Source organism: Drosophila novamexicana, unplaced genomic scaffold (genome assembly GCF_003285875.2).
Source record: "Drosophila novamexicana strain 15010-1031.04,08,12 unplaced genomic scaffold, DnovRS2.1 tig00000960-arrow-arrow-pilon, whole genome shotgun sequence".
Classification (NCBI taxonomy): Eukaryota; Metazoa; Arthropoda; class Insecta; order Diptera; family Drosophilidae; genus Drosophila; species Drosophila novamexicana.
The window spans coordinates 484,930-1,061,645 of NW_020824833.1; the positions used below are offsets into that span (position 1 = coordinate 484,930).

General features: G+C 39.9%; 50 protein-coding genes and 1 long non-coding RNA gene across 104 annotated transcripts; 31 read left to right on the forward strand and 20 right to left on the reverse strand.

Annotated features, from left to right (window-relative positions):
- Positions 1 to 362: 362 nt before the first annotated feature.
- On the forward strand, positions 363 to 1,896 carry LOC115765316 (vitellogenin-1). The gene is made up of 3 exons (XM_030708816.1): positions 363 to 585; positions 654 to 1,036; positions 1,116 to 1,896. The coding sequence occupies exons 1-3, from the start codon at positions 363 to 365 to the stop codon at positions 1,806 to 1,808; spliced, it is 1,299 nt and encodes a 432-aa protein (XP_030564676.1). The 3' UTR covers positions 1,809 to 1,896.
- Positions 1,897 to 4,005: 2,109 nt separating this feature from the next.
- On the forward strand, positions 4,006 to 8,467 carry LOC115765306. Its single transcript, XM_030708801.1, has 4 exons — positions 4,006 to 4,076; positions 5,886 to 6,043; positions 6,643 to 6,835; positions 6,930 to 8,467. The coding sequence occupies exons 1-4, from the start codon at positions 4,026 to 4,028 to the stop codon at positions 8,322 to 8,324; spliced, it is 1,797 nt and encodes a 598-aa protein (XP_030564661.1). The 5' UTR covers positions 4,006 to 4,025; the 3' UTR covers positions 8,325 to 8,467.
- A 3,606-nt stretch (positions 8,468 to 12,073) lies between these two features.
- On the reverse strand, positions 12,074 to 18,785 carry LOC115765390 (glutathione S-transferase theta-1). The gene is made up of 4 exons (XM_030708918.1): positions 18,453 to 18,785; positions 14,154 to 14,440; positions 13,247 to 13,382; positions 12,074 to 13,162 (listed from the first exon to the last, which is right to left on the reverse strand). Exons 1-4 carry the CDS (start codon positions 18,568 to 18,570, stop codon positions 12,990 to 12,992), a joined length of 714 nt encoding a protein of 237 aa, XP_030564778.1. The 5' UTR covers positions 18,571 to 18,785; the 3' UTR covers positions 12,074 to 12,989.
- Positions 18,786 to 23,649: 4,864 nt separating this feature from the next.
- On the reverse strand, positions 23,650 to 28,912 carry LOC115765420 (kinesin-like protein Nod). Its single transcript, XM_030708965.1, has 7 exons — positions 28,787 to 28,912; positions 28,517 to 28,705; positions 27,903 to 28,452; positions 26,370 to 26,533; positions 24,722 to 24,930; positions 23,866 to 24,663; positions 23,650 to 23,801 (listed from the first exon to the last, which is right to left on the reverse strand). Exons 1-7 carry the CDS (start codon positions 28,910 to 28,912, stop codon positions 23,696 to 23,698), a joined length of 2,142 nt encoding a protein of 713 aa, XP_030564825.1. The 3' UTR covers positions 23,650 to 23,695.
- LOC115765340 lies at positions 25,052 to 26,376 on the forward strand. The gene is made up of 2 exons (XM_030708850.1): positions 25,052 to 26,004; positions 26,069 to 26,376. The coding sequence occupies exons 1-2, from the start codon at positions 25,052 to 25,054 to the stop codon at positions 26,346 to 26,348; spliced, it is 1,233 nt and encodes a 410-aa protein (XP_030564710.1). The 3' UTR covers positions 26,349 to 26,376.
- A 1,013-nt stretch (positions 28,913 to 29,925) lies between the features above and the next one.
- LOC115765273 (rapamycin-insensitive companion of mTOR) lies at positions 29,926 to 42,846 on the forward strand. Its single transcript, XM_030708763.1, has 12 exons — positions 29,926 to 30,327; positions 33,122 to 33,332; positions 33,398 to 33,943; positions 34,007 to 34,160; positions 34,748 to 35,635; positions 35,700 to 35,888; positions 35,964 to 36,172; positions 36,231 to 37,022; positions 37,084 to 37,208; positions 37,457 to 37,695; positions 37,763 to 38,406; positions 39,726 to 42,846. Exons 1-12 carry the CDS (start codon positions 30,261 to 30,263, stop codon positions 41,557 to 41,559), a joined length of 5,898 nt encoding a protein of 1,965 aa, XP_030564623.1. The 5' UTR covers positions 29,926 to 30,260; the 3' UTR covers positions 41,560 to 42,846.
- A 2,188-nt stretch (positions 42,847 to 45,034) lies between these two features.
- LOC115765391 lies at positions 45,035 to 48,196 on the reverse strand. 2 transcript variants are annotated; one of them, XM_030708919.1, is made up of 6 exons: positions 48,103 to 48,187; positions 46,242 to 46,970; positions 46,033 to 46,159; positions 45,801 to 45,967; positions 45,374 to 45,693; positions 45,035 to 45,290 (listed from the first exon to the last, which is right to left on the reverse strand). In XM_030708919.1, the coding sequence occupies exons 2-6, from the start codon at positions 46,872 to 46,874 to the stop codon at positions 45,116 to 45,118; spliced, it is 1,422 nt and encodes a 473-aa protein (XP_030564779.1). In that variant the 5' UTR covers positions 46,875 to 46,970; positions 48,103 to 48,187; the 3' UTR covers positions 45,035 to 45,115. The 2 variants fall into 2 exon arrangements, with proteins under 2 accessions (XP_030564779.1, XP_030564780.1); XM_030708920.1 differs by lacking the exon at positions 45,035 to 45,290 and having other exon boundaries at positions 45,562 to 45,679; positions 48,103 to 48,196.
- Positions 48,197 to 59,415: 11,219 nt separating this feature from the next.
- LOC115765271 (sushi, von Willebrand factor type A, EGF and pentraxin domain-containing protein 1) lies at positions 59,416 to 69,584 on the forward strand. Its single transcript, XM_030708761.1, has 14 exons — positions 59,416 to 59,627; positions 64,392 to 64,654; positions 64,717 to 65,191; positions 65,262 to 65,414; positions 65,476 to 65,625; positions 65,682 to 65,858; positions 65,913 to 66,208; positions 66,273 to 66,681; positions 66,741 to 66,920; positions 66,993 to 67,119; positions 67,402 to 67,514; positions 67,583 to 67,936; positions 68,000 to 68,515; positions 68,578 to 69,584. The coding sequence occupies exons 1-14, from the start codon at positions 59,471 to 59,473 to the stop codon at positions 68,709 to 68,711; spliced, it is 3,504 nt and encodes a 1,167-aa protein (XP_030564621.1). The 5' UTR covers positions 59,416 to 59,470; the 3' UTR covers positions 68,712 to 69,584.
- Positions 69,585 to 69,781: 197 nt separating this feature from the next.
- LOC115765272 (fibrous sheath CABYR-binding protein) lies at positions 69,782 to 72,719 on the forward strand. Its single transcript, XM_030708762.1, has 6 exons — positions 69,782 to 69,968; positions 70,025 to 70,128; positions 70,180 to 70,251; positions 70,336 to 70,975; positions 71,037 to 71,824; positions 72,287 to 72,719. Exons 1-6 carry the CDS (start codon positions 69,878 to 69,880, stop codon positions 72,647 to 72,649), a joined length of 2,058 nt encoding a protein of 685 aa, XP_030564622.1. The 5' UTR covers positions 69,782 to 69,877; the 3' UTR covers positions 72,650 to 72,719.
- A 1,165-nt stretch (positions 72,720 to 73,884) lies between these two features.
- Positions 73,885 to 75,940, forward strand: LOC115765344 (serine protease gd). 2 transcript variants are annotated; one of them, XM_030708856.1, is made up of 7 exons: positions 73,885 to 74,094; positions 74,150 to 74,300; positions 74,352 to 74,535; positions 74,662 to 74,693; positions 74,778 to 75,291; positions 75,356 to 75,429; positions 75,483 to 75,621. In XM_030708856.1, the coding sequence occupies exons 1-7, from the start codon at positions 73,885 to 73,887 to the stop codon at positions 75,533 to 75,535; spliced, it is 1,218 nt and encodes a 405-aa protein (XP_030564716.1). In that variant the 3' UTR covers positions 75,536 to 75,621. The 2 variants fall into 2 exon arrangements, with proteins under 2 accessions (XP_030564716.1, XP_030564715.1); XM_030708855.1 differs by having other exon boundaries at positions 75,356 to 75,940.
- Positions 75,941 to 76,327: 387 nt separating this feature from the next.
- On the forward strand, positions 76,328 to 77,047 carry LOC115765421 (protein twisted gastrulation). Its single transcript, XM_030708967.1, has one exon. It carries the CDS (start codon positions 76,328 to 76,330, stop codon positions 77,045 to 77,047), a length of 720 nt encoding a protein of 239 aa, XP_030564827.1.
- A 7,566-nt stretch (positions 77,048 to 84,613) lies between these two features.
- LOC115765434 (voltage-dependent calcium channel type A subunit alpha-1) lies at positions 84,614 to 176,305 on the forward strand. Of its 20 annotated transcripts, none has more exons than XM_030708983.1 (36): positions 84,614 to 84,902; positions 85,176 to 85,494; positions 87,785 to 87,924; positions 91,995 to 92,095; positions 92,510 to 92,665; positions 92,745 to 92,965; positions 93,204 to 93,307; positions 95,550 to 95,665; positions 96,846 to 96,905; positions 96,963 to 97,067; positions 101,063 to 101,260; positions 101,354 to 101,867; positions 103,524 to 103,859; positions 105,465 to 106,028; positions 109,422 to 109,565; positions 109,729 to 109,930; positions 113,039 to 113,203; positions 114,657 to 114,767; positions 118,021 to 118,104; positions 119,846 to 119,851; positions 123,395 to 123,397; positions 125,454 to 125,636; positions 126,554 to 126,645; positions 151,462 to 151,743; positions 153,311 to 153,513; positions 153,600 to 153,808; positions 155,729 to 155,740; positions 157,280 to 157,339; positions 159,998 to 160,209; positions 165,022 to 165,058; positions 167,372 to 167,493; positions 167,685 to 167,848; positions 169,204 to 169,404; positions 171,117 to 171,268; positions 171,651 to 171,877; positions 171,933 to 176,305. In XM_030708983.1, exons 2-36 carry the CDS (start codon positions 85,276 to 85,278, stop codon positions 172,081 to 172,083), a joined length of 5,856 nt encoding a protein of 1,951 aa, XP_030564843.1. In that variant the 5' UTR covers positions 84,614 to 84,902; positions 85,176 to 85,275; the 3' UTR covers positions 172,084 to 176,305. The 20 variants fall into 20 exon arrangements, with proteins under 20 accessions (XP_030564843.1, XP_030564840.1, XP_030564847.1 ...); XM_030708980.1 differs by lacking the exon at positions 126,554 to 126,645 and adding an exon at positions 128,084 to 128,178 and having other exon boundaries at positions 171,933 to 176,304; XM_030708987.1 differs by lacking the exon at positions 126,554 to 126,645 and adding an exon at positions 128,084 to 128,178 and having other exon boundaries at positions 165,022 to 165,031; positions 171,933 to 176,304.
- Positions 176,306 to 178,932: 2,627 nt separating this feature from the next.
- Positions 178,933 to 182,945, forward strand: LOC115765397 (PDZ domain-containing protein 8). Of its 2 annotated transcripts, XM_030708927.1 has the most exons (9): positions 178,947 to 179,015; positions 179,180 to 179,393; positions 179,472 to 179,714; positions 179,775 to 179,967; positions 180,038 to 181,304; positions 181,365 to 181,514; positions 181,577 to 182,200; positions 182,260 to 182,512; positions 182,576 to 182,945. In XM_030708927.1, the coding sequence occupies exons 2-9, from the start codon at positions 179,229 to 179,231 to the stop codon at positions 182,792 to 182,794; spliced, it is 3,114 nt and encodes a 1,037-aa protein (XP_030564787.1). In that variant the 5' UTR covers positions 178,947 to 179,015; positions 179,180 to 179,228; the 3' UTR covers positions 182,795 to 182,945. The 2 variants fall into 2 exon arrangements, with proteins under 2 accessions (XP_030564786.1, XP_030564787.1); XM_030708926.1 differs by having other exon boundaries at positions 178,933 to 179,393.
- Positions 182,946 to 185,515: 2,570 nt separating this feature from the next.
- Positions 185,516 to 190,625, forward strand: LOC115765314 (leucine-rich repeat-containing protein 20). Of its 2 annotated transcripts, none has more exons than XM_030708813.1 (4): positions 185,516 to 185,941; positions 189,924 to 190,067; positions 190,141 to 190,308; positions 190,373 to 190,625. In XM_030708813.1, exons 1-4 carry the CDS (start codon positions 185,662 to 185,664, stop codon positions 190,522 to 190,524), a joined length of 744 nt encoding a protein of 247 aa, XP_030564673.1. In that variant the 5' UTR covers positions 185,516 to 185,661; the 3' UTR covers positions 190,525 to 190,625. The 2 variants fall into 2 exon arrangements, with proteins under 2 accessions (XP_030564673.1, XP_030564674.1); XM_030708814.1 differs by lacking the exon at positions 185,516 to 185,941 and adding an exon at positions 188,732 to 188,955.
- Positions 190,626 to 193,055: 2,430 nt separating this feature from the next.
- LOC115765343 lies at positions 193,056 to 202,627 on the forward strand. 2 transcript variants are annotated; one of them, XM_030708853.1, is made up of 7 exons: positions 193,056 to 193,372; positions 197,086 to 197,277; positions 198,048 to 198,131; positions 198,195 to 198,332; positions 198,394 to 198,533; positions 198,599 to 200,807; positions 200,870 to 202,627. In XM_030708853.1, exons 2-7 carry the CDS (start codon positions 197,101 to 197,103, stop codon positions 201,005 to 201,007), a joined length of 2,886 nt encoding a protein of 961 aa, XP_030564713.1. In that variant the 5' UTR covers positions 193,056 to 193,372; positions 197,086 to 197,100; the 3' UTR covers positions 201,008 to 202,627. The 2 variants fall into 2 exon arrangements, with proteins under 2 accessions (XP_030564713.1, XP_030564714.1); XM_030708854.1 differs by having other exon boundaries at positions 193,056 to 193,357.
- A 9,065-nt stretch (positions 202,628 to 211,692) lies between these two features.
- Positions 211,693 to 231,644, forward strand: LOC115765422 (protein lozenge). The gene is made up of 5 exons (XM_030708968.1): positions 211,693 to 212,032; positions 214,030 to 214,269; positions 220,903 to 221,016; positions 222,730 to 223,014; positions 230,653 to 231,644. Exons 1-5 carry the CDS (start codon positions 211,693 to 211,695, stop codon positions 231,642 to 231,644), a joined length of 1,971 nt encoding a protein of 656 aa, XP_030564828.1.
- Positions 231,645 to 253,933: 22,289 nt separating this feature from the next.
- On the reverse strand, positions 253,934 to 254,979 carry LOC115765438 (protein CWC15 homolog). The gene is made up of 2 exons (XM_030709003.1): positions 254,756 to 254,979; positions 253,934 to 254,675 (listed from the first exon to the last, which is right to left on the reverse strand). The coding sequence occupies exons 1-2, from the start codon at positions 254,884 to 254,886 to the stop codon at positions 254,036 to 254,038; spliced, it is 771 nt and encodes a 256-aa protein (XP_030564863.1). The 5' UTR covers positions 254,887 to 254,979; the 3' UTR covers positions 253,934 to 254,035.
- Positions 254,980 to 255,355: 376 nt separating this feature from the next.
- Positions 255,356 to 256,192, forward strand: LOC115765439. The gene is made up of 3 exons (XM_030709004.1): positions 255,356 to 255,560; positions 255,641 to 255,712; positions 255,772 to 256,192. Exons 1-3 carry the CDS (start codon positions 255,385 to 255,387, stop codon positions 256,115 to 256,117), a joined length of 594 nt encoding a protein of 197 aa, XP_030564864.1. The 5' UTR covers positions 255,356 to 255,384; the 3' UTR covers positions 256,118 to 256,192.
- Positions 256,193 to 256,393: 201 nt separating this feature from the next.
- On the reverse strand, positions 256,394 to 256,825 carry LOC115765440 (40S ribosomal protein S28). Its single transcript, XM_030709005.1, has 2 exons — positions 256,519 to 256,825; positions 256,394 to 256,453 (listed from the first exon to the last, which is right to left on the reverse strand). Exon 1 carries the CDS (start codon positions 256,745 to 256,747, stop codon positions 256,550 to 256,552), a length of 198 nt encoding a protein of 65 aa, XP_030564865.1. The 5' UTR covers positions 256,748 to 256,825; the 3' UTR covers positions 256,394 to 256,453; positions 256,519 to 256,549.
- A 530-nt stretch (positions 256,826 to 257,355) lies between these two features.
- On the forward strand, positions 257,356 to 259,297 carry LOC115765436 (translocon-associated protein subunit alpha). Its single transcript, XM_030709002.1, has 3 exons — positions 257,356 to 257,539; positions 257,844 to 258,563; positions 258,625 to 259,297. Exons 1-3 carry the CDS (start codon positions 257,476 to 257,478, stop codon positions 258,747 to 258,749), a joined length of 909 nt encoding a protein of 302 aa, XP_030564862.1. The 5' UTR covers positions 257,356 to 257,475; the 3' UTR covers positions 258,750 to 259,297.
- A 1,729-nt stretch (positions 259,298 to 261,026) lies between these two features.
- LOC115765253 (phosphatidylinositol 4-kinase alpha) lies at positions 261,027 to 272,140 on the forward strand. 2 transcript variants are annotated; one of them, XM_030708729.1, is made up of 11 exons: positions 261,027 to 261,346; positions 261,649 to 261,859; positions 261,927 to 262,961; positions 264,384 to 264,443; positions 264,785 to 265,280; positions 265,342 to 266,307; positions 266,963 to 268,731; positions 269,769 to 270,685; positions 270,765 to 270,953; positions 271,015 to 271,261; positions 271,321 to 272,140. In XM_030708729.1, the coding sequence occupies exons 1-11, from the start codon at positions 261,257 to 261,259 to the stop codon at positions 271,704 to 271,706; spliced, it is 6,366 nt and encodes a 2,121-aa protein (XP_030564589.1). In that variant the 5' UTR covers positions 261,027 to 261,256; the 3' UTR covers positions 271,707 to 272,140. The 2 variants fall into 2 exon arrangements, with proteins under 2 accessions (XP_030564589.1, XP_030564590.1); XM_030708730.1 differs by lacking the exon at positions 264,384 to 264,443.
- Positions 272,141 to 272,402: 262 nt separating this feature from the next.
- On the forward strand, positions 272,403 to 330,032 carry LOC115765441 (protein kinase shaggy). 5 transcript variants are annotated; one of them, XM_030709009.1, is made up of 10 exons: positions 272,403 to 272,491; positions 279,830 to 280,445; positions 319,880 to 320,070; positions 320,141 to 320,224; positions 321,078 to 321,188; positions 321,266 to 321,503; positions 321,592 to 321,785; positions 323,877 to 324,066; positions 324,128 to 324,571; positions 329,405 to 330,032. In XM_030709009.1, exons 2-10 carry the CDS (start codon positions 280,361 to 280,363, stop codon positions 329,584 to 329,586), a joined length of 1,719 nt encoding a protein of 572 aa, XP_030564869.1. In that variant the 5' UTR covers positions 272,403 to 272,491; positions 279,830 to 280,360; the 3' UTR covers positions 329,587 to 330,032. The 5 variants fall into 5 exon arrangements, with proteins under 5 accessions (XP_030564869.1, XP_030564867.1, XP_030564868.1 ...); XM_030709007.1 differs by lacking the exon at positions 329,405 to 330,032 and adding an exon at positions 324,734 to 325,113 and having other exon boundaries at positions 272,406 to 272,491; XM_030709008.1 differs by lacking the exon at positions 329,405 to 330,032 and adding an exon at positions 324,734 to 325,113 and having other exon boundaries at positions 272,458 to 272,602.
- Positions 330,033 to 333,612: 3,580 nt separating this feature from the next.
- LOC115765337 lies at positions 333,613 to 335,330 on the forward strand. The gene is made up of 2 exons (XM_030708842.1): positions 333,613 to 335,046; positions 335,120 to 335,330. Exon 1 carries the CDS (start codon positions 334,479 to 334,481, stop codon positions 334,938 to 334,940), a length of 462 nt encoding a protein of 153 aa, XP_030564702.1. The 5' UTR covers positions 333,613 to 334,478; the 3' UTR covers positions 334,941 to 335,046; positions 335,120 to 335,330.
- Positions 335,331 to 335,429: 99 nt separating this feature from the next.
- Positions 335,430 to 336,751, reverse strand: LOC115765376 (class E basic helix-loop-helix protein 22). Of its 2 annotated transcripts, XM_030708900.1 has the most exons (3): positions 336,402 to 336,751; positions 335,886 to 336,335; positions 335,430 to 335,819 (listed from the first exon to the last, which is right to left on the reverse strand). In XM_030708900.1, the coding sequence occupies exons 1-3, from the start codon at positions 336,730 to 336,732 to the stop codon at positions 335,503 to 335,505; spliced, it is 1,098 nt and encodes a 365-aa protein (XP_030564760.1). In that variant the 5' UTR covers positions 336,733 to 336,751; the 3' UTR covers positions 335,430 to 335,502. The 2 variants fall into 2 exon arrangements, with proteins under 2 accessions (XP_030564760.1, XP_030564759.1); XM_030708899.1 differs by having other exon boundaries at positions 335,431 to 336,335.
- Positions 336,752 to 336,917: 166 nt separating this feature from the next.
- On the reverse strand, positions 336,918 to 337,882 carry LOC115765377. The gene has a single exon (XM_030708901.1). It carries the CDS (start codon positions 337,716 to 337,718, stop codon positions 336,939 to 336,941), a length of 780 nt encoding a protein of 259 aa, XP_030564761.1. The 5' UTR covers positions 337,719 to 337,882; the 3' UTR covers positions 336,918 to 336,938.
- Positions 337,883 to 345,918: 8,036 nt separating this feature from the next.
- LOC115765338 lies at positions 345,919 to 353,252 on the forward strand. Of its 6 annotated transcripts, none has more exons than XM_030708847.1 (9): positions 345,919 to 346,136; positions 348,553 to 348,824; positions 348,890 to 349,047; positions 349,233 to 349,577; positions 349,668 to 350,581; positions 350,653 to 350,830; positions 350,900 to 351,288; positions 351,861 to 352,017; positions 352,082 to 353,252. In XM_030708847.1, the coding sequence occupies exons 2-9, from the start codon at positions 348,560 to 348,562 to the stop codon at positions 353,225 to 353,227; spliced, it is 3,552 nt and encodes a 1,183-aa protein (XP_030564707.1). In that variant the 5' UTR covers positions 345,919 to 346,136; positions 348,553 to 348,559; the 3' UTR covers positions 353,228 to 353,252. The 6 variants fall into 6 exon arrangements, with proteins under 6 accessions (XP_030564707.1, XP_030564706.1, XP_030564703.1 ...); XM_030708846.1 differs by lacking the exon at positions 345,919 to 346,136 and adding an exon at positions 346,481 to 346,576; XM_030708843.1 differs by lacking the exon at positions 345,919 to 346,136 and adding an exon at positions 348,047 to 348,078.
- Positions 353,253 to 353,716: 464 nt separating this feature from the next.
- On the reverse strand, positions 353,717 to 360,982 carry LOC115765319 (protein rhomboid). The gene is made up of 4 exons (XM_030708819.1): positions 360,408 to 360,982; positions 355,737 to 356,098; positions 355,325 to 355,667; positions 353,717 to 355,252 (listed from the first exon to the last, which is right to left on the reverse strand). Exons 1-4 carry the CDS (start codon positions 360,654 to 360,656, stop codon positions 354,944 to 354,946), a joined length of 1,263 nt encoding a protein of 420 aa, XP_030564679.1. The 5' UTR covers positions 360,657 to 360,982; the 3' UTR covers positions 353,717 to 354,943.
- Positions 357,416 to 358,212, forward strand: LOC115765320. Of its 2 annotated transcripts, none has more exons than XM_030708821.1 (2): positions 357,416 to 357,532; positions 357,577 to 358,212. In XM_030708821.1, exon 2 carries the CDS (start codon positions 357,629 to 357,631, stop codon positions 358,091 to 358,093), a length of 465 nt encoding a protein of 154 aa, XP_030564681.1. In that variant the 5' UTR covers positions 357,416 to 357,532; positions 357,577 to 357,628; the 3' UTR covers positions 358,094 to 358,212. The 2 variants fall into 2 exon arrangements, with proteins under 2 accessions (XP_030564681.1, XP_030564680.1); XM_030708820.1 differs by having other exon boundaries at positions 357,586 to 358,212.
- Positions 360,983 to 362,095: 1,113 nt separating the features above from the next.
- LOC115765232 (MAGUK p55 subfamily member 5-A) lies at positions 362,096 to 445,367 on the reverse strand. Of its 7 annotated transcripts, none has more exons than XM_030708686.1 (14): positions 445,170 to 445,367; positions 431,046 to 431,228; positions 430,929 to 430,986; positions 404,461 to 404,591; positions 394,613 to 394,896; positions 382,023 to 382,234; positions 381,857 to 381,948; positions 377,705 to 377,944; positions 367,073 to 367,325; positions 364,925 to 366,200; positions 364,662 to 364,858; positions 364,112 to 364,243; positions 363,850 to 364,031; positions 362,096 to 363,423 (listed from the first exon to the last, which is right to left on the reverse strand). In XM_030708686.1, the coding sequence occupies exons 1-14, from the start codon at positions 445,254 to 445,256 to the stop codon at positions 363,229 to 363,231; spliced, it is 3,522 nt and encodes a 1,173-aa protein (XP_030564546.1). In that variant the 5' UTR covers positions 445,257 to 445,367; the 3' UTR covers positions 362,096 to 363,228. The 7 variants fall into 7 exon arrangements, with proteins under 7 accessions (XP_030564546.1, XP_030564543.1, XP_030564542.1 ...); XM_030708683.1 differs by lacking the exons at positions 431,046 to 431,228; positions 445,170 to 445,367 and adding exons at positions 364,514 to 364,555; positions 380,284 to 381,203 and having other exon boundaries at positions 381,847 to 381,948; positions 430,929 to 430,982; XM_030708682.1 differs by lacking the exons at positions 430,929 to 430,986; positions 431,046 to 431,228; positions 445,170 to 445,367 and adding an exon at positions 380,284 to 381,579.
- Positions 445,368 to 450,333: 4,966 nt separating this feature from the next.
- LOC115765266 (mitogen-activated protein kinase kinase kinase-like) lies at positions 450,334 to 461,604 on the forward strand. 4 transcript variants are annotated; one of them, XM_030708756.1, is made up of 11 exons: positions 450,334 to 450,897; positions 451,073 to 451,469; positions 451,533 to 452,155; positions 452,212 to 452,378; positions 452,451 to 452,626; positions 452,859 to 452,879; positions 453,184 to 453,375; positions 453,440 to 453,551; positions 458,890 to 459,274; positions 459,551 to 459,927; positions 459,992 to 461,604. In XM_030708756.1, the coding sequence occupies exons 2-11, from the start codon at positions 451,194 to 451,196 to the stop codon at positions 460,951 to 460,953; spliced, it is 3,291 nt and encodes a 1,096-aa protein (XP_030564616.1). In that variant the 5' UTR covers positions 450,334 to 450,897; positions 451,073 to 451,193; the 3' UTR covers positions 460,954 to 461,604. The 4 variants fall into 4 exon arrangements, with proteins under 4 accessions (XP_030564616.1, XP_030564614.1, XP_030564613.1 ...); XM_030708754.1 differs by lacking the exons at positions 458,890 to 459,274; positions 459,551 to 459,927; positions 459,992 to 461,604 and adding an exon at positions 454,173 to 457,947 and having other exon boundaries at positions 451,056 to 451,469; XM_030708753.1 differs by lacking the exons at positions 458,890 to 459,274; positions 459,551 to 459,927; positions 459,992 to 461,604 and adding an exon at positions 454,173 to 457,947.
- A 2,855-nt stretch (positions 461,605 to 464,459) lies between these two features.
- Positions 464,460 to 465,096, forward strand: LOC115765341 (nuclear cap-binding protein subunit 2-A). Its single transcript, XM_030708851.1, has one exon. The coding sequence runs from the start codon at positions 464,542 to 464,544 to the stop codon at positions 465,004 to 465,006; it is 465 nt and encodes a 154-aa protein (XP_030564711.1). The 5' UTR covers positions 464,460 to 464,541; the 3' UTR covers positions 465,007 to 465,096.
- Positions 465,097 to 469,329: 4,233 nt separating this feature from the next.
- Positions 469,330 to 470,448, forward strand: LOC115765280 (E3 ubiquitin-protein ligase MARCH5). The gene has a single exon (XM_030708769.1). It carries the CDS (start codon positions 469,484 to 469,486, stop codon positions 470,405 to 470,407), a length of 924 nt encoding a protein of 307 aa, XP_030564629.1. The 5' UTR covers positions 469,330 to 469,483; the 3' UTR covers positions 470,408 to 470,448.
- A 1,625-nt stretch (positions 470,449 to 472,073) lies between these two features.
- Positions 472,074 to 473,573, reverse strand: LOC115765281 (phospholipase A2 hemilipin). The gene is made up of 2 exons (XM_030708771.1): positions 472,728 to 473,573; positions 472,074 to 472,663 (listed from the first exon to the last, which is right to left on the reverse strand). Exon 1 carries the CDS (start codon positions 473,466 to 473,468, stop codon positions 472,743 to 472,745), a length of 726 nt encoding a protein of 241 aa, XP_030564631.1. The 5' UTR covers positions 473,469 to 473,573; the 3' UTR covers positions 472,074 to 472,663; positions 472,728 to 472,742.
- A 280-nt stretch (positions 473,574 to 473,853) lies between these two features.
- Positions 473,854 to 475,974, forward strand: LOC115765279 (TNF receptor-associated factor 6). The gene has a single exon (XM_030708768.1). The coding sequence runs from the start codon at positions 474,005 to 474,007 to the stop codon at positions 475,454 to 475,456; it is 1,452 nt and encodes a 483-aa protein (XP_030564628.1). The 5' UTR covers positions 473,854 to 474,004; the 3' UTR covers positions 475,457 to 475,974.
- A 641-nt stretch (positions 475,975 to 476,615) lies between these two features.
- On the reverse strand, positions 476,616 to 478,730 carry LOC115765278 (zinc finger protein 721). The gene has a single exon (XM_030708767.1). It carries the CDS (start codon positions 478,644 to 478,646, stop codon positions 477,102 to 477,104), a length of 1,545 nt encoding a protein of 514 aa, XP_030564627.1. The 5' UTR covers positions 478,647 to 478,730; the 3' UTR covers positions 476,616 to 477,101.
- Positions 478,731 to 479,010: 280 nt separating this feature from the next.
- Positions 479,011 to 480,235, forward strand: LOC115765374 (guanine nucleotide-binding protein subunit beta-5). Its single transcript, XM_030708896.1, has one exon. It carries the CDS (start codon positions 479,157 to 479,159, stop codon positions 480,225 to 480,227), a length of 1,071 nt encoding a protein of 356 aa, XP_030564756.1. The 5' UTR covers positions 479,011 to 479,156; the 3' UTR covers positions 480,228 to 480,235.
- A 619-nt stretch (positions 480,236 to 480,854) lies between these two features.
- On the reverse strand, positions 480,855 to 482,304 carry LOC115765373 (zinc finger protein 2). The gene is made up of 2 exons (XM_030708895.1): positions 481,669 to 482,304; positions 480,855 to 481,611 (listed from the first exon to the last, which is right to left on the reverse strand). Exons 1-2 carry the CDS (start codon positions 482,245 to 482,247, stop codon positions 480,868 to 480,870), a joined length of 1,323 nt encoding a protein of 440 aa, XP_030564755.1. The 5' UTR covers positions 482,248 to 482,304; the 3' UTR covers positions 480,855 to 480,867.
- A 97-nt stretch (positions 482,305 to 482,401) lies between these two features.
- On the reverse strand, positions 482,402 to 482,999 carry LOC115765423 (zinc finger protein 723-like). The gene is made up of 2 exons (XM_030708969.1): positions 482,982 to 482,999; positions 482,402 to 482,923 (listed from the first exon to the last, which is right to left on the reverse strand). Exons 1-2 carry the CDS (start codon positions 482,997 to 482,999, stop codon positions 482,402 to 482,404), a joined length of 540 nt encoding a protein of 179 aa, XP_030564829.1.
- Positions 483,000 to 483,379: 380 nt separating this feature from the next.
- Positions 483,380 to 485,022, reverse strand: LOC115765301 (gastrula zinc finger protein XlCGF26.1). Its single transcript, XM_030708796.1, has one exon. The coding sequence runs from the start codon at positions 484,922 to 484,924 to the stop codon at positions 483,491 to 483,493; it is 1,434 nt and encodes a 477-aa protein (XP_030564656.1). The 5' UTR covers positions 484,925 to 485,022; the 3' UTR covers positions 483,380 to 483,490.
- A 503-nt stretch (positions 485,023 to 485,525) lies between these two features.
- On the reverse strand, positions 485,526 to 486,515 carry LOC115765424 (zinc finger protein 154-like). The gene has a single exon (XM_030708970.1). It carries the CDS (start codon positions 486,513 to 486,515, stop codon positions 485,526 to 485,528), a length of 990 nt encoding a protein of 329 aa, XP_030564830.1.
- An 87-nt stretch (positions 486,516 to 486,602) lies between these two features.
- LOC115765289 (phenylalanine--tRNA ligase alpha subunit) lies at positions 486,603 to 488,383 on the forward strand. Its single transcript, XM_030708779.1, has one exon. It carries the CDS (start codon positions 486,720 to 486,722, stop codon positions 488,211 to 488,213), a length of 1,494 nt encoding a protein of 497 aa, XP_030564639.1. The 5' UTR covers positions 486,603 to 486,719; the 3' UTR covers positions 488,214 to 488,383.
- A 3-nt stretch (positions 488,384 to 488,386) lies between these two features.
- LOC115765290 lies at positions 488,387 to 489,570 on the forward strand. Its single transcript, XM_030708781.1, has one exon. The coding sequence runs from the start codon at positions 488,463 to 488,465 to the stop codon at positions 489,495 to 489,497; it is 1,035 nt and encodes a 344-aa protein (XP_030564641.1). The 5' UTR covers positions 488,387 to 488,462; the 3' UTR covers positions 489,498 to 489,570.
- Positions 489,571 to 489,712: 142 nt separating this feature from the next.
- On the forward strand, positions 489,713 to 493,541 carry LOC115765359 (mothers against decapentaplegic homolog 3). Of its 3 annotated transcripts, none has more exons than XM_030708874.1 (2): positions 489,713 to 490,421; positions 491,392 to 493,541. In XM_030708874.1, the coding sequence occupies exon 2, from the start codon at positions 491,693 to 491,695 to the stop codon at positions 493,151 to 493,153; it is 1,461 nt and encodes a 486-aa protein (XP_030564734.1). In that variant the 5' UTR covers positions 489,713 to 490,421; positions 491,392 to 491,692; the 3' UTR covers positions 493,154 to 493,541. The 3 variants fall into 3 exon arrangements, with proteins under 3 accessions (XP_030564734.1, XP_030564736.1, XP_030564735.1); XM_030708876.1 differs by having other exon boundaries at positions 489,713 to 489,998; XM_030708875.1 differs by lacking the exon at positions 489,713 to 490,421 and adding an exon at positions 490,701 to 490,828.
- A 1,831-nt stretch (positions 493,542 to 495,372) lies between these two features.
- LOC115765336 (zinc finger protein 41-like) lies at positions 495,373 to 496,916 on the reverse strand. The gene is made up of 2 exons (XM_030708841.1): positions 496,294 to 496,916; positions 495,373 to 496,236 (listed from the first exon to the last, which is right to left on the reverse strand). The coding sequence occupies exons 1-2, from the start codon at positions 496,486 to 496,488 to the stop codon at positions 495,427 to 495,429; spliced, it is 1,005 nt and encodes a 334-aa protein (XP_030564701.1). The 5' UTR covers positions 496,489 to 496,916; the 3' UTR covers positions 495,373 to 495,426.
- A 1,022-nt stretch (positions 496,917 to 497,938) lies between these two features.
- Positions 497,939 to 500,881, reverse strand: LOC115765255 (dynein regulatory complex protein 1 homolog). The gene is made up of 2 exons (XM_030708734.1): positions 500,848 to 500,881; positions 497,939 to 500,790 (listed from the first exon to the last, which is right to left on the reverse strand). The coding sequence occupies exon 2, from the start codon at positions 500,779 to 500,781 to the stop codon at positions 498,499 to 498,501; it is 2,283 nt and encodes a 760-aa protein (XP_030564594.1). The 5' UTR covers positions 500,782 to 500,790; positions 500,848 to 500,881; the 3' UTR covers positions 497,939 to 498,498.
- A 472-nt stretch (positions 500,882 to 501,353) lies between these two features.
- On the reverse strand, positions 501,354 to 503,705 carry LOC115765256 (zinc finger protein 768). Its single transcript, XM_030708735.1, has one exon. It carries the CDS (start codon positions 503,636 to 503,638, stop codon positions 501,683 to 501,685), a length of 1,956 nt encoding a protein of 651 aa, XP_030564595.1. The 5' UTR covers positions 503,639 to 503,705; the 3' UTR covers positions 501,354 to 501,682.
- Positions 503,706 to 504,028: 323 nt separating this feature from the next.
- Positions 504,029 to 511,877, forward strand: LOC115765335. Of its 2 annotated transcripts, XM_030708839.1 has the most exons (6): positions 504,029 to 504,484; positions 505,153 to 505,979; positions 506,051 to 506,324; positions 510,402 to 510,578; positions 511,041 to 511,185; positions 511,255 to 511,877. In XM_030708839.1, exons 2-6 carry the CDS (start codon positions 505,405 to 505,407, stop codon positions 511,620 to 511,622), a joined length of 1,539 nt encoding a protein of 512 aa, XP_030564699.1. In that variant the 5' UTR covers positions 504,029 to 504,484; positions 505,153 to 505,404; the 3' UTR covers positions 511,623 to 511,877. The 2 variants fall into 2 exon arrangements, with proteins under 2 accessions (XP_030564699.1, XP_030564700.1); XM_030708840.1 differs by lacking the exon at positions 504,029 to 504,484 and having other exon boundaries at positions 505,113 to 505,979.
- Positions 511,878 to 512,081: 204 nt separating this feature from the next.
- LOC115765351 (WD repeat-containing protein 46) lies at positions 512,082 to 514,088 on the forward strand. The gene is made up of 2 exons (XM_030708865.1): positions 512,082 to 513,828; positions 513,887 to 514,088. Exons 1-2 carry the CDS (start codon positions 512,179 to 512,181, stop codon positions 514,064 to 514,066), a joined length of 1,830 nt encoding a protein of 609 aa, XP_030564725.1. The 5' UTR covers positions 512,082 to 512,178; the 3' UTR covers positions 514,067 to 514,088.
- A 935-nt stretch (positions 514,089 to 515,023) lies between these two features.
- Positions 515,024 to 517,017, reverse strand: LOC115765350 (testis-expressed protein 10). Its single transcript, XM_030708863.1, has one exon. It carries the CDS (start codon positions 517,002 to 517,004, stop codon positions 515,046 to 515,048), a length of 1,959 nt encoding a protein of 652 aa, XP_030564723.1. The 5' UTR covers positions 517,005 to 517,017; the 3' UTR covers positions 515,024 to 515,045.
- A 1,747-nt stretch (positions 517,018 to 518,764) lies between these two features.
- LOC115765407 (phospholipid-transporting ATPase ID) lies at positions 518,765 to 572,221 on the forward strand. 6 transcript variants are annotated; one of them, XM_030708949.1, is made up of 20 exons: positions 518,765 to 519,050; positions 545,063 to 545,382; positions 557,993 to 558,051; positions 559,105 to 559,317; positions 559,384 to 559,920; positions 559,973 to 560,194; positions 560,265 to 560,513; positions 562,018 to 562,533; positions 563,969 to 564,259; positions 564,330 to 564,503; positions 565,122 to 565,398; positions 565,465 to 565,617; positions 565,679 to 565,865; positions 567,193 to 567,345; positions 567,926 to 568,077; positions 568,142 to 568,365; positions 569,074 to 569,403; positions 569,467 to 569,715; positions 569,787 to 569,903; positions 569,969 to 572,221. In XM_030708949.1, the coding sequence occupies exons 2-20, from the start codon at positions 545,349 to 545,351 to the stop codon at positions 570,317 to 570,319; spliced, it is 4,488 nt and encodes a 1,495-aa protein (XP_030564809.1). In that variant the 5' UTR covers positions 518,765 to 519,050; positions 545,063 to 545,348; the 3' UTR covers positions 570,320 to 572,221. The 6 variants fall into 6 exon arrangements, with proteins under 6 accessions (XP_030564809.1, XP_030564811.1, XP_030564810.1 ...); XM_030708951.1 differs by having other exon boundaries at positions 565,679 to 565,823; XM_030708950.1 differs by lacking the exon at positions 562,018 to 562,533.
- LOC115765408 lies at positions 520,729 to 523,265 on the reverse strand. Its single transcript, XR_004018112.1, has 3 exons — positions 522,568 to 523,265; positions 521,789 to 522,245; positions 520,729 to 521,105 (listed from the first exon to the last, which is right to left on the reverse strand). It is a non-coding gene; the product is annotated as an uncharacterized LOC115765408 (long non-coding RNA).
- Positions 572,222 to 576,716: the final 4,495 nt, after the last annotated feature.

Below are 576,716 nucleotides of genomic sequence, written 5' to 3' on the forward strand. Positions count from 1 at the left end.
GCATTAAACAATGTTTAACAAATGATTTGATAGCCTAAGGCTATCAAACTACATATATGTATACGTGCATGTATAAGTATGTATGCATGTACGTAGGTGCACGCGTAGTTTCATGTATGCGAATTTGTGGGTAATCTCATGCCTGTTTGGCAACGTATTTATATGAATATTCCAAAAAATTGCAACGCTGCAGTTATCAATCAAGTTCCGAATTGCCTGACAATGCAAAATGTGGATGGCCTTAAATGCTATAAAATCTGGAGCCCGGAACACTGGAAGACAGTTCAACTCACAGCAACATCGAGAGCTCATAGTAGTTCCTGCAGTAGTTGAAGTCCTAGTTGCGCCTAATCTAGAATACCATGAATCCAATAAGAGTGCTTAGCCTTCTGGCCTGCCTGGCTGTAGCTGCCATGGCTAGCCCCACCACCCGCATGCACGACAACACCGTTAGCCAGGCGCTGAAACCATCGCAGTGGCTGTCGGTGCAAGAGCTGCAGGCCATTCCCGCTGTCGATGAGCTAACCCTGGAGCGATTGGAGAACATGTCCCTAGAGAAGGGCGCTGAGCTGTTACAGCAAGTGTGTATGTATTTAAACATTTACCTGGAAACTTAGTTGTGGTGCTGATATGCCTTTCTTGATCTCCGATAGATCATTTGTCGCAAATCAATCACGACGTCGAGCCCAATTTCGTGCCCAGCAATATTCAGGTCTATGTGCCCAAGCCCAATGGTGACAAGATCGTGGCTCCAATCAGCGAAATGATCCAGCGTTTAAAGCAGAAACAGAACTTTGGACAGGATGAGGTTACCATCATTGTTACTGGCCTTCCTCAGACAAGCGAGACCGTGAAAAAGGCAACCCGCAAGCTCGTCCAGGCTTACATGCAACGATACAATCTGCAGCAACAGCAACAGCAAGCTCAAAAGTACAACAGTGAATCCGAAGAGGACAACAAGCGTCAGCGCACTTCCAGCGAGGAGGACTACAGCGAGCAGGCCAAGAACGCCAACACCAACACCGGCGACATTATTGTAAGCACATGCTTTTTGGCACAACAGCAAAACACCTTTAACATTTACCAAACTAAACAAACATGAATAATTTCGACAGGTTATTGACTTGGGCTCTACCCTGACCAACTACAAGCGCTACGCTATGTTGGACATTGAGAAGACCGGCGCTAAGATCGGCAAGTGGATTGTGGAACTGACCAGCGAACTGCAATTGCCCCATGAGACCATTCATATGATCGGCCAAAACGTAGGCGCTCATGTTGCTGGCGCTGCTGCCAACGAGTTCACCCGCTTGACTGGCCATAAGCTGCGCCGTGTCACTGGTCTGGACCCCAGCAACATTGTTGCAAAGAACCGCTACACACTTACCGGTCTGGCCCGCGGCGATGCCGAGTTCGTTGATGCTATCCACACGTCCGTCTACGGCATGGGCACGCCTATTCGCAGCGGTGATGTTGATTTTTACCCCAATGGACTGGGAGCTGGTGTTCCCGGTGCTGAAAATGTTGTGGAGGCCTCCATGCGTGCCACCCGCTACTTTGCCGAGTCCGTTCGCCCTGGCAATGAGCGCAGCTTCCCCGCTGTTCCCGCAAACTCGCTGAAACAGTACAAGCAGAATGATGGATTCGGAAAGCGGGCATACATGGGCATTGACGCTGCCTACGACATCGAGGGCGACTACATCCTGCAGGTTAATCCTAAGAGCCCCTTCGGTCGTAACGCACCTGCCCAGAAGCAGAACAGCTACCATGGTGTGCACAATGCCTGGGAAAGCAACAAGGACTTTTAATAGGCTTTCAGCTCCACCACCGTAGACTGGAAACTAGACAAAGCTAAGACAACATCAACCGCTTCTTATATTGAACTTAAATGTTAAGAACCAACAATTGGCGATTTATCTTAATAAATTAAATGCGAAATTTATGGCTTATACAAACTGACTCTTTTTAACGGCCAATTGTATAAAAATGATTACCATTTTTTAAAATTCACAATACAATTATGAACGGCGACTCTCTAGTGTTTTTTATGTCCAATTAAGAGTCTGTAAATGATGTATCAACTGAGTGGAAATGTGTCAATCAGATGCCATACCTAGTTTACATATTCCAGAAATTCTCATTGTGTCCATGTGTCTTTAAAACATTATACACTATTACAATAAATAAAGATATCTTTGCCCCGACGTACCAAATAGTTGCTGGGATGTCTGCCTCAACACAGACATATTTGTGAAAATCGTGCGATTGTTGTTACTAAGCGCAGCGATATTTTTTTAAACTTGTAAATTCTACAAAATTAAATTAATTTAATTTTAAAAATTAAATTCTTCATTATTATGTATTTGAAATTAACATGGTGATAGAACGAATGTTAACTAAACAAAAGTCTAACGTCACAATATGTACATATATGATGTGGTCGCGTCGTGTGCGTAACCTTTCGTTTTGAATACGGCCTTCTGGCAAACAAATTGTCTACCCATTGGCGCCGGAACTCGGCTCTGCAGCAACATCCTTAAATGGCAAACTAGCCGACAGAGAGACACAGAATATTGCAACAAACTCAACAGCATTCTTAGTTCTGGTTTCTTGCATCATCCAATGACTCGAAGCCCTGCACACAAACAATCATTCGATCAAAATAAAGGACGAAAACATGCCCGCATTTCAAGCGCATTATTGCTGTTTTTCAACAGATTTGTTGTCGCTTACTTTGGAAAATGTGCTTGAGTTTTTGTGTTTGATATTGTATTTGCAGACCAAGCCCAAGTACGGCGTAAATTCCTTAAGGTGGCACTAAAAGCTCGGAGTGACTCTTCGTCTCTATATAGTAACCTATTAATCAATGAGGGTTATTGTTAGCTTAAAGCTCACCTAAAGCTTTTGTCAGCTGTAAGGGTTGGCAGCCCTTATAAAAATAGATACAAGTTTGGTTGCATACCCAGTTGCCTTGGCAAGCCTGTCGCTGTTTCTAATTTTGTTAGCCATTTCCAGTTGTTGTTGTGCGCGTTCTACGCTTGATTTTATACAATCGACAATGAAGTCTTAATTCCAAGTTCGATTACGAATTCAACGTCGACAGCGACTCTATGCTCGCTCTCATTTTCTCAGCGACACTCCACTGTTGTCGCAGTCTCCACATCCCTGTTTCTGAGTGACAGTCACCTGCTCCCTGGTGCGCAACAATATTTTAGTATTCTGTAATTGTTTACTGCACACTGCCTACCAACAACAGCAAGCTCCTCAAATTGTTGCCTTGTTAACAACAGAGAGAACAAATACTGTTAGTGCCCAGTTAAAGCGACAGAAACAGAAACAGAAATAGAAACAAAAACGGCCCTATTGTTACACGATAGCGAGAAAATTTTCTCATTTTCGCGATGGTGTGGCTTTCTGTGTGTATTAAGATGAACACAATCAAACAAGAAAAAAAAATAAAAACAAATTAAAGTTTGCAGAATATTTGCGTGTGTGTTCGCGTATTTGCTACTAAGCACTATGTTGTCCAAATAGATGACACAGCAACATATCTGTCTGTTGCACACACACCAACTTTTTAATGGCTGAGTAGATAACGTTGCAATAAATATTTTATTCAGTTAACGTCATAAACACAACAACTCTGGCAAAAGCTAAGCACAAAGGCAAGCAGCTCGTTCGACGACGACCTAAAGTATGCAGCGAAAAATTGCATTTTCTGTCAAGGACAAAACAAAACTTCCTGCCATGTAGCGACTGGCGTGCATTTTGCCTGTGTGTGTGTGGGCGTGCATGTGTGTATGTGTGTTTTCAAGCAAAACGCCACCAAAACCCTTAAGACAAAAAAGTATCTCAAACAATCAAGCAGCGAAAATACCGAAGAAAAACAAAACAGAAAAGCAAATCACACGACCAACCACGGAGGCTGCAGCTACACAACAACCCCAGACAAGCAAGCCACCCCAATCGACATTTGGCGCCAGTCGGACAACTGTGTGGCCACCATGTGGTTTCATGCTTCAACGATGCTCCGATTATTTCCAATGTTTTTCATTCTACTATGGCTGCCCGTTCAAGTAAGTCGCCAAACATATTCATTTAACGCAATGATTTTGTGGCCTTAGTTCACGTAACTTTTGCCAAATTATCAAAAAAAAAACGTATGATTTCTCTCGTCGGGAGTGCTCGACTAGGCTAACTTCTACACACATATACACCAAGCAAACACATTGCACATACTCACGAACGCCGCTTACATTGCGGCTGAGCTGCTTCTTCCCTAGCCCCACGCTTAAGAAAATGCTTTCGTGACTTATTTTGAATTGATGGACACGGGCCAAGTTATCGATGATATAAAGTAAACTCGCAGTGCACGGGCACCAGGAAATCATACACGCACACTTTCAAGCCTACCTGCTATGTTTGCGGACAGACAGACACGGCTACATACTACACATACTCGACATACTCGACTTTTGACGCTGACCAGGAATGTAAACACTTGATGTCGTCGAAGATGCTTCCATGTGCCACAACCATTGTACCCTTTTAACCCATTTTCAATGGATTCAGGGTATTAAAAGTGATGTACTGCAAGTGCACTGTCGGTTGCGCCCGACTAGAAGTTACCGTGTACTTGAATGGTGCCAAGCTATCGTTACAAGTTTGTTTGGCTGTATCCCTTGAAATGTGTTTTTTCTAGCTTCAAAAATAGCAAAGTAAATATTCACAGCCTGTATATACAATACGAGAACACATTTACAAAATTTTGCGTTTCCAACTTTTATAAGCTACGAAATCTTGTGTCAGAATGATATTGTAGAAATGGAAATGCATTAAATATATACGCGAGTATTTGTTCTTTGAGTTACAGAGATCGACGCATACCTACTGTCGACCAGATGGATAGACAAATAAATAAGATGTACATATATACTTAATGAGGTCAGAGATGCTTACTACAGACTGTTACTCATTTCATGTTCGCCCCAAATATTAAATGTAAATGTGTCCATATAGGAAATCTAAAATCCAATGGATTCTTATTAAATTTCGAGGATTATACCAACATCAACATACAAAGATTGGTGCATACAGCTCTTATAGTTTTTCAGTCCACGGGGGTTCGACGGGGCGAACTATCAAGAATTTGAAATAAACTCGGCTGCGTATGGTATTTGGAAACTTGTATTTCGAATTTGGGTGCTCTGAATCCAATAGTCAGGCACATTGTTTAGATGAGGTCGGCTGTTGATGCTGATCAAGAATAAATACTTATTGTATGTATACATACATATATCTATGCTGGGATCCTGCAATTTTAAACGTAGGTCCTCATAGTGCCAAGTTTGCAAAGTTAAAAATCAATATAGCTGTTCTGGCTTTTGGCTCTACCTTGTAGCTTATTTTAGCAAGAGGCACCAAATTTAGTATTTAGGCTCTCGTATAGTATGCCCATACCCATATTTAATTTTTTGGATACGTTCCCTCGCTCAAACCAAATCAAAAAAAAAAACTATTTTTGGATGTATATTCGGAATATTGATATTTACACAAATTAATCAACAATGCGTTTTGGGCTTAAGGGAAGAACTTGCGTGCTTATGCATGAATGCTTGTCAACTCAACGGTGGGTTTAGGGTATCTCCTAGGCGGGCACTCCCGACTAGAGCACTCTATCATGTTTTTTGTTTTGTTTCCTTTTTTTTTTTTGCTATTGTAATTTAGCTCTGGACTATTTTACATTGAAATTGGTAATTCTAGTAACTAATTTTCTTTCTCGAAGCTCTTATGTTTATTAATAGTTATTAGTGCTCATAGCATACAAATAAGGTCACAAGCCAACCTGTCCTCCATTACCCTTTCTTTTCTATTGCACTTTGCAGGTCACGGCTCGCTTCTGCGAGGGCGGGCACATATGTTCGCTGCCACGCGAATGCTGCACCCAGGGTTGTTGTCCACCATATCAAAGTGGACCGCGACAGCTACCCCCACCGTCGGAGCATGTACTGAACTTATTCTTTATCAGCCATTGGTTCTTTTGGTAAGTAGAAAATGCAGATAATAACATATATATCATCATCATGGTTGCAGTCACAGTCCCCTGTGACGAGAAGCTCTGCAAAGCGTTCAAGGTAACTTTGCCGGGGCTGATTCGCATTGTGTGCTATGGTATATGCCAATATAAACACGAGTATGAGTATTATTATTGGCAGCAAGTTGGCCCCTGACTGAGTTGTGTCAAGTCAAAACAACGCCTTATGCAAGTCGGCCCCGGATCCCCAGACGAGACAGAAAGCGGCAAATGGCATTGCCAACTAATGAGACACTGTCTGTCACTGTTCCTACCGCAATTTCTCTTTTGCTTGTCGAACGCCTGTTCACATAATCAAATGTAGCGTCGCCGAAAAGCCAAGCAAACAGGCAGCTCATTTAGTTGGAATTCGATTACGAACGGAGCCGGCCGTTACTATCTTAGCCCTCTTACCGCGCCTTTTCTTGCACCTACACTTGTGCCTGGTCCTGTTCCCTTTATGGGCTTTTTCATACAGACACGCCAGCTGCAAACGGAGCAGTAAGAGAGCTTCTTATAATTTGTGTATACCTCTCAGCAATCGTAATAATATGTTATTCCCCTCTTAGGTGCGTCGTGGTGGCCGTCATTTTAGCCATACTTTGTGCCTACTCGTTGTGGAAAAAGCGACGTACACTCTGTGGCTGGGGTTTTACGGAGCATCATACACAATCCGAGGGAGATTCGGCCGGCTCCTGCTATGCACCGCCGCAATATAGTCGCTGCAATTCGTTTCATCACCCTCCCCCGCCGTACACGGAGGTAAGTTTCAATATACTTTGAGATGGCCGATTTTCAATTACCTGGTCAATTTCTTAAATGTGTTTATTTGAAACGAGTTTCACTTACTTATTAGGTGGCATCGAAACCGGATCTATACCCGCTCGTTTTTACATGCAACAACGAAAATAGCAAGGGAAATGCCGGCTCCAGCTATTTGATGGTGCAATATTTTCGCAACTACATTGTGCGTCCAACGGGCTCACTGAGTGCCGCCAGCACTGTTGACTCGCTTAGCTCCAGCTTCATTTGCAATATCAACGAGGCCAACACATTGGTGCCGCCACCCTACTCACGAGCGGCCAGCCCTGAGCTAAGCCTACATTACGGTGCAAACAGAGAGCCACCACCTAGCTCGCAATTAGCAGCGCCGCAATACGGCTTGCCACGGTCCGCATCCCAGCTGGTAGAGCCAGAATATCAGCCACGAGCCCACTATGCTACCGTTGCAGTGGACAGAAATACAGGACTTGGCGCTGGCACAGCGCATTATAGTACACGGTTACATAACTCGCACAGCGGACACTTCTCGCCGGGTGAGTCGTCCGTTGACTCGGCTGGCCTTATGCATACCGGTGGCGTTGGAGGAGGCTTTCTGCAGTCGCAGAGCGATCAGCATTTCCGCTACATGGTAAACAGCCGCAGCAGCCTCAGTGATATATTTGTGAATAACAGCTGTGCGGCGGGCTTAGGAGTGGCTGGACCAGATGTGGGTGGAGCTGCAAGTGGAGGGGCCACACAGACATCTTCATTGTGCAGCCTGGCTTTAGCAGCCGGGGGCACACCAGCCATTTACAACAATGCTTGCATACAGTCCAATCCGCTGCACAGTTTAGAAAACTGCTGCCAGTTAGTGTCAGCGGAGGAAGCGGCTGCAGCGGTAACGGCGCCCACAACAGCCAGCACAGTGTCTGGAGTAAGTAGCCTCTCAAATATTGGCACGCCTGGCTCTCCCCCCCAAGCTACTAGCCCAACCGGCGAGGTGCGCGAAATACTCGACCAAATAAGTAAGCTACAAGCGGACGTCAGCTACGAACAGCTGCTGCTTACCGGTGGTGCTAAGCCACGTTTGCAGCACACGCTGTCCAGGCCAATAACACGACCCGCCACACTGCAACACACCGCATCAACACCGATGTCAACAACGCCGACATCAGCGACTCCCAGTAAAGGAAAAAAGTTCTATGCGTCGAAGCCGCCTAATAAGGCGTTATATATACCAATGGCAGTAATGGCGCCACCGCCTGCCCAACGCTGTGTGCTCAAGAGCCCCATTAGTAGCGTTGTCAGCGGTGCTAACTTTTTTGTTAACCGCGGACGGGTGGCCCGTAAGGGTTGGATATCTCGCTCGGCACCAACAACGCCAGGCAGCGGACTCCCGCCCAATCGATTGGGTGATGACAGCCCATTATTGAATGAGCACGATGAGGATACCATCGACGAATCTGGGCACGGGGAGCAATTGGAATAATACACGCCGCCCCCACAAAACGGCAGAGATAGTTCAAACACCTATAGATGTAAGCTTTTAATCAAACTGCAGCTTAGTAGGTCATCCTTAGATCGCCTAAAATCAAAGTGCCAAAAAATACCAAAAAAAAAAAAAAAAAAAAAAAATTAAATCAAAAAACATCTTAGACTTTTAGGCTTGCTCTGAATATTATTGATTTTCAGAGGTTGTGTCTTCAGAGCACTTGTTAATCTCAACTTCAACTAAGTATAAACCATACAAAAATTTAAAATAAAGTCGCTTTTATTCGTATTTTTACCTATGAAATTTTTATATTGATCCAACGTCCCCCACTCTCTTCACTTCAAAATGCCAAAATTTGTATGTTTTGAAGTTTACATTCATTATTTTGGAGTGGCCATGTTATGTTATTGGAATTACTAACCACATCGTGAAATAACCGACGCTGTCGTCATTTCCACTCACAATCTTCAAGACTCGACACCATTTGACTGAAAACAAGATTAAGCGGGGATTTCAATTGCAATGTTCTCACTTGTTTTTTTTTTTTTTTTGGTGTTTTCTGGCAAATTGACTAAAATAAATACACAACTGAAAATGGTTTATGAATGGATTTGTTCGTACGTACTATTCTATATAATTAGGTAGACAATTCAAAAAAAAATAGTTGGCTAATACTTGTAACTAAGCAGGCCGACCGTGTTCCTATTGCACAAAAAGCATGCAGCAACAGCTATAACATCAATGTATCATTGATGAAATTATGTAATATGTATGTACATATGAATGTATTAATTAATTAAGTTCTGCAAGTAAAGGACTAAATCAATTTTTGTGTGCTTCAAACTATATTGTAAATGTTTCAAGCTTAATTGTAAATCTAAGGTATATGGGAATTAAAAAGGAAAATCAAAAGTGTTCTAGTCGGGTGCACTCGAGTAGTAGATATTCTGAACCACTCGCCGAGCTTTGTATCTTTAAACACCTTCCAGCTTTATTCTATACACACTTACACAAAAACACACATATAAACACACATACACATATGTGCAAATTCACTATGTTTCATACATGTGTTCTTGAAAAGCAAAATTGTATATTAGGGCTTTCAAGCAAGTAAGAGAGCTTTAGTCGGGAGTGACCTACTTGGAGATTCCCTACAAGAGCTCGCCTCACAAGCATTCTTGCTTCCCTCTACACACACGCACTCACGCCGTTAACTGTGCAACTTACTCTGTGGCTGCGCAGTGACTGCGCTGCTTCTTTCCTTACCACCACACTACAAAATGTGTTTTTGTGACTTACTTCGGAGTTTATTGTCCGATCGTTTGGGCATGAGTATGCCGTATAAATGTGTGTAAATATAAAGACTATACATCTATAAATGCCTGTATTTTCAATTTTGTCGGGAGATGTATAAAAACTAAAACATTCAAGATCTGCGTATAGCATACGAATCGACATTCCAAATGTGATGGCTAAGCTTAAAAAACAGGATTTCGATATGGATTCTTATCGATTTCATGGAAACGGAGCAGGTCGGACAGCATGGAAACAAGGAATACCTACGTTCAATTTTTGAAATATCGAGCTCTTAAGGACGGACGGATAGACAGACATAGGGACTTGGCTAGATCAATTGGTGTTGACCAAGAATAAATACACTTTCTGTGGTTGAAGATGCTTCCTCCTGCCTTTTAAACTAGTTCTATGTTTGGTTCAAATGTTTCAAATGTCAAGCATCTGCTTTTAGTAGTTTCAGAGATCGACGCGTTCATACAGGTGAACAGATTTCGGACATGGACAGGTCGACATAGTTCAACTAAAAATGAATATTTTTCGCGTTCAAATTCATATCCAAGGATCTATATGAAAAATAGTTTCAGACGTGTTTCACATTTTTCGCAAAATCACAGCATCCACGGTAGAGAGTGCGATTCAAATTTTTGTTGAGGAGGTTTTAAGTTTTATTCGATTTGCTTCAAACTTATTTTCAAGGCTCTACATAAGAAGTTAATTTGAACGTGTTTCAGCGAATTGGCTAATTCGACCACCACAACAGGGGTTAATTAGCGATAAACGCTTGTATTAAAGTTTTTTATAAACCTTCCGATCCGCCTCAAACTCATTTTCAAAGATCTTTGTTCGCAGTTTTCGAAAAATGCATTCCTCCTTGGTGGAAATTGGGATAAAGCTTTTTTGTGGTTGACTTTTCTCGATCAAATTCATATCCAAGTGCGATTCAAAGATTTCTTGAGCGAACTTTTAAAAAAAGTAAAATAACGGCTGTATGAAAGGTATTTGTTTAAAATCCGATCGGTTTCAAAATCATTTTCAATGCTTTTTGAAAAAAATTATTTTATAAGTGCCACGGACAAGTCCGGGCTATACCCGCTCGTACATATATACATATACATATACATATACATATATATATATATATATATATATATATATATATATATATATATATATATATATTTTTTTTTTTTTGTTTTTGTTATTTTTTTTAAGGTACATACGAGTAATATGAACAATATTTAATCGATGTAGAGTTCAGAAAATATATAAGGCAAAATCACACTGAATCAGAATAATACATTCATAATTATATACAACATAAATTAATAATATGAAATTAAAAAATATATATGGCTGAATACAAGCCACAGCAAACAATGCGGCAGTGCCTTTTGACTACAAGCGAATAAGAATAATTAATACTTATGTAATAGGAAAAAAAAATAAATTATAGAGTTTGCGGTAGAAAATAATCACCAAAACAAAAACATGAAAAATAATATAATAGACAAATAAAGATGCAATAAGTAGGGTCGTACAATCGGCAAAAAACAATCGCAAAAGTCGCGAATACCAGCAAGTTAAATATACCCTCACCAGCGATAACGACGTACCCCTCGGCAATATATTACCAATGCCAACCTACGTTGTCCTGTCACAGACGAATGGTAACTGAAGTTACGTTCAATTACAATTACAATAAATAGGTAGTATCTGGAGTATCCGGTGGTTTCCACGTAGTCTATTGAAATCAATGTTAATTTTAGTTAATTAATTGATAATGTAATTTATTAATAATTTTATGTATGCAATGGAAAATAAAATACAGAATATATCGCTGACCTTGCTCTGCCGCACAGAGTATATGCTTAAGTGCTATCACACACTCTCTGAGAGAGCCTGCGAGCTTAGGACCAGAGCAGAAACGGAGTTCATGTGGGACCTAAAGTGAAGGGCCATATTTTTATCTTGTTTCATGGATTAATGAGTACTTATAAGTCTTATTACTCCATGTTGTTCCATTGAGTAATGAGTACTGATAGGCGTTTGGCGCATACCCTAAGCGATGTTGCCCTCGGGGGTTATATTAAATAAGAGCAAGGCCTCTCTAGAGCGCTGTTGCCATACATTTTCTTACGATTTTTTATTTCTGGGCGAATTGGCGGCTTCACTGAAGAACTGTGGGAGATATAGATATTTGGGCCTGCGCGCCCATTAGAGGCCAAACAGTTTTAACGCTGTCGAGCACGGATGTAAATAAATACACAAGTTTCAAGACTCTGATTTCAAAACATTGGCGAAAGCGTTGCGTTCATTTGAATAGGTGGCCAGACGAACGGACAGCATGACGGACATTGCACAAAACCAATATACTCGTTCTCACTTCGCAAACCGAGTTAAGCAATGCATTCGATTAAAACAGCAGATAAACTTTGCTTAAAGTGCAATTTATTTTGAATTTAAATTTGAGTACATATATCTTATAAGATGCGGCTCATTTAGTACAATAATATATAAGGTATTTTAGTATAACTATAAAAATAAAAACAAAACAATTTAATTTATGTGGTAAATTGCAACACGTACTACATTACAGTTGGGTGCAACCGACTGGACAATGCTCTAATTACAGTGGAATAAAAAGCCCAAACAGGTTGATACTCTATAGCTTCAGTTCCAAGACCAACTCTTAAATTGTGGTAAAAGTGTGTCTATATATTTTGGAATTCTATACTTTAACTTTACTTGTAAGAAAGTATGAAAACACACTTGGTCATCTTAGGTTAATTTTTTCGGAATATTATATGGTATTTGAACATTATTTTCTAAGTATTTACATATATAATAACTTACGCGTTAGCCGCGTCTTTAGTGAACATTTTATTAAATAATTTTCTGACTAAGGTAATCAAAAGAAACAAAAATAAACAATTATTTCCGGAGGCCGAAAAATATTTACCCTTGTATACATATTGCAGATGAACGATATGTTTCTATCTAAAACTCTATTTCCCCTGATTATTCCTATGGGAACTATATGAACAACTACGCTTAAATGTTAGCACGAATTTAATCAGCTCGGTTGGGATATTTTAAAAAAACAGAACATTTTTCTCATATGAACATATAAAAATGATGGAACGAGGCAAAGTTTAATCGAGAAAGCCCGAAAACCAGAGGTCCAATTTGCATAGGAACAGACAAAAAAGGCAGACAGACAAACATGGCTATACTAAATACTTTATGGGAACGGAGATGCTTCCTTCTGCCTGGTACATACGTTTGCGCAAAAACATCATACCATTTTCAATGTGTACAGGGTATATACAGATATAATAAATGCAAGACATATCTGGTAATTGGTCATTGCTTTAGGGCGTGCGCCTCGCCGAGCTGCTGCTGTCCATTGTTCAGTTTTAACTTGGACTCGAACTCTTTGTGGACATTTTTGTAATAGGGTCCCAACTCTTCGCGCACCATATCATACCAGCGCGCCAGCTTGTTTCGATTTTTGAAGGCATTGAAGCCAATGCACTCTACAAGAAGAAGAAGAAACAAAAGAGAATAAGTAAATGCGAGAATTATTTGTGGCAAGCAGAACTTGTATAAACAATACTTACTGGGCTGGTCAATTTCACAGATTGCACTCAAATCCGCATAGGATATGTTATCGCCCAACATGAATTTTCGAGAATTCAGGAACAGCTCCTCAAAGTCATTTAGTGTGTGCTCCAGCTGCTTGCTAGCTACATTAACCTGCACATAGAATGTATGAATTTTGGGATATGTCATATATTTGTATGTATATATGTATATATTATAGCTATTTATCCTGAAAGACTGAAATACAGACAGCCCAAACTTTATGCGATGTAAGACTTACATGAAAAATGCATACTAAGAATGGATTTTAAATTATTCCACTTGTAACTGTTTCCCATCCGATCGGATTCGAACTCATTTTCAAATAGATTCGTGCAAATTTATTTCACATTTCAACCTCAACAGGAATAAATGTCAAAGTTTGTTTGGACTAACGTTTATTTTGGTCCGATCGGACTCACTTTGACAGCTTATACATCACGAAATAAAAATTTGGAAAATGCAAGAATTCGAGATCGCTTTTAAGCATTCATTTACCACAAGTAAGAGTGCTCCCGCTTCTAATGATATAGTTTCATAAATGAGTTTTAACAACTTTGTGTGGATACGAGGGATCTGAATCGTCTAGATCTGAGTATAGCAAACGATAGTCCTCATACCCAATTTGATGGCTTTAGCTCTTATAAGCTCCGAGATATGCTCAAAAAGCAGAATATTGATATCGACTTTTATAGATTTCGTTGAAATGGAGCAAGCTTTTGATGTTTTCAAATAATCAAATTTTCAACTCCCTAGCTTTTAAAGACTCTGAGATAGACGAGTGTGGCTTGGTCTCTTTCCTCTACTTAGGTGCTTTCTTCAACATGTTACATGCACTGGCACAAAAGCATTATTTCCTTTTACCAGGAAAGTAGTTAAACTTACCGCACTATCGGAAGGTCGTGTTTTCTGCAGGTAAGGCACCAGCCATTTTTGCTGGAAATAATCGGTACAGGCCACTGCCATATTGGACTGCTGCCAAGCAAGATACTCATCGATGCGGCTGCGACCTAGATAACGATGCGGATACCAGTGCTCGGGCACTAGCTTCTCGCGAGCTAGATGACGGAAGATGGCCACGCTCTCGGACAGTTGATATCCCTGATCGGTGATTGCGGGCAGCTTGCGAAACCGATTGACTTTGTCTCGAAACTCGCCCGTTAAGTGTTCACCTTAAAGAAAATGAAAACACAACAAGCATACTTATTATTACTTTGAATTTCTCACAGGCTCGATAATATGTATTTATGTACACACATATGCATTTGTTTTTTCCCATACACCAAACCCTTTGAATGGGTAAAAATCTTCGATGCATGTTGACCAAATGTATGTAGCAGACAGATCGATATCTATTGACAAAAAGTGATGAACTCGTTTTAAGTAAGCATTTAAAGTCTCTAGCTTGTATCGTATCAGACAGAGACGGAGTGACACCCGAACATGGCTAAATTGACTCAACTCATTGGCCTGATTAAGTATAAATACTTTATGGGGTCAGACATGCCCCTTCTGCCAGTTATATACTATGCGAAACCATACCTTTTTACACATACAATAACAATAAGAGTACTTTAATACTAACAGATAACTAAAACCCCACGTCGAGCTGCTGTCACGTGCATTTTACCTTCCTATTGCACAGGTACTCACACTCAAGCCAAATACGCAGCTTCTTCTTCACTTAGCCACACACTGTGGGAAAATCTTTCCCAATTTACTTCGGTGCTTATTGTCCGATCTTTATGAAATCAGAATGTGACTAAATCCCACAGCCAAAGAATATACCGCTAAAACTTGGTTTTTTTTCAATTTTAGAAGGAACTGGGGGGATATGTAAATGTATAATATTACTATGTATATTGTACAAGAGTCTATATGCCAAATTTCGTGTCTCTTACTCTTATAAGCTTTAAGATATGCTCAAAAACATGATATCGATATCGAAAAAAGAACTAGTACTTCGCGGACATACGGATAACGGATAACGACTATTGATACTGATCAAGAATATATCTATTTAATTGGGTCGGAGATGCTTTCTTCTGGCTCTTACGTGCATTTGCGCAAAACCATTATACCCATTTCTAAAATGGTTCAGGGTATAACAAAACAGCACTATATATAAAAGTATTACAAATTTCCGAAAAAATGCTGTGTCATTGTGTTTTGCATCGCTTTGCCAAATAAAAACCAAACTGAACCAAGTCAAACATGGCCCAAGCGATGGTTGTTAGTTATGGACTTAGTCAAGGTTAAATGTCGTTGCTTTGTTAGATCGAGCATTAAACTATGCGCTAAATACTTATAATACCTATATACTTATAAGTTAAGTAGGCATTTAAAAGCATACAACTTTTTGACTTCAGACATGAATATCTCGAGTTTTCCGATCGCCAACATCCGCATTTGTTACATGCAAATTGCAGATAAACTAAGAGCTTACCCGGCGGCTTCCTTGCTGTCGTAGTGCAAGTGCAGCCAAACTTGCTCGCAGTTGGACTTTAAGCTCAATAGTTTCCAAAAACGACGACTTTTTTTAAGTAGTTGTGCCACTTAAGCTCACTTTTTGCCAGTGATATTTATTTGGCGACTGGCCACTGGCCCCGAAACACGGCATTGACGTTTGTCTACAGAGCAGACAGCCTTATGCAGATGCAGACTTGGTTGCATGTGCACGAGTCGAGTATCTAAGTTTGCACAGTGTACACATGTACTACCTGTACACATGTACTACCTCAATGAGCTTAGTTACATTTTGCCTCTAAATGGAAGCCACAACTGAGTATTCCGTCTTGCTGTCTGCTAGTCAGTCCGTAAGCCCGCATAAACGTAACGTAAAGATTGATATTTGAAACTTGATATATGAACTCGTGTATATTCGCGTAAAAGTGTAACAATTTTTGAGTCACATCTACTAGGGTGCGGAAAAACTGTGCAAATCGATATCTACCAGTTTTAAACATGACTAAATTAATTGAATCATGAGTATATATACTTTTTGAGGTGCGACATGCTTAGTTGTGCATGTTAAATAAATTTGCAAAAAGCAATGCCCCCTTTCTTAACCCTTTTTAATGGAAACAGAGTGTAAATATAACTAAAAATAAATAGATAAATAATTTTTAAATAAGCAAAAAAAAAATACGTTTTGTTTTGGATCAAAAATAGCATACATTTTTAACAAAAATGTGTTCCACGTTTTTGAGGGATCCGTCTGTAGCACACATTTGCACAAAACCATCATACTCTTCTTAACCATTATCAATTGGTTCAGGGTAAACAAATTGTTCTTGGAAGATCTTTTAAATTAATTTGAGCAATTTGCACTATTCTGCAAATAAAAAAAGTTTCATTTTGTGCCAGATTAATCTCTACTGCGCCATACATGCAGCTAAGCAAACCAGAAATTTTTGTTTGTTTAATATCCTGTGCTTAAATGGCTAAGACAAAGGGTATTTTGATTTTGTGGCAATTTATATAACGTACAACACGGAAACGTAGATCAGCTAACGGCTTATGGTTCGGATCGTTGCCCACATCTATGAACCCAGGCTTACGTCGAATATCTATAATTTTTCAATAGATCTATCAATTTATCAGAAATCAAATGAATTATATTTACATAAATGTAGCAAACAACATTTTCATACATCATTTTAAAAGTACGCCAGATATGAATTTGAAATTTGTTACCCAATATCAAAAACAATCATAACTAGTAAATATTCATAAATAACTTTAAAATCACGTTTCTTACTAATTTCATTTGCTTCTCGATGCTGGGCACAGGGTATATCCTAGTCCGGCTCTACCGAGTAAAGTACTTATACTTGTTTTTATTTGTTTTATTTATTACAAGTGTGTCAATATTTCTGATTCTATTTATAAACGCGTTTCATACTTTGGCCACATAAGAAAACTTTGCAGCTGGGTGCGAAATGCATTATAAACCGATATATTGGTACAGCTAGAGGTGAATGTTTGCACTCCTACACATATGCACACCTGTACACAAATATATATTATATTTATATACATATGTATGTATATGAATAAATTTAATCATGGCAGTGCAAACATTTAATTTGAATTGAAATATACAAATTATATATGCATATGTATTTATGTAAGCACACCAAGCGTAATAAATTTTTGGCGACCTACATACTACATATGTATGTACACATGTATAAATAAGTAGTTATTTCCAAAAGCCACAATTATGGTTGACTGGTGAACATAGATAGGTAATAAATTAATAAAATGTTTATACGAAGTGTGCTATGCATCGAAGGAGATATCTGCGACCCCATTAAAGGTATATACTATATGCATTATCAGTATCAACAGTCGACTTGATATAGCCTTGACAGTTCTATATGTTTTTTGAACGTTTTGCAAAATCTTATCAATAATGAGTAACTATATCATTTAGCTCCCATAGGAACAATCTGACAAAAATTGAACTGTATCAAAATGTGATTTCTTAAGCCGCCCAAGCAAAGTCACACCATCATCGTACTACTGTATCTTATAAACTAAACATGAAAGATTGATTAAGTTCTTAATTTTTTTTATTGGGGATGTGAGTACATAATCTGAGGGTATATAATCTTCAGCACTTAGAAGATAGCTAGCTATACCCTCTTGAATTTTGCGCTCTGAAATAATGTTTCAAAGTTTTTAATATGAGACTAATGGAGATTTAATTCCGACAACAAGTATGATAATGACCAACGAAACAATTTTTATAAATTATGTTTCTAGTTCAATTATCATAGATTATCATGTATTAGCTTACAATACTTTTTAAAAGTGACATTAAGCGTGCATACCTGTCTATTACATACGTACACATTTATGTATGTATGTAGACAAGTTTTGCACTTTCCCCTTCGGAAACTTGATAAGCGGAATTTCAAACAAGTGGAAAATTTTTGAAAATACTCATAAAATATCAGAGACTCACTAAGAAAGAGACAGAAATAGACTAAAGTGCATAATACATGCATATGTTGTATTTGAATTGATTATTGAGTATGTATGTGAGTGTGCATATGTGTGTGTGTGTGTGTGTGTGTGTGTGTGTGTGTGTGTGTGTGTGTGTGTGTGTGTGTGTGTGTTTGAGTCTATGGGCTGGTAAAGGCTGATGACGAGCATTTGGGCACGTACTCAACTTACCTTTGACCATAGAAATAGGTATCGCTTCGAATGGAATTTTTGATGCCTCCAAAAGTATGTAGAGGGATCGGCTAGACTGATTCAAAAAATCAAAATAGAACTTTACCGGTTGCGTCATTTTGTTTTTGTATTCCTATAATTATAACTTAATTATTTAATTCTCTGATTTGTTTTTTTCTGCAGCGATAAAAGCTGGCGCAACACAAAACGCGAACAAAAGACAGAAGTTCGAATTCCAAACACGAATAAGCAAAATAACAAAATAACAAAAACAAAAACAAACGCCTGTAATTGGTTTTAGTAGCAGGACTAGCAGCTGACTGGTCAATCGCTCTAACTGCCGTTTTTAGACTGAGCTCTAAGCGTCGCCGAATGCGACATTTTAAACGCGACGCAAAGGCATTGGCAGTAAAGAAGCCAACGTCGCTGCCGTCTATGAGCTGCGCCTGCGCTGCCATCGGCAGCATTCGAAATATTCATATCTGTGTGAGTGTTTTTATGTAGACAAGAGAGGCAGTGGAACAGCTATTGAATGAACACATGCGTGGCGCAGCTGCTGACGCGCAGTCGTGTGTGTGTGTGTAGCTGCAAAGCATGAAAAAGAAGAGAAGCCGGTCGCCGATTGCTTGCTTTGCCTGCTTTTCATACCCTGTACCCAAATTGTTAAGAGGAGTATACTCGATTTTAATTGATACTGCTTTTGGCTCCGATTTCTAAAAATACTTCTTAAAGCTAAGAACACTAGGTTTGGTATTCAGACACAAATACAGCACAGATAACGTTTATCTCACTTTTTTGTTAACTGTGTCTATTTATTTTGGATGTATCAGAAGTTATGATCAAGTGAATATTTTATAAAACGAAGAAACACAGCCGCTGTTTAAATGTGCGGCGTGCGCTTCGTTTTTGTATGCGCATATGTATGTATGTATATGTGTATATGTGTATATGCCAACCCAGAGCAAGGGGAAGGGTATCTCTCTTAGTGGGACATTATCGACTAGAGCACTTTTACTTGTTTGTTTTCGTTTGGCATTTTGTTGCGTTGCTGTTTCTGTTATACTAATTATTATTGTTTTTGTTTTCACAGTCGAGAGTTCGTTTTGTTGTTGGTTGGCAGAAGTGCCGATGTTCTGCGCATTTAATATACGATGTTGAGCAGCCCACGCCGATTGAGGGTCAGTTCGATTAGCTTTTAAAAAGATGGGATCCGTAATAAATACCGCTATGTTTACATATGCATCTACCTACATATGTGCACGTACATACATGTATATGTATGTATGTACATATATATCTAATGTAAATATGTCTATATTATGTTAGTTGTTACTTTGACATACACATTGTACACCTATTTACTGCTTTCGTAGTTGATTTTAACTAATTAAATTTCAATTTTAAATATTTTTTATAACCACTTATACATTTATACGTAAGCATCGCCGTATATGTATATACATATATATATGTATACGTATGTACTTAAATTAAAGCTGGTGACATCAGAATTTGCTTGTATTCCCTGTGAAACAACTCTGTCATGAAATGTGTAATGCATAGAAGAACATATATCCGATCTCATAATATATATATATATACATATATATATTCATGATCCACTGATCAGCAGCCGAGGTAATGTAGCCATGTCCGCCTATCCTTCTATCTGTTTCTATTCAAAGTAGTATCTCAGTTTTAAAGCTACCGTAAGTTGCAAGCAGTATATGTACATGCATATATATACATATATACATATGTCGGAGCCGGCCGATAGGACCACAATATATTAAAAATCTGGCATAGAATATTTTTACCTAATTCGACATCTATTCTTTTCACTAAGCGTCCTACATATATGTACCTGTTAAGGTTTGGACTAATAAATCATAAAGTTGACATAGAAACGATCGGTTGGCAAGTAAGTTCTTGAATGAAAAACTTGTTTGTGTCTCAAGATATTCGGACCAATGCCGTAATTTATTAGTTTCTCTATGCTCCTTACATACATGTATGTATGTATATGTAAAATTTTATTAACATCATTGACAGTTATTAGTAAAACCATGCTCCTTACGTATGTATATGCAAAATCCTAACAACTTCGGAAATTTTTTATATAAAGCTGCCAAAGGAACGATTGAAAAATTAGTATTTATATGATTAACTTTCTTGTTTATCAAAATATCTTGACCAAACTGGGCTATTCTAAATTATATATGTAGCTCCGTGAGAAAAATCGGTCGAAAAGTTAGTTTTTGTTTGAAAAAATAGTCTGTTTTTAAGATATTTTCTCACATATCTTTAAAGCCGTAGCCAAATATCTACAAGCGTATAAAATCTTCAGCAAACCATAGCAGTCCGTCTTTCTTGTTTTATTAAATATTACAGTAAATATTACATTTTTGTATTATACTTGAAAATGAGTTTTGGGCCGTTTTTCGCGATTTTTTCACACTTGTAGGTGAAATATCCTAAAACCCCGTCTGCACGTTCATCACATAAAGCAACTAGAGTGAAACTTTCAGCTTCCTGGCTCTTACAGTTTGGGTTCTACTTTGATAGCCAATCAGTCGGTTGGGACAAACTGTTTTATTTATTTGAGGCATAGTGTTGGGCCTTGGTACTTAGACACATTTGTATGCCACATTGACGGGCTGAAAATTTCATAAAGATCGGACAATAATGACAGAACCTATTCAAGAAAGCATTGCAAAGGGATGTTGGTATGTATCTCGAATCAGTAAATTTTCCATATAAAAACTAATTTTTTGACAGAATTCCAACAATCAAAAGAAAGCTTGATTTTTGACTAATTGTTCCGATTGTATGGATTGTATGTTAGGAATGAAGCGAGACTATTTGTAACGAAAGCTCTACGCTAGGGTCAAAATATCTCTTGCTTATAATGCTAGTTAATGACAGCTTGGCGCTGGGCACAGGGTATCTCCTAGTCGGGCACTCCCGACCACTGCATTCTTACTTATTCTGTACTGTATCAGATATTATTGGTTTTGTTTTTGCACCTTCTTTGACTATTCTCGATAGCACTTTGCACTTCGCACAAGCCGCTTCTGCTTTTGTGATGGTTTCTGTTGCGGTTTTATTACCGCATACATACTATATTGTTATAAAATGTACACCTTATCTACAAGCGATTTGCAATCACAAATACCTACATACATACATGCAAGTAAGTCATTAGTCTGTATATATGTAAGTATGTGATATAAGCTATTATTTTGAAACGTGAGTATCCCCGTACTTCGCATTATCTTGTTTACCAACAAGCAAACAAAAGCATGAAAAGGTGATTTGGTCGTGAGTGCCCCACTAGAAAATACCCTGAACCATGTGAAAAACTGCCCCTATAAAGAACACAATATATCTTTGCTTCATGTAGAGTCTCAAAGAAGGCATTCTCGGACATACATTCCTTTTCTCATGCGAAATTGAATGTAATTTCAGTATTCAGTATGATCAGCCTGTAAATAACTACGTGAAAGGCAAAGCAACAGGAAGATTTATCTTTAAGAATTTACTTTAGGCAGATCTTTTATGAGGCAGCTATATATATTTTTAGTTGTCCGATTTTAATGAGAATTGGCAAACCTAAAAAAAAGTCCTAAGTATGATCTTCATACGCAAAGAAGTGTTTCGTACGAGAACCTACTTTTCAATCGGTCGTTTCCAAAGCAGCTATGTGATATAGTGGTCCGATCCGGCCAGTTATTAAATATGTACTGCCTGCAGCAGAAAGACCTATTATGACTTCAACACTAGTTTGCGTAGAAACAGGTTGATAGACATGGCTTCGTATATCAACTCGGCTGCTTATGCTAATCAACAATATATACATCATAGGGTCTTTCAAGCACTGTCTTGCCCAGGATTGTCATTTAAGCGATTTACCTTAGCACCACTAACCATACGATGCATAGATACGTCAAACAGCCGAATAATCGAAAGACGACAAATCGCAACAAGGGAACCCCAAGGGTTCCTGCGACCATTTTGTTATGCCCAGAGAGAGTAAGACTGCTGAATGTGGCAGCCGAATGCCGGCCTCCAAACCCGAACTTTCAGTTTGAACAAAAACCAAACAACATATGTATATGTATGTATATAGGACATGCAGTACAACCAAAATAGACATACTACAACGCTGACAGCTGGTCCAACATCGCGAGCAAGATAGTAAGAAATGCATATAATTTGTTCGACTGGGACAAGGAACAAAGGCTCCACTGACCGAGGATACTCTATTCCCGACGGGTGCCTGCGGAATACCCACTTTGGCAGCGCATGCATCGCATGCGAACCTCCAAGCGCCCCTTCAACTGCTCGATCCATGCAATCAGCGAGAATAGCACGCTATTTAGAGCATCTAATGAAATCTCGCGCACCCCCTTGGTCAACTTATCAATTAGCATCTAAAATTAGGTTCTCACACAACACTGATAAGCTAACGCACTCGTACGAATTTTCGCTTACTTAGCAATAGCGAATAGCGATCGAATGCACAAGCGTCAACAAAAGTTACTCCGTTGTTAATAATCGGAAAAGGGAGTTATTTCCAACTGCCGCTTAAAAAAAGTAGCCGCATTCAATGTTAAAAATAGCTGAATTCAATTTCTTAGCTCTACATGGCAATAAGATTGTTAGTACTTGTCAATAATAACCCTGTCATAGCATCGCATACCACAACTACACTAAAATATTCTTTTTCCCACCTCTTATGAACTGGACTCTGCGATGATTACCAATCGAACCATTTACATTTACTTAAATTTTGCACTATATATTCTTTTTACCTTTTTCACATTTTGAAACAAGTGTTTTAGGCATATCTCGTGATTATACAGGCCAGAATCATATTTCGTAAGTTCTCGTATGGAATATAATTTTTTTGTGTAGAATAAAATAAAGAATAAATAAAAAGCTTTCTCTATTATAGGACTAGCGACTCAAAATCGATGGCTGTAGGAAATATGCATTGTTGTCATTTAACAAACTAGGGCGTAGACTTTAAAAGATTTTTAAAGCAGGGAATCTTCAAGTATCCAGACAAATTATCTTTAAATCCTAAAACTCAGACAAACCCAAAATTTTACGGTCACATTTGTATAGAATAGATTATAATTAGTATTATTGCGTTAAAAATAAAGATAAATAAAAAAAAAGGACTTAAAAAAAAATCAGAGCACGCTCTTAGTATCTAAACACTAAATTAAATTTAATTTTTAAATCTCAATGCAATTTGCCTTCGCAAACCGAGACCAACTACTGCCTTTCCAAATGGGCAGTTTTTGCACTTGCAGCCAGTTTCTAAAGTTCCCCAATATCGAGCTGCAAGAAATATGATAATTGTAATTAGATTGTGATGACGGACATGTGAGTTTTAACTAATTACCGTTGCATGATCAACGTAAAGGCTGTCTTGGGTCCAATGCAAGGCAATGCCTGCAGATCCTTAATGCTGGCAGTGTTCACCAGCGCTAATAGCTTGGAGCGATGCTTGCGCAGGCGTGTATTCTGAGAACCATTGCTAAGCTGCCCTGAAATAATCTCGCTTAGGCCACCTAGTTTGTTAGCAGTGTTATTTTTATTATGCACTTTAACGAGCGATTTAGATGGCTGTTCAGTAGCCGGATATGGTTTCAATTCCGTTTGTAAGGCAATTCGCATACTGCGCCGTCGCTGCGTTTGCTCCTGGCAGTTATTAAATATTTCTATGTTCAGTTGTCGGCTCATTAAACGTGTTGAGCGGCGCCTAACAGCTGTTAGTTCCGTATTGCGTTTGCTCATAAAAATGGGTGAGGATGACAGTGGAGAAATGCCGCTGACATTTACTGGACTAGGGTCTCGCGGATTGGAACTGGCAGGACTACTGCTAAAGAATTGACAGCGCGGAACAGTGATTTCATCGTTTTCTTCAGCTATGGAGCACAGCTCTGAGTTGAAGTCGCTGTAACTAAGCAGTGACAATGACGGAGGCCGCTCAGCAGCCTGTTTCTCCTGTAGCTCGTTTGGGTGAAGTTGCTGCTGCAGTGCATCGTACTTCATTTTAAGCTTTATATAGTCACTTATAGTTGGCAACGCCGTAGATGTTTTCACCTCTTCCAGACTGCAGTTGCTCTGTTCTACCACAGGTAATAATCCAATTGGGCCTGGATTCAAATCCACTGGCAGCTCCAGCAAGGCACGTGCACTGTAAAAAAAAGAAGAGTTCTTAACCGATTTATATAACAAATGTCAACATTAATTACCATTCTTTGGCCTTAGGTGTCAAGCCCATGTCGGAGTGATGGCGCTGTAAATTTTTTTTTGCCTCTGTATTTTTGACTGGCGTAGAGAAACTATTTCTTGTGGCTGCATGTGAGGGAGCAGTCAAAGGCCGCTTGATGACTTTTGAGATTGGCTGTACACGCCGTAAGCTCGGTCTCGTAGCGTTGGTGGACTTCTTTTTGGCTGAACGCTGTAGACAATAAAAGTGACATTTGATATATAAATTAGCTTCAGATCGAATTTGCGGTTGCGGTTAGTATATATGCCTATAAAAGCAATCGCCGGTTAAGGTCTGCTCACAGTACACAATCATGGAGCAACAGGAGGATCTACCCAATGCCAGCGTTCGTAAGACGCTTGAAGAGTTACTTGGCCGCAGCGACTATACACTGGAGTTGGCCTGTGCCAAGGGCAATAACTATTTGGGCATAGTGTGGCGAATACAAGTGGAAAAAGAGCAAAGCCTAGTCTTGAAGCTTCCACCCCAGAACTTACTGAGGCGCAAGCAGTTTTTTGCTCGGCCATGCTTTAAGCGCGAAGCTATGGCCTATGAAAAGTTCTTGCCTCTGGTCCGCAATTTTCAGGCAGAGCGACAGGTACCGGAGCCGCAGCGCTTCTGCCACTTTGCACAATGTTTCGCCACTCGCCAGGATGAGCCCAACGAGTGTATTGTGCTGGAGGACTTGTGCCGTAATGGCTACCAGATGCACGATCGCTTCGCGGACCTTACGCCAGCTCACGTATCGCTGGTCATGTGCGCGTATGCAAAGCTGCACGCAGTCTCATTGGCTGTTAAACGCCAACAGCCTCAGAAGCTATTGCCATTTCAAAAACTGGTGGACATTTTTGAGGAGCGACGCACAGATCACGTCCTAGGTGCCTACTTTGAGCAGCTGAAGCAAAGCGCACTGAGCACATTATGCCCGCAGAAAGATGCTGTTTATGTTAAGCGTCTGCAGGCTTTTTTTGGTCGGGGTAGTTATTTCGAAATGCTTTTGGAATTACTTAATGGTTCCAACTGTGAACCATTTGCAGTGGTTTGCCACGGCGACAGTTGGAACAACAATTTTCTCTACAGGTGCCAAGCGTGCACGAAACAGCCTTTAGAGGTCTGTCTTATTGACTGGCAGCTAATGCGATATGCCTCCCCGATAACTGATTTGGTCTACTTCTTATTCAGCTGTACCACGCGAAAGTTTCGCAGGCAGCATTACCAGCCAATGATTCAGCTCTACTATGAGGAGTTGCGACAACAACTAACTAGGTGAGTAACCCTTTATTTCGATTGAACTTTACTTTCACTTAAATTTGTTACTTTGGTTTGGAAGGCTGGGAGAAGTGGCAGAAGCTTTATTTCCACTGACTGCTTTTAAGCAACAACTAAAGGAAAAGGGCGCTGTGGGATTGCTGCTAGCCATGATGGTGTTACCAATAGTGACCATGCGTGGCGAGGATGCGCCGGATCTTCAAGTTATTAGTGAGATGGCAGAAGGCGGCGCCACCACCAGTTTGCACGGAGTTGGATTTTTAGGAGTTGGCAATGAAATGTTGTACAAGCATCGAATGCGCGACGTTATATTGGATTGTGCAGATTATAACTATATTTAGATATTTCAGTTGCTTGCTTACCAATTGCTCCTGCAGTTGCTGCAACCGATGAGTCAGTTGCGGGGACAGCTTCACTTGTTTGGCACTCTTAGCAAAGCGCAGCGTGGAGATCGTTTCTGACAGATCAGAAGCATGTGGACTTATGCAAGTCAGCAGTGTTAAATATGCACCTGCACTGAGAGAGTCTGCAAATAAAAATATGATTCGCGCGCCTTCATTTAAAAATATACTAAATACCAATATTGTCTATATATGTGTGTTTCTATTAAAGCCCATTTGTCTATCCAGATTGGCTATCCAGATTAGACTTAAAATAGACGTTGGTTAACGGAACTTATTATATTTGACCAATTTAATAATTACATAAAACTAAAATGAAAAGAAATCAAATAAGCTATGCAAACAAGAAAAATTATTTAAAGTACATATTGATTATGTATATTATAATTTATTGTAAGTAAAATAAACCAACTGAGGGTATTCTAGTCTAGAGGGTTTCCGACTAATACCTCTACGTTCCGCGCAAATATTCTACCAGCCGTGTATATATATACGCAAAAACACATCAAATGACACTTATCTTTGCCTTCGTAAATATCTGCGGTTGTTATTGACCGATTTAGATGAAAGAACTGAAAGCAGATCACTCAACAAACATACAAATTTCTCAACATTAAATTTTCAATGGAGTTACACAGGCGAAAAAAGCAGCACTGCCCAAAGTTGTGGAATTACTAAAAATGGTCAGTCGATGCATGTTGGGATGATAGATAAACAATGTCAATCGGAGCTAGTTGAAGCGTACATTGAAAGGATCATGGATATACAAGGTAATATTGCAAATGAGATGATGATTCGTCTTGCAATGCTAAATGTAGATTAGATAACAGATTGAATCTGATAGTTTGCCTGCTTGTTCAGAGCTGCCAAAGAGCCAACTTGGAGCTATATGAAAACAGGAACCCAATAAAGGCGATAAAGGGCAGATCAATAGATACTCTAAGGATGATCAGAAGGCAGTTTCCACGTGCATTTGTTGTTCAGTCACTAATCAAAGTCATGAAAAATGTGTTCACTGCGTGAAGCTCGTCCCTTCGGAGAGAGACAGTGTAATATTTTATGCTAAATACTATAAGGATTTTTCTACCGATATAAAAATGCACATAAGACCTACCTACCTGATTCAAGCATCCAACACACAACAAGTAGGGGTGCTATACTTGGTGCTGCCCGACTAGGAGATACCCTGAACCCCACTGAGTTAGATTTACAAGCAATCTAGCTTTCGCTTTTACATTCACTCACGTGTTAATTTTTCCCTTAGCATCACACTGTGGAAAGGCGTTCGCAATTGAATTCTGTGTGTATATGTCAATCCTTATGAAACTTTCAGGGCATAAATATCGCAAATCGCAAGTTTCTATCTAATAATATTTTTTTCGAATTTTTGGAAGAAAATAAAATATTTCAACATTTTTTCCCGTTTTCAATGGATTCTGGGCTTAAAAAAGGAGTTAGTCTGAAACCAGAAGTCAATTAGACACATGTACATACCTTGTAGTACAGTTGTTAGTATAGAGTCTCGATAGGGTATCAATGTGTGCCCAGCAGACATGGAGAGCAGCACTTTATTTATACCCAAGAGTCCCATATTTATATAGACTCCCTCAGCACGTGCCATGCCCTCGTTACCAGTGCGACGCACACCCTCGGAACCAGCTAAATCGACGATGTTCAGGCGCGCATGGCTTTGGCCTTGTCGAACATGGATGGTGACAATGGCATGGGAGCGAGAACTATTTTTGTTCATGTTGGTGGGACGCACATGCCGATTCTTAGTGCCCAACATCAGTATATGTAGCAGGTCCTGTTGGTTTCTCAATGGCTTACATGTGCCACCCGTGAACCGCTGTCCACGCGATGCCAAAGGCTTTTCCGTGTCGAGGGCAAGAAGATCGTATGCCCTTTCATTATATATTTCTATGTAGGAAGCGTAAACAAGCTTCGGCAAAGGATTGTTCTCTTTTTGATTTGCAAGGCATGTATGGTCCAATATGTCTTGCAAGCACCTTGGTACAACACCCATATGTTCCTCTGTCAGTTTCTGCATTTAAAAAGAGCCCTTCAACGCTAAATGTCAAAAGTTTACGCCGCTAATTCAAACTCACCTCTGCGCTCATCCCCATAGAATAGCTTTTGCCAGTGCCGGTCTGACCATAGGCCAATGCTGTGCAATCATATCCAGATAACACCTTTAGGACCAGCGGATGAACAAGCGTATCGTATAGCTCAGACTGTGTCACAGTGGAGTTGAATACATAATCAAAGCTAAAAACATTACCATTGACAGAAAGGGCCTGTAAACAGAAGCATGTTCGCCATAACAGGATTAAATTTAATATGTATATGGTGTACAGTTACATTGTGATCGTATTTACTTTTGGACAATTCTCCGGATAGTGTATTATACTTTTCTCATCGGGGCTTTTGCTGCTAATTAGTGTGGTCCGAAACGGCGCTTCACGCACCGCTATAAGCACAGAATTTATTTTCTGTGAATCCATCAATTAAATCAAATACAAATATTGTTCGGATTTTAGCGTCGCTTTTAAAATTTAAATAGACTCATTAAGTAGATTCTTATCGATATATCCATTTGTAAACAATTGTTATCGAATTGAATAGGCTTTTCGATAGTATCGTGTATACATATTTAACTATCGGCATAAATCGCTGAAAGTTTTAATGCTGTACAAACCATCATCGATATTCGCTTGCCAGCCGGCATACAAATTTGCTTTCTGTGACAGAGAGCCAAAGTGGTGGTGTTCCTGAAACCAATTAAGGATTCGGCGATAAGTTGTTCACAGCTGCTCCATACTAGATGTACGGAGTGCCCGGAAAAATAAGGAAAATCAAAAGTTATAAAGACAACCACTCAGTCAAAAACGAACCAAAATATAATAATTTTATTATTTCATCTACATCGTTTCTTAAAAATCTTTCCGTTGGTTTGTATTGATGCTATGCTAAAAATATACGTTCCTACCCAACTCCACGTATTAAAGGCTTACGTTCTTGAGTGATAAAAATAACATCACCAACATTGTTTAACTGTATAAAAAAAACTTAAAATTTAAATAATAAAGATTAGTATAACATGTGTTATGTACATGATTTCAATCATAAACAGATGATTTAAATGTGAGAATTATATCCCTAGCAATATGTCTGTCTATTGATATTTTGTTCTAAAAACGTTATATATATTTATCGGATCTTAAAGGTTTTTTTTTATGAATTATACTTAATATTTGTGCAAATAAGTTTAATATTGAAGCATTTTAATATGTTTGTGAAACAGGATTTTAATAGCATTAACTATTTGCTTTGAATTTGTTGGATATTGCTTGACCGATAATATGATAAGTGCTGCCAAATACTTAAATTTTCTTAGTCACGAAGGGCTGCATAAATACATTTGGGTTATCTCTTTGTAGCCCTGTCAGATATCGATTGCAAGTAGTTCTGCTCATTTTATCAAAAAAAAAAAAAAAAAAAAGAAACGCATCCGCTAATCAATTTTGCGCTTGGTTCTGTGCAAATAAAGTATTGATATAAATAAAAGCCATAGTGCATGATATAAAATAAAAAAAGTGAATACCAAATATATATATAAAAGTGATTCTAAACGCCTAAAAATGAGCATTTTGACCAGCTGTAGCTTAACATCGCTATCAATATCAACAACAGTGCAAACAAGAGTGCCATAAAATGTAGAAAGTAAACAGAGGCACCCTAAGTAACATTCATAGAAATATATTTTCATTTACTCGTGTGGTCTTTTTTATTTGGTTTGGTATTGGTGAATGGGCGCTGCAACCGCCGCCATCTTCGCCGTTGCCCTGAGAAATGGCCTCTCTACATTCCAGTTGGCGTTTTGGCAAAAAAAGAAGCAAACTACAATTACGCATTAAAGGTATATTATGTGCAGCTATGATAAATGTTAATTAACATATGCCTCAAGTAGCATCGCTACTACCTATGTAAACTTAAGTGCATAATACATACTAAATAGAACTGATATTATAATTGCTACTAACTGTGGCAAGGCTGTGACGTGCTAAATAACAGTAAGCGGTAAGCAAGTCTAGTCAACAGCTACTGCGGGCTTACCCAATAAACACATATACTATGTGGTTAAAAAGGCAGGCAAAGTCGATTGCGCATAACCGAATCAATGTTGCAGCATCCGCCTGGCAATATATATCTTGAATATATCCGTCACTCACCTCTGGGTGATGTCGCTGTCAGAAATGGGTTGTTATATTTTTATATGTGCCTATGTGCTTGTCTATGTTTTGTTTGACCAAATTTTTACTTCATGTTTGTTGTCTATTAATAGACGTCACGTCGCTAACATAGAGCGCCCCAACGATGACGCAGCAAGCTAACAACAATATAAAACCAACAGCAACATTCACATTTGTTGTTCATTTATTTTCCAAGTACAGTTGGTTTGCTTGCTTGCTTGCAACGAGACAAACAACTGCTATGACACTTAATAATTTCACGTGCGCCGGCAGCCCAACCTGATGACAGCAACAGCGCTGATTAGTTTCACTCGTGGAGCAATTTCCCTTCGATAGCCGTGAGTTGAGTGGAATGTACAATTGTTTGTACGACCTTTTAATGCATAACGCTCAAAAATCAAAAATCCTGATAGCAGCCCTGATTTGGATGGGCAGGTTTTAGGGAGCAGGCTTCGTTTGCCGGCACATGCAATGACAGCGAGGACTTTTAAATCGCTTATGTGAGAATTTACTTTGCTTTCATCAATTTATTCCATGTAATACTTATAATAGATTCGTTTTTCAGTAGTTTGAACGAGACCTGGCCTGCCAAGCTATAGATATACGGTCATAAAATAATTGGAATTCCATATATTTTAGTTGTTGGTAGAATCATTCTACGTGCTCATCCAAGTTGGTCGACAAAAAGTCTAAGTGGGCGTGCAGGAAATTTATTTTTAGTGACTAGTTTTTTTGTAATTTTATTTTCATCAAATTTAGAACGATTCCAGTACAGTCCGAACTTTGGTTTCCTAAAAAATATCCAGGAAATTGTCGGAAATAGAGTAAAATTTCTTTCCAATCAATGCGCTGCCAAAGGCGCTTTCATATTTAAGACAGCTGTGTTAATATCATGTAATCTACGTTTGAAACATTATGAAGTATGTACTTCTTGTTTTGACCAGTCCATCCTTGATCACACGCATAGCGAGCTCGACTCTTCCAGAGGCATAGAAAGCAGCAATACTTTCTGTAACAACATTGCAATCCCCATAACATGGCCATAACTTCCATATTGTGGCAGACCTATCACGGATGCTTTTAATGTTTGAAACATTCAAACGGTTCAGCGTTCTAATAAAGGCTTCTTGCCCCACTATCCTGAACATTCCAAAATACAATTTTTCGAAGAACGCGTGTCTTCGGTGCACCGAATCAATTTCGGTTTGAATTGACCGCACAAATTTAATTTATGATTGTTCTTAAAGTTTATATAATAGAGTAATCCGATGTCCATTAAAATATTTCAATAATTAGCTGTATAAATATAAAAGTTTGCCCCGATTGACTGAATCACTCATTGACTAACTGAATGGACATTCCGAGCGCTAAAAGCAGTGGAAATTTGACCCCTAATTTGAAGAAAGCTGGTGTCAAAGTTTGTATGAAGAGCATCAAAAACAATGCGTTTCAAACGTGACAATTATTAGCTTGTGTGGCTTAGGTGACTGGGCGTCGGACTAATGATATATTTTCGTTTTATTAAGAAGGAAAAAAAACACATAATATAAGCATAGAGAGCGGCAGTGATTTTCTTATCCATTGTTTACTTCGATTGCCGATTGTGGTGCAACAGGGACAATGAGCCGGTAATGGGTTAGGAATGCTTCGTGGTGAATGCATAGATGCATGAATGTATTCCTGTGGATTTTGCCAAAGTATAAATTAAATTTTTCCATTGAAAACTGGTAAAAAAAAATTAACGAACCCAAGATCGAGCCTAAGCCTGGCTCATGGATATAGAAAAACAAGTTAACAAACCGATCCTTATGGAGAGGCATTGATTCGCATTGTAAATCGAACCATGGACGTTTTTATTTTTAATTTATCGTTAATTGTTTACTGGAACTTTACCAACTTATGCTCAAATAAATCGCCCGCATAGGAGGACGCTTAGGCGCCTTTCAGAGATGGTGTCAGCCAGAATTCTGGCGACCGTATTGGAATGCCCCAGCAGCTTGTCGGCGTAGCTGCAGCAAAAACAGCAAAAACATTTGGTCTCCGACCGTTGTGAGGCGAAGATCACGTTCCGTAGCGTCAGTTGCGAGAATTAGATAGCCTCAGCCGATTAAGTAGCGCCTTTGTACAGATAAGCAGCAAGTTATTTGAGCCTATTCAAGCATTTAGCTCTGTTGGCTGCGATGTGAGCTCTACAGACGATCTTGCGATCCAGCTAATAGAGAACGCTAGTATGTGCAATCATCCCCCCATTGATGCGCGATTCCACGCAGCTATCGGGGCGTAGCGTGAACGTGACACGTGCAGATTTGGCCCAATTAGTTGGGATATTCCAGTTTGTTGTCCAGCTTTTGGCTTTGTGAGCGTTCGTCCCTAGCAGATATCAGCTTTCGTCAGATCCCTTCTCATCTGTCTCTCCTCACAATATTTTTAATAACGTCTGTTGACTTATTGCGTTTTTAGTTTCACAAGATCCGGAGGATTTCTATCGATTGGATCCAAAGAAATCGGCGGCTGAAAATGCCTATGACATCTATGCCATGCTTTGTGTGGAGGAGACGCGGGATACGAAGCGTTTGTTTCTGCTCAATGCTCTGGCCTCGCTTTGCCTAGCGGCTACCACGGGCTCGCCGCACAACAACCTACGCTTCAGCACAGAGGAACTCCTTTACTGGTAAGTTACGCGTGCTGCAAGGAATCGTAAGAGTTATTCCAAACTAATAATATTTGTATCTGCAGTCTAAGTGCCTCACTGGTGCACACCTTTACGCAGGTACGTGCGGCTGCGCTCCGCACTATCCGCTATACGCTGACCACGCCAAAGGATATCAGAGCGTTCAATGCGCTGCAGCTTCAGCATCTTTTATGTCGGTCCATTGATTTGATGCTAAAGAACGACGATGAACGCGTGCAGGCGCTTAAGTTGGTACGTAAAATGCTGGCCATAGCGCCTGAAGACATAAGTCCAGTAGTCGTCAGATGTCTCGTGTCGCTGGCCGACAGCGGCATTGAGGAGAGCGACAATCTTCTTCGTGCCTGCCTTGCGACGCTTGCTGAGTTTGCAGTGCTCAATCCGGCGCTGCTGATCGTGTGCGGTGGCGTTTCATCCATTACGCGAAATGTGCTTGAGTGCCACAATCCACGCATCGCCGAAAGTCTCTGTGGTGTGCTGCTCTATCTTCTCGAGTGGCCGCAGACGCGAAATATTTGTGGGGTTCGACTTGACTGCCTAGCGGCACCTTATTGTGATTTCACCTATGGACTAGGCGTAATGGATAAAAACAAGTAAGTAAAGCGAAGTTATTGCCTTTTGTTATCATCTCTTATTTATTGATTTACCCATTGCAGGGACGCACGGGAGCTGCGTTATACCAGTTGCCGCCTAGCTTTACTTTCCGTTCTACGCAGTTGGACAGGCACACTCGAATTCTGTGATCCAAGCAAACCTTCGGGTTTAAAAGCAATAGTTGATGCTTTATATTTAAATCAAATTGAAGTCAGAGTAAGTAGAGAAATTGCTTGTATATATCTATTTTGGCAGTCTAAGTGTATTGAATCATTTGCTTTATTTGTTCTTCGACAAGAGTTTGTCAACTTTCAATGCTGTCTTAGAAATGCTGTCATTTTAGACAAAATAACTAATTATTAAAGAAAGAGATTCGAAGAAAATGAACTACATTTTCTTCTCTTGTACAGTTCATTTAATTACTACTGTAAAAAGATCTTTAAATTTAATATATACCTATCAAATAAAAAAATTATTAACGTTGCTCATAAACTTCACTTCAGTAACTATACAATATTGCAAATATGGAACTGTTTGCTAACTTGAAACTTTTTGAGCATACAATATAGTGCTTCGACTTTGTTTATAACTGAGGGACTACACAGACCGATATTACTATATAAACTCATCCCATCGTGCATATATTATAACTTAAAAGATGCCCCCATTTCCTGTTCGCAAAACCGTAAAATAACAATTTTATTTTGTAAACCAAACATAAAATTTCGTTTTTTATGTGTATTTATATAATAACTAACTAATTGTCTTTGTGCGTCTTTCTCCCTCCATTTTGATGCCGGCAGAAAGCAATATTGGACTTGCTTTACGAGCTTTTATCGGTTCCACAACCTAGCTGGACGGATGATTATGACGTGGCGTTGCAAACGGTGGATCCGTCAGATTTCCAAGACTCTTGGCTGCTAAGCAATGGGTTTGTCTCCGCTGAGGGACGTTCTATATTACCCAGTTTGGCAGCACGTGCTCCCAATGTGGTGGAACAGCACTTAGCGCTGCTTCTTTACTGTTTTCTTGAAACAGGACTGCTCAATGCTCTGGTCGAAGTCGCCGTTGCCAGTGATCAATTTGTGTCGGTGCGCGCCACAGTTTTAATTGGCAAAATAGTGCAGCTAATGCATACACATTTGCCAGCGGATATTTTTAGCACTAGTCCAGCGTTACCCACGCTCGTTGGACATGCCACGCAAGGCAATCAACAAGCCAATGCAGCCGTGGCAGCTCTGCAAAATTATCAGAAGATGTTGCGCCAGAGGCCGGCATCGTGTAGTTTATTTCTTGATAGCATTGTACAAGGTGGTGCGCTTTTACAAACACGCCTCTTTCGGCGTAACATCAATGCACAGGAACAAACTAGTGCTTTGCAGCTGCAGGATACAGCTGGAGCAGCGGCCGCTGCAGTAGCCGTCGCGTCCTCGTCGTCCTTTTCAGCTTCTTATAGAGGCACAGGAACGCTGGATAGACAGCGATTGGATTCAGTTTCCTCCAGCGATGAGTCTAATTCACAGGCATCAAATTCTCTGCGTTCCAGCTTTAGACTGAAACGTAAGTTTCTACCGCAGGTATTTAACCTCGATAATTTTCGTGCCTTCAATCGACTGCTGCACGAATCACATGTGTTAACCCAGGCCGATGCAAACGCCTGGGACTGGGAGGTGATCATCACAATACTGAGAGTAAGCATTGAACAATTGACATTGCCATATTTTTTTAACCCTTCTTTTCATGTCTTTGTCCCAGTCAAATTTAATACGCAAGCTTGACTATACGCCGGGAAAATTCCTAAATAAATTCCTTAAACGTTTAGTGGACTTCTTTAAACCAAGTAACAACCGTTTTTCACATCAAGATCTTGTTCCGGGCCACACAATGCCAGCGTATGTAAGCGCTGGCCTCGATCTAATTGATGTGCTGCTAAGCAGTAGCGAGGTAATATATTTTTGAATATAGTCTTACCTTTTTCTTATGCATGTATATATTTTTTTTCTTTTGTTTGCAATGAAGCTGGAATGCATGCGCTACATAACGGACTATTTCTCGGACATAAGCCAACATCTGCTGGCAGTGACCACATCAAGTCGTGCCCATGATTGCCTGTTTAGTCCACAGCATATGAACAACACAATGTGCCAGCAATATTTTCTCTATATTGGACGGATGTGTCGCAACAACAAGGGTATTGAAGTGCTTAAAAACACAACCGTATTCGAATAGTGAGTGACATTGTCCCAGGTCCCTAGTAAACTTTATTCATTCTATTCTCTCTATTAGTCTGATTACGCTGGTGCGTCATACTGATCATGTTTGCTATGTAAAACTGATTGTCTCTGGCTTAAACTACAGTCATGAAAAGTTGCCGCGACAAGTGCTAGAAAAAGCCCTTACGCTTGCCAAGACACGTAGTGGTCGACTGTATGCCACTCAATTCCTGGCTGTACTGCTTCGTGCACGTTTGCCCAACTTTGAAATTTGGGGCCTACCACTAATCATACAGCAAACCAAGGACTCGGACCGCAGTGTTGTACTAGCCGCTATGGATGTGCTAGAGGAGGCTTGCCATGACAAATACTATCTGGAGGAGATCGTTAGTCTGTGGCCAAATCTTAAGCAATTGGGCGATGTGGGGCGTCTGCTTATGTCACGTTTTTACTCTCTATCGCGCGGTCTGAATAGCAGCAAAGCTCACATCGAGGATGAGATCAAGTATTGGCGCAATGGGTACAACAAGCGCTATGTGCTGCTCGTCGAGGCGGAGACACACTCCAGTCTAACGCTACACGTGCGCAACGAGGATGGCTACTACTCCAGGCGCAATTGCAATCAAAGAGCACAGTTAGTTCCGCCCAATATAGCGCCGCACCTTTATGGCCAAATGGCGCAGACCACTCAGGGCATGACAGCTCTTCGAAAACATGCCGATCTCCCCCAGTTAGTCGAGGTGTTTACGCGCGGTAAGTGCAACGACGATGCCGAATGCCTTGAGCTAAAAGCGGCTATTTGGGCTCTAAGTCATACCTCAACGCACTCCAATGGCATTGAATACTTTGTAGAGCTGGGCGCCAGGTGAGACAATATACATTTACATTTTTGGAACATAATAACATTGTAACTATAAATTTTGCAGGCTCTATGAAAAGCTCATACTGATGGTGACCAAGTGCGAAGTGTACTCGGTGCGCGCGACATGCTTTAGTGCATTGGGCCTAATAGCAGGAACTCAGGCAGGTGCCAACTTGCTTTTCAAGCTAAGTAAGTTTTTGGTGTATATACATCATCTTTGTACAATTTTACTGCAATACATACATATGTATGTCGTATCGAATTTAGGTGGAAGGTGATCTGGATGTAGTTGAAGATATTATGACTATATATAGAAATTTAAATATACATATAAGTGCAAGAAAGAAAGAAAATGAGAGAGACAGACAGTCTCTGTTATAACGCAAGCAGAAAATAGCAAAAGACGGCAAATATTGATGGATATATTATGTTTATAGATTGGCTCAGTGTGCGTCATGATCGGAACACAATGTGGCCCGTTCATCAGCCAGAGGATTGGATTTCAAATCAATATACTCCGGTGCGTCATCACTATGAGGATATGCCGCCGTATAACTACACGGGTATTGAGGATCAAATCGATGCATCCTATGATACAGGGAGTTGTTGGAATCTGCAGGATGTAAACACCACTACAACGACGACCACGGACAGCGCCCGGACCACTGTCGAAGAGGTATGTCGTCATATTAATAACTCACCAACTACACAAATCTAAGAGTTAACTTTCATTCATATGGTAGCTTCAGTTCAGTCGGCCGCTTCCCATTGGCGGAGTAGCAGCGAAATCAAAAACGCTTCCAGAAGGAAGCAATGTGCGTCAGGGTAAACATCAGCGCTCTCTGTCCGAATCCAAGACAACGGATGTATTTAGCCTACTAGGTGGCGGAACTAGTGCGCCAGGTGTTGGATTCTGTCCAATGCATTATCAGCATCGTATTCGCTACAATTCTTGCACGGACTCTAATACCTCGGGCGTTAGCAGTTGTGAGTCGGTAACTGGAAGAACAGCTGTTGCATCCGCTGCTGCAGGTGCTATCAACGTGGGTGATTTTCAGCAATTTCCACTGAGTCCCATACCAAGTATGTCCAATCTGCTGGAGCTACCGACACTGCAAGCCGCGAAATTGTTGCGTCGCACATCATTGTTGGGTACCAGTTTTCTACCGCAAGCGCTTAGTCCGCTGGCTATGGAGGGCTACGCAAAGCTGCGCTCTTTGCGTGCTCGGAGTCGTCCGGTGTTCTCAGAGTCGGCTGCGGAACTATACGACTTTATCGACATTGTTGATCGTGGTGAGGTCCACCCACGAAAATATTCCTGGGGCGAATCCAACCGCCGGATTAAAGTGCGCAGTTTGGATCGACAGACAATGCTTAATGTGTTCACGTAAGTGCAGACTCGAAACTAAATGTTAAGGTATTTGTTTAAGATATATATATATATATAATCGGTGAACAGCGAACGATGTGAACTAGTCGGTCTGTATATCTGTTTGTTTCTATGCCCCTCTGTCTCTGTCTCTCCCTTTCTCTCTCGCTCTCTCTCTCTCTCTCTCTCTCTCTCTCTCTCTCTCTCTCTCTCTCTCTCTCTCTCTCTCTCTCTCTCTCTTTATCCAAAAGCTATATTTATGATAATTTATGATAGACTTGTTCTTTCTGAAGAACATGGCTTATACTATGTCAAGTTACAAATTTCTTGATTTAGAATAAATGAGTTTGGATCATAGAAGTAGAACGCTACTCTGCTATCCCCAAGGGAGTATCGTACTTATAAAATCTTTAACTTTCCTGGTGATCACGGAAAATGTCCTGAAGTGCGAACAAAACAAATTATAGAACGACGATATTGCTCTGTCTCTCTCGATTGCTCTCCCAGATTGCTCTTAAGGTATACACTAATCGAGTATATATCTTTGCTTAAGCTAGAGCAGCGAACGCGTTCAAAATATTTGCATGCCGGGCACACCCGACTAGAGAACTTTTACTTATTTTGGAATATATCGTCTTGTGACATCCATGTTTTGCGATATGTCCAGCAAACACTTTGATGTCTTCGATATATCGTTATAGTTAAAAATTTTAAAACTGGTCCATGGAACGGGAAGAACAAGCAATAGCCGGCATATGAAATCGGAGATGTTTCGTTTCGTATGGGCAAAGTAGGGGAGATGCTTTTTTTGGTTGCCAAAAGGTATTTTCACCGGCTTTACTATGTTAAACTCATTGTAAGTCACTACATCATAGTAAAGTTATTTACTATCATAAAAACTCAGTTTTTACTGCCATTCCATTGCTATACATTAAGCCATGTGTCTGGCGTTATATTGAAGAAACGGAAATAAACAAAGTTGATCGCAAAATAAGCTATACATTCAATAAAGCTTCTCATTCATTATCAGAAACGTGAAGCGAAGGTCATCCCGGCTATAAGCTGTAACATTTAATGGGCTTTTTAAGCAACTCATTTTCAAATTGATTAGCCCTCGCTAGTCTTCAATTTTTATGCAATTTTATATTTCATATAAATAATTTTAAGAATTCAAATTTTAAAATAAACTAGCGCTGATTCAGACAGCAATTAGGCGGTGGGTAGAAGCAATTCCGGGTTTTACCTGTTTATGGTTCGTAAGAAGGCCCAGGGTAGAGTGATGTAGTGCTTTAATTAAAATATATTTTTTAATGTTGTAACTTTTTAATATTTTTCAGACGTCTCTCATCAGAAGAACTGCAGGTGCCATTACCTTCACTGAATACGCCCAAGTTTCTGCCACCAAATGATCTACAAGGTCCGTGCTATACAGGTATCTGCTTGCCGAAAAATGCACTCGATTTGTTTCCCTCGCGGAATTTAAGCCGTACTTATGTCTCATGTGATATTATTGATCAGGATTTAATGGGCCTTAATTTATTGAGCGGGCGGCCGCAGTTCTTAACGTTTCTTAACGATTCCGTCAACAACGAGGGCGGCGACGAGTCATCGGTAATATCCTCGCTTTCTGATGTCTCGTCATCGGCCAGTCGACGGCCGTCCAAATGGCAATTTGGCGCCAAACATGCACGTAGCCAGTGCCTTTATTGTACACGCTCACGTCGTCAGCAACGACTGCAAGCGCAAGCGTCGGCACAAGATACCAACAGCACCAACGGCCTTGGCGGCCAAATGGCACCCTGTGAACTTTATAGCAGCGCATCAGCGACATTGGTTGCCGCTGGTATGCAAGCTGGCCCCGCATTGGCCCGTAAGAATACTGGCAAAACTAGCGGTGGTTCCATACAGCTTGCGGATATGAGCTTCCACTCGCCCGAGAGCATATTGAGTGAAGAGAGTCTCCCAGATAAGTTAACCGCTTCTATACTGTACAATGTGCAGCGTTTAGCTAATCCGGTTAGTGCAAAACAGTCGAAAATGGCATTGCTAGAACTGAAACAGAAGCATCCCCATGCTTTTCAAGACATTTGCCTATACTCGGAATCTTGCAAGACGTTGGGGCGCAGTAGCTATCGCATGAGTGCGCGCCGCTTTCTGCAGGAACTTTTTCTAGACCTTAACTTCGATACGTTCTATGTGGAGCCGCAGCTTATTATCAGCGCTCGTAAGCAGCCCGCCAACGATATACAGAAATCATCACATACTTCCGTTGCCTCAACATTATTGTTAACAACCTCAACAACATCAACAGCTTCAACATCAACATTAACAACGACAACAACAGCAGCAGCGCCACCGCCATCAAATTCAACGTTGCTATCTCACAAAGCACAGCTGAAGCCTAAGCAAACGGCCCAACTTGCCAGCGTTTATGAGACCAGCTGGGAAAATCTACTAATGGATCAATCTCCGCGTCTAGGGTCCAATAAGACTCTAGTGCAAGGTTACTCAGCGTCACAACCTAGAACGGTGCCGGCGACCACACACAATGAACTGCAGATTACCGACTCAACAGAGGATGCTATGTACAGTGACGAAGATATTGGCGAAGATGTCTGTGATGGAAGTGGTGCCGGCACCCAGGCCAGTAGTGTAACGACCGCAAATACTGCCGTTCTTGCAGCCCACAGCAATCGCAGCAGCATTGGCACTATTAGTCAACAGCCACCACCGCCGTCGTCGACAACATCGTCAACTGTGCCAGCACCCATATCCAGCACGGCATGCAGCAATCTTGAAAACGAAAATCGTCAGTACACGCGTGGACGTTTTTATACGCTGGAGCTAGATCTGAGTTGTACGAAGAATAAATTTCCTATCACGAATCGAAATCGAACGACAGCAATAAAGGCGGATCAAGGACCGAACCCGGTTTCATTGCTAATGCGGCAAATAAGCGCGGATGCGCCTGTGTCACCTGTGTTGACTGATGGTGCCGCGGTACTTTACTCCAATGTGACCAAGAGCTTGGCAGCCTCCATAGCAAAACCTGTGGGCAGTCTCTACTGCGAAAAGCGCCTACAGAGCTCAAAATCTGAGGCATTGCTTGATGGTGGCAGAAGCGGAAATGGTACTATCAATTGGTCAGCACCTAAACGGGAAGCCTTGTAAAATAAAAGGTGACTGTGAAAAGCTGTAAGAGATAGCCATGCCTGACTGAGACTGTCTACCCTGCAAGTTATTCGGCTTCTCTTCTATGGCTGAAGTTTTTAAGCTTATCGCGTTAAGTTGTCCACAGTTTTCTTTGCATTCGCTGAGCGATTTATGTAACTTGTGCATATAGAATATATACATATATATGTACAATCACAACAAATAAAGAGAATACACACATCTAAATATACATAAGCCCATAATATAAATAAAATAAAAATTACTATTTTCTGTAGATTTTACAGTTACAATTAATATTATTGATAAATATTTTCTTTTAATAAAATGTATTACCGTTAAGTGTGAAACATAATCCAAAAAATAATGTATACATTTTATTTGTATAATGACTAAAAAAAACAGGAAATATCGGCTAGTTCGGAACGCCGATGATACAATACCAATACCTTATCTTTGGGTTAGAAAGTTTATTACTGCCCGATCGTTCCTGTTGAAATTATATGATATAGTAGCCTGACGTATTGTAGATATATTTGAGGTATAACAAATATATCAGAATAGTGAAACTGATCATTTCTGAGTTTTATTAAGATATGGTGAACAATTAAACAATTTTTTATACAAAAGTTTGTTATTCGAGAGAGCATCCTGTATAAATAGTTTATAAATGCCAAGTTTCTTTAAAATATCTCAAAAAAAAAAACAACAATTTTTTTCATAACTGTCCGATGTTCATAAGATGTAGTATAAGGAGCATAGTAAAGCTTGTTAATGCCAAGTGTGAATTAAACAACTTTGACAAATGAAAGAGTTGACCGAAGTTGACAAGATTGCTTAAGTGAAGCTCTTAAATTCTAAGTACGGTCAAAATATCTATAAAAAAAATAACAATGATCACACAAGAACTTAATTTTCACCGATTATTTCCATGGCTATATGATAGAGTGGTCTGCTTCAGCAGTTTACGATCTATGTACAGTATGCAAAGAAAGTCGAACCTATATAAACTTTCATAACGATAGCTTTTAAGCTGAGAAATCTCCATAGAATCTGATAAATGGTCGTGGCTAGCTGTTGATGCTGATCAGGAATATGTATACATATGTTATGGGTTCAGTGAAGTTTCATTGTATGCGTTACACACTTCGTGATAAAATTATATTACCCTCTGTAAGTGAATAGAAACAGATAACCCAAAAGGAACATCAAAACCACCGCAAATAATACGAAATTTCCTGAACAGTTACATTTAATGCAAGATTGTAAAGGCATATAAACTGTATTTAAATAAAAGCTTCCAAATAAAAAAAAAAAAATACATACATCCTCAACAAATTGAAAAATTTTAATACAATTAGATTGGCTTTAACACACATGTGTCTATTCATTTTCTCATAAATGTATGTATGTATATATCCGTATATCCGTCTCGTTCCGATGCGATTTTAGTTTTTTAACAACTCATTCGGTAATAAACCTCAGCAATAGAGAAGGACGCGTGTTATATTTTTAACTTGACCCGAAAACGAACTACAATTTAAGAATACGAATGGTGAAAAGAAAACATTTTTCCGTGCCTTTTTTCCTGCCCCTGGGCCACAAAACAGTCACAATGAGGTCCGGCCTCAAAATCGGATTTATGCGGGCTTTTGCGAGCTTGAGTCCAGGCTTAACAGGCCTCTTCCCTCCTCACACGAACGGACGGACAGACAGACATTCATGGTTAGATCGGCTTGAATATTGATGTTGGGTTAGAATATATAATATCCTACCTTCTGTCTGTTACATACATTTCCACAAAACCATTGTACTATTGATTCATTTTCAATGAGTTAAGGGTATACAAATGAGCAGAACAAAAGTATCCCTAAACAGAAATGAAATTGTGCGAAAATGGCCTTGGTTATCCGTTGCTTCGAACTGTTGGAGGCGGAGCTTGGCACAACCACTCTCTCTGCAAGGACCTAAACTCGTATTAGGGGACTCGGCCGGAGCGTTTCTCATTATGATGTAGTGGTACAGCCCGAACCAACTTATCCATAACTGTTGTTGAGGGCGGAGGATACGAGGAACCCTGCAAATCCGGCAGTGATAATTATGAATAAGGATTCACTCGAACCACTAATGGCGAGCTTAATTTTGGCTCTAACTTGGCAGTCATTAAGAACTGCAAGTCGGATGCTCTGGCCGAAGCGACACAGCCGTCAAGCTCACTTCGCAGCAAGAGGAACCCGATAGATCCAGATTGACTCAACATGTGTCAGACGCGTCCACTATCACGAGGTATATCAATGTTTTCTTCTGCTTAGCTGATTTTGGACTAGACTTAGATGACGCTGACGCAGTCATAGAGCCTGGAAATTACATCTTCAAATGTGTGTAAGACTAATGCAGATAACCATAGTTATAAAGCATCCGCTGCTTTCCGAATCCGCTTCTCCAGTCAGTCGGAGTCACCGATATGCTTTTAGCGCCTAAATTTAAAAACACAACCAGGTACCTCTACCTGCTGACATCAATTGCATATTGGTTGATGACTGCGAGACACCTTTAATTGGTCTCATTAGTGGTTGTGCTCAGACAGTGCGGTGGCGCTGACACAACTGTACGGGCAAGTAACTGTTAAGCTACTACTATTAGGCACATACTTGGAAATAAGAATCTCAATTAATAACAGATTGAAAATAAACGTTTTGCGGGTAGCACCTATATCAGTAGTGGGTCGTAAAACTCGAGGCCTGATACATAACTACCGCCACTATTTGGCTACAAACAGTACAGAAAGATAACAGATGTCTGGATTCAAGGGTTATCTCTATACCCAAAGCCTCACCCTCCTCCTTCAAGGGCTTCAGAACGATCAGTTTGTCATCCTTTTTGCTAAAGACCTTTGAACATCTCATTGAAGAACATCTTCTAACCCCAAGGCTACCATAGCATCAACAAGATTCGCATACCTGAATGGTTAATCTACAGAGATTGCTGCGATCAAAGCGAAATTCTTACAAAATGTGGATTATATCCATATATTAACTTCTTGCTTTGTTTTCTGTCCTTACATTTTACAGTTTGCTCGCCATGACAAGAAACAATGTTAGCAACCATACCATAAAAAGAAAGGCATACAAATTGAAGGACCGCTGAAATAGGTGCGTTACTCAAACTTTAGGCTTAGCTAAACAGTTTTATACATATAGAGATAAAAATAACCATTTATCAATGTTGATGAGAATATGTTTTCAGTGATAATTGAATGTTATTTTCATTATCGTTAATTTTTTCAATGATAATGAAATGTAATTTTCATTATCGTTACGTGTATCAATTACATTTCATGAACACTACTTTTTAGAATGCCAACCACAAATGCATTACAAACAAAACAATGTATTGGCTAAAAGACCTCGGATTGCGCAACATGTTCATCACATTAGATCTGAGCCAAATTTAAATGTATTAGTTTAGTGACAATTGTATTTGTATTAAAAATAATAATTGTACATACACATACATATGTACTTGTCAATGCATGTGCATGTAGGTACAAAGTTTATCAGACAGATATATTGAAGTGTTTTCGACTGTTATGGTGACAACAAATAAATATTGTAATATATAAAAATGTTGCAAATATGCCCACTGCATTAAGAGACATAGAGAATCCAAGCAAATATTTCCATTTCCCACGAAGTGCCTCACAAGTTTGACTGTTTGTGTAACTGTTACCGCTGTAATAATATAATTTAATTAAAAACAAATTATTGTAATTGCCAATCGCATGCTCAATATTTAATCTGGCATCTATACTCACACATCCCCTGTGTCATCTTCGGCTATTGCTTCTGGGGTCGTAGCCTGTTGGTCTTCCGTCAGGCAGGTGCAGTTGCGATAATTCAAGAGTGAGCTTGTTGCTGGACCACAGGAGCCATCAGTTAGCATTGAGGTATTCTGCAGCTCGGCAAACTCAATAGCGGCACAGACTAGAGCCAAGCAGCAGAAAATTAGTGCCACAGCAGAAAACACGTACGATTCAGCTAGCAACACCTTGTAGCAGTTGTTATGTGCTCTTTTGTATTCAGCTCCGCGATCCCGACCAAGCAGTATTAGACCGGCAATACTGGCAAGTAAAAGCTAAAATATTACTTGATTTACTACTCAGTAAGTAACACATATGTGTGCAATTAACGGGTAACATTCTTATAATCAAAATGGACAATTAAATATGGGATGCAACTTACTGATAAGCCACTTAGGTACGGATTTATCAGTATAGAGGCACTCGGTGTCAAAAAAAATATTGAGATTGCGAGACCAACGATCAGCAGGCCAATTGCCAGTTGCAAAATCAGCAGTTGACGTGAAAGATTTGAATTCCGAATGTGCGTAGAATACGTATCTTGGATACCTATGGGTGGTAACATGCATAATATAAATGGATAGCATTATTTTTTTTTATTTTGCTAGACTTACTGTCATGGTTCTTATTATTTACAACAATCATCCGACTGTGTCTTAGACTATTTCGAGTAGGTGTGTGTCGTCCAGCGATTTTCATCCCCTTCATATTCTGTGGCACCGTTGTACTCATATAGACCGCCTATACATTGGAAAAATTATTAAGCATAATCTCGTTGTTCCTAAACACATCGCATCAGGTGCCAGGTATAGTTAATACGAACCTGCGTTGGCTGTAGCATATCTAGATCGCTCAATGGAATTTGCTCATATGTGGCGCCATAACGATGCGATACATTTGTGGGCTCTTTCATCGGCTTTAAGCTGGTTGGTTCCGGTAAAACGGGAATACGGGTGGACTGTGGCACGTTTTGGTATTTGGGCTCCGGCTTGATTACTAGCATGGACGCATGTGATTCATTTTCATCTAAAGGCGGCGCGGTAACGTCCAATGTCTCACAATTGTGGATTCCAAAAAATTTGGATTTTGCAACACTCAGCGCCGCTTTAACAGCTGCGATGCTGTGGCTGGTTTCATTCAGCTCCGAGACGTGTTCTGGCATTTCCGGGTCAAGCCGATCCTGCGTTGTTGATGCTGTTTCAATGGCTGCTGCAGCCTCAGGCGTTTCCTGATATTTTCGGCTCCGAGATTTCTTGTTTACGTTCACGGCCAAATCACAATGTAAGCTAGTGCTAGCCTGATCGTAATATGACTGCAGCGTGGGACTCTTCGAATGATCGTTGCTGCGTGTTGCCTCCAGCAGTGGCTGCTGTTGTTTTATCTTCGGCTCCGATGTGTTGACTGTGGCAGTTAAGTTGTCATAGGTGCTTATTGGCCGGACGATTTGTGGTTGCATTGTCGCCTTCCTTCTTCCTTCAGCTGACGTTTTACTAATAATAATGTCGCCTCTTGGCGCATAGCGTATATTCAGTATGTCTTACTAAAAAGATAGCTGGAAAAATGGTATTAACTGCAAGGTGAAAACGCCAGTACAATTTTTCTACTCATTTTCTGGTATTTTCATAAAGTATTAGAGTTTTTCTCCCATATACACACATATGTGCATATGTAAGCGTGTCGCCAATTAGTCTTTTCTAGTCGGGAGTGCTCGATTTTAAGATAGCCTAAAGATAAGACAGCGCCAAGCTGATGCAACAAACATTCCAGTTTCCTGCACTCATTCCCACACATTCACAACACAATGATGCTCACTTTCTGCAGCAGCTGTGCTTGTTCTTGCCTCAGTCTCACACCATAGGAAATGCATTCTTAAAAAAAAAAGTCATTTGGCAGGCGGGAAGAGGTATCCAAGACGAGCAATATTTGCAATCTACATATATATATATAGTAAACAGTACCCTATATACCAAATTTGTATTTAGATCTTATAGTTTCTAAGTTTTGCTTAAGCCCTTGTATTAAAATCCATATTTATCGATAATATTATGAAAATGAAAAGAGATCTCGAAAATTTCGTTTTGCCTGAGACGAGATAAAAAATGTCAAGCTCTTTTAGTTTCCAAGACTAACATGGTTAGATCGATTCAACTCATCGCCATTAAAAAATATACTTTTTATGGTCGGAGATGTTTCTATCTGTCTGTCACAGGCATTTGCACAAAATCAATATACCCCTTTTACCCACATGCGATCGGGAATACAATTTGTAAAAGCTTGATGTCACAGTTGCACAAACACACGTACTTAAGGTGAGTTTAAATCGTGTATCTCAGCTTTAGCAAGTATGTATGTAATTCACAAGACTGCAACAGCCCACACATTAACAATAGTTGAGTTTAAAATGAAGGGAATCGTTATGGGCCGTTGAATATGCCGTTGTTCAAAGTAGGCTAATTGTAAAACGTTGCTTCGATCTATTTAAAATTTCTTCCGCATTACAAACTTTTTTAAATGAATGTAAACACATGTATGTATTAAGAGAAGCACAACACACAAATACATAAAAAGATATGTGTGTAGAAAAGTGGAACCATAAGAGGCATACCAGCTCACAACAAACGAAAGTAGATATATAATACATAAATATATCTGTTAATCCACATAAAATAACTGAATATATGTACCTGTGTATCTGTTTGTGCATATGCATGCATATGTAAGTGTCTACTGAGCCAGAAAACAACAGTATATATTAAAAAAGAAACAATTTAAAAAAATCATAAAACAACAACAGAAAAAAATGCACTCCAATCGAGACGCTGGCAACTGTACGCACCGAAAGGTGAAAACAAACTAAAAATACTTCTCTCGAACACACTTCGATCGAGCGCTTTAAACAAGCCATTTCCATCTGTACGCTCGCTGCTTGGCCTAAACAAAAACAAAAGCAAGCGCTGAAACCAAAACGGAATTCGCTTACTTACCTGCCAGCACTTGGCAAGAGCGACAGCAAGAGCGCAACCAACTCACATGCTCGCCGCTCCGAGTTTGAGCCTAAGGCCAGAAGCGCTGAATGTAGGTGCGGATAGTTTTCAGTGTTCGGTGAGCGACTAAGTTGACGTGGCAAGGCTAAATTGCATTTTCTTTATGTACGATAGAGTAAGAGCAAGTAAGAGAGCTCTTGTTGAGAGTACCCTACTAATAGACACCCTGTACACAGCGCCGATCCGCTGTAATGAACGTTCGAATTAGTTACACAAGAACACACAACATGCAAACCATGGAACTTGAATAACTTTGTCATTCATAGCTCAATCTTTATGAAACTTTCAGGACATCAATTTGGCACCCTTTGTATACATAAACCGAAGCGCCGAAGGCTGTACCTTTTTAAATGGGTTCTTCTTTTTCAATTTGGTAGCTATCTAAAAGGTGGAATATTCTTTAGTGTATACTATTGTATGTATTGTGTATACTATTAAGCGATATCCCACATACCAATTTAGGTATATAAAGTTCTTAAAGGTTTAATTTTTTGCTTAAATCAATTCTCAAATACGATATAATGGAAATGAGGGAAACACCAGATAGAATATAAGTATGTCTTCGTATTATATACGAGAATACATACGTAATTCAAGTCTCGAGTTTTGGATTGCTGATGAGATTAAAAGCGTTATACAGAGAAACTTGCTAGGTCAAGCCAGCTAATCAAGAATGTTTAATGGGGATAAATATACTTCCTTCTGCTTGTAACAAACAGTTACATCAAACTATTACACTCTTTTTACCCGCTTTCATTCGGTAAAGGGTTTAAGAGAGAGAGAGAGAGAGAGAGAGAGAGAGAGAGAGAGAGAGAGAGAGAGAGAGAGAGAGAGAGAGAGAGAGAGAGAGAGAGAGAGAGAGAGAGAGAGAGAGAGAGAGAGAGAGAGAGAGAGAGAGAGAGAGAGTGCATAGTGCATAGAGAGAGACTGACATTGACTGGTGATCAACGCACATCACAAACCGTAGCTAGGAAGCGTTTTCTTGCTTACCATCCAATTCGGTTTCCGGAAAATCAATCGCCTCTGGGTGGCAACTGGGATTTTCAGAAAGTTCCATCAACTTCAAGCGACTATTCAAACTTTTGAAAAATAATATTGAATGAAAACGTGTCTCATCAATCGCGAAAAATCAGCCTCACGAGGAATACCCTGAACATATTGAAAATGGGTAAAACGAGTATAATATTGTTGTGCAAATGTATGTCAATGCACAGAAGGAAGGGCCACATAAGTTACATATACTCTGTATCAGAAAGACGAGCTAACCGTGTTCGGGTGTCCGTAATAATAGCTAAGGACTTTCAATTTGTGTTATACATATACTTTAGTATATTCTACGATATCACTTTCCATTTAAAAAGCATCTATAGCCATCAATTTTTACTATAATTTTTTCAGACATGATAGTTCGAAAATTATAAGAGCTGGATGTTACGAAATTATTCAAGATTGCATTTCCCCTAATAAGGGGCTAAGTGAAGGAGAAGTACAGCCGCAGCATAAGGGTTTTTTAGAATCAATTTTACAACAGAAGACATTTTCTACCGTATTAAAACATGCCAGAAGTCGGTCTTGCAGTATTCAGAATAGGTACTTGATCATGGCTTGTAAATGTGCTTAAAAATGCGTAAGATTAATTATTTAATTATCAAGTGATCAACAAACATTCCAAGAGTTTTCATAATCATATGATATGATATGAAAATATGATATGAGCTTAAGCCCTATCAAATATTTCACACACATTTACACTTTATACTATTATTCAGCATACAATTCTGCCTCAAAAACTGAACACCTACGATTTATTACATGGGTTCACCGCATTCAGTTATGGGCTGCTGTGTCTCAACCATCTGACTCTTGCAGGACATTTTTTCTATCAATTTGACGATTCTATGCTTAGCGTTCTCGCAATTGGCCTTTTTTGTATGCAAACACAAGTACATGAAAAAATCTGATAACAGCGGAAGTTTCATAAAGTGAAAAATAATTGCCCACTTCATATATTTATACCCTGAACCCATTAAAAAAGGGGTGTAAGGGTATATTGTATTTGTGCAAAATCCAAATGTATGTAACAGGCAGAAGCATCTCCCCAAAAAACAAGATATCGATATCGATTTTTATCGATTGCTTGGAAACGGAGTAAGTTATCGATTATCGGAAACAAACTCATCTACGTCTAAAGTCTCTAGCTCTTATAAGTTCTGACATACGGACGGACGGACGGACAGACAGACGGACATGGCTAGATCGACTCGGCTATTGGTGCTGATCAAGAATATATGTATGTAAATACTTTATGAGGTCGAAGGTGTTGCTTTAAATGCGATACAGATTTTATGCTGAAATTATGATGCCTTCTACAAGAGAATAACAATTGATATATATTTATTAATTTCTTTGAAGTACAGGTGGTGTGCTCACATATATATAAATGTATGCTGAACTAATACTTATATACGTACATGTGCATGCATTAATTAGTTAGAGCAAAACTGCATGTAAGCAAAATATATGCAACAGAACCGGTTTATGCCATACAAATACATGTGCATGTGTGTACATATGTTACATGTGCCACACATGCATTTTCTCGTTTTTGCAAGCGGCACAACACGTCGCACCGGGACGGCGGGCATTTTTCTAGCTTTTGATTGTAGAATGTACATACATATGCATGTACATCATTATACAAGTGTTTGTCCTGAATGACTGTCTGACTGAATGGCTGACGGAATGACGGCTATGACTGTAGTTACCTTATGTGATGTAGGTCGCGCTAAGACCGGGGTTTTTGGGAAATTCAACCCACAGGTAAGGAAACATCGCAAAAATCGATTGCATACAACTTTTTTGCTTAACTTCCGACCGGAATCAAATACATTTTCAAAGTTTGGTACTTAAATAGAGAGGTGTTTCTTCTTTTGGATAAAATATACGGATCAAGGAGTAAATGACAAAAATGTGCGGATAACGTTGATTCCAACTTTAGGTTCCATGTTTTGATGGACTGCAAATTCATTTAACTATACATATTTTAAAAATTACTTTGGAGGGGGAGTTCCACTTGAAGGAAATGGTTGAAAAATGTTTATCTGAAATTTGAACTAAAGAAATAAGAACTGGTAATGCCGTGAGATCCAGCTACACATACGTACGTATACATTTCTTCAGCATAGATAAATATGTTTTCCAAACTACGATAATGAAATGATTTATAAATATACTTAAAATCGAAAAAGACGGCTATCTTTGGCACGCCGAAGACTTTAACCCTGGCAGACCTAACCTTTTCATAATGCTCAAAATGCTCAATTTTAGACCGATCATTCATATGGAATCCAGCCTATGATGTTGACATGGACATTAATGTAAAATTATCTATTATACATTTATTACACCAAAGAGGAGACGATCCTTTTAAGCTTTAGTCCAATGAATGCGTTGAAATATCTTCTGGGAATACGCGCCTAACCCTGCTATTTGGGAAGAACGAAGAGATGATGTGGATTAACTCTTTCAATAATAAATGAATTCTGAACCAGTGAAAAAAAAATTCTCAGAATATAATTCAGTCTCTGTTGTATTTTCACCGACTGAGATGATAATTTCTTGTAGTTGCCATTTTTCAAAATGGGAAAATATGTCAATGATAAGCATCTGCAGGATAGGTTTGTTTCATCGATAGCTTGCTCCGATGTGGGCTTGTGTTTTTGGTAGAAGAAGGTTCAGGTTCAATTTTAAATGGTTTCTGAACCCAATGCAATAATAAAAACACATTTAGCAAAGGCTATTATAATTTCGGCCACATCACTTCATAAAATGCAAAACACATTGAATGAGTCATATCGACCGCATATTCTTGATCTGTATTAATATCTGAATGGATATCGTATGCAAACCAACCTCTCAGTTTTAAAGGTATCGTCATGATAGCCCTTTTTCTAGGCAGTACATATGTCGTAATCAGCAGGAACGGACCATCAATAGCTGGGATAGAAACAATCGGTCCAAACTAAAGTTCTAGGAAAAATGTTTGTCGGTCCAGATATCTTGACCATATTTGGCAATTATTACTTTCACTATGTATACACACTTCGGAACAGTTTTCCCTATATCTATCATGGGAAAAATCGGTCGAAAATTAAGTTTTTTATGAAACACTTTTTTGCTTATCAAGATATATCCACCATCTTATTAGTTTCACGATGCTCCATACTTGTAAGCATTTAGCTCTATAAGATACAAGTGTATATAGATATATATGAATATACAAGTGTATTTAATCCGCCGCAGATAGATTTTTTTTATATTTTTTTTTACAATCTGTAGGACATAAAGCTTATGTTGCTGCTCTTTGACGTTATTGTGTTATATGCTTTATTCTAAATATCTGCAATTTACTTGTCTAATCTTATCCAGAATACCCGACTAAGAGACTCTCTTACCCCGAACCGAGTTGTAGTAATATTCAGTGAAACTTTCTTTTATAGATGCACACATACTTCTACAAAAACACACACACCCAATCACGCACGCCACAAGCTGCGCACTTTATGCAGCGACAGTACTTTCTCTTTCCTAAGCCCCACACTTTGGGAAATGCATTCTTGAATAATTTCGGTGCTTATAGTTTGATATGCGTACATAAGAAAGCGTTAGTTATATTGGTTCTGTGTATACTATAAGAGAGCCTATTGATCACGTATTGTGTCACTTTAACTAATTTCAAGATAAGTTTTTCCTGGTTTGTTTTGCCGTAAAGGTAAAAATTCCTAAATTGTAGAACGACTTTTTTTTTGCTGAGTGTAGCTTTTATAGGCTTCGAACAAACGTTAGTTGATAATAGCTACTTATTGGTTTCGTAGAAACAGAGCGAGCTGAACTTAAAAATGTTAAGTTTGAACATTTAACAGTGCGTTAACATTTTGCTTGCAATGACTTTAGCCTCGAAATAAAGTCATGAATAGTGGGAATTATTGCAAGCATTTCCCGAGTCGACTTTTTCTGCGTTGTTTTTGTTTGGGCCGGTAAAATTTTCGCGCTCTGCCCGCACCATCTCTCGAACGCAGCACTTTCTAATTTTTCATTTAACAAAGAAATAATGAAGCATAAACAACAGTCCCATTTCGTTGTTTTATACTAAACATGTACATAGATCAAATTATGTTGAATATGCAATTGCAAATCGAAATCCGCTCGTAATCTATTAATAACAAAACCGTTCCAAACACAAAGCTGTCATGTCCACTGAGATTTTGGTCCCGGTTCTTTCCATCCGGTAGTCCCAAAACAATCAATGGCTACATTGCCCCTGTTGTGTACACATCAATAAGATAAAACTAAGAAACGCTAGACTAGAAACGCATTGCAGCTCTCGTTGCGAGATTGCCTCGCCTCAAGAAAGCAGTATCTCCGACCCCAAAAATTCTATATATCTCTATACATAAGACTTTTTGCCTGGCTGACTGACTGACTGATTGATTGGTCATCAACGCACAGTTATGTGATGCAGTTATGTGATGCAGTTATGTGATGCAGGTGCACGTTAAGACGGGGTTTCGGGAAATTCCACCCGCAAGTGTGGAATCATTCGGCTTCAAACTCATTTTCAAAGATCTAAATGAAAAATCATTTGAGGCGTTTTTCACACTTTTCGCACAATCTAAACTTCTTCGGTAGAAATGCGATTCAAATGCGTCCGATCAGTTTCAAAATAATTTTCAAAGCTATTTTGAGAAAATTTACTTAATACGTGCCATGGGCAAGGCTGAGTTATACCCGGCAATAAAAGCCGAGTAGATTCAGCAATATCTTTTCGTCCGTATGTATGAACGCGTCGATCTAGAAAACCATATGTTATAGACTTAAAATAGGGGTTTTTGAAATCATCGATAACCGTGTTTCAATGAAATCAATAACTATCAATATTGAAATACATTTGTTTTTTATAAGAGCTAAAGGCACCAAAGGGGATATGCAGAATATCGTATATTATATACCTATCCAGAATTTTTACTTCATTTACAAAAAAAAAAAAAAAAAAAAAAAAAAAAAAAACAAGTAAGAGGCTCGTATAAGTTTGCACACTTTGAAAATTGAACCAAATATGACGCGACCCATGCGTTTTTCTTCCACCTCTTCTCTTTATAATTCTTCGAAAGCAGAAAAACAACATGTATTTTTACATCATGTCTGAATGGTTTTGAGGCGAGAATAACGAATTTGCACTAAGAGCACAGCACAGGTTATTAACGGCATACTGTTAAAAATAAGCCAAAGAAAGAACAGACGACAATCAAAGCCAAACTAAAACTGTCTTGGCTTTTTCCCGTTTGACTGGTACTGCGTTGCATCACTCTGGGTAGACGGTGGGGGCAATTGGCCACCGTGCTCACGCACGACAGTCAATTGACACCGAACTACTGGGTATGTATTCATTCTATACGCATACATTCTATAAGTAAACATGGATACCCACATGTACTTGCCACGGTTGACTACTTACCTTTATTGACCATGCCAATTAATAGAATTAAACAGAACACAGCTTTTACTGTACTCCAGTTATAGTACGGGTTTATTTTCTTTTGCTCGCTCGAAGTTGCTCTGCGAACTAGACAGCGGAAAAAATAAGTAAGAGTGCTCTAGTCAGGCTTGATCGACTAAGAAATATCCTGTAATTCCGAAACAAGCACTAACTCTTCTTTGCATATAATGTCATGGAACGCAATGCGCTATCGCTGTATGTTCCAAACATACAATTTTCCTATATCGTACATAAGGACAAGATTGGATCGATTAAGCTCGCCCAGGAATAAAAGTATATACTCAAAGGAGACAGGACTCTGGGCTCGTGAAACTTTAACACCACTGCAAAATATCTGGATTTATACATTTTCAATGAATGTTGGTTTGCTTTTACTGGATATAAGGACGGCAAGACTCATAAAAGGAGTATTTGTATAATACTGACTCATAGTCCTACTCTCTTTAAAGTTATGATATGCTAATGTGAATATATACCAAGTCGGTAATAGCATTTAACAAGCAAGTAGGAAGTAGGTTATGGTTAAGGTTAAAATGAAATATTCTTAAAACACTACACCACTTTTTTTCCCCCAATTTTGATGTCTCTCGCTCTTATATACTTCGAAAAATTCATAAAATTTGGCACACGCATATAGTTAGATCGACTCGATTTTTGCTTGTAATCTACAATAGACAGTCTTATTGTGTATCTTATTATTCTCCTGCCTGTTACATATATTTGCACAACACCACTGTAACCCATTTTCCGTATATGGGGTACAAAGAAACAAGTAAGAGTGTTCTTCTTAACGATGTACGATCGGGATATACCCTTTACCCGACCCGAGTGAATATAAAACAAATCGTTTCAAAGCTTCACACTTTATTGTGGCAACTTCTTCTCTATGACTCACATTATTACAAATTTATTTGCAGGGTCTGGAATAAGCAGATGTACCCATGAGATTAGCCATATTTCTTCGTTTTTTTAACTTTGGGGGGAAATAGATACAATTTCCAACTTCAGATCTGTGCTAGATATACTAAAGAAACAGAAACAGAATTGGTATCTTAAAACGTTAAGATTATCAAAAAAAAACAGGCTAGGGAATATTTATCGATTTAAAAGAATTATTGATCATTCAGGCAGGCTAACGAAGAACTTGTATACGTTATGGGCTTTAATATGCCTTTTTATGCATGTTACATATATTTGCACAAAATCATTGTACCCTCTTTAATAATTTTCTACAGGTCCAGGGTATAACAAGCAAAACTGCTTACGTCGGGAGTGCCTGACTAGGGGATATCCTGAACCAACGAACGAACCGAATGTCACGATTATGAATGTATGTCTGCTCATCTATTAATACCCTAGCCGAACATGATGAAAATTTCTGGCATGGAACATGCGTATATTCACAAAAAGTTAACAGTTCGAATTTGTATTCAAGGTTTTAAAACCCAAGCGATATGTTCAAAAAATGGGATTTCGATTTTTATAGATCGCTTGGAAGCAGGACGATTCAAAAACGTAAAGCATGCACTTCTAGGGAACTTAAATTCTTGATATATACAGACATAAAAACGGGCGGACAAAAAGACAGACGGATCGACTCGGCTATTTGAAGCCGACCTAGAATATATTCATTTTATGGGGTCAAAGATGCCGCCTTCTGTCTGTTACATACATTATGAACAAAACCATTATACCCTTTTTACCCATTTTCACTAGGTTCAAGGTATATAAAAAGTTTACGACGGTAACAATAGGGCAACAAAGCCGGCACTTTAACGCGGAGGTTGATCGATATGTTACAAGCAACGCTTATTTTTAAAGTGTAAAGAGGTAATTTTGTGTTTCAAAATTATTGTATTCGCTAGAGTTATAGAATAAGCAAAGGCTTAAATCAATACATAAGAAATCAAGATTTGTTAATAAATAATTATTGTTGATCAATACTAATTGATGGAGTGTTATTTATACATAAGATGAATGATTCAATTTGGTTACTATTTTGACTTAAATTTATTTACAAAAAGTGCAAGTTATAAGAATATCATTATTGATTTTCGCAAATCTAGTATGAGTTAATATAATACAAACTTAAATCTTATGCTATTCCGCTTTAGCAGTATGTAAGATTCGTTTAATCTAATTATGGAAACCAATATTGAAATTTGATAAGAAACGATTGCGGTGTTGCTTTAGTCGTGCCAAATATGTCTTCAATCAGCCCTCGAACAAATTGTGTAAAGCTCTGCGATTGCGCAGCCTGCTTGTATTTCACGTCTGCAACAATGCCACAACAATGACAAACAGCCAACCGAGCAACCGAGCAACCGACCAGTCGACCGACCAACCAACAGCCAACCGAGCAGCCAGCGAACCAATCAACCTTATGGTGACGGTGGTCGGTCGTCGGTGCACACGCGCACTGCTGCGAACTTCTGTAAGCAAAGCGCCAGCTTAAAACCAGTTATAAGTCAACTTTCATTCCAAGCAGACGTGTCAGGCGTACGGATCGGATCGCGTTTTTGTGTGTTGTGTTTGGCAACAGCGAACTCCGTTAACAATATATATATATATATACGTATATATATAAATATATATATATATATATATATATACATATGTGTGTGTGTGTGTGTATATACTATTACTTTCGTATATATACATACATTTATATATATATATTTATATCGCATATCGTATGCACATGAAATAAATTCACAATCATAGATAACCATTTATTTAAAAGTTGCTGCTCAAGCCAAAAAGTATCTTTTTTGTTTAATACATTTTTTTTATTGTGCATTTTTTCACGAGTAAATGAAACAGCAATAATCAACTTTAACTCCCACTCATAATATTGTGGATAGTAAAAGCAGAACATTTCCAGAAAGCGAAATCAATAATACTGGCCATATATGTAATGGTATAATCATAAATATACATATGTATATGTACGAAAATTCATTTGTATCTGTGTGCATATATTTTCGTGTGTATGTGACATAAAAGACTCGAATCGGGATCATTTTTAACTGACTGTGTGCGTTTTCGTGGTTGAACAGTTCTAATTCGTTTTGAGCGCATTGTACTTTCTCATATGGATTCAATTAACACTTCGAATTTCGTATTTATAAGACACCAGCTAAAAACTAATGAACCAAATATTTGTTGCTATTTAGCCAGTAGCAATTAATGCCACAGACACAAAACACCAGAAACAGCATTGGCTACTACCACTGATAACTAGTGAAAGATACTGGACGTAACGAAAGTTGCTTATGAGATTGGAGAAACCGGCCACCGAAATTCTCCTCTCAGCACACTGAACATTTAGCGTTCACCATACAAATTTGTATACCCTGTACACATTGAAATTGGATAAAAGAAGGGTATAATAGTTTAGGCAAGTGTATATGCAGTTTCGATCCCATTAGGCATGTATAGTATCTATATTGTCGACGATGGATTTCGAAATCTAAAAGAGCTTCATGCGTGAAATTGAATACATTTTCCCACATATATCTCCTGCAATTTTCAAATTATTAATAAATATGGTTTTTCTAGTTTCCCTCGGAGGAGCTAGAAACACTTTTTGGGTCCCCCCCTCTGATCTTATTAGCATTGAACAAACCTAAAGCTGTGCTTGTGCGCGCGTGTGAATATGTGTTTTTGTATATGCATGTTTGTATGTATAGAAGAAAGTTCAAATTCTTCTGGGCTTAGGGTAACTTCTAGTCGGTCACTTCCGACTAGAGCACTCTTTACTGTTAAAATGTATCATAACACACCTAATAAAGCAATCGTTCGACAATAGGCAACATGCCCCAGGCCAAGTTAGCCAAGCAAACAAAACGCAAATGAAGCCTTGAAAGCGGTCGAAGTGCTGCATTTTAAATACGAGAGCAGCCAATGAAAACAATGACATTATTTGTTAATGCCACTAAGTAAAACGTACTACCGTTTACAAACTAGTGCAATATTCGTCCCTTACTTCCATATGACATCTAATAGGTATGAATGTATCTGCTTTCCACATATGTATTTGCATCATTCCGTCATTCAGTATGACTGATTTAGGCTTCGAAAAGTTTTTGCTTCAGAGTCATTGCCCGGTTATTGTGATTTTTAATGATGAAATGCATTTGTTTTATACACCAATACAATACATAGATAAACATGTATTCATAAACATTTTCATGATTAAGCAGGGAAAATTCAATGTGAATGCAAAATGGAAATCTGGCGAGTGTAAGACAGCAGCTCACGGCTTGTACTCACATACCTGTGAATATTAATTAAATATATGCATTTATACATATGCGGCACATGCAATTATATAAGTACATACATAAACACATAAAAAATAGGCATTTGTATGCATATGGTGATCATATGTGATGCTACAACTGTAAATACCCCCACTAATCAACAGCTAATAACAGCAAAAAGCAAACAATGTTTTGCTTTTGCCGCAGGTTATTGTTCGTCTCGGTTGCACCTCGACTGGAAAACGTTTTTCAAAGAGCCATGGCCTTTTCAAAACATACGTTCCCTCCAACCATAATGCTGATAATGATGATGATGACGCTAATTACATCCGGGAGTTGCCACAGTAAGTTCCTTGCCAGCAAATTCATTCATAACATTAGCATTAAGATTATAATATAATTTTGATCAACAAGCGCATTTACAAGAATGCAAAACTCCGGTAAATGCAGAAACTACTAAAACAGTGTCACAAATATTGAAAATTATCTTTATTTGCATATGCATATATGTATATGGTATGCGTGATCCTATGACATTAGCACTCATGGGCTTAACGATCGACTTGGTATTTAGGCACACACGTATTGGCAAGGTCGGGTATTCCTCCTTTAACGTGATTCGTTTACACAACTTTCTTTTACTTTTTAAATGGCTAAGATTGGTTTATAAATTAAATTAGCAAATATAATTGCTGAGTTACTGAGTTTATCGACTCTTTAATTTCGCTGTTACGAGTTTTATATATTACATCTACCTAAGTGACATGTTTTTAAATACCATATACGTTTTGTATGCGCCTGGTTTGTCATAAAGGAATACAGATGAATTCCTATCACACAGGCTGCCTGCCCTAGTTAGCAAATGTGCTGATAGTTCATATGTACTCGAAAGTGAAAGGATAAGAAAACAAAACATAGCATAACATAAATGAACGACTGCGTCTGTTAAAGCGTTAGGATTAATTGACTTCGCCCCTGGAAACGTGGAAAATCGCAGATACTTATCAATATCTTCCACAGCTTGAAAGCGTTCCAAAATTCGGTATTAAACCTACTGATAAGATGTTAGGATCGATTCAAACATTTCGCAGTCGGTCACACCCGACTGCAACATATCCCATTTGCTTTCGAGTACACTTATAATTACAGAAACCCGTTCATTGAGCCACTCACCACACAGTAAAAAAATGTTGTTTAAAACCATATTTGTGTTTATATATAAGAATTTTATATCAAGTTTAAAAGTTACGCCAAACATTTAAATGAACTATATAATTTTCTGGTATATTTCTTTAGTTATTTTTTATAAATCGAAAGGTATATATACATATATATGCAGACAAATTATCCGTATAGCATATTTAAGCTGTGGGCTGTGTTTGCATAATGGTTATTATTATTGCACTCTCTCCAATTTCTTATGTTCAGACTCTAATATATGACATGTATTCAAATAATAATAAACTAGCTAAGATTTTGTAATACCTAATAATGATAATAACGTAGTAACGAGGAGACATGGTTTATTCACTAAACACAAAAGTAGACATTGTACAAAATCAATATACACTTTATACCATGTAAAAATAAAAAGGCAATTTCTAATGCCAACTGTTAATAACTGTTTTTATACTCTTATCGACTTGTTTGGATATATTGACTAAGAACTTATTTTAGTATCAAGAGTCAACTCGATATAGCCATGTTCGTATGTCCGTATGTCTGTTGTTCTGTTTCTATGCAGACTGATCTTTCGGCCTTAAATCTTTCTACATGAAGCTACAAAAATTAGATTAAGTAGTTCGTGTATTAACCTTTGTTAAAGATGTATACAAGGGCATTTAGTGTTCGGCGCACGGAAGAAAGCCATTCTTTCTTGTTATTATGAGACGCATAATATATAAGGCAAAACTCATATAAGTATGGGTATCATAAATACCGGTAAAACCGGATATAGGCGATTGTAGTCTAATAACAATAACTGCTTTTTATACGGCTCTTGGGTAGAAAAAAATCATTGAAGTTAGCAACACTTTGCAATTGCTACTTTGAAAAGGGAGACACCTGACATCAGCATCTGGAACACCAACAACATTCGCAAATATCGCACAAGCTCCGAACAACTAAAATGCCAAGCCAAGCCAAACGAAACCATTAAGAAACAAATAAATATCAGCGAGCAGAATATTATATTATATATTTCTGACGTATAGAAATACACTTTAAAGTATTCGAGTCTTAGCCAAAGGAAACCTATCTTCATTAACCTTAACTAACAACTTATCTATCATGTCCCAAAATATTAAACGTGAAGATAACCACAAAAATATAGTTTCAGTCGAGTGCAACCGGGTGCACAATACCCTGTTCATTGTCTAATTATTATATCTTATATCAGTTGAAAAAGTTCTTCTTGAGTTTTGAGAATTAAGTCTGATGCCACAAATTGAATATTGGATAAAATCATCATAGGTCTGGAAGATAGAATTAGTTGTTGTTTTCTTGCCTCATGATGGGCAATTTATCACCTGTCCTTGCATCAGACAACATGTACATATTCAAAATTTCAAAACTCTAACTTCAAAAGTGCCAAAAACATTGCGTTTACAGATGGATGATAAGCAAGAAGTAAAACAACATGGTCAGCTAGTCGGATATTGTAAAATCCCAAAATACACCATTCACTATGTTAACGAATATTCAGTGTACCCAATCCGGGTGGATGGTGCCGGCCTGTGCCCATTGGTATAAAATTATGTAATATAGGTAGGTGGGCATGCCGTTGAACAATAATGGGAGTTTTATTCTTAATAATTGCAAAATCTGAATAGAAAATGTTGTTAGTATTTACTGGCATATACACAGAAAACTTCATATGTACTAACTAACAATCGTGTTTAAATTTTAAGCATTATGGGAACATTTTTCAAGTTGATTATTAAATTGTTCGTTTATAAATTATGGTCTATGGGAAAGAACCCAAAGCATAAAAGAATATATTACGTACATGTGTATGCAAATTGTAACTTTGAGAATGTGTTCTTATACCACGGAATACAAACGAAACCCAACCGAAAGAAACACCCACACCAATAATGCATGGCACTAAACTGGGCAGCTACACATGTATGTATACTTTTAATAGGTTTCTGAATACGGCATGTATGTTTTTTTTTTTCGTCTTCGACTAAGACATTTTAATTTGACCAATTAAGGAAAATAAATTCAGCCACTCTAGAAAGTTTTCTACAATATGAAGATAGTTCTATATTATATATATGTATGAAATTTGTTGTGCTGACTGAATGTTTGGTGAATAATGCTCAACCCAAACTGAAAGAGCTAAGGAGCTGAAATGTATTTGTTTTTTACTGGATTTACCTTATGTGAGGTGAAGACAGGCTTTTGGGAAATTCCAACCGCAAGTGTGAAAAAATCGCGGAAAACGTATGTACAGTACTTTCCTCAAAGTGAAGTTTCGGCTTGAAATTAATTTTCAATTATATTTATGAAAATTCATATTAGATGTGATTTGCGCTTTTGGCTGTTTCCATACCAAATGACAAATTTATGAGCCCATACAAAAGAATTTAATGAATACGTTTTTTTTAGCGATTTGGATTTTGCTGGAAAACGTGATAAGTTTACAGTCTTATTTCACTTATTTTCAAAGGTTCGGAAGTATTCGAATAATTGAAGTCTAAAATAAATGCGAAATACTTGGACATTTTCGAAAGACCAAAGATTAAGTGTCATTTATAGTTGCAACATGCAAATAGGTTAGGAGAATGGTGAAGCTCGTGATTGCCAAGTTTTTTATGCGTCAATTGCGTTAAAACTTGTTTGTTTAAAACTGGCTATAAGCCTTCTACAGAGCACACAACTTTGTTTTAAGCACAAAGAAAAGAGATCAGTTCTTAAAATATAAAAAAACTGAATTAGGGCTTTCCTGCATTATCTTTTGAGTCATGTTCTGAAACTGTGACAATCATTATTATGCAATATTACGCATTGAAGAATCATCAACTTATAACTATGACAACCCATTCTTTGTACATCTCTGGGCTAGATTCAGATGAACCTTGTTTGAATTTGTTTGAATTGATAACCGCCAATTTCTGTTAACGAACAACTGATTTATTTTTTAACAAATACATATAATATAAAAAAAGCCATTAGCGCCCAGACTTGTGGTCTGAAACTATCAGCTCTCATCCGCATTTTTAACTCAAGAGTAGGTAGGATTTCCAAAAATTCTAACATATATGTATAACCCGTAATTCACCCGTAACTTCAGACAATCATTAGTACGCAATTTCTATCCAAGAGAGATGGAATTGTCAAGCAAAAGAATTTTCACAAAATCTTCAATTGAATTTTTGTAAAGATCCTTGGATATGAGTTTGAACGGGAAACTTCATCCATCAAATCATAGACCATAGGTGCGAGGAACTTCTCAGATGATCTTCACAAAGATCTTCCAATCTGAGTTTGAAGCCAACCGGGTGATAAGAAGAAATGCTTGAACTGCATATTCATCAGCAATCAGCCAGTCAGGACAGACAGTTTTATACGTTATTCTTGACCATAAACTTCCCTATTCCCCATTGAAAACTTTACAAATGGGCGATGTTGAGAGTGAACCGAAATATATAACTCAAAATTAAAAGATATAAGGAATCGACCTGGTAATTTATGCCATCAAAGAATGTAAGTATATAGTTTAAGGCCTCTCTCTTGCCTATGGACGTGGCAATAAAGAACCAACCCATATATCATGTTTACCTTGTGTACTAAATACAAATATACATATATGTATATACATACACATTTGTGCTTGAAAGGAGAATATAACTGATGAAATGAAAGGGAAATCTTAAGTAAAAGAGAAATATCGATTGACTTGATTGACTTGCTCTAGGTCATGGATCTTGTGTGATTTAATTAAAAGACAATATCGTTAGATGACGATTGTCGTGATATTAAGGCACAAAAACCAGAAACCTCGAGCCAAGCAAATCAAAAATCGTATAAAAATAAAAAACTTGTCATCAAATCACAACAACTAAACAACAAATATGTATAATTGTTTTTGTATTTATTTTTAGTTTGTGGTCCGCCGGCAGTGCCTCTTAATGCCAAAGTTCGCACAGTGACCGGCGAGTTTGGCATATCAGAGGCACATTACACATGTGATGCTGGTTACGAGCTGTTTGGCTCGCCCACTGTTAAGTGTGATCCCCAGAAAGGCTGGGAGCGAGAACTGCCCTTTTGTGGCGTGAATGTGGCCTACCGCAAGCCGGTTAACCAAAGCTCCTATACGCGCAGTGGTCCTGCTAGCTTTGCGAATGATGGAAAGCCTGGCAATAAGGTAATCATATCACATTAACCAGACGAACTAAGCTTTGAATGTGATATGAGTGTCTCTTGCAGAATCCCGATGGGCAAGAATGCTCGGAAACACAAAAGGAGCCGTCTCCTTGGTGGCGTGTGGATCTTTTGGTGCCGCAGGCTGTACATGTGGTACGCATTACCACGCGCGGTTGCTGTGGGCATCAGCCGCTGCAGGATTTGGAGATTCGAGTGGGCAATAGCAGCGCGGATCTGCAGCGGAATCCCCTTTGCGCCTGGTACCCAGGCACACTAGACGAAGGCATTGTGAAGACTTTCACCTGTGCAAGACCGCTTGTTGGCCAGTACGTGGCCATTCAGCTGGTTGGTGTTGAGGGCAGCCTAAGCCTGTGCGAAGTAGAGACATTTACTAATGATGAATTTTCCGTGGATCGCTGTCTAAGCCCTAAAATCGGGGTGGATACCGTAGTAACGACATTTTCCAAGACATGCTACGACTTTCATATTACGAAAGGCGAAAGCTTTGAAAAAGCTCAAAGCATTTGCAAGCAGACAGGCAAGTACACTGTTGCATAAAAATAACCTATCGATAATACATGTTAACTAACAGCACTGTTTTGCGTCAGGTGGTAACTTGGTTCACGACTTTCGTGGCGCTACGAGCCAATACATTCTATCGGAATTGGAGCGTCGAAAAACAGAACTAAAGCCTCAATTGGTTTGGATTGGCGCACAAAAGGAACCGGGCATTACATCCCGAACTTGGCAGTGGGTTAATGGTACGCAAATCTTATTATTCACGCATTTAAAGGTAAATAACGTAAGCTATTCTATTAACAGGAGAAATAGTGCAGAAGCCAGCGTGGGGTAAGGATCAGCCGAATAATTACAACGGAGAGCAGAACTGTGTAGTCTTCGATGGTGGCCGCAATTGGCTCTGGAATGATGTGGGCTGCAATCTGGACTATCTGCATTTCATATGCCAGCACTGTATGTGTCATCTCATAACATATAAAAATATTATCTAATGTGCTTATGTGTTTTAGCGCCGTTGTCCTGCGGCTCGCCGGATGCGCGGCAAAACACAACCGTATTGGGGAAAAAGTTTACATTAGGCGAGAAAATTCAATACGATTGTCCAAAGGGTCACTCGCTTCTGGGCTATGCAGAGCGCGAGTGCAAGCCAGATGGCACATGGAGCGGAGCAGCGCCGACATGTAAATGTGAGTAACTTATCAGAGTTAACGTACCGAGTTTAAATAACAACAGACATGCAGATGTTGACTGCGGTGCATTACCCGAGCTGAAATTCGGTTCTATACACCTGTCTGAGGAACGCACCAGCTATGGAGTGGTGGCTACCTATAGCTGTCATGAGAATTACACGCTAATTGGTAACGAAAATCGAACATGTTTGGAGGAAGGCTGGAATGGCAAGCAGCCAGAGTGCTTGGTGGACTGGTGTCCTGATCCACAAGGGATTACTGGCGGCAACGTGCACTTTACTGACAAGCGGGCTGGGTCCACTGCCACGTATGTGTGTGATCCGGGATATGTGCTTGTTGGAGAAGCGGTAAGTATTCAATTTTATTGGATGCGGTGCCAATTCATACACATAATTTTTTATTCGTGTACAGATAATCTCTTGTGGATTGGGAGGTGATTGGTCTAGCAAAACGCCGTCGTGTCGGTTTGTCGACTGCGGTGCGCCCGCTCGTCCAGATCGGGGCATATCCATTCTAGTGAACGGTACCACGACGGTTGATTCTATTGTCAAGTACGAGTGTGATGAGGATCACTGGTTAGACGGGCCATCGGATCTTTACTGTACAAGAGATGGAAAATGGTCTGGCGAAGCACCAGTTTGCGAGCTTGTAACATGTGAAACGCCACAAGTACCAGCCGGCACCTTTGTCATTGGATATGATTACAATGTACACTCTAAAATACAATACAACTGCGATCCTGGGTACATTATGCATGGAAACCCAGTTCTTGAATGCTTGGATACAGGAGAATGGAGTTCCGATGCGCCCTTCTGTGAATGTAAGTGTATCTGTGAAATTAAGTGTTATTGTAATGTAACTTAATTAAAATTCTTTTAGATATCGACTGTGGCTCCATATTGCCCATACCGTTTGGCTCCATCAAATATGTGTCAAATACAACACACGTCGGCTCCGAGGTGGTCTTTACCTGCGCGCAATCACACAAGCTAAGCGGAGTGCTGAAACGTAAATGCCTCGAATCAGGCATCTGGAGCGATTCCAGTCCCAAATGTGAAGGTAGGGTTATATATTATCAACATTATAGTATGCTGAATTATTGTATATTATATGATTGTTTATGTTTCTAAGAAATTCGATGTCACGAACCGACGCTGCCCACACATAGCCTCTTGTCTGTTACCGGCAATGACCGAATGTACGGGCGCACTCTTATACGCACCGCGGATTCCACACAAAATACAGCACAGACGTACAAGTAAGTTGTGACGAGTACGATTATATTACGTGCCTCATTGATTAAAAATCAATGATGTGTATCCTTTGTTATTGATCACGTGTCTGGAAAAAATAATGACCCATCGACAGGAATATTGATAATCGCAAAATTATATTGTAAAACTTATATCTATTCAATTATTTTACGCTATTGAAGTATTCAAGTTCGGGTAAACATTTAGATATCAGATTTTACTTGGCTTTTCGAATTCTTACTTCTTGTTAATACCGTTGAATTATAATTAAGTCGTTGGCATTTCAGAATTGGAGCGCTGGCGAAATACCGTTGCGAGCGTGGGTACAAAATGGTTGGCGAGGCCCTGGCTACCTGTACGGATAACGGCCAGTGGAGCGGCATTAGACCAGAGTGTGTATGTAAGTATAATGAAATTATAAGATAAATATCGATGGAGCTAAAATAAGCAAATTCCCTAACATTACAGATGTGGAGTGTGGAGCGCCCGAAAACATTACTAACGGTAAGGTGACCTTAGCTACCAATGTCACTTATTATGGAGCCGCAGTCCTTTACGAATGTAATGCAAATTACAAACTCAATGGCGTCTCACGACGATTGTGTACAGAGCATGGCAATTGGAGCCACGAGGCCCCAAAATGCGTTGAGGTTGTCTGTGATATGCCCAATGTAAGTGATAGCTTAATTGTGGAGGCAGACACTCGCGCCGTAGGCTCGGTGGCTATCTTTAAGTGTGCAAAGGGTCGCATTTTGGTTGGCAATGATACACGCGTCTGCCAAAAAAATGGCAAATGGGCGGGCAAGAGTCCAACATGTAGACGTAAGTATTATGAGTTTAAACGCATTCAATATATAGAGACGTTTTACAATTGTCAATAAACAGCTGTTGACTGCGGACGGCCGTTATCCATTGACAATGGTCGTGTTATTGTGGTCAACGATTCCACCCTATACGGCGGCTCTGCCGAATATCACTGCATACCAAACTACCAAAGGGTTGGTCAGTATCTGCGGAAATGCACCGAGGATGGTGCTTGGAGTGGCAAGCAGCCGCATTGTGAACTGGCAACTGTGGAGGGACAAGAAAGTTCTGAACTGGGTACAGGTGTTGCCATTGGCGCTACTGTTATTGTAGCGTTGCTCGTCATCTTTGGCCTTATATTCTTGTATCGGAACAAGGCTAGGCCCGTCAAAAATACAGAAAACATTCAGGCAGCCGAAACAAAAGATGAGCGCAATGCCGCCGTTATGTCATATTCTACGCTAGAGGCAAACAATCGCATGCACATGGACAACAACCCATCCGCGACCTTCAACACATTTCAAGGCGGAGCTGGGCATCGAGGAGTCCGGAACAACGACAACACTGGGGACGGTGAACGAGTAAGCAGTCGCTCGGGTAAGTAGAGTTTAAATTACAATTAAAATAACTAATTAAACTAATTAAAAACATATTTGCAGAAAACATTTACGACCAAATACCAAATGAACAGTTTTATGATGCACCTTACGAGATGCGCACAAATGATGAAGTATACGAGCCAGAGCCAGTATCCAATAACGTAATCACAATTAATGGCATATCTGTGCGATAAAGAGCATGAATTATATGTCTCTGTGCGTACGTGCATGTATCATTAATGTTAACTTTTGTTTATATATGTATATAGTAATTTAAGAAAGGACGTGAACAATTTGTAGTTGCGAAAACTCATTTATTACCTACTACCCAAAGCACAACAAGAGCACGAACATCGGCCTGTGTGTAACAGGCAGAAGAAAGCTTCTCCGACCCTATAAAGTATATATAGTTTTTGATCAGCTTTAATTGTTAGGTCAATCTAGCCGGGTCCGTCTGTCTTTCTGTATGCACACGTTGACTTAAAAAATCAGTCTTCGAATTTCGAATATCCGCGCCTCCCACAGAACGCGTTAAATTATCAGTAACTCCTGTCATTTGCTATTTGTGGTTTGAAGCTATCTCGTAGATATAGGTGTTAGAGACACCAAATTCGGCATTAATTGTTCTATGTATGGAATAATTCATGTCCCCCTCCCGCCACTACCAAAGTAAAATTTTTTGAAGGAATACCCTTGCGCGTTGGTTTAACCTCACATTTGGGTGCCATATTCAAGTCCTGAACATTTGATATAGATCGGACTGAAAACACCGAAGATATTCAAGAATGCATTTCCTACAGTGTGGGGGATGAAGGTAGTAGCACAGCCGCTGCAGCAAGTGAACATGTGTTAATGTAAAGAAGGAATGTTTGTTAGAGAAGCTTGACCCTGGGTACACGGTATCTCCTAGTTGGGCATTCCCGATTAGAGCACACTTGTTTTTTTTTTTCAAATTATTAAGTATTATATAAAATATGTATAACCAGAATGTACAACTTTGTTATGCAATGTGTAAGTACTCGATAATACTTAAGTAAAGAAAAACTATGTTTTATTTAAATAAATATGTGGTTAACTAATTTATTATGATGCAGATAAACTGAATGTATATGTTCTTTAATCCATACCAATGCGTTGAGCCTTTCTGCCCGTCTGGTTCTAGAGACAAAATTGTTTGATCAATACTTCTTTGAAAAATTGTAGAGCTGCTAGGCATAATGAAAAAAATTGTTTACAGCACAATATTCAACTTACAATATGCTACATTTTAACAAAAATTTGGCTTTTTTATGAAAATTATTATAAAATATTTGGATTTTAAATTGCATATGAATGAGTCTGTACGTAATCCGAACAGACCATGGCAAGGAGAGGAGGAGCGCAACAGTTACAGGTTGAAATTAAAACCGACGAAGAACTGGACAAATTTTTGACCCGCCCAGGATTGCTCAGTATTGCTGGTTGATTGAATTTTAGGTAAGCATACACTTATCTTTCTTCTTTGCAGTTTTGGAAGTCTACTCAGATTGGTGTGGCCCATGTCTTGGAATGCTTGGTACCTTGCGTAGAGTAAAACTCGAAATGGGAGGCGATAACATGCACCTGGCAATTGTAAGCAGTTGCTTAGCAATTTAATAGTTACTAATTGAAGTATATTTATAGTGCAAATCTGATACTGTGACAGCTCTAAAGCGGTTCAACAAAAAAAGTGAACCTACGTGGCTTTTTGCTGTGGTAAGTTGTATTTTTCTCATGCAGTTTCTGCTATGGTTCGATTACTTTCTCTACAGTACAGAAACTTTTGTTTTGTCATTTTAGAACGGCAGGGCTGTAAATATTTTCTATGGGTCAGATGCTCCAAAATTAGTATCCCTTATACTAAAGGAGCTTGAAAAAGCGTTACAAAATGTTTCGCGACCAACCTACGGCATTGCAGAACTTCAGCCGGTTGAAGCTGAAGCACTGAAGGTCAAAATGGAGGCAACTGAAAAGGCTGAACGCATTGAGCGGGAAAAGCAACATAAGAAAAAAATTGATTATCTGAACCATTGTACAGATATAATAATGGAAAATTTGCCTGATATTGGTGTAACTGTTTTTGGACCACAAGTTTCTCGGGATATGTTTAAAAAGCTTTCCGAGCCAGCTGAACATCTCAAAATGCAATGCAAAGACCGAAAGTATCTCGAAGTCTGTGCAGCAGATTTTGATATCATTAACTATGCTTGCAAGAATCCGTTGTCCCCTGACATTATTGAGCAACTGGATGGCAAGGAATTGCTTGTGTGCTTCTGGAAAATAGACGAGTCCTCTGGGCCTATACCACATGTGCTTGCAATCTACGCGCATGAACTAACAAAGGAAAGAGTTGCCCCGCCTGATGAGGAAATTAATGTACCACATCCTATACCGCCAATTATATCACCTTTGAAGGTGAAATTCGAGGTGGAAGTGGAAGGTTTGTGTTTAAGAGCTCTGAAATATTTATGAAATGTTTTGAAACTATTTTTTTTTTTCAGAGGGAGAAATTTGGGTTGAGGAAATTAGTTCAGAAGAAGAGGCCAGAATAAAGGCTGCCGAAAGAAAAGCAGCTGAAAAATCAAAATCTGCTCTTCGCCTGCAAGACGAGTCTCGAAAGGATCAAGAGCCGGGGGAGGACGATGGCGAGGAAGAGGCTAGTGAAGAAGAAGAGGTAGTACAAGCTGCACAGCCAGCATTCCCTGGCATGGCGCTTGATTTAGATTTGGGTCTTGACGATAACGTTGCTAGCGAAGAGGAGATGGTGGAAGAAGAAGAAGAACCACCAAAGCCTCTAACTCGTACAAAGCGTGTTAAGATTCCGCCTATATGGGTTGCCAATAACCGTCGCACCCATGCTGCCTTGATCTACGTGTTCTTCCGTAGCCAAACTGCCGGATTCTTACCACCAGATCCACCACCAGAGCCGCCGCATATCATAATGGCATTCGAAGCTTTCAAACGGGATGATATTATGGAAGTTGTGGAAACCATTCGAGAAGACATACCTCAATATGGTTTCTTCACTAATGATACTCCAGGAGAGGCAAAACTAATAACAAACTCTATATTTAAATATGACGAGATTCAGGAACCCACATCGGGCGACAGATTCGTGCTGAAAGTTAACAAAGTACAATCATATACGATGCTGTCTTTGGTGCAATTTGAGCCTACCTACTGTAGTGGCAATGTTAAAGCCGGCCGCTTGGATGCACTCAAATTCTTTCCAGAAGACTATAAGACGGATGATGACATACCGCCTGAAGCAGAGAAGAAGCCCAAAAAGGTAAAATACTTCATTTTATTTTTATATCCCGAATAAGTAATCAGGGTTTTCTGCAAATGTATGCAACAGGCAGATAGAAGCGTATCCGATCACAAGTCCGTCTGTTCGTTTGTATAAACGCGTCGTTCTCAGAAGAGACTTAAATTTATTAACGCAGATCCTCCTAATGCCCGATATGCAGATCGAGTTTGTTTTTAATGAACGATAATTTGCCCTCTTTCCACCCAATCGATAATAATCGATACCGAAGTCCTGTTAGTAAAGAGTGGTTTTAAGAGATTGTGTTCAGATTTGTTTCCATGAAAGTCGAAATGCTAGTATGAATCGATGGGGGCCTGTTTTGATCCCAGCAGCTAGTTGTGTTCGTTGTGTTAAAACGTGTTTTATTTGAGGCCTGAGCTTCTGGTGTTGGTGGTATACGGACTATAGCACACTTATAATTATTTATATTACCCTCTACAGAAAAAGAAAATTCAAATGGAACAAGAAGCAGAACAGGTTGGGTCGCGTGCTCCGTCCACTGAGTTGGAGAAAGGCATTGAGTCCGTCCCAGTTGAAGGTGCGACCGCGGAAGAGGCACCTAAAGGTCCAGAAGGCGAGGCGCAGCCGGGCGATACTCAGCCGACCGAAGCAGGGCCGACTGAAGCTCCAGCAACCACTGATCCAGCTGCTGTACCGCCAGAGGGAGCACCTCAACCTACCGAAGGCACCGCCGTACAGGAGCCACCCAAAGAAGAAACTACTGCTGAACCAGCAGAACCACCTGCTGTGGATGCTCCGCCACCAGCTCCAGAACCGCCATCCGAACCTGCACCAGCTGAATAGTTTGTTTATATGTATCCATGTACAAAACTTTTGTAACTAAATTTCTGATAAATAGTCACTTCACTTAAAATTGGATTGTTTCTATAGGAGCCATATAATAATGTAGTCCACATACAAATCGCAAGGCTTTGAATTTTTCAATTTTGCGGTGAACGTGGGATTGTATCCAGAAAATAAAATATAGTAATACAAAAATTGTCAACTATACGAGAGCCACATACCACAACTGAGTCTCAAAATTGATGCTATCGATATTTTGAAAAAGTGACGACGTATCGTCAAAAAATTATAAACTCTTTTGCCCACATCATATAGAAGATCGATGTGCTTATACATATGGACGCACCTGGCTAGATCGACTCGGAAATCTATGTATGCTGAACAGGAATATATGCCTGCTTAGGAGTTTCACAAGCATTCTAGCCTCCTGCTACACATACTTGCACAAAACCACACATACACACGGACGATTACGCCTGCTGCGCAGCTGACGCAGCGGCTGCGCCGCCCTCCTTAGCCCCTCCCTTAGCACAACCCCAAGAGAAATGCTTTCTTCATTTACTTCAGTAGCTACTGCCAGATCTTTTTTGAAATTTTAAAAGTGCAAATATGGCATCCAATGTGAGCAAATGCCAGATAAACCGCTTTTACCGATTTGGAATAGGGCATAAAAATCATCATATTAATCCATTGGTATGACCGCCAAAACTGACAAGCAAGCAGCTTTGTATGTATGCACATACATGCCTCTGTATGTATGTATGTATGTAAACGTAAACAATGAAAAAGCACGCGGTCGCCTCGATAGATTAAAGGTTTTGCTTTCGCATTCATACACCCACCCACACACACACACACACACACACACACACACACACACACATGCGTGTACACATGCGTGCATGCCTGCATATTAGGGTGGATTCAAATTTGCATGTAGAACACAGTCGACAAAGTGTATTGTAAAATAGGTTAAAGGCAATAGGCTTTAGCATAGAAACCATATTGTTCAATTTATTATCATGGATGGATAGGCTGCATATCTAAATTTCTTCGATATTTCTGTAGAAGTAATGGCTGTTATGATGGTGGTTTCTTGGGGGAGCTTTCTAAAATTTACAGCTGATTACAAATGTTCTTATAGAACTTGATCCACCCTAAAGCAGATGGTCGCGCTCATGTGAGTGTGTATCCGAAATCGGTGAGAAACGCTTGATAAATAAATGCAAGTGATGATGAAAGTGCATTTCACTACAATTTTTCTTATATGTATCGAGCAATTCACTAAGGCCATTGCCCAAGGCATGCCGATCAGTCCGTGCCCAAAGGTCTTTCAGTACAGATTTGATGGCAGTGAATGGTTCGGCTTAACGGCCATACGAAATCCAGATGTGCAGGCTCTACAGATTCGCGTAACGCTCTCCATGCGGGGCAAGCCAACGACGGTGGGTGTTTGAAATGTGCCATACGATGTTCCTAAAATACGATTTCTCTTAACAGAATTATCTTGGTGAAATTGAGTTGCTGACTCGTGGACAATTTGCAAGCAATGCGCCAGTGCTTTACAAGATTCGATTTCCAAAACATAACTTTCCTCCCAAATTAGTGCTTATTTCGGCTAACAATCAAGTTATTTGTGTCGGTTCTGGCGGTATGTAAACATACTTGATTGTGATCCCAAGCATAATTCATATTTTTGCAGATCACAGCGTTTTTATGACTCAAATTCAGCTAGAGCATACACGAAAACTTACTTTTATACCAGATAAAAAATCGGGTGCAATGGTGCCTCCAGGCGGTGCAGATTTCGGAACGGTAGTTGGTAAGGAGTTGCCAGCAAATAATGAGTTCGGCTCTAAGCCCCCGCCGCACATCCGGTTCAAGAAGTATGCATTTGGATTGTGATTGGCTTTAGTACAATTGTTCTACAGTCATATGTATATATTTATATACGTGTGAGCTCGTGTGCATTGATAAGCTGGTAATTAATTAAAGTCTTAATACCATTGCAGAAAACCATTTCATTCAGCTGGAGAAATCTGTGGTAAGATTAATAAAAGTCTTGGCTTTCGATTGCCTCAACAAAGGCAACGTAAAATAACGTCTAACCTTTCATCAACTTCACAAGGACGGGTCACTACCAATAATAGGTTTGGATTGAGTGCTGATCACGCAGATCAATCGCCGGTTTTTGGCTCTACTGGTGATTACGACAACGATGACAGCGACACGGTCCTGGATGAGATGGAAGAGGATGGGCTCGACTCAGATGACACGTATACATTTGTGGATGGGCAAAATGCCACGACTGGCAACAGCATGCCGTCAATAACTCGCGGTGCCTGGCCTTGGCTGGCGGCGATTTACGTTAATAATCTTACATCCTTGAACTTTCAGTGCGGTGGCACGCTCATCTCTGCGCGCGTGGTTATAAGCTCGGCGCATTGTTTTCAAATGTTCAACCAGCGTTACACGGCCAACGAAGTGCTTGTCTTTTTGGGCAGGCACAATCTTAAGAACTGGAATGAGGATGGCTCCTTAGCAGCGCCTGTCGATGGCATATATATACACTCTGATTACAACAAACAGCTGAGTAACTACGACGCTGACATAGCTGTCATTATCCTCAAGGATGAAGTGCGGTAACTATTCTGTCATTGCTTGTGCGCTATTGATTAATTTGGGACGCATTTGATCATTTGGCAGTTTCAACACATTTATACAGCCAGTGTGTCTTTGGACGGGCTCCAGCAAAACGGAATACATTGTTGGCGAGAATGGTATTGTCATTGGCTGGAGTTTCGATAGAACAAATTTAACAAAATTTTCAAAGGATTCATCGTCCACATTTGCGCCTGGAAACGGCGCTGCGTCCCATGCGAGTAACAGTATACCAACAGTTGTAAGAGCGCCCATAGTTTCCAATGAGGTGTGCTTCAAGGCCAATGCACACTTCCGCAGCCTCTCGTCGAACCGCACATTCTGCGCTGGATTCTTGGTGGACATCCACAGAGATGGTGGCCGCGCTGGTGTCAGCATATATACGGGCATTTCCGGCGCTGGGCTTATGATACTAAAGAACAATCGTTGGATGCTGCGAGGGACCGTTTCCGCCGCTTTGCCCGCTGATCCCAGAGGGTCGCTGAGGAACGATTCGGCTCTCTGTTGCACTAGTCAATATGTCATCTATGCCGATGTGGCAAAGTTTATTGATTGGATTATGGCCTTCATTATATAATTTGTGTATATACTCTTATGTCATGTGTAGTGTGATATGCCACCATTCAGATGCTAAATGAATTTGAATTAAATAACTGCTGTGATAACCCTTGGATAGGTTAAGATTTAATGTTTAAGATATGATCACGTTTCACGTGCAGGCTGATCCGAGCTACCTTAAATTTGTGGATTTGATTTATTCTTTTGTAACGGTTTCTTTCGCGCCTACCTACCTAAACAAATCTGGGCTTAACTTCTTTTAAATTGCTTTTATGGCAGACCCCGACTACAGTCTCGTTATTCTCGTACCTGGTGAAGCTAGAGCTATGGGATTTGCGAATTGGTTTACCTGGCCCTCGCCTGCAGAATGGGCACTAATTGTCAGGTGTTCTTCTGTTCGTATAAAGTTGAGGCGCAATAATACATATTACATCATTATTGGTTGAGCCTTGGCTGAACATGTTGAACTTGGTGTTAATATTAATCGGACTCGGTTTGGCGGCAGCTAACGATGATGGCTGCAATGAAATGGTCTGCGGCTCGGTGGTGTCCAAGTGTCTGCTCACCCAGAGCTGTCAGTGTAAGCTGAATGACTGTCATTGCTGCAAGGACTGCCTGAACTGCCTGGGCGAGCTGTACACTGAGTGCTGTGGATGTTTGGACATGTGCCCGAAGCACAAAGATGCTCCAACCTCTTTGACGCTCCGGTCGGAGATTGGCGATGTTGACGGTGTACCCGAATTGTTTGATACACTCACTGCCGAGGACGATGACCAATGGGCCACCATTCGCATTCCCATGCGCTTGGGCGTTAAACAGCGCATCGAAGGTGAATCTAACCTTGTTAATCAGCCCAGATACAGGCCGGCAGCTATTGTCAACTGCACTGTCATTTACGTTAACACTTGCATTCGGTCGAACAAATGCAAGCAACAATGTGAAAGCATGGGAGCCAATAGCTATCGCTGGTTCCACGATGGCTGCTGCGAGTGCGTGGGTGCCCACTGTCTTAACTATGGAATTAACGAGAGCCGCTGCAGCGCCTGTCCGGATCAGGAGCTTCTTGCGGCTGATACTGTGAGTGCCGATGCTGAACAGGATCTGGAGCGAATATTCGGCTTTGAAGATGATTCGTCCAATGATATGTGGGACTATGTTGAGGAGGACGACATGGATTAGATGCACCCTAATCTGACATTAGATTCACCTATGTACCTAAATTGTTATTAACTGAATAAACCATACCTCTGGTATACAAAATAGTTTCAATCGCGACAATGTGCATACTTAATCAAACTAATTAATAAGAAGGAATACCAACTAGCGGCTGCTCCCCGGCCTTGCCCGTGGCATTTTAAGTTCGTCGAATAGAGAACCAAACTAAACATTTGACTCGCACAATTAATTCTCACAAAGATCTTTGGTAATTATTTTGAAGCCGAACCAGTGGTAAATAAAAAGTTGCAATTTTTGAGACAATGTTGCGATTCGTTTTTCGTATGCCAGATAAGGTAGGCTTGAGACCTATAGCATACAAATGATAACTCCGTCCCTACGATCTTTGACCCAAATTATCCCAATTGAATTTTCTTAAAGAGCTGTGAGAAGATAAGTGTAAAATATCAAATGATCATTTTTCATGATATTTGCATCCGAAATGTGGTTCATTCAACCTTGGAAACAAGCTGAACTCCAATATCGATCAAATACAAATTCCTTAAGTTCTATGTGGGTCTTCTAAACTCCGCATAAGACCTTTTTGAAGTTTTCCACCCAGGAAGCTTGAAGTCTGCGTACAGTGTAGACACATTTTTTTTTCAAAAATTCGAAAACTTTTTATGCCTACGAGTTCGATTTCGTTATAAGATGAGCCAAAACTATCAAAAATTATCTTCTTTTATATATATATATATATATATATATATATATATGTTTAATGTATACAACACAGTTGACATAGGTGATATTTCGCCAAGCCTGATTGGGTCCTCAGGCTTTATCGTGGCTAAAATTGATTTCAGTTACATATCATATTTTGAGGTTGAATAAAGATTTATTGTGCTTTATGATTTGTTGTGCTCATTTTCAGTAAAGCTTCTTTTCATCAATGATGGCTTACATGAAATACAAATATTTAAGTTGAGCTCACCCGAGTTTCTTGTTCCGGCTAAATTTAATTAGAACTCTTGCACGCTCTGCGCATAATTTGAACAAGTATTTTGGGACTTGCTAATTGCAAACAGCGCCGTGCAGTCAATGCGCATATGCTGGCTGCTATCGAGCACGTCATCGTCTGCTATCGCTGTCATCATCTACGTAGGCACATTGCCTTCCAATACCTGGTGAACGGATAGCATATCAGTTGTGGCCGAACGGTGCCAGCGAGTGCATCCCAGACGCTGCTCGGAGTCGAATGCGGGTCCTTGGCTGTGGTTTCCGTGAATACAGATCGTTAATCTTGCATGTGTTAGTTAATATTGTCATGGAGTTTCTTTGGCCCTTTTCGGTTTTATTTAAACGATTTGATCTCTGAAAATAGCTCGAATTTATAAACCGTAATGTCTGTCGCTTTCATCGTGTAAAGCGTAATTGGCAGACGAGTCGTGTTTTTTTTTTTTTTTTACTATCAGGATGCTGGGTGGAGTGGGAGCTCGACGCGGAAGGGTCTCATCACCGATGGGACGCTTAACAAATGCAAACGTCTTTAGTCTGGATGACAGCATTGCCATCATTGGAGATGGCGTCATCAGAGGCAGCACACCTCCTGGTCGGCAGCCATTTAAACAGCGTAGACGACTCGCCACAGACAGTAGTCATGAGAATTTTGCTCCATTTCCAAGTCGTCTCAATTTGGGTGATATTATGTAAGTATAGTTAAGTAGATATGTTAGCTGGATTCGTTCGAGCTAAGCTTAGACTCATTTCCTGTCCGTGTAAACCTTAAATGTTATCCTACTTCCTTGATTAAGTCCCACGCCCTAAAGTACATTTAATGCAGATATTAGATAGACGCAAAACATGTCATTTATAAATGTTAAGCTGATCCGAATGAATAACATAATGGTTTTATTCAAAAATTATCTGCGAGCATTATTTAATTTTTTTTTTAAATAAGACTGAAAGCAATCGGACGTTTCTTGAACTTTTGCCCATACTCCCATTTCTCCTCCAGGGAGTTGGGCTTTCCGAAAGAAAGATCCGTGAAATGAGTTTGAAGCCGAACTTAAATTAAAACAAAATGTTTCATAAGCCGTATTTTCGCAACTTTTCACAGTTACGGACGGATTTCCCCAAAACCCCGTCTTAGTTGCACTTACACCATCCACAGTAGCTTCCTAGATTTTAAGGCTAATGTCAAAGAGCAAGCGATAAGCGACGAGAGAAGCGATAGCATTTCGTGCTATGATAAATGCGATAAGTCGACTGAGTGAGAGCTTTAAGCAAATCGTGTTTTCAGTTGTTTTTAGTTAATTATTCTTAGTCGTAATTTGAGGGTAATGCATTCAAATGAAGAATGTTGTGGTTTAAATGCAACATTTTCTTCGGTGGTCGACAGAAAAAGGAGGTCACCCAATCAACCAAAATCGAGCAGAAAGATGATCTAAGAGCATCCGGGAAGTTTTTACAATTCTTACTTTCGACTATACAATTAATACAATAAGTAAAATTGTGCACAAACTTTGTAATTCATCCTATGGTTTTATGTACAACTGAAAGCGAATGCAACTCGTATTTTTAGTAGTTAAAAACATACGCTAATGTTTAACCAGAATGCAACAAAAAATATGAACGGTGATAAAGATTTTAATTGTTTTGATTGTAGTTTAATACCGTTTTGCAGCCCCGCCAGAAACACTGTAGTTCAAATAATATGTTGCCAGATGGCGCAATAACATAAGCAGCCCTGCCTGAAAGCTGGTAAACAAATCGATAAGCGAGTAGAAAGCATAATTGCTTTTCAACTGGCAAGTCGTACAGTGTATGTAGAGCCCAGAAATTGTGCCCTGGCGATGGGGGATGAAAACATCATACGAAAGCTTAAAGCTTTATTCAATGCCATATGTGCGATAGAATCAACACTATCGAGCATCTGTGTCAGATGGAAAGAACGCATGGCTATAACAACGGGCCTACGTTTGCTTATATACACATCTCTTTTATTCCCACGTCCCAACGAAGACAACGTCTTGGTTACATCAAGTGATGTGCAGCTTATTCGCAGCGGCAGTACCTGCAAGTGTTCATTTTGAGCTTTTTGTGTTCGATCCAAAGCGCAGGACTGTTTGGTTAGCTGGTTGTGCGTGTAGTTGTAGCGTGTAATGTGTAAAGTGTAATACAAAGTCTTCATCGACTTGCGTTTGTTAAGTTTTTCGTCCAACTGGTGAGATAAAGTCGGTAACTGGTCGAACATAGCGGTTTTTGTTTTTTATTTTTGCAAGCGACAATCGAATCTAGAAAACGTACGCTGTTAATTTGTAGTGCGAAAAAAAAACCAAAATCTTGCCATTTATCTTAACTGGGGCTGAACACTCGACTTTTCGTGGTGGCATGTAGCTAAAAATCGGGTCGAGTGGTGAATATAAAGTTAGAAAAGTTCAACTGATTAATTGCGAAATTGTTTGCTTGGAAGCCAAGGAATACATGCGAAGTGAAAGCAACGAAAAGTGAATTAAAAAACCATACATAAATAATATTTGCTCGCCGCCCATAAAGCAGCACACCAACGCATGCACAGGCACTGCAACTGCAATCCGCTAGGAGACATCTTCAACATGTTTGTCGCGCTTCGATGGTGTCGCAAGTGGTTGTAATTGTTGAGTTCTCGCTTACATTTGTAGTTAAATAGCCTCAATGTACGCATTTATCACACATACATATAAACTTATGTACAGACGGTTCATACATACAAATGTACATACACAATGTACATCTACTTACAAATGCGGCTGCGAATGCGACAGTATGTGCGCGCACTGCTATATATATGTATGTATGTGTGTGTGTGTGCGTGCGTGTGTGTGTGTGTGTATATAACATGGGCTTGGGATTGGGTCAGCGGGTTGGTAGCACAACGGGTGGAATGTTGCGTGGGTGGGGACGGCGTCAGAGCAAGCGTCAGCGACAGTTTTGACAGCGCCAAGTGAATTTTGGTTTCGGTTACAGCGGTTTTCGAGTTGTGACGTGTATGCATGTCGGGAGGTGAATGAATTGTATCGAACAGCATCTGCAGCTGCACTTTATAGAACAATACCAAATTGTTTTAAATTATTTCGATAACATACAAAGTATTGGAAATGTATGTAAGAGTGTCTGTTGTATGATTACATCCTATCTACATATATTCGTAAAAATACATTTCTATATTCGTACATATACACTTGCATATGTATGTCAATATGTTAACAAGACCAATCCATAAAAGCTGTGGCTTTGGGGCCTAATGCCCCCGGGAATGAAAATTGTGTTGTATGTGCTAATGGGATTTGTATATACAAACATACCTACGTACATTTGTCCATTTGGATGTTAGGCCAACATGTATTTTTATGTACATAGTTTCGGCTGTGCTCAACTATTTAGACATACAGTGAACGCTCGATAATAGGAAAGCTCGATATAAGAAAATATCGGTTATAACAAACACCAGTGCAAAATCATTGTACGTCCGAAATTAGAAATGAAAATTTCTCATTTATGCGAGTTTTTTTTTTTTTTTTTTTTTGTGCTGTATTTTTGATATTTGCTTTGTATTAGTAATATATAATACTCAAAATACGGGTACAACATCAGTTAATATATTTTAATATACAAATTTATGAGAAACTGTAGTTGGTTTTGCGTAAATAAATCAATAATACACACTTCTCGGCAGCTTACAGTTGTTCAAATTAACAAATGTTGTAGAATCCCAAAGAAATTGCCTACGCCTATTTCTTATTAAATTGTTTTAATAATAAGGAGATGAATGATACTTTGGAGCAGCGTGTGGGTTTTGTTTCCCATCGTACTTTGAAACCTAAAAAGATGGAGCATAACATATTTTTCTTTCAATGATGAAAGAACATTTTTATTTTTGAAATTTCATCAATTAAAAATTGGAAATATCTCCTAAACCGTCTGTTTCTTATAATCGAGCGTCCACTGTATGTTCATTCAGTTACAATATTTGCTAGAAACTGTTTTAAATGACACTTTTGCTCGCTTTTATCACTTAACATAGAACATATAGATGGACAGCTTAGCCACGTGTGCGCTCAATGCATTCTCATTGATGTCTTTAGATCGTTGAGATGTACGTGTATTGTGCACATTCAAACGATCTTGAGACATCAATGAGAGGCCACTGAGAGTAAGCGAATGCAATGTACTGTAGTGTGAGCGAAACAAATGTGAGCCATGCCGCTCTGTCACTAGCTCTCTTGCTCTCTGAGATCGTGAGCAAGCTACGGACCTGAGCAGAAAAGAAGTCTATGTAGGACCTCACGGCAAAGAAAACGTGTGAATACATTTTGGTTAGAGCTGTCCCATCTATGATGAATGATATAAGCGATCAAGAGAATCATTAAAAAAGTTTCTAGTAATTATTGTAACTTCCAAAATTGTGTTCCCAAAGCAAACGACTTGCATAGGCTTGTAGTGCTAGTACTTATACATATATGTATATATATGTGGTTATTGTATTTACCTACGTACGTGTCTAACTAGGTTTAAACTAATTAATAAGGTTGTGTGGCCAAAATATAAAATTTTTTGCTGAGAGGTCGAATAAAAGAAGAACGTGAAAGCCAATTGGCACTGCTACGTCTTTACATGTATTCATGTTTTCGTGCATGTATGATGGCATGTGTGCACACTATTCACATGCACATGCATTAGTGTGCGTGTAGGTGCAGGAACAGTTGTTTGTGTTTATTTTTTGTAGGCTTAAGTTGTCTGCTTATTGTTTTTCTTTTCAACTATATTTTCTCCATTGTCATCCAAATTCCAGAGAAAATGAACCCAAAAACAAATTAAAGAATGACGTCACTTAATTACTTTTAGCTTGTATTATTTATACCAAGGCAAAATAAATGCCTACTTAGTACATTGTACATATGGATAGTTCCAAGCACCCGATGGTCGCACGACTTCAATATACAAAAAAAGAAAAAAATAACACGCACACACACGCAACGAAATCAAAAAAAAAAAAAAAAACTTACCGACCAAAAGGTTTCGTCTCATTTTTGGACAGAACTTGACTATCAATTATTTGACTGTGGGAACCGTCAGGGTATGGCAAGGTATTAACATCACACATAACAGAAAATGGCAGGATTTAAAAAGAATTTCGTCTGCATCAATGAAACTGCTAAAGTTTACTCAAAGGTTTATTACAAAATATGCTGCTAAATACATAATTGAAGTTTATGTCGCTTTTAATCACATTTGTCCCGTTTCCTACAATTTGAAAAGCTTTTATGCTCCAGCGTCTCGGAATTGTATGAACCAAAGGCAAAGATCAAAAAATTGTATCTAACTAATTTAAAGGAACAATATTCTGTTCTGTTTTGCGCGTTTATAGATGCATATTTTTGACATCTACAATATTACAATAGGAAATACGTTGTTGCAAGAAGTTAGTAATGTGCTTGTAATAAATCAAAATGTATAAAAATGTTGCGAATGTGAAAATATGTATAATTGTATTTATCGGCCATATCCCAATTCATTATTCAAACATATTGTGTGTGTATATATGTATTTTGAAAATTATGCATTACATCGCATACGTATGTATTAGCCATATGATAATGCACTAAATTATAGGATTTGTCTTTATCCGAAGAAAAAATATGCAGGCAGAGCTACTATCCGGCTGCCCAAATTCAGCGCAGTAAGAAACTTTTATTTAACATTTCACAATTCACCACAGCGTGTTGAACTTCTCATGACCACACTTACGTACGTCGGTATTTATGTATGTATGTATGTATGTATGTAAGTGCGGAGCGTTTCATCCCCTAACTTTTCATTCATATCGTGCTCCAGTAATAAAATGATATACTGACATTTGAAGCTACCAACATACATATGTACATTCACCGAACAATACGTATAAAAATAGGATAGGTAAACATTTGATATGTTTATAATAAATTTATGAAATCTACTAATATCTAACTAGCATGTGACATGTGTGTACTCGCATTTATACATGTGCATGTGCCTGTATGAAAATACATACATATGTATGCACATTCATACAAACATACAAGTGCATTTTTGGAGTGTATTTCGATAGGTCATGAACTGAATTGACCCGAACAAAAACAAAATCACTCTCATAAGCTTTGCTTCGTTCATTGAAAAGTGTTTAACAACAAATGAATAAATAGTTATATAAATGAAACCATAAAATTCTTTATACATACACATTAATATATGTGCAAATATAAACAAATGTGATAAAACCGGTAACCTATACTAAAACTAAACTTCAGCATCTTTGAATGACAAAAAAAATGTGAACGTGTAAATACAAAGTGATAAAACTACATGGCTCAATTCATAAAATATATCATAAAATCGTGAACGGCAAATTCTCTTAAGTACATTAAAACAGTTCCACCTCATCTTTAAATATATAAATGTACTTTGTGTTTGGAAAACAGCATTTTGTGCAATAATAATATATTAGAAAAAATAAAATACCAGATACCAAAATAAAAGACAAAAGCAATAGGCGCTGCATTAAAAATAGAAATAAAAAACCAAAACAAATACAAAAAGAACAACTAAAAGAAATTGTGACAGAAAAATAACGAGTGGAATCCGCCTTGCTATTCTTAGTCCTCGGGCATAATATATCGGACACCCGGCCATTGCGATATATAGTGCAGCCTTTGGCTTCCCAGCTAAATGTCCGGTTGCCACTCTTGTGCCATGCGGACGGCGTGTCACTCCCGACAAATGCGTATTGTGGTTCATCTTGTGTAATATAATTATGGCCGAGTGGTCGTTACGAAAGTATCAAAAATTGGATATAGTGACGGTATGTTTATCGCCCATAGCAGTTGAGCTAACTTAGTTCATTTAAACTTAGTGCTTAGTGTCTGCTAAGTCTACAGACACTATGCATGTTATGTAGTATTATGTAGATACAAGTTAGTTTGCACAATGCTCGTTTCGAAGCTGTCGAAAGGATATGCATGCCTATTGTTTTTTAATTTGCTTTAGATTTTCTTTCGTATTAGTATTGTGCAAGTTATTGGACAGAACAAACATGCTCATAAGTCGTTATAATGATCTCTATCTTCTAACTTAGGTTGGAAGCAGCTCAGGAAGCAGTGCTAGCAGGGCATCAACAGGACTCCTTAGGCGGGGGGCACTTGGGTCGAAAGGGAGCCCATCGCTTAGCTGATAGAATGGGTGGCCCGAAAAAAGAGGAAAACCCACCAGGTGGTGGTCCGACGTCATTGTTTATCCTAACCGAGGATAACCCAATTAGAAAATACACACGATTCATCATTGAATGGCCGCCCTTTGAGTACGCTGTGTTATTGACAATCATAGCCAACTGTGTTGTGTTGGCACTAGAAGAGCACTTGCCAGAAGGCGACAAGACAGTATTGGCTCAAAAATTGGTAAGAATATAAAAGCTTGTTTTTCAGTTCTGAACACATATGCATATTACTATATAATAATATAATTATAATAATATTATAAAGAAAGTAATAACATTTATGTTATGTACTGTCGACACTTTCTTCAGCCCACAAACTTATACTAATATTATGAACCAATTACTTTCGAGGGTTGCTTTTTATATTGTGCGACTAATATCGAAAAAAACGTTAGTTTGTCATTGTTTCTAACATATTCATTATAAAAATCAATAATTTTGCATGAGTTTCAATGCAATCCAACAAATTTTTTGGGAGTATATAAAAAGTGTGGGTTCTACGACAAAGACATTTACTTGACTGTCATTTATCCTCTCAATATCGAAGGTATGTTTGACGTGCTGATATCTAAGCATGCCTTAGTATTAATAATTGACTATTGATCTGTGGCAACACTGGAGATGGATAAGTACACGATAAATACTCGATTAGCTCAATCGATATTTCGGTATTTTGGTATCATTTAGTACTAAACTGATGACAGCAGCTGTTAAAAGCATCAGAAATTAAACTGAGTGCGTAACAAATACTACACACTTCCTCAACATGTTCACTTTTAGAAATATATATGTAGTTGACATCATCCTCCAAGAATACCCTCTTTGTAATGCATTTAAATTGCATCTAATTAGCAAATTAGCACAATTATCAAAAATCAAATCAGCCAAAACGTTATCAGAACGGCTGCGAACAGGTGTAAACCATCATTGTGCAGAGTTGCAACGGCTGTTCACACTTTCAAGCCACACGAATAGTTTAACTACTATTGAGATTTCTCAAACTGATTTGGATTTTTTGATCAGCCAGCCTACCCGAAGAGCTGATAGACAATTGCCGCGAAAGTACAAGCGTAAGAAAATGTAAAAACTATTTTTCCAAGTCCCTTAAAAAAAAAAAATAATTTGCCTGCGGAATAAATAGTTTTTAATTCATTACTTGCATATCCCGACGCGACGTTGTCCACGATTGATTAGGCCGGTAATATTCCTGCGCATAACGATCAATTTTTTCATTTAACAAAGTAACAATAAAATATACACAAATACATATTTATATATATATTAGCATGGGTTTTCGTATCAGTCGGTCCGAAAACATTCAATGGTTCCTTTTTCCCTTTTGTCCGTTTGATTAGCTGCAATTGGGGATTGTCTCACCAAATTAAGCAGCCTTGGTATAGCTCACTGCTTGTCATTAAGGTTATCCATTAAACTCTAGACAATCGCTCAGGGGTACCAACTGGAGGCTGCTGGCGTGACTTAATGTGACCTCGAGCTGACTTGCGTAATTATGCCAGTTGCGCTTGCCCTTCTTAATAAATAAAATCAAAAATATACATATATACTTTATGGGGTCTTAGCTGCGTTCTTTTGCCTGTAACAGGTTTAGGGCATAAAAACATTATTATAGAACTAAAGAAAAAACATTTTACTGTACTAAAAAAGTAAGCTTTCAGCCTAATCGCACCAATAAAGTTTAATTAAGTTTCTGAAATAAAATGTTAAAAAGCCGACGTTTTATAACAAAATACACACAAATGGCACATAAGATACAGATTCAAGCTGTTTAAAAATAAAATAATTGAAAATAAAATTTTGTTTATTTTTAAGTTAAATTCCTCATGCATCGAACGGACGGCGATTGAAATTGTTGTGCTGCTTCACGATAAGTTGAAAAACTCTCTGGTTTCGAAAATACTGTTCAGAAATTTGTATAATTCATAATTTTGACGAGCTTATTTCGTTTTTGGACTGCGATTAATAATAAATAGTATAACGAGAAAAAAGGGCTGTCTTCGGCACGCCGAAGATTTAATTCCCTGGCAAACCCAAAGCCGAGTATGGTTAACATATCTTGAAAAACAAAAAGTTTTTCATACAACATAATTTTATAACGATCGTTCCTATGGCAGCTATATGATATTGTGGTCCGATCCAGCTGGTTCTAACATATGAAGTCCGTGCAACAGATATAGAGATTTCTGCAAAGTTTCATGACGATAGAACTGAGAGACAAGTTCGCGTAGAAACAGACAGATGTGCATTGCTATATCGACTTGACTGTTGATACTGATCAAGAATATATATACTTACTTTATGGGGTCAGAGATGTCTCCTTCTATGGGTTTCACATTTCACGACAAAATTATAAAACCCTCTGCAAGGGTGTAAAAATGCTGAGACGCACAATATAAAAAGTAACCTTCGAATTAGTATTATGAAATTCTTATGACATTTTTTCAATTCTCTAGGAAAAAACGGAGGCCTATTTTTTATGCATTTTCTGTGTAGAAGCATCGCTCAAGATCCTTGCCTTAGGGCTTGTTCTGCATAAACACTCCTATCTCAGGAATATTTGGAACATCATGGATTTTTTCGTTGTAGTGACGGGGTAAATATGTACTTTATTTGTAAACCCAATTTTACACCTAAATATTTTGTTTTTTGGCAAATATGCCGCACATCCGCAATTTATTAAAATTATGGTTTCAAATGTAATTCTTTTGTTGCTCAATATTAATTTAAAGTAATACTGACCTGCATTTTATGAAACATGGATAGCAAGAGGATATCAATTCAAAACTTTTAACGATAGCGGTTATGTTGATTAACAGGTTTTCTTCAGTTAACATTTTTCAAATTTTTTTTTGTTATGCCCGTGTCACATTTACAAGCAACACAACAGATTCACAACTTAAGGTTAAGAAAAATACAAAGCTAATCATATATCTGTGAGGGATAAGGTTGGCTATTTGGTTGTTGTATTTAAGTCACTTATAAAATGCCATTTGAAGGCACGTTAATTTATTTGTAATTTACATATGTACATACCGACTTTTATATGGCAACTTCAATGCCGAACAGTGCCATGACGATATTCGCCGAGGCCAATATAGATGTTGACCTACGCATGTTGCGATCTTTTCGTGTGTTACGCCCGCTGAAGCTTGTATCCCGAATTCCAAGTAAGACAACCTAGCTGAAGACATCATATTTTAAATTAGGAGTCCCTAGGCCAGATAACTTATATGTCATTTACTTCAATAATTATATACAATATTTTAGAGTAATAGATAATATAGGAGCTAGCTCTATTAAACGCATATTAGTGCCTAGGAGCATTTTTAGATATTAGAAGCTCCAAAGCTTCATTGTACTTACTTAACATAAGTATATATAACTATACATATATATGTTTCAGCAATTTGTTGCTTAGATACAAATATGCTCAATATTATTTCTGTGTAAGTTACCTAAATGGTTCTAAGTAATTGATTCACATCTTCGAGAGGCCCTGATATTATGATACCCTTATACCCAATGCTATTTATGAAATATTTTTCAGATATTAAGTGAGTAATTTGTAATACTTCTCTTTTGGTCTTTATAAGCGAACTATTTGCAAAAATAAATGTTTTGCAAGTAACTGAAATTCTGTTTGTAGAAGAGAGTTCGGTGTAGCCTAATTAGCTGTAATTTTGCGCAGTACAATTTATTTTTAACACAAATGTGTATTTTTTAGTAGGAACGTTGAAAACTGTTTAATTGATAATTAATAAATATATTAACAGCTCGATTAACAGTACTTGCCATATTTCGCACTGTTCGTGACTTGTTTTCGAAACACAGGTTGTTGTAAATAAAATGTTTATTGTCAGAGGTAACATTGGCAGCTGGTGTTTTCAAATATGATGTGTGCTTGAACATAAAAAACAAAAGCCTTAAGAGTTTCGATATATAAGCTATAGCCTCTTTCGTATTTTGAAAACAAAAATCAGTAGGAACTTTCGAACGAACAAGGTTACAATTGTTGATATCTGATATTTAACATAATGAAACATTGGTTTATTCGTACGTTTATAGCTAGTTTTGTGAATCAAAACAATGAACTCAACCAGAGAAGTTAAATGTAATAATAACTTATTTGCTAATTAATTTAAATAATAACAAACTCATTATATAACGTAGTTCTTTGCATACTTTAATGCTCAATATGTTATAGTACGACTTTTTCATTTTCATTTGATGACATCGCAGACAAAAACTTTAGTGTTTTTCTGTCTAAACTGGAACATAAAAATAGAGACTATAATTATTTTTAACTAACTTGTTGGAAAATCTTTTATTAGTATATATTCTTAAAATTCATACGCAAAGTTTCGTGACTAAATCTTAATAATAACTATATCATTAGCTGAATGAAAACACACATCATGTACGTAGTACATATGTATATATCATATATTATATTACAAATAATTCTGTGTTTATTCAATTTTCTATTTAGGACGTAGACTACTAGTCTGTATTTTTTTTTTTAGGAGATTAACAAATATATTAACTCCGTAATGCACACCGCTACGATTATAAAAACAATCAAGTAAGAGTGCTCTTGTCGGGAGTGTCCGACTGGGAGATACCCTGAACCCAGCGTTTAGCCGTTTTTCTTGTCCGATCATAAATTTGTAAGACATATATATGAGAGCAAAACATGTGTAATTAACAAAGCCCAAAGCCCTTTTATAAGCTCTAAGATATTCTCAACAAGATTTCAATAATAAATAATCGATTTCATGGGAACGGGCCAAGTTTTCGATGATTTTAAATTAACTCGATCTGTGTGGGCAGAGTCAAGTCTCCAGCTCTAATCATTTCTGATGTACAGATTGACGGATGAACATGTTTGGATCGTTTGTTGATGTTCAGGTTATAAAAAGATATATCAGGCAGCAAACTAACAATTTTCCTAATATAAAATAATATAATATAAAAACATACAATTTAGCAAAAAACTAATCCCTTTTAATAATATAACTATTTATATGTTTTTTCTTTTAAATAAGTGGGCACTTATCAATTAAACAAAATTTAGAAATGTTACTAAAATTATTCGTTTTAGAATTTATTACCTCTTGCATAGATATTAAGCGAACGTTGCTTTCTCATCACAATTTCAAAAGAAGTAACTTCATCGTAAAATCGCTTTAAGTTTTTTCTAATACATACCTGTGATAACAAAACAACAAAGATGAAATACAAATTTTCTCAAGTGTATGTAATAGATGATAATAAGATGCTTATCTAATAGTTACATTCATGACACTGATTTAGATTTAGATTTAGAACAGCTGATTGTCAACTGGCGTGAAAGTAAACAAAGCCGTGAAAGCACAAAATGCCGAAAAAAAAGTGTAAACCAGTATTTACTATGTTTCAGTTGCAACTTTAACATTTTCAGCTCCTTTTCTATCTCCATCTTCTTAAACTTCTTTGTATGCAGTTTGAAAAGCAGAAACCAGGCAACGTTCTCCATATTGAAATCACAAACACAAGCTTGGCCGCGTAATTTTCTTCGAAGAGCACTAACTAATCCATACATTTCTACACATTTTAAATATAGGCAGCTGTGAGAGGCTGATCGACGAAATTCAAATCAAATTGAAATCGGTTTCAGGAATTAGAAACATGATACAACGCGTAATGTTGGCACACTGGCCTTATTTCAGTTGGATCGTTTTGTGTTTGTTTTGATTTAAGCAAAACAATTTTAAAACCTCTTTAGTGCATCAAATAAAAGTACAAGTGCGTTTCTTAATATAATCAAAGCCAAATCGTTCTAGATTATTTCATTTTTACTTAGAGCTGGATATTAAAATTCGTACACGAAAAAAAGTAATTTATGAACCTGGTGTTACAGTTAGAAAATATTAAATAATAGCAGATAATTTGCATTTTAGATACATTTGTGCATTTTTAGTGGGTATATATGTATATATATATATATATATATATATATCCCTATTACCTATTTCATATGGGAAGCATAAAGATAAATATGTACATATGTACATACTTTCACACTTTTATATAATAAATGCTGTGCTGGATTTCGGTTTTTTTGACCTTCTTGTACAGGTGCAGGGTTGCGCTTACATAGTAAATACATCTAAATAAACATTATAAAAATAAATTTGTTTGTCAGATTTCTACAAGGTGGCGCTCAACTAGTTTTAATCAAGTCATTAAAAATAAGTCATGTCTATAGGAAAATACTTGATGTACATTTAAATTAAGTTTTCAAATATTAAATAAAATTTATGACTGTAGTTGACAAATACATAATTAGACAAAGGTAAATAACCAAAAGTTATCGCTTGGTTATCCCTTTCCGTGTGCAAAATACATATATAAACTAATCGTGCGTTATAAGTCCCCTATATATTAAGTTCATTTATTTATTTTACATAATCTTTTTTTGTCAAGTATTAACTCTAATTTATTTTGAATTAATACTATTTACTTGCCATCTAGATGCTAAGTCTACAATTTTTTATGTTCATCAATTTTAGTAGCACAATTGAATGTCTTATTTTTTAATAATTTTGAATTAATTGTGACCCTTTAATTCATTGGATATTGCTAATGAAATGCTCGCTTTGATCGCTTAACGTCTGCAAACAGATTCATGACACAGTACCCACAAATGGGGCCCGAGGTAGACCTAAGAACACTTAGAGCCATTCGTGTGCTACGGCCCTTAAAATTAGTGTCTGGAATTCCTAGTGAGTAGTCATACATTTTATTTTCACTTAAAACAAACTTATATAATACGATACGGCTTAGCGTATGGTAATAGATCATTTAAAGCATAGAAACATTTTTAATTCTATATATATTGCATGGTTTTGAACTTATAAATGTTCTATGTATATACTTATATATACATGTGTACGTATTTGTGTTGATAAGAGAGAGCTTGTGAGATCTCATGACAATCTTTCCATATATACATATATATATACATGTGTATATTATATACATACATGCATATAACAAGAGAGAATACTTATGTTGACAAAAATTTGTTCATTTAAATTTTACTAATGCAAATTGTATTTTACAAATTATTCGCATGACCCACAATAACTTGCGATGGATCTCTACGATGTACAACATTTATCTTTCGCTGTATATAGGTTTACAAGTAGTTTTAAAATCTATAATCAAGGCGATGGCACCTTTACTGCAAATCGGACTCTTGGTGTTGTTTGCAATCGTAATATTTGCAATCATTGGACTCGAGTTTTATTCGGGCGCACTGCATAAGACTTGTTATAGCTTAGAAGATCCAAGTATACAAAATATGTTATATATATTTTAAGTCAAGAGTTTAAATATCTTGTTTTCCTCTATGATCGTCTGCTTGGTCAGACAAACTAGTGAAAGAAGGGGAATCGGAGACACCCTGCAACACTGATAATAGCACAGAGAAGGCGGGAGGATCCTTTGTATGCAATAGTACGACGAGCATGTGTCTGGAAAAGTGGGATGGACCAAATTCAGGCATAACAAGCTTTGATAATATTGGGTTTGCCATGCTGACCGTATTCCAATGCATCACAATGGAGGGCTGGACGTCAATACTATATTGGGTAAATACAATGAGTACAGATTTTACATAAGATCTTTAAAATGTTTGGTTTATGCAAATAAAAACAAATAGCCATTTATTAAGTTGACAAAGCCTACTTTAAAACTAATTGAAGAAAAGCCAAGTTTGACCTGTTATCTGAGAATGACTCTATTTGTATTTATTTGTTTACGCTGATGAAAAATAGATGAAGAAAAATCATAAAACATGCCATAACCGTATTTATTATCTTTTTACAGACCAACGACGCATTAGGTTCAACATTTAATTGGATATATTTCGTGCCTCTTATAGTTATAGGCTCATTTTTTATGCTCAACTTAGTTCTTGGTGTTTTAAGTGGGTAAGTTGGCCCTAAAACTTTAATTTGGTTCCACACAATTCTCCGTCACAGTTTTATTTATATTTTGTATTATCTTTTCGAATGATCTATAGCATTCCAAGAAGAGATGTGTATGTGAAAAGATCATTTCAGAAATCACGTCGCTTTTCACATCAGTGAAACAGCCATTCAAATAAAGCTTTAACGCTTATGCAGTATCTGCATCTGTAATGAGAAACTTTTAAGCTAAACGCTTCCTGTATTGATGATTTTGAATTTAAAAACACTTTAAAATATTCAATTTAACAAGTTTTATTCAATGCATATTGAATATCAAAGCTTCGTGTGCATATTTACAAAATATATTATAGATGTGTACATACATAGCACAGGTTTGTAAAATCTACATATGCTCCAATATTCATTCTTTGATAGGCATAAAATATATGTACACTCGAGTCCATAGAATACATGTTGTACATTAAAAAATATAAAAAAAAAAAATTTGCATATTATTTAATATGCTCAAACACTTGTTAAATAATTTCAGTCTCAATGCTGAATAAGAAATCGTATAATATACGGCTAACTGATAAATAATGAAATTTTTATTTTTGTACATAATTTGTTTTGGCTTATGTTTTATTAAAATGTATTTTTGGAAATTCAGAGAGTTTTCAAACGAGAGAAACCGCGTCGAGCGTCGCATGGAATTTCAGAAATGCCGCTTTCGTGCCATGTTTCAAACAGCAATGGTCTCATATCTTGATTGGATTACACAAGCAGGTTTTTAAAATATGAACATACCAAATGAAACTTAGCAAACTGCCATAATATTCGTATAATCACAAATTGGCTAAACCGTCATATCCTTAGAGTACTCGAATCTTGAAAAGAGATTTGCCCAACCTGTACTTCCTTCTACTTAGAAATATTACTAATCCCGCAACGTATATATTTATATACGGACACAAATAAACTAATTTAAAAAAAAAAATAAAACTAGGAAAATACAATTACAAATACAATGTTTTAATTGAATTGCATACTATATACGAACGTGTTTAAATTCATATTAGTTACATATGATATTATTAATAAAACGCAAACAATTCCAAATCCTCGGCAACTAACAATTTTGCTCTTGACTAATAGTTTATATAACAATTTATTAAATGCTGCTAATTGAATCAATGCAATAAAACTGTTACTATACTTATCTACGAAATGCTGTTTGGCCCCACCACCTAAACCCCATATACATATAACATATAACAAATGTTCTGGTAGCAACCCAGTTCGAACATGCTACTTAATTATTTCTATGCAGTATGCTATACCACTACAAAATTAGCTACTTAATATGTTAATCCTCAATTAACTACATATATAGTTTATTCCCAACTACCATACTTATTCTACAAACATACAAGGTACTTCCACACCAGTTTGTTATGCCTTTGCAATTTTTGTTATCGTGTACTAGTACTATCAAACTATCAAAATTAATATGTTCCATTATTTAATAATATCAACGAACTGCTGTTGTGTTATGATTATAGAACGATTCAGTTCATCAAAAGTTTTTACAAATTTTTACCAATAACAAGTTCACTAAACTTTTTGATAAAGTTTTGAAGCTAGTTGATATAAACAACATTAAACCTAAAACTAACTGTACATCATGCTGTAGTCTTGCAACTCAGAAGGATCCCTATATTTTCCAAAAACGGAAAACTTTCGTTAACTTAGCGCAATGCTGGTATTTCGGATATGTATACATACAAACATATGTATGCGGTTAATATGTATGCATGTATGGATATATATATAATCGCTGGATCCAGCCACTGTGGCATTTACATAACATTTACTCAACTAACTAACTGCAATTCCAATTGAGTAAATATTGCAGACTTATTTTAAAATGTAAAGTGTTATGCACAGTATGCAACCAATACTTACTCATTTTTCAAATACAAATCCTCTTTGAATTTTTATTTTTATTTCTTTTTGCTTTTATTTCTTTTTTTCATGTATAAATAACTTTTCAACATTTCAACATGTACTCATGTATACATAACTTATAAAATACTTATAAATAATTATATGTTCATTTTAAAACCCCATACACATACATATATAAATATCTTTAAAAGGTAACAAACTGAAAATTGTATTATGTAATGCAATACATACATATTTGTTCATTTGATCGTTCCTGTTTTTAGTTTATCATATTCTATTTGATTATTTTTTGTAGTGAATTCGCAAAAGAACGAGAAAAAGTAGAAAATAGACAAGAATTTCTTAAACTTAGAAGGCAGCAGCAACTAGAAAGAGAGTTAAACGGCTATGTTGAATGGATTTGTAAAGCTGGTATAGTATTTACCCCTTTCTTTTGTATCTTTATAAACATATTTAAAACCTATTTCATCGTGCTTTAACCTACAAAATTGCATATATACATTCATAAGTTTATAATTACAATACCTTTAAATTCACAATTTAAAAAAAAAATAAACATAATCTCACCAGAGTGCTCGATCAGAAGATGCCCCATTCATAAATGTTTTCTATGATTATTGTCCGATTCACATAATATTTTATCTGATGATAATAATGTATGAATAAATAGTGAATGCCAAAAATGACTTTAGCACTACCTATATTCAATATAAAGAACCTTCATGCCACATTGAATAAAGTACGTATCTTCGAGCATCAGAAAGAAGCTCGAATGTTTTGTACGACCCCTCAACCCTAAGTACAGGTTATTTCTTAGTCGAACTTTTGAATTCAGTATTATATGTATATATATTCTTGATCAGAGCATCAACGTTTGTCAACCCTTAATTCGGATATTATAGAAGAAAAGGCCTTCCGATTTGAAACATATATTCTCGTAAACGTAAGAATATTTGTTTGTGCTAATTTGTTTGCGATAAATTATTGTATATCTAAAAATGTCGATTTAAAAACAAGCTTTTGAAGTCTCCAAGTAGTGTGCATAGATGACAATTTGGATACCAGTTCCCGTTCCGCCCTGCATTGGAAAGTCGCCGAAAGTTTCATAGAGATCAATTTGTAAATATACCATCGTAAATATCTGCGTTTGAATGTGTTTTTTTTTCTTGATGTATACTTAGAGGAAAGTGTGAATGAGTATCAATGAGTGTAATGATGGCTCTGAACTGAGTACGGTGTATCTTCTAGTCGGGCACCTTCGCCTTGAGCACTCTCTTATTTTATTAACTAACATGTTTAATATATATCGCAATGCACCACAAGTGGCTTTTTGCTAGTTCTCCTATTACACACAATTTATTCTCAAATGTAACACACGGACACCTCACAAATATTCTTCATATCCATTCATTACACAAGTACGCTTTTACTAAAATAAAGGAAATACAAAATATACTCAATCAAAATAAATACATATTTACATATTTGTTAATCCTAATACTGCTTGTCATAAAATTAAATGATTTGAAAATCCTTTATGAGCATGCTATGAACGTATTATAATCCGTCTCTCGTTATGATATCCTTTCAGAGGAGGTTATATTAGCCGAAGAGCGAACAACTGAAGAGGAGAAAATGCACATAATGGAAGGTTTGCTAATATTTAAGCTCTAATATGCGATATTTGCCTAATAATTTTGTATTCTAGCTCGTAGGCGAAATGCAGCCAAACGGAAAAAGCTGAAAAGTTTAGGAAAGTCAAAATCAACCGACACTGAAGAGGAAGAAGCTGAGGAGGACTATGGCGATGACGGTAAGCATTTAATTTCTTATTACTATAAGTGCCGGAAACTATTTTGATACGGTGAACGAAAAGACTCTTAAAACTTCTTAAACATTACGTTACAATCAGTATTTCAAGTGAAATCTTATCTATTTAAAACTCAGGTTGAAAAGAATGCATTCTTTTTGAGTTGGTCTCAAATTGCAAAGATTTGGTTAATACTCGCACAAAAAAGAATTAAGAGCTATTCTTCTAAAAAAAAGTACTTGTACCTTTGACGAGATTGCCCGCGTACCTTCCGTGCCCAGCTTCAAATTACCGTAATGTGCATTATTATCTATGAGATTCCCGAAAGTATATCCCTAATTAAATAGTTATGTTAGGTCGGTTTATACATAAAAATGGCATGTCATATCCTGAAAAAAATGCGTATATACAGGGAAAAACAGAGATCACTTCCAATCAAGTTCTGACTCATTGTCAATTCTTTTATCGGTCGCCGAGTACAATGCGATGGGTTGAAGTTTGATGAAACAAATTTTAGCGCAGATCACAGCTCAGTCAGATATTCTTCAACGTGTTGGCAGCCTATGTATATGCAACCCAATTGACTTTCAATGGAATGCGAACGGCCTATGCTCGAATATACATTTTGTCGCAAGCCAAAGAGCTTGGAGTTGTATAGCTATACTCAGGAGAATAGACTTAACCCTTGTTGAACAATAAGCCATAACAGTACAATGGTTGTCAAAATTGTATGTCTGCTTCGGGAACTATCACTGGCAGCAGTCTAAATACTGCCAAGGAACAATGTTGCTGACACAGAATATCACCACATCTTCCACAAGGCTTCCAAAAGGCCAACAGCGAGGAAGGTCCAAACACGAAGTTTTAGGCTGCTTCTGGTGTGAGGATAGCCAAGAGAAGGTCCAGCAAAATTCACTAGGATCTTTTCTCCATTTACCTTTAGTCTTCTTTGTCGATTGAGCTCATAAAAGGAATAAAAGAAAATAACTTGTCTTGTCGACCGCCGCCTGAAATAAGCACACTTATTAAAATCAAGAAGGATTCAGTGGGTTCAGCATGTATTTATATATAAACATATATATAAGTTTAAAAAATGGTTTTGATTGCTCCCCAAAGAATAATTTTTGTTTCTTTGGATCTGTTTATTTGTTTAATTTAAGGTTTAAGGTCTTTATCCTTCTTTAAAAGTATGGTATACAATGCATTGTATGGTTGGTGTCGATAGTCTTGATCTGCGATTCCAATGGTATGAGTTTCATTTTAATTATCGCGTCTCTACCTCTTTTAGTCCCTGAGATTGATAAACAGGTTTGGAGAAGCGTCGTTCTGCGTGTCTTATAAATTTAAAAAAATCATTACACACCTCTTACCCATATTTTGTAGAAGAGGGTTTAAAATAGTCAAGTCTAACGACGGGTAATGTTGTCGCCATACGAACCCACACATATTTGAAGAAGTTTTTAATAATATTATTATTCGCACACTTGACTAACTAACATATTATATTTATGTAATATATGTTGTCAGGGTAAAAAGTCTGTTCAGGAAATTTTACATAAACGTTGAAGCTGTGTGTGAGGGAAGCACAAACGAATAATGGATGGGTAGCTTACCGCTTTTATCTGTCAGATGACTTTGTAATCAATATAACAATTGTTGTTCGTCAATTAGGAACCAAATTTCAAGAACGTTTTTCGCTTTTTTTTGGTACTTGATTTATTGATTTTTGCAATAACATTCATAATAAATATTAATTATTTATGTTATTATATAGATTTATTAAAATATTACTAAGATAAAATTGTCACGACTTTGATTTAAGAATGTCAAGTTCCATATATGCAGATAGTTCTTGCTTTGGAAACAGGCATTTATTACAAAAATTCCTGAACCAATTATTTAAAATAGGCATTTAACGTTAGTTAATTAATTGTATTAAGATGTTTTTAAGATATATTTGTTTTTAAATCCAATTAATTACATTATTCTTTTTATTGGATTTTTGTGAAATTTAACAAAACGAAATTCTATATCTTACATTGAAAATATTCAAAATGTGTAAGTAAACCATAATTTGACCAATTATTTGATTTACTATACAACCATTTTTCACAATATCGTGCTGCATACGTACAATTCAGTAGCAACATAAATTTATACAGTTTTTTTAATGTATCAGTATCAGTATTAACATACATATAATAAAATCATGTCGGAGATGTTGTTTATCGAACATCACGGAAAATTGCGTACCCTATTTCAATTTCACCTATGCTAGGCTCATAGTTTTTAATGAATAATTCATGTAGCCCAACAAGCTATAATTCAATTTAAATGGAATTTACAAAATGCACTTGTTTATGAATTTTCATTGATATCAATCATACTTAGGTTGCCTTCATAATGTAAGACTAAATGTCACTCATTCCAGTGATGAGTACGCTATATAACAAAATGATTTTTTTAAGGTTTTTTTTTTATCACTTTACTTTTTTGGTTCATTTGGATTCACTCTAAATACGTCAATATTTTTATTTGGTGCATTTTTTATATTTTTTTTTTAACTTTTTGTGCTGTGAATTCTTTTTCCTATTTCGATGAAATGTCAACCAATTTAAATTACTAAAAAAAAAATAATTAAAAGTTAGTCTCATACATTGTGTACTTCCAAACATTGGGCGAGAAGTTTTTACATTTATTATTATACATTTTTTTCTGTGTCTTACAGTTTCTAAGAACATTTTGTCTTCCAACAGGGAAAGTAGATTTAAATTCAGGATTTCGTTTAACAACTAAATCATAAGGATACTTAGAGCAACAAATTATTGTTCGAGACGATCAAGTTATAGGAATTTGGAAAAACTTATCCAAAACTCTTTTTTCTTTTTAATTTACAATTTTATTGTTCAATGCTTAGCCATGTCGTATCGGGAACTAACTTCGCTACTGTGAAAAATAAGCTCCCTTTTTCTTAGCGCCGACGTGAAAAACGGGGATTCGCGGTCCAAATCCCGCAAAAATTTGTCATTTTTATGTTCGTTTATTTAATTTGTTGAATGAAAGAAAGAGTGCTATAGTCGAGTGTCCTGCTAGAATCATTTAAGCTTCCTTTAAAATTAAACACACACGAATGCCGTGTCTTCTTACTTCTTCTTCCTACTTAATGTGTACTTAGTCGTACACTGTGAGAAATGCATGCTTATACTCGGTGTTTATATTCCGATCTTTGCGCAATTTTCATGGCTTGATATATAAAAGTGTGTATATACCAAATCGCAAATGCTCTAACTTTAAAAACGAGTGGGAGACGTAACTTAAAAATGAATATTTTTAATATATATTCATATACCATCCGAGAACGTACATTAAAAGTTTTGTGACCTAAGCTTTTATACGAATGGGACGATATATCGAAAATATTATCCTTGTTCTGCGCAAAGGTGAATATATTTCATTCAATTGTTGAAGTTGCCAGCTTTTGTAGTTTCTGAGAATTGCGAGTTCACACAGACGAACAGATATGCTTCTTTCAGCCTGTTACATACACAAAGCCATTTCACCCTTTTAACCAATTTTGAACTGTAGCCAGGCGAAATCAATCTAAAGTTTTTTAATAGCTCCTGAAGCTATGGTTTTCACAGACAATACTAAATCAATAGCAAGTATGTAGAAATTCTATACTCGAGGCTTACGACGTACACCAAGTCGTTTCAGTGTTATTAAATTTGTGACACATTGTCATCTCTTAAATATAGTATTAAAACCCAACATTTCATGTATGTATGTGTGTATATACTCGTAGATATCTATGTTTGTAGTTGCATCTTGTTAAGCGTAGAGATATCGAATAAAGCTAACAACTACCACGATTATATCACAAAGTACTCATATGCAGGACACATCAAATTTATCTGGCAATATTAAAAACACTCCTCCCTAAGGTTATTAAGAAATCGATTCATTAAATGTTACTAATCTTCTATTTTTACTTTTGACAGGTTATCTAAAAACTCGTTCAAAACCCCAAGGCAGCTGTACAGGGTTCTGGCGGGCCGAAAAAAGATTTCGATTCTGGATACGACACACAGTAAAGACGCAGTGGTTCTATTGGTTCGTAATAGTTCTGGTCTTTCTGAATACCGTCTGCGTAGCTGTCGAACACTATGGCCAGCCAACATTTCTAACGGAATTTCTGTGTAAGTTATTTCTTAATATCGGTCTCGAGCTTGTGCAGAAGATGTGGAGAGCAGATTGTCTGGTAGCTAATACTAATACTAATTTCGTTACAGACTACGCTGAATTTATATTCCTGGGCCTATTCATGTCGGAAATGTTTATAAAGATGTATGCGCTGGGCCCTCGCATTTACTTCGAGTCGTCGTTTAACCGTTTTGATTGTGTCGTCATTAGTGGTTCGATATTCGAGGTGATCTGGTCCGAAGTTAAGGGTGGCTCCTTCGGCTTATCTGTGTTGCGTGCGCTACGGCTGCTGCGCATCTTCAAAGTGACCAAATATTGGTCATCACTTCGTAACTTAGTAATTTCATTGCTTAATTCAATGAGATCTATTATCTCGTTGCTCTTCTTGCTCTTCTTGTTCATACTGATATTTGCACTGCTTGGCATGCAATTATTCGGTGGGCAATTCAATTTGCCAGGAGGCACACCCGAAACAAATTTTAACACATTTCCCATAGCACTTCTAACCGTGTTTCAAATCCTTACCGGCGAAGATTGGAATGAAGTTATGTATCAGGGTATTATATCGCAAGGCGGTGCAAAGAAAGGAATGATTTACTCTATGTAAGTTTAAATAAATATTTATATATATATATTTTTTATTAATATTATATAATATATTTAATTATATGAGTATGTTGTATAAGCTATAAGATATTATCATAGATAAGACCTAGTAAAAACAATTTCGTCGGGTGCAACCGACTACGCAATACTCGATCTGGGTTGGTGGCTCAAAGACTTAACCGCAATGCAGTCATTTTCTACGGGTGCCTTTAGAAAATTGCGATTTTTGCAATGTGTGGCGACGGATACTAATGTGGCCACAATATTTTTGCATCGATCTGCCAAATAAGGGATTCCAGCCCTAAAACTGTTGGAGTATAGATTTTCGCAGTTTAGCCTTTGTTTAACGCAGAGTATATTTTCAAAGTAACAAGTTTCTATTATTTATGTGTGAAAAAATCTGGGCATATACACCGTCAGTAGACCAGACAAACATTGCACAAAGCCAATCCACTTTCTCACTTCATGAACCGAGTATACAAATTTGATGTCATATTCTAGAGAAATACATGTATGCTTAATATCCTGCTAGGTGACAAGAAGTATATTCGATCTCGTGAATTTTTTGTTATTTGTTTTTATTTTTTAGTTATTGAGAATTTTGCTTGATTTGCTTTTAATTTTGTTTTACTTATTTCGATATTATAATTTCATAATAAACGCTGAAGTAGGCTCTGGGAAAGTAGATGGAATTCATTGAACGTCGAACCATTAATGTGTGCAATCGACTTTAATAATCCGAAACGTTGGATTTTTGGTTTCACAATATAAGTGAGAGATAGGACTTTATGGCTTGAAGAATTTAGTTTAATTTAATTCTGAAATTTAGCAAGCCAAGTCCATTCTCTTTTTCTCAGTCGCCAATTATCCAAAAAAAAAAGTCTCGGCCTACTCATCCGTACCTTAATAACGTAAGTGTATACATTTAGAAATGCTAAAACACTTTACACATACCTGCTTAACTATTTATATTCATAATTTTTTGCAGAAATCAATTCAGTTTTGGATTCATTTTGGCCCTATGTCACAGTTGATTAAGTATTATAAGCATTTAACGCCTTACAACAATATATTCGTTAAGACTTATTGGACTTACGAGTAATGCCGCACTGTAAAATCGTATTCAAAGATTGATTGATTCAACTCTTAGTCTTCTTAAATTCTATAGTACAACTAGCAGTCAGATGTGCCGTAAATATATGTAACTAATTATATTTAGATCAGATCTATTTAGTTACTTAAGTTCATTATATTGGTAGTTATTAACACTCGACAAAATGTTGAACTTGGAAATTCATCATCATTTTACGCCTGAAAATAAAAGTATTACCATTCCGATGCACATATTAACATAGGTCCAAATAAATATATCTTGAATCTGTGGAGACAGATGAGAATGTGCTTAAAGTACATACTGGTCCGTCAAAACTAAGATCATGAGGATTGAGCCAATCAACCATATGGTATTCCTACAATAAGGTTAATCATGAATGGATTAAAAAGATTTTGACATTTAGCACTTAAGTGGGTGCAGGGTATTAAATCGGTCGGAACACTTCCGACATTTCCAAGTACTTACATATATATGTATATATATATATATATATATGCAATTGTGTGGATTCAACTCATAACTTTCTATTCCTTTAACAGATACTTTATCGTTTTGGTACTCTTCGGTAATTATACGCTTTTAAATGTGTTCTTGGCTATCGCCGTCGATAATTTGGCGAATGCGCAAGAACTGACAGCAGCCGAAGAGGAACAAGTCGAAGAGGATAAAGAGAAACAACTACAAGAGCTAGAAAAGGAGATGGAAGCGCTTCAAGGGGATGGGGTTCATCTAGAGAACGGCGATGGTACAGTAGCCACTAGCAAAGGAAAGAGCAAGAAAAAGGAGGAAGAGAAAAAAGAAGAAGAAGAAGTAACAGAAGGACCCAAGCCAATGTTACCATATTCTTCGATGTTTATACTTTCACCAACAAATCCGTAAATATTATTCTCATTAGTTTACTTATTTAAATATCTCACTCGGCAACGCCGGGTAACACAAGCTATATATATATTTAGATTTTATATACTAGTTAGGGTTACCTGGCGTTTTCCGGGTCAACGATTTTCTTTCTTCCCGCCACAAATCTTTAAGGACTTTCTACATGCTTAGGGGCTTGGAAACGATGGCAGTTGATTAAATTAATAACAGATATAAAGAATTTTTCGTGAGAAAAAAATAAGTTTGAAGCAGGTCAGACGAAAACATAAATGTCGTCTATACAATCCATCAATATACATTCCAAAAGGGTGCAACACGAATTCATAAGAACTATCAAAAACATTACAAAAGTAGTTTCAAGGCGATCGGCAATAATGGGGGAGTAATGGCTTATTCTTTTATTTTGGAATAATAATGCTTATGAATTTAAAATAGTCGAGTGGCTTCGACTTCAAAATCTCATGTAGCCATCAGTAACACTTTGGCTTTTGGTGCAATTCTTCAAATCACAAATTATAGCTCAATACGAATTACAGAATGCCAATACAGGTGTTTATAGATATGTTTATTACATACACTCATGCACTGCTTCTTTCGCCTGCGCTAATTTCGAAATTTATTGTTGAATATTTTCGATGTTCGTTGTCCGATGTACATGGAATTAAAAGTGCATTGATTCTTTTAAATTTTGAGTTTTGCTCAAAGAAACAAGTCTAAGAATCGATTTGTATCAAAAATTAAGCAATGGGATGGGCTTGTTGATCGACAAGCAGTCGTGCTGTTGGATAGGTAGGAAAACATATAAATATTATTTTTAATTCCAGTTCCTTTATACTTGCATAGGCTCGTAAATTTAAGTGCAGGTATTTGTGATCTAGGTTCCTTTTAGAAATTTTTAATATTCAAATATAGCTATCATTAATAACTATCCTAATATCTGATAAAAATTTATAGCATAACAAAAAATGTACTAACTATTTTCACTTTTTTCTTTTACTTTTTTCTTTTGGATTCGGTTCAATTTTATGTTGCACACTACAATGAACAACTGAACAAATTAATTAATAAATTGAATTATCATTGATTAATTCAAATTGTAAATATTTGCACTACAAATATCGACGAAAACTTCATTTGATTCCTACACCAATCACTTTCACCACGAGAAACTGCAATCCATCTTATTAAATTCATCATCACCTTTTACAACAACAACAACAAAACCAACAACAACAACTTTAACCATTACAACAACAACAACTATAACAATGACTATGACAAACACCGTTGATAAAACATTATTCAACTATGCAACTACAAAATTATAACTGCTAATAACAAAATCGATTAAATAATAATTGGAAAAAAAAAAAAAACAATTTAAACTAAATAAAACGGTTGACTAAACAAAACAAAAAATCGCAATCGAATACCTAACATAAAATTCAATAACAAATGTAATAACCGAATTAATTGAACTTTGCAAATGTAACTGGCAAAAAAAAAAAAAAAAAAAACAAACATTTTTTTACTGAACAAAAAAAAATCCAAAAACAACAAACCCAACCACCTATTTGTATAACAATTAATGACCCATACAGCATACGACGTGGCGCCCATTGGGTCGTAAACTTACCATATTTTGATTTCTTCATAATGGTCGTCATCTCAATGTCATCAATAGCATTAGCAGCCGAAGATCCCGTTCGTGAGAACTCGAGGCGAAACAAAATTTTGAATTACTTTGATTATGCATTTACCGGCGTATTCACGATAGAAATGTTGCTGAAAATTGTAGACTTGGGTGTCATACTACATCCTGGCAGCTATTTAAGAGAATTCTGGAATATTATGGATGCTGTGGTCGTTATATGCGCTGCTGTTAGTTTCGGTTTCGATATGAGCGGTAGCAGCGCTGGACAAAATTTGTCAACTATAAAATCGCTTCGTGTCTTGCGAGTATTGCGTCCATTGAAGACCATTAAACGTGTTCCAAAATTAAAAGCCGTCTTCGATTGCGTCGTGAATTCATTAAAAAATGTTGTTAACATTCTAATCGTGTACATATTGTTTCAATTTATATTTTCTGTTATTGGTGTACAATTGTTCAATGGAAAATTTTTTTATTGTACGGACGAAAGTAAACATACTTCCGAAGAGTGCCAGTAAGTAAAATTTGTATTCAAGATTGATATTTTTGCTGTTCTAATTTTTCTTATATGTTTCGTATACCATAAACCGACATTATTTGTGCAAAATTTTCTGTTCAGTTTTAATAGTTTTTTGCTTATCATTTCATAGACTTCGCAATAATAATTTATCCTCTTAGTCGCGTTACACATACATTCTGTGTGGTCTTACATATATATAGATCTTCTACTCTATCAATCACTATTGCTCTCTCTCTCTCTCTCTCTCTCCCTCTTTTGTAATTATATATCCGTTTCTCTCTTTAAATATATAATATGAATGTATATGAATGTACATACATGTGTGTATATATATATACATATATATATATATATATGTGTATATATTTTTAATTGATTGATTAGCATAAATATATATAAACATATTTAAATAAACAGTTCATGTCTGTGTGCTCCTATCCTTAATTTGTTACAATGTGCCTACAAAGCTTTTAAATACAAACATTAATAGATTTTTGTGTACATGCTTTGCTTTTAAATAACAACACAATGTGCTATATGATAAGCCTACTTATCAGCACCTCAGGAAACTCTTAAAGATCGAACAGATGTACAATTTATATAGTGTTATAAACTGAATGAAGAAACTAATTGCATTTCTTGTGTGTGTATGTGTGTAACCTCATTTGAGGTGTGACTAGTACTACGTAGTTAGTACCTAGTACCTTTTCTATGTATGTATAACCTTTGTACTTGCTTATATACACAATTATACCACATTATCCACGTTTGGTTCCTATAAATGTTTACACCAATTCTAAATGACCATTCGAATTGCAGTCCTATCCAAAGCTAAGGCTCATCGTTCTTCTCGTCCTTCACAATGTTTTCCAACATATGTATGTATATATATATGTATATATACAATTATATATATATGTATGTACCTATGATAATCGCATTTCTAAAGTTGAGATCATAGGGAGAGTGAGGTGCAATATTTAGTAATTGTTAAGGCAAGGGAACGAAATTTTGTTCATGATTCAACCTCATGAATTTTTATTATTGATCAAGATATCCAGCACTCTTGAGAGTTATAAATTAGTCGTTTGCATGACACTGTGTGTACATATATTTTGAAATAAGTATGTACGTATGCTTAAAATATTCGACATATTTAAGTATATATGTATACATGGTGAATCATTGCAATTGCGAAAAACAGATAACATACGTTTTTTATGTTTTTGTCTCCAATATACTTTTTTTCAATTGTATATTATTTAATTTCTTATGTGTTTGTTGTTTGCTTGTATCTTTTTTCTTTTCTAAGAAGACAAAAAAGGTGCACTGATTTTACAGAATGTAAGAGTAGCATTTTACAGTTTCTCGCCCAGTTTTTCTTGCCTGAATTGTGTTGAACATTCATGCGAGTAAAAGGGCCAAAAACGAAATTATTAACAAGTAAACCAACCATAACAAACAACTGATTTTTAAATTAATAAATATAAAATTACGAGCGAAATACAAATAGAAAACAAAACTCAACAACAATATCAGTGTCTGTGTATATATTCATAGAAAAGAACTGAAATGCAAAACTACAATTGCCACCTAAGACCTTTCTAGTTTTATTCTATTTAATTTATAGTCAGTCTATTAAGTCGATCAATGTATTTTTATATGTGTTGCCTTCTACACCAAATCAAAAATCAATGTCGAAAAACAGCCAATTTGACTCAACTGAAATTCCATTGAATCCAAGAATCTGCTGTCGATCGCGTTTAGCATGTAAATAATCGTTTTATTTCTTTACAATTGGGTATTTGCAATACCAAAGAGTCCATATTACTACCAGAAGATTTCTTAATAAGTCTGTATTCGCGTACACGCAATAGAATAACTAATCGTATTAAAAGTAGATCTTTTGCTTAAATGAGTAGTACATCATGTCCTAAATGTCATGTTTGAGACTAGTGTCCTAAATTTCCTCCTATTTCACCTTACAAGTTATCTCTCAATTTTCAAATATGGTAATGTCTATTTATAGTTAATACATACATTCTATAATTTCTTTAAATAGAATTAACAACTTATAATATGTACAAAGAAGATTCAAATCAGTTTCAATAGAAGATAGGTTTATTCAAATATACATTGGCAACAAATAAAAAATCGGACTCCATGAGCCGTTGCACGTAACGTGAGTGTAACGATCCCTTCTATAACAAGAGCATACAAGGACAAAACAAAACAAATGTTAAAGCCTCCGTTAAGTGTGGAAAACAAACAATTGAGAAGTGTAAACAAAATTAAAAACACAGGATGACTATCAGTTTGTTTTATGCAAAGGCCGCTCAAACCTAATTGACATGAAAATTATACAGAATTAAACAGATACTAACATTTCTAGACGTACATTGTGCTCATACATACATACGACTGTGTACGGCTATGCTTATTATTTTGAAGACATACTCATGACAATAAGTACAATACAGTCGCCAGATCAATTACCTTTGCAATCACGTTGATTATCCCAAACTGAGTAGATTACTCCACATCATAAGCGCAGCTGCCTTGTTACACATCGCCGAACAAACAACCAGCGACTTACGTATACGTTGTGCACTACCAATTAAAAATCGACTCGGCTTCACTCTTTCGCATAAAGACTTAAATGCACCGCATTATATTACGTATGTAGGTCTTGGTTTAATGGTTTATGCAACATGAAGTAACTTACAGACTTACAGCTTTGCTAACTTAACTATGGGTTAAGCGGAGTTACTGGATGTAACTGTAGATGTATTAAGTTTTCGAACATTTCTTTTATTTGTACGCCTTCTGATTGCACAGTGTTGATTTGGATTGTTCTGGGTTACAGCTAGACAAATTTAAATACTGGTACAAAAACAAATGCAGACACACAAATCGCATATTTATCCATAAAAGGAAAACAAGCCTACATATATACATAATATTCTGCTTTAATTTTTGTTGTGCAATATTTACTGATACCACCTGACCCAATGATTGATTGATTGATTGATTGATTGATGTATATTCATTAGATTTCTTTGTGCAAATAGTCCCACATATAAATTTTGGTATTATCATGTTTTCAAACTTTTTACAAAACATCATAGAATTTTCCACATACATATTTGGAAAGCAAAATGAATGTTATTCGAATTAAATTTTCGTTAAATGTTATTCATATCATAATGTACTTTGAATATTTTGTTTCTGTAGTGTTTTTAATTGTACGAAACTTGCTTTTTACAACTTTAATTAAGTAATTAATCCAATTACTTATTATTTCACAACGTTTTAAAAAATTTAATTGCGAACACATCATAAACCAAACATTAACATATAATATGCAACCATCACCACCACCTGAAGGGGCTCGTATTTTAAATACGAGGAAGACGAGTTGCTGCCCAAACAGGAGATGCGAGTGTGGAAGCCCCGCAGCTTCCATTACGATAATGTCGCCGCAGCCATGTTGACGCTTTTTGCTGTACAAACCGGCGAAGGATGGCCACAGTAAGCTATTTGCTCGTAGCGTTTAAGTTATACTAATACTATAGTATATATAATATGCAACAAAGTGCAAATATTACTGGTGAATAATTCAATTGTACTTTGTTTTTATTTTTTGTTTTGTGCTATCTTCACTTAAATGTTGCTAATGGTAATCATCACATAGGGTCTTGCAACACTCAATGGCTGCCACTTATGAAGATAGGGGTCCAATCCAAAATTTCCGGATCGAAATGTCCATCTTTTATATAGTATATTTTATTGTATTTCCATTCTTCTTCGTCAACATATTCGTCGCCTTGATAATTATTACATTTCAAGAGCAAGGCGAAGCTGAATTACAAGACGGTGAAATTGACAAAAATCAGGTGAGCCAGCAAATCAAAAAATACAAAATTTTAAAAACGAATTCAAAAATGACTTTGTGTTTGATGTGTGTTTCATGTGTAATGTACTTACTCGTAAAATTGATAGTCGTAAAATTAACAATTATCTATGTATCTGCACGTAAATGTACACACATACAACGATACCCATACATGTATATACCTCTATTAAATAGTTACTTATGTATGCTAGCCAAACAATACAATCAATCACTGTACGGAAAATGCGTTTGCGCAAACGTTATTAGCTCAGGTTCAGCTATATGTACCTGTACACGTACTCGTAATCGTTCCTGTATGTACCTTCCATTAAAACATATAGCATATTTGCCACCACTAACGATTAGACTGACGCCTTGAGTGTCGTTATTGACCATATTTACATTTGGTCTACATAGGGCTAACATTTATCTTGTCCGTCTCTGCAATAAATGCGACTTGGCATTACTTGCATAAACGTACGCAATATGTCCTGTTGTACGAGACTTATTTTGTCAATTTACTGCTTAATAAAAGCTGCGTGCAATAATTAAATTAAACTTTCGAAATTGCAAGGATAAGCCATTTGGGGCCCAGCAAGCATTGGACGTGAGAATTTGAAAGTTGGTTCGTGTTGCTTGCCGCATAATTTGACAATCGGCCCATAAAAATGTTCGAAGTGGTTTATGATTCGACAATAGTATCAAACTTACTTACTTAGTAGTACTATTCATGTATATTATTTAAAAAGAAAAAAGCCCTTAGGCTCCTGTCATTATTAGAATTTAAAAAAGAAAGACAATGTTCGTATGTGCGTTCTGTTAAGGGTGAAGCCCTATGGTCGTATTGCCTCAGAATAATACAGAACAATAAAAATGATTGTATGTGTATATATTTAGCGTTTTTTTTTTTTTTGTGTATTGCTTTTGTTACTTCCCAAAAAAGTTCTTAAAAATTTGATCAACTAATTTTAATCTCCAGATGTAAATACATCAATTAATCGTGCCATAGGCCTTAGAACATATATAGGTTAATGTATCGATCGGACCCTGTATATAAACATTATTAGAAACCCATTAATATAAAGAGTGAACATTTACCGGAAAGTAGAGATTTTTTATAATACCCACGATAGTCCTTAAATATTCAGTGTTGAATATTTAACGATTGGTATCGTCAAGTCGCTATTTTCGCCAAACTATGTAGTTCGTTGCTGAATACACAATAATAAATACTGTAAGTATGTCATTAACCCAGCAATATCTTTCATTAAGGCGGCCTTATACATAACGAGTTGAACTGAATTTTGGTTATTAATCGGCTGAAGAGAATTGAAAATTGAACAAATATTATTTCAAATATAGTGAGGAATCAATTATTATTTCAAATATAGTGAGGCACCGGCACTAACACCCGGAATTGATAAAACAATTGCACAGAAATGCAAAATTATCCTTTTTTAGTTAATCTCGTTTTGATTGGCATGCATTTACATAATAGCTTTTAAATTACCATTTAAATTAGACAGAAAAATGTAAAACTCACTAGCGTCAAGACTTATCTATCTAATTTGTATACCCTGCTCCCATCGCTAAGAGGTAAAACAGGGTAAAATATAAAATATATGTGTATAGCATGCAGCATTCAAGGCGTAAACCTATTAATACATTCTTGATTAGCATCAACAGCCAACAGTCGATTCATTTGTTTTATTATCCGCTGGAATCAGTACCCTCCGATCTCTACCTAGCAAAGGACTATGCATTTTAAGTGTAGTTACAAGGCGGCATGGCTTACAGAGTTGTCTATCTCTGTGGTATAGAATGACAATTAAAGCTTAATAAACACAATTTGGTGTCAGCTTACCATTTCATTTTTTGGATAAACTCCACCAAAATATTTGGATTACGATGAAAGAAGCGCTCAAGTTATTCAAGAATACATTTCCTATAGTGTGGTAAAGTTTATTCGCGCATATGTATATTGCTTTCACTCACCTATGACAAGCTGACATTGTTGCCTTTCAGTGTCGAGTTAGCCTTTTTAATCTAAAAGATAATGATCATACACCATAAATAGACTCTCGCATTTTGGCCACAGCTTAGAAAGCCAGGACTTTTCCAAGTTTCATCAAGCGATGGTCCAATCAAAAATCATTATTTCTACATTTTCTCTCCTATCATATTCGCTGTAATATTCACTTCAAAAGAATTGAAGCCGTGCCGAAACAATTGCTGTTTACTACCCTTCTTGGATTAAACTGATATCCTATTCCACTAGACTCCCAAAAACGTATCTCATCTCTTAAGCTAAACGTAGAATTATGATTGGTATTATATTCAATTATAAATTAACCAGCGGGTGTTTCCCGGCCTTGCCGTGGCAAGTTTTGTGCGTTAAATTTTAGATATAGGCTTTTACCCAGCTTTCACACGTAGACAACTTTAATTAAGACGAACTTTAAAATGAACTTTATATTTCTTCTGCTATTCTAAGCTATTTGACACTTTGTATCGGACTTTCTCTGCATCGAAGCTTCCCACGAGTCGAGAATCTACGCATATGAGATACATTTAACCCAGCAAATCCGCCGGAAAAAACATTTTTACTATCTTGTATGCATACATACGAAAAAAATAATTAAACCCTTGTCATAGGTTGATGTCGATTTTTCTATATTTTTAAAGAACCTCTAAGCGCCAATTGTGCGCTTATGTACGGCATTTAAATGTCTGCACAAACCTCTGAAAACACGATTTCAATTTATCTGTGATTCCAATAAGTCATAGCTCTTTGCAAAAGAGATAAACACATTCCGCGTACTATATACCAGAATTAATATTTCAAATATAAAGTTGCTAGCTCGGATAAGCATCTTAGATCGACGCGTTTATACAGACAAACATGGCAAGATCGACTTAGACTAGACTAAAATCGTCGTGCAGATCAAGAATATATATTAGGTCGAGATGTTTTTTTCTGCCAACAACATGAAGATATTGACAAAACCACCCGTTTTACCTATTTCAATGGCTACAGGATATGAAAATCACAGTGCACACTGTTTTTGTTGATATGGTATAATATAAAAATTCTTTTCTTTTTTCACAGAAATCTTGTATTGATTTTACAATTGGAGCTCGACCTCTTGAACGTTATATGCCAAAAAATCGGAATACTTTTAAGTACAAAGTGTGGCGCATTGTTGTCTCTACCCCATTCGAATACTTTATAATGATGCTGATTGTTTTCAATACACTGCTATTGATGATGAAGGTAAGTTTCCGTATTTGTGTTCCCATTCACATGTAATTACTACTAATTTGAAAACAAACAAACGCATTTTAATTTGGGCCAATGATTAGAAAAAACTATATACGAGGGCCTTCTGAGTCTACGGTTTCAGTGATTTTCCTAACATTAATTCGTACAGAAAATCTCTATTATTACTTAATGTATTTGAATATATATTATATATTGCAACTAAAAGCATTCCCACTTTTGAAAACATACAATTTTTTTCATAAAGAAAACAACCGAAATAATCAGGGCAGCTTACAAAAAGCTGATGAAAACAAGTAATATTGCTCTAGTCGGGAGTGCCTGCTGGGAGATGAACATTTTTCAGTAGAAATAGGACTGTTATAGTCGAAAGTAAATGACTGAAAATTACTCTGAACTCCGCGCTGAGTTCCCTTCACAAATAATACTGCTTTTAGATTATAAGACGCTTTTTATTCGCGAATATTTATAATCTACATATATTTTTTGAAATTTTTTTTAAAGTTATTCATACAAAACAAGACTCACAACTGATTTTATGGATATTGTGGAAGTGGGACAACAAATGATAAACTCTTTGTGCATATGATATGCGAGAATTTCAAGTCCTTAGCTTTTATAGTTTCCGAGAATGACGCGTTCATACAAAATTATAACGTTTTTTACCCATTTTCAAGGGGTTCAGACAATAAAATGGGAAATTAGTTTGAAAAATATTGAAACCGAAAAGTTATCAGTTAGCCCCCGTATTTAGCAACTGTAAGAATTTTATAAAGTTGACACTTTTTTTTTTTAAATGTACTATTTTTACATACCCGCTAAGTTTAAAAATACCCACAAATATTTATTGTACAATTTATTAGTTAACCACTATTCAAATTTAGTAGTTCACTGTCAATCAAAATGTTTTAATGAATCTCTCCATTTTATTTGGCTTATACACATTAAAAATAATGTACTAAATTTGGTATCAATATGCAACAAATAATATATTATAATCAATCTTAAAAATGTATAAATCGATGTTGTGAATTGTATATAAGCCATTAAAAATTTAAGTTTGTCCTTATGCAAACTGGCATGGAGTTTTATTTTTTATTTTCTTTTTTATGGGGATACTTCAATTTTTCTACAAACACGTAACATACGAGGGTATGTATATCGAATTTTCTATGTCGCATGATTCGTCGATGAGAAACAATATAAATAGCGAATGCGAAAAGGAATTATTGTTGATTTAGGAACGTCGTATTTATGGCGGTAATATTTGAAGTCTTTTTTATTACATTATTTTTGGGATAATTGAAATGCGTTGTTCAAATACACACCTCTGTAATCGTACATAATTGCGGACCATTTGCGCAAATCCTACTTTTGGCTAACAGACAATGTCTGTGATGTTTTGAAATGAGAGAAACAAACTAATCATAAACAACAATCTTAACAGTATCATAATCAAAGTGAGATGTATGAAAAATCACTCAAATACATCAACATGGGATTCACAGGCATGTTCAGTGTTGAAACTGTTCTTAAGATAATTGGATTCGGTGTCAAGGTAAGTTTAAGATTGTACAAAATAAAATACTGTAAGTGTTATCGGTTAGCATTTCGATCTTTAAATCAGCTAGATCCAATGTACAGACTATTTAAGTCCGTTCTAAGTATGCTGAAATATACAATGTCACATTATCATTTGGTAATATTTGTATGTATGTTTAAAGGCAGAGCTTTTTAAGGTCATGTCAAGGTAAGGTTTTTCAAACTACATATGCTCACATTACCAACTTTAACGCATGTATCTATTTCTCTGTGTGCTTGTAAATATGTCTCGAAAGTACGCTTCAATACACAGAATTTCAAATAAAAAGGCCCAAACACAACTTCTTTTTTTTTATAAACAAAACAGCAATGTATCAATGTTTCTTTTCAAATCTAGCAGATTTTCACACAAAGTGTTAATTAGGGGTCCTACTTGGACCACGAGTCGACTAATCATTATTAATTAAGATCAAAAGTTCACCAAACTTAAATTGATAGAAAGTTGTAACATTTCCATTTTTATTATTCTTAATTTTCATACAAATCGTCTTTAAAACAGTGATGTAAAACTGAGAAAATCGGTCATCGATTCTTAACTTTCATGTATAGAAATATACAGCTTTGTCACCTCGATTGTTTCCTACTAATTTCCCAATTGTTAATAAATGCTATACCATTAAATCAGCATTAAAAGTCAATATCAGTTCATCATTAGTTTACCCTTGTAGAGAGATATTATTATTTTGTAATGAATTAAGTAATGCATAAACAGAAGTCATATTCGTCACAATCAATTATATTTCTACATTCCTAACCACTATCAACCTATACAGCTCTATAGGAAGAATCGCTCAATGTGTTTTCGCTAGGGACAATTTTTTCTTTCTTAAGCAATCTTTACGGAACTCAACAGCTACGAGCTTAACGATTCTTCCACATATCTAAATAGTTGTAAGCAATATGTGTACAAAGGTATTTAATCTTCGGCGATCTGATTATGATCATTCTTTCTTGGCCAGCTTTATTTTTACTTATTCCAATCATCATAGTTTTATATGGGAATGTATCAATGTATCTTTTTTGTTTAGTCCATCGATGTATATCGAGATGTTGAAAATAAATACATCGAGGCTTATTATGAAAAATCGGGCTTAGTGATCTTTGATAAATCGCTGTTTTTTTACATCACTACCTAGGACCATTTTTATTTTAATTTAGCGGATAGTACAAAGTGAAATAATAAAAATATTATATTAACAATTTAGCTGTCAGATAGCTAGCTATATATATAATTATGTACGGACATATGTTCATATTTAATTAAACTGTAATACGAAAAATTGTCAGCAACTATTAACCTATTCGTCTTAGTCAACGGCAATGTCATGTTTTCGCTTTTAATACCTCTCATGTTGATAATCCACGCCTAACGATTTGACAGTTTATACTTTGAGATTTTTTATTGATATGTCGCGCACAGTGTTTCATCTAGTGGACTAAAAATGTAGTTTACATTTCATGAAAAGGCATTGTTCTGTTAGCTTATATCATTTTATTTAATTATTTGTATTATTTTTAAATCATGAGTTTGATTTTCAATGTCGCTTGGGACATTTGGAGTCTCTATATACATATAAAACTGCTTATTCTTGCTGACTGACTGATTGTTTGGAGATCAACGCACAGCCCTTGAGCTGGGAAGCTGAAGTGTTAACCGTAATTAGACAGGGTTTGGAAAATGCAATCCTTAAGTGTGGGAAAATTGTGGAAACGGTTACATGCGTCTTTTTTTTAACCATCCGATCGGCCTCGAACTCATTTTCAAAAACCTTTGTGTGTATGTTCGAGGGGGGGTTGAAACTTTTCAGAAAATTCACTACTCGGTCGATATGGGAGTCAAGGATTTGACGGGTTAAGTTTCGGGATTAAATTTATTTCAAAGTTAGTTTATGAAAATTTATTTAAGATGGGTTTTACATTTTTCGCTCCACCCCTCCTAGGTCTAAGGTTATACCGTCTTTTAAGTGTTGTCCGATCGAATTTAAGCTTCAAAGATCCAAAGAACTTTTTGAAAACTCATTTGTGACCTAATTCACACTTTTCGGAAAAGCAAGCCTTTACGGTGCTTATTGCGGGTCAATTATTGTTTGGTCGAAGCTTTAAGTTTCATCCGATCGGTTTAAACTTATACTGCAAGCCTCTCGACTCTCCTCACATATTTGTAAAACCGTAAGCCTACAAGGATATTTAATCTTTGGTGTGTCTAAGAAAGTCATTCTTTTCGCCTGACAATATATTTCAATTATGTCTTTAAGTGGATTTAATCCACCAACTTACTATCCAAAGTTTGCTCACTCATCCACCCAAGTTCAAATTTTGAAAATTTTGGTACTCACTTTTGATCCTACGGCTTGCGCGTTGATCACCAATAACTCAGATAGAACACTTTTTTATGTACAGAGAGAGATTTAAATATGGAAAGGTCGCCAAAACTATCACAACATATAGATAGATAGATATCAGTGTATATATTTATTATGTATGAAATAATGTTGGTCCATTTGTATAATTTATTTTTTATTTGTATCAAACATATATGGCATGTACTTTTTTTTTTTTTTAACTTAAAGGTTGGGCTAAGAACTACGTATCTATTTATAAATGGATACGATGTGCCTTTAATTTTCATGTTAGTTAAATGTAATAATTCATCTAAAACAAACTTCGGTTCGATCCCAAATGTCTTCGTGTTCTCATTTTATAGTTTCATGATGCACCGCCCACCCACAGTGATATACTGACTTATATGAACCTGGTATTCACCTTGTTCTTCTTAATGGAGACAATACTTAAAGTAGTAGCATTTGGATGTACGGTAGGTATTAATGTAAAATGGGTCTTTCATATGTGCTCGTGTTAAATGTACTTATAATGATGACAAAACTAGTTTGTTTGGAATAGTTTGTTAATTTCGTTATTTTAATTAAAATTAAATGATTATAGCATTATATGTTGATGAAAACTTATATAGTGTTTTAGCAAACTCTGAGTAAATTAATAAAAGGACCTTTGTGTTAATTTAAGTGAATAACAATTATCAGAATGTAACATTGTAAATTTCAGCGTATGAAATTGTATTTTGCATATTGATTCAAAACTAAAGAAAAAAACAACAAAAGCAAACAAACCCAAAATAATGCAGTTGAGAAATAAAATGATATAACACAAACAATTAAACCTTAAATAATATGTAACCATTTGTTTTATAGAACTTTTTCAAGGATCCGTGGAACATTTTTGATCTTATTACTGTATTAGGCAGCATTGTGGATGCACTCTGGATGGAATTCGGGGTAATTATATGCTGTTTGCAATAGCTAACTTTGAGCATACATATTATTGTTGTGTTCGATTTATGTAGGCCGTTATGCAAGACAAACAAACAATATAATCCATTTAAAAACAAAGTATTTTTTTTTGCCAAGATACTCCTACCCGTACAATAACAACAACACATTTATATTAATACTTACCACATATATGAAAACATATACACGTACACATATGTATATTTAAACCCACGTACACATACTTATGTGAACATACGTGCATATGTATTTAAACTCGAGAAATGTGGATTTAATGTCAAGATAACCGATTAAAGGTGTTAAAGCTCTACTTTTACGGACGGAAATTATTAATGAGTACTTTACACATCCAAATTGATTTTTCGAAATTTGCTATTTGTATGTTCATAGGAAATCTAAGTCAATGACTTATCTTATATTAAAGAAAAATGATTTGAAACATTGATATAAAAGCATATGTCTTGGAAACAATTAGCATATTTAAATTATAAATATTACTGTATACATGACCTTTGGTTATTTATCATGGAAAATCAATAACTTCAGTATTAAGAGTCTATACTTTTTAGTGGACTCAGCGGGGATAAGTGGGACTTGTTCGTGGATTTTTGCTATAATGCTAACGTAAATAATAATACTAAAAAAAATTAAATCGTGTGGGAACAAAAAAAATTGGGTTTGAGGACTCCACAGAAGTAATACGAGACGAGTATGTTAGAAAACATTCAGGTTATTTTTAATGTTATCTTAGTGTGTGTTTTCAAGGGCAATATACATATGACACTGCTGTTGATATTTAAACCGCTAATGAATACAGCTACACAAGAAATTGTTATTGACAAATGAACATTTTACTTCCATGAGATTTTACATAAAAAATAATATTTCTTTTTGAAACTCCCACGAAATACAGAAATTAATAATCATATTTCTTTTTGATTTCCTTTTTCATATTTATTTGTGTACGAAAACGAATACCAAATACGAAATGTGGTCTCAAAATCGGGAAAACCAAATCCGAAACAAACAAAAAACGATGAATGCAAAATAATCAAATAAAACACTCACGCAATCCAAAATTTACACCCTTCACGTATATTAATGTATGAATTATGTAACACGTGCAAATATTTACATGTATTCGAATTTATATATATGTAACGTAAATGCATATATGCGACTACATATGTATATATGTAAACATCAAATACTTTGATACAAATGTCTTCTATTAATGAATATTCCCACCAAATTTGGCCATCGGGAAACGAAACATCACGTTATCGCTGCCCAACACGAAATTAATAATAAAATAATGAAAAAAAAAAACAAAAACAAAAAAAAAAACACCCACACTTGTACTATGTAATTTCAAAACCAACACCAATGCCAATTCTAAATGCAATGAATATGCAACTAACTCGCTCATCACAATCACAACTTGTATTAAAAACAAATTCACCAAACAAAATTATAATTATATAAAAAAAAACAAACAAAAAAAAAAAAAAAAACAAAAACAAAACAAAACTGCCACCAAATTAATTATGAAACGAACCAATTAACAAATTGAATTGTATTACAAACATGTTGTCATTCAACAACTTTGCATGTGTATGTGCTTCAATTGAATGTGTTATCCAATACACATGTTGCACATACATATGCATACATATATATCATCTACAACTACATCGACATGTACAACAAATTTCAACACCAACAGCACGATGTAAGTACGAAACACAATCTACACAGAATTGCATTTTTCAAAATCTTATGTGTTCGAATCAATGATTTTAGATTTCGCTTTTACTGCTAAGCACCTTTCACTTACCTAATAAGCTTATTAGATCTTATATTTTTGATCTTATATATACACATACAATTTCTACACACGTTTTTATTAAGTGTTGCATTTTTTTCCTTTATTTGCGTGCCCTAGCAGACAATATTGTAATTAAGTTACGAAATGGGCGCAACTTAGTTTTGGGTCTAGAGAGCTAGATTTACATAAAACAAATTTGTTTTTGGGACCCATCGGTCTTTTCGCTAATTTATATTGAAAATTGGTATCCAACGGGAACTCTTTTTCTATTTATCTCAAGCCAACATTAAATTTGTTTTAAACTGTTTAAGACTTTTGAGTCTTTTTTTTTGAAAACAAGTGTGAAAATAGTCTGAAAATCGAAAATCTGAAAATTTGAAAAAATTTCTATTGAAATAACGGCGTGTTTTGTATATTCTTATTTTAAAACTCACAATAAATAACAATAAAATATTTTTCAAACTAAGCATGACACGAAATGGATGACATGCTGAGTATAATAGCCATGAATTGTGTTAGAGCTTACGTGAGTTTATTAGAGCCATTATTTTGTTCTTACTTGGAAAAAGTCTAAGTTTTATTATGTCAAATAGTATGCCCAATGTTGTCACGAGAACAAGAGCTGAAAGTATCAAGCTTGTGTTCTCAAAACCTAATTAATTTTAAAGATTCTCAGCAAAACTCTCATCAAATCCAAATTTTTGGGAATAATTTGACAGAAAATACGCTTTGATATTTTAAGAAATGACGATAAGTTAAAGCTGTCGTAAAGGAATTCTCAACCTAATTCCGATTTATATATCCTTTATGTAGATTTGTGACTGCATGAGTATTTAACTGCCAGAATACCGAAGTTGCGAATACTCGTATCTGTAATTTTCAGTTTTTCGAACAGTTCAAAAAAAAAAACTACTAAGAACTTTGCAGTCGGGTTTGCAGAGTAGGTACCGTTTAAATCAAACTATAATACTGATATCGCAAATATCTAGCATTGAAACTGTAAACCGATATTTAGGGGAGTCCATATCTAGCACCAAAACTGTCGTAGATATCGATTTTTGCAGTATTCGCGTATCGAAGTGTACGAGGATATTAACGAATTTCTATGCCTAGCTTTAATTCTTCAGCTTCAATTTTCTCAGCTGCACAGATATATAAATGAAAACACAATATATGTATAATCAGCAGGGCTCCTGTGTTCACTTTTGTCTCGTCCGATTCTGTTTTTAAAACGTAGGATTAGGTGATCCTGTATTCGCAATCCTCAAGCTTAACCGTTTTCAAAACGGACATTTATTTCTCCCCTGTACTCATTAAAAATGCGTAAAAAGGATACAATATTCTTATGCAATTTATATGTAACAGGCAAAGTATAATTAAACGCACCGATCTCAGAACCAATGAGAACCACACAATAATCGATTTTGAAATCACGTTACATATCGATGAAAAAAATTGCGAAAACAGAAGCACCTAGAAAGGAATTCATGAAAACGCAAACGTGAAAGCCGAAGCAACATAATTAAAGCTGAGTTTAGTTGTGAGTTCTGATTTCCTCAAAAATGTGGAGTTCTGCGTCTGTTGTTATATTTCGCGTCAATTTTACCCATTTTTTGCGCATGTATTTGAATAACTGATCAATCAAATTGTTTTTATAATTTAACCAGAAAAGCTTATACTTAGAAACTTACAAAATAACAACTTTTGAGCTCGATTTAAAGCACTGAAAAATTTGATTTCACAGACAAACAATTCCAAGCTATAATTTAAATATAGAAGACTGTCGGTCCACAAAAACAATTTATTCGTTTCTTGAATACAAAATAATTAATTTCTTATTTGTGTAAGTGGAATTATTAAGCTGACCAGTGGTGAATGTAAGTAATAGTACATAGTGGTCGGCAAGTCAATATCAGAACCACCAAAAGAACTAAAGGTACTAAAAACGACTTCAGTTAAGCACTCAAAGTTTTCAAAAATATTCTTATGTATACTCTTTTAACTGTATATACATACCTATCAACTTTTCCGCATGATGTAAATTCCATATGGATTTCTTGAGTGCCTTGTTTATAGCACAGGGCAAATACTTTGGCCCATTCAATTTAACCTACTTGGGAGCCTCGACTATTCTGTTTTTACTATCCCTTTTCACTACAGGTCTTTAACGACGTACAACTTCTTTAGATACTGCAGTAGATTTTCTCTGTCATATTCTTAAGATATCTTAGACTCCTTCAAAACCATACTTTTCTCAAGAAGCCTTTAAATATTGTTTGTGTATATTGCAATGCTGTTCTCATATGCTTATCGCAGTCTAATCAGAAAACAAACGCCGAAATCGAGTTGGTTTGTATCCCTCATAATATCTTTAATAGTATAATATTTATTAATAACACAAACGCTTTTTAAAGTTGTTTAGATTGTTAAGATGCATGCCGCGAAATAAAACTTCTTTCTGAATGTACAATGTACTTTATTGAAAGATATACAGTACCGTTAGGCTTACGCTGTATAACTGCTTTGTTCATATGATCCGTATTTGAGATTTGTATATTTTTTGACGTTCTCTTCAGGTTAGTAAGGTATGAACCCAAAATAATAACATCCTTCGGTACCATCAAAAATTCTTAAAAGTTTATGTTGTTTTGCTATTGTCATTAGATTGCCGGTAACTTAATGCAAAACCGATAAATTGATAGTACGGTATGCTCATACTAACGTATGTACAAGCAAGGTGTAATACAAATTATAAATACCACTACCATACTCATACATATTAGTACACATAAGTGGCTTTAAAACTTCAAGGTTTTATAGAGCAGTTTAAATGCAGCGTGATAAAAGATTCAGTAAAATATGTGCATTCCAATTTACTTACACATAATGCTGATCACATATTTTCATTGATTTATATTTGCATATTGCAAGAAAGTAAATTAGTACTAATAATTTTCAATCTACTTTATTAATTTCTTTGTTTTTTCTAATAAAAAAAAAAAAAAAAAAAAAAACATAATCGACTACCTATAACGCCGCCAACGTCGTATGAAAACCGCAATTCGATTTAAAAACAACTAATACGCACTCGTTATTGCAAATAAATACTATAATTAAATAATAATAAAAACAAAAACAAATTAACAAAAATATCTAAAACGAAAAAAAAAATAACCAACGCTCAACTGCACTGCTACAATCACACATTTCATTATCGTTGAAAACTTTGCAATTCATCCTTTGGCTGCTGTCGATTCGAACTCAATGCAACTTAATACAACTGCTGTTTTAAATCCATGCAATTAACTTGCCGTTTGGTATTTCTAAAAACCAACAACATTTTTGGCAAAAACTTCGGTGACAATCCGGTATATGAGTTGTGTGTTCATTAATTTAAAAAAACCGAATCTATGTTTCAATTGAACATGGTTTCTGATTATTCTACAGGATGTAAGTAAACAAACCAAAACAAGAACAGTTCTTTTTTTTTTATTAATTATAAAACTTTACAAGAACCCACAAATAAATTTTTTTTAGCAATTTAGCTAAACGTTTACCATATATCCTTTTCTATATTCACATCGCATCGTTGATGTTTTCTTCCGTAGTAGATTCAATTGTCTTGATTTTCAAAAATACATATTTACATATATGTATTTAGCTACTCATTAAATAAGTTTCTAGTCCAAAGTACACCATATCCCTTTTAATTTTTCGTAGTACTCTTACCCCATTGCCATTGCCATGCCATTGTTGATATGGACTTGGCTCAAATAACAAGTTTCATAATGCTTTTCTTTACATAACAATCTTATCGTTACTGCTTATATCCTATATCCTGCTAGTGGATCAAGTGAATCAACCCCAGTTTCCCATCCAATAGGCATACCAAATGGAATACTCTGCAATATACCCTCCTGCAATGTATGAGATTTGTACAGATACAGATGGTCTCAGTGTGACATTTAGTATCTTAATGCTTCACAATAGCAATAGCAGTGCACACAGTGCATTGTTGTAATATACATGCATACATACATATGTACATATTTATTCAGAGATAATTGTACCTTATAACATATCTAACCTATTTATTTAATCTACTTACTTATATAGAGGCCACGTCGAGGCGGTATGCGTCTCCAAGTCAGTCGTTGCCAAGCACTCATTTACTAATGTATGTGTGTCACAGTCACGGTTACGTTTGCAGTGACCGTTCCTGTGACTCCTACATTCGTACGTATGTGCTATGTACAAAAACACATGATTTTTAATATGCAACAGCTGATAAGTAAAATATGTTGGTCAAAGTTCTTGAATCGGTTAATAACCAATGATTGCCAAATCACAATGCATACAAAAACGTATACATATTTTTTTTGACTGATATACACTATTACATAACCAACTTACTTTTACACTACAAAAACAAAAAAAAAAAAAAAACAAAAAAACGTACTTGTGTACACGTGTACAAATTAACAAACGGAAAATGTACATACTGATAAATATGAATAAATAATTTTATTCGTAATTAAAAATGTTTATGTACGTTGTACTTTTTGTATCGTTATGCTTTTTTATCATTGCAAAAACTCGCCCTGATAGTTTAGTACAGTACAAAAAAATCAAATTCAAATTTTTTTTAGATTTTTAATTATTAAGACCCCTAGGCCCTATAATTGACACATTTTCAAACTGTTTTGTAATTAGTATCAGCATCTTAAAAATACAAATGCACATGTTACGCTGTATTGGTGTGGTAGTCAACACACACATATACACACCGACAAATATACAAGCAGACTCCCAAACAGTTAAACCTGAACCTAATATGATACGAAATTTCTCAATAGTTTTTGATTAAAAGCAACATACAAAGAAAAAAAAAATGTAATAATGTATAAACAATTAGTTTGAAATACTTTTTATTTAGCATTTTGTTAAAAAGAATATTTATTTAATACTTGTGTTTCATTATTATTATCTCTATATAGAGTATATACTATGAAAATTTGATTGTAATTATTTTATATTTTATATATAGAAAAAAAGGTAAATTAAATTTTTTTAAATGAGTCGAATTTTACTAACCAATCAAAATTGCAATTATTTAACGAATCGATCATTACTTACTAATCAAACTAAAACTAACTTAATACAAATATGTAAATGTATGTACTTTTATTATGTGCTACTAGTACCACTACTTACTTACTACTGCTGCTACTGCACTACTACCTACTACTAATATTACTATTATACTACTACTACTACTACTACTACTACTACTACTACTACTATAACTGCTACTTAGAACTAACGAACTTAATTAAAAAAGCAAAAAGCAGAGAAACAACCTGAGATCATATTCGAACTGAGCTGAAAGGCGTCAATTTCGAATACATCTGAATTCATTGGTAAAAACGATACACCATCACTCTAATCTACTCTCCTTATTTTCTGTTTTTCTCTTTTTCTCCCTTTGACCAATAATATTTTACAGTCGAACTCAATCAACGTTGGCTTCCTGCGTTTGTTTCGTGCGGCGCGTCTTATAAAATTACTTCGTCAAGGATATACAATACGCATTCTCCTGTGGACATTTGTACAATCTTTTAAAGCACTTCCATATGTCTGTTTGCTTATTGCAATGCTATTTTTTATTTACGCCATTATTGGCATGCAGGTAAGTTTCCGTTCGCGCTGAACTGAACCTTTGATTATCCCAGAAATGGGAAATAATGGATCGCAAATTTAACATAAACATAACACATAACACAATTGATTGTTCATGGTCAAGTCTGGGATATAGCCAACATAATACTTGGGATCGATTTGTAGCTGTTTTAAACAACAATAGCCTTAAAATATACTTATAATAGGATATACATATTCCTAGTTTGATTATAATTTTAAACACCATATACATATTTAGTTTTTGAGGCCAAAGCCCATGTAATTTTCACAACAATCTACTCATCATTTCACTTGGCAGATAGACCAAATTATTATAATGATTTAAATTTGAATGTTTAAATATTTCTTTGTATAGCTTACCTTTAACGAAGCAAACCGCAGATAGTGCAATATTTGTGTTAATAGCAATAATAATACCTTTTGAATTATCGCGCAATAGGCCGTACATCTGATAAGTGTTAATATTGAAATAGGCAATACTTGGGTTCAATTATTCAAAATATGAAACATCACCAAATTATTTTCCTTTTAGCTGTGATTATATAGTGCTTAAAGTTTATTTTGGATAGGTTACTAAAATGTTTTTCTGTTAATACTTACCAGTTGTAGTTCATTTTTTAGACCTTGCCAGTTGACGAAAACATTTATTAAGTTTAATGAAATCTGGACAAGGACCCCTTCCAAATTTAATATATGTAATTATGTACTCAGGCCTTCGATTGTATTGCTTTTTCGCAACACGAAAAATAGCGGTCTATTTTTTTTTAAAGTAATGCGATCGGTCTCAACAATAACATATTTATTATAAATATGAAGCGTGGTTTTTCGAACTATAGCGTAGAGAAATTTGAAATTAGCTTTAAAATGTCTAACATAAACCAATTATAATATCTCACAAACTGAAAGGTTTTTGGCAACATTAAATATGATCCGGACACACAACTGAATCGTCACAATAACTTCCAATCGTTCTCTGGAGGAATCATGCTGCTCTTCCGGTAAACGAAGAATCAAGTTACTTAGTGTATCTTTAGTGTCTATAAACGATGGCACAAGCAGACAAGCATACCTACATAATTACTTCATTCATATTAGAAAAATGTATGTAGTTTGCCTAAATTCAGAAATTCAAGTGTCCATACACGTGACGATTTGACATCAACGTGTGAGGACATCGTACGTACATATATAAATTAAACAGTCAATACCAGTTGTTTATTAAGCAAGTCACAAATGAGAAAGCATTATGATTGGTAATTTGCCGTCTTTTGTGACTTGGATAGTTTTGAAGCATCATTTAGTTATATGTTCACATAATATAATACATGTTACTCGTTTGATTCGTTCGTTAATTAATAAATAGACAAATCAGAAATGTAGAAAGTATTAGAAACCGAATCTCCAAGAATAAATTGTATGCATTAGCTGTGACAGTTCAAAATGTGTTTCTATAAAACACGTAACTTAGTTTTTCGTATGTATGAAACTGTTGCCATTGTAGTTACAGCTATCGTTACGACTTACTATTGTAAATGCGCGGTAGATATCTTACACACGTTAATTTTTGTATTGTTACAAAGTTTTGCTCACAAACATTTGTTTGAAATTTAATCAATACAAATGTATAATACACTTCAATAAAATCTTATGTTGTAAAATAAAACAGTTGCTAACAACGCAGTTCAGGTTGCGTCAGCTTTCATAATTATAAATATTTAACTGTGCCAATTAATGTTGCGTTAGAATTCGGCTTTACAACCAATACCAAATACCTATACCTATACCTATACCTATACCTGTGGCCATACCTATGCCTATACCTTTACCTATACCTATACCTATACCTTTACCTATACATATATCTATACGTATGCCTAACATATGTAAATCAATCCTCTTTTCTCGTTATATACAAACTTCATTAGAGACAGCTAGTCAGGCACTTTATTTTTGTTTTAATAATTTTCATACCCAAGTATTGACATATAAATATAATTATGTACTCCACCCTAAAATACACAGACAAACCATAAATACATATCACCTACATATTTGTATTTTCTGTAATCAGCAATATTAGGATCCTTAGTCCAGTTATTATTTAATTTATATTTGCATAAGCTATAACCAGTACTCGTATCTAAAACTCTTTTTTCGTACGTGAAACTTAATTAAACCTGAAAGTCTTGATCATAGGTGGCTACATGAATATTTTTTAGCTTCTGTGTTCAGTGGGTCATATATCTGAAAGTTCTACCTGTATTAGAGCACTGTTTAAAAAGCAGTGCAGAGTTATTTATAATAAAAAAAAAATAATAAATAGGCAAAGGATATCTAGGTGAAAAGGTGTTATGTGTTCAACTTTTTCATTTATAGTTGCTATTAACAATACAAATTAATCATTATATTATTTACCGATATTTAAATCGTGCATAGGTATTCGGAAATATCAAACTAGGTACAGTGGAAAATTCCATTACTAGGCACAACAACTTCCAGTCATTTATACAAGGCGTCATGTTGCTTTTCAGGTATGTAAACTTAAACTCAATTGCGATTAATCGCATAGAGTTAATACAATTACAAATTGTTCGTTAAGCAAATTTTCGATTTTCAATAGTTAAGAATATAAAAAAATACATATAAATATATATATATATATATATATATATATATATATATACATATATAAATACATATGGATATATATATACATATATATATATATACCCATTTACATAGTTATATTTCCACATTATATACAAGCCTTACAAACCTAAGCATTAAAATAATATAATATTTAATAGATTTCTGTTCTCGTACTACACGAGTCTTATATCATAAATATGCTCTAAAAACTGGAGTTGAGGTGATGGCCAACACCACTGTAGTATTTTATTATAATATTTCTAGCGAGATAATAAGAAGATTTAACTAGCATTAGATTCAAACTATTATTTTAGGCAAGTTTATTATAAAATATCTTAGACTTTTAGCAACAATCATGGCTAGGTGATAATGATACTATAACCTAATATTAGACGATGCCATAAGTAAAATATGACAACAGCAACAAAATACAAAAGTCGATTGTTATAAGTACAATGGAACCTATTATTAATTTTTATTAAAATAATAAATGATTTTCTTATGACCTCACAACAAAACTTGTACGCAACCTTACAAGTGTGTTGTTGCAACAAATATATCAATTGTATATACATACTTATCTAGAATTCAAATCAGTTTTTTTTTTGTTCTTTGTGTCTACTTTTTATATACAAAACAGGGCATTTACTAGCATTTTCAGTCTGTCCGTCAAACCTTGAAAAGATTTTATTTGTATTAGATTATTGCCACGACTGTTAAACAGTGTGTAAGTTGCGAGATTCGATATAGGCTACATTATTCGAGATAGAGTCAATTTCGCCGCGCACAACTACAAATCGCAAAAAAGTGAATATTCCCAAAGTCAATATTTAAATACACTTATTAGGATTACATTCTAAGAGACACGAATGCAAAAATAAACACTCTTTTTGTTCTTAGCTTTCTATCACACTGTAAACAGGGTAAAGCAAGGTCGGTTGCATCCATTCTTGTTCTTTTCTTTTTTTGGGTTCCTCAAATAGTTTAAGCTCGTAAATGCCCCTAGTATATAAATATGATAAGAGATAAGTCGTATCCGTATCAGTTATACTTTATAAAAGCTATTTCCGGTAAGTCGGATTTGAGGTAGCCTTACTGCATATCAAGTTACATAAATATTCATTAGCCCTTAACTATGCATATCCGCTTAAATATGTTTATTGTTGTGAAAAGAGAAAAATGATTGCCTTCTTCTACAAAAATTCAATTAATCTTCATACTGTACAATTTTGATTACATTACAAATACAGAGTACTTATACAAATACCAAATGTAGTAAAATTGATTGCCTCTAAACGATTTTTCCCTGTGTATATACATCATTGCTAGAGTTATTTCAGATATTTATCTGACATATGTATGTAACTATTCTTATGTATGTATGTGTGCGTGCAATTTGATTTGGTTGCACTTTTATTGTTGCCGTTGATGTTTCAGTTAGTGGTTGAGCTAAGTTATTTTTAGTTTTTTAAATTGTTTCTCACAGTAGTCATGCTCTATATTTGGTAAATGTATAATCAGAAAGGACAACACCTATATAATATAAAAGTATACTTGAAGTTATATTAATAGATGCAAATGTATGTATATATAGATATAGAGACTTTATAGCTGGGCTTATACAAATTTCTATCCGAGCACTTGCGGATTTTAGTATTGTTGTTCAAATTTATGGCCACAAGCTCTAAGAAATATGTGTTTGTAAATAATTTAATATTCTATAAGTTGGACCAATTTTCGCAAATTTTTACGACTATAACGCTTTTGTCGTTCACTTCGATAAAAACACATTCGAAGCCCTTTTAAATACAAACAATTAATTAACTATGAACCTCTTTGTATTATAATTGTAGTTTGTATTATATGTAACACTGTTTAACAAATTGTTTGAGCTTTTTATAATTGCTTTTCATATAAATGAACTAAAAAATAATGGTTTTCACATTAACCATTTCCGCACAATTGCATTAGGTATTATGCCTAATTGGTCACGAGTTGAACGTTTGGCGAAATTTCCAACATAACACTGAGACGGAGGAATCTCCTGAATACTTATCCGACTTTTTGTCTGTCTGTCTGTTTCTTTGTAGTCTAGTCTTACAATTTGAAAACTTCCTGAAGAAAAAATAGAGCTCTTGTATGCACAATTTTTTTGTTGTAAAGATAAAATTACCAAACTTACCAAAAACGTTCCTGCACTTAGTGAAGAACTAATAGGAAATCGAATTGCTAAATAAGTCCCTCTTTAAAACTTGTAAGCTGGTGTAATCTTTTAACGCAATTTTTGGCCGAAAGAAAGTTTAATGCTTGAAACTAAATGGTTTCTGGATAATATAATAAAGCAATATATATATATGTAAAATATATGTATACATATACATATACATATATATTTATATATACATATATATATATCTCGCCGAACCGAACGGCGATATGTTTTTTGCAGGGCTAGTTTGGCTACTTTAAATTTGGGTACAGGGCATTTCGTGATCGAGCATGCACGAATATAGTGTTCTAACTTATGGGTAAAGAAATGTATAACTATAAAATTGCTAGATCTGACTAGCTGACAAATAGAGTAAAACATCTTTGTTTATTATTTAATCGGCTTTCAGCTTAAAAGTTGCCTGTTAGATTTTTATACCCTGAACCCATTAAAAATGGGTATAAGGGTATATTGTATTTATGCGAAAGCCAAATGTATGTAACAGGCAGAAGGAAGCAACTCCGACCCCATAAAGTATATATATTCTTGATCAGCATAAATAGCTGAGTCGATCTAGCCATGTCCGTCTGTCTGTCGGTCCGTCCGTATGTATAAAAGCGAGGAGCTCAGAACCTATAAGAGCTAGAGACTTAAAATTTTGATGTAGATGCTCCTAGCTTCCGTGCAGATCGAGTCGATCGATAACTTACTCCGTTTCCAAGCAATCGATAAAAATCGATATCGATATCCTGTTTTTTGGGCAATTTGGGTAAATAATAAGAACTAGAGTTACCAAACTTGACATATAGCTTCTAAAATAGAATATATATATGATATAGGATTTTTCTTCACGGTTTTTCCTCTAGATTAATCTGGCATTAAAATCTGAACCCCGATTATTTAGTCGAAATGCATGTCCAAATCTTACCCCAAGATTCGTATATAGACATGGGTCAAAATTTACCAACCCCATAACTCGGTCAAATCTCATCCGATTTTCACGAAGTTTGGCGTTTTCTTCATGGTTTTCCCTCTAGATTAATCTGGCATTTAAATATGAACAGCGATTTTTTAGTCGAAATTCATGTCCAAATCTTACCCCAAGATTCGTACCTAGACATGGGTAAAAAATTACCACCCCCATAACTCGGTCAAATCTCATCCGATTTTCACGAAGTTTGGCTTTTTCTTTATGGTTTTCCCTTAAGATTAAGCTGGCATTCATATCTCGACAGCGATTTTTTAGTCGAAATTCATGTCCAAATCTTACCCCAAGATTCGTATATAGACATGGGTCAAAAATTACCACCCCCATAACTCGGTCAAATCTCATCCGAATTTCACGAAGTTTGGCGTTTTCTTCATGGTTTTCCCTCTAGATTAATCTGGCATTCAAATATGAACAGCGATTTTTTAGTCGAAATTCATGTCCAAATCTTACCCCAAGATTCGTATATAGACATGGGTCAAAAATTACCACCCCCATAACTCGGTCAAATCTCATCCGAATTTCACGAAGTTTGGCGTTTTCTTCATGGTTTTCCCTCTAGATTAATCTGGCATTCAAATATGAACAGCGATTTTTTAGTCGAAATTCATGTCCAAATCTTACCCCAAGATTCGTATATAGACATGGGTCAAAAATTACCACCCCCATAACTCGGTCGAATCTCATCCAATTTTCACGAAGTTTGGCTTTTTCTTCATGGTTTTCCCTCTAGATTGATCTGGCATTCAAATCTGAACACCGATTTTTTAGTCGAAATTCATGTCCAAATCTTACCCCAAGATTCGTATATAGACATGGGTCAAAATTTACCACCCCCATAACTCGGTCAAATCTCATCCGATTTTCATGAAGTCTGGCTTTTTCTTCATGGTTTTCTCTCTAGATTATTCTGGCATTCAAATATGAACAGCGATTTTTTAGTCGAAATTCATGTCCAAATCTTACCCCAAGATTCGTATATAGACATGGGTCAAAAATTACCACCCCCATAACTCGGTCAAATCTCATCCGAATTTCACGAAGTTTGGCGTTTTCTTCATGGTTTTCCCTCTAGATTAATCTGGCATTCAAATATGAACAGCGATTTTTTAGTCGAAATTCATGTCCAAATCTTACCCCAAGATTCGTATATAGACATGGGTCAAAAATTACCACCCCCATAACTCGGTCGAATCTCATCCAATTTTCACGAAGTTTGGCTTTTTCTTCATGGTTTTCCCTCTAGATTAATCTGGCATTCAAATCTGAACACCGATTTTTTAGTCGAAATTCATGTCCAAATCTTACCCCAAGATTCGTATATAGACATGGGTCAAAAATTACCACCCCCATAACTCGGTCAAATCTCATCCGATTTTCACGAAGTTTGGCTTTTTCTTTATGGTTTTCCCTTTAGATTAGGCTGGCATTCAAATATGAACAGCGATTTTTTAGTCGAAATTCATGTCCAAATCTTACCCCAAGATTCGTATATAGACATGGGTCAAAAATTACCACCCCCATAACTCGGTCAAATCTCATCCGAATTTCACGAAGTTTGGCGTTTTCTTCATGGTTTTCCCTCTAGATTAATCTGGCATTCAAATATGAACAGCGATTTTTTAGTCGAAATTCATGTCCAAATCTTACCCCAAGATTCGTATAGACATGGGTCAAAAATTACCACCCCCATAACTCGGTCAAATCTCATCCGATTTTCACGAAGTTTGGCTTTTTCTTCATGGTTTTCCCTCTAGATTAATCTGGCATTCAAATCTGAACACCGATTTTTTAGTCGAAATTCATGTCCAAATCTTACCCCAAGATTCGTATATAGACATGGGTCAAAAATTACCACCCCCATATCTCGGCCAAATCTCATCCGATTTTCACGAAGTTTGGCTTTTTCTTCATGGTTTTCCTTTTAGATTAAGCTGGCATTCAAATCTCGACAGCGATTTTTTGGTCGAAATTCATGTCCAAATCTTATCCCAAGATTCGTATATAGACATGGGTCAAAAATTACCACCCCCATAACTCGGTTAAATCTCATCCGATTTTCATGAAGTCTGGCTTTTTCTTCATGGTTTTCTCTCTAGATTAATCTGGCATTCAAATATGAACAGCGATTTTTTAGTCGAAATTCATGTCCAAATCTTACCCCAAGATTCGTATATAGACATGGGTCAAAAATTACCACCCTCATAACTCGGTCAAATCTCATCCGATTTTCACGAAGTTTGGCTTTTTCTTCATGGTTTTTCCTCTAGATTAATCTGGCATTCAAATATGAACAGCGATTTTTAGTCGAAATTCATGTCCAAATCTTACCCCAAGATTCGTATATAGACATGGGTCAAAAATTACCACCCCCATCTTACCCCAAGATTCGTATATAGACATGGGTCAAAATTTACCACCCCCATAACTCGGTCAAATCTCATCCGATTTTCACGAAGTTTGGCTTTTTCTTTATGGTTTTCCCTTTAGATTAAGCTGGCATTCAAATATGAACAGCGATTTTTTAGACGAAATTCATGTCCAAATCTTACCCCAAGATTCGTATATAGACATGGGTCAAAAATTACCACCCCCATAACTCGGTCAAATCTCATCCGAATTTCACGAAGTTTGGCGTTTTCTTCATGGTTTTCCCTCTAGATTAATCTGGCATTCAAATATGAACAGCGATTTTTTAGTCGAAATTCATGTCCAAATCTTACCCCAAGATTCGTATATAGACATGGGTCAAAAATTACCACCCCCATAACTCGGTCAAATCTCATCCGATTTTCACGAAGTTTGGCTTTTTCTTCATGGTTTTCCCTTTAGATTAAGCTGGCATTCAAATCTCGACAGCGATTTTTTGGTCGAAATTCATGTCCAAATCTTATCCCAAGATTCGTATATAGACATGGGTCAAAAATTACCACCCCCATAACTCGGTCAAATCTCATCCGATTTTCACGAAGTTTGGCTTTTTCTTTATGGTTTTCCCTTTAGATTAGGCTGGCATTCAAATATGAACAGCGATTTTTTAGTCGAAATTCATGTCCAAATCTTACCCCAAGATTCGTATATAGACATGGGTCAAAAATTACCACCCCCATAACTCGGTCAAATCTCATCCGAATTTCACGAAGTTTGGCGTTTTCTTCATGGTTTTCCCTCTAGATTAATCTGGCATTCAAATATGAACAGCGATTTTTTAGTCGAAATTCATGTCCAAATCTTACCCCAAGATTCGTATATAGACATGGGTCAAAAATTACCACCCCCATAACTCGGTCAAATCTCATCCGATTTTCACGAAGTTTGGCTTTTTCTTCATGGTTTTCCCTTTAGATTAAGCTGGCATTCAAATCTCGACAGCGATTTTTTGGTCGAAATTCATGTCCAAATCTTATCCCAAGATTCGTATATAGACATGGGTCAAAAATTACCACCCCCATAACTCGGTCAAATCTCATCCGATTTTCACGAAGTTTGGCTTTTTCTTCATGGTTTTTCCTCTAGATTAATCTGGCATTCAAATATGAACAGCGATTTTTAGTCGAAATTCATGTCCAAATCTTACCCCAAGATTCGTATATAGACATGGGTCAAAAATTACCACCCCCATCTTACCCCAAGATTCGTATATAGACATGGGTCAAAATTTACCACCCCCATAACTCGGTCAAATCTCATCCGATTTTCACGAAGTTTGGCTTTTTCTTTATGGTTTTCCCTTTAGATTAAGCTGGCATTCAAATATGAACAGCGATTTTTTAGTCGAAATTCATGTCCAAATCTTACCCCAAGATTCGTATATAGACATGGGTCAAAAATTACCACCCCCATAACTCGGTCAAATCTCATCCGAATTTCACGAAGTTTGGCGTTTTCTTCATGGTTTTCCCTCTAGATTAATCTGGCATTCAAATATGAACAGCGATTTTTTAGTCGAAATTCATGTCCAAATCTTACCCCAAGATTCGTATATAGACATGGGTCAAAAATTACCACCCCCATAACTCGGTCAAATCTCATCCGATTTTCACGAAGTTTGGCTTTTTCTTCATGGTTTTCCCTTTAGATTAAGCTGGCATTCAAATCTCGACAGCGATTTTTCAGTCGAAATTCATGTCCAAATCTTATCCCAAGATTCGTATATAGACATGGGTCAAAAATTACCACCCCATAACTCGGTCAAATCTCATCCGATTTTCATGAAGTCTGGCTTTTTCTTCACGGTTTTCTCTCTAGATTGTTCTGGCATTCAAATATGAACAGCGATTTTTTAGTCGAAATTCATGTCCAAATCTTACCCCAAGATTCGTATATAGACATGGGTCAAAAATTACCACCCCCATAACTCGGTCAAATCTCATCCGATTTTCACGAAGTTTGGCGTTTTCTTCATGGTTTTCCCTCTAGATTGATCTGGCATTCAAATCTGAACACCGATTTTTTAGTCGAAATTCATGTCCAAATCTTACCCCAAGATTCGTATATAGACATGGGTCAAAATTTACCACCCCCATAACTCGGTCAAATCTCATCCGATTTTCATGAAGTCTGGCTTTTTCTTCATGGTTTTCTCTCTAGATTATTCTGGCATTCAAATATGAACAGCGATTTTTTAGTCGAAATTCATGTCCAAATCTTACCCCAAGATTCGTATATAGACATGGGTCAAAAATTACCACCCCCATAACTCGGTCAAATCTCATCCGATTTTCATGAAGTCTGGCTTTTTCTTCATGGTTTTCTCTCTAGATTATTCTGGCATTCAAATATGAACAGCGATTTTTTAGTCGAAATTCATGTCCAAATCTTACCCCAAGATTCGTATATAGACATGGGTCAAAAATTACCACCCCCATAACTCGGTCAAATCTCATCCGAATTTCACGAAGTTTGGCGTTTTCTTCATGGTTTTCCCTCTAGATTAATCTGGCATTCAAATATGAACAGCGATTTTTTAGTCGAAATTCATGTCCAAATCTTATCCCAAGATTCGTATATAGACATGGGTCAAAAATTACCACCCCATAACTCGGTCAAATCTCATCCGATTTTCATGAAGTCTGGCTTTTTCTTCACGGTTTTCTCTCTAGATTATTCTGGCATTCAAATATGAACAGCGATTTTTTAGTCGAAATTCATGTCCAAATCTTACCCCAAGATTCGTATATAGACATGGGTCAAAAATTACCACCCCCATAACTCGGTCAAATCTCATCCGAATTTCACGAAGTTTGGCGTTTTCTTCATGGTTTTCCCTCTAGATTAATCTGGCATTCAAATCTGAACACCGATTTTTTAGTCGAAATTCATGTCCAAATCTTACCCCAAGATTCGTATATAGACATGGGTCAAAAATTACCACCCCCATAACTCGGTCAAATCTCATCCGATTTTCACGAAGTTTGGCTTTTTCTTTATGGTTTTCCCTTTAGATTAGGCTGGCATTCAAATATGAACAGCGATTTTTTAGTCGAAATTCATGTCCAAATCTTACCCCAAGATTCGTATATAGACATGGGTCAAAAATTACCACCCCCATAACTCGGTCAAATCTCATCCGAATTTCACGAAGTTTGGCGTTTTCTTCATGGTTTTCCCTCTAGATTAATCTGGCATTCAAATATGAACAGCGATTTTTTAGTCGAAATTCATGTCCAAATCTTACCCCAAGATTCGTATAGACATGGGTCAAAAATTACCACCCCCATAACTCGGTCAAATCTCATCCGATTTTCACGAAGTTTGGCTTTTTCTTCATGGTTTTCCCTCTAGATTAATCTGGCATTCAAATCTGAACACCGATTTTTTAGTCGAAATTCATGTCCAAATCTTACCCCAAGATTCGTATATAGACATGGGTCAAAAATTACCACCCCCATAACTCGGTCAAATCTCATCCGAATTTAACGAAGTTTGGCGTTTTCTTCATGGTTTTCCCTCTAGATTAATCTGGCATTCAAATATGAACAGCGATTTTTCAGTCGAAATTCATGTCCAAATCTTACCCCAAGATTCGAATATAGACATGGGTCAAAAATTACCACCCTCATAACTCGGTCAAATCTCATCCGATTTTCACGAAGTTTGGCTTTTTCTTCATGGTTTTTCCTCTAGATTAATCTGGCATTCAAATATGAACAGCGATTTTTAGTCGAAATTCATGTCCAAATCTTACCCCAAGATTCGTATATAGACATGGGTCAAAAATTACCACCCCCATCTTACCCCAAGATTCGTATATAGACATGGGTCAAAATTTACCACCCCCATAACTCGGTCAAATCTCATCCGATTTTCACGAAGTTTGGCTTTTTCTTTATGGTTTTCCCTTTAGATTAAGCTGGCATTCAAATATGAACAGCGATTTTTTAGTCGAAATTCATGTCCAAATCTTACCCCAAGATTCGTATATAGACATGGGTCAAAAATTACCACCCCCATAACTCGGTCAAATCTCATCCGAATTTCACGAAGTTTGGCGTTTTCTTCATGGTTTTCCCTCTAGATTAATCTGGCATTCAAATATGAACAGCGATTTTTTAGTCGAAATTCATGTCCAAATCTTACCCCAAGATTCGTATATAGACATGGGTCAAAAATTACCACCCCCATAACTCGGTCAAATCTCATCCGATTTTCACGAAGTTTGGCTTTTTCTTCATGGTTTTCCCTTTAGATTAAGCTGGCATTCAAATCTCGACAGCGATTTTTTGGTCGAAATTCATGTCCAAATCTTATCCCAAGATTCGTATATAGACATGGGTCAAAAATTACCACCCCATAACTCGGTCAAATCTCATCCGATTTTCATGAAGTCTGGCTTTTTCTTCACGGTTTTCTCTCTAGATTAATCTGGCATTCAAATATGAACAGCGATTTTTAGTCGAAATTCATGTCCAAATCTTACCCCAAGATTCGTATATAGACATGGGTCAAAAATTACCACCCCCATAACTCGGTCAAATCTCATCCGAATTTCACGAAGTTTGGCGTTTTCTTCATGGTTTTCCCTCTAGATTAATCTGGCATTCAAATATGAACAGCGATTTTTCAGTCGAAATTCATGTCCAAATCTTACCCCAAGATTCGAATATAGACATGGGTCAAAAATTACCACCCTCATAACTCGGTCAAATCTCATCCGATTTTCACGAAGTTTGGCTTTTTCTTCATGGTTTTCCCTCTAGATTAATCTGGCATTCAAATATGAACAGCGATTTTTAGTCGAAATTCATGTCCAAATCTTACCCCAAGATTCGTATATAGACATGGGTCAAAAATTACCACCCCCATAACTCGGTCAAATCTCATCCGAATTTCGCGAAGTTTGGCGTTTTCTTCATGGTTTTCCCTCTAGATTAATCTGGCATTCAAATATGAACAGCGATTTTTTAGTCGAAATTCATGTCCAAATCTTACCCCAAGATTCGTATATAGACATGGGTCAAAAATTACCACCCCCATATCTGGGCCAAATCTCATCCGATTTTCACGAAGTTTGGCTTTTTCTTCATGGTTTTCCCTTTAGATTAAGCTGGCATTCAAATCTCGACAGCGATTTTTTGGTCGAAATTCATGTCCAAATCTTATCCCAAGATTCGTATATAGACATGGGTCAAAAATTACCACCCCCATAACTCGGTCAAATCTCATCCGATTTTCACGAAGTTTGGCGTTTTCTTCATGGTTTTCTCTCTAGATTAATCTGGCATTCAAATATGAACAGCGATTTTTAGTCGAAATTCATGTCCAAATCTTACCCCAAGATTCGTATATAGACATGGGTCAAAAATTACCACCCCCAAATCTCGGCCAAATCTCATCCGATTTTCACGAAGTTTGGCTTTTTCTTCATGGTTTTCCCTTTAGATTAAGCTGGCATTCAAATCTCGACACCGATTTTTTAGTCGAAATTCATGTCCAAATCTTACCCCAAGATTCGTATATAGACATGGGTCAAAAATTACCACCCCCATAACTCGGTCAAATCTCATCCGATTTTCACGAAGTTTGGCTTTTTCTTCATGGTTTTCCCTCTAGATTAATCTGGCATTCAAATCTGAACAGCGATTTTTTAGTCGAAATTCTCCAAATCTTACCCCAAGATTCGTATATAGACATGGGTCAAAAATTACCACCCCCATAACTCGGTCAAATCTCATCCGATTTTCACGAAGTTTGGTTTTTTCTTCATGGTTTTCCTTCTAGATTAATCTGGCATTCAAATCTGAACACCGATTTTTTAGTCGAAATTCATGTCCAAATCTTACCCCAAGATTCGTATATAGACATGGGTCAAAAATTACCACCCCCATATCTGGGCCAAATCTCATCCGATTTTCACGAAGTTTGGCTTTTTCTTTATGGTTTTCCCATTAGATTAAGCTGGCATTCAAATCTCGACACCGATTTTTTAGTCGAAATTCATGTGCAAATCTTACCCCAAGATTCGTATATAGACATGGGTCAAAAATTACCACCCCCATAACTCGGTCAAATCTCATCCGATTTTCACGAAGTTTGGCGTTTTCTTCATGGTTTTCCCTTTAGATTAAGCTGGCATTCAAATCTCGACAGCGATTTTTTGGTCGAAATTCATGTCCAAATCTTACCCCAAGATTCGTATATAGACATGGGTCAAAAATTACCACCCCCATAACTCGGTCAAATCTCATCCGATTTTCATGAAGTCTGGCTTTTTCTTCATGGTTTTCTCTCTAGATTAATCTGGCATTCAAATATGAACACCGATTTTTTAGTCGAAATTCATGTCCAAATCTTACCCCAAGATTCGTATATAGACATGGGTCAAAAATTACCACCCCCATAACTCGGTCAAATCTCATCCGAATTTCGCGAAGTTTGGCGTTTTCTTCATGGTTTTCCCTCTAGATTAATCTGGCATTCAAATATGAACAGCGATTTTTTAGTCGAAATTCATGTCCAAATCTTACCCCAAGATTCGTATATAGACATGGGTCAAAAATTACCACCCCCATATCTGGGCCAAATCTCATCCGATTTTCACGAAGTTTGGCTTTTTCTTTATGGTTTTCCCTTTAGATTAAGCTGGCATTCAAATCTCGACACCGATTTTTTAGTCGAAATTCATGTGCAAATCTTACCCCAAGATTCGTATATAGACATGGGTCAAAAATTACCACCCCCATAACTCGGTCAAATCTCATCCGATTTTCACGAAGTTTGGCTTTTTCTTCATGGTTTTCCCTCTAGATTAATCTGGCATTCAAATCTGAACACCGATTTTTTAGTCGAAATTCATGTCCAAATCTTACCCCAAGATTCGTATATAGACATGGGTCAAAAATTACCACCCCCAAATCTCGGCCAAATCTCATCCGATTTTCACGAAGTTTGGCTTTTTCTTTATGGTTTTCCCTTTAGATTAAGCTGGCATTCAAATCTCGACACCGATTTTTTAGTCGAAATTCATGTCCAAATCTTACCCCAAGATTCGTATATAGACATGGGTCAAAAATTACCACCCCTATAACTCGGTCAAATCTCATCCGAATTTCACGAAGTTTGGCGTTTTCTTCATGGTTTTCCCTCTAGATTAATCTGGCATTCAAATCTGAACAGCGATTTTTTAGTCGAAATTCATGTCCAAATCTTACCCCAAGATTCGTATATAGACATGGGTCAAAAATTACCACCCCCATAACTCGGTCAAATCTCATCCGATTTTCACGAAGTTTGGCTTTTTCTTTATGGTTTTCCTTCTAGATTAATCTGGCATTCAAATCTGAACACCGATTTTTTAGTCGAAATTCATGTCCAAATCTTACAAGATTCGTATATAGACATGGGTCAAAAATTACCACCCCCATATCTGGGCCAAATCTCATCCGATTTTCACGAAGTTTGGCTTTTTCTTTATGGTTTTCCCATTAGATTAAGCTGGCATTCAAATCTCGACACCGATTTTTTAGTCGAAATTCATGTGCAAATCTTACCCCAAGATTCGTATATAGACATGGGTCAAAAATTACCACCCCCATAACTCGGTCAAATCTCATCCGATTTTCACGAAGTTTGGCGTTTTCTTCATGGTTTTCCCTTTAGATTAAGCTGGCATTCAAATCTCGACAGCGATTTTTTGGTCGAAATTCATGTCCAAATCTTATCCCAAGATTCGTATATAGACATGGGTCAAAAATTACCACCCCCATAACTCGGTCAAATCTCATCCGATTTTCATGAAGTCTGGCTTTTTCTTCATGGTTTTCTCTCTAGATTAATCTGGCATTCAAATATTAACAGCGATTTTTTAGTCGAAATTCATGTCCAAATCTTACCCCAAGATTCGTATATAGACATGGGTCAAAAATTACCACCCCCATAACTCGGTCAAATCTCATCCGAATTTCGCGAAGTTTGGCGTTTTCTTCATGGTTTTCCCTCTAGATTAATCTGGCATTCAAATATGAACAGCGATTTTTTGGTCGAAATTCATGTCCAAATCTTATCCCAAGATTCGTATATAGACATGGGTCAAAAATTACCACCCCCATAACTCGGTCAAATCTCATCCGATTTTCATGAAGTCTGGCTTTTTCTTCATGGTTTTCTCTCTAGATTAATCTGGCATTCAAATATGAACAGCGATTTTTTAGTCGAAATTCATGTCCAAATCTTACCCCAAGATTCGTATATAGACATGGGTCAAAAATTACCACCCCCATAACTCGGTCAAATCTCATCCGAATTTCGCGAAGTTTGGCGTTTTCTTCATGGTTTTCCCTCTAGATTAATCTGGCATTCAAATATGAACAGCGATTTTTTAGTCGAAATTCATGTCCAAATCTTACCCCAAGATTCGTATATAGACATGGGTCAAAAATTACCACCCCCATATCTGGGCCAAATCTCATCCGATTTTCACGAAGTTTGGCTTTTTCTTTATGGTTTTCCCTTTAGATTAAGCTGGCATTCAAATCTCGACACCGATTTTTTAGTCGAAATTCATGTGCAAATCTTACCCCAAGATTCGTATATAGACATGGGTCAAAAATTACCACCCCCAAATCTCGGCCAAATCTCATCCGATTTTCACGAAGTTTGGCTTTTTCTTTATGGTTTTCCCTTTAGATTAAGCTGGCATTCAAATCTCGACACCGATTTTTTAGTCGAAATTCATGTCCAAATCTTACCCCAAGATTCGTATATAGACATGGGTCAAAAATTACCACCCCTATAACTCGGTCAAATCTCATCCGAATTTCACGAAGTTTGGCGTTTTCTTCATGGTTTTCCCTCTAGATTAATCTGGCATTCAAATCTGAACAGCGATTTTTTAGTCGAAATTCATGTCCAAATCTTACCCCAAGATTCGTATATAGACATGGGTCAAAAATTACCACCCCCATAACTCGGTCAAATCTCATCCGATTTTCACGAAGTTTGGCTTTTTCTTTATGGTTTTCCTTCTAGATTAATCTGGCATTCAAATCTGAACACCGATTTTTTAGTCGAAATTCATGTCCAAATCTTACAAGATTCGTATATAGACATGGGTCAAAAATTACCACCCCCATATCTGGGCCAAATCTCATCCGATTTTCACGAAGTTTGGCTTTTTCTTTATGGTTTTCCCTTTAGATTAAGCTGGCATTCAAATCTCGACACCGATTTTTTAGTCGAAATTCATGTGCAAATCTTACCCCAAGATTCGTATATAGACATGGGTCAAAAATTACCACCCCCATAACTCGGTCAAATCTCATCCGATTTTCACGAAGTTTGGCTTTTTCTTCATGGTTTTCCCTCTAGATTAATCTGGCATTCAAATCTGAACACCGATTTTTTAGTCGAAATTCATGTCCAAATCTTACCCCAAGATTCGTATATAGACATGGGTCAAAAATTACCACCCCCAAATCTCGGCCAAATCTCATCCGATTTTCACGAAGTTTGGCTTTTTCTTTATGGTTTTCCCTTTAGATTAAGCTGGCATTTAAATCTCGACACCGATTTTTTAGTCGAAATTCATGTCCAAATCTTACCCCAAGATTCGTATATAGACATGGGTCAAAAATTACCACCCCCATAACTCGGTCAAATCTCATCCGAATTTCACGAAGTTTGGCGTTTTCTTCATGGTTTTCCCTCTAGATTAATCTGGCATTCAAATCTGAACAGCGATTTTTTAGTCGAAATTCATGTCCAAATCTTACCCCAAGATTCGTATATAGACATGGGTCAAAAATTACCACCCCCATAACTCGGTCAAATCTCATCCGATTTTCACGAAGTTTGGCTTTTTCTTTATGGTTTTCCCTTTAGATTAAGCTGGCATTCAAATCTCGACAGCGATTTTTTGGTCGAAATTCATGTCCAAATCTTACCCCAAGATTCGTATATAGACATGGGTCAAAAATTACCACCCCCATAACTCGGTCAAATCTCATCCGATTTTCACGAAGTTTGGCTTTTTCTTCATGGTTTTCCCTTTAGATTAAGCTGGCATTCAAATATGAACAGCGATTTTTTAGTCGAAATTCATGTCCAAATCTTACCCCAAGATTCGTATATAGACATGGGTCAAAAATTACCACCCCCATATCTCGGCCAAATCTCATCCGATTTTCACGAAGTTTGGCTTTTTCTTCATGGTTTTCCCTTTAGATTAAGCTGGCATTCAAATCTCGACAGCGATTTTTTGGTCGAAATTCATGTCCAAATCTTATCCCAAGATTCGTATATAGACATGGGTCAAAAATTACCACCCCCATAACTCGGTCAAATCTCATCCGATTTTCATGAAGTCTGGCTTTTTCTTCGTGGTTTTCTCTCTAGATTAATCTGGCATTCAAATATGAACAGCGATTTTTTAGTCGAAATTCATGTCCAAATCTTACCCCAAGATTCGTATATAGACATGGGTCAAAAATTACCACCCCCATAACTCGGCCAAATCTCATCCGAATTTCACGAAGTTTGGCGTTTTCTTCATGGTTTTCCCTCTAGATTAATCTGGCATTCAAATATGAACAGCGATTTTTTAGTCGAAATTCATGTCCAAATCTTACCCCAAGATTCGTATATAGACATGGGTCAAAAATTACCACCCCCATATCTGGGCCAAATCTCATCCGATTTTCACGAAGTTTGGCTTTTTCTTTATGGTTTTCCCTTTAGATTAAGCTGGCATTCAAATCTCGACACCGATTTTTTAGTCGAAATTCATGTGCAAATCTTACCCCAAGATTCGTATATAGACATGGGTCAAAAATTACCACCCCCATATCTCGGCCAAATCTCATCCGATTTTCACGAAGTTTGGCTTTTTCTTCATGGTTTTCCCTTTAGATTAAGCTGGCATTCAAATCTCGACAGCGATTTTTTGGTCGAAATTCATGTCCAAATCTTATCCCAAGATTCGTATATAGACATGGGTCAAAAATTACCACCCCCATAACTCGGTCAAATCTCATCCGATTTTCATGAAGTCTGGCTTCTTCTTCATGGTTTTCTCTCTAGATTAATCTGGCATTCAAATATGAACAGCGATTTTTTAGTCGAAATTCATGTCCAAATCTTACCCCAAGATTCATATATAGACATGGGTCAAAAATTACCACCCCCATAACTCGGTCAAATCTCATCCGAATTTCACGAAGTTTGGCGTTTTCTTCATGGTTTTCCCTCTAGATTAATCTGGCATTCAAATATGAACAGCGATTTTTTAGTCGAAATTCATGTCCAAATCTCACCCCAAGATTCGTATATAGACATGGGTAAAAAATTACCACCCCCATAACTCGGTCAAATCTCATCCGAATTTCACGAAGTTTGGCGTTTTCTTCATGGTTTTCCCTCTAGATTAATCTGGCATTCAAATATGAACAGCGATTTTTAGTCGAGATTCATGTCCAAATCTTACCCCAAGATTCGTATATAGACATGGGTCAAAAATTACCACCCCCATAACTCGGTCAAATCTCATCCGATTTTCACGAAGTTTGGCTTTTTCTTCATGGTTTTCCCTCTAGATTAATCTGGCATTCAAATCTGAACACCGATTTTTTAGTCGAAATTCATGTCCAAATCTTACCCCAAGATTCGTATATAGACATGCGTCAAAAATTACCACCCCCAAATCTCGGCCAAATCTCATCCGATTTTCACGAAGTTTGGCTTTTTCTTTATGGTTTTCCCTTTAGATTAAGCTGGCATTCAAATCTCGACACCGATTTTTTAGTCGAAATTCATGTCCAAATCTTACCCCAAGATTCGTATATAGACATGGGTCAAAAATTACCACCCCCATAACTCGGTCAAATCTCATCCGATTTTCACGAAGTTTGGCTTTTTGTTCATGGTTTTCCCTCTAGATTAATCTGGCATTCAAATCTGAACACCGATTTTTTAGTCGAGATTCATGTCCAAATCTTACCCCAAGATTCGTATATAGACATGGGTCAAAAATTACCACCCCCATAACTCGGTCAAATCTCATCCGATTTTCACGAAGTTTGGCTTTTTCTTCATGGTTTTCCCTCTAGATTAATCTGGCATTCAAATCTGAACACCGATTTTTTAGTCGAGATTCATGTCCAAATCTTACCCCAAGATTCGTATATAGACATGGGTCAAAAATTACCACCCCCATAACTCGGTCAAATCTCATCCGATTTTCACGAAGTTTGGCTTTTTCTTTATGGTTTTCCCTTTAGATTAAGCTGGCATTCAAATCTCGACAGCGATTTTTTGGTCGAAATTCATGTCCAAATCTTACCCCAAGATTCGTATATAGACATGGGTCAAAAATTACCACCCCCATAACTCGGTCAAATCTCATCCGAATTTCACGAAGTTTGGCGTTTTCTTCATGGTTTTCCCTCTAGATTAATCTGGCATTCAAATATGAACAGCGATTTTTTAGTCGAAATTCATGTCCAAATCTTACCCCAAGATTCGTATATAGACATGGGTCAAAAATTACCACCCCCATAACTCGGTCAAATCTCATCCGATTTTCATGAAGTCTGGCTTTTTCTTAATGGTTTTCTCTCTAGATTAATCTGGCATTCAAATATGAACAGCGATTTTTTAGTCGAAATTCATGTCCAAATCTTACCCCAAGATTCGTATATAGACATGGGTCAAAAATTACCACCCCCATAACTCGGTAAAAACTCATCCGAAATTCACGAAGTTTGGCGTTTTCTTCATGGTTTTCCCTCTAGATTAATCTGGCATTCAAATATGAACAGCGATTTTTTAGTCGAAATTCATGTCCAAATCTTACCCCAAGATTCGTATATAGACATGGGTCAAAAATTACCACCCCCATAACTCGGTAAAAACTCATCCGAAATTCACGAAGTTTGGCGTTTTCTTCATGGTTTTCCCTCTAGATTAATCTGGCATTCAAATATGAACAGCGATTTTTTAGTCGAAATTCATGTCCAAATCTTACCCCAAGATTCGTATATAGACATGGGTCAAAAATTACCACCCCCATATCTCGGCCAAATCTCATCCGATTTTCACGAAATTTGGCGTTTTCTTCATGGTTTTCCCTCTAGATTAATCTGGCATTCAAATATGAACAGCGATTTTTTAGTCGAAATTCATGTCCAAATCTTACCCCAAGATTCGTATATAGACATGGGTCAAAAATTACCACCCCCATATCTCGGCCAAATCTCATCCGATTTTCACGAAGTTTGGCTTTTTCTTTATGGTTTTCCCTTTAGATTAAGCTGGCATTCAAATCTCGACACCGATTTTTTAGTCGAAATTCATGTCCAAATCTTACCCCAAGATTCGTATATAGACATGGGTCAAAAATTACCACCCCCATAACTCGGTCAAATCTCATCCGATTTTCACGAAGTTTGGCTTTTTCTTCATGGTTTTCCCTCTAGATTAATCTGGCATTCAAATCTGAACACCGATTTTTTAGTCGAAATTCATGTCCAAATCTTACCCCAAGAATCGTATATAGACATGGGTCAAAAATTACCACCCCCATAACTCGGTCAAATCTCATCCGATTTTCATGAAGTCTGGCTTTTTCTTCATGGTTTTCTCTCTAGATTAATCTGGCATTCAAATATGAACAGCGATGTTTTAGTCGAAATTCATGTCCAAATCTTACCCCAAGATTCGTATATAGACATGGGTCAAAAATTACCACCCCCATAACTCGGTCAAATCTCATCCGAATTTCACGAAGTTTGGCGTTTTCTTCATGGTTTTCCCTCTAGATTAATCTGGCATTCAAATATGAACAGCGATTTTTTGGTCGAAATTCATGTCCAAATCTTACCCCAAGATTCGTATATAGACATGGGTCAAAAATTACCACCCCCATAACTCGGTCAAATCTCATCCGAATTTCACGAAGTTTGGCGTTTTCTTCATGGTTTTCCCTCTAGATTAATCTGGCATTCAAATATGAACAGCGATTGTTTAGTCGAAATTCATGTCCAAATCTTACCCCAAGATTCGTATATAGACATGGGTAAAAAATTACCACCCCCATAACTCGGTCAAATCTCATCCGATTTTCACGAAGTTTGGCTTTTTCTTATTTATTATCATCCGATTTTCACGAAGTTTGGCTTTTTCTTCATGGTTTTCCCTTTAGATTAAGCTGGCATTCAAATCTCGACAGCGATTTTTTGGTCGAAATTCATGTCCAAATCTTATCCCAAGATTCGTATATAGACATGGGTCAAAAATTACCACCCCCATAACTCGGTCAAATCTCATCCGATTTACACGAAGTTTGGCTTTTGCTTCATGACTTTCCCTCTAGATTAATCTGGCATTCAAATCTAAACAGCTTTTTTTTAGTCGAAATTCATGTCCAAATCTTACCCCAAGATTCGTACCTAGACATGGGTAAAAAATTACCACCCCCATAACTCGGTCAAATCTCATCCGAATTTCACGAAGTTTGGCGTTTTCTTCATGGTTTTCCCTCTAGATTGATCTGGCATTTAAATATGAACAGCGATTTTTAGTCGAAATTCATGTCCAAATCTTACCCCAAGATTCGTACCTAGACATGGGTAAAAAATTACCACCCCCATAACTCGGTCAAATCTCATCCGAATTTCACGAAGTTTGGCGTTTTCTTCATGGTTTTCCCTCTAGATTAATCTGGCATTCAAATCTGAACACCGATTTTTTAGTCGAAATTCATGTCCAAATCTTATCCCAAGATTCGTGTATGTATAAGTAGACATGGGTCAAAATACCACCCCCATAACTCGGTCAAATCTCATCCGATTTTCACGAAGTTTGGCTTTTTCTTCATGGTTTTCCCTCTAGATTAATCTGGCATTTAAATATGAACAGCGATTTTTAGTCGAAATTCATGTCCAAATCTTACCCCAAGATTCGTACCTAGACATGGGTCAAAAATTACCACCCCCATAACTCGGTCAAATCTCATCCGAATTTCACGAAGTTTGGCGTTTTCTTCATGGTTTTCCCTCTAGATTAATCTGGCATTTAAATATGAACAGCGATTTTTAGTCGAAATTCATGTCCAAATCTTACCCCAAGATTCGTACCTAGACATGGGTAAAAAATTACCACCCCCATAACTCGGTCAAATCTCATCCGATTTACACGAAGTTTGGCTTTTTCTTCATGACTTTTCCTCTAGATTAATCTGGCATTCAAATCTGAACAGCGATTTTTTAGTCGAAATTCATGTCCAAATCTTACCCCAAGATTCGTACCTAGACATGGGTAAAAAATTACCACCCCCATAACTCGGTCAAATCTCATCCGAATTTCACGAAGTTTGGCGTTTTCTTCATGGTTTTCCCTCTGGATTAATCTGGCATTTAAATATGAACAGCGATTTTTAGTCGAAATTCATGTCCAAATCTTACCCCAAGATTCGTACCTAGACATGGGTAAAAAATTACCACCCCCATAACTCGGTCAAATCTCATCCGATTTTCACGAAGTTTGGCTTTTTCTTCATGGTTTTCCCTCTAGATTAATCTGGCATTCAAATCTGAACACCGATTTTTAGTCGAAATTCATGTCCAAATCTTACCCCAAGATTCGTACCTAGACATGGGTAAAAAATTACCACCCCCATAACTCGGTCAAATCTCATCCGAATTTCACGAAGTTTGGCGTTTTCTTCATGGTTTTCCCTCTAGATTAATCTGGCATTTAAATATGAACAGCGATTTTTAGTCGAAATTCATGTCCAAATCTTACCCCAAGATTCGTACCTAGACATGGGTAAAAAATTACCACCCCCATAACTCGGTCAAATCTCATCCGAATTTCACGAAGTTTGGCGTTTTCTTCATGGTTTTCCCTCTAGATTAATCTGGCATTTAAATATGAACAGCGATTTTTAGTCGAAATTCATGTCCAAATCTTACCCCAAGATTCGTACCTAGACATGGGTAAAAAATTACCACCCCCATAACTCGGTCAAATCTCATCCGATTTTCACGAAGTTTGGCTTTTTCTTCATGGTTTTCCCTCTAGATTAATCTGGCATTCAAATATGAACAGCGATTTTTAAGTCGAAATTCATGTCCAAATCTTACCCCAAGAATCGTATATAGACATGGGTCAAAAATTACCACCCCCATATCTCGTCCAAATCTCATCCGATTTTCACGAAGTTTGGCTTTTTCTTTATGGTTTTCCTTTAGATTAAGCTGGCATTCAAATCTCGACACCGATTTTTTAGTCGAAATTCATGTCCAAATCTTACCCCAAGATTCGTATGGGTCATGGGTCAAAATTTACCACCCCCATAACTCGTCAAATCTCGTCCGATTTTCACGAAGTTTGGCTTTTTCTTCATGGTTTTCCCTCAAGATTAATCTGGCATTCAAATCTGAACACCGATTTTTTAGTCGAAATTCATGTCTAAATCTTACCTCAAGATTCGTATATAGACATGGGTAAAAATTTACCACCCCCATATCTCGGTCAAATCTCATCCGATTTTCACGAAGTTTGGATTTTTATACCCTGAACTTATTAAAAATGGGTATAAGGGTATATTGTATTTGTGCGAAAGCCAAATGTATGTAACAGGCAGAAGGAAGCAACTCCGACCCCATAAAGTATATATATTCTTGATCAGCATAAATAGCTGAGTCGATCTAGTCATGTCCGTCTGTCTGTCCGTCCGCCCGTATGTATGAAAGCGAGGATCTCAGAACCTATAAGAGCTAGAGACTTAAAATTTTGATGTAGATGCTCCTAGCTTCCGTGCAGATCGAGTCGATCGATAACTTACTCCGTTTCCAAGCAATCGATAAAAATCGGTATCGATATCCTGTTTTTTGGGCAATTTGGGTAAATAATAAGAACTAGAGTCACCAAACTTGACATATCGTTTTTTTTGATGTTGGAAGAAGAGGGTTCAGGGTATCCCCTGGTCGGGAGCTCCCTACTAGAATCTCTTACTTGTCATTTTTCTACTGGTTGGAAATAACTGGACGATTGGTGGCTTTATTTTAATACATCGAATATGAATACTAATATAATGCTCGACTCGAGATACCCTGTACCCAATGCTAGTGTAGCCTAGAATATATACTATATGCATACATTTATATATATAGACGTATATATAACAGCATAAAAAAATAAAGAATATATATGTGTATGTATGTTGTTGGTATGTTGTATTTAGTATGTATTTAAATATTAGCTATGTAACTATCTTAAACAATTGCGTATATACATATGTGTATGGATTCAGTTATTGTAAATACACATTTACAAACACTCACATATATAACATAAGCTACGTACAGAGTTATTAACTATATGCCATTATCATGCATACATAAGTAAATCAGCATTTACGTAGAAAGTTACTGCATAAATCCGGTTGTGCCACGATTAATTTTAATTGGTTAACATTTTTCGTGCCGTCCTTGTTTTAATTGGCGATCCTCTTCCTTGATGACCACCTCAAAGATGTGCAACGGGCGAAGCGTGGCCCAACATAATGCTCGCATGCCTCAAAGGGAAGGCCTGTGACGATGATGCCGAGAAGGGTGCCGGAGAGTACTGTGGTTCGACGTTGGCCTACGCCTATTTCGTATCGTTTATATTCTTTTGTTCGTTTCTAATGTTAAATCTGTTCGTGGCCGTCATCATGGATAATTTCGATTATCTCACGAGGGACTCAAGTATACTGGGTGCTCATCACTTAGACGAATTTGTGCGCATATGGGCGGAATATGATCCAAATGCGACGTAATTATCACTTTAATATATACATTAATGTTCATATACTTAATTGTTTCTATTTATTAATTTTTCTAAATTATATCAGAACACTTCGTTACTTTATTTACCACATACACACATACGTATTCCTATATCCAAATCGTATTCTCTTCGAAAATATTAAATGATTATTATTTGATCGTATTTGTTTCATATAAATTCCGGTCAAAATAACAACTTAAGAGACTTTGCATATGCAAAATCTTGAGTGCACACTTTAAAATATTCACATTTTCCCCTTAAATTTAGTGGTATGATTAAAAAATATTATTATAAAAATGTTTTGGGCATATTTTTATACTCTGTTCGCATTGTAAATAGTATACTATATTATATTTTGTGCTATCCGTCCGTATCTCCCATTGAACTCAATTTTTAGACGATGTATACTCTTATATACTCGCCAACCAGAAAACAAACTGCAAACAGAAATATCCGACCCTATTAAGTTTATAAATACTTGATTGGGATGTCGAGCTGAATCGATCAAGTGATGCCGTCTATCCGTCCGTCAGTGTGAATCGATCTCAGAAACTACAAAAGTATAAGAAATGAAATTTGAAATATATATTCTTCTATATCATACGCAAAAAGGAGCTTAACTTTTTTTTCCTGGTATCATCTTATTTTACTTGGTTTTATTATAAAACTAAAATCATTAGAGCTAGATAAATTAAACTTTATATATAGCTTCCTCCGTTACCCCCAAATAAGCTTCAGTAATTACACACATGCGGGTGGTAAATTGAAAGGGATGGGACTAACAGCGCCAAGGCTATTCAAGAATACATTTTCCATAGTTTATGGCGAAGGAAAAGGGAAGGTTATCCGCATTATTAAGTGTACAGGAAACGGCGTTACTTATGTATAGAAGGAACCTAAAATATCTAACCGGCATATTGACAGTATATAGGGAAACTCGAATGATTGTATTAATAACTCATAGTCGTGAAATCCCTGCGATCACTTACCTGCAACATCACTTTTTGTCTTTAATGGCATTGTGAACAGAGTACTGCCCAGTCGGTAGCATCATACTGGAAAGTTACTGATTTGTATTTGTACCAAAAATGGGTTTCACCCTTTTTGTGTTCTTGTGGAAATCACACTATCGTTTAATTGATATAGGAACATTATTGCTTTTCGCTTTCAAACAGTTTTTTATATTTTGTTCTGTCCTGTATGATTGTTTTAGTAGAATACCATATTTACTATTCTTCTATGCCTCACAAGATATTTTATATTTATAAAGAGCCAATTAAAAGCCTATCAACGTATAAATATGCTAATAAATAAACTAAAAAAAATGGTTAAATATTTTAAAAGGTCTCAAAAAATTCGGATGTTTTTGTCTGTTTTTGCATTCTCAAATGCATTAAATCTTTAAAAGATGGCCCATATGATCTTGTGATTGGTGTATTTAGCTTCGGTGATATCGAATATAAAATTTTGGTTTGCCCCCTGATAATATTAATGTCCCATCATGGAAACTGATATGTTTTTTCCTGATTCTGCTGTTGGATGTCCAAAATAGTGGTAGAATACATTATACCGAAATGTATGATATGCTGAAAAACATGGATCCTCCTTTGGGATTTGGTAACAAATGTCCAAACCGACTTGCCTACAAGAAACTTATACGTATGAATATGCCATTGGACGATGAATTAAGAGTCCAATTCACCACAACGTTGTTTGCTCTGATTCGGGAGAATCTTAGCATTAAAATGCGAGCACGTAAGTTCAAATTAGTTTGTCAACAAAAAATATTGATGCATTGTTCTCTGTTTTTTTGTTTTTGTTTTTTGTGTAACCTCATCTAGCGGAGGAAATGGATCAGGCGGACATAGAGCTCAGGGAAACCATCACGAACATTTGGCCATTGCAGGCCAAGAAAATGTTAAATCTGTTGGTTCCTCCCATTGATCAATTGAACAAAGGAAAACTGTCAGTTGGTAAAATCTATGCAGGTTTTCTCATATTGGAATCCTGGAGAAATACAAGATTCGGACAGATTGATTCAGGCATGCCGGTAAGTTTCCAAAAATCCTACGTTAGCAAGAATGTGTCGTAAAACTCGTACTTCAGCTATTTGGCATGTTAATAAGGGCAATAGCCAATTATGATAATCCCTATTCAGAAAAAATGGTTCGAAATGGTAGCCTTATACTTTCAATGCCATATCAATACCAACTTTGGACATACTTTGGCTCCGAGGGGTTATAAGTCAGTCTATTTCACTCCTTTTGATATACATACTTATATTTTAAGGAAAGTGTGAATTCAAAATGGAGCCTAGATATAAAAAGCTATTAAGTGCAAAAATTGAAAATTACGAGCGTAGGAATTACTTTTCCTCTTCATACAAATATATTTTTTTTTGATATTTATTTCTGTCAATTACATCACTCTATTTGGGGATGGACACTTTCATTAATGACTTCGTTCTGTCTGTTTAACTTTTAATAATAAAATATATGTACACACAGCTGTATATGTGTATAGATTGTGTAACCAGTTTAAATAAAATACATATGTATTTTAAGCCACACCCCGACACATTAAGCCAACTCAATCGACATTGCATATCTGATAAGAAATCGATTTATTATGGCATGGATAGGATTTCCTACAAATATTTCAGAAACTAAAATATATTCTGTAATCCGTACATTTATTAATTACTAACAAGATATTGTTAGTTAAACCCATAAGAAAATAACCAATTAAATTTTTTACTGGATAGAACAAGATAATACTCAGCACAGGTCAACAATTTATATATACATAATCATAGCCAAAATATTTGGAAAAAATTTAAGACTACGAGAATTATTTGAGAGGAAATATAGTTAGAAAAGAAAAACAAACAGAAAATTGGATTTCAACCCAAGGTTAAAAACGTTCATATAAGTCTGGGGTTGTGTCTATTCTACTCAGTTATCTATCATTTCCGGCAGCGCAGATTAACAATAAAGAGTATAATATCATTTATCTACAATTAAAAGTTCTTATGCAGCAACTACTACTTGACGATAAATTATCAACAACGATGCGATATAAGCGAAATCTGCTAGTTATAGATGACTCTTCTATGCAAAATATATCGTTTTCTATAATTACTTATTCGAATTTGTTGCTCATTATTTTATAAATATATTTACAATATTTAATAGTTAGCAGATAGCATTCCAATATATAGAAGTGTTGACGATAGTTCAAAACTATCAGAAATAGTTGCTGCATGAAATTCGATCATCGTGCCGCCTCTGGCTTATGGGCAACTTTAATTGCGTATATTTCGTAAAATACGAAATAAAGCTAAGCTCCGCCACCGAAAAAATTCTGGTATAAAAAGACTAAGAGGGATTGACACCAGCCCCCACTCATCAGGATGTGTGTAGACACAACAAACTTAAACGCGGACCGTGGGTCGGTTGCGCCAAATACATTTGAAGCCGTTTTGGAGATCATGCGAGAAGCTGTCAATAGTACCAATAAAAGCAATAAGAAGAATAAGCATAGAAGCAATTTCATAAACAAATTTTAAAGCGGAATACAATTTCTTAGTTTTTGTAGTCTAAAGTTTAAATAAAAAATATACAATTTAATGTCAGACAGAATTTAGGCGATTCTACCTGAACGTAGCTTGAATAATTTGAACCGAATAAATGGTGCTAAAAAAGTTGCTTAGATAATTTGTGACAAAATTATAATATCCTCTGCAGACGCAAAAATTTTCTTTAGATCCAATCTAGGCCAATAAATCGATGTTATCAGTAAAAATAGGCGCATATTGATTAAATATTTTATTAAATGAAAATATGTGATTAATAAATATTATGATTTTTCTTCTCATATGTTTAACAATGAATTCTCGAAAATAACTTAAAACAATAATAATATGTACTACAACAAAAATGATAATTTTCATTAAAAAATAAAAACGCAGAATTGGAAGGAGGTATATAATTAATTTATATGCAACCTCACACTTTACACATTTGTAAATGTATATGTTGGTCACATATGTATCTATCTAAAAAACAATCACATTGCATACTTTTTGCTTTATTTTACCTATATATAAACAACTAATTAAAATTTGAAAGTACCAGAAATTCAACTTTTTCCATCATATCGAAGCAAGTTTGATTTTATAGAAAGTATTCAAATTGTATTTTTATAGCGCAAGAGAGACAACTTTTAAAAAGTAAAAGATTTTCTAAAATATCAGTTTCCGAACTTTTGTGGATTATATGAACAAGACTTTATATTCATTGTATTTCAAATATAGTATAATTTCATAAATTTTCGTCATCAACTCTGGCCAGCTTTTTCAGGGTAGTCGACTTCTGAAGTTGAATGAGAGTAAAAGAACTCAAGTAGTATGCCTTCAACGCACTGCTTCCAGTCATAAAAGCCCCAAAACCTTAGCATTGTTAATAATATAATAAGTGTTAATTTTAATTTAAAATGTACATCCTGAATTTTTCATTAGAAGCCTGTGTTTTTAAAATTTTCAAATTCCTTCCTTGTCAAGTCAACGGAGCGGGATTTTTAATGTAATGTCTTAGGTATGTGGTCTCTTAACGATATATTCATAGAGTGAAATAGGTAGATATAGGTTTTCTGCATTGCCCGGGTGACTGTCCGTCTGAGCGAATTTTATCGTGCCAAAAATATTTCCATATAAGTCCATATTTCCAGGGCTACAGTATACATGTACTAATCCCGTAATCAATGAGGTTAGTTTTAAATTAATTTAAATAATCCAAATTTTAAGAAATAAAATAGTGATTGGAGGGTCTTTGATTATCGAGGTATACGATTTTTCTAATCCGACACTACTGATTACAATCAGAAAATGGGTTTTAAAATTGTATATAATAGAAAAGAAAAAAAAGTGATGGAAAAAGTCGTGTACTTTTGTGTTCTTCCAAAGTTATGTACTTTAGCTGCAGTTAAGTGCAGCCTTATTGGACAGAATATATCTAAAAAATTGTGAATTTTCGGAAACAACATGACCTATACTTTGATATAATTCATATGAAATGAGTTGAAAAATAGTAGACACATATATTGGTAGAGTTAAAGAGTTGATATTTTGATTGTCAAGTTTGACTCGTATGTTTGCTATTATTTTAGCTACAAGTAGTATTATTTGATGTCTTAATTCATAGAAAAACAAATACCCATTTAACGACATTTTCATAAGTAATACATAGTTCTTTGGCCAAAATAAGAGCTCGTCTGTTATTTGTTTGAACTGAGCAAAACGTCTTAAAGACCTTTCAAAGCTTTCCACCTAATAGAAAGTATAATTTTTAAATTACAGTCAATTCATAAGAACTACAAATTCGTTAAGACTACAAAAAGTTATTAAATGACATACATTGTTTTATTCTTGTTAATGCACAAACGATCGATAAATTAAAACTGACAAACTGATTAAAATCAAATTGTCCAAAATACATGTAATTGGATATTTGGGCAATGATAGCGGAAGAAACCCGATGATGATGATGATCGTAAATATAGCCCAACGGCAGTCGAGGAGCCGGTATATAATATATTTACACGTCTTTCGCTTGATTTTACTTTGCCATTTATAAGCTCCCTTTTCACCGTTTTGCCATTTTAAAACTTTCTGCAAGTAACTACCAATATCGGCTAGCGGCATGTGTACATACTCGCATAGGAACGTGAATATACATATAGGAATCAATATACACTAGTTTTATGCATTATGCAATATTAATCTGCATAGACACCTAAATAATTTCTAAATATCTAGTACTACAAAACACCTATGTAACAAATAATTGCAATGCTATGGTTATATTTCTGCTTTCAAAAACCACACAAATACTCTTCCCTCTCACTCGCTCACCAAGCAAGGGCTGACGAAGCTTCAATTTGAATTCGGATTTCAAGCCAATCCTCTCCTGTTAATGCAATTACGTACGAAGCCATAGCACATATACTTGTATAAAATCGTACTGTATGACAATTTCCAAATTATTTTATCACCGTTGTACATGCCGCGGGCACTAACTTGTTTTATAAAAAAAAGTATACATATAACCCAAATATGATTAAAAATTAACTTAAACCATTTATAGTTTCTAAGGACATTAAAACCTTCTGTGCATAAAACCAAAGTAAACACAAGAAAGGAATATGCGCTTTATGTTTTTAGATAGTTTTACAAATGTATTTATAAAAACAAATGTTTATATCCGACCGATTCGTTGTAATGGTCCTTCCCGGTCGACTGCTGTCTGTAAAAAAAAGAGTGCCTATGCAAAGTTTCATGACAATAGGTTTAGGACTCATAGCAACAACTATATTGATGCGGCTGGGACCAACGATGCCTACATTTATACGATACACATTTCGTTACCGAAATAAATTACCTTCTGCATGGTTAATACACAGCCATCGAGTAGGGACAATCAGTTAGCTAAATTACAACTCGCTTGACGACACTAGACTGTATACCAATTAATATTTGGGCAAATTAAATGATGCCATTAGGTCAACCAATCTAAATGCAACAAAAATCGCACTTAGTCCAATTTTAGACATTGTCCACCCTCAGCAGAAGTAAAACTATTATACTTTTTATAAACTTTAAAAGTTACAAAATTTATTTTATAGTTTATCTTTGCTGAGCCTTTTTAATAATGCACATTTTATAGAGTTTTGCAAACGAATTTCGCACCATTAAATTTGTATGCATAGAAAGGCATTGTTCTGCAATATTTATAACCCATAAAATAAATGCATTCAAATATTAAATCAAGAATATATCTATCTAAACGTTTTATTTGCGTTATATATGCAGTTATTATTGCTTATACTTAGTAACATAAATGCCGGAAAAGGGTACGGCAATAACAATAAATATAAAACAAATCACATAACGAATTAACAAAACGAAGTATAAAGAAAAATAATTAGAATCAATAACTGTTCCAAAACAATAGCAAATGTCCTATATTTAACATTTTTAGTTGATTCACAAGTTGTGCCGTTGAGTTTCATATATCATTTTTATGATGATAGGCATGCACCAAAATGTATGTCATAAGTTAGGTACAAATTCAAATATTTGCATATCTAATCTAACCATAGACCTTAACTTATCAAAACGTTGGCATGCAACAAATAATCTAAGCTGAACGTGTCATGAAGATGCAACCTTACAATTAGCAGCCTTACAGTTTGTTTCTTTTGTGTTATATATTGCTATCTAGACACCCACACCATGCTAAATCCAATAAATTTCCAAAACGACAAAACTTAAGTAAACAAAAACCAATTCTGTCCACCTTTTCTATAAATTAGCACACATAATTCTCATAATAATATATACTTTATAGATTTTCTTCAAAACCTAGTGAGTTGTCAAAATGTTTGCGCATGTTTTTACCATAACGATCGAAACAATTACAAAAAAAAAAACTAAGCTCTTTTAAGCTGCTATTGAATACATAATGCGAATGCATTTATACATACACATTTACAGACACATTTTTAAATTACAAATTACAAATTGCATTGAGCTTTAAACATCTCTAAACGGTATACTCCTACATACGTATCAATGAAATCTCCAGAAACCCGCTATTTGCCCATTATTATAATATTAATATATTTATCTAATACGTAAACATATATATTTATAGAATATTTAAAAACAACAACAAAAACATAATATATATAAATATATATACATATATATTAATTAATATTTTTATGTTATGTGCTTTTATTTTGATACCCACTTATTACATTTTCAATTATTCTATAACAATTCTTACATTCCATTTTAATGCTTGAACATAATCAAAATCAAAACAAAAAAAAAAAAAAAACAAACAAAACCCAATGCGTTGCAATGTAAACATGAATCTTTATACTCACCACTCACTCAACTTATCTACAATGAAACAATTGAACTTGCCACAACGTTTGAAATCTACATGCAAACAACCAACAACAACAAAAATCACATACAACCGTAATAAAACAATTAAATAAATATTAAAAAAATAAACAAAACAATAATAATTCATTGAAAACAATTATAACATACAATCTGTATTCATTAAATAAATACATCAATAACATTATGAAATGGTATAAACGAATCTGATCTGGCACCGATCTGGCATTAAAACTGCAACCGCCCACTGCAAACAAATAAAAATAGAAACAATCATTCTTTAACTGCCTGCTCGATATGGCAGCCCTTGACAAAGGAGGATCGCGACAGGGCTCCATAAGTTTTGAGCCGAATGGGGAAGGAGGCGCCAACTCACAAACACATTTATTAGCAAGCACTTATCACGCAAATGGTGATGTCGAACACAACAGTTTGGCAACACTTGCACGTCGGAGTACGATCAGAAAGCGATCTGTTAGGTAATTTAAAAAACACCACCTTAACTTTTACTTGTAACGAGCAAAGTATTGCCAACGCCATTAACATAACCAAATCATCATCATAATCATGTTCATCATTGCCAACACTATCGTTTTTCATACATCATTCACATTGATGCGCATTATGCCAGACTGAAATGTAACTACTTTTTGTACGTTTACGACCAGCTTCTTAGTAACGCCATGCCCACTCGTAATGTCCATTAGAAGCTTTATTATTACTACAGTATTTTCAAAGATTCCACCATATACATCAGTCTTATTGCTCTATATGCCATTTGGTCTTCATTCCTTAAAAGCCTTTCGTTTAAATTTTGAACAATCAAACTATTTCTATATAAAATTATACCGTATGACACCCCTACCTTAAAAGAAGTAATTGCAACAAGTGTTATTTCAAGTCATTCTGTTGTCAGTCCAGTTTACAAAGTCAGTCCAACTCGAAAGTGCTCGGGTACGATAAATTTTGATAAAGGTTTGATGCACCTTACGTACTTACAGCTTTTCAGCAGTGATTTTGCGTCTTTCTTATAGAACTTGTTATCGAATAACTCAGGTGTTTGTTATAGAGATCCTAAGAGCTGTGTACAAAACACCTTTTTTAAATGAAGTACAATAGCATTCATGAATTTCTGGTTGAATAACAATTTATTGAAACCACTCTTTTCAGAGCCTAGGCAACGGGGTTATCTTAGCTTAAACCAATATGAGGACTATTTCCCTATACAAGTTGCCTATTTTTATTTGTGTTTGTTCTACACCTACTGTTTGTTCTGACTGACTGATTCCTGATCAATACACAGCCCAAAGGCGGCTTACAATTTCCGGTAAATCCATCTCTCCTTGGTGAAAATGGGGGTCAAGTTTAATGGGTGAAGTTTCTGGCTTAAATAAATTTCCAAAAATCAATATCAATATATAAAATACGGATCAAACAATGTATGAGTTAGGCTTTAAGTTTTGTCCGATACATACATATGTCTACTAGATGGTATTTTCAGTCCTTAGCAGGTTTCAAGTTTTTCGCTTTAAGTTTTAGACAAATTATCCACCCATTTTCCGAACGTGGACAAAACCAAAAAGTTGGAATCAGCGGTTTTCGTTATTATAGTCCAGTGGTGCTGGGCTTGATGTCGAAAAATAAGCTTTCGTTCTTTAATCTTTGGTCTGCATTTTTGTTGGCTTTTGGAAAATTTTGACACACGTCATTAATGCTTTACCAGAAGACAACAAAAATCTTTTTTTCCGACTATTTTCCACAATTGCAAGTGAAATTCCTTTGACTAATTTTAATAAATTTTTCAAAAGGCGTAAATTGCATTTCAAATGAATTTTCTTTAACCCCTTTGCAAATGCTCTTACACCCTAACTTCATTTATTAAATTTGTGACCTGTATTTTCCACCCACAATGGTGTGAAACACTATTATATAACTATTCAATATTTACTATTCCCTATTCCGTCAATTTTCCAAAGTTGCGGGTCGTATTTCCAAACTCACTGATTTTGTGAATAGTTGGAAACTGATCACAAATAAATTTAAAAAAATCCTTGGAAATTAATTTGAGCTCGAAGCGTCACCCCTCAAATCTCTGACCGCCATTTCTACCAAGAAATATTGGAATTTGCGAAGAGCGTGAAGCACTTCTCAAATCAATTTTAAAAAAGATCTTTGCAGTAGAGTAATAGACCGAGAGGATTAAAATAATAAATAGTTTCATATAAATGTTTTTCGGGATTCTTCTACACCTTTCCGTGAAATTTCTTAAATCGCAATCTTTGCCAGCACCTTCATTACATATATATATATATATATATATATATATTATGTTACATTCGGTACCAACCAATTTCAATAACTTAATCTGTGTGGATTATACGAGAACTCGCCTGTAAATTTGATTACCTTTGAGAAATGCTCAATTTTCAGCGAGTGATTGAAAACAGGACGGATTATCAAACATTTGATACGAACTCGTACTGCGCGGACTCAAGAAGAATCAAAGATCAATTACAAATCTCTAATTCTTATAGGTTCAGAGATCGATGCGCTAATACATACGGACAGGCAGACGGACACGTCTAGATTCTTTTCATTATTGACGCTGACCAAGAATATATATAACCCGGGTGTGTATTCAATGGCCTCTTGCAGTCGGACACAAGTTTCGGGCTTGTTCTGTATGAGGATAGAGACCTAAATGTTATTTAAAGCAATCTGCGTATATCGACACTTTTGTGTTTCTGACTTCCCGTTCATGTTGCGTAGACCTCAGCATGGAATACGTTTGCAAAGTCTGCCACATAGCTAAACGATTTGATTTTTAAACTCTCCGAGTGCAGTCCGGCCGCCAATTGCCAAGCAATCTTAGAAACGATGGTGTAAAAGGAAACTTCACGAGCGTCGACTACCAGATTCCTCTCCCATAATTCCCTAGAGGGAATGTTTGTGGTATATTTTCTTTCAAAGCACAGTTCACTGGTCTTTTACTTAACAGATGAGCATTATATGAAGGTCGATTTGCAATAAGTTTAGGAGTGTGTTGACAGCTCCTCGGATGCCTGCACAGGCGTCTAATTTTAATCCTGTAAGTTTCTACATGTTGTTAATTTTGGATGATTCTGGCTACCAGGCTCCCAGCTTATAACAAAGAATTCTCTGGTGGTGTAGAGTGCGATACATGGTTATTCTCTCCTCTAAAGTTCGCTTAAAATAATGTTTTGCGTCCAATATCATTCCCATATATTTCGCACTGTCCGATATTTAAGTAAGGTTTTCTCCAACATTAGTTAGCCATATCTTGGTACTTTTGCAATTTCAGTAAAGAACATTAAATATGTTTGGCGACCCTGGCGACCACGTTCGAATGCCGCTGCAGCTTGTCGATGTAGCAGCTGTTAAGCAAATTGATCTGATCTCCGACCTGTGTTAGGCGTACCATGGGGGGGCTGACCACCAAGGCACACTGACTTGGCTAGAAGCAAGAAGTTACTTGTTCCATTGTACTGCGGCTGTTCAGTGTAGTTTCCAGTGAAGCCTTACTTCAACAGCAGATCTAGCGATTCTTTCGATGAATTGGTTGCTGTGCCGTCTGTTCACCAAGTTGGTTCTTGTTTGTTTTTTTAGCAAGTACCTTAGAAAGTAAATTTTGGTGTATCTTTTATATTGTCCAGCGCATCACAATAATTCGTCCTTCTTCTGTTTACTGTCTTAATGCATCTTTGTATGGCCTCCAGTCTTTGGAAGATGGATCATGGATGATTTTCTTGTCTCCTTTGTGAGATGAGAGAGTTCACTGTTCCACTGTGGTGGTTACGTTTAATTTACGTTTAGCACGTTGAGCATACTTATGCTCAATTTCTTTTGAGCATGGGAGTGGACAATGAGGACAATATCGTAGTATTTTTTCCATTTTACGGATTACAGGTAGATGCCAAAAGCTTGGTCAGAAAGGGATGGTAGGTTGATGCCCTGTAGTTTCCTACCTTATGTTAACCTTGCTTACCCACGATATTCCTCCTCTTCCTAACTTTGGTATTCTGCCGAGCTGGGGACAAGAAAGGCTTGGGTGTTGCCCCTATTACATATTGGAATGTTTTTATTTGTGATGCATTCTAAATGTGTCTAACCCCTTTTAATTTTCTTCATTGCTTTCCCACAAGGTGTGGGAATTGGAATCGCAGCCCAGTATAAGAGAAGTTGGCTGTGTAAACAGAAAATTGCATTAATGTGTCTTTTTTTTATATATGATACTTGCTCTAGCCCTATCTGACGAGCTTGCATATAATACATTGAATCCTAATGACTTTAGACCTGTGACCCATTCTGATTAGCCGTACATCGTTCGTTTTCAGGTGGTATCACGTGGACCTCCCCGGCGGGGGAGGTGGTGTTTGCCACATAGCGTTTGCTTCCTAAGAGTCGACTTGGTGTGTCACAAGTCATATCTGTCTCCAAAGACTATTGGTGATTTTGCCTTGTTATGACATATTCTTTGACAATCTTTGTATGTTTATACTTAATCAGGACGACGAGGCGACCGTACGTCTGCATGAACGCATCGATCTCAGATACTATAAAAGCTGGAGATAAGAAAATCTTAATATACCTTCTTGTATATTATACCCACTGTACTTTTAATACTTTACTTACTTTTATTTAAATCCACAGTTAAACCTCGATTAGCGTCACTCTCATAAAAAATATAAGAAAATAGCTTTTTTCTTGTAAAACCTCTTTAAGTACAGATTATGCGCTTATGGGTAAAGAGCTGTGCCTTAAGCCGCACGGATAATCGAGTTTCAACTGTATTAATACATCATTTTGCGAATTACTAGATTCCGAATAAACCGATCTATATTTGTCTGTATATTCAAACAAAACAGAAAATAGCCCATGAGTGCTTTTGGAGTTTTATTTTTATTTTTATTTAAAAGACGAGCGCTTAGAAATGCTTAAATGTGATTAAGTAAGTACTAACACTTTTAGGGTACTTCGACCAGAAAAATGTATCTCCGAGTCAAAGCCCATTCTTCCAAATTTTCATGTGACATATTCAAGAATCGCATCCAGTTCAATATCATATGCATACCCATTAACACTCTTTTCATACATAGCACAGGCATACATACATAAATAATTTATGCATACATATATGAATTCGCAAAATAATATGTATAGGTCTGCAAATATCAATTTGTAAATTCACAAAACAACACAACATTTACAATTTTGTGCTTTGTACATTTACAAAAGTAAATTGTTTTTTTCTAATTTTTAAATAATTTCAGAAACAAAAAGGTGAATAAGTTTGATAAACTCCAAGCGGTAAACCAAAAAGAAATTATCAAAAATTCTAAAAATTTAAACAAGAATAAATAATTGTGTATTATATGAATATATGTGAATACTCTTTGTGTCCATAATCCGTTTCCGATATAAATGTTGTTCAAAAACCATCTACTTAAGTCGAAGTAAAACACTAGTATCTTTGAATATACGCTCACTCATCTACATATACATTTATGTATGTATGTAACAATATAAGTATATATGTACAAATAGAAATAAATGTACATCCCTGCTGTGTATTTTATGTTAAGCAATTTGCGCTTACTCAATAGTAACTTACATACATACATACATAAATGTTGCATAGCCATTTATTGATCAGTTAGAGAAGCAAATCTTCGCTTAGTACTCATAATCAGTGTTGTAATTTGATCGTTGATCTGTATGTATAAGTACTTGTACTATGTACGTAAGCATTCCTTCGGCAAATGTTGCAAGTTGATAACAGAGTTTCGCAAAGCATTGCTTTGACAGCGCAATGGAGCCAGGGGAGCTGTAAACCGACATTAAACTAACAAAATTAGCAAATTGTTGAAATTGCATCTTTTACGGCAGCTCTGAAGCCTGCGCCAACGAGCTACCTATGCGAACTCTGATCAAACTGAAGCTTAGTAAACGAACCTAAAATTTACAGCTTTAGTTTTAATATAGAAATGTGCTTAGGACATTTTAAAACCGAAGCATTGTTAATTAGCTTTGTGTCTCAAAGTAACAAGTTTTCTTCACAATATGGCAACTAGGACCATTATATACAAAAGTAGTTTCAAATTTAAAAAATGTAAAAGCTCTGGTGCTTCCCTACTGTTTATTTTCGTTACCGTGTCAATTTAGCCTGTTCTTATAAAGTTCGTCAGTGAGATGTACCGCCTCGGTATCAGAAGCCAGAACAATTTATGTAAATAGCTTAAATTCCTTATTTTTTTAAAGTCCATAGTAATATAGTCAACATGTGGTAAGTAAATCAGCTTCGACACTTGATCATGGACATTTGGACAGGTCACTTAGGTGCACATCCACCAGCACTTGCAATCAGATACAAAAAAAAATAATTGTCAATATATAAAAGTGCTCATAAATAGCTTATTAAACTACGACTAACAGGAGAATGCATGCATGTAAAAACATATATATATATATAAATATATATATATATATATATGTATACTTTTATGTATAATTAGTAGATGAAGATGTTTCTTAGCTGTAAATATAAATATTCACACGCTCATTTTTTACTTTTTTTGTACACTTGATTGCTTGCTTCTTCTGCATTGAATTACAGCCATATTTACTCATTTTAGACAAGTATAGATGAACACATATGTATATGTATTTATTAGTTTTTAGTGTAGTTACAATGTGCATAGAGTTGTAATATAGCATCATTTGTCTGTTTGTATAACATTGACTTTAAATTTGGTATCTTTTTTATTATTATATTTGATTCATTTGGCCAATATGTCACTTGATTTTACATAAATATAGGACAACATTTAACTGCAATTATGTAGATTAATCTGGGTCTTTAATGATTGGCACATCAAAAAAAGAAGGAAATAAGTAACACAAATGAGAAAATCGCATACTGATATCAAGAATCAAATTAAAAAAAAGAAAACTTCAATGAGATAGAAAAAATATAATACGTAACTAGTACATAAAATACAACCCAATACCGAAAATCTAAATTAATTTTAAAGTGTTCAAGTAAATAAACATACATGTATACTTTAAGTAGTGTATGAAATTGTTTAAATGTTACACGCCCTAAACTAGGTTATCCTGCATTTAAGAACCTTTCGATACTTCAACCTAGTGCAATTAAAACCGCATTTGGATATGTATTTTGTTGCAGTGAAGTAATAATTGTTTTTTAATTTACATATTATATATGTATATCCCCTTTAAATACCTACGCAAAAAAATATATATTTACATATATATATATCTATATATATATGTATTTATATTTCTTTTGTTGCTTTTGTTTATACGTATATATTCCCTGCGCTCCAATATGGAGCATTGGTAACATTTGTAGCTTTTATTGTAAACCAACTAAACTTAAAAAAAAAAAAGAATGAATTCATTTGAAAGCCGTCAGCTTGCGAAACACAAAAAGCTTTAATCACATTTTGATGCCTGTAGGCTATATAGAGTATTCAAATATGAACAGTTCTTAGTTAATTGTTTGACAGCTCAAGTAAACATGCTGCGGCTGATTACAAATGATATCATTCATTTTATTCTATTAAAACACTAACTTGAGTATCTAACTCTCTTGACTAGATGCTGGATCTACAAGATTCGTCGAGACATCCATCACAAGAATCGCTGACTGGTCCCGATGCTGGCCATTTACATCCTGGACATTCGTATATAAATGGCCATCGGCATTCGCCTAGCTTGAGGTAATATTTTAATACGCTTGTCTTTAAAATTTCCAATATTAATCAATCTCTACCTGATTGTGTATCAAAAATATCGGTTTTATACGAATTGGTAACAAAAAATTTAACTTTGCTTCTAATGACTAATATAACCAAAAGCCCAATGTCCATACTACCTGTTTACTTAACAATTGCATCTTGTTCCGTCACAGACACAACGGTTCTCCTTTGGCCAGATCGCCAAGTCCTAGACGACGCGGCCATCAATACATACATCATGATATCGGGTTCTCCGATACCGTATCTAATGTTGTAGAGATGGTCAAGGAGACTCGACATCCTAGGCATAGCAATAGTCATCAACGGTATCCAAGAGGTATTTATCCAAAACTATTGCTTTTGTATTTCTATGTATGTACTATAATGTATGTATTTGATGCACTTTAAAATTTATGTGACCTGGCCGCTAAAAATTTTTTATTTTTTCTTAACGCTCCATTACATTATTCTTGTTCCCACTACAGAAAAATGTCAGCCAAGCTTAGAAATGCGTTTAATAATGGCTTGAATATTTTTTGTAAAATTACAATTTATTTATTAGGCCTATATCCACTTGACGCGAAATGCGAAAAAAAAAACCACCTGTGAAATTTTAACGCAGGGCCTCTTCAAATTTGGTAGGCACCTCACGCAAAACATGGCAACGTATTGAACTTAATCAGACTGTTATTGTCTTATTACGCGCTGACGCATGAAATCACCATGCGAAACGATATTTCGTGTGAAATAGTTGAAAACGAAGAGAAAGAGAACGCACCAGAGTTAAATACAGGCTGAAAGCAACATTTTGGGACAATATATAAAGAATAGTGTCGAATGAGCCATTGTCACATTGCACATTGCCAAAAAGCATAAGATAAAACCTTAACAAACATTATTGGCCAATACAATGTGTGGATATTACAACTTATATCGGAGACAAATCGTCGTCTTACACTCATGTATCTAAGTATATTTCGTTCTTGCTCCTCTTCCACATATGTAAGTGGAGGACAAATTCGCAACATTTAGTTGCAACAATCAAATTATTGTTAAATGATGATATTAATGAAATATAATTCATTGCATAGAAAATTCATACATGTATTGATATAACGGGCAACACATAAGTACTTGAATACATTTTCATGTAGTTACCGAAAATTTATCTAAAACTAAACGCCTTCACTGTGTTTTCAAATGACAACAAAAAATACTATTTTCCAAGAAGCTGCGAAATAAGAAGCTTTCGCATGTAAAATATCGCGTCAAGTGAATAGAAAATGTCAAATATTTATGAACAAATTATGAATAAAATCAATGGCATTCTACAAACGCTAATGTTATATATAAAGTGCATACATTACAATTCGGTGCGACCGAAGTTTTATCTAACAATGTTGTAGTATCCTAGTTACATACAATACATTTATGATTATATGTCTACAGTTTATTAGCATTTAAAGATGTCTTTTATTCATTATACGTTTCAATTTAATTTTATAATTTTTATATTTTCGTATAATTATTTTCCTTTGTTATTCCAAAAAGAAAAAATGAAATTTAAATATTTAAAAAAAATGCAAATTATAGCGATTTTAACAAGAATCTTACAATACGTAAACTGTTGTGCCCCGACATCCTTAATTATTGTTGTTTTTCTTTGTTATTGTTGTTATATGTACAATATAGGTTCATGGTCAGCATCGACAAGTCCGGCCCGTTCGCCCTCGCCTTCTCGTTATGGTGGTCATTTGTCTCGCAGTAAACGCACTCAACTGCCTTATCCCACATATGGGACAACAAGTTTATGTCAAAGATCACGATCGCCGAGTCCCGCTCGACTTCAGGAGATGCGTGAACGAGACAGACTTGGTTATGGGATTGATATGGGTACATCTTTAGCACATGTTAACTAAAGCTGACAATTCAATCAATATCAAAATCAAAAACACTATAACAATCAAAATCAATATGAAAATCAAAACCAAAAACATGTTTTCTATATATGCTAGTACTTTCTTCTACACAAATTTCTTCAAACATTTCTACTTTTACAAACATCAGATATAAATATCAGACATGCTTACTCGTACACAGCTGCTAAAATGCTTAACATGTACATGTATTGTCATGCCATGAGACGTTCCATTATAAGCTTTCAATTATCAAATAGTTTTCTATTCTACTTACAAATCATAACTACACAGTTCTCAGTTTTGTTAGCGTTTCACATTGAACAATACTTATGTATGTATGTATGTACTTGTACTCGTACTCAAACATTCTTATTAGCAGCGTTCATTTCATATCTCTAGTGCCCATACACTTACCTAAATATACTATGTACAAACATTCATCCTCATCAAAACTACACGGAAAGAATTTGGCAACAAAAACTTTCACTAAACGGTTGTAAGATATTATATGCATACAGCACAACTTTAAGACTATAATTTACAAATTTTTTCGCATATCAGTCGAAAAAGGGGCTAAATTAGGGACCTATCTAAGACTGCATGAACAAACAAATTTTCAGAATTAACTTAACATTTTTAGTAAGAGTGAACTTGATGACGGTTTTTAAACAAACACATAGTCTTCTATAATTGTGTGGTACTCTTTGACTCGTGCATAAATATTATGTATCAGGGCAGTGCTCGTTATATACGCACTTTTAGTCAATTATATATATACCTAAAATTCATTGTATGCCCAAATTACTGACCAAGAATCTATGTGCTTCTCCTTTATGATAATTTTACATCGATGAACACCTGTCAATGCAAAAACTAAATCAAATAGTCCAACAATTTTTGGGCGCCAGCTATATGGGACTCTATTCCTCATTATCATATTATCATTGCCCTCATTTCGAATTAAAGCTGTGGGTAGATTTTTATTTTCGTTATTTCCATTTGCAGACGCAAAAAAAGTTAACTAAATGGGCTTATGGTTATCATTCTGAAATCGGTTGGGTGTATAACCAAAGTTGTTATATGTATATCTTTCATATTTTGCACTGTTACGTTTTTTCTAGTTTCATTCTTTCTGTCTCTATACCATTTGGAATAAACTATATACTCATTAAACTTGTATGTATAGCTCACAGTCATGCATGCTACCACAATTAATTACGTTTTACAATGAATCATCTATGTAACTGTGCACCTTGATGCCAAAATAATAATTGGATCTTTTGTTATTAACTGTACATCTATATATATATATATATGTATATATATATATATATACATATATATATATACATATATATATATATATATGTATATATATATATATATATATATATGTATATATATATATATATATATTGTATTATTATATAAGCAATGTTCAGTTTTCATAGTGTCAATGCAATATTTGCAAAAGGAGTAATATGTTATATTAAGTTCGAATATTACTTAAAAGTTGTATGCCTTATATAAAAACTGAACGCACAACAAAAAATTGCATTCTATATATGTATGGTTTCCGAATATTGTCCTTATGCTTATCTCATAACTTCAAACCGTTAACTTGTTTAGAAAATTACTGATGAGCTACACAAGCCTTACTGATTTTGTGTCCAATGTTTACAATAGGTGGCCCGCATGTACAGCACAGCTACCCAACGTTGGCCTCTCGTCGTGCTGGCATTGGACGACGCCTACCACCGACTCCAAGCAAACCGTCGACCCTTCAGCTTAAGCCAACCAACATTAATTTTCCAAAGCTGAATGCGAGTCCAACCCACGTACGTAAAATCACTTATGGTAGCGCAAATGTGTATTCCTAGCATTTATTGCCGGGGTTTGTCAGGAGTTTATTGATCCATTTCGAATGCGGAAGTCTTTGAACTCGGTAAAAAGTCAACCGGATGGAAAAATATTTAATTAAATAGCCCAAAGACCAACAAATTAACCTTCCAGCTCCATCTATTTTCCGCGAGTGGTGCTGAATTTTTAAAATTAGTAAAATACGAATCGATTGCTTTAAAAAATTAAATTAAATCCGATCGGTTGAAAGGTGCAGCTTTCTAGCTGCTACGGCTTAGACTCTGCGTTAATCCCCATCAATCAGCCTGTTGAATATATCTAGATTTACATTAATGCATTTAAAACTTCAAATACTTTTAGACACACCACTCAACACCCCACAGTGTTCACTCGCTGCCACATCACCGCGACCTACTGCGGGATCCAAGAGAAGTGTATTATAGTAGTAGAGAACGTGATCGTGATCGCGACCGCTTTAGAGATCGAGATCGATTGCACGAGTATGACCTGCGTTATGAGTATCGAGACCGGGAACGTGAGTTGTACGAACGTGAACGGGAACGTGAGCGGGAAGTGGAAAGAGAAAGGTAATATTATGTTATTTTGAAAACATATTTGAAATAAAATGAATATTTCTCGCAGACTGGAATATATAGCACCGTTGTCATTTGAACAAGCGTTGGCTATGGGCCGAACGGGTCGTGTACTGCCATCTCCAGTTCTTAATGGATTTAAGCCAAAGAGCGGACTTAATACTCGACACTCCGATTCGGATGAGGAGGATTGGTGCTAGCAAAGGCTTTGATTGCGATCGCGTAATCCAAAGGATCAGATCTGGGTATAGCATCAGGCCAAATGGTCATCGTTATCAGCACCAAACTTAGATCACAATTTTGATACGATACGAAACAAAATAAATCAATATACTACCACCACAACAACATTAGAAGCAAGAGCAACAGCATTCGATATTCAATTAGCTCAAGGCAGCTCACAAGCATATGCTTTAAACCCAAATCGACAGCCGCAATCGCAACAATTCTTAACAGGACAGCCAGACACAAGCTACGAGTATTCGCATTGCGATGCCTCACCGTCAGCAATACCAGTCCGCATAGTACTGTCATTGCCAGAAACAAGAACAACATCGCCCCTATCGGATATACTAGTAAGCAGAAAATTAAGCAAAGCAACAAATGCAATACCAATGACACCAAGTAATCAAACAACATCAGTCCCTATTCAAAAGGTTTATTCAGATAACGATATAAATTATAATACCGCCACTTTAAATGATAGATTTGCGTTATCTGCCGATTTTATCGCGCCTAATTATTGCCAACATAGCTCTATTCAAGATTATGAGAAACTTACACCAGAAGACCAGCAACATTCGTATCATACACTTTAAATTCCGAACCCGCTTAAAAATAAGACCCCGAAACAAGAACTTAAAAAAAAAATATTGATTAGACTCTGTCATAAAATATGTGAAACGCATTGTATGTAAGGCCTAAAAATATTTCGAATATGTGTAGCCATACATAGTTCTAAATAGCTAGTATCTATATATATATATATATATGTAGGTACACGCATACATTGTAAGTTATTTAATACATATTTACATGCATAACTCGATAAATCTGTAACCCATTTGCAAGCGTTTTTGTCTTGTTTATATTTAAAGCTAATAATTCAATTATGTACATTTAAATGCAGTACTATCTTTATTATTATACGATTGTGCATATTATCAAATATTATTGTAGATATCAAATTTTTTATGTAATGTATTTATCTACGACTACGATTATGCTAGCAGAAATAGAACTCATTTCGAGCCCATACGGATGAATTGTGTACATTAGTGCGGATATTTAAAAAAAAAATGCATGCGAGAAATACTGTTTTAAGTACATACTATGTTTTAAGCATTGATAAGTATGTATGTGTATGTATGTGTGTATGTGCGTGTGTTTGTGTGTGTGTATGTATGTGCGTGATTTTGATGGAGTTTCAATTCTTGCGTGCATGTAAGTGTCTTAAGATCCATTGGTATTAAAGTATACTAAAATTTAGCTATTTTCAGTTCCATGTGCATAGGTATTTATAATTATGTTGCTGGTCGAAAATTATTATGTTAATGCATTTTTGTTGTCTTCCTTTATTGCATACAAAAATTGCACTCTCATATTTATGTATGTATGCTATTGTACATATGTATGTATATTTGTTATTCTGTTGGCGTAGGATATACAAAATTTTCTATATCTGTTCAAATTTGGTAGAGGGTTTCCCGTATGTTTCCGTGATTGATTTCTGTTATAAGGCCTCATATTTAAGCTTGATCTAATCCAATTGTTGCTTTGTAACATTGCATATATGTACATGCAGCCGTATACTTACATACACACATAAACGATATGCATGGATAGGTATATAAGTATTTAAGTATTGAACCACATAGACAGCCATGACATACATACATAGATACATTTTTGAGCGAGTCTGACAATAGATTTTCCCTAAGATAACCATAGCAACAGATAAAGAAGCAGCCTGGTGAAAGATGTAAAACGCATGTAGATCACATTTACATATATAAACACTATTGACATTCCAAATCAAAACCAGTAAGCGTTTAGATAGTTAAATCTGTGAATATGTAGATGTTGAACGAGGGAATATTGAAGAGCGCACAAATATTGTAATTTAAATAAAAATGAATCCATAATTTAAGTTAAAATTAAAACCGCTGAGCATTAATGCGAATTTACGCAATATATAAAGTATCAAGCGTATGAAAGCAAACACCAACTAAAGGATTGACTTTAAATAGTACATACGATACATATTTATATAGTTTGTATTTAGGCTAGTTGAATACTACTTTTACATTATCAAACACAATATTCGATAGTTACATCAATCTTTTAAACTCAACGCAGCTAAGTGCATGTCAAATGTGCATATATACATACATACTGATGTAAATATATTATCTACGCACATGAATGTATACATGACATATACAATCGTGTTTAACAAGTCTTAAGAGTCAAAGCTAAGTGAACCCAAATTTACTAAAAACAAAATTTTATGTTAGAAAAGTAATAAATGGCATATAATGTGTGCCTTTAATATTCAACTACTATTAAAACACAACACACCTCTCAAAGTTATTATTTATTATTTATTTTTTTCTTTATAAGTTGAATATGTATAACGTCGATCCGTGATTTAATATTCACACCTTAGTATCTACAATGTATGTTTGTATGTATGTACATGGACATCCGAATTCACAGTTCGCTCGCTAACGGCTTTATAATAACATTAGTACAATTAAATCAACCTGCGAATATTTGCAGTCACCTAATTGCCAAAAAAAAAAGAAAAAATAAAGAAATAAAAATATAAAATCGACCTATTAAGTACAAAATTAATAACTATAAAAGAAATTGTAAAAAAAGTTGAAATTTGTTTTGTCCCTGGACCTTTTTCTTATGTTTTAAGTAATTTACTATTGGCCTAGCTTGTAAACTTTTTTTTTAGCCGCTTATTTGCCAGCTGTGAACTCTTTTATAAGTGTATGAGAGACGCCTATTGTTGGGATAAACTTCGACAACAATATCTCATAAGCAAGGCTTTGTCAATCCAGATCTCAATAGAAATTTCTTAAGTATTTAAGAGTCGCTTTTAAGGTCTCCGATTCGTTCATCTTGTAGTTGGTTGCCCACCATAAGAGCAACGTCCATGCCCCTTCTTGTCATGCGAAAAACCAATTAGTACTTAAATATCTTAACATGCATATTTGACATCCTTGTGTTCGGTTTGTTCTTCCAAGTTCCAGTACATATTTAACGTTTTGTATTAATAGTCAATCTAATTGTATACATTATACAGAATATGAATTTTCCAATTACTGTACCCATTGAAAATGATTATATAGTTTTGTGCAAGTGTATGTAATAGGTAGTGGGCAGCTTCTTCACCGATTTCCTTATCAGGAAAGCGATGTTAGCCGATCTAGTAGTCTGGTATATAAAAATAAATATTCATATTATCTTAGATTTTTTTTTTTGGGATGAAAGAACCATTTTATTGATTTATCCATGTTCGTCTGTCTGTGAGTCTATCCCTTTGTATAAATCCATTTCGAAGTATTTCATTGTATATTTAATGCAAAGCGAGTTTATCTGTTTATTTTGTATCTCCTCCCAATTCCATATCTCGGAAATTATATAAGGTAGAGACTACAAATTTGGTATGTCCTCGTGTAGTATACACAGATTAAGAATATTTCCCTTTCCCTCAATAATTGTGCCTCGTATGGAGCTTTTGGAAGAAGAAGAAACACAATCGCTGCATAAAGCATGCAGCCTACAGCGTATATGCTTGTATGTGCTTGTGTGCGAGTGTAAGTGCTTGTGTGTGAGTGTAAGTGTTTGTGTGTGAGTGTATCTATGATTTACGTTTGTGGGTAAGAAAGGATATTCGGACGCATATTACGGCAGCTCGACGGTGGGTACAAGGATACTTTCGACTAGAGCACTCTTGTTTTCAAGTGTTGTTGCTCATCTGATGGCTCATCGATGGGTTCGATGTATTAAGATGTTATGAAGCGGTTATTTTTATTATGATTGTAAATTTGGGTGGTTTATTAACAGTCTGGATTGGAAGTCACATGAGAAATCTAATTCTTATCAGCTCCTAATTTTTTACAAGCAAAGTGCAACCAAATGAAAGCAACATAAGCTAAAGAAAAGAGAGATATTAATGTAAAATGGTAAAAAAAAAATTCATTATAATATATACCTACATAGATAAATTATCTTAACTGAGTACACTAAGTAATAATGCAGTTTAAATATTAAATATAATATTAAGAAAAGCTAGAGTAAATGATAACTGAAGTAAATTTAATAATTATTAATTATGAAAATGACTTGTAATTTATATACAAGATATACACAAACATATAACATAAATACCTGCCTTCAACAAATTTGTTAATAAAACCTATTAATACTTTCTTATTTTACACAAAGTAAAGGAATTACATAATAAAAAAAAAACTAAACTAAATGAATACCAGAAAATTACTAACTTACAATAAACGCAACATTTTCTCATTATGGGCCCCAATGTTGCGCTTCATTCCTCTTGTCTAAAGGTTTTGAGCAATCTCTTACTCTTACCTGTATGGCCGTTCGTACGGGGTCCATTTTGGAGTTCGTTTTAGAGCTACAGCAAGTAGCTGATATGATCTTAAGAATAGCAAAGAACATTGCTAAAGTCAGTAATATATGAACAAGTTGTTGTCACTAAGCCCAATTCCACTTATTATTAGCTGCGGTTGCACCTTCGAAGAAACTGCTACAAATTGTATCTTGCTGGAGCCTACGCTTTAGGCATTACATTTTATTTTTGTTATGTGAGTTATAAGTGGGCCATATGCCCTCCTTCATTAGTCAATTTTTAATATTCACCACACAATATTTTGATTTTTATACCCTGAATCCATTAAAAATGGGTATAAGGGTATATTGTATTTGTGCGAAAACCAAATGTATGTAACAGGCAGAAGGAAGCTTCTCCGACCCCATAAAGTATATATATTCTTGATCAGCATCAATAGCCGAGTCGATCTAGCCATGTCCGTTTGTCTGTCCGTCCGTAAGAATGTATGAACGCAAGGATATCAGAACCTATAAGAGCTAGAGACTAGTTGTTGACCAAAAAACGTTTCGCTCCAAAACGACATAACTCCACTTGGAGATATGACGTTCCAAAACGACATAACTCCACTTGGAGATACGACGTTCAAAAACGACATAACTCCGCGCGGAGATATGATGTTCCAAAACGACATAACTCCGCGGGGAAATATGACGTTCCAAAACGACATAACTCCGCGCGGAGATATGACGTTTCAAAACTTTGATTTTACAAACGAAACGTTTTTTGGTCAACAACTCATTTCAACCCATCAATTTTTAACTTGTTTGAATGCCGTATGATAGTAGGGATTCGTACGAATTCAAAAAGGTATAACATTTCAAAAACAGGATATATTTACCGGAGAGTTCAAAAAAAATTCGTCAAAAAAGTTTGTTTTTTTAACTTATATATGTTTATTGTATTGAATCAAAAAATAGCATACATTTTTATTACAAAACCGTTAACTTAGGTGGTATCTCGCCAATCCTGGTTGGCTCCTCAGGCTTTATCGTGGACAAACGTCAAAGCCGTCTTCTTTGAGAAAGGCTGCACCGTCACGTAGGTAGTCGGTGGGCTCTGGGGCTGCTCCTGTGTCGTGGTTAGAGGAGGTCTCAAAAGTATCTCTTCTTGAGCCTTTTGACTACACACCTCTCAGAGAGGTCTCTTGTATTGGTTGGCGAATGCTTCGACTCTGAGGTTACTTGGCCGAGATAGTCTAAAAAAATCAACAAAAACGATTGATTATACCAACGAAACGTTTTTTGGTCAACAACTTTTTCCAACCCATCAATTTTTAATTTCTTTGAATGCCATATGATAGTAGGGATCCGTACGAATTCAAAAAAGTAAAATATTTTAAAATCAGATTATATTTACCCGAGATTTTCCAAAAAAATATTCAAAAAAGTTTTGATATTTGAACCTACCCCGGGTAATATCTCTCGGGTAATAGCTCCGCGCGAAGATATGACGTTCCAAAACGACATAACTCCCCGCGGAGATATGACGTTCCAAAGCGACAAAGCTCCGCGCGGAGATATGACGTTCTAAAACGACATAACTCCGCGCGGAGATACGACGTTCCAAAACGACATAACTCCGCGCGGAGATATACCTTCCAAATCATCACGCTTTTTCGATCTGTACATTTTATTTTCAAAATGTATCTCTATTGAATTCTGACTGACTTGCCGCAATCACGCCCTTCGACTCATTTTACCTCCATCTTCTTTCCTGTTGGCAGCATGAAATATCTAGGTTAACCAATTGTCCTTACGTTAAGCCGTGTAGCACGCCCATATTGACCGTAATAAACTATTTTTATTTCTCCTACGTTCCCTGAAATCGATAAGGAATCAATGATTTTTTATGCCTTTAAGCTTTTGAAATTCACAAGAGCAAAATTTGTAATATAGGTAAGAAAATCGTATCATGATTGGATGCAAAAAAAAAAAAAAAACAAATTGCTTGTATTGAAATTCTTAATATTTTTACATATTAGTTTAAAAAGCACTTTTAAGCCCGTTAAATACAATTTTTCTAAATCTTTTTAAATATTTTGCCTAAATATCTTTTTCATACATTTCCTCGTGCTTTGCGTGACTATTTTACAATCTTTTATTAATAAGTGCGAAGGCCTTGGTTCTATTACTATGTTACGCCGTACATTATATATGTATAAATGAAATACTACGTGTCATTACGACAATGCCCTCGCACATTTTAGTAAGATGTTTGCATCCCAGCAAGTCTCATCAGCTGTGAGGATTGTGACGAAGTATTTGGAATATGGTAGCTTTGGCTTAGAATCTTCATAACAATATAAAAACCAGCTGACTAACTGTCATGCGCGGTAGGAAGTAAGAGTATTGATTTTATATAAGCGCATTCAGTATTACACTAAGAAACCATCGAGATTCACTTTATTGTGGGACAAGAATTTGACAAAAACATATCAATATCAAAGTGAAAAACGTCAATATTCAAATGGACGAAGTGGTTAGCTAGCATTTCAACTTATATTGTCAAAAGGTCAACACATTGACGATGTCTGATGTAGTCGTAAATCTGATATGTACATGCAGATATCTAGTCGTACTTAAAAAGACTGCAAGTTCATTTGATACACGCACTTAAGCTGGAAAAAAATATTTACTCGGCAGAAAGTTTCCTGTAACTTAACAAACAGACGTAAATTACGATAGTCACAATATGGAGATACCCTTTTCTAATGTGTTGTTGCTCTGTTTAATATTTCTGCTAATCGGCGGAGTAATTATGATATTGCTTCAGTATTTGCTTTTTATAAAGTTTTCAAATTTACCGGATGAGAGCGAGGAACAAAAAAAGGTTAATGCCAGATACACCTTACCCCTGGTAAGTTGATTGTGAATCGTGTTTCCATAATGTATGTATGTATGCGGAAATAACAGCTAAACATTGTTTCCTTTTTAGAACATTAAACAAACCGCCCGTAATCTGAATACGGCACAAAACGAAGGTGGAAACTTCGAGATACATCAGAAAGGCGATCAAGGCTCGTCGACTTTAATATCATTAAATTTTGTTATGCAGTTCTTGTTCCATGAGTTTAAAAACTCGAATCGTGTGCGAAAATGGTTTTATCGAAAGCTCTCCATTGAACTGGATGAACTGATTACAAAAACCACGACAGGCAAATTGTTGGACAAGCTAACGGTGCAGTCAATAAGCTTAAGTCATTACATAATATGCAATTCTAATGAAATTCTTTTCCAGATTAGGGAACTTGAGCTGGGAGACCAGTTTCCAAACATCAGATCGCTTTCGGTGCATAACGTCCAACTTGACGACGACGAGCAGCGCATTGAGAACTTAGACTTGTTACTGGATATTAACTATATCGGAAACTTCTCGACATCAATTGATGCGGATATGGTACTGGGCAAAAAGGGTTCCATAATGCTAAAAGGTAATGGTATACAAGCAGGAGTTACTGAGTTTATGAATGTGAATTTGATTAATTTGATTTTCATTATTAGTAACACAACTGTCTGGCATGGCACGGCTACAGTTTACTCGGAAGCCATACACTCACTGGTCCCTCAGCTTCTTAGGTGACCCGGAACTTAACTTAGTTATCGAGTCAAAGTACCAAGGGCGCCAAATGCAATCTAACATAACGAATCTTATATCAAATCAAATACGCAAAGCAGTGCGCCGCAAACATACCCTACCCAACTATAAGCTGCGTTACAAACCCTTCTTCCATTGGGCGGCGGATGAAGAGACAAGTGACTGTGACATACAGCCCAATGGCGATCTTACCGTACGTGTGGCGGAGTTGTCACGGCTGATGGCCTGGCCGGGAACCAGCAGCATATACTGTACTATAACGCTGGCGCCAGTACCTTTCATTGAGGCACATCAGAAAGATAACCGACACGTGCTAATCTCCATGGATGTGGTTATACACAAGGCCAAGAATCAACAGATAGGTATTGTGTTTAAACAAAGTAGCAGTCAGGTGGTGAAGATCGAGTCTATTCTGCCGAACACGCCAGCCTGCAAGGCTAATCTGTTGTCTGGTGATGCACTTGTTTCTATTGAGGGCAAACAGGTAACAACTATTCAACAAATTGCGAAGGTTGTGAAGAACCTACAGTCCACAGTCTGCTACCTGCGCATCGAGCGTATCATTCCCGGAATCATACGTAACTATGCCATTCTGGAGGATCTAGAGAAATATGACGATTTGTGCGACATTCCTGTAGCTCTTAAACATGACGCTGACGACACCGAGATGATTCCCAAGCATTTACTAGTGAAGGCTGGTCATGGTCGCAACACCGAGTCTAGTCTGAGTGCTACTTTAACGAACTCCCCAAAAAAATCAAATATAATTGCAAAAGCTATCAAGAAGACCATCAGTCGTGAAAGCGGTGACAGTCCAAAGGACAAAGACAAATCCAAATTGGACGACACTCCCTCAAAAATGCCCTGCCCGAATGAAGATAAGGTAGCTAGTATGGGCGACAAGCCACTCGATGAAGTCAACTATTTCTATCAACACTCGACTATCGATTGCACCTTCAGCCCACTTATACGCATGGATGATATGTGCAATTTTCAGCTGGATGCTAAGAGTCGCTTTCTAAATGTATGTGTGTTTGGGAAGTGCGCAGGTGAGAGCATACTGTTGGGGTATTACAACTTACAGGTCGGTCAGATATTAGTCGAATGCAGCGAGACCAGCCTGAATCAATCCCTAAAGCAGATAGCTTTAAATCCGCCAACTCTTTTGCCAGTGTAAGTTCAAGAAATTCTCAAGGGGCTATACCTTTCTTATAATTTTGATTGGATCCACAGAAAAGCACATCCATTGTCCACTCAATCTGGGTTCAATCCCAACCTGTGCTTCGGAGATATTTTGTTTGGATTTTTATGGAATGGAAATCCAAATGCTACTGCGAGTGAGAGCACAGTCAAGAGTACTACCAAGTCGCAGTCTCCAGCCAGGTATATTTTTATAAATTGTACATAAGCTGCATTACGTAATATGTGTATTGTACATATTTTAGCCAATCAGCTGCAAATGATAAAGTACAGAATGAAAATAGCGGGGAGACTGTGTCATTGAAATCTTTAAACATTTGTGGCGATTGTTCAGTTCCTGGTGTGGCTAGTACAATGGCTGCATCGAAGTCACATAACTTTATCCGTACTCATTTTCACCGTGCTACGCAGTGTGATTTTTGTGGCAAGAAAATCTGGCTAAAGGATGCAATGCAGTGTAAGGACTGTACCATGTGCTGCCACAAAAAGTGTATTGCCAAGTGCCAGAGCGCCACCGTTTGTGGTCCAGTCGACTACTCTGGGTCAATACCAAACACTCTCTTCGCCCCTCCAGTAATAGTCAACAAGCCAGAGTTTACAATCACACAGGCCGAATATATTGATATTTTGGAGCCCAAGTCTTTAAGCTCTATGACAACGGAAGAGACTTCGTCGCAAGGCAGCATTGAGCAAACGCACAGTGCTAATATGGACGTGCATAGAGCTAGTCTAACGGGTATACTGACACAGGGAATTAAGCGACAAGCCAGCAATCTGGACATACCAGGCATAGTCTCCTCCCTTTCAGGAAACAGCTCACAGGCTAACTCAAAAAGTCTACCGCCGAGTCCGCAGCATACGCCGTCGCGGTAAGTTAACCTGCAGAGGCTATTCGAGCTGAAATTAAATGCATACCTATTCGATTTAGAAAGTCGTCGATAACAGAAGAAACCTCGCAACATCACCATTCAAATCCAAATCCCTTTGCGATGATTACGCCCCATTTAGAGGCTCTTCCCACGGAGTTTACAGCATTAACTTTGGATCAAGTTGCTCTCATCACTGAACCAATCATTAAACATTCCCGAAACGAGGATCTGATGAGCCTGGCTAAGAGTTACAGTAAGCTTCTCTATGCGGAAGTCCCCCCCGACGTGCGAGTGACCAAAATAAATGAACTGGTCAGTCTCTTTTAAATTCAATGTAGTCTCATTTGTAGTAAAATGTTTATATTTCTAATGAAGCTAACAAAACTGAAGGGTGCATTAGATGCGGAATCGAAGGGCAGCACGATGCTAAATTATACTGAAAAGGCGACCACACACCGAATGGAATCGGAGTCGCCATGGAAATCAATGGCCTGCACAAAAGCTAGGTCCGAGGAACGAGTTCAAGCCCTGAGTATTATCATGTTGTATCTATGCACAGGTCTACAACATGCACAGGGCTCCGCAATGCAATAGAACGTTTTTAAATATAAAGTTTGTTACGTATTTGACTGTAAATGTGTTAGTGAATCAATGGGCATTTTTAATTTGTGAATGCCATAACTTATTCTTAAGGCAATTTTTCCGGCAAACCTATGAATTTGTATATTTAAAAATTTGTCAAATTAATACAATTTCCATATATGATATATCAATATACATAATAATTTTACACTAGCATTTTCCGACGCAACTATTTTCGCGTGAATTTTGGTCAAGCCGGTAACATTTTCAACACGCATCTGTGCAATCGCATGCTTTCCTGTCCCACCCATTCCACAATCAACTTCTTCAATTAACAAAGTAACAATATATTCCAATTCCGCTGTTTTATAGATATATAGATATATAGATAATAGAAGATATTACCCTCCGTCGCGAAGGTCAAATGGCTCCCGTCCCTCCGACAAATTCATTCTGTTTTGCACCAAAAAGAGTTACATATGGCTGGTTAGATTTTTCTATGATGAGATTATTTTATTTTATTTTTAAAATCTAGTATTTTATATCGCTTGCATTTTTATCATTACCCGTGTAGCTGATTACCGTTTTAAAAAAGATTAAACGCATACAACATATGTTGCATGGTAAGTGTCCCCAACTACGGGGATGTTATACCAAAATTTGGACAAAACAAACAACAAACAATTCAGTTTTGATCACAGGTAAGGGTGATAACGACATGTAAACACCCTCTGCCAAAATGTTGGCAACAGTATATACAGTATATACTACACAAGTCGCTCCACAGTCTATTTCTCACATTCATCAGAATACGAATCACCCAAAGTGTACCATGTAAAAAAGTAAAAGTGCACTAGTCGAGAGTGCACGACGAAGGAATACCCTTATACTTCATCCATCCACACCTGACGGAGCTCGCGCTGCGCTCTCAGTGGCATCTTACGCGTTTTTTCTTAATCATATTTACTAAATAAAGCATTATTAAATATAAATTTGAAAAAATATACATATATTATTTTTCTCTGCCTGTGTTGAACTCTTTAGCACTTGCAAGCTGTCGAATCAATATACTTACTTTGCATACCGAAGCTATTTGCATGAACATAATATTAAACAAGTAAGAGGTTCTAGTCGGGAGCTCCCGACTAGGGGATACCCTGAACCCTGTTCTTCCAATATCAAATATATATATATATATATATATATATAAATATTCTATTTTGGAAGCTATATGTCAAGTTTGGCTCTTATTATTTACCATAATTTCCCAAAAAACAGGATATCGATATAGATTTTTATCGATTGCTTGGAAACGGAGTAAGTTACCGATTATCGGAAACAAACTCGATCTGCGCGGGAACTAGGAGCATCTACATCTTAAATCTAAATTTCAAGTCTCTAGCTCTTATAGGTTCTGAGATCCTTGCGTTCATACATACGGACGGACGGACGGACGGACATGGCTAGATCGACTCGGCTATTGATGCTGATCAAGAATATATATACTTTATGGGGTCGGAGAAGCTTCCTTCTGCCTGTTACATACATTTGGCTTTCGCACAAATACAATATACCCTTATACCCATTTTTAATGGGTTCAGGGTATAAAAACATGCAAGGCATGTCTTTTACCAATTTTTAATGGGTTCCGCGAGTAAAAATCTCAGAAGAGTAACTTTCTATGTACCAATACGCAAAAACTTAAATATTTTTAAACGAATTCACAGTCATAAACATACATTTATATGCGCATATATAATCAGTATATAGCAAGTGTGCGGAAAATTTTTACAATAGTTCCGTTAACCGAACATCGCAATTTATCAGATGCGTCAAAGTTCGGATCTATATGAACGTATGCACACACACACATATATGCATATATGTATGTATATAGAGTATATTTTGAGCGTATACGCATCAAATTCGCACTGAAATTTTCGCTCTCTCTCAGTGTGTTGAACTTTTACACTTTTCCGTTGTCAGAACAGAGCAGACCAAGAGAAAGACTGTTTATAACAGAGGCTATTGCTCTTACGATGACAAGACGATTTCGTAGTATGCAATAACACCCTTTCCGTGAATAAGTCCTAATGATATGGCAGTATTTATGGAACTGATCAGCTAAATACAATTCGAAAACATTCGAAAATTCAGATTCGTGCATTAATTGAACATTTAATTCATTATATTATGCCTATTGCATGTCAGGGCAACATTGTAATCTCGACTGTCAATATCAAAAATCATAAATTGCAACAACAATTTTAAGGACTCCTTTTCATACATTCATGCATCTATATATCTTCTACTATATAATGCTTTATATTTCTAAAACATCTTCATAATGGGGATGACTGCTACGTGTCCGTTTCAATCTGACTTGTGTCCCTATATATCCGTAACGATTTTTGACACTCAGGCTATAAAGTGTCGATAGTTGTAACTAAGAAAGAGTATTTGAGATACTTCTTGTCGGGAGTAGTCCCAATTTCTGGTTCATTATTTGTTGCTTTTCATGCCATTTTATTTTTCATTTGTTTTGTTATGCGCAGTTTTTCTTTATTCTTCCGTGCTATAAAAACCGAAAGTAAAAAGCATTTTCAATATTTCAATGCGCAAGAGAGTGACGTTCAGTTGGTTATTGAAAAGTTCGCGTTTTTATTTCAAAAAATTTAAAAATCGATTTCAATTTATTCTATTGAGTGCGTAAAAAAACATAATTTATTCGCTGCTTTCTATACATTTTTTTTTTTTTTTTTTGGAGCTAACGTTAAATAACGTGAAATTATCTACATATTCAATTTTGTACTCCTGTGTTGCGCCGATAATAGACCGTAAAAATACAACGATAACAATAAAGAAAGCAATTCTTAAACATGCGTCCTTTCGGCAATGATATCACAAACATCTCCAATAACAGTGGAGGGGGAAACGGTGAGGATCGTTCAAATGGCAATGGCAACAATCCGGTCAATAGAGACAGCGGGGAATCGGACTCCTCCAGCAATGAAGTAGCATTGGACACAGAAGTGGATCCACGTATACCTCCACATATAGCCAGAATTGGCGGCATAGTTACATTCTCGCCAATTGCCGGACGTGGAGTTATACGAGTGGTGCAACGCTGTGAAGACGCTAAGGAGAATCACATGCTAGGTAAGATATATGAGCGCGTTCTTGAAAAGAGCATTGTGTCATCTGTAAAGAAAATGCAAGGGGGCTCGGAATAGGGATGATGCAAGTTACACTTTTAACGCGCGACACGCACCTTAATTCGGAAAGCAAGACGAAAGACGCAACTCGACCTGTCAAATGGAAAATAGAAAACATATGTTTAGGTGCAAATGTATGAAACAGCTAAGTGTGAGCATATATTGGAGCTTATTAAAGCCTTTCGCTTTCTTATACAGACATTTGGTTGTCATATTCTAGCTCCTGAAATTTCATAGGAAACGGTCGATAAACACCAATTTTATTCAAAAATGCATTTCTCATTGTATGGGAAAAACTGAGAAAAATGCACAGCCGCATTATAAAGTGCGCAAAAAGCGTCTTGCGTGTGCGTATTAGTGTGTTTTTGTGTATAAACGTATCTATGTGTATACTCGTTTTGTACTGACAACTCGGCGCTGTGCTCAGGATATCTCTTATTCGAGCATTATTTATTAACATGTTTTGATTATTTCATAATTTTTCTTGGAAAAAAGACATCGAGGTCTATGCCTTGTCATTGTCTATATATGTATGTATGCTTCGATAAAAATGTTCAATTTTAACAAAATTTCTCTCTCCACTAATTTAATTAACATACCCTATAATTTCGAAAACATGTAAACTGACGTATTTCATAGTTATGCAAATGCATTTGACAGGCAAGCGGACTCATTACCTACCCCAAAAAGTATTGTTGATTCTTCTAGCGACCTTTTTACTGTGTAACTGAATGTATAGCTGACTCGAGATCTTGGAGATCTAAGGAAAATTCAATGTTTTTTTCTTGGGCTTCGCAGTGTCGTAACGTATTTACACGGTTGATTTGTTTTTGATTGATCTGTTTGTGGGTCACACTTTCGAGTATATTAATTTGACTTAGATTGGTTTGCATCCTATATCCCTCAAATTGCTGTATCGTCACATCGCGTTGAGTAATGCGTTTTCGTGTCACGAAAGCAATCACGACATACACCCAACTCTAGCTGTTACACATTTATTATTTGTAAAAATGTATTTTCAAAACAAAACAAATTGGCCCACAGCCAATTTCAGTTATTGCGCACTGAGTTTTGTTTCAATAATAAACTATATATGTACGTAGATATATAAAAACGCCTGTTTTCTCTTTAACGAGATTGCGTCAAATTCATTTGATTTCATTGCAACGTTTCTTAGTTACTCACAAATTTTCTTTTCAATAACTCAAATTAATAATAAATAAAAACAGAAAGTGCAACTACGGCATGCCGAAGTTTTGACACTCTTTGACATTTGGCTTTGAAAAATTTTACATATACTCCTCATTTTCATATATATATATAATAAATATATTTATACAAACACATGTGTGCATATATACCCCGTCTATATACGGGGTATTCCTAAGTATTTATTTGTAAATAAATGAAACTCTTTGTCGTAACTGACAGACTGACTATACCGTTAGAGCTGGGGCTAAGACGGGGTTTTGGAAACCTGCGCCAGCAAGTGTGGAGAATACTTGTTGAAATATTATGTGCATAATAGCCGAACGACCCCAAATTCTGATAATAATCACAATGCGGAATTGATTAGATTAAAGATACGCAAAAGCTCATTGAACGCAAGTGAGTAATAATGAAATTGATTTCAATGTTTATACTTACACTGAGCCCATGATGGGAAAAAGGGTAGACATGGGATCACGAGCGAATTGTGCTTTTTCTGGCACTCGCGAACCACCTCTGGTTTTGGTAGAAGGCCAGGGTATCTTCTAGTCGGGTACTTTCGACTTGACCACTCTTGCTTTTACTAAGGCATTATTGTATGTATTTCCAACATGTATAAGCTGGAACATTTCATCTCTTTACAATAAAATATGACAACCAACAATTGATAAATGAATTGAATGCAAACCAGAAATGAAAAAGTGCTCTAAACACTTCCTACCAAAAACTAGAAGCAGCATACGCGCTCTCTCGCCTTAGTTTTACAATTTTTTTACCTCTTCGGAAGGTAAAGGGAGCATTAATAAAAATAAAATATAGCAAGAGTGCTCTAACCGGCAGTGCCCGACTAGGGAATACCCTGAAACATCATCTACCAAAGCCAGAAGCACCTGGCGTTCCGCGCTCGCTTGATCAATCTATAGCAAGAAACCGAAAAACCCTTTTCAACATATTAAATGGATAAAGGGTATAACTCGCATTATTAAAAGTCAAGTTTAGCTTGACCTGCTGTAATCGACCTCGCGACCCCATTCCCCAAACGAACTACTTGCCACTGCCTCGCACATGATTTTGGGCGATGATATGAAAACGCGACAACTTTATAAGTAGTTCTTATAGGTTCTAAGATAGACGCGTTCATACTTACGGGCACACTACATGTATACACTCTATGGGGTCGGAAATGCTTTCCTCTCTCCATTATATACATTTGCACAAGCCACTATACCATTTTTTTTTTTACTTATTTTTATTGCGTTCAGCATATAAAAGTGACAATGATGATGATCCATTCGTGTGTAGGTCATCGTTTTTGCTGAAGCTGCTTATGCCAAGAGCAGAAAAGAGCCAAAAAAAAGAGCATGTAGAAATCTAAAATTGTGTGCATTTTATCTGATTATGTTGCCGCTCTTTGGTGAACAGTGTACTCTTGCTCTGTTGCTCTCTTTCTCTCTTAGATTAGTCGTTTGGCTAGTGTACATGGCAATATCAAACATTTAGTGTTGGGCCAGATAGAAGTGCGTTAGGTTCTGTATTTCTGTTTCTATTTATTGATGGCACATGTGTGCATACAAATACTCTATTCATTAGAGTTTTCTATATATATCCTTCATCACATTTTTATAAACAAACCCGCTGATAAAAGACAGCGCATTGTGTGCGCATTTTAGGCATATGGTACGGAAATGGCGCACTTGGTGGTTAAAGTAATTGAGAGATGTGAAAATGCAACCGAAACTTCTCATTTAGGTAAGGGATTTTGTTCTCACAATGATATGTGCATATATATGTATGCACTTATACACACTGTTGTATGAATGAAAATACCCATATCCATACATATGTATATATATATATATATATATATATACATATATATATATGTACATGTATAGTTATGTATACGTATGAAGCTGCGCACCTACATAAGCAAATGTCACAATATACACTTACTTATGTTTTTATGTATGTATACGATTACATAAATAGATCTATATATAGTTGACTTGTTAACACATATAAATGTTAATATATATTTATGTATTTGTGTATTTAACTTATCGAAAAAATTAATATATATAATATATATGTATGTATGTGTATGCAACTAACAAATGTGTTTTGGCTGAAGTGATCGACTAGGAGACACCCTAAACCTTGCGTGGAGTTTCCATTAGCTGTCTAGGGACACATATTTACACAAAAACACACATACACAGAAACGCTCGGCTCTCGATGGACAATTTAAGTTCTGAGTGAACTTCTGGTATTATGAAGTTCTCAGTGCATCAATATGTCATATAAATGGATTTAAATCGCAAAACTTCAGGTTGTAGCTCCACAACTAGCTATGTAAACTATACGAGAGCTTACATGCAACATTTGCTGCTAGCTTTCAAATTCTTTCGAGCTATGCTTAAAACAGCAAGTCTGGAGATCAAATTTTAGAGATTTTATGTATTTGGGATAAGGTATCGCCAAAAAAAGATAAGCTCGCATATGTATTTCAAACTTCAAGTCCTTAGCTTAGTAATAAAAGTATCCCAGATCGCTGATTTTACACAACTGGGCAAACGAACATTGATAGATCGACGCAGTTGGATATGCTGTTCAAGAATATGTATACATTATGGGGTTTACCTTTGCCAAAATCTATTATAATCCATCTTCAATAAATACAAGCTAAATGCGAAAATGCGAAATCTTGGGTTTTTCAGATCTATCGCAATGTGAATTGATGCAAATACCAGATGCAGTTTATCACCTGATGCGGAATACAATACTACAGACGTGCAACCTTAGCGGCAATGTGCTGAAGAAGCTGACGCCAAAATTTGCGCTGAAATTCAGCGCAATAACAGGTGATTGATTAGCCAGAGTCATTGGTATCGATTGGAAAAATATAACGAAATCGAAAATATAACTGCATTCCAGATCTCAATCTCTCATATAATCAATTGTCAAAACTGCCGGACGAATTGGCCAATCTGAGTGCTTTAACCACCTTAAATATCTCACACAACTCGTTTATAACATTACCTCAAGTCGTCTTTAAGCTACAGAAGCTTGCCACCTTGGATGCTCAACAGAATGCTATTTTGGGTAAGTACACTGGCCCGACCGTTGCACCAATTCAGCAATCACCTAACCCGAATGGCACTTTCAGAGATTGATACTGATGAAGCAATTAGCAGTGACTCCCTGGCTTTAGTGGATCTGCGCAACAATCCACTGAGCAGAAACTGTCGTCGCAAACTACAAGATTACAAAACCAGCTTCCGCCTAGAGATTTCAAGTGATGTTGAAGACGATTGGTAGGGCTGGGTGTATTTAAATAATTTAATTGTTATCTTTAGAAAACACTTGCTGTAATGTTTTCAATGATTTGATTAATTTGGTTAATTAAAGTACATGTACATTAACAGAAACAATTCTATTTTAGCGAAACTAAGTCATTTCCAATGAGTGATGTTTATGATGCATTTACACCTACTCGTAAGATATAATTACACTATGCAACAAATACAGACTTTTTGCAACCTTACTTATTTGGTAATTAAGGAACTAATTAGGAATAAAGAAAATGATGTTGAATACCAATGAAATTAAAAAAAAAATGAGTATGTAACAGGCAGGAGGCATGTCCGGCCCCATCAAGTTTCTATGTACTTCTTATCCGGACTACGAGCTGTTTCGTCTGTATGAACGAGAAAAGCTAGAGACATCAAATTTGGAATATATACTTACCCATATCATATGCAAAAGGAGTTTATCATTTGTTGTCGATATTCCGTCACATTTCCGAAATATCGATAAAAATCGATTTTATGTCCTGGTATTGTAAACATAACTCAAAAACTTTAAGTGCAGATAGACCAAATTTGGTATGTAAGCTCTCGAATAGTATACACAGGTTGGGAATATTTCATTTGATAGATACCTCTCCCCATTACTCGCAAAATTGAAACCACTCATTTTTATACCCTGAGACCATTGAAAATAGGTATACTGCTTTTGTGCACATTTATGTATGTAACCTAACCTACTCTGAATCGACAACAAGCGGAGTGCGTGCGTGTGTGCATGGGTTATTTTGCTTATGTATGGTTAGAAGATAGCTAGACTGCCTAGGACAGCAGTTCCCCGTTCAGGGAGTTTTCGTATCACTTACCGACTAGAACACTTACTTGTTTAATCCAAATCCATATCGAACAACAAAGATTTCACTTTTTTTTCAAAATCCAATCCTTTAAGATGAAACATGCAGGAAATTAATGAACAAGGTGGTTTTTTGATTCCAACTTTTGGTTCTTAGTTCGTTTTTATATATATGTATATAAGTGTATGTTAAATTAAACTTCAGATAGTACGGATAAATATGAATTTTTCACGGGTCAAATGAGTGGAAAGATAATAAAATTGAAGGCAAACATTTTGATGTAAGTGTTCGTGGCATTTCCCAACGCGACTTAGTCCGAGTATGTTTTTGTTAGGCCAACAAAATAACACTTACAACATTATTATAAATAAAAAGAAGTAAAGAATAGAAATACCCATTGCTCGCATCGAGAAAAGTTATTAAATAATATCCTTAAAGTGAAGCATACTTGATATGTACCTTTTTCAAATTACGTCAACGTATGTAAAACTTCAATTGATGATTACATCAATGACGCTAATTTCATAAAAATATCTTGAACTCGTTGAAAATGGGTATAATGGTATCAAAATTAATTCTATGGCACGCACAGATATTTTATTAATTTTATAAATATTGTTTGTTATACGAATCAATAGATACAGTAAATCGATAATGTCACCTTTTTTGTTCTAATACCCAAGTTTATAATGTGTTGTATGTTGTATTTAAGAGTGTAAGTATGTACCCATTTCAGGGTCAGAGATATCTGCGTCTTCTACAAGTTGAAATAAGTAAATAGCTTTGGAAAATAGAATAAATATATGTGCTTAATAGGTTTTTCGAAGAAAAATAGTATGAGTCAAAACTGAATTGAGCAAAGTAAGTAATGTCGCATTTTAGTCATCAGAGCTAGCAACAAACAACAACCCTTTCTGATCTGAGCATCATTATCAATCGTAGTTGTGTGCATTGTATGTGTTCAACGATTAGGAAAAGTCAAGAGCGTGGCGCTCAGTAACTCTCAATCCCTTGCTCTTTTCGAGCCACTTTTCATAAACTTTTAACTTGGCTGAGAAACGGCAAGCGGCTTACCCAGCAAATTATGTGAGAGACAGAGCCAGAGACTGAGCCACGCAAATAAAGCAGACATAACAATAACAGGTTTAGCAACAAGCCGAGAGAAACTTGTACAGATACTGAATCCGATGCTATGTCGAGATACCCCGCCATCAGAGCTCAGTCCGAGAGCTCGGAGTCTCGGTTAGTTGATCACAGGCAAGTGTGATGGAGACGAGAGGCGTAGGTCAGCTTAAGCTGGTTCTGACTATACAAATTCGTTGCGCACCGCTGGTCGCGGGGACGGGGGGGCATAGAAACGGGAGCTGCACTGGTGCACAAGTCAAAAACCGCGTCACTGAGTAGAGAGCGACTGAGAGTCAACGGAATGATTAATTCACAGACACCAGCACAGGTATACGTATACACATACAAACAAACGGCAATATGTATGTATTGCACAGATACGGGTACGTGGGCAAAGCTCGTCTGATGGTAAACCAACATGGCCAAAAGGTGGGAGCCAGAGCCACAGCCAGAGCCAAAGCAGAAGTGGGAGCGGAAGTGGCTGACGCTGTGGAGCAGCGCCAAACGCTTGGTAGTCGCTGTCAAATGGCAAACGGCCGCAACAGTCGCAAGCAGGTAACCTACTAGTGCGCGTTCGGGCACGGACAAATATTAGCCGCTTGCATAGAATTGACAAAGAAAAAAAAAATAAAACAAATTTAAAAAAATCATTTTAACGAACGATCCACCGACCGCGTTAGTAAAACATCGACGCGCGACGCGAAAAAAATTTAACAAATTTAAAACAACAAAGCTATTGCTATACTCGTACAAGACCGAGTTCCCGCAATACCGTTGCGAAACTCTGTTGTTTACGGCTTGATGTATACATTTGTATATACATATGTATATTCAACGTTCAGTATAGTACAGTAAAGACTAGCAAAAGTGAGCTAAATATATGTTAGTAGCATTCCCCAATTACTAATTACAAGCAAATGCATATGTACATATATATATTTATTGTATATGTATATGTATTTGTTGAATATTACATATTTTTACCATTTTACCGTTGATTAATGTTGCAATGTTGCATGCAAAGGGGCTTTTAGCCTCGATTTGCAAGCTTTTTTTTTGTATTTTTTCTGTGTTTAAAAAATGTACATATAACATGAATACATACATATTAAACGGTGTATGTACGTAACAAAGTGCTATGACATACTACTAATGGATTATTATTGCTATGTATATATGTATGAACAAATATTTTCTTGGTATGTCAATTAAATGTGAATAAGCCTCTACGAGACCTCAGGAAATTGGATCAAAATACATGATACATACATATATAATCGCATTGAGTTACCTAAATGCAGACATATGCGTGTACATCAGTATGAATCTATGTACATACAAGCGAACACAACTCCAGATTTTTCAAAGACTGAGATCTCACTAAAATCTCTGGATTTCTTAAAGGCTTACACGAAAATGCAGAAGTTCATGAACTAGAATGCCTTTGAGACAGTGGTAGTAGACAAGGTTTTCCTAGGGTATCCAAATTTTTAAACTTAATCAGTTAATTGAATCTCATGTTTGTTCCCAAGTGCTTTAGCGTACTTGGTAACTGCAATAGGGCTTGATACTTATAAAATAATTGTATAAAAGTTTTTCTTTATCTTCAATTTCAATATAACTATGATCAACTTAACTTCGTTCGCATCCGTACCGCAAGAATTTCCTACACATATGCACATAGATACATATGTACATATGTATAAACACAAAAATACTCACATACATATGTACATGCATGATGTGATGTGTGGGCAACATACGGTCGGAATATTGCTAATCCGTTGCCAAGGCTGCGGCTGGGCTTCTGGTTCTGGTTCTGACTCCGCCTTTTGTTCTATCCCTGTATGTGTGTCTTATATATGTACATATAAAGATACGGATGTAGCAAGCAATGGGCTCATGGGATGCTGGTTTGGATTAGACCACAATGTATGTACATACATGAATATGTACTTGAGACTGCCATACTCGTAATTACACTAGCACTACTTTACTAGCAACATCATTTCATCAAGTTTTAAGCAGCTACTCTGTCTACCGCGTCACGTAATCATTAAGCCAGTACCAGAGGAGAGCCGAGCAAGCTGAGTATAGGAGCAGACAGGGAGAGAATGAAAGAGAGAGAAAGAGAGAGAGAGAGAGAGAGAGAGAGAGAGAGAGAGAGAGAGAGAGAGAGAGAGACGCAATCTACGACAATTCAAAATACCAGTTTTACTCGAAATTGCCGTCATCTGAGCTTATTGTTGCGCCAAGTCTTTCAATAAGTGCGACATACGTACATACGAACCTATATTCATATATATACGTATATATTTATATATACATATGAACAAATAAGTATATAGATATGCAGGTATTAACATATGTATGTACATATGTATGTAGCTATACATTCGAGTTTGTGCAGGTACCAATACCACAATGTACATGTACACACTGAAAACCGTTCATACATGAATATGCCTACATACATATATATGCATGTACATAAGTATGTGCACGCATGTGTGTGTGTAAAATGTTCAAATGCGGATTCTTTTTAGTTTCGTGTGTGTGTGTTTCGCACAAAATGTATTAGAAGTCTCCTAATAATATTTTTGAATATTGTCTTAATTAAATATTTTGTTCTTGTTTCTTGAGACACTATTATAAACGCATCTACCCTTGGGTAGATTTAAAATATGTACATACATATGTGTGTTCTAACCTTAGCCGCTGTGCCCTTTGCCATTTAAATCATTTTATTGCCAATTATCAATTTTCGGCTATAACTTCTCGGTTAACTTGCAAACTGTTGCTGTTTATGCGTATATATGTACATACATACATATGTACGTACGTACACATGTATATGGATACTGTTAAGTTAACCTTCAAAATGTATTTAATTAGCATTATGACTAACTCAGATCTGCAAAAGGCAAATGATGCAAAAAAAAACATCGGACGTTTTGTGACAGCCGGTTAAGAGCTAGAGATATATGTACATATGTATGTACATGCATATTCTTGATGTATATACATATATATATATGTATTACTTGCACTTATGTAAATACTAGTACACAGATACCGATGCATTTGAATTCATTGGTTCTTTCAGTTGGGGAATTTGAAGAGCCAGATCGAGCCTAGCTGTAGCCAGTACTAAGCAAATACATCAAGTTATGTAAAACCTTGCTAAGAAGGCTCTCCTACGAGCGTTTTCAGCTGTACCTGTTTAGGGTGCTTGTGTGTTTATATTGGCCGCTTGACAAAAACTTGTTTGAACAACCAATGCTCAAGCCAAGTAGAATTTGAGCCACAAAGCAACTCGATTTGCTTTTAACATTTTTCTTGACGTCGTTTTCTTGAATTGCAGCTGCGCAGACTGCTCAAGGCGACTGTCTGACAAATATGGCGAAACTGTCGTAGGAGTTTTTATTTGGCTTTTGTGGATAGAGCACATTGGCATGTGTAAGCGTAGCTGTATGTATGTTTATGTACACATGTGTGTACATACATATATCGATCTGATGGTCTGCAGTTGCGTGAAGCTTTCGTTGTTGCGTATGTCAGGCATACCTTATGCAATACACCCATACGCAGATTACATGCCATTTTAGCAAATACATATGTTCATTTTAGTTTGAAAAATACGCACATAAACTCCCTAGTGACCAATAAAAACTAATATTATTTAATATGACCACAGACATTTTATATTCCACTTTATATTTCCAACTGCATCGTGTGGGCAGTCTCTATAAGATCTTTTTAGTCACAGAAACTCAATCTGAAATTGAATCATATCGTTTTGTTCAACAAACCTAAATACAAACATTCAAACCCTTGTAGCGCTTTGTCATTTCTAGTCCAATCTCCACTTGTATCTCGAGCTACTTGAGGTTGAAGAAAGTCATGAATGCGATTAACTACAACTCCAGAATTTGGTTGCTTATTATTTACTGGCGATGAAAGAAGTCGATGAAAAATGTGTTGTTCTTATACCTATTGTTGTTGAATGGAGAGAAACTTTGAAGAAATATGTATGTGTGCGTGTATGTTCTTTTTTTTTAACATTTTGTGTGTGCGGCGACTACATATTTGGGGCGAAGGTCGTTGACAGAAGTCGTTAGCGATGGCAACGAATGGTATGAATAACCGAAATAAGCATTCCATTGGCTGGTTAAGCTGGCATCCACCTGGAGGCAAGCGTTATTCCCAGGTGATCCATATCCATTTAGCAGTCAGCAACTGCATTGCTTACGATTGTTAGTAAGCAACCACAATTAGATACAAGCCCTAGTCGTTCTAGTGCAAATGTAACCCCAATTTGGCAACTTGACGATAATTGATCGTAATGCAAGTTGTTCGAATGCAGCTGCGGCGATCTGCAACAAAAGATATCAAGAGCTGCAGCTGCAGCTGCACTCAAGTTTCCCCAACTGCTGCACAATTGTGGCTTTACGGGCCGCTACCTGTGGGCCGCAGCGCAAAGCTAGGTTTATCGCCAGAATATTGTGGGCTTTATTGTGTGCACACTTTTCCATTTCAGGCTGTTTATTTTGCTATTTCCTAACATTTTCTTTGCCGTGTTTCATTCTTCACAGATACGTTTGAGCAAAATGCAGTCAGACCCATCGCCGCTGTGGTCCAGCAATTTGCGCTGCCTGCTTACCACCGCTATCCTGTTACTGGTGTTCAGCGGTAAGTCAGTGGCTCAATCCAATTACGTGCAACATGGCGATAGCGGCAACTACTCTACAAACGGACTGCCCGAGGAGGCGACCCTGGATGGCAAGGTAACGAGTTCATTCTTAGCATTTAGGTACAAATGCAAAGTATATATTATTTTGGGAACGTATAAATGTACATTTACATATACATATATATATATTTTTTTTTTATTATATATATAAATTCGCAATTCCTTGATTATGGAAGGGACAAGTCATTTAGATGCATTAAGACTATAAATTTCTTTAATGGGTGGGCTCTGTCCTGTTTTATGTAGAATCGTAAAGGTGATGTTCAGGTGGAATGTGACAGACCAAATGAGTTTTAATTGAATTTCTACTGATCTTCGGGTATCCAAATACAATCATCTTTATATGTTTTCATGCTTTCGTTTTTGACTGTTTGATTCAATAATAACTATTTTAAGTACGCTAAAATAAAGTATATGTGTAACTTTGATTTAACAAATTTTTGAAACTGGATGACTAGTTTGCTTAGAAATAGGGCCAATTCGAAGCGAAACAATGAAACAAGTTGGCACCAGAAACAATAACCCCATTACTTGAGCTGAGAGACTTGAATGCATATGAACGTGTATTGTTATTATCGAGGACACAGTCAAAGCCAGTCGCAACGGAAGCTTCAGTCATGTGATGCGATTCCACACTAGTAGCTTATATAATATGATAATCTGTGGAAGCTTTGTGGATTGTGTAAGGTTTGGATTGGTTGAACTTGTTGCCTTATTGCAAGCTTCCCACGCAATATATATACAAGCACTGCTAATAGGAAGACTGTTTATTTTTTCATTAAACTTTTTATTATTGCTTTCCAGGTGACCAAGTTGGACGATATTAGCCCCTTGATTTTTTTGAATCGCACCAAAGCCGCACTTAACTGCGCCGCAGGCTCAATGCAAGTAAGTGGCTGTTATGCCTTAAAAGATTCAACCAAGACTAACCTCAAACCCTTGCTGCTGCAGGTTGATCTCAAATTCAATGATCCATTCCATGGCATCATTCAGGCCGACTACGATCGCAGCAGCGCGTGCCGCGTTAGTGGCAAAGGCGCACTTAGCTATCGCCTGGAGCTCCCACTTAAGGGCTGTGGCACAATACAGGTAAGCAAACAATTTCCAAGTCCACGCAGTCCAACTCATGATTTTAGTGTGACTTTAACAGAATCCCACACGCGTGTTCACCAACAACATTATTGTGCGCTTCCATGCCAATTTGGAAATGGATGGCGATGAGATCATCACAATAGTTTGCCGGTATCCGCCGCCTGTGCCTTCACTGCCACCCGCATTGCCAGCGCCCATGTAAGTAGTAGTAGTAGTAGTGAGAAGATTGGTTCTCATTGAAAAAAACATTTTTGTGCTTGCAGATTAAATCCTATTGCCACTGGTGCTGTACTCCAGCCGCCACTAAAGGGCATACAAATATTAATGATCATCTGTGCTATCATGTTCCTGACGCTTTTGCTGTTGGGTCTAGCCGTCTCCTACTACTGTCTCCGAAGCCGGCCCATACCAGTCGTACGGCGTTTACCTATGAGCATGGGTAGCGGATCGGAGATAACCAAGTTGAGCGGTAGCAGTGCCGGCAATATTAGCGCTTTCGAGGGTGTGAAGATACCTCGCGCCCATGCCGCACTCCAAGCCGTCTATAGCTCCTCGGGCAGCGAAGGCGCGTTAATACCTTCGGACTATCCCAGTGAATCGCATTCAGAAATCGAGGAGATTGACACTCGTTCGTTACCGTTCAGTTCAGCGGGCAGTTTTGAAAATCGAGCATTTGTTCAAGAAACTTCTAGTATCTATAGTGACCATTATAGCCCGACCCAAGAAATACCTGTAGCTAACGCAATTATGACTACTGTTTCACGACAAACCAATTCTATACAAGAGGTGGCCGCTGGTTCACCGAAGTTCGATGTTCAGGTCCGGGTAAAGAAATCTCCCCCGCCAATTCCATCACCCGTCACTTCCGATACGGAGAGCATGGCCACGCTGCGGACCGATCGAAACAATTTGTCCACCATTATGGAGGCATATGAAGATAGGGAGAGTGTCATGACCATGGACTCGTTGCCGCCGCAAGTAGAGACGATGCAGTCGCAATTCACTTATGTGCCGGAGCTGCATCCAGCACCGCAGCTGCCGCAGCCACAACCGCTCCCCATGGTAGCCGAGCCTAAGTTCTCAGTGTACACTCGCACGCATCATGAGGTCGTAGATGGTCGCCCAGAAACCTGGTCTGACTACACCGATGGACCGGAGCCAAGCGAAATTACAGACCTAGCCTCTGAGGCACCTGAAAGACTAGTACATGACACGAGTCGTGCAGTGGAATCGATGCACTACTACGAGGACGAGTATGTACCAGCAGAGCCAGTGGTGCTATCCCCGGTGCTGCCTGTAACATCGCACACAGTAGACGATATCTATTTGCGTACAGTTACCGAGAAAAAAACCATCGAAGACATTGAAAGCCACAAGCGTCGTGTTACCGAGTACAAGAGTAAGCCGAAAGCGCCACTACCACCTCCTCCTCCGCCGATTGTTGATCCCAAGTTCGACGTTAAGGTGCGCAATTATCCGAGCCAGCGCGAAGAGCAGCAGTGGGAAAACTTTTCTGATATCTCTAGCGCCTCTGGTCTTACACTGACGCCCAAGATGGCGCGCACCGAGCTAAGTTTGCCGCCTGCTGAGCCACCGGCGCAAATTCACGATAACAAGCTTAAGTTGACCAGCCCCGAGCTAGTGGGAAACATGAAACCTATAGAGGTGCCACCACAGGACAAAGATGTGCCCAACTGGGATGTCCTCATACGCATTCTAGAGGAGCCTGAGCTATCAGAAATTGGTGACGATGCTAGTTCTGTGCACAATATAAGCTATGATGATAGGGCCAAGTGGAAGGAAATTATCACCACGCAATCTTCATTGCGTACAATGCTCACAGAAGCTGTTGTGCGTGAAGACTTTGAACGTATCCGCCAGGACACCCGCTATGAACGCATGTTCGAGCCGCAGACTTGGGACGTCATCATACGCATCCTTGCCCCACCCAGTGACGACGATATTGACGTGGAAACGCGTGGCCCTAAGCGTGGCAAGAAGGCGCCTCCGCAGCCCTGGGACACCCGCTCGAGGCGCAGTTCCCTGCCCACGCTATACGAGTATGATAGCGACGGTGGATCCAGCGTGCGAACCATACGCAACGATCCAACATTACCGCTACATGGTGGCCCATTGGGTGTTGGGGCCGGGCCTGGTCCGTTCAATACGCAACGGTCACGACGAAGCTCGCGCACCTCATACCAGACGGACCACAACGACTTCCGGTCAATGTCTGAGGTGACCGTTGATTTTGGCAGGCCACAGCCAGATAATCTGGATAATGTAAGCGATGCCAGCTCGTACTACCACATGCAGTACTACGATGACGAGGACAGGCGTTCTTTCCATCGGTCAATCAGCCATCCATCACTGGCTCGCTCCGCCAGTGAATTCACCGAGCACTGGACAGCACCTGATGAGCTTGAAGTCTCCTCGCCAGAGGGCACGCCCCGCGCCTATCGGGCACGTCAGGTGAGAACTGAAACCATAACGTCCCAAGCCCATTTAATAACGCTATGCCTATCAATTTGCAGCCATTAACGCTAGCTCAGCTCGAATCGGTTCAACCTGAGGAGCGCATCGTATCTCAGACGCAAAGCGAATACGTGGAGACGCATCAAAGCATCTTTCAATCTGAAAAGCAGTTGCCCCAGCCCCCGCGCAAGTGGTAGGCGCACTGTCTCCACCACAAGCCTTTTTTTTTTTTTGTTTTTTTAATTATTCGGCCAAACACATAAGCGCAATATACGTTTCGGGTGGGGTTATTAATACTTAGTTTTGACAGTAATACATACATAATTGCTTTTACAAATTAAGATCTTGAAGTAATCTCTTCAGCTGATTTAACTTTATCAACCAGTCTGATAAATAACTTTATGTAAAACATATCATCAAATATAACTGAAATCTTACCGGGGCTATATATTCACAATTAAAAATCGTAAGCCAATCCAATTAGTTAATTCACTGAATTGGATGCCCCATTTATAAATATTTATACTTATATGAAATGACGCAATACTAACAAACGTGCCAATTACAATTGCCTGACAAAATGTCCACACAGTTTGCAATATTAACTTCAACTTAAATGCAAATCTGATAAATTTGAGTTCATAAAGCAGAATCGACATTAATGTGGATGGGCACTTGTAAATTTTTTAACAACCCAAAACTTAGGGGCCTATTTTTTTTTCAAACATATGTATATGTATATATGTATTTATGTATGTATGTATGTATCTAATCTAACGAAATAGCGTCTTAAGCTGATAGAGTAAATATGTAAGTGCCTTAAAATTACATATGTATATGTACCCCTACAAGGATGTATGTACATATATATGTGTATGATTCTCTAATTTGCATTAAACACTATACTGCCCTTTAATATCTCAAAGAATATGATAATGTTTTTTTGTTTTTAATTGGCCAAGCGTATTAATACTGCAAGCTTTGTTAAGAAGTATCTTCAAGAGAACCACTCTATAAGACATTCCTACTGCCACACACAAGGAGATACGCGAAATGAAAGATATAAAAGATAAGAGATATGAAGATCACATTAATTAACTAGTTGTGGAGAGCTTACAGGTTTTAAAGTATTAATAAAATAGCTAAAAATACAAATGAATGGTTGGGTGAAGGTATTTTCAATACTAAAAGTATATCTAAAGAGACTCCTAATCATACATGCGACAGAATCAACACAAATGACTTCCACTGTTTTCTGCTTTTGCGGACTTAAATATTGTTAGGTACCGCATCAAATATACACTATATATATAGCATAATTATGTATTAAAAATATATACTTTTTTATGTTGAAAAGTTGCATATAGATTTTTATTAACTATACTAACTAATCCGTCCAAGTTAAATGCATATTTTGAAATATTATTTACATTAGTAACAAGATATTACTACTTTCTTCGGGATACCGAAGATGTATACATATAACACTTCTACAGATCGATGATAACTGCAAAAGCTTATTTAGTGAGGATACATTTTTCTTCTATTCGCTCTATGGATCTAATTTTGGTAAGTTGCATATGGTATTGTATATTGTATGTAAAGAGTTTATCTAAGCTGGCAAGAGCTTGAGTGATCAGAACTTAGACTAGACCAGACTATGTACAACACATTATGCAACGGTTTATAAATTCAAAAATGATGTAAGAAGTTTCCTTATTATCTTACTGTTATATAATATAATCACAATCCATTTAATAAATCCTAATGAAACTTAGTTGATTAATATTTATCATAACAGAACTGTCTGTAATCAATGTAAGACAATGAAAATACAATGAAAAAAAAAATCTACTAACAAATCGCCCATTTGTTTTATTTAAGTGTGTGTATAATCAAGGTTGCTATTAAGGTAATCAGTATAGATCTGTTTGACAAAATTTATATGAAGTGTTCGTCCTGGCTGACTGGTTGATGATAAACACTCAGACCAAACCGTATAAGCTAAGAAGCTGAAATTTTAACAGTTAGCATTCTTGATAATACAGCAAAACCTTAAAAACTAATTTTCATATTTGTACTTGTTCAAATTCAACCACATTTTGTAAAAAAAATATCCCCATGTTGTTTAAATTTGGGAATGAAACGCATTTCCATGGATATTTCAGGTTTATTTCAGGCCACCGTCTCAAATTTCCCGGTAATTGTGAGTTTTTATACACCGAAAAAACCATTGAACATGGGTAAAAGCCTCCTGAGCAAGTGATCGCCTCTCTGACGAAGTAGAAAAGAAGTTGATTTTGGACCAGGCCGCAACAATTTTGAATGTCCAAATGAAGAATGGTAAAAGGCTATAATGGATAGGTGTAAGTGTATGTAACAGGCAGAAGAAAGCGTCTCCGACCCCATAAAGTATATATATTCTTGAACAGCATGTATGAACGCATGGACATCAGAACCTTTAGGAGCTAGAGGCTTGAAATTGTATGTAGGTCCTCCTAGTGCCCGCGCTGTCGCCCGCGATAAACGACAACTTGCCCTGTTTTCAAGAAAGCGATAAAAATCGATATCGAAATCCTGTTTTTTTAATTCACCAAACTTGACATGTAGCTTTTAGAATAGTATATATGTATATATCAAGTATCTTTGATTTTAGAGCTACCGCCACCACCCCGCTACTACAACACAGCTCTAAGTCAAATAAACCAATGAACCACTATTCAAATGCAATTGACTTTTTAAGAGTAGACAAATATTCTTAAGCACAATAAGATGTACTGTAGAGATTTTCAATAAGAATCATCGGTCTGGCTGGACTTGTGTTTGCGGCAGCTAGCGCAAATTGCAATAATTTCTGTATGTACACACACACATTCATGCGCAACTTTGAATTAAATCAAAAGCATTGCAATTGCTATTGAATTGTTTTCTCTGCTGCTATTTTAATTGTTTTTTTTTTCTCGTTAAGACTATATTATTGGTGTGGATGTTGAGTAGAGGCGGCGGCAAGTATTATGGTCCACGGTGAGTTCAAACCCCACCGAGGAAAACATTTTTTTTTTAAATTAGTTTTATTGCTACTAAAAAATAAGCGTGTAGGTCGAGCTGTATTTGGTGTTGGGAGAACAGGGTTCAGGGCTCGTGAGCTCCCGACTAAAGCCTCATGCATGTTATTCTTAATTTTTTTAAATGTGGTTCAACTTCTACCTTTTCGGTATCACTTCTACTCATTTCTATTGTCTTTGGTAATAATTTAATGGGGTTTCTGTTAAATATATTAAATTTCGTTATCTTCATCGGCGATATGTGATGAAGCCCTATATCTTCTTCGCCTTGTTTGTTGCTGTTGAAGGGCTCTTTTTAGAGCAGACCTAGCGGCGGGCCTGCGAACTCCTCCGCGCTTTCCAGCGCCTGCCTCTTTGCATCAACGGGTACGCAAAGGGGGACATCCTGTCACGGCTTCCCTCTTCTTCACCTTCTTTTTGCCACCGGTGGCGACGCTGGCAACCAACTCGGCACTGGACTCCGCGCCGGTCACGTTTCTGGCGACCATTTTGCTGGCGCCCTCCGTCGAATATACGGCGCGATTCCCTGGACACGAACCGTTTAGCAAATACACGAAGCGCACTGCTTTTACTGTTTCTGTACTGTCTTGTACTCCAATACAACTACTTATCAAGCAATAAATCGTATTCGCACTGCTTTATATGCAGACTTTTCCACAAGCAGTTCTATTGCCCTTTTACCACAATTTTATTTAGTTTTATTGCCTTGTTTAAGTGAACTGAACACCTGGAGTTTGGCTTTTGCTCGCATTCTCACAAAACTAGGCTAGTCTGCAGCTACTTCTGCCGATGCCCACAATTCAATGACAAATTCAAAACATTTTCCATTAGAACCAACAACAGACATAATCAAAAAAAAAACGACTCGACAATGAAAAAAGCACACCACAAGTTCTGTCCTTGCTATCCCTTTCATGTTTGTGGCTGCAGCCTATGATCTTAGCTTCTGCACCCTTCTAACTCATTGTTGTGGATTCTAAGCACTGCTCTATGCCTTTAATTCGCAAAGTCATATCATCTTCTTCTCCACTCGCATTCATCTCGCAAGCAGCCCGGCAGATTCTTATCAATTTTTCATTTTTCGCCCAGCAAGGCAACTTTTCTCAAAATAGGGTAGTTTGACTATTCATAAGTGCTGTAACCAAATACCACTAGCCTAAAAATATATTAAAATCTTGGAGCACAAGTAAAACACGTCAATCACTCTCAACTGAGAACTCTCTCTTGAATGTAAAAGTTAAGAAATAAGTTCATGGCCAAGTAAGTTCATGGCGTGTACTTATAGGGAAGGTCATATCAAAAATTATAAGCACAAAACATGCATACAAACGTTGCTCATCTTAATGTTTATAATGTGTTTGGTGCTGTTAAGTCAGCAGCAAGGACGTATTCCTTCCTTCGCATCAGGTACTATTAGCTGCACGGCTACTTGAGCCACTTCGAATAACTTATATTTTAACTCTCTAGCGGAAACTGAAGGGACTATACTCATATACTCACCACAAGCTACTTAGCATGGACACGAAACCTTTAAGCGTTAGTTGCGACTGTAACACTGCTTGACCATTCAATGGCTGGTAGAATACTTTTTGCACTGCTTGATCAGACTTGCGAATTCATGCGACATAATTTTCATTAGAGAAAATTTTATTGCTTTGGTTACATTGCTTGCAGACACCGGTACACACAAAAGTGACAGAAACAAACTTAACTTATTAGGATATTTAATCTTCAGCGTGGCGCAGAAACACATTTCTTTCTCGTTAGCTTGTATCAAAGACAGCGATTACAGTAATTCGGGAGCCAGTTTTTTAGTCTTGCATTGCACACTGGCACAAAACTGCTCATTATTGTATCTATAAATTTAGAGAATAAATGCAAAAGTAAACGTAAATAAACATGAATATATAATATGTACATACTTAGATAGTTTCATCATATGTATGTATTGATTATATACATTTATGGCTGCTCATATGAACTGGTGTATGTAAGTACATATATATACATACATATATATAAAACTCACGTACTTGCAAGCAGTTGCATTTGCATTGCATTTGTAGGGCAATAATTGCGTCGCGTGGCTTGCATCAATGCAAATGCAACTGATCGGTATTGTCGCGTCTGTTTATCTTATATACATACACTGCCGCTCACTTGAATAGCGCCTCTAAATCTTTCAAGATTTCTCAATAAAAAAATAGCTTTCAAGTTTCTGACTAAGCTAAGTAAGTTTCATACAAGATAAGCAATTTCTATCCGATTTAATTATAATTAATAATGAGTAGAGCCGCCACGATTCAGTATAACTTCATATATCCCGTTTGGTAAGGAATCATACAAGCGCTTGATATAATCAAGCGATATTCTTGACCAAGCCTGTGGGATCGCCTCAATAAGCTCCGAGTTTGTAGAATATTGTTTCTCGGACTCATATACCTTCCTTGCTAGTCATCCCCACCTATTTTCTATAACATTTAATTCAGGGGAGTAAGGAGGACAGCCCATTAAAGTGATATTCTTACGATCCAGCCAAGCTTTGCGACTGTCGCGGTATGGATTGGGGCGTTGTCATGTTGAAACTTCCACTGCAAGGTTCAAAGCAACTGTCTCGCCCATAATATCCCCAAGCCACTAAGCCGTCCACTCGACTATTCAATCGGTCAAATTTATACTCATCCTTTCATAAACCGTGAAAGTAATAGTTATAGCCATCCGGAGAATACCGACTTTCTAAAACTTTAGTCGGATTTATAATTAAAATGTAAGCTCCCATACAAAACATTTCCTAATTTAAGGTCCTGAAATATAGAAAAATTATATTGAAAACTTTTAGGAAAAATTGTCCTACTCTTAATAAAATTAATATTTCCTTAATTCAGAAAATTTATCTAAAAATGTCTATTTCAGGGTCATTTTATATATGAAAAAAAATTATATAAGAAAATTGTATGAAATTTTCTAGAAGTTCATCTAAAATTTCAAGTCTCTAGCTCTCTTATAGCTTCTGAGATCCTTGCGTTCATACATACGGACGGACGGAAGGACGGATGGACGGACGGACAGACAGACGGACATGGCTAGATCGACTCGGCTATTGGTGCTGATCAAGAATATATATACTTTATGGGGTCAGAGATGCTTCCTTCTGCCTGTTACATACATTTGGATTTTGCACAAATACAATGTACCCTTATACCCATTTTTTATGGGTTCAGGGTATAAAAATCAAAAATAGTACAAAAAATTTTGCATTGAAATGTGTAACGCATAGAAGGAGGCATCTTCGACCCCATAAAGTATATATATATTCTGGATCAGCAGCCGAGTTGACATAGTCTGCTTCAAGCTAGTTTTAAAAGAAAGGCCCTTTTTTTATTACAGGGAGTATGACGGAACCGAAACATATTAACGAGAAAATTTAAATTCAAATCCAAAAGGAAGACAAAATATTGTTATTAATTTTCCTTCAACTTTAACTTTAGGCACGCCGCAGATTTAATACCCTTATGGATTTGCAGATATGTGAAATTAGTTAAGCTTGTAAATGCTGAGCTTGGTGAAAATATCTTGGGATACAGAATAATTTCCCTTACAAAAACACATTTTTCGATAATTCTTTCTTTATAAGATTTGACTCAATTGAACCAAAAAATGACGAGTTTGCCGAAGATATCTGGATACCCAAAAAAATGTTTCAAATATAAGTAAATATACTTTAAAGGGATGGGTATGGCTTCTTCGATACGTCACACAATTCCTATTGAAAGTTTATTGGCCTTAAGAAGGGTATATAACATTGTAAAATTAATCTCAGAAAAGGAAAAATAGTTAAACATACATATGTATGCAGAGTGCATACAAGTGTGCTCTAGTCGGGAGTGCCCGACTATGAGATTTCCTAGGCTGCTCTTACAAACATTCTAGCTTCTTTCTGCACATGCAACATGCATAAAATAACACACACACCCACGCTACAAGCAGCGCACTTTGAGCTTTGAGCTGGGCTTATTCTTCTCTTAGCCCCACACTATAGGAAATGCGTTCATGATTAGGTTCAGTATTTATTATGTATATTCTTTATGCAATGTTCAGGCAATAAAAAAGCCATCCACAAGTGTGTAACTACCACAGCCCAAGACTATACCCCAAACAATGAGTTTTATTCCAGGAGGGAGGGGGAGGGGCTCCCATATGTATGAAGATGGTCTAATATACATGGCTAGATCGACTCGACTTTTGATGTTGAGTAAGAATATGTACACTCTTTATGGGATTGAATACACTTCCTTCTCCGTTACAAAGGCTTGCACAAAATCTTTTTAATCCATTAAAAAAAAAAAAAAACAAGTTATTTTTATTTTTTTAATAAAAATTCAAATTTAATTATTTGCAACTTTTAGATAAAGTTTATTACATCATATACAAAAATCAAAATATAATTACGAGTCTATTTTTTGAAGCTTATTACAGATAGGGTCCCTTGTTTATAGGAATATCTATGTGTTTCCTAAAAACACTTTTTCTGAGTGTATCGTGTACTTATGTACATATATATATGTACATACAAAACTTACAAATGTGTATTTTTATCTGGTCTGCTATGGGAAAAAATGCTGAACATGCTGCTTGACCTTCAATATCCACAGAAAGTGATAAGAACATTTTTGCACAAATCGTATAAGTTCTTTCTTACACCCTGTACTTTAAATTCTTTATAAATGGGTAACAATGGGTACACTGTGTAAATGTATTAATCAAGCAAATGCAGACATCTCCCACCCAAATAGCATGCATTATTATATGTATAATACATACACTCAAATTCAGTATCAATAGTCAAATCATCTTTTTGTATATCTGTATGAACGCGACCAAATTTTTTAAAAATAATCGATAGCCCACCCGCCTCCAAAAAATCGATAAAAATCGATTTTCGTGTATTCATTCGTATGTTTGTGCGAGCTCTTGTTACGGTTGCTCGGCGCTGAGTACAGGACATCTCCTACGCGAATACTGTCGACTAGAACACATATTTTTATTTTTGCTTTGACTGATAAGCTGAAAGTTTCCCACAGTAGCGAAACAAAATAATCCAATGAAAATATAAGTATGTATGTAAATATCCCAACCTGAACTATGTGCATGCGTACATAAACACATATGTTTATGTGTATGTAAATGCATATGTGCGATAAAAATTGTGTGGTCGCCGTCAAAACGCAGAGAATTACAAACATACATACACACTTACATATGTATTTTTAAATAAACTTTCGAATGTGTGTATGTATGTGTGTATGTACATACATGTTTGCATCTTTGAACATACTATGGCATGAGTACCTATGGAAACCGTTGACTCAACGGTAAATCTTGAGCAACTGCGGGTCTATATACGCGGGCCTTTGTCAGAATATGCCAGCTAAGAGTAATTAGTCAATATGCGATTCCCATTTCGATCTGCTGGTATTTAAATCATAAATATAATTATTATTTCAGGAATTTACATATCAGTTTGATACCAATAGACATAAACGGAATGAATGCGAGACCGCAGGCCAATCTAGAGTATGATAACATTTATCGCTAAGGCATAAGCACTTGGACTTAAAAAATTAATATAGATATGAGAATTACGCCTTGTCCCACTTGATTTGTTTACTTAGTATAAAATAACATAAATACCAATTGATAGTAAAATGAGCTGCTCGAAATCTAAGAGACAGAGAGGGAGAGAGAGAGAGAGTGAGTGAGAGAGAGAGAGAGAGAGAGAAAAGGAGAGAGCAAATGCTTACACGCATGCATACATACGAGCTAAGTAGCAACAAGCCGAGCTAAAGGCAAAGAGCGAGCCAAAGAGAGGGTCAGGCTAATTGGTCGCACTAAGGCAAACAGGTACAGGCTCCACCCAATGACAGATAGCAATGGGCTCCCCAGAAAAAAAGCAAAGGCATGTCTGAACCACCATGACCTACAATACACAAACACAGACCCACACACAGACAACACACACACACACACATTCAGAGGCATCTGTTGGCCAATCAGAATACGTTTCAAACATAACGGTTTGCGCACAATGCACAGGCAACCGCATGCCGATTGGCCACCGTCAACGCCGACGCAGAAGCAACAGCAAGAGAGTCAACGCAATTTCAGCTGTTGAAAGGGCAATTGCTGAATACGAGTCCAGAGAGAACGTAAGAGAGAGCCGCCAAATAACGTTCACAACTTATCACAGCAGCAGCAACGGCAGCAGCAGGGTGTTGCTGTTGTTGCTTTCACTGTTGCTGCCGTTGCGTCGATAGTGATGACGATGTCTGAATTTTGAGCTCGGCTCGGCTGGCGGCTGTTCTATAGGTTAAGTCGCCGCTGGTGGCCACGTTAGGTGTCAGTAACAATTTAGTTCGACACGCGGACGCACCTGTTTTTTTTTTTACATATTTTGTTTGTTGGCAACATAAAAACCCCCAGATGCACATTGCTTTTAGCGAATTTGCCGTTGTGTGTGTGTGTGTGAGTGTGTGTGTGTGTGTGTGTACCAGTGTAATTAGTTTTTTAATATTTAATTATATTTATTGCAACTTATTGCATATGACCCAGACATGTCGGAAAGTAAAAAACGCGCCAAAAACCAAAAACAAATTTCAAATGACAAACTTATTGGAAGTTAGTTTCGATTGAAAACAAAGAACAAAAGCAACAATAAAAGTTGCCGCCCATGTAAATGAAACCCAATGGTCAACTGTCAAAAGTCTTGTTTCTTTAACCGGTATACTGTTGCTGATATAAGCGTTATTATTGTTGTTGACAAAACGTTGCAAAAATAATAATATTTCAATAGCGGCATAAACATAAACAATGAATTGACTGTGCGTCACGGAATTGTTTTTGCTGTTGTTGTTGCTGTTGTTGTTTTCAAAAAAGCGCGAAAACTTCGGCGAATCGAAAGTTAATTCATTGAATTTGATCGTGCTCTTTATTTGTGTGTTTGACGTATGCAGCAACAACAGCAGCAATGAAAAGCGAGAGTTTTCCGCACTACCAACAACAGCAGCAGCAGAAGCAGCAGCAACCTTAACTGTAACGTCAAAAGCAGCACAGTTATCAAACCTGACGCATGCCAAGCAAGAATAACCTTTTTTTTTTTATTAAAAAGCAGAAAAGTGTTAATTTGTGACTAATTTTGATTCGGGAGAATCAGAGAAAAGTTATTTAAAATAATCAAAAATAAAACAAAAAGAAACATCAACAACAACAGCTGATGCCATTGCAGCCGCAGCGCCTAAGAGTAGGCAATGGCCACTTAAGGTCTGTTTGTTTGCTCGAGCAGGGCGTGCGCCAGTGGCTGTGTGTGTGTGTGTGTGGGTGTAAGGAAAAGGGCATATAAATGAGATAAAGGAGATGACAAGAAGCATAGTTGGCAGTGATAAGAGCACATAAACTGAAACTGAACTAAAACAGTGCAATAAAGGGAAACTGAATCGGAAGAAGCAGCTACACCCGCACAAATCCCATCGTCCGTCAAATTGGCGCCACACAACTTTGAATTGCATTCAGACCGCATGCATTTCCACTTACCCAGCGAAGCGGCAACAGCAACAGCAGCGGCAGCAGCAGCAGCTACAGCATCTACGCCAGCAGCAGTTGTGGGCAGCAGCAGCAGCAACAATACTTTATATACGGGCTCGACAGCAACAGGAACAGGAGACGTCTCAGCTGTGGCACCCGTCAGCATCGCCGGCCGTCTGGGGCGCAACATCTGTAGCGGCGGCAGCGGCAACGGCAACGGCAGCGGTAGCAATCGCAGCATGGTCACATCGTCGGCGTCGCCAACGGGAACGGGCTGGTCAGCGCCAGCCGATTACAAGAGCGCCACCACGGCTGCCGCAGCTGCCGCGGCGGCGGCTGCGGTCATGTGCGAGGTGATACCATCGAGCAGTGCCAGTGTTGGCAGCAGCTCGCCAACAGGTGGCGCCAGCAATGGTACTGCCAATAGTGCACACAGTGGTAGCAACAAAAACAACAACAACAATAACAACAACAGTCGCAACAACAATAACAATAACAGCAACAATGCGGTGCATCAGGATCTGTTGTGGATGGAAAGATTTGTGCTCGAAAGACAACAGGAATATCCAGGAGAATTGGGTAAGCGGCATCCCACTTCCAAAAATAGAATTCCTTCCAAAGCAAATTATCATTTCTGATTGGATCGATTTGTTTATAACAATTTCATTTAGTTTGGTAAAAACAAACTCTACTCTGCACGTAAGGTGTCCGCTGCAAGCAAAACTCAGGTCAATATTTAGTCCGGGGCTCTTGCGAAAGCTTTAGCGCGTGTCAATTATCCAGGATGGGGCTCACGAGATATCTAACACTTTTATGGCTTTATGTAGATGTCGATGTCAATGTTATTCGATGATGCGAAGAGAATGGGAGTAAATTGATATCAGCTATTGGTTTTGATATCAACGCACGAGTCTCGTCTTGTTTTGCGTCTTCCTCTTTTGGTCCTCGGCTTCGGCAGAACATTTCATTGAAATCCATATACCTTAGCATATCATTGACTCATTATGAAATCTCGGAGTGTTGACGTGCCTGAGAAATCGAGCTGTGCATTTTTTGAAAGTCTACCTTTTCTTCATAAAACGTGTCCTAAATTGGAATGAACTCTTGTGTGAGACAGGATTGCTTAAAGATTGTTTGATATAAACACTTAATTAGGCTTCGAGCCTCTACAAAATATCCTATTGGTAAATAACAGATTAAAGTCTACGATTGTCATACATAACAGGAAAATTGCAAAGCTCGTTATTCCACATTTTGGTGAAGATTTGTTAAGCAACAATATTAAGTCATACACAAACTCGGTTTACCACAGATTCGCCCTATATATGAAATATGAATGAAATAATAGTCTGATAATATGTTAAACTAAGAGGTTAGTGAGTCTAAATTTAAGAGTTTAAGATGTACAATTACGTGTAAGTCTACCAGGTACAGATGAGCTTATTTGGCTAGTCAACCCAAAGAAGTCGATTTCGCACGTAATTAACTTATGAATAAATATTATCACATATCTACGGTTAATCAAAGAGGGAAGATTTATTATCCGAAGTCTGCTAGAGTATGATGGCACCCGAACATCAGGATTTCTGTTTAGTCCACCTAACGCAAAAAAATAAGAATTGTTTCTTACAAACTCAACTGTGATTAAGATATCTTCAAAAGCAAAAAACCCTCTTTAAACTTAACTTAGTTGTTTAGTGTTCTTTCCTTTGGCAGCTATATGACACAGTGATCTGATTACCTAGTTAAGGTCGAGCTCAAACAAGATACTTGGCTATTGATGCTAATCTGATATATATACTTTATGGGGATATGTGTTCTTCTAAGCGTTTCACTAGATGAGATCGGTCATTTGCACAGAACTAATATGCGTGTTTTTAGTGTGTACAGGGCAAACCAGGGCTTAATTCAAGATATATATAGAAGCTCTACCAACAGGACACATCTTTTGAAAAGATGGCCTGCATTTTGTCCCTTTATCGCCTTTTCGTTGGATCTAGCTGCGGAATTGGTCGATAGCAGACCCTGATGATATAACCGAAGGCTTCTCTAAATAGCTATACAGTCAAATTGCTCACTCTTCCTGTTTATTTTATACATTGTTCTTGTTAGTCGTTATGCCAACATTGACCTCGAGATTAGGTGCCTAGAAACATTCGGTCATGGTATATTTATGGAATATTTATATATATTTTATATAAGTGAAAATATCCAGTGAATAATTTAAAATATGAGAAAAGTAATTTTAAAGTGAATCTCTGAACCTAGTTGAGTGGACCTTTTACACATCCACATGCAAGCCTTCGAGCAACAAATGGCCCTGCGACCTTTATCGCAGGTTGCCCTGCATCTGGCTAAACTGTCATCTACTGGCCCACATCGGGGCAAGGTGTCACGGCCACCCACTAATTAATTATGAAGCGCTCCAGCGAAACGTTGAAGTGCCGTTTAATGCAGATACGATTGATTGATGGTCACAATGGCCGCCAAAAAACTATCAATTATTCACCATATTTTGAAAAATAATAAATTAATGTATAAGCTGATTGAATTAAATTTTTGGTTTCGAATTACAGTGCGTACGAGCAATCCGTACTTTCTGTGCTCCGCTCTGCCCTCTCACTGGCGGTCAAATAAAACGCTACCATTGGCCTTTAAAGTCGTCGCCCTGGCGGACGTCGGCGATGGCACCTATGTGACGATCCGGGCAGGGAATGACGAGAACTGCTGCGCCGAGCTGCGAAACTATACCGCCCAGATGAAGAACGGCGTGGCCAAGTTTAACGATCTACGCTTCGTGGGACGCAGTGGTCGGGGTGAGTAACGATCCGCAGGGCAATACAGGATTTCCCTTTTCTTATGCTCCTATATTAAATATATTCATTTCGATGCCTATAAAATGGCTCTATCAGGTTCACAAGTGAGTGAAATCGAGGGACACATGAGCGTGTGGATAGGGTAGGGCATGGAAGGGAACTGGATTGATTAAATTTTAGTATTTTAATATATATGTGTGTGAATATTAAAAGCGTTATTCTAAATTTCTGCATACTTTTCATATAAGAACATAACAGTGGAAAGAGCTCGATATGGAGAGGCCCCAAATATAAACCCATTCCCATAAATCGGAAGCTTTTATTAAAGATTGCAAAAGATACAGACATCAAATATGGTATATAGGTGCTAAATATTTTCCTTTAATCTAAGCCGTAACCTCGTTATTCTTTCATTAAAAACAAATTTACACAAATATACATTCCATACACAAAAGCACACACACAAAACACATACTATAACGCGCAGAAACGTTTAAATATTAAATATCATATAAAAGATTTTATTTAATATATTCCTATTCCTGGATACACGACATAGTTTTCCAGGCGTTATATCGGACATAGTTATTTATTCTTAGGAGCACGCAGCCAAACTTAACAAAACTTCATCTAAGCCTATAAAAGTCTATGTTTTTTTTTTTATCCAAATCAATAATTATTATAATTTGAAGCCTATTGTAACTTGGTTAGAATATCTGAAAATCAGGAAAGTTGTTGTTATAGGAAATTTTCCGATTGTTGTATTGGGAGCTATATGATATATTTGTCCGATTCTGAAATGACTAATGTGACAAGCAAAGTAAAGTTAAACTGCCTGCAGCTGTATTCCAAATTCCCAGATGATATCTCCCAAGCTGAAAGTTTAGTTTGCATAGAAGCAGAGGAATATATAGACAGACAGGAGGACAAACGGAAAATATATAGAATATAATCTCCGCTACACTTGCTACATACATTTGTACAAGTATAATAAATCGCTTGCGTTTTGATAATAAGACTTGATCGGCTCCTTTAGCATCTTAAGACCAATTTTTTAAATATATGGGCTCTTTATCAGTGCAGAGTATAATAAAAAATAAAAGCTGGATTTTCAACCGTCCCACAAATCTCTTATTCAGAATTCGATGCCTGAGAGCGGAAGTTGTTAGGAGCGGAAACGCTCTGATTGAGCAAAGTAACGTTAAGGTACCGATGACGATGCCGATGCCGAAGCTGAAGCCGTCCCGGTGTGTTGACCATTGTGGATGCCACTAACACGCAGAAAGGATCAATGTCCAGCAGTCGTCATATTAGGCGGCTGCTGTTGCTGCAGTTTGCGCTGGCCCCGGGGTAACATGCAATACGGCAACGACTACCTCTCGCCCCAGCAGCCGGCAGCCCGCGAATTTACCCATGTTCGAAGCTTAGGTTCAGTCGGCAGCGCAAAGTTTGCTGCACATGAATACCTAAGATATCAGCATACCTTGAGCTGCTTGGGCGTCACGCAATGGAATAATCGATTTGAACCCACCATTAATATGGGATATGTTCATGAGCCTGTACTCCAGTCACATTGCATAGAATTTGCAGCAGCAGTTGGCTAATTAGCTGCAACTGTTGCCTGCTAGCCAGACTGCCTGCCTGCCTGCCTGCCTGGTTGGCTGCCAGCCTGCCTGCCTGACAGTCGGCCAGTGTGCATGCCTTCCAATTGACGGCTCGTGCCGCAAAGGGCAGCAAATAATTACTGCCCCAGAAGCGGCAACAACAGCAGAGAACAACGAGCACCAGGCATGCAAATAACAAGCTAATGATGTAAGAATATAAGCGCTGACCAAATTGTCAACGACAGCCCCAGTGTCGTTCATTTAATAGCGTGGCCCACGCCTCTGCCTCCGCCTTCGCCTCCGCCCCCGCTATCGCCCAAAGTGGCCTTCTCCATGACCCCAGCTAACAAGCCACATAAATTGCGAGCCAGGACACCATGCGGTGTTTTCTGATTAAATGACAAAGCTCATTTCGACCAGCAAGCGTGCAAAACAAACAAAATTTTAATATGTGTTTAAACAAAAAATTAAATATATACTGCATTCAAAAACTGCTCCCTTTTCGATTATGGAGGCGGACAGCCTGACAATGTCATGCGCCGAGATTTTGTGCTACTTTAAATTATGCTTTATTTAGATTTTAAATGCTCTTCAATGCCTCGTCAACTGGTTGATCGCAATCTTAGTTTATTAGACCGCCTATCAGCTGGCCATCTAAACCGGACTAATCATATCAAAGGACTCGATTCCAAAATCGACAAAAGGCAAAAGGATTACGAGACTCCTCTAACAAACGACAAATGAGTGGCACGCGCCGCAGCAATTTATAAGTCGTATAAGTTTTGCCCCAACGTTTAATTAATAACAAAAATTGTACTCAGATTTGAATAAGGGTTGGGCCAGGCTGGTGCCAACATCTCGCACAGTCATGTGACCGTTGGGTGGTGATGGGAAGGGCCGAGGCTGAGTCTACGACTAAAATGCACTGCCACAACTCACATATGTCTGCTGCCTGCCTTTCACATCTAATCAGAGCACCAGCTGTTTAATAAGATTCGCTTAGTAGGTGGATAATACGGTTGTTCATATTCTTCCTTGAGGAATTGTCTGATTTATTTTGGTCCTGTTCGCATTTACTTTTCTATAATCGCTATTTTTTAATCCTATTAGCCCTTCTCCCTCCAACAAAACCCACAAGCTTTTATTCTTTATGTTCTGCATCCATTGAAAATTCTTTCAAAGAAAGGGCGTAATAGCACAGGCAGAAGAACGCATTTTGGAGCCCGTAAAGCGTATATATTCCTTATCGGACTAGAAACATTTACGTAAAATTGATTTAAAAAAAACATTTTTGAGCATACCTATTGGCAACGCCAATTAAAAAATATAGTTTTCGGATCTGTCAAATTTCAATATATACTGTATATACAAATCATCTGAGTAAATCTTCATTACAATTGCGTATAAACTGTGGGGTCTACAGCAATATGATTTATTTTCAGTTTTTTAATGCAAAGTTTCTCTCGGTGTTTGTTTGCAATCTGTCTTAGCACAATAAGCAAATTTCTTATATATATATTAATATATATTACACTATAGATTGTGAATTATGTACTCTTGTTCACGAGATCCATAGCCAAGATATTTTATGATTGTGTAACCTATTTACACATCTGTTTATTTCATTTCTAAAAAAGATATTTAAATGAAAACAATTATTTTATCACATTTCTGATCTTCGTTATTTTGTTTGCTCGCCGATGCTCTAATACTATAACAGACATGTGGAACATGCAATTAATTCATTCTAAAAACTATTTAAAAGTTCTTCCCTGTATATTTTCGATAAATATGAAAGTTTTAAATACAAATGTAGACAGGATGAATCAGTTGAAGGTTATCTGAGAAAATTCTCTTCAAATTGTCGCATATTTATTCAGATGAATATAAGCCTTGCCCATTGATTGCTCTTGGCCCGATAGCTCTATTTTTCAAATTGATCGTCGTTACCAATTACTCCAACTCCGATTGCCCGTGTTGTAGAAATCGGGGTCTGGTGCCCATTGTTCAACAATACGTTTGATGTTGATAACTCATTTGGGTTGCATGCTTTGTTTTGCTTTCGTTGGGGCACTGATTACATTGCGATTGGAACCGCGAGTAAAACTGGTGCTATTATTATTATTATTATTAGTATTATTATTATTATGTTTTATCATTTACATTGAGTCTTTAGTACTCATAAGTAGTGCAATATTTTATCTTTACAACAAAAGGCAGACGCGTGTTCTCTTGTTATTGTTGTATACATATCCATAGATGAGTGGTTGATTGTCTTCTGGGTCGAGAGCATGTTGCTCTAGTTTACCTTACCAATACCCTTTGGCCTTCTCTTAGTATGTGCCAGGTACCACAAATGTGGCTGTGCTCCATTGAATAATGACTGCCAGAGAGAAGAAACCAAAATGTCTAGGAATCTCTTTAAAAGTTTTGGTATTCACTTTTGAATTTGGATTTTCTTGTCGTTATGTCTTTCTATTTCTTTTTTTTTCCTTTTTTGGAGCATTTTGATTAATTTGACTTCTTATTTCGATAGATTTGACTTTCAAACGCAAGCTCGGCTCACGATAATGAAGACATTTGGAGCCACTTCAACGACCACGTAGCACGCCAATACCTCTAAATGACAGGGGTCAGCAATGGATCTGCGTTGGTTGAGGACAAACGCTTTCTAACTGATGAGCACAATTTAAAGAGCATATGAATGCACGTAAACAAAGCTTTTGACTACTTGGTTTGCTTTTACCGACAGTTTACAAATTGCCAGGTTAATGAACCCCGGCAGTACAGATTCACATGTCGTACTACTGCTCTTATATTTAATGATTGGGTAACATTGGGTAAACCAGACACTCAGGGGTAAATCACTTACCTTTGACAACCTTCAGATTCAGTGACTATTTGTTTTATGCACTGTCCCAAGTTATATGCCGAATCCCAGTTAATAAAGTTGCGCGTTCATCGCCGTTGTCCATTTCTAGAGGCAGCTCAGTACCTCTGCACAATTTGGCCCTGTCTTCTCCCCTCAAGCGTTGATGCGTAGGTGCACAATCCTTCCATTATCAGAGGGGGAGGATGGATGCGACTGAGGTTTTGCGGTTACCAGAGAGAGGATTGATTTTGGTTCTGTTTATAGTTCTGCATTTCGCTAGTCTCTCTCTCTCTCTCCCTCTCACTCTCTCTCTCTCTCTCTGCTCTGGGACAACAAAGTAAAATAAACATTGTTGCTTTCGTGGATGTTTAAATATATGCACATATATGCATAAAGAACAACATTAAACTGGGTTTGTGTGCAGGTTTCTGTTACCTCGTATCTGTATGTTAACCGCCGCCAACAACAAAAATGGCGGTAATGCATTTGTTTAACTGGCAGACAGTGTGGAACAGCAATTAATGCCAATGCAATGGCAACTCGAAAGTCGACCAGCTTCCCGCACCCGATAATCGATTGCCGCTTGCGGTCTGTAAATCGATAAACTTATCAAATTCACCATTAGACCAGCCGACGCGACGCGGCACTCGCTTCAGCCATAAATAGTGTAAACATGGTCAAGCCCATTCAAAGAGCACAATGTTGCCCTGTTTCGCGCACCTGGCAGACAGGTTTCAACATTTTTATGACGTTATTTTTAGCCGTAAACGCGGCGCGGGACAATCACTTGGAGGCGGCCATCAAGGAAGGATCAACAAAATTTATGCCGAGCTCAAATAAATTGCGCCACGCAGACGTAAAAAATCCTAAATGTTTGTTTTTTCCGCACGCCGAAGCATAGATACCCTTAACCTAGTACCCTTAACCTATCTATTTACATTTATATATATGATCCGACGATCTGATCTGATACCATGTAAAGGGATGACGTATACCGTGTAAAGGCATTATATACTAGTATGCCCAAAATATTTAACTTTTTGGATATCTTCCACTTTCTCCAGACACTCTTTTGACCGCTTCGGTATATAAACAAGGAGTATAAAGATATATTATAGATTTTGATGTAAAAAACGAAAGCTGTGAAATATTACATTATATATTTGACTGAATTCTTAGTTATTGAACATTTTAAACGTTTTGTTTTATATTTTGGCAAAAAATGATTTTAATAATAAAAATGATTTTTATTCCAATTGGTTATAGAGATATGGCCATTTTTAATTTTTTTAGGTGTTAACCCTATTCATTTGGACGGGAGTGTGTGTACACATGACTATAGATTTATATAATTTCGAAAGACGCACTAATTAAAGCTTTTCGTTAGAATTAGCTTGGATAGAGCGTAATTGCAATATGCATGCACTTATAAATTTATAAAGATATGAATCTCTAAGTTCTGCCAGACTCCAAAAATATGTTCTGCTTGCAAAAGTCAAGGATTTTATCGCTTCTGCTCATCAAGAACAATAAGACATCTCGTAATACAATTATAATACCCTCTGCAAGGTTAAAAAAACTCGATATTACGTTAATTTAGCTTTAAATATTACTTTTATTGCATCAACTCACACAATATATATGTTTGTCGGGCTTTTATTTAAATGTGTGAGTCAACAAATTTATCGTTGGAAAATCTATAGTGTAGACGTGGCAGTAACGTTAATTTGAACAGATCTATGCTGTACATACTCCTATACGTACCATTTGTTCGACATGCCTTATACAAGTGATTGGTTTGACATACCCTATATTTTCATCAATTTACCCAAATAGTACTTATATAGGTATGTTCAAAAGCGTGGATCCAACTTTACGACTTAAACACGATCTATGTGTACAAACATGCGGTAATAGGTGACACATTTTCAACTTAAGTCGATAAGATAGCCCTGCGAGGAGGTTGTTCAAAGCTGGCAAACACAATATGCCAGCACAAATGCCTGTCGTGCGATAAGGGAATTAAACACACTTTGAAAGCGTTGCATGAATTTGTGGGGAGGAGCTGAAAATTGATTCGGTAGCCAATTTGTTGTCTCATAAATCAGCATATGACTTTTAATACCCTTTTCGGACCTTTCCTTCTTATTGTTACAGGAAAAAGCTTTACGCTGACAATTACCGTTGCAACAAGCCCGCCACAAGTGGCCACCTATGCCAAAGCCATCAAAGTGACCGTCGACGGTCCAAGGGAACCGCGCTCCAAGACGAGTAAGTAGCCAACATCAGCAGTACCAATTATAACAGCACCAAGCACCATTTTCTCCAGCACTATTGCGAATAAATGTCTAAAGATCTAAAGATACTCGCCACCCGCTGAGTTTTAGGTTGGATTATGCGGCCGAAAAGGAACACGAAGTCATATTGGGACTGGGCCGGGTACTGGGCACGAACCTAAGGCCGCATTAAACAAGTGTCTAATTAATGTAAATAGCTTAGCCATATCGGTCAATTGCACACAATGGTAATCGCTCATAATCCCCGTGGAACACCTTCTGCGTTCCTTGTGCCGTCTGCTGTCTGCTTTCTTTCTGCCGTCAACATATTTTCAAAATATTTTCGTCAGATTGACTTGAAAATTGCTCGCTGGGCAGATCGTGTAACAGAGTTCGGCCATTTTGTTGTTCCTTTACCTTTAGGGAAGGTGTTTGAAAAGTGCAGCCGGTTTGCCTGCACAGATGGACAGACGGACAAACGGAGAGACGGACAGGCGTATTGCAGCGTGAGCTCAACTTAACACAACTCAACTCAACTGAACTGAAATGAACTGCATTGCTTCCTACGGTTTCTGAAAATTTTGCGGTTTTCAAAGAAAACCTTTTTGCAAAGCCGGCAACGTTGTCGTATTGAGTTTATTAGTTCGTGTAATGCATATACGAGTATGCATTAATTTTTTTCTTATATTTTAATATTTTTTTTGTTAATGCATTTTTAGGTCTTCGCTGCAATATCTACTCTACATACGACTATACTTAAGTATACAGTATTGTATAGGTACATATAAAATATGCTGCGGCATTACTTCACCTTGAGTATGCGCTCGCAGAAGAAGAAGAGCAGCAGTGCAAAACTTGTACGAATATATGTACGAACGAACAATCAGCCGGGGAAGTTGGGGAATTCAGGACTTGTGTCAAAAAAGTGATATGGCCTTGCAAAACTGAGGAACTGAGCTTGTAGCTATGCTTCTTCTTAAAACACCATAAAAAATTAATTCTAAAATATCTTATTTCTTGTTAAGAAATAATTAAGGCTTACAGCTGACATTTTAATGTGTGTGTGTGTACCGGAAATCTAGGCTAAACCTTCTAAAATATGGTTCTCTCTTTAGTTTTTGGGTGGAGTGGGAGACGTAACTTTCATAAAACGAATATTCTGGATCTGTGTATATTATTCAAGACCCTATATAACTATAGTTGCTATCTCTTGATCTATATTTTACGAGATATAGTCAACACACAGGAGGTCATTATCAATTTGAGAGTAGCGCGTTCAATAAGACGGTCAATGAACAGACAGACTGGAATGTCTACTCGAATACAGGATATGAACATATATATTTTATAGGATCGGAGAAGCTTGCTTTTACCTACCAAATCTCACTTATCCCCTATTACCCACATGCAATAAAAACCACACTACTTCAAGGGAGAATATTAAAACCCCATTGCAGCATAGTTATCAAATACCACTAGAAAAAGTTAATACACTAAAGAATTTGTAAGAAAGGAAGGTTAGTAAAGCAACTAAGTACATTTTATGTTCTAGTTGTCAAATGTCTTTATAGAGAGACGGACAAGACAGCCCATAACTGTTGCTCATTTAATATTAGATTATAGAGAATGATTTGCCTACAATGCGACTCGATTGCTTGATTTCAGCACAATTCTAATGCCAAGCTCACATTACTATAACTCTTTACAGGCCCACCCGGCGGTCCCCAATATCGAGCACTCGGCCTCGGCCAGCGACCATTCATTGATAGTTTCCCCAAAACTTTTCACGAACTGGAAACGCTGCGTCGCTCCGCGAAGGTTGCGGCAGCCACGACGGCGGCGGCGGCTGCTGCGGTGTCGGTTGCATCGGCAGGCAACACGCTGACCACAAACGCAAGTATTGCCCAGCAATTGGGTAGCAATTACTCATCGTCAAATAGTACAATAAATTCGGATTGCCAGGGCTACAAGCCTAATGCCCCACAAATTCAAGGTAAGTTACATGAGCAGAACAGCTACCAACTACCCCATTCCACTGCATCTTTTCCACTGTCGAGAAATTTCTTTTAATGAAGTAACGAGTCTTAATGACGCCTGCATTTGCTTCCGCGCCAATCCAAACTGTGTGTGTATGTGTATCTGTGTACGTGTGTATTTGTTAGAATGGTCAAGAACTTGGGCGATTCGACCAGGCACCAGGCGGCCTAAACCTTTTAATTGAGTTAATGAACGGCCGATGCCGCATATCGGTCTCAGTCTCGATGTATTTTTAGTATTTATTACTTATCTCTTAACATTATGACGCTAATTTATTTATTTTCTTCCACAAAGCTTAAAAATAGTTCAAATCCGCTGAAGTCGATCATTGTCGTTGGGGCCTCGCGCTTTTTCATTTATTAATCATAGCCGCATAGTTCAAGTCTTCGGTCTTCGGTCTTCTGTTATCATGTGCTTATGTGAAATGCTTTTGTCTAAGCTTTATAGATACACTAGCAAATATTGCCCGGCATTGCCCATGTCATGCATGATGTGCATAAGGTAAAAGCTTTGGCCTTCTCACTTTCAACAATAGTTGTCCCTTAAATGCGGAGTATTAAAACTCCCTGCTCCCAACATTCCATCTCCCTAACTAATATATATTGTATTTACTGTACTCAATAAAAATATACCAAAGATGATATAATGAAGTTGTCCAATTTGTGAAACCGACAAAAATACATCACTGATCCCATATGGAATAAATTTCCATATGTTTCTTTAGAATAAATACGTCAAATTGTTCGATTACTCTTCCCGCAGGTCTTAAATTGATCATTTTCGATTTCAACTACCGATTTTATTAACAATATTTTGGTTTCAGCTGCAGGTATGCAGGTTCTCGTATAGCAAGGATTATATTTAGTGAAACACTATTTTTCAATTGGTTTTAGGTTAATTTGTAGCATAAATGGTCGAATCCAGATAGATATAGGCTATTTTTTTAAATATAAATATAATCACCAACAAGGCATAGTCAACAAAAGATGAATAGTTCTTTGGACTCTAGGATTGCAAACGGACTGTGCCTTGTCGAAGCCTTAACCATTTGCGATTTGCAAACGTCAACTAAAGCCTGCATCCATTTACTGTGTGTTTAACCCTGGGGTTCTCATGCTGTATTAAAGAAATATCTTCTCCTTTTTAACTTAATAGCGGCCATGTGCATATGTGTGTTTACAAAAATATTATATATTTGTTGTTTTATAGCTAAAACCAGGTATTTCAACAAAATAACGGCATATCTATGTGCTAGTTCTGTCTGCCTTACCAGTTAATTGAAGTATATAGTTTTTGGGATCGAGTCGCTAATGTATATATAAAACGATATGTTTGGATTTTGAGGAATACAATACAGTAAAAACTCTTCTAGCGGTCACTCCTATTACACTCTGATTGGGTTGACATTGTCCAGTATGAACACTCCTCTTGAACGGAAAAATATTACCCAATAGTAGCTGTCCACTCATGTGGCAGAAAAATATTATAATCTTTGAAACGGATGAGAGTTATCTACCTGTGAAAAATTGAGCATACTTTTAGTAGGTCAAGTTTGGAGAGGCCAAAAATGAAGTTTGTGCGGACAGATGAACATATAGGCAGACAACCTTATAAAACGAATATACTCTTCTGCACTGTGGAACAGGGTATTACCGACAAAGGCCTAAATCAAGCTAAGGCCTGTTGTGTGTTAATTTGTGGGCATGTATTTGTGTTTGGATCTGAGTACAGGGTATGCAAATTATTTGCGTTTAGACTTGAAAAAGAAGCGAAATTAATGGTGCTTAACAGATGTTGGGCAACTGTGAACTGGCCCGGGGACAGGCACGAGCACCAGCACGGGCACTGGTTATGGGAATGGGACTGAGTCACTGGCTTATGAGTCAGGGCTAGTTTGGTCACTGATGAAACTAGACGAATCTGAAGCAGAAACTCTGATACAGAGACTAAGTGTTGCTTATGCTAATTAATTTATTAATTTTGCATTTTCTGTTGTCTGATTGCGTTGCTGCCTCTAGAAGAGTCGCGGACTCAGTCGCGGCTCATCGAACTGTCCAATTACAATACACATACAATCGTATGTGTGTATGATATGAATAAAATGACACATCGTCGACATCGTCGACGTGTGTTAATTGTCCAAAAGCAATAACAACTCATACCTATAACAACAATCCACAGGCATTTGGCAGTGCAATCGATTTCGTTGTGGCTGTATGTTTGGTTTCTAAAATAAGCAAAAACCGGAAATGCCCCAAGCGTAGACTCGAAATCCCACAGCGCGTGTTTGGGCAACGTTTTGGTCGTTCATATATACATGCAAATATATATAAACAAATTTTTGTTGTTGTTGTAGCTGCTGTTGCTGTTAAAAAGCTAAGCCATTAATATTTAAATGTGGCGCTTAAATTGTTAATTTACGCAAAATAACAACTTGACAAAAAAACGTTGCGCTTTATTTTAATTTTTAGCGGAAATCATGGGGAAATTCCAAAAAGCCCACAGACCGCAAGTTATCGGAATTGAAAATGACGAATTAAAATAGATCAAACTACCTTGGACATTAATGCCTAGAGTTTCTGATTGTACTGATGTTATTATACAGAGTATGCAAGAAAAACATAAACTGAAGCTGATCCAAAGTCTGAGGAAAAAATGTCAAGTCTTGTATGCTCAGCCGCTCTTAACTTAATTCGTTCGAAATCCTTTTATTTTTGATTGCCTCAAATTATAGTTTCATGCTGCAGCAAGAGCGCGTGCAGTATGTAAATCCACATCTGTTAGGATTTTAAGATCGGTGAGCAGCGCGGCGATGTGAGGTAGCCCTTCTGTGGAGCTTTTTTACCGAGTCTGTGAGCTCAAGCCACAAATCAATCCAAATGCGGTTGCGCAGCTGTTGCTACGGGCGCGACAACGGCAACGGCAACAGCAACTACATCCAACATTGAAATGCAAGCTGCAAGATGCATCCAGAAATGCGTGCCGTGTGTGCCGGGTAACAGTAAAAGCAACAGCAACAGCACCGGCAGCAGCAACAGCAGCAGCAGCAGCAACAACAACAAAAATGTCAACCATCGCACATTGAAATGAAATCTTTTTGGCCCATAAAACGCCAACTGTGGCCAAGTTGGTCCGCCACCAAAACCCAAACCCAAACCCAAGCCCAAACCGCAAACTCACTTCCGTTTCGTGCCGTTTGCTGTTTACAACAACGCTCCACAGCAAAGTTGTTGCTATTTTTTAACCGTCCGCCATTTTGCAAGCCCGAAAAAAAAAAACATTTGAGCCGAAGAGGAGGCAAAGAAGCGGCTGGAGTTGAGGCACTTTAATTAACAGCAATGGTACTTGTACCGCTAGGCGACTGTAGCTTGTACTTGGAGCTGCTCGTTGGCAGCCAGTCCTTAATGAGCTCCAAGATGGCGACGGCGACGGCGACGGCGAAGGCAGCGAGAACGCATACGAAAGCTGTGAGAACCTGGAATGGGGTCGCTGCCGCTCCAGTGGCAGAGCTTTAACTTATGCTCAATGCCCTGCTGCCGGCGATTATTGGCCAGCTGTGGTTTTCTTACAATCAGCTCTGTCGATGATACGCAGAGTCTCTTCCTCTTCCTTACGCTTGATTGCACGCCAAGCGGATATGGAATATGACCAGAGAAAATCGAAGATATCCGGCCAGTGGAGGCAATGAGAGTTGCGAGTTTTGTGCATTGCTCACACATCTTACGTCCCCCCCGCCCTCCCCCATCACTCCCTGCTCTCCACAAAAATGATCTTCAAATGCATAAGCTTTCCCAGCTTCAACCGATTAATACTGGACAATTAATAAACAATTCTTATGGATTACTTTAAACATATACTCGCATATACATATTTGTTCCAAACTATTCAAATTTAGGAGACAGGCTAGTCGCAAATATCTTCTAAGATTAGCTCGGCCTAAATATAAATTGCTAAGGCTAGAGATTCATTTGCTTATGGGTTACAGTCCTGGATTCACGAGAGTTTTCTACTGGTGCACTAAGTAAAACTAAAGTCAAAATACTAGGATAGACCACTGATCTCCCCTTTAAAGATCGACGATGTTTGGCTACACCCACAACGTTTCGCCCCTAAATCGCGAAATCTATGTCATTCACAGTTTGAGTAATCAAATTCGGAATAACTCGACTGATGAGCTCCTCTGCAGATCGGTCCAAAAACACTTTGCCTAAGCCTCTCTTAATCGCTTTAGAACATCAAATGTAATGCATCCTGTGGGGGTACCTGGGAGTACCTGGGAGTACCAGCAATCGCCAATTTTGATATTTGTTTATATTTGATTTCTTTGCAAAACAAAAACACAGAAATGGAAAATGCAAGTAAATAAATAAGAAATATGTCTTTTTTTAATTAATTCAAACTGAATATTTAACTCTTCTGCAATCGAGTTGAAACAATTAAGATGGAGAAAAGTTAATATAAGTAACAAGAACAGTAATGAGTTTCTCAGCAAGTTTGCTTATTTTTATGGACAATGTTGGAACGTTGCGTATATTATAACTGCCCGATGTGAAGACCCTGGGTAAGATCTCAGAACTCAAATATGACACGTTTGATGTTTTTAAAATCGATTGTAATAGATTCTTATTAAAAAGATTCCATGGTGAATTTCCATCCATGGATTTAAAACTGGCGTGATTTGATCGCAAACAAATTGTGTACATTTGAAGTTTCAGCAATATTGATTTGACCTGGAATAAGCTGTGCGTTGATCATCAATCAGTCAGGATTAATGTAATTAGTTTTGGAGGAAACAGAGGGAGGTATCCAACAAATTAATAATCCTTCATTTGTTTAATCTTAACAAGAACCTGCAAAATTAGTACCTTGGTGCTATGGTTAAAAATATAGGAATGAAATTGTTTTGAAGAACCGCAAAAGGATTTCGAAAAATTTAAATACATATAATGGAACTGCAAATGGGCCGAGGCAATTAAACAGACGAATAGACAGACAAACAGATATGGCCAGACTGATATTGTTACTAATCAAAAGCATATATAGAAATTCTGCTTATTGTTACATTTTAATATCTAAGACCGCAATTACTCTTGAACTTCCGATTGGTGACCTCGACGCTAATGCTTTGCCTAAAGCTAAGTTCAAATTTGATATATTTCGTATCTGCATGTAGTATATGTAAACTAGTGTCGGGAAAGACTGACAAAAGTGGCATTGCGTATACGCAAGAAACCCTCAATTATAATCAATGCGAGTGACATTAATAAGAGAGTATAGCAAAAGTGCAAAGAGACTAAAATGTCTTTATTTCCCTATCCTCTGACGTTAGCTTGGGTTGAGTTCAAGTGGCACAAAATTCCACGTGCCCGGCCAAGAGACCCGACCAGGTCCCTTGCCCTTGCCAAAGCCATTATTCGCCCCTTTGGCTTTCATCCAGTCAGTTTCGCTTCATTGCATCCTCGCTAAGTTGCGGTAGTTGCGTTTTCTGATTACTCCTCGACTTGGTTTCAGCTTTTGCTACCGCTGCTGCTGTTGCTGTTGCAATGCAATTTTCGCCTTAATTGAAACAATAAAATGTGATAAGTGCTGGGTGAAAAGTTGCTCGTATGCAATTTTCTTGTCCCACCCCTTTCATTCCGGCGAGTATGCACATAAGAAGGGTATGGAATCGAAAATTGATGGGATAGCATAAGATATGAAGATGGAAGCCCTACCTGGAGTACAGGCTGGGAGGGATGGGTGCGGTTCATATGGTCAAATGGAACAAATCACACGTAGTTGGGGTTATTCTGGTATATTACTTATTTATATAACAAACTAATATGATTGTAACACATGTACAACAGAATAATCGCACTCCGCTACGAATTTGTTTAAGAAAGGTTTCTTTATTAAATATTCCAAGTCAAGTGAATACTTTCTGTTAAAAGGTGTTGAACGATTGTAAACACATTTTCCTTTCGCTAAGCGACCTTTTTGTATGTCAATATCATTTTTATACCTCTGATACCATTAAGTATTTATAGTCTCGATCTGCTTTAAGTTCCAAGTCGTTCTAGCCATGTCTGTCTGTCTCTGCGTTAATGATTACGAACAAAGTCGATAGAGAGAGGGAAAGAGAGAAAAAAAATTTGTACGTAGCTGTTTATACTACTCGTTCAAATTTAAGCTGTTTCAAATTATCGAGAACTCAATCGTTTAATCGATCAAAATCGCTATCGAAGTCCTGTTTTTTAGACTTTTCTTGGAGCTTATAAGAGCTCAAGACCCCATATTATTATATAGATTTAGTATTTCAAATAGTATATACAAATCCAGAATATTTCCATCGATTCCGTCCAGAATTTAAAACAAATAAAACCATTTTTGAAGGATACGCTACATACTTCATGACAATATTATAATACGCAAGTGTAGGGTAAATAACGTTGCCTTCGGGCCTTGATGATTAATTAACGGACAGCGCACGTAAAATGATTTTCTGCCTTCGATAACAGCTGAGAGGCACAGGTCTATTCATACATACTTCTCGAAATCAGGTTTAGTTTCGAATATTGATTCATCACATTCTCTTTACCGATATGTTCAAATTGAATAGCTCATTTTTGTTAAAGTAAGTTTGAGTAAGTTTGAATGTTTGAAAGGGCGCTGACTAAAGGTAATCTCCAAGATAAACATTTCCGTCTAGAGCACTCTTACTTGATTTAACTAAAAATACCTTATGTGATTTAAGTGCATACAAAGACTGGGTTTTGATAATCCACCTAAAAGTGTGAAGAATAGTTATACGACACATGTTTGCGTATGATCCAACCAATCACCCCCCACAGTCGGGCAAAACAGGATAAAGACAGCCATTGGGTGCATATGATATAGTCAAATCACCATCAAACACAATGGCCTCAAAAGAAGCTTTAAGATTTTAATTGTAAGGTGTAATCATTATTTATTTTCTTTCAGTGTATTAGTCTGTGTTATTTACGTAATAATTAGTATAGTCGTTTTACCTGGCGCCACGTTGACTTGCGCTTTGCTTCTAATAAATTTGATTAATTAAAAGGCATTTTTGGTCCTGCTCTTGGTATACCATCTTGGAGCCCTGTGCAGGCATATACGATGCTTCCTCTTTTGTTTCTGGTGCTGTTCCCGGGCCCGCTGGCTTACATAATTAATCAAAATATGCGCGCGACGTTCTGTCAAACATCGACGATGAGGCAAGGGGATGGGATGGGACGGCGACGTCCCGCTGTTGTCGTAGTTGCCCGAGGCATGCCTTGGAATTTTCTTTTGCTCTGCCAATTTGTTAAACCCTTGCCGGGAGAAACCATGACGGGGGATGAGGTGGATGAGGGTGGAGGGCGTACACACACGTGGGTCTCGTCGGCGCATATGAAATTATTTTTCAATTATCCATTCCGCCTGTTGTCTGCCACGCCCAAGCATGTTTGTGACAAGTGCAGCTGTACGTGGGATGAGATCGGACTGAGGACTGGAGACGATGCTCATAAATTGACTTTTTGTCTATTGACTTTGTTTAACTGATTCTCTATCCATCTCTCAATATTTTCACTTTTTTCTAACTGTCAATTTGCAGAAACCGATCTGATAGGCGCCGCTGAATGGACGGGCTCGGCCAGCTCTGCTGCTAACGTGGCCTACCCAGTAGGAGTTGGTGTGGGTGTTCCCTATCATCATGCGCACCACAGCCACACCCACTCGCACACACACAACCACTCGGCGCATCACCACCACGCGCACCACTTACAACACCAAGTGGCGTTGCCGCCACCACCACCGCCGCCGGCCGCAGCGCCGGTGCCGGTGCCGGTAGCCACCGCATCGGCCATGAATCACTACAGCAGCGCTATGGGAGGTTATGATACAACTACGCTGGACGCGGGCAATTATCATATATCCTCGGTGCTTCCAGATATGCATGGATTTTCCGCAGATCCGTATCAGACGGCCGCTGCAAGCGGGTATTGCGGTACCAGCTCCAAGTCAGATCTGGAATCAATTAACGCCAGCTATGGCGCGACGCCAGCTGCCTACAATAATCCAGCGGCCTGGTCCAATGGTTATAATAACTACCAGTACGGCAGCTGCTCGGCGACGGCAGCACAATACGGCGGAGCTGGTGCACATGCAACGGCGCCACCGCCGCCGGTGGTTCTGTATCCACAGCTTTACTCAACTGTTAACCAGAACCAGATACATCTGCATCTTCACAGCAGTGAGAAGCTGGAACAGTACCTGGCCACAGACCAGCAATTGACTATCAGCTCACTGGCCAGCAATCGTTCTAGCATAGAGATCGGATTGGGCACTGGCGTCTGTGGCGGCGGCGGCGGCAGCAGCGTAAGCGGAGGTGTCGCCCTGGGCGAGCAGGACCAGCAGGCAGCAGTGTCGATTGCCGAGCAGGCAGCGGAAGGTGCCTCCCAAAACTATCACTTGCATCACCATCACCATCCCCACGAGACGCAGCGGCAGATGGAGGCACAACAGCAGCATCAGAGCGACGTTAGCAACGAGGCGGCACGGGAAGAGGATGTTGGCGATATGACGCAAGTCTGGCGTCCCTATTGACCCAACCTTATTCTAGCGCCTCTCCAAAGAACACGCGCCTTTCTGCACATAGAACTGAACTAAAACAAAACGAAATTTGTGCGTGTACTCTTTTTCTTGCCTCTTTCAATTTACACTATAAACAAGCATATACATATTAATATAATACATAATAGAATATAGTGTTTTTTTTTTTTTTTTTTTTTTATTTTTGCCTTCTGTGTGAAACTTTTACAACTTTAAGAACTGTAAATAATTCCCATAATACTATATGTAATAATTGTACGCATTGGTATTGCACATTAACCATTTATATTATATACTTAGCATGTACAACCACTTTTGTATGTATGTATGTATGTATGTATACGCCCTATCGATGAGTAAGAACACAACAAAGAATAAGGTTTTTTTTTTTAATAGGCTTAAGTCTAGATTAGTTGCGTCATATAAAAAAATATGTCGCGATTTTTGTTATTTTGTTTGAAATTCGAATATCAAAATCGTTATAGGAAAGAATGAAGACTATTAATAAAGTTATTGTATTTATTTAAAATTAATAATAGTTGGTAGAGTTCCTCAGCAACAGCTAGGCACGGCAAACCTCGTATAGATCGCCATCATGGCGCTCAGGCAAAACCACGCCCATTTTACATATGCATATGTACTATCGTATCGTATATGTTAATACAAAATAAAATGGTAAATAGGAAAAGTGTGTAAATAATAATATTTTGTGATTATGCAAAAAAAAAACTAACCACAGTCAAATGAAATACAAAGAAAAAATACAGCAAAATAGTGGCAGCAACAATAACTACAGTTAATTATGCACATATATTAAAAACAACAACAGATCAACAGCAGAAAAAACCATCAACAACAACAATTGCGAAAATCATGAATTTTGAATGAAGCCTTAAGAGTGAGCGTAAATAAATTATGATTCGAGCATTGTAAGACCACCACACGAAAGAGAAATATCCCTCTCGCACACCCTCTCTTTCGATCTCTCTGTCTCGCGCTCTCTCTATCTCTCTTGTGCCATCTTACCTTGTTAGATTTGGGCTTCCAACTACAATTCTTTGGATGGATGAGCCCTAGCTGCGCGACTCCGTCTTCGTCCCAGGCACTGCTCGTGGATCATGGGTCGTGCAAAGTTTTTGCGGTTTGCCATAGCATAAATAAATTGAACACCCCGCCGCGGTTACTACATCCAAAAGATGCAACCCCTCATCCCTCGTAGGTGCCCACAATACACGGCTGGCTGTAGTTGTTGTTTGCTTCTATATTGTTGTACCTAATACAACAAAAGCTGAGCTGCAAATCAAGCCGGTGCAGTCAATTGTTAAATTGCAAAAGGCAATGCCATTGTCGGCGTCAAAACTATGCGAAGCCCCCTGTATCGGATTAAGAAACTGTGGAAACTCTAGACTGTGCGAAAGCCCAATCCCAAGTACTCTTGCAGGCTGGCAGGCGTGCAGGCCAGCAGGCCTGGCAGCCTGGCTGCCGTCAAAGAAAGTAAGCCGAGCGTTAAAGACGCCGACGATCAGCCAGCAGCGATCGACGATCGACGTTCGATCGAAGCATGCGCCCCCAAAACGGCAACAAGAAGCCTGACACACGCCCCAAGAGTCACATCCAGCTGCAGACTCAGCTCCAGGTTGCCAGAACGTGTACGTAAGTGATCTGGCTGATCGTCAGTTTCATCGCTTGTCGCTTATACGAGTGCCCGAGTACATTCAATCAGCTTGCGGTGGTGGCGACACAAGGCTAACAGAACTTTGTCAGCAGTTTATGATGAGCGACTTGAATTACCATCCAAGAACTTCGAGTGGTCCAGCCCCAGCACTAGGCTATTGTTGCCGGTGGCTAATTAACTTTCGCCATGTACTTGGAGTCTACTACGAGCGGCTCATTCAATACGTTGCCAGTCATTCAGTCACTCAGTCATTCACTCAGTCAATCAGTCAGTCAGCCAGTCAGCTAAGCTTGAACCGGACCAGTTGCCCGCCATCCGTCGCCCGTCGCCCGTAGCCCGTCGCCCGTAGCCCGTCGCCCGTCGCTACTAGCTACTGTGTTGTTGAAGTATATGGTCTCCAACTGGGTGGTCCCGTCAGAATTTTGAACACAAATCGCTACTTATATGCACCCATATATCAACATACATACGAACATGTATTGATGTTCTTTAGGCAAAAGCCTTGCAGAAATAGTAAAAGTTCTGGCAAAGCATTGCATATTTGTGCGAAGTATTCCGAAATTAATTAGGCTATCGCAAGACAAACATAATAAGAACAATTTAACACACTAACAAATCGATGACCAATTAGAAAAGCGCCCAGAAAAAGGCGTCAGCCATATTACCTATTGCAGTCGACTGCGCAATACTCTGTTCAAGGCGTAAAAACAACTTAAATAAATCAAAAAGAATTTCCTAAGCAGTCACTGCTATCGGTTGTATTCCCAGTCGGCCAATGCCGGCTAGCGTACTCTAACTTGTTTTAAACTCTTAAGCACTTAAATTAATGAAGTCTAGCCTTAAAATCTAGAAAGGACAGCAAATACCTTAAACGTGAAAGTCGGCGACACAAGCTCAGACCAATAGACCCTCATCATGCCGCGGGAGGTGCTGATTGTGGGCCTCTGTCAAACCCGAGGGGACCCGAGGCAAGCTTAAAAGCTATTTCAAATGTACATTATGCAGCTATAGACATATGAGTAATAAACGTTGGGAAGAATGATTGGCCATCCTGCCCGATCATATTATTGTTATATAATGAGTCTACTGAGGCTCTAGCCAAGTCAACCGTCAAAGTGTACCGCTCAGACTCGATTAACGGTAAGCCAGGCGCTCAGGAGCCTCAGCTAGAGGATAATAAGCAGCTGATCACACAAAGCCATTCTGATGTCAAACTGGGGGACATCTTCGCGGGCATCTGTCGCACCGATAGCGACAATACCTGAAGCTGAAGCTTAAGCCCGTTAGGCTTAGCTCCAGGCACATGGCTAAGATCATAAGGACTCCCTGAAGAAACAGCATTTTACAGCCTCATAGCTAACATCAAGGCCAATAACATTGACACCCTCTTTTTACTCTTCAACTAAAACTATAGATAAATTGAAACTGTCTTTCTTTTATTCCTCCCTAGCACCTTTGGAGGCCAATAAAAGTACTCTCGATAGCCTTGGTTATCTATGTAACCACGCTGCTCACGCCGATGACAGTTTCTGTGTGCCTATTGGTCTTTTATCTGTCAGCGAAGTCAGAAGCGCAATCCATGGTCTGAAGTCTTACAAGCCCCCGGGTCCAGACAATTAAATAGTCGGCAAATTCACCACGCTGGAAATATCGCCATCAAATGACCATATTTCCAAAGACATGGGTTGAATTTTGGTTTTCAACCCTAAGATGTGGACACCTCTCACACTATTGTCTTTGACTATTAAACATCTAAAAATGATTATCGAACTAAAATGTTGTCCTTCTCAATAAAAAGATAGGTGACGTAAAAAACTCTATGAAGTTCCACCAGGTAAACAGAAAACACGACGACAATCCAAGCCTCTCTGTGGATGCAGGCATTGTTTAAACTAGAAATAGCCGAAAGAAAATAAGGTATTCGTCCTTGCCTACCATACTATTTATTTATTTACTTATATAAAATAATCATATAGTTAAAACTAGATGATAAGTGAATAGGGCCTTGACCTGGACAAAAGTAATAACTTAAATGTGCCTACCATACTTACTTTGTTTAGATATATTAAAAACAAACAAGTTTATTTTCAACCGATCATTCCTATTTATAATTTATGATGCCGTCAATCCGACCGAGTCCGACATTTATACTGCTTGCATAGAAAGGAAACGGCTAAATGATTGATTTAAGATTTTCTGGATCTAATCTCTTATTTTAATGTGACGTTTTTCTTGGGCTTTACTGTGTGCCAATGGACGCAGGGCAGGTCTGGCCGTCTCAGGTTTCATCATCTCCGAGAACAGACTCTTATTTGGTAGCGCAGATTTGCATATCTTCTACATATTTTACTTTGGCCTTGATCAAATATGGGAACCTTTTTTTTTTAACTTACACCAGTTTCTTGTTCTGTTTTGTGCCTCCTTGTGCAGTCCCTGTAAAAGTCCTTGCGGTTGGAAACTGAAAAATACCGGTGAGTAAGTGGATTCCAACATATATGACATCAGGGAGCTGCTGATCCAATTAAATTGTAATTGTTGGTTAACTTTGTATATATATTATAATGAGTGCCAATGAAAATATCTAGTAGTTCGAAATAGTTTTCAGAAATGGTTGTATATCTTTAAAAATAAGTATTGAGTATATTTTCTACAGTTTAAAGTTCCTTATTCGATTCATCCAATACCAGTTTTATGCTATAGCAGACGGATTTTATTTAATGTTTATGAATATTTTGTATGGCAATAGGACAGCTCTTCGTGCGAATCAATAATACATATGTATATGCCTACTGTTCAATATTATTTATTGATTATATTTATACCGGTCCATGTAGTCTGTGTAACTAACAAAATATTTCCTTATTCAAAAATATTTTACTTAATGCATTAGCCGAATTGAAAAAGTGTGTTTGCTAAATTTGAGCGGGAAGGCTCGGGAGCTATACAACACTTTAAATAAATAAGACTGCATAATTTTGTGTTATATGTTGTCGTATAGCGTATAACAAAACGCAATAAGCATGCCAAAATAATGGCAAAAAAGTGTGTGCCGTCTCTCTCGCTCTGGTAAGTGCAACATAATCTGTGTCTGTGACAGAAAGTGGAACTAGACGCCAAATGATTCCACAATCAACTGAATAAGAACACAAAACCAAAATAAAATGCTGCCTGCAATCAAAAACAACAAAGCACAGACAAAAGTCAAGCTCCACCCACAAAAGTGTGCTGCAGTGCAAACAAAAACCGAAAAACAAATATTTTTCAACACCTACAATAAGCCAGCAGCGGCAACAGCAGCAGCAGCAGCAGCAGCAGCGGCAGCAGCGGTAGCAACGTCGCCACCCACCAAAGAGAGCGCCGAACGGAACTCATGCAAGCGTGTGCTGACAAAGAGCGCAATGAAAGAGAGCGAAAGCAAAAGAGGGAGAGTGGTGAATAGCGTGCGGTAATCTGAGGGTGATAAAAAGGATTATCAGCAAGCACAACGACACATGTTGTGCGTACATGTAGTCTTAAAGTGGATCGCAATATGGAAAGTCGGAGTGTGAGTAATCAGCTGATTACAAAAACTGCTCTAGTCGCCACTGCACAACTAGGAGAAGACAGGGTATCTCTGTACGAGAGTAATATTTAACATGTAAGAGGTTCTAGTCGGGAGCTCCCGACTAGGGGATACCCTGAACCCTCTTCTTACAACATCAAATGCATATATATATTCTATTTTAGAAGCTATATGTCAAGATTGGTGACTCTTGCTCTTATTATTTACCAAAATTTCCCAAAAAACAGGATATCGATATCGATTTTGATCGATTGCTTGGAAACGGAGCAAGTTATCGATTATCGGAAACAAACTCGATCTGCGCGGGCCCTAGGAGCATCTACGTCTAAAATTTCAAGTCTCTAGCTCTCTTATAAGCTCTGAGATCCTTGCGTTCATACATACGGACGGACGGACGGACGGAGGGACGGACAGACAGTCGGACATGGCTAGATCGACTCGGCTATTGGTGCTGATCAAGAATATATATACTTTATGGGGTCGGAGAAGCTTCCTTCTGCCTGTTACATACATTTGGATTGTGCACAAATACAATATACCCTTATACCCATTTTTAATGGGTTCAGGGTATAAAAAGTAAAATGATTCAACTGCGTATATTAAAGTTTCTGGCGCTAATGGTCTCCGATATTGACGCGAAGAGGCATGTATATTGTCTAGGCAATACTCGCCTTGATATTCTTTTCCTTTATCTCTCTTATACATATGTACCTTATATATAATAATACTGGTTTTAAGACTAAACACGATGACCTTAATTGTGAAACTCAAAAATAAAACGATACAAAATTGTAAGTTCAGCAAGCTGCAGATTTAGTACCCTTGCTGACCGAACCTTTTCAAGCACAGGGAAAATAGTTTGATCAAGATATCTTGAGAATACGTTTTCCATAGAACAACTTAATTTTCAACCAATCGGTCCTATGTTAGCTATATGATATAGTGTTCCGATGCAGCCGGTTCCGACATATGCACTGCGTGCAACAGAAAGCGGGATGTATTCAAAGTTTCATTACGATAGCATGGCTATATCGACTCGTCTGTTGATACTGATCAAGAATATATATATACTTAACGGGGTCGAAGATGTCTTCTTCTATGCGTTACACATTTTGAGACAAATTTAAATACCCTCTGCAAGGGTATACACTACAGGCGCAAAAATGGTCATCCGATCGACTAAGAACTCATTTTCAAAAATCTGTTTAGCATAATGCAAGCATGATGGAAGTTCCCCAATAAAATGAACCTTGGCCTCAGCAAAGCCGGCTTAAACACGCTGATGCATACATATATAAATATTTAGTCTAATTAGGTTGAACTTATGGAACATATCGGATCTCATGCCCATTCATGAATTCCTATGAATACATCACTTTCAAAGGAACTTCAGGCAGTGAGTGGCTCGTATGAAGTTTAAATTACGTCATCTTGTGCAAAGTGTGCAAAAAGTTAATATTTTTCAAGTATTCAATGAAATTGCAGCCATTTTCCCAATAGTGTGCAGTGTTCTGACCTCAACAGAGTTTTTAGTTTACAGTATGCGTGGAGAAAAGTTGGGATGGACAATCGAGCTCAATAAAAGGATTTCGATATCGAATTTTATCGATATCATGGAAGGAAAAGTTATCGATAATTATTAACAAGTTCGTGCTGCACGAGCAGTGTCTGAAATCGATACGGACAGGTCGGATGGCTAGATCGACTCGGCTTTTGATGCTAAGTAAGAATATACACATGGACAAACATTTGCACAAACCCATTATGCCCTTCGTTATCCACTTTTAATGGGATCAGGCCATAATTATGGCATGCGCCGCGCTCACTTTTCATTTCACAATGCCTATTGACTGCATATAAGGGGACAACAAGAGGCAATAAGCGTTTCACCCTTTGTTTGTTTTTGACACTGTGACCCATGAGGCGTTGCTCCTGCTTTTGCTGGTAAACAAATATACACAAACACGCAGCTCGCAAGCTGCACACTGAACGCAGCGGCAGAGCTTCTTTTTTCCGCAGTCCACATTATGGGAAATGCATTTTTTATTTACCTTTGTTAACTTTTCCAAGGCTCTAGACTATGCCTGAAAAAAAACAAGTTTCTTTAATTTTCGGTGGAGTGAGATGTGCTCTATCTGTGTATCTTATACTTATAAAAAGACACATACTAAACATTGTGTTTTAAGCTCTTCCTGACCAAAAACCAAAACCCATCGAACTCCTGCAGAGTATGATATGGATTATTTGGAATAAACTAGATCTGCGCTGACCATAGAAGAAGCACATCCCTAAGCTGCCTTCTTCTGGTAAGAGGTATAACATACAAAACAATTTAAAGAAATAGTATGATTTGTATCTGGCTCATGACACAAAATGCTTGGCCCAGTCCCTACTAGAAATAGATGTTCGTCTATTCAATTAATAAATGCAATGCAGTAAATACATACTACACATACATATGTGCAAAAACACATACGTGTTTAGATAAAAACCATCAGAATTTTCCCATTTGACGCTGATCAGTGACAACACATAAACCGAACTTCACGTTCTAACAACACATGAAAAAGCAGCGGCTGTCTCTTTTTAGAGCTGAGAGAGCTTCTCTTTTCTCTTTCGTAAGGTCTCATTAAGCGCGTATTCAGCAGTTGCTCGCTCAGCAGGTTTAACACGAAACTGAGAATGATTCACACTGGATCATTCGGTTTTTGGCCAGTTAGTTGGACTGCAGTCGTGGCCCTGGCCTTACTGCGGCCTAAGCCAATTGCTGCCTCCGAGCAGGTGTGGGTTGTTTCGCAAATGTGTTATTTCTATGCGACCGCACAGAATCGAATCGCAAACTGGTATTAAGGCCGATAAATATTATAGTTTAGGGACTATTTGTGCATTACTAATACAATTGCAAATGTGCACACTCTCAACTTATTTGTTTATTTATATTATTAACTTGACATGCTAAACGAAATTTCCAAGCAAGTTTCTCGACTTTGACGTTGTTATCATTGCTGACGTATTTACGAATACGTATGTGCGTATATCCGTATATCCGTATATCCGTATATAGTATGTATGTACGTATGCATGTATTTGCTTATATAAGCTGATTAAGACCCAGGCTAAGACATCGGTCAACAGACCTGCGCTGAGTACGCTGCGTATGAGTAATATTAAGCGCGGTCTGACTAATCAGCCAAATTAGTCAGTTGAGTATCGGATCGAGTGCTTCAAAAGCAGTTGATTGCTCCACAAGCGTGGCTTAAGTTGTATTTTGACAATATATGCCCATCGCAAATGGGCAAAAATGGATTTAACTGTTTTATGCAAGTGTATGTAGAAGTCAGTAGGAGACCATAAACTATTTATGTATATTTTTGATCAGCATCTATTGACAAATTGGTTTAACTATGTCCGACCGTTTGCCTGTACATAAGCACTTCATTCTTAGAAACTATAAGAGGTAAAGACTAGTTTGGAGCTATTTTTTTGAGCAAATTAAATTTAGAATGTAGGTCCTACTCTTTTCTCAATTTTCACGAAATCGATAGGTATTGATTGAAAAACATAATGCGCTTTTTCACCGTATTAAGGAGCAAAATTTTGTATAAAAACTCACATATAGTATACACAAATCAAAATTATTTTACTTTTTGGATGTCGCTTTACCCACAACATTGAAACAAACGCATCTTTTAAGGTATCGTCTTGGGCTTTGATGTATACACACTGAAAATCGCATAAAGATCGTCCCATAAGCTGCAAAGTTAAACAAGAATGCATTTCTCATAGTGTGAGTCTGGGGCGTGCTTGCTTATGTGTGTGGGCTTGTATCTACCTCGTATATTCATATACTGGAACGTTCGAGATGGTTACGGGGTATCTCGTATTCAGATACTCCCGACTAGTGCATTTTTACTTGTTTTTTTTTTTTTTTATATTTGATTTTGTTTTTCTGCTTGCGCCGCAACAATTTGGCTGTCAGAGGAGAAACGGCACGCATATAAAACAACCATTTGACCATTGATTGCCACTGACAAATCACCACAGGATTGTATGCTGCTATGGTCTAAGCAAAAACTGCAACACCTGGCGAGCATCAGTTTCGATTTCGTATGTAAATTTTTGACTAATTTTCTCTGCAAAAAACTCCAACCCAAAATACATCAAATTATCCGTCAACCAACTTGCACTGTACGAAATGAGGTGGCAAGTGCGTAGCCAGGCGAGGCGGGGGTGTGACGGGACTCGGCTAATGTGTTGTCATGTGTCAGACGCGCATCAAACGCAGACAGCAGGCGGCAAAAAGTTGCAACGAGGCAGCCACCAGCCCAATGAATAAGTAGAATGGCGTGTGCCGTGGAATGAATGGAACTCTGCTAGAGATGTGTCAGAGCGTTAGGAAGTGTGTGTGCGGCAAGCCAAAAAGAAATGCACATAGGAGTGCTTTAGTCGGGAGTATGCGATTGGGAGATACCCTGTACGTCGAGCTGTCGTTACATCCTCCCACCATTAGGTGTATAATAGGTATGCTCTCTGAAAAAAAAAAAAAAAAAGATTCCAAAACAGCAAGAATACCCCAGCATCAAGGTGACACCCAGCCCAGCCAGTCCACTAGGAGAGGCTTTTGTTCACGGCTCCTCCGCAGCTATCTACTTCAAGCTAAACAGGCTAATCAATGACAATAACAAACATTCGACATTTCTTTTAGCCTACCTCTCAATAAGGCCTTTCAATTATGAAAGGAACGAGCGAGGTGTTCCTATGCTTGATCTGCATATACCATAGATACTATACTAGAACCAACATACGAAATGTATTGTCTTCGAAAAGCGAAATCTTTTAAATCTAAAGTTTTGCATTTCTGAGATCGACGCATGCAAACAGACGATTTTGATATACCTTACGGCTGCAGAGATGCCTCCTTTTGCAGGTTACACTAACTTTCCAAAACTCATTCAGCCATTTCTTACAATGGGTATAACAATTGCAATGAAACCTACTGTGAAATATTCTGTTCTCAGCCCTTTTACAACTTAAGGAAGCACTCCGAAACACACATACAACTATGGTATGTAAATTTGGGCCGGGATACTGGATTATAACAGATAATATATCTATGAGCACAAAATTATATATGTTTGTTTGCTTGTGTATAACCTCAGAGACCTCTAAGGCATAACACATAAATAAATATTTCCAAATAGAGAATTTAAATGAACAAATAATGTTGCAAATTTAAATTTCAATTAAACCAATACTATTTCTTAATTGCAAATTAAATTCAATAAGACCAAAATCTTTGCATGTCTTTGAATCGGCAAGGCTTTGCTTTCTGATGCTCGGATTAACTTGCAAAACAGGCAATAGAAGTTGCTTAGCTTCAGCGCGTTTCGCTCATCTGTAGGTCATGTAATTAATTCCAACCTACATGGTGAGCCATGAAGGTCATGCGTTCGACAGGTCGATTTCCGGGTGAGAGTGCAGCCGCTGCTCTGTAACCGGCCTGCAGAGCCTGAGCCCGAGTGAGGTCTTTTTGTGTAACCTGCGAGCTTGATTAGCGGTCACAGTTCATTGGCTCTTTAAAGGCTCCCGTTGAATGATTAGTGATTAGTGATAGTTATACCCTAAGTCCATTGAAGCGTGTAGGAAGGGTAGCATGGCTTTGGGGATATGTATGTCACAGGCGGCAGTAGGCCTGGCTGTCCGTCTGTCTGCCTGCCTGTCTGTTTGTATTAAAGCGCATCGATCTTAGAGACTATATAAGCTCGGGTCTTGAAATTTCGAACGTAACTCCTCCTATTGCTCGCGTGGAGCAATTTTCTTTTCGAAAGCTTGGTCTACTTTCACGAATTTGATAAAACTCGATTTTCAGATTAGGTTCTTAGACAATAACTGTCTGTTCATTAGAGAGATAGCTCTTCCCTTTTTCCTGGAAGTTAGAAAAACAAGCAACTAATATTTAGAGGGTTTAATATATATGCACATTTTTGTATACTATTTGGCCTAAAAATTGCACACAAATCGGACTATAAGCACCGACGTTATTCCAAAACTCACTTTCGTTAGTGAGAGAAGAAGAAGCACAGAAGAAGAAGCACAAGCCATGCGTGCCTGAGTGTGTTTGTGTGTTATGGGGTATCTCCTAGTCGAGTACACTCTTACTTGTTGTTTCTGTGGTTGTTGTTGCTGCACCCACATCATTACAACAATTTTATTAGCCTTTTGATTATTTTAGCACCAGTTTTGTTGGTGATATTTTGGTTGTCGCTGTTGGCGTAACCGCATGTGCTTTATGGCGTTGTTGTTGCAAATTGCTTATTAAATATACTACCATGGTCTATATAAATGAATAAAAAAGTATGTATAATATATAATCTCTATATATAAAACTGTTTGTCCTGACTGACTGATGATGATAACCAAACACACAGCTCAAACCGTAAGAGCTAGGAAGCTAATATTTTCACTGTAGTTACCTAATGTGATAAAGGGTCACTTTAATACGGGGTTTCAAGAAATTCCACCCGCATGTGCTGAAAAATCGCAAAAAACGTTTGTGTGCAACTTTTCTGTTTACCATCCGATCGACCTCAAACTCATTTTCATAGAGTTTTTCACACCTTTCCAAACTTGCATTCCTCCTGACTGTAAATGGGGGTTAAAGATTTGGTGGGTGACTTTTCGAGTTCAAGTTCACTTATAATTTTGGTGAAGTTTCAAGTTTTGTCCGATTAACATTCAACTTATTTTCAAACTTAATTAATACGTGTTTCAGCGATTTGGAAAATTTCACTCGCAACAGTGGTAAATTGGCGGAAAACGTTTGTATGAATCGGTTTCATATTCATTTTCAAAGATCTTTGAGAACATTTATTTTATACGTGCCACGGACAAGGTCGGGTACCTACCCGATATACCTCCCTCTAATATAATTAGCTCTAGATATTAGTCAGAGAAAGAGAGAGAAAGAGAAGAGAAATAAAGATAGAGAGAACGAGAGCAACAAAAGCAGAAGGATTAAAGATGCTCGAAGACATCGCATTTCTATCTTCCCATTATGCATATCTTATGGGAAATAAATTGCTTATTGACAAATTGATGTGACATAATGAAATAATAATATATTGGGTAGCCTAACGTTAATATCGTAGCATCGAAGCTTTGATGCCCTTGCCCGTTTAGTTTGATCAGAGTTAAAGCCACGTTTCCTTAAATATATGCACAAAAGTCTTCTTTTTTTGAATATTAAGCCCAAAGGATTACAGCCGATACAAATTTTACCGCACATCTATGCAATTATGAGCTCCCCCGTCCCACGCCTCCCGACCTGCCCCATTAATCGTTTCAATTTGACAAACTGAGTAAGCGCTAGCTAAGAAGCGCTTTAATGATGTTTTTGCTCATATTAATTTTCCTTCTAATAAGTTATCTCACCTTCATTGCACAAAAGAAAACTTATTTGAGAAAAAGCACTTACACTTGCCTTTAATAACTCAAAAATCGTATCGTAGGACTGAACCCTAAACCTTACGCTCAATTGGCCGGTGCTCAGTCAACTCATCTACTCAATCATCTGTTTGAAGACTGCCAACAAATATGTATAATAGCACTAGAGTTGACAAACCAAGCAAAACAAAATACAAATGTTTACTTTTATTGTTAACCGGTGACCTGCCGCTTGTTAGCCACCCAGGCTCACAAAGCACATTTATATGACTGTTTTATAAGCTTTGATCACGGTTTTGCCACACTTGCGAGTTGAATTTTTCAAAACCTCGTCGTAGTGATTACTTTCGACCCATAGGAAGCTCATAGGAAGTTCATAGCTTCATAGCTCCAACGGTTCGGGCAGTGCATTCAATCAGTCAGTCATTCAGTCAGGACGAACTCTTTTATAAATATATATGAATACATATGAAATGTTCTTGACTGTTTTTGATCATCGCATCGATATAATCCAGTCCGTCCGCCTGCATCAGTCGTACTTGAATAGTTTTGTGCTAGGGTATTTAATCGTCGACACATGATACTGAGATAACTGTCCGTTGATAAGGTTAAGTAAATAAGTAAACGGATCTTTCGAATTAGAATCATATAATTAATAAGTTAGACCTATGACAGTGTCACCATTCATAAATTTTAAATGAAATTAAATTAGCCAAGAATGTTGAGATATAACTGGTTTTGGCAAAAACCAAGTGGACAGCAGCGACAGCGTGCAAGTGGAACACAATAGACAATGGTTGGATGCAGTGAATCACCAGCACGACACATATGACGCCGACTCAATACTACTTGGCGATGCCAATTTTGAGGTAATCGTTGGTAATAAGACGGATGGCGGGTGGCGGGTGACGGATCGGCGTGCGTATCTCGTACCGTTTCCACGCCGATGGCCGCACGTAAACCAAGCCAAACAGCTGCCCTGAACCTGAACTTGAGCCCATTAGTATGCACAAGCGATGGCGATCGGCTGGCGGTGCAGCCAAATGGGAACTCCAAAGATTTGCCGCAGTCGTTGACATTGCCCGACTTGAATTTTATGCCCGGCAAACATAGTTGCTGGCGGAAATGGGAGCCACAGACGTCGAGGCAGCAGCAGCCCCAACAATGCAAATTAACAATTAACGCAGGATATTAAGTGCAACCGCAGGGCCCACGCGACTGAACTTGTTCCGCCGATTCCAAATCCAATCTCGATAGATCTGTGCGTGTAGACATAGGGCGTAAATAAATCAAAAAGTCAACGGCGAAAACCGGTTGGAGACCCGCGCATTACCAGATGAATCATGGGGGGTTTTCGATTACGTTTTCGCCGGCGTCGCTGGGGAGAAAAAGGGGCGCTAGCGTTTGCACAACTATGGCCCGGTTTGATGTGGTAATCGTGAACGTAATCAAAGTCGAAGTCGTAGCTTTAGCTATTGGTTTTTTACACATTCAACTTTCGTGGAAGCGTGCGAATTCGCCGAACTGGCAAGTGGCAAATGCAATTCTTGCCCGAATAGCTCCAAACAGGCCCCTGGGCAGAAAGAGAGAGAGAGAGAGAGAGAGAGGGAAACTGAACCACCAGGCAGTGCAATGGCCAGCTGACTGGAGGCATTTTTCAAATTGAAATGCATGCTGAAAACCGCAAGGTTCTTAACTACCTCTATTTATTGGCGTACATAATAGATGCGTTTTGCAGTCGCACTTTTAACCAGACAGGACACTTGCCATTGCTCAGCGTCGCTGCTGTCAAATTGCCACACACCGGATGTCCAGTGCACCCATCGTCCACTTGGCAGACTAACCCAGAGCAGGCTCATACAAGAAGCCTGCAATTTGATTATCGCAATGAGAATTGCTACATTTGGAATACGAGCCAAAGGCAAGGGCAACGGTCCAGGGACCTGGCCTCTAGCCACCGGCCACTGGCTCTTGGGTCCTCAATGGGGGCACACAGCAAAGGACAACGTTGTGTCTGCTGTGTGCTTGCACGAGGGTTGTCCCTTATATTGTCCGCACCTTGGTGCGATTTGTGTGCTTTCATTGCAACGTGCATCTGGGGCAAAATGTGGCATTAACTCATGAAAATATTTGTTAATCTTTGACGTGGAATATGGGAAAAAGATATCGCTAAACTAGACTTACACTGTTTTCACAATTCTAGTCTTCATTTGAATACCGTGAAGAATCACCTTCGGGCAGTAACAGCCCTTTTCGCATGTGCAACAACCTTCGACAGTCAATCAAAAACAAACGAGAACCAATTTTGAGGAAAAAATTGTTTTCTTTATGGTAAAATATTGATTTTTTTTTTTTTGTATTAATATTTGAAGCACAAATAAAAGGCAACCCACGTATAAGAAATCAGTAAAACAGGGCCTATTGCACAGAACCAAAGATTCACTACGTAGTCCACTTGTTGTGGCTTCTGGTCGATTCGGTTCCGTTCGGTACGATACGGCTTGTTCCCCCAGCTGCAAATTAACACCGGGCCGGCCACACACCCGCCGCGACCCCAACCGATTGTTGGGCCCCGGAACGCGTTGCATTTGTCAACATATGTAGCTGTCTGTTTTAATGGTCAATTTCTCACTCTAAATGGCTTGATGCCAGGCCTCCAGGCCTGGCCTTGGCTCGGTAACAAGTCCCAGGCCCTAGACTCCATTCCCTTAGCTCTTGCTCTTGACTGGTGCCACTTTGCACCCTCAGCACTGTTGAGGGAAGCACAGCTAAGGCGTTCCGTTTGCATCAGGCGAAAAAAACAAATTGTTCATACGATAATTATACATTATATACAGCTTATATTTGTGACAGATAAATGCTATTAGAAAATTTCATTAAATTAGTTTTGTATTCTTTTTGCTCATCGACTTTAGACAGCGTAAAAATTAATAAATATCACGTCAACTTGGTACTTCAGCTTACAATAATACTTTCATACATTAGCCTGCGATTTGAGCCCGGATCCTTCTTGTTCAATTGCCTAACAAGAAACGTTAAAGCTAAGTTTATCAGCTCTGCGAAAAGCCCTCTAACTGGTTGTCTACAATCTACAATATATCTAAAAAAATTTTTTCATTCATTCAGCATATGTAGTGTAGTGTATTCTACAGTCGGTGTAGGCACCAATTTTTTTTTTTTTTTTTTTTTTTGGAACCCGCATGCACTCGAGAAGAAAATGCAAACGGAAAGCCTTTTGCGGCCAGTGCCTGACCTACGTTTCTTCACCGTCTCAGTCTCAGTCTCTGGATGGGCTTTTGACCCGGCCTGTGCGTAGAGGGAGCCATGTCCGGGTCGGGTGCTGTAGCAACATTTGGTGACTTTTGCTGATGTCGGGGCCGGAAGTAGGACTGCAGCATGAATGTAGGAAGCAGTTAGTTGCCACTGGAATATATCATAGGCGGAGCAGGAGTCAAATTCTAACTCTGATTCGGGCCTGTTTCTTCTAATGGCAGCAAATCATTTACAGATGTCGCAACATTTTGCATAAAAATGTCATAGACACCGTTACATGCGAGGCAACATTGGAACATTGGCTTCGGTGGCGGCGGCGGCGGCGGCGGCAAGGATGGAGTAGACAGAGGTGTGGCTCTCGTACCATAATGGCGGCAACTTAAACGCCTCTTCCAGCCAGGAAATGCATTTTCATTTAGCAGCGGAAGTAACTGCAAATGAGCTTTTAGTTTTCGCCTACTTGCTCCTAACCAATGCAAACCTAGAATTGCACCTGAGCCCGCAACAGAACCCCAAATGCATGCAATGTTGACCACCAACGCACCTCATCTGCATCTCTACCTGTTGCCTATATTCAGGTCTGGCCGTATTAGCATTAGTCGGTTTGATCCAAAGTGCCTATGCCGCTCATCCTATGCCGTTCCCCTGGCATTTCTGCGGAAATATGCATCTGTTGCGTGTGCAAATTTGTTTTTAATCAAATTACCGTGAAGTTTGAATTAGTTGGCACCGCCGCCTTCCGCCAATCTCCGCGTCCCCGACACCACCATCGCCATCTCGAGGCGATGCCATATGCGGGCACATACATATGTGTTCCATATGTGTTCCGATAAAGGCAGTTAGTTATTGCTATTTACCACAAAGAAAGCTCTATATCGGTACATCAGGTTGATTCACTTCATGCTTACAACCGCATAACAAATATTTATGTGAATTTATTTATGAGCCCACTGACCGGCTGGCTTCCACCCCCCCCCCCCCCTACCGCTGCTACCTCCAACATCATTATGTCATTGGCTGGCGGTGCATTGAACTCATTTGAAATGAGTGAATATATATATACTATAATATATGTATAAAAACAAATAATTAACCAAAACCATAAGCCCAAGTTACTCAAATTTACCGTTAATAAGTATTAACTACCATGAGAATAGTCAAAAGATATATATACATATATCAGAAGATATTCGTGTTCATATTTGATAATACATATTAAATAAATTATAAAATAAATTCAAAGAGAATTTAACTGAAAATTAAAGAATTTAACTTGAAATATGTTTTATGTAAACAAAAATACTTTGGTAAAGTGTGATCGACGAAGAGATACCCTGTAGATTTAAGATAGTAACAGCATATGAATGATTTAAACACTTAAACTTATATAAAAACACAAAAATATTTATGTATAAATATATGAGTGTCCATATTGTACATATTATATATAGTGCACATATTTTTAACCAGGTCGAGGGATTGAGCCCAGCCATGAACGTCTATTTGTCAGCATATGAAAACGCGTCCATCTCAGAATATCCAAGGCTATAGTTATACGTGTATTGATACATATATATTCATCTTGACAATGCGCAGAACGAAATTATAAATTATTGCCGATATCTTTAACCATTTGCGTAATATCGATAAATATCGATTTTGAAAAATTGTTTTTTATATTGTTTCTTCGTAGCAGATGCATGTAGTATATTATAACTTAGCAGCTAGATACACCAAACTTGGTACCTAGTCTCTAGATTTGAAATAATTCACTTTTTGATAGATGCCCCCAAAATATTCCATTAGGGCGATCCCGGCTAAAGCACACTTGACAGAGCGTGACCTTTCGATAAGATCATCTCTAGTGTAACTGCCAAAGTTAATAAGGCCAACTCATACACTGTGGCTGACAAATACCTAAACTAGGTGTTAAAACTTACAGTAAATAGAAATAATCCCTCATGCAGTTACCTTGCAAACATGCAGACATATATGCAGCTGAGCAAAATAGATTTACTTTTTATGGGCTATATAATTTCAAGTCCTGCTATGAACAGCTCCCACATTTCACTTTCTAACTCGGTTATTGTGCTCCAGTTGATTGGTCACTCCCAGCAACACGCCCAACCCCTTGCGTCGGGACATTCAAGTAAAACATGGAACGTGAAGTGCTGCCCGCTGCGCGTCTGCCGTCAGTGGAGACGATTTACAAATGGCCATAACGAGTAAATATGTCAAGTGCAGGTGACCCGAAAAACAACAACAACAGCAGCAACAACAACAGAAGCGGCAACAAAAAACAAATCACAGTGTGCTAGCCGTGGGTGCTCGACCTGGCGATACCCTGTACTCACATTCCCTATCTCATATTCGCAACTTTTTATATATATATATATATATATATATATAGGCAAGAAATACTCTGTTCGCAGTGAATAACTGAGTGTATTGGTTTTGCGCAATGTCTATTTTGTCCGTATCAACACATTTTTCCGCCACTTTTAAAGTTAAAGACTTACAAATTGCAAAATATATACATATATACAGTTTTAATTTGTGAACAGAGCACACTGTATTAAAATCCACTACGCGTATATATCCTTACATATCATTTTTCTAGGCACTTTAATAATTTGCTCGTAAAAAAGCGCTGTGTAAAATAAAATACTTCTTTCGTGGACAGCGTCGAAAAAGAGAATTAATCAAATTTGGTAGCTTGAAATTAATATCTAATATTATCTGAGATATAATCAATAAAAAAGAAGAAAGTTTCATTTGTGAATGTGTTTGGAGAATAAACATATGTAGATCTGTTACAAACTTAACACCAACCGAGTATACCCAACTTTGAGGTCTATATGGTATTAAAGGCTTCAGAGGCCGGCAACAGCATTAACAACAACAGATATGACGACAATACAGGGATACAACAAAAAAATATATAAATAAATGCGACGGGTGGAGGCAGCGGGCAAAACACCCACAAGCCATTCGGCCAGCGGTGCATGTGTTTCCGGTTGCACTCAGCGGCAAACGGTTGCCAGTGTAAATTGGTCAACTAAATTATGCAGCATCAGTTGCACCAGTAGTCAAGCTGTCAGTTTGCTCCCGGCCTAGCCTTAGCCCACATAGCCCCCACCACCCCCTCCCCCCTTAGCCGTGCGGCGCCCACGGTGCCCGGCAGCAAAAATGCAACACAGCAGCAACAACTGAGTGAAATTTGCATTTTATAAAATTTTAAAGTATCAACCCTTGTGTGTGTGTGTGTGTGTGTGTGTGAGTGTGTGTCAGTGTAGCTGAGTTTGGAATCCCTGACCAGGCCAAATTTCAGCTTTACAAACACTTAGATGCATTTAATCGTTAACTTATCGATATCTTTTTGTTAACTTATCGATATCATTTTGTTAACTTATCGATAGATTTTTGTTAACTGATCGATAGCTTTTTGTTAACTTATCGATAGCTTTTTGTTAACTGATCGATAACTAAGTTATCGTTTTCATACACGTTTTCTTGAAACTTATCTCATTCTCAGAATATAGCAAAATGTCGTGAAAGACACGTTTGCATTTGATTTATTCTTTAGTAAATTTAAGTCTTTAGTTTTGAGCACTTTACTCTAAGCATGTTTCTAACATTGAAGACTTTAAAATTAATAGTTATTGTTGATTCTTATGATTTTTATTTATTTTTTAAATAACCGTTTTTCAAGACATTTTTTTTATATTCTCCATGATTACATTTATTGATCACATCTATTCAAAAAGTTTTCAATATAAATAAGTCAGTGACTTTTATATTTGAGTCACTTTCATTTCTCGCAGTGTAGGAAAGTCATTATAGAACAAAAAGGTAAATACACTTAATTAGCTCCACATAAATGAAATCAGTGACGAAAAAAAAAACCAAAAAAAGTGCTCTATTCAGATGTGACTGACTACGAGATACCCTATACACCGCGCCAAGCTGCCGTTACCAACATTCCAGCCTGCTTCTATTTATAAATACATACACTTAAGAAACACACACACTAAAAACCGAACATTGAAACATTGAAAATAGCTTGGAACCAAACAATTGTAATTATGTTACCATATTTGGCAGTTGCGCATTTTAATCAGGGTTCAAATTTTTGCATATGAAAACATGTATTGCTTGCAATATTTGCAGTAGAACTTGCAGTTGTATACATAAATTGAATTGCTTAAAATAATATAAGCCTGATACCGAACCCAAACACAAGGAGTTGGTTCGAGCCATTAACCGAACCACTTGCCATTTTTTTTGGCTTGCGACCCTGTTAGAGGCATCCTTTTTTTAGGTACCAAAAAGACTTTGGTATACCATAAGCAGATCAAGTTTATCATCGTATTTTATTCGTGTAACCCGATTTGTAAGTAAATATAATTTTGTCTTTTTTACAAGATTTTCTTATAATAGCACGATTAATCTTTTATCTTTTTAATAATAGGATAATTGAAGTTAATCGTCTACCTTCTGATCTCTACCAAGGGAGAGGACTATAGTTACTAGTTTGTTTAGTTTATAGGGTATATGCAGAGAAAGGGTGTTCACAATGACAATGCGTTTAGCTCTACTAAGAGTACCCGCTGAATAGTTTAAGAGATTTGCAACCTTACGTCAATTGGTAAAAACTGAATTCGGTGTTATTTGATATTGATTCGAGGAGAAACGTAACAACGCAAATATAAATATTCTCGTATACAAACTCTTCGAACAAGTTAATGGGCCACACCGCCGATTTCCGATGAACTTTTCAAAATTGTTTGCAAAACCAAACTTTCTGTGTGAGTCGGATCCGAGCCGGGTAACGGTAGATGTGGCGTGGGTGGATTGGCAGCTGAAATGCTTGGGATGCTTCATAAAGCCAGAAACATATGTTCGTGGTCTTTATTTGGTGGTCAGCCGTGCGCTGGCCTTTTAACCGCTGGATGTTTGTCACTTGTAACCACGACGGCCATTTCCGCTGGCCAGTCGCCATTTTTTGCTAGTTACACAGTTGTAAAATCTCTGCCAATTGATAGGCCATGGCAACGGGCCATGGGCTGTCCAGTTTGGTCAATGGCCATAATTTAGGGCGCGGCGGGCGACTACCGAAAAGTGCATTGCAGATTGCCTCCGTCTGATGGATGCACAAATAATGGGAAACATAATGCAAAACAGGAAATAAATTATTCTGCTTGCTCTTGATATTGCTGAACCGACTCACTGAACTGACAGTCGGCATCTATGGGCCTGGATCCGGGCCTGACCCTAAGCCAGCCATTCTGCGCAGACAGAAGCAGGCAGCGTAATAACAACAATCAGCAGCATTTTCCTCTGCTCCTGCTGCTGCAGAATGATCAGCATGAATGCAAATCATTATGATTACAGCGGTGAACAAAGTTTCAAAACCTAACCATGTATGTTCTCATGTATGTATGTACGTCCGTCTGTATATATGGCTATTTGGTTTGGACAACAAACTGGTTTGGAGTGCTTGGAAAACCATGTTGGAAATATTGAATTTCGAAATGGGCCAAGAATGTTATCTGCTTTTGAATTGTTCAGCTGATGTTTGAATATGTTCGTATTGCCGTTAAGGCTTGGGATTTGGATTGGCCTTGTTCACCAGTGTCATCATTATTATCATTGTGAAGTTGGCTGGGTTAATTTTGTTTGATTTTGATCGAATTAGCGTAAAATTGAGCGTTCGGCAACTTTGGGAGCCACCGGGTCGCGCTCAGACGGCAAGAAGGTGGCCCGGCCCGAGCCCGGGCCCGGGCCCGGGCCAGGGCCAGGGACGTGCGCTGATTGTCAAAGCCGAAGTTCAGCCTGCAGGCCGCGTGCGGGGCATTAAGAGGCGTTGATATTGTGCAATACCCAGGCTGCAGCTGATGATTTGCATGGGCCTTAGCTCAAGCCCATCAACAGTTGCTGGCTCCGTCGCCACCGAACTGGCGCGTAATTGGCCAAGTTATTATGTGCTTTCTGCCTGCTCCTTTGGCAAATTGATTTTGCTTCGTGCCTCATCAGCAGCGACAATTGCCCTTGCCCTGGCGAGCTCATCATGTTGCTGTCGCTTCATATGCACACGTAGCCAGTGCCCCATGCTTCACTTCGAAGCTTCTTTGGGCATTGCCATTTTAATGCTGCTGCTTTTGCCGCTGCTGCTGCTGCTGCTGCTACTGACGTTTTTTGCGGTTTCACACTTTGGTTAAGGTTCCATGCCCTTCGCACTCAGGTGGTTGCCGCCGCCAGGCAATAGGTCAAACCAGCAGCGCCGCATCTTGCATGCAACGTTAACGATAGGTATCCAAGATGAATGTTTTAATTTATTAGTTTCAGGCAAATACAATATAAAAAAAGGGAGCTGCATTAGACTGTTACAAATGTATTGCTTGTGCTTACAAAGATCTTGGTCATTCTTATCTACTTAATATACTTGTCCATAAATTTTTTGTGGAAATCCGAACGCAACGCGTCGTTGACAAAGTGAGTCTTCTTTTCAGGGGCCGAGCGAGCGCAGTTCTTAAACACAACATCATCATCCCAACGACGCTTAATTTTTAAATCGCCTCCATTGCCAGAGGTGCGTCCGGCAGCTGAAACCGCTGTTCCGGGCTCATAGTTTATTAGTGGATTGCCCGACAGAATGTTTTCCATGCGTATGCGTTCGTCCTCTTGTTTCTTTTCGGCTTCACGACGTGCCGTCTCTTGCAAGCGCTCCTGTTTGATTTTCTGCAATTCGGCCAGCAGGGCTGCATCATCATTGTCCGAATCGCTGTCCGAGTCCGAGCTATCATTGTCCAGCGGCTCATCTGCATCAAGATTGGCAGCATGCTGTTGTTGCTGTTGTTGTTGATGAAGCTGCTGCTGCGACAGACTTTCCAGTTTAGCCCGTTTGTTTGTACTGCTCCCGCTAGCATTGTTTGCCTCAATAGCCTTTCGCACAATCGAGGGCAGTGCCTTACCCGAGCTGTTGCCAGAACGTATGTCACGCTCACGCTCCTCGAGTTCTTTGCGGAAGTCACGATTGCGAGTCTCTTCGCTAGTTCCTTGGCCAGTTTCTCTACAAGTATTGGCGAAACGTTGTTCATTAAATGATTAATATATTGGAATATACGAATATTTATAAATATGTGTACATACCTGTATTTAAGTTTAGTGTGTCCGGGCAAGTCGCGACTCGAATACTGTTTGCTGAGTGCACTCAAGTCTTTTTCGCCGCGTCCAGAGCCACCGCGCGCTGGATCAAATGTGGGGCGCGCCGCTGTAGTCATTTTAAGGCTTTAACTTTTAGCAAAAAATACTTTAAAACAATTCGACGCAAACGGCTTCAATTAATTTTTTACTTGTTTTGCTGCGTATCAGCTGCTTGCTGACTTTTAAGCTATGAGTTTCGATATTTAATATCGATATATTTTGATTTGTCAAACACAACGTTCTCATAATTCGCATTTGCTTAAATTTCCAACAGTTATTGGACAAGCAATGTCGAACATTTATTACGAAAGTGGGGAAAGTAAATTATTTTCTTGGAATATTTGAGCTTATTGCGCTATATACAATTCCTTAAAATTTAAATAAAATTGAAATCTTATTGCGCTTGTGGTGGACCATTTAACATTTCATAACGAAAACCAAAAATGCTATTCAGTGAGAACTATTAAAAAATATCGCAATGTCACCTATCGATAACTTAAAGTGGCATCCTTCTAGTGGTAGCGTTGCCAGATATTTAAGTAAAACCACGCGAAATTTGTCAATAACAAATAAACATGCCGCTGGAGCCCCAACGCTACAAATATTACAAAACACAACTGAGCGATATATTGCAGAGCGCAACAGCTCTCATTCGCACCTGCTACGACGCATTAAGCTGCCAAGCACCACAGCTCTCTGTACAAGCGAATCGCATTTGGGAGCTCAGTCAACGACTACGTTTAGTCTCTGGGTAAAGAAACTGCATGTACATACATGCACATGTATGCACGTTTCGCGTATCGCCTATTAATTGCCAGAACATTCCCACAGAATCAACGAAGCGGCTGCTGCTACACTGCTCTCAGCTTGCCATGACGCATATCGACCCATTTACCAGTTCATGTTAGTTTTGTATGGACAATACTCCAGAATGAAGCAAAAGTAATTGTTAATATTCGCAGAGATCAGCAGCAGAAAACTGTGGCTGAGGTTGCTGTCCTTGTGGCAGATTTTGACCGAGAACGCCAGGCTCTGACAGAAGAGCTGGGACAGGTGGAAGAGCTGAGACGGTGTACACTTGCCGAATGGAGCTCTTGGCTAGCACAAGCGCTTAGCGTGCTGCAAACCCAAACCAAGTTTTTGGAGCTGAATTCACGTTTCCTTCTGCCTACGCTAGTGCAGAGCTCAACAATCAAACAGTTCACACAAGATTTGGAGCTTGCAACGCATTACAAGGCTAAAATTGTCATGGGGTTAGCACAAGCCGTGCGCCGACCAGAGCTATTGCCTTTGAGTTTGGCAACCTGATTGGCTTCATCCAAATACACCAAATAAGTTATTAAAATAAAAATCGATTTATTTGTTTAAGGCTGTCATCTGCAATAAATGAGTTTTGTTGCCAATTCTGGCTGGATTACCTTTAGCATTTCCAGCAACTGCCGCTTGACCCAATCACGGGTCACGGATCACAAAAACACAAAACAAAAACAAAAAAAATCAATACAACTTTGAATTGTTGTTTTAAGCACTGCAATACTTGAAATTTATTAAAACATTTTTAATTTGGTGTTGTGTTATTCTTTCTGTATGTTTATGGTGTTTATATCATCCTCTTGCAAGAAATTGCCAAGTGCAAAACAACACCTGAAAGCGCAAAATTAAGATTTATTGAATTTTAAATAGATTTTAATCACCAGTCAATAACTCACATTCTAAACCAATCCCAAGCGAGTTACGCTCCTAGCGCAGACGTCTAGCTTCACGTTCAGATTCGAGAAGGGTCAGAATGTCTCCCTCACGCACAGGTCCCTTTACGTTGCGGATGATTTGACGGTTCTGTTCTCCAAGGAACTCCACTTTGACTTGTGTACACTGGCCTTGGGAGCCGGTACGGCCAAGAACCTTCATGACGCGAGCCCAAACAACTGGTTTGTCCATGTTTTTTGTGTATTTTCAGTGAGCTTTTTCGTAGAGAATTCACGTGCGAGTTGCGTTTCAATTGACAGACGCAAGCAAAAAGGAAGTTGGCTGATTATTGTTTCAACAACGTTAAGGTGGCTGCGCTAGGCACAGTGTTGCTTTGAGAAATAGTGTTGTGGACTGCTCTGGGCGAATTGTGAAATTCGGCCACTTACTGGGCTATAATTACAGCATTTTATTTTTTGATTAAAATAAGACAACTACATTAAAAAGTAAATTTTCTTTAATAATTTACAGATAATTGAATTGAATATTTGACAGCTTACACTCAATTACAGCACTGACAATAAGCCCAGTATTGCCAGACTACAACATAGAGATATATATTTATCTAAAATTTGAGCATAATAACTGAATATTATAAGTTATTTAAATGTGTGAATAAAAGTTTTATTTATAACGAGATTCGCTAAGCCTTCTGCTGATTCAAATTGATTGCTTGACTGCACTTTGTGACAGCCCCTGACAACTCTAAGCTGTCAACTGACGCGGCACCACGTAGACATTTGACAAGTGAAAGTCGGCAGAAATCGTGTTACGTCGGCTACACGCATTGTTGCTGGTTCCCCATTCGGTTAGTTTCGCTCATACGCGTTGGATGCCAGTTGCCCATCGGTACGTTTCCGTTGCTGTCTTTATTTTTCGTGTACTCGAAACCATAAGCGAAAGACATTAAATCCAACAAAATGAAGAACCTTATGTTCTTTCTGTTACTGGTACTGCCCACCATTATTTGCACCTTCAGCGCGCGTAAGTATTGCAGCCAACAAAATCACAGCAACTGTTGTTGCTTTTGTTGTATTTGCCGACAGCAGCAGCGGCTACGTGGCAGTGTCTGTGGCCAATGTCTGTGATTAGTTGACGGAGTTAAGGGGGCAGTCAAAGCCTTTGGGTGGCTACTTTGTCAAATGTGCATGTTGTCATTTTCATCCTGACCTCCACATTGCCTGCGCCTTTGCTGTTGCTGCTGAGAGCGAGAGAAAAGTGTTGAGTTGGCAAAGACACAACGCTTGCATACTTCGGTCTCATTCGTGTAATGTTTTTGGTGTTGCAGCAAACAAATTCGGTGCCTATGCGGCCGAGGCTGTCGAAGATGATCTAGTTGATGTGGATAGCGAAGAGGGTGCTGTGACGGGCGAGGATGCTGAAGCGGATGAGGAGTCTGACAGCGGGAGCAGCAGTACCTCACCCAACGCAGACACCTATCTACTGTTTACAAAGCCACTGCATACTGCTGGCCAACAGCTGGATCTGCCCGGAGGCAAGCCCGTCGAGTTCTTGATTGGCTTTACCAACAAAGGTCAGGAGGAATTCGTAATCGAGTCTGTGGAGGCCTCCTTCCGTTATCCCATGGACTTCAACTACTTCATTCAGAACTTCTCTGCCGTGGCGTACAACCGTGAGGTGAAGCCTGGCTTTGAATCAACTGTCTCGTATACGTTCCTGCCGTCTGATCAGTTTGCTGGCCGTCCCTTTGGCCTAAATATTGCCCTGGCGTACCGTGACGCCAACGGCATCCAGTATAACGAGGCTGTCTTCAATGAGACTGTGCTGATTTCTGAGGTGGACGAGGGCTTGGATGGCGAGACATTCTTCCTGTATGTACTGCTGGCGGGCATTGTTGTCCTGCTACTGGTCATTGGACAACAGTATCTGCTGGGTAGCTCTGGCAAGCGCAAGCGTGCCGCCGCTAAAAAGGTAATTGAGACCGGCACCGCCAACGACAGCAACATTGATTACGACTGGGTACCTCAGGAGACACTGCGTGCGCTGCGTAAGTAGTATACTGCAATAGATGGCATAGTTAGATTCTTACAATTGTTTGCATTCAACAGAAAAATCGCCGCCCAAATCAAAAACGCCAAAAACATCGCCCAAGCCAGGCAAACAGGCCAGTCCCAAAGCAAGCCAACAAAGCCCCAAGCAGCGCAAGGTGAAGCGCTCTGCGGGTGACGACTAAAGACTGCGTAGCCTGTCAAGCTGCACCAAACAGCCCACTCACACACAAACATCCATTCATACAAGAACATCCAACATTTGCTTGCAGTCTAATATTATGATTAATACCTTTTTTTTTTTTTTTTGGTCAATTGCGATTGACAATGTAGAGATTGTTAGTGTTTACACAGAGATGACAGCCAGGTTCCGTGCTGTTCAAAGTTTAAAATATTTGTAAACGTTAGCAAATTGGTTTTTTTTATTTTCGATTCGAACTGCCACTGCTGCAAGTACATACTCCAAAACGGGCCTAACTTTGTGCCACGCCGCATAATTGTCTTCGTTTGTTGAAGATCGCAGGGCGAGAGCAAAAGCATCCAATTATAAATAGACATTAAATAAGCATTTTTATTTTTTATTTCTTGCGTTTTTCGAAAGATGAATGTTTATTTTGTTTGCATACATGTATCTTTAGCTAGAGATCCGTTGTCTGCACATAGCACATAGCATATAAAGAGGAAAATTTCCCAAAAAGTAATAAAAGAAAAAATGTGAGAAGTTATTAATAAATATAATGTATTTTGGATTAGGCTAAAATTGTTGGTTGTTCAATTGGTAAATTCAATAAGATTGAGTAATCGCATTTCGAAAATAGAAAAATGGAAGCGTCTCCAACTGCATAAAGTATAAACACATATTCGGGATCAGGAAATTTCCATAATCTCGGCAATTTTAAAGCAAGGCTTTTTAAGCAAAGCTTGATAGATACGATCTTAAGTATTACAGCTTTTTTGGAATGCCTCCCAAAATGAAAAGAATATTTATAATTCGTTGCCAAATTTAACATCTAGCTGGGTAGCTGGGGTAAGCTGAGTACGAGCTGAGTTGATTACGGAAACAACAAAAGCAAGAGGCTTCAAATTTAAAATATATAGTCTCGTATATCAGACGCATCATTTTGTCGATATTTTGCTTTGGTTTTAATAATTTTGAAAAAAAAATTCTTTTTTGAGAAATAGGTTTTTCAGCATAGCTTAGATATTAAAAGATCAAGATGCAACAAAATTGCTGAAGAGCTTTCTGTGTGGTATATGGTCAAGAATAAATATCATGGAGTCATATGTTTTTGACTATGACTACCATAAAAATGTTCAAAATCGAAGCCATGTAATGCCAATAAGTGCCGCTAGGTCTTCTTCAGGTCTGAGAATAAGTGAGTTTCCCTGAAGAAGAGATCTAATTCGTGTTTTTGCACCACCCAAAACCAGGCCCACTTGAGCCCGGAGTGATCATCGAGCACAGTAGATCATTTACTGATTCGTTCCATAGAAGGGATGAGAGGAAATATCCATGTGCAGAAATTTCAAACGATTCCAGTGGTGCCTCAACAAGCGCGGTTTCACCATCAAATAGATTAAGATCTATCTATTTAGGGATTGACCCTCAAGCGTCAATGATTCTACTTAAAGTAACTTTGTTAAAAGCTTGGGTTTTGCTAGAATGATGGCCATGTCATGGAGGGCTTTTTCAGTTTACCTGACTTTCTGTATAGACAGTTTGAGGGTGGAATGATAACGGACTCAGAGGCATTCTTTATTTGCGGGCATTAGGACTTTTTCTGCCTCAAGAATGATGGCATATTTGTTTTCAAGTCGGGTCCCTGCAGCTGAATCGAGTGATTCTCAGCTCGAAAGTTGCCCCCAATCATCTGGCTTTCGTAAGTAGTCAAAGGTTGGAGAAGCTTTGAATAACACTTGCCTTAGCCTTGTAGTATCAACGGAACAATTGTTGTAGAACTGAGAATCGTTGTAGCTCAACAGTTTAACGTTTAGCAAACGCACCTCTAATTAAAACTTTATCATTAAACCTAACTAAATTAAAATAATAAATAAGTGTTGTATGCTAGGCTTTAATTCGGAAAAGCTGCCTAAAGGAAGCCGAAACTAAACCAGACCCAATTCATAATTTTCAAAAACAAACTGTTTGGTTAAAAACAATTGTTTGATATAGAATATAAGAAAATGCAATGTTTGGTTTTCGAATCATCGAAAATTTATGTTAGGTTTGTTTTTAACATTTACATTCCCATCTATTTGTCTAAGCCTTGCTTCGAACGTTACGTGTGGAGCAGTTTTTACAGATGTGGAGCCACAATTGCTGTTAATTTACATACAGCATTGGCAAGTCGATACCTTAAGCAGAAACGACTCGTTGGACAACAGTTGGCAGCACTCAGTACTTGGTACTCTCGATAGTAGTGCACAGTACTCGATACTTTCGATAGCAAAACAATATAAATTACGAACGATTGACGATGACGAACGTTTAATGAGCAATATTTAAACAAATTAAATAAATCATTAACGAAACAAAGTGTGCAACCCGGGCGCGCGCTTGCACCCATAACAATTTACGTGCATTTACGCCAGCGGGCGACTTACAGTCGCGGCTCCGCCTCCCCAGACCGTCACGTAGACGTTCTGCAGTCGCCGAGTCGGAGGCCATCTCACATTTGACAGAGGCGTAAAGATGACCGCCTCGGACAAGTATACGTATCAGCGGACTGTGCTTTGCTTAGCGCGCGTACTGGCAGGAATCCAGCCCACGCCATGGGACAAGGTCGGTGTGCGGGGGGTGTGTTTTGGTTGAGTGGTGTGTGTTGATGGTGTCTGCTTAGGGGATGAAGTTGGGGGGGGGGGGGCAGTGGACGCAAATTGAAAATCGAATTTTCGCGCAACTAACGTTGACCTTGGACGCAACAGACATGCGTGTAGTGACGTCGTTGCCTCAACGGGAGGGCGGTTGGGGAGAGATATATATATATGCTTTTGTTGTTTTTGTTGTTGTTGCTGCTGCTTATCGCAGCGTATCCGCTAGTCACCTTTAATATCCTGTATATATTATGCGCATTGCCGCCACAGGTGCAAACACTCTTCCGCTACTGCCCGCAGGAGAATGCCTCAGGCGTATTTTGTTTGGACTCAAGAGCACAGGATGCTGTCATTGCATTGGGCATCTACTTCCTGGAAGGCGGCTGCCAGCATGAGTCACAGATTGTGCCCTATCTGCTGCGGTTGGCCAAGAGCCTGCCCAAGGCAAGAATACATGATGAACGCAATAGCAAAGTAGAGCGTAAGTCTAGACGATGCCTTTCAGAAAATAAACTGCATCAACTGGTGTCCTCATTGATTATTCCCAGGTGTGCGCATACCCGCGGCAGAGAAGTTCAGCTTCTGCCTTAACACACTGCTATCAGACATAGCAGCCAAATGTCCGGATTCGCGTGAGGAGATCATACTTAATCAGGTCGAAACGCTGGGCACGCTCGCCAACATTGTCAAGCCCAGCAAAGACAGCAACTCGACACCACCGCCCCTTGTGCTGTGCAATGCAACGGTACCGCTTCTGTTTGGTCTGGCGCGATCCATGGGTCGCTATGCCAGTAACAATCCGCCGCTGCTGTGTCGCATATTTCCGCCCGAACGGCTGCCCATACAGCGTTCTAGTGCCGGCGGCAATGGCACCTGTGGCGGCTCCTTTAGCAGCAGCGAACGACTCGCGACCACACAGTTTCGGCCGATCATACCGCGTTCCATGTCAGGCAGTTTGGCCCACAGCCAGGTGCCATCTGATGAGAGTCGTATACGTCCGATAGGCGGTAAGCAAAAGCCATCGTTGCAAAGCTACTTCTCGGTGCCGTACGATCCGCGTACGCATTTTTTCACACGATACGGCTCCAGCTTCAATCAGTTTCCCCATATGCGCGTCAATTTATGCGAATCGCCTAGCAAAAGCGGTCCAAAGCCGTTGTACCGTGTGCCACCATTTCCCATACAGCATTTGCAGACCATCTTTGCGGTGTCCAAGAAGCTACTGACCAAGGACACGCTGGAGTATTTGGATGAGCTGGGCAGCGACATATTCTCGCTGCATCTGAACAATGGCAATTGCTACAAGAGCTTCTCGGAGATGCTCAATCTGGTGCTAGTCACATTGTTGCGCGAGCTGCTGCAGCACCAAGTCGATCTTCCCACACCCTTCACCAAGGATGTACAGGAGTTTGTCAAGCGTCTATTTCTCAACGGCCAAACGGAACTGCAAAACAAACAACAGGACCAGGAACGCGAAAGGCGCGAAGAAAACGGCATTGCAGTCGTCAACAAGTACAAGATCAATGTGATGGCCAATGCCGCCTGCGTGGACCTTCTGGTTTGGGCCATACGCGATGAGACGGGTACGTAAACAAACCTTGCGCGAATCTTTCAGTATCTCTTTTTTAATTATGACTTTAACGGACATTTTATTTTATTTTTTTGTATATATATTTCGACAGGTGATAAAAGCGTGTTTGTTGTCCGTTTCTCTGATTCTATTTGATATTGTTTCAAATATTTGAACCCATACTTTTGTGCCACAAAGCGCAAGAGAACTTTAACAACAAACAAAAAACCCTTTTAAACAAATGCTTGATTCTGGTGCTCTGATGTTTATAAGATTTTGTTTATACGTTAGATGCAATATAAAGCTTATATTTGATTGAATTAAGAATATGGTGAAAAACATACAAATCAGTTCATACAAAGTATCTGATAGCTTTATATGACAAACTGCTCGAATCTGAACGATTCCGAAGCCGGATCTATGCTAAGCTTTTGGTTAAAACTGAGTGACAGTTTACCTTTACTAACATGATAAATAAACATGAATGCAACTGTTTGAAACATTTGCCAAGTTTTTAAAGCTGCAACGCTTTCGCCTATATTGAATTTTATCCTTGTCTGCAGCCTTAGAGGACTAAAGCGTTTTGACGGACGTGTAACGTATCTATTATAAACTTAGTTGGCCCGAAAAAAAGCTTGCTCTTGTCGAGAGTTCCGACTTAGAGTTACCGTGTTCGCAGCGGCGAGCTGCTGTAACAAACATTTGGATTCCTTCAGAATCACAATTTGGGAACTGCTACACAGCTTCTCTGACAGATAGATAGACATGGCTAGATCGAGTTGGATGTTGCTCCTGTTTATAAATATTTATACTTTATGGAGTCGCAGATGCTTCCTTCTGCCTGTTGCATACATTTGAATAAAGCTGTAACTTCTATGTACAAAATATGAACTGATTTGCAAGTTGAAGTCTGTATTTATATCCTTTAATGGATATGAAACGGGTTTATTTGAATAAAACTTGAGAGGCTTAGATATATATTATACTCTTGATCAGTATCAAAAACCGATTCAATATTGTAGCTATGTTGGCCAATTTATAAGCAGCGAGTAGTACTCTCTCAGTTTTAAAGTTAAGTTTTTGTTGAATAAAATACTTTTCAGTTATCCAAGATATCTCAATGTAAAGATATCAATTTATGGGCCATATCTGATCAACATCGGAGCACTAAATTGACTAAATAGCTGGCATAGGAAAGATCGGTGACAAATTTAGTGTTTGTAATAAGGGTATTTTCTTTTAATCTTTATTTATTTATCATTCTTTCTGTTAACTAGTAAATTCCACAAAGGAAAAGCCGTCAAAGATCAAGGCAAGGTTGAGATCACATTGTCAGGGTATATGTGGCTTCGGTGCACCGAAGTTAGCTTTCATTTCTTAGTTATTTTTCTTTGAGTTGATATTTTTTTTTTGCCAAAACGGAATATTTTTACAGTTGACGTCGACTATAACGTGTCATCCTTGCAAAATGGCTTGCATTTTTTATTAATGAAAGGTCAGGAGCAGTTCCTGTCCCCTCAGTTCCAATCGATTTGTTTATTTGATTAATTTTAATGTTTTGTTTTCTGACTACCGATTACTTTTCCGTATTCGTATTCGTTTTCATTTTCGTTTTCGTTTCGTAGTTCGTGTTCGTTGCTATCACGGCATGTTCACGAGTATCATATACGAATGGGATCGGAAGAGGATCCCAAACGTCATTTGACCATTGCGCCGCATGCTGCTCTACTTTCCCAATGTTGAGGTTGTCGTTTCCGGTTTCCTCTCCCTTGTTCCAATTAATTTGAATATCGTATGCTAATCATAATCATATCATCATTTTCAAACACCTAACAGAGGCGGACAAACTGTGCGGACGCTTGTCGCAGAAGTTAAATCTTGTTCTCAGCCATAAGATCGTGATGGATCATATGCCGCTGCTGATGGTCTGTCTGGAAGGACTGGGCAAACTTGCCCAGAAGTTTCCCAACATTGCGGGCACATCGATATCGTATTTGCGCGATTTCTTGGTCGATCCTAGTCCCATACTGGGCAAGCTGCATGCACATGCAATGCAAACGCTAGCCCTGCAGAAAAAGGAGAAGGAGCTGACGCATTTCAAGATTGTGGTGCAGCATTCGGATTCACGTGCGGTCGTCGACATCTTTGATGAAAACCAGAAGCAGCCCGGCACCGGACGCAGCGGCTATGTGGCATTTGAGGCACTGCGCGATGCCGCCATAGAGAATCTATCGATTGCACTGCGCGCTGCCCACACGCTCGACCAGTTTTGTGTTCCCGCCCTCGTGGCAAATGTGTCAAACCGTCTCTTCACCGCCGAAAAGCACGAGAGGTGAGTCCACAATCAATTATATAGTGAATCACAGCTTATCGGACTGTCATTTGCTCTGTAGCGAATCAACGCTGGTAAGCTTGAACATTATCGTGATGCTGGGCCATGTTGCCGTGGCGTTAAAGGACACCTCAAAGACCACACAGAATATACTACAGTTCTTTATACAGCGCTTCTGCAAGGTTCCATCGGAGCAGAACGCGTTAATTGTTGATCAGCTCGGCTGCATGATTATCTCGCAGTGCGAGACGCACATTTTCGATGAGATTATGAAAATGTTCTCACGTGTTACCGTACAGTCGGCATCGCTGGCATATACTTCAGATCCGGAGCATCGGAAACAGTTCCATCATGTCTCCGATGCGGTGGTCAATGCGCTTGGCAACATTGCGGCCAATATACAGGGCGATTCTGAGATGCTTGAGCTGCTGGGCAAATTGTTGGAGCTGTTTGTGCAAATTGGACTCGATGGAGAGCGTTCGTATGACAACACGCCGGGCGCCCAAAAGGCTAGTTCACGTGCCGGCAATCTGGGCATGCTAATACCCGTTATTGCTGTACTCATGCGCCGCCTGCCACCTATTAAAAATCCGCGTCAGCGCCTACACAAGCTCTTTAAGGACTTTTGGGCCTATTGCGTTGTTATGGGCTTTACAAATGCTCGCCTCTGGCCCGCCGACTGGTACCAGGGAGTGCAGCAGATAGCAGCCAAGTCGCCGCTGCTCATCTCGCAAACGGCACACAAATCGGATATGCGCGAGCTCAACTATACATTGGCCATTAAGAGCGATTCGGTGAACGAGCTGCGCAGCCAGATACTTGTGCTGCTAGAGCACTCTTCCGACAACGTAGCTGCTTCCATTAACAAGCTTAGCTTTGCCCAATGCACCTACTTGCTCAGCGTTTATTGGCTGGAGATGCTGCGCGTCGAGAATGCCGATGAGCCCAGCCTGGAGCCCATTATGAGCTACCTCTGCGACACGGCACTTCAAAAGGACAAAACTGGCATTTGGCAGTGCGTCAAATGGTGAGTGTGCCGCTCATTGATATTCTATGAATTATTTAAATCCATATCTATACATACACCATAATATATATATAGAGTTTGCATTTCATTTTTAGCAACTCTTTTAGTTTGCCTTTGCATTGCATGGGAAGAGCTGGCGGTGCACTCAATGTCTTCCACAAAACAAGTTTGCGCCACCAAAAAAACTGTTTTATCATCTGTCACAATAATACCTATGTCTCTAAAGCTGTTAACTACTTTGAAAAGCATCAACCGAAAAGAGAGTCTTATGAAAAACTCGATCGTTTATAAAGTTAGTGAAGCTTACTCAATTTACTCAATATTCGTTTCTCTACAAGGGCATTAAATGTTTACCTCATCAGCACTCTCACTAAAATGCCTCTCCTAAACCGAACTTCAATACAATTTTTAAATATTAATTAGAATTTTTCAACAAATGCGTGTAATAGGCAGCAGGAGACATATCCGAGCCCGTAAAATATATATAGGTTCTTGGTCCGAACTAATTATATCAAACAAGCAAAAAAAAACAAATATGAAAATTGAAAGTTTATTTAAAAATTATTGTTTTATCAATAATTTGAAATGAAATGATACCTCAAGCGTTCAATACAGATCGCTTTATTTATAAAATTGTTATGATTATATTTTGCAGCGTGGCGGATCAGGTGTTCGAGAAGTTCCGCAATGTGCTGTATGCCCATGATGAGATCAGAGAGAAGGTCTTGGAATCACAGGCAACGCTGCTGTTGGTCTACTTCAATCATATACACAAGCAGATTCAATTGGTGGCGGATCAGTATCTGTCGCAGCTGGTGGATAGATTTCCGCATCTGCTGTGGAATCGCCGCGTGCTGTGGTGCATGCTGGACATACTGCAGCTATTGGCGTATTCCTTGTCGCTGGATCCCAACGAGGAGACTCCAACGCTTCGTGTCGTTTCGACGCCGTATACGCTGCAGCTGATGGACTCGCTGCCGGCGCGTGAGCTGCGTCTTAAGGATTTTGCCGATCGCTGTCAGGGCATTGTGAACGAGGCTATGAAGTGGGCGCCCCGCTCTACGCGGTCACACTTGCAGGAGTACCCGAACCAGATACCCACCCCAGTGCTAGCCCATCACAGCGGTCTCGCGCTGGCATTTGACTCCGTGGTAAACAGCAGCACCCTGCATCCGGGCAATACATTGAGCACGCTCAGCAAGCGGCCTAGTTGCGTCAACTCGGACACGCCGCGCTTCGTTTCCGTGCTGTGCCTGCGCAGCAAGTACGCTGGCGAAATAAGCGGCCTTCTCTCCGTTCTTAGTGACCAAGACAAAGCCGGGCTGGCCGATCGCCTGGTTAGCGATGTGTGGGGCGCATGTTCCGAGAAAAGCGATGCTAGGCATCGCGGCGCCTTGTGGCGAGCAACCGCCTACCTCATCATCTGTGCAGAGATCGATAGAAAACTGCTGCATGCGGTGGCTAGCTCGCAGCTGGAGCTGTTCACCGAGTCCGCCATGGAAACCGCTGTCGAGTGCTGGCAGTGGGTGCTGACGGCGCGTCAGGATCTGGAGCTGTGCTTCATACAGGAAATGGTTAGCGCCTGGCAGACAACATTTGAGAAGCGCATGGGTTTGTTTGCCTGGGAAATGGAGATCACGCATCCGCTGGCCGCATACGAGGGCTGCAAGCTGGTCAGTAAGCCCATGCTGATAGCGCCGCATCTGATTTGGCTGCAGCTGCTATCAGAAATGGTGGACACAGCCAAATATTGCAATCGTGACAAGGTCGAAATGTTCTGTTTGCTTCTCCATCGCTGCTTGCCCATACTAAAGAACAGTCGCCAGAATCGACAGGTGGCCACCGTTGGCTGTCGCTTCAAGCTGCTTCAGTGTGGCCTGTCGCTGCTTCAGGGCAATACCATACCAAAATCTCTGGCGCGCAACATACTGCGCGAGCGCATCTATTCAAATGCCCTCGACTATTTCTGCGGCCCGCCCACGTGCCCCAATCAGAGCCGGGAGCAGCTGTTAGAGGATATACTGATATTGCTGAAGTTCTGGCAGACAATGCGCAGCGAGAAGAAGCATCTGGTTACATCGGAGGTCGGCGACTATGATATCACTAGTGCCTCGATCAGCTCTACACAAATGCTGGCAGTGCGCAATAATCCGGAGACTGCGTCCCTTATCAGCGGGGGCGCTGACTATGCACGGTCCATGAGTGCCACTGGCAACACAGGCGGCTGGTACAACACCATACCACATTCCACTTCCACGTTGTCAAAGCGCTCGAATCGCTCAAAGCGCTTGCAGTACCAAAAGGACTCCTATGACAAGGATTACATGAAGAAGCGCAATCTGATACTCGAGCTTCTTGCCGTCGAGCTGGAGTTTCTCATTACCTGGTACAATCCCAACAGTCTGCCCGATCTGATAGTGCCAGGTAAATACTATATATGTAATCTTAAATGGAATCGGCAAGTTTAACATTTGATTGGGTTGACTCGTTTTTGTCCAGACCTTTAGCTTCTACTTGAAATAACTCGAGTCTTTACTGCTTAAATCAACAATTTCGAATCAAGTCATGAAGATATATAAGCTTAACTATAGATTCTCTAGATGTGGCTAAGTGCGAATACCTATTTACAATTCCAACGATTGCATGTGCTTATTTTCTCTTTCTCTCTTCACATCTCCCTAACTCTTTTTATATGATATCCGTAAACGTGTTCTTGTGCATAGTATATATGGTATCCCACACTTTTAGGTTTTTTATCTTTTCACTTTTATTTATTTTATTTCCAATTCCATGCAGGAAACTAATTTGGAAAAAAAAGTGTGATGCTATAAAATGTTGTACCTGGAAAGCGAACGTTTTTACAACATTCCAAATGTGTTTTGTTTGCTCTTTTTAATTAAAATGGAGGCGGCTTTCCTTGGACTGGAAAAACCCTGTTGGGATCTGTTTCCACCCATTTGTGCTTTCTGTGATAGTTGCATTTCCCATTACATTAAAATCTGGGCCTTGGGGCGACCACTAAAGAGATATTACTCTAACCTGCATTAGAAAGGTTGTGTTCATCTCGATCTTATGACAAGCAGCATTATTTTGTTGGAGAACAGATTCTGCGACCAATCTATCGCCAGAGGGAAATGCCTAATCAAATGCAAAGTTCTTAACTATTGATATTGTTTCATGAAATCGTCAATGGAAACTGAATCGTCCACTCCATTTAACTAGCCTCAAAACAACAAAAACAAAATGGGGTTTAACCATGCTAGATATGTCTTAATATTGGCATCCATTAAGCTCTTCAAACCCATTACTAATATTCCACTCGAAACTAAAATTTTTGGGTGTTTTGAGTGGAAGAACCTCAAGACTCATAGCCGCACGTTTTATACTGGATCGATACAAGCTTTTATGAAGAAGCGATGTTGATTAAAACTATTCATTTCTCTATGTTTCAATCCACGCAGGTGAGGAACAGATTACCGAGTGGCGCAATCGTCCATACAAGCCAAATGTTTGGCGTGATTATGCGCGTTTGGCTTGGTGTTATAACCCGGCGCTGGCCGTATTCCTGCCGCAGCGCATCAAGAATGCGGAGACCATTGACGAGGAGGTATCACGGCTGGTATGCTCCGATCCGATAGCTGTGTGTCATATACCCGAGGCGCTCAAGTATTTGTGCACCACCAAGAATTTACTGCAGGAGAGCCCCGATCTGGTCTATATACTGTCCTGGTCAGCGGTGACACCCATCCAGGCGTTGTCCTACTTTTCACGGCAATATCCATCGCATCCACTAACAGCACAGTATGCAGTCAAGACATTGAACTCGTATCCGGCAGAATCGGTGCTTCCTTATATACCTCAACTGGTGCAGGCGCTGCGCCACGATACGATGGGCTATGTGGTGGAGTTTATTAAGAACATATCGAAGCGTTCGCAGATAGTGGCCCATCAGCTGATCTGGAACATGCAAACGAATATGTACATGGACGAGGATCAGCAGCATCGCGATCCCAATTTGTATGAGGCATTGGATCTGCTGTCACAGAACATAATTGGGTCCTTCTCAGGCGCCGCAAAGCGTTTCTATGAGCGTGAATTTGATTTCTTTGGCAAAATAACGGCCGTTTCCGGCGAGATACGCTCCTTCCCCAAGGGCATTGAGCGCAAGAACGCGTGCCTGGCGGCACTTAGCCGCATCAAGGTGCAATCCGGATGCTATTTGCCATCCAATCCGGAGGCAATGGTGCTGGACATTGAATATAGCAGCGGTACGCCCATGCAGAGTGCTGCTAAGGCGCCGTATCTGGCTCGATTCCGTGTCTATCGCTGTGGCATTACCGAGCTGGAGACACGTGCCATGGAAGTGTCCAATAATCCGGTAAGACAGAGACTCTATTTCTCTCTCTCTCTCTTTATCTCACACTAATTTGCCTTGTCTCTGTCTTATGCATGCAAAGAATTCACAGGAGGATGCACACATGACGCTCGGCGTCGAATCATGGCAGGCGGCCATTTTCAAAGTGGGCGACGATGTGCGCCAGGATATGCTAGCCCTGCAGGTGATCACCATATTTAAGAATATCTTTCAGCAAGTGGGCCTGGATCTTTTTCTGTTCCCCTATCGCGTGGTAGCCACAGCACCGGGCGTAAGTAGTCGCGGCCAAGATAGGTAGAGGACATAACCACAGCCATATGTTCTATTTGCAGTGCGGCGTCATCGAGTGTGTGCCCAATGCGAAGTCCCGCGATCAGCTGGGCAGACAAACAGACTCCGGCCTATCCGAGTACTTCCAGCATCAATATGGAGATGAGAGCTCCAAGGAGTTTCAGGCGGCGCGCGCCAACTTTGTCAAGTCAATGGCTGCCTACTCACTAATTGGCTATCTGCTGCAGATCAAGGATCGGCACAATGGCAACATTATGATCGATAAGGACGGCCATATCATACATATAGGTACTCATGCACATGCATATTATATAATATTGTTGACCAACTATTCGCTTCTGCTACAGATTTTGGCTTCATGTTTGAGTCATCGCCGGGTGGCAATATTGGCTTTGAGCCGGATATGAAGCTCACCGACGAGATGGTCATGATTATGGGCGGCAAAATGGAGGCACCTGCCTTCAAATGGTTCTGTGAGCTGTGTGTGCAGGCATTTTTGGCAGTGCGACCATATCAGGATGCGATTGTGTCACTTGTCTCGCTAATGCTGGACACGGGTCTGCCTTGCTTTCGTGGCCAGACGATTAATCTGCTAAAGCAGCGATTCGTGGCCACCAAGAACAACAAGGAAGCGGCTGCCCATATGCTAGCCGTCATACGTAATTCGTATCAGAATTTCCGCACGCGTACCTACGACATGATCCAGTACTATCAGAATCAGATACCCTACTAGAGTATTATGTGGACTTTGGACTTGGGATTCGGTTTTGGGTTTTGGATTTCTTGTTAGCCAAATGCTGTATTAATTACATTATTCTTGTTTTTTTTTATATATTTATCTCTTTTTATGTTCTTGCGTTTCTGTTTTGTATTTAATAGCTGTTAAATTTTTCGAAGATTTTACGATGCATACTAAATCAATTATAGGGCAATATGTTGTACAATGTATTTGTTACCTACATATATACGCGTATACAAACATACTTATTACTTATATACGATACTAACGATAAAACTGGTCCTCGAGTTGTTGCGAGTTGTCCAGCATAATTCCATATACAGAACACACTTATTTATCTACTTGTAATCATAACCACTGTGTAAATGTAATATCCAAATTTTTTTCTCCGAGCTTCGGTGAAAAAAAAAAACGACAGTTGCGTTTAACAATTTGTGTGTGATTTAAATTGGGCGCAAACATAGGCGCTGCTCTGCTGCTTAACAGAATGACTCCACGTTAAGCAGAAGTGTTATCGAGTTCTGTTAACGCAAAAGTGCTTCAAGCGCAGTGTTGGGAAACGTCAGTAAAAACGAAGAAGCAGACGAGCTGCCAGCCAGAAAAAAAAAACAGCAAAGAAGCTGATAGTACGCCTACAATATCGAATAATTATCGTGCAATGTTCTTTTCATTATCATTCGTCTGCTTTGGCACTTCATTCGTCGTTTAGTTGCTTCTCATACACGAACGAACGTGAACGTGGAACGCGCGGCGCATATTATTTTTCGTTTAGTGAAAGTGTAAGTAGTGTTGGCTCGCTGTGGTTGTTGTTGCAGCATCAGCAGCCCAAGCAGTAGCGACGTTTTGTGCACAATACACACACGGCCGCCATATTAAAATGGCAAAAAAAGGTAGTCGATAAAAAGCATATGCATAATACACAATACTCTTAAGTTCTTGTCCGAAAGTGTCAAATGTTGTACAACTGCAACATAACATGAAACTACCAACCAACGTGTGTGTGAGAACAGCGAAAGTAATTAGAACGAAAACGAAGCAAACGTAAATGAAAAGTACGAAAATGAAGCAATGGCAATAGCAGCGAGAAGTTTTGCGCGTGAAGAAGCAGCAGCGCATAGGTAGAGCGAATAAAAAAATATAAACTCAATTGAAGTGAAAAACCGAACAAAAAGTGCCATTTATTTCAAAAACTACAAAAAATAGAACAGAATTCGCTGTTAAAAGTGCCGCAAACATACATATAAAAAGATCTTGTACAATTTCTGTTGTACAAACCGATTCTTTTTTTTTTCACAATGACAACGAACAAAAAGTATATACGGAAGCAAGGTGTATAGCGAAAGACGAAACGAAACGAAACGAAAAAAGGCAACGGCAGCGGGTCGCGCTCTCTGAGTATGTGTGCGAGTGTGTGTATGGATGCATGTATGTGTTAGAGCGTGTGTGTCGCTACGTGTAGCCGTGTGCGTGAGGCGGCGGCGGCAGCGGCAGCAACAGCAGTAGCTGAAAGAAAGCAGTGAAGAAATATGTATGTGAAAAAGAAAAGAAAGAAATGATAGCAGCGCAAAAACGAAAGAAAAGTTATACATCTTATATGTATGTACAGGCATATGCACATACAAATGTCTGCATGTATGCATATTGTACATAAATAATAAGCAATTCTAGCAACAAATTTTTTTTCTGTTTTAGTTTTTTTTTTTTTTTTTTTTTTGTGTGGCCAGTGAACACCGAGCTGAATAAAACATTAAACACACACACTTCTGCTAATGCAAAAGAAAAAATTGCGTTACACAAGCACCCCCTTTACCGCTGCGCCGCCTCATCCTTGTTTGGCTCTATATTTGAGAACGAACAAGTGCCTTAATCAGTGTGCGTGCGTGCGTGCGTGCGTGAGTGTGAGAGAGTGTCCGTGAGCGTGCGGGAGTATGCGATTGTGCTATTTATTACATAGAATACATACATACATTTTTATTATTGAGTTTTTTTTTTTATAGTGCTCTTTTACATACATAGATGAATTGAGTTATGAAGTCAAAATTGTATATAATTATGTGTTTACGCGCTGCTCCATCCGAGTACATCAATGTTGCCCACTGCACAGTGGTGCCAGATCAACGCTGGCAAGTGTTCTTGTTGTTGTTGCACTAGAATGAATTGTGAAACAAATGAAAATGAGCCAGAGAACACACACACGCACACAGACTCACTTTGCAATTGCACTTGATTATTGACATGCAGTGCAACGAAATGAAATGGAGTAGAATGAAGAAAGGGAATAACATGAATCAACTGCGTTGTGGTATTTGTCTTGTTTATTACCAAAGTTAACACCTTAACTTAATATGCCCTCGTTTATGAAAAGAACAGCAGATTGAAATGTTTAAATATGAAAAGTCAATAAAATATTGTCTCAACATTTTCATTTTTGTTCTCTTGTTAATTGAATTTAATTAAAAAATACACATGCACAGAGACGCATGCACAGTAACATATGCATATGCATATGTATATGTATATGTATGTAGCTTTTGGCCAATCCGAATTTTGGTTGTGGTTCAAGGTTATTTTGAATGCTCTAGTGCCAGGGAATGCATTTGCGACCACTGTTCAACGTTTTGCAGACACTTTGGTCTGGTTATCGGCTGAACGAAAGGTCAAAGGAATTTTAGTTAAATAAATCGAAACTTGCGCAAATTTGTCACTGTCGCTCAGTCATTGTTGCAAAGTGCAATAGCTAGCGACATGCACGGACAGGCACACGTACACGTACACATGCAAATGTGCACGCTCTCAAGCATGGCCAGTGTTGTCAAATTGCTATGCACGTGTCTATGAGCAAGAAGAGCTAAATCAAGTGCGAGTGCGAGAATGAGTAGTCCTCTGCTTGACAACGGCGTCGCTCTGAAATGTATAAAACCATTTGCAAGCTTTTCCCTGTCACAGCTGTTTCCATGCACGTTCGCTCTGATTGCTTGTGTGCGTGTGTGTGAGTGAGTGAGTGTAGGCTGGCAACACTTTTACGCCTGCGTTGTCCTTCGCCTGCGCGTGACATTCCGATACTTTGTACACATTTGCACGCAGCAAACTTTTATCGATTATTCAACAGAGCAGCCCGATTCGGACCGTGTGAGCGTGTGTGTGTGTGTGTGTGTGTGTGTGTGTGAGAGAGAGTGAGGCTTTCGCTTTGTTTGCGTTTGCTTTTGCACAGTTTCCTTGCAAATCGATTGGGCGCACCATCAGTGTTGAAAAGCAGCACTAGTTGCGCCCATTGCAGCACTGCTAACTAGGCACCCAACTATGTGGGCGGAGGCAGCCAGGCTCATCCAACAGCAGCAGCAGCAGCAGCAGCCAAAGGCGAATGTGAAATTCGAGCGTTCAGTCGACGCTGACGATGACGCTGGCGTCCTGTGCTCCGCGTGCTATTCGTGTTAATAATTTTTCACGTCAGTGAGCAGCAGAAAACCTGCAAGTTGATTTTTCTAATTCAATGTTAAATGTGCTCGTGAAATTTAGCACTTTTTTTTTGTTTTCTATAGTTGGTTTGGCTGGTTACTTCGTTGGTCGGTCAGTTACTCAGTCGGTAAGTCAGCTGCTGCTGCTGCTGCGACTGTGACGAGTGCTTACATAATTGGTGCATTCCCAATCTGCATGTAGCTGTTAGTGTGTTTGTGTGTGCTTGTGTGCGAGGACTAACAGTTCGGGACGGAACGGTTACAGGCCGCTGTGAAAAACACACATACAAGCGCACAACGGCTGCTCGGCTAACATTGCTTTCAGTTCTGTTATTTTTATTTATTTATTTGCCGTCAAACGAAAAGTGTAAAGCTATAATTTGACGAAATTTATGCAAAAAGTAAAAGATGAAAAAAAGTGCAAAAACTACTCGTTTTCTATAGGGGATAGTGTAGGAAAATGCCATATTTTCAATTAACAGAAATTAAATTATCGAAAATGTAGTCTGCTCAATAACAAAATAAACAATTTGTTTTATCAAATAATGCTTTTTTTTGCTTGAATCCTTTTAATAAAATAAATCAGAACAATATTTACATTAATGAAGAGCCTTTGGTTAAGTTGACATCGTCGGAGAAGGAAAGCCTACTTTTTGGGAAAATTCGTCTGGCAGGTAATGACTTCTGTTGCTAGTTTTTAAGTGAATGCATAAATATGTTAACCCTGCGTTGGCCTAGTTTTGTACAATTTTGAATGAAGTTTTACAGAACCCTTCAAGTTGCCGGCCTTGATGGGTTAATGGTATATTGCAGTTAGACTTATGTGTGAGGCATTTGCAAAAAGTGCATATGTATGTGTAGGGAATTCTATGCTGGGTCGATGATTTAAATCTTCGTGCTTCTTTAAGGAGCTGAGTGAAGGGTTTTATTTGTAATCCTTTTTTTTTTAGGCGATTATTTAAAGGTATTGTTAGTTTTTAGATTTTCTTATTCAGCTAATTCTGAAAATAACAATTGTCTTTTGTTAAATATATTATCAACTGATCTGTGCAAATGCATACGTTCATCCACTTGTCTCACACATTTTAATAAGCTTAACATTTGATTAAACTGTAAGCGCCAAACAGTTACACTTCCTCCACTGTTAACATATTTAAACGAGTTACTGTTAAACAGATTCTGCTACCAATACATGTTCGATCGAGCACAATTCGCTCTCTTTGTGCGCGACGCTGTTTGGTAACCGCGCCGATCAGCTGTTTGGCAAGCACACAGAAAATTAAGTCGCCATTTAAAATATGCCTTATCGGAAAGAATTTTGCCTGATATCTGCTGATAGAGACGACAAAGCATGTTGTGTTGCCCCCACCCTCCCGAAAAACAAAAACCAATCGCCAAGATTTAAATTTAAAACTTCGTCATACAAAAGGAACAGACACTAGACTATTTACCTGTCTGTTGTTTGTTGTATCTACTTTTTCATAGCAATGTAGTTCGTTTTTCGCTGGGCTAAATTGATCAAGTAGAGAAACATTTTCACCGAAAATAAACGCTTTGGCCCCTTGTAAAGCTGAATGATTCATGTTATTAATCGATATCTCTTATATTTTTATGTACTGCACAGTTCAGCGAATTTTGAAAGAAGAGTTAATAAATAAGAGGGCATAGCCTGACATACTTTCCAACACTGTCAAAAGAGATTGCTTCTGCTTATCTGTAGCCTATTGAATGTCCAGTATTGGAAAATTATGAACTAATCGTTTCTGCAGGCAGTTTTTGTTTTGGAATTTACAACCTCATCACACACACACACACAAGCATGTTATGCACATTATTTGTAGCTCGCTTTTCGGCGTAAAGCAGATGCTTCTTCTTCTACTGTAGCTCTGCCTCCCAGGAATGCTCAATGGGTAAAATGGCATGCAAACCGTTTTTCGTTGCGCGCGTGTGTCAATAAATAAGGCGACTAAAAATACGTGAGAATAGCGAATATGAGCAAGATGAACAACAACAACAACAAGAACAGTGTGAAACAATTTGAAAATACGACACGCGCGCGGGGGCGTTACCCAAGCCACCCACAGTTTAGCCTCTCAGAAAACCGAAAAAATGAAAAAAAAAAGAGAAAAGAACAAGAACAAGAAGAAGAGTAAATGGCGACAAAATGGGCCACTATAACATACAGAAGAGAGCAGGCTAGTTGTGGAGAGTAGCATAAGGAAAAAGTCCACTGACTGTGTGTGTGTGTGTTGTTTGTTTATGTATTTGTTGGGTTTAAAATTCAATTAAGCAACTTAAGCAAATCGAACCGCTGTATTGGATGGCTATCGAATACACACATTCTACCTCTCCTCTTTCTCTCTCTCTCTCTCTCTCTCTCTCTCTCTTCTCGGGCTGTTTGTGTTTCAGTTGACGCTGCCAAAATGTTTGCCATGTCGCTTTTAACCTTGATGGATTTGCTTCTTATGCTTTTTCGGCAAAGTGGCATTTGAAAGAGAGAACTAGTCATTGGCAGAGAGATGGGGGGGGAGGGCGAGCCAGAGACTGATTGGGTTGGCTTGCCTGCAAATATTTATTGGCAAATGCCATAGCATACTTTTTGGAGATGTAGTTGCAGAACACACAAACCCACTACACCTCCCCCCCTTCTTCTACCACCGCGTTGCCGTCAAGCTTTTGGAATTTATCAGCGAGTTTCTGTTGTCGCATGTTTTTAGCTTGCCTTGGTTGGGCATCGATTTATTTTGGCGCCAGGGCTGCCAGGCTGTCAGAAATCGATCGAATTGTCGAAACGTGTGCGTTTGCTTCGAGGTGGATCTGTTAATTGCGTGAGAGGAAGCCCCCTTTAGGCATTAAGTGTATTACGAGTTTCGAGTATCAATCAATCGATTAGTATATAGCAAAAGTAGTCGGGCAATAAAACGTTCCGATTGGCATCGACAATATATATATATATATATATAAGAGAAAACTCGGAAATAATTGTCTGGCAGCAGGTCAAGTCCTAATGAAAATGAGCTCATGACGACGGCAACGCTGCGCGATGACACTATTGTTGACATACCAATACACGCACAGACACACGCACGCTGCGCCATTTGCGTTGTTTTGTGGGTCAAAGGGCTGCCGCAGTACGACAAAGACGACGCTGTCTTTGGGTGCGGGTACGCGGCGACCATCGTCATCATTCTTTGGGCTGACAGTTAGCTGCTCTTCAAACACATTTACACATTTAGCACACACACACACACACACACAGCGGTCTGCTGTTGCAATTTAAGACCGTTAACTGTTAGCTATACCGTTGTTTGTTCTATGAGTTTCTGATCATATATATTGCATGCGTTGTGTCCCTGTGTGCGTGCGAAACTCATACATTTTGCTACTCCCCTCTCGCTCGCACGCTCTCCCTCTGGCCGTTTTATTGGTTAAAATGGTGTCACTGTCAGATAAGCTTTCGCTCGCTCTTTGCCTCTGCCACTGCCTTCCTCTGGCTTTGCTCCCTGCCTTCTCTTCGTGTTTGCATTTAATGCACTCTAATGCACTAGTGTAGTTGGCAATTAGTTAGACATTCAAAGGCTCGCCTTAATATGTCTGTCTAAACAAATTTTGTGCAAATTGAATCTGTTCGTGCACTTTTCCCATTTCATAGCATACGCAGAGGCGCAGGGCTTTGCTGCTGTGTGAGAGAGAGACTTACCGGCGTCAGCTGTCAATGGCGGCCACTTGAAATGGGGTCAATCAGCGAGGCTATTCAGGACAGCCACGCCCAAGCCAGGCCGCCCAATGCAGCGTGCTAAGTGCATGCCAACTGACCAGAGCCCCTTCTGGGCACTCCCATGTCAGTGAGAGTGAGTCCGTATATGTGTGTGTGTGTGTGTGTGTGTGTGCTATTACCACCAATTTATTTTCGTGTCAGCCAACAACAACATTGAATTCCCTTACGCTTCACTTATGCACCTGTTCCAAATGCCGTTCCTTTGCCCCCATTATCTTTCGATTGTGCTTGCATTGCAATAAACTTGAAGCGCTGCCAATAAGGAAAAGCAATCAAAGAATAACACCAACAACAGGGGATGCGGTCTTACTGCAATACAGGCTTATGTGTACATATATGTGTGCGTGTTTGTGTGTGTGCTGTGCAGTGCAATTTTAAAAGGCATACGTCACAAAGGCAACAACAATAAACAAAGTACGACGCGTGGCATTGAAACATGAGTGTGTTGTGTAGCAAACCAAGAAGACTAGCACCGCTCTGCATAAGTGTGAGTGTGTCTATTTGCGGCAGTGTACGAGAGAGAGGGAGAGAGAGAGTGTAACAGCAAAAACGGCGAGTAGAACTAACAGTAACGGTAACAGCAACTGCAAACAGTAACAGCGCAAGCCAGTGCGACAGAGTGGGAGAGAGAGAGAGAGAGAGAGAGAGAGAGAGAGAGAGACTAAAAGAGACGGAGGTTAAAACTGTCGCGCGGAAGCTGCAAAAACACGTGACGCGGTTGCGAGTACTTTTTTTTTTTTTTTTTTTATATTTACTTTCTTCTTTTATTGATTTGCTGTGCTTTGTTTTTGTTTTTAATTGTTTCACAGATGCTCTGCATGTGTTGTTATATGTGTGCTTGGCACTGTTAATTAAATTTTCAATTCTTTATTGATTGCTTGCAGCCGTTTAACAGTTACAATTTAATCATATTGACGAGTGTTGTGTCTGTGTGTGTTACCAACAACGCGTGTGCCAGCCGACAATTTGGCCATCACATCACCAGTGAGCTAAAGCAGCATATACAAATTGAAGAAACATTTATCAACATTTATACAAAACAGATATAAAAACAATAAACCAATTACAACAACAACAGCAACAACAACAACAACAACAACAACAATAAAAAGCAGCTGTAAAAACGACGCGTGTGTGCTGTGTTATTTTTTTTTTTTTAACAAGTCTACGACACGCGCTGCCAACAGCCGTGCATCGTCCTCTGTGTTGGGACAAAGGAGAACTTATCAAAGGCTTGATTGCAAAATAAAGAAAAGAATAATTGCTAAGAGCAGAATAACGTGACTGTCAAAACAATAACAAATATACTGTGAGCGAGGAAGAGACGAAGTGACCACTACAAAGTGCGTGAGTGAGCGAGAGAGAGAGCGAGTGCGAGATCGAGAGCGAGAGCGAGAGGGAGCAGCAACATCACCATGAGCGGTCGTCCAAGAACCTCCTCCTTTGCCGAGGGCAACAAACAGTCACCAAGTCTGGTGCTTGGCGGCGTCAAAACTTGCAGTAAGTACAACACATATCTATCTACATATATCTTATTATTATAGATACATTCAGACAAACTTAAGAGGTGAAGTGGATGCATCCATGCAGAAAATTTATCAAGGAATTTATTACCCGGTTAGGAACATATTTTTTTTTTTGAGTTGACTTTAGCACTCACATGAATTTTACTTGGGGAAAATGTATATTGTAATATTTGTAGTCAAAAATCAATCAAATGCTTCGTTAGGTTTCGCTGTCTGGAACGTGCTGGAACTATGGAACTTTCTTCTAGTTGGAAAAGAGAAATATGGAAATGATGATATATGACATATGATATTAGCAGCTATTTCCGGCCTTGTCCGATCAAAGGTCTTCTACACATTTTAGACATCAGTTTTCCAGCCATTTTTGAGCCTTTCCTGAACTCCACGTCCAAATTTATATCTCAAATATCTAATTTGCTGATGAGTCCATTGAATAACGAGCCAACAGCTGAAAATAATCTCGGAATCGATAAAAAGATAACTTTCGTGCGCATTTTCCATCCATTAGGGTGGATTTTACGGTATGTGTGAAATGAATTTGAGGAAGGCTCCTTGAGATTGGGGTTTGGGACCGAGGGCAAAGTTTCTTACAACCTTTTACGCGAGTTTTCCACACTGACGAGTGGAATTTTCTTCGTGCGCCTCCATCACATCAAAAATGTCAGCTCCGACCCCATTAAGTATATATATATATATTCTTGATCAGCATCAATAGCCGAGCCGATCTAGCCATGTCTGTCCGCCTGCCCGTCCGTCCGTTTGTATGAGGTGTTTAAAGTAGAGGGTTCAGGGTATCCCCTAGTCGAGTGCTCCCGACTGCCAATGCTGATTATGAATATATTTAGTACCTTATATTAGCAGCAATGTTGTAATCGGATAAAGGAATATAAGCAGAGATGCGGGAAACATATATAATATAATCGAGCAAGTTTTCTCAAGATTTCAGAAAACTCATAGAATAATAGCTTACGTGATATTCGTATTCTATTCCAATTGCAAATTGGTTTATTGTGAAGAATCCATTTAGAGATTCTTTAGTTGATTTTCTTTCGTTATTGGTTGCAAGATTTTGGAAGAGAAATGTATGCCAAGCATCTTTAAAACCGTAAATATTATAAAAGGACCAAAAGGACTTATTTAGTTTTGCCATTCATCGTGGCTTAGAAGACCCTTTTTTTTTTGTTGAGCACTTTATTTCCCCCTAGTTTCTATAGAGCTATATGATATTACGGATTTAATCCAAGTTAAATTTGTGGGATAATAATAATTCTTTTCATGTTTTCCACCTTTAAGAGAACTTTGTGGAGCTTTTGACGTTTCGTCAAAATACATTGAAAGACAAACAAAGCCAAAAATATATATACCCTATAAAGTTATAGGGTTGCAGATGCCTTCATCTTCATTCGTGTAACAAAAACACGTTTTAGCCAATTTCAATGGGTACAGGGTATAGAAAGACAGACACACATGGCTTTGATCGACTCGTCCGTTGATACTGATTAAATACATATATTTCATGATTTTTGCGTGTGGTCAGGGAGTCTGCTATGCGTTAAACATTTTAGTACGAAGTCATAATGCCCTACCTCAGGGAAGCAAAAGCTGCTTTAGCTCAAGAGCCAGAAGGAGGATCTTAGCTAAAATGCACTTGCAGTAATTAAATAGATGTGCTATGGGTATATCTACTGATTTACTTGATTTTCATGAACTCGCAATTATCGTGAAATGTTACATACGAATGTTTTTGAAAATATATATCAATTATATCTTGTAATGTGGCTCAATGATTAATGCGAGTCGGATCAAATTTACATGAACTTTGTTGAAGGTAAGTTTAGTCCACTTTTTATACGAATATGATATAATTGATCAAAAGTTTTCTAAACTAGTGTTTGAAATTGTTAACAAAGGTGTTGTAAAACGTGACTATTGATAGTCTTGTAAAACACGACGAGAGATCGCTCGCATTATTTATTTAAAGACTTTTAGTCTGCAAATTAATTCAACTGGAAGCCTTTAGTTGGACTTTTTGTCGGATATGCCGCTATATGGCGTGCTTAAACGTTATCTAAAGTTGAAGGCTAATCAGCTGTAAAAGCATATTTTCTGATTGGACTGACAGCCCCTTCGAGCTACTATCGTCTGATCCGTGATTAGTTTCACGTGAAGATCACAGAGAGGCACACAAGGGCTCATTTAAGCTTTTAGGGCGGAGAGAGAGTGAGAGAGAGATAGGAATGGGAAGCGTACACTTAGAGTTTATGAGAGTCACGTGCTCATTCGATATCTGCTGCCGTCATTGTAACTTCTTTTCTTTCTTTTTTTTTTTTTGTCAAGTTTTGCATTGCTGCATTTCTTCACATAACATGTGTTTTTTATGTATATTCACTATCACGGCTTGAGTTCAATTTCGAAATGAGTCGCGAATTCTAATCTGTGGAATCGACCGTGTTAGCTATCAATGTTTTTCTATGAAGCACCAACCAACGAGGGCTTCTCAATGAGTTTGATTCACAATCGTAATTATGAATTTATAGTCACATGCATGATGGGGCCATAGAACTATATATATATATATATATAGCATTTATCAGCGGTCCGCTCCACGTGCCTCATCGTCGTCGGGAGCAGACTAAGCAAGCCGCCTTTCCTTGATTCTACTTAACCTCATCCCCTCCCTTTATCCACTAGCGCGCCCCCAGCAGCTGTCAGAATATTCATTTTTGCAGCGCCAGCGAGTTCAATCGATTTCACACTCACACTAAATATCTCACCCATACATACACACACACACACACACACACACACACACACACACACACACACACTGTAATATACATGCACATACATACACATAGGAGAGCACTCGATTACTCACCACAATCGCTCTCTATTTTGCTCTCTCTCCCAATTGCAAACTTGCTTTGCGGTGCGGCACAGTGGCGCAATGCAGTGGCCGCGCCGGTCACGTAAGCGACCGCGACCCCACTGTACACAAAGGTGATGGCGCGCAGCGACTGCGATGGTCGGGTGCCGCTGTTTTGTCTGTTGCGCTCCCAAAAGTGACTTTTTTTCCATCACACCAGCACAATTACACATGAATACACGTACACAGGTATGAAGCTTCGCTTCAGTCGCCGTCACCGCTGCCACCGCATGGCGAGTGTGACGCGCATGCTAGCACAGCGAATTCGCACACAGATACAAACACAAACACTCATATAATCATATACCCATATACACTCACCCTCGACAGTTTCACCTCACACGACCTGCCGCTTCGCTGAGCTCTCTTCGTTGCCGCCAATCGCCAGCCCGTTGGTCGGTCGTTGTTATGCTCTCACAGAGCGATGTCGCCATCGATTGTTGTTTGGTTTTTCGCCGCAACATTTGCTGCTGCCGCTGCTGCTGTCGCTGCGGCCAATGCATACAGTTGTGTGATGAGTTGAATTGTCGTTGCTCGTGTTTTTTTCGCTCTGGCTTTCAGTAGCACGAAATTCGTCGAAGTAACGCTGAGAACAACGCAAAAACGCGCGCAACCAACTTCACTTTACTTTTTCACTGTTGTTCGCATTGCCCATTTTTTTTTTTTTTTTTTTTTTTTTTAGTTTTTTCTTTTTGTTTAAATATTTTCTGTGCCTGTGTGTGTGTGTCGTGTGTATTTCTTATTGCGCTGCTTTAACAAAATTGTAAAGAAAAATGTAAAGAAAAACTAAGTGTGCAAAGCGCTGCAGAACGTGGAAAGTGCCAGCGCCCAATAAGTGCAATATTTTCCCTCAAATTTCCACTCATTGCATTCTGGTCGACGTTGTTCTCGGTCGTGTGTAGCTAACCGCGCCGTCCCTCGTGTTTGTGTGCATCTAGTTAAACGGTAACTGCGCTGTCAGCAGCGACGGCGACGACGCTGGCTTTGAAGTTGGCAGCAGTCGAAATTACTGTTGTTGCTGTTACCCACTGCCTGCTGCCTGCTGCCTGCTGCCTGCTGCCTACTGCCCACTGCCACCCCCTGCAAAGAACATTCTTGAGCTGATGAAAAAGCGCCCATCACCAATACTACAACAACAATCGACTTGAGTAAGAAGGTCAGCAGCGACGTTGACGCATTCGAACGCTTTCTCGCCGCGGTCGCTAAGCGCTCTCTGCAACAACAACAAAAGCGCAGCAGTGGCGGCGCTGCACAGCGTTTTTCTCTTTTTTCACTTCTACTGTTGGCTGCTGAAGGTGACGAGCATGTTGATCAATCGCGGTTCACTGCTTGAAGGTAAAAACTGTTAACTTTAAGGAATATACAACACTAGAACAATGCTGTAAAAATAATTACTTTTTAATTGTGCCACTCTTTAACACCCGCTCACACACACCCACACACACACACTTGCAACGGCAGAAAGAGAACTTCAGCTGTTTTACCTGTTGAAATGGACGCTCTCACGATCAACTCGCTCTCTCGCGTTGTCTCTCTTGCTCTCTCAATACACGTGCGTGTGTGTGTGCGTGCGCATAGACTCGTCTCTCGCGTAATTTCTTTAACCTGTCGGTCGCTCAATTCGGCGTTTGCCTTTGAGAAGAGAGGTTGCGCGTGTAAAAAAAAACCAAATTCAATTAATAATTTTTAGCTCTGAATGTGCACATGTGTGCGTGTACGTGTGCATGTATTAATGTAGTAAGCGTATGTGTGTGGGTGAGCGTCGTAATTTATATTACACGCAACCGATTACGCTCATAATTAGTGAAAAGACGGTAGCAACAACAGTCATAGAAAAGGGAGGATGAAAGACTTAGACAGGCATTATGACCAGAGATAAAGTTTTTGATTCTGAACGACCGTTAAAGAGCTAAAGGTGTTGTTGCTCATAAATGATGCAAACATTGAAGAAGAACTTCAACATATAAAGATTTAACAATTTAAGAAGAATTAAAAATTAAAATTGGATAAATAATTCAAATAAAAAGTGGCACAGATGACATGACTCGATCAATTTAACCGCAAATCAAGAATATATACATACATACTTTATCGGATCGGCAATGCCTCCTTCTGTCTATAATGTAAATTTTCGCACATACCAATACTCAAAGAAAAAAATTCATTTGTCCATGCCCATCTTTATGATAGATGTGTAGATACGGATACGGATAGGTGCAAAGGCGCGCCGCTCTTAACATTGAAGAGAACGGCACTTACAGAGCCAATAACAGATTGAATGTGTGTGCCGCTTCTTTGCTGCACTCTATCCATCTGCATTGCATATGAATGTCTTCTTAAACCGAAAGCTTGCACGAATTAATAAAGAGGCTTTTCTCTTTTGTTTTTGTGGTCTCAGAACGTATTCCGATCCCTTTGATTATTCCAGCTAGGCAAGTGCAGCATTTGCAAAGCTCTCTCACGATAGCTCTCTCTCTCTCTCTCTCTCTCTCGCTCTGGTGCACTCATTTTAAGATATGAACTTTCAAATGTGCTTACATAAATGTATGTATCTGTATGTGCATGTGTGTGTGTGTGTGTACTTATGCATGTATGTGAGCATGCGCTTTTTGCACACAGAAAACGCACACACGTCCGCATGATTCGCATCGGTCGGACGAGCGAGGGGCGTGCTCTCTTTTCGTGCTCCGTTGGTCTGTTCGATTGGATCATGCGTTTGGGTGTTAGCGGCGGCGTCGCTGCCAGCGCTTGCGTCTTTTGGCGTAAACAAGATAATGACCCACATAGACAGGCGTACAGACGGGGCGCATACCGCGCGTTAAGGCAAGCGGCACAATGCAATGCGAGAATGTTGTGAGCATTATTCAGATAATCTATCTTTAGACAAGCTGACAATGGGTATATTAGTTTTATGCATAAACTCAATCAAGAAGATTGAACAGAGCATTGCGCAGGCTGTTACACCCGACTGCAGCCTTGGTTTTTTGCTCTTTCATAAATATTGAATTTATACTTATTTATGTACATATGTATTTATTTGCGTTGCCGCTGGCGACCGGCGACCCCCAAAATGCGTTTGTTTGCTCCAATTGTGATTTTCGGCTCTGCTGCTGCCCAATTGGCTGCAAGCCAAATTCATGCCCTAATTTATGAATCTCTTGTTATTTAAATTTATGAAATTGGACAAAGATTTGTATCAAATGCGAATATCCTGCTCTCATTTGCCAGTAAATACGAATACAAATCCCGTCTCGGGCCAACGCCCGACCGAGCACTCCAGTCACATGAGCGCAAAGGGTAAATATCAAATACCCTTTCCCTCCTCCCGTTCTTAAGAGTATTTACAGCATCGGCGACACATGTTCGATACGAACCAACAGACTGACAGATGAACATGTCCATCATGTTTGTATGCCTTCTATATAGACCCATTTGTTCATGCTGATCAAGAGTATATATGCTTATGGCATCAGAGATATCTATATCTATATCTTACATGCATCACATAGTGCATAAGGTTATAACACTTGAAATAGAAGCAATCGGATATAGTAATCCGATGTTGATCATCAAAAAAGTAAAGTGACAACTACAAATAATGTGAACTATGGAGAAAACTATGGAGAACGTCTACATGAAATAGCGAGAGTTTCCTTTTGATATTAAGTCAAACAGGAAGAGGGAAGCGAGCTCAAGTCGGAGCAGTGCCTGACTAGGAGGTTAAGGTTGCCTTAAAACCTCTTCGAGCTAGCTTTGCAAGCAGTTTAAATAGCCCAGTTAAACTTTGTTTGTGGTCAGCTCAAGGGAGGGCTCTTTCAGTTACAGATTTTCTCCCGTAACTGTTAATATATGCTAACATATGCTATGTTTAACTATATCGAAAGGCAAAGCAGCAGCAAAGCAAAGACATTAAATAGTCGCTGGAAATTCATGAAATGTTCGTAAATTAAAAAAAGGGTTTGTTAGTTGTAACATGTGTCCACTGAACACATTTCTGAAAATGTCACATTCTTGCAAAATGTGTAAAATGCGGCCTGTACGTTTCCCCATGAGAAAACACATTTCACACATCTTTCAAAAAAGGCACATTTTTGAAAAATGTGTAAACTCGCACCGAACATTTCATGTTTATTGCGATGATTAATCGAGATTTCTATCGATGTTGTGAAAAATGATAAAGTATCATAAGCATAAGAAATTTAATATTAAAATAATCCCACACGTTTTAGAATTTAAACATGGCAAAATCTCGAAAAGAGTACCTAAAACGGAGCCCTTACTACGAGAGCGCAATATTTGAGTTTTGGAATAAAAACTTAACGGCGCTTATGTAAATTGAAGAAACTCGATCAGCTGTTTATTTAAAGAAGCGGTACCTTTGCCACTCACATGTTACCGACAACCGGTGGAACACCAATATGTAACATATGAGAATGTGACATTTCTTAAACCAGTGGACAGAGGCTGTTAATCATGCACATAAATGTTTTTAATGAACCCATTAAAAATGGGTATAAGGGTATATTGTATTTGTGAAAAATCCAAATGTATGTAACATGCAGAAGGAAGCTTCTCCGACCCCATAAAGTATATATATTCTTGATCAGCGTCAATAGCCGAGTCGATCTAGCCATGTCCGTCTGTCTGTCTGTCCGTCTGTCCGTATGTATGAACGCAAGGATCTCAGAACCTATAAGAGCTAGAGAAATTTTAGATGTACATGCTCCTAGTTCCCGCGCAGATCGAGTTTGTTTCCGATAATCGATAACTTGCTCCGTTTCCAAGCAATCGATAAAAATCTATATCGATATCCTGTTTTTTTTTTTTTTTTGGCAATTTTGGTAAATAATAAGAGCTAGAGTCACCAAACTTGACATATAGCTTCTAAAATAGAATATATATATGCATTTGATGTTGGAAGAAGAGGGTTCAGGGTGTCCCCTAGCCGGGAGCTCCCGACTAGAACCTCTAACATGTTTTATTTATGAGTTTGTAGAAGCAAAGGACATGTGTATGCTATATAAATATGTAAATAGTTTATTCTGTGAATTTAAAAGTATAGTACAACAAAGTATTGTCACATAATTGAAATACACAAATACACCAATTTGTTGGTTCAAGCGTGCCCGACTAGGAGATACCCTAAAATATACTATAATATAAGCTGGCTTTAAAACTTAAGTGATTTGTTAAATATTTGGATTGCTTGGAAATTGAAAAAGTGTTCGATTATCGGAAGCAAACTCGTACTGTGCGAGCACTAGGAGGACATACGTTCCTCTCAAGTCTCTTACAGGAGCTGATGTCGACAAGCATACGGACAGACGGACGGACAGACTTGGCTATTAATGCTGATCAAGAATATATGTATATACATATATATACTTTATGGGGTCGGAGATGCTTCCCTCCAAACGTTACATACATTTCCAATAAGCCAATCTACCCTTATTATCCAATGGGTTCAGGGTATAATAAGAACGTGTAATTATATCGTAAATATGTTAAGGGTTGTATTGTAATGTTAAGGGCAAAATGAGGCAACCTTGAATTGGAAATCAGTTAGTCAGAAATCAATTATGGATGCTCCAACTAGGTAGTTTGGGCTTGGTTGGGTATGCTGGACTTGCCTAGAAGCATGCTAAAATTTTCTTGTCAAAATTTTCCAGTAAATAGTTCTTTCCTATCGTCCCCATAGAAGAATTTAAGTAATCTAAACTTAACATAGTGGGGGGCACTTGGGCTAAATTTACAACAACATTTCGGAATAGCTTTTAATATAGTTGAAAATAACTTGAAATAATAGAAGCCATAGAAGCCAAAACGGCCACCAATCGGGCGGTGAAGCTGAAGGGCGCCGCCCGCGAGGCTGGCGCCACCAAGTTCGGCAATCAAGGCTCCGCCAAGCAGCAAGCCGGAGTTGGAATCAGCAGGCACAACTCCACCAAGAATTATGACAAGCATTTTGTGCAAGCTGGTTAGTGTGTGTCTAACATGATCTCAGTCTGCGATATATGCCATACAGTCTTCATATAAAGCTATCGAACTCTCCAAATGCAAAACTAATTCCATTATTTTCTCTTTCTTTCCAGGTAAGTTGACTAGCAATAACCGTTTTGTTGATAAATTCCAAATAGTTATTATTAAATGTGGGTAAGCGAGCAAACTTGGAACATACATACATACATATATTAACTCTGGAAGAGAGTGTGCGGGACAGAGAGACAGAGAGTTGTGCAAATAACGGCACATTAAGCTCTTTTTAAAATACAAAACATCTTTGATGTAATTAATCGAATATATGATCTCAAGTTGTTGCGTTCGATAAATCGTTTTACGAATTATCGAAATGTCGTAAATTTGAATGCAAAAAAAAGAAAAAACAAAAAACAAAAACAAATCTGATGAAATGTTGCCGCAATTGCTTTTTTTTGATGTCACATACTTTTAGGCGCCACGCGAATATTTGCCCTACGGCCGCATCTCTTGGTTATCATTGATTTCTTGCACTGCAAGCGAGTCCTTGACATTGTTGTGGGTCTATTTACATACATATGTAAATATATCACGCGCAGGAGCGTCACTTACTTAATCATGTTCACGTATTACTTCCAAAGAAGCCAACAGCTCGACGTCATCTAATCAAATGCAACACGAGCGAGCCGCAAGTAAACCGTCAATTAGCACAGGCACACACACTCTCACGCACGCTCACACACACACACACACGCACACATGCAAACAGGCAGCCAAAGCAGCAACATCAACAGCGCTGCTGCCGGCTGATGGCCGCCACCTAACAAGAATTTCTAGAGCTCTCTATTTCTCTTTGGCTGGCTCTCTCTCTCTCTCTTCGGCTGTCTGTTTCTTTTTTCTCTCTCTCTCTCTCTCTTGCTGTGGTGCGCCTACTCTCTTGGCTTGCGCTATGCGTTGTGTTTGGGATCACTTTGCGGTTCTTCACAACGTTCAATGCTCCAGGGCAAAACACAAGCTAAAAAAAAGAAAATGTGAATTAAACATACGCACAAACGCACATATATGTATATTGGTGACGTTGGCTGCGCTGCTGACGGCGCTGTCGCCGTCGTAGCTGCGTTTTGCCGCAACCGTCGCCACCGTCTGGCTACAAGCGGCAACGTTTTTAGTTCACTCGCGTTGAATCTACCGAACAGGCGTATACGTATTTTCGTCTCGTGCGTCTTCGTCATTTTCGTCGTTTTCGTCGTTTTCGTATTTGCCCACTTCGCTTCGTTACGTCTACGTTTCTTGTCTCTGTCGTACCAACGAGCAGGCCGCAAAGCGCGCAAATCGTAAAAATACATGCATGAAAGCAACGAAGCACAGTGAGAAAATAAAACGAAAAAATTATACTTAAAGTGAAACAACAGTAACGTTTTTTTTTTATATATATATATATATATTTTTTTATCGCGTAAACACACACACGAATAGACTATTTCTTTTAAATTTTTTTTTCTAGTTTACAATGATTGTGTAGTGCAGTGTAATGGCTTTATAACATAATTAACTGAGAACAGCACAGATAGGCAACAGCAACAACAAAGTGTACACAAATGTATACAATTTGCACATGCCAAATTTAAATTGGGAACAAATTTTCGATAACATGCAGATTGATTTTGTTTTTGCATTGAAACTAATTCCCAGCTAATTGCTGGGAATGTTCTATAAAACTCCACTCCAATCTGATAGAAGTGTGTGTGTGTATGTGCGTGCGTGTATGTGTTTGTATATGAGTGTGTGTGTGTGCGCTGCATTTCTATATACATATGTACATACATATATATTTTTTATTCTGTTTATAGGTTTAGTTTTTGTGTATATATGTACATAGTTAGTTGAAATTTAGGCAAAAGCAAAAGTAGTTGTCTATTGGTAACGCGTTTTACCTGCGGACCGGTGTGTGTATGTGTGTGTGTGTGGGTGAAATGGAGGATAGTTCGTGAATGAACCAGCCGCCACAATCGAATTCGGCTGCCATGGCGCCTAGTGCCCCCCCCCCCCCCCCCCCCCCCCCCTCTTTTGACTCGCCTTGGCCCGTTTGTCCAGCGGTCCAAAAAAATTCATCAATGGAAAAGTTTGCAATATCGGATTCTCTGTCTCGCTCGCACGCCACGCAACAAGTGAGCAAAAAGTCAGCGTCAGCGTCAGCGTCTTGCTGTTTTCGCCTTCTTCGTGCTGCCTGCTTGACATCCAGGCGCAGCAGCAACGGCGGGCGGCAGCGGCAGCGGCAACGCGTCTTCAAACCAGTTTCGTTTCACATTGCCGTTGCTGTTTTTGTTGTTGTTGTTGCTGTTGTTTTTGTACTTGTACTTGTAGTTGTAATTGTTGCTGCCGCCGCGCCTGCGCGCTAATTGGGTGGCTTTTGCTAGCGAGTCAATCGTCGTCTTCCTTTCTTTCTCTGTCTCTCTCTCTCTCTCTCTCTCTCTCTCTATTTAGAGACTGATCTGTTCTGTTATGCTGCTGCAGCATTGCTGTGCGTTTGCCTATTGGCAAAAGAACATACATACATATGTATGTATTTGGGTGAGGGGAATGTGGAGGGTTTATTGGTTGAAGGCAGCACAGCGGTGCATGCAATTTCTTATTGGCGACAATGTTGAAATACACACACGAACACACACACACACACACACACACACACACACACACACACACACACACACACACACACACACACACACACACACACACACACACACACACATACATACACACACACATACATACATACATACACACACACACATACATACATACATACATACACACACATACATACATACATACATACACACACACATACACACACACATACACACACACACATACACACACAAGCAGAGACAGTCAGACAGGCATGCGCATGCCTTCGGCCAAAAGTGAATTATTCATGTTGTTGCTGTCGCGTTGCCAGTGGAAAATTCCCAAAAAAAATTCGCATGAACTGGGGCCCCCATCGTGGTGCCGGCATAGCCGCTGCCGGCCGTGCCCCTACCCAGCAGTACCAGCAGCAGGCACCAAGCAGAAGTCAAGTCAGTCAACGTCTTTTTCTTTTTGTTGTTGTTGCTGCTTTTACGCGCTCTTTCGCTTCACTTTTCGTTTTATAAAAATAGCACAGACGAATAAATGTTTGCACACAACAACAACAACAACTACTGCCTCTGCAGCTATTTTTATGCCTTTGCTTTTTGTGTTGCTTTTTATGTTTCAAATATACAAACTGTTTGCATTACGTTTGCTTTCGGTACGAACTATAGTTGGGCGCGTGTCCCGTTTTCTTGCGCGACACGAACACGCACGACTTAACTAACAGTACCTGTTCGTGTGAAGAGAGTCAATTGCATTCACATTCGGAATTGTTGTTCGGGTTGCGACATTCTGACACGCGCTCATCTCTAGTACGAACTGATCTCCCTCTCTCCCTCTCGCACTCTGTCTCTTTGCGTTGCATTCTGTTCTTTCGCTCTCTTTGGATGCGTACACCCACGCGGTAATTGTGCCAATGGTTCAAGGCAACAGCCGATCGGTACAAAAAAAAAAACAAAAACAAATGAAAAGCTTGCTATGTATGTAAGTTCGACAGTGCCTTCGGCTGCGCACGCTCTTTGCTCTCTTGGACCTTTTGTGAGAGTCGAACATAATTGCATTCGCATGCGTCAACGCATTCTTTCTCTTCCGCGACTGTGGCGTAAGATGTGCTCGCCGTTTCGTTTCCCACGCGTTCCGCGAATGCGTACTGTTTCGATATACATATGTACCTATATACACATAGGCGCTTAGCCTGCCCTGAGCGTCCTTCTGCCCGCACGCCGTTTATAAATATTTGCACGTTCATATGGATGTATGTGTGTATATGCAGGCATATATATGAACACAAACATGCATTCTTGTTGTATTTATGGCATAATGACGCTAATGATGACGCCCATAAGCGAACGGCTTTCATGTTGTTGTGATTTCTCACGCCCATTTCGGGAGCTGCGCATTTTTCAAACCAGAAACCAGAAACGTTCGTTTCCGATCAAAAAACATGCGAACAAATAAATAACCAAAGCTGTCACTAGCTTAAAACGGCCACAACAAGTGCAATGTCGCCGAACAAAAACAAAAAGCACACGTTTCGGCCTGACGTTGGCAACTGTGACTGCGACTGTGACTGCGACTGCGACTGCGACTGCGACTGCAATCGACGGCGACGGGGGATTTGGCTTTTTAACGACATTTTCCGGCGTATGTCGACGTCTTTGTCATCAGCCTCGTCCCTTCAATCTTAATCGCAAGCAAGGAGGAATGTACTGAACGGCACACATCCCATTGTTGAGCACGCGCGCAGTTCCATTCCATGTGTTCCCTATGCATTACTGTGCATCTCATTGTTTTGTTGTTACCATTCCATTCCATTTCCATTTTGAAACATACCCTGTAGTGTGCGTAACAGACAGAAGGAGGCATACCTGTTATGCTCAACTAATAATAATAGTAAAAGAAATATCTGAAATGTCTTTCGTAGCATTCAAAGTTGGAAACGCAACAATCTGCATATTTCAATCGAATTTATGGTCCAATGCATTTGAACCGGTTTGCATTTTGCATAGGTGTACGAGCTCGCTTTAAATTGCAATTTCAAATAGATTTAGTTGTGTTTCATTCCATTTGTTATTGAATTTTTGATTGAAATGTCAACCGATAGGGTTGTTGGCGGGAAGGGACGCAGCGCGGAAAGGCGAAGCGTTGCAATCGAGTATTTTACTGTATTTTTGGGAATTTCCACATTAATTTATACGAGAATGTGAATAATGTTATTGAACTGTGTGAAAGAATGCGAGAAAGGCACTTTCCCATTTTCCGCCACGAATGTTTTATCTTTATGCATATAAGTATTTTGATATGCATATAAAATGAACATTATTGTGCACATTTGTGTATTAACATATACGAATAGTATATATATTTAACCTTTTGCGGTTTATTAGACACAAACTAAATGCCAGGGCTCGTCAATGCCATGCGATACATATGTCGATTATGTCTATTGGATATACATGTGCGCTATTTAAGTTTCTTTTCGGCTTTTATTGTTGGCTTTGGCTTTGAATTGCGGTTCTTGTGTTGCTGCTGCAGTTGCTGTTGTTGTTGTTCTCGTTTTTTAGCTTGAAGCCGAACAGGTAAACGATTATCACGCGATGGGTGGGTGGTATTGGAAAACCAACTGTCCAATAGCAAGCCCTTAAAAAAACAACAAAATAACAACAACAACAAAAAACAAAACATCTTTATTTTCGCACTTGCCTTGAAGTTAAGCTTGTCCGGTTTGATGTTTGGGGTTTGCTTTATGGCGCCTCTGCCAAGCCATCGATCCAAAAATATTAAACAATTGATCCGAAAATAGATGAAGTATCCATTTTTATTACACCTACCGCACGCAATTATCGCCTGTCTGGTCTATTTTTAAAACGTACATTTATTTGCGGTACGGCCCCGGATAAAGGGGGTTGGGGTAAGATTGGCTCTAATATGCGACGCGTGGAACTTTGTCACATGATTGATCTTCGAGCCAAACGCTTCGACGATTTCACAGAGCAAAAACTTTCCAGTCTGCTGCACAGATCAATGGGAAATCGAGCAGAACGCAATACGCCAAATGAAACGACGGTACAACAAGGGGTGGGGGTGGGGGGGGGGGGGGGGGGGGTGGGGGTAAGAGAGCAAGGTACGCGGCGTTCACAATAAAATACTTGCAAATATCTTGGCCAAGCTGCCCCCCCCCCCCCTCCCCCCCCCCCCCCCCCCCCCTCCCTAGTCATAAAATGATGGCAATTAGCGAGTGGCCTATCGAAATTAGCACATCTCTAATGGCTGCTGTCGTTGTCGCTATCTTTGTCTCCTTCGCACATGTGCGCCCGAGTGAGTCGGTGTGCAAATTAAATTAGCACGGCACGCGAGAGAATACAAGTTGTGAGAGAGAGAGAGAGGGTGGGAGAGGGAGGGAGAGGGAGAAGAATTCGCTGTTAACATGTTGTAATACGATACAAACAGACTCACGAAACACTAGTTACTCTGATGTTTACTAACGGAATTGAAACACATACGCAACTTGCGTCATTTAACAGTAAGATTTCCAGCGCTTGTATCAATATAAATAATTGATTAGCTCCCATTTAAAGAAGGACTTGGCATTAAAAATTTTCCACCGTTTGCTTAGTTTCGTTTGTTGAACTCTTCCTTTCGCCTTCGCCTCCGCCCATTTAGCACTTTGTTATTGATAAAAAAAACAACATATTTTCCGCTTAGCTGAAATATGCCGATCTTCGGATTGTTTGCCTTGCCTAATCTGTGAAATTGCGAATAATGCGGTCCCACGACAAATCTCAAATACAGCTCAAGTTTAATTATTTACCGTACCAATTAGCAGCTGCCAGTTTGCGCGACTCTCTTAATAAATGTCAGCGTGTCACGTGCTTTCACGCACTATGATGCGAAGAGACACCCACCCACCCATATTGCATGCTATAATGGGTTGAGCAAAAAGAGAGGATACCACTGGAAGGGAGGGGGGATTGTGTAGCGATTCAGTTACACTTGAGAAAGTGAGTCTATCTTATCTTATGCAAGCAGCCAATTGTAACGAAACTTTCAAGTGTTAACATATGTAAAGACCTGCTGTAAATCTTGTTGGACATGTTAAATTATTGCATCTTAATTGGAATGTTAAAAGGTTTGTCAGTTAAAGGGTGCGCTACGACAGTGTTGGTGAACGCTTGTGCATTGTTAAGAACTGTTAATGTTATGTTAAATGGTCTGTTATGTTTTTATTATGCTATGGTGGAAATGTGCAGCATTGCATTTGGCAAATTTAAAATATTCAATTAGTTAATTTGTATTACCTTGTTGACTTCCAGATTCGAACTCCATACTATAAAGTGTTATAGGGGGATTTAGATGGCGCACATACGAATAGACTAGCAGACGGACATTACATAAATACTATACCCTTTTACTTAGTGAACAGATTATGAAAGTGCATTAATAAACATGACAAAACAAACACTCATTTTCATCGTGACCTTATCAACGACACACAGCAACTTAGACACCCATACGTATGTATATACAAACATATATGTGTATATATGTACATGAATGCATACACACATACATGCATGCATATGTATATTTAAGCACGAACGCGTAGCCAAGCAAAATAATCTGGTTCCTTTCTGCCTTCCTTCCAACGACGACGTCGTCGTCATAGCAAGCGTCTTATCAGCGCTACGAGTGAGCTCCTCTCCTTTGCCTCTCTCATTTGCTCGCTCGCCTAAGGCTTCGCTGTGCGTGTGTATTGACCTATGTAACAGAGACGCTGGCGCTGGCTTCTTGTTGGCACTTTAAAGAATGTTAAACTTTAAAGCTGACTACGATGTCGCAGGCAGCGTTGCCGGTTGACGTAAATGCTGCTACGCATTGCGTCAGCTGGCAGCCCCAATAACACAGAAGAGAGCGCGCGAGGGTATGGCGCCGAGCTGTGACGAAGTTAAGAGTGTACGCGCAGAGAGCGGGAGGCTTGTGGAGAGCAGCCTCAGTGTCGGCATTATGTCTTGTTGGGGGTTTTTTCGTTATGTGTGCTGAGTGTGTTGTTTTTTTTTTTTATTTTAGTTTCGTTTTTTGGGGCGCGCTGCTGATGACGCATGGCCCAGTCATTCACGCACTCTGGCCAGATACCAGAGTCGGGGAAGTGATGGGAAACGGGAAAGGCTGCGGTTCAGGGTAGACTCCCGCGCGCAGCTTTAAATAAAGATACATACTTATTGTATTCGTTAGTTTGGTTGGGCGTAGGAGCGAAAAAACGATAGGAAAGTATGCTTATGCGTAATAGATAAATCAATTTACATTCGTTTGCTGATCAATTCCACGGCTCTCTTGCACTCCTGCTCTTACCGTTACCTTGCTCAATTGGTGCTGTTAACTTCGTTTCATTGCCACACGCGACCTAACACCTACATATCTATGTATGTAAGTGCATGTGTGTGTGTGTGTGTGTGTGTGTGCGTGTGTGCCTTCGAATTGGCTGATGCAATTAATAACTCAGCTTGCGAGCGCGCAAATTCATCAATGCGTATTTAGCTCAGCGGCCGCGGGAAAGGCCAAAACATAAGTTTCAGCTGGTGTTTTGCTTTTGATGTTATACCCTGCTATTATTGAAAATGGCAAAAAGGGTATAATGGTTTTGTTTAACTGTTTGTAACAGGCAGGAACGCTACACCTGCGATCCCATTAATGATGTACTTATATTTCTGCTCAAAATCAACTAACTAGCTGATCAAGTCGTCTGTCGCTCTCAGAATCTATATCAACCTATATACTATAACTATAACTATGTAGAACTTGAGCTGTTTCAATGGAATCGTTAAAAATCAAAGTTTATAAGAGCTTGAGATAGCAAAATGTGATATGAAAATGGAGATTATTTTTTTATTCTAGGTAACTTTTCTCTTGGGCCCAGTCTTTGGGTATTTGCACACATTTGGTTGACATATTTATACGCTAAAAAATATCGTAAGGATCGGACGATAGAATTCAAGAAAGCATATCATATAGTGTGGTTCTAAGGGTAGAAGAAGCATAGCTGCTGCGTGTGTGTGTGTGTGTGTATGTGTATGTGTAGGCATGTATGTATAGAACGAAGTTGGAATGTTCATAGGTATTCAGGGTATTTGCAAGTTGGTCACTCCCGACCTAGTCGTATTTTGTTGATCCAGTCATAGAGGGAGTTGGGGTGTGGGTCACATGTTCTTTTTTTTTTTTTGTTTTTAGCAAACCAAGCTACAGATCAGGTTCAAACCACATTTTCAGCTCTGTGGATGAATCACAAGAGCCGTCGATTCACGTAAGAAGTTCACATTTTGACTGCCTTTTGTTGTTGTAGGGGATTCTTGGTATTTCGTTTTGCCAAAAAGCCAGTTGGTGTTAGGCGGCGTTGCCCGGACCAAAGGTTTTCTTATTTACGCTTATTTATTAGACTCTTTGAATTTCGTCTGTTAAAGTTTTGTAAGTTAGTTCGAACTGTTTTCAAATGTTGGTTGTATCTGCTTGTCCATTAAATAGATAAAAGTATATTAGCTTGGCTAATGCATGGCCAAACGTGTAACAAACGAGACAACAGTTGCTGTAATCCATGCTTATTTCCTAGTTGTAATAACTAATTCCATGGGGAGGGGGGATCATGTTGGCTTGCCCCGACGTGCGGTAGATTACTTAGGGTATTTCCTAGTCAAGCACTCCCGACCAGACCACTCTTGTGTGTGTGTGTGTTTGTGTGTGTGTGTGTGTGTGTGTGTGTGTGTGTGTGTGTGTGTGTGTGTGTGTGTGTGTGTGTGTTGACTTTGTGGGCGTGTTATCGCTGAGTCATGCGCAACAATTTCGTTGCTGGACCCCCAAACTTATGTATGTAAATCGATTGGGTATTCGGCTGCAGGCTTCGACGAAGAAGACTGTCTCGAATGTGTCGCCACATAAATGCATGCATATGAATTACTAAACTATACTATTACACTCACAGATAGTCTAGTCGTCTTTATTGCAATGACAGATAGTTATCTATCCATCTACAGCTACTGTTGTCGCTGTTGTTGTCGCTGTTTACAGCTGTCGTCGGTGATTGTGTTTACGGTTATCTGTCTTTGTCTTTGCCAATCATGCAAAATAACAATAACATTATTGTGAACAGAGGGCGATGAAGCAACAGCCAACAGCAAAACGGAAGAGAAACAAGCAGAAGAAGAGGAACGACAACAGCAACAGCAACAACAGCAAATCAGGTTGCAGTCGATTGCAGTCGACAACAGGTGCGCGGCCCTGTCCCGTATATCGAAGCGCAACTTCTTGCGCCTTCATAAAAAATACCCTAAGCTGAAGCCAAACGAAGTATATTGTGACATTGCAAATTTGACATATGGCCAACAAATATGTAGCTAACTGAATATAGATAAAATCTGCAATGTTTTCGTGATAGGATGGGATCTCACGTAGTTGTCAGAATGTGAGTGTTGTATGTACTTTCGTATACTTATCTGGACGAGCCTATGTAATTGCTATATGGCTGCCATATAGATAGGGAAGGCTGTTCGGCTGGGCCAGTTTTCACAGTTACCTGCAACACCGAAAAGTACTTAAGCACCACCTGCGATAAGTCAACTCGCATTAAACAGTGGCTGGCCCCACGATTATTATTATTTTATTTATTTTTTGATTGTTGTTGATTAATTAAGCAATTTTGCAATTGCGCTTTGATAAGATTGTGTGTTTTTTTTTTTTTTTTGGTAAAACAAAACCTTCAAATTGATTGGCCACGATTATGGTGTCTGAGAACGGTGGAATTGGAACAGGCATGAGCGGGCGTGGGCGTGAAAGGCAATGCGAAACGCTGCACTTGCTACCAACTAATCCATCAATTGACATTCATCAGTATAGAAATAGCTTCAAGGTAATTTCATTAGTTATCGAGCTCTTCTTCTTCTTCATCTTCTTCTTCTTCGCCTTTATATCAATTAGGTACGCGTTGTTTTTGCCACTTCATTTCATTAACTTGTGCGCTTCAACTGCATTCACTTTCACCAGGCCAACCTTGAATTTAATTAAGTTCAAATGGTTAACATAAAGTGCATATTGAATTTCAAGTACACAATCAGTGGTATTTTGTTGCTGGCATTTTCACCTGTCTAATTTCAGGTGTTCCGCTGCCATTTCGTTTCATTTCATAATATGTAGTTTTTCGAGGCTCTTTTCAACTTGATTTTAAAGCATTTTTTTTAAATTAATTGTGTTCCAATGCCATTGCGTTCCCCTCTCAAATGAGTTTTAATTGTTAAAATAAAAAAGGTTTATTTTGTGTACATAAGGTTCCATTCATTTGATTTATATTTTTTAGCCCTTGACTTTCTATTAGTGTCTATGCAATTTGTTCCAATGCCATTTGGTTGCGTTCCGTAATGCCGTGCTGCGCTTTGAATAGTTATCGTTCGTTCCGTTTAATCGTTCCCCCCTCGTTCCAATGCCATTTTGTAGTATGGGACAAGCTAGTACTATTTCAAATAGCATTGTCATTAAATTGGGTTAAATAATTAACATAATTAACAAATACAAACATATGCACATTTATAAATATATATGCATATATATATATATATATGTATACGTATGTGTATATATTTTTAATTGCTCAGAGTGTGTACCGCAATAGAGTTTCAACTGAAAATTATCGCATTTCGAATGTCTAAGACGCAGTTTCCACAGCTGCTGCTGCTGCTGCTGCTGCTGCTGCGCTGCTGCTGCTTCTTCCTTTTGTCGTTCTTGTTGTTATTTAGAACATAACAACGTTATACTTATACACAGAGATTGATTGACAGACGGACTAACTGACTGACAGAGTGTAGCCCACTAATCGCATGTTTGGCTTTTTAGATCAGCACCTCTGCCGCCGCCTCTGCCTCTGCCGCTGCCTCTGCTTCTGCCTCTATCCAAAGCAGTCATCACCCACTTAAAGAGCCATTTACCTAGTGCCACCGGGTACTCATGCACTTCTAGAGTAATACACTTAAGTCTCAAATATATGGATGGCTACACATTATACATTCGGGTGTATGTCTGTCTGTCTGTCTGTATATATGTGATCCGTGTTGCATATGTTGTTTTCCTTGGCCAGCCCGGCACAAGTCAAGATGCCAACTGCGCGTTAATTGCGACTGAGAAGCCGGCGTCTGGGGTCTGCGGATTGTGGTGCTCGCTTCTGGCAACATCTTGGACTCTTCACTCGGTTTTGTTTTGCTTTGTCCCATTATTGTCAACTCATTGTCTTTATCGATTTGCGTTCCACATACGTCCACATATAGAATACATGCCTGCCTCTATATACAGCTATGGTCATATAAAAATGGCATTATTTTGTGTTAAACCTTGAGTTTAAGTTTTCATCTGCGATTAGTTGGCATGTTAATGATAACTGCACAGACTTATGTTAGATTTCCCAATTGAGTAGAACCGAGATACTCCACACCAGAGGATTAAGCATAAAGGTGTACAAATATTCTTCGTCCAGTTTCAAGCTAATCAATAAGTATGTCTACAATATATATGTATCTCGTGCACGATATTGATATATATATATATATATATATATGAGTATATGTTGGAAAAATATCAAAATTAAAAGCAACAGATTCCCAAAATTCTAAATAGAATACAAAGTATTAAATCATCTAGATTAAACGGAAACTTCTGATTCCTTTTGAGTACTTTTTTGATTTTGTCATCAATTTAGATTTTTTGTTCAAATTGATAGAACCTTACTCAATATTTGAATTAATAGAGGTATCTAGACACATATATGCATGTGTGTGTGTGCGTATCTACATATATATGTTACTATGTGGTATATGGCGGGCTTATCAACAGAGTTTGCATGCAACAACATATAAAGCGGCGCATGTTGTTGCCCTGCCCTGATTATCGAAGTGTCTAGTCAACTCTGGTTTGGTCCGGTTTGCTGTTCTGCTAAAACCAATTACTTAGCACAGAGCTATCAAATATCCTTTGTGTTTAGAGCGAACCAGCAGCACATAACGCTCAACATGTCCATGTGTTGCCTTTGTGTTTCGAGCTGCCCTGAATTGGCAGCCATTCCTCTAGCTATGTTTGCTGTTAGCATAACTCGGCTAAATCAGCTTTAAAGCCAAAATCGGGCTGCCTAACATATTAGTAAGCGTATTGCCTGCCACATGTCTATGACGCCAAACCACGCCCACTTTCCTTACCATCCTCGAGAAGGCTCTATTCCAATTTGTTTGCATTGGATGAATCGGACTGCAATGCTTCAGCCTTTTAGCCATTGTTAATTAGTATTGAATGGTAAAATGATTTGATGCAAATGTATGTAAAGAGCAGAAAGAAGTTTCTTCAATCTCATAAATAAATCAATTGTTGATTGAAAGATGTGCAGAAAGAGTCGAACTAGTTAATTGCAATAGATTTCCCCTGAGATTATAAGAAATAAGAGGTAAAGACACTGACTACTGTCTGTAGGATCTCGTTTAGCATAGCCAGATTGTTCCCCAATATTGAGAACAGGCACTTTAACAGGTATATATGTATATTAAAAGATCCGATCTGTGTAGAGTAAATCGCCTGTTTGTCGAGCATTTTCATCAAGAGTTCCTTCAATTGTTGTACTAAGTTTTTTCTCTGGAGTCAAGGCAGCATATAGTCGGGTCTGCTCTGGTCTGGTCTGTGCAGTATTGTAAAAATAACTCAGTGCAGCGACCGCGCCTGATGCGCACAGCACCGAAGCGCCATCTGCTGGGCAAACTTGGAAGTCGACAGAGCGAGAGCATGCAACAATGAAAGTAAAAGGTGCTAATATTGCAATAAACCAACGCAACAAAACAATATAAAATAAAGGCACAGTAGAGAAGAGCTCATAAGAGGAAGCAAGTGTAAAAAGCCAAACGGCAAGAAATATTTGCATTTCATTTGTGAAACAACAAATGAAAGCACACGAGAACGCCCCAAGAGATTTTAGTCGTATTAATGGTTCGGGGTCTTCAAGTATTTGCCAAAGACTCGAAAACAAGAAGAAGCAGAAGAAGAGGCAAACGAACGATGAGCTACGAACGGGGAATGCGTGAAATTGGGTAATGGAAATTAGCAAAAGTGGGGGCGGGCAGGGTTGGGCATGGACTGTAGAATGTAAACTTCCGTTATCGTACATTTTACTCGTATCGCCTAATGACCGAATAAAGACAATAATAATAATCAACAATAAGAACAAGAGCTGTCAATATCAATAATTGCAGCTGGGGGTGGGGGGGTGTCGGGTATTAAGTAGCAATTACCCATTGACAGGGCGATCGCCACACCTGAGCACCTGCTGACCAGCTGATTGGACTTTCTAGCAGAGGGACCGTCCAGATAATAACACGCACCAGAACAAACTGGTTGTCAAACCAGACGAAGCTGACGAAGCAATACGGTCGGAATGTAGACCTGCGGCAGAGTCAATCAAACGAACTAACCCTAAAGTGGGGAGAAGGTGTGCTTGAGGAAGATTTCCAAGCTAATCAATAAGTTTCTTATATAAATTGTGCGTAAAAGTTGATACTGATTCGCCATATCTATATATATAAATGCATATATATGATGGCATTACGAGGCAACTTACTTACGTCTGCATTCAGTTAGCACTTATATAAGCCGTATCTTGGCTTATGTGTGCGACTTTTCTCAAGAATCAATATGCATGGGCAATGGGTGAAAGAACCAGAAGAACAAACCCCAGCTGTGCACAACCCCTGTCCGATTTCGATTCTATTTTTATACTCGGCACCTACTCTCTACCCGTGTGCACATGAACATATGCATATAACTAGTTGTGTGCCCTACACACGGCGATTTAAAAGCTGACGTGCCGTAGAATTATCGACATGCAAGTTCAAGTCCGGCAGAAACAACAAGCCAAGAGTTTAACCTTACCTTACCGCAGGAGCAACAACAACAACAGCTCAACTCATTTGACATGTAAATTTGAGTAGATTTGTGTGTGTGTGTGTGTGTGTTAGAGGAATGGGAGGGGGGGGGGGGGGGGTTATGTACCCACCGTGCACACGTGTAGGTACTTTTGTTCAGGGAATGAAGAGGAAAGTCGTCATTGCCAACATTGTCGTCGTTGCTTACGTTAATTTATGTTTAATAAATAAAAAGCGATAGCGATATGGGGTTGACGTCTGCAGGTGAGGGATGCCATTGTGTTGCGTTCTTGTGGCTGGGTGGGTTAATGGTTCGCGTTGTTCCCAACGCTCAATGTCAAGTCGATACAAAATGCGCACTTGTTGGGGACTAACAACAGTTAAACAAAAGAAAATGGTAGAAGAAGAAACATGCGTCGTTACACGAAACATTTGGCAATTAAGTCAAATGTCAAATAGTCAGACGGGCCAGGTGGTCAGGTGGTCAGGTGGGCAGGTGGTCGAGTCGTCGAGTGGTCTGGGAAAAAGCTCGTCAAAAATGATTTGGAGCACCAGCAGCTAACGGAGAAAGTTGGAATTTAACCAGTTTCTAACTGTGATAAATATGATCCAAAGCAAAATTTGCTTTGACCTTTATTAGTTGAGCGAGAAAGGCGAGCAGTACGAAGCTTAATTACTGAACTAAAGTTATTGTTTTAATCAATATAAGCTTAGAATCTATTTTGAGCAGTTAACAAAGAAAGGTTGTCTTGGATTTGTTGTATTATTGTATTTGTGTATTTGCTTACATGAGTATAAAAAGTCTATACCCTATCACCCTTTGGCCTATCCCCAAGACTATTTTCGTAATATACTAGATGTATTTGTTTTTAAGGTTATGGTAGCATTACCATATTTTGATGGTTAGGATGTTCCCTTTTATTCCACTTCGTTTCGTACACTCCTCTAATTTGCGCTAATGCGCCATTGACCAAGCCAAGTCTAAGGCGGGGGTTTCGCCCACTTGCTGTGTACACTGTTCGCTGTCCTTTGTCCTTTGTCATGTGTCCTTTGTCCTTTGTCCTTTGTCAACAGTTTTTGCGTGCTAAGCCCTAGTTCAGTTCATTGGAAATGGACACAATCCAAGAATAACAACAACAACAAGTAGCCGCCGTCACGAAGGCAACTCGAAAATTTTCCACTGTTTGCACTTGAGCAACAACGAGCGACTAAAAATTGCCTTATGGCAATACCTTTTGTTATTGCTACCGTTGTTGCTTTTGTTGTTCTTATAATCGAGCGCGTTTTTACTATATGTACATATTTAATAAGTTCAACCCCAAACCCCATCGCCCCTCGGTAGCCTAATCGCGCTTAGCCTCCCCGCCCGTGTTTATTGTGCGCTGTTCCATTTCCCATTTGTTTTTCGCTTGTTTTGATTCTGCTCACCCATTCGCCCAGTCGCCCATTCGCCCAGTCGCCACTCTGTTTTGATTTAACACCTCCGCTTTACACTTCTGATAAATTCCGTTCGCTGCAGTTGCAAATTATCACAGTTAGACGCGAGCAGAGCCAAAAACAGCTAAGCAGCTGAAACGAAGAACAGACGTCCAAATCTCTCAGAATTCTCAGCTCTTCATACTCTGATTAGCTCAGAATTTGGGGTCGTGGCGTGATAAGATTAGTAGCAGAACTGTTTGTGTGTGTGCGTGCGTGTCTGAATTTCCCACTGCCACGCCCCATTTGAAGGCTGCAGCAAAAGAAAGAAGCCTGCCAAGCAACCAGCAAGTAGCATGTACTATGCACAGTGTTTCATTCCGAATTCCACTTGAACGACGCACGCCGCTGCTCGCTCGCAGTAGTTAATGACTTTCGCTTTTGCTCTGCTTGCTGTGCTTTTGTGCTTTGTACGCTCGCTCTCTCGCTCTCTCTTGATATTGTGCTGCTCTCTTGTCTGTTTCATTGCCGCTCGTTGCGTTGACGTGTGTGTGTGTGCGTTTTTTTTTTGTGTGCGTCAGGCGGCGCCAGCAGCGACGCTTCTGCTGTCGTCGCTGTTGATAATTTGGAAATTCAATTTCAGTTTCTGTTTCAGTTTCAGTTCAATCGCGACCTCAAGAGCGCCCGCACATGTGTGTGAGATACGATTCTCTTTTCATACTTGCAATAACAATAAGAAAAGCAACTACAGAAAATTTACCAAGTGCGCTGAGCTAAGCAAACGCAGTTTTATTTCTTTTTTTGAAATTCCTTTGGAAAACAGTTTGATTTTCTTCACGTGCGTATGTGTGTGTGTGTGTGTGTGTGTGTGTGTGTGTTTTGTTTTTATTGCGTGACGCAGGCGAACGAAAGTCGTCTTGAAAGAAAATATTGCTTGTATTTTTATTTTTCTCAAGTTTATTTTTCTCAAGTTTTTATTTTTCTTGCTTATTCGCGTGTTGCCAAAAATAGCAGCAAACTAAACTGAGAAGTACACGAAAATAAATGGGAAATGCGAAAATAATTTTTTTTTATTTTTTTGTTTGTTTATATAAAGCAACAGCAGTAAAAACAAAACAACAATGAAAATAATACAATATAAGAAATATTTATATATCTAGTGCATTTTATTGAGCAGGCAATGTGACTCTGATGCAACAAAGTTGACAGTGCACAGAAGAAAGTGATTGAATGTGAAAGAGAACATAAGCAAAACCAAGCATAACATAAATAAATATAAACATATACAAAGAGTGAGAAAGACATCGTGGTTAATTAAGATAAACAAAGGCAAAACAATCAGCAAATATAACTGCAGACATTGAAAACCTGATGGCAACAACAGCAACAAAAGCCGCAGCAGCAGCGCCGCCCGCCAATGCGGCTCCCGTCATCAGCAGCAGCAGCAGCGACAACAACAACAGCAGCAGCAGTACCACTAGCAACAACAATAACAACAACAACAACAACAGCAACAGCATCATAAGCGCACCGATCAAAATTCCATTGAGCGAACGGTTCTTAACCCAAACATCCACTGGGTCAGCGGACAGCGGGGTCATCGTGACGAGCGCCTCACAAAAGCAGCTCTGCAGCGGCTCGCAGGCGACGCTGCTACAGCTGCAACAGCTGCCGGTGCGCAGCAGCAGCGGCTCACTCAGCCTGCACGGCCCGCTGCCCAAATGGCAACGCCAGCAGCAACAGCAGCAGCAGCAGCAACAGCAGCAGCAGCTGCTGCTCAGCCAGGACAGCGGCATCGAGCAGCGCGTCGGTGAGCGCGCCTCCGGCGGCGCGGGTGGCGCCCAATCGAACAGCAGCAGCGAATCGCTGGGCAGCAGCAGCGGCAATGAACAGCTACAGGTGGCAGCTGCCGGCAGAGGCGGACGCACACGCGCCGCCTCAGCGCTCGAATTGAGCAGCGTTGGCGTCAGCGTCGGTGCTGGCAGCGTTCTGCGTCGCATCAAATACAAGAGCACCAACAGCACTGGAACGCAGGGCTTTGATGTGGAGGATCGCATCGAGGAGGTGGACATTGGCGATGATCGTGACGATGAGGACGATCTGGAGGAGGAGGACGATGAGGATGATGGCGTTGCTGTCGATGTAGATGTCGATGTCGATGTCGATGTCGATGTGGATGTGGACGAAGATGATACACAGTCGGGCATCATTATTAACATTGGCACCCACGAGCATGTGCAAAGATTGAAGGCAACGCCTGCGGCGGTAGTTAAGCAAGAAGAGGAGCTGCCTTTGGAGTTGGCGCCATTAACAGTTGCTGCGGCGGCGGCAAAAAGACGTGATGCACGCAGTTTGGGCACAGATGGCCGCATATTTTTTCCGCTTCTAAAGATCAACGAGGATCCGCATATTGATGCCAAGCTAATCAATCGCAAGGATGGCCTGCAGGACACCATGTACTATCTGGACGAGTTTGGCAGTCCAAAGCTGCGCGAAAAGTTTGCACGCAAACAGAAACAACGCAAGGCCAAACAGCAAAAGGCGCTGCTCAAACGGGAGCGCGAGGAGCAGCGCAAGAAGCGCAACACAACGGTGGCCTCCAATCTGGCGGCCAGCGGCCTTGAGACCAAAGACCAACCCAACCACTGTGATAGAAATCGTTTAACGATTGACAAACAGATATCGGATCCGCATCCAGATGCCGTTGCCGTTGCCGTTGATGACAATGATGATCCCGATGCAGATCTGGTTAAGATGCGCGTCCGCAGTCATAGTCATGATAATCATTACGATGCTATCGCCGATATAAAACCTGGCCCAGTCCGCCGTCACTCAGATGATCGCAATGCCGCCGCCGATGATGCTGGCTACGTTGATGATGAGTATGATGAAATTGAGACGGGCGCCGAGGCGGAGGCTGCACTGCATGATGGCAACGACAGTCTCGAGAGTGTAAAGACTGCAAAACTGGCTAGAACACAATCCTGCGTTAGTTGGACCAAAGTGGTGCAAAAGTTTAAGCATATAATAGGTAATTAATAATCATCAACTAAAAATAATCATGCTCATCTCGTTTGTGTTTCAACTGTCGCATCAATTTCTGATCACGATTCACTTCAATGTATATTCCAAGAGTTTGCCTCGTCTCAAATGCCCCACACTTTTAATTATTGATTTTGTCTACGAATTGATCAAACTTGTTATGCTAATCATTCCTCTTTCTCTATCTCTCTCTCTCCCTCTCTCTATCTTTCTCTTTTCAGGTAAGTGTTGATGATTCGAATATCACGTGTACCTAACCTAACTTATAATGCTGTCGGGTAAGCTGCACACACAAGCACACACACACACACACACGCACGTAAGTGTGTCTTTAAGGAAGTTAATTCATGGGTTGCTCCAAAGGGGGGATATATATTGATAATGATGCGTGTTAATACTCTTAAAAATGTTTTTGAATATAGAAACAAGTGGCATTGGAACACTTGTGCGCCACATTGAAACAGTTATTATTGCCTTAAGGATTGTCTTATGGGGTTTGCTTTTGTCTGGAGCGGGTGCTGCTTAATCTATTAGTTATATATGTACGTCCCAAGCTATATATCAGAGATATAGTGCAGATTAAGATTGCTTTTTGCTGCACCCCTTACATTATATTTTTGTCTTTTGCACTTTGTACTTCATAATATTGCGATAAAATTGAAACGAAAACTTTATAGCTCTGTCCAATTCCAGTCGTTCCACTTAACTGGGAAATCGTCGCTGTGCCCTGCTTTTTACTGGGCTCTTTTTCTCGGTCGCCTGATAAGTGGCAGCGCCTTGACGAGTGCCACGCCCTGTTCTGTGAACAGACCACACTGTGCTGCTATCATTAGTCTTTGTTGTCAGCCAGCCAGCCTGATTGATAAGACGGCAACAACAGCGTTGATTTACGCCGGCTGATGATTTAAGTTTTTTTTTTTTTTTTTTTTGAAAAGTCATCGCTTTTAAAAAGAATAAATCCAACGTTTTACTGTTGTTTAACAATCTGTCATATATAGAGTACACAATTTAAATTCCATAATTATTACAGCTGCCCCATAAAGTTGCACATGGACAGTGGGCTGCTCTCTGTAGCCCAATAGAATAAGCGATGTGCTCTAATGTGTAATGTCGGGTAGAGTTTATGGCCAATATGAAATAGGCCGAACGGCGGGAAAGGATTTTCAAATGTGCGGGATGGGCATCAGTGCAGGCCCGAGTTAGTGTTTAGTTATAAATAGAGAGGTTAGTGTACAGTTACACAAATTTCATAGAGTTATATTTTTATACCCTGAACCCATTAAAAATGGGTATAAGGGTATATTGTATTTGTGCGAAAGCCAAATGTATGTAACAGGCAGAAGGAAGCATCTCCGACCCCATAAAGTGTATATATTCTTGATCAGCATCAATAGCCGAGTCGATCTAGCCATGTCCGTCTGTCTGTCCGTCCGTCCGTCCGTCCGTCCATCCGTCTGTCCGTATGTATGAACGCAAGGATCTCAAAACCTATAAGAGCTAGAGAAATTTTAGATGTAGGTGCTCCTAGTTCCCGCGCAGATCGAGTTTGTTTCCGATAATCGATAACTTACCCCGTTTCCAAGCAGTCGATATCGATATCCTGTTTTTTGGGCAATTTTGGTAAATCATAAGAGCTAGAGTCACCAAACTTGACATATAGTTCCAAAATAGAATATATATATACATTTGATGTTGGAAGAAGAGGGTTCAGGGTATCCCCTAGTCGGGAGCTCCCGACTAGAACCTCTTACTTGTTAATTTTAGATTTCTGATAGGTAAGAAATCAAAATTAATTCACATATGCGCATAGTAAACAACCTGACGTGGATCAATATAACTTAGCGAAATTGAGTTGAAATAGGATAGAATAGATCGATAGTTTGATTTCAAAGTAATATAGACTATAGACGCCATGGGGTATCTTAGACCAGCCCCCATATGATGAGGTTCAAACCTTAAAACAAATTCAAACTGATAATAATAGTATTTTTTAACTAAATTATAAATATACGAGACGTCTTCGATTATATTAGGCATTGTATAATGCACAAGAAATAGTTAGAGAAATAGGTAGGTGATAGGTGATGGCATCTGGCAGCAGGTATTTGTGTGCACACGAATACCCTATAATGACAGTGGAACAGTATACTATAAACGTGTTCCGCTACAGCTACATCTACAGCTACTTAATTGTTGCTGCTCTCAGATTTTGAGTGATAACAAGATGACACGACTGTTGCATGTTCAGGTTATCAGCTTAGCAGGGCGTTAAGTCGTGAAAGATGTTGATTATTTTTATATGGCCGCCATATATACGCTTATACGTTTATACGCTTTATAGATGTTTCCTAACTTTTTGTCATCGCATGTTGTCTGTCGTGTTAATAATCACGCGCTCTGCTCAAAAACAAAACTTTTTCCAAAAATAATGCAAATAACACTCTTCTCTACATACGTACACACTACGTATGTATGTATATAGGAATGTCTATATGTACATATACATATACATAGACATATATGGGGAGGCGTGTCTCTGCTGGCGTTTTTCTCGACAGCTGTTGCTGCTTTGCCTCCACCTTGCTCCTCTCCTCGCTCCACCTTCTGCCGCCGCACGCGCCTGTTTTTAAAACATTTGTCAACTTGTTTTTTTTAGCATTTTTGTTTTTGATTTGATTTGATTTTTAACTTGAACGGGGGGCCTGACAACATCAACAACAATAACACAGCGAATACCACGACGACAACAACTGCTGTTGCCGACTGATAGAGACGGCCGGCGGCGAGAACTGGAACGGGAACGGATCGCGGGCGGGAGCAGAGGGTACAGCTGTTTTTGAGACCCCAAGTAGCATGCGTTCCCTCCTACTTCCGATCATGACTAAACTGCCAGCCTAAACGCATAGAAGATTATGCCCTCTCGACGTGGGCTATGCCCGTGTTTATCTGCAGTTTAAACTTAAACAAATATTTGCCAGCTTCATTGACAAAGACACGTATTTATAAGTCAAAACTTAGATTGGGTTCTCGATCGATCGATTTCCGTTTTATGTTTACATTATCTTGAAGATCAGTCAACCATATCGAATACCCATCACCATATGAGCGATCAACACTTAGTAAGTAGCCGGCGTTGCTTGCTACAAAATTATGCTCTGTTCACAATGTGCCAAGGAGCATATTGGTTGTGTGCAATGTCCGTTCGCTTAACCGTAAAACTAAAAATCGATATACGCGTTAAAGTCAGAAATGTTTTTAGCAGGCAAACCGCAAGAGCCTATACCACAGACAGTTTTAGGGCTAGGCTCACCAGCTCTCCCCTCCATGAATCGCTATTTCACAGTTTGAATATGACTGCTCCCTATTCAGGAATACTCCCTTCGAATAGTTCAAGCTGTTGCAACCGACCGCTGCATTTGAACTCGTTTTGCGTACGATGAACAACTCCACGAACAACTCTTTCAAACCGCGTTGCTCTGTTTGAGCAGCTGTGCCAAAAGCAGAATGAGAGAGTATTCTCGCTGCCTCCGCTCTCGCTCTCTCTTCGCTGTTATCGATTTGCTTTAAAACAAAAAAAAAAATGGCTTCCATTTTCTGCTTTATCATTCCCATTCGCATTCGTCTTGGATTTGCCTGCCTCAGTTTATGCAATCGCTTTGGGTCGCCCTCACTTTTGGGGCTTCTTTGGCGCGTAATTTATGCAGCGCACCTAAAAGTATGCAATGCGCCGCTTGCCACTGCAAGCGAATGAGCACGAAGAAGGAATGACCGTCGTCGTGGAGGGGGAGGGGGGGGGGGGGGGGGGGGGAAAGGCAGAGGTAGAGGCAAGAGGCAATACGAAACGAAGAGAGCAGCGTGGTTTGAGAGGATGGCGGTTGGTTGGGGGCGTGCAAGGGATGCCCGCCAAGTGCCTCTTTGCCCGCGGTCGCGGTGTCTCGTGATCTGACCGCGTGCCGTCACTGCTGCTCACCTCCACCCTCACACACGTACACACGCACACACAGACACGAAACCGTCCCCTCCTATCAAAGTTGCCAAAAATGTGTCTTTTTTTAACCACATTCAGCTGCCATTCACATTCAGCTGACAACAGACTGAAAGACGCAGCTCCTAATGATTCCCATATCCGATTAGAGATCGGTTTGCATAAGTATCAAAAATATATATAGATATATATAAATATATATATTTATACACGCCCGTCGATAGTTGTTGATTTTATTTTCGTGTCGCATTGCTGCGCCAAAAGAAAGAAAACAAATAATCTCTGCTCGATCTTTATTTGTCAAGCTTTTATAACAATATTATATTTGACTAACTTCAACCTCTTGACAACGTATAAAGCTGCCAAAGGTCCAGTGGTTGCTTAAGTCTCAGAAGTATTTATATATATACAACTTTATTATATGAACATCCTATAACTACAAATATGCTCTCTTTTCGATGGTGTCCGGCTCAGAATTGTACCGTAGCCAGCTTTCCGTACACTCTTAATCTCTGCACGTTTAAAAGATATTCAAAGCAATTTCAAAGCAAGGAAGAGCTATCAATTCCTTCAATTAGATATATAGTATAAATAGATATATATAGATATATATAGATATATATAGATATATATAGATATATATAGATATATATAGATATATATAGATAAACTAGATATATAGACCTGATTTGCATCGAGATTTTGGCGAGGAATTTTCTAAAACTGCGACTTTATGCACTGACGTCACATCGAGTTACTCAGGTTGAAAAGTAAGCCTCTGTTCTCCGTAGGTCACACGCTTATGATCAGGTCTTTTTATACCCTGAACCCGTTAAAAATGGGTATAAGGGTATATTGTATTTGTGCAAAATCCAAATGTATGTAACAGGCAGAAGGAAGCATCTCCGACCCCATAAAGTATATATATTCTTGATCAGCATCAATAGCCGAGTCGATCTAGCCATGTCCGTCTGTCTGTCTGTCCGTCTTTCAGTATTTATGAACGCAAGGATCTCAGAACCTATAAGAGAGCTAGAGTTTTGAAATTTTAGATGTAGGTACTTCTATTGCCATCGCAGATCGAGTTTGTTTCCGATAATCGATAACTTACTCCGTTTCTAAACAATCGATAAAAATAGATATCGATATCCTGTTTTTTGGGCAATTTTGGTAAATAATAAGAGCTAGCGTCACCAAACTTGACATACAGCTTCTAAAATAGAATATATATATGCATTTGATGTTGGAAGAAGAGGGTTTAGGGTATCCCCTAGTCGGGAGCTCCCGACTTGAATCTCTTACTTGTTATTATTATGGATATCAGAAATTAGTGTACGAGAGCCTTGAGAAATAAAAAATAAACATTCGATTAAATGCATCTTCAATAAATGAGAAACTACGTTTTTAATTTATGGAAAATTTGTATTTCCATAGATAAAACTTTTGGAGCAATTAGTTAATTTGTAGTTGATATCTTCATAACAATCAGTCTGTTACTTTTTGAGCCCATTCTACAGTTACAGGGTATGCAAGAAATTCCATTAAATACCTTAGATATTTTGATTCGGAATTCTTCGACATTTCTATTGACAATTCGATATGGTAACAAAAGTTACATTAATTTGCAATTACTGGTATGAAAAAGAACTATTTGCCCCACTCTTAAGCTCTCCCCCCCCCCCCCCCCCCCTGGCTGTGTTTATTTCGCTTTTGAGTGGAGCTTTCCGTCACCGCATAGTGTCGCAGGAGGTAGGCGAGGGGGAGATGGAAGGGGAGGAGTGAGAGCTTTACAGTTCTGGTTTCGGGTTTCTGTCACGTTATTAGCAACTACGTGGTTGTGTGTGTGTGTGTGTTCCTAGTGCTCTGAAGTGGTTTCTCCTCTTTCTGCTGCGTCATGTCGTTTTTGCATTGCACATGCGACACCCCCGGCACCGATAATTGACACACCCCCATGGCCCCTTCTACCCCTGCCCCTGTTCCCGCCCCCGCGTCGGGCATTGATTCTCGCGAGTGCAGTTCTTGTTGCCAATTGAGTTTGTGTATCGAAAAGTTTTGCCCGTAATTGCGCTACAAAAAAAAAAGGAAGACTTCAAAAAAATTGCTTTTCTATTTTGACAACGACCCAATCCTTGTATCCGCGTGTCCCCCTGGTGCCCCTGTTGCCTCCACTCAAGACTGCGTGTTATTTTACAATGTTTATAGCTGACAAAAGCGCTAGAATTGATATTGCCACATTTATGCTTGCTGGGTGCTGGGTGGGTGGCTGGGGGTGGTGGTGGTGGGGAGAAGCACTATAATTTGATTAATTTACCACATAAGTTAAAACTAGCGCACTACGCCTCTTGCTGAAAACAAGCAATTCAATTTCTCATCAATTCATTTACAAAGTTTTTGATGTCCGGGATCCATATAGTAAATCTTGCCATTAACAACAACATCGTCAATGTAATTAATTATGGGAAAGGAAAATATAAGCAAATGCCCGCCATTTAGCTGAGATATAAACCGGAATCTTTTTAATATAGCTATATTATATATTCTGATATTCCAGATTTGCAACGTTCCCACGTGGACAATGTATCGATGCATTTAGAGAATCTCATGAGTAGTCTGATGATATTCCCGATTTGATCATAGTATCTATATAATCCTAGAAATGTATCCAACGGGTGCATACCCGAGTATATATTCCACATTTCAAGTATCTTTTCACTTCGTGAACGGGATTCTGAATTGGTTAATTCTATTCGAAATCTATTCTTCAAGATCTGCTTAGAACTTTCGAACTCCAAACTTATATTCTTGTTAAATGAAAGCAACCCAATACCATATCGCCCTTCCATTGTCGATATGTTTAAATACATATATGCATATACATATATACATATTGTCTTTTGTATGTGTCGTCTCTTATGCTTTAGTTTTTCTTTTTTTTATTTGTATGCCAATTTGTGGTGTGGTAGGGTGGCGCCCCGTACCGAAAACAATTTCAATGCCATGTATGCCACATTTTTCTTGGCCTCCTTTTTATCGTTTTACCCATTCAAATGTTCAGATGGGGTATAATGGTATTATGCAAAAGTATGTAAATAATTCAACTCTGAGACTTATCCATAAATATAAAGCGTAATCTAAATATTTAATTCTCTAGCATGTTTTTAGTTTTTCGGTAGCATTCGAAAGTGGGTAAAATGTTTATGACAGGCACAAGAAAGCAACAGCCAACATGCAACATGCAACATGCAACATGTATTTCCGATCACGACGGGCTGAGCCAATCTAGCTATATCTGCATCTCCAGCTGGTCTGTGCCAGAGAATATTAAGGCTAGAGAATTCGTATATATTCGTTTTTGTATATCATAGAAATGTTCACTTTTCTATGTATTTCGAGCAGGTTTCTGAGATATAACAGAGGATCCAAAAAAAATACCATATAAGAATATTAATCAAATTGAAACTATAAATGTTGGTTTATCAAAAGATCTTGTGGCAATCGGGCTTAAATCAAATTTTCGACTGCTGCCCACATTTATTTAGGATAATGTAGGAATGACTAGAAGACCTGATTGCAGGGTATCTACTGGCTGTGCACATTTGTTGGCTAAGCTTTGTTTGTGCTGATATTATTTTTTAATTGATTCATTATAATGAAATAAATTGCATTTCATTTTTGGCTTCTTTTTGCGCGTATCCTTTGATTGCAGCGCTTTCTTTCTTACCCACTGCCCCTCTCCCCGTCTCCCGCTCTGACTATCGTTCCTTCTCTTTCTGTCTCCATTGCATTGAGCTGTCAGTGAATGGGGCACTAGTATGCTTGATGGTCGTGTTGTTCGCTAGCCAACCGGGGGGGTGGGAGGTCTACATACATGTCGCATGCTTGACTGCGCTTGGCTGCTGCTCATCGTTGTCTGTCCATCGGTTCGGTATGGTCCATCTACGATGCGCCTGAATCAAGAGTCCAAGTCTCTGCGATGCCCATTTACCCCCCCACCAACTGTCTGTCTGTCTGTCTGTCTCTCTTTCTCTTTCTCTCTCTGCCTCTGTCTCTGTCTGTCGAACTGTCGGTCTGTCAGACTGTCTGTCTTATCGTCTTCGCATGTTCTTTTGGCATCTTTATGTTCGCAATTTTCCTGCAATTAAATTTGCAGTGCCGAAAAACAACAGCAACAACAGAAATAAATGAAGGAAAAATAATATGAAATAATTATGAAATTTTCATGAGCCTGAGCCAAAAACGCGGTCTTTTTTTTAAAACGCGCCACAGTCGCGTGCGTGCGGTCAGCGGCTTCGAAGCCAAAGTGAATCAGCTGATTGGGGATCTTAGATTGCTGATCGTGGATTGTGGATTGTGGATTGTGGATTGCAGATCGCCAGATCGCCAGATCGTGCATCAATTGGCGTTAAAGAGTTGTCGTTGTAGCTGTCGTTCTCGTTCTCGTTGTCGTTGTCGTTCGTTGTTGTCATTGTCGCTAACGTGTCGCTCGTCCTCGCCAAGTTTGCTTCGAGCCAACAAGAAAGAAGCGTTTGGCCAATTGTGCAACGGAAGTTCGAGCGATCGCATCGCAGATCGCAGCTCTCGGATCGATTACTTTTGAGTGCCTTTCTACTATATACGTATAATAGAGCTATACGAATCGGAACTACTCTCGGATCAATACCTTTTCTACATACATATATTTATATATATATATATATATGTATATATGTATATATATATACATGTGTATAATATATATATATATATATGTATATATGTATATATATATACATGTGTATAATATATATATATATATATTTTTTTTTTTATATATATGTGTGTGTGTGCTTGTACATATATATATATATGCCGATGTATACTGAGCAGGGCGCGCGCGGGGTCAGAGCTACATAAATGATTAAAAGCTAAAACGCCGACAATTTCTGCTGCTATTTATTTGATTTTGCTTTCTTTCTTTTTTTTATACTTTGTTTTTGTGCTGAGCATTTCTATTTGAAGATCGATCGAACGGGCGAATCGATCGATTAATTGTCTGCGTTAAACGTCAAGCAAGACGTCCGCGAGAAAAGTTGGTCAAGTGGGCAGAAATAAAACACGCGCGCAGTGTTAACACAACTAGGCCAAAGCCTGACCGAAACCACCAAAAATCGCAAGAAAAAAAAGAAAAAAAAAAAAACAAAGGAACAAAATCAAAACCACCAACAAGTGGCCCAAAGACCTAGAGACCCCGCTCGCTGATCGTGTGTGGCCGTTGGCCGACTGATATTAGGCTAGCCGAATTATATAGACGCTCTCACGGTTGTGTTGTTATCCGTTGATAGCAAAGTGGATAAGACACAGGCGTCCAGTCGCCTCCGCAAGGTGGTGCGTGTAGTGCGTCGCAAGAAGCGCGCCATCAACGATGCCAGCGAATCGGATGGAACTGGGGAAACAGCGCCTGGCAGCGCTCCAGCCATAACCAGTGCCGGCGAAACGAGAAGCCTGCACCCGAACAATTCGAACTCGGCGTCGTCGCGCCACTATTACAATGCGCCGCTCTCGGAGATTGAGGCTGTGCGTGCAGCACATGAGGCCGCTGCCGTTGTAGCCGCCAGCACCAGTCGGCCTTGGACGCCAATGCCGCCACGCAAGCCACAGTGCAAGACCAAGTCGAAGTCGAAGACCAAGCGCCATTCGTTGCCCAATGCCACTGGCAGCAGCTCGGTGTCATCGGGCCTGATGATGAGAACGACAGCGTCCATGGCGAAGGTGGAAGCGACGCATAAGAAGCGAGACTCGTCGTCGAGCAACTCCAGTGATTCCGATACAAAATCAAAGTCCAGCGACAAAAGCGACAGCAGCGATGGCAGCAGTTCAACATCATCGGAGAGCTCATCCTCGGCCAGCTCCTCGTCGTCGTCTTCGTCCTCGTCTTCTGCAATCGGCCGTAAGGGCCGTCCAGCCAATGGCAAAGCGACAATACCATCAACGATTTCAGCTGCTGGGGCCGCCTCCTCCTCGTCCGCGTCGCTGCTGGCCGCACTCAAGAAGCCCAAGCTGCAGACGCGCAGCTCTGGCTCGGCCGGCAAGCAGTACAAGGATCCAAGTACAAGCGCTTAGTTTTTTCCCATACCTGTCCTTATCCCTAATACGTTACCTCGCACCCCAAATCCCTTCGTTTACAAACCATTCCTCTCTAGCCTAGCCCTCTCTGTTCCTGGTAACGTTGACCTTTAGTGATGCCTCATTCTCATCTTGCCGACGCCTCGCCTCGCCTCGTCTCATCTCGCCCCCATCTCGCCCGGCTCGCCTCGCCTCGCCTCGAACTGCAAATGCGGCACAGCAGCTGCCACCCGTCGAAAGTTGCGCTAATGCCAAAATTAATTATAAATTAAATAAAATCAAATGAATAGATAATATAGGTGAAGCGATCGCCATTTGCGCGATCACGTAAAACGTTTAGCAGCTGAGACGAAGCGCTTCGTGTACCAATATATACCTAAGAACGTGGTTAAAATAATAATAAATAGCAAGACGAAGAAGCAGATGAAGAAGATGGATAAAAAGACGAAGAAGCAGATGAAGAAGATGAAGAAGATGGATAAAAAGACGAGCCCATGTACATACATACATATATCGTGGTTATGTGTTGCATGTTATTACCATGATTGAACCCGTACCGAACCCTCAGTCTTGCTCCTTTCATCAATCTGTCTCGCTAGCTCTCACGGTGTCTGTCCCTCTCTATCTATATCTCTCTTTCTCTCTATCTCTCCGATCTCTCACTGATGCGATTCGATCTGATCCTGCCACAGGCATGAAACAGTTGATCGGAAAATTGAATGATTTGTGGCCCGAACATAGCGTCGCATTATCCATTCCAAAGGAGGTCGATAGGAGCAAGGAGAAACTTGAGGGCGCCTGGGAGACAACAGGTACTGCCGAGATTGGTTCCAAAAATATCGTCGTGTTGTGTGTGCTCTGCAAGCTTTATTAACTATATAATCGAAAGCTGTTGCCCGGATTGACTGACTGCTACTCGATTAATGTACAGCACAAAGCTTTACAATGTGAAAGCTTTATTTTCACCCGTAACTGTGAAAATTGCTTAAGAGGCTGGTGTTTCTTAAGGCCAGTTTCGGTGAACACATATGTTGTCATGTGTTTCGTATTTTACGGAAATTCTACAAACATCGCCATCAAATTAATTTTCAAAACTTTACATTACAAACTGTATGAAAATGTGTTTCACCGATTGTGGAAAGTTCACCGAAAAATGGGTGGAAACTGTATATTGCAACTTTTCTTTTTCAACTGATCGATATCAAAATCATGTTCAATTAAGAAAATCCATTTCGCTGGGTTGAAGTATTAGTTAACGGTGAATTTGAATTTTCTTCATCCTAAAAATGAAAGAGCAAAATAGAGCTCGGGCATAGCCGGGTAATAGTCGCTAGTGTTAAAAAATGTATTGCTATACTCTATTTAATAATACCATTTGTGCATTTGTTTCTTCCTCCCAGGTCGTGATGGTTCCAAAATTACAACAGTCGTTGCAACGCCTGGCCAAGGCACCGATCGGGTTCAAGAAGTTTCCTATACAGATACAAAAGTTATCGGCAATGGCAGCTTTGGGGTCGTCTTTCAGGCGAAACTCTGCGATACCGGCGAATTGGTTGCAATCAAAAAAGTTTTACAAGACAGACGATTTAAGGTAAGTTCTCGTCGCTCTAACGAATATCCTTGCTCCACGAATAAGCCTCTGTTTCTTCTCTCGCTTGCAGAACCGTGAATTGCAAATAATGCGCAGATTGGAGCATTGTAACATTGTAAAACTTTTATACTTTTTCTATTCGAGCGGTGAAAAGGTAAGAATGAGACACATTAATTAATATAATACGATCAGTGTTGAGGGTTCCCAGCTGATTTGCGCTAGAGTTGTCACAGCAACACGAAAATGCTTTCAATTTCAATTTTGAATATGTATATATATTTCAACTGATTTTCTTTCTATTATATTACATATCAATATGAACGAATCATGGCGATAAAATTAGTTGGCCGAATTTCCCATCGATTTGGGCATTTTAGCCGCTGTGCTCAAGCCTCAGGTATATTACGTAATACTACAACAAGAAGAGGGGACTACTCTTCGAAAGATTCGCACATTATGCTCACTCTCTTATGCGTTTATCGCTCTCTGTCTTTCTTTCCCATTTTCTATTTGTTTTTCCGTTCTTATCTCTCTCTCTCTCCCTCTCTCTCTCTCTCACTCTATGTCTAAGAATATAAGCAGAAACAGATGAAGTCCGCATGCTAGAAGAAGCTTGAGAGATGTGTGCATGTTTTTTTTTTTTTTTGGCGCTTTGACGCCCCGCCTCGCCCTCCACCTAAAACCCTCAACCACATCCAATCAGCCAAAACCCAAAACTATCGCCACTAAATAAACCCTCAGCATTCCTTCGGCTAGCTGCTAGATATGTATATATCCGTAGTCCTGCTCAACGCAAGTACTCGATTGTAACAATCGTTATCGTTATCGTAATCGCCATCGTTGAACGTTGATCCTTGAACGTCACATTTCGCATGCTGAAGTCAACTTGCAACTTCAACAAACTACCCGCCTTGCAGTTTGGAGCTCGCCTGATCATTACAACAAACAACAGCATTAACAGCAAGTTATAGTTAATTCTAATACCATTTAATTACCTTCAATTGCAGCGAGATGAAGTATTTTTGAATTTAGTCCTCGAATATATACCAGAAACTGTATACAAAGTGGCACGTCAATATGCCAAAACCAAGCAGACGATACCAATCAACTTTATACGGGTAAGTTTTATACGAATTTATATATATATATATATAATGAACAGATTAACTGAATTAATTAAATTTTTGGTCTACAGCTCTATATGTATCAGTTGTTCAGAAGCTTGGCATACATTCATTCGCTGGGCATTTGCCATCGTGATATCAAGCCGCAGAACCTGTTGCTCGACCCGGAAACGGCCGTACTCAAGTTGTGCGATTTTGGCAGCGCCAAGCAGCTGCTGCACGGTGAGCCGAATGTCTCGTATATCTGCTCCCGGTATTATCGGGCCCCTGAGCTCATATTTGGCGCCATCAACTATACAACTAAGATCGGTAAGCAGGCAAAGCTAGTAAACCTGTGTTGCACCCACAGCTTTCCTCTAACATCTAACACAATTTCTAATTCTCTAATCCTAAATAGATGTGTGGAGTGCCGGTTGCGTTTTGGCCGAACTGCTTTTGGGACAGCCCATATTCCCCGGTGATTCTGGTGTCGATCAACTGGTCGAGGTGATCAAAGTTTTGGGCACACCGACAAGAGAACAAATACGCGAAATGAATCCAAACTATACGGAATTCAAATTTCCACAGATTAAAAGTCATCCATGGCAGAAAGTAAGTCTCATTTAGTTGCTTCCTCCAAGGTATCGTAGTGTATCCTCCACCTCACACCACGCGAAGAAACCAATCGATCAAATAATCCTTCAGGCAGTCCTTTCCCTTTCGCATATATGTATATGTATGTATATGTATATGTGTATGAGTGCAATATCATAGAGGATCATAAATCTTGGACCATGTCTCTAATATTTGGGTGCTCTCCCTTAACATTAATCCAACGAATGTCTTTAATTGAAATTAATATATAAATGATTTGAATCCCTCACTCTCTCACACACATATCCCCAATCTAACTCACTCCCTCTCGCTCTCTCTCGCTCTCTCCCTCTCTCTCTCCTTTTCGTGTGTGTTTCCAAGTCGTAATTGAAGTGTAAATAACAATTCGTTGCAGTCACTACTCGAACGCTCCCAATTTCCAAACGCCCTAAGCCAGAAACAACAGTTAAGAGTAAGCCGCAACAGAAAAGCGAACAAAGATAAAGATTTAAACAAAATAACTGTAAAACTTGCCTTACACAATTGCGCAGCGATGGCTGCAGCAACGCCAACATGCATACACACACATACATATGTACATACGCACGCACATGTAACTGTATTTGAACCAGCCGCCATTGGCTGATTAAAGTGATGTCTGCTGGCACAACCGTTGCACAACTGTTGACTTAAATATCAGTTTTGGCTTACCAATACATCAAAGTTGCTCTAAAGCATACATTCTCATAATGTATAACAATTCGAAAACATGTTCATTATTGCAAAGTCACTTGCATAGAAGCTATACACTTGCGTCTCACAGTCAGCGTTGCCAATTTAGCCTTTTTCCCGACAGATCTGTCCTGCCGGAGAAATCAATCCGCTATAGGAAAATCTACATTTGTCTTAGCATTCATTTAGTTGCTTTTCGTTTACCGACTGACAAATAATTCCAAAAATGAGAGGTTATGGAAAATTTAACGATTCGTAGCAAGATCTTAAGAGCGGGATGATCAAAAGAAGTCCTACTGCAGCTTTCTGTTAAATTTCCCTTGTACGATCGTATTTAGCCTATATACTTGGTAAAAACATAATTGCTAATTCAACCACAAGCACAGGCGCCAATCGCATCTTAAATCTTTATTCAGGGACTTGGTTTCAAAAAAACTTAATATGAGTGCTACTCAATCGGCATACATATACCGAAATAAGTGAAGTTATTATAGCAGCCATAAACGTAAAGTTTAAAAAATAGTATATAGGTGCTATATGTCAATAGAGAATCTATTGGCAAGCTACAGGCCTTTTTTGCTTTGTCATATTAGGGCCCTGAATATTGGACCATATATACCCCGAAGCTATTACATGATTACATTTCCCATGGCGTAAAGGAGAGCAAAGAAGCACGTGAGTGCTTGTACGTGTGTGCATCTTCATTTGTTTTCAGTTCGAGCTGTCGATCAGTTCCATTTTTGTTGTGGGTAGTTGGCAAAACTAATCAAAGTACTATATTTGAATTAAGTCACCTTTACGGTGGGTATGACAGCTGTTAGCGTGCAGTAACAGTGAAAGTCGTATGGGTATTTCTAACAGTAAGAAATGGCTGCAAAGCAGATATACAGAAGGTATAACAGTTCTAGCCCAGATCAATATCACCTTAGCTAATCCGATTTAAAGCGAGAATCTTTAGTTAAATTATACGAAAATTTCACATATCATGGATAATACACACAAATGTATATAGAAAGCTTTAGCTGTCCCTGTTATAAAAATGTTTATACATTGCTTACATGCGTTGGTCTTTATTTATTGATTGAATTTAAATTGATTTGACTTGACTTGATTGTTGTCTTGCCTCTTTATTGCGCCCCGCCTTATGTCCATGTTGCCGCTGTATTCTAAGCCCAGGGACGTCACAGCAATATGTACTATATAATACATAGATCCATGTTATATATGTGATTAATATTGTGATAGTCTCATTCCAACCCACTTCACCTCACGCTGTGTGCGAGCCTGCCCGGTTCAGTCCAGCCCCTAAGAAATGTCAGCTGTAATTGCATCGCATCGATAATTATTGTAAACTAATTGGATTTTGTTATCGCACAGGTTTTCCGTATACGCACTCCGACAGAAGCTATCAACTTGGTGTCGCAGCTGCTCGAGTACACGCCCAGCGCCCGCATCACGCCGCTCAAGGCCTGTGCACACCCGTTCTTCGATGAGCTGCGCATGGAGGGCAATCACACCTTGCCCAATGGCCGCGACATGCCGCCACTATTTAACTTTACAGAGCATGGTGAGTTCAGCCTCGGATATGCTTGGTCCGCATTGATCTATTGACACGCCTTGCATTGCAGAACTCTCGATACAGCCTAGCTTAGTGCCACAGTTGTTGCCAAAGCATCTGCAGAATGCAGCACATACAACCGGTGCTAATCGCGCTTCAGCCGGCGGTGCAGCACCCGCCGCGGCCAGTGGCTCAACCAGCGTCTCCTCAACGGGCAGCGGTGCGTCCGCTGATGGTGCCGCTCAGTCACAGCAGCAACAGCAGGCGCCCGCATCAGCAGCAGTAGGAGCTGCCGCAAACGTTGGCGTTCAGGGCAACAACAGCAGCAGCAACAGTGGCAATGCAACTGCCGTCGCATCTGCTGTTGCATCGGCTCCAAATGCGCAGCAATCAAATGCGCCAGCAACTGTCGCCGGCGGTGGTGGCGGCGGCGGTGGCGGTGGTGGCGTTGCGGCAGCTGCCACAGCAGCCGGCGCAATTGCCACAAGCAATGCTGGTGGCGCCAACATAACAGGTGAGTAAGCGTGTGCCCAGTTCGCATCTGAGCCGACGGTCGTAACAGATCAGCCTCTCTCTCTCTCTCTCTCTCTCACTCTGTCTGTCTGTCTGCCTGCCTCTCTCACTCTATCTCACACTCTCACTCTCTCTCTCTCTCTCTCGGTTTGCTTGCTTTTAGTTGAGCCCCAGTCCCACTTGCCTAACTTGCATAACCCATCAAGCTTGACGAAAACCCAGCGCAAGATCCGTTCACAGTCAGCTCAAGACTATCAAGAACAAAAGCAAAAACAAGATCAAATTCAAGCCCAGCAAGTCGAAATCGAAACCCCAATTGCAACCATCTATAGATCCCGACCGAAACCGAACTTCGATTCGTTGCGGGGCCAAGTTGCGACGCAAAACTAACTAAACCTAGAAGTGCAATCCTTTTCCCATTCGATCCCTCATTACCGGTTCAGTTCAAGTCAGGCCAACAAAGAGCTGTTAATCCATATGCAATAAAAACAACCTGTCATATTTTCGTTCTCAAATAAAGTTTCACAATTTTCACTGACCTTCTTCTTACTCGCTCTATAACCCCTTTTGGAGAATACTTTCCTAGGCTGAGCGGAGTCTCTAGCGTTGGGTTGCATCATCGGGCGAGTGCCATCCGTGCCATCCCTGCTTTGTTTTTCCCCAATTCCTCGCTGTTAACAAACATTCTTTGTTTGCTCTCTTTCTTCATCTTTCTGTTGTTATGTGTTCTCTTCTTAAATAACCTAGCATGTGTGGATGACTTGCGGGTGGAGGAGCGATTACTTCAATCCATATAGCCCGACTTACTTAAGAGCCCATCTAGTTTGTCTGATCACAATATGTCCGAGTACACGAGAGGCATTTATTAGAAAATATAAAGTAAATACAGATCTGCTCGATTCGGTTTTTCTTTATATCTCAAATGCTATGGAAGCAATAGCATGGAAATAGAAGCGATAGCTTAATAAATTAATAGGAACGACAAGAATATATTAAGGCCTAGGCCATATATGTTGTTGGCCATAGAGTCCGGGGGCTGAGACGTTACTGGGAGCTACTTGAAAAGTGAGTTAGCTTTAACCTATGCGCATAGTAATAAAAGAGAGTCCGACTTGATATTACACCTATATCATATAGAAGAAATTGGTTTTTAAATGTCTGCAAGTGTATCCAATCTTTGGCTAACCGATAGAGAGAGCTTTTTCTTTTTTGTTTTTTTTTTTTTTTGTTTTTTTTTTATTTATCATGCATGTGCCATTTTGTATGCTGATTACATATTAAACGAATGTAATGGATGTTCCGTGCCCCCCCCCCCCCCCCCCCCCCCCCCCCCCCCCCCCCACCACCATTCATCCTTTTACATCCTGTTACGTCCTGTGCTAGCAATTAATGAAACCTACTGTAATTATAAGTTGCCAGTGTTTTTTTTTCTTTTTTTTTTTTGGGTATAAATATACTATATTTATTTGCTTTAAAAACTTTTTGTTTTTCTTTTTAATTAAATTACTTTATTTTTCGTTTTCTCTTTTGTTTCTTTTTCGTTTATTTACAGATTCATAGGGGCAATAGCAACATACGAAAAAAACAAATATATATATATGTATATATATCTATGTCTATATCAAAATATATATATTTAAATATATCTATATATATATATACATATATATATGCATAAATATATCTATATATATATATTATACAACACACACACACACAAACACACACACAAACACACATACACACACACACAGAGACGCGTATACTATAAACAGATAAAGAATGGGAAATGCAAAAGAAAATAAAAGAAAAACCAACAACACAACACATAAATCAAACACAACCGGCAAAAACTAAATATAATTAAATACATTGATATATACACAATATAAAATTAATTACATAATTAATTTAAAGCAATTTTCAAAAGATCATTAATATAAAAATATATAAAATAAAAAAAAAAAAAACAAAAGGAAAATGCATATAAAATAGAAAAATAATACGTATTTGTAAAACTCATGCATAAACACATAAGAAAGAGGAAGAAACAAGCAGCTTCAAAAAAAAAAAAAAAAAAAAAAAAAAAAAAAAAAAAAAAAGCAAGCAAAAAAATAAAACACATGTAATGCAAAATTTTACATAGATAAAATAAAATTTATTTTAAACTTAAAATAAAACAACTAAAGTAATAACTGTAATAGCAATGTCATTGCTAATGCCAATGTTGGCTTGTTTTTATTATTATTATAATTATTATTTTATTATAATTACTTTTTTTTTTAAATTAATTAATAAAGAAAATTAAATAAATTAGCAGGCGAAACTGTAATATTGACAGCTTTCAGCGGTAAAAGCAAAACCCTGTGGAATTGTCGCCCTTTATAGTACACACACACACACACACATGCACACATGCACACATGCACACATGCACACACGCACACCAATATACCCTATATACATGCATACATTTATAAACTTAAAGTCATTGAATATTTAATTTCAATTTAACAATTTCACATATTTTTGTTTTAATTATTATTTTTTCCTGTAACCAATCTATTTTAGTATGGTAAAATCGAAATGTGTAGTAAAAAATAATAAAAGCAAAAACATCAAATTATTTAATTGCACAATTTAATAATGACTATAATTTTGTTGATCCTGAACGACAAAAATCGATGAAAGAAACGTGACAGCAATTACACAAAATATTCAACATAAGCTTTGGCTGCATAAAAATCAGTAACATAATGTTAATATTATGTTAATTTTACAATTAATTGCATAAACAAAAACAAAACAAACAAAAAATGAAAACAACAAAAACACAAGCAAGCAATTGAATGCCTTGCAATATATCTAAACCTAACTAATAAATTAATTATAACCTTTTTTTTGTAAAACGCATTATATATACAAAATATAAATTAAATAAATAAATTATTTTTATTAAATAATTATTATTTTGTAATAAATAAAAAACAAAACAGAGTGCATTGAGTGGAAAAGAAAGAAAAAATACAACAACAAATGCATACATCAAATTATTTAAAATAAATACACAATAATGTATGTATATTAAATTTAGAGAAATACTTAAAGCATAAAACACGAAAAAAAAAAAAATAAAATAAAAAAAATATTACACATACACCAACAGCATAAATAACAATTTTTTATGTAAAAACTTAATTTTTATATATATATATATATATATATATATATATATTTGGATGAGAGCAGTCTGAGAATATTAGCTGTTGTATGCTTTTAGAGAGGCGGCCACAAGTGCACGTAACACCCCCATACTGCTCGATGAAACAGAAACATTATAAAAAAAAAAAAAAACAAAAAAGTGAAACAATATTAGTTTCATTTATAATTTACCTAAAACTCAGTTAAAAGTCCTGTGCAGACGGAAACAGGAATTTGTTTACATTTGATAGATGTGGTTTTCTTAAAACAGCATCAAAACCAAACAATTTTTTTACAATGTTCTTGGTTCTGTCAGTGTTGGAAAGTGGAGGTTGTACGTGGACTTTTGCCCGTCTGAGTATATAGTGTAGCTGTGTATGTACAATATGCTTCTTAATAAATTAACATTGAGACACACATACACATATTGTTGCATACATACATAAACAACTATATATGACTGTACTCGTATCGCTGGTTTAGTTGCAATATGTAGATATATGTATACATGTGTATGTATTTCAGACAAATGTTAACATTTGAGTTCAAATATAGGATCAGAATTAGACAAAAGATCAGACAGAGAGGCAGCTGGAGAACTATATAACGGATTCCGATGCCGATACCGATACCGATACCGATAACCAGCTTAATCAATTTCTTATAGCTTTTTTTTCTGATTAAATCAAGTTGCAAACTTAACAACAATTAACAAATGCAAGTGCGAAACATTGTAAAAATAAAACTTATATTTATTTATATAGTTTATTAAAACTACTTTAAACTAATTATTATTATTATAATTACATACATATAAACAATTAAAAGCAGAACACACATACTACATACTAAATTGAATAAACATTTTCCTAGTAATTTAGGCATACACACAAACAAATTGGTTAAATAACAACAACAACAAGAAGAAGAAGAAGAAGAAGAAGAAGAAGAAGAAGAGCTGCAACAACAATATAAAATAAAAGATTAACAATAATTTAATTGAGATAACAACAACTAGACACATATAAAGAAAACACATACACCGTTATGTATACATATTACTTCTGTAATGCCAATAATATTCATGGTTTAATGCATAGACAAAAGAATGTTGTTGATAAAGATAAATATGATGAGACATGGAACACTGAGCAAAATTACAAAAATGCTGAAAAACAAAAATAAAAAATAATAAAAATTAAAAAAAAAAAAAAAAAACGAAGAAAAACCATATAAACGAATTCACCTATTTTTTCCTTATTTTATTTGTTCATTTTGTGTTTTTGTTGTTGCTAGTGGGTGTGCACAGGGAGCGGGCGGGCGGCGGCGACGGCTGTCAGCGGCGGCGACATATTGTTTGTTTTTTTTTACCCGTTGTGTCTGCTCCATGCTGTGCAGGCGCCTAATTTTGCATGCTTGTGAACATAATAGCTACTCCGGCTCGCTCTTCACTCTCTATCTCTTTCACTCTGTCACATAACGTAATTCCATATAAGCATTTCCTGTTCAATGTGTTATTTTTTGTCAACTCGCAACTGCTGATAGCAGCAGCAGCAGCAGCAGCAGCAAGAACAACAATTCACAAAGAAAAATTTTTGTCTACTCTATCTCTCTTTTGCAACAACCTTCGCAGGCTCGCAGTCGAACAGCGCCTTGAACAGCAGCGCCAGCGGCAATGGTGAGGCTGAGGGCAGCGCTGCAGGTGACGAGGATGGTGGTGGTGGTGGTGGTGGTGGTGGCAGCAGCAATGGCAGCGGCGACAACGACGCAGCAGCAGCAGAAGCTGACGCAACGTCAGCCGGCACATCGGGTTAGCAGAGCGGCGGCGCCATGTTAATGTAAATGTTGTTTACAGTGAACTGTTATTAACATTTTTTTTTGCTCGCCTCTTATGCAACGGGGCTTAAAGTAAATAAAGCAACATTCAATTTACAACTTCACACATACACACATACAGAAAGAAGCACGGAAAGAGCAAAACAAGTAAAGAGAAACTCCAGTCTAAAAATTAAAACGTTCACCCAAATCGCATATGTAGGAATAGCAAGGGTTAAATAAACTATTTGTTTTAAATAGCGCTTAAATTTATTTTCACCCAACACACACACACACACACATGTGCATGCATGCAGATGTAATTTTGTATCTATGCATGCAGTTGTGTTCTTCCGAAAGTTTTCCCTATGTCAAAAGCTTTTCCCTGCTCTTCTCTCATGGATCGCAAATACATGTTTGTTTACACACACATGCATATGCAGCGTGCGTAAGCGATGTGTGTGTGTGTGTGTGTGTGTGTGTGTGTGTGTGTGTGTGTGGGCTTGTATTGTGTATGTGTGTATGATTGCTTGTACATTGGGCGCAACGCAAAATCTTAGCATAATCTAAAACAAAATAACTAAAACCCACAAAATACAAAGCAAAGCAAATGCCTAACTGCATATGTAACAAATATGTATTATTACAAAACAGAACAAAACAAAAAAAAAAAAAAAAAAAAAAATTAATTCATACATAATAACAGGCACGCACGAAATACGGTGTCACAAATCAAAAAGGGAAAAGGGAAAAGCAAAAACAAAAACCTAACGCAATAAAAAACAATTTGCAAACGTAATAAATCATAAGCGAAAAATAAAACAAAAACAAAAACAAAAACCTAGTAAAATAAATCAAAATTTTTTGTCCCATTTAAAATACAATTAAATGTTTATATATAACCACAACAACACGTACAAACAACAATACATGTTGATCTGTTGTTATTGTTGTTGTAGTTAAGAATAGAAACAAACAACAAACAAGACAAAAAACCAACCCAAATCGACAACAAGCATTCAAATAATTTTGACAATGCATGCAAAATGATCGAATAGAACTTGCAAATAGCATATGGCAAATATATGCTCATCACCTAAGCCCATATGAAATATATATATATATATATATATAATATAAAGTGCATATATATATATATATATATATATATATATATATATTGCATGTAGACAGGCATATAAACAAATTGCTCTATATACCGGAATCACGTCGCAAATCGTAATTTAATATCGTTTCCAATTACGAATCCAAACCCGAAACCCAGTTCCAGTGTCCTATTAAACCAAGAGCCCTTATATTAACTATTTAGTACCGTTTTTCAGTCCAACACTAGCATTTTAATACGATTATAAAACGAGAAACTCAAGAACATCTATAAACAACATAGCATAATACTTGATTAAAACAAAAGCATATATATAAATATATATATATATATATATATATACAGCATATATAAATATATATGTATATAAATATATATGTTTTTTAATTTAGTGAAAATAATATTAAAAAAATATAAAACACGCTTTTAGCGAGCGACGCCACCCATTAAAATAAATAATAATTTACAAAAGAAAACAAAATAAAAATCAAATAACGTTAACACGGAAAACAAAGGAATCTCTCGAATGAAACAATGATTATTATGCATAAATTGTAAAATTAATCAACATTTAGCTGCAATTGAATATCTGAATTATTTTAAAAAATGATCACCCGACACCCAAGAACAATAAGAAGCAGAAAAACAGAATTTAAAAAAAAAAAAAAACACAAAGAAAAGTTAGCAGCATGAGGTATATTTCAAAATTCCAGATGGACAGCTCAAGCCTGTCGCACCTGGAGCCTTGATTAGAACGTTTACCTGCCCATCTATGACGATTCCAAAGGCTTGTTTTCCCCTCCGCAAGCTCTGGCGCCAATAGTAGCGAATTTTTCTCTTTGCTTAAGCAAATATGTACTAAACTAATTATAGTTGTATGTATTATACTTATGTATGTATGCCTGCATTCCTTTCGATTTTATGTTCTACATTTACGCATAGCTGCATTCTGTGTACTTTTTGGAATGGTTTGAAGTTCGTTTTGAGTTGTTTTCGAGCTAACAAAATATTGAGAACAATCTAAGCTAAAGTCTTTAAAACGTTTTAGTAAATAATATTTAAAACACACACAATAAAATTAACAAAATTAACAAAAAAAAAACAAAACTACTCACAAAATACACACACTCACACACTCACACACTTAAGGCATAGAACAAACAACTCACTTTAGTTAATAATTATTAAACACGTTTTCAAACGGAAAAATACCCTTCCCCAAAAAATCAAAATACACAAAACTAAAGAACAAAAGAATTATAATAAGCTATGAAAATATATATGAACAACAATTTCAGCGTTTCGCTTACCAAAATGAAAATTTACATTTAAAAACAAGAACCTAACCAAATTCAAACAAAGACCCACTCAAAAATTAATACAAAAAAGATAAAAAAAAAAAAAAAACAACAATAAAAACATGAAAAACACAAGAACATTAATTTAAAAAGTAAAAAACAATAAAAATTACAAAACTAAATTATCTCATTTGGTTTCATTTATAGACTATTGCAGGAATTCCCTTTTGCCAGTTTAACATCAGCTCAAAGGATTGTCATAAATGAAATTTCCTATCCAGTTTTCATAACTCGAACACATTGATAATCGTTGATGATTTTGTGAGAATGTCTCTAGGTATTTCGTTATGTATTATATATGTCGATCTCGAAAATTACCAAAGCTGGAGACTTAAAACTGTTCAAATAATATTCTCTTATATCAGACGCAGAGCATGCTTATCGCTTTTCATCAATATATTGTCCTATTTTGATAATATTGGTCAAATTAGTTTTGGACATGCTTTTTTTAAGCCAACTAATTGTAGGAGCTGGGTACACCTAACTTGGTAACGATTTCATTTCGTATGTTCTTTCTCCCACTCAAAACTGAATATCGAATTCTTAGTCTTGAGACTTGGCAATAGGATGCTGTCGTATTATTTATGCCCTACAATGGTCGGAGAAGAAGAAGCGCCTGCTTAGCATAAATTGTGCATACATGTGTGTATTTCTATATACAAAACTTTTTGACCTGACTGATTGATTGATTGATCCAAGTGATCCAAGCCGTAAGAGCTGGGAAGCTGAACATTTCACTGTAGTTACCTGTGATGGAGGTGCACGTGTGAAAAAGTAGTGAAGAACGGTTGAATGAAACTTTATTGTTTATCATCCGATTGTCCTTAAAATCATTTGCAGAAATCCCTCTATCCCTTCTCCTTGGGGAAAATGGGGGTCACAGATTATCGTTTTCAAAAATCATTTAAGACGTTTTTCACACTTTTCGCAGAATCCAAGCATCCTCAGTTTCGCAAAGTTCGCCGCTTTTGGATGGAAAACGCGGGTCAAATGTTTAATAAACGATAGTTTATTTTGTGGCTTTAAAATTCACATGGTCAAAAAACGTTGACTCCAACATTTGGTTCTTTATTCGACTTTAAACTTATTTTCAAACGTCTTTGCAAAATATAACCTTAGACGTCGAGTTCATGACAGCACGGATGGATTTAAATTGTCAACGGGCGGCAAATGAGTGAAAAAGTTAAGTTCTAAAATTTGAAGCACAAAACTTGCCGCGGACAAGGCCGGGAAATTGTAATGTATGTCTCAAGCTATATCCTACATAGATACTCTAAAATGAGTTTGAAAATGAAGAACCAAAAGTTTGAATTAACGTTTTCCGCACATTTTAGTCCCGAGCTGTGTAGCTTGAACCCAAAAACGAAATATTCATAATAAAAGTGTGGATGACGTCTTAAATAAATTTAAGATTTAAGTCAGTTTTCTAAAGTTTCAGATTTCTATCTGTTACGGATCAGGTTGTGCCTTGACAAATCAGTCACTCAGTCAGGCTGGAGAAATAGTTGTATATATAGAGATATAGAACCTAGTAATATTGCCAACAAAAAGACAAGAAGCCAATTATTTAAGGATTTTGTGTTGGGCTTAATAATTGTGCAAAAGCACAAACAGAAACAAAAGGCTGCTTTAAGCGAGAGTGCCGACTGGGAGATTCCCTGAACCCCGCGCTAGACTGCTGTCACAAACATACTAGCTTCCTCCTACACACACGTGGACAAAAACTGCTGCTGCGCTCCGTCTTCTCCCTACCCTAAGGGAAATTCTAACCCCCCTGCAACCTGACCAATGCTCACGTGCAGCGCCGCCTCGATTCGCCGGAGGACATGTGCTCCCGCCGACTACCGCCCCGTTTATTGCACCGAACATATAACGCTTCTGGCTGTGCCTTTTTTTGCTCACGTTGCTGCGTCATCCGCTCTTGGCGTCATGCCGCCCATGGAGCTGGTCTCTCTACTGGACTTATATAATGTATATATACTGTGTCGTTTTATATTTAGTCACTTCTGCGAATTGTACTGTGGGATGGAGCAGATGGAGCAAGTGCACGGGCTTGGGGTCCGCAACGTTTGTCATCTGTGGTCTCATGTTTGCACCACGCGCATGGCAAGGACCATCGCTGGGGCTGCTCCTGAGTTCAGGGAGTGTGCCTACTGAGTGTGCCTTGAGACGGCCGTAGATTTAGATGGCTGCTGGAGATTAAGCATGCGGCTTGCGTTCTGTTCAAGAATCTCTCTTTTCTGGATGATCAAGGTATAAGCAATAATTAAAAGTGTAAAGTAAATGTGTGTAAGATGCTTGCGAACTTTGATGGAGCAGCATCTGATTTGATCTAGTTTGCTAAGTTGGCCAGGCGGTAAAAGCCGCCCACTGGAGAGTAGTTCAAATTTCGAAAATAACTGCTCGTGATGGACCTTCTCTATGAGGAATGGATGCCGATGCTAGCCAGATGCTACGTAGACATAGTCGTACATGCCATCGCCTTAGCTGCTATGCTACGCGCGATATGGATGCGCTTTACCAGATGGTATCACAAGGTTTACGTCTATGTGTCAATATTTTCAATTATTTACAGCTTGTTGCTATACAAGTTCCGACAAACCATCTACAGGCTGCAATTGAGCTATGAGAGAATCTGTGAGCTATACGCATGTGCTTTCCTAATGGCACTGATGATTACCCTCGGTTGCTACTATGCCTGCATGTCCTTTAAGCTGATCCTTGCTCAACATCGAGCCCTGGAACTGGCAAAGCAGCGCGCTCGAGTTCTCTATGATCTGTACCAGCAATTGCAGGAACTGCAGAGGCACGAGGCACTGGAGAGCTCCCAGGAGAATGAATATTCCCAGGAGATCGAATATTACCCGTAGAACGATAAGAATGTTTTTTGGTTTTCATGAAATTACCTAAATAAATTATGCTGATTGGAGATCAACGGCGCTGCATGATGAAATATCTTGGGATCTATATGATATGGTAACTCATGATGTAACTCATCATCACCAAGACGAAGCTATGCAAAATCCTATCTAAAATCATTCCAAAACAGCAAACTTCTACAATATTATAGATGATCTGGAGAAGTTATTGGCCGGCTTCAGTACTTGGACAACCGGTGGAACAGCTCAATCCTGGCAACTGTTCCAACGGTCGGTTTTGAACAAGTTTGCAACCTTGGTTGATGCTAGGAGTGGAGGATTGGTTCCAAGTCAGCGAGTGGAAAACTAGCCAGACTGCTCGGCAGCCAGGCTGATTGCTAGCCTTAATCCTTCGGCCAAGAATTTAAGGTTTTAGGAAATACCGTAGAAGCACATGACGTGCTCATTTGGTTAATTGTTAATTTAGAATTTAAATATATATTTAACTAATTTACACATGGTTCGACTTGTTATGCCCAATTCTATTTTGGTGGTGTTGCTGGTGTCATTTGGCTCATGGCTTGCGTCGCTTACTCTGGCTGTGGGTTGGGTTGTGGCTGAGGTTCGGTTCGCTGGTTGCGGATTCTGTTGTTGACTTGAGGCGCCGCCTGCTGCCTGCTCTACTGGCTGTGGCAGGCTTAAAAGATGCCGCCACGGAGACACCTGCGATTCCGGGCAAGGGCACAATCACGGGCGAGGGCGAGACTGGGGGCACAGGTCCAGGTACGTGGAGTATAAGTGCTGGCGGTGCAGGCGTGCCAGCTGCCGTGCAGATTCTAGGCGGCTCTTCGTAGTTGCCCAACTGGGCGTGCTCCGTTTTGATATGGGCACCTGGGGCAATCATAAGCAAATCATTGGTGCTAGCCCGCTGGGTAGTATCCCTGTCGAAGCGCTCACATTTGATATGACGCAGTGCGTCGCCAGCATGGCCATTGGTCATCTGCTTGTCGTTGTTGTTGGGCTCGTCGGAATGAGGCGTCTGCAGTTCCTGCCATTCCAGTACGCCCGATAGGAGCTTGATGTACTTGATGGCTGAGCGCAGAATCTCGTTCTTCGACAGCTTCTTGTCCGGCGGATGTGTGGGCACCAGCTTGCGCAGCTCCGAAAAAGCGCCCGACACGTTCTGCTGGCGCCAGCGCTCGCGCGTGTTGGTGAACACCTTTCGCACGCCTCCAGTGCCAGCATTGCCAGATACCGCATTGAGCACTCCCAATCCAGCACCACCAGCTCCAGTTCCTGGTCCACCAGTTTGGCTGCTGCCGCCGTTGGCCGGCGGCGCCAGATTCCCACTGGCAAAGAGATTCTGGCCACTGGCACTGCGTGGCGAGTTGGACAGGGAGCGATTCGCTGAAGAATTAGACAGAAGGAGAAGATATTAATGGCAATCGATTCACGTCTCGCCATGCTGCTTACCGTCCGTTTGGCTGCCGTTAAGGACAATATAGTCACGCAGATCGTCGTCTTCCTCCTCGGTGTCGTTTAGCGAGAAATCCGATAGATCACCATCTCCATCCGATATGGACTCCGTCTTGGGCTGTACATAGGGTGTGGCATGACGCAACAGCGCTGGCGGCTGTCGAGTGGTGCCATTGATGTTGCTCTCCTCGCGCCTCCCGCCCCCAACACAAGTAACGCCGCCGCCTGCTGCTGTGCTGTTAGCCGAGGATGGGGAGCTTGAGTGGCTGTTTGTACTGCGTTCGTCCGCATTATCCGCGCCATTCGAACTGCTTGGAAGCCAGGCCATGCTTGAGCACGTCTGAGCTCGGCAAAATGCGACGACGAAATGATAAGCAGCGCTGGCCCGCAACAGCAGAAATTGACGACAAAGCCACAACCCACCCCAAGAGCATTGGTGGGCGGCGCTAGAGAGCAGCTACAACCCTTAGCAAAGACATACAGACACGCAACTGGGCAAGGCTTTGCGAGTGGGAGTGCGAGCTAATACGAGGACTACGGCTTGCCTGGGCTCATTTCCATGAGCGCAGGCAAGCGCACATTGAATATGGGTCTGGGAGCACTCGGCGTAGTAAACGGGATCAAATTCTGCTCCGCATTTGGCGTTACCGAATCTTCCGAGTTGGGAGTGGAAGACTTGGCAGATTTTGGCTTCTTTACAGCCCGCTCCACATCTCGTGGCGGAGCCACGCGCAATTTCAACTTTATGGGCAGAGTTGGGGTCACTAATGGCGGCGCAGGTGTCGTTAGGGTCAGCTGCGTAGCAGGCGATGGATTCATAAAGAACATTTTGTCCCTCCGCTCGTGACCCTGGAAATTCATTCGCAGATCCACATTGTATTTGCCGTCAAAGACATCGTTCGGCTTGTACATATAAGTTGTGGGCGACATGGTGGGGTCCAGGTAGTCCACCTGCAGCTCCAGAGGAAAGTCAGTGCTTAGCACTTCGGTGATTTCGAAAGGCGACGCATCAGCCACATGCAGGCGCAGCGGCAGACGCGGCGACATGCGGAATGTCACCCGCTTCACGTATCGGCCCATGTCCACATCGTCCTGTGCCTTGATGTACACGCACCACGTCGGTTCAAAGACAAACGGTCTAAAGTCGTCGGCCTTCTCTGGCTTGCACCCAAGGATCAGATCTTTGGAAATGACAACGCCGTCCCCAGCGGCGTTATCGCCGTCGTCCCTGATTCGCCTCATGGAAGCTGTCCGACAGTAGCTGACGCGCTGGTAGCCATCCACCGGATACGAATGTAGATTCGTGTAGCTCATTTCATAAATGGGAAGTATATGCTTAGCTTTGGAAAAATAAAGTCGTCACTGATTGACTCTGTAATTTAAGGCCAGAGAATTTCGGTAAACACGCCACAAGAATTATGAAAATTTTTAAAAAGAACATTAACATATAACTATTCTACTTTCTGTATACTCAGCCAGCCGAAACTCTGATACAATAATCCAGCCAACTGGATTCGATGTACTTATACTTATAAGAAGATGAATTTACTATGCAGGATCCAATTATTCGACGATATGCACACTTCTCCGATTAAGCTTGTGTGACAAGTGGCTGATTAATTGATGAACTCTCGAAATGCCTTTGATTTCTCGACGCCGTTTCCCCCATCAACAATATTAGTTAATAATAATTCAAAATTCTTGATAAAATGATTTTTATTTGTTATGCCCGGAACTATATATACTTCATCTCAGTACAACATCCGTGCTCTAGTGAGAGACTTCAGCCCATGTCTTTAGGACTATGAGATATTTAAAAAAAAAAGACCCCTCTTTATCGCGTCAGTGCACTTGTTCGGGGGCAATTATTTCACGTAAACCCTAAATTGTTAATTGTCGACCTTATCGAAATATTATATATATATGGAACGGCTCCGCTTTACTTAACCCAAGGATTACGGTGCTAAAAAAGTTTTTAGCGTCGAGCGTGAAAATTTCAACGCTTCGACCTTTTTCAATTGCATGCAGCGATTTGCGTGCGCGAATATTTTCACGCCCTGGCGTTCAACTGCCCTCTGCCCCTGCAGGCCCTCACCCTTGCCCTCGGCAGCAGTGCACTTGCAACCCCGGACGCCAGCGAGAGGACTATGCTCCAATGAGGCAATGGCCAGACGCAGGCGCCGACTAAAATGGGCGGAGCTAGCAACCATCCCCTATACGCCAGTTATCTGGCCAAACACATAATTTGGCAGCCGGAGCTGATGGATGGAAGCGTGACTTTTAAATCAAATTCCTTATTGTTATGGACGGACGTTCTCCATCAATGGAGATGCGATACCATATCCAGCTTGAATACGAATTCGCCGTCGGTGATTGCAGACATTCAGTACCGACGCATCGCTATATCTATCTTTCATCATTGCTTCGTCTCTATCTATAACTTTTTTTTTTGTTGAGATTGTGAAAGTGAGCTACAAATAAGATTCGTCTTGAACGTAGAAAACAATGGCACCTGAAATATATTAATGTTAAAGTGTAACAAAAGAAAGAAATTATTTAGACGGAACCCATCAAACTTTCGAGATCCATAAATAGCGACTAGCTATGAAGTCTTTGGAAAGGCGAGATCTGTACAAACATAATATTTTCGGGATTGACAGAATCGAATGTTTATTATTGTCCATACAACAGATATCCACCTATTTTCCACCGTTTCGGGTAAAAAGATTAGATCGTAAACCGAATTATGCTGAATAAACTAGATCGCTTTAGTCGAGCTAATCTTCTGTGCCCTCGGGCAGAAGGAAACCTCTCCGATTCCGTTTGTATCTACTCAGCATATAGACCCAGGCTATAAATGTAGAACGTAGGACAGACAGATCACATTTGTTTGAAATGATCAACAAGTTGCTTCCCTTCCAAGCAATCGATATACATAGATCGATATCGATATCGAGGTATTTTTGGCAAAAACCTTTAATTGGACATCTCCAAATTAGACAGGTAGCTTTTCGTATAATATATACAGATCAATTTTATTTCATTTTTTTGATTAAAATTGAGAAACACAGAAGCGATTGAATAGAATAATTGTCACAGTTTTTGTCTTTCAATAAATTTGTATATAATATATATTGCATAATAATATATATTATATAATAAAATTGCAATTGCAATTGCGATTGTACCTTATGGTATGCAGTGTGTCTGTGTCTGTGTGTGTGCGTGTGTCTGTGCTGCTATTTTGAATTAAGTATGTGCCGTCGGTTGATAAGGGCACGAGTTCTAACACATCATCAGCTGGAAATAATTTGGAATTTATTTTATTTTCGTTTTTATTAATTTCTCTTTGCCTATCAAATGGGCAAATAAGTATTTCTGGCAAAAAATCTTGGCAATTTATTTTTACCACTTTTTATTGTCGATAAAAAGAAATTAAAATAACATATTTAAGAAATGTAAATTGCTGCTGGAGTTGAACCGGCGACCTTTCGCTTTTAGGTTGGGATATCAAGTAAATTAATTAGATATCAATGTTTTCATAGGCATCAACAAAGATGTATATAAACTTATAATAGGTAGATTGTATAGTACATTTTCTTGTGTGTTGGAAAGTGATTATTTGGAAAGCTGATTCAAGCTAGTTTTCTAAGTTGGCCAGGTGTTAAAACTCGCAAAGGGGCTGCTACTGTCATACTGACATTATAAAATACATTCATTCATAATGGATGTCACATACGATGAATGGAAGCAGATCCTGGCCGGACTCATCGCTTACGTGCTTGCAGCTATTGTCGCAGTGCCCGATTTCCTGCTCAAATCGTGGCAAAGTTTTCGTAGATTCTATAGTAAGATCTATATCTTTCTAAATGTGTTTTCAATTACCTATGGCATTATGCTTTGCAATATCAAAAAAAGCATCGACCAGGTGGGCCTCAGTTACGATCAAATCTGTGGACTGAAAGTAGGCGCTCTTCTGTTGGCCCTGATGTTGGCCTTCCTGTGCTACTTCGGCTGTCTGGCGTCTAAGCTTATACTCAACCAGTATCGCGTCCAGGTTCTGGCCAGGCAGCGGTCACGTGAACTCTACAACTTTTATCGCCACCAGCAGCTGAAGATGCAACACAGAATGCTGTAGATGCGACCGTTTCGTTATGGATAGTTCGTTCTTTATTTTAATAAATTTCGCAGTTACCTCAGTCAGAATGTTTTCTTAAATTAATCAATAAAATTTAACTCAAAAGCAATTTTTAGCTTCTCAGATTAAATACTCTTTCACGCATTTATTACTTTTTGTTCACTTACAAAAATTCGTCTCTCCTGCCCGCTTCCGACAAAATGCAGTTACATATGTATTTAAAGAAACAATGTTTTATTTGTGCATAGGAAATTGAATGATAACAGCAATGATGTAAAGTTCCGAAGCCTGGACGGAGCTACAGGTGGACATTTTTTTTGCATACATACATGAAATAGGTTCAACCGCCAAATTGCAAACGGGAATTTAAAATGAAGAGGTGGACAACTTAAGAAACTAGCAAGACAATAGCTCGTTTTTATTTGTTTATTGCTTATAATTAAGCCACAAGCGCTTTCAGAAACCAGCTGCGAAACTGTATTCTGACAAGCTTACAAAGGAGCCTAATCTTAACTGCTCCTGGAACACGTCGAGCTGCTCAAGAAGTCGACGCGAATTGGCAATGTCTCCTTCAATTTGACGAGGGTAGGAGTAGAGGACTATGAAGTGACATTCAAAGTGTGGATGTGAGACGGTCAGCTTAATTTAAGTAAAATATCATACACATTTCTAAATATAAAACTGCTTGTCCAGTCTGACTGTGATCAGAGCACTGCCCAGTCTGTAAGAGATAGGCAGCTAAAATTTCCACAAGTGTGGAAAAATCAGGAAAACGGGTTGCCTGAAGCTAGTTTTTCTGCCATCCGAACGGCCTGCATCTTGATTTCAAGGGGTATTTATAAAAAATTATTACATTTGTCGCGAAAGTTTTGTTTCCAATCCGATGGGCTTTAAAATCGAACTTAATGTCTATGTTAGCATTGTATGTTTAATACGCATTTCATACTTTTTGTAAAATCCAGCGCTCTTTAATGAAAAACACTCAAAGGTTATATAAACTAATTTTAAATTAGTGCGGGTAGATTTTAATTATGCACTGGCGGAAAATGTGTGGAAATAGTGATTATTTGACTGGGCCAAGCTTATTAATTTTATAAAGACCGAACTTCGACCCCTTAAGTATAAGGACTCATAGTTATCATCAATAATTGAATAATGGTTACCATCAATAGCCAACAAGGTCTAGAGACTTGAAGATTTAAATGTAGGTCCGTCTAGTACTCTTACCCTTAATACATTGTTAAAGGGCAAAAGGGGATCAGGTTGGTTTCAAAACAGCCACAGCTTTGCCCGTGTGTGTTTTTGGAAGAGATTCAAGAAATCTCTTAGTCAGACACTCACGACCAGAGCAGCTTTCACTTGCTTAACTAACTAAGTATTATTGCTGTTTTTTTGTGGAATATTTAGAAATAAAATAAACGAATATAAAAATGGGCTAGAGCCGCTGAATTCAAGTCCCAGTCAAATCACAGAAAAATTATTTTTTTGTAAATGGATATGGAAAGCGGAAAGATTAATTATTTGGAATCAACTGGAATATTTTGGCTCAAAACTTTCTCTGTAAGTACAAAAGAACAGAAACAACAAAATTGTAATTAATATCATTTACTGAACAAGTTTTTAGTCTTCCATTTTCGGGATCAATAACTAAGATTGATGCTCACCTTAAAAGCTCCAACAAAACCCATTTCCGAGAGTTAGCAGTTTCTCTAAATCGTCCACTGAGTCGTCGAGTGCTCAGCTTGATAATCTCATTATATATTCATAGGCATCTGTAAACAACGAAGCGCCGTATCATAGAAATCAATTCAACTGATTTCAACATGGTCATCAGTTTGGGATTAGACCAGTCACTTAGCCACTTGGGCCTGAGAACCCATGCTTAATCCAGCTCACAGACACCACGTCGCGCCCGAGGCACAGCAATAACAACAATAACAACAATAACAACGAGACGACGGTCACAACCCTCAAATGGCACCCGCTAAGCGGATTTGAGGCAATCAAATTAAAGTCGCCCCAAGGAGTCAACAGTCAACAGTCAACAGTCAAAATCAAAATCAAATTAGCAGCAGTTTGGTGGCTAATTTTGTTATCATTCGACTGCAGTTGCCTGTGTGTGCGTGTGTGTGTGTGTGTGTCGGTGGGAGGGGTGTGCCGAGCACGTGTCTCTTACCGATAAGACACAAAACTCAACAAACAGCAGCCACACGACCACACGTGACCCTGTGACCATAAGCTGGAGCTAAGTCCTGAGCAGCGGGGCTGCAGATGCAGCTGCAGCTGCGTAGCTGGCGAAAAATCAATGACACTTGCAAAATGGTGCCCGGGCACGCCCCCAGTTTGCCCACAGTAGCCACGCCCATCTGCACGAAAGTGAGCAAGTGATGAGTGCTTGAGTAGTACCCGATTCACACCCACTCGAGCACTATTTAATCAATTTCAATTACACAACGTGGTCGCAAAATCCATTTCAAATCCCAGATCCTTAATGCTGCTCGAGATAAGGACACAATTGCGGGCTGCGTTATTATCAAAAGGTTTATGACTTTCCAAGGGGTGCTGACATATTTTTTTAGTCCTGAACCCATTGAAAAGTCTTCTTCTGCTTCTCCTACTCATAAGGCATATATACATTTTCGCACAGCATCAACAGCCAGGTCCACCTAACCACATCCATGTGAGACTCGAAATTTTGAAATTTATCTACTACTTATAAAACATATACAACAACGGCACGGGCGTGGCGTTAGTCACAAAATAAATTATACTTAATCCTTATATATGTGTTACTGTTCCTGATGCCAGATGTCAACATAAGACCTAAAACTGCAAGTCTTTAGCATTTATAGGTTCTGTGATGGACGACTTCATACATACCGCCATACAGACAGACGGACATAAGTATGTACCTAGATCGACTCGACTGATGAATTTGACCCCGAATATATAGACTGCATGGGGTCAGAGATGCTTCCTGCTGCCTGTTACACACTCTTTGTATCCATTTGGCTATAAAATATCGAGAAGAATCAAAGTTGATTCAAGTTTGAAGCTCGTCTCCTTAGGGGGTTGCACGGCAGAGGAGAGCAATTGGCATGCGCTCTCTCACGTCTTAATCGTCCACATCCACGTGTGCCATTTCGCGTGTTGATTCCGAAGAGTGCGAACGTAAGAGAATGAACGCGGACAAATGTGACTTCGCCCAACCAAAGGCTTTTATTTGAATGCATATACATATGTCCATGTGTATGTGTATGTGTATGCGTATGTGTATGTGTATGTGTATGTGTATGTGTATGTGTATGTGTATGTGTATGTGTATGTGTATGTGTATGTGTATGTGTATGTGTATGTGTATGTACATAAATACTTAGCATCTCTTGTTTACAAAAATATGCATGTACATATGTTTAAGAGGATAGGTATGCATGTTTGCATACATAGGCTGAAAACATGTATACATGCATACTTCATGTATGCTTGCATGTGCGGAGAAAGCTCCCATAACGGACAGCTTCCATAACCGGACACTCTATTAAAGGTAAATGTCGAGTCTGCCTCTACGCCTGTTTTGGTCTTTAGCAGCGCGCTTTGAACTCTCCAAATCATAAAATATAGTCCAATATAAATTCCAGTATTCTACCACGGGTACTTATAGACTTATAGACACAAGCTCGAACAGCGCTGATCCTTCCCCCTGCACCACACTACTAAAAATATAACGTTGAATATTTTTCTATGTTTGTTGTCTATGTTTGGGTCTGCCAAATCACACGGCTCCAGCTTTGAAATGCTTCATTTGAATTGTTGTCCGAATGGCGGAGCTATCCAAAATATAATCCTTAACGATACGAAAGCCTGCGTACCAGTTCTGGTGTATCTAGATCTTATAGTTTCTTAGCTATGCTAAAGAAGCAAATCTTCAAATCGGGGCCTATCTATATCTACATAGGACGTGCTATCGACAAAAAATATAACCTCGTTTTGCGTAGGAGAATATAAATATCTCTAGCTGGACTCAGCTAGTCATCTTGATCAAGGATCTGTGTACTTAATGGGGTCGGACCTACCTCCTTCTGCCTGTTACATAAATTTGCACAAAACTATTATACCCCATTTTCAATGTATACCAATTGAACCTCCTCCATAACCGTGCATAAAACAACGCGACGTTGAGTGTCCGGTTATAGGAGGTTCTTGTCTTGTCGCTTTTGTTTTACTTATGTTATTTTGTCTGTCTCCACGAGATTTTGGCTCTAACATATGGTATGTGTAATTATGTTTAATTAATCATGTAATTAGCTCAAATAATTTCAATAATATTGCAATTCAATAACATTTCAATTAAATGATTTCATACAATTTTTTTTCTCAGAGATCAACTTTATTATCATTAGCTAAAATATTTAACTTCCTTTCAGAGATTAATTTGTAAGGCCCTTGACTTAAAGTACATACGTATATTATTAGTTGATTTTTATCAATTCGCTTATGTGAAAAAACTTAGGCTTATGGATAAAATATAGTGCATATGTCACAATATATAATATAACTATGCAAATGTAAAAACATAATTTAAAAAATACACATTTCTCTTTTCAAAAGTTAATTTCACTTTTGTGCTTAATATAAATTGTTAAGATATTGTTTCTATTTTGGGTATGCAATTTTTTTTATTTTTATTGGGATTATTTTAAGAACAGATTTGGCTATTACAAGATGAGGTTGAGCTTATTTTGTTCTTCATTTAACGGTCATTACAATTTGATTTAACATGAGCTCAATAAGGCTGAAAATCATAATTGATTCACTTGATTCAGTTTCTTTCATTTCATACTGGAGGCAAGAATTACTGATTTTACTTGATTCAAGTACGAAGTTCCTAACTCATAGTACATACTTATATATTATTTACATACATGCTACCCGGCACATTGTTTCGCCGATCTCAAGTTTTTAGTTTTAGAAATCGCTTTTGTACCCATTTCTCTTTTTTACCATTTCTATTCAGCTCATAATAAAGAAGCTCCCATTATTTTACCCAGGGAATGGAATTTTACCAACCGTGCGAAGCGCCTATCAAATGAATTATCAAAAAAATGTTTGAAATGAAAAATTATTTTGCCTTATTAAAACTCATTTTTTCGATAAGACTTGGCACACTCACATATGCCTCACATGGGACTAAAAACGGAATGATACGAAGAGGGGATCAAATGGAGCATACATATGTTTTTACCAAAATAAAAGACAATATGCGAGAATCCTAGCCAGATTTCGCCATCATCTAAAAAGAAAGAAAATTCAATGTCTATGAGCATCATTGTTTTCCATGTCAAAAGGAAAAAAAGTGATGTTTTTACAACTTTGAGAATCTGAACACTTCAAAACTCCACAAAACACCACAAGTCAAGGAATAATTGAAATCACAAAACTAGACATACAAATGTCAAAGAAACGCAAACTGATGCTTTCAGCTTTCATAAGGTCGCCAAAATAATGCGCTGGTGCAAAAACATTTATGAAATTCTCAATAGCAAAATGATATCGCAGTGAAAGTAAGCGGAAATCTAAGAATATAATTATGAAAAGTAAGTATTAAAGTAGTATATTAATTACATATATTCGGCTTTGCACTGCATTGCTATATTTGGATGGCGCTCATGAAAATGAAATACAGAGTCGCAATCGTAATTTTCAGTCGCAGTATACAGTTTACATTTGCCCAATATTGGTTTTTTGCTACATTTGCAATCTGGTCTGACTTTGATTGTTTTCATATATTATCGTTTTTTCGATTGCAATAACAGCGGATTAGCAGCTGGCGTAATGTCATAACAGCGCGTTAGCAGATATTTAACAGAAGTGGCCATTTTGAGTTAACCATTCGATACCACAGAGGTAATTTATCGTTTACTGTTTAGCACAATTTTTAGCGAATCGCAGCAGGACGAACGTGTTTTTATTTGCAATTAATCTCAAGCTTTTAAGTTGACAGTGTAAAGTGTTCAAATTTTGTGTCCCATAGCAGGTAAGTTGATGTTTTCCATCAGCACACCCAAAATAACATTGTCGTAAATGCGGTGGTAGTTCATTTCGAAGCTAGCGTCAGTCGCACACACAATTACACACCTATGTTTGTGTGCATACACATGCAGTGACCACGCGCGAATTCGCGAGGTGCCGCTGACAAAATCGAAAAAGCAGTTGCAAATGAGCTAACCAAAATATTCGCTTGACACTCAAAGACTGCCGCCTGCTGGGCACGGTGGCCAAGTCGCGAGTTTCAATGTATACTATGTGAGGTTGTCATGCAGTTTTGTTTGCCGGCACCGGCACACGGCCATACACACACACACAAATCACACACACACATCAACACGTAAAAGTGCGTGCCAAATTCAAAAATTTCGGAGTTGGCGTCAGCGTTTATAATCCTAGTCATAGCTATTGCAGCGTTTCGCATTTACAAACAAAGTTTTATGAATTGAAATTAACATAAATTTATTTGTTTGTAAATATGTAAGTGCACATATTACACATGCATTTGCTGTGCTCAATTTGCATTTGTGTGCGGCACGCTAGTGTATTCATATGTGTGTAAACGTGTGAACGAGCGATTAAAACCAAACAAAAACAAACGATTCGTGACACAAATCGCTTACGGGAGAATAAAATGTTAGTTTATACGGTGCATGGTTTTCAAAAAGTTTGTGATATTGCTGGTTCAGTTTTTTCCTATCTACAGTAAATGTGCAGCATTAAATTCTACACTTGCCCGTACAGAAAGGCCAGGAAAAGTTGGTTGCCATTTTAGATTTGTCATTCGCACACGTGCATAAATAGTTACGCACACATCTACATTCCCGATTCTGTGCTCGCCGCGTAAGTTTGTGTCGCAAGTCCAACGAGCTGTTAGCCTTCGTGAAATTTGACGAAGAGTTACAAGAAACGCATGCAGCAAATACAAAACAAACGTCAGGCTTGACCTTGGCTGTATAAAAGAACTGTTTGAAGTATATATATTCATGTATGTAGATGTTACATGCATGTGTGTGCGTGTGTATGTTCGTATGCATGATATATGTACATATTATTACATATGCATATGCTTGTGTGTAAGAGAGCACGAGTATATCTAGCTGAGTACAATGGGAGATCTCAAAAGGCTTGCTAGCTTCTTTTTGGTTTTGGTTTTGTTTTCAATATTATTTCAACCTTTGGGCTTTCGAGCACGCCTTCGGTATTGCTCGGCTCGGTTTTCTGTAGACCTCCCGATACCTGCGCCTATGTGTACTTGCTTGTTCGTGTAAATTGTTAACCAAGAAAAAAAAGAAGGCACAGAAAAAGGCTAGAAAAGGCAGTCCTCAGTATGGTTTAATATTGGCTAATAAACTAGCTAACTAGCCAACTTTTGGCTTGTAGGTTCTTAAGCGGTTTTATAGTTTGACAGTTTCTTATACCAGGCTATTTTAAGTGAATAAATATTTTGATGGCGATTTCGAATTTAACAGGAATGGTAATACATCCAGGGTAAGTGGTTATGATAATTAGAGACGACCACTTATTGTTTTTTCTTTTCTGACAGTCTCTTTACTTATGTTGTTTTATAAAGCGAAGCACCAAGTAAATAAATGCATTAATGTATATACATATGTATATTGACTCGGAGTTGTTCATATTATCCTTATTCGCCGCATTCACGGGGCTTGTTTTTGCTTTGTTTTTAATAAATATAGTCAACGGTCTTCAGCTTCTAAATATTTTGTTAAACATTAAATCCAATAATAGGCCGCAAATGAATTAATTGGAAACACTTAAGGTTTTGAGTTATTTAACTTTTGAGGGTATCGCTTGCTGGTTTGAACTTTGGGTTTGGCTTCGTTGCGTTTTGTTTTTCGTTGCGCAACACGCATGTGCACCTTTGCTTGGGTCAAGAAGGGATCTGTTAACTGCATTTACTGCAATGAGAAGATTCTATTTCTATTTAAAGCTTATGTTTTACAGGCGCACTATGAGTTCGCCAGACGACGCCTTTGACGGAGCCAACAGCCCCCGTTTAAAGAAGCAGCTGAGGGAAACGTCGAGCCTTAGCATCTCTAGCGATGATTCTGTGCCTGGTAACAACGATGGCTCCAACCATTCGGCTGATGTTGGCAAGTCCAAGTCAGAAGGCAATGAACTGAAGACCAATACAATCAACACGCAAAACTCTGTCGAAAATGAGTCTGATATGTCACAGCATGCGGAGCAGGAGCAGTTCATTTCCGAACAGAGTGGTAATTCATTTATGATAATTTGCTTGCGACTCATAACCATCCTTAACCCTTGCATCATTTACTAGTTGGAACGGCAGGCAGTCGCAAGGCCAAAAGGCGCAAGGCCAAAAGAGCCAAGCAACGCCGTGACTCAAAGGAAGTAGCTTTGATGGGTTGGAGCGGACCCTTTCCTAATCTCTCACCCACCCATAGTCTGGAGAGTAGCTCGGACGTGGATCAGCAGGTAAGTAGGCATTGTCAACGGCCCAAGCACGACACGGGCATGATCAGCGCTGTGCCTACGGCTGTTCCAGCTCCGGTGTCAAGACTTTCATTGACTTGTTTACATCGACGTGTACTTGTCTTGTTTTCTATCTCTCTATGTATCTTTGTTTGTATGTATGTATGTATATTGTATATTGTATGCAGCAGCTGCCCACTGACCTAAAGGCAATCTGTGCCACTGGGCTGAGCATCTTTCCCAGAGAGGACAAGGAGCAGCGGCCGCCGCTGTCATCATCGTCGTCTTCTGATTCTACTTCCTTCTCGCCAGTTTCCCAACTTAAAACGCCTGCAACAACGACAACAACATGTTTTACACTTACAACAAATTCGACTACTTCAAGTCCAAAGTCTACGCAGACAACCAACAACAACGTCAACAACAACGATACCAATTCAGCCTCAATGTCAATTGCAACCAGTTGTCCTCGTTCAGAACCATCATCAGAGCCAGAATCAGAATCAGAACCACAAGCTGATGTAGCAAAGCAGGTGGAATTTTAGGCTTAGTCTTCGAGACTGGCATTGCTGGGCAACTAACCTATTAATTTGCTTTCTCCCGCTCTCTTCCTCTCTACGCAGACAGTGAAGCATTCAAATGAACGGCCCTTCAGTGCCGCAGCTGGTATTGATACCGTCGCAAATTTAGACGCTGTTGAGGACTCAAATGCCTCTTTTGGCTCATTGAAAAGCAGAAGCTCGCGAAAACGTGGCACTTCCAATAGAAGTTCAGCCGATGGACAACAGAATGAATCCAAACGAACCAAGCCAACAGAGCAGGATAATAATGGCTGCAGTTTGCGCACTCGATCCAAGTCGTTGCATGATCCGAATCCGGATGTGCCGCCGCGCACCCCACGTGCGCGTAGCATCTGCCCCGCCACCATGCTCAGTCAAAATGAGCCTGCAGAGCAGACCCCACCCAGCAATGAAACAAAGACCCCCGCTCGCCGTCGCTCGGTCGCTACATTTAAGCTGCATCCGACTGATGAATTCTATCGCTTGCCCTTTAAGTACGGCTGGAAACGTGAACTGGTCCTGCGTAGTAGTGCATCCTTGTCGCGTCAGCGGGGTGACGTTATATTTATATCGCCGGGGGGCAAGAAGCTGCGCTCCCGCGAGGACATCGTTCCGCTGCTGAATGGCGAGTTGACCATCGATCATTTCTGCTTTCAGCGCCAAATGCAGCAGGTCGGCGAAGAGTTCGAGACGGTGCGTCAGGCACAGCCTGCCCCGTTGCGTCGGAAATCCTTAGCTGTCGCCAAGCAGCAGCAACAGTTAGCCAACGTCAACAACCAACAACTCCCGCCAGTGCCTGCACCCGTGTCTGGTAAGCGTGTGCCCAAGCCTAAGGTTCCCAAAGGCGCTAGCCCTCCGCCTGAGGGTTGGACTTCCACCATGGCGGTTAAGGGAAATGCTCGCGTGTTGGCAGCTAGCAATGGTAACACCAGCGGCGGCTCCGGCTCTGGAGCTGGAAACAGCGCTCGCAAAAGAAGGTAAGCTGCTGCTTCAAATGCTTCAACATATTTTTTCGTGTCTTAGTTTCTCACTGATTCCCCTGCTTCAGCAGCAACCAGGCAAAGCAACCAGCTAAGCCAACACCAGATCCAACTGTGCAGGCAAATATTCAACCCCAGTCAGGTAAAGGCAAGACGATGATCTGTGTGTATTGCCTTAAGCTAATCAATGAGAAGCAGCAGGCCTATCCCGTCGGAACCGCCAGTGTCAACAGCTACATCTGTATGGTGAGTAGTAGCACGCCGATTCAGTGCTGTCAGGAAAACTGATCTGCATCTTCATTCTTGCCTATCCAGCAATGTGTTAAACCCAGTAGCAAAGCTGCCAATTTGCAGCAGGCCGCTAAAGGACTAACAGTGGAACAGGGACCTACCAACTGCACCAAGAAGCAAGACTCGATTGATGAGAATCTATGCACTGATACCAAAGCTTCTGCCAGTGTGGATGCTGACAAAAATATGAATGCAGACGTCGACGCCAATGGCAATGGCAATGGCGGCCTGCTGGAAATTGGTGGAGAGATTGAACTGCCGGGCGCACTGCCGCCGGACCAGTTGCTCAGCGATGAGGTTCCTGCAAGTCGTGCCGGTAACAAGATCACGCCCAAGCCACTGGAAGTCGTTGTCATTAACGGTCGCAAGGCTCTGGCTATTGCTGGCGAGCCGCCGTGTCCGCGTATACAAGTGTGAGTCCGCAACGAAGGCAAACAACATCCGACGCCCAGTCCTCCTCACTTCTGCTCTGTTCAGTTCGGTTCAGTTCCATTGAAGTATAGATAATAATTACTCAATAGCAATGAATCCTACAATCATTCTGGTTAAAACGAAAAAAACAGTTGTCGATATACAAACGGAAAACTCGGCAGAATAATTAAGTGTTAATTGAAAAATAATTTTAAAAAAATTAAAATTCTTTATCTCCAACAGTTTTAGAGATAAGTCAGGTTGATTACTGGTGACCTTTAAAGAACGAGCCATAATTGTTCTTTCCACGCCTAAGTCCACAATTTGCTAAAATACATTTTTCCTCAATTCAGGGTCAAAAGGTCTTTGCATTGGATATCAGTTAAAGTTATCCCTGTAAGGGTAAAGTGGCTTTTTCAACGTTTCTGAATATAAATAGAAATTAGGTGTTTAGTTAACCGAGTTTAGTGTCTAAACGTTTGCAAAATATAGAATGAAGTTAAGCTATCAATTTGGGTTAAATTCTGAATGTCTCCAATTATAAAATTAAATCTTATATCCGTCTTCTTTTCAGCTTGCCACGCGAACCGGACTTGGAGATTTATGAAAAATATTTTCTCAAGCGCAACTGCACGGCTAAGGAGAAGCGTCAAAATTTCGTTGAATGCATTTCTGCTGGCAACTTAAGCTGCCAGGTGATGTCGGCTGTTATGAAGACGCTGGATTTGCATGTAAGTTTACATAATACAGTATCATTTACGATCTGACATAAACTGATTCTCTATGCCTTCGCAGGATCGTGTGCGTATGTCAAACGTATGCAAGACATGGTCGATGATTGCCCGCGACCGTAGCGTGTGGCGTACATTAAAGCTGCGTGACACGCTTATAACGAACTGGTTGTTCCTTTTGCGAGATATGGTGCGATATCGCACCCGCGAACTGGATATGATGGGGGTTAAAATGACTAATCCCAAGATGCGCCTGGATGGAGATTTGCGTGTGCTAAAAGCATTGCGCGTTCTGCGCACTGATGCTTGCGAGGCGGAATTTATCCAGTCAGTTATTAAATGTATACCACGTCTGCTGGAGCTGCGCACCACATGCACCAGTCGTGCACTCAGCCTAGCTAGTATGAAGAAGATGTTGGAATTGCGCGTGCTGCGCATTCGCATGATAGAGCCCAAGGCCAGCATCTTTTCGTTGCAGCCGCTGCAAAATTTAGAACAATTGAGGGAGCTGAGTCTACGCGGCATTAACAACATGGCGCAGCTGGAGCTGTTGCAGCTGCAGGGATTGAAACTGCTCGAGACGCTTGTGTTAGGCTCCTGTCGCGGTATGAAGGCTACGACGTTTGGGCAGCAAGTGCTACCGAGACTGAAGCGTCTTCGCCACCTGCGCCTAGAAAACCACCACAGCAATCGCTCCTTTAATATCAACGAGATCATGGAAGGCATCTCCGCAGGCGGCAGTGTAAAACGTGTCGAGCTCATCAATGTCAACGTGGATGCAGAACTTAGCCGTCAGTTGGCAGCTTGTAAATCGGTCCAGGAGCTACTGCTCATGCCAAACTTCCATAATAATACGGCCTATATGATGTGTTACATCATGCAGGCCATCAATGAAAACAGCGAACAGCTCAATGTATTCCGTCTGGGTCTTACTTACGAACTTCTGAGTGTCACTCGTGCGTTGGCCATGAACCAGGAGAAAGACTGTATTCCGGTCGCACTGCCGATACCAGGTGTGCCTGACAATGATATACTAAATGAGTCCGATGAGCCAATCGCCTATTTGCCGGTCGATCGCCTGGAGTCCATTCTACACCATATGATGCCTCAGGCCTGGCTGACAGTCGCCAAGGTTTCCCAGAGCGAGACAACTAATCTTAAATTCCTTCCGGCTTCACCGAATGACACGTCTGGAATTTCTCATGATTAAATTTGTTTCCATCGCAACCTTATATATTTAATCAATATAGATATATCTATTTATATATATGTATTGTATATTTGTATATATGTATATATCTATATATATATATATATATATATATATATATATATATATATATTCTATACATAGTATATAATCTTCAGGGTGTAAGAATGAGGGCGAGTACCGTCACGTTTATACCGTAATGCCGCCCGGCTGTTCTTTGAGAGAAAAAAGACTGAGTCTTAATTTCAACATCACAAGCTACACAATACCTTGTAGCTGAAGCCCAGAGTATTTTAAGTTATAAAAGCGTGTACATTACACGATGTACACGATCCATTGTTTTCGTAAAAGAAGCGTTATTTTAACACGTTAAATACATGAAAATACAAAGGAAAACAACACGTTTGTTTTTTGTAAAAAATTAAAACGTTTTATTTTAATATAGCATTTAGCATTTAAAAACATACGAATATATATAAATCTAATACATATTTTTATTACTGAATTTGCGTAATTTATGTGTACATATTTTGTTTTTGTACAAATGAAGAATTAAGATTACGCATTGTATAAGTTTTGTGAAATGCACAACTATTTTAAAATACTTGACAATCATGATCTTTTTAGATTGTTTAATCGGGCGTGTGGGTATTTTGTATTTTGTGCGTAAGTATATTAGTTGTGTACATGGAGAGGTCCTGGCAAAGTGGGCTTTCACAGTGTGCAGTACACATATATGTGCAATATAAATGTTACAAAAATAAATATGTGTATAGAGTAATACAAATGTGTTATAAATATAAAATATATATACATTTATGTTTTTAAGTAACTAGTCATCGTGTCAAATGAGTGACAGCATGAACACGTTTATCCTGGCAATTGGGAATGGACAGGCATTATTTCTGAACCGTTCGACTTTTTGGGACTCACAAGTATTAATTGATTGAACGGTGTGAGAAAAATCCAAATTGTGATTAATGTATGTTAACTTTCTCGGAAGCAAGAGAGCCATGCCCTTTTAAGCCCTTAGGCACAGAGTGTGCCATATATATAGCAATATTTGTATAGAACAATAAATGATCCATTGTTTATATATATATATATAAAGAACCTTAAAAATCTAGTATATTTAAGTTTACTTAGTCGCATAAATGCAGGGTAATTATGTTTTGGCTGAACAAGTCGAGAGCAAATGCAAGGATAATATGATTGAATTAGTTTGGGTAATGAGTAATAGGAAATGAATAAACTTATCGGCCGCCCCTTCCGACAAACCAAATAAAATGTATATTGCTAAGTGGTAAGCCAACGGGGCCATTCTGATCAGCATGACAAGCCGAATCCGTGGTGATGCGAGTAAAGCTGCCCAGAGGATGCGTGAGGGAAATGGGCTGAATTAGTTCTGATCCGAGAGTAAGCCCTTTCTTGTAGCGCAGTGTTATTAAAGGTCATATGTTGCGGTATATAAAGCATAAATTAGGGAGAGTAAGGAGGGGCTAAGATGCACAGCAAATGATACTTGAGGATGTTCAATATATGCCACAACCCAAAGATGGTAGAAAAATAGCATAGAATAAAGCCTAAAAATTACACGTGCTCAAGCCAATAGATGGCCTACATCAAGTGCACTTTGGACATGTACATGGACAACCTGAGGCTAAGGCTATGCGCGACTTAAAGCTAATTTGTCATTGGTCCGGATCGCAATGGCGATCAGTTGTATTCGGGCTTGGGAAAATAGTCGGGCACAAAGATGTGCACAATGATGCCGGTGGTCATGAGCGCAAAGTAGAAGAGCACAGCCACCCACCAGAGTATGCGCTCCCAGCGACGCACTTCCAGATTGCGCAGCACCCCAATTCCAACAAGTAGGCCAGCAACGGCCCCAGACAAATGGGCTACGTATCCAATTTGGTCATGTTGATCAGTCAGATGGCGGTACACGGACGTGCCCAGATCGGTGAAGCAGAACACAAGGAAGGCAAGCAGCTGCACAATCGCGTACTCCATTTCCGAGTAGTTCTGCAAACATAGATGGGATTCGAAATGTGAGTTGACACTAAACGTGTTATGCCGTGCTATATGAAGACTTGCCATGATGATCGTCGCAATGTGCGCAGTGATAAGGGCATATACACCGCCGGAGGCGCCTGCCAAAAAAATTCGTGGACTGGTCAGCGAGGTGCCCATTGATCCGGCCAGTACGCCGGCCAAGTAGACGAGCGCCACACGCCACCAGTGATGCACCAGCTCCAGGGCAATGCCAAGGAAAATCTGTATGATCAGATTCATCATGAGGTGCATAATGCCCACGTGCACAAACATATAGCTGAGAAAGCGCCACGACTCGTAGCGCTTGTACGGATTGTAAATGAAGAGCGTCGCCGCTGGTCCGTTAGTGCTCTCGCCCAGGCGCTGGTTGTGGTTCGGATCGTCCCTGTTAGCACAAAGATTTGGCACAAATCAATAAATCATTCAAGCAAATTGGTGTCAACAGGGAACTCACTGAAAGTAGATGACGTCCACCAGAAACATAATGATCTCGATGATCGAGAAGATGACCATGGTCAGCGGCGGCGGGCAGATGGACATTTGTTTTTCGTACGCACCGTCCGGCTCATCGCCCTCCAATGGCTTTGGCGGTGGCACCACATACCGGCAATATCTGGTCAGCATATTGCGTATCATCCATTTGTGGTGCAGCGACATGGTATAGAACTCGTCAAAGTCCAGGTGCCCATTGTTGTCCACGTCGCTCCTGTGCAGTATTTGCTCGGCAATGTACGCCGGTATGTCCCGGCAGTAGCCATCCGATATGAGACCTTTCAGCTCGTGTGTGTTGATAAGCCCATCCCTGTCCGAGTCGTGCTGCACGAAAAGGCAATAACAAACTTGTCTATTAATCAAAAGTTATTCAAATGAGCTGCACCTAAGCCTGATCTCTTATATTTGACCTGATTTTCTCTAACAGCAAGTACATACATACATGTATATTCTTCATCATTATCAAAGGACTTGTCGATATGGAGATGTGCGTCTCAGTCTCAGTCATGCTCGGCTTTCTGCTGCAGACAGTTCATATGCATGCCAGAGCCAGCCGGATCGGGCCTTGGGCATTCGAAAAGAGTATGAAAACAGTTTTTCGTGCTTTAAGATACAAATCTTGTCCAACTGTCTTCTCACGTATCTGCAAGAGGGTAAGCTGTGTGCCTACAAGGGTATTTAATCTTCGGTGTGCTGCGATTTCTTGTTCGTTTAAGGAACATGCTTTGCCCACGCAATAAATATTGGCCGCTTTTATTTGTTTGAATAGAACAACAATAATTTATAAAAATTAAGAAAAAGACAACAATGTGTTGCAAAATCTGATTTTCATTATTTTCGAAAATGAATCAATTTAAAATAATATTCATATAATTATTTCTAATTTAGGGTGACGGTATCCCATACTCTATCCCACAATACTAGTTCCGACGCTAAAAATATTGATCCGTTTTCGAACCGGTTCGAACCAAACCGGAAGCATTCGAGCGATGTGCCTCGATCAAGTAAATATCATACGGGCGAGTCGTTGCTTTGACGGAATAAGAAATATTTTTGTATTTCAAATATGACAAATACTTTTGCATCACTCATAAGCCTAGCTTATACCAAGTTTGATTCAATCGAGATATTACAAATTAAATGGAAGATAACTCAAGGTTCATTTAGTTTTCATTTAGATAATTTTGAAGTTGTGCCTCAGCATTTTTCAAAATCAATTCCCCTTTTCCCACCTGTGGAAAACTAAAAGGTTCTTTTGTTTTACATAAGTAGATATTTGAAAATTAGTATGAGATCGATCGAAGTTAAGATTCAAAATATGGAAATATTTAGCCTTGTGGTCCTATATGAAATGATCTTATGCCCGGAAATTGCGCATTTTCCTTTTAGCAAAAAGATTGAAGCACGTTTCTCGCGTTTAATAGGAATCCTTGGAAGTGACCCCAAACTAAACTCAACAAATTTCTGATTCCCACGGAGGGAGTTTCCGCGCTTTTTCCACACGGATAGAATTTCCGAAAACCCCTTCAATTCGTTATATGTTTCACCAAATTTGTAATACATTTGATACGTTTGGCACCGACTCGAGTAGGCGACGTTGGGATGCTTTGAAGGGGCTCTCGGATGTGTCAGTTTCATCCAGTAATAGTCATTTAAGTTGTACGGCAAACATCTCGGAACAAATAGCAAGACATCACTAGAGCTGAGGCGTGAGCTTTGTGCTTCGTAGGGCCAGCAACAGCATTCAAATAATTACAGGTGGGGGCGTGGCCAAACCCGATTAGTCTCTACCCCTCTAATAGCTGCCGTAGTTCTCATAGTTCCGGTTGTACTCTGTGAAGTTGCCATTGCAGAATGACGCATTTGTGGCGGACGAGCAAGAATATGGTTGGCTGGTTGCTGGGCCAGCAGCCGGAGCAGTGCAACTGTGATTGGCCGGATGAGGATGAGGCCGAGGTGCAGGAGTCTTCGGGCGTTGGCACAGTCATAGTCATATATACGGCCCTGGCGGGTCTGTTTATTGGGGCGAATCTCTTGCCCAGCCAGGTGACCCAGAGCCCACCGGCGTTGCGGGACCGAGACATACGCAAGGAGCAACAGCGGCGCCGCAGCAAGCAGCCGCCCAACGATGTCAACAGGCGATCGAGAAGGAAACAGCCGCTGGACAATTTTCATGATGCGCTGCAGCCGACCGCAGAGGAGGAGGCCCAGTGGCTGAAAAAGAGCGACCCGGGCAAAAAGAGCGCCAAGGAGGTCTTCTTCGATGTGACCAATGACAACAGTGAAAAGGATCATTTCATCGACGTCCATGAAGAATGAGACTGACTTGTAGCCAACACATGCGAACACTAGCTACCTTTTCCGATATCGTTTCCCATTTGCAATATCCCAAATTTTAAATAAATGTTAGCTCAGCTTGTCTGAAGCTTAGATTCGAACACCTGCTGGCCATAAAGTGCGTAATGCACATCAAGTTGATGCAACAAGCCACGCCAAATGTGGCCAAGGCTAGTCGCAACAAATGGCCAGGCCAGGCAGCTAATAAAATGCCCAAATCGGATCGAATGCATTCCAGTATTTGCTAAATCCGTCAAAACTGCATTTCGAATCGAGGCTAAAGCAATGGCAAGCTCTTGTCCAAAACGTTTCTACTCTCACGTCAATTGGCGAAACAAGAAAAGTATTGAGAAAAATGTGTGTTAAAAGTCTTGGGCACGCCCACTGAAGGGCGGCCAAATCTAGATAATGTGTATTTTCCCAAGTTTTAAGGCTAGCGTCTCAAAATGTTGCGGGTAGATCAATCAGTTGCCACAGATAAATCAGACATTTCGTCTCTTATAGCTGTTTTTTTTTTACCGCTTAGTACTTGGGTACCAAATGGCTATATGCACGTATGTTTGCGTTTATAAGTGCAGACCAAGGCCAACGGCAACAGGTGGATGTATCTAGCCACCTGCATTTGTCGATGTGTCTCAGGTTTGGGAACAAAGCAGGCACACGCCAAAAACTGTTGCGATTGGGTGTGGACATTCGAGAGAGAGAGTGGTGGATGAGGGGGGGGGGGGGGGGGGGGGGGTTTGTATTAGAGAAGAGTTAATTACAAAAATAAGTCACTGAGTCACAAATTGCAGTCGGGCAGATGTACAGTCAGTCCTGTATGTGTGCCCATATATACCTTGTGTGTGTATGTGTGTATGCATGTATGTGCTTGTGTGTGTGTGCGTAAGACCATGAAATGTTTGGCGTTTGGGGTTACGCGCCACTTGAAAGAAAAAAGCCTCTGGTCGAGCAAAATTGATAAGATTGCGAAGAAATATTTCGATATTGGTTTGACTTCTTGTCCACTGCTCAAATGCTCAAAGCGAACAACTTGGCAGAACACGGAATCTAGACTGTGCTGATAATAATCAGCTAACCCCATACCAGATACACCAGATATTAATAAATGGGCGTTAAGCACGAGCTAGAACTGCCCAGCAAAAGAAAGCTTACACAAAAGTAGCAGAAGAAGAATCAACGCAAACGGGTTAAGGCAAAAAAAAAAAAACAAAAACATCAACAACAAAATGATGAAGTGCAATTTGTGTTGTTGTCTCAGTTGCCAGGGGCCAATGAACGAAAGGGGCCGGCGAGCTTAAGACAATGAAGGGGGAAAAGAGACAGAGCGAGCGAACGTGCGAAAGAGAGGGGGTGGAGGAAACGGGGCAATTCGACTAGAATCCAACTAATAGAATGGAATGCTGTTCAGGAGAAACACCACACAAAGCAAAACAAAAAAACGAAAGACATTCAAGGGTTTGAGAGAAGGTAAGGTGATAATGAATAGAAAACAATGCTAAATGCTAAAAATTAAAAAAATGGCAATAACAATTTCGTGCGAGTGACTAAGACCAAATCAACTTTTTGACAGCCAAGAACAATATAGCAGCAACAACGACGACGACGACGACGACAGAAATCCCCACAAATAAATTCATACACACATGTACATAGCCACATTTGTGTGTGTGTGTGTGTGTGTGTGTGTGCATGTGCATGTGTGCATATGTATGCATGTATGTACATATAACCGGTTGTTTCTCTCTTTACTCGATAAGACATTCGTATTTCCCTCAGTCAGCTTGTTGTTATTGTTGCAATGTTAAGCAAAAACAAACTGAGAAAGGCACACAAAAAATGTTAACGGTGAAATATGCAAAAGTGTGAAATTGAACGAATGCTCTGTTTGGAGATGTAGACGTGACATTGATAAGCTCGCCCATGTCCACAACGGGAATCTGCAAATAACACGCAGCCGCAGCGGCGACGGCAGCGGCAGTTTGGGGAGCATGCATAAAAATAGAGCGTGAGAGAGTGAGCAATGCACAAGAAAAACCGCAGTTTGATGACTAGGGCGAGCCAGCCCAGCAGTCGGTTGAGGGGAGGGGAAACAAATGACGGCGTTGATGATTCACAACTGTTTGACACGCGCAACTCTGTTGAACTTTCACCAAGAGCAAGGGGACGCGTAAATACTGGCGTTTCGGATAAAACAAGAATATTCATTCATGCATACGCTCGCATACGCAGAGACACCGGCAGAGCCAAAGAGAGAGAGAGAGAGCGTAGAGAGAAAGAGAGACATTTGGCTTACCTTGTCGAATATTTCGCGCATTTTTCGACGATCCTCTGGCTCCTGCACTGAATTGGAGTGATTAAGTGGTATCTCCTCCATATCAATGGTGTCCTGACGCAGCGTTGGCGGCCGCACTGGACGTGATGGCGATCGTCGCTCGGGCGGTATATTTGGATAAATCCCATTTTCAACATCCCGTTGGTGTTGCTGCTGCAGCTGCTGGGCGGGCGTTTGGCTCTGCTGGCGCGATACCGATTTTACAGGCATTCTCTCTGTCACTTCGCGGAACAGTGGGACGGGGGGGAAAATTCGTTTGTTTTATTTTGCTTGTGGCTCGGTTTGTTGTTACTCTCTTGTGCTTATGGTGCTATTTCAATGTTAAGGCCAATTGTAACGCGGCGATGACACTTAGTAATAACTTGTGCTTCGACTCATGCTTGCGATAAGATTATTAGTTGGCCATAAAAACTGTCAGGCACTCACAACCACAGGCGAAATGAAATGCAGTTTGAAATCACACAAACAACAAAAATACTTAAAAAAAATAAAACAAATAGGAGTCAAAGGTACCGCACTAACCAAGCTAAACGCGTCCGCACAGCTTGCTCATTCGAAATAGAATGAGAGAGAAAAGGAATGAAAGAGAAGAAATTGAATGAAACACTGTGCAGCTAACGCATATGTTAACTCACAATGCGCTGTTGCGCTAGCTGGTCACACTGCTTATGCAATTCTGTAAACTGGGGAGTATTCTGTTAAATGGTATTGCCACCCTGTCGTCCAAGGCAGCTTCTGGCAGCACCGTTGTGTTTTGAATTTTGTCTAACGGACCAAAATTTAAATATTGTTGACTTCTTTTGTATTTGTATTTGCTTGCCGCTTTTTATTTATTTATTTGTTATATCCTACAATGCTGGGTAATCCGTGTCTATTTCCTATTCAATTTTGCCTTCTAATTTCATCGCATTCTGCTGGTTTGTGGTCTTAATCAACCTCTTACACCGCACACATGCATACATACAATTTACTAAATTTATAGGTTTATAAATTAGTTTTCATATTTATTTGATTTTTGTTTTAATACGTATAAATAAAAACTTAAACAAATTTACTGCACACACATTTTTATATCTTGCTGACTACTCAAAAAAAAAAAATTATTTGAAATATATTTTTATATTGTATGTTTGTCGTGTTTTAGAATCTTTCAAGTATTCAACATTGTGTAACATAGTTTGCTAATTTACTTGACGCCGTTCGTAGCATTTCCTTAATAAAATTGTTGCACTTTCAACAAATTTTTATAAATGTTTATATATTAAATATTCTTGTCTAAAATTTGCAACTATTTCGTTTTAGACTTTTAGTTTTCCTCTTGAGTTTTGCTTTCTGTTTTCGTTCTCGATTTTGCCATTTACTAAACGCGTTTTAAATAATTAATTACAACATTTATATCTTTTTTTTTTGAAACAGCTACGCGTTGTCTGCTTCTTCCATTTCGTGTTTCTCTTAGCCTAATGCCTAGTTTTCAATAGTTTATTGTTTATTTTCTGTTTCTTTTACTTTTCCATTTTTATTTTTTAGTTTTTAGTTTTTAGTTTTTAGTTTTTACAGTGCCTATTTAAGATGGCTACTCTTTCATATTTCATATTTCATATATCATATTGTATTGCATACTATTTATTTGCTTGCTGGCGGAATGTTGTTTATTTTTTTTTCTTTATTGCATTTTGGGTGTTTTGTTGTTTTTGTTTTTGTTTTTTTTGTTTTGGATACTCGTATTTCGTATTCGTATTTCTTCTGTTTTATTTGGCAATGACGTACTGATTCTGTTGTTTCCCCTTCATCGTTTTATTCTTGTTTACAACTCTTCCTGCTTTTGCTGCTCTCACGTAGCTTTTTATTAAAAATTAATCGCATTACTGCATATAATTTATTTGTATATTTATATGTATAGTTTATGTATATATTTATATAAAGTAAATAGATTACGTAATTGTAACATTCGCTTGCTTCTGCCCATGCACTTCCATTGGCTGCTCTCTATCTCTTCTCTCTCTCTCTCTCTCTCTCTTTCCCTTTCCCTCTCTCAACTCTTACGCTATTTTGTTTCAACATTTGCTTTTTCTTAACGGATTGTTTTTGTTCTATTAAAGGATGGGTGTTCCGAGATGGGGTTCGATTTCGATTTCGATTTTGATTTCGATTTCGATTTCAATTTCGATATCGATTGCGATTTAGAGTACAGACTGGCCAGCGTTACAAAAACTGAAACTCTTTTTATTTTTCTTTTTTTACAATTTCAATTCGCCCTTGAAATTAAGGAAGTGCTAAACAAATTCTTATCAAATAATCATAAAAATTGGGGGAAAAAAAATATAAAAAAAAATCAATTTAAAAGTTGAATAACAATTTTTGTGAACATACTTAAGTAAAAGGAAGTTAAAAAACAAATATGGAATGCTTGAAATATTAGGAAAAGTTTGTCCTGTCCACAAACAAACAATTTACGTAGATACATTCATAAATAATACGAGTATATGGGAACGGGCTAAGTACGAGTTAAAAAGTAAGTAAATAGGCAAAATACATATGCAAGTACATATATGCTCAATTATACAAATTGCGGAAGGATGCCCTGTGTCCCGATCCGGTGACAGCAGCTGCTCCACCTCCAAATGGTTGAGTTGAAACGTATTTACAAAGCGGGCGCTGGCTCATCGTCGGTAAGTGGTAATTGGCTGGATGCGGGGCTGAGGCAGGGGCAGGAGCTGTGGCTGGGGCAGGGGATGGTGATGGCGATGGCGATGAAGATGCGCTGTGGCCGGTTCCGAGGCTATTATGATTCGTCACGATTGTTGTGCACCCACTGGGCCGGCACCCATTGCGGTTCGCGCTCCAGCGAGTTGATCTCCGCCAGCAGTTGGTGGTAGGCGCGCTCCGTATCATTGTTGATGATGATCATGTCGAACAGATGACCCCAGCGCGCCTCCATGTCCCGCGCGGTTGCGATGATGTCCTTAAGTTCCTCTTCCTGTGCGTAAGAAGAAAACAAGAAATATCGATTTATCGAAAAGGTTTTACAATAACAACAATGATTTGAAATAACGATAACGATAAGCGACTTGACAGACTAAGTAGCTGATGTATTATCGGTACAAATGTGTTCTAGGATGAAAACGAGAATATCTTAGGAAAAAGATTCTTTAAAACAATCTGGCAAATGTTTGCGACACTCGATCAAAATCTTTGGATATATCGATTTTGGGGTATTTTCTCTTACGCAGATCCACACGAGTATACATTGTATATCGAAATTAGCAAGACGCACATTTTGTAAAGCGAATGCATAAAGATTGTTTGATCAGACAACAATGGTCAAACGGCGTTAACGATAAGGATAAAGACTATAATGATAACGATAACGATAACGATAACTATGACGATTTCGATAACGTACCTTAAACGGTTCGCCATTGCGCAGCTTCTTCTGCCGCAGCTTATCGAGGCTTGGCGGCGCCACCAGCACCACATAGGGCTTAAGGTCGGAGGCGCGTAACAGTTTCAAGCTCTGCGGATGCAGGTTCAGCACACAAATCTTGCCACTGGCAACGACTGTGCGAATGGCCTCAAGTGAGGTTCCTGCAAAGAAACATATGGGAAAACAATCAGTCAATCAATCGTCCCAGAATGGCTGCCTCTTTGGGGCGTGGCAAACTTACCGTAGTATGCTTTCTCATACTCGCCGTGCTCGACAAAGCGACGTGCCAGAATATCCGCCTCGAAGGCCTGGCGCGTTATGAAGTGATAGTCCACGCCGGGCACCTCACCCTCGCGCCTGGCCCGTGATGTATCTGCATAATTGAAAGAGAGGAGAAGCAAAGGAGCAATGGATGAGTTGATGCATCTATTGGATCACAGTAGGATTAGGGGGAGGGGGCAGTGAAAGAAGCCAGCACTGAGAAAAGACGCATCATAAGCATTGGATATTTATTGAATTGATCTCTTCCCAACTGGGAATCATCAGTTCTCGCAGGATTGTTGCTTTACATGCAGCTAATGGACTTTACTCAGTGTAAGGGTAATGCTAGCAATGCGCTGGGAATCAGTTGCGACTGCTTTACCCTTGGCTGCTGGTTTGAGCTTCTCCTCAAGCAAGTAGAAAACTGCGAGAGAGAGAAAGTAAGATAGACAGACAGAGAGAGAGAGAGACAGAGAGAGAGAGAGCGAGCAAACAAGAACAGGGGCAGAGTGTCACGGAACTCTACTTACGTGGCACTGCCGCCGAGAAACGCTCGGAGTCGGCCATCAAGCGCTGGCGCAGCTCATGTCGGCCAATGTTGGGCGGGCCGATGAGTACAATAGGGCGCTTGTGGGTGGCGCGGGGATAGTAGAGCGCCACCTCCTCGTAGGTGAGTATCTCCTCGGGATCCGTTTCGTCTGGCGCCGTTGTCGCGTACAGCGGATAACTGCAAAAGGATTCGAATATAATCTCGGCTGACTGAAGGTTCGGCTGCCCTGCCATCACAACTTACCCCGCTTCGGAGCTAGCCTTCTTCTTCTTCTTGCGACCCTTGCGGGCACAGAGGAGCGTAGCGCCCTTGCTGGTGGCACCCTCTTTGCCACGTGAGCGAGCCAGACCCGCCTCCTCGGCAATAGCTAGTTTCATGGTCTCGCGCTGATGCTGGAAGGACTGACTAGGAATGAGGCCGGCTAGCGTTTGATCCTCTTCGCCCTCACGATACGCCTGCCACCAGTTGGGGTCCTCGCGGGAGATCACATGCAGCACATCACCCTTTTGGAAGCTTATACCCAGCTCCCGGCACGGTATGTACAGATCATCCTCCGGATCGTAATCAAAGTGGGCACGCACGTGCAGCACGGCCGTATCCCGATGCGCCATGCCACCCACCACATGATGCATGCCCAGACCGCTGCAAAGGCCGCCGCCTGGCGGCGGACTGCCGGCAGGCACAATCAAAAACGTGAGGGTGCCCTGCATGGCACCCAGCAGGGCGCACACCTCGTTCACCGTTTTGCCGCGCAGCTCCTGGCCGTTCACTTCCAGAATCTCGTCGCCCTCATGTAGCAGTCCGGACTTCTCAGCGGCACCGCCACGCACAATGCGCCCGATGACCACGGCCTCGCCCTCGTTGCGAACGGTCGCTCCCAGCGGCTCCGTCGACTTTTCGATCTGTATGATCCGTATGTTGTCGTTCTGATCGTTCAGTGTGCCAAAGCATGCGCTCATGCCAGGCGGCGACTCGCCGCGCACCGCCACCGCCGCAGGCAGCGGCATTGCGCCACGCTGGGCCACCGATGAGGCTGGCACCACTGGCGGCAGCACCGCCATGCTTCTGCTGCTTGCCGACACCTTGGACGCCGGCACGGGACTACTGTGGCCGCTGAGCGTGGTGGTTGTGACCGTTGGCGTATGCGACGGCGTCGGCATTGTGCCCGTCGGCGAAGGTGTTGCATCCGTGTGGCTGGCGATGCGATCGTGCGCCAGCAGCAGGCCCTCCATCTCGTGGCTGGTCAACAGGTTTCCCAGCTCAATGGCCGCCGCTGTGTTCGACTGCGTCAGCAGCTCCACGATCTCCTTCTGCAGGCCCAGCGCGCTAACGTGCAGCGGGCCCGCCACCCGCGGTCGCCTGCGCTGCAGCACGGCGCTCCTGGCGGCAAGCACATGCGCCACACTGGCGCTGGCCAGGACGTTGTGTGCTGCCGAGACACGGCCCGCTAGCGTGCTTAGCCCGCTCTTCGCCAATTGGCCCTGGAGACGTGTTAACGCCGCGATCAGCTCACCGTAGCCTGTAAGAAATATTTGCAATTAGCTGCATGCAAATCCTTAGTTGGACCCTTGAGCTGGAAGTGGCTGCGATCTTAGTGTCAATGTAATATTTCAATGGATTGAGGCTTTCTTGGGAATGGTGTGAGCACCTGGTCAGAGAGTTTGTTCTCCCAGCTCCGATCAGGGCTTCTTTACCTGGGAGGTGGGTGCAACTCTTCCCACTAAGCCCTCCAAGCACAATAGACTGTCTCGCTAGCAGAGTCGTTCTCTCTCTTTGGTAAGACATTTTCACATTAATTTGCATTATTATTATGGACTAAGGACCTACTGGTGTCTATCTGGTCTATCTGTCAAGTGGATAGCAACAAAAAGGGGTTGGCCTAAGCTACTTAACGCAAATCAACAGGAACTCCATAAGAGCCATCCTAAATCCTGATATTATAATTGGGTAGGTGCTCAAAAAGTGAAAAACTATTCTATATTTATAATCTACTTGTTCCCTAATCGATCAACATTTCATTTCGCTAACAAAATATGAATTACTCCTTCGGAGCTGGGTTCATGTGTGTGGAAAATTAGGTTCTCCAATCTAATTATGATTTCTTTTCGTTGGCTATTTACTTTTGTTAAAATTTAGCGGCGAGTTTAACTATCTGCTTGGCACTTTCGAATAAAATAGAATTGCATTCTTGCCAGTCACTTGGAATCCTAAGATACAATATCTTCCGTTCGTTCAGGCTCGAATCTTTTGAATGTGGCTAAACTTTCCATTGACAGTCGGATAACCCTTGACAACTGCATGTCAACTGCATGTCAACTTGACTTGAAATCTGGTTGTATTATTATGTTGTATTATCTCTGGCCCCAATTTGTGCTCTGTCCTCGCACTTACCATCAATGTGCTCCGTTGGCGTGACATCCTCATCCGGCAGATAGGCCTCGTTTTCCACGCCGGCAATTGTTGCTGCCGTGGGTGTTGCTGTTGTTGCTTGCTGTTGCTGTGCCAGCGCCTTGCTAGCTGTGGGCGTGGCAGTAGCCGTGTCCTGGAGCGCCTTGAGTTTGCGTGAGCCGCGCAAACTGTTGCGCAGAAACTCATTCTGCTGGGCGATGCGCTCCTCCTCCTCGCGTCGACGTCGCAGTTGCTCCTGCAATTGCAAAAAGACCGAGACAGGGAGAGAGAGAGCGAGAGAGAGAGAGAGAGAGAGCGGTTAGTTGCGGAAGGTGTAAATTTGAGGCTTCAGTGCGCGTACTTAATCCGCGTCCGCGTCCATTCTGCTAATTGAATTAGCAGGCTGACAAAGAGAGCTAACAGAGCTGCCACGAATAAATGCATACCCTGCACTCGGAGGCATTCTATGGAAGTATTCAATTATGTGGTATATGCATTGCAAGCCGGCAATCTGCCACAAGCCAATGCCTTTCCTAGAAGAAAGCTTATGAGAGAGCTACGCGTGGCATGCAACAAATCCCTGAAGCGGGGCATGCAACAAGCACAATGGCGAAAAACTGCTTTGACCAGCAAGCTAATGATGGGCGGGGGGAAGGCTTAGTGAAACCTCGCAAGTGCTTGGCTCGGGTCGGATTGGGTCAGTGGGTTGACTAACACTTGCCAAACTGTGCCTACCTACCTAATTCGCACCATAGTGGCAACAAGGCCTAACACCCACAACTAATGACCACCGACCGCGCAATACTCTACGCACAGCTATAATCAGTTGAACTGAGTCTTCTTCAGTGTTGATGGGTAGACTTTTACTCTGTTACCGCAAGCCAATGTCTCTCAAACGGTGACTGAACATTGCACCAACCCAATATACTCTCTTGCATCTAGCGAACAGAGAATATAAATCGATATATATGTATATACGTATGCAAATGAGGTCTGGGAAGTACCACCTGCATTTGTGGAAGTAAGATCTGACTCAAATTCGCAATATCCACTCTGCTTGGATGGAAAATGATGTTGATGTATACTCCATGGAGCTAAGTCGATCCTCCGAAAATGAATTTCAAATATGTATCTGCAATGTCAAATTTAATTTGAGGCGTGGGATGTAAGCTTTTATAGGGTAGATTTAAATTTTTTAAGAAGGAAAATAGTGCAAAGGAGTGAAACCTAGAACTTAAAGTGCCAAATTTAGGACAAGGCCGGGAAATACACAATAGTATGTATATGCATGTTTCATATACATATTTAACTAAAAAATGTTCAATGCTTAGAAAGAGAAATTTCATATTCTATAGTTTACATACATATGTATGTATTTACATATGTACATACATATATAGGAAAGTCTGGTCATAAACACAAAATATGTTGTACTGTGGCACAGTGGAACGCTTACTTAAGCATATGTATGTACATATGTATGTATGTATGTATGTATGTATGTATTTTTGGCTTTCCACCTTTTAAGCCCGCACTTATTCCATTATTATGCATGTGCATACTAGCTTTACATATGCAAATGAAGAAGACAAATCCCAATAACGATAAATCGCTTGGTATTCTTATAAGTAAGTACTATCAGAAGAACTGTACGATATAGATATGTATGTACATACATATGTACATATGTATGAATAAGATAAGTTATTTCAAGCAGCGGCGTGTCAAAGTTACGTTTTGGGTTCCGCTCTAAACTTGACCAAGAAAGATAACAAAGCTGGCCAAGCACAGCTGGGACCTTGTCGCCGCTTTTCCCACACATTTATTCTCGGGGGTGTTCGTTCGGTGAAACAAAAAGTAAAAAACAAAAATGAAAAAGAAAAAGAAAAACTTAATTGAATAACAACAGAAAGGCGCTGCAAATACAAAATACAACAAAAAAAATAAGAAAAACGAAAAACGAAAACAAAAGCCACGCAAAACAAGTAAGAAGTTGCAGTCGGGTATAACCGACGGCGTGATACTCAAGACAGTTGAAGAACAGCTGAAGAGCCAGCGATTGTTATCGATATACAGGGTATCGGTCTTTAAAGGAGCTCTTCAAAAGACTGCAGACGATATAGACTTTCGCCAACACTTAATCTGCCAATAGACGGACGGACAGGACATGCCACAAGCCCAGCATACTCTTTTTTGCATTGTGAACAGAGACAAGAGAAGAAACTTTGCTGAACTTGCATAATGTGAATGCAGACGCGAACGAACGAAAAAGAATAAAAGAGACCAGAAAGAAGTGACAAAATAAGCAAAAATATTCAGACAGCATATGTTGACGAACAGCTGGTCGGTCGAAGCAGAGTGAGGGGGGGGGGGGGGGGGGGTGCTGGGGAATTCAGTCTGCTCGTAGCGTGAGTAAAAAACTATGCGAATCAAATGAAACTGGAAAGGCGACAACAACAACAAGAACAACAACAACAAGAGCTACACGAAATAGCGATGCGTTTAGCATAGAAGCAGGAACTCGAATGGCAGCAGATAAATACATATGTACATATATAGACAACAATTTGCAGAAGAAGAACAAACAACTATAATTGACATTGGCAAGCTAGAACTCGACCACCACATGCACACATGCACACATGCACACATGCACACATGCACACATGCACACATGCACACATGCACACATGCACACATGCACACACATATGTATGTATGTATCTATTTCGCTTCATTTGTATTCAATTTAAACTGAAACTGGCTTTGGGTTTATTTAGTTGATTCCACTTTTGATCTGTCGCAATACGCTTCGATCAGACTTAAATCCTACTAAACTTGCGACTCATCAATCAACAACAATAACAACAACAACAGCATTTGTAGAACAACAACTTTACGTTTCATTCTACTTGCTTCTACTTCTGGTTGTTGTTGTTGTTGCTGCTGCTGCGGACCATGACATCATCGTCACATCAACATCATGAAGCAACCTGCGCGTCGTCGGCCACAAAATAAATATTGCAAAAGCGCGTTAAACAAAAATTAAAAATTTATTAACATGCCTACTTTTGTTTTGCTTTTGTATTTATTGTTACTCTTGCTGAGCCAAACGGCCGTCTCGACTTTGTCGCAGTCTTTGCGACACGGCCCTTCGCGTTTGAAACAAACAGAATTGAAACATCGGAAAACAGTTTGGTATTTAAAGTTGTTTCGTCCGGTTCTTTCCAGTTTCAGACAAAATGGAAAACCTTATGTCCAAGCAATTGTCTATTAATTTGCTTAAGTCGCGTGGAATTGGAACAATTAAGGAACCGAAGAGTCAACATTTTCGGTTTGGTTTAGAAATCAAGCCCGCAATAAGATAAAACAAATTGAAAAAAATTCATAAAAAATATGTACAATACTGAAAAGAGTATAAAATGAAACCACAAATAAATCAAAGCAAGTAAACGAGATTTTGTCTTTACTAGATATAAAGTTGATAAAAAGACTTTGCAATTGATATTTAAAAGACAACTTTACTCTAGATGGACCAAACCCATTGAAAATGCTGCAAAGTAGCAAATTTATTTGGCTGTATGATAACGAGCACTTCCAATCCAATTAACCATATAAGAAGAACCTAATCAGTTAGATGCCGATCGATGCAACGGGCAGAGTATCAAAGTGTCGGCGTGCGCTGGCCAAAGAATTCGTTAGCTATCGCTGGGAAAGCTGTTGTTGTTATTGCTGTGGCTCTTACTGTCGTCGACCAACTGCGGCAGCCAGTTAGCCTAGTTTTCTGTTAACTGGTTGCCGTTTGCAGTTAGCATATTTGTAGGTGTGTAGATAAAGCCAGTTGGCGATAACAGCTGAAGGTTGCTGCCATTTAAAGGGAAAACCAACAGCAGCAGCAATAGCCCGAGTCGGTGCTGTGAAATATTTTTTTGGCTGCAATTTCTGCTGTTGCAGTTGCAATTTCTGCTGCTGCTGCTGCTGCCTGCCACACTTGCCTGTTGTTGTCGCAAACGCATCGAAGAGCGCTGAATTTGTGTGCCCCGACGCAAGGCGGAGGCGCTGCGGTACGGCGTGTTGCTGGCGGATGATCCCTGATGTTGTTGTGGTTGTTCGAATGTCCCTGTTGTGTTCGCATTGCCGTTCATATCACAATATTTGTTAATGTTGTTGTTGTTGTTGTTGTTGTTGCTGTTCAAATTGAAGCATTGCTTGTCGTTTTCCTTTTCAAACAGCATTTGCTGCTGCTGTTCTTTGCTGTTGCTGTTGTTGTTGTTGTTGTTGTTGCATAGCACATTCAACCTGGAAGGCGTTGTTGCTGCTGCTCCTGTTGCCTCAGCTGCCACACGCTGTTGCTGTTGCTGTTGCTGTTCGCCACCAACATCGTTGTCCATTCTTATGTGCAATGTCGACAAGACCATGTTATGGGATTTGATTGTGGTCGATAATATTTGTTTTATTTATTTATTTTTTTTTTTTTATTCGATTGTCAATTGAAGTTGAACTTTGTTTATTGTTGTTGTTGTGGCTGCATCGCTATGCTGAATTTTATTTTATACATTTTTACACTGTTTCGATCGCTGGGCACGCCCCAGCCCACACACAGCCCTCCCCGCGCTTTGTCGAGAGCAACTATGCAAATGGCCACGCCCCTCATTGACAGCTGCAGTGCATAAATTTGAATATAAACAAACTTTGGCTCCGCTTGGCTCCGTTTGGCTCCTATGCGTTTGTTTAGCACGAAAATGCAGCTTAATGCGCATTTAAATTCAGCTTTTGCTGCTGCTGCTGCTGCTGCTGTTGCAATGAAACTATGGCGAACGGTTTTTTCTTCTTTCTTTATGACACTGCGAATCGCAAGTCGAAATAAAAAAGCGAAAGCTGCTGCGAGCTGCGAGCAGCAACAACAATAATGGCAATAGTTCTGCATTCTGTGGTCCGGCCAACACACAGACACACACTTACACACACACACACGCACACGCAACAGCAGCCATCCCGGCAGCAGCAAGCGGCAACAATTTCATAGACTTTCCATTCAACAAGCACTCGCAACGCTCGTGCGATTTACAACTAGTACAAAAAGTTTTTACTTTTATGCATTAATTTATTTATTTACATATTTTTGTTTTGTTTTCATTCAATTGCTGTTGCTGTTGCTGCCGTTGCTGCCCTTTACGTGCGTCGCGTTGCAAATGAGACGCTGACGTCGCCGGCGCTGCTGTTGCTGCATTTTTATGTCGACGTTCACAAAATAAAACAAAAAAAAAAACAAAACACAAAAAACAAAAAAAAAAACGACGCAAACAAAATTGAAACCAAAATAAAATATGACAAAAAAAAACCGTTTACGTTTTACTGTTTACTTTGATAATTAATATTTTTTCTCTCCACACTCTTTCAATGCATATTGCGCGTTGTGAGTCAGCGACAAAGGCAAAAACGACGCATTCTTTACGCAGTGTCTTCCGTCTGCTGTATGGAGTACAGAATTAACTATTCATAGAAGCAGCTGGCCACACTGGCGCACAGTGTTGCCGTGTCCGTGTCCTCTTGGCTGTAGTAGGCCTTGCCGTACAGTGTGCGCGTTGGCGTGCAGTGTTGCCGTGTTCCTTTAAATGTTGCTGCTGCTCGTTCAGACAACACTTGTTGTTGCTGCAGTTGTTTCAATTGTCGAGTTAGCTTATTTAGAGGCAGCTGCTGCTGCTGCATGTAGGCCGTACGCCCATTGCCCATAAATCCATAAATGGCATTGTAAATGTTGTTTTTACGTTTTTTGTAATATTAATTCCACTGTTTGTTTCTTTTATTTATTTTTTTTTTTTATTTATTTTTGCGACGTGCTTTCAGCACAGTTGCTGCCTGCCTGCTGGCCGCGCCTTATTTGCCTAAATTGCCAGCACGGTAGCGGACTTTAACACTGCAGTGGCTCTCAAACTGCGCTGCACACAATCCTCGCAAGCGCAGCGTTGGCTGTGGCTGGAGGGAGTGGGGGCGTACCACACGACAAATATTATTTAAGGCCCACACACACACACACACACACACACGCACAACAACAAAAAATCAACTAATTACATAAAAACAACTTATTTATTATATGACCGTAATTATATGCAACTATATATCCAATATACTCGTAGTTCATAGATCTTATCACCCCCTAACACACACACACACACGCACACACACACGCAAACGCGCGCTTACATACACTCGTCTATACACACGCACGTTTGCCCGAAGAGCAGAAGCTGAAAATGCGGCCGATCGCAGAACGCGTAGAAAAACAACTAAAAATGCCAACTGAAAAATCATAACAAATGAGCGGTAAAGCGGCCCCAGCCCCCCTAATACCCCTTCGCAACCGCTGCACCGACCCCTCCCTCTGGCCAAGCAGTGCGCGGTGAGCGCATGAGTAATTGTAAAGTGAGCGAAGGTCTACGTCTGCGTGTGTGTGTGTGTGTGTGTGTGTGTGTGAGAGTTTCGAGTGGGATTTTAAGTCGGTGTGCTCGCGTCTGCATGTGTGTGCATGTGCGTGTGTGAGTGTGAGCCAAGTTTGCAGCCGTTGCTGTCGTTGTTGTTGTCGTTGTCGTTGTCGTCGCTGGCCCAACACAAGCACAAGGCAGCAGCAACAACAAGAGAGCTCGCAATGTGTGAAACAAAATGCGATGATTTTTGCTGTTTATGTGTGCGTGTGTGTGAGTGTGTTAATACGTTAATGCTCCTACCACAAACACACACCATACACACACACGCTGTCATCGTTGCCAACAGTCGTATAAATAAAAAGCAAAAAAAAAAATAAATATAAATAAATTGTTTAACTAATTTGCGTACTTGGGGCGAAAATGCCGCAAAGCACAAGCCAAATCAAAGTAAAAAAAAAAACAACAACAACAACAACAACGGTTGAAAACAACAACCCCAAAGCAGCAGTAAGCAAATGGTTTACATTTTACAGTTAACAATGGGTCAATACGCACTGTCACAAATATACCCTAGAATTAACGAGAAGCCCCATTGCTCGATTGGTATTCACTTCCGTTTGCCAGGTAAAACCAAAAAACGTTTGCATCCGGCTAGTGTGTGTCTGGTGGGGAGTGCGTGGCTAAGGAATACCCTGTACAGAAACCCCAACATCTCTCGTAATCAACAGGGCATAAGGGCAACGTGCAACTGTAGACAGCAGAAGAAGTCTTCGAAGCAAAACTGGGTATCTTCCAGTCGTGCACTCTCGCATTAGCTAATTGTAAATGTTTCTTTCAGCCGGACACTCCTGCTGATCTTCGGTGCGCTACTCTCGACTCTATCTACTGGAGGACTGGTATTCACCTCTCTGGACATCAGCTCACCTGCTGATTACCTGTTTGTAAAGTTGAAATTTTAGTTTAGACAAGGCAGTTATTATTAGTATGCCAAGCGATAAAAGTTCCAGGGAATACTGGACCGAGACGCGTTCAAATTGTATTCAAAGTTTTTGAGCTTAAGAAGTTTCATCATGAACTGCAGCAAATTGAAGCCGATTCTGGCGACATTGGGCGGCTACGGATCCCTATTGATCGTAGTCGTTGCTGCCATACTTGGCAAGCTTTGGAAGTTGCTTAGCAAGATATACATATTTTTAATTCTATTCTCAATCACCTTGGGTATTTTGATGTACATTGTTCAACAACACCTCAAGAAGTATCCCCGGAGCCCCGAGATAGTCCGTGAGCTATACACAAACAACGTCGTGATGGCCCTGATGCTGACCCTCTTGTACTATTACTTCTATGAGGGTTATATGCTGATCTATTCTCAGAATCCAGTTGAGCATATTGCCAGACGTCGTTCGCTTTTCTTGTTCTTTTTGTAATCCCCAAAGGAACTGCACTGAAAGTGCTCCCGGCGTGCTTTCTTTTGGCTTATTACCAGTTCCAATTAGTTAAATAAATCAATTAAAAAGTTGCGCAATATGCACTAGAAGAATCTACTATACTATGCACCCTTCCAAGGAGTTTGGTTTAGTACAAAACCAAATGGTTATGATTAAAAGCGATTACTTCATTTCATTCAAGCTTATTTGTTCCAATACGAGTTGTTGATTGAGATAAATAGTCTTAGATTACGACTGGAAAGTGGTCTTGTGGGATCAGCTCAAAGCTGTCAAAATAGTTCATTTCGACCATAAATCAGACTCTCTCTCCCTCCCTCTCTCTCTCTCTCTCTCTCTCTCTCTCTCTCTCTCTCTCTCTCTCTCTCTCTATTCCAGTACAGTTTGACTGTTCGCTTGAGTGACTCTTCAAATGTTTGTTTAGCTTTTTAATTAATTGCACATTAGGCGCCTTTGCTTCCCCGAATACTTGAAGCTGTTGTTTAGCAAGTGGATTGTGGGCCCCCTCTTGTTTCCAACCACAACTCCCCCTCCCACACACACACACACACACACACACACACACACAAACACACGCACACACGCACAGGCACACGCACACAAATCGCTTTTGGCTTGATAGTATAATTATTTCTTGCAAATTTGCTCCGCTCAGCGACACATGCGCAATGTCTCACCCCTCATCTTTGCGGCACACATTGCCCCTGCCCCGCTGATTGGGGCCAAAGAAACGCCAACACAATTGAATACTTATTATTTTAGTGGTCTCTGCACATCCTTCCCGTTCCCTTCCGCATTTAATTCAAAGTGCGGCACCCAGAAAAAGTTGTTGAATTGTTAACTTTTATTGACGGTTCCCAGTTCCCGCTTGCCTCCCCCCCTTGCACCTTTGAGGCCTTTTAAGTGACCAGGCCTCTCTTGCAGTTGCATTGTCTTTGGCCGGTTAAATTTGTAATAGTTTTCCTAGCCAGTTTAGAAGTCTTTCACGATATGCGGTTTGAAAAGCACTGGGCCGATTGGTCAATGCCCAGCCGGAGAACCGCAATAAAATCAGCAGCAGAAGCAAAACCTGAAAGCGAGCGCCGAACCGGAAGCGTTGCCATAGCTGCCGTCAACGGCATTGTCGTCCATTGTCGTAGTCCAAACAAAGGTGCTATCAGAATGCGAAGGGGAAGTGCTGTGCGGGGGGCGGCAAGGGAAGGTCTGGCCGCTTGAGCGGGTGACAAACCAAAAGGTAGACGGAGCTGCAATGTGCGCGGCGCGGCGCGGTGCGGTGCGACATGCGGAACTGCTGCCACTTGCTGTGCATGTCAATGACGCCATGCACTCAACTGTGACGATGTTCAATTTCTGAATTGCAGGTTATGTGCATAGTTTGACAGCAACTGTAGCGAACAGACACAGACACAGACACAGACAATGTGTGTGTGTGTGTGTGTGTGCACAAAGAATCTTCACATTTTTGGTTTGTTTAGCTTGTAAAGAAGTGTGAATGGAGATATTTCAGAAATACCCAATGCATAAATCGTTAATAGTCAGTTACATTAAATTGTGGGCTTAAGCGAGTTCCCCATCTTTAGATACATATTTCAGTTTTATACACATTGAAAATGAACAAAAAAGAAATACCAAAACACAGTTCTATACCTTGTGGGCAAAATGGGGGACATGTACAAACTATGCGAGCACCTTGCAAACCTAAAATAAATCTAAATCTTTAAGAATCTCCGATATATATTTAAATAAACTTGTTTCAAAATTGATATTTATCTATACAATGAAAGCGCCTCGATGCTAGCGTACTGGCTTTTCTTCAATAACCTAATATATATATATTTCCAGCTTGAAGTCTCGAGCTTTTATAATTTGGTCAAAACTAATATGCCAGTTTTATACCCTGAACCCATTAAAAATGGGTTATAGGGTGTATTGTATTTGTGCGAAATCCAAATGTATGTAACAGGCAGAAGGAAGCTTCTCCGACCCCATAAAGTATATATATTCTTGATCAGCATCAATAGCCGAGTCGATCTAGCCATGTCCGTCCGTCCGTCCGTCCGTCCGTATGTATGAACGCAAGGATCTCAGAACCTATAAGAGCTAGAGAAATTTTAGATGTAGGTGCTCCTAGTGCCTGCGCAGATCGAGTTTGTTTCCGATAATCGATAACTTACTCCGTTTCCAAGCAATCGATAAAAATCGATATCGATATACTGTTTTTTGGGCAATTTTAGTAAATAATAAGAGCTAGAGTCACCAAACTTGACATATAGCTTCTAAAATATAATATATATATGCAGTTGATGTTGGAAGAAGAGGGTTCAGGGTACCCCCTAGTCGGGAGCTCCCGACTAGAACCGCTTACTTGTTTTAAATTTATTTGGTGTTGGAATAAGGGGGTTCAGGGTATTCCCTAGTCGGGAGCTCCCGACTAAAACCTCTTACTTGTTATTTATTTTCAATGGGTATAGGCAATATTTGGATATCAGCTTTTCATACTGTTAATGAATATAAATTCCCAAATGTTTTGTTTGGAATCACATAAATTTTCGATATTTTCGGTTGGTCAAAGCTAAAATCGAGGTTTGACAGCTACGCATTGGGGTTTGAGAGTCACATGTTGTGACACACATATATTTTCCATAGCCTAACAGGCAGGCGCAAAGCGAAATTCAGCGGAACTGCGTGCGGCATGCACACATACATATGTACATATGCATGTATCTGTATATTTCTATGGTAACTGGGAAATGGTCACTCACCTGATATTTTCTTATGCTGTCCAGCTGCTCTAATGTCGGCGCCACAATTTGCGCTATTTGCTGTTGTTGTTGTTGTTGTTGCTGCTGCTGCTGTTGTTGCTGGGTGGCAGCACCGCTGCCATTGCCGGGCATGCGACGATCTGGCAACTGTGGCGCGGGGGCGCAGTTAATGAGTCGTCCATCCTTCTCAATACGCAGATGATCACGAGGCGGCGGCAAGGGCTTGGCGTTGCCATTAAGCTGCATTCGATTGTGTGTGTGTGTGTGTGTGTGTGGTAGAAAGTGTGAGAAAAGGAGAGCGAGAGAAGGAATAGAGCATATATTGAGAGAACGATTAGTTGAGATTTTAACAGTTTTTTTTTCAGTTCTTTCTGTATGACTATATATATGCATTAATGTATGTGTTGGTGTGCGCTTGTGTGTGTGTTTATGTGGCTGTGTGTGTGTGTGTGTTTCAGTTATGCACGTGTGTTGTTGCTGATGTTATTTTTGTTGCTGCTGTTGCCGCGGTTGTTGCTGCTGTCGTTGTTGCTGTTGGTGTTCTTATTCTTGTTGTTTATTATATTGCAATTTGCAGCGAGACTAACGCCCCTCCCCTCCCCTCCCCTCCCCTCCCCTCCCCACCCCACCCCACCCCTCCCCAACGCCCCCCCCGACACTCCAGCAAAATAGCCACCATTCAGTTAACAGCAAGCAACTGTGAAGCATGTGATGCGATTTTTAGGAATATGAATATAAACAATCTTTTACGTCTGCGCTTCTTTGTGTTATTCTTGTGATTTATAGAATATGTATAAACGAGTATTTGTTTATGTTCATGCAGTTGGCCTTTGATTCATACGATTCATTTGCATTGTCGAATCGTTTATTCTGTTGCGCCCATTGCCCCGCCCTCAACTATTTATCAGCCAACTAAGGGAGAGCCCCAACTAGCGAGAAGACCCTTGAGCAACCCCCTGGCAAAATTTATCGCCAACGATTTTTATATATATTACTCAAGGGTTTGTTTTGTTGTTGTTCTTGGTATATTGCAAAAATACACACACACACACACATACACACACACAGACACACAGACACACACACACGCACACAGACAAATTAAGCTACAAAGGTGGTTGGGTGGCTTATGGGCGTGGTCTTGGCAGAGCTTAGGATTATGTTGCTAACGAGGGCAGCGCAACATCGTGGCAACCGAGGGAATTAGGCCAGCGTCAGCTGAGACGCGACGTGGCAACAACTGCCAAGGGGTTGGGGTCACCCAGGAAGGAATTAAATCAAAAAGCCATAAAAGGGGAAAGGCAGACAGCAAGAGTGGGGGCGACTGGAATACCATCTGGATACCATAGCACTAGAGCATAGGGCAAGTGAGAAGCGGCCTATAATTAACAAATGCAACCGCTTTGCCCGAGCTGAAGACCGACAAACTGCAAGAAAAAGCAGAGGAAACCTACTTAGAGTCAGAACACCCTACACAATTTGAGCTTATGGCATTTTTCAAGCCATACGTAGCCTTTATTGTTTTCCTATTCTTTAACTTTGCCTGTTTTTTTCTATTTTGCAAGAAGGGAGTATTTGCAATTAATGTGACTTTCATTCCATTTTTGCAAGAACCAAGAAAAAATTGATTCAGACTATGGATGCAAACATTTGAATATATATATAAAGTTTGGACCAACTCTTTTGATAGAAATGCAATTACATCCTATTGATTATATGATCCTGGAATACTCTTTTAGGTTGATTTAAAGGGTAACAGCTGTGAATAGAGCATAGCGTATTCGGTTAAATGCGACTGCAATAATTTGGACTTAAATGAATAGTAGAAACTATAACTAGTTAAAAAGATTGATAGAAATTACGAAAAATGTAATAGTTAATTTAAGTTCTTGCCATGGTCCATGTATCTATAAATAATTAAACTGATTAACGGCAATTCTTTGTTTTCTGCATATGACAACGCTATGTGGAAATTGTGAATGGGTTAATGAAAAAATGTGCGGAAATTGCAGCGGTAAACGTAGCGAGTTGTCGCTGCTGCTGCCCGTTGCTGCTGTGTGTGTGGGAAATGCGCGCAGTTGGTGGCAGGCAGCGGAAATGCTGATGAAATGCAAATTGCTGTTGATTTATGTCGTAAAATGGCAGCGAATGACGCGAAAAAATAGGAGAGACCGAGCGACAGAGAGTGCGAGAGAGAGAGAGAGAGAGAGAGAGAGAGAGAGGGGAGAGAGAGAGAGAGGGTGAGCAGGGCTAATCGACTGTTCCACGGGGAAATTGAATGTCGGTCATGTGCGAGGTGTGCAAGGTGGTTATATTTTCTTGCCAGCAGCGCTGCGATTGACAAATTACGTGGTCAAACTTAAACTAGGACAGAGCACAGAGAAAGGGTTTTAAAAGAGAGAGAGAGACAGAGAGAGAGAGAGAGAGAGAGAGAGAGAGAGAGAGAGAGAGAGAGAGAGAGAGAGAGAGAGAGAGCGAGAACGAGTGGTCAAGCGGGCAGAGAGCGGTGCCATGGGGAAATTGAAAAACTAAGTATTACAAGGTACAAAGTTGAAATACTATTGTGGTTGTTGGTATACCTCATCAGCAATGCGCTGGGCATCGCCAGCAACAGTAACAGCAGCAGACGCGCAGCCAGCGGCAGCAGGCGCAGTTGCCACGCCCAGCGAGGAGAGGGTCGTTGCATTTGAGGAGCTGGCATTTGAGAGCAATGAGCCGCGCGAGGATAGATGTGCGGGCGGCGGATAACGTGGCGGCGCCTTGACCATCTCAATAAAGCTATCGGGCACATCGACAGGCAGCTCGCGATGCTTCGGTGGCGGTGCCGTTGCCGTTGCCGGCAGCAGCAGCGACATGCCTGCCGTGGGAAGCTGCTGCTGACTACTCGGCTCATAGCCAGGCGGCGCCAGGCTAAGATCATCCGGAATTGTTGAGCTGCTCGTTGTCGATGGAGCGCTGGCTATGTGGCTGCTGTGGCTGCTGCTGCTGACGCTGCTGCTGCTGTGACTGTTGCTGCTGGTGTGCATGGAGCTGTTGCTGCTGCTGCGTGTGCTATTCAGGGAGTTGCTGTTGCTGTTGCTGTTGCTACTGCTGCTAATTCCCGTCAATTTGTTGGGCGTTGCAGCTGCACTGCTGCTGTTGTTGTTGTTATTGTTGCTGCTGTTGCTGTTGCCGTTGCAATTGGTCGCCGTTTGCTGCTGCTGCTGCTGCTGGCGGTGCTGCAAGTGACGATAGGCAATTGTTTCGAACGATTCGAGCGTCTGTTTGCTCAGCATATCGTCAAAAGTGCTCGACGATGGCGAGCTGGCGCCCTTGCAATAAATCCCATCCACCACGCACAGCAACTCGTCGGCCACGCTGTTGCCGTTGCCGTTGCTGTTGTGATTGTTGCTGTTGCTCACGTCCGGATTGTTGTTGCCAAATGCTGCCTGCAACTTGTAGATGGGCATTTGTTGTTGCGCTGTTTGGGCGCCTGTTGCTGTTGCTGCTGTTGTTGCTGCTGCTGTTCCTGCTGTTGCTGCCAGTTGCTGCGATTGTTGTTGCTGATCCGTTTGTAGATCGTTTTCATAGTTTTCGATTTGTTCCAATTTGGTTTGTTGTTTTTGATTGTACAAATTTTGTGTGGCCACATCGAGTGCAATTGTTGTTGTAGTTGTTGTTGTTGTTTTTGATGAGTGTAGTTGTTGTTGTTGTTGTTGTTGTAGTTGATGATGATATTGTTGTTGTTGTTCATGTTGATGTGAAGAATGATATGCAACAATTAACAATTTGTTAGCATGATCATTTTTAGTTTTAGTTGTGTTCTTGGTGATGCTGTTGGTGTTGTTGGTGTTGTTGGTGATGCTGGTGATTGTTGTGTGGTTGGTGTTGTGTTTCTATGTTTGGTGGTTGTTGGATGGTGCGTGGTGCATGGTACATGTGGACAATGTGGTGCGGTGTAAAGAAAATGCATGAAATGAGCGGTTCAGTAAGCAAGCGTGCATTCGTGTGGTTGTTGTTAGCGACTATTGTTAGTTGTTGTTAGCGGTTAGTTAGTTTTTTGAGTAGCAATGCGCATATGATTGTATCAAGCATTTGTGGTTGGTTTTTTGGGGCTTTGGGTATTTTGTTAAGCTGGGCGGTTATTGTGGGCCCTATAGAACTTTTGCTTACCTGCGGCGGACGGGGAGGCGGATATCTGGGTGGCGTCTTATTCCGTGCTATAAACGTATCGGGACAGTCGACGGCCATCTCGCGATGTGGACCTGTACGGTGTAACAAACGTTGCAATTTAAACGCCATCTAATAATAGCTATTCGGCTAGGTGTTTAGCTCTTACCGTTATCTTGATTCATCGACAGCATGGTCAGCATTTCCTGGTCAATCTCCCTAATATCACTTGAGTGCGTGCGATAATGCTGCTGCTGCTGCTGTTGCTGCTGATGATGATGCAAATGATGATGCTGGCCACTTATGTAATCATCCGGCAGACATGGCTTCAGATCATCGCCATCAATGACCACAATGCTGGAGCCAGAACGGCGACGCGGCCTTGAAAAAAAAAAACAGAGCAGAAGAGTCGGTCATGAAATTAAAACTGTGTACTTTATTAAATAGAGGGGCAACCGAGCAGGGACAAGTTCCAATTGAATTCATTAGTAGCCGAGTTTATTGTGTTGTAAATGTTCATCATGGGCAAATCTCCAACTCCCATAGCCTTACACCCAGTTCCAAAATGTGGGAGAAGAAATAAATATCGATGTTTTACCAAGTCGCAGGATCAACAATCTAAGTACCAAGACGGTTCAAATCGAAATTCCAAGTTCCGATTATTTATTTTTGCTTAAAAAGCTGGATCCTTAAAGAACTACGCGTATTATTCATCTAATATTATTGTTTGACGTAATGTATAGAACTCCGCATCAGAGACAAACATTGATCATGCCGCCCGAGCAGGGACAACTACAGGGTAAGCAAACCCAGGTGGATTAATTTTTCAGTGATAATAAAATAGAACCAGTTCGTTGCAGGGAAAAGGGCCTTAATGTTTTACAAACATTCCAACTGCCTGCTATACGTATGTGTAGAATATTTTTAAAGACAGACAAGCTTCGTCTTCTTCCTTCAGCCACACTCCTTGGGTCGATCTGGGATTTGGGATTGAAATGTTTGGATGTGCAATAAGCGCAAGGTTTTAACTGTACAAATGAGTTTTTTTTTATATGTTGGTAATGGAAAATGGTGAATATATCGAAAGAAACGATACATGGGCTTATCTTGTTCTAGATCTAAAAATATTAAAGAGCACAAGTTACTTGGATCCGAATAGAGTGGGGATTTTTAGTTCAATTTGCTGAATAAGCTCACTGGTTCATTTTCTGGTCGTGAACTAAATCGGTCATTTAGTTCACTCGTTCAGTTATTCATTCGGTCATGAACGATGAATTCTGCTAAGCTATTCAGTCGGTCATGAACTATTCTCTAAGTTCAGTTATGCAGTCGATCATAAACGATAATACATTCTGTTCAGTTATATTTCATGTTTTCAGTTGCAAAAAATATGTTATACTTTATACTTATTCTATTATTGATAATAGCTACTTACAAGTTGTAAGATTCAACTCAACAAATCAAAAGTGAGCTTAAAATTGCGCTTTCTTTTTTGTTTATTAAGAACTGAACATCTCAAAAGAGTGTGTCGTTCATGAACGGCTGAGCTGCTGAGCTGCTGAGTTGCACACATCGTTCATGAACGACTGAACGAGTATCAAGAGTGTATCGTTCATTACCGACTGAACGAGTACGGAATACAAAGTTCATGACCGAATAAATAGCTGAACGAGTGAACTAAGTGACCGATTTAGTTCACTAATCACTGAATAAGTTCAGTAGTTCAATGACCCGTTCAATCGAACTTGGTCAACCATATTTGTTGGATACCAATTTTGGATGGAATCAAATAGAAGCAATGAAAATTTTGAAAATATATGAGAAGCTAAGGCTTGAGCCAAGGCTTGAGCCCTGGTTTCTTGGATGTGGAATACCAAGTTTACCTGCAGACATTTGGTTCGATTTGTGAACCAAAACACGAACATTCTCTATTTGGCATTGTAGCCCTGATTATAACACCCTCAATTTAGCCACTATAATTGGAATTGAAATGTTTTTTAATAATTGTAGTCTTTTCCTGTCAAATGCTTGCAGCAGAAGTAGCCGAAGTGCATGTGAAAAATTTAGGATGGATCTATGGATGCAATCTGCGATTTCTGTTCAACATGCCGTCAATTTTCATTTTTTTTCATCTTTGCCACAATCTGAAGAACCAATTTCCTGGTTGCGGTCAACATTCGGCTTGTTCTCTGGCTCTGATGTTAGCTGCTGCTAGTCGCTAGCTGCATCTCAATCGGCCGCATCCCCAATTGCGAGTCAATCAGGCATCTGACGCTAACACGCGTCTCCAGAGGCACGAATCACGCATCACACATCACGTATCACGAAGCTGTGGTCCGGCTTCGGTTCATAGCTCGGCTGACTTTGGTTTCTGTCGAGGCTGCGGCAGACCATTGCTATGCTAGGTATTTCACATCTTTTTCACATCCCCTTCTTCAATTTGGTTCCTCATGCTGAGCAGGCGAGAAAAATGTTTGACCGAAAATTGGCTGAATATTTGACGGAATTCCCTTTGCAATGTTCGATAGGGGAATAGAATTTGTCTGGCTCTTAAAGCCACATTTCATGAAATATGACTAGATCTTTAAAATGTGTATTATGTTTGGTATTTATCCGTTTATGTAATGCACGCTTTTTTTGTTTATGCAATTATTTTTATATGGACGAGCGCACTTCGTTTACGGCGCAGGCCACGAAATATACGTAATGTCTCTCTGTAGTGTTTTCGCGTCATGGCTTGCATACAAAATGGGACGTATATCTAGCAGACAGCGTGACATATGATATGCACATACAGACACAATAACTGGCAGTGGCAGAAGAAGTTTTCATTATACTATGCTACAAAATTAGGCTAAAAAGAATAACTCGTAATCGGTTATCTCTAAAGTAGATTCAATTGTCCGAATGTGACCATAGTCTGCAAACAAAGTTATTTTCCAGTTAACTCCAGACAATCTACAGTATGTAATTGTAAGTAATCTAAGGGATATTTTGTTTACAACTATTAAAAAAACATCCAGTAACATCCAGACTTAAAGCAGTTGAAAACAAAGAAGACTACCTACTAAATATTGAAAGTAATACAATTTGAACTTAAACAGAGGGTTTTTCAACACTACAAGTACCTAAATATTTGGGCAGTGCTGTAAAATGGCTTGGTATTTTTTTAAAATGCAAGTTGAATCGGCACAAACTTGGTTCGATTGCCACCCATTTTGGCAATAATTTTAATTATACCCAATCTTGAAGATCGCAATCAATACTTTGATAATTTATACAAAAAGAAACCGTTCTCTCGATCTTCCACACCTGAAAATCACACAGGATATTCCGAAAAGCAAATACTGTTGCGCAGTGTTAACATTTGTATGTGAAAGATACATTTGTATGTAGATGTGTATCTTGTAGATCAAACAAAAGAAAACTTAGAATTAACCCGGAAATTTGTTGTTTATGTTAGCTTAAACTAACAAAAACAAAATGTTGACGAATGCAAGTGTTAGTGCTGCATTCACTCAAACAAATCACAGACAAGCCTTCCACTTCCACTCACCATTGCTTCAGGATGCGCATTTTGCTGCTCGTTGTTGTTGTCGTTGTTGTTGTCGTTGTTGTTGTGCGTTTGATATGCTTGATATGCCCTTATCCTGCACTCTGGCACATTTTAGTTATTTGAAGCGCTGCTTATGCAGGCGCACACATAAAAAAATAAAACACGTTAACAAAAAATGTTGCGATAAATCTGCGCATGCGCGCAATACGAAACGGGCAACAGCACACACACACACACACACAGACAGACAGACTAAAGCAATTGCATTTTCGATTGCATTTATTGTGGTTGTTGTTGTTGTTTATTGACCAAGGTATAAATTACGACAGCAGCAGCAACAACAATCAACTGTAAAAAGTTGTTTGACCAATTTCTCAGCACTTTCGAAAGAAATTTTCGCTGTTGTCGTCGTTCATTGCTTTTACGACTGCTGCCGATGCTGCCACTTCTGCTACTGCAACAGCGCACAGCTGCAGTAGCCATTGACGTTGCATGTTGACCACACACACACATACATATGTATGTATGCATGCACACAAATATCTACACACGCTCTCACAATCTCACACTTACACGGACGGACATCGCATAGTTTTTGCCACTTTTTTTTCACTTGTACAAACATTTCAATTTTAACAGCAACAAAAGCTTTGAAATATGCTCGATCTGGCAACGCTTTAGTTTACAAAACTGCACCAGTTACGGTAACTAAAGCAATTGCAAAGCGAAAGATGTACTTAGTAGATAGATAAGAAGCAGAAGAAGCGGAGAAAGATGTAGAACGACTAGAAGAATCAAGAGAGACAGCAAGATTCGCTTTGCTCTTGCTTTTTGGTTTTTGTTGTTGTTGTTGTTGATGCTTTTGGATTTTAATTACAATTTAATGAGTTCTAAGGGCTCACAGACTTAAACGCACACATAAACACACACACACACACACACATACACGCGCAATGGTCAATGCTTTTGTTGTCAATCGACCAAAAGATAACTGCGAATTGCAAAACAAAAATCATTGTCATTAGACATTTGTCATTGTGTGTGTTTTGCCGGTCTGCAAACAGTTACATTTGCTGTTGATTCTTGATTGTTGTTTGTTGCTTGTTGCTTTTACTGCGCGACGCGACAACAAAACGTTTACCTCTCTCTGCGAACAAAGTCAGCCATAGACTGAAAAACTTAAACTGCGACTGCGACTGCGAGCTGAGCTGACACAAACGAAACGCTGGCTTAAGCGCAAGCGAGTGAGCGGCGCAAGAGAGCAGCGAGCTGAGAGCGAAGAGCGGCCAAGCATGTTGTACCTGTCGGGTGCGCGGCGCAAGTGCAGCGCACTCAAAACGAGAAAAGTTTTTTTTTTTTCAGTATTAAAGGACATGGATACACACACACAAGCACACACACACACACACACAACTCACAGATATAAGAGGTGCACAAACAATGGGGTTTGGCAAATTACGCTAGCTTCAAGAGGGCACAACAAACAGAGAAGCACAAACGCTGCACAGGAATAGGAATTTCAGCAAAAGCAAAACAACAAGAAGAAGAAGAGAAGCAACAGCAACAGCAGAACGAAAAGCAGAACGTGAGGTAAAAGCAATCGAGCAAACGTGCGCTCTGAAGTTGACGCCGACGCCGACGCTGGCAGCAAAGGCAGGTACACATGCTCTTGTAAATATCCATACTTATATATGTATGTATGTACATACATACACACATTCACATGCATGTTGCTTAGCCTGTTAATGCCTTGTAGCATACAAAAGAACAAAAGGTGTGTATGTATGTACATGCATACATATATCAGCCTGTATGTGTGCCTGTGTCTTCGTGACTCAACAGTCAGCAATGTAAATATGTATGCATGCTGCGACTGCGGCCGTTGCCCAAAGGAAACACAAGCAGGAACAACAACTGGGGCTTTTATTGGCGCGCGCAGCTCCAAAGGCAGCCTCATTGCCGAAGCTACAGACAGCATTCAAGATGCCCAAAACTGAATACAAGAAAAAAAAACACACACACACACGCACACATAGGCGCTCGTGCAATTGTGTTTGTGTCGTTAGCCTGGGCCAACAGAGAGAGAGAGAGAGAGAGAGAGAGAGAGAGAGGGTGACGGAAAGAGATAGCGTGCGAGAGCAAGTAGGGAGCGCCAAACGGACGGCGGTGCAGGTAACAAAAATAATTAACGTATTGCTGGACAGAGTGCCTCTATGCTACAAAATCACACACATTAACATTTCCATGGGTGTGTGCATTAATATTATATATGGCTGTATGTGTGTGTATGTATGCACGTCTATGTAGGTACATCATTTGTCCATGCTGCTAAATTAATGTCTTCTCTCAGTGTTGCAGATCTATCACAAGCTTAAACAGTAATTAACTGTATGTTCATGCTGCTTATTTATCTACAACTTGAAATGTGGCTGCAAATACTACCTTTTCTGCTACATTTCATACTTTCATTTGCTACTCTCATATGTCACGGACGCTACTTGGCTGCCCTTTAATGTATTTAATCTACTGCGTTTTTTCTATCCGCCGCAACAACAAACTACAACAGGTAATATCAAGAATGAGGCAGGGCAAGGGCAACAGCGACAGCAATAGCAAAGCTAAACAAAACAAAGCGCAACAGAACAAATAAAACAAAATAAAAGACAAACCTCTGTCGCTGTCGCTGTCGCTGTCGCCATCGCTGTTCCAGGTACCTTTTAAACAGAGAAGCGTCCTCTAAAGATACAATCAACAACAACAAGGCACACACTTAAGGTGTGTATTTGTGTGTGTGTGTATTTGTGTGTGTGTGTGTATGTGGGTATCGTATATCACGTATCCATGTGTGTGCCTGTCGGGCATCATTTAGGCCGCTTTAAGTTGGCTCCCTCAGCAACGACTGTGACTGCGACTGCGACTTCGGCCCAGTTGCCCAGAGTTATTATAACGGATTTACCTCAAGTTGCATGCAGCAATGCACACACAAGCACACACACAGACACACATGCACACACAAGCACACACACATTTGATTTTATTTTACATACATTCTTGAAACTTTTTTCACTTTACTTGTTTGTGCTTTTTATTTAGTTTATTCTTCCACAACTCAAAAGTTCACTCGCTGCTGGCAGCTCTGCAACACTCTTTCACTCTCTCGCTTCACTCTCGCCTCGCCTCGCCTCGCCTCGCTCTCTTTCTGCCTGTTGGGCTGCCCGCTCTATTGCCTTTATGTTTTACGCTGCCTGCATTCGCTTCTTTTGCCTGTGTCGCTCCCTCTGCCATGCTCCCTCTGCCACGACGTGGGCGTTTGTTGCTTTTGTTGTTGGCGTTGCTAGGCATCACAAAATTCGGCTTATAACGACAGGAAATTAATATTTTAATTACAATGTGCGCTTGTATTTACTTTTGCCTTTTCCTTTTCCTTTTTGATGTTTTGGGTTTTTTTTTTTTTTTTTTGTTTTGCCCAGACTAGCTGGCAACGCTGAACGAATGGGATGTTGGCACCGGTAACTCTAATTGATTTTGCATGGGTCCATGGGAAAGTGACCGGTACATTAGCAGCAACAGCAACAGCAACAGCAGCGGAAGCCGCAGCGGCAGCGGCAGCGGCAGCCACCTCAGCGGTCCTACCCCAACGGTCGCCTCAGGCATTGCCTCAGAAATGCTGCGCCTGCGCGTGCCTGGCATGCCAAACGGCGAATGCCAAGCGGGCCTCGAGACTGGCTGGGGCTGGGCACTAACATGGTCGCCACATGGCTGGCATGCCAGAGTCATGCCGCGAGCCCCTTTCAAGCCACAGCCATGGCCCACACTTGGCTCTCAAAGCATGAGCAAAATTCCAAATTACAGTTGGGCAGGCACAGTTTAAGCGGCACATGTTCATGTTATGTCGCAACAACATTTACACTGTGAGAAAAAGCTGCACGCATTTCGTATTTTGTATTAGGCTTAAAGTTACCATATTTCTAGCTTGTCTTTTTGCCTATTTCCAGCTAAAATTCAAATTTAATTTGACTAGACACAACCCCAACAACGGTTATTGGAAATGTTTTGCAATAAGGGTTAGGGTGACGCTACTTCGTAGTTGCCCATTCTGAAAGTTTCAATTCTCTTGAAATTTCGAAATTCGTGGAGTTTTATTATCTTGTCACGGAATCCCATATAGTATACATATAGTTGATCTGTATCAAGTATCTGTATCTGTCTGTTTCTATGTAATCTAGTATATATGTATATCTGAATCGGCAGCTCCTAGTGTAGAACATTTTCCAGCTTTTCAAAATATCTTGACCGTTTCACCAAGAGCTACTCAATTCTTCTAATAGATTTGCAAAACCCTATCAAATGGAATTTTTGATAAATCTGCCGTTCAAAATCATTTCTGATCCACGATCCAGCTGAAAGCTAAAGTCATATATAAAATCAATTTGCTAAAATATATATAGACTATCTAAAGACTTCGCTAGGCATTTTTGGCACTCTTGATTCGCAAATGTATCTCATAACTTGCGAATTTAGGTTGTATTTTTGCTCTAAATTGATCTATGAATGAACACACACACCAATTTGTTAATAATGAAATGAAATAATGAAATGAAAATATGTATTTTGATTTTTACATTTCCGTCGAAAGCAAAAACCCGCATCAAAATCTGAGCTGATGAGATACAAGAGGCTATGGACCATTCAATTTTCTATCCATTTAATTTGATTATTATTTATTGAATGCAAGTTTTTCAGGGGTTTATTTGGCCAAACACTAGAAATTGGAGAGCAATTTGGCTGGCAGAGAGAAGTCTCTTGCTCGTGTACATCAAAATCGAGTCATCGGACTGGGAAGGCTTTTCGCAAAGGCTGTTCGCTTTAACCGTAAGAACATTTACACAGTCGAGCACAGTTGTGAATGCAAATGGTATAGCTAGTTTAGTTCGGATAAAAATCATTGTTATCTAATATGCCAGTGCAACGGCAGCTGTGGATAAGGTTAATGCAATTGACTTTTTGCATGCAACCTTTTATTGCTGCTGTTGACTCTCTAATTGATATGCTTGACGCGCCTGACATAGCGGCAGGAGAAACCAGACACACAACCAAATCCAAATCCCAGCCCAAAGACAAATGTCATCGGCATGGTTGGTTGTCATCGGATGTCAATGCCAGACCAGGCCAGACCAGGCCAGGCCAAGCTGTGGACTGGCTCCTGCTCCCTTCAGCTGTCCGGTTCAGTTAGTCCGGGGCTGGGCCATAACAGTCCGACAGTTTTGCCTGCCAAATGCACAGCAGCAATTGCAACCAACAACAGCAGTCAGCAGTGTTCAGCAGTTCAGCCATTTTATAGCTAAACTTGGCTATTTACAGAGGTTGTCAGTCGAAAAAAAAAAAAACTATTGATTTGCATATGCCCTCAATCCCGGCTATTGGAAAATAACAGTTTGTTGCTATTGCGGATACAATAGGACGTATGTATGTAGCTCATAGTCAGCTACTTTTAGCTATTTTCAACATTCGATTTAGCTAGTCTTTTTTGAGGCAACAGTTGGCAACACTGGCACTCATAGATAATGCACATTGAAGTGCTTTGTTCGTCTTGCATCAAATTACGTTGTCGTTTTTGTTGTTGTAGTCACAGTCGCAGTCGCAGTTGTTGTTGCTGTTGCTGTCATCTTTGTCATTGTCAGTGTCATTATCGTCTGCAACTGATTAGTCAGCAGGTTTTCCAGGCGTTCGCATTGGGGCATTTATCGTGTGCTCCAGACATATGAATGAAACAATAGACATTGCCCAAAGGGATAGAGTTATGCTTAAATATAGATAGATAGAAACAAAGTGTGTGAGAGAGAGAGAGAGAGAGAGAGAGAGAGAGAGGAAGGGAGACAGAGTCAAAGTCTGCTGATGATAGTTTAAATCGGCAGGAATAGACATACACTTGTTTTGTTGTAGCTTGTTGTTTGTTAGTTATTCAAATAATATCCTGGCATGACCTAGGGCCAACTATACCCTGTACCATTTGCAACTGAGTCTCCACAAAGTACATACAGTCTTGATTGGAACGACGGGTTCAGTTTATCTAGCCATGGCTGTCCCTTAGTCTATTCGAAAGTCAGATGTATATATATATATTCTCGTTTACCAAATGTGGTTCGAGTTTTCCACACTGACGATAAATATCGAGAATATTGAGAATATCCAGACTTGTCTCCTATACTCCTGTAGAGAGTGCTATGATTTTGTCCTAAAATGTCTAACGCATAGAAGAAGGAGGCATCTTCGACCCCATCAAGTATGTATATATATTAAAGATTAGCATCGACAGCCGAGTTGAAATAATCGTGTCCGTCTGCCCGTCTGTCTGTCTGTCAATCCGTCCGTCAGTTTTTATACGAACTATTCTCTCAGGGATGGAAATCAAAAACAACATACAGTATTATGGATGCTTAAAAGAGTATCTCCTAATTAAGATGGCAATTTGATCTATTCTGTAACAGGCTTTTGAATCTCTTTCCTATCCATGCATTGTGAATAATTCCCATCGAATCAGAAAATAAACCAAGAAAGAGAGTGGAGACATTTTGTACCCAGATCTTAATCCTATAATAAAGACTTCTCTTTATAAAGATGTTTTTTCGTGTCTCAATCACAGTTCTTAGGATTCGCAACTAGGACATTCATTGTGAATTCTGGCTAATTTAAGATTAAAGAAAACAGCTGAGATATGATTGATGGATAGATACAAAGCTTAAAGTGTGGTAAATCGCAGTATAGCTGTGATACCTGACTTGGCCAATCTTAAATTTATCTTTTTGAGCAACAAGTGGAAAAGCTTTCAAGGAAAATCGATTTAAAAATTTAAAAATATTCAGCACAGGGTGTGGAAAATAACTCGTTAATTAATAACGAGCATAAAATGAGAGCGCGCGTGGCGTTGAGCCTTAGGTAACGGGCAAAGGGTGTGGGGGTAGTGGGTGGTGGGGACGGAGGCGGGGGCGGGGGCGGGGGCGGTTGATGGCTCTAGTTTGCGGCTTGCGCGGTATTAGACACTGATGGGCGGACTGCAGGCGAAATCACAACAGAGCCAAAGGCAGACAACAGAAGCCTGGACAAGGACACACCACACCACACACACACACACACACACACACACACACACACATACACATATATATGTATATATATAGACAGATACCTGCAGAGAACGCTGCGAAAATTGTGTGAAAAATATGTGCGTTAGCCAAAGGCGAAGCGCGATTGCAAAATGAGTTTGAGAAGCAGGGCGAGGTTGAGGACGTAAACGTGGGCGAGGACAAACCAGCCAGCTGGAAAAACCAGAGAGCCAACCAAGTAAATAAATAAGCAGTCATAAAAACAACGTGCACACACACAGACGCAGACATAGACACATGTGCTGCGCTGGGGTATTTCCATGGCGCACATGATTTCCATTCGGAGAGGCAGGACAAGGATGCGAATGCGATTGCAGGAAGTTCCGGAGCTGGCGAAACGGTAATAAATGCTTGGCAAATAGAGAAACAAACAAACAAACAAACAAATAAACAAACAAACAAACAAACCAACAAACACACATACACACGCACAACAAATCGCATGCGTTTGGCAAGCACTGAGCTGCACAGTTGGCAAGCAACTGGACTCTGGCCAATGGCCCACATTCAGAAATTTGGACATTTTTTGACACTTTTCAATTAATAAGCTGCACTCTGGGCTCTAGTTGACTGTCTTCAAATAAAATAACTAATATTATAAGCACAGAAGCAGGCAACAACTATGCAGATAAATTCTAGATATTTCTTAGATAAACAGAGAGCAGCAAATGCTCGCTATGCGATACGCATATTATGTTTTGCAAACGTGACATTATTAGACTGCTTGGCTTAGTGGCCTGAACTAGCAAACAAGAAGTCGGCGGTTCAATTTTCGATATTTGTTATCAGGCACAAAAAGCAATAACAATCATCTGGACACAATAGCCGCATGCCACATTTGAAATGGGTTTGATAACTAATAGATTATGTTTGGGACGTGAGCATGATGAATGTCTAGAGTCTGGACGCGTGGTGGCCATTAGCCTGGATCTGTTTTGCCTGATGTTGGCGCGAATCGGACAAACGATGCCATTTGCAATGTCAGTCTGTCTATATATGTGTCTACATCCATTAAACGGCGTTGCTTGTGTTCTATTCTTATTATGTCAAATGAAGAAATTGATTGAAAAGCAAAGCGCACGCAAAGCACGAAGTGCTTGTTTGAAAATAGAATTTCATATATTTTCTAGCAAGCAATCATAGTTGCTGTCTTAAGCGTAAGACTTTTTAAATTATGGCATTGGACAAGCTCGTTTTTCTAGCACGGTCCGAGCTGTCCATTATGCACCATTGTGAACGGGCCATACACTGTGACGCCTGTTGCGTATGCAACACATTTTTGTTGTTCAGCTCCGGCACAGTGGCTGCTCAACTGTGCCGACTGTGAGGGCGATTCTTTAAATATCGCATATATTTATGGAAAACTCAAGGGCTATGCACATCAGGACCGTATGCACATAATAAAGGGAAAATTACAATTGCGGAAGCATGGCTGGTTTGAGCTGCAAACAGAGTTTTGCGCGGTTGCAGGTTGCATCAGTTGCCACTTGTTTCTTATACCCTGTACTCATTTTAAATGGGTAAAAGCACTAGAATGTATTTGTGCAAATGTATATAACAGGCAGGAGAAATCATCTCCAAACTGTATACATTCTTAAGCAGCATCCATAGCCAAGTCGATGTAGCCATGTTTCCCTGTCCGTTCGTCCGTCCGTCCGTCCGTCCGTTCGTCCGTCCGTATGTGTAAACGCAGGGATCTCAGAGCCTATAAGATCTAGAGACTTGAAATTGAAATTGAACGTAGATCACCCAAGTGCCCGGGCGGTACTAGTTTCCGATAACCGATAGCTTGCCCCGTTTCCAAGCAGTCGATACAAATCGATATCGAAATCCTGTTTTGTCAGCAAATCTCTTATGTTTTAAGAGCTAGATTCACCAAACTTGACTGGAACTTAAACTTGGGTTCACGAATGAATAAAACTAGGCTCAGGTTGCATGAAACTCTTTGGTTTTTCACGGACTTCAAGTTTAAGGATCTATTTGACTGAAAGTTGGAACCATTTCGAAAGAATTTTAGGTTAGTTTCTTTTTGGGGCTTACCTCGATTCTTGACGCAGCAATTGATCACCAAGTAAGAGTTCAGTTCTTCCTTTTGATATGCTACTTGTGGGACTGTGTTGCTGTTGCAGCTGTTGTTGTTGTTGTAGTTGTTGCTGCTGCAGGTCAAAGGCGGCTGCGGTGCTGAGCAACTGTTGCTGGCTGCCGATGATGTTGCTGCTGCTAGTTCCAGCTATTGGTGGTGCTGTTGCAGTTGTGTTATATGGCAGGCCGAGGCAATCGTCGGACTGATGCACAATGACGTCATCGTTAAGCGTAGTTAGTAACTAAGAGGGCGACAACGAGAGAGAGAGAGCGAGAGAGAGAGAAAGAGAGAGAGAGAGAGAGAGTGAGACAATATTGTTTGCTAACCTACGTGTATAATAAAATATAAGTCAAGAAGAAATACTGTCGAAATCAGGCAAACCAAATGAAACGAAACGAAACGAAACGAAACGAAATGAAACGATACGAAAGAAACACATGCCACACAATATTGCTTGTCGCATGTTGCCCGTTGCTGGCAACGACAACAACGAGAACAACAGTTGTCGCCCGCTCACCTCTCGTCTCGGTGGATACAAATTATTCGATATTAGTAGATCACAATTTTTCATAGCGGACGTCCCAATGTTGCTGATGATGTTGCTGCTGCTGCTGTTGTTGATGTTGATGTTGATGTTGCCTGATGTGATGCAATTATTGCTATTATTGTTGTTGCTTAAAAGTAAATGCTGCTGCTGCTGCTGCTGCTGCTGCTGCTGCTGCAAGTGGCCAGCGATGTTGCTGCTGTGGCCGTGTTGCTGCAGATCCGCAAACGCCTGTTGCAGCTGTCCGCTGGATATGGCCGTCGAATACTCTGTTTTTGGCGTTGTTGTCCCATGCGCATGACCGTGTCCATGCATTGGCAATGCAATATCTGCCACTGTTACAATCGTTGTTGCCCCGCCGCCTCCCGCTGATCCTGCTGCTGCTGCTGTTACTGCTGCTGTTGCTGCCAGCGGCGATGTTGAAGTTTGCGCATCCACAAAGTGGGCACCGCCAACACCAGCACCAGCACCAGCACCAGCAGCAACAGCAGCAGCACCAGCAACAGCATCGCTGCCCAGCTGCAGCGGCAACGGTCTGGACTGTAACTGCGTCAGCGATTGTCGCTGTTGATGGATCGCCGCAGTTGTTGCCAGCGTGGCGGCTGCAGCGGGCAACGTTGTTGTTGCTGGTAGCGTTGTTGTCGGCAGCTGGGCGTGCTTGTTGTTGTAGCTGATGTAGGTAATGCCGCAATAGTTGGCACCATCGACATCATCGTCATCGTCCATGTCGTCGTCGTCCACCTCCTCGGCCAGATGCTGCAAACTGGTGGCCAGCAGGGATTTCGCCTGCAGCGGCTTCCCAGCGGCAGCAGCCGCCGCCAATTGTTGCTGCAGCTGCTGCAACTGTTGTTGCTGTGCCTGGCTGGTCTGATAGATGTGCCCCGTGGCGCTGCTTGTCTTGTTACCGCCGCCGCCGCTGCCGCTCGCTGCTGGCGGCTGCTTGAGCGCTGCCGCTGCTGCTGCTGCTGTCGCGCTGACAATTGCCGCCGTCGTTGAGCTGCTCGCACTGCGCTCCGCACTTGCAGCTGCTGCTGCTGCTGTTGCCGCTGCAACCGCGGCGCTCACCAGAGCCGCCGAAGGCGCTGCAGTCGGCGTCGACATTGTCGCCGTCGCTGTGGTGGGCACCAGCGAGGGGGCGCTAATGGGCCCGCCGGCGGTGGCCGTTGTCATTGTGGCGCTGCTGCAGGTGATTTGATTGCTGCTAAATGACGTCACATAGATGGGCGTTGAGTCGTTCAGGAAGCTCAAGTCCTGTTTTTGGCTGGTGACGGTGCCGCTTTTCGTTTGCTGCAGCTGCGTGTGGCAAGTGGAAGCGATGACAGCAATCGGAATGAGGAGGCGATGAATGGTAGGCAGAGATTGAGAAAAGAAAATGCAGTGAATGAGACCAAAACAGTGGGTAAAATTAGAGAGAGAGAGAGAGAGAGAGAGTGCAAAATAGACAAAGTAAGAGAGAGAGAGAGAGAGAGAGAGAGAGAGAGAGAGAGAGTGAGATCAATCATTGAAAATACGTATCGTTAATCGTTTTATCGTTTTGTAGAGATTTGCATTATTTTTATCGATTGAAGCAATATAACAATTGACAAATGAATTTAATTGAGGATAATTATATATACATATATATTATATATATATATATATATATATATATATATAGCTTCAATTACTAAGCGGATCGATAAATATCGATAACAAATCCAAAAGCCTCCGTTGTCGGCTGCTTCGATGCTTATTAATAGCATTGCTTAATCGAAATGTCAGAAGTCCTATTTTGTTCTGTCTATAGTCAAAATAAAAAATGGTTTAAGGCTCGACAGAGAATTGATGGAATATCCAAACCAATGAATAAGCAAATAAATAGCTATAATAAATAAACAAAATATCATTTATAAAATAGGTGAAAAAGGTTTTAATATGTTACTCCAAATAAGTGAAACAGGCAAAAGCGAAATCTTCGACCGATGTTTATATATACTTGATCAAGTTAAGCAGCTTACTCGATATATCATTGCTGAACTTAGAGTTCATATATTACTTCAAATATGGTATCATAAGCAAATTCAGAGTATTTTCCGATTTCCCCGTTCCCAAAATACAGTTTCGTTTGCTTGCACATATTGCAGGTCTTATAGGATCTGCAGACATCAGATTCTGCCACGCGTTTTTTTTTTTAAATTCTACATGCAAAAACTAGTTCCAAATTAAATTTCCATATTATGAGGCTGAGAGATGAAGCAGCCGCTGCCCAATTGTATGCACATGTGTATAAGAAAGTGCGAAGTCGAGTACCACATATTTGCTTGTCAACTTGGCACTCTTACATATTTTCCAGTGACAATGCTATAGATGCTGCGATGGGCTCTTAACTATTTACAGGCTTTAAATATGCTGAAAGGCTCCAGTCGCATATGCAAATCAATCAAATTGCATTAAAGTGAAGCCAGTCAAAACAAGCCAAGCGCAAAAATGCCTGGGCCCGAAGTTTGGGTTAGCCCGATATAATTTAAAAACATACTTATACAGTAAACGCCCGCTATAAAGATTGAACCTCGATGAAATTGGAGTGAGAGATACATTTGATGCGCATAATATAATAAGGCTATCCAACAAGATTGGGTTAATCTATGTATGGCAGAATTCTCTTAAAATTAGATGGGCTTGTGTATATTTTCGAATCACTTGTGTAAGCTAATGCTGTAATATCATCTAGAAGTAAAACTATTTAAATTATCCTTTTGTTTTTTTAAGAATATAATACTGATTTTCTTTATACTTTCGACTTTTTTTATGCTTTATACTTTTTTCACTTTTGTAAGAAGCCACTGCAATGGAACCGAATGGCATGAAACAAACAGGGGGCTTTCAAAAAAGTATGTTATCTTAACATTTTCATTCATAAGGTCTAATAGTCTAAGGGAGTATTTGGAAACAGAACAAGCTGTATCTAGCTTAAGCAGTTTTACACTTACGTGTGTGTGCTCTTCAATGTTTGCCAGTGTCAAATGTTGGCGAGTGTTTACTGTAGCATTTAGACGCCTTTGTTGACCATGCGTAGGTGCGCCAATTTCTCTGTCTGGCTACGTGGGCTGCTAACAAAAGGCGGGCTCAGTCGCTGAGTTTGCCGCAGCGGCCGCACCCCGACGCGTTGCAAGCATAACTGAGCAATTAGCCTGTGCCGGCACAGTTGCCGTCAAACTGTATGCCAGTGACAAATTCCCAAGCCAAGCTGGCAATCAAGCAAATCTCTGACTCAAACGTGTTGTTGCTTTCAATTGCCCAAATAGCATTAGAGCAGCGCTCAATGGCGCTCAGCTCGCTAATCTGATGAGCATCAGCATCGGCATCGGCATCGGCATCGATATCGGAATCGGAATCGCTTCCACTCTCATCTCCCCGCAGCAGCTGCCAGCAACAGGTGGCAGCCACAGCTGCTAAGTTGGAAGTTGCCCAGCCACGCGGATGCAATTACCAGTACATATATGAGTACCACATATATAAGCCACCCAGATATATATATGTACATATTGTTTATATATAAATGCGTGTATATAGTTTTATATATAGATATATGTATATGTGCCCGTTGGCTTCAACAAAATGCTTCACGCTTCGTGCACATTCCACTTGTGCGTTCAATTGCTGCGACTCTCAGACCAATCCATTCATGTGCCCAACCCACAATATTCAACCCACCTCAGTTAACATCCCATCCTGGTGGGCCCCACCCCGCACGACTACTCGTTGTCATCAACGTCGCCGTTTCATTCATTCATTCATTCAGCTTTTCTTCTTTTTTTTTTTGTCCTCTCATCCACATTTTATCGGATTATTGACAGTGAAGACGAGCCGGTGGCTCCGCATGCGTCGGGGTCCTCTATCAAGCGGTGCGTGTGTGGAGTGGCTGGCTCATCATTTGGTATCAGAGCAGGATTCAGCAGCCAGGACCCAGCACCCAGCACCCATCAACCGGCACACAGCATCCAGGACCAAGTACTCAGGCTCTTATTCTGTCGATCTGCTCAAAGAGGCTGCACTTAAACACTTATCGCACTTAAAATCATTGGTTTGGTTTGGTTCGTTTGGGTTGGGTTGGATTGGGATGGGCTCGGTTCGGTTCAGTTGGCCTGGCAATAGCCTATTGACTAGACTTCATTTTGATAGCTTTGGCTACAGTAATCTGTCGCAAAAACCACCGAGCATCCAGCCGACAGCACCGAGAGCCCGAACGCCACTCCAGAAATGGAAGGCAATGTCCCTTGAGGCAAAACCAAACACAAGTTTCTCTAACGAAAACTGTGAATAGGAGAGGGACAAAATAAGGAGGAAGGAGGAGCATTTACTCTTAGTGATTGATGGATGACTCAACTATTTCGAATGACTGGAGGTTATCTGCCGAATGCGTAATTCGATATATAAATCAATTATTATTCCAACAGTTATGAATTCCCCGCACGAGTGTTTTTATATCCTGAACCCATTGAAAATGGTTAAAAAGGGTATAATGTTTTTGTGCATATGTATGTAACCGGCAGAGGGAAGCATCTCCGACCCCATAAAGTATATTTATTCTTGATCAGCATCAATAGCCGAGTTGAATTAGCCTTGTCCGTCCGTCTGTCTGTCTGTCTGTCCAAGAGCAAGAGACTTGAAATTTTAGCTGTAGGTCCGCCTAGTGCCTGCCCTCCTAGTGCCTGCCTTCCTAGTGTCTGCTAGAGTCACCAAACTTTATGTGTTGCTTTTAGAATATTATATACATATGTATATATATATCAAGTATCTTTCATTTTATACCTATAGCCACCTCCCCGCTACCACAGCAGAGCTATAAATCAAGTTAATAACTCAACTTGTATTGCCAGCCAATTTAAGCCACAATTTAAATGCAATTGACTTTTTGAGAATACACAAATATTCTATGGTGCAATAAGATATACTGTAGAAAATGTCATTAATTGCGCATGTGTTAGCAAATTCCAAGAATTTCTGTATTCTTGTATTTATTCTTCGAATTCTATAAACAGCATGGCGATTACGATTGTTTTTTGTGCTGCTATTTAATTCATTTTTTTGTCAATGAGACTCAATTATTGGTGTGGATGTTGAGTAGAGCCAGTGGCAAGCGGTGCGGTCTGTCGCGAGTTCGAACCCAGCCAAGGGAACTTTTTTTTTATTTTTCTTAATTACTTCAAACGAGCGCGTAGCGCAAGCTGCATTTTGTGTTGGAATAAGAGGGTTCAGGGTACTCCCTAGTCCGGAGCTCCCGACTAGAACCTCCTACTTGATTTTTTATAAAAACAATTATAAGTGTACTTGTCAAACAAATAACTGTGTTGCAAAAGTTATTACAATAAAAAGTGTTGTGTAAGTTGTCGTTTGTAAAGCAATTAAGTGTTGCAAGAGCTGTTATTTACAAATCAGTGAAGTTTTGTAAAAATTCTCCTTTTATAAATTAAATTAAGTGTTGAGTTAATTTTTATTTGCAAGACCAAAGAAAGTTTTGTATAGATATCAATTATTAAACTTTTAAGTATGTTGAAATAATTTTTTTAAAATTGTCATTTATAGTAATTTAATTTAATTTTTTAATTTCTTTTTAATTTTTAAAGCAGTGAAGTTTTGTAAAAATTTTCATTTATAAATCAAATTAAGTGTTGTACAAGATGGTATTTACCAAAACAATTAGGTATTGTATTGTATTAGGTATTGTTGTTATTTGACAAACAATAAAAAGTGTGTTTGAAGGGATGCTATTTATAAGACAGTGTAGAGTGTTGCATAAGTTGTTATTAATAAAATATTTCACTGCGCTGAAAATGGTCAATTATGTAAAAAAATAAAATTAAAATGAAACAACTTTTATAATTAATAATAAAGTAATATAGAAATTATATAATTAACAAGTTGTAATTAATAAACAATAATAAGTTGTTATCTAGAAAAACAATTAGGTGTTGTACAAGTTATTATTAAACCAACATTCAACAGTGTTGTAAAAGTTGTGATTTATAAAAAAAGATTGAGTGCTGTACAAGTGGTTATTTTGCGAAATTTAAATGTGTTATAAAGGTTGTAAGTGGTAAAACATTTGATGGTGTTGAATAAGTTGTTATTTGTAAAATTTGTCATGGTCTTAAATTTGACATTTATAAAGTGTTACATTAGTAATTATTTAATTGAATTTTATTTTTGCGTTTGCATTTTATGCGCTCATTATTTCCAAAAGTTATCTACTTGAATGTGTTTATTGAGCCTTAAAAGCAATTAAAATTTCATTAAAATACATAAATAATCAAATATAAAACCACTTGTGAAATACTCTTAAGTTTTTACAAATGATTTTGGAACTCTTTTCAAAGTTACGCAATGAGTTACATATGTATTACTTTAATCTATTGTTTATCCCAAATATAATATATGCATGTGTAATTAGACGCAAAAGGCATTTGAATGGAAACTGGCAATTAAAAAACAAATCATAGCATTGCAGTCGTATGTAACCGACTGCGAAATACTCTGTATGCAGAGATTAAATCAATCAAAGAGAGTCTTTCCAATAATTGCCTGAGTCTAAAACTATCGATTTGCACAACTTGCTGGGAAACACTTTTTAATTCCTTTTGAAGCGCGGATAAAATGAAGTAAATAAGTGCGTTCATGCCAGCAGCTGGACGGACTTTGCACAAAATCAATATGCTCGTTTTCACTTTGTAAGCTGAGTAAAAAAACACTTTTCATGCGCAAATTCGCACACAAGCTTCATTTGAGCATTTATTCGCAGCTGTCAAGCGCATGCACACACACAAACAAGCACACCCCCCTACACACACACACCCTACACACACACACACACACACACACACACACACTAGCTGTGGAACTGAGCTCATTTTCAATTACCCACACAACTCGAGTTTGAGTTGCCGTCATAGTTTTTAAAAATGGTTTTAAAAAAGGGTACGCGGAGGTCGTGCAAGTGTATGCGACAGGCTTTTAAAGCCACTTCTGAACCCGCCAATCAACTATCAAGAGTTGATCGTACTAGGAACAGACAGATAGATGCCTGGATATGCTATACACAGATCCAGAATATTTCACATTTTGTCTATGACATACTCTTGTTCTCTCTGAATTAGAAAAGCAAACCCAGCCAGAGCATTGCGCTTGGGTATATGCATACATTTGGGTGTCATGTTCAGATCCCAGAGCAAAATTCCACAAGGATCAGACTTTAAAGACCGAAGCTATTTAAGAATGCATTCCTCATAGTGTGCGGCTAAATGAAGAAGAAGAAGCACAACAGGTGCGTAAAGTGCGCCTTTGTCTGTGATTTTGCTTCTGTTTTTGTGGATGTCGGCATGAGAGGAAGTTTGAATATTTGCATCGACAGCTCGGCACAGGTTCCAGGATACAGGGTATCCCCAATTCGACTGGTTTGATATTTATAAACATTTTGCAACTTTGTTAGTTACGAATATTTTCAATGCTATCTACTCAGGTCTTAGTAAGATACATCTATTTCCACCCCAGAAGGTATATCGTCTGAACAGAGCGTTGGAATTCAAGAAGTATTTGCCAGAAGATACTATACTATAAAAATATATGTTTTGTTATAATTGACTTCGGCGAAACAAAACTTTAAAATTGAAAATCAAAGCCTAGGCGCAGCGCTGGTTCAAACCGTGAATCGAACCAGCAACAATCTTTTGCAGATTATGACAGGCATCATTATGAAGTCCAAGCCAGGTACAGGGTATCTAAGAGGCGGGCACTTGCAACTGGAATACTTGCAGTTATTTTTTCAGTTACTTTGTGTATTCCGCCTTCTATTTTTAGTACTTCCTTTTGTTTCACTTTTAGCTTTTATTTTGTTTTTCGTATGACTTTTGCATTTGTATTTTTTTTGTTTTGTTATTTTGCTTTGTTTTGTTTTGTGCTCTGTTTGTTGAATTTTTAATTGAATTGGCGACTTTTCCCATCCTTTGCCAGTGCTCCGGACTGCTACAATGGTCAGTCGGAATGCCGCCGGGGCCAAAAGGAGCTGCTCTGCTCGAGCAGGCAGGGTTTCCACCTGGTTTCTTCGTTTATACCAAATGCCATTTGTGCGTGTGCGAGTGTGTGTGTGCGTGTGTTTGTATGTGTGTGTGCGCTCGTGTGCTATAAAACTGCAGCACAAAATTCAATTCAATTTCAATTTTTTCTTTAAATCTGTGAGAAAATGTTTGCACCTTAAAGTTGAGGCTCGGTTCGCCTCACATTCAAAATGAACTCGATTGCTTTCAGTTTCGGTTTGGCTAAAGAAAATCGTTTTAGATAAGTTGGGGCACGTTCTTGCTAGAGTTGGGTGTCTGTGGTGCTTTCCTGCGTGACACGAATCAGAAAGACCAAGCACGAAGAGCACGTGAATAATATGCTCTATAAGTTTGTCACGCATATATATATATATTTAATTATCTTGAAGAGCTTTATTTGGCACGGATTGCCCCTTTTGGAGCAATATGGTCTAGTAGTCCGATGTCAATAAGATTTTTTGGCATTCGCACATAAATGCCAAGTTTGGTTAAAATACCTAAAGAAGCGAAAAGTTGTCCATGGAATAATTAAATATTTAACTAATCATCCCTGTAGCAACAATCTGATATAGTGATTCGATCCGATACCGATACACACATATTGACAGATAGAAACCGACAAACAAACATGGGCATATCATCTCGGCTGTTGATACTGATCGAGAATCTATATAATTTATAGGACCAGCTATGTCTGGTATACAAATAATAATATAATACTTTCTTAAAGGCAAGAAATCTCTAATAAGGCCCATAGCCCAAATCCATTATATAAACCTAAATGGATATTCATTCACAAGATAGTTATATACGAAAAAATATCGAAAATTGATCTAATATTTTCGGGACAGATAATTGATTGAAGATGAAATAGAAATCAAATTAAAACTTGAATTTGAAGCTCTCAACTAGTTATGCAAAATAAGGAAATTATTAAAATCTTTCAATCAATATTAATCATATTAGAGATAATAATATTTGCTGTATAAACTTAAAAAAATTGTAAATTTGAAAGAATAGATTTTGGTAGATATGTTTAAAAATTGGTATTCCATAGTTAAGTTCTTAAGACTGTCCGCATACGATCGATTAGGTAGTCAAAACATGATATTGAATTGCAAATAACCCACAGAACGGGCGGCAATTACCAATATGTGAGTGTATGCCAAGAAGTACTCTGGCTGGAACTTACCTTTTTGGAAAGCTGTGTTATATCCACGGGCGTAACGCGATTCAGGGCCGCCAAGCGCTGCAGACGTTCCCGCGCGTGCTCCTCCACGGCGATGACAAACGCGTCCTGCACGGAGTTGCCAATATCCCACGCTGCTTGAAATAAGTAGACAGAGCGAGAGAGAGAGAGGGAGAAAGAGCATGAGTAAGTGAATGAGAACACGTCGGAAATGATTTATGAGCTAAAAGCTTTGGTGATGCTGCCACTGTCAGGCAACCAACCCGCCAACCACAAGAGCAGCAGCGGCAACAACATGGTGTGTGCCACAAACAACGAAAAAGCTCGAAAAACATTTAAAAAAAAACACACACACACACACGTGCAGTAAAACCCCAAAATGTGCGACACAATGTCCGTAATTGTAAAGCTTTGTAAAAGTAGATTGCATGTTGATGTACACATCAATTGAGGTATTTCATCTTTTCATTTTTATGTAGTATACATTTAACTCTATGTTTCGAACAAACGTTGGGCTTGTGAATTCAATTCGCAACAATGAAAATCGAACTTTTGCAGCTAGACTGAGTTCTGTTTAAATATGTAAAGCCTAGTCGCATGCATTGAACATGGGTAAGAAGGGTATATGGGTTCTGGGCAAATGCATGTAACGACGCCATAAATCATACATATTCTCGATCAGGAGGATCGAGCTGAGTGGATCTATTCATCCGTCCGTCTATCCATCCGACAGTCTGTGCAGAAACTACAAAAGCTGAAGACAGAAAGTGTGAAACATTTCAACAGGGTGTCTGTTGGTCGGATATTCCTACTAGAGAACTCTTACCTGCAATTTTTAATTTTGCGAATTTCACACACAAACAAACTGTCATTAAAGCGGGAAACGATTGTGTTGCAATCACATCAAATTTGAAAGTGTAATTTCGACTTTTATATGTATGTACATACACCCATGGTCAAATTGATAGAAAAGCAAATAATTTGTTTGGAATTTATGAAATACAAATTATTGTCGAGCCTAAACTCAAACATAGTTTTGCTGCTATATTAATGCATACAATGAATATGTACATGCATGTACATTATTCAGTTTCAATTATTTGCATTGCCAATGATATATACATGCTCATATCTAGGTACATATGTGAATATGTGTGTGAATTCATTCAGTTAAATGTCCGTCACCCACAATTTTAGAGCTGGCTTTTGGAGTGACCAAATTTGGAATGAATGTCAGAACGTGAACTTCTCTAAAGAACGAACCAAAAATGTTTTACGTACGCGCAGGCGGGGACTGAACATGAAAATAGATCGATTTCCCTGGTTTAAGGTTCGGTTAGTAAACCCTGCTTATTATGACTTTTTTGAATTATGGATGGAACAGGCTAACAGTAAAGTGATCCCAATCTGGAGCAGCCCGCTCTAATGGTTTTTGAGTTAAGCCGGAAAACCATTTAATCTGTTAGCCCATTTTCAAAGGTTACAGAGTATAATAAATGAAACTAGTGTACTTATTATTCTGCTCATAGGTGTATGTGATGTACACTTAAACAGAGTCCACTGTGGGCAGAACGCCGTGTGAGTGTACGTGTGTGAGTAAGTGAGTCAGTGGGTGAGTAGGTGGAGAAACATGTTCATTAATATGGCATTTCCGTCTGACGTTCGCCATAGGCAATATACAATTCGAGCCGAACAAATCGAACAATACAAACTGCTAGACGATAATCTGTAGGTAAATATATATCATATACTGTACATACTGTCCGCACGGAAATACTCGCAAGTCAGCTGAATATTTGTTATATGGTAATCTCATGGGTATGCAAAAGTAGGAGTAAACTGCAATTTCTTGTCTCTCAGTCGGGAAGGGGCCACTGTGAGTGTACTCGTATGATTATCCATTTAATTCACATGCTAGCTGATTGAGTGGAAATGGATATGCATAGCAAAACTGTGGGTGTTACCGCCCTTGGGGAAATCTCTGACATTTGCGTACTTAAATGCATAACTCTCGATTTAACCAGCTGGAAAATTAAATATCGCACAAATTTATATGAAACAAGTCAGACTGACCAATTGGGAGATATCCTTTACTAAAACATACCCTCTACCCCACTCCGAGCTGCTTTCACAAACAGTCCATTAGATGTACATATAATTTGTCTCATTCGTCATTTCATGCAATTGGAATTTCAATATGAAAACTTTACGAAACTTAATACGTGCTAGTTCATCTACTTGCATTCTATTCACTTATTGGCAACAACAGCCGAGTCGATATAGACATGTCCGTCCGTCCGTATCCACATATGAATTCGTCGATCTTTTTTCAAGGCATCGATAACATGAAATCGATAAGAATCGATATCAACTCGAGTCACCAAATCTAGAATGTTGGCAAAATATGTGTTTCTCTTTTTGAACATCTTTCCCCTTCCCTTCAAAATTGTAACCTCTTTCGAAGTGTAGTCATCGCCTTTGCTATTTACATGAAGGTTTTGTCGGTTGTTCGATTCACGGTTTGATCGAACGTCTCGTCTAAACGTTCAGTTTGTGAACCAGCTAGGTTTTGATGAATATATTGCCCAATTGCAATGCATAAAACATGTAACATAATTTTGAAATGTATTCATTTGTGAACGAGTGCTATACACACATACATGTACATACATGTGCACATATGAATGTATCTACAACACGAATGAAATTTGCCGAGCAATATCGGATAGTTTAGAACAATACCGAGAGAAGTGAAACTTGATAATGTATGTACATATGTATGTACAAGCATTCATGTACATATTTACATGCATATGCATGTACATGTTTGGATAACAAAAAGGAATTTTCAGATATTAAAAACACGAGTTTCTTGAGCCTAAGCGATATTTTCAAAAATATTGTTTGGGTTTAGCTTCAGTAATTATTTGCGCAACTAGTTCTGTTCAAGGTTCAGCTCATAGCAGCAAAATGAACGGTATTCGAGGCTAGAACCAGTTCGGTTCAAGCCCAGTTTACAGCTTGGATTTATATACATTCGGAAGCCAAATCTCTGTCATGAAAACTTCAGGGGCATAGTGTTGGGCTAAGGAAAGAAGAAGCAGAGTCGCACAGCTTGAATAAATATATATAAATAATTAAATTTATAATAAATAGAAAAGTCACTGTTTGTAAATAGAGGTGGGTAAAATAAACTTAATATAAAAGAAATTAACAAATCCTATTGAAAATTGTAAAAAAATTGAAAATCATGATTCGAACCGACACCTGAGTACAAACTTGGGTTCATGAACCGCACATTAAGGAGAGGCGAGGTGTTCGTTTGAGCCGTGAATCGAACCATTGAACTTTTCTGATTGGTTTGTAGTGGAAATCGCAGGTTATAATAATTGCTGACATTTTTTATTGTTGGGAAAACTTTCAAAGCAGTGGATTGAATTTTCTGTAGACAAACACATGCACATGCGCATGCACATATGTATGTAGATTTTTTTATACCCTGAACCCATTAAAAATGGGTATAAGGGTACATTGTATTTGTGCGGAAGCCAAATGTATGTAACAGGCAAAAGGAAGCTTCTCCGACCCCATAAAGTATATATATATTCGTGGTCAGCATCAATAGCCGAGTCGATCTAGCCATGTCCGTCTGTCTGTCCGTCCGCCCGTCTGTCCGTATGTATGAACGCAAGGATCTCAGAACCTATAAGAGCTAGAGACATGAAATTTTAGATGTGGATGCTCCTAGTTTCCGCGCAGATCGAGTTTGTTTCCGATAATCGATAACTTACTCCGTTTCCAAGCAATCGATAAAAATCGATATCGATATCCTGTTTTTTGGGCAATTTTGGTAAATAATAAGAGCTAGAGTCACCAAACTTGACATATAGCTTCTAAAATAGAATATATATAAATGCAGTTGATGTTGGAAGAAGAGGGTTCAGGGTATCCCCTTGTCGGGAGCTCCCGACTAGAACCTCTTACTTGTTTAAATGTGAGTAAGGCAAATTGTGAATATGTTGAAATTAGCTGAGATTCTGGCGACAAGCCACACACAAATTGAACTCCATTAGTTAGGCTGACGACGATGATGATGATGATGATGGCGTTGAGGACGACGATGATGATGATGGTGATGATAATAAATCAGGAATGCACAGAAACATGGAACTTTAGCTGTCACTTTTATTGCCTTTCAGCTGCAGCTTGGCACGCCCGAGCGCCCGTATTAGCCCCCGCAGGTCCTCTCAGCTTTCAGCGTATACTCAGCGCAGCCTCGCCTTTAATTTCATTTCGACGCCCTTGCATTTGCCATACCCTGCATGCCAGCAAAATTAAAGCGCCGGCAGTCGAGACTTGTGTCAAAGTACGCGACTCACAGACGATGGAAAGCGCATTAGTGGGCGAGACCCTAGAGTTGGGAATCAAACACGTATTTTAACTGAAGTCTTAAATACGCAAAGCCAAGTCAAAGTGAGCCTAGAGTTGGGCATAAAGCACGTATTTTAACTGGAGTCCTTAATGCGCAAAATGAAGTCAGAGGGAGGCAAGAGTTGGAAATCAAACACGGTCTTTAAATGGAGCAAAATGAAGTCAGTTTAATTATGTTAAAGCATGTATTTACTATAAGAGAGCATAACAAGCATTTCGCGAACGACTCTTATAACTAGAGACAATCGAGATGGTTTTGTTTCTGTGTCGCAGTGCCAAAAAAAAGCTACTAGAGACAAATGACAGCCACTGTTAGCGAGAGTACATATGCAAAAAAGCTTATCAAAGCAAGGCCTAAAAATCATTTGTTTACATAAGTAACTCATGTTGCTTGTGCAAGATTTTGGCTCAAATTTTCATTGTTTTTCTATCCATTGAGCTGCTTGAAAATACATAGACTTAACAGTTAATTAAAGCCACGACCGAAAAATTAACCCCTGTGTACATTGGCCCATTTTAATTGACACATAATAATATACATTTCTGTTATCGTTCATCCCCAACTAAAACGAGAAAAGTTATCCATAATTTGAATCAAGCTCATGCCAAGTCTCCAGCTCTTATACTAGAGTCCGACATCAGCGAGCTCAGACAAACGAACAGACAACCTTTTTCTCACTGTGTATGGTAAGTACTTTTGGTCCAGCCATTTGATTGGATCTTCGATTTTCGTTTTCATAGCATATGGGAAAATAGAAGGACAGACAGGGTATCTAGCTGTTGGGCAGGACTAAGGCAAGCAAGTGTACGTGTGCTTGTTAGTTTTTTGGGCTGCTGATTGCGCCCAAAAGTGGCTGTCAATGAAGAAGCAGGCGGAAGGCAGGCGTCGACGTCTGCCAGGGACGGGCGAGAGTCGAGGGCAGTCGCTCAATCTTGAGTCTAGGCCGCGCCCTGTAACTGGGCCGCATATGTATGTATGTATATTCAACGTGCCACGCCCAACACCCACCGCCCACCGCGCCCTACGGGAGCCTCACCCACACCGCGGCCACTCGCAATTGCAAATCCAATTAGGCGCCGCTGCGTTGTCAGCGTCGTCGTCATATGTCATTGAACCTCCACAGACGCAGCAGGCGCTGGCAGCCATGCTTTGACTTTTAATCTCATTTGTGTGTGCGTATGTGCGCGTGTGTGTGTGTGTGTGTGTGCGCGTGTGGCATGCCTCTCCGCATGACACGCCTTGTCAGTTGCAAGGCGATTGAGTTCATGTCCATGTCCACGTCGAGTGCGTCGAGGGAGCCGCCGCCTCAGCGTTGCACATGCAACTGTTTAACTTGCCCAGTTAAAACTGTAAACTCTCTGCTGTGCGTCCAGCGTGCCCCATTGGTGCCACGTTATTAACCTTAATTAGCAATTAATGGCGCTGAGGGGCAAATAGATGTTGCGCACATAAATTGGATAGCCCATCGTCATTGTCATCATCATTATCGACTTCAGTATATCGAAGCCAATTGACAGACAAGTTCTCTCTCGCTCTGTATGTGTGTGTGTGTGTGTGTTTGCTTATGTGTGTGTGTGTGCATACTAGATTTCACACACTTGCCACTGGGGCATCTAATGGGCCAAGCGGAAATCAAAGCGCTGACAGATGCAGCGCTTTAATTGACGCAACGAATCGATAAACAATAAACCAAAGTGCTCTCTAATTGCAAACACAATGAATAAGAAGCAGCAGCAACAACAACAACAACAACAACATCGACAACAACAACAACTACTTGTCCTAACTAGCAACAACAACAGCGCACAACGCTGCTCAAACTGTGCGCATAGGTTGAACAGCCACTGTGAGCAAACATGCTTACGTATTCAACTATGTGAGAAGCCTTGACGACTTGTTAAACAAATTTATCCGATATTAATCGAACAATCACGATATGCACGCTTAACACTATATATTCCCAAATTAATTTCTGCATATTGTCCTTTGTCGAACCCGTCATGTCCGTTCGTTCGGATTACCATAATCATGGCAAGTGTGATTCTTTTAAAACTGTTCCAAGTAAATGCTGCAAAACAAATCAAATGATTTAAATTGCAAGCTTTTACTACAAATGAAATTCTGATTAGCTAATATTTTCTGGCCTTGCCCGGTGCAAATTTTGCCTCATCCTTGAGACATCAATTTCACCCTGGATAATTGAAATCTTCCTCTACTACCTCGCTAGCTCCACGTGCCAAAATGTAGATACAATTTCTTACTCGCATTTTTCATCCGAGGATGGGTTCATCTTGCGAAGATCGTCTAAATATCTATGTAAAATCAAACTGGCTATAGTTCGGGCAAAATTGTCGGTCGCGAAATTGTCAAAAAAAATAGTCTAAAATTTGAAGCGGACAAAGCCAGGACGAGCTGGTATGTATATATGTATAGTGTAATATTCATCGAAAGCGTACACAAAGGATCTTGTTTTTGTAGATCAGTTTTGACCAAAAACTTGACGATTTGTTGAGTGTATATCTTAGCCAAAATCGTTTTGCTTTGCATGGAATGTAGGATAAGTAGCTAAGCTCTTCAACTGAAGCTAAGTATTATTTATCTCTAGTTTTGATAACTTTATTTAGATGAGATTAGATTAGATTAAATTCACAAGATACGAGTTTTAAGATGTGAAAAGATAATTTTGTATTAACATTAGATATAACTTAGCTGAAAGATTAATCTTTTCTGTACTCATTAAGGCTGTTCAGTTTAACTAAATATCATGGCTCAAAAGAGCCACAAAGTTCATGTTTAGAATCTAGAGAAGTATGAATAAATGTAGAATATTGCCACTTGTTGAATATCTCATCCCAGATATATCTGGCATAAAGTTAAAGACTGTACTTCCCAAGGAAGAACCACAGTCAGTTTTATATAGGAACATTAAGATAGATACGTCAATACGCAAAACACCTGTTGTAATAGCATGTGCTACCAGGTACGAGGGCTGCCTCTCGCCAGCTGCATAAATTTGACTGGGAACTGAGGTGCTTTCGGGTAATAAGTTTTTGTTTATGTGTTTGTTAAATTTGCAATATTTCAATTGAATTTGTTGTTGTATTCGCTGTTGCATGTTGAATTATTTATTTATTTTACTTAATAATGTGTTGGCCTTTAATCAGCTTCGGCTTCGATTGTCGCATGCAATTAAAATTTAATTGTAATTAAATAATGATGTGTCGTGTGCTCATTGTAAACAAGTGGCTCGGTGTGTGTGTGTGTGTGTGTGTGTGTGTGTGCGGGTGTGTGTGGGTGTGTGTGTACTCTGTATATAATTACATGTGTTTATTTAACTATATTCCCCACCTGGACAGCACTGGCCAGACTTGCTCAACGCTTCCCAGTTCCCAGTTCTTAGTTCTCTGTTCGCCTGTACCTGATTGGCCCGCATGTCGTATACGTGACATTTGAGCCATGTGTCTGCGCGTCTCAGCCCCATTCTGTGCAGCAGCCCGTTTGGCTGGCGCTTACTCACTAATTGGCCATTTAATAATTAACATCACCGTGCCAACGAATATTATTCTCATACCAACTTCTAAAATGTGATTCGATATCGAATCGTACCCGCATTCATCCAACTTTAATTCTGTTTTATCTCTGAGAGCCCGTTCGTGTTCGTGCATTTTAAAGTCTGGTTGGTTAAACTAGGTATAATGGCTTTCATATGGCACACAGTGGAATAAAGCATCTCCGACCCTATAAAGTATTTATATTCATGGTCGGAACGAGGACTGAGTCGTTGTTATCATGTCCGTCTGTTCGGCGGGAACTAAGTGCAAAGGCTTGGAAATCCGTCAAGGAATTTATAATTTATTATCGATACCATTTTATTATTTCGATAATATCGATACCATTTTATTATTTCGATAATATCGATTGGCATCGATTTAACTCAAAAGCTATACTATAAAATTGAATAAATACGGAGCGCTCTGCTCTTTGATATTATGTGCTGCTCAATTTCATTGAGATCGGACAATAAACACCGAAGCTAAACACAAACGCATTTCTCACAATATGGGGCTATGCGAAGAAGAAGCACAGCTGCAACGCAAACTATGCGTGTGTGTGTGTGTGTTTCTGTGTATATATGTATAAATAGTATATATGTAGATGGAAGCTAGAATGCTGGTGAAGGTAGATCGGCACGGGCTTCAGGGTATCTCCTAGTCTATGGCGATCGGTCAAAAATACGTGTGTGCATGTGTATGTGTGTGCATGCGTGAAAAGAATTCGTTTCAGTTAAATCTTGTGAGCTTAGTTTGTGGATCAGTTAAGATGAATAAATACTTCCATAGCTTCTCTGATAGGGCAGGGCATTCAGTCTTCGCTTTGCGAAGCCAGCTGTTCTTTGGCTTTGATGTGACTTAACTCACTCTCACACTTAACCTTTAAGCGACTCTCTAGCCAGCTCGCAACTAGTATATGCTTGCGTATACTCTATTACATAATGTGTGCACATACATATATGCATATGTACATATATATGTATGCATATATATACTATAAGTAGCTGTGTATGTATGCGAGTATCATTATTTTAACATTCTTTTCTCAGCTTTATAGCCCCGTTGCTGTTCTGTTTCTTATGTTGTTGTTGTTGTTGTTGTTTGTTAGCCATTTTTCAGCGTCGCTTTTGTTGCTATTTGTGAAACTCGTTTGGTGCACAAGATTTCGTTTTTATACTCGTACTTTGCTTTATCTGCGGCTCTTCTTATTTCGCTTTGTTTTTTCTCTTTCTTTTTTTCTGTTTCTGTTTCTGTTTCTTCTATATTTTTATCTACGTAGCATGTGCGCGGGTTATGTAACCGCAAAATGATGTATCGCATTTCCGAGGCTGCCGCTAGCTGCTGGCTGGCATCTAGAGGGGCGGGGCGGGTTGAGGTGGGCGCTGGGCCCTGCCCATGACCAGCGATGGGCCATGAACTTTTGCAGCCGTCTGTTCCTGGGCACCTGCTGCACTCAGGCAGCGACTGGGAACAGTTGCGCTAAGTTTTAATCACGGCTGCATTTTTGTTCCTAACTGTTTACGCTTCCTTTTTGTTAACAGTTAATTAATATATGTATTTACATACGGATTTGAAGTCTTTTTGAGCTTTGCACAAAATATTTGTGAAAGTAACATGGTAATTTGGAATGTTATGCATTGACTTTCGTTTACCATAAGAAAGTCGAAAAATTAGTTTCGTTTTATGTCTCACGTAATCCACATTAAATGCTCGTGCTGTTTTTTTTTTTCTTTTTTTTTGTCTCTCTCATTTTTTGACAGATTTATTTGTTTTTACTGTGTACGCGTAGATAAGAAATGGCAAACATATAAATCTGGGCTTCCTTCTCTCTCTCTCTCTCTCTCTCTCTTTATGATTTGGCCCAATGCGATATGTGTAGAAATGAAAAGGGTTAGGAAACTTAGCTGCTTTGTCCCTTTAAGGTATGTACATACATATGTACATTCATATGTACATTCATATGTACATACATACAGCATGCCTGAAATCTACATCGGCATAAACTGTGTATTAGGCTGACAGCTTGATCGAACTTTGTTCAGAGTTTCAATTTTGCTCACGTGAAAACCAAAACTTGAAAATATTGGTTACGTTGGCTTAGATATGTCATTCACATTTACATATCTTTTCTTATAGTTGTGCATCATCAAACATTTTACTCATTTTATTTCTTCAAATTTACAACTTACTCCAATAAAGTCTCGTAAGTCCGAATTGAACATTCATTTTTTAGCATCGGATAAAAGGTGGCCCGAATTTTCCATCCAAGAGCGTAACAAATAAATTCTGATAAAAATCTTTAAAAATGATTTTGTAGCCGATCAGATGGTATACTATACCAGATAGTATATTACAATACCATATACTTTTTGGAGTCGGCGATATCTCCTCCTATGTGTTACGGCTTAAACTTGATCAAGAGACAAGAAAGAGCAATGTTTTTCAAAAATCGATGAAAGTATATCGAAGGAAATCAACATCAAGTTGAATCGATTTAATAGAGGTTTTGTTGACAATCGCTTTATCGATTTATCGTTTTTATTTTAAATTATTACTTTAAGTGCAATTTGAATTATTGAAATTGATAAACAAGTGATTTATATTTTGAAGCACATACTTAAAATCTTAAAAAGACTTAAGACGTTCGATAGCATTTAATTGCCAAAAATCGACTATCCAAGTTAACAGATGGGATAGTTCTATCGATATATATATATATATATATATATATATATATATATATATATATATATATATAGCTATCGATAAATATATCGACAGTTGAAAGTCTGGCCTTTTGGCCAGCCTAAACATGTTTTACTTTTAATAACGTTTTTCGATCAATCTGCTTTCAATACTTTTCAGAATTTTAAGAGTTTAAGCAGCTTAAAGCAAAAGGTTGTTCATTTTGTTTCACAAACAGAATCAATGAGGCTTTTTTTATCTACCCCGCCTTTACCATAGCTTCGATCTAAAATCGTAAAATCCTTGTCAACAAAAAGCAGAGTTGATAAAATTGGTGGCAAAGTGTCAAAAGATTGTGATTTCAAATCTATAAATAATTTAAGTGCCTAATGGGTTAATTAATTGACATTTCAGCACGATGTCAATCTTAATGAAGACCAAAAAAAATATAAAAAAAATTAACCTAAATATATATAAGTCCTATTTTTACAGCCACATTGCTTAGCCAAGCAGCGACTGTCCTTGTCAGGAACTGGAAGCCGGCAAAATTCAAATTCGAATGCCCTCGATATATGTCGAAGTACTTTATTTTCGACCGAGTGTTCCTCTAGACATAGTATTTGATATGGTTTGGCAGATATGTTAGACGAAAAGCAAGCCCTGGAGCTCTTAATAGCATTGCCATTTATTTATTACTATGAACCGAATTTTAAACCAAACTAACTGCTTCAAAGTCAACCGGAACCGGAACCGGAACCAAACCAAACCAAAGTAGAACGGGCAATTATAAATAACAAATGTGATTGTTCTGTTGAAACGAAGGTTGATAAACTGAGCCTCAGGCCAGGGTGTGGATGCGAACTAGAGATAAGTTCTTACGGCACGGAGTTCTTACACGAACACGAAACTAACTTTATTAGGCATGCATAAAGGTGCACGGCCCATCTGAACACGGTCGAAAATGTAGAAGTTTGTTTCCAAAATTATATAATGGGAATCGGATCGGAATCTGTCTTTATCTGATTTCATTACATATTGATTTTATTGAAGCCCAACTTTAGAGATCGTGCTCTTCGTGTTTGTGAGCCTTGCACGAAAACGAGTTTTACAGCTAGGACCAAATCTCATTATTAATATTATCATTATTATTATTATTAATATTGTCATTGTCATTGTATGTTTATTGTCATTGCAACAATTAATATTATTACTCTTGTTACTAATATTATTGGATTATGATTATGAATCTCAAAACAATAGATTATGATTATTAAGATTATTATTATTGTCATTGTTATAAATATTATTATTGCTATGAATTTTCATTGGCTGCCTGGGGGATTTCCTTAACCCATTTTCGCATTGGCCTTAATTTATTCATTTGTCAAAAGCGCATCCTAGCGGCAATCATTTGCGTTGTTGTTTTGTTTATTCAACTTGACTAATTGACAGACCTTTGATCAAAAAACATGTTGACTTCCCCCATTGATGCCCCAGCTCCTTAACTTTAAGCCATATCAATAGCAATGTGTGTTAACAGATTTGATTGTATGATATCCCCTTCGCCAGCCAACCCGCCCTAGCGCAACATATAGGGCAGTTGCCCACACACACACACACACACACACACACACACACACACTCAAACGTGTGCACACATATGTATATTACTCATACGCTGGCCAGACTGCCGTGGCGAGTGTCTCTTATCAGTCGCTTATCAGGCAGCAGCACAACGTAAACAAGAAATTGTTTAATTGTTAGCATTGCCATTCGGTCTGGGGCATGACAATAGGGCGCGGGGTACAGGTAATGGGGGGGAATGAGGGAAATGGATAACATGGCAGCTGTTAGCTGATGGACGGTCGCAGTTTTAAATGCCTTCAATATGGCAGCAGAGCGTGCAGCCAGAGAAGAAGCCACAGCAGCCAGAGGGAATGACAGAAGGGGAGCGAGTGGCATAGATGTGGGCAAAGAGGGCGCTGGAGCTGAAAGGGGCAGAGTGTTGTCAGTCAGTCTTTCTGTGTGTCGGTGTGTGTGTGTGTGTGTGTCTGTGTCTGTGTGTTTACCTTTTAAGCACTTTCAACTTTAAATTGAATTCATTTCGAGTTGATGATGACGACCCTGATGATTGTCAGCGTTGTTGGCATTTTCAGTTTCAGCTTGCTTCACCCCCCCGCCCCCCGCACGTTCTTGTATTCTTTTCTACTTCATTCTCTGTTTTTTTTTTAATACTTGTCATTGTCGTAGTTGTTCTCATTGCTGGTATAGCTGCTATTATTGCTCAGGTGTGCATTGTCTCACGTTTGTTTATTTATTTGCTCGCTTGATTGCCCCACACTTGGTTTGCTTACTGCTCTTTAGTTATTACTATAATGTCTTTCAATTGCAGTCGCGTCTTGACACCTCGCTACCCCATCCGCCCCTGCCCCCAGGCCCCTGGCCTCTGCCCACGCACCGTGCCTGTTCCAATTTCAATATCAGCTTCAGGTTCCCGCTCATTTTTCCGTTCATTCCGTTTTCCAGAATCTGGCTCTGGACACGTCGCCACTTGTGCTAGGCTGGCAACAAGGGGCGGCAACAACAACAACAACAACAACAACAATAGCCAATAAATTGGCTTTTAAAATGATCTGCCCATATCCAATTATACGAGCGGCGGATTTGTAGCGGTAAAATTAAAAATAACAAAAAAAGGGAACAGCAAAAAAAATAATAATAGCCATAAAAACAAATTAATGGCGACCGGATGCTATAGTCATCTCGGCAAAAGGTGAAGCGAGCTACTCAGAGATACTGAGAAAAGTTAAAGCCGATGAGAAACTGGGCGAGCTCGGAAAAGCGGTGTCAAAAATAAGGAGGACACAAAAAGGAGAACTGCTACTTCAGCTTAGGAATTCGGGAGAGAATACCACAGCATTTAGGAGCCTGGTGGGCGAAACGCTAGGCGAAAATGCAGAGGTCCGGACGCTGTCCCACCGAGTCTCCATTGAGTGCAAGGACCTGGACGAGATCACGACCAGAGAGGACATATGCGAGGCGATGAGGAGTCAAATCCAAATATTGGACATAACCCCAGAGAATATTAGCCTCCGTAAGTCGTATGGCCAAACACAAACGGCGACTATAAGACTACCAGCGGAAAGCGCAAAAAAGGCCCTCTCGGTAGGCTTCCTGAAAGTTGGCTGGGTCAACTCAAGAATCCGCGAGCGGATAAACATCACCAGATGTTTCAGATGCCTCGAGTTTGGCCACCTTGCAAGACACTGCAAGAGTGAACTGGACAGATCGAATCTGTGCCGACGATGCGGAGGAAAGGACCATCTGGCTAAGGACTGCAAACAAGAGCCACAGTGCATGCTCTGCAAGGACAGGAAAAATGACCCCAATCACATTGCCGGTAGCGGCAGATGCCCCGTGTTTAGGAGCGCCCTGGCCAACAGAAAATGAAGTTCACTCAGTTAAACCTCAACCACTGCGAGGCTGCTCAGGCCCTGCTGTCGCAAGCAACACGGGAGAGAAACCTTGACGTCGCAATAATCTGCGAGCCATACAAGCCTATCGCAGGAAGCGGCTGGGTGGCAAGTAAATGCGGAAAAGCGGCTATCTGGTCCCTCAACTCATCGCTCCAGGAAGTCAGAGCATCACACGAAGGATTCGTCAGAGCGAAAATTAATGGAATCACCATTTACAGTTGCTACGCACCCCCAAGCTGGGAACTGCGGCGGTTCCAAAAAATGCTGGAGGAAATATCAGAAGACGCTCGCAACAGAGCTCCCCTCGTCATAGCAGGAGACTTTAACGCCTGGGCCATGGAATGGGGAAGCAAGGAAACCAACGCGAGAGGGACCACCCTGCTAGAAGAGTTCGCGGCGATCGACCTGGGCCTTGCAAACGACGGGCAGGAGCTCACGTACTGCAAGGCCGGTAGAGGCTCTATTATAGACCTCACCCTGCTCAGCAGCTCACTCTATAGGCTAACCACATGGAAAGTCAGCAATGAATTCACATTCAGCGACCACCAAGCAGTGCATTTCGAGATCCACGGGAGAGGACGGAGAAAACAGCAGCCCAAAACAACAGGCCCCAAATGGAAGGACAACTGCCTAGACAAGGAAACATACACGGATTCCGTACGCCATGCTCGATGGACTGGGGCCACGGAGTCAGCAGAAGACATGGCACGGCAGCTTATGGAAAACATCTCGGACGCGTGCGACTTATCCATGCCCAGGAGGAAGCCAAACAGAAGAGGAGCACCTTGCTACTGGTGGAACGAGGAAATCAGCGACCTAAGGAAGGCCTGCCTACGCGCTAGAAGACGCTCCCAAAGAGCCCGAGGCCGCCCAGACCTTGCATCTAGGCTGGATGACCTACGGGCAGCCAAGCGAGACCTCAAAAGAAGTATCAAACAAAGCAAATCCAGCTGCTTCCAGCAAATATGCGACGAGGCCGACGTAAACCCGTGGGGCACGGCGTATAAGGTAGTCACGAAGAAGATACGCAGCCAGCGAACAACCCGTGTGACCTGTCCTACCGCACTCGCCACTATAGTTGAGGCACTGTTCCCCCATCACCCAAGATTGGAGGTCGTCAGCCGCTCACGAAGCACGGAACTGGTGCAGCAGGTGTCGACAGACGAAGTGGTAGTGGCAAGCAAGAAGCTAGACGACAAAAAGGCTCCAGGACCAGATGGGGTGCCAAACAAGACGCTAAAGTTAGCCATGCTGACGAAACCCGACGCCTTCGCCGAGACATACAATAGATGTCTGCAGGACGGTGTATTTCCCAAGAGATGGAAGCGACAGAAATTAATCCTCCTACCGAAAGGGGATAAGCCAATAGAGGAACCCTCGGGATACAGGCCAATCTGCCTACTGGACACGGCGGGAAAGGTTCTGGAGAGGATCGTGTACAACCGACTAATAAGGGTGGTTGAAGAGAAAGAGGCCCTGTCCAAACAGCAATACGGATTTTGTAAGGCTAGATCTACGGTCGACGCAATTAAGGCGGTGGTAGATATTACTACTAAAGCAATAGAGGGTACCCGATGGAGGTGGGGAGAGAAGGAGTACTGCGCGGTGGTTACGTTGGACATCCGCAACGCCTTTAACTCAGCAAGCTGGTCTCGAATACTGGAAGCCTTAGACCGAATAGGGATACCGTCCTCCCTTTTCCGTATAATATCCAACTACCTGTCCGATCGACTATTAACTTATGATACGGAAGACGGTACTAGGAGTTACATGGTCACAGCAGGGGTCCCACAGGGGTCGGTCTTGGGACCACTCCTGTGGAACATAATGTACGACGAGGTGCTCAGAGTACAATTGCCCCAGGGATGCAGAATCATAGGATTCGCAGATGATCTGGCCCTATTAGTGGTGGGCAAAGAAATAAAAGAAGTAGAAGCGGCAGCGAATGCAGCCATAAGGATATGATAAGGATATATGGCCGGCTGGATGCGTGGCGCTAGCCTGGAGCTGGCAGGCCATAAAACAGAGGCTGTGCTTATCACAAGTCGCAAGATAGTTGAGTTTGCTAGATTTCAGGTAGAAAGCGTTAGTATCGAGTCAAAGGCTTCCATCAAGTATCTGGGGGTCATGTTAGACAACAGGCTTAGCTTTCGTCCTCACGTAGAGTATGTTAGCCAGAAAGCGGCAAAAATGCAGGCGGCCCTTTCAAGGATGCTACCAAACATAGGAGGACCAAGAGCAGGTAGACGCCTACTCCTCGCGAGAGTTGTAGCCTCCGTGCTGCTCTATGCTGCACCGATATGGGCATCAGCAGTCGCAAGCCAGAAAGGCCTCAGAAGGAAAATGTCAGTCCCCTACAGGCTAAGCGCACTCCGCACTATCTCTGGATTCCGGACGGTGTCGGACGAGGCGGCCACAGTATTGGCAGGCATGCTGCCGGTAGATATATTGGCCAAGGAAATGGAGAACATATTCAAAGCACGAATAGCGACAGGCGAAGCTGTCTCAATAGACGTCATCCGACGGTCGGAGAGAGCTAAATCAATGGCAACTTGGCAGGAGAGATGGAACACGGCGACCAAGGGGAGATGGACACACAAACTAATCCCCAATCTGGAGCAATGGATTAGGAGAAGGAACGGAGAAATTAACTTCCACCTAACGCAGTTTTTTACTGGACACGGCGGGTACAGGAAGTATCTCCACAGGTTCAGGCATGAGGACACCCCGAAGTGTCCGACATGCCCAAATTTGGACGAAGACCCGGAACACGTGCTGTACCAATGCTCGAGGTATAGAGACGCAGTAGGCTCTGTACCCCCACCTGAGGGACTAGTAACGTTCATGCTGGAAGGAGAGGACAACTGGAGGAATATAAGTCAGCTGATAATAGGCATCCAGAGGGATCTGAGACGATGCGAAAAGGAGCGACGAATAATGGAGACTGCCTAAAATAGGCAACCCATCCCCGCGAAGTAATACTTTGCGGTGATCCCGCGGGGAATGTGGTGTGTGAGTGGGGGGTGAGTTTAGTACGTAGGTGTTGACGGAGTCAGCGAATCGTGCATACGGTTGGCCCGGGCCATCAGTATCTTACGAAGATTTTCACCTCCATGCTGTAAGCAAAAAAAAAAAAAAAAAAACACACACACACACACACACACACTCACTCTCTTTCGTGATATTCATCGGTGCTTATTGTCCGATCCCTATGAAATATGTGTAAATTTAAATTCGTTCTTTTCGTGCACAAGCAGGACTTTTGCTTAAATTGCAAGACCTTGGTATATAAACAGGAAAGTTGTTATGCTATGAAGTCGGAGAGGCGTTCTTTTGCCTGTTGCATACATTTCTAAAAAACTAGAATACTCCTTATTACACGTTTTCAATGGGTACAGTGTAAAATTAGAAGCAGCTACAATAACAGTTGGTAACATAAGGCAAAATAAAACTTAGCCCGCTTCTTTAAAAGTGTAAAAGGCACTCAACAAAAGATTCGATCATTATTAATCGATTATAATCAACGAATTTGATCAGTTTCCCACCAGATATACTCTGTACATCTCGTGCCGATTGCCTTAGAGATAATATAAGTAATTAAAAAGCTTAAAATCTTTTTTTATTTGTGTGCCGAACTATTCCAATTATGCATGCAATTAAGACACGTATATTTCTCATCAAGAAAAATATAATCAAATATTAAATGGAATTTATTTATTATACTTCTTTCCAAGTTTAGTCATATTTCTAGCTGTATTCTCTTAAAATATTGCTACTTATCGGTACGTTCTCATATCAATTTGTTTTCTTTAATATTTGCAAGAAAATGCAAGTAAAGCAAAGCTGTTTGATGCCCTTCAAGGGTTTCTTTTATTTACAGGGTGTTACAAATGGCGCTTTGCGTGCAGGCAACGGTACATAGCCAAAACGGGAGAGAGAGAGAGAGAGAGAGAAGAGAGCGAAACCATATAGAGAGTGAGCAAAGAGTTAATGCGAGAGAGCCGAGAATGCAACGGCAACTGCAGCGCCCCAACTGTTGTTCGAATAAGACAGCTCTGGCAGCAAAGCAGGTAGAACGGCAACAACAACAGCAACAGCAACAACAACAGGGGATACCCTGAACCCTCTCTTCCAACATCAAATGCATATATATATTCTATTTTAGAAGCTATATGCCAAGTTTGGTGACTCTAGCTCTTATTATTTACCAAAATTGCCCAAAAAACAAGATATCGAAATCGATTTTTATCGATTGCAAGTTATCGATTATCGGAAACAAACTCGATCTGCGCGGGAACTAGGAGCACCTACATCTAAAATTTCTCTAGCTCTTATAGGTTCTGAGATCCTTGCGTTCATACATACGGACAGACGGACGGACAGACGGACAGACAGACGGACATGGCTAGATCGACTCGGCTATTGATGCTGATCAAGAATATATATACTTTATGGGGTCGGAGAAGCTTCCTTCTGCCTGTTACATACATTTGGATTTTGCACAAATACAATATACCCTTATACCCATTTTTAATGGGTTCAGGGTATAAAAAAAAAACAAAGCCAACATCAAGCCGAAGCAGTTGCGGAAGCACCAAAAGCAACAGCATTGTGCTCGGGTTGCTTAATCAGGGTTGTTAAGGGGAGGGGAGGGAAGGGGAGGGAAGGGGAGCACAAGGTACCGAGCCAATCCGAAAAATTCGAATAGATAACGGAGCTATTTAGCCCAAAAGAAACGCACACAAACAAGAACCAATTTATTATCAAGCTCCAACAGAATGCCCAATTGGAAGAAAACTCAAAACTTGGGAAAAATAAATATAAACATATTTAAAATGCACCCCATTTTTCCTGCAACTTTTTCAAGTTCGCTCCAGAAAACATTTTCTTAAGGAAATTCTTTGTTTTTTGTACGGATGATGTCCATAATATCCAGTCATCTTTATATGCAAGAGAGTTTGTCCCAACTATCTCTAACTGAATAACACGTCAAATCGAAACAAATCAAAAGCTTTGTAAAATTTCCCCCTACATGTGTGGAATATTGGTGGAAAATGCCAATTAACCTGATAGTACAATTTACTTGATAAGGTTGATTGACTGAAATCATATGTAGACACCTTTCTAATACGTTTCCTATATGGCTTAGAGAGTGGGATTCATAACTTTCACCAGTTAAATCATCCAAAGTGAACAATTTAACAAGAAGAAGATAAGTAAGTCCCGATGATGTTGTGGGTGCTTCTATTATTTCTGTTATGACGTGTCACAAATACCAGGGACTCTATAGATAACCCCCAAACGATTATTGCGTCCTTCGTCGAAACCGCGACCATCTTCAAAAATGATCTGGAATGTTGCTACAATGCTTTAATTGAATCGTGAGAATTCTGGTTGGAATCCTTCGCTAGCTTTTATTATGACAGCATTAGGATCAATAGTCAAGCACTTACAATAATACATAAGGATCGGGATCGATCACCTGTAAATCCCAATTTAAATGAAACACCTTCCGAGACGTACATTGTCATTACTTTTACATTTTACTGTGTCGAAAATGGAGGACATAAAATATCAAAATTTGAAGAGCTTTAAATATAGATACAAACAAGTTTTATTCACCAGTAGTTCCGCCCATTTTCCACTTTCACTTGAGGTGGAATCAAAATTCACTTCCGAGTTTGTTAAGATTTGCACATATTGGCAAAACTTTAACTATCTCAGACGACTTCCTTAAAAACAATGTATTTTTCAGAGTTTCGGAATCAATTGACGCGATAGTGACTATTTTGTAAGATAATATCAGTGATATTAATTCGGCTTAATTTATGAACGTTAACATGAAGTTGACCATATACATATAAGCCACACTTGGCCGTATGACACAATAGATCAGCCTTTCCAGAGAAAATCGCATATATGAAGCTATAAAAATGATAAGCAGAAAGCAAATCGAAATGTAAGTCGAGTCGAAATGTGAATAGATGATGCAATATTCACATGAAATGCACCTGAACGCGTGATTCGTGCGAGGCGCTAATACGTGGAATCAAACACGGCTGGGGTAGTACCCGGTACGGAGATTGCGATGTCACCCCAAGAACAAAAACTGCTCAGAATAATAAAAGTTCGTTGAAGGGAAAGTCGGTTGTTGTTCATTATTTTTTCATTTTCATAGAGAGTTAAATGAAAAATACGAGCAGACTTAGGGTATTATTTAAGCTGAAATGCGTTAGCATTGATGTTGAAAAGTCAACGTTGGGGAAAGCCAAAGATAGTGAGAGTAGAAAGTCGAAATTGTAATACTTAAACAACATTTCAATCTCTTCTTAATAGCTTAATAAGCCTCAATTAATGCTTCCTAGTGTTCTATTGTTAACGTGCTCAGATTGTTTAGTTTAGTTTTAATCATATTTGGCTTTGGATATCTTTAACATAAAAAGAAAATAGCTTTCATGGCCTCAAGCCTTCGGGTAAGACATCAGTTTATAGCAAATGGAATATGCATGGTTTTTGGTTATTTTCTAAACAAAAAAAAAAACAAACCATTTCGATGCCACTTGCACTTTAGAACATTTTTCATTCGAGCCCCAACAACGCCGGGTAATATCTGCCATACTCTTTGTAATACATAAAACAACGAAAATGGGCCCATTTCTTGTGTTTCCATATGGCTTTGTGCCATGAAACACGTAGCTGCCACGCGGCTTGCCAATACGTTTTCTTAAATAACTTCCGTGTTTCTCAGCCCATCTTTAAATGTTCTGGGCTAGACCATATGTGCCATAGATTATGACAAAAGCCCTCAAATGGTCGTAGGGTTCCAATTGGAATCCAATATGACAACCAACAAATGAAATATACTTGATTTGCATATGCCATATGTATGTCAACTTTCGACAGATATATGTACATATGTATACCCTATGAGGCAGGCAATTCTCTTTCTCTGCCTGTTACGTGCGTATGCACAGAACCAATATACCCTTGTTTAAATATTTTCTATAGGCACAGGGTATAAGAATTGCAATTCGATGCTCGATGTTTAAAATGTGTTTTTTATAAGACCTAAGTATTTATGTTTTTGCATTGAGCTGAAATGTGAGTTTCGCTGGATAAATCGACTTACCAAATGCGCCAAAGAAAAAACAAACCCTCTGTTCAATCTTTGTGTCTATTATTTTTATACCCTGAACCCATTCAAAATGGGTATAAGGGTATATTGTATTTGTGCAAAATCCAAATGTATGTAAAAGGCAGAAGGAAGCTTCTCCGACCCCATAAAGTATATATATTCTTGATCAGCATCAATAGCCGAGTCGATCTAGCCATGTCCGTCTGTCTGTCCGTCTGTCCGTCCGTCTGTCCGTATGTATGAACGCAAGGATCTCAGAACCTATAAGAGCTAGAGAAATTTTAGATGTAGGTGCTCCTAGTTCCCGCGCAGATCGAGTTTGTTTGCGATAATCGATAGCTTGCGCCGTTTCCAATTAATCGATAAAAATCGATATCGAAATCCTGTTTCTTGGGCAATTTTGGTAAATAATAAGAGCTAGAGTCTCCAAACTTGACATATAGCTTCTATAATAGAATATACTTATATATGCATTTGATGTTGGAAGAGGAGGGTTCAGGGTATCCCCTAGTCGGGAGCTCCCGACTAGAACCTCTTACTTGTTTTCATATAGGAATCGATAATTTTGCTGCAAAGTCAATTTGTGCTAAAGCCGCGTTCCAGTCCGTTTTTCATTTGTCAAACGTCAAGCGTTTGTCATTTTGATCTAGTTACTTTGTGCAAATTGCGCTGGTTTTTATAAGTTTCAACATTTTGTTGCACGCATTCGCATTGAAAGCTTATCAGCTGCTGCTGCTGCTGCTGCTGCCGCTGCAGCTGCTGCGACTTTGTGCCCGCACGTTGAGGTCAAGCTTGTGTCTTAGCTATAGCTTCTAAGCTGCTACCCCTGCTTCCCCTGCTTCCCCCGCTAGCCACTCTGCAGCGTATCTGTTGGTGTGTGCCATGCAATTTTATGGCCAACTGAGGCAATGACTTTTACACATCGCAGCACACGGCTGCCCAGCACCCGCGTGTGTGTGTGTGTGTGTGTGTGTGTGTGTGTGTGTGTGTGTGTGTGTGCGTGTGTGTGTAAGCGCTCAATTGTATCCGACATCAGCGAGCGCGTGTAAATTTCGTAAAGCAACTCACATAATTGACTCGCTGCCAGCAGCGAACAGAGACGCCAAGAAACTTGCCTTACCGGATTTTGGATGCTGACCCAGCTAGCAGCAAGACCCCCCCCCCCTCCACCACTCCGCACCACCCCTCACACGCCTACGCTCACACCTGCACGGACCGTAGGCAATAGGCAAGAAGTACTGCTCTCTCTCTCTCTCTCTCTCGCGCTCTCTCTCTCTCGCTCTCTCTCTCTCTCTCTCTCTGTCTGTCTGTCTCTCTTCTCCTCGCGCTCTGCTCTTCCCTTGTACTCTCATTGTCTTCGTCTTTATATTGATTTCACTTTATACAACAAATTCATGACTTTGGAATGTTAGCGTTTCTCTGTGTGTGTGTGTGTGTGTGTGTGTGTGTGTGTGTGTGTGTGTGTGTGTGTGCGTGTGTGTGTGTGTGTTAGCAAACAAGTAAGTAATAAGTAACTTCTTTTTCGGCTCAAAGAAGAAAACTGGAAATTCTGGCGCCCATTTTGCTGGATTCTGTGACCCAAAAAAGAGAAAATCAAAGGGGACTGAGCAGAATATATCAATACATGGCATACACACACACACATACACACACACACACACACACACACACACACACACACATAGAAACGGACGGATATGGAGATAAAAATAACATGAACATAATGTGTCAATGTCGATGTGGCATTATGTTTTTAAGAAGAAGACAAAGAAAGCAAGAGAAACATTAGAAACGACTGTGGCGAAGCCTCTAAGGGAACGAGTTGAAGGAAAACCAAGAAAAGTGCACCTAAAAATAAGTTATAGACTTGTTAAGCCTCATTTACTATTTATATTCATACACACACACACACACATACATATGTATACTGTATGGACTGTTTGTTTTTCTGAGTAAATGGCACAAAAGGAAGTTGGATTTCCTCTTAAACGTATGACACAATTCAAACACAAGATGTAGAACGTGTGGAAATTGTGTCATTTACTTTTCTATGCAATCAACTTTAGGCATATTCTTAAAGATCTTAAGAGTTTAAAACAACAAAAAAACACTATGAATAACAGGCTCAACACACTAGATATACATTGTATATATACATATGTATTAGATATGTGCCTTGCAATTTTTCGGCGAGCGGAAAATGCGTGGAATTCTAAATAACTCGACTGAGCATGGCCAGGCATAATTACTAGATGGAAGCTTTAAAGTCACTTTTAAGCAATTAAGAACAAAAACAAAAAGCAGAACAGCGAGCCAATGGCCCCTTTCATAATCATTGGCATGTCTCGCCAAGGCGTAGAGACATTGCATAATAGACACCCTCCGGCTTTCACTTCGGGGGGAAAAGTGTTATGCGTTAAGTTTCAATCAATTAAGCAAAACGGACGAGTTCGTGGAATCTCGAGACCTGTACGCCAGGAGAAGAGCTGTTCGGAACTCGGTTCGAGCTCGGCTTTCATACTGGCAGGGCGAGTGGGAGTGGGAGGAGGAGGGGAAGGGAGGGGCTGACAACCCTCTGGCGCATTTCACAGAAAGTCCAATAATAGCTGCATTCATAGTTGGTAAACATAGTTTACAGGGAACAGCAGCTATCTGGTGCTAAATTAAATGGAAACGCATCGCATATGGCGAACGTTAGTTATAATGACTTAAAGACAATAATTATGGAGTGGCCATAACTAAAATGTAAATTTATCTTCTCGATTCACGTATCCTCAATGCGTGTGCCAATTCCAATTTGTTGCATGACAGTTGTATATTTTTGTAATCGAATATCAAACATTCTATTAAATAAATCACAATTCGAACTATCTCGACTTTTTGGACTTACGCCCCTTTTTAGAGGGGGGGGGGGGGGGGCGTACGCCCCTTAACATTCTGCCAATTTCAGTCGAAAAAGTAAAACTCATGTTTTACTGGTATTTTATGAACTGTGCATTTTTGTAGTTCATTTCATGGTTTCCACACTTCAAACAATCAAAACTCGTTTCGTTTTCAGGTTAGTTTTCGAGTTACCGTTACAAGCAAAGCGCTTGCAGCGCAGCTCAAACTGTAAGCAGCTTTTCTTACTAGATTTTTTAGTATTATTATTACGTTTTTCTTAAATCTTCTCTTTTTGTACAGCAACTGCAACAACAACAACAACAACAACAACAACAACAATTTCCAGTCGGGTGACTCTGCACTCGACGCCCACCGCCCACCGCCCACTGCCCACTGCCCACTGCCCATCTCCCATTCCATTCCATACACAATTGCTGCCCAGCCTGCAGTTGTTGTTGTTGCTGCCGTTTTCTTTATGCATGGCGATGCTTTAGTTTTCCTTTTTTAACTGCTGGCTGTGACTTTTTTGCACTCTCGCACAGTTCATGAATAATAAAAAATAATAGAAAAAAAAAATCAAAATAAAAATAAAAATAGAGGCATAAAAACGTAAAAATTGACAGCTGTGTTAACGGCTTATAAGCGACGTCTAAAGTCTGAATCAACACACACACACACACACACATGCACACATACTGCCACAATTGCCGTTTTGCAGGTAAAACTTTTTGAGTTTCCGAGTGAAGAAATGTCAACAATGCCGGCAAAAAGAAAAAAGCCAAAAAAAGAAGAAGAAGAAGAAAAACAACAAAAATACAGCTAAAAATGAAAATGTTGCTGTTCTACAAATGTATCTCTGCGCTGCGCGTACTGCATGAATGTTGCCGCCTGCCCTTCGCCTCGCACAACAAAAACAAAAGCACCAAAAAGAGCACGAAAACGCAACGTTGACGTCGCCGTCGCTGTCGCTGTCGCCGTCTCTGCTGCTGATTCATGGATCGCGTTTAGCTCAGCTGGCAGCTGTGGCCGACTGACGGCTGACAGGCAAGCGTGCGGGCAGGGGACAGCAAGCTTATGCAGTTTGGCAAGCATTGGTTTACACTTACTTTAGTTAAGCGGCGTCGTTGTAGGCGTCAACTGCACGTACATACATACATCCATAGCATAGATACGTTTGAATGTGTGTATAAGCAAATCAAATTTGTTGCACCAACAAAAAAAAAAAGAAGAAAAAGAAGAAGCACAAGCACATAACAGCACAAGGAAAGAAAAAACAAAATGCGCGTTAGAACGAAACGAAATGGCAATGAAACGCTGGCGCTGACGCTGGCGCAGACGCAGCAGCCAAGCAAACGCCCTAAGACCGCAACGCGCGCGCACAGACGTAGACACTAAATATAATATGGGACGATGGGTGGGGGACGGACACGAAAGCCGGCACGACGCGAACTAAACGAAACAAAGTGCAGCACAACGAAAAGAGCAACGCTGTGAACGGTACGACAAACGGCGACTGTTGCCACACAACTGATGCGATTAGTTGGCGCTGCGCAGCGCCAAAGCCGCAGTTAGCCCCACAACAGAGCATCGAGCGGCGAGAGCGACAGCCGGAGCGTAAGCGTAAGCGTAAAGCGTTTGAAGCTGACCACAAAACGATTGCAGAAACAAAAGCGTCAAAAAGCTGCGCGCGATGCCCGAACTAGCGCTAAGCGCAAGAGAGCATGAGCCGGAGAGAGCGACTGAGCAGGAGAGCAAGAGAATGGGCGTAAGAGAGAACGAAATAAGTTCGCCTGGCTGGGGAGAGTACAGTTGTGATGCCACTGAAGCTTGTTAATGAAATCAGCTGACTGCGCGTTTTGAAAGCCATTGCGCTAACAGAATGTCAACGTAATGTTATCAACATTTCAATTGTTCACATTTGCTGCGTCTATTTAACAGAATTCATGACTAGTTCATTTTGTGAATTCAAGAATGCCTTCTCTTTATGCAGCATTTTTAAATTTAATCAACAAAATATGTGTCTTATTGTCATACAAGCCAAAGTATGCTACACAATAAAGTAGTTTGCACCTAACCCGACATATGTATGTCAGTTTGATCGTTGGTTCGCAGTGAAAATTGACCTAACATTTTGTACAGCTCATTGAAAGTTTGATCCTTGTTTTCATTGAGAAACGAATAAACTGAATGGATGCGATATATACAAAAGTTCCGGGAGATTGACGTATCGGAACAGTAGCAGTACGCATAACTTATTGCTAAAAAAAAACACTTAAATAAAACTCAAAAGAACATTAAATGGAACTTACCCAATCTGGAATCATTTTTCTTACGCACACGCAAGCAAATTGTGCAGGATTTAATGCACTGCAAAAAATGAGAAATTGAAGTCATTTCTTTCTAAATCGCACTCATTGTCCACTTACATCGTGTATGTGACGTATGGCCTCAGTGCGCGATATATTGTCGAGGGTGAGTCCATTGACCTCGAGTATCTCATCGCCCACTTCCAGATTATCGCGATCGGACGGTGAGCCGTATAATTTAATTTTACCCTCCGCATTCTCAACGAGAATGATAACATAGCCAGATAGTTCGACAACTTGTTGCTGCAAAGAGAGGAGGAGAGAAAGGGAGAGAGAGAAAGTGTTGTGAATATCTCTTATACTGAGAGCATAATTTTATTACGCTTGTCATTGTACGTCTGGAAAATTGTCCTCAAGTTTTCAATGTTGTCTCATAAAGTAATTTGCATAAATGCGGCGGGGACCAGGTGCGAAAGGTGCGCTGTCCAAAACCAAATTAATTATACACAAATGCGGGCAACATTGACTAAACCAACCCCACCCAACCCAACCCAATCCACCCACAGCTCCTAAGGCCCCGCCAGCCGCAGCAGGACTCGCAATTTCTGCTTCCATTTTCCTGGTGTAGGCGTTCAATTTGTCCGTGTGTGGATGCGAGCGGGTGACTTGGCCCATTATTGCTTGGGCTGGCTCGTTATGTTAATTACAACAAATTATGCTTGTGTGGCAACGCGTGGGACTACACAGAGCGAAATAATCAAGTATTATGCCCCCCCCCCCCCCCCCCCCCCCCCCCCCCCGCCCACACAACTGAGATTCTCACTAACGTTCAATTTACCGAAGTCAAGGAGAACCTTTTTATTTAAAGTGCGATTTGCTACCAAGTATTTACTTAATTGAAATTGGTACTAAAAGGTACTTGGAATAATCCGATTGTTATTGATTTAACTACAATTTCAGCTTGAACCAAGTTCCATTAAATCTGTAACTCAAATTAAGTACTGATGAACTGCAGAAATTGCAATTCAAATTATAAGAAATGTTCTGGAAATAAGTATTTCCTATCTTGATTCAAGTTTTATGTCAAAAAGGAAGAGGTATATTAATGCTTAATTCTAGTATCTTCGTCTTGAACAAAGGAATACTATTTTAAACAATTATCGATATAATTTTTTTTTAGTAGTATCTAATGAAAGTCGACTTTGGACATGCATCAACAAAATTCGCTTCTCGATTCTAAATTAAGCAAAATGAAACTTTTTGTAAAACATTAATATAGGCAAAAGTAACAAAAGTAAGAAACTTTGCCTCGTGAAACTGTTCCGTCTAAGTTCTCTTTTGGCTGAAAGTTGTAAGCTCTGGAATAAAACTTTCGCCGATATTTTCTTTTTTAGATATTTTATATTTCTTTTCGCGTTCTCAATTCGAAACTGCGAATAAACGAATATTGTTCAACGAAGCGATTAAATTCATGTTGGCGAGCGAATTTAACTTTTCACGAAAAAGATTCTAAGGCAGGAGCAATTACTTCTCTAACTTTCCTACTTTCCTACTTTACGACTTTACTACTTTTCGGCTTTCCATGTAGGCTCTACGAAGGAATTTACCGTTGCTGGCGCCAGACCCAACCGAAATCACAAATTATTCCAGCATGCGCATTCCAAACATGTGTGTATGCATGTATGCATGTATGTATGCATGTATGCATGCATGTATGCATGCATGTATGCATGTATGTATGCATGTATGCATGTATGTATGCATGTATGCATGTATGTATGTATGCATATATATGTGTGCGTCTATGCAAACATGCGCTACCTGCCACACATTTGCTTACATGCATATATACATGCATATGTATATTGTTGTCTGTACATACATACGTATGCATGCATGTATGTGGGTGTTCATAGCCTTTGCTGGCGACTTGTGTACATACATTAATGTATGTGCAAAATCAGTGAACGAGCCGTTTCAAATTTGAATATTTTGATTTAGGCCTTTAAAAATGGCATATAAAGATTTTACAAATCTTCATTTAAGATTTTGCAAAATCTTTGTTGGAGCTATCACGACACGAAAAAATATTTAAATAAAAAATTATTCTTTCTTTTTAATACATATTAAAACAAATTATTTTATTTTTTTTAATTGGTTGCCAACCTTTTCTTACTCATTTCACATATTTCCCGAGCTTAATTAGTTTCATGATTCTTTTACTTTCTTGTATTCAGATTTCTTATATTTGGCTTAAACATTTTCTTGTTCTCATTTTCAGTAATTCAATGTACTTAAATCGAGATCATTCGAACTTAGTTTTAGTACGACTTTTCTTTCTCTGTCCCGTACTCTGCCACAATTTGATAATGGTTAATAAATGTGCATCTCCAGCTCAAGTTGGAGTTTGTAGGGCTTATGAATCAACAGTCGCAGTTTGACAGCTACTGACAGATTACAGTTTTAGCGGCATTGCATTTGGAAAGGTACTGAAAGTCGCTCCTTTTAATATATCCTCCAACATAGGAGGCGCTACCTTATACTACTGGAAATAATGTAATCCTCAAAAGTCCTAGCTAAGTAAAATTTGACTACAAGATCGACATTCTACACTTTACAAGATGTTTATATGAACGAGTCGATCTCAGAGACTATACGAAACCTGAAATCGCGAACCAAGCTCGTTCTAGTGCACAAAAAGATCGAGTACATTGCAAATCAGCGACAACTCTTCGTGTTACCGTATCCTGTTTTCCTTTTTGGGGTGATGTAGGATATCAGAAGGCATCTCTGCCTCCAATCTACTCAAACTTAATAAAATACATATCTTGGGTTTTAATATTTATGCCTCAAAGATTATATAATGATCGGACAATAAGCACCGAAGTTGATCACAAACATAGATGTTTGTCAAAGATACAACAAATGTCGCAGCTTTTCCCTAATTTTTCGCCCGTACGGGAAATCGATTTATTAGTTTCACTATGCTTCTCATATATATGAAAAACCAATATAACAATTAGCATGAAATACCTTTATGTTCATCAAGATATCTTAACCCAGCCCGGCATCTACTTAGTACTAGACTAACTATGCTGCTCATATATGAGAAAGTCTTACAGAGATCACACTATTTTGTATATATCAAATGACTACAATAGCTATAAATCAAAAGTCTGTCCATCCGTCCGTCCGTCTGTCCGTCCGTATGTATGAACGCAAGGATCTCAGAACCTATAAGAGCTAGAGACTTGAAATTTTAGATGTGGATGCTCCTAGTTTCCGCGCAGATCGAGTTTGTTTCCGATAATCGATAACTTACTCCGTTTCCAAGCAATCGATAAAAATCGAAATCGATATCCTGTTTTTTGGGCAATTTTGGTAAATAATAAGAGCTAAAGTCACCAAACTTGACATATAGCTTCTAATATAGAATATATATATGCATTTGATGTTGGAAGAAGAGTGTTCAGGGTATCCCCCAGTCGGGAGCTCCCGACTAGAATCTCTTACTTGTTTTTTTTTTTTCATTTGTTCGATTTGAAAAATCAATTGCGGGCGGAAAATGAGGGGAAATACGCCTTTTGATGGCTGGAGCAAAGCTGGGTTAGTCTTGCTAATGATATATTCACATCATGCATGTATGCATGGCTGATAGAGCATGCCCAGCCTTGAGATACCCCTTACACAACTGTAAGCTAATTTAAATTGAAATTCTTTCAATGTATCCAAAAGTGCACATATATTTATGATATTGTTACATTTAACATACAACATCAACATATGTGAGTTGAAAGATTCCACTCAGATTTGATGTTGCCAAATGAACAGATCCTTCCTTCAAACTAAACATCTGCCCGTTTCTTTAGCGATATATACATGGTCCTTTTTTAATGTCTAGAATCTAGAAATCGCTGGTTTCTTAAGTTTTTTATATTTTGTTAAATTACAGCCTAAAATTGGGGCAACTGTAGATATGGGCAAGTCAAATGGCAAATGATCTGGCACAGGTCAGAGCACAGAGGACAGGGGGCAGAGGGCAGAAGGGCAGAAGGGCAGAGGGCGCGCTCAAAGCAAATTCTGTGGCAAGTGCGGCCAAACGCACACAATGCACAAAAGAACAGGGCGGCGATTGGACGTGGTGAAAGTGCGATTGTTGCAACGCTGGGGAATGCGACAGCAACAACAAATGCTGCCACAACAAAGCAACAAACAAACAAACAAACGAAACACTCAACTACGCAAAACCCAAGCGAACTGAACTCGAGTCGAGTCGAGTTGGCAAACGGCCAAAAGCCAGAGGAGACGCTGGACGCAGGACGCAGGACAATGCCACAGGCCGCCAAAGGTGCAGGTGCAGGTGCAACAACAACAACAACAACAACAACAACAGCAACATTAACAACAACTACAAAAACTATGATGATGACAGCCTGACATTTGATAGTCTCCGTGAGAAAGTTTTATTTTAGCATTTTTCTCTCATTTTTTCCGGCGCTTAATGTGATTAGGCAGGGCGCAATAACCGACAACAACAACAACAACAGCAACAACGACAACAACAACAACAACAACAACAGAAGCTGCAACAAAAGTCGGCCAATTGCTGCAAAGGCTGGTCACCAGGGGGCGCCAAAGTCAACGACTGGAAGAAGAAGAAAAAACAGCACAACAGCGACAAAAAAAAAAAAAAAAAAACGGCGGCATAATTATTGGCGTTTCAGCGCCGGATGCGGGCACTCAGCGCACACACACACACACACACACACAAGTGTGTGGAGCGGGGGCAGAGGGAGAGAGCGTAAATATGTGCACATGTAATGCGGCGGCATGCGGAGGCATGCGGAGGCGACGACATGGACACAAAACTGGAGCAGCCTCGGTCGCAGTTTCAGCCGCAATTGCCAGTCGCAGTCGCAGTCGCAGTCGCAGTCGCAGTCGTCCCAGCAGGACTCCACCAACCCCCCCGCCCCCTCACCCACTGTCGCACTTGAATGAAAAATGACAGCAATTACGCTTAAATTATGCGTTTGTTTTCATATGAGCGTCCTTGTCAGTTGTTTTTGTTTTTTTTTTTTTGCTGTACTTGAAGCTCATTTCACACATTGACACATAGACAGACATAGGATAGACATAGCGCCATGAGGCAAAAACGAGATGGAGAGCAAGAGAGGAGCAAAGCAAATGCCAACATTCAAAATTTCCCTAGCCTTACAAATTAATGGGCATGCTCTGCGCGTGTGTGTGCGCGTGTGTGTGTGTGTGTGTGTGCCCAGAAGCAAAAATAAAACACAAAGGCACTTAATTTGACATGAAGCTGCAAATCAGAAATTAAATTGAATCTAGCCTTTTACTAGGTTAAGAAATATTCCTAAAAGTACATGTACATAAAATTGAATTAAAATTCAGATACAATTGCACAAAAACAACACACACAAATGCAATCATTTGGCAAAGCAAATCAAATTATGGAGCATATTAAAGAAACGTTAAATTGTATTCTTCTTCTTATGCTGCTAATCAAACAGACAACAACAAGTCGAACAAGTTGAAAGCGAACAACAACGACTTGACTTGTCATATTTAACATATAAATGGCAAAACAAATCTCTGGATATTGTTTTAAATTATGCGCGCACACACATGCACACAAAACAGCGACGGCAGCGACGACGGCAGCGGCAGCGGCAGAGACGGCGTCGGTGGCCGCGACGCCAGCTAATCAGTCAAACGGCAAAAGAGTGCGTGGATGGGAAGAGAGCAAGCCAAAGCGCTTAGCCGGTTTACGGCTGATGTTTGTAGACTTGCTGCCAGCTGCTAGCTGCGAGCTGCCTAATGCTGTGTAGACTTTTACGTATGTATTCGCATAAACAGGCGAAAAACTGCCCAAATATAGCTGCAAAATGTTGTTATTGCTGCTGTTGCGGCTGCAAACACCCAGCCAGCTGCTTGCACATAATTTGTTGCTGCGTTTTTTTTCTTTTTTTTTTTTTGTCTTTTTTGTTGTAGACTTTCTGCCAATTCAGTTTGGTTCGATTCACTAGCGATGTCTGGCTGCTAGCCATGGCGCATGCGCCTGGCGTATGCCTGACATGCACACACACTCAGAGACGAACACATGTGCGTCGCTGCCAGCGTCGACGTCATCGCTTCCGTCGTGATGCGGCTGTCTTTTGTGAATTAAACGCACACATACCCGCTCACACGCATACACGCTTACACAGTTACACTTAATGAAGCAAATGTTCCGTTACTCGCCTCTTTTTTTTTTTGTTGTTGTTCTGCAAGCTACAACAAAAAAAAGGCAAGAACAACAACAACAACAACAGCAGCAAAAACTTTTCGTATTTCATGGCAATAGTTGCAAAGTTTTGACAACTTGGTGAGCGAAGTGTGAGCGAGGGGTGCGGGGATGCTTGCGAAAAGTGCGCGCGGTGTCAAAGGGCGCCTCAAGCGTAATTTACAGTTTGACACCCGCGCGAGCACACACACACACACACACGAACACACATGCGCACCCACACACACCGACAAGAGACACTCAACTGGCGCAACTGCTGCAGCAGAAATTTTGCTGCATACTTTTAAGCGCAGCTGGAAATAATTTGATCCAAAAATAACTCGAAAACCTCGAACAACATTCGCAACTTTAATGGCAATAAAACATTCATTTCGCACAGCGCTTGCGGTTAGCAAATGCTTAAAAGCAGCTATGTTTGCATCATTTAAATTAAATATTCATTGACCATCGAATTGCAGCTTTACAGTCTCTGCTTTCTCGTCAAATGTAACCTAACAGTAATTCGTTACTTTCGGACATTTTTATTGGGAAACCACTGTGGGAAATCTAGGAAATTTTAGGATATTAAGAAAGGTAGAAAACATCTCCGACTGACAATTGCGATGCTTTATTACGGACCTGCTACGATGCTTTATTAAGAGGCCTTAGTCGGGAGCTTCCGACTAGGATATACCATTAATCCTCTTCTTCTAACACCAAATTCAGCTCGTGCTACGCGCTCGTATGATTTAGTAGTAATAAAAATAAATTTAAAAAAAAAATTGTTTTCTCGGTAGGGGGTTCGAACTCGCAACAGACTACACTACTTGCCGCCACCTTTACTCAACAACCACACAAATAATTGAGTCATAATTAGAAAAAAACGAATTGAAAATAAATACAATTGCAATTGCAATGCTATTGATAGAATTCCAAGAAGGCGCACATGTATGTGTGTGTGGGTGTGTGTACATGCATACAGAAATTCTTGGAATTTGCGCTTGTTGCCAGCCAAAACACATTTTCTTTAATCACTTTTGTATTTCTCTACCGATCTTAATGAAATTATCTACAGTACATCATACTGTGCTATAGAATATTTGTGTATTCTTAAAATGACAATTGCATTTAAATTGTGGTTTATATTGATGGGCAACCCAAATTGGTTTATTTACTTGATTTATGACTATGAGGTAGTAGCAAATTAAAGATACTTGATATTTATATACTCTAGAAGCTGCATGTCATATTTGGTGACTAGCTAGGTGACGAACTATATTACGCGGCTTGGAAATCAACCAAATCGTCTGGCTAGGCGCCTTCTAAAAAGACGTAGAATTCGAGCAGTCCGAATGCGGAGGAGATCGCGAAGGTCTCATCCAATCGATCTCTCAGATCGGCTTATATAATCACGCTATCTTTGCACATTTTTATGTTAGACTCAACATTAGAACAAGTTGCATTTGTAAATATTCATAAATGTTTAATTTAAGTTCTTCCCATAATAATAGTTAAATTAAAAAAAAAAAACAAACAAATTAAAAAAAAACTTTATAAATAGTTGGTTACTCGTGCTGTTTTTATACCCTGAACCCATTAAAAATGGGTATAAGGGTATATTGTATTTGTGCGAAAGCCAAATGTATGTAACAGGCAGAAGAAAGCATCTCCGACCCCATAAAGTATATATATTCTTGATCAGCATCAATAGCCGAGTCGATCTAGCCATGTCCGTCTGTCTGTCCGTCCGTCCGTATGTATGAACGCAAGGATCTCAGAAACTATAAGAGCTAGAGACTTGAAATTTGTAGGTCCTCCTAGTGCCTGCGCAGATCGAGTTTGCTTCCGATAATCGATAACTTACTCCGTTTCCAAGCAATCGATAAAAATCGATATCGATATTTTGTTTTTTGTGCAATTTTGGTAAATAATAAGAGCTAGAGTCACCAAACTTGACATATAGCTTCTAAAATAGAATATATATATGCATTTGATGTTGGAATAAGAGGGTTCAGGGTATCCCCTAGTCGGGAGCTCCCGAATAGAACCTCTTACTCGTTATTGTATTGGAATGCTACAAATATTCAAACGAGCAAACGCAGTTAAGAAATTTGTTATTTCTGCATCAACCTTGTCTTGAGACTCACATATCTTAACAGAATTTGTAACTACTTGTGATCTCTAAGGATATAGTTACAATTTTGTAGCTTAAATGGCATTTACATTGGGTGGTATTTAGAATGAAGGAGATTGAGCAAGGGAATCGATGGGATTATTATAATGAAGGGGACTGAGCCTAATACTGTAAGGTATTTAAATGATTCGCCTCGTAGATAGGTCGTCGAATGGAAACTTTGGAGGCGTCACGGAATATTTTGGTTTCATTACATGCAGTTGCCTTACATCTGAACCGGTTTTACATCAATAACACAGCTTTACAATCGGACTAGGCATAGAAATCTTTTAATATCCAGCCTTTGAGAAGACTTCTCTTCTGCTGAACAAACGACTTTTATACATTTGTGCAGCTCGTGATATGCCAATTGCTTTTCAAAGTAAAAACTTATAAACAGTTGCATTTTTTGCATGAACAATAGCAAGATTTAATACAGTTTTTATTTGCGCATTTTTTCAAATGCATTTTGTTGTCCGCGTCGAGTGTGCGAGTGTGAAAATGTATTTTTTATGGAAAAATTTATGAAAAGCTTGCGACGAACGAAATTCGTCCGGGAGCCACTGACAGGGAAGGAGCTGGACTTGTCTGTATATATTATATGAGTTCGGGAATGTCCTATTGAATATTCCTGTAGGAAATATGTAAATTAACACAATAAGCTGAGACTTAATTGGAATTTATGTGGTTGCCAAAGGCTTGGGCACAAGTCAGTTGCCTTTTTTGAACGTTTTCTTCATAATTGTGAAAGTTGAAGTTTTGCAGAAGTCTAATAATTATTGAAGTATGTATTTGAATATTTCATGCTCGAATAACTCGTTATATTTTGCACAGATTCGATTATGTGTTTGCCAATATCAATTAATTAGAAAGGCTGCACAGCATCAAGTCCATGTTTAAAATACAAATTCATTCGGAAATAAACAGAAATGGCATTTCAGTTCAATAGACTTTTTCCATCTGCTGGCATATTACAATATTTGCTTGAGTGTGACGTATGAGAACATTTTTGTATAATTTTTTTGGCATGCAAAAAAATCGTTTAAGATTCAACACTTGCAACATTTTGAGTCGAAATTAAGTAAACATAACAAATGTTAGTCAAACAAAAATGAAGCACGATGTCAATATCTGCATGTGATGCGGCAGTGGGAAAATTGAGAGCTGGTTCAATTGAAAACGGATGAAAATTCAACCTCTGCTCGTTGTGTAAAGTAAGCAGTTTATTTTTGCTGCTGCTGTTGCACATTTCTTCGCATAATTATGAAGGTCTCTGTCAGGATGCAAAAAAGAAACGAACGAGAACGAGAAAACAAAACGGCTAAAAGGACAAACGCAGCATTTGCCATCGGAATGCAATTTGCATTTAAGTAGCAAACAATAACAACTAAGCGCATTTGCATACGCCTGGCAAAAACGCTCACAGTACAGCTATAAGCCGAGCTGCTCCCCCCCCTCCCCCCCTCCCCCTAGACTCTACCGGACCAGCACACTCTCTTTGCTGCTGCTTGCTGCTCTTGTCTCTCTCCGACAGCTGAGAAACGCATTGCAGCTGGCAAGCAAAAGAAACAAAAAAGTGTTGCCTACTTTTTTGATGCTGCAGCGTCAAGTGATGCGGACGTGTGTGTGTGTGTGTGTGTGTGTGCGCGCGCGTGTCTGTGTTTGTAGGCGCTGCTGATGATGACAATATGTAATGACAAACGGAGATTTTTACTGGCTTTTTATGACTTATTCACACGCTCGCTCACACACACCCAACACCCAACACCCTACGCTCACCAACACAATCACGCACACACACATAAGACCTGCCAGCACACAGCACACAGACACACATACAAGCACACACGCACACGAGCAGCGACAACGACGTCGTCAACTCGACTTCAAATTGTGACGGGCAAGGCCAAAAGCAGCAGCTGCCAACGAAAGCTTACCAAAGCAACCACCCACTAACCGCCCGCGCCCTCTTACCCAAAATATGCCTGCTTAGCACTTGGCAGTGCCCTTCAGTTCTCCATGCCACTCCCACGCTCTCACTCTCACTCTCCTCTCACTCTTACTCTCACTCTCACTCTCACTCTCCTCTACTCTCCGCTTGCTCTATACACAGGCATTGTAGGCAGCTGACTGTGTTGAAATGTTCTTGTTGTTGTTCAGCTTACAGCCAGCTGTGTGTGTGTGTGTGTGTGTGTGTGTGTGTGTGTGTGTGTGTGTGTGTGTGTGTGTGAGTGCGAGTGTGCGTGTATATTAAGTGCATGTCTCACAAAAACGGCAATGTTTAATTAAAAGCGATAGCAACAGAACGCAACGCGTAAAAATCGCTGCGTTGCAAGCGACAGAAAATCGAGAGATTTTTGTAACAACGCATAAGACGCCAGCATCAGAAACTCTCCATCCGTCCACCCTCCCCACCCTTTAACCAAGCACACAGCATCTCACAAGCCAGCCCCTGCCCCTGCCCCGCCCCAACCCACGCACAACTGCTGCATTAGGGCTTAGAGCTATACCATTTCACGAAATTGAATACAATGCGCTGTTCATTAACCGAATTTCGTCTGTTGGCTGTTTGGCTGGACGGGGGTGGGTGGAAGGTGGGGTGGGATGGTAAATTATTATTATAGCATAACCGAAGGCGGTTGCACAACTAACAAAATATTCCAATTAGCAAAAGCTGAACTGCAGCACTGAACCTGATCAGATTTCGATTTCGCAATTTGTGTTCCTAAATGCGACAGCACAAAGAAAACTAAGTATGTGTGTATGTGTGTGTGTGTGTGTGTGTGTGCTCGCAGACAAACTTTGGGATAGTTTTAACAGCCGACAGGCAAATATTGAAAGCGCATTGTAAACTCAAATAATAGCAGATTCATCTAATTAATACGCTGAGCTGACAACCCATCAGCCGCTGGCTTCATAGGCAAATACACAATTTATTTGCCAATTGGGATGAAAGATTCTTAGCCAAGCTTCTCAAATCATCAGCTGCAGTTGACTCAGAGCTTCCACTCGTTGTCCGAGTGTGTAGTATGTGTGTATGTGTGTAGCCACACCCACGTGTGGCCAGGCATGACATGCAAATCTATATGTCGCAGAGGAAGCTAGTCTTTTAATTTGGCATGTACTTTCTCGAATTCGGCCACGTCTGAACCGTCCGCACATATACGAAACGAATGCAAAGGTAATTTTATTACCAACCCCTTTTCAGGTAATTTACCAACACAAACATTGAATTCTCAGTATTTTGTCATATTATTAAACTTGCACGTTTCATCGGAATATCAATTGGGGTCAACAGTAGCACTAAGTCAAATGGAAATGGGAAACTCAGACACAATACAAAAGAGCTCGAAATAAGCATTCAAAACGATGAATAACTTTTGTTGTGCTACCGATTGCTGGATACAGCCAATCAGAATTTCCGACTGTTAAATGGCGCCCTTTCAACTGTGCAAGAGTCCAATTAGATGTTATTTACAGCATATTTTTGAGTAAATAAAACAACTGATGAATTCAATGGAAATAATGCCAAAAATATAATCTATTCCAGCATTTGCACGCCAGCTATTTGCATCTGCATACAAATAAGTATAGCAATAATCAAGTCAGAGTGCTCGACTCGAAGACAGCCTTAACTAAGCCAACTTGAAAAGCAATCTAGTTTCTTTCCAGGCGTGCATGCACAGGAAAAACCACAAGCACAGGCTGCCGCTTTGCAAATTCACATTTCCCTGATATGTTTTGTAAACATCACAGACTAAGCGAGAATCGAGTCAATAGAATCGATAGATCCAGGATCAAGGAGAGATCGATTCAGTGCATCGTATTGTACCTATTGGAAGGCTTCCTTCTGAATGTTAAACACATTTGCAAAACAACATTATACCTTTATGCCTATTTGCAATGGGTTCAGCGTATGAAAAGAATCTATTATTGCCAAAAACAAAACAAAACAAAGCACAACAAAAAAGGACAAACACAAGAGTCAAAGTGCGGCATGTGAAACCCAAGCTCGGCCTTTTACAATACAGACGGATAGACAACAGAATATGGCTAGATTGGCTCGATAAACAAGATTGTCTAGACGGTATTGAAATTAAAATAAAACAAGAAAAAAACGTTCATTTTCGGCACACCGAAGGTGCAAGGCCCTTATCGAGACATGGCCCACAAATGCTGTTAAGCGAAAACTTGATTTGCGACCAATTCTTCATATAGGAGCTAATATATATTAATACTTATCAGATCGGGCTATGTAGAGAGTAGTAAGGCTCATCATAGCTTAGTTTGATAAAAAGACCTCGATTAGCTTTGGGCTGGTATAAGTTTGCCAACAAATAGACGCACGGACATGGCCGATCAAATCATACTACCCTCTGCAAAAGATACAAGAAATTTGAGACCTTGCAGAGGGTAATCAAGCACAAAAAAAAAAAACATCTTCGATAAACAGACACATGTCCCACATGACCCATGCACATGTCGTATATGCTTCATATAGTTAAATTTGTATCGCTTTTTATACCCTGAACCCATTAAAAATGGGTATAAGGGTATGTTGTATTTGTGCGAAAGCCAATTGTATGTAACAGGCAGAAAGAAGCTTGTCCGACCCCATAAAGTATATATATTCTTGATCAGCATCAATAGCCGAGTCCGTCTGTCTGTCTGTCTGTCCGTCCGTCCGTCCGTATGTATGAACGCAAGGATCTCAGAACCTATAAGAGCTAGAGACTTGATATAGGTGCTCCTAGCTCCCGCGTAGATCGAGCTTGTTTCCGATAATCGATAACTTACTCCGTTTCCAATTAATCGATAAAAATCGATATCGATATCATGTTTTTTGGGCAATTTTGGTAAATAATAAGAGCTAAAGTCACCAAACTTGACATATAGCTTCTAATATAGAATATATATATGCATTTGATGTTGGAAGAAGAGGGTTCAGGGTATCCCCTAGTCGGGAGCTCCCTACAAGAACCTCTTACGTGTTTTGTTTTGTTTTGTTTTTCGACATTTCCAAAACAATTAGTGCTCGTAAAAAAAACTTATCCAATTGCGTACCAATTGTATACACACGCATATCATGAGCAGAAGCATCAGAAATATTTTGTATCAAATATGTGGCATCGTTTTTGAAAGGATAATTAATTTGCCTAGCTTTGACGAGTTCTGCGTTTACAGGATGGTTAGTTTATGAATTGGCCATTTGGTAAACGACAATATGCGTGAAGTACTTGGCCGTCCGAGTTGCTTTTGGGACTGTTGCCAACGCTTGCATACTTGAGGGCCCCACGCAGCGTACGCATACACAAAGGACACTTGAATGGGAGCTGCCTGGCAACCCGTACGGAGGAGGCACTTAGGACCCTGGAGCCAAATACCAAAACGAAAACCAAATCTCGCCTCGCCTCGCCTTGCCTCGCCTTGAAGCGCACCTCCTCGATTTGATTCGGTACTCGTTCTTCTGGGCCAGCTCCTTGGAGAGCGTGTGTGTGTGTGTGTGTGTGTGTGTGTGTGTGTGTGTGTGTGTGTGTGTGTGTGTGTGTGTGAGTGAGGGGGCGCAGGCTATATTGGCATTGGAGTACATGAGCGCCATTGTTGCCGCCTTGCCATTTGCCGGCCTGCCAATATGGCGCACATAATGAGGCGCCCAGTTGCCGTTTTTTTTTTTGTGTGAATGTGTGCGTGTTCTTTGTGGTCCACTGTGCAACTGTGCAAGGGATCTGCTGCAGCAGAGCTGCTAACAGTCCAACACGCTATTCAGTCAGTATCAATGTGTCTTACTTACCTTGCCCTGCGACGAGGATATGGTGGAGGCCGACGGTGTGCCCGAGGATTGTGCGCTTAACGTGGATCGGCTGCTGTTCGCTTGCATTGCGACGCAGCGCGACGACGTCCTCGAATCCTTTGCTGACCACCAACAGGCGCAATCAACTGGTTTTAGCTCCGTTTGTTGCTATTGTTGTAAACATTTTTCCACTCCAAATGCTGCTCAGCTATATCATTATTCGGCTAATTTTGCCTTGTTTGTATGTGTTTGCATTATTATTATTTCTTTTTGTTTTTTTTTTTTTTTTTATATAAATTCTACGTTTTCTCTTATGTGAATTAGTTGCAGCGGCTCCTGCCGCTTTTATTCTTCTGTTTGTTTCGGGGCCGAGCGTTGCTGAAAGTTTAAAGCAAATGTTGAGCAACTTTGAGCAAAAAACATACTTGAAAAGCGTTGAAAAATGCCAAGAGTTTAAAATATAAATATCTACTCAAATTAAAACAAATAAAAATGCAGAATTAGCAGATATTCTGAATGCAGCTTTCCTTTCTGCAATTAATGTAATTTGTGTTGTTTGTGCTTGCTTAAAAGATATTCAAGAACTGATATACCCTGCCAAATGTGACCTCTACGCGAGTTAAGGGCCTCAAGCTTTGCTCACAAGACAAATCTGCGTTGTGAGGGCATCTTCAGCTCTTAAAGTCTCTCAGATTCGCGCATTCATGCATACGGACAAGCCCGCAGACAGACTCGACTGTTGATGCTAATCAAGAATATATATACTCTATGAGAGATGCTTCCTTTCGCCTGTAACAAACATTTGCAAAAAAAAACAAGTAAGAGGTTCTAGTCGGGAGCTCCCGACTAGGGGATACCCTGAACCCTCTTATTCCAACATCAAATGCATATATATATTCTATATTAGAAGCTATATGTCAAGTTTGGTGACTTTAGCTCTTATTATTTACCAAAATTGCACAAAAAACAGAAAATCGATATCGATTTTTATCGATTAATTAGAAACTGAGTAAGTTATCGATTATCGGAAGCAAGCTCGATCTACGTGGGAGCTAGGAGCACCTATATCAAGTCTCTAGCTCCTATAGGTTCTGAGATCCTTGCGTTTATACATACGGACAGACGGACGGACGGACAGACGGACATGGCTAGATCGACTCGGCTATTGATGCTGATCAAGAAGATGCTTCCTTCTTCCTGTTACATACATTTGGATTTTGCACAAATACAATATACCCTTATACCCATTTTTAATGGGTTCAGGGTAAAAAACCAAATACACCTTTACTCTTTCGGACTGCAGCATAATAAGTTGGCAAATCCGTTTAATAATAGAATTGTTATCAATGTGAAGTTTGGTTGTTATTAACATCTACAAACTGTCAAATTTGTAGTCTAACCAGAATGCGTAAAGAGCGGGTATATTGGTTTTGCGCAAATGTATGCTACAGTCGAGTCCGTTTGTCTGTCTATCTGTCTGTCCGCCTGTACGTTTCTATAAATAAAGTCGAGCTCTGAAAGATAATTGGCGCAAATTTAGTAAATAATAATTCACTTTTCGGAAACTGAACAGACGCAAACACTCTTTGTTATTGGTTATTCGTAGAACGGACAAAGTGACTTTTCCTAGAAAATTGTAGCTTACAAATTAAATGTCGAGCAATTTTTAATGTGAATGTTAATGAACGTCAATAAACGTGTGCAAGTGCTTTGCTTATTTATTCATTTGGATGACATCTCTCAAAAGTTACAAATAAACAAAGTCAAAACATGAATTAAAATCAAAAAAAAAAAACAACAATATATTTTTTGACATTTTTTGAATTTGTTGCCTGTAAAATTAGTTAATTATATTAGTTATTTATCATATCAAAATGCCAATTCATATTAAATAAATTAACTAATAAGTTTAATAACGTGTAAAACTTGCTTTTGACCAAATACAAAAAAAAATAAATAAAAATCATAAAAATTTCTTAAAATAAAAAAAAAACACGTAATTCTTATAAAAATATGTTGATTTTTGTTGATTTACACAAAATATATTCGGCTTAATCGGGACATAATGTTAATAAATGCAGTCAAAAATCAATTTTAAGCCAACTAATAATATGCTTGTAATAAGATATAATTGTCTTCTTCTTAATCGTTAAATATCTTTGTCTACAAATGAAAGATTTAAGTTGTGCAACGCGACTCGTAACTGCAATTTGTGCGTTTAGGATATGGTTTTTTAGTGGCAGATGAAATCTTAATTTGGGGCTGTCTATCTGCTAAAAAAAAAACAAAAAAAGTAAAAAGTGTGCCCCATAATTGTCTCGATTGTCTAGTGTTCCGCTTGTCCGGGTCTCGAGTGCCTGTCAACCTGTCAGCCTGCAGGGTATGCAACACTTTTTTTCGGCAATGCGGAGGAAAACGAAAAACGTTCGTGAAATGTGCAGTGGAAGCAATAAAAAAAAACATACACACACACACACAAAAAAAATGGTCTAGAAACGTTCAGCGACCGCATCTTTGGAGCACAAATCAAAAGAAAATGTCACAGTCGCTGCCGTCGCTGCCGTCGCTAGCGCAGCTGCTGCGCAGCAACTGAGGGCCAAGCAGTTGACTCTTAGCGGAAACGGCCTCAAGCCCAGAAATAGGGCTAGGTCATTTGCGGAGCCCAAAACTGTGCAAGTGTGGGCCTGCTAACAAGGACATGCCACCCAAAAAACACACACACACACACACAGAGAGAGAGTGAAACAGGCAGAGGCACCCTCACGGAGACAGCAGCGCCGTTCTGTTAAAGGATGCTGCTGCAGCGACGGCGTTGGCAGCGCATTTGGCTTGCTTTCAGTACTGTCATCTGCTGGCACGCCCGACTAAGAAGGGCTAAGCAGCCGCTGCTGCTGCCGCAGCCGCAGTCGCAGTCGCAACAGCAGCAGCAGAATTTTATGCCAAGGGCAGCGGCAAGCCCAAGCACGTTTTGTGGCGCAGACATAACCTCAACTTCTTGCGCGCTGCTTACCACGCTGCCAGCGTCGACGTCGCTGCTATTACGGCAGCCATTTTATAGGCCAGGCAGCAGCTATTTGTGTGGATTTATGTGTGTGCACAAGCACGTACATGCACACACACACACACACACACACACATGCGTACGGTGCTGCTGTTTTCATTTTGCAAATTTATTAAGCGCAGAAAAACACACTAAAATATAAAACATAAAAAAAAGAAGATTGAAGCATGCAGCACGATCGCCAAAAAAAAACAAAATCACATGCGTGTATGCAAAACAAAACTACATAGAAAAACGATAAAACAAAATAATGCATGCTTAACTTAAAGTAAACGACAATCAACTAAAATATATTAATGAATAAATTTGTTTACGCTACAGTTTTGTGCTGCTTTCGCTAGGCAAGTAGGTTGCTTTGTTTTTTTAAATTAAACGTTACGTTTCGTTTCGTTAGATTTGTGCGTTTCGTTTTGATATTTGGCTTCTTCGTCTTCTCCATCGACTTAGACTAAGGCTGGCTGGCTGCAGATTGAGCTTTAAGCGCTATTCGTATTCTCTTGCGAGTTGTGCGTTTTATTTCATCTTAATTTGTATTATTCAAATTTATGTGTGGCGATTTTTTTTTTTTTAGCTTATTGAACTTTACATTTTAGTGGGCATGGCTTTTGTTTGGCATACGCGGATTGTTTGGCATACCATGAACCAAAAAAAAAAATATATTGTAACACGCTCTCGCATACGCGTACACACACACACACACGCGCGCACGCACGCACGCACGCACGCAGTGAGAAAAAATTCGAGTGGCGGCGGCTGCGACGGCAACGCGTTTAACACAAAAAAAAAAAACAAAAAAAATAGGAAAAAAGCGTGGCAAATTTAGCAAAATTTTGTGCAATTTATTGTGGAATGCCTTGGCAAAGTGAGCGAACAAAAACGGCCGGAGAAAATGTGCAAAAGACGCATAAAATATTTGAGCAGCTGCGGCAGTAAAAAGAATTTAAGCGGCTGACAATTATTTAAATAGCAGAGCCAACTCAGACAAGAAGTTTCCGTTTCCGTTTCTGTTACTGATTGGGATTTTTGCCGTGCAGTTTTTGCTGCGCACGCCCGCTTTTACCGCCGTCCGTGGCTCTAAAGTATGCTACAGTTTATGTTGAAATCTTGCGCGTAACTGAACTGAGCGTTGCGAATTATGTGTACAGCAGCCGTTGCCGTGGCCCGTGCACTGGCGCTGGCTCCGTTTCTGTTTCTGTTTCTGTTTTCTGGTTTCTGGTTAACGGACTTTGGCTCAGCTGCCAATGCGGCAGCAGCAGTCGAGGATGCTAATGCTAATGCCGACGCAGCGGGCTGCTGGACCAGCCGAGCCAGTGGCAAGTCAACTACAGCAATGACACGCGAGAGAGAGAGCGAGAGGCAAGAGAGAACGAGCGCGCGTGCGGTATTGCCGAGATACAGAGCAAACAGCAGCTGCTCGACTACGCCTGGCTTAGTACCAATGCTTTAGCCAATGAGTTACATTTTTATTTTTCTTTTTGCTATTAATTTTAAACAAAATTCGTAATGCCGCATTTTTATTGAACGCGACTGTTGAGCAATGTTGCGTTTTTAGTGGTGCTGCCAGACAATCTGTTAAGTGAAGAGCTGCCAGACTTAAGCAATTGCGGCAGGCCACAGAATAGGGGAAGTAACTTGACCTAATAATTTAAAAGCTTATATCCAGAAAATATTAAACTAACAAAATATTACAAAACTCGTTTTCTTTAGTTTTCATCGAATTTACAAATATATAATATAATTTACAAATCGAAATACAGTCATACAATAAACTAGATTAGCATATGAATTATAAATATATTAAGTTTACCTAAAATCGAAGGGTTTTCATACTGATAAACAGATGGTACATCAATGAGCTTGATGCGAATCGAAAATATATATAACAATATATGCACGCGTATATTTACTTTTATACGGCTGTGAACCCAAGCTACCACATATGTCACAAATGTTATTGTTCCAAAAATGTACGGTAGCACTGTATTCTCATTTTTTGCGTTAACAGTAAACGCAAAAATGACCTAAAAGTCTGTTAATTCAAAGCAGCGTTAGTATTTTTAGTATGCCAATATATCGGCGAACCACCATAATCGCTAGCTGTGTGTCGGCCTTCTATCGCCCGTCGATATATTTCTATCTGCAAGTTTTTCTCAACATAAGTTTTTTTTATGTTTAAGAAACATATACGAAAGCAGAAATCGATACATTGCTAAAGTGCTAATGCCAAACAGAAGAAATTGAGACAAGAGCCTTGCAACTCCAGAACGATATAACTTAACGAAACAGCCAACGAGCAGCAAACAGCAGACATAAAGGCTCACATACACTCACGCACGCAAACGATAAAAACGAAAAAAAAAAAAAAAAAACAAAAAAAAGAAACGCAAATTATTTGAAATAAGTTAGAAGTTCTCCAAATATTTTAAAGTCATAACAGAGCTGATTCCAGCTCGAACAAAGCCCCAATACATTAAGCTGCGCCATTGCCCCTTTCAGCTCAGTAGCATCCCGTGTACTTCTGTGCGTGTATGTGTGTTGTCTCTGATTGTTTTCTATTGTGTGCGCAGTGCGTGCGTGCTTTTGGCTGAGGGGGCGGGTGGGACAAGTGCAACTAGCAGCAGCTAAAGGAGTGAAATCTGTGCAGCCAAATCGGCAAAACAGACCTGTGTAAGTAACAAAACGCGCGCATGCTGCCAAGTGGGTGTGGTGATGGTCGTTTGCGACGGGGGATGGGGGATGGTGGATGGGGGAAAGTGCAGCGCGACATTGCCTGCCTTCGTGTTATTGTTTTTTATTTTTTTTTTTCTTTTCTGTTGCTTATCAAGATTTTGCGTCATTGCAGTTGAACGGTCTCGAGTTTCTTTAAAGAAACGCGCGTCCATGTTTAAGCTTTTGATGCTGGCCGAGATCAGGCGACGGCAAATCGTTTAGCAGCAGCACAAAAAGGAGCAGCAGCACTGGCCATGCTCCCTATTAGCGAGGAGCAGCACGTTGACAACAGCAGCAATCTGCAACATGCCGAGACCTCAGATGAAGCTGCCGCAGCGGCAGCGAACGGTCTTGGTGTTGAGGAGTCGGCACTGGGCGCTGATGCTAGCTTGTGGACGGCACTGTACGACTACGATGCACAGGGCGAGGATGAGCTGACACTCCGACGGGGACAAATTGTTGTCGTCCTCTCCACGGACAGTGAAGTGTCTGGCGATGTGGGCTGGTGGACGGGCAAGATCGGTGATAAGGTACAGTTATTATTGATCAGTAAAGGAAAATTAGCCAGTCTCTAAGTCTTTAACCATTGCCAGGTGGGTGTTTTTCCCCGCAACTTTGTAACAGACGCGGATCCGTTGGAGTTGCCGCATGAAATTGACTACTCAGAGCTGGATATTAAGGAGGTGATTGGATCTGGTGGCTTTTGCAAAGTGCATCGTGGCTTTTATGATAACGAGGAGGTTGCCATTAAGATAGCCCATCAAACTGGCGAAGATGATATGCAGCGCATGCGTGACAATGTTCTGCAGGAGGCCAAACTATTCTGGCCACTTAAGCATCGTAATATCGCGGCACTGCGCGGTGTCTGTTTGAAGACCAAACTGTGTCTTGTCATGGAATATGCACGAGGCGGCAGCCTGAATCGCATACTCGCTGGCAAAATACCGCCTGATGTTCTCGTCGATTGGGCCATACAAATTGCTCGCGGCATGAACTATTTACACAGCGAGGCGCCCATGTCTATTATACATCGCGACCTTAAGTCCTCCAATGTGCTCATCTATGAGGCCATCGAGGGAAGCCAATTGCATCATAAAACGCTCAAAATAACCGACTTTGGCCTCGCCCGCGAAATGTACAACACACAGTGCATGAGCGCTGCTGGCACCTATGCCTGGATGCCGCCGGAGGTCATTAGTCGGAGCATGTACTCCAAGTATGTGGACACAATATCAACAAAATTAAGTTGAATGCAAATAATTGTATCCACAGATCATCGGATGTGTGGAGCTATGGCGTGCTGCTCTGGGAACTGATCACAGGCGAGACGCCCTACAAAGGTTTCGACCCGCTCTCCGTCGCGTATGGCGTCGCTGTCAATACACTAACGTTGCCGATACCAAAAACCTGCCCCGAAACTTGGGGTGCTTTAATGAAAAGTGAGTGAAATATTAGTGTCTACGTATACAAAAAATGTAAATCCAAATGTAAACGTTTACTACCCATTGCAGGCTGCTGGGAAAGCGATCCGCATAGACGGCCTGACTTTAAGAAGATTATTGAACAGCTGGAGAGTAGCGCGTGCTCCAAGTTTACGCTAACGCCGCAGGAATCCTTTCACCATCTGCAGGAACTGTGGAAAAAAGAGATTGCCGAGGTGCTGCACGATCTGCGCGAAAAAGAGAAGGTATCTGTCCAAAAATCCACAATGAACCAATGCAAAAATGTCGTCGTCTATTCTCTGTTAGCGCCTCAATAGGAAACTCTCGCTCTCTCCCTTTATGTTTAGTTTTGTATCTCTACATGTTAATATCTCTTTAGCTCTCACATAAACAAAATTGTCTAATCATTTGATTTACCGCTTCTTTTCTATCAACTTTTCCGTCAATATTTGTTACCCAACTTCAAACCATGTTAAGCGTTTTCAAACCATCGAAGAGGTAAGCGCGCCATGTTCCAAAAAAGGGAAAAACATTTTTATCGCTCGATTTTGTTCCATTTTAATTCAATTTGCTTCGTTTCTGTTAATGTTATTTTGGTCATTGCTATTCGAGTTTTGTGTGCTTTGAGTTTTTATTTTCCCCCACCCCCGGACCAACTGCACCCGGCACCCCTCTCCGTATGCCAACAACCGGCACAATAATTGCATGACTTGCCATTTGCCAGACAATCAGTTGGATACACTGAGCGCCCCTGCACTAAAAATTGTCCCATTGTCAGTTTTTCCGTTTTCTCGTCCAATAGGAACTGCGCAACAAGGAGGAGCAGCTGGTACTCATGCAAAAGAAGCAGCTGGAGAAGGCCAATAAGCTACATGAGCTCGAGGAGCAGTTACGTCAGCGTGAAATCAATATACTCGGACGCGAGCTAATGATGCAGCCAGTGTCAGTCCCTGTGCCGGTGCCATCAAAGCGGAAGCCCAAAAAGAGTAAAAAGGTAAACCAAATAAATAACAATTGACGTCTTTATATACAATATAATTCTTCCATCTCCATCACAGAAAGCACTGCAGATATCACTGCCAACGGAGTTCCGGCACACAATTACGGCCGTCTGCGACAAAGTCGAGCCGCCAGGTTCGCCCTCCCTATCCAGATTGCGTATTGTGACACGTGAGTAGAACAAAACTTTGTCCAAAATAGTCGTTGAGTACACATTTTTGAGCAAAATTGATCCAATTCCGCGTCAGGGTTTCCCCAAAAGGCTTCTCTTCTCCACTTCAGTTTGTTTGCAATTCCAGTTTCAACTAAAAAATAAAAATAAAATGAGGTTGGATCATTTAATTTAATCAGTTGATCTGCTTGTCTTATAACAATATAATTGATATTATGATAAATGAAATTAAGAAGATTACTGAAACGAACTGGAATGGAACAACAAATGAGCATTTAAATCAGTTTTTATAACCGCAATGAGGGGAATTTGACCATAGAATTTTTTTACCAAGCACCTTAATCACTTATCGGTTACCGAAAAGGTCGGAATAACAACATCACAGAGTTTTTAAGCTCTGTTTGCTAACTAATACGAAAGGAACATGAAACATGTTCAATGTTTCAATTCCGCATGTTCCACATTGAAGATTTGTATAGTTTGTTTAATGTATCGTAGTTTTGATTATTTTATTATTTATTGATTTGTATATTTTTTTGTTCTTTTATTTTTCTATTCTTTGATCTTTCCGCGCTTTGGTTTACTTTGTTTTTTTTTTTTTGTTTGGGCGCGCGGGACAGTCACCGATGGGCACAAAAACAAAACCTGGGGACCATCGACGATGCACCAGCGCGAGCGCTCGCTGCTGCCACCGCAGCTGGGCGGCCAGCCAGAGTGGCCGGCGCAAAGCTCCACGCACTCATCATTCAGCAAGAGTGCACCGAATCTGGACAAGAAGCAGCTGAATGCGGCTGCCGCTGGGACAGCTGGAACTGGGGCGACAGCGATAGCTGCAACAACAAAGTCTTCTCAGCTGCCGGGCAGCTCCAACGTGGGCAGCATTGCTGGCGGCTCAACGCCCACATCGCCCATGTATTTGGGCGGCAGTGTGGCGGCCATGGGTGCGGTGGGCGCTGGTGTGGCCACAGGTATGCCATATTTAATACTGCATACCAACAACAACAACAACAACAACCACAACAACAACATCATCAACAACAACAACAACAACAACAACAATAGTAATCACATTTTTAACAACAACAACCACAAAACTAATACCAACAGCATCATTTCATCCAACGCATCGCCACGATTAAACGGCAATCACAGCAACAACAACCACAACGTAGCTAACCGAAAGCCTGCCAATAGCATTTATGGTCGTGCCCGCAGCCAGGATTATGGTCTGGATCTGCCGTATAGTGCAAACCATGTTGTGCATCTGCTCTCGGACGATAGCTCCGAGACGGACACCCTAACGCCGACAACAGGCTGTTTTCATTTCTTAAAATCAAGCGCCTCCGCTGTCGCAATGGCGCCCGTTGTAGGAGGCTCTTCCTATGGCGGCAGCCTGGGCAACAGTCCGGCTGTAGGCCGCAAGAAACTCTCGCTGGATAGTCAATTTGTGCAGCCCGTTGCGCAGATGACGGCCGCAACGCCAGCGATGATAATGTCGCCGTTGGTGCCCGCCGCGCTCGAGAGAGGCGACAATAATACGTACGATCGTGCCTTCTATCGGGATGTGGCCAAGAAGATATTGGCCAGCACCGATCGTGTGAATTCCAAATCGAGTGGTGACCTCACCATGTACAGCTCCGCCACGCGTCTCACCGAGCCGAGGGCTGACTATAACTATGATGATTCGGAGGATGGGCTGGAGAGTCGCTTTCAGCGGAATGCGTCCGGTTCGCAATTTCCGCGTCACTGCTTTTTTCGGCAACAACCAAATAGCACCGACCATGACAGGGATGAAGAGGAGCGGGAGCAGGAACGTGAGATGGAAGATGAGCAGCGCAATATTAACTCACATTGCTCCTCGGAGCATTCGTCCTCAACAGTAGACACCTCAGCATCAGTTAGCCAGACGCGCCCCAACTGTTCGACCTCGCGCAAAAGTTCGGTTACCTTTCAAATGAACTCGCCCACATTTGAGTCGCCGCCGCCGCATGCCATTACCACAGCGACAGGTGATGCGCAGAGCCAGCATCAGGCGTCCATTGCATCCATTAGCTTTGGCACCAACTACAGCTCCAGCGACAACGATATCGACGACGACTGGAACGATCATTTGAATGGCAGCGATAACGACAACGATAACGACGATCACAATGCGGACAAAGATGTTGCTGCAGCTACAGCCGCACAGAATGGCGGCCACATCCATGAGAATTCCATACTGCACACACGGCGCATGCTCGACGTCCAGCCGCATCCGGATGTGATCAAGATGAAGAAGCATCTACTGGCCGAGCAGCAGCGACAGGACAATAAGCACACGAAGAAAAAGCAAAAGCTCAGGTACATACCCAAATCCAAGTCCGTGGAAGCGCCAACCAGTGCGCTGTCCAGCAGCCAACTGTTGTTGCAACAGCCGCCGCAGCAGTTACAGCCGACGCAGCAACACTCAACGAGTGGCATCAAAATCAGATCCCTAATGAATCTGTTTACGCGCGGGTCCAAAAAGAAATACACCAAACTGTCCGATAGTCAAATGGCCCGAGCTGGCAGCGGAAGCGGCAGCACTGCCGAATTTTGCGCCATTGATCCATATGAAACGGAACTGGCAACGGGCAAGTCCACAACAGGACGCTCCACGAAGCGCAAAAGCAAAAAGCCCCAAACGCAGTCCTGTGAGCAATTGGAGCGCGTCTGAATGTCTCTGTGTGTGTCTCTGTGTGTGTGTGTGTGTGTGTGTATCGGCTCTATCTGACAGTTCTACTTGTTGTGGTGGTTGTTGTGGTCAACGCCGTGCATCGTCGCAGTCCTGCATCAATAATAATACAAATACATGTGCATATGCATGTATACATTTATGTATATATATATATGTATACCGCTAGCAACAAGCCCATTGTTTTATATTAAAACCATAGATTAAGGCATATCATGCACACACAACCACACACACACACCCACACACACACACACACACACATACAAGCACTAGCTCCTAACTACTTGCATACATATAACAATAACAAATAACAAGGAACTTTCGTTTGTTCATTTGATCTTTTTACTGATCCATGTGTAAGCAAAGATTTCGGCCAAGGCTCAAAGCAACTCCGAAAATTAGCTATTCGACTCGGCACGAGTATAAATTATGTGATCAGAGAGGATACGACGCGAATACTTTGAAAAAGCTGGGTCTGAACTTTATTTACAGTTATCAGAACTGTTAACTTCAGTGTTGAATAGTGGAATTAGTGGAAAAAGCTTTGACCGAAAATTTCATCTCGAATCAGCGAGAAAAACGAACTTGATGGAAAATTCGTCAGAAATCGCGCTAAAAATATATATATTGAACCCAGATAAAGAAGTTTCAGAGGTTATTGGCTAAAGAGTTGGTTTTGACGAAGAATCTAATAGCGCAGATAACTAAAAACTGCCAAAATGCAGTTGATTTCGAAAATTTTGCGTAATAAACCAAAGTACATTGCGATTTGTGCTCAAGAGCAACTGCAACTGCCAACTGCAAGGGAGAGCTATTGAGTCGAGATCTGAAGCGAACAGCTAAAAACAAATATACCAGAAGACAGAGGATATGATGAGATAGGGAACTCTCCAGACTGGCAAAAAAAAACTAGAAAAAAAAAATGGCAAAAGTTTAGATCTAGACTAGAATATAATACGACTTCTGTGAAACTATATATGAACTGTCGTTTAAAGAGTTCAGCGAATTGATAACCATTGCGGAAATGAAAGGAATCATTTTGAAAGCATTAACTCAGGTACAATAGACCTCGATGGAAAATTCTGAGATGGCACAGACCCCAGTGAAAGGGAGAATCGAAACGTAACAGAATCTTAATAATTGTTGAATGAAAACAAAATAGCCTGTCAAGTTATTTAATGTGTATACGAATATGCTCAGGTCCATATAAATAATATACCTTGATATATGTATATATATAAACGGATTGCTTGCGTGTTCTTTGCTTACACAATGGAGTGAAAATTTGATGAATTGTTTGCAACACTACAAAATGATGTATTTATGAAACACTTTTCACATTTGAGTGAACAATTTTTTTTTATGACTATACATATCTAAATATAATATATATAAAATATTTATATACATACGAGAATACATTACAAACATCTTAGTTGAGCTTAGCCTTAGTATTTACAGTTGAGTTCAGCAAGAAGTTAGCCAGAATTAGTCGAATTCAGCTTCGTTTCTTTGTTCATTTCCAATCTTTAAAGTTTGTAGATTTTCATTTTGTATTTTGTGCAGTTTTATTTACATACATTGATTTTAATTGAATTGCAATTGGCCTTTGTCTACTTTTAGTATTTGATTTGAAAGAAATCAAAGCGAAAACAGAAAAAAAAAAAAAAAAAAAAAAACTGTGATGAAAATGATGAGAAACGAAACATCAAGAAAGAAAACATCTTATGTATTATTGTATGCAAGCTTTTAATTATAGAGTTCACTTTGGATTTATACCCTGTATCCATTCAAAAAAAAAGGTGTCATAGGTGAAAATGATGAGAAACGAAACATCAAGAAAGAAAACATCTTATGTATTATTGTATGCAAGCTTTTAATTATAGAGTTCACTTTGGATTTATACCCTGTATCCATTCAAAAAAAAAGGTGTCATATTGTGTCATATACATATACATATGTGTCTGTATCGCCTGGCAATCTCGGATTGCATTTACGTTTACCATATGCAAATCGAGATTATATGCAACTTTTCACTTAAAACATATATTAAAGGCGAGTTCGACAAACTTATTGACCTGATGAGGCAGAGTTTTGACTGTTTTTGTCTTGAATACAGGGTATCTGCTAGTCGAGCTTTTGCGGCTAGAGTATTCTTGTTTTTTTTTCTTAGTTTATTTGTTTGTTTTCTTACGTTTTACTTTAATGTAATTTGTATACTTATGTATGTTCATTGGACAAACCAAACAAAAAAGAAAGATATAATAATAATAATTAAAAAATAAATAAAAAAAAATCAAGAACAACTCCAACAATACACTGAAACCGAAACTGACAATAAAACAATTAAAATGATAAAATATGCCACTTTTAATTTTGCTGAAAATGCCCGATCCCAGCCCCAAGCTCTTGTATCCTAAATGCGGTGTAGGTTGGTTTTTGCCTGCGGTGATCCCACCCCCCCCTCCCCCCACACAACCCCTTCCCCGTTGACCAAAGCTACTCGGCTACTTACCAACACCAAACTCCAAGTAATAGTTTAGCCACACGTTTCTCAACACTGTTTCGTCAACTGTTCACCCCGCTGCCTGCGCACTCGGAAACCCGCCGCCACAACACAGGCTATCAGGGCAACAGCAAGGAGGACTGGCGCCCAGGACCAGCCAATATGCCCATCATGTCGCCATCGCCGTATCTGCTCAGCCGCTTTACCAGCAACGTGCCGCTGCCGACGCTCTACGCCGGCGACTCGGCCCGCAAGCCAAAGCTCTCCGTGATCGAGCTGCTTCTGTACAATATGGGATCGGTACTCGCAGGCGTTGCCGCCGGCTATGATGTCCGCATGTCAAATGTCTCGCCGGTGCATCCCACGCTGCTCAGTGAACTGCCCGCTCTGAAAGCAGCACCCAAGGCCACCATCGAGGAGCAGCAGCCGGACCAGATCGATCAAAGCGAACAGCAGCTGGAGGCGGCCCATCAGCTGGCCAACAAGCATAATGCTGTGCGGTAAGTGGAATATATAGGAATATAAAACAAGCTATCGTTACCTAGTTTCGATTAACTTAACAGGCACTTTAAAGTTTCTATTAATTGATCGTAATGTTTAGCTTGCCGTTAAATAATTGACAATAAGTTATACATTTGCTTTGTAGTCAAAGTTGACATCATGTTAATATGTTAGCAGGTACTTTAACCGATCAAAGCTGATCTGCATGTCAGGCGGCGTTATCTCTTATCATGCTGTTTATATCGTCTCTTTAATGCATCTCCTTGTCACTGCAGCTACTCGCCGTTGGACACGTCCATGACCACGCCCAAGCCGCAGTCAGTGGCACAGCGTCGCGTGGGTGGCAGTCAAACTTACTATACGCCCTTGCAGCGCACGCCACAGCACCAGCTGCACCAGGCGTCGCCGGTGCCAACAACGTTGCCACAACCTCAGCCACAGGCCGTGGCGATGCTTTATGCAGGCTCACAGCCGCCGACGCCGTCGCCGCGCCGCAAGCTCAGCAGCAGCAGCTGCAACAATGCCGACGTCTTTGAGGAGTTTCGCGTGGGTGGAGGCATTGGACCACCGCCGCTATATGCTCCGGCCGATTATCTGCGCAACGGGCCCAGCTACTCCAATGATGGCGGCGCCTATCGTAATGGCTATTTTGGTAGGAGGCATTCTTTCCATATTGAGCCACACACAACTGATTCGCTTGCTCGTTTTGGTTGCAGGTTCCAATTACTTTCCGTATCGACCAGAGCTAAATTTCGCATATGAGCGCGATTGTAAATCGTATCCGGACTATTCGTACGACTACAATCATCGGCTGCCCGATTACTATGACTATCAGTATGAGGCGCCAGTGGTGCCGGTGCCGGTGCCAGTGCCAGCGGTGGCAGCGTTGCCGCCGCTGCAAACGCGCACGCCGCCGCCGCGCGTTCCCCAAATGGGCGTCAGTGCTGGGGGCCATCGGCGAACGCCCTCAACTGTGTCAAACAACTCGAATGTGCTGCTGGAGCACGAGGAGCTGCTCTACGATTACAACAATCTCAATCTCAATGTTAATCTCAATATGGAATATGATTGCGAACCGCCGGCGCCAGCGACACAAATCGCAACGGTGACGCCCACCAAACAGGAGTTCTACGCCGGCTCGCCCAAGCTAATCAATCGTATGCTGCACAGTCCGCTGGCCAGCAGCAAATATGCACCTGTTACACGTCCCGCCAGCTTGCCCTTCGAGCAGCACACGCTTAGCTATCAGCTGCAGCATACGCAGCAGCAGCAACAACAACAACAGCACCCGACGCTGGCGCCGCAGACAGTGGCGATTAGCCAGGGCAAGCTGCGCAGCTCGCTCAAGAAGTACAACAGCAGCACGCTTAATGGCAGCATCTCGTCGCAGCAGGGCACGCCCACGAATCCAACGCCGCCCGATTCGCTGACCAGCGACGACAGCTCGTATTTGAGTGCCAAGGAGGGGTCCATAGGGTCGCAGCACAGTCGCGTGCGATTCAGCCCGGAGGCCTATTTGGATGCCAATACACTGCCCGTTGGCATGTTGGCCAGACGCATGACATCGCCGGGGGTGACACAGTTGCCCCAACAGCAGCAGCAGCAGCAGCAACAACGACGGCATCGACACACATCTAGCGCCAGCACACCATCGCCATCTGCCTCGTCATCCTCCTAGCAGGCGCGTCTGGCGCTGACGCTGCAGTTGGCGCGCAGTCCCGGGGCGGACATCGGCAGCGCCGGTGGCGCCTCCGGCCTGGCTCTGGGCCTGGCGTTGCATCAGCAGCGGGTGCCATATCGCTGGTACTCGGGTGCGCGGCGTTCACGTTCCGCGCACTACGAGTACCGCCTCTGAAAAAAAAGAGACGGCAATAGCGGGTGCGAGTGGGATGGCAGACAGTTTTTAAGTACATTGATACCTCAAGCATGCGTGGATTAGAGCAAGACCCACAAACACACAAACACAAACACACACACACACACGATGTAGACAGGTTGATGGTACAGCTAAACGAGGAACAGGAGCCCAGGATTAACACACACTTGACAGATCTGCTTTAGAACAGGCTGATCTCATCCCAGGCTGGGACTCTATGTCCCTCTGAATGTCAACCGATATGCCCTTGACATTTATTTTGCTGTCCGTCTGTGTCGATGTGTTGTTGTACTCACCAAATCCAAAAAAAAAAAAATGTAAATCTGCAATATCAGCTTTAAATATTACCCGACTGAATTCCATATTGTCATGGAATAAGCGCGCCACAGAGATTAGCAATTAACTTAAAGGTACATATGTATTTATATATAGCATATGAGAAAGGTTCAGTTGATTTCTACATGTAACTCAAATATATATATATATATATATATATATATATATATATATACATATATATGTGCATATACCATATGGTATTTTGTCATCAAGTTATTCACGCGTTAATTATATTATACATATATAAATGTGTATTTGTAAGAACATTATATACCAGAGTTAGATGCAACCCCTGACTTGTGCGATTTGCCTTAAATATAGCGTGAATAGAAGAAGTTCAAACTGCGTGAGAAGTTAACCTTATGCACTCGTGTATGATTGGCCCAATGTTAAAGCTAATGAATAACGCGATATATATATATAATTATGTATACATATATAAATATTAACCTATGTATGCAAGTATATAGTCGACTGTCCCCAATTGCGTTCTTTGATTAGATGCCAGCCTTATGCCACGCCCAAACAAAAGCAAAACAAACGCCATCAGCAATAATACAACATGTAATTCTAAACTAACTACACCAATAACAACTCCATTTTTAAGTCTGAAGAAAGTGTTTACACCTACATATAGATATATATACACACATATATAAATAATTTAAATATATATATATATATATATATATATGCAAATGATATGTAGCCCGATATAAAAACGTTGCTAAATCATTAGCCCTAGTTTCAAAATACTTTATCGATTTATAATCTCAAATGATATATACATATGTATATGTATAAGCGTAATATAGAATAAGCTATGTATGTATGTATGTAACATAACAAATTGTAATTCTGCGCTATTTTCCACAAATCGAAACATACATATATAATCACATGGAATTTGACTAATACATCCCGATTGATATGCAATATATCTACAGATATGTAAACTACTTATATATGCATATATATAGACACTCTTATATACGAATTCAATGTGTAACGCTTATTATATACAATCGATTCGATTAGCAAGCAGCGGGAGCGCCATCTGGCGATAGAAAGCAGCCTGTGGACGACACCTGCATTGCTAGCGCGCGTCACTAGATGGCGCTGTCATGCTAATCGAAAATGTGAATTTCTTTTAAATGCCTGTGCTAATTTTGTTATTTAAATGAATTGTTTGCATCCATAGCCTGTAGCTTGCGATAAAAGCTTAGACCTTTGACAATTAATACTATTATTTAGACAAATTGTTGTTCATGCTCACAAAGAAGGGAATTTGATAACCAAAACAATATGTTAAGCAAATCTTGAACTCACACAACTTTCGAACGAAGTGTGTGCTATTTATTCAATTTGCCTAAAAACAATATGTGAAACAAACACAAAATCAAGATAACAGTAACCAGTTAACCAATATTAAACTCGTAGCGTAATTGCCTTTTGTTGCACGATTCATTGATTATTGCAAGTTTTTGGCTTCTGCGTGTTTGAGTTGCACCTCAGTTCGGTTCTGTAGTTCGCGGCAGGTGCGAGGGCAGCAAATCGCGCGCGCGCGCGCCTTTAAATATGCAATAAAAAATGCTACTTGCGACTTATTTTTATGTACAAACTAGCAATTAATAATTAACAATTTATTTCGATCATTCAGAGACCAAAAACAAAAACAAAAGACAAAGCAAAACATTATGAATAAACAAAACTATTTTTATACAAAACTTATTCCATTGACATATTTAATTATTTAAGACAGGAAATTGCATTGAATACAGTTTATTAACCCTGTGTCCTCCCAGCCTGTAAACCTAACAAAAACCTTCAGGATTTCGAACCAACGCCTTGCCCCAAGGTTGGGTTCGTGAGCCTGGTTTTCCGCATCTGGGAGCCCAGGTATGGGTTCGAACCTTGGTGCACCACATGTTTCATATTTTTTTTAAAGTAAAGTAAAGATCAAGTAAATTTATGATATTTATTATATTATTTAATGGCGACTAATGTTATTAAGACCAAGGTGCCAGAAAGTCAGTTATGTTTCGAAAATGTTTCGATAGTAGCAAGGTTACCAAAATCATTAACTAAAATTCATTTTCACCTTTTTCACTTAACAATTTCTAAAATTTCTGGCATCATTTTTAATAAGCTTAAAGTTCTTAAAAAGAAAAGAACGTTTCAATTTCTGATTTACCATAAACCAAACCTTGATTAACTGACTTTGAACCTTAACCCTAAAAAAACCGTCCTGGAAAATAATATGGCAAAATGTTAAATTTATTAATATTTATTATATTTGATATGTTAAATGCATAAAATTGATAGTTCTAACTTATTAATTTCAAACCAAAACCTGGTTTCTTGCATTTTTCGCCAAGACTACAAGGATATCAACCTAGTAGAGGGTATTATCATTTTGTCATAAGTTCTCTCCGATTCCATAAAGTATATATATTCTACAGCTGCCATAGAAACGATGTGTTAAGCAATGGGTTCTCGTATGAAAACTTATTTGATCTTCAAGATATCTAGACATTTATAAGTTGCCCCATGCTGCCTACATATATGCAAAGTCCTATCGACATCGGATCATTCTATCAAAAAGCTGCCATGGAAACGATGGACTGAAAAGTGGATGCACGTTTGAACAACTTTTGTCTGTATATTTATATATCTAGACCAATATCGGCACTAATGAGTTTTTACTGTGCTTCTCATGTATATGCCAAATCGTATTCAAATCGGGCCACTATATCATCTATCTGCGATAAGTAAGTTCTTTTTTGTTTTTCAAGATATCTAGACTAAACTCGGAATTTATAAGTTTCGCTCCTGCCAAAAATGAACACGAAAAAAAAACACGACCCGGCCCGGCCCGGCAATATCGCTCATATCGTATATCGAGCCATATTTAACATTTCAGAGCTCGCAGCCTTCGAACTAGTATGCACATCTTCAAATGTCACATATACAGCAATATTGACATAACTACTGAGCCGAAATAGAGCAAATCTGATTAGTTTGCGTTGAATGGAATTCTAGCTCAAGAACATGACGACGTCTATCGAATTGAGCTCGTATCGCGACCAGCACTTCAAGGGCTCACGCTTCGAGCAGGAACGCTCCTTGCGAGACTCGAGCACACTCTATGTTGGCAATTTATCATTTTACACAGCCGAGGAGCAAATACACGAGCTCTTCTCACGCTGCGGCGATGTACGCATGGTTGTGATGGGCCTCGACAAGTACAAGAAGACGCCCTGCGGCTTTTGCTTTGTGGAATATTACAAGCGATCCGAAGCTGAGGCCGCCATGAGATTTGTGAATGGTACGCGACTGGACGATCGACTAATTCGTGTCGATTGGGACGCCGGCTTCATTGAGGGCCGTCAATACGGACGCGGCAAGACTGGCGGACAGGTGCGCGACGAATATAGAACTGATTACGATGCAGCCCGAGGCGGTTACGGCAAGCTTCTCACACAAAAGATTGCGCCCAATCCGGACAACCGCTAGAGAAGAGATAAACCGAGATTAAGGGAAGGCATACTACTTATTATACCCGAGTCACAACATTTTATGCATCTACTTTGGAACTTTGCAGGTGTTCTTATTTAAACGTTAAATATATATATTTCGATTGGAAATCGAAACAAAAAAATCAACAAGAAACAAATATAAACATCAGGTCGTCGAGCGTCTTTTTTATGAAACGACTCCAATCATAAAGCGATTGTTCCGACATTAGCTCTTCATTTATGACATGTTGGAGCTATATAAATGGTAGGATTCCAGATTGATAGGTTCTTTTTCAAATATTCGCATATTGTGATTTATATATGTTGGACACAACAATTTCGGAGTGTGGACTAAATTTCTGGTACAAGCCCAATATGAGGAAAACTCAGCTTGGTTTCAAACGCATTTTCATGTGTCATCCCGTGCCGGATGAAAAGAAAAGCATTCGGCTACACAAGGTTATATGTGGAAGGTATTATAATGCTGTTATAACAAGTAAGAGGTTCTAGTCGGGAGCACCGACTAGGGGATACCCTGAACCCTCTTCTTCCAACATCAAATGCATATACATATTTTATTTTAGAAGCTATATGCCAAGTTTGGTGACTCTAACTCTTATTATTTACAAAAATTGCCAAAAAAAAAACAGGATATCGGTATCGATTTTTATCGATTGCTTGGAAACGGAGTAAGTTATCGATTATCGGAAACAAACTCGATCTGCGCGGGAACTAGGAGCATCTACATCTAAAATTTCTGTAGCTCTTATAGGTTCTGAGATCCTTGCGTTCATACATACGGACGGACGGACGGACGGACAGACGGACATGGCTAGATCGACTCGGCTATTGATGCTGATCAAGAATATATATACTTTATCGGGTCGGATATGCATCCTTCTGCCTGTTACAAACATTTGGATTTTGCACAAATACAATATACCCTTATACCCATTTTTAATAGGTTCAGGGTATAAAAAGAAGGCAACTCCAATGCCCAATAAATATATTTATAAGTTACTCAGTTACAAGCTTGGCCAAGCTCTAGTAAGAATTTTAGCATCCTTAGTTCTTATGTCAGTCAGGACAAACACCTTTAGCATATATAATAGAGCGTGTGTAAGATGGTTTACTACTTTAAGAGCAAAACTTGCTACCAGAATCCATTGGCATTCCCTTTCGCCGACAGCTGGTGCCCCACAGCAGCATCTCCATTTCTATTTAGCTAGCGCCCAATTGCTGGCCAGGTGCCCCAATTGATACTGGCTTTGTTTTTACCGTTGCCTTTTAGCAACTTGCCAAAGTGGAAAAAGTGGAATGGAAAGGCATCTGGTCGCCTGGCATCTGGTGGTCGGCAGCGTTCGGCCGTCGGCGCTGCGTTCTTGTCTTCGGCTCACCTGGCCGCCCAGGCCTGGCTTGAATCTTTCGCATTTCGGTCTGCCAAATGTTTGTCTGCTCTTGAGCTGACAAGTTCAGTGCCGGCCGTCAGTTCAGGTGCACAATCGAGAATCTAACGTGAATTCTAATAAGTGCATAAATCCTATGCTTGGTTTTTTTTTCTGGTGCTCATCTGCTTAAGACTGTGCAACATTGTATGTGAGTGTGTGCGCGTGTGTGTGTGTACATGTGTGTTTGTGTGTATCGCGTTGCGGGAATACTTAAACTACAAAGGCTCAGAGCTCGTCATGGTAATTGCATCTGGTAAGTCAAGGTCTTTTCCTACCAAATAAAACCTAGGCTGCGCTTGGGGCACATTTGCATTTGGTCCGACCACCAGATCCAGTTTCTGTTTGGATTTCCGCCTCACTTCAAATTGGCCTTCGCCTAGTTTCCAGCTGCAGTTGCCGCCAAAAACCTGTTGGCGTGTGCCACATAGCCAGTGCAAAAAGTAAGCCACGAAAATCAGAACACAAGTCTCTCGGGCATCTAGGCTGGAGAGCCAAGCCACTGTGCCGAAACTTCGTGATTGAAAGAGACAGAGACAGAGAGGTAGAGAGAGAGAGAGAGAGAGAGAGAGAGAGAGAGAGAGAGAGAGAAAGAGAGAGAGAGGGGGTACAAAATATTGGTTATATTGTTTGTGTGCAATTGTGCAAATGTGCATCATGCATAAGGGGCAGAAGATCTGTAGCATCAATAAAACCATTACAGCAAGAGTGTATAAATTTGGAACCTATCTACACATTTGGCAGGCACCTATCACATTTATGATGATTCCGATTCCACAAAATCGACATCGATATCTTCTCGGAGCTTTGAAGTTTTGTGTGTATACTCCGATCAAGATTATTTTAGTCAAGTGCCCTATTTGTAGGAAAGGAGCTTTGTGCTTTGGTGCACGAACAAATTCGAAAGACATTTGTAGGCCCCCGATATTTCATGATTTTTAAACCTTCAGTAATTTTTAGACGGATATTTGAAAATGTGTTGGAAATCCATCAAATTAAGACCCAAAAGCCGGAAACAAATTTGTCACATGGTTAGCATCTTAAGCCCGTAAAATAGAATTTTCAATATCGACAAATTATGATGTGTTTCTGTAGAGCAGGATACAGGGTATCTTCTAGTTAGGCAATCTCTCTTAACAAAATCATCTGCTGCCTAATTAAAGCAAAAATTGGGCTCTTCGGTGCACCGAAGATTAATACGCTATTATCTTGGCTTGAGGGTGAGGAAGCTTGAAAGGAAATGGTAAAGCTCGAAATCAAGAATATATATACTTTCGGGCCGAGTCGGCGATGTCTACTCCAACGCGTTACACTTCTCTTGACCAAATTATAATACCCCACAAGGGTTTATTTGAAGACAAAACGCGATGTGCAAAATGTAAATGCATGTAACAGGCAGAAGGAAGCATCTCCGACCCCATAAAGTATATATTTTCTTGATCAGCACCAATAGCCGAGTCGATCTAGCCATGTCCGTCTGTCCGTCCGTCCGTCCGTCCGTATGTATGAACGCAAGGATCTCAGAACCTATAAGAGCTACAGAAATTTTAGATGTAGATGCTCCTAGTTCCCGCGCAGATCGAGTTTGTTTCCGATGATCGATAACTTACTCCGTTTCCAAGCAATCGATAAGAATCGATATCGATATCCTGTTTTTCGAGCAATTTTGGTAAATAATAAGAGCTAGAGTCACCAAACTTGTTATGTTGCTTCTAGAAGAGTATATATATTTGCATTTGGTGTTAAAAGAAGAGGGTTCAGTGTATCCCCTAGTCGGGAGCTCCCGACTAGAACCTCTTACTTGTTTGAGGTTTTAACTGTGTATAATCCAATCTAGCTCTTATAGGTTCTGAGATCCTTGCGTTTATACATACGGACGGACGGACGGACGGACGGATAGACAGATGGACATGGCTAGATCGACTCGGCTATTGTTGCTGATCAAGAATATATATACTTTATGGGGTAGGAGAAGCTTCCTTCTGCCTGTTACATACATTTGGATTTTGCACAAATACAATATACCCTTATACCCATTTTTAATGGGTTTAGGGTATAAAAATACTGATGGACCCCATCAATCGAATGATTCCTTCTGCCTCTTATACATACATATTTGCACAATACCAAGGCCATTTGCAATGGTTGCTCCCAATCTCGACTTAGCTCTCCGGCATAGATGTAAATAAATTTGTAGACATCTGTAAATAGATGTATATATGTATATGTTAATATATATTGGTGCCAGCCGCATTGGCGCTGTTGCACCGCAACCTGGTATCATTGATTTACATTTTAGACATCAATGTCTAAATCAAATTTCAACTCCGCGTCTCAAGCGATACTTTTGAAAGATATGTGACAATTGGTTTTGAAGTCAATCGAGTCCCTTTCTGGACTTTTCGAAAAGCGTGAAACAAGTCTAAGTCTAAGTCCACATCTTGGAGAAGCCGATCGGAGATGGAAAGCAAACAAATTGCATTCAACCGTTTCCACTAATATTCCGCAATTGCGAGTGGAAGGAATACTCAAAGTCCGTATATCTTAAGTTTTTATGTGAAGCTTTGACAATCAATTTGCAGCCGATCGGATAAGACTTAAAACTTTGTAAAACATTCAATCTTTAACCTCCCAGCAGGGCTGGATTAGGCGAAAAGTGAAATTGGTGGAACACAGATCATTAGGTTTGAGTTTGACCGGATAGTGTGGTTCCTGTGAGCCGAAGAGCTGGTAAAATACTTAACCAAGAAGTTGCCAGTGCCCGTTTATTGTACTTGTATTGGTTAAAGTCCTGGCTTAGATCCGTATACTGGAGCAGCTCTAGTTGCTTTGCCATGACCTTAACTTCGAACGTATTTTGAAGTCTAGTAAATACAATTACTTGTATACTTTGTAGAAATTAAAGGCAATCCCTCCAGAAAAAACTCTGAATTTTCAGCGCTCCTCAGAGTGACAACCAAATTTAGTTTGTGTTGCGTTTCAAAATTATTGGTAAGCCTCCAAAAATAATCCCAATCACCCAGGCAAGTCATGTTGCGGGCGCGCCGCGCGATCGGCGACGAGGACAGTGCCCATGATGAGCGCATGTGTTGGATCTGCTTGAACACAGATGAGGAAAGCCTGCGGCACGACTGGCTGCAACCGTGCCGCTGTCGTGGCACCAATAAGTGGGTGCATGAGGCTTGCCTGAGTCGCTGGATTGACGAAAAACAGCAGATCAATCCGGATGTACCGGTCACCTGTCCCCAGTGCCACACCGAATACATAATTGTAATGCCACCGGTCTGCCGTTTTGATGCACTGCTGGAGCGGGTGGAGAAGACCTATGGACTCCTTTGTCCAAGCATATTGATGGGCATGCTGGCGACCGTTGTGTACATAGCGACACTCTCCTACGGAGCGCTCACACTGCACCAAGTAGCTGGCTACGAGACAAGCATGCAACTGATGAAGGAAGATCCCACATTGCTGATGATTGTGCTGCCGTCGGTTCCAGCCGCACTGCTTCTGCTGCGCCGCTTCGATTGGGATAATTGGATGGTGCGCTGGCTGCGCCGTCGCCAACGTCAATCTTTGCCCCCTGAACACTTTGACGAGCACGGCGAACCCCTACCCGGTGCCCCGCTAAGTGATGACTATTTCGATAGGCAGGAACCGCTAGATGCCGACGATATGCTGCAGGGTGGTGCACTTAACGCCGAGAATATTGAACGGGCCACCTGCCGCTTCTGCACGGCCCTCAGTCTGCCCACCTTTGCCGTGCTCATTGGACAGACCCTATATGGCAATATAAACAGCAAATTGCTGGGCATTGTGATGGGCGCCGTCACCTTTGAGGCCATCAAGGGACTGATCTGTGTCTATTTACGACAATGCCAGTACTACCGCCGACGTTACCGCAGTGTACTGGACTATACGCCGGAGAATGTGAATCGCAGCGCCAGATCCATCTAGTCGCACCGGGAAACCTTCGCATTTGATGTTCAGTTTGATATGTTTGAAATAAAATTTGTAATTTCAACAGAACCGCGATGCTCCTGTGCTTGTATCCTCTCCAATCCAATCAATCGACAATTTTGCCAAGACGAGCGTGATTGTTTTCAAATTTTTAATTCAAATCACAAAACTAAAGTTTGACTGCGGCTGCTCCTAGTTCTTGCTCCGCTTTCTGTGCATTCACAAACGACAATCTCGGCCGGCGTCTGGTCCTGCAATTGTATCTGACCATGCTCCAATAACTCACAGATTATAAGACAGCGTGGTGCTCGGCCAAGGCGTGAATGCGTCCAGCCGTTGCACGGCCTGACTGTGCACTCTGCCAGCGCTGAATGGGTAAGTCTCGCATTATTGGCTGTCGATATAGCATGTGCAGCGGACATCCGAGATAGGCATGACGATTGCTGAGCTTCACATCGCTCGGCTCGTCCTTATAGCTAACCCTCAGCACCTGTGAGGGAAAACGCAAAGGTCGCGGCGCGGATCCGGCACAGATCCGGATATGTCTGCCAAGCAAGAACCCAGTGCAGCGTTCCGGCCAAGAATTTGAACCGTTCCCTGCAACTCAATTTTTCCATCATTTGGCCGCAGCTGGGCCAGGCTGTCTATGTCTATATCCTAATTGGGTCAACGGTTAGGCTATATCAGAGCAACTTAAATTTGGCAAATATTACCCTAGATCCACCTCTGTTTGCGTTTCCGTGGCTAACGATAACTTCTTGTTGTAGTTCCATAATCTATCACAATTGCAATTTTGTTCTTAAAGGGCTCTGTTTGACCAATAAATGTACATGATTAGACTAATCAAAATTGGCATAATAAAAGTCTGCTTTGTTTACTTTTTTTTACAAACCAAATGTAATAAGTAATATGGTTAAATGGACTTGTTACTTTATTGACCTTTAGCCTTTTATTAATAGAAATGAAAAGCAGCAATAACAAAATTAAACGTCACCAATCTCTCAGATTACAACAAATGTTGGTTATCATCAAAACGTGTATTTACAACTACACACAATCGTTTAGTGCGGGTCGCTGCAATAACAGGAACTATCTGGAATGCAAGCAACAACAGATACGCCCACTTTTGCACACACACACACACACAGGCGCACACCACACGGCAAATGCTTGCACTTAACTTGAATTTGAATTTGTAACTGTGCAAATATCTCTGGCGCAGGACCGACTGAGTTATCGACTAGTCGATAGGCGGTGAACAAGTGACCAGGCTCAAAGGTCGCCATGACAGTTGAGGATGTTTTGCAAAACTGGAAAGTTTTTCCCGTGACGCATCGTCGTCTAGGCAATAACATAAAAACGGATTTAACAAAACAAACAGAGAAATGCGTTGTGTCATTACGGGTCGCTGTCAAAGGGTCATCAGCAATAACTACGTCAATGTGACGGAACACAGAGACAAGACACATCAATTAATATGTCATCCTCGCCTATGTGCTCATACATACATACATATGTATGTGTACATACATTTGTATGCACATACATATAGTACCTTCGAGACCTGATAACATGGTCGAGAGTAAAGTACAAAATTCCAAAGCTTTACTTTTTTTTGATTAAAGAAGCATTTTTGTTGAATTTGATAATCACTTTCGCTTTTATTGTTTTTGTAAATTTTTAAACACTAAAAAATACTAGACTAAACGTAGAGCATAATTAAAATCAAGGCAACTCAGTTGTTGTATGTTGTACATATATTGTATGCCACAACACTTAATAACTTAGGGAAGTTGGGGGAATAATTTTGTTATATTTTTGAACTAACTGCTAGATCGACTATGTTAGCTACAAACTATTTAAAACTTTGTTTTACAGGCAGCCTATGTTCGTATGCTTAAACTACGAATACGTAAAAGTTATATGTGATTTGGCCGTTACGCTACGTTACGCATAACGTATAACAGCGCTCGAATATACATATATGCATCTAAGTAGACAGCTTAATACGTAAAACTGTGTATTGGTATAGTAGAGTATAGTTTAGTAATAAGGTGTCCGTAAGTACGAGATTTAAGTTAAGCAATGCTTAAGTTGTTACGCCCATCTGTGCTGTGAGTTTAGTTTACCAATAGGTTTCAAACTTAATGGCAAATTAGATTTGGCAGGTAATTCGAAATGCAACGCAAGAAAACAGGCTTTGGGTTTTTGGCTGCGTTTTACATACACACATGCTATTTACTTTCGGCTTAACTGCAAGGAAAAAACAAAGATTATTGTTGTTTCAATAGACACAAAGCAATATTTGAGAATTTACCTGATGCGGCGGCGCTTAAAACTTCTTGTTATTTTTGAGGTAGGCCTTGTGGCTCACCACCTCTCTCAGGCATTTGTCAGAGTCGATGCCTGTACCTCGCTGCTGGCACACCTTTTCCGTTTTAAGGACAAAGCACTGCGTTTGCACCATATTGAAGAAAAGCTTGCCAATCGTATTGGCGTCCTCGTCACTGGCCATTTTGAGGCAGGTGCGGAAACGCCGATCGCAGCTGCAGTGCGACAGCGTATACGGGCGATAATTGAAGAGCTCGTAACGATTAGACATGGCCGGTATGTAAATCTTGCAGTGGTCATGCTTCCGACAGCATTTGTCAGCCAGCGATGCACCTCCCAAATGATTGTATGTGCCATTGGCCAAGTTGCCGCGCCCGCACCAGCGCGTATTGGGCGCTATGAACCAATCGGACACCTGGCGACGTCTGCGCGAGGGGGCCATGTGTGCGTCTGCAATATTGTCGTCATCAATATCGTACGATTCGTGACGTAGTTGCTGGGCGCTGCTGCTGCTGCTGCTGCTGCTGCTTGTTCGTGTTGGTGTCGTTTTTGCTGTTGTTGTTGCTGCACTTGCAGCGGCAGCGACATTGGCAGGCAAAGGCAGCTGCTTAGCCGCGCACAGCTGCCAGGCGAACACAATTAGAATCAACAAATAAATGTAATTGCATTTCAGTGCGAATTTTGGTGCCATTCTGTCAATCTGTCTGTCAGTCAAACAGTTTTTCATTCAATGCTATAACGTATTCTCTTTTAAGGTTTCGCGCTGCGGCACGCTTCCTACTCAAGTGTCGTTTCGACTGCGAGACGCTGGCGTTTTATGTGCTCGCACGTTGCAGCTCGACTGGCGATTACGATTCGTGTTAAGGGTACGCGCAGGTGAATTAGCTTATCTTTCTCCGAACAGTGCTGTGCAATGAAACAGGTGTTTAGCATCCAGTGTAGCAAAACTTGCGCAAAAGCTCGCTGCTAGTCCTACAAGGCAAACGTCTCGCATCTTCGAGAATGCGAATTTGAGTATTTATTGTGCACAGCTCGCTGAACTTGCATTCAGTGTATATTTAATAAAAAAAAAAAAAATGCGCTGATAAATTGCTTTGGAAATGGTACATTTTGCTTTTTGCTTTTTTACCAAATGAAAACAACTCATTACTCAGCTGTTAAAGTGTTTAGCAGTTTACAACACTGGCCAGCAGCATCAATATTTTTGTGGTAGTCAACTATATTCAATATTAAAACAATTTGGGGCTAGCTTGAGTACGGCGCATGCATGTACGTTTTAATGAAATGCAGCGAACTCAACAAGATCAAAAACAATTGAAGCTGCACCAGCAGCAACAGCACACAGAACAGGACCAGCAGCAACAACAACAACAGCAGCAGCAGCACTATCATCATCATCACCACCAACATAACAGTAACAGTAACAGCAATGGGACGCGCATTGCTGGAAGCAGCAATACCACGCCCACAACGGCAACGAATACAGTTGGTGGGGCAACAGCAATAACACCGCCCCGGACCTTGGCGCTTAATCGGAACTATGCTGCATCTGACACATCGGGGGAACACGATGGCGATACAGACTATCCGGACTCGCGTTATGAATGCGCCATTTGCATAGACTGGCTGAATGAGCCCGTGCTGACGTCATGCGGCCATCGCTTTTGCAAGAGCTGCCTCAGCGATTGGCTGGAGAATCACAACCAGTGCTGCCCACTTGACAATAAGCAGCTCTCCGCGGAGCAGGATATCTTTCCCGACAATTATACGCGTCGTGAAATTGAGCAAATCAAGCATAAGTGCCCTAACTCGCCGCACGGCTGCGCCGTTGTGGCCTCGCCTATTGAGCTGCATCGACATTTGCCCAGCTGCCCGTATCGCCGGCAACTGCAACAGCAGCAGCTCGAGGAGAAGTGCCCTTTTGCTAGCATTAAGTGCGATTTTGTTGGTCGCCCGGAGACTAATCAACTGGAGGAGCATATCAAAACAGATATGCCGCATCACATGCAGCTCATGTTGCAGGCATTTCAACAAACTGCCATTGCTACTTGGCAGCCGCACAAGCCCAGCTCTAGCTCCCTAGAGAACGGCCATAAGACTGGCCAACTGGCACCACCACCTCAGTATGCGAATGGAGTTGACGAGCAAATCGTTCAGTCCATGTACCAGCGCATCGTTGTGCTTGAGCAACGTACACGCGAGCAGGAGACACGCATCGAGAATCTCAACAAGCAGTTGCGGCGCCAGCAGCCTATCGATGCGCGGTATAGCAACGGCACCATCGTCTGGCGCATCGAGCAGCTGAGCGCACTGGTCGAGCGTCTGCGATCCAATGCGAATAACCAAGTTTATTCACACGATTGCTATACATCACCGTATGGATACAAGTTCTGCGCCCGTCTCAACATACAGCCGCGGAAGCCGCATGTGCTTAGTCTGCACGTGCATCTGATGCAGTCGGAGAACGATTTCCATTTGGATTGGCCATTCAAGGGTCGCATCAAGTTGTGCATGGTGCATCCGGGCGATGCGAGCCTCTCCCAGCATGACACCATCATGACAAAGCCAGAGATTCTCGCCTTTCATCAGCCGCGCGAGGCTATCAGCACTCGCGGCTTTGGATTTCTCGAGTATGCCAACATATCCAATATTATGCAATTGGGCTTTTGTGCCGACAATCGGCTGCTAATCAAGATTGAGATTAACATTGTCTGAATCTCAACCTGAACTCAAGTAACCACATCCCATGTGCTCAATATACAAACATACGCACAGAAATGCATAGATACACTATAGACGCAATATATATATATATACGTATATTTTATATAGACCTTATACCCTGTACGAATATTAGTCACACGGATGGCAAAACATCACAGCAAAGCAATTTTTATACCGTAGTGTAGAGGCGACTTTATCCTAACTGATATATGTACAATGCATATATGCATATATAATAGCAATTTGAACAAGCCAATTTTTGTATACATTTACACGCATTTTATCGTTCAACATTTGAGGGCAACTGTTACATTCCATGCAACTCTCGAATACCCTGCCCGAGATGCAAACTTTGTATCCGCAGTCCAGTTAACACCAACGAAATGTCGAAGACGTTGGCAGAAGACCTCAGATGGTAATCAATAACAGTATCCAGTCATGCTATACCTACCCTTATACCCGTCTATATATTATTATTATTATTATTTTGATTGTGGTTTATACTTTTAATTAACTAGTTTTATGTTTTTTTTTAACTTTGTTATTTTCATATAATGTTTATAAAACACTTCCAGTCATTTTCATTGATTTTATCAATTGCAAACACAAAAACGTCCATTATGTTATAAGTTGTTCAATTATTTATATTTTTGCCTAGTTGACTATTTTAATCTTGGCATCTAAAGCGCAATATTCATGGCAGCATAGATACTTCAAATATAAATATTTATTACATAATAGATACACTTAGGCAATATATTGCATACACCTAGATAAGCAAACTAATAATTATGTGGTAATAAAATAGCGATGGCTATACAAATAATAAAGGAAACTTTTGTATCGATACGGAGTGATTATTTATATAAAGAACTATGTAAAAGCGCCCATTTTGATACCATGTTCCCATCAAAAATACAAATCGGTTGACCTCTTACTCAAAGACTTCAAATTTTGTATTCTGGTTGTCAAAATCGCAAATATATGAGATTTTTCGAGAATAGCTGTTTTAAAAGTAGAGCTTTTTGAAGAGTTTTATATATAGCTCGGCTGCCCCTAAAAAAATTGTATAAATTCAAGAAAATTATAGCATTTTTGTGTTTTTTTACACAAGCTGGAGACTGTAATTTGAAATATATATTCTTCTATACTATACGCAGAAAATGTTTATCAATATCTCGCATCATTTAGATAATATCAATAGGAAGCCAATTTGGAGACATGATTATTTAGCATTATTCAAATAAACGATTTAGTACTCATAAAGTACATACGAATTGAAAGTAATTTAGTTTTGTAAAACCTCCCCCAAAATTGACACGAGAAGGCTGGAATGTTTGGAAGGGTTGCTCAGCGCCGAGTTCAGGGTGTCTCCCAGGCAGGCACAGCCGACTAGAAGACGCTTACGGTCTTCTTGAGTTTTCTCTTTAGCAATCGCTGCCATGATTATTTGGGTATAATACAACCTGGGACTCTCTATCTCTCTCACTCTCCCTCTCTTTATATAGGCAATTATATTAAGTGAAATATTTGAGGTAGGTTTTTATGATACATTTGCATTTCCGATTTCCGATTTGATATTTACATTGCAAGCCCCACTTGAGGCTAATGTGATTAGATTAGACACAGCGGAAAACTATGCTACATGCCAGCTGCCCGTAGCCGCAACGGCAACAACTTTCACATGCTGCTCCTGGATCAGCTCAATTGTGACAGACTCCTCCAGCAGTTTCTTCGTATTTACGCCTTCGACTTCGATTGGCGTTGCTGGCTCCTCGGTCGATTTCGAAGCTGCTTTGGCATTTGCTCTTGCCCTGGCCCGAGCCGACTCGTGGGTACGTATGTGAGCATTAAGACCGCCCGATTGAGCGAACGTTTTGTCGCATAGCTGGCATGAATATTTTCGCTGGTCGGAGTGCAGCATCTTGTGAACGCGAAGCGCTTTTTTACGCTGAAACGTAGAGCCGCAGACATCACAAACGAAAGGTCGCAGATTCGTGTGGGAGACCGCGTGCACGTTGAGGTCGTGGAAGCTATAGAATGCCTTGCCACATACCTCACACTTAGCAGGTCGTTCGCCAGTATGACGCCGCATATGGGCGGTGAGTACGCCGCGATCCCGACAGGGACGGCCGCACACCTCACATATGCAGGGCATGCGACCGGTATGGCAAATGTTGTGCGACGTCAGCTCCTTTTGCGTATAGAAGGTGGCCTCGCAGTCTGGCTCCTGACACTTGTACGGTTTGATGCCGCTGTGTCGCTGGCGATGGCGCATCATGTTGCCGGACTGAGTGAAGGGCTTGCCACAGATGTCGCAGAATATGCCCGTGTGCTTCCATCGATGACCACGCAAATCGCGCTCCGTACGAAAAGTCTGATTGCACTCATTCTCATCGCATTTGTAGATCTTGGCGGGACCCTTGCGCTGTGCCCTGCGAACGTTGCCAGCTGTAGCTGGTGCTATTTTTGTTGGCTCTCCTGCAATCCTGTGAAGTTTTGCTGGCTTGCGAACATTGTGTTTGCCGCGCTTGTGGCTCTGGAGACTTCGCTTGGTGTTGTAGGCGCGGTCACATTGATCACACTGAAAGAGCATGTCCCTTGTGTTGTCCTTCTCATCATTGTTATCAGAAGCAGACTCCTCACTGACTGCAAGGCGGGCGTCTAGATGTCCGTCCACAACTGTTTTATTTTCTGAGGTCTGCGTTTGCAGCTCTACAATATTATTTGGTGCTGCTTCCCGTCGCCAGCGCCGGGCTTCAATTGTGCTAGTGTCATCCAAATCTTCAAATGCAGCAGTAACATCTGCATCTTTGTCAGTCTCGTGCTCCCGGTCAAGTAGCGCTATCTGTGCTAAATCAACATGTATATGCTCATTAGATTCGTGAAGGTCGTCATGTGCAATTGGATCATCCTCGGACTTAATGATTAACGGCTCGAACTCCACCGGCGCATCCAGATGCTGTTCTTCTGCCTGTTCAGTGAACAACTTGCAGTCTTCAGTCTCCTTTTCTGTCTCCGTCAAATGAATCCGGCGAAAGTGCTGAGGAAATCCTGCGTATGGCACTCGCTGGCCACACAGCGCACAGCATACATCGTAGTTTGTGGGGCTAACGCAAAGCACCTCACCGCAACGAAAATTAAAATACGGCCGAGGGAATTCAGGCTGCAATTTAATCATCCTGTGGCACACTGATTACAGTACAGTTGCTTTAAAACTGGGCCCATTTAACATAGGAGTCGCATAAAGCTCCAAATTGAAGCCGCCGTCGCACCAAACACCTCACAGCTGTAAGCCGATAACACTTTCGATTATTATATTCTACTTAGCTATCGATGTGTGTTTTATGTACTTTGAAAACATTGAAGTTAATATGAATGCACAAGTCATGCCTTCATACATGTCTCCCGTATCTTATAATTTGATATCAACTATATTAACATCTATTACCGTAGTACAATAGTTGGTTTATTCCATTTTAATCGATAGTATACGTTTTTCATTGCGTTCAGTGTTATATACAACATTTAAAATAACTTGCATTTTACACACTGGCAGCAACCGCCCGTTGTGTATTCGGGTATACACTTTTTTTTTCTAACTGCAGCCACTGTATTGATTTTTCGCCCCCGCTTTTACATTGAACTTTACGGCACAAGCAGGACATAAACATAAAAATCAATTGTCAAAATGTCGGAGAGCGCCGCTTCAGCCAGCAATGCCAATGCAAATGACAAGATGGCAAGCTTGCTGAAGGAGGCGGAAAATTTAAAAGCAAAGTTGGAAGAGGAGCGCCAAAAGCTGAACGACGTCAATCTGTCGAACATTGCGGAACGGCTGGAGCAGATTGCATTCGTGAATATAAAGCCCCGCAAGGTGCTAAAGGGTCACCAGGCCAAGGTGCTTTGCACCGACTGGAGTCCTGATAAGCGACATATTATCTCATCATCCCAGGATGGACGCCTTATCATTTGGGATGCGTTCACCACAAACAAAGAGCACGCTGTTACAATGCCCACAACTTGGATAATGGCATGTGCGTATGCACCATCTGGTAATTATGTTGCCTGCGGTGGACTGGACAATAAAGTAACCGTATATCCGATTACCTCGGATGAGGAAATGGCCGCTAAGAAGCGAACCGTTGGCACACATACCAGCTACATGTCATGCTGCATCTATCCCAACTCTGATCAGCAAATACTCACCGGTAGCGGGGATTCAACATGCGCGCTGTGGGATGTAGAATCTGGGCAATTGCTGCAAAGTTTTCATGGTCACTCCGGCGACGTTATGGCTATCGATTTGGCGCCAAATGAGACGGGCAATACCTTTGTCTCTGGTAGCTGCGATCGCATGGCGTTCATTTGGGACATGCGCTCCGGTCATGTGGTGCAGTCCTTTGAGGGCCACCAATCGGATGTGAATAGTGTTAAATTCCATCCATGCGGCGATGCCATCGCAACTGGCTCCGACGACAGCAGCTGTCGGCTGTACGATATGCGCGCGGATCGCGAGGTGGCCGTCTTTGCCAAGGAGAGCATTATTTTTGGCGTCAACTCGGTGGACTTTTCGGTCAGCGGGCGTCTGCTCTTTGCCGGCTACAATGACTATACTGTCAACCTGTGGGACACGCTGAAATCGGAGCGCGTCTGCCTTCTGTATGGCCATGAGAATAAGGTCTCCTGCGTTCAAGTCTCGCCCGATGGCACTGCGCTATCGACAGGCAGCTGGGACTACACTATACGTGTGTGGGCCTAAATTCTCGGACATGCATAGTTTATTATATATGTATGTACATATATGTAAATTGAACCTGTTGAGCACGCTCCTAGGACTGCTCCCGCTGCTTTCAAAATGTATGTAAAGCATTTTGTTGTTGTTTTTTTTTTTTATTTGTTGTGTAATATTACAAGTGTTGCGCTAAATACTATATACTTTAAGTATTATGAAAGGCAAATGCACGCAACCAAACCAAAGAAAAAGCTCGTGTATTTCTATGTAAAACTCATTATGCGCCTAGTTCTAAGTTCCTGTTCGAAATAAATGTTAAAGTGAATCCAAATTTGTTTACTGCAGAAAAAGATTGAATGGTAAACGTGGGCGAACTTGATGATGTATTTTAGACAGCCTCAGTTACATGCGTGTAATGTATGCATGATAGCTTCAAATCTGTTGTTACTTATAAAAAATAATACTTTATAAGGTCAAAGATACCTTTTTCAAAAGTGTTGCACATTTTATACAATAATTGCAATGCCCTGCAGGGTTTACCTATCGAGAGATTTTTCCAGACTTGATTTTGTTTTAATTGTCGCACAACTGCTTTCTGTACGACTAAATCTAATAATAATTAACATGATAACTAAGTTGTATGCTCCAAACCAGGCCGCTCCGTATACTAATAGGGCGGACACAACATCGCTGATCCAGCATCGACAATGCCACTGACGGCCTGAGCTTTGTGGCCGCGCATATGCGCCGAGAGACCAGCTGCCTGGGCATAAGCGTTGCCGCAGATTTTGCACTTAAACTTTTTAATGCCCAAATGCAGATGCTTGTGGTGGTAGAGCGCTTTGGGACGCGAAAATGCAGCCTCGCATTTATCGCACTTGTATGGCCGCTCCGTTGAGTGCATGGCTTGATGCTCATTGAGCAGCGACTTGGAAGCAAAGCACCGCTCGCATGTCTGGCACTTGAATGGTTTCTCGCCGGTATGCGTGCGTCGATGAACAATTAGTGCATCGCGGTAGCGCGAACGATACCCGCACAGCTCGCAGATGTAGTTCCGTTCCGTGCTGTGCACGCGCCGATGCGAGGTGAGATTGTGCTGGCTGACAAAGGATTTGCCGCAGCTCTCGTGCTCGCATTTGTACTTTCGCAGACCAGAGTGGCCTTGGACATGGCGTAAAAGCGTGCGCGAACTTTTGTAGACCTTGTTGCACAAGTTGCATGTAAACTCTGTATGCACCTTGCGACGATGCGTTTCCAGGGCTCGATCCACGTCGAATGCGGCATCACAATCATTGCACTTAAAGCCCTTCGGATGCGGATGGCTCATTTTAAGGTGTATGTTTAAGTATTTTAGCGTTGTGTATTTGCCAGCACAGTATTCGCAGTTGTACTCCTTGGGTTGCCGTTCTTTCTGCGACATAAAGGCCAAATAATACAAGCAGGATTAAACAATTTGAACAGAGCTCACCTTAAAAACAGACTGCATTTCCATTTCGCTATCAGCATCGTCATCGGCATCGCTAAAGCCATGAGCATCTTCTGTGGCTGTGTCCAGTTCGTCTGCACTATGGGAACTGTCTTCGCATTCAGCATTTTCATTGGCTTCCATCGACGCTGGCTCCAATTTGACCTCATTGAGGGCGTAGACACGCAATGGCTTAATGGTCACTGCTTTAGCGACGTCGTCATCATCATCCGATCCATTAGCTGATAAAGCTGCGCTGCATTCACTCGCGCTTAATTCTGACATTGGCCTTGGTGTTGAATTTATCAGATGGAACTGCTGCTGTACCTCAATGGTGTCTGCATCCGCCATGGCGGTGGCCGCATGTGTACGCGGCTTTCCATGGCTGTCGAAATGCACATTGCGTATGTGCATTGAAAAATCTTCAAAGGCAAAGTGCTTCATTTCGCACAGGCAGCAAACCAACTGGAAGCTGCAGTACTCGTTGTCGCTTTCGTAAAATATCTCGCCGCATTTTGGGCGCAGCTGCTGATTTGCATGCAGTCGCGAGAAGTCCACATTGATAAGACACTGCTTTAACATGCTGCGGATGGTTTTATTTCAATAATTGCCATACAAATAAATATAAACAAGTCAACTGGCAGGCGAATACCAAAACAATGTCTCGATAGCACAATTTCGATAACAATAACAACATTATCGAAACAACGTCAGTGTTGGCAAACATGTTAGCGCGCTAATTTGAATTATTTGTCTCGATTGCCAGTGGCACTTTTAAGTTGGTTATGGCAGTTGCTCGCCCGTAACGCTGGCGATGCCAACGTTTGTGCTGCGCATAGCCAGCTGCCTGTGCAAAGGACTTATCACACGATGCACACTTATACTGCTTATCTTCGGCATGGAGCGGCTTGTGATGATAAAGAGCACGCGCACTGAGAAATCCTACATTGCAATCCTTGCACATGTAGCGAGTGCGCCGCTGATGTGCGTCCATATGGCGTTCGTTGTGTGTGGTCAATTGGTATCGCGCCACGAAAGAAGCATCGCATATGTTACAGCGAAAGGGCTTCTCCCCAGTATGACGACGTGTGTGCACTTTCAAATTTCCGCGTATGCGAGTTCTATAACCGCAATGCTCACACATATGACGCAGTGCGTCCTTTTCGGTGCCAACGTTTTTGGTCTGATGCCACTGTTGCTGTCGTGGATTTGCAGTCATTGAGCTATGCTTCTGGTTTGAACTTGACTTGAAAATTTCCTTTAATATAAATGCGAAATAGTGAAGTAACAAAATTGCGTACACACGATGCACTTACCAAAGCCTCGCCGGGCATTTTCACGCAGTGCATGCTAAATTTAATCGTTGGCATTAGGTTAAACGCGCGATTTGGCATTTGTGGCTCGATTAATTGTTGTCAAAAGCAGCTAAAATTAAATTACAAGACATCTAACCGCACCCTTTCCCTATCCCTTAGCCCGCCGCCTTCAACACAATTGAAATATTTCGATGCTCTGCAACAGAAGCCCGATCGATTGCAAAACCGATAGTTTTAGTCGATTTTATCGATTGGTAAATTTGAATTTCGCTCATTAAAAAATGAGAACGGAATTTATGAAAAACGAGCTGATAAGAATTTAATAGCTTAGACTATTTATGTATTCTATACATACATACATACATATAGAAAAAGATGTTTCTGCCTAATCTATGCCTGAGTTCTTAAATATAAAAACAACAACAAATTACAAATTACACATAAAATAGATTAATGGTGGAAGATATGATTTAGCACATAATTGCAGTGTATATAACAGATTAGCGATATTAGCCATTGAGCTCATCATTGCGATGCTTTCGCATGTGCCCAGCCAGTCCCGCTGCCTGTGCATAGGCATTGCCGCACAGCTTGCACACAAACTGCTTTGTCGCCGTGTGCAGGAACTTGTGATGATAAAGGCCTTTCTGTCGGGAAAACGTGGCGCCGCATACTTTGCATACGTGTGGCCGTTCCGTCGAGTGCATGGCCATGTGCTCGCGCAGACCCGAGTGAGATGGGAAACGCTTGTCGCACACCTTACAGCCAAACGGACGCTCACCCGTGTGGCTGCGTAAATGGACGCGCAGCGTCTCCTTGTTGCGGCAGCTGTAGCCACAGCTCTCGCAGACAAAGTTTTTCTGCTCCGAATGGACCTTGCTGTGGTTGCGCATGTGGCGCGTGGTGAAAAAGCGTTTATCACAGCCCGGATGGCTGCATGGCACATTGCGCTCGTTCGTATGCTTCAGCTGATGGCGTTTTAGCTCGTGGCGTGTCTTGTAGCGTCGGCTGCAAATCACACACGGCGCTCCGCCGTGCACCTTAACCACATGCTCGTCCAGCAAGCGTAGTCGCGGCAGCTGCGCATTGCACTCCAGGCAGACAAACGCCTCGGTTAGGTTAATATCATGATCTCGCTTCACGTGCTGGCGCAATGTATATTTGCCATGGTAGACTTTGTCGCAGTGCTCGCATTTGTATTTGGTGGACGGCTTGGATGCATGCACCTTTGGCGGCGCATAATCCACGTCGACGTCATCATCATCATCATCAACATCCGAGTTAACAACATCGGAATCCGCATAGTTGTGCTGTCGCTCAATGTGGCGCTCCAGCGACTTTTTGCTTTGATACGTCTTATTGCAATGTGTGCAGGCCAGCTGCTCTTTTTTGGCTTTGAGTGTGCCATCCGGACTGATGGCATCCGTGTTTTCGACGTCCGACTCAATGTCCTCATCGTAGTCCGCTTTGTGGTCACGTAGTTGCCGCAATTGCTCTGTCCCGCGGATGGGGTTACTGTCCCACTTCATGATGCTGCTGGTTAGGCCAACGGGGTCTTCCACGTCATCATCATCTTCGTCGTCGTCCAGCAGTTGTTTAGTTTCGTCTAGAAAATCTTTCCCACTGTTGCCGCTCAAACCATCATCATTGGCTAGTTCGTACCAGGAAAACGGATTTACTTGGATTGTCGCCTGCGAGTCCAAGTGCAAGTGCGGGGAGTCTCCATCCATCTCCTCCTGTTTTGGCAGTAGCGCCTCCGTTTTGAGCAGGCCGTTCTCGAAGTGCTCGTTCTGTATGTGCAGCAGAAAGTCGGCAAACACAAAGCTCTTCATGTCACAAAACGCACAGTCAATGCGATAGCTATGCAAACTTTGGAAGTATACCTCGCCGCACTTGGCATTGGCAATCCCCGCAAATGTATCCGGCTTAAGTGCCTTCAGCATTTTAATAAAGTTATTTATATTTTTGCTAACTACTGCACATTTGTATGTTTTCAAATTGTTTTTGGCCGCAACAAGCTGCGCAAAGCAACGCAAACAAATTGTGTTTGCTATTCAATTCTCACTGACTGGCTAAACAGATGATTTGTTTTGGCATTTTGCAGCACTGTATTCTTATCGGACGCAGCAGGTCACACTAAAAGGAAACCAATTGACTGGCGCCAATTGGAAAGCAACCCAGTCTATATACATATATCTACAAAAATTATAGATTTGGATATGATATGCGGCATTCTTAGTCATAAAAATATATTTTAGCTCAAGAGTAAAGATTTTTTTTGATAATTCAGCGTGTCTATGAAACCTTCTTAAGAATAAAGTCAAATGACTCTTAGCTGCCAATTTCCAGAACACGTTTGCTGTCAAAATTGATCAAAAAATATGGATCGTAGAATAGGAGCATATGAAACGAGATAATAAAAACCAATATATATTTACATATATAAGGCCAAGTTGAAAATAACACCTCTCAGCCACTTGCCAACGCAAAGTGGGCTCGGTTTGTCTTGACAAAAGAAACTACATAAATATGTATGTATGTACATTAGTTTATTAGAACTTCGGGCTTAACATGTATTAGCTGGTGCTGCCGCAAATAATTAGCATTTATGAACTTTTTATCACACTGCTCACAGCTGTATTTGGCCAAGCGGTAGTGTTTCTTCAACTTGTGGGTGCTCAGCGTGGAGGCACTGCGGTAAGTGTTGCTACACAGCTCGCAGGCAAAAGGCAAATGCGCCGAGCTGGTGTCAGCATTATCCGTCGAATCGGCCTTCTCTACACTGAGATTCGCATGTAGCTTGCGTCTGTGGGTATCCATTTGGTTGCGGGTGTAGAAGCACTTGTCGCAGACGGTGCAGGCCCAGCGACGCACTTGTGTGTGCCGCAACTCGTGGCTAAGTAGTGCACTGCGGTGGGTGAATAGCTTCTCGCAATGCTGGCATTGCAGCGCCTGGCGCTGCTCATGGGTGCGCAAATGTCGCGTCAGCGTGGAGATCGCGCGAAACTGTTTGCCACATCTCTCGCACTGATGGGGCTTGCTGCCGGTGTGTATATTTAAATGCGTGTCAAGCAGATAGCGCCGTCGAAAAGTGCGTCCACAATATGTGCATATGTTTGACTTATTGCGCGGCTTATATGGACGCTGCTCCGGCTGCTTACCCAGATGTGGGCCATCATAAGCTGCGCTACAGTTGGAGTCGACATTGTCAGTGGCAATGGTAAGTGCATCTGATCGACTTTCTGTTATTGCTGCCACTGACACTGAGATCGATGGCATCAGAAGCACGGGCTCATCTAGGCAATCAGAGGCACTCGTGGAGTCGCTAGCTTCATGAGTAAGTGCATCTTTTAGCAAATCACCTTTTCCGACGCGGATCTCTGCCTGCAAATGCTCATTGCAGAAGTGCCGCCGGAATGTATCGTAGTCCACGATGGATATGCCACAAATGCATATTATTAGGAATTTTGACTCTAATGATTCGTCGCAATGTATTTCGGCACATTTCCTGTTAATGTTGATTTCTTCGACCATCACCAAATTGTACTTACCAACACTAGTCTCCCTCGTGCAATATATCGAATTGAAATTTCCACCGGCCTTCCGATACTTGTTTTTATCGACAATAGCAACACGCGATTTGTAATTGCTAGACTGCATTGCAAATTCGTGTACGTCTTAATTAACGTTAAACCAAATACAATTGAGTGAACAGCTAGCGCTGCAACGGCACAGAACATGCATCCCGATCTTACCGAGCGCATCCTACAGCACTTGGACGCCGTCGACAAAGTTGATACATTAGAACTTGCCACGCAATTCAATGTTGACCACCAAAAAGTTGTCGGTGCTTTAAAAAGCATACAGGCACATGGCGATTTGGTCAAGGCAGAGACAGCCACGCAGAAGACTCTGGGACTAACCGACGAGGGTCAATCCGTGGTCGAGAATGGCAGCCACGAGGCCATCGTCTATGGTTTGGTGCCGGCGGAGGGCATTCCTCAAGCAGCGCTGATGGCTGCCGGCGGAGCCAATGCCAAAGTGGGCTTTAGCAAGGCTATGTCGCAGGGCTGGATACTGTTGGACAAGAGTGTGAATCCGCCGCTGATTCGGCGCAAAGTTGACCACATTGTCGACAATGTAAAAGAGCAGCTGTTGCTGGTGGTCAGTGGCAGGGCGCAACTATCTGCCAGGGACGTGACTGATTACAAGAAACGCAAGCTATTGCAGGAGACAACCACAAAGAGCTTCGTACTGAGCAAGGGACCAGAGTTCTCCACAACGCTTACTAAACTGGAAACGGACCTGACCATGGATATGCTGACCAGCGGCTTGTGGCAGCAGCTGAAATTCAAGGCATACAACTTTGATGCACTGGGCGCGACACCGACACGGGGTCATTTGCATCCGCTGCTCAAGGTGCGTACTGAGTTCCGCCAGATCTTTCTGGAGATGGGCTTCTCAGAGATGCCTACCAACAACTACGTGGAATCATCGTTCTGGAACTTCGATGCACTGTTTCAGCCACAACAGCATCCAGCACGTGATGCGCACGATACATTCTTTATCAATCATCCGGCGCAGAGCCACAAGTTTCCCCAGGAGTACTTGCAGCGGGTGAAGGCCGTACACTCAAAAGGTGGCTACGGCTCGTTGGGCTACGGCTATGATTGGAAGCTCTCCGAAGCGCAAAAGAATCTGCTGCGCACCCACACAACTGCTGTGAGCGCGCGCATGCTATTCAAACTGGCAAACCAGGAGGGTGGTTTCAAGCCAGCAAAGTACTTTAGCATAGACAAGGTGTTCCGTAACGAGACGCTGGATGCGACCCATTTGGCCGAATTCCATCAAGTTGAGGGTGTCATTGCCGATGTTGGCTTAACACTCGGTGATCTGATTGGCACACTATATGAGTTCTTCCGAAAATTGGGCATTACTCAGCTGGAGTTCAAGCCGGCATACAATCCGTACACGGAGCCCAGCATGGAGATATTCTGCTATCATCCTGGTCTGGCCAAGTGGATTGAAGTGGGCAACTCTGGCGTTTTCCGTCCGGAAATGCTGCTGCCAATGGGACTACCTGAAAATGTGAATGTTATCGCATGGGGCTTGTCACTGGAACGACCTACGATGATTAAGTATGGCATCAACAATATTCGGGATCTGGTTGGACCCAAAGTCGACCTCAAAATGGTTGAAGAAGGGCCCATTTGCCGATTGGATCACGTGTAACGTTGCATTTGCTATTTAAATCATAATTTTTAAAATTCATATTTGAACAGTAACAAGTTCGCGCGTTCGTAAACAATAAACCAACACTGTTTTGCAACACCGATAATCGGAGAAGTAACATTACTGGCTAGCTATCGAACAAGTCATCACAATAAAAACGCAAACAAAAGAAATATCGAAACTAAGGCTTTAAGTTTTGTTTTTGTTCTTAAAATATATATTTTTTTTTCTGTAACGTTGCCACTATAGATGATGGCTAATGCTGACCTAGAACTGGACAAGGAGAATACACAAACACTGCAGCAGGCCATTCATCTGAGCTTCGGCACTCAAAATGCCAGTGAACCAACAAAATCTCACATTTCGATTGGGCCAAAACTTGTTATACCACAGCTAAAGATACCGCAGATAAACGCCAGCACGCCAACCAGCGCCGAAGTACTTTCTGCAGAAGAACACCGTCGCGCCGCGGATGCCCATAATGAGCTGTTGCTCAATGCAATCAAACGCCGTCGAGAGCAGAGTGAAGCGAGTCATTCAGCCAGAGATTCATCCGCATCCTCCAAAGAATCCACTGATAGCCCATTGGTCAAACTACCCTTGCTAAATGGTATCAGTTGCGCGTTTACCATACCCAAGCTGCGAACGGCATCGGGTGAACCACTCGATGAGCCCCAATTCAACATACCTTTGCTTAACAAGTTGCGCAGCCAGAACAATTCGTTGGAGCTGACACAGCTGGAGAAGGGCGTGAACAAATTGAAACTAACTGCTGACGATGGTGGCGACAGCACCAAGCTAAAGAGTATTCAGGAAACGCAACAAGCACCGACGCCACTGATCGATTTGACCTCAACTGTAATTGCTATCAAAAAAGATGCACCACCACGCGAGGCGGCGAGTAAGAGGCGACACAAGCAAGCAGCAGCTATGGAGCACTTTGATATTCCATTTATTGGCTGCGATAGCCTTAACAGTGTCTCTGTTGGTATGCTGTTCAAAAAACGTCAGAGCAGTACATCGAGCGACTTTGAGGCGACTGTTACGAGAATTATAGAGAAATCCAGCGATGTTGGCAGTATGCTGGATGCGACAGTTGGCTATCCAAGACCACGGCAGCCACAGCTTAGGTACGCTGCCTCACCTCTGGAACTGCAGAATCTGAAGATGTGTAAACGGGTGGATTACGGTACAAATATTAAACGGTTTCGCTTCGATACTGCATCGCCCGATGAGATTGTTAAAGAGGCGCTGCAGAAATCCTGGCGCATATCGCGCACATAGTCTAAGTATTAGCTATGCTTTATGCCTAAGTGTACAAGTTGACATTAAAAATTATTTAATATATTTTTAGCGATGAATTCACACCGACATCGATTCATTAATTTATTTGCCAGGCGTTTTCTTTATCGATATTTAGTTAGTATCGATAATCTGAAAAACATCGCTCTTGCTGAATACATAATTTCAGACAAAAGAACATACACATTCGCGCACACACACATGTACACAGCAGTAGGCATAGACACAGACGAAAGAAGAACAAGCAGCAGAGGAGAATGCGAATAAGAACTGCGTATATGTATGTGGAAATACAAAACAGCAGACACAACGAACAGTGTGCTTTTTCGGCATAGATCTCAAACCTCAGACGAATTAAATCAACGCAATTAAAACGCACAATCTAATCAAAAACCATCGACAAATAAGCCGCTGGCATAAATTGTGATCAAACAGCTGTGGAAGTGGAAAGGGCACCAAAAAAGTAATCATAAAGTGCGAAAGGTCAGCAGCAGGAACATTTCGCTGTATATAAAACTGTGTGCTTGTGTGTGTATGTGTATGTGTGTCTAGCTGTCACTTTCTTGCGCGCGCACAAGACATACACAAATTGAAATCAGCGACAACCCCTCCCCCACAACCCATCAAAGACAAAACTTGACATACGCGCCCGGTTCCGGTGCCATCGAGCCACCGCCGTTGGTCAGTTACCCGTCTCTAGACCCATCAACAGCGCAACACTCGGTTGCAATCGCATACATATAACAAAAAAAAAGTGGAAGTGCGCGTTGCTTTGGTTGCATTTCCTTTTTGGTACTGTTGCTATCTATGAGATTATAATCCACATTCAGCTCCAGGCATTAAGCGCAGGTGCCGGTGCCAACGTTGCCGTCGTGCTGCTGTTTACATGTGGAAGTTGTTGTACAGGTAAAGTTCGTGTATATATACATAGTTACACTTTTACTGTATGTGTATGTGTGTATGTGTGTGTGTTTTTTTTTTTTTTTTTTTTTTTTTTGCAGCTCCGTTCCATGTTTGCTATTAGCAGCTAATGGGCTGCTACCAATATGTTCCAGATGCCAGTGGCTGGGCACACCTAAATAATGAGCTTTGCTTCTCGATTGCCATAGAATTTGTGTGATGTGTGACCAGGGTGCAGTTAATTTATCGCCCTAACTAATCGTTTTTGCGTTCGCACTTTTCTGTTCAGAACAAGTCTGTTCAATACGACGAAATTCGTTTAACCTTCCAATACTAATTAAATCAACACAAATACCACACCAGCTTGGAGGGATACGCAATACAAAACGAGGAAAGGCCTCCAATACATACATGTACATACATATGTATATGAGAAAAAGCTGCCTTATTTACGCTTGTTATAATTTTCCGATATATAACATCTCACTTATCACAAGGATATTTTCCGTTTGCTAGTTCTACTTGTTTCATAGATGGCCTCCGGCTTGGCGCTCATACGTGTGTTTGTCTTTGCAGACAAGTGACCTTGGCATAAAACGCCCCCACACACCTTCACACCTAGCTCGCACAGCTATATCGTCAGCTGGCTGCAGTTGTTATTGTCAAAGAGCAAACAGAAATCGTTGGATTGATAATACACGACTCTACCCTTCCTGGCCTGTAGCTACTGCTTGTGCACAAACACACACACACACACACACACACGGACAGACTCGTAATTATCACAAACAACGCCATCATATGGTCTCATGCTTTTTTATCAAGCAGACAGACTAGAGGGAAATCATTGTAGTCACACACATACACTTGCATGCAAATTATCAAGTTTTAATTACATATTTTAGCAGCACGCATACACACACATACATTCGCAGAGCTAAAGAGTGAAAAAACTAACTGTTATACAAATTTTTAGAAACGCTGACAACAACAAAGGACGCTGCAGAGAATCCAGAGGAGCCAAACAAAACATAAGACCTCAGCAGAACCAGAGTATTGTGCAGCTTTAATTGCTGTAGACCGACCTTATCAATTGCAAACTGTAAACACTCCGGCGATTATTAACGAAGCAGACCGTCAAGACTGGAATATAAGAGCTAAAGGAGTTGCTGGAGCAGAGGTGGTGGCAGGCACGCGTGTTAAGCGTTAAGCCGGCTTTGTGTGTTGTACGCGTGTGCGGGGGAGGGGGGCGCGGTTGAGTGTCCACTATTCGTGAGATGTTGCCATTCACTCCGCAAGTGGTTAAACGTTTGTTAGCACTCAAAAAGGGCAACGAGGACAACAGTGTCGAGGGCAAGTGGTCCGAGAAGGCCGTCAGGAATCTGGTAAAGAAGATCAAAAAGAATTCACAGATTGAGGAACTAGAGCGCGCCATCTCCACACAGAACTGCAATACTCGGTGTGTGACTGTGCCGCGCAGCAAGCCCGCTGCCACCGGCGAAAGCCTACGCAAGGGCTTACCGCACGTCATCTATTGCCGACTGTGGCGCTGGCCCGATTTGCAGTCACAGAATGAATTGAAACCGCTCGAGCACTGCGAGTACGCGTTCCATTTGCGCAAGGACGACATCTGCATTAATCCGTATCACTATAAAAAGATTGAGCTATCAATATTGGTTCCCAAATCGCTACCAACGCCCCCTGACTCCATTGTCGATTATCCATTGGACAATCATACACATCAGATACCAAATAATACGGAATACAATGCTGCAATAATACGCAGCGCCTCGCTCAGTCCGCCACAGTATATGGAATTGGGTGGCAGCAGCAGCAACAGCAGCAGCAACAACACCACAGCAACTGGAGCCGGCGGCTACCAGCAACAGCAGCAGCAGCAACAACAACCAAACTCGCCGCTATCCTTTGGCAGCGTAGTAGGCGTGGGCCAGAACTTGCCGCCAGGCAGCTGCAACATGGACTCGCAATCCAGCGTGCTCAGCGTGGGCAGCAGCATACCCAACACGGGCACCCCGCCGCCGGGCTATATGAGCGAGGATGGCGATCCAATTGATCCAAATGATAATATGAATATGTCGCGGCTAACACCGCCCGCCGATGCCGCACCAGTGATGTACCATGAGCCGGCCTTCTGGTGCTCCATATCCTACTATGAGCTAAATACCCGTGTGGGCGAAACCTTTCACGCCTCACAGCCATCGATAACGGTGGACGGCTTTACCGATCCATCCAATTCGGAGCGCTTCTGCCTGGGCCTCCTCTCTAACGTGAATCGCAACGAGGTCGTTGAGCAAACCCGTCGCCATATTGGCAAAGGCGTTCGCCTCTACTATATTGGCGGTGAGGTCTTTGCCGAATGCCTGAGTGATTCGTCAATCTTCGTGCAGAGTCCCAATTGTAATCAGCGCTATGGCTGGCATCCGGCAACCGTTTGTAAAATACCGCCTGGATGCAATTTGAAGATCTTCAATAATCAGGAGTTTGCCGCCTTGCTCTCCCAATCGGTATCCCAGGGATTCGAGGCAGTTTATCAGCTAACGCGCATGTGCACCATCCGCATGTCCTTCGTTAAGGGCTGGGGCGCCGAATATCGCCGACAGACGGTTACCTCAACCCCCTGCTGGATCGAACTCCATTTAAATGGACCACTCCAGTGGCTCGATCGTGTACTCACCCAGATGGGCTCGCCTCGTTTGCCCTGCAGCTCCATGTCCTAAGTGTGGCAGCAAAACAAAGCTCTTCGACATATGTACATGTACACATATATATATTTATATATATATATATATGGAATATATATATATTTATATATATATATATGGAATATATATATATTTATTTTTTTTTATCTATTCCACAAAGCGGAGCAATTAAAACACAAGAAGTGAGAACAAAAAACTAACAAGAAGTGAAAAGAAAGGTAAAAAAGTTGCAGTCGGAAGATACCGACTGCCGGATACTCTGTTCCCAGTGTGTTTATACGACGAGTTGGAAAGGAACATGGCAAAAATATATAAACGTATGTATCTCGTCTTATATGGAGATCATCAATAGTCCTTAAAGGAAATTTGGTCACTAGCTTTCAAACAGTTTGGCTATAAAGCGTTTTTCTTTCCCCCCCCCCCCCCCCCCCCCCCCCCCCCCCCCTAAATGCCGGAGGGTGGATGTGGGTGTCGTAAAAATCGAAATACTTGTACCTTAACCAAACATATAATAGTGTCAACAGACGTTACGGACATTGTACTAACCATTATTCAAATTATGTTTTCCTTTGGGAGCAGAGTACAAAATCAAAATAACAATTTTGAGAGCGCATTAAATTAGATGTAGCTCATGCAGTTTGCACAGCGCTACAGAAAAAGAGAACTTCTATATTCTATCTATATACATACATATACACAAATACGAGATCATGTATTTTGCGTTACATGCTTAGGGTTTTAGTGCGTAGGAATAGGCAGATGGGTTGGGACGATACGACAGGCATTTTTTGATAAGAATGGACGGCTCCAAATTTTAAAACAACAAGAAAAATGAACATTTTATACACAGTTTGTAGACATAGGAGAAAGTATAAATATGAAGACAACTAAAAATGAAATAGATCCTGTTTAACAGTGTTTGCAATCGCGCGCGACGGATTCAAAATTCTTTGTGAAAGAAACAAAGCAAACGGTGATTTGGGTAACGTTTTTCTAAGCTTGGAACAAAAAGCATGAAATGATACAAAAAAAACAAAAAACAAAAAAAAAAACAGCAGTAACTGGGATTTTTCAAGCTTGAAGCTTACTACACACGTAAATACATATGAGCTAACTTACCACATTTAAATATAAATGTTAACAAATTAAAATATGTCATATGAATGTTGTTCGAACGTTTCAATTTTTTGCTTCATGTGTGTGTGTGTTTAAATCTTTGAATAACATAAATCAAGCAAAACGCAAAGAGAAGGCGTTTGTTGTCGTTTTAGTAGTAAAAACAAATCAAGCAAAAAAGTAAACAACACTTGCCCAACAAAGTCTGCATTTGTTGTTTTCTTACAAAAAAAAACAACCTATGTTATTTGCATTAAAAATTGTATCTGCATTTTTTGTCTGGCAGGTGACTTGTTTTTTTTTTTATTTTTATTTTTTTTACACATTTTAAGTGTTTAGCTTTCCCACGCTTTGTGTGCATGTTGCAAATGTCATAGAAGGCGAAATATTTTTAAGTTAACGTTTAACTCTTTTTTCTTTTGGCATAATTGCAAATTTGTTTTGTTTTACTTGTAAAATGCAATTTGTTACAACTAAAAATACAAAACAGTGTGGCCCTGCAGGCTGCAGTACAGCGTGTGATGCTGATTTATATGCGGCTTTGTTGCCGGTAAGCTGGTTACATTTGTATTTTTACTTGTTTTAACTGCACTTTGACAGTTCAGCTGCCGTATGTTAGTATGTGTAAGAGAGAGAGAGAGAGGGCGAGGGCGAAGAGTCGAGTGTGGCCAGACAAGAATTCGGCAGTTGAGCTAGCACACAAGTCCCAAATTTCGCTTGCATGAATACATATGTACGTATGTATATGCATATTTTTGCTAAAACAAATGTAATGTTATATTTAAAAATAACTGGGAGTAACATATGTATGGAAAATAGAAGAAAACCAGAACCAAACTCAAAACACATTTAACGTATCTGCGCGAACGAAATAAAACTGACGCTGAAATTGTAACTGTAAAACTGAGAAAACCAATATGCGCAAATGAAAAAGGCAAACAACCAATTACCAATACATATTAATATAATATACATACATATATCTTATATACATACATACATAAATGCATGCAACAGGCGATCAGGCCTAAAGATAAAAATATAAATTAAAAAAAAAGTAAATGCAAAAAAGCAAACAAAAAGAAACCATTCAAAACAAAAACCAAGAAACAATTCTATATGTATAAATCGTATATTTAAATAAACCTTATATTTTAGAACAAACGCCCAATTCAATCGCAACCTTTGACTTTGTGCACCTTCAAATGTTGTTTATAATTCGATTTGCGCAAAAAGCACGATCCACACAGCGCACAGCGAAAGGGACGCAATCGCGTGTGCGCAATCTGATGATGGTTCAGCTCCGAGGAGCTGAAAAAGCGCTTGCCGCAGTCCGGATGCGGACAGGCGAAGTCCCGCTGATTATAGTGTCGCTTCAAATGCGTATTTAGATAGCACTGATCCGTTAGAATACGTCCGCAGATGGGGCAGGTATAGCTCAGCGAGGATGTGTGTGTGTCCGCGTAGCCCGTTCGCATTTCTTTCTGCTCATCCTGTTCCTTCTGATCCTGCTCCTCTTCTGCTTCAATATCTGCGGCAGTGTGCCTACCGCTGCCGCTGGCATGCTGCAGCTTCATGTGCATTCGCCGCGCGTGTATGGAATGGAAGGACATGCTGCAGCTGGCCAGAGTGCATAGATAGGGTTTCTCGCCGGTGTGCAGGCGCCTGTGCACCGCCAAATAGTTGGCAAATCGGAATCCCTTGCCGCAGATGTCGCACTCGTATGGCCGCTGGTCGGTGTGGGTGACCGAATGGATGCGTAGCTTGTTCAGCTGGCGGAATCCCTTGCCGCATACATCGCACACATGGGGGCGCTCGTTCGTGTGCGTCATCTTGTGTATGCGCAGGCCGTAGGCATCGCTGAAGCTGCGTCCGCACAGATCGCAAATGATGATCGCCTGCTGTTTCGTGGACGTTGCTCGCTTCGCCTTGGGCTGGGTCTTCTTGGGCTTGCCAATTGACAGTTTCGTCGGTTTCTGCGCCTGTCAAGAGCTGCGCTATGAGAGTTTGAGGCACAACAAAAGTGTCTTACCACTCACCTGCTGCACGAGATCCAAGCCAGCAGCTGCTGCCGGCAAAAGCAGCACATCGCTGTCGGCCTCCAGATCGCCCAACTGCTCAAATAGCTGCACATCCTCTGTCAGGCAGAAGGCATAGCTGTCATCCGGCTCCAGCTGATCCAGCTGCTCCTGCTCGATCACGAATTGCTGCTTCGGCTGACACGGCTGGTGCATGTTTATCAAGTGGTCGCCCACCGATCTGCCGATATTATGTTATTTCTTCAGCACCGATAAGATTACGCCGTTTAACTGTTTCGCCTATAAAAAAAAAGAAGAAAATTCGACTTGGGCATAAACGGTGTGTCGGCTCCGGTCGCCGCTTCTTTTAATTTATTATTTGATCGTATTGCCCACTAATAAAATGAGACGGTAAATGCAATTGTTGTTGCTGCTGTTTTAATTCTATTTGCTATTTGCACTTTAAACATTTATTCGATTCCGATTCCAATTCCGATTTCAATTCCAATTCGTTTGCAACGCGCGCACTTTGAACCACTTCCCGGACTTGGGCTAACCAACAGCCAGAATAGTCGAGCATGCCCACTTATATACACATACGCATACAAAATATCTGTACACACACACACACACACACACACATACATGCACACATGCATATGTATATTGGTTATACAGGTCTTCAGTTTACGGTCCCAAACAAACAGTACTTTATCGACATGTGCACAGCGCACGGTCGTAGATAACACTGTGCAACAGAACTTTGAACATGGATAATATCGGCATATGCACACACACACACACACACACACACACACACACACATGTATGTTTGTAATAGGTAAATTAGTCATGCTCTAACGGTATCATAACAATTATCTAACCTTCGCCCGATTCACTCTATACACAATCGAAGTTGATAAATTTATTGTCTTTTAGCGTTTCTTCTTGATATTAAATGTTTCTATTTTTTAGGACAATCATTAAATATTGTAGTGGACCTAAGTATTTGAGTTTAAGTGAAACTAATTATTTCAAAAGACTCGAACAAATGAAATATGACCGAAACAGAAACATGTGTGCCTGGAGGGCCTTATTGATTTATCATGATCAATTGAAGATGAAAAATTGATCATTAAATTGAGCTTTGAGCTCAGCTTGCAAATCGTTTTGCAGAGAAAAATGTTTGATCGATTGTCGTAGTTTTAATACCCTACTTCCACATCATCATAATCTAGAAAGTATGTCTGTTAGCTTCAATGTCGATAATTAATTACCTGCTTCATTAATGTCTTGCCAAGCATTAGAGTTTCATTAGGCGTAGCAAGTTTTTGTATAATTTTATATAATAAAATACAAAAAAAAAAAACTAGTTTTAATATGAAATGCAAGCATTTAAATTTGACCTGATAGTTTTTTCTTATTAGTATTAATATTGATGTATAAATGATTCTTGGCTTGTGTCCTGATCAAGATATATTGCTGGATTACAATTTAAGTGACCACAAAAGGTGCTATTGTCATTTGTTTCTATATATTTTGGAATATTGATTCTTTAAATTGGAAAATAATATAATTGTTGCAATAACTTTAGTTTCTTCTCATACAAGACTTTATATAGAACTTTTCCACGATTTCTTTTTTAAGCAAATTTATTCAAGACATAATATATTTGGTAAAGCCATATTGTGTTTTTGCTTAACAATAGGATTTCGAATTAAAGAATCGTAGAATTGAAAAAAAAAAACACTTTTATAGAATAAACTTCACAGCGTACATTTTTGTATATTGACAATTCTAAAGCTATTAAAAATGGTACTAATCTCCTCCTCGAAATGGCCAATTGGAGCCGATAATGCTTGATAATGCAGAAATCAGAAATAGACAAACAAATGCATGTTGTCCAGTGTAATTATCAGAGTAAGGGTGACATTGAAGGGGCTCGCTCAAGCATTCAATTAGGCCTGCAAGCTGTGCAACTGGCTAATGCGATAGCCAGCACGGTCTAAAGCGAGCTAGCAATACGTCATATAATATTTACGAATCATGCATATATACATCATGTACATGTACATATATAATTAAGGAACAGCTTTGCGTATTATTACTTGAGTCCGGAAAGAATGCAAACGACTAAAGCAATTTCATACAACTAAATTTTATGGCCGCTATGGCAAAAGGTAAATAAATAAAATATGATATTAATTTGATATCGAGAGATTGTGGCTACACTTTGAACTTTTGCAGGAGGTGGCGAAGCTCCCTGTTCTGGCGACGCAGAAAGACTACCTCGGCATCGTATTGCACACGCATCTTAAGGACCTCGACATAGTGGTTAAGACCATGCTCCAGCGTCTTCCACAGATGGGTCTTTGAGTCTGGAAAGATGTTGGTGAATTGGCGCCAGAACGCTTGGATTTCCTTATCATTGAATTGAATCAGTTCGGCCTCTAAGCTGCTCTCTGAGGAGCTGCCATAGATTTGCTTGTGCTTTTGGTTTGTAAAGAGATTCATGGCGTGCAGCACGAGTGCCGGCTCCATCACCAAATAGTGATTAGGGCAGGCATCTTTAGTTGCATGGCTCTTCACCAGAAATGTCTTGCCGTCAGATTTGCCCTTCAATAAAGCCTGATCCAGGTTATTGACATCGCCCAGCTTGAGTGAGCGCATCTCCTTTTGGTCCTTGAGAAACACCTCTGCACACTTCAATGGACTAAGCCCCGCTGGCTGGCAGGTGGGACAGTATGTATATGGTTCAAAGACCTTGGTCAGCTCCATTACATGGTCCAAATTGCGTATGCGCAACGCCGCAAATATGTTATCGATGCGCACCATTGTCTGCTCCTTTTCTGAGTACGGCTTAAGGATCTTCAGCAGTCGCTCCTCGATCAGAAAGCCACCGCGATCAGCCAGCTTACGCAATATGTTGCGCATAAGGCGTGCAGATTCTAGCGGCAGTTCCTGCATGGGTCCGCGTGGTTTCTCCTCGTCTTCGGTAGCCGTGTATCCAGAGCCGCCGTATTGCTTAGGCAATTTGCCAAAACGACGCTCGATGCGATCCATGGCGTTGTTGGGTCGCTTCTCCACCGGCTTGTTGATGTTCTCGATGTTTATGTTGGGCTTCTTCCACGGCATCACCAGCTGCTGCTCGTGTAGTATGCGATCGATCTCGAAGATGCGTGTGAGCAAGTCTGTGATTTCCTCGTAGTTGATGTTCCATACGCGATTAAACTTCTCGCGGTTAATATTACGCGTGTGCATGGCTTTGGCCTCCATTTCGCTGATGCTTCCGTGCAGTTGCTGAATCTCATTAGTCAGTTTAAGTATGGTGCGACGGCCACTGTGGAAAACTTGCTTGTAGTTGCGCCTGGTGCGCGCGACCATTTCATGAAGGCGGGCGACACGACGCTTTTGTTGATTTGTTATAATTGTGTTCTCATCGTTGCGCCGCTGCAGCACCTGGTAGTTGTAGTCAAGCTTCTCGGAATTCATCAGCACGTTGTCGCGTGTTCGTCGCAACTCCAGTTCTAGGCGCTCGCACTCCTTCTCCAGGCGCACACGCGTCTGCTTCGTCAGCTCATCCTGCGAGTCCCTCAGCAGTTGCAGCTGCAGCGAATAGAACTGTTCGCGCACGCGTACAAGCTTGGACTTCTCCTCGAAGTTGATATTGAGGGCGTTAAAGAAACTGCGCCACTTTTCGTCAGCTGTCAACGAGAACGTCTGCCGTTCGTCCTCAACGGTGTTGCGCAACAATTCAAGATGGTGCTTGTAGGATTCCTTTAGGGTCTCCACTTGATTGTCAATGCGCTCGACCAGACAGCATAGATCGGCTGCCTGGTGCTGGCGATCAAATTCGTATTTGGCATTCATGCGATCAATTTCCTGCTGGCAGGCAGCTATCATCTCATCCTTGCGCGCCATTATCTCGGCGATGCGCTTCTTTTGCTCCTCGATCTGATCCCAGAGCAGCATCGGCTCATTGATCTCATTCAGCTCTGTCCATCGCGCTTTAATGTCATCAAACTTGGCCATTGCTTCAATGTTCTCGCCCTCCAGAATCCTCTTCATATCTTTTTGTTGTGTGGCCTCAAACACCCGCCGATTCAGCTCGCGCCGCTCATTTGCCACGCGTATGTTGGTAACCAGCTCGTTGCCGAAGCGCACTAGCTGACCCAGCCGGGTGCTGGACAGCTCCAGCTGCTGATCGATTTTACTCATTTGAGCCATTGAACGTTCCGCAAATCCCTTGGGTGTATCTCGCTGTATCTGGCGCATTCGCTGCACAATGGTTTGCCGGCGCTCATCCAATAAACGGACAGGCTTATCGCATTTTTCGTTGACCAAAAGCGAATCAATGTGCGCCTGAAAGGACTCCCAGCTATCTGCATCATGAGCCTCAGCCTCATCGTGCTCCGATTCAGTTTCGTCCTCCACATCCGCATCGGACTCAATCTCCGTGTTGGCGTTTTCAGCCTCAACGTCATCGTCGTCCTTGTTATCGTTATCCATATTGTATATCTGTTAAATTCAACACCAATATATTATATACATAAATCTATATGCTTGTATGTGTACTTGGAATAAGAATTTCAGCAGCCAACTGCTACTAGAAAAGAAGATTTCAATTGAATTTCATGTATATGTAATTACTCAGGCTGTCGCTCGAGCTTGGCCGGCTACTTGGATTGGAGTTAGATCGATATAGTTGCCATGATACGCCAGTGCTAATTTTCTTCGCTTGGGGATGTTTTGTAAATCTGAGCATTTTAATATATGTCCGCATTGTATTGGAGATTCTTTTTCGAAAAAGTATTGCACATGCATACATTTTGTTTACGTCGTCGCCAGCCGCTGTGCGCTCGATGCCAGCTGATTTTAGGGTGGCCGTTCATTCGATACCAATTAGAATGGGAACAGCTCACATTAGTGCCATCTTGCTCACTCGAACACGCCCAAAACACATTTCTATGAATGTTGATGTCATCCCAATGTATTACATATGTATTTAATTTCATTTAAACTTAAATTAGAATTACATTAATAATTTAAGTATTTAATGCTTGACTGCGTTGCGCACTGCAAATTGCATTACAGCGCCCAGCCCGATTGAGTTGCATTTGACTCTGATGTCAGAGCCAAATACAGCTCTGCGCTCCTGGGTTGCATTCGTATTTTATTTTTTCTTCAGACCATTGCAAATCTGTTTTAAAATTTTGAAAACCAGCAAGCAAATGCGCTTTATTGAACCGTAATACACAATTTTGTGGAATTGTTTAAAGTGCACATACATATATCTATGTATGTACATACATATATATCTATTTCCTCATTTCTATTTACAAAACGTTTGCCACGGGTTAATGGGGAGGGGGGATGGCTGGCTGGCTGGCTAGCTCAATTGCTTAATTGCTCAGTTATCCTCAGTCTCCAATGTGATTTCATAAATCAATTCGTCGTCATTATACTCCTGGCCAACCGGTTGGTACTGCTGCCTCTGTTGTGTTTGCTGGTCAAGAGCAGGCTCCAGATACTGTTCATCATCGTCCAGTACCTCTTCGTGGTGCTCGTCTTCGGCTACCTGCTCGACGAGCAAGCCCTCATCCTCGTAATTGCTTTGATCGAACTGCTGCACATATGGCTGCTCATCCTCTACCTCCTCGTGTAAAAAGTTGCCATTGACTGTTTCGTAGATGGCTTCGTTGCGGGCTTGCTCTTCATCAGCATCGACGCCAACGCCATCGATGCCGTCGACGCCATTGGTGTCCGCTGATTCAACAAGCAGACCGGCATCCTCGTCATAGTCTTCTTCTAGCATGCTCGGCAGCTCATTGCATTCGCCCATGATATCACCATCCTCGTTGGGTGTACGGCTTTCATCTTCATTGACCAGGCGGCGTGTATTACTTCGGCATTGGATTGAGCGCTTGTGCGCATCGAAGTAGTTGATGTCTGTGAATTCCTCTTGGCAGAGATGGCACACATACGTGTCCTGATTCAGGTGCATCTCTTTTCGGTGTCGTGCCATTTTGTGCGCATCGCGGCATTGCATACCACAGAACGGGCACTTTAGCATCCGCCGCTTGCCCATGTGTACGTTGCGTATGTGCTCCTGCAGTGAGAAGTTCTTGTAATAGGCTTTCTGGCAGTATTGGCATTGGAATCGGCGCTTCTTTTCGTGAGTCGCTTCGCGGTGCCGCTTGAGTTGTGTGTTCTGTGCAAAGGTTTTGCCGCACATCTCGCATATGTGCTCCTTCTCCAAATGCCGACGCTGATTGTGTACGCGCAAATCCTGCTTGGTGGAGAAGTACAGCTTGCAGGGCTCGCACACATATGGCCGGATGCCCATGTGACGTCGGGCATGCCCGGCCAAGTATTTACAATCCCGATACGTTTCGGTACAGTAGATACACGCGTAACGGTTTGTGCCAGGTACCATGTGCGTCTTTTGATGCTTGGACAGTTTGGATTTGTGCATGACATCGGGGCAGATGCCGCACTCAACCGGCAGCTTTTCATCGTGTACACTGCCAATCATAGAGAACTCTACAATAGGCGTACCATCTTCATCAAAGTCCACAATGGTGGCAATCAGCTCGTCGAATAGCAAGTATCGACGGGGCCCTTTGAACAGGTCCAACATCTTTTCACTGGGTTTAGTCAATTGTGCCGGCTCCTCGCTTTCCTGCACGTCTGACGCATCCATTTCCTCATAGGCATCGCTGTCATCTATTAGCGAATGCGTTACATAGTTCCGCACCAGACTTTGTGGATTGGGCTTTGACTTATTGCGGGTGACCTGTACTGAAGTCCTGGGGGCTGTTGACAGCGTCGTCGTAGTTGCCGTCGACTCAAGCTCGACTGCCACAGATTCTGATTGTGGTGAGGGTGTCTGTACGTAGTTCCATTCAAAATTCTGATGATCTTGTTCCACACCTTCTTCATATTGTTCATATTGCTCGTACTGTTCCTCGACCTGCGTACCATCTTCTTCCTCCTCTTCCTCCTCCTCGACTAGATCATCTAGATCATCTGGAAACTGCTCTGCCTCCATATACTGCACATTCTCGAATGGCTCGTCTTTTGGGACGCGCATCATGGCCTGCTGAAGCTCGGGATAATTGACCAGTTGTTGTTGCAACTGAGCATTGTCGATGAGCAACTGCCCTTCGGTGCCATCATCGTTTATTAACAGGAACTCCTCACTTTTAAAATCTCGCCCCACATCCACAGCATCTAGGACCACATAGTGATTGTTGCCATCCGCATCGTCGTCGTCGCCGCCACCATCGTTATTCTGCTCGGAGTATTCGGATTTCGTGGGCAATACGAATTCAATAATTTCTGACATGTCGATGTTCAGGCTCATCGGACTGTGTTTGCAATTGTTACTGCCTGTATTAATTTATTTAGCCGCTTCGCTTGTATTTATCGTGTGGCATTGGTGATTAGTGATGAAAAAATGCTGGTGTGACATCTGTCGATAGGTTGTGGAGGCCAGTCGACCGATTTTAAAACCTAATGCGACATTTTAACGCTCCTATCGCATAACATCACCTATTACTCATTTATTTCAAGTTAATATTTTTCAAATTAATTGTGTAAGCAAAAAAACAGCTTTACTTAAATTTGAGTGAAAATGTTCAAAAATTAATTGCTAAAGTATATAGCACTCGTTCCACTGTCTTTTCATAGTGAGCCAACCAAGTACATTGCTCTGGTTAATTGCTTTCATTTCTTAACGATTCATCGATTCATTTGCAAATGTTATCGGAAATCATAGATCTCAAACTGTTCCAAGTTGGCAGCTCCGTTAGCTTTCAATCCAAATCCGCTTTGGCGCCTAAATTACAGAGCATGCGTACCAACAACGGTCGCGTCTTCTTCTTACTTCGTTTTATCATCATCGTTGGGGCTTGCGGTTAGCCAACTTCTTGGCCATCCGATTCGCCACACAGTGCATTTCGTTGGCGCTTGCGGCTTATTTGATTTGCACACTTGGAAGCGTGCGTTTGTGCCGGAGCATTGCCGCCGCCCGTGTGGATACGTTAGCTGTTATTTTTTCTTCTTCTTCTTCGTCTTCTGATTGTTATTGTGTGTTTCTCTTGCATATTCGTGTGAAGTGCGCGCATGCGTAGCTACCGTTAGTTAAATATTTTAAATTTGCGGTTTTCTGCAGCACTAATAGAAAATTTTGTAATTGACGCGATATTGTGTAAGCATTTGAACTCACATTAATTTTTTAAAATTTTTTTTTCTGTGCGGTAAAGTTAAAACTTGCAACTGATAGGCATTAGAAATATTTCAATTGCCAAAGTGTTATTCTAAATAAAAGAATGAATTTAGTAAATAGGAAAAGAACAGGCTTAAAAAGTGCAAACAAAAGGATGAGCTTAGAGCCTTTTGTTTTTTTTTTTTTCACTTGTTTTCGTCAAGGTGAAACGAATGTGTCAGCGGGTTTTTGGCTGTGCCCTTTCAATAAAATGTTTTTACTTTCGAATTTGAACGGCTAATTGTGGTGATTACAATAACAGCAACAACATAATATGGCTAATATAGTGACCGTCTTCAGCTGCCAACAACAAATAAATAAACAAACAAACAAAAAAGCAACAACAACAAGAGAGCTAAAATCAAATAGGATTACGCAAAGTTGCAAACGCATTATGTTGATGTTGATTTAAGCTTTAGTTTGCTTTTATTTGCCTTTATTTGGTTTGCTGCTGCAATATCTGGCTTATTTGATTTGACTGACAAATGCAAACTTGACCCGCTTTTGCCCATTCCAATATTAGATTTGAGCCAGTGCCCAGTTGCACAGTGACCAGCGGCAAATTGGCCTTAATTTGCTTTGTGTTTGTAACATATAAATTTTCATTTCAGTTGCTTAGGCCTGGGCGGCTGGCCAAAGACGTTGCTCATTTTGCAGACGCGACCAGATTCTCAAGACCAGGCCAATTAAGACCAACGTCGCCATCGCCGTCGCCGTCGCCGAAGAGCTTGGCTGAAAAGCGACCACAAGAAGTAACAGCAACAGGTGTTGGCAACGGCAACGCGACCAAGTGGCATCATTTGCGGTTGCAGTGCTGCCAGTTGCCCGCGTCGGGCGCAACGGGAAATTGGAAAATCGGAAACATGTTCTTGCGGCGTCGCGGCAAGTCGCACAGTCGCCTGCCACTTTCCGCTCTTATCGGCCTGATGCATCGGCAAGTGCAGCCGCGGCGGCAGCAGCAGCAGCAGCAATTTGTGTGTCATGCTGGTTGGGCAACCAGAACGGCAATCGCGCTGGGCGTGTTTCTAGCAGCCGCATCTGCAACAGCTTTGGGCACACCTGCTGTCGCCGCTGCCGCCGCTCCAGCTGCCGGCTCGATGCAAATCCAGATGTTGCAGGTGAACTGCACGCGTGAGCTGCTGGACATGCAGCTCACATTGAGTCGCACATTTCGCGGCCTGCTTTATGCCAAGGACTTTCCACTGGAGTGCCGGGCACGCGGCCAGGATGACACGCAGATAGCGCTCCGAGTGCCCACCTCTGGCTGTGGTGTTCGCGCCGAGCCGCTGCCAGATGGCGGCATGGAGTACACAGTACGCATCATGCTGCAAATGGAACAGAAACTGCGCCAGAGTACCGACATTCTGCGCACTGTGCGCTGCCAGCTGCCTGCCAAGGCCATGGGCATGACCTTGCCGCCGCTGCACGGACGTGATCGGTATGTGGAGAAATGCGGCCATTGAATCTAAGCCAAATTCAACTTAAAATTTCCCTCAAAATGTCTTGCAGCAATGCACGTATGCGTGCTTTAGCCGTTGTCGCGTCCTCTGCAGCTTCGCAAGCTTCGCATCATATGGATACGCCGCGTGTACGCATTTGGCTCGAGCTGGGCGGCCCCAATGGTTCCGGTTCTGTGGAAGTGGGCGTGGCAACCACTTTAACTGTGCGCGCCATAGTGCCCGGAACGATCGGTGTGCGCGTCGTGGACTGTGCCGCACTCGACGGCTTGGGTGAATCGACGCAGCAGCTGCTCGACGCCCGCGGCTGTCCCATAGACGAGCAGGTGAGTCAATCGAATTGAACAAATCGCATAATTTGCATAACTTGCGAACGATTCTGCGATTCGACGCTGTCCAGACAAATAATTAATTAATCATAATTTGAATGTAGTTTAGTGATGAATCTTTGTTGCTTATCGATTGATTGGCGAAACTTTCATTTTTTACCAACACTGCGAAAGTGAGCTCTGCTCAGTCTGTGCAATCTCTGATTCGGCTGGCAACGCCAGTCCTGTGAACAGCAGCAACTGTTAATGTTGTTGTTGTCGCAGTGTTGTGCAATTGGTGCGCATCATTAAATATAACGGTTATTACAACACTCAGCCAGCACTGGCGTCAGCAGCGAGTCAAAACTGAAAACGGTTAGACGTAATTACGCGCGCATCGTTAGAACAGTTTGCGTTTGCGTTTACGTTTTGGGTTTGCGCCTGCCCAGCCAAGCAGCTTAGTGGCCATTAAAAGCAACTGCTTCTGTCTCTGCCGCTGACCCTGCCAACCGTTCTTCAGTTCTTCTTGAGTAAATTAGGAGGTCACAACAATTAGCCAACAGTGGAATACATAGATATGTATATTTGGCGTTTAACATTTTGACATGGCTGCCCGCAAAGGCAATAGCAATAGCAATAGCAATGCCAAGCTAAAAGCATTTGCATTTGGTCGTCGGCGCCGTCGCAGCTTTGTGCACATGTCATGACAGAAAATGGGTCAAACAAATCTTCTGCTGCTGCTGCTGTTGGCCATTGTGAGGTGCTGGCAAGAAAAATCACACGGCTTAATTTTTATTTTTATTTTAACGGACACGGACACGGACACGGGCAAAGCCAAGAAAACATTTGCATTTTATGTTTGTTTTATTGTTCGTCACAATGCTAACCCATCAGCCCATCAGTTTCCCGTCCCCGTCCCCGTCCCCGTCCTCATCCACCGTACCCATCCACCGTCCCCCGTCAACCACGCTGTGGCGCTGTCTTCCGTTTCAGCGCATTTTCGTTTTCTTTCACGTTTAGTTTTATCGTGTTTGCAAATAATTTATGCACCCGTTGCCAGCTTGGATTATTTATTTGGCTCAGAAATGGCTTCTAGGTCAGAGAGCTTTGCTTTGAAAAGTGAAACATTCTGCGGCTGCAGAACAGTTTCTGATCAGAATGTGACCTACAAAAATCTACACGGCACAAATGCACCTGACCTAACATGTCTGTCTGTCTCAGTTTTAAATCTATCGTGCTGAAGTCCGACTTTCAGTTGCAGGCAAAGCATATGTGTGTCGGAACCTTCCAGATCGGACCATAATATCATTTCACTGCCGTAGGAATTATCTGTTGAAAAGTCTTGTAAGAAAACCTTTCTGGTTTATCAAGACATCTTGACCCAACTGGGGATCTATTCGTTAACTACAATAGACTACTATATCATATATCTCTAAAGAAATCAGCTGAAAAGCAGCCAGTTTTTGCTGTGTTTCAAGATATACCATATTTACCAAAAAGTTAGCAATTGCGAGTCTTACTATGTTTCTTAGATATCTGTAACCCTCTAAGCCATAGTTCTACAAAAGTATTTAAGAAATTGGTTTATTACAAAGGATATATTTTTAATCGGAGATTTCGAGTGCTCGGCCATTAAATTTTGAAAAGTTATCCATGCGCTAGCCGGGGACTCAAACGACCGGGTCCGGGTCACAGCTCAATTATTTGCAATCAAAAATTCCAAACGTAAGACAAAATATTCATACACTTGCCAGAAAAAACCCGTCTAAAAAGAGACATAGATTGGTTTCCTATCTCTAAAACCTATCGAAACACATTTCAATTGCGCTGACAGGTAAATTTGCTTGCATGCACAGAAAGGGGAATCACCAAAATTTGTGATATGAACATCTTTCAGAAAATCGTGCTAAATGGTGTTGAAAATGTTTGTTATTTTCAAACCGTGTTAAATGAAAACCGTCTAAAAAAAGTACTGTGTAAAATGAGAATTAGGTGTATATTGCTTTTATGGCTATATAAAGAAAAACCTAGGTCAGTTTTCGATTTAGTGAAATCAGTCAGCTGCGCCCTAGAGCCTAATGGATGCGTCTTTGAACTGATTTGAACTTCCGTTGCAAATTGTGTATTGCTTGTGTTTATTATTGTTGTAATTGTTTCAAGTTTCTCACAAACACACACGTGCTCTTGAGGTATGTAAATTGAAACCAGGTAGCGGCTGCTGCAACTTGTGGCATGTAGCAAGTACAAGTGGCAGACAGCAACAATGGCAAGACGTAAATCACATGAGGCTGTTATTTCATACTCATCCATCTACATACATACATATGTGTATGGCTAATATACGCTTATATGTCTATGCGCCAGTGTTGTCAACTTGAAAAAGTAGCTTTCATTCAGTGTTTGAAATAGCTAAAAACTGCTGAATTGAGTTGAGGCAGATAACAAGCAAAAAAAGGTTGCCACTTTTTGCGCTGTTTCCCTTGAGGCAGGTTAACAGGCAGTTTACCTTAACTTGCTTGGCCATTTTATATGCAAATAATTTTGAATAATCAAATCGGTAGACGATAAACATTGTTGCTATTGATAGGTCCCATTTATCAGAATAGCTAAATTAGTTTGAAAATAGCCGGAATTTCAGCATTTTTTCTGCTGACGATCTAGCCAAATGTAGCTAAAAAGAAATAGCTCAATTGGCAACTCTGTTTGGCACACACAGAGTTCAAAGCTGAGCAGCATTGTTGTTGTCGTAGTTGTTGTTGTTGTTGTTGTTGTTGTTACTGTCCGTGAACTTGGCTTATGGCTTTTGTTACCGTTGCTCGCAACGGAAGTGGCCAAATAATGCACGTGTGAGTAGAGTGTGGGGTGGCACTGCCACTGCCACTTCTACTGCCACTGAGGTGTTTTCTGTCGTCAGCAACAATTGTATAAGCGGCAATAAACAGTGACCACATACGACAAGGGTCAACAGAAACTGGTTCACTTAGCGGACAGTTACACTCTGGACTCTGTTAGGCCAATTGCTTATCTAATGCTAGGAGGAACTTTCAATTTCGGCAGCGCTTTGAATATACTTATATAAACATTCTAAAAACCCTAAGGCATACTTGAAACATTTGAATAATTTATGCAAACTGTGATCGATTATTTAAATAATTTTCACCAGCAAGAAGAGTAGCCCCACACATCGGTGTGTAGCCGACTGTGCAATACTCTGTTCATTGTACAATTAACCATTAAATCAGTCGAATCGAGTCGAAGCTCTAACCGCAATGCAGGCTTTCAAGTGTGACCTTAGGAGGGGGTGAGTTTGAATGTGGCAGCAATATTTTCGGCTCGATATTTAGAGAAGGTCATTAGTCATTAGTCATTAGTCGTCGAGCTGCCAACTCTGTTAACTATGGCTCTAATAAAAATATGATATAGCAGCTCGTTGTTGATAAGATTTGTTAAGAGCATATTAAAAAAAGTTTTTTTTATCAAGTATTTCATTTTGATGCCAATGATGATTTCTATGCAACAAAAAGACGGACCTATGTCAAGTTTCTTGACGATAGCTTTGACAATGAGAGAATAGGTTGCATAAAAAATGACAGTCAGGCTATATTGACTTGACGGTTGATTACGATCGAGATCTAATATGATGTCGGTTATGATTCTGTCATTGTCATCTGCACTTGGTAAACTTGCAAAAATACAAGGATAACAGCAATGTATTGGGGAGAAACTAATAATAGGCTAATTTGATAGAAAATTGTAAATAATATTGGGAACAGAATTTGCAGAAAATAGATAAATTGCAAGAAATCACATATTATAGAAAATGAAAAATGAGTGTGACTTTACTTTTATTTATTTACTTAATTAAGCCTCTAGATCTATATCATCATATATATGTCACATATAAAAAGAATTTTATTTGAATGCTCTGTCTGCAAAAATTGTACTTAAAATTCATAATTGTTTTTTAATGTACTTAATTGGCTTGCCAACAATGATAAAACATGAAGAGTTTCTCTCTCGCAGTGCGATCAAAATTTGTCGATGTCATCCGAAGATAACAATTAAATACGAATACTTGAACACAAACATTTACAGGTAATGCCGGCGCTGCACACAAGGTTCAAGCCCGCCGAGGAGGGCTGGTCCAAGCAGCACGAGGAAGATCTGGTCGAGCGGACGTTCATGGCAACATTTGCCGCCTTCAAGTTTCCTGATCGCGAGCGCCTGCACGTCAGCTGTGGCGTGCAGCTCTGCAAAGGGAAGTGTCCGAATGTGAGTAGAGTATATCTATGCTTGTATTTAATACATCTATCGACTTATATGTGTGTGTACATATGCTTATGCAAAATTAGCTAAGTAACAGACAAGGCCTGGAATGCATATTAATTAATTGCAATGAAAACGAAAGTGTTTTTGCTGTTGCTTGCGTTATGTTTGTTTTTCTTGGTGCAACGGAGCGTATACAATTTTGCGTGCGAGTGTGTGTGTGTGTGTGTGTGTGTGTGTGTGTGTGTGTGTGTGTGTGTGTGTGTGTGAGTGGAAGGCGCCGCTAATTAATGTGGTCATTGCACCAAAATGCACTGAACTGCAGCCCGCATTTGCCAGGCAGCAGGAACAGCAGCACAAGTTGCCCAATATATGCATACATATATATGTATATATGTTATAGTACTTAAATTGCGCTCGGCTTGTGGCTGTGTCAACTAACCAAATCTTTAACTTGGTCGCATGCAGCTCAATTGTCGCCTCGCCGAGCAGCAACTGCAGCTGAACGCCGACCAGCACCTGGCGCGCATCGAGGTGTTTAACTCATTGGCCGTGACCGCGCCACAGATCGAAGTGGATCGTCTGCGCTACGATCGGCGCTATAATATGAGTGGTAAGTAGGGTTTGCATGGGCTGTGCATCCAGCTGTCGCTATCGATTTAACATATTTGCTTGCTTGCAGTGGAGGATTATGTGCCGAATGTGCGTCCGCTAGTGGGCGAGGGCACACTGTGTCTGTCCATTTCGAAGCTGGCAATATCATTCTGCATACTGGGCTCAATCTTTCTGGTAGCTGTGATTGTGGCCATCTTTTCGCTGATTCGCACACGTCGACGCCAGCAGGGGCGTTGCGCTGGCTTGGGCTTGGCTGGTGCTGGCACCACTACCAGCACGTCGAACAGCAGCAGTCGCCTGCACCGAGCCGAAATCTGTACATCCATGTTCTCGTCCAGCAGCGAGTCGGCGCAATCTGCGCCACGTTTTGGCGGCAAGTTTCTGATGCCCTTGCCTTACTATCCAACTACTTTGCCCTATGGCCGTGTCTATTAAGTTTGGAGTTTGGAATTCATTTGTAACTATTGTTTCCATTTTGGGCATGTTTTGGTACAACAATTCTATAGACTGATGTGGCTTCAATCTCAAACATGAAATTCGTTTAACGAATACTCAACGAAAATACCAAAATAAGTTATAACTGCACCATATAATTAGTTGAAAGCGTCTTGAAAGCATTTTACTTTTCGTCGCTAAAATGCGTTTTGATGCGCTTTCATTGTATTAATTGTAGTATTAATTTCAAACACATTCAGTTTTTTTTTTCGCTTAGTATACTTAAAAGTGCAATTGTAATAAAATTTAAATTTACAAACTATCGAGTCTTTTGGCGGCTCTTATTTCCACTTCGATTGCTTGATATGGTTTTTGACAGGTTGGCAGCCCCATGAGCTAACTAGTGCCAGTCCGAAATAGCGATAACGAAAACGATAACGATAACGAAAACGATAGCACGCAACGGCCAGCTGCAGACGAGCACGTTGTGTTGTGCGGTTCTGTGCACTTTGAAAGATTGTGTTTTGTTTAAAGGCCATTCGACGCATAAATCAAGATGACGAAGACACCGCCAAAGGGACGCAAAAAGCCCCCAACTCGCTACTTTGATGCCGCGGCAGTAAAATCCGAAGACGGCGAAGCGAAACCAGCCAAACTAAAACGCAAGCATCAACAGAAGTTCACAGGTGACTTTCTTAAGATGCAGTCGCATGACAAAAACAAAAAACTATACAACAAAAAGCGGCCGGCGGCTACTGAACACCCCAAAAAGCAAAAGATTCCGCAGGAAGTTTTAGACAAGTATTCACGTGGCGATGCCGTAGACTCGCGGGGTGTCAAAACGCGCCACTTCAAAGAGAAGCAGCAGCGCAAGGAGATCTATTTGGAGTATGCCACAGAACAGGCAGCGCGCACAGAGTTGCTGCTACAAGAGACAGCCGGCCAGCTGGAAGCTGATGAGGAGGAGATTACTGCTAGCTACCGTCAAGAGGAGATTGCGGCCAATGTTGATCTGCAATCGGCGGCCAAACACTTTAGGCTCAAGCTCGACTTTGGGCCGTACACCATGCGCTATACAAAGAATGGAAGGCACTTGCTGCTGGGCGGGCGACGCGGTCATGTGGCTGCCTTTGACTGGGTAACCAAGAAGCTGCACTGCGAATTCAATGTGATGGAGAGCGTATCGGATGTGCAGTGGCTGCACGTGCCCACCATGTACGCGGTAGCCCAAAAGGAATGGGTCTATTTCTATGACAAAAAGGGCACTGAACTGCACTGCGTTAAGCGGCTGTCGCGCGTCAATCGCTTGGACTTTCTGCCCTATCATTTTTTGCTTGCCGCTGGCAACAGTGTAGGATACGCATCTTGGCTCGATGTCTCAATTGGCGAGCTAGTCGGCAATTTCAACACGGGCCTTGGCGATATACGCCACATGCGGCACAATCCGAGCAACGGTGTGCTCTGTATCGGAGGCGGCAAGGGTGTTGTCTCCATGTGGTCACCTAAAGTTCGAGAACCGTTGGCCAAGCTGCTCTGCCATTCGACTGCGATGACAGCGCTCACGGTCGATCCCAAGGGCGTGCATCTGGTCACCGCTGGCTTGGACCGAATGGTAAAAGTATGGGATCTTCGCAATCTTAACGAAACGCCGCTGGCGATCTTCCGTCTCCGTCTGCCTGCCAACGAGGTGGAAGTATCGCAGCGCGGCATGTTGGCGCTCTCGCAGGGCACCTACTTGGAGACCTACACGGATGTGCTTCATGGCGGTGGCACTGCAAACAGCAATAAGCTGCCCTATCTGCGCCAGCGTTGTGATGCCTTTGTGCATGGTATGCGCTTCTGTCCATATGAGGATGTGCTGGGGGTTTCCACGGCAAATGGTTTTCAGTCGCTGTTGGTGCCTGGTTCCGGTGAGCCCAATTACGATGCGCTCGAGGATAATCCATACGAGACGAGTAAACAGCGTCGCGAGCACGAGGTGCACGCACTGCTGGAGAAGATACCACCCGAGCTGATCACACTGGATCCGAATGAAATAACTGGAGTGGATGCGCCCACTCTACAGGAGAAGGTCGATGCCAAGCGGCAGCTCTTCCACCTGAAACCGCCGCGAATCAACATGAAAATGCGCCACAAAATGAAGGGACGTGGCGGCAGCGCTAAGGCGGCACGCAACAAGCAAATAGTCAAGGATCTGCAGCGCAAGGTGCGTAGAATTAAGACGTTCCCTTTCCAGATCATATATCAAATTATTTCCTCTACAGGAGTTTATTTCGGAGGTGCGCAAGGCCAAGCAGGGCATCATCGCCTCCCACAAGCATGGCGATGACGGCGACAATGTGCAGCAGGCGTCAAGTGGGAAGGCCAAAACGCCAAAACCCGTGCGCTCCGTCTTGGATCGTTTCAAGCCCAAGCCCCAGAAAAAACAGAAGCCCACTAATTGAATATCTGATAGTAGTTGCTTTTATATAATAAATTGTTTAGTTATAATTTATAAATAACAAAATTCACATACTAGGACACTTTTAACTACATTAAGGAAATTAGTTAGTTGAAAGTTGTTCGCAACAAAAACTTATTTGAAAATCGATTGAACAGATTTTTCCAAACGAAATATTGAAAGTAGACATTGAGACTTTTTCTAAATCTATGGATCGTATTGTCTAGAGAAACAATTAAGAGCAGCTTATTTTTAACACTATTCCGAATGTGAACAAGAATGCTCTAGAGGATACTCTGAATCTCGCGGAGCGGAGCTACCTTTATAAACATTCTAGCTTTCTTCTATACATACAAACTTTTCACTATGGGAAATGTATTCTTGAACAGAGTCGGTGCTTATAGTCCGATCTTTATGAAATTTTTAAAAGGTTCTACCTTTGTTACTCGAGTTATGTATGAATATTTGGCACGATTAGGGCGCTAAAGAAACAATTGGACAACAATTTCATATGTAAACAAATGCATGATTTGTGAATTGAATTAATTTCATATATTTTTAATGCTTTGGCAACATTCTATGGACTTTCGAGTTTAATAACAAGCACCAGAATAATATCGTAATTGTACATTAGGTTATTTGATCTTTGTCGACACGCAGATAACTTTCTTGCTAAAACTTATGTAAATGTATATTTAAGCTATATATCAGCATTGATTTTACGCTAGGTTAGCCCAAAACTATACTTATGTATGTAAAAAACGTGTGTCAAGTAGATATTGTTTTAATTTTTAAGGCCCATCTATAATTAGGAAAACAGCCTGACTGTATACATTGTCTAGAAAAGGCAGTCGAACAATATCACTCGTTTCAAGTTATTTAGAAAAGTTTACAAGCATGGACTGCGAGTAGGCTGGTTGGCTCCAGCCTCTTACCATATAAAAGTTTAGTAAGAGTTGGCTTTAAGCAGCATCTGATATGCTTCAATCGTAGCTGAGAATGCACTTGAGGTAGTTGGCCACGCGGTCGGATGCGTTCTTTTCCATTTTCTGGAGAGCTGCCTGCAATTTGGCAAGATCGCCAAAATGGCGGGCATAGTAGAATAAGTTCAATATGCGCTTTTGGTTCTCGAAACGGCTCTCCTCCGCGCTGAAGTCGCCTGTCACCAGCAGCTGCTCAATGTTCGCTAGCACCTCGGACGCACTATCCATGAGCGCCGTCATAAAGACGACGTTCTGCTGGCGGCAGAGCGTTGACATTGCCGTCAAAGTAACATCGGCCACACTGGGCTTGAGCAGCAGCTGGGGCAGATAGCCGAGAAACTTCGTAAACTGATACTTGCCGCCGTAGCCCCTGTAAAGTTCATTGCGCTGCACAATCAGGCACAGCAGATTGAGCACCTTTGTGGCAACGCCCTCGCGTGTCGTATACTGCTGCCCCACGTAGGCGTCAATGCAGTTCTGCATCACAGTGCCCATATGATGGGCCTGAAGCTGCAGCAGTGCCGCACCATTATCTAGCAAGAGGGCGCGCAATGCGGCCACCAGACGCAGCTGCTCATCTGTGGTCAATGTGTGCAACTGGCGCAAGCATCGGCTTACATAGTGCAGCAGAGAACCGTAGTCGTCGCCCTGTTCGCTATCAGGATGCGGCCAGAAGTAACAAACGAGCTGCACCAGACTCAGGTTCTGGACAATGCACAGTTCCCCGCCAGCAGCTGGTGCCTTCATCTTTTTGCCTTTTTTCTGTTTCGGGCTGTCAGCCATCGGCGTTTGCTGGTAGGGATAGTTGCCTTCCTTGAGGAATATGCGCGCAAAGTTGCCTGCATATGTCCGCCGCATCCAGTCGCTCAGCTCGTGCGTGCTTTCCTGCTGCGTGCTCTCGTACTGGCGCACAAGTTGCCACAGCTGTGTCATGATGTTCAGCAGCACGTGCAAACTGGCTGCGGCATCAGCATTGAGCAGCTGAGTCTGCTGCTGCTGCTGTTGTGGTCGCACCTCCATCCAGTTGTCGTGCAATAGTGGCATAAGCTGCTCCACATAGCTCATCAGCTGCTCGTCCTCGGCTTTGCGTGCTTTTTCTCCTAGAATGGTGTGCAAATCCCGCCTGTCGGTTAATGGTGGACGCACGACATTGTAATACTGGTGCGTCGCGGCATCATAGTGGACGACACGTGCTGCTGGCCTGGCATTGTTGTCGCTCTTGCCTTGCTGCAGCAGCGTGCTGAGAATTTGCTGCAGGCGCAGCAGCACCTTGGTCCGCCACTTGATCGTCGTCAGCTGTCCCTGTCCCTGACCCTGGCCTATGCGCACAGTTAGCAGGCGATTGGTGTGCTGGGTATCGTAGCGCTGCCGTGATATCATGTCAATAAAGTTGCTGATAATGGTGCTGGCACTGCGTTCGACCAGCAGGCGGGATGGCACGCGCTGCAGCAGCACGTCCAACAAGAGCAGCGAGTCCTCCTGTATAGCTGGCTGCACATGCGTCATCGCACAGCGCAAATAGGCGGCAATGATGTGAAAGAATGGCGCAACGGCGTCAACTGGCAAGGCCTCGAGTAGCACGTCCAGTGTTTTATACGATTCGCTTCGTACATCGCGCTCTATGTCCAATGCGCCGGCGGCAATTCCCTGCAGCAGCTCATTGAGATGGCCGATGAGATGACTGGCTTGGCCGGCTTTGACGGCATCGCGTACGTTGCGCAGTGCATCCGTGCGAAACTTGAGGTTGTGATGCTTTAGTCGGGATAGAGCCTCTTTCAAATTCAATTGGCGTTGGCCGTTATTTGTTGGCAGGTGGGATTCCCTCAGCTGTTCGCGTATTTCAATTTTGCGCACTTTAAAGTCCGTCTTGGTCACATTAAGACCCTTGGGTAGCTTGGCACCTTTCAATTTCACTTTTGCCTTTTCGGCACGTATATTCTTCTTGTGATGTCCACCCATTTTATGAGAATATAAATTTTACAATTTGAATCAAAACATGTGCTGCAGCCGGCACGGTTGTACGTATACAAGATAAGAGACAATCGACTTATCGATATTTTCCAGAGTTACTGTAATCAGCAGTGCTGCCAACTCATTGCAATTTTGGCCACCTCTGCATGATGCACGCGCGTAATTTGAATGGCTGCGTTCGAATGCTGAGTAGCTCAGTAATCTGGCGAACTGGTCCTTGGCACCGCAACGCTTGTGCAGTTTATGGCGAGGAGCAATTAGGCACATTGCGGCCATTTGATGTACCAGCATCTGCAGCAATGCCGCATGAATATCCAATAACAGAAGGCGTAATTGCCTTATTAAAATGGATGTACACTTATTAGCAAAGTTTGACTTAATCTGATTTAGGTTGTACCGTTGATAGAAAGGCGTGTCCTTTACGACTCTGAACGGTGATGCCAATTATTTAATGTATTGTTGTCCAGCACATCCTGTGAGCTCGCTAATTGTTTGCGCTTTACGACCTTTTTGTCAATCAATTAATCAGGGTGTGTTTTATAGTCTTTTTAGCAATTAGCTTAAAACGCTACCAAATATAAGTCGCTTGATTTTATTACCGCTGACGACCGTTTCAAGGTCAACTGGTCGGTCCGGACGCTTGGTTATCTTCTCAGAATGCTGAGTGCGGGTTCAAAGTGTGTGCATTAGCAATTGCAAGGCATGTGGTAGCAAGTATATCGCCCACAGCTTGGCAGCAAATCGCATTCCGGGCATAAATTAATATCGGTTGGTTGTGCAATGAGCTTGCATATCTTGTTGGCGTTAAGTTCAGCACATTAAAAGTGCAAAAAGGTAACGTGAAGAGACAGCTGCTCTCGCTAACCGCAGGTGATGACACATTAGGCATTTGGCGAATTTAGAACGATGCATATTTGATAAAAACACAACCGATTTTCAATATTTAAGCAGCATATAATTGAGCCTGCCAACTTAGTGTTAAATAATGAACCCCCTTGGTCAGGGCTGCCAGGCAGCTGGACGCGTTCACACAGGCGCAACGCAACCTTAACAGCCAACTTGGGACTGTACCAAGGGCGTCGCAATGCAAGTTTAAATTTTTGAAGGTTCCACACGCGCCTGTGTTTGCGGCAATGAAAGTGATAACGCCAACCGACACGTCAGACAGCAGAGTTGCACAGATTCACGCTTCCGACTGTAACAATAATGCTTAAACCAAAACAACGGCCAGCAAAACAACAAGAACAAATTACACAGTTGCTTCGTAATTGATGGCAACTCTGTTCAGCTCGTTTTGGCGCGCTCTCCAGTCGGTTTGCTCGTCGCCGACCGACCGAACGCCTGCCAGCGTCAATTCGCCGCTTCAGTTGTAATCGAAGTTTGAACCTGCGCGGTTGTGCTTTTTTTTCACGCCTGGCTGCGCCGTTTTTCGTTGCCAAAAGCGTTCAATTCGTAAAGTTTGTTGTAACTGGCAAAGCTAAATATTTATAAGACGCCTTTTTTTTTGTTGAACGTGTTATTGTTGCGTGTGTTGAACACTTTTTTTTCCGTTTGTTTCATACATTTTTTTGCGTGAGATTTATTTGTTTCGCTTAATGGTTGTTTATATTGTTGATACCTAAACATAAATGTGCCTGCAGAGTTTGCTGTTGTTGTTGTAGTTGTTGAAGGCAACAACAATGTAGCAGCCCAACAATAACAAATTGCCAAATTATTTTGTAATTCATAAGCAACAACAACAACAACAGCGCCGAGCCCGCCGAGCAGCAGCATCACCTAACGTCAGAGGCAACAACAATAAGAAGCTGCGGCACATGCATGCAACAGCTGCATGCAACATGCCATAACAACAACAACGAGAACAACAACGAGAACAACAACGACAACAGAAGCTTTTGAGCCGGCGCCGTCTGCGTCGGCGTTCCGAGCTTTTGGCTAAACATCAAGAGGCCGCCGCTGCTCACATTTACATATACATATACAATATACATACATAAATTATCTCAGCGCAATTGGCTTTTACCGTGCTAGCAGGTAAGCTGTGAGCTTTGCTTTGCTTTATTGTTACGAAAATGCAGCATTGATTCATTATCATCACAATCGTTATTATGCTCATGATTAAACGCTAAATGCATTTGGCCAGTGTGCATAAATGAAATGATGCACATTTATACATATGCATACATGTAATTACACACATACATGTGCATGTCTGTGCATGTCTGTGCATGTCTGTCTATGTACGTAATACGTATTGCATTTCCCGCTGGGATTTTTCGCTGGAAAACGCTGCTAATGCATTCAATCTCATAAAATCTGTGGCAATGCGGGTCACAAGGGGGTTGCGGGGGACACAGACTTTAATGTGGCAACATTTAACCAATCACAAAAACTACATGTGTGTGCATATATTTTTGACACCTAGTGTTTTGCTCTGGTGGCTTTTTATCTTGAATAATCTGTGTTGTTAATGCTGCAAGCAGGATTATCTATAATGGTAGCCGATGATTTTGTATTCCACTTGACCCCCGACCAGAAGAGAAAGAATAGCTTCTGTTCTGATTCATACTTGATTCGCGTGATTGACATCTCGAGCCTGCTCTTCGATCTCTAAACAATTTACATGTTTCGGGAAATAACAATCGAGCTACCAGATTTGCATATCTTTCAACTCACAGCTGAAGGCTACAAATGAGTCAGCTTCGATTTGTGGACACAGCTGCGACTCGGACTCGATTACGCTGTCCTCTTCAACTCTGTGAATAATAAGTTTGTCAAGAAATGTGTTCCATGAGCTATATATATTTATGTATATATTCTTGATCAGTATCAATAGCCCGATGTCCATTGTGGACATATCCATCTGACAGTCTGTCTGTTTCTATGCAAACTGTTCTCTCAATTTGAAAACTTCATTTGTTGTAGACAGCATTTGGCCCGACTTTTATAGCATATAGCTAACATAGGAACGATCGGTTCTCAAATGAACAACTCAAGACGTCTTAACCAAACGTGGTGTTAATCAGACTCATTATAATCCCTTAATATTATTAAAATCTGATCAACATCAAACAGCTATATCATATAGCTCTGTTTTGTCATATAAGGACCAAATTCAGATTCACTATTTTTCTAATATATCTGCAAAACGTGTCAAATCGTAATACAATATCATATGATTCCCATAGGAACAATCGCTTAGAAACAATATTGTCGTATAAAATCACCTCCGAGCCATATGTCCATAATGGCTATTTCAATTTCTGCGTGCCATTCCGTACTGTTCATATTTGTTATGCTCTGAACCCATTGAAAACAGGTAAAAGGGCAAAATGGAAAGAAATCTCGATTCCATTAAGTGTACATATATATATATATATATATATGTTCTTGATCAGGACTAGGAGCTAAGTTGATCTAGTCTTGCCCAATCTTGGAAACTACAAAATGTAGAGACTTGAAGTTGAAATTATATACATATTCTCCTATACCATAAAGCTAATCGTTTTTTTGTTAGTTAGAAGAGTAGAAGAAGTTGAACACAATAGAAATAGATCGGACTATAAGCACCGACACTATTCTGGAATATATTCAACATATTAGCACGCTTACTTGGCGCAGGCTCGAGGGAATCTCCTAGTCTGTCACTCTCGACTACGGCATTCCGTACCCCTCTATTATCTATATATTTTTCATTCTGAAACTTATTTTTATTTTTCGAAGCTTTAAATGTAAAAAATAATAATAATTAATTTGATGTCTTGCCTCACATTCTTCTCGCTCATTTGTGTGAAGCTGCGACAGTCGAAGCCACGTGTTTGATGCCTCTTTCGCTATCTTTTTGCCTTGCGACTATTTTCGTTTCATTTTTATTCACTGTTTCGGTTTTGGGTTTTATCAGCGATTTGGCACATAGAGAGACGGAAGAAGAAGAAGAAGGCGGAGCACTAAATGCTGAGATAAAGAGGCCAATGCTGAGAGCCGGAGCCAGAGCCAGAGCCAAAGTCATGTTCCAGTTTCCGCCTGACTCCAAATGATGTCATGTGTCTTGGGGCACTGCAAACGAATTTCGCTCGCACCGAAGAAAATCTGACGACAGCAACAAAAATATGAATAGCAAGTAAGAGTGCTCTAGTCGGGAGTGCCTGACTACAAGGTACCCTATGGGAAATGTATTCTTGAAAATCGGCGTTTATCCAATTTGGAACTCTATTGGAACTCTTAAGGCGATTGCTATGGATATGAGTATAGACAGATGGGCATGGGCATGTTAATTTAGTCCGGATCAAGAAATTATAAACTTTATATTGTCTCGAATGCTTTCGAAGCTACATTTCCACACTTTCCTACCCTCTCAATGTTAAACAAAAAACACTGCTGGCACTTTCTGTGCCATTTAATTAGTTTTTCTTTATTTCGGCAAAATATTTGTATCAGCTAACCTCTGACTTTAAATAACAATTACTGCTCCCCAAAGACTTAGCTAATTAAAGTTTAGTAATTATTTTATGTGCTCGCACACGTTAATACAATACATATACAAATATGCATGCCTGTAAACATATTAACAAACTGTTTGTTCTCGACAAAAGATAAAAACGCGATAGCCATTCTACATTGTATCCATCTATCTAGTATCTATGTACACACACATATGCATATGTACATGCACACATACATATACATATAATCTGTACATTCAGTTATCTCGGCCAGTTAGTCAGCTAAGTATATGCTCAATTATAGATGCTTAATAGAGATTTAATACTTACCCAATGTTGTTTAAATCTATTCAGTCTACACTTTATTGCTGACAGTCCATACTCTCATTAAAATCGATAAATATCGATAGCTGAGCTCGGCGATAATTAGAGCGCGTGACACCAATTTCGTTAAGACGGCTTCTGTATATCCCATAAAGCGAATACTTTAGTTTTCCTGCCCGGCTTCCCTTTGCTTGGTTTGTGTTTTCGGGTGCTTGTTTAACGTGTAACTGTGTTTCCATATAGATCGGGTATTATCGACTAGTGATCTCTTGCTTCGTATGTAGCTTGGGTTACCCAGCTTCGACCTGCTTGCATTCTTGCCGGAAGGGTCGGCTAGCTTTTTTTTTTTAAGCTTTTTTTTAGCATTTGATGTAAGTTAATAGCATGCAATAAGAATAATACACACGATGCCGCCAGAATATCCTAGAGCAAGACAGGTTCATGACTCTAGCTCCAAAGATATCTATCGTGGATATACAAGTTATACATATTATAATAGATATACTTAGCTTGGAGTTTCTAGCTTAAATAGCAAGAAATAACTATAAGAATAGAGTATTTATATTATTAACTACAATGAATGTCTAAATAAATCTTTGATAGTTGTGCTTTTTATAGAAAATGTTTGCTTTGAATATTTTGCTATGGCTTATGTGGTACTTTAAATAGGAAAGATTTTGCAAAGGGAACTTTTCCATTCTTAAATGTTTTTCTGCAAATTTATTTGATATGAGTTTCAGCAAAAAAACTAAAAATTGGGCCGAGCAAAGCCGGGTAATACCTACGACTTTTAAGTAACTAGTAATTATCAATAACACGTTGATAAACCGCCAGCTCAATAACCAGACCCTAGTCCACAGCTTAAAATAATTGCGTATCCATCAGGGGAGCATACGATAAGTCCGTGATCCGAGAAATAATAAGAAATTATCAACATATAAATGTTATTTTCTAAGGTCTAATCTTAACTATTTCCAGCACCAAAAGGCAAACCACAATTGTTCATCAGCTGAGCCCTAATGAGAACTGGTTTTAACTAATGCACAATGCGTATGACTCAGCACAGCTCTATACTTGATGCTACTTTCGCTGAATCAGTATTACAAGTTCTAGAAGTCTAAGCAATATTGGCCGCGATCCGATCTGATGCTCCCTTTTGCGATGACTTTGGATCTTATTGCTTGATTGTTATAAAATTATCCGGGCTTCAATATGCCATCCAATTGTGGAGCTTTACGAATGCGCAAGTCCACGCCTCTTAAAGGGCTTGTTTTTAGATTTCGCAAGCAATAGCGGCAGGTATTCCGAAAGGCAAAAAATCTTAGTCTGTGTATACTTATCGAATTTGTCTATATCTTTATGGGTCACACAAATAATTCACAGAGTTTAATTAACTCTTGTTTTCTGACTTGTATTTACTTAGCACTCCTTTTAATTGCCATCTTAAGTGTTTTTCTTAAATGCTATCTCGCAGTTGATTATAACAAATGAATTTGTCTAGACTCGAATCTCGAGCTGAAATGCATATCGCTTATATAGACCATACATTCATCCATATTGCACACAATGCAACATCATTATGGCATACGTGTATGTACATGTATGACTAATGCTCTGAACGTAATTAGGTTCGTTCTGCTTGTACTTTGGGATCTGTTTGCCATCTTAGTTAACGGTTTCTGTCGCCCGCCCCAGTCTGGAGTCGGAAGGTGGGAGGCGTGAGTCGTGAGTCGGGCATGAGCCAGCGCATAAAACAAAGATAACGCATTCAGAAGATAGCCCAGAGATATCTAAAGAATTGGAAACGCGTGAAAGCAGATGCATGCCATAGCTAGCCAAGCTAAATGTGTTTCCAAGTGCATTTGCCTTGACAACACCTTTAACATGCTGTCAACTTTGACAGCACTTTTAACATGCGCTCATACTAGACTTCGTTTCTAATGATTCAAGAGATAATATCTAAGAAGTAAAAGTGCTCTAGTCAGATATAAATCGATATTTATCGATAGATAAATGATAAACTCTTTCTGGACTGATACCTATACCATAAAAATGCAAATGCATAAAACTATCCAAACTATCAGGACTTTGAAGCTTAAAGCTTAACTGTCTGTCCGTCCGTTCGTCCGTCCGTCCGTATATGTATGAACGACTTGATATGTTAGATGTAGGTGCTCCTACGGCCTGCGCAGATCGAGTTTGCTTCCGATAATCGATAACTTACTCCGTTTCCAAACAATCGATAAAAATCGATATCGATATTCAGTTTTTTGGGCAATTTTGGTAAATAATAAGAGCTAGAGTCACCAAACTTGACATATAGCTTCTAAAATAGAATATATATATGCATTTGATGTTGGAAGAAGAGGGTTCAGGGTATTCCCTAGTCGGGAGCTCCCGACTAGAACCTCTTACTTGTTTTTTTTTTGCCATCCGTTCGATCTCAAACATTTATTCTTAAAAATCATATGTGATGAAAATCGACCTTACCTTGGTGGGAATAAGGGTAAAGATTTTGTGGGTTGTTTCTAAAGATTCTTTTGAAAATAAATTTGAGACGTGTTCGCTGGTTTCGACCTTTTTGAGTCCAGTTAGTTAAGTCTCGTCCGATCGGCTTGAGAATTTATGGAATATGTGTTTCGGCGATTTGCAAATTCCATCCGCCACTGTGGAAAATTGGTCTTAACGGTTGCATGGTAGTTGTCTGTTAATGCTGAATGGAAATTGCGGGTTAAAGGTTGCACAGTTCAAGTTTCGGGTTGAAAAGTCATTTCCATCTATATAAAAACTAATTTGGGAAGTGAGTGTTACACACTCTTAGAAAAATCCATGATCTGTAAAGTATGTATTTCAGCAATTGGAAAACTTTAGTCTTTTCTGTAGAAAATAGACTAAAACGTGGAAACGTTGACTCTCAATTTTGACTCTCAATTTTCAGTCGTTCATTGCATAAAACTTGTGACATGGAGTTAAAGATAGTACGGGTTGGCTTTACATTTCCACGGGCGGGAAATGGGTGAAAATGTAAGTCTAAGATTGGAAGCAAAAAAACTTGGTCCGAGCAAGGTCAGTCGGACAAACACATATAGAAATGATGTATACAGTCGGAAAGACGGACTTGGCTAGATAGACTCAGCCCAGCCCAAATAATGGACTGAAAGCGCGTTATATCTGAAATGATACTGAATCATTCCTCGACGAGGGACGCAGAGATTCTAGTAATAGATAGCTTTTGTCATACATAGTAATCGTTTTTTTTTTTTTTTGTGAATAAACTATTATTGCTGAAAAATTTAAGAACAAATATAAGCATTGGAAAATTCTCAGATGCAGAAAAGTTTCCATTTTGATCGTTGGAGCTGGAGCTTGTCTTGTATGCGATGTTGCTCAAAGTATTTTTAGAGTGCAAGTTAGATTTCTGGCCTTGTTTAAGAATGAATACGTATTTCCGAAATTTTGAAAAAATTGCATTTTATTCTTCTTCTTTTTCTTTTCTGTTCATAAAGTGTATTTAATTTTGATCAGGATGACATGCTGAGTCGATTCAGAAAGTAGAAAAGCTAGAGAACTTCGAAATACATGTACATAATCTCCAAAACCATCAGCAAAAATCGTTTTCAGTTTTTTTTTTCTCAATACTTCCGCTCATTTTCGTTTATGTAACATGATTTTTAAAGTATAGTTAGAAAATATTAGAGAAAATATTAGTTCACAACGTTTGGCATGTAGCCTCTTGTATAGTGTACAATGATTAGGAGTATTTCACTTTTTGGATACCCTGTTTTTTGTCGCAATATTTAAAGAACCTAATTTCAAAGCTAGATCCAATCGATTTGGTATACTCACACGCATAGTGTGTGTTTTTTGTTGTGTTATGATTTTGGAATTTCGTAAAGATCGGATAATTAACACCGAATCCCATCACGAAGGCACATCTGCAACATAAGCTACTCATCAAGGGGCATGCTTTGGTTTTTGTTAGGGTATGACGGATGCTAGAATGCTTATGAGGCTTGTTTGGCGCTGGGTATTGGGTATTTGCTAGTCGGATACGTCCAACCAGGGCATTCTTACTTGCTTTCAAATATCTATTGTTGGAAAAGTATTGTCTAAAATTTAAAGAAAATAAATTGGCCTGGGCAAAGCTGGGTTATACCCGCAACTTAATATGTATAATTATTAATACTTTTCATTTTCCATTTGCAATTGTGTTGGCAGCAGCCGGGGTTGAGCGGTAGGGGGGTTGGTCTGTTAAAGTATTACATGTTGTTTGTAAATGTTAAGTTTGGTTGAGTATAAAATTGTGTTGTTACCAATGTAGAAATAGATTCCAGATACGAATGCGCCTTTCAGAGTATAAGAGTTTGTGCTTGGGACACACTCGTTTATGTGTTCTGCCTTTAAGTTGTAAATTCAAATTAAGAAAAAATAAAAAAAACAATGTGGTTATTAAATGCTACATTTTATTTGGCATCACAATTAGTGTATACCTCAGCGAAAATAAACTTTTACAAATTAAGAGACGACAGCGGAGGCTCACAAACATGTGTGACAAATAAAAATTGCTTAGTGTAGCACATGTTTTCTTTCTTTTTTTTTAAAGTGCTTTGGCAAATTTAAGATTCGAATTTAGGTGACTTTTAAAAAAAAAAAGAACAAGCCATGTTTTTGCTGTGTGCGTCATTGTTCGACGAAATGGGGAAAAAACTGAATTTCCACCTAACGAAATGCCTAGTTCTGGCAATTAGAATATTTCCAGATTAAGTCGAAATGTCTACAATCGAAATCGAACCAATGAAAATGTTTCCAAAAACGCATAGTTCAATATTTTACTTAAGGCAAAACAATTGATCGCAGACAACTTTTTAACACAATTCGCGTTAGAATTATTTAAAGACAGCTGAGAATATCTGCGGGCAAATTTGTATTAATTTTAGCTTTGAGTAGTGGAACTATCTTGGACGGGTCGCCATGAAACAGCTCCATTTGATATGCCATCTAACTGTTTACAGTTCTGTATGCAACTGATAGAAAGACAATGGAGGCATTGATTGACAGCAGCCAGGACTGTGGGGCCAGTCAGGAATCGGAGCTAAGCTGCCCACATGTTGGCGCTCAAATTGTCCAGACCGCCCTCAAAGTGAAAGTAAGTCCGAGCTGACTCGGACAACGAACTGACAATCAGACAGTCGGACAATTGAACAATCGGACTGTGGACACAGGACACAGGACAGAGCTAAGTGCACGCCACGCCACGCAACCACACACCACCACCAGGACAATGACGATGTGGATGTGGCTGTGGATGTGGATAAGGACGAGGGCGAGGACGAAGGCGACCGTCGCGTTTCGGTCAGTGTCAAAGGCACCGATGCAGGCTCGAGTGCTGGTAGCTGTTCAACCGGACGGGGGCCAATGTCGTGGTCAGCGAGCAAAAAGGAAAACATAGAACGCGGCTTTTTTCGTGGTGCCGATGGTTTAATACCCTGGATCTGCCCGGGTACGGCGATGTTCCCTAGATAATAAACCCTGCAATTGTTGAAGATATATGCATATGTGTGTGTTAGTGCTCGCTAATGAGGTTAGCCTAAAACACAGCCCCAATTTCGAGATAAGACCTTGAGATAATGGCATAAAGATCTTCAATATAATTAGTCAATGCTTAACAGATTATTCCAATGTTACCTATATGCTATTGGAGACGTCTGCTATCCTCACCAGACGTCTCTGAGATAGTCATTTATACTTAATCGACTCACCTGTTGTTGCCGACTAGGACATATGCAGGTAAATATTATGGCATCGGCGATACCTCTTTTAATATGCATCACACCTCGCAACAATATTATAATCCCACTTGCAACAAGGGTATACAAAATCGAACAACTGTCGAGAGGTGTCCAAGAGCTGGTGGGCCAGTGGGCCAGTGGGCCCTGGGGCGTGAGTCTCTGGGCTCCGCGTTGAGCAGTTGACGAATGGTCAGTAATTATTACAGGTTGTGCTGGCGTGTACCGGCTAGCATAGCATGTCGTAGGGCCAGTTGGCCGCCGTTCCGAATATGTGTTTTCCTAATGGCTCATGCGCGACTAAATGCTTTGCTGTTTGCCCAACTGACCAAATGGCCAATTGATTGAATGACCAACAGCTCTACTGGCCCAACAAGCCAACGAAATGTGGGCCAGAGACCCACCACAGTCGCCTGCTTGTTTTAAATCGCATTAGTTGACATTTCTGGACGAATAAGCCCTACGAATCTGACGCCCGACACTGCTCCTGACCCTGACCTTGGCCCTGGTCCGGGGCTAATCAAGGGAGCCGCCAGGCTCTGACGTGCGCCACGAACTGCCTAATTGCAATTTGCAATGAATGCATTGGCGAAATGGCGAAATGGCTCTCCGCCATGCAAAAACATTGTTCAAACAACTCAAGAAATACTCAACACACACACACACACGCACACGCACACGAACACAAGAGCAAGCCAGTTGGAATGTTGCGGTCGAGTATAACCGACTGCGTCATACTCGTTCGCAGTCCCATAACAATTGAGAAGTTTTGCCACGCCTCCCTCGAATTCGTAATAGGAGTATTTCGAGCGGATTCACAAATTTGAGGATTATCGTAAAGTGCCACGCCCATAATGGGCGTTGTCATGGGCGAGCAGCAAGAGGGACACTGCACGAAACCAATATACTCTTTTCACACTGTGAAGAAGTATGCAAATTAGACTCCGACGAGGAGCAGGCCATAGTTAGGAGTAATAACACCTATATTAATATAAATGAGGTCCAATATAATAATAGATAGGCCTATCTATAAGTATTACAATAAATATTAAAAAATAACAACCATAATAAACATGAATTTTATAACTAGATTTGCTGGCAATGCCAGACCAGGAGATACCCTAAACGCAGGAGGAGATACCCCATTGGCATCGAAATGTAAGAAAATAGCAAAAAGTAAAATATTCTGGATCTGTGTACACTAAACGAGAGTCCAAGTTCCATATTTTGTGTCTTTTGCTCTGAAAGCTCCTTTTAGCTGGAAGGATACGCGAACGCGGTTAGATGAGCGGACAGACAGACATGGCTAGATCAACTAGCCAGGGCTAAGCAGGTATATATACACTTTATAGGGTATAAGTTCGGAGATATATCCTACTGCCTGTTACGGATATTTGGACTAAGCCTTAATACCCATTTTCGATGGGTTTACGGTATAAAAACCACAAGCAAAACCAGACAATGTTGTCGATATGTGTATGCATGCGAATGTCAATGAGCACGAGAGTGTGAATGAGATGGAGAGTGACACGTTCGAATTGATTTACCGCAATTCCAATTGCACTCCCGTTGCTCAACACACACGCAGACACAGCTGCTATGAATACGCCCACACTAGTATACACACATACACATATGTATGCATGTCCCATATTTAACAACACACATACTACATACAAACATTTGCGGTGTCCATTAATATGATGTTGGTCAACTTGTGGCTGGGCAAGGCGAAGTACAGTACTTTATGTGGAGTGCTGGGCGCACAGCACAACAGTCCGATGGATGGATGGATGCCCGCCATTCACAATAAACATTACCCAAGTTGACATTGTCAATGTCGCAAATGGCTTGGCGTGACAGCGCACAGTGGTGGGAATCATAGTGAAAAGCCAGCTTTTTATACCCAGAACCCATTAAAAATGGGTATAAGGGTATATTGTAATTGTGCAAAATCCAAATGTATGTAACAGGCAGAAGGCAGCATCTCCGACCCCATAAAGTATATATATTCTTGATCAGCACCAATAGCCGAGTCGATCTAGCCATTTCCGTCAGTCTGTCCCTCCGTCCGTCTATCTGTCCGTCCGTCCGTCCGTATGTACGAACGCAAGGATCTCAGAAACTATAAGAGCTAGAGTCTTGAAATTTGTAGGTCCTCCTAGTGCCTGCGCAGATCGAGTTTGCTTCCGATAATCGATAACTTACTCCGTTTCCAAGCAATCGATAAAAATTGGTATCGATATCCTGTTTTTTGGGCAATTTTGGTAAATAATAAGAGCTAGAGTCACCAAGCTTCTTAAATAGAATATATATATGTATTTGATGTTGGAAGAAGAGGGTTCAGGGTAGCTCCCGACTAGAACCTCTTACTTGTTTTTTATTCAAAAGATACATTTATTACTCGAATTTCCTTTAATTGGTTTTACCATCTGAATCTGGACAAAAGCAGTCGAAATATATTTGCTAAAAAAGGCACAACTTGTTTGCTTAAATCGCAAATCTGCACCTCGAACCGGCTAGACCCTATACTCAATGTCACGAAGGTCGCCAAACAGCCAATATTCTATATATTACTGTAATTATATATGGTACATCAAAGCATGGACCTGAACATTTGTCATAGGCCAAAAAAGTCATATACTAGACATTTAAAAATGTCGATAAGTATCATACTTAATGCTAGGAAATATGCAAAATAAGAATTCTGTCAGATCATTCCATTCCCCTTGTACTATATCTACTTTGTAGAAACAAATATTAAAAAATATTGATTCTTTCAGTTTATTTTGTACTCAATTTGTTCATTCAATTTTCCATCTTACATTTCAACTTCATACCACTGTGCTGTTTTTTGGGTACCTTTGGTAGGTTGTTGGTTGTGTGCGTGGGTGTGCTTATACCCTGAACCCTGTGAAATTGGCTAAAAGGGTATACTGTTTTTGTGCGCAAGTATCTCCGACTCTATATTCTTGATGAAGGTGAGTCGAACTAGCCATTTCCGTCTGCCTCATCGTCTGTGTGAACTCGCTGATCTCAGAAACTGCCAGATAATACATTTTTTGGTTTTTAAGCAAAGATGTTTTGAAGTCGAATGGACAAAAAAACGAAATACACAAAAATATGGTATATAATATTATATATAGTACACTAAACTATATTTATAATATAGTGATGTTAGTTATTTCCCTTTTTGGATGTCTCAAGCATTCCCCAAAAATTGGAAAAGAAAATTTCCAATTAAATGCCACATTTAAGTGCTGAAAATTGCATTTAGATCGGACTATAATCACCGATACTCAATACAATTTCTACAGTGTTGGAAAATAAGCTAAAAGGATATGATATTAGACGAATATATTTAACAGGCAGAAATATTATACCTATATATTCAAAATATCAGTGCATATATAAAATAAGGCAGAATAGTAGAAAAACAAATTCTAATAAAATATTTGGTTTTCCATGTTGTGTACAGGATATCTAGTAGTCGAGCATGCTTAACTAGCACTCCTTTGTTTTTTTTTTTGTGACTTTGTTGGTTTCATACATTTCGGTTTATTGCTTTTGTTTGGCTTTTTTTTTTTTTTTTGCGTTTTTGTATGTTGCCGGCCTTTCCACGTGGAAACATCTTTCTGTTATCAGCTGCTATGGATCGTTTGGCCGTGCCCTCCTTGGGGAAATGGAGGAGATTGCGGACAGCAGGCTGCACGCAATCGTTGACACGCATCACGCAGCTGGGTAACCCAATTCGGAAGCATCAGACAATCACTTGATTGACTGCGATGCCATTACTCATGTTGGGACTCGAGAGGCGATTGGCCCACTTTTCACAGCCGCTGCTCAATTTCCATTGGCCAGCGCCCATGCCTGCCGCCTCTGCCTCGGCCTTGCGAAGGAGGACTCAACAAGTTGTCGGCTTCTTGGGACACCAGTCGTAGGCTAAGTGGTGGACGCACCTGTGCGTGATGCACGGTCAACTCCGGCAACGGTCCGTTTGCCATACACCATTTACCCACGCGCCGCAGTGCTTTATTTTTTCAATACTTATCAATTTTTAATGCGCCACACACATGAAAACCCACAAATCGGTCATATAGAATACATATATCTATATGTATAGCAGAATGTTTTTATTTTAATTACCAGGCCGCGTATGGGTGGTTCTCCATGTGGCCAGGGCGCAGTATATTTCAGTAAATATTAATTGCCATGTAATTGACAGAAATGGAAAGTAATACCCATTCCTAGCCAACGGGCAGACAGTTAACTAAGTATTTCGAACACCCTGCCATTTAGTGAGAGTGCTTAGCTAAACAGGCTTCGCTTAACTTAGGCACAATATGTCGAATGCTATTTGACCATAATTGCATTAACTAAAGAGCTAAAAAGCCCTACTTATAATAATTTCAAATATTCTATCGGAAACATTTATCAAAATTTTGTCGAATTTTTTGTATTAGTATTATTTTGGTTAAAGTGTTTGATGAAAATGATTTGTTTTTTTTTTTTTTTAAGATTTGGCGCCACAAACAAAAAAAAACATTTATTCAAATTTGTTATTAGGAAAGTTTTTCTTCCAAAAAATTTCGGGTCATAGGACATTTATATCGTAAACCTCAACGAATTTTAAAAAGCTTAACGCCAATGGAATAAATAGCCAAAAATTGAAAATCTTTCTACGAAAAGATTGAAGGTATCAAACATATTTTCACTAAGTTTTGACTTTGAAGAACCATGCATATCTAATATATATAATATCGGCTTTCTAGCTAACAAGCAAAAGATGAAGATTTCAAAATTATATTAATTTTGGGCCGATCGTTCCTATGCAGGCATGATATGATGGTCCGATGTTGGTAAGATCAAGTAAATGCAAAATTTTTCCAATATATCAATATATCTCTTTGAAATCGATTGAGATTTTTTGAAAGATATAGCTAAGTGTTAACAATTTGGAAAATTTACAAATAGCGAATCTTGCGTGCAAGGCGAATTTTTACATACATTTCGTTATTATCTACTTGGTTTTTTTGTGGGATGAAATTCTTTCCAAGATATTGAAGGCCCGGGCCAAGTGTATGTGCGATTCTCTGACTACGTCGAAGCGTATCCCCCTGAAGTACTCACGACTTAAACTGCGGCTGTTAAGTATTACATTGCGGGAATGTTTTGCCTATTTTAGGCACTCTATTCGACAAGCTCATCTTTTCGCATATTCTCAGATATCTCTGGACGCCCACAATATCGTAATTCTTTCTACATTAACGGAACCAGGTGCCATTACTTTCGAATTATTTAGCATCTCTTTATGCCGAGTATTAGTGCATCATTTATTGTGCATCCTTGTTTAGGCTTCTCCATCTGACCGAATCTATAAAGGTTCTTCTCCTGTTACCACGGTGCACAGTGAAAGTAGAAGTTCAGTTCTTTATGCGTCTTTGAACCCATTTACCAAGATAGGGAATTCATTAATTAGGCGTCATCTGAGACTCATCAGGATCTTGGCTATTGTAAGCCATTGCCATGGATTAGTCCAAAGGCGCAAAATAGATGAAATCAGATGCCAAGCCTGTTGTGCTTATGGCTGCTTTCGACTCAACAATAATGCCTAACTGAACTGTGATGAGCTCCATTGTCTCGCAATTTGTGATACGCACTGCCCCACATGCAGCTGCTGTCGCTTTTTATGTCTGCTTTCTGTGAAGCCTTTACTTTCCTTATATCCTTGGGGCAATTGCAGTTTGAGTATCTAATTGAACAATACGTTCGAGAAAAGTGCGTCCATTGATGGACTTGGGCTGAGGCGTAACAGAAAACAACAGATGGACAAGAAGTCTAATGAGGATTATAATCAAGACACATGTCCCACGAAGGAAACGGAATTAGCAGTTGCAATGTAAATGTGAAGGTTACGCATGCGATTCATGTGCCAGCTTGTCCAAGTCATGTTCCGGCTGCACACGCTGCAAAGGGGAGCCAGGTCAGCAGAGTCATGCACTGTAGAGATGCCAGTGGTCCTCCACATGACCGCAGTGGACGTTGTCGAGAAGTTTGTGCGCGGGTAAGGGGCTACCCTAGATGTCCGTGTTAATGAGGCGATGGAAGAGACGTCCACTTCATCAGAGGCTAAGCGGAGGAAGATTGTGGAGGACTTAGAGTGGGACTCGCAGATTCATCCCGACGTTGTGAAAGCGTAAAGATATTAATGTTAAGAAATCTGTTGAGAGTTGAAAGAAGCTTTATATTGCCTGAGTTGACGGAACGCTTTCGAGTACTTTGTCATGGTTGATTGCAGAGCTCCACCTCAAAATGGATTCCCTGTTGTGCGTATACGGATGACCTGATCATCTTGAGTTTATTTGGTTCGACAAGTGCTTCCCATTTTGAGAAGCAATTGTCTTGTTGCTTGTTACAACTATTGTAGGAAGAAAGAACTTGCAATGCAATCAATACTTTTTTGCATTCAAGGAAGATTTTTAATAGGGTTGGCATCTTGAGTGGGCTTGCTCTAGACGGCGTCTTTACGTTCAGCAAGAAACTGTTTATCCGATTGAAGCATAAGGTTTGAGTGTGAGGTCATAAGTCTCATGGAGTCATTAGCACCACCTAAAGATACCACGCAGGTTTTAGGGTTTTAATGGGGCAGCGTCCCTTGATTCCTTTGATCAAAAAATTAGGGAATAGGCCTCAAACCAAGTTGATTTTGTTTCGTGAAGCCGTTATTTAAATATTGATATAATTATAAGTAGCCTAGTTGGCACGAGGCCTGACTAGAGGCTTATTTAGGCTCGGTGTCATTGTCCACAGTCCAGAAGTTGTTTTGGATAAGACTCGCTGCAACCAAGGTGGACATCTCGGCCAGAAGGTTATATCTTCAGCTTGGCTACTGCGGTATTGATATTGACGGCATTTATAGTCGTGAGATAGAGTCAACGTAACAGATGGTTACGGACCTCCATTTCTGAGGCCTCTAACTTTTAAGGTCTGGCCAGCACAGGCCGACCAATTCATCTCGTTTCGTATAATCCATCATTTTGGAACTTCATATGGCCGTCGGTAAAATGATTGCGGACCCTTTCGCGCTTTGGCCCAGCCCAAAGGGTTTTATCATACATATCCCTTTCTCTAAAAGCCAGTGTGAATATGAACTTAGAAGTGGGGGCAGGTGGCGCATTAAGGTTTAATTAATGCAGATTGACTTAAACAAGATTGCAAGTCAATTGTGTTTTATTTAACGCTTAATTCATTCCGAGGGCAATTAAATTCCGATATTGGAACTACAAGCGATATTCCCCGTGTGGGAAACAATGACCTTTGTTGCACATTTCCATTTCATTCGACAACATGCTTGGCCTGGCATTTGAGGCGAAAATTATTTATGCGGGTTTTATGGGGCGTTGGGCGCCAAACGCCTCAATAGCTGATACTCTCAGTCTGCGATTAATTTACACGTGAGCGTGCGCCCTGTTGGATTAGTCGATGGGCGGCGGGGGTTTGGTTTGCAGGGGTATCGGGAGCGCTAATTGCGTCAAATCAATTGAAATTGGAAAATAAAAAAATTCAAGCCGCATTCAATATGATTCGTTCTATGAGAATAAACAGAAGGTTTCCCTGTTTCTGTCACCTCTGTGGTAGAGCCCAATCATTTGGATGCATGAATGCCAGCTCTTTGAGACGCCCATCTGCTATATAGTTGGGCTTGCATAAGAACTTACGTAATTGCTATTCATTCTGGCTTTTCCCAGGGCCATTCACGCCTGTTGCAATGCAAATGGAGTCGCAAGTCGCGACAAAACTGTACCTCTCACTGTTGACCCCAGTTGTCCAGCTGTCAGCTGCCCTATCGTGGCGGTAGGGATGGTGACCCAGCTAATTAGCCCCTTTGCCATATCACGTGGAATGCCCAAGTGTGCTTTCCTGAGCCCATTGGCTGGGTGGCACAATTTTCACGGACCAATTAAATGTTATAATTTCTAATATTGGTCTTTGTGACAATCCCCTACACTTGGGTTTGGAGAAATTTTCTTTTACTTAGAGGCTCAGGCATTTTAATTGGCTTCGAGAGACTGAGTTCTTTGGTAGTTCGTTTTTATAAATACTGAAAATTGTTTTGATTTGTTGGCGTTTTGACCCATCCTTCGAGTGCTCACATGTATTCCTAAATTCACTGAATATGGATATGGATATGGAGGAGTGAGGCCCATTGCTTGCCTTTTGCAAACGACCGCACTGACCGTACTGACTAGCTATTGATAGATCCACAAACTTCCATCAGATCAGTACTTTGATCAGAAGTAGGACTCTTTCAGTATAGCTCGATGAAGCTGAAGACCTCAGCTCCGGAGGACCTTAACTCCAACGAGGCTCAAATACATACATACCCCCAATCCGTACCCTGAACATTTACTGATTTATCCCAGCAAATGCAGGCGTCGAACGGAAAATGGACTTAGACCCGTCTAAAACGCGTTTCTTTTATAACGTTAACATTCATACTCCTCCCAATCTCTGAAGTCAAGCCACAGAACTCTGCAATGCAAAAATGCATAGGGAGAATCGTCTTTTGCACTCACTGAACATTCTGCAGCAATGGCATCCTTGTGCAACAAGGATCGACGCCTGAACTCCTAAATACCTTAGTCGCTCCTCAATATTCGATACACTTGCCAACCAAAGTCATCAGTCGATCCTTCAGACTAGCGATATGAGGAATAAAACACACCCTCCCGCCGAAGATTGTGCCAAGGTATTTCAACTCAGTCGCATACTTTTCGTTGTCCAACTGATCCCAAAACTTCCGCCATACTCGTACGCTGTACTTAAGCAATTCTACAAAAACTCTTAGGTCATACGCGAAGATTCAACCGAGCAACTAACATACCTCCAGTCATTCTCCACACAACTGTCCTGTGTAATACCAATTGTCTGTCAGGCATTTGGACACGCACGCTCTTGAGACGCCTTTCCTACATAATCAGGTCCAGAACGTTTTCTAGCATTGGAGGAAGATCGAGGATTGCTCTTGATCCTGTCGCCCAACTTTACCAGCACTGTCACTCTCGCACTCACTGAGGAAATAACTTACAATCCACTTTCAGTACATATTTGCCCAGTGAATACATCCAAAGCATGGAACTTACTCGACCACTCCACGTCAGTGCCCAAGAGAGGATCAACAGGATACCCCACACTAAGGTGGCGAGCCCTGAGGATCTGCCCTGGGGAATGACTCATTCGAAAAAACATTCATACAATTCGACAATGCCATTAAATGAGTGTTGTCTAGAAGGAGGCTACTCACACCTGAGTACCCATCCTTTAGCGCTAATTGTTTTATAAGTTTGCAATTAGTTCGTTCTTAGTGCGCTCCAGGAAAGTGGGCCACTCATCTTTGACATTTGCAAGGATTTACATCCTTAGCAACTCTGGTCCTCCGAGCCCACAACTCATGCGTCTACCACTTCACATGTTGGAGGCCGACCTTGCCCTGCCTCTCAAACATGCGCTTCCCACCTATTCACACACGCAACCTGCTCGTCAGCATTTAATTCGTTAAGTGAGCCCGAGAAGGGGCAAATATACACTACAAGTGCGCCTCCGATTAGTCCCAACACTCTTATTCAAGGTGGGCGTGTGTGTGATAAGAATCTCAACCGGATTCTTGTCACTCACACCCAGCCCAGGCAGTCTGCACTAATGAATATCATAGACATTCATTGCATTGATTGACCCATTGGTCCCGGAAACGTGTAGCATTCACTGGACTCGAACATTGTGTCACACTCAGCTAGCAGCCTGTCTGGATATTTTACTGAACCACATGGAGGACGAGGCTTTCGCATCATGATCAAGGATGACTCGTAGCCTACCAGCACTTCATCCAAATACGTAATGTACTTCTCAGGGGAAACCCCAAACTTGTAATACACGTGAATGCAAAACTCGCAAAACTCGGGCAATCCGTGTACGCAATCGCCGGTTACGTAGCGTTCCTTCAGCTGCCCGTGGGGCAACCTTTTGTCCCTGCTTACGGTCTCGGACAATTAAGCTAAAAAAACTGGCTGGATATTTTAATGTCTAGCATCCGCCAGCTCGAAAATTGCATATTATTTGGAGCAAGCCAGAGACACCAGAGACACCTTGCTGCACTGAGCCAGGTCCTCTTTGGCCAAATCAGCGATGGGATCCCTCTATCAGCATCCAACTTCGAAAAGGGTTCGCATGGCCAGGACCCTGCTTAGCTGCTTACTTAAGGTCGCTCAAGCGACAGCTTGTCCTTAAGGTTTATCTCGAACAGGTGTCCCACGGAGTCGTCAGGAGTAAGCTGCTAGTGAGCCGTCCCAATTTCCCATTCACTCTCAAGCTTCGTGTTCTCCACAATTAGCTTCCGCATCCGCAACGGTTGGAGTTTGAATAATCGCAACACCATCTCGTAGAGGTTTCTCCTCATGGAGGATAGGCAGGCGCACGCGAAGCATTGTGCAAAGTAGCTGCTCCTCCACGACGGGAACGGGCCCATTTACACAGCCGAGCGACCTCAAATGCTGCTCTATGCGCGACACTTGCGCCTTGTGTGGGAGCAGCATTCCCCACTCTCAACTGGATGAGGTAAACGGCACTTGCTGCTTCATTCGCTGTTTACTCCTCCGCTTGACTTCGAAGCCCGTCATCGGACGACTTCCCACGAATCTCGTCAGGGCCAGCAGGCGTCTGCTATCTGCATATTTAAAATAGTCTAGCACGCACACACACGCACGCATAGAACACTTGCCAGGTTCACACACACACACACACACACACACACACACACACACACACACACACGAACGTCTGATGCTCACTCAGCTCAGCAACGCCAATAACAAAGCAGAACGCAGTAAAGCAATAAGGCAATAAGGCAATAAAGCGCTCAAAGACGAAGACAAGATACCGTTGCTAGAAGTGCCGTTATCTTTTGTTAGTTGCGCGCAGCGAACAGCGAAAGCACGTTTGATCGTCAACAGCTCTGTCGACGAATAATAATTGAATTTCAAATTTCATTTAAAGCCTTAAGCTAACGGTTATTTGCATACGCTGAAGTCATTGCAAATGCGTACAAAGGGTATTATGGTTATGTGCAAGTGTTTGTGACAGCTAGAAGGAAGTATCTTCGACCACATAGAGTATGTATGTATATTCGATTATTTATTTATTAATTATTATTTAAAGATTTATTTATTTGGGTCTATCCGTGAGGTCAATTCTGCGAAGTTTTCTGTTTTTTTTTTCAAACAACTACGAACGTAGCAATTTGTTCCTTGGCTTAAAGGACACCTACTTACCACAGGTGAATGCTGCCCCTGCTGCCCCAAAGAGTGCCAGTAAAGGCATTATTCAGCGAAACCTAGCTCACAAAGAAGGCTAGCTGATAGCCTTTATCATATACCCTTGTTATACCCTGAACCCATTAAAAATGGGTAGAAGGGTATATTATATTTGTGCAAAATCCAAATGTATGTAACAGGCAGAAGGAAGCATCTCCGACCCCATAAAGTATATATATTCTTGATCAGCATCAATAGCCGAGTCGATCTAGCCATGTCCGTCTGTCTGTCCGTCCGTCTGTCTGTCCGTCCGTCCGTCCGTATGTATAAACGCAAGGATCTCAAAACCTATTAGAGCTAGAGAAATTTTAGATGTAGATGCTCCTAGCTCCCGCGCATATCGAGTTTGTTTCCGATAATCGATAACTTACTCCGTTTCCAAGCAATCGATAAAAATCGATATCGATATCCTGTTTTTTGGGCAATTTTGGTAAATAATAAGAGCTAGAGTCACCAAACTTGACATATAGCTTCTAAAATAGAATATATATATGCATTTGATGTTGGAATAAGAGGGTTCAGGGTATCCCCTAGTCGGGAGCTCCCGACTAGAACCTTTTAGTTGTTTTTAGATTATACCATGGGAGCCTGCGCTCAAAATTGACTCAAACCTTCTGGCGACGTGTCTCTGCGAATGAATGTTGAGCATGTTGACTTGTGCCTGTTGATGGGATGTTCCTCTGCATTGACTGACAGCCTGTGAATGGGAATCGGCTGGAGAGAGAAGTAGATGAGAATATTATTATAATAAATTCGGCTCGTTGCGGCTCTGCCATCTGCGCACTTACATACTTATGTACATACATATGTACATACATATGTGCGTGCCTATGGTTAAAAGTTGATATATTACCTGATTATGGTCATTACGTTCCCCGATAGAAACTATCAACCCTAATCCTAAATAGCAACACCTACTGTGGCCTTCGACTGGGACAAATGCTTAAAACTATTATCGATAAACTTGTAGCGAACTATGTATGTACTTCAAATTTGACTCCCATCTCAGTCTCAAATTACGCATACGACGCGTGTGACATGACACAGACACAGAAATTATACGAAATCGGGCAACTGAAGCGTTGCTGCTAGTCATATCGAAGGTAACTGGGCCATAAATAAAGGCTTATTAATAGATTTTGTAGCTTCGACAGAAAGTTACTACAGCCATAAGTATCTCAGATCAAGAGTCATAATTATAATTCCAAGCACTCGGCGTGGGCCTAGCCAAAAGTTAATTAGTTCAGCGCTGTTTGAGCATGTATAAAGGTAGGCTAATCATATTTCTTTTTTTGTAGTTTTACCTCTGATTTGTGTTGTGTGTGTGTGTGTGTGTGTGTGTGTGTGTGTGTGTGTGTGTGTGTGTGTGTGTGTGTGTGTGTGTGTGTGTGTGTGTGTTAATAGCGACTGCAAATAATAGCCACAAATAGTCGCCGATTATTTGGAATGGATTACGTATTTGTTTTAATCGCATAATGTTCCCAGGGACAACGCGATCAAGGTAAAAGGTCCGCAACTCCATATACACCTATACCTAAGTGCAACGGAACTTACATCATCCAAAATTGCTTTGTAACAAATTGCACGAATATAACTATCGACAGCGTATTGACGTCTCAATATCCTTCCATGCGTAGCTTATGTCCAGGCTAAAAAGCTTTCAGGGGCGGCCTTGTATCATGATTATAAATTGTAATACCTTTGTGATGAAATATTTATATAACAATGGCTGAAATGCTAAAGAGATCAAATATGTTGCAATTAGCTAATAGAATAGAATAGAATATGTACATATATTCGTAAAATAAATACTTTACAATACAATAACGATCTTCGAATCCAAGTATTGTCCAGACCTTACAGATATAATATAATATGCCTGATAAAAGGGCTCATTTGTCACAAAATCGAAACAATTAACAACACACTATGTAAATACCTAATCAAAATGGAGACAAACAACCCAACACCAATTTAAACAAGGGTGCTCTGGTCGGGAGTGCCCGACCAGGGCATACCCTGAGACTGTTTCACAAACATATTGCAAAAATCGAAGTAAAAGCAATTGAAAGATACTTGATCTATTCTAATAGTCAGATTTAAAATTTAAATTTGTGTGACTAGCTCTTAAGCCCCAAAAGAGGATTTTGATTTTTTGATTTCTTATCGATTGCTTTGAAACGGGAATTTTTATCGGTGATCGGAAACAACCTTGTACTGCGCTGACGGACAGATGGACAAAAGGACGGATATGCCTAAACTACTTTGTAGAGTAGGAGATGCTTCCTTAATCTTAGTCCCTTTTTTCCCATCAAGAGTGCTTTAGTTGGGTTGCCCCAATTTGAAATACCCTGTACCCTGTGTCAAGTGACAAAGCAACAACAAATATTCCAGCTTTCTTTTATATATGAATACACCAAAATACAGAGAAACGTGTTCTTCAATAGCGTCGGTGCTTAAAGTCCGATCCTTTGCAATTTGTAGGCCACAAATATATATCGCAAGGTTCTACGTTCCAATTTTAACATTTCATCTATTCATACGAAAACCTGCATACCAAATATGGTGCATTCGAACTTATAGCCCCAATAACATAACTTATCAATATTATGAAAATGGGATAATTGATATTTTCTGCTATAATTTTAACCATTTGCAATGGCTTCAAGGTACGACAGCTATAAGTAGCATAGTTAACTGTTTGATCAGTTTAAAACTCATTTTCAAAGATCTATATACAAAAGTTTACATTTAACCAATTTATGGTTCTTTATTCGATACTTATTTCAAATATCTTAAACTAAAAAAATATGTCTTACACAATGTTTCTAAACCATTTCTAGGGCAATTGTGCTGGTTAATAAAATAAGTATAAGTTATAGATTCATTTTGCACACTTTGACTCTTTTGACTTTCATGTGTATTAATATAACTATAGTATTATCCATGGTTTAAGACGTCTTCAATATACACTAAAAACTCGAAATTTCTAGGGTATTGCAGCTTCGTCAATCGCCAACATTACATTACCTGATCCACAATGGAGCATGACTCTCAGTCGGTCTGCTTGTACTCGGCGCACACACACACGCCGACATACATACACACATGCATACATATATTTGCATAGTGTCTCATTTGTATGCCCGTTTTGCGGCTTTTGTTTTGTTTCCAGTATTCATGGGTTTTTTCGCGCCGCGCTTACTCACCCTACATTTACATGCATATACATATGTATGTATGTATGTACGTATGCCGCCTGAAGGTAAAAATTGCAAGATGTATTGGAACAAATAAACTTAGCCCTAATAAGAATCTGTTTCAATATGTATGCCGTACATTATACTGTACAATTTGTTAGAGCATCCAGCATTCCCTTGAAATTTCTGTGATTCGTTTTATATATGTATGTACATATGTACATACATAAGTATCTAAAGAAAGCTGTATATTATATTTCACACTTTATTATTTCCGCCTAAGATAAGAATTTTAACAACGTCAGGCTGTAAACATACATAAATTAAATCTAAGAGTGTTCCTTTTATTAAGTTGCTGTTTTTGTTTGTAATCTCTAATGATCATAGTTTATTTTTAGTCTTAGTTTAAAGTGTACAATATTCTGAACCATTTTTTGTATACGAACTGGGTTTTCTTGTTGCCTTACTATTTCATGCTCAAAAAGGGCATTTGCAGTTCGACGTTGTTAGTTTCTGCACACGTCATTCGCTCTCTCTTTCTCTTGCTCTCTTGGTCTCTCTCGTAGTCCGATTTTTAGGTACGCCTGCACTCGCTACGATCTAAAATCCGCATTAATTAGCTTGTACTTTTGTCTTGCTTTGGCATTGTTTTATCGTTTGTTTTGATTTACTTTGTGTGTGGCGCTCTCTCTCTCTCTCTCTCCCGCTCTCTTTCTCTCTGTGTTCGTCATTCATTTGCTTTGCCGCTAGCTCTCTCATCCATAGACACATTGCGTGCCACAGAGAGCTTCCGCTAATCGGTTAATCGTTTCAATCGGTTTTACGTACAATACGCACAAAATTTGAATTGTTGCCGTTTTTTTTATATATTTTCTGTTATTGTTATTTCTGTTGTTGCCATTATTAATTCTCCATTAGTTATTGTGTACGCTGTGCAAATAAATTATGATATATTACGCGAGCATTTAGAGAAAGCCCAGTCCTCAAGCCCAAGCCCAAGCCAGGGCCCGAGCCCCTCGCCTACGCCTACGCACTCGTTACCATATCCGGCTCACACATACGCACACACGCACACACATACAAGCACACAAGCACACCCATTAGTCAAGTTTGAATGCCTTCGATTAACGTTACAGTAATTACACTTGGACGTCGGCACTTCAATCGTTGTTTAGTTGCGACGCGCTTGGACCTTGTAGTCAGCGTTGACTGTGGTCGTGCGAAAGACACGCTTTTGTATACTCTTATTATACGATTGTTGCAATGCTAATTACCGACATGATGTATCTAAGCCTCTAGCGATAGTCAATGGGTTAATGGCTAACGAAAAGTATCGTAATGCGATGGATATGATATGATATTACTTATCTAGCCTTACCCAATCTTCTCCGGTCCAGATTTCAACTTATTCCCCCATTTTAGTTCCGTTGTGTGATGCTTTTAACCGCTTTTCTATCCAAGAGATGCATATTCTGCAAATGTTATGAAAAACCACCCAAATACATTTTCACAAAGAAATTTAATAATTAAATATGCACCAATCAGATGGTAAAAAAAAAGAAGTTAAATACAACCGTTGTTCGCGAAATTTCCACACTTGCGGATGTAATTTGCCTAACCCCGGCATAGCGTGCTCCTTTATCAGATAAGGTAAGGTAAGTACAAATTTCAGCTCCTAGCTCTTACAACTTGGGGTGCACGTCAGTCAGTTAGGACCAACATAGATCTATGTATATACATAAAGCCATGTCGGCTTGTACGTTTATACATATATATCTTCTTAGATGATGAACCATGGAAAGTAGGTCGGAGTTTGCCGGATCGGATTAGTAAAAAGTCGAGATGAATGCATGCTTAAGGTTAAGATTGTATTAATTAATATCTTTGAGTGTATCGGGACTAGTCTACGAGCTTAACTATGCCCGAGATACTAGTTATCAAACTGTATCAAACAGATAATTAGGCCGGAATAGTCCGGTTCATTATATTACTATATAATTTAGCTTGTTTTCCCTTGAAGGTATCCGGAATAATCAACGAGATTAACTATGCCCAAAGGAAACCGTCCTTTGTTTTCATTTCATTCGCGATTCTTTTATACCCATGAACCATAAACAGTTATTAAATAAATATGTATTACGTTGCCAGGCTCTTTGCGGCACAGAGCTAGGTGAGGTGCGCCTCGGCAATTTGAGAATACGTGAATAGGTGAATAGGTGAACAGGTGAATGTGTGAGTGTTTGTGACTGCAATTTTGCAATTTTGCGCTGCGTGTGGCCGGTGGCAAGTTTGCTTATCAAACAGAAACGGTTTTGGCCTGGTTAAGTGGAAGTGGAATGTCTTGCGAAACAGTTCGCAAAAGTGCATTAGCAAATTGAAAGGGAAGAGGAACAGCTGCTGGGTTCCCACGCATTCTTCGAAAGATTTGTTATTCAGTTGGAGAAGTGCGTTTGGTGAACGGTAAAGGTAAAGGTAAAGGTAAAGGTAAAGGTAAAGGTAAAGGTAAAGGTAAAGGTAAACGGTAAAGGTAAAGGGCTAGCCACCATTGACCTATTGCACTGATTCCCAATCATGAATTGAAATGGAAATGAAGCTACAATCAAAGTTGTGTGACAATTGTCGTGTGGAGGCATCAAATATTTAAAAGCTTATCCGGTCAAGTACTTATTTCAAAATCAACGCTCAACGGTCAACGAATGTTTTTCGTTTGTGGAAATTTGTTCACATGTCAAGTTCATGTCAATGCGACCACATCCATATCATTTGGCCATATCATTTACATAATGCATAGCATGTGACAACAGCTGCTCCCTTAACCCGAACGACTAACTTACACTGCAAATCAATTATTTATTGAGTAAAAAAAGTCAACTCATCATAAATAAATACACTCGCTTTCATCTGGGTAACCCTTGACTCTTTTCACAGCTGACGGCGGCACGGCAAGGCCAACACATGGAGTTTAACGCCTGTCTAATAACAACAGCGAGAACAAAACCAGCGAATACAAAACCAGCGAGTACAAAACCAGCGAGTACCGCAACAACAGCGAGAAACACGTCCAGCCCCTCGACCACAAACAGCCTCAGCAGCTTAGAGGGAGCGACAGAGAAAGGAAGAGAAAAGAGACGGAAATAGATTCTATATAGTCAAATATCAGTTGATCGACAACGGATTCAACATATCCTTGTGCATCCTGTGCATCTGTCTCACGATGGGCACAAAAACGCAACCTCAGTTGGCCAAAGGTAAGTTTATTCTCACTTACAAACGAGTATTTGGTGCCAAAACGTGCCAGATCCATTAGTATTAACTATCTTGTGGGTATTTACCGGCCTTGCTGGAAATGTGCATCAAATGTTATATATATAGCTTAATAGCTTCATCCTGGAAAATTAAAGTCTCCAAGTCTAAAGTTTAATCTTAATGGATCCAAATTTTCGAATCACCTGTTTCCGCTCACATAGCTGATTTCGTGAGAATCTTGAAGCCGAATAAAAAACAAACTTTTTTTCACTAAACCATTCACCGGCAATTCCATACAAAAGCGTTAGATTTTGTGAAAAACGTTGACAATTTTCCGTCGATTTCAACAGTTTGCGGATGGAATTTCCAAAATTCGTGAAACACATATTCCTTAAGTTTCCATGTAGAGCTCGGAAGTAAGTTTGTGGACAAAACTGAAAACTTTGCCCGAAAAAGCTTGGATTCTGTGAAAAATGTGAAACACGTTCCAAATGATTTTTATACCCTGAACCCATTAAAAATGGTACAAGGGTATATTGTATTTGTGCAAAATCCAAATGTATGTAACAGGCAGAAGGAAGCTTCTCCGACTCCATAAAGTATATATATTCTTGATCAGCATCAATAGCGGAGTCGATCTAGCCATGTCCGTCTGTCTGTCCGTCCGTCCGTCCGTCCGTCCGGCCGAATCTCAAAACCTATAAGAGCTAGAGGCTGAAATTTTAGATGTAGATGCTCCTAGTTCCCCCGCAGATCGAGTTTGTTTCCGATAATCGATAACTTACTCCGTTTCCAAGCAATCGATAAAAATCTAAATCGATATCCTGTTTTTTTTTTGGCAATTTTATTTAATAATAATAGCTAGAGTCACCAAACTTGACATATAGCTTCTAAAATAGAATATATATATGCATTTGATGTTGGAAGAAGAGGGTTCAGGGTATCCCCTAGTCGGGAGCTCCCGACTAGAACCTCTTACTTGTTAATTTTGTATGAAAATGTGTTTGAAATTGAGTTTGTATCGAATTAAGAACGAAAATTGGTTGCAACGCTTAGCAGCCATTCTAGTCTCGTGATGAGAGTATGTTAGCGGAAAAGTAAATAAAAACTTTTATACAATCGCTTTCCGGCAATCCACTGATACACGCATTCATTAAGTTCCTACGAAGGGCTTTGGAATAAGCTTTGAAGAAAATCGGATAAAACTTACAACATTAAAAATTCTTTGATCTACATTTTCCACCAGAGAAGCTTAGATTTTGCGAAAGTATGGGATTATCATAAGGATCTTTAGAAATGAATTTGCAGCCGAAACTTTGCCGGAACACTTAAAAACTAAAAAAAAAAAAATTTTAAATCGCATTGCTAGCGAGGAAGCTTGGATATTGCAAAAAGTTAGAAACACGTCTCAAATGAATATTCATAAAGATTCTTAGCAATGCATTGGAGCCCGAAACGTCCTATCCATCAAATCTTTGAGCCCCAATTCCATAAAGGAATAATGGATTTTCCGAAAAGTGTAAAGCGCCCCTCACATGAATTTGAACAAAAATCTTGGAAAATTACTTTGACGCTTTTCCAAACTTGCGGCTGGCATTGCCCAGCGGGCTAAGACTAACAAAAGTGAGAAAATCAGATATTAATATTTCTCGAATTAGTCTCTGCGCTGTGCGTTAATAACTAATCAGTCAGTCGGTCGGTCGGTCAGTCTGTCAACAATTTTAAAGTGCTGTATGCACGTATATATATCATTATCTACGATTTGGTTGGGTTGCGACCTTTGTCAAAAAAGCCGATCAATTTGAATGCCAAGTCAAAACTGAATTTGTACCTGACGTCTTTTGGCTTTTAGCTGATTTCAATAGTTTGATTAAATTATGCCAACATATCCAAAGTGTGGCCAATGGCTATTGGATGTGTCCTGATTCGTGGACAGCGACAACAAGCAAATTGTGTACAGGTGCCCATTATTATTAGTTATGTTTGTTGCCTGGCATTGGCCCAGTTCTTGCCGTTTGGGTGCCCTGAGTTAAGCCTCAGCGGTGAGTTGACCCTGACATGATTTTGGCTGGTGGCTTCAATTGTCCCAGGTGTGTCTGAGGTACTTGTGAGGTACCTTGACTCTCAACAGGAGAGCGCAGAACAAAAACAAGAGGTTCTAGTCGGGAGCTGCCGACTAGGGGATACCCTGAACCCTCTTATTCCAACATCAAATGCATATATATATTATATTTTAGAAGCTATATGTCAAGTTTGGTGACTCTAGCTCTTATTATTTACCAAAATTGCCCAAAAAACAGGATATCGATATCGATTTTTATCGATTGCTTGGAAACGGAGTAAGTTATCGATTATCGGAAACAAACTCGATCTGCGCGGGAACTAGGAGGACCTACATCTAAAATTCAAGTCTCTAGCTCTTATTGGTTCTGAGATCCTTGCGTTCATACATACGGACAGACGGACGGACAGACAGACGGACATGGCTAGATCGACTCGGATATTGATGCTGATCAAGAATATATATACTTTATGGGGTCGGAGATGCTTCCTTCTGCCTGTTACATACATTTGGCTTTCGCACAAATACAATATACCCTTATACCCATTTTTAATGGGCTCAGGGTATAAAAATATATAAAAATGAAGCTTCACAATTTGTCAATATACAATATATTACGCGCTTCATTTGTCGTCTCTTTGAATGAATGAATGAAATGTGCGCGCCTCAATAGTAAGCGCTCAGCAATAGTAACAACAACAACAACAATAATAACAACAACAACAACAACAACAACAACAACAACAACAACAACAACAACAACAACAACAACAACAACAACAACAACAATTACACAACATAACAACAAAAAGTGTTTCAATCTAATGGAATCATTTCCGCTTGATGTACTCTATTGGGCCATGATTTGTGACATGTTTGTTGTTGTTGCAGTTGCTGCTGTGATTGTTTGTTCTATACCCTGGACCCATTTTAAATTAGTCAAAATAGGGTATATAAGTTAACAAAGAAAAGGTTGAGGCATAAATATCTATATATCTATATATGAAAGTTAGAGACTTGGAGTATTCAGCGTATGTATATATATTATATCTGCTATCGATAAATATCGATATTGCCATCGATAAATATCGATATTGACACGAGGTGTTTTGTACATAACACGGAGATTTTAAAAGCTAGAAGCACCGAAATTTCTTATGTAGTCTGTACATATTAACTTAATTAAAATACCTCCACCCGTTCCAACCGCAATTCTAAACTGAAAGCCCTACACTATGAAATGTGAACCAATTTGTGAGTGACTTAGTTAGCGCTTCAAATACCATAATGATCGGACAATAAACACCGAAGTTATTTAAGAATGCATTCCGCCGCATTGCGTATGGCTAAGAGGAGAATTTAAATTTTCAGTATCGGTAGTTGCTCACTGAGCAGCACTTAGGGTATCTCCCGGTCGGTCAGTCGCAACTAGAGCACACTTGTTATTTTACTTTTTCGTGCAAAGCTCTTACAATAATTGATATTTTTGGCGGAAGGCATGTGCGCAATTTGTTAGCCATTTACTTGACTTTATTGCCGCACAGCTAATATACATGACTTTTACATTCAAGACTTCATTACGTGCCGCAAAGATGCGTATCTATGACCGTTGGCGGCCACCGCGGCGTATACGCAATATGCGCACCTGTTGGGCCCCGCACTCCCCTCTCCCCTTGCCCCAAGTAGCAGCAGCAGCAGCTTAAGTGGAATGCAGTTTGATACCACAAATTTCAATTAAATCGAGTCACAGCAAATTGATTCAACATTGCATTCCAGAGTTTAGCTCGCAATTCGAAATTTGTCGCTTCGATTAGCATTCGCATTTTTTTTTGCGCTTCAATGAACGTTGATTGTATTCAAATCAAAACTGAAAGAAAGACTATGTTTGTTGGTGTGCGTGCGTGTGTGTGTGTGTGTGTGTGTGCCTGCTTGCAAATTGCTGAAATGATTGATGGATAAACAGAGAAAGTGAGCATTCAGACCACAATGTGTAGTTATTTATATATTATTTATTTATTTGAATTCGAAATTTTGTTGCTAACCCCAAGGGAGCTATAATTACAACAAAAACAATGGATAAGAAAGAAGGCGATTCCCGTTTGAAATTGTATCGCAAACATGCACACATATGCATGTATGTGCATGTATGTACACACTACATACACGCATGCAAACACACATTTGTACATGCATACGAAATGTGGGCTGGGCATTTCACCCCGCCCCGCCCCGCCCCGCCCCACCCCTCACCAGTCCACATTTTGCTTAAGAGTCGCGTACTTAATTTTCTTATGACCTTTCGCTTTTAAGTGTTTTCTTTTCACGTGCACACTCTCTTGCCGCAATTTTCTCTTTCTGTCTGTCTGTCTCTCTTGCTCACTTGTTCTCCCTATTTCTCTTTCCTACTCTCTGTAATTCACAGCGTGGCGTCCAACTACCGTTGAATATTCGCTCAACATTTTGCTCATTTTGCGCTTGACAAGCTCGACAAACATTATTGGAACAAATACAACTTTTGAATACCCTTACCAAAAGCCATTAGCAGTAAACTTTTAAGTTAACACATCGAATTTATGTAATTCCTACCTATTTTTGGTCATTATCAGTTGCAATCAATTTTGAGGATGTAATATATCTATAAGATCCACAAGGGGATAACATTTTAAATATTTCATAGTTAAGCCCGGATTTAATAAAACAGAAGATATATTCTTATTTGAAAATAAATTAATGTTAGCTGTACTCAGTTCAGAAAGAAATCTTTGCAATCCCAAAGTTATATTATACTTTGTTTCCGACAATAATAAGAAAAACATGAGATTCGAAGATCTTGATAAGCGAACCTTACGAACTAAAAAGATATCAAACTGGAATAAATTATATGTGAATCTCTTGATTTACAATGTGAAAAACTTAAAATATATTTTCCTTACTCCAAGCTGAAAGCCTTATAGGTGAAGTTCAAAAAGTAATATAATTTTTTAATATTCCAAATTGAGTTAAACTTAATCCTTTTTTCAGTTTAGTTCTTTAAAGTGAAAAGATTGACTCATTAGCCCGAATTTCGATCCATTAACAGTAAATCAGATATTGCACTAATTGCATGCGATTCTAATAATTTGTTGTATATTGAATGAGATCTATAAAGCTTGAGTTCATTTCTAATATATTTGATATTTCTATTTCTATATTTCTAATATAGCAATGGAAGTCTCAAGCCTCAGCACATAGTTGAGGCTACTATCCTATTATAAGTGCTGCGCCTTGTCCTAGTCTCTGCTCTGATTATGTTGCTTAAGAGCAACCTTTCTCTCTAGCCGTCATTTACTATGCCCTTATATATAGATGGTAGTATGAATTTGTCAAATAGGCATATAAGGCATATGGAGAATATTGAATATACATATGTACATATGTATTTATTATTATTGTGTGTTTGGTATAAGAATAAATATAATAGTTATTGGTACGCAAAGGAATGTTGGTTTTAAGAGTCAACAAACCCAATTTGTTTTCAAAGTTTCCAGATGAAATTCCTTAACGAGGTTTCGTATGTGCGTTAAATTTGACCAAAAATATAAATATGGAGCTACCATTTAAAGATAAAGCAACGTTAAGTTAAGAACGTGCATCGAACATCTTCTACACGTCTGTAAGGGCACTTAATGTTCGGCAACGTCTTGCTTTTTGTTGTTTTTCGTTAGTTATTTTCTCACCGTCCGTTGCCGCCGTTGTCCTGGCAATGGCGTCGATGTCAGCGTCAGCGTCAGCGTCGACGTCGTCGTTGTGTGTTGGCTCTCGCGACTCTTGCGGCGTTGCTAGGCTGTGGCTGTAGGTGTGTAAGTTCGGTTGCTTGGTAGCCATTGCGTCAGCGTCGCTGCTGCTGCTGGCGCTGGCGCTGGCGCGTCGTCGTTTCATTTTTGCAGTTTGCTGTTTGGCAGTTGCCCGTTTGCTGTTTACCGTTTGTTTGGTCAGCGCTCGTTTCACGCGTTTCAATTCTCGCGATTCTCGATATTCTTGTTGTTGCTGTTATTTGCCAATAATGTTTTTAATTGCACCAAACGCTGTTCAATTTATGATATAAGTGCGAACGAAAACCGATAGCCAAAGGCCAAAGAACAGAAAAAAAAAAAAACATATAACAACAGCAACAACACAACAACAAATAAATAATAGTTTTGTCAAACACGCTGCAACAACAATAACAACAACAACAACAACAACAACAACAACGAAAACAAGTGCAAGTGCAATAAGAAATGTGCTAAAAATGTGCGCAAATAGCAAAAATAGCAAAATTAAAACAACAACAAAAATGTTTGTTCTTTTCTCTTGTTATATTCTTCCCATTCCCACGTCGCCGTCGCCGTCGCCGTCGCCGTCGTTGTCGTTGTCGTTGTCGCTCTTGCTCTTGCTGCTGAGGATGATGCACGGACATCTGCCATTTGGCACCTGGCACACCCAACCGCCCTCCCCAATCCGCCCCGGCTCATCACTGACCCACCCATCGATGCTCACTTAACACGCGCCGCAATTTTGTGCTGAGTGTTTGCTAATTTTATTTTATTTAGCTGCTGCCTCAGCATAATTGTTATTGAGTCCTCCTCATCGATTCGCCTGCTTTTGCATTGGCCCGTTGGGCTAGTTTTTGTGTGTTTTTTTTTTTTCACATGTTTTTACGGCTTTTCTGTACTTACATATTTAAATTTTCTTAAGCTGGCCACCTCACAACGACTAATGCCTCGCCATGGTGACGCATGCGACAATGTAAAAGGTGTAATGTAAACGAAAACAAAAACCACGCTTACCCCCTACCAAAGTGTAAGCAAGGCAGCGAAGCAAAGGAGCAAGGAGCACCATTCACATGCGTGACTCATGTCATGCGAACAGAAGAAAGAGGGGCGATGCAGCCAGACATATATAGTAGGTGAATAAGTATGTGACGTGACAGCCTTGCCGGCTGTTCATTTTTCGCTCTCGTCTCTCTTAATGCGGCTCTTACGCACCAGACTTCAAACTAGAGATGGGCGAAGGCAAGCTTGTTATGGTACGGTAACTTTTCCGAATACGCACAAACACTCACGCGAAAAATATACCAAGGCAAGGCTTAGCCCAGCGCGATCTGATAAAATTAATTATTATACATATTTTTTGGGTTTTCCACAATTTTCTTGCTCATTTAACGTTTTATTGATATTCATAGTACTTGATTTTGAGACAGGATAATTCAAATTTGGTATGTAGCTTCTGAAAAAGCATATACCAATTTTAAATACTTTGCTTTTTAAATACCTTTCCGACTCATATACATATCCCATAATGTGGAGCAAAGCGAGGAGCTAGGGAGGCGTGCGTGCATGTGTTTGTGTGAAGGTTGCTCGGATATCTCTTATTCGGCCACTCCCGACACGAGCACTCTTACTTGTTATCTATCTACTCGGGTTGAGATCGAGCTCATCGTGCCGAACGAACGCTCTTTGTCGCGTCGTGCCACGGCCAAACACACGGTCCATGCTCATCTCTACGTTAAGCTATTAGCAATTAAGTGAATGTAAAGAGAGAGAGAGAGACAACGTATGCATATGTATGTGTCCTGGGGCCGGCCTGTCCGGCTCTCTTTACTGCCCAAGTCAGACTTGAGAGAGAGGAAACAGTTCGAATTCAAAGCATAAGCAACAACGATGCTGTTAACAATTATTATCTCTTCATGGCCACCAAACCTGGCGTCTACGTTTATTATTCTCTTAAGAGCCGCACTTGCTTACATTTGAAGCGCATTTACAGTTCTCCTCAGTGCATTCGCATTAACTTAATCACAAGTGGACACGCACACACACACACACACTAATAGTCAGGTGCTAAAGTATTTTTGCATTGCCTGTGTTACCTGTTGCTCTGTTACATTGTTTGCCAGCTGCAGCCAGTTGCAGACGTAGCTCCCACCTGCTCACCTTCTCCAGCAAGCTGAGTAGATTCTGCTTTGGTTTGCGAGAGAGAGAGAGAGAGAGTTTTGCCATGTCATGTGATAATTTTGTACACTATTACCTGGTACAAGCCATAAAAAAGGTTTAATAATGTTGTGAATGGGCTTCTAACTTTACAAAGTATGTATATTAGACTATACAATAGTGTATATTAGGATTATTTCGAGTTAACTCTCAGTTTGTGTATGGTCGATTTGCGTTAAGTTGTTTCCCATTTGCAAAGTCAATGAAGCCTTATTAACGCATTGTAATAATTATAGGCAATTGCAATCGGAGAGCATCATGGTCTAAACTAAAGCCAAATTTCACGAATATTGTTGTAACAACAAGAATTTTAAATATTTTGAACAGATTTCCGCCTTCCTGTTGTTAGCAGTCATAAAAGTGCTCGAAACTAAACAACAAGCAGGCATTCAAATGGGCAGCTACAGTGTTCACCCATTACACGGGTTTCGCTCATGATTAATCTGAAGACTCACGCTGTTGGAATGTTTTAAATAAGCTGCCACATAGTGCTGCCCCAGTTTCCATTCCTTGTCAGGCATTGGCATTGCCACAGATCTGCTTACTTGCCAGCTTAACAGCCTGAAGTGCCTGCTAAGTTTACCAGTTGGATAAATTAAAAGGAGGTTAAATGTTGCGAGAACTTTTTGGTGGTCTCTGTTGATTTTGACTTAATGTAAGTGCAACTGTTAACCCTGACGGATATTTTTTAAAATTTCGAATATTTGTAAAGGCTTTTGTAATAATCTAGTCAAAAATAATGCTATAATTAACAGTTTTTTATTTAACATTTTTCAAACTTATTTATATGCTATGCTATTGGATTCCTCTTCTAGCCGGTGCTCATAGTACTTATGGGCGGGTAGAGAAATTGTCGAGTTGCTAAAAATTGGCATAGCTAAATCCGAATCAAAGGCGAAATGTGTGTATTTATTTATTACTCATACGCCGCGTGCGACCAACCGGCCAACAAATTGATGAGAACCATTTGTGGCGCCGCACAGCTGTTCTGTTGCATTGTTGTTGCTATTGTTGGTATTGGTATATAGTTAGGCTAGAAGGTGTTGTGTGTTGTCTATGGCACGCGATGGCATCAAATGCCCTGCGATTATATGTAGGTGTATGATAATGGCCTGCATTGAAAAGGGCAAAGCAAATCCGTGCTTACATTTTCTTAGCGCTGTCAATATTTGGGCATATTTGGGTTTAATGAATTCAGCACAAAGTTCTTTACTCATGTTAGTTTATTTTCCTTTCCGAAATTCTTGTTTGAGCTTGGACTTAATCATAGCAATTCCTTAATTTACTTATCTTACCAGAGGTTTCATTGGTGCGGTGTCCACAGACTGCTTTAACCCTCGACTCACTTAGACCATAATTGGCTTAAAATATGTTTCAGTGTTTGGTCAAAGAGTATTCTTATAGGCTTGAAAGGAAATAGGTTTCAAGGAACTGGTATCTAGTTTTGCCTAGGTAGTTTTGCCTGGCTCAGATATCTTGCTCTTCCTTATGGCAAAAACTGTTGCAGAAGCCGTTATAGGAGGCTAGGATTCTATCCTAGGATTCTATCCACTAGCCAGTCTCCAGCAATGGCCCTTCTAGCTGATAAAGCTCTGTGGAGCGTTTTTAACACCGAGTCGGCCAAGTCTGTCGGACGAAGCTGAAAATGACTTCGAGTTATTCATTCAACTGTGTCGCAGAGGATCAAATAGTTATTTGCCAGCCTTCCCAGTTTGCCTGTTCTCGGTGTGGCCTGAGCCCGTTTAAGATGAACATCAAACTGCTTAGCCATGACCTGGACAATATTAGATCCATCTGTAAGGACCACACATTGTCCGCGTTGTCGCAATCATGCGATTTTCTTTACCCTCCATAGGTGTTAACAGAGATTGAGGTAAGAGAAAAATGCCTTACAGGTTGCTTTCTAAGTCGAGAAAGAGGTTTTCTTATAGACAAACTGACAGCATGCACAGCTGTTTCAGTGAGATTGAGAAGTGATAGAGTGGAACTTTACTTCTCTGATGGAGACCTAAAAGCCAATGCGACATTGACTTCAGAGGTGTGAGAGGGCAGGCAGAGGGTAACGGGTGTATAATCAGCTTTCATAATGGAACATCTAGTTGTTCCTTGCTTGAATTTTTCCATTAATCTTCAGATTGCTTAAGATATCCATATCATGAAGGATACCTTTCTCAGCCCAAACAAAAGAACCGTCAAGCAGTTCGTTTCGCTTGCCGTAAACCTTTCGTAAACCTCCGTTGAAATTAGGGAGCATATTTGAATTTGTTTTGTTCGAATGCAGGCACCCATTTGAACTTGGTTCTCTTCCAGCAAACCTAAGGTTCCTGGATGATGCCGACATTCCTGGTCTGCCACCTGAAGAAGGCAGACCACAAGAGCAGCGGTTGCTGTTACGGAGTGGGTTTGGTTAATCTAAAAAAGTATTTACCCATCTTTGGTGTTAGCCTTCACCACTGTCCAGCTCGTCTTGTCGTCGATGACATCGAAAAAGTCCGGAAAGCTTCCTTGCGCGCCGAGGGAGCCCCCGACTAGGGTATAGTTAGCCACAATCAATCTTCAGCGGCATACCTGGATGGATACGCTCTTGTATCTTCACGTGGCTAGACCGCCCGACTTGACTAGAGCCCCAGCAGATAGCATAGGTAATGATCGTTTGGGATAAGAATGACCTAGAGAGAAGGTATCTTCGTCTCCTCTACCTCTAGTTGTTCCAGAATCCTTTTGGATCATGGCGAAAAGCCACACTTGAGCTAGTAAAGCAACCTTGAGTATACTATTACCTTAGTCCTTCAGCGATATCAACCAACATCCAATCACAAAATTAGTGGCTCTTCACTTTCCATAGCTGCGAGGAGGTTGCCGTCATTTTTCATCCATATCCACTTGTTCCGGAAATCTGGCCGTTCCTATTGCCCTATAGTTGTTATCCTGTAGGATATCCGCTTTCGTTTTCGGTTAGAAAGTGAGCCGGCCCGTTGGTGTATTTGTTCTCAAGACTCTCACGAATAATCGGGTAAATGGGTAAAAGGTAAGAGGTATCATTGTTTTGTGCAAATGCATGCAAACAGACAGAATGAGGCATTTTCGACTCCACAAATTGTATATGTTCTTGATCAGGAGTCGACCCAGATATGTCTATATATCAGACCGTCTATATCATTGCGTTGATCTTGAAAACGATAAGTATCGATTTTTTTGTAAACTCTGAGATTATAAGAGACAGTTTGATGGCCGTGTACTATTCACAAAATATTTCCCTGTTCAGATACATCTTCCCGTTTTCCGGAAAATTGAAAAAGTTATATTCCTAAAGTTTAAGCCGGTTTGGCATGTCCCCACATTTGGGTGACATTTTCATTCTGAAAATTTCATAGGGATCGGATAGTTACCACCGAAATGTGTGGGCCCAAGGAAATGTGTGCTTTTGGACGTTGCAATGGTTGTGAAGGCAGCTCGGCGTGGGGATCAGGACAACTCCTAGTCGGGCACTCTTAACTAGAATCTGATTTACTTTCGTCTGTGTGCATTACTAGTTGAAAGTAAATAGCTCATTGATTGAAGATAACGACGACGACGACGACGACGACTGGGCTGATCCTTGCCATTTGATATATATAAATATATGCAGCAGAAAGATGACGGTTGGGCAATGCCCGCTTATCGTAGCAGGGCGCCAGTAAAAACGAGGCACGGATAGGCGCGCACTAATTCAGAGGCGTAGTCATGCCCGGTGCTAGGAAATGCAGTGAGACAGGGAAAAGTATGCGGCAGCGGCCGGATACACTGGAGCTGGATGTACTAAGCGGGGACCAAGACAGCGCAACATACGATAGAAGGGACGAGGAGCAGGGTCAGGTGCAGGAGCAGACGGCAGCAGTGACGCGTCGCACCCGTTGGTTTCATTTTGCAAGTAAATCGCGACGCCGTCGACGACAGCGATGCGAGGAGGAGCAGATGCAGCTGGCTCTGGAACAGGAGCAAGAGGAGCAGTTGCAGCAGCAGCAGCAGCAGCTGCAGGTGCGGCTGGCCCAGCCAGAGACCATGAACATTGGCAATTCGACGCTGACAATGGCCTCGCCCTTGACCGCAAACTTAAAACCAACGGTGACAACGACAACAACAACCACGTCAAGCGACCTGGCCGAAAGCTTCTATAGCCTGGCCAATGCGGACATAACGGAACCGCCTATAACCGTCGTCGATGTGGAACTGCAGTACAAGGAACAGCCACTGGCCAAGCCGCGTTTGTCCATGCTGCAGCGCTTCGCCAGCTGGCGGCGCAGTGCGCCCGAAAGCCTGCCCAGCCGTCGGTGCAGTCACAGTCCAGTGTCCGATGAGCCGCAGGACCCGCAGCAGCCCCAACTCCTGGCATCGGCATCGGCGCGTAATTTGCGACGCTTATCGCAACTGCGACGCCGACGCAGCTCGTACTATTTCTCGGGTAATTGGGCGGGACATTTCCCTGTAGTGTCTATAATGGCTTAGGCTTAATTCAAGACTCGTTTTTTATAGCCAACTTATTTGCGCCTTCTTCTATTACAGATAACGAACGCAGGATCCGCGCCAACGACAAGGAATTTAATTCTCAGTTTAAATATCACGTAAGTTGGAAATATCCACATTAGAGCCCGCATACCAATTTTGTTGCTTCGAGCTGTTATGAGCTCTCCGAGTTAGACTCTAAAAATCGAATCTGAAAATCGATTTTTCATGATTTCGTGGAAATTCAACATCATCGTCGTGGTTAATAGCGAAGCCTCTTGCTCTCATTGTCTTTGAGTATGTCCAAACAGACGGACATGTCTAGATAGACTCGAAGAATATATAAATCTTTTGGATTGGAGATTCGTCTACATTGTCATATGTTGCTAATGGTACATACTTGGCTTGTTTGCCAAATCTAGGAAGCAAAATGAATCCTGCATTTGGGATCGCTTCGGAGATGTCTCTAATACACATGGCATATGCCAATTAAATCTGTTCACATAAGGCCCTTTCCAAAGACGTGTTTCACGCTTTTCGAAAAGCTTATTACCATGGGTGAAAACTCTGAGGAGTAAGTTCCTTAAGAGACCTTAAGAGCTAGAATGCTGAAATGTTTACTGTAGTTACCTCATGTGATGGAGGTGAACGCTAAGACGGGCTTTTATGAAATTCAACCCGCAAGTGTGAGGAAATCGAACAAAGTTTTAAGTTTTGTCCGATCTGCCTTAACCATACTTACTTTCAAAACACGGACGTATGATCCGATTGGCAGCAAAAACATTTTCAAAGAACTTTGCAAGAAATCCAATTGAGACGTATTTTATAGCTCTCGCAAAGTCCACCGCTCTTTAATGGAAAAGGTTAGTTATTCAATATATATGTATATACGTTATTTTATGCGTTTATTCAAAATTTTGATTCGCTTTTCGATTCACTAAAAACTTATTTGCAAATATCTATGTAGGATATACATAGCTTCAGGCGTGGAGTTCCAAATAGTTCGGTTAGATTTAAATTATCTGCGGGCGGAAATGGGTGGGAAATGGAAAAATCTACAATTTTAAGCACAAAAGTGTCTCCGACCAAGGCCAGAAATTAACCGTAATATAATATAATAAGTACTCATATTTTAACAAAGATTTTGGTTTCGTTTCTCTTCGCCCATATAGAACAACTATATTAAGACGTCGAAGTATACGCTGTTAACTTTCCTGCCGTTCAATCTGCTCGAGCAATTTCAGCGTTTGGCGAACTTCTATTTTCTGTGCCTGCTGGTGCTCCAGCTCATCCCGGCGATATCCTCGCTGACCCCGGTGACGACGGCGATACCCTTGATTGGTGTGCTGACGCTGACCGCCGTCAAGGATGCCTACGATGACATCGTAAGCGAAAAGCTTTAGCTCCATAGTGAAACGAAAATGAATAGCCCGTTTTTTTTTTTATGACAGCAACGACATCTGTCCGACTCGCAGGTGAACAACCGCAAGTCGAAGACACTGCGCAACGGGAAACTGGTGGAGGCGAAGTGGTCGGATGTGCAGGTGGGCGATGTGATACGCTTGGACAACAATCAGTTTGTGGCCGCCGACATAATGCTGTTGACCACGTCGGAGCCAAGTGGCCTGTGCTTTATTGAGACAGCGGAGCTGGACGGAGAGACGAACCTGAAGGCCAAGCAGTGCCTAATGGAGACCACGGAGCTGGGCGAGCAGCACGATCTGCTGTGGAGCTTTAATGGCGAGATCATTTGCGAGCGACCCAACAATCTGTTGAACAAATTCGAGGGCACACTCATATGGAGGAATCAGCGATTTGCACTCGACAATGATAAGATCCTGCTGCGTGGCTGTGTCCTGCGCAATACACAATGGTGTTACGGCGTCGTCGTGTTTGCCGGCGTCGACACAAAGCTCATGCAGAACTCGGGCAAAACCCAGTTCAAGAGCACCGGCGTGGATCGCTTGCTCAACTTCATTATTATTGGGGTAGGTCTAGTTGGTTACAATCAAATCATTCGCTCATGCGCTTCCCTTGCAGATTGTGCTCTTTCTGATCTCCATATGCGCATTCTTTGCGCTCGCCTGCGCCATCTGGGAGGGTCTGATTGGCCAGCATTTTCAGCTGTATTTGCCGTGGGAGCACATCATACCGCAAGAGATGGTCGCATCCGGTGCAACGGTCATTGGCCTGCTCGTATTCTTCTCGTACGCCATAGTCTTAAACACTGTTGTGCCAATTTCCCTCTATGTTTCAGTAGAGGTCAGTTGTAAAGCCCTGTTGCATATAGCCCAGATATGTGTGTCTAACATATGTGTGTTTTATGCTGCAGGTCATACGCTTTGCTCAGTCGTTTCTTATCAATTGGGACGAGGAGATGTATTATGCACGCACCCAAACATATGCCAAAGCACGCACCACCACGCTCAACGAGGAGCTGGGCCAGATACAGTATATCTTCTCGGACAAGACGGGCACCCTCACCCAGAATATCATGACCTTTAACAAGTGCAGCATTAATGGTCGCACTTATGGCGATGTCTATGACCTGCGCACCGGCGAGCTCATCGAAATAACTGAGGTGAGTATTTGCCCTCTATACTAAGTCTCTATCACATATACTCTAACAATACGGTATACACTATATGTGCGTATGTTCTGTGTCCGGATATTTCGGTGCTTTTAGCTAAACGCCCATTCGCAGGCATCCGGTTATTCTGTAAAGGTGGGGGAGGGACCTAATTAACTCTAACTGGGTGTTGATTCTAGCTGTGTGTATACCTCTTTTTGTGTGTGCACTGTGCGCCTGTTGGGTATGCAACAGAAACTTGTACCAGCGTCCAAGCCATAAGTCAGTGCACAGTTTTTGCCTTTCAGCTTTCTATATAATAAACACTTTTATCATATATTATTATTATCATTATTATAATATAATGTATAATATACTTATTATCATTATTATAATATAATATATAATATAACTATTATTTTGATTAACATTATAATTATCATTATCTCTTTAAATATCAATATCATCATAATTATCAGTACCATTACATTACATTATCATTATGATTAGCAGTATCAGTATCATTATCATTATCAATATTAATGTCGTTATCATTATTAATATCATTATCATTAACAGTATCAGCATCGTTATTATTATTATTATTATTATTATTATTATTATTATTATTATTATTATTATTATTATTATTATTATTATTATTCTAATTATTATTATTATTTTTATAATTATTATTATTATTATTATTATTATTATTATTATTATTATTATTATCATCATCATTATCATTATCATCGTTTTCATTATCATTATCAATATAATTATCATTATTATTATCTTTATCATTATCATTACCGTTATTATTATGATTAAAAAAAAAAAATGTTTTTAAACAGAACTGACTACCATGACTATCGGACCAACTAATTTTAGATTCATATATTCATATTCATGCGGATATTCCAACTTAAAATTCTCCTTTTTTGTAACACATTCAAGCAGTTCAAGTTGTCCGGACTGGATTACTGATTTTTATAGTTTCGGTAGGCATGATATGATTTTTCAGTTTTGTAGATATATCGATAAACATAGTTTTTTTTTGGGAAAATTCTTTTAATTACAAATAAGGCTAATATTTTTGTTAGAATAGAATGATAATAGAGTCGTATGAAAAAAAAACCCTCTAGGGGATAAGATTAATTTGTCCAATTGTTCATCTTTGCTCAGCCCGAAGCCTATTTCATTGCTTAGGGACAAACATTTTATTAGTTAATTTTTTGTTAATTTTAGCAAAGCAATTATATATGTAAGCAATTGCTTGAAATCAAACATAATCTTAGCCATTTTTGTTAAGAACGTACAAAATTAAGAAAAGCACTTGCCAAAAACTGCTGCATTGGCGATGGCAGCAGCAACTGCAACTGCAACTGCAACAGCACCAGAAAACAAATTGCAATGGGAACAACCCAAGTGCCGTATCCCATTATACTACATATTGTATGTCTTTGTTTAATTGTGCGCCCAGCAAACAACTCACATTACTCGTTATTAGCAGCAAACACTTTTCCAAACTAGCAACAGCAGCAACTGCAACAGCAACAGCAACAGCAACTGCAGCAGCGGCGGCGGCGGCGGCGGCAACAAACGCAGCGGCAGCTCATCGACGGCAGCTGTCCCGCCCACAATACTGGTGCACAAGGCGGAGGTGCATGAGAAGAAGAGCGCAGTGCTGGTAACCACCGACGGTGGCACCCAATTGGCCCACAGTCCGGAGCAGCTTCACGGCTGCATTGCCAGCGAACGATTGTCGCCGACGGTGAGCACAGTGGATAATCCGTTGGCCCGGAAGCAGGTGCGCTACCTGTCGCCTAGCAGAAGTGTCAGCAACGAGGATGATGTGGATGATCCTGGCGGGCGCACCTGCACGCGCTCTGCCAGTGGCAGTGGCAGTGCCAGTGCCAGTGCCAGTGGCAGCAGCGGATTGGGCGCTTGTTTTACGCGCAGCGGCCAGCGCATGCGCCGTCAGCTGTCCGGCGGGCTGTCGACGAGCAGCGGCAGCAGCAGTGACAAAGTAATAATCTTGCATGACAATCAAACAGAACACGAGCACCAACAACCAGAACAACACCAGCAATATCAACAGCAACAACACCAACAACAACATCACGAACAACCGCAACAAACTAACCGCAAGCTGGTCACATTCAAGTCAAAGCCATCTTCTTCTACTTCTTCTTCTACTTGTTCACCCACCACCACACGCGACAGCGGTTGCTGTGCTCCATTTCGACAGCACCATCAACACCACTGCAGCAGCAGCAGAAGCAGCAGCAGCAGCAAAGACAGAAGCAGCAGCACCACCACCGCTACCACCACCGCACATCACCGTTATTTAAGCACCCACCGCTTTGCCACAAATTGGAGTTCGTCCCACCAAAAAGTGCACGTATGCATGTTCTGCTCATGTTCTCGCAACCCGAATATCGTACAGAGTTTGGTTATATATGAACAATATTTTTGATGTGTTCGCTTTCAGTGTGTCCCCAATTAGCCTCGCCCAGTGTGTCTCTCTCTCTGTGTGTGTGTGTGTGTGTGTGTGTGTGTGTGTGTGTGTGTGTGTGTGTGTGTGTGATTTAATACACTCTGGCCAGCTAGATCCAAGTTTATTGATTGCTTTTTGGGCTATTAGTTGGTATACTTATTTGCTTTGCTGGCTTAATCATATTTTAAAAAGAACCTAATGCCAATACATGCCACACACGCATATACATATATTCAAATGCATTCACATAAGCTTTAGATGGCGTGTTCAACGTATAAACCTAGGCTAAGTAGTAAAATAAAAAAAAGGCTAATTCTTATAATAGAATTTATTGTATACCTGTTTACCGATTGATCGATTCGTAATTAGCATTAACGATAACGCTACCCATAGCTCGAATATCTTTAGATTTTCTTATCCCTGTTTACCGTATTATAATATCGTATTGCCAATTGTGCTTGTCGCATGTCGTGATTCAAATTTCGTTTAGGGCATTTTTAGATCGTAATTAAAATGCCATATAGCCGTGTCTCGTGTAACTATAACGCATACCGTAAATTGAATATTATATGTGCTATTATCGTATTTATTTAAAGCCGTGTGTTTAGTGTGTGGTGCTAATAGTTCTAATAGTGTATTTTCTGAATACCGTACAACAAGTTGTCAGATATGCCATAGCTTTCGTATATCGTAGATAAGCCAATATCGTATTGCGAGTTGAGTACACCATAATTAAGAAATATCGTATTTACACCTTGTAATAACTAACCACACATTATGATAACATATCGTAAACTCTTATCGTATCCAAATTTGGTGCCTGCCTCTGCTTTATACTAGCATACATATACAAATATTAACAGCTTAAAGTACAAAACTAAAAAAAGCGATTTAACTAAAATATAACCCAAGCCCATGCAATCTCTAATCCAGTCTTATAATCCCATTTGATGAACTCTTTCAGGCACTCGCACCGGTAGACTTCTCGGCCAATCCGCACCACGAGAGCGACTTTCGCTGGTACGATCGCACATTATTGGATGCGGTTCGCTCCGATGAGCCGCACGCACATAACTTTTTCCGACTGCTCGCCCTCTGCCATACGGTCATGGCGGAGACCGTCGACGGCCGGCTCGAGTACCAGGCGCAGAGTCCAGACGAAGCTGCGCTCGTATCAGCGGCTCGCAACTTTGGCTTTGTGTTTCGCACACGCACACCAAACAGTATTACCATCGAAGTGATGGGTCGCCTGGAGGTGAGCTTTGGGCTATTACTACGTCAAATACTTAGTATAGATATTATGCAAGTCCTTTGATTATTTTCAGGAATACGAGCTGCTGCACATACTCGACTTTAACAATGTGCGCAAACGCATGTCCGTCATCCTGCGGCGCGGCAACTCCGTGGTTCTCTACTGCAAGGGGGCAGATAACGTGATATACGATCGTTTGCACGGCGGACAGGAGGATCTAAAGGCACGTACACAGGATCACCTAAATGTAAGTGCCACATAACGTAAATTTAAAATCGTTATATTTCACAATTATTTCTTACCTCTTTCAAAATCATTTATACCTATCCCCAATAATGAATATAACCAACAACAAATTATATATATATATAAATATATAATAGTCCGTTAAGTTAGTTTGTTTGACCAAAGCACAGCCCAAGATAAAAAATCTGAAATCCTGTATAGCTTAGGTGTCTGAGCGAAGCAAACAAATAGTCGCTGGTTCAACTCCAGCATTATTTTACATTTTTTTGTCGTTTACTAAATATTTAATGTTTCACAAAAAAAAAATCAACAATAATAATTACGCTTGACTCGTGGGTGGTATAATGTTTAAGGACCTCCCGTTGTGAGGAAGCGAAGTATCATAGCAGTGAACATGACAGCTTTGATGTTTCAAATAATTTGCAATGGATTGCTACATTTTAAATTGGGTGGGAGACGGAAGTATGACGGAAGGCCTCAACGAATCGCGAAAAATGCTAGCATACAATATGACATTATTAAATTTGCCGTACGCAAATACTTTTCCAATTAAGAATTCACAAACTGTTAAGGCCAGACACATTTAAACAGACATGTTAAGATATTTTCAACATTATAGAAATTCGCTGGCGAGGGTTTGCGTACTCTGGTGCTAGCGGAGCGTCGCCTGACGGAACAGTACTACAGCGACTGGCGCTTGCGACAGCAGGAGGCGGCTCTGTCCATGGATTCGCGCGAACAGAAGCTGAACGCGATGTACGAGGAGGTCGAGAGTGATATGCAGCTGCTGGGGGTGACAGCCATCGAGGATAAGCTGCAGGACGGGGTGCCCAAGTCGATAGCGAATCTGCAGAGCGCAGGCATCAAGATCTGGGTTCTCACAGGCGACAAGCAAGGTAATCATCTACTGACATCTTATCATTGCAGAAAATACAACCAATGTTTCGATTTGTTTTTGGTAGAAACGGCCATCAACATTGGCTACTCTTGCCAGCTGCTGACGGATGAGCTTGTGGATGTCTTCATTGTGGATGGCAGCTCTGTGGAGGAGGTGGAGAAGCAGTTGCGTCAGTTCAAGGAGTCCATCAAGATATTCGATCGCTTTCGGCCGGGCGGTAAATACTTTCTATAACATTAATTCGAATCGAGCAACGGATCAAATTGGCTTTCTTGCAGGCTCCGAGGCGCTTAATCATTATAACAGCGACAGCAGTATGGATCCCATGGGCGTTGCGATGACGCAGACATCCGCATTTATGCAGGATCCAAACGGTTCGACCATACCACAGCCGCCGCCAGCCATATCAGTGGTTACCTTTAGGTGGGATGCGAAAATTAAGGATAATAAGGGCGGACCGGACAGGTAGAGGGCACTCCAAAAGAGAATTTCCAAAATCTACCCAAGCAAAAAAAAATATAATTAAACGAAATAATTAAGATTCTAGACGCAGTGAAGCTAAAACAGATACGACACCAAAGCGCAGCTAGAAAGTCACCCTGTATTTTCTGCTAACTCTATCAATCTGTGTATCTCTCTATATTTATCTCTTTCTCTCTTTTCGGTTTGTTAACCATGTTTGTTTGTAATCTACAATTATTTTTTTGTCTTTTCTGTTTTTGACTTACCAACTTACCTGTTCCATGATCTCTATTAGATCTCTCTTCTTAGCAGATCAATTGACTCACTCCTCAAAGCATTATATATAGTATTAGCTAAATTTCTTTTTTCCTTTATTCAGATATAATTTCTATATGTGTGTGTTTAGAAGTGGCATATTGCTTTATTAGTTGATCGTAGGAAACAAAAAAAGAAACAAAACAATATTAGATCAAAACAATTATAACTTAATGAATCTTTTAGTAATCCCAAGGATGTTACCCTCTATTGGTACTTGTTCCGCCCGTCAAGTAATACAAAAAAAAACACAATTTTTAAAACTAAAACTTAATACAAATTGTTTTTCGTTATCTTCATGGATATAATCAATTAATGTGCATTGTTTAAGTTTCGTCAGTTTTGTCATCACAGTCATTATAATTTGTTGTACAAGAAAATACGAAATCAAAACCTAAACTTGAGTACAAAACAAATTCAACGCTTAAGCCAAAGAAAAACGTACATTTCTCATGTAAAAATTCTTAGTTGTTCTTGCTATTGTTGTTGTTGTGGCCTATCATAGCTTGTTTAATTTAATTTTATTTCATTCGTAGCAGTATCTATGTAGTACATCGTACACCCGTAGTTCATCGTAGTACCGTACACCCTGTGTATTCATGTTCATTCAGAGTAATGCTTGTGTTTAGGGACCTCCCACATACTCTCTCTCTCTCTCTCTCTCTCTGAAGATCGTACGGGAGAGCTGTATCCTCTTTCCCTCTCTCTCTCCCTCTCTCTCTCTGGCTAACATAACCCAAGAATATATGTCGCTTTTTTGTCTAAGTCTCTTTCTGTAACTGCTTTTCGCTCTCACTGTTGACTGTTTTATCTCATAGCCATCAGTTTAAAATGTCATTCGATATTCATACAATACAATAATAAAGATTTTGTGTTTCTCATACACACACATACACACACACACACACACACACACACACACACCCTACACACAATATAATCAACTAACCGATAATCGATTGGAAACATTTCAATAATGCATACCGTCTCTCTCACAACCCACATGCCGATACAGTGCCGAGTGCACAGATCTCTTTGGCGATGCCGAGAAAAGCGAGGACGGAAGACGTACTGCTCCCTCCGTTGTAGTGGATGAGTCAACAGGCTTTGCCTTGGTTGTCAATGGCCACTCACTGGTTCATTGTCTGTCACCGGAGCTGGAGACCAAGTGAGTAAATAGCACCTGATATTTTTAAGTTGGGGCAAGTGACCTTTAAGGAACAATTTAATTCTTAGCCCTACTCTTCTTTTTTTTCAAATAATTTCTTGTTGTATTAGTTAGAGGTATTTACTTGCACACAGGCCGGCCTCTTCTCTTAGAATCCAGCAGGCTCCACTTCTTGCAATGCCTACTCTATTTTCACGTCCATAGAGCTACACAGCCCCTTCCATAGGGCGCCAGGCATAGCTGCCGCAAGCTGTGCCTCACTCCGAAATGAAGAGTTGAAGACGGAGAACAGCTAACAGCACCTGTGTCTGCAAGTCCTGAGCGTCTTAAATGGTGGAGCCCTTTACTTGGGCTGATATTCTCCGAAGTCCTGAACATTTTGCTTTCAATGGAGCACGCCCTTTTATTTTTTAAATCCATATTGAATACCAATCGGCTGCTTCTTCTATCCCGAGCGATTTTGCGATTTCCCAAGAGTTCCTAAGAGTGAGACCAGGTCTATTAAAAAGATCATATTGCACTATCAAGAACCTTGCCTTTTCAATTAGTCATTCTCGCACCCTCTCTTTGCCTTCTCTAGGTTCTTGGACATTGCCTCACAGTGCAAGGCGGTGATATGTTGCCGTGTGACGCCACTGCAAAAGGCGCTGGTCGTCGAACTAATCAAGCGTGCCAAAAATGCCGTCACACTGGCCATTGGGGATGGCGCCAACGATGTCTCCATGATCAAGGGTGAGTCCTACACACTCCAAACGAAAGACCACAATTGTTTCATCTTTGTCATTTTGCCCAACAGCTGCGCACATTGGCGTGGGCATATCGGGCCAGGAGGGCCTCCAAGCGGTGCTATCCAGCGACTACGCGATTGCCCAGTTCTGCTATCTGGAGCGTCTGTTGCTGGTGCACGGACGCTGGTCCTATTATCGCATGTGCAAGTTTCTGCGCTACTTTTTTTACAAGAACTTTGCATTTACGCTGTGCCACTGCTGGTATTCCCTCTTCTGTGGCTTCAGTGCACAGGTAAGAACAGTTTGAACCGAGTAAGCACCTGGCCATCGGGTGTAACCGACTCTGTTCCCATCTTACGACATTCGAGAAGAGTCTTCTTGATAATCGAGTTGTTTACTCTGAGACTAACTAAACTAAAGTTGTGACTGAGACTGCAGGGAATATCTATTTATCAAATTGTGCAAGCGAAATAGGAATTTTTAATTAAGTCTAAGACTTTTTGTTCGCAAACAGCCGGACAACTCGACGGACTCTGTTTTACTTTGTACAGAGTATTTCAATGTCTCGCTGGAAAGACGGTCGACAATATCACATATCATTATAGCAATTTAAATGAATGAAAATGAGAATAAGAACATAAAAATAGAAGAAAGAATGCGTATTGCTGAACACTTCAGGCAATGCACATTGTGCTCTCACTCATTTTGGATAAAAATAAATCAAGAGACTGTCTTTCTTTTGGTAGATAGTCTAACGCGGTAGCCGAGGGCAGTTAATCCTTGACTCACTTGGTAAACTGATCCATCTTTCGTTCTCCCCTGAGCCCAAGTTCAATCCGGAGGTATTGATAAAAGTTGAAATGCGTTTGGGTCCTTGCTTAGAGAGACAAAAGGTAGAGCTGAACGTCGAACGACGAAGACGCCTTCTACTTCTCCTTCTCCTTCTCTCTGCAGCGGTAGCATACACTTATCAATTAATCGAATATTCTCGCATCTCTAGACCGTGTTCGATCCCATGTTCATATCGGTATACAATCTGTTCTACACATCACTGCCGGTGCTGGCACTGGGCGTCTTTGAGCAGGACGTTTCGGATAAGCATAGCTTGGAGTATCCGCGTCTTTATGCGCCGGGTCTGAAGAGTGAACTCTTCAACATACGCGAGTTCATCTACAGCGTTCTGCATGGCGCCTTCACCTCGCTCATCCTGTTCCTTATACCGTATGGCGTCTACAAGGATGGCGTCTCGCACAATGGCTACATATTGAGCGACCACATGACTCTGGGCGCTGTCGTGGCCACCATACTGATCGTGGACAACACAGCCCAGGTAAGTAGCCAGGACGAGAGTGCGGACTTGATACATTTTTTGTAATTTGGCGTTAACTTGCAGATTGCGCTCTACACCTCCTATTGGACCATAGTCAATCACATAACCATCTGGGGCAGCCTCATTTGGTACTTTGTGCTGGACTATTTCTACAACTATGTAATTGGCGGACCCTACGTGGGATCCCTGACCCAGGCCATGAAGGATTTAACCTTTTGGGTGACCATGCTAATAACTGTCGTCATGCTGATGGCGCCAGTGCTGGCCTATAAGTTCTATCTGCTGGATGTGCATCCCAGCTTGTCCGACAAGGTGACCAACTGCTGCAATGCGTTTCTTATCGGATTCTGCTTTAAACGGTATATTTTCCCATGTCTTCACAGATTCGTCAAAGGTCGCTAAAGAAAGTTCACTCGCGCGTCTCGAGCGATGTGCGGCGTACTCCGTCGTCGCGCCGTGGACGCCGCTCTGTGCGTTCAGGCTACGCCTTTGCCCATCAGGTGAGTGCAGCTGGAACCTTAACATATTATGTGACTCACGCTCATGTTGTATATTTACTACACAGGAGGGCTTTGGCCGGCTGATCACGTCGGGCAAGATTATGCACAAGATGCCACAGGACTTTGCCTTTCCGCTGGGCTTGGGCACCAAGAAGACGCAGGCGCTGCACAATAACCTGGGCGATGGCGTAACTCACAAGCAGACGCCCTCAACTGGCCACAACCACAACAACATCAGCAGCAAAAACAATAACAACACCAATCTGCGACACAATCACAACAATCAAATACATTCATCAATGGCGGATATTAGGCGCGATGGGCAAAGCAGCAGTGATATGAATCAAGGGAGCGCCAGCACGGACGAGCTCAGCCCGCGTGCGCCCTGTCAGGATCTGGATACAATTAATCTCTAGTATCACAACAACAATAACAAAACAAAAAAAAACACCAAAAATAATCGAGACTTCAACGATTTTAAACGGAGGCAAACAAAAAACAAAAACTAAACAAACAAAATCAACAAATTTATAAGCTTTAGTAACTATATAGTTTACAAATGAGTGTGCGTGTGTGTATGTATGTCTGTCTCTCTGTCTGTCTGTCTGTTCGTTTTATACTTGAAACATACTTTTATTATTTAAATTGATTTCTCTTTGTAAGCACTTTATTTATTCAAACCACCAAAAACTTACCCAAAATCGTTCCAATACCTCATATCTCCCGAATCTGAGCCGATCAGTCAAGCTAAGCGCTATCTAGGTGATTTCTCTTTAATGATATATTATTGTGATTGTGATTTATTATATAAGTTTTTCCTTACCCTTTTTTTTTGTAATAGCTTTTTAAAGAATCTGTATTCTCAAATTCATTGAAAGTATTTTGTATGTTTTATTAGTTTTCAACTTAAGCTCAGTTCCAAATAGCATTAAATGCTTAAAACAAGCACATTTTCCTTTTATTTATTATTTTTTTAGTTTATTGAATTAGTTGGCTAGTTGTTAAAGTTTAGCTACAGTCTCAAATATACCAAAAAAAAATATATGAATCAAGTATGTATTTAGGTATTGCATCCATTTCCATTAGCATGCAGTTCTGTTCCAAAATACGACAAAATAATTAACAGATTAGTGTGAATATAAGAATGTTATAAAGTAATTGCTACTCACTGATTTGATGGGACTTTCTATCCCACTTTATAGAACAAATTTTATTTTATGTTGGCCTGCATTTAGATGAATGAATGAATGGCCCTAGAAGTAGCTCTCTCTCTCTCTCTCTCTTCACACCTTCTGGCACACTTCCATTCGTTCTTACTTTCGACGAGTGATTGATTTAAGTATGTATGTAAATGGGGGCTTGTGCGAGTGTGCGTGAGTGTTTATCTTAGGATAACAACTAAACAGAACCATTGAGAAACTGAAAGTGTACTTATATAATTGTTAAATGTTGTGCTGTGTCTTAAAGTAGAGAAAAAACTTCAATTAAAATTAAAACTAATCTTTAACCAAACCAGGCCAATTCAACTTACCAATTAGGGTACTTGCGGTACTTTCGAAACAAACTGTAATTTCTAGTTAAGTATGATATATACATATATACGCATAGGTATATTGTTAGATGGTAATCATGTTATGTCCAAACACACACACACACACACTCACACACACGCACATATAGACAGTCATACACAAAGATACACTTCTGTGTTCCTAACTACTTGAATATAAAATATGTAACTACAGTTCGATCTAGATCTACGTACTAATATTTTTAGCAGTGCAGTCCCTAGTTATAAGCATTATTGTTATTAGTAACCTCTGTAATTGCAGTGTGTGTGAGAGTGTGTGAGTGTGTGCGTGTGTGTGTGTACCTTAACTGCTTTTGCATACAAAACAACAAACATACATTTTTTCATCGAACGCGATGGATTTGGGTACGGTATTCGAATTATGTATGGCATAGAATATTAGTAAGTACCAAGCGGGCTGTGGGTTAGCAACGGGGACGAATACAAAATGGGAAGCGATTATAAACAACACAACCAAGTGTACATTATTTTTTATGCGAAGTATACGGATCAAGGAATTAAATGTGAAGAACTTGGTTAAGTCATATCGTTCCCTTTTGTAGGCGCTGACAACATTTGGAGCATATTTTTGCATGTTATTGAATTATTATTATTATTATTATTCTTATACAATGTATGAATGAAAATAAGGCAAATGTATGTGTACTTTTTTTTTAATCTACAAATTTAGACGATTACGAAGTTATGCTAAGCCAATTTTAAATGATTATTAAATGCGAAATATTTAAAAAAAAAAAATAAATATATATATACATAAATATATGTATACAAACTATTTTTGCATTTGAAATTAATGTTAACGTAAATTATTATAGTTGTACGATCTGGAAACTTTTCTCAGCGAGCCACTATTTACAAAGCAGAACCTATCTAAAGATACATCTAAATAATAAATATCTTTAGATGTCTGTTTCACATTGCCCGATAGATAACTTCACGTCTCGCCTAGGGCTCTGCTGATACTTTTTCGCTTTGCTGATTCACATATAAAAAACCCGGCGAATCACCAATGGTCAAGCTCTACGCAAACGAATACACCAATGAGTTAATCATTTTGTAATCGACCGGGGGGCACACCTCAAACCGGCTTAATTGGTACCTCAGCCTCACGTGGAGATGATCAAAAGACGACCAAAACTAATATCAATCTGACATTTATCCGACTGATATGATATGCTAGCAAATATCCTCTTATTAGCTATACATGGAGGATTTCAAATCTTTTCAATAAAAAGCTGTGTTGTGGACGTAATACAACAGAATATATATGTCAACATTGTAGTTGACAAAACAAACAAAGCAATAGAAAAATGTTAATTTTAACTAATGAATATATACAAGACAAATATACTTGGTATATACTTGAGACAACATGTCTTGGTGGTTGTCAACAGGAACATCCGGAAGCGGGCTTAAGATTTAATCATCTGTTATTAATAAAGCTGCTTACTTAATATTTTCGATGCAATACTTCAAATATCGTGTAAATCTGAAATACCTGAGAGCAGCGCATCGCAAAGCCTCACATTGCTGAATGATTGGCCAACATTATGAATGAAACTTAGTAAATCGACAAAAATGTGTATATTTTGAGTCTATTTAACGTAGACAACGGTGTGATATAACCATTTTTGGTAGCTTGGATATCTACTTAATTATGCGTGTGGCGATGATATACGAGTATGTTAAACACGAAAACTGTCGAAATGCGGAAATCTGGCGCGCGAACCAACTCCCCATATTTAGGAATGGGCGTATCAAAGCGAGCTCGTTGCCAAACGGATAGAGAAGTGCGGCGCGAAGCACAGAGGGGAGCCGGTATAAGCGCATTTTATAAGCTAATTCCCGTGACAAATTGTTTAAGTGTTCATTAATAACTTGCGCTCAATGCAACGCTTTAAAATCTACAATGTGGATGACCCATTTCAGAGTTGTAATGCTCGGGGTAGATAGGCATTCAGACATTGGTTAATTCTCTTGATTCTACCACCTTGTATAATAATCTTTGATGTGGACTTAATTTTGGTTATTTAACTCTTTCAATAGGGAATAAGGGAGGGGTTCCAGCAATAATAGGGAAAATACTTCATTTACCACTATTGGTAAACATGCTTCTAAGCGAGAACACGATTCTTTGATAACGTCAGATATCTCCGCGCGAGGTTATTTCGTTTATATCTCCGCTTGGAGTTATGTCGTTTTGGAACGTCATATCTCCAGGCGGAGTTATGTCGTTTTGGAACGTCATATTTCCGCGCGGAGTTATGTCGTTTTTGGAACGTAATATCTCCGCTTGGAGTTATGTCGTTTTGGAACGTCATATCTCCACTTGGAGTTATATCGTTTTGGAACGTCATATCTCCACTTGGAGTTATATCGTTTTGGAACGTTATATCTCCGCGCGGAGTTATGTCGTTTTGGAACGTCATATCTCCGCTTGGAGTTATGTCGTTTTGGAACGTCATATCTCCAGGCGGAGTTATGTCGTTTTGGAACGTCATATCTCCAGGCGGAGTTATGTCGTTTTGGAACGCCATATCTCCACGCGGAGTTATGTTGTTTTGGAACGTCATCTCTCCGCTTGGAGTTATGTCGTTTTGGAACGTCATATCTCCTCGTGGAGTAATGTCGTTTTGGAACGTCATATCTCCGCGCGGCTTTATGTCGTTTTGGAACGTCATATCTCCGCGCGGCTTTATGTCGTTTTGGAACATCATATCTCCGCGCGGAGCTATATCGTTTTAGAACGTCATATCTCCGTGTCTTACCCCAAGCTTCGTATATAGACATGGGTCAAAATTTACCACCCCCATATCTCGGCCAAATCTCATCAGATTTTCACGAAGTTTGGCTTTATCTTCATGGTTTTCACTTTAGATTAATCTGGCATTCAAATCTGAACACCGATTTTTTAGTCGAAATTCATGTCCAAATCTTACCCCAAGATTCGTATATAGACATGGATCAAAATTTACCACCCTCATATCTCGGCCAAATCTCATCAGATTTTCACGAAGTTTGGCTTTATCTTCATGGTTTTCCCTTTAGATTAATCTGGCATTCAAATCTGAACACCGATTTTTTAGTCGAAATTCATGTCCAAATCTTACCCCAAGATTCGTATATAGACATGGATCAAAATTTACCACCCCCATATCTCGGCCAAATCTCATCAGATTTTCACGAAGTTTGGCTTTTTCTTCATGGTTTTCCCTCTAGATTAAACTGGCATTCAAATCTGAACACCGATTTTTTAGTCGAAACTCATGTCCAAATCTTACCCCAAGATTCGTATATACCCATGGGTCAAAATTTACCACCCCCATAACTCGGTCAAATCTCATCCGATTTTCACGAAGTTTGGCTTTTTCTTCATGGTTTTCCCTCTAGATTAAACTGGCATTCAAATCTGAACACCGATTTTTTAGTCGAAACTCATGTCCAAATCTTACCCCAAGATTCGTATATACCCATGGGTCAAAATTTACCACCCCCATAACTCGGTCAAATCTCATCCGATTTTCACGAAGTTTGGCTTTTTCTTCATGGTTTTCCCTCTAGATTAAACTGGCATTCAAATCTGAACACCGATTTTTTAGTCGAAACTCATGTCCAAATCTTACCCCAAGATTCGTATATACCCATGGGTCAAAATTTACCACCCCCATAACTCGGTCAAATCTCATCCGATTTTCACGAAGTTTGGCTTTTTCTTCATGGTTTTCCCTCTAGATTAAACTGGCATTCAAATCTGAACACCGATTTTTTAGTCGAAACTCATGTCCAAATCTTACCCCAAGATTCGTATATACCCATGGGTCAAAATTTACCACCCCCATAACTCGGTCAAATCTCATCCGATTTTCACGAAGTTTGGCTTTTTCTTCATGGTTTTCCCTCTAGATTAAACTGGCATTCAAATCTGAACACCGATTTTTTAGTCGAAACTCATGTCCAAATCTTACCCCAAGATTCGTATATAGACATGGATCAAAATTTACCACCCTCATATCTCGGCCAAATCTCATCCGATTTTCACGAAGTTTGGCTTTTTCTTCATGGTTTTCCCTCTAGATTAAACTGGCATTCAAATCTGAACACCGATTTTTTAGTCGAAACTCATGTCCAAATCTTACCCCAAGATTCGTATATACCCATGGGTCAAAATTTACCACCCCCATAACTCGGTCAAATCTCATCCGATTTGCACGAAGTTTGGCTTTTTCTTCATGGTTTTCCCTCTAGATTAAACTGGCATTCAAATCTGAACACCGATTTTTTAGTCGAAACTCATGTCCAAATCTTACCCCAAGATTCGTATATACCCATGGGTCAAAATTTACCACCCCCATAACTCGGTCAAATCTCATCCGATTTTCACGAAGTTTGGCTTTTTCTTCATGGTTTTCCCTCTAGATTAAACTGGCATTCAAATCTGAACACCGATTTTTTAGTCGAAACTCATGTCCAAATCTTACCCCAAGATTCGTATATACCCATGGGTCAAAATTTACCACCCCCATAACTCGGTCAAATCTCATCCGATTTTCACGAAGTTTGGCTTTTTCTTCATGGTTTTCCCTCTAGATTAAACTGGCATTCAAATCTGAACACCGATTTTTTAGTCGAAACTCATGTCCAAATCTTACCCCAAGATTCGTATATACCCATGGGTCAAAATTTACCACCCCCATAACTCGGTCAAATCTCATCCGATTTTCACGAAGTTTGGCTTTTTCTTCATGGTTTTCCCTCTAGATTAAACTGGCATTCAAATCTGAACACCGATTTTTTAGTCGAAACTCATGTCCAAATCTTACCCCAAGATTCGTATATACCCATGGGTCAAAATTTACCACCCCCATAACTCGGTCAAATCTCATCCGATTTTCACGAAGTTTGGCTTTTTCTTCATGGTTTTCCCTCTAGATTAAACTGGCATTCAAATCTGAACACCGATTTTTTAGTCGAAACTCATGTCCAAATCTTACCCCAAGATTCGTATATAGACATGGATCAAAATTTACCACCCTCATATCTCGGCCAAATCTCATCAGATTTTCACGAAGTTTGGCTTTATCTTCATGGTTTTCCCTTTAGATTAATCTGGCATTCAAATCTGAACACCGATTTTTTAGTCGAAATTCATGTCCAAATCTTACCCCAAGATTCGTATATAGACATGGATCAAAATGTACCACCCCCATATCTCGGCCAAATCT

Bases quoted from the DNA above. Each gene is read 5' to 3' on its own strand.
- LOC115765320 (XM_030708821.1), top strand. From the start codon at position 357,629: ATGACGCATTTGTGGCGGACGAGCAAGAATATGGTTGGCTGGTTGCTG.
- LOC115765397 (XM_030708926.1), top strand. From the start codon at position 179,229: ATGGAGATACCCTTTTCTAATGTGTTGTTGCTCTGTTTAATATTTCTG. The intron at 179,394-179,471 runs GTAAGTTGATTG...TTTCCTTTTTAG, and splicing joins CCAGATACACCTTACCCCTG to AACATTAAACAAACCGCCCG. The intron at 181,305-181,364 runs GTAAGTTCAAGA...TTGGATCCACAG, and splicing joins CCGCCAACTCTTTTGCCAGT to AAAAGCACATCCATTGTCCA.
- LOC115765255 (XM_030708734.1), bottom strand. From the start codon at position 500,781: ATGGATAACGATAACAAGGACGACGATGACGTTGAGGCTGAAAACGCC.
- LOC115765436 (XM_030709002.1), top strand. From the start codon at position 257,476: ATGAAGAACCTTATGTTCTTTCTGTTACTGGTACTGCCCACCATTATT. The intron at 257,540-257,843 runs GTAAGTATTGCA...TTGGTGTTGCAG, and splicing joins TATTTGCACCTTCAGCGCGC to CAAACAAATTCGGTGCCTAT. The intron at 258,564-258,624 runs GTAAGTAGTATA...TGCATTCAACAG, and splicing joins GGAGACACTGCGTGCGCTGC to AAAAATCGCCGCCCAAATCA.
- LOC115765407 (XM_030708946.1), top strand. From the start codon at position 557,174: ATGCCCGGTGCTAGGAAATGCAGTGAGACAGGGAAAAGTATGCGGCAG. The intron at 564,260-564,329 runs GTGAGCTTTGGG...GATTATTTTCAG, and splicing joins AAGTGATGGGTCGCCTGGAG to GAATACGAGCTGCTGCACAT. The intron at 565,866-567,192 runs GTAGAGGGCACT...ATGCCGATACAG, and splicing joins AATAAGGGCGGACCGGACAG to TGCCGAGTGCACAGATCTCT.
- LOC115765271 (XM_030708761.1), top strand. From the start codon at position 59,471: ATGTTTTGCTTTTGCCGCAGGTTATTGTTCGTCTCGGTTGCACCTCGA. The intron at 64,655-64,716 runs GTAATCATATCA...TGTCTCTTGCAG, and splicing joins ATGGAAAGCCTGGCAATAAG to AATCCCGATGGGCAAGAATG. The intron at 67,515-67,582 runs GTAAGTATAATG...CTAACATTACAG, and splicing joins CATTAGACCAGAGTGTGTAT to ATGTGGAGTGTGGAGCGCCC.
- LOC115765359 (XM_030708874.1), top strand. From the start codon at position 491,693: ATGTTGCCATTCACTCCGCAAGTGGTTAAACGTTTGTTAGCACTCAAA.
- LOC115765314 (XM_030708813.1), top strand. From the start codon at position 185,662: ATGCGTCCTTTCGGCAATGATATCACAAACATCTCCAATAACAGTGGA. The intron at 190,068-190,140 runs GTGATTGATTAG...ACTGCATTCCAG, and splicing joins GAAATTCAGCGCAATAACAG to ATCTCAATCTCTCATATAAT. The intron at 190,309-190,372 runs GTAAGTACACTG...TGGCACTTTCAG, and splicing joins TCAACAGAATGCTATTTTGG to AGATTGATACTGATGAAGCA.
- LOC115765376 (XM_030708899.1), bottom strand. From the start codon at position 336,732: ATGGCCTGGCTTCCAAGCAGTTCGAATGGCGCGGATAATGCGGACGAA. The intron at 336,336-336,401 runs GTAAGCAGCATG...CTAATTCTTCAG, and splicing joins TAACGGCAGCCAAACGGACG to CGAATCGCTCCCTGTCCAAC.
- LOC115765280 (XM_030708769.1), top strand. From the start codon at position 469,484: ATGTTGCGGGCGCGCCGCGCGATCGGCGACGAGGACAGTGCCCATGAT.
- LOC115765279 (XM_030708768.1), top strand. From the start codon at position 474,005: ATGCATGTACGTTTTAATGAAATGCAGCGAACTCAACAAGATCAAAAA.
- LOC115765301 (XM_030708796.1), bottom strand. From the start codon at position 484,924: ATGCTGAAGGCACTTAAGCCGGATACATTTGCGGGGATTGCCAATGCC.
- LOC115765391 (XM_030708919.1), bottom strand. From the start codon at position 46,874: ATGCAACCACAAATCGTCCGGCCAATAAGCACCTATGACAACTTAACT. The intron at 45,968-46,032 runs GTAAGTCTAGCA...TACCACCCATAG, and splicing joins AAATAATAAGAACCATGACA to GTATCCAAGATACGTATTCT. The intron at 45,291-45,373 runs GTGAGTATAGAT...ATATTATTACAG, and splicing joins GAAGATGACACAGGGGATGT to CGGTAACAGTTACACAAACA.
- LOC115765337 (XM_030708842.1), top strand. From the start codon at position 334,479: ATGGACCTTCTCTATGAGGAATGGATGCCGATGCTAGCCAGATGCTAC.
- LOC115765422 (XM_030708968.1), top strand. From the start codon at position 211,693: ATGGTCACATCGTCGGCGTCGCCAACGGGAACGGGCTGGTCAGCGCCA. The intron at 212,033-214,029 runs GTAAGCGGCATC...TTCGAATTACAG, and splicing joins GGAATATCCAGGAGAATTGG to TGCGTACGAGCAATCCGTAC. The intron at 223,015-230,652 runs GTAAGTTACATG...GTCAATTTGCAG, and splicing joins TAATGCCCCACAAATTCAAG to AAACCGATCTGATAGGCGCC.
- LOC115765232 (XM_030708684.1), bottom strand. From the start codon at position 385,429: ATGCGCATCCTGAAGCAATG. The intron at 381,949-382,022 runs GTAAGAGCTAAA...TACACCGTACAG, and splicing joins GTCGATGAATCAAGATAACG to GTCCACATCGCGAGATGGCC. The intron at 366,201-367,072 runs GTAAGTGCGAGG...TATTTCTTACAG, and splicing joins GCCAACGGAGCACATTGATG to GCTACGGTGAGCTGATCGCG.
- LOC115765336 (XM_030708841.1), bottom strand. From the start codon at position 496,488: ATGCACCAGCCGTGTCAGCCGAAGCAGCAATTCGTGATCGAGCAGGAG. The intron at 496,237-496,293 runs GTGAGTGGTAAG...AGCTCTTGACAG, and splicing joins GCTTGGATCTCGTGCAGCAG to GCGCAGAAACCGACGAAACT.
- LOC115765439 (XM_030709004.1), top strand. From the start codon at position 255,385: ATGCCGCTGGAGCCCCAACGCTACAAATATTACAAAACACAACTGAGC. The intron at 255,561-255,640 runs GTAAAGAAACTG...ACATTCCCACAG, and splicing joins CGACTACGTTTAGTCTCTGG to AATCAACGAAGCGGCTGCTG. The intron at 255,713-255,771 runs GTTAGTTTTGTA...TAATATTCGCAG, and splicing joins CGACCCATTTACCAGTTCAT to AGATCAGCAGCAGAAAACTG.
- LOC115765440 (XM_030709005.1), bottom strand. From the start codon at position 256,747: ATGGACAAACCAGTTGTTTGGGCTCGCGTCATGAAGGTTCTTGGCCGT.
- LOC115765351 (XM_030708865.1), top strand. From the start codon at position 512,179: ATGACGAAGACACCGCCAAAGGGACGCAAAAAGCCCCCAACTCGCTAC. The intron at 513,829-513,886 runs GTGCGTAGAATT...TTTCCTCTACAG, and splicing joins TCAAGGATCTGCAGCGCAAG to GAGTTTATTTCGGAGGTGCG.
- LOC115765438 (XM_030709003.1), bottom strand. From the start codon at position 254,886: ATGACTACAGCGGCGCGCCCCACATTTGATCCAGCGCGCGGTGGCTCT. The intron at 254,676-254,755 runs GTATGTACACAT...CAATACTTGTAG, and splicing joins CACACTAAACTTAAATACAG to AGAAACTGGCCAAGGAACTA.
- LOC115765289 (XM_030708779.1), top strand. From the start codon at position 486,720: ATGCATCCCGATCTTACCGAGCGCATCCTACAGCACTTGGACGCCGTC.
- LOC115765266 (XM_030708754.1), top strand. From the start codon at position 451,194: ATGCTCCCTATTAGCGAGGAGCAGCACGTTGACAACAGCAGCAATCTG. The intron at 451,470-451,532 runs GTACAGTTATTA...AACCATTGCCAG, and splicing joins CGGGCAAGATCGGTGATAAG to GTGGGTGTTTTTCCCCGCAA. The intron at 452,880-453,183 runs GTAAGCGCGCCA...CTCGTCCAATAG, and splicing joins GTTTTCAAACCATCGAAGAG to GAACTGCGCAACAAGGAGGA.
- LOC115765420 (XM_030708965.1), bottom strand. From the start codon at position 28,912: ATGGATTCACAGAAAATAAATTCTGTGCTTATAGCGGTGCGTGAAGCG. The intron at 26,534-27,902 runs GTATGTACATGT...TTTTATTTGCAG, and splicing joins ACTAACAACTGTACTACAAG to ACTCTCTCAGTGCAGGTGCA. The intron at 24,664-24,721 runs GTAATTAATGTT...TTTTTTTTACAG, and splicing joins ACACCTAAGGCCAAAGAATG to TGCACGTGCCTTGCTGGAGC.
- LOC115765434 (XM_030708980.1), top strand. From the start codon at position 85,276: ATGGGTGGCCCGAAAAAAGAGGAAAACCCACCAGGTGGTGGTCCGACG. The intron at 157,340-159,997 runs GTATATAATATA...AAATAAAAATAG, and splicing joins CAACGGCAGTCGAGGAGCCG to AAACAATCATTCTTTAACTG. The intron at 171,269-171,650 runs GTACGTAAAATC...AAATACTTTTAG, and splicing joins TGAATGCGAGTCCAACCCAC to ACACACCACTCAACACCCCA.
- LOC115765377 (XM_030708901.1), bottom strand. From the start codon at position 337,718: ATGAGCTACACGAATCTACATTCGTATCCGGTGGATGGCTACCAGCGC.
- LOC115765306 (XM_030708801.1), top strand. From the start codon at position 4,026: ATGCTCCGATTATTTCCAATGTTTTTCATTCTACTATGGCTGCCCGTT. The intron at 4,077-5,885 runs GTAAGTCGCCAA...TGCACTTTGCAG, and splicing joins TACTATGGCTGCCCGTTCAA to GTCACGGCTCGCTTCTGCGA. The intron at 6,044-6,642 runs GTAAGTAGAAAA...TTCCCCTCTTAG, and splicing joins ATCAGCCATTGGTTCTTTTG to GTGCGTCGTGGTGGCCGTCA.
- LOC115765256 (XM_030708735.1), bottom strand. From the start codon at position 503,638: ATGAGCCTGAACATCGACATGTCAGAAATTATTGAATTCGTATTGCCC.
- LOC115765374 (XM_030708896.1), top strand. From the start codon at position 479,157: ATGTCGGAGAGCGCCGCTTCAGCCAGCAATGCCAATGCAAATGACAAG.
- LOC115765338 (XM_030708843.1), top strand. The intron at 348,825-348,889 runs GTAATTCATTTA...ATCATTTACTAG, and splicing joins GTTCATTTCCGAACAGAGTG to TTGGAACGGCAGGCAGTCGC. The intron at 351,289-351,860 runs GTGAGTCCGCAA...TCTTCTTTTCAG, and splicing joins CCGTGTCCGCGTATACAAGT to CTTGCCACGCGAACCGGACT.
- LOC115765319 (XM_030708819.1), bottom strand. From the start codon at position 360,656: ATGCCTGTAAAATCGGTATCGCGCCAGCAGAGCCAAACGCCCGCCCAG. The intron at 356,099-360,407 runs GTAAGCCAAATG...CTTTTCGTGCAG, and splicing joins TGCGCGAAATATTCGACAAG to CACGACTCGGACAGGGATGG. The intron at 355,253-355,324 runs GCAAGTCTTCAT...CTATGTTTGCAG, and splicing joins ACATTGCGACGATCATCATG to AACTACTCGGAAATGGAGTA.
- LOC115765373 (XM_030708895.1), bottom strand. From the start codon at position 482,247: ATGTTAAAGCAGTGTCTTATCAATGTGGACTTCTCGCGACTGCATGCA. The intron at 481,612-481,668 runs GTGAGCTCTGTT...TTTATGTCGCAG, and splicing joins AAATGCAGTCTGTTTTTAAG to AAAGAACGGCAACCCAAGGA.
- LOC115765281 (XM_030708771.1), bottom strand. From the start codon at position 473,468: ATGAAAAACTGTTTGACTGACAGACAGATTGACAGAATGGCACCAAAA.
- LOC115765340 (XM_030708850.1), top strand. From the start codon at position 25,052: ATGGAGCAACAGGAGGATCTACCCAATGCCAGCGTTCGTAAGACGCTT. The intron at 26,005-26,068 runs GTGAGTAACCCT...TTGGTTTGGAAG, and splicing joins TTGCGACAACAACTAACTAG to GCTGGGAGAAGTGGCAGAAG.
- LOC115765290 (XM_030708781.1), top strand. From the start codon at position 488,463: ATGATGGCTAATGCTGACCTAGAACTGGACAAGGAGAATACACAAACA.
- LOC115765421 (XM_030708967.1), top strand. From the start codon at position 76,328: ATGTTGAACTTGGTGTTAATATTAATCGGACTCGGTTTGGCGGCAGCT.
- LOC115765424 (XM_030708970.1), bottom strand. From the start codon at position 486,515: ATGGTCGAAGAAATCAACATTAACAGGAAATGTGCCGAAATACATTGC.
- LOC115765272 (XM_030708762.1), top strand. From the start codon at position 69,878: ATGGCAAGGAGAGGAGGAGCGCAACAGTTACAGGTTGAAATTAAAACC. The intron at 70,129-70,179 runs GTAAGCAGTTGC...GTATATTTATAG, and splicing joins ATAACATGCACCTGGCAATT to TGCAAATCTGATACTGTGAC. The intron at 71,825-72,286 runs GTAAAATACTTC...TACCCTCTACAG, and splicing joins CAGAGAAGAAGCCCAAAAAG to AAAAAGAAAATTCAAATGGA.
- LOC115765273 (XM_030708763.1), top strand. From the start codon at position 30,261: ATGGCCTCTCTACATTCCAGTTGGCGTTTTGGCAAAAAAAGAAGCAAA. The intron at 35,636-35,699 runs GTAAGCATTGAA...TCTTTGTCCCAG, and splicing joins TGATCATCACAATACTGAGA to TCAAATTTAATACGCAAGCT. The intron at 38,407-39,725 runs GTAAGTGCAGAC...AATATTTTTCAG, and splicing joins ACAATGCTTAATGTGTTCAC to ACGTCTCTCATCAGAAGAAC.
- LOC115765278 (XM_030708767.1), bottom strand. From the start codon at position 478,646: ATGATTAAATTGCAGCCTGAATTCCCTCGGCCGTATTTTAATTTTCGT.
- LOC115765390 (XM_030708918.1), bottom strand. From the start codon at position 18,570: ATGACGCAACCGGTAAAGTTCTATTTTGATTTTTTGAATCAGTCTAGC. The intron at 13,383-14,153 runs GTAAGTTTAACT...TTCTATGTGCAG, and splicing joins CACGACCTTCCGATAGTGCG to GTTAATGTAGCTAGCAAGCA. The intron at 13,163-13,246 runs GTAAGTATTGTT...TTCTTCTTGTAG, and splicing joins CTGTGAAATTGACCAGCCCA to AGTGCATTGGCTTCAATGCC.
- LOC115765350 (XM_030708863.1), bottom strand. From the start codon at position 517,004: ATGGGTGGACATCACAAGAAGAATATACGTGCCGAAAAGGCAAAAGTG.
- LOC115765335 (XM_030708839.1), top strand. From the start codon at position 505,405: ATGTTCTTGCGGCGTCGCGGCAAGTCGCACAGTCGCCTGCCACTTTCC. The intron at 505,980-506,050 runs GTATGTGGAGAA...AATGTCTTGCAG, and splicing joins CCGCTGCACGGACGTGATCG to CAATGCACGTATGCGTGCTT. The intron at 511,186-511,254 runs GTAAGTAGGGTT...GCTTGCTTGCAG, and splicing joins TCGGCGCTATAATATGAGTG to TGGAGGATTATGTGCCGAAT.
- LOC115765253 (XM_030708729.1), top strand. From the start codon at position 261,257: ATGACCGCCTCGGACAAGTATACGTATCAGCGGACTGTGCTTTGCTTA. The intron at 265,281-265,341 runs GTGAGTCCACAA...TTTGCTCTGTAG, and splicing joins ACCGCCGAAAAGCACGAGAG to CGAATCAACGCTGGTAAGCT. The intron at 268,732-269,768 runs GTAAATACTATA...CAATCCACGCAG, and splicing joins GCCCGATCTGATAGTGCCAG to GTGAGGAACAGATTACCGAG.
- LOC115765441 (XM_030709007.1), top strand. From the start codon at position 280,361: ATGAGCGGTCGTCCAAGAACCTCCTCCTTTGCCGAGGGCAACAAACAG. The intron at 321,504-321,591 runs GTAAGCAGGCAA...AATCCTAAATAG, and splicing joins CAACTATACAACTAAGATCG to ATGTGTGGAGTGCCGGTTGC. The intron at 324,572-324,733 runs GTGAGTAAGCGT...GCTTGCTTTTAG, and splicing joins TGGTGGCGCCAACATAACAG to TTGAGCCCCAGTCCCACTTG.
- LOC115765316 (XM_030708816.1), top strand. From the start codon at position 363: ATGAATCCAATAAGAGTGCTTAGCCTTCTGGCCTGCCTGGCTGTAGCT. The intron at 586-653 runs GTATGTATTTAA...GATCTCCGATAG, and splicing joins TGAGCTGTTACAGCAAGTGT to ATCATTTGTCGCAAATCAAT. The intron at 1,037-1,115 runs GTAAGCACATGC...TAATTTCGACAG, and splicing joins CCAACACCGGCGACATTATT to GTTATTGACTTGGGCTCTAC.
- LOC115765341 (XM_030708851.1), top strand. From the start codon at position 464,542: ATGACGACGTCTATCGAATTGAGCTCGTATCGCGACCAGCACTTCAAG.
- LOC115765344 (XM_030708855.1), top strand. From the start codon at position 73,885: ATGAAAGTGCATTTCACTACAATTTTTCTTATATGTATCGAGCAATTC. The intron at 74,095-74,149 runs GTGGGTGTTTGA...TTCTCTTAACAG, and splicing joins TGCGGGGCAAGCCAACGACG to AATTATCTTGGTGAAATTGA. The intron at 74,694-74,777 runs GTAAGATTAATA...CAACTTCACAAG, and splicing joins TTCAGCTGGAGAAATCTGTG to GACGGGTCACTACCAATAAT.
- LOC115765343 (XM_030708853.1), top strand. From the start codon at position 197,101: ATGCAGTCAGACCCATCGCCGCTGTGGTCCAGCAATTTGCGCTGCCTG. The intron at 197,278-198,047 runs GTAACGAGTTCA...ATTGCTTTCCAG, and splicing joins AGGCGACCCTGGATGGCAAG to GTGACCAAGTTGGACGATAT. The intron at 198,132-198,194 runs GTAAGTGGCTGT...TTGCTGCTGCAG, and splicing joins GCGCCGCAGGCTCAATGCAA to GTTGATCTCAAATTCAATGA.